The sequence below is a fragment of the Fistularia commersonii genome, chromosome 2, assembly GCF_037954325.1.
Source record: "Fistularia commersonii isolate RoL2024-O1a breed Wild chromosome 2, RoL_Fcom_v1.0, whole genome shotgun sequence".
In the NCBI taxonomy this organism is placed as follows: domain Eukaryota; kingdom Metazoa; phylum Chordata; class Actinopteri; order Syngnathiformes; family Fistulariidae; genus Fistularia; species Fistularia commersonii.
In genome coordinates, this window is record NC_141285.1 from 11,536,796 (window position 1) to 12,068,054 (window position 531,259).

The following is a 531,259-nucleotide window of genomic DNA, read 5'->3' on the forward strand; positions in this document are numbered from 1 at the left end:
GCAAGGATAATTTGCAGGGCTTCTGTTTAGCCACTCTTTCAAGATCAAGACAGAGCGGCAAACAAGCGAACAGGACAATTATCACTAGAGCACTATGACTTTAAATGCCATTGCAATTCCATATAGAGAATATATGACTAAAGTTGATGCTTTTGATATTGATATGTCTTCATCATAGTCAGTGAATGAAGAGGAACATCTGGCATTGATCAATATCTGAAACAAAAATGTAACACCAATGTCTATATCAATGACATCCAAGTGAGCCCCCAACACACACGCACACACACACACACACACACACACACACACACACACACACAAGTATCAAATTTGTATTTGATCTCCACTATAGAAAATCAAAATGTGTAATGTGACTGTGATAAATAAATCAAAAAAGACAACAAAATCACTAAAACAACGGCGACAATAACAACAACAATACTAACAACGAGAATAATAATAACATCTATTATTAGTATTATTGTTGTTGTTGTTGTTATTATTATTATAAGTAGTAGTAGTAGTAGTAGTTGTAGAAATAATAGTTATAATAATAATAATGACATATTTTATATTTATATATAATATTATAATATGATATCAATTGTTTAACTTACTTTACTGACTTTACTTGTATAGCACCTAGCAACTTTGTATAATGTGATGACTGCAAATTCACATCACATTAAAAGAAAGAATGAGAGGACACCAAAAGAGAAATATCTGAAATCAGCCCCTGAAGACAAAAACTGTTAATCTTTGTAATTCATTTTTCCATGAATTATGTTTTCATGGTCATGGCCGTAAGACTGCAGATTGGTGGCTTTATTTTGCCTTATTCACTGCAATGGAAATCTATTAAACAAGATGGTCTCCGGCTTGCAAGAAATAATTAGTCTACAGGATAGGTCAATTTAATCATTCCTGAAAATAATATTCAATTATCTCCACAGCAACTTCTAGAGCATGTCTCCTATTTTTAGAGCCCTGCCTGTTTTACAGAGATAGGCAGTTTGATCCTTTTTATGTCAAGCCTGCGACACAATGCAGCAGAGATTCAGTTGTGCTAAACATTCCTCAACGAATGACCTATTATGTGTTAATAATAGCCCCGGTTTTCTCTTTGTCCCTTTCCCTGGATGTGCACAGAGTATTAGTAACATCCCACTCAATTACATTTTCTCTTTTCCACAGCATTCTTCTCCTGTTTTCCTTTAGATGTCCTTGACCCTTGTTTTTAATTAGTTGTTACATGAGTTTTGACAAAATAATAACTTATAGCATAAGGCATCCTGGCCAAGCAGGAGCTGTAGAGTCTCATGGATGCACATGAACGAGAGGTAAAGTTGGGAGGAATGCACTGAGAATCATCATTATCTTGACTAAGATTGAAACTAAATTATGGAAATTCAAAGCAAATGCAAAAAGAATAAAAGTGCGTTAATATTACTTAAAATAGAGGTAGATCTGTACGTGATTGGGGGCAATGTCAGAATGCACGTTACTGTCATAGTGATCACATGACCATTACTGAAGAACAGAAAACTAAAACTACTGGAGAAACACAAACGCCGACATGTACAGGCATGTAAATAGAAAAGGAATTTGCAGCTCCATGAGGCAAATCTCTCTCTAACACAACCTGCAAACTCCATTTCACGCATAGCCTCTCTCACTTTCAGTGTCTCTGTGAGTGCCTGTGTCCCTGCTCTTGTCTATTACAGCTCATGTACCCTATCTATCTATCTATCTATCTATCTATCTATCTATCTATCTATCTATCTATCTATCTATCTATCTATCTCGTCAAAAACTCGATTTAATGTACAGTGAATTGTGTGCAGAGAATTCTGTCATAATTGTCATAAGAGCAAGAAGGCTACACGAGTCATCAATTGTCCAGGCAGATTACCACCTTTGAAGTCTGATTTGAACGACGCACAAAAGACTATTCTGATGCCAGTTACTGTCCCGTCTCAGACCTGGAGACTCAAGGTTGAACACAACGTTTTCAAAGGTCCGAGCTGGAGAAATGAGAAGTTAGCATTAAGGCAACTGCATGCCTCACTTACATAGATGTAGCAATATTTTAGTGTAATAAAACTCAAGTGCAAGACAATTTCTGACCTGAAAATGTAACTGAAATCAAAACCGAAATGAACCAAAAGAAAAAAACCTATTCAGAATGATACCCATAATGCACACTGTGTTGACTATTTTATTAAATAGCATGCACATTGTGAAGTCATCACTAACAGATACAGTTAACACCATTTAACACCATTTCAAAGCAGTAAAATATCCATGTGGAGAACTATTTGGGCAGATTGATAATAATTATAGTGTCTGCATCATATCACATTATTCGCTTGTTGTCTATGCTTTATGTCCTGCACAGGGTCATGCTGGAGCCAATTCCAGCTGTCACTGGATGAGAGGCGGAGCGCGTCCTGGGCTGGCTGCCAGTTGATCAAAGAGCCGCATTTAGAAAAACGCAACCATTCACTGTTTCATTCACATCTAAGGACAATTTAGGTGCTGCATGATTTGGACCACAGAAAGAAACATGAGAAACCAGAGTGAAGCCATCGATACAGGGAAATGTTCAACGACCGGATGTTTATACGTATAAGAAAGGATTTCACATAAAAGACGTGACACAGTTCCCAGGTTTTGACATCAGGAGACCTAAAGTCAGTGCCAGGATGACACTGCAAGCATTTAGCATTTGCACAAATGTGGCTTCATACCAGCAGTTGTCTGGTCTTGATGAGATAAAAATTAAAAATAATTGAATCATTTTAAAGTATGTTTGACATATCATCATGTGCATAATTTGCTAACCCGAAGTGGCCAACCAGACTTATTTCTTCCACCATGAGCCTCCACTGCACATTTAACATATTCTGCTTGCCGAGAGAGAACAGAGCCGCCCTTTCACACCTGGAATAAGGGCATCTGATTGTGGTTAAGTGAAAATTTAAAGTTAAATTTTGGAAAAATTTTAAATTCCGACCATACATTTTGTGCCTGGCCAATTGCATTGGAATCCCAGGAGTTCTTTATAACTGTCAGCTTAATAACTGCATGGGAAACATTGAGGGAAAGCAATAAGCGTAAAAAATGACCAAATAAAAGTTCAGTGGCAGGCTATTGGACTTAAAAGTGGTACCAACCCAAAAGTTTGGCATACAGGTAAATATAATAGATTATGGCTATGAAAAAAAATACACTCCAGGATTTCGCTTAAGTGTGGGTAATAATTTAGGTTTTATGTTTCTTAAGCTATTGCAACAGGTGGGTGGCTAGCACGTGCTCTCCTTTCTCATCTATTTTTTTTTCTATCAAGCACAATGCATGCACAGACATGTTTATCTGAGGGTAAAACAGTTCAAATTAGATGTATGTTATTTGTTAGTTCTTTTTGTTTTGTTTCCACAAGATGAATTAAGCTATGTTGACACTCATGCAGAATTTTAAATGAATGCAAGTACCGCTTGCGTAGCATGAACAGCTTTACAAGCAGCACTTACCTGACTTATAATTTCCCGGAGGACAGCGCGTACGGTACAATATTCTCGACAATGTACATTTTTTGCGCTCATCCTCGAGCCTCTCGGTGAGCAATCCTGCTCCGCGTGCAAGTATTTGCATTTGTAATGTGTTTCATCTCATCTTTAAACACTAATGTCCTAGCAACTGAGCAACTTTTTAGAGCAACGTTCACCTCCTCGCTCTGCCCCCTGAGGTGTCTGCTCGGATATCACACACTCTCATCACACTAGGAGCGCCGCAGAGGGCCGCTCACTGGGAATAGACTTGTGTGTGAAATGGCGCCCCCTTGTGGCCACCGGGAGAACGCGTTCTATCCTGGAGGGGATGGATGTCAGGAAATAATAAACTGAGATCTGCACTGGAAGAACTTGTTTTAGAGGCTTTCCGTGAAGTATTTATATTCATTTGGGACCGAAAAAGGGGGGTTCTGTGCAGGCGGATATATAGATAAAAGGACAGATAGATGGACAGATAGACTAAAAACTCTGAATCCTCGGCGGCGCAACCGTGCGCTCTCGAGTCCGGGTTTTCTGTCTCTCCACACCCATCTATTTCCTCCTCGCCAGATACAAGTTTACCTTCACTTGTTCAGCCTTCACTCTGAGAGGAGGAGGAGGAGGAGGAGGATGATGATGATGAGGAGGAGGGAATGTGATTGGGCAGGCGGGGACTGTTAACCCGGAGGCTGGCTTTGAACACCGCGTTTACCCCCGTGTTCTTGTTTACACCCTGCGGAAGAGGAAGACGCCCGGGGGGTGAGATCACATTCGGGTCTGCGAAGAGCACAGCGGTGTGACAACATTCTCCCCGCCGTGTGTGTGTGTGTGTGTGTGTGTGTGTGAGAGAGAGAGAGAGAGAGAGAGAGAGAGAGAGAGAGAGAGAGAGGTGAGTGTGTGTGTGCGTGTGTGTGTTTGTGTGTGTGTTTGTGTGTGTGTGTGAGAGGGAGAGAGAGAACGTGTGATCAGGTCGCGACTTAAGTTTGTTTTTGCTGGGAATCGGACTTGGGTCAATCGCATCTTCCATTTCAGCGCAACGATGCATCAAACTTTTTGCTGACTTTTGGGCCACATAACCTTTTCCGGTCAAAGAACCAAAAAGGTGAAAATGCGATCGAGCGGGATTACCCCACGCAGTTTGTGTCTCCTCCCTGAGCGGGTCTGGTATTAACAGACCTCTCCCAACTTTGACATTCCTTCAGACACTTGATCCACCTGATGGATGTATTTTGAGCTCAACCGCCGTTTCGCATCTCCGTCCAAGAGTGACATATCCGTCAACACAAATCACCGGACTCTTTATTTCACTTTCCCCCTGACCAAGTGTCACGGCACGTTGCGTGCGCATTCCAGGACGCTCCCGACAGCGCAGCCGGAAAAGATGCTCTCTGTTCGGATGCGGCGAGAACAAGGTCTCGGGCCACTGGTGTTTTTTCTCCTGATCTGCGGAAATGTCGTGAAAGGCACAGGTGAGCATAAAGATCACTACTATCCGTGCGCGTCACAGGACGCACAGAGCGCATCTTCCCGCGAGCGGACATGCCCTGTTATATAGATCGCTTGTTTGGCCCGTTTACTGTTACAAGATCAGTCAAATAATAATTGGGCAATTGGATCATCCTCAGCTTCCCTCTAGCCTTGTTCATTTTTTTTTTTTTTTTTTTTGCCAGTTAAAGTAAAGACGAAGCCGTGGTCGGAGTTACATTCTGTGGGAGGTCGTGGCTCCTACTGACCGGCACTTTGTTCTTTTTCTTTTTAAAACCCCAAAGCGAAGTGTTCGGCCAGACACTGGGGCTCTCCTTTCTACTTGGAGCGGAAAAAAATCAAAGTCCCCCCAGTGTGCAGGGAGTAATTAAGGTTCTGCTCCGTGTCTTCCTGGCCCGGATGAGAGGGGAAAAAAAAAAACAAAAACTTAAGCCTCATGAAATGTTAACACAGACCACGTGAACTGTTGTAGAAGTTTGTTGGGTTTTTTTTTTAGATCACTGCTAGATACAGTGTCACCAGACACCGGATACCAGAGGTGGGTGCAAAAGTTCATTTATTTCGAATTTTGGACTTACTCAGTTGATGGTAAACAATCATTATTTTATTAGTGTGAACAAGGCAGCCATTTATCAAGGCAGAGTAGACGTTAATTGCCGGATTGTTCGGTGCATTCAAAGGCTGCAGCCAGCTCTCGTGGAGATAACATCACCTGGCACGGAGAGCTGTTTGCCGTATGTGAGCTGATGGTCTTTGGGCAACTAGGAGACGCATCCATCTCCAATATTTGACCAATGGTTTACCTCTTGTGCGGCCTGGTGCGAGGCGAGCTCCAGCATTCTTCTTTTGATGGTTTAGTGGATTGTGGGATTAAGAATAGTTAACGGTGCTGAAGGAAAGGAGCAATTTGGACAAACAATGGGTAAAGTAGTTTTGTTAAAAACACATGACAAAAATCCAATTGATCCGAGTAAAAAGCCATTTTCTCTTAATGGCAACGGTAATCTTCTGGAGGGCCGACCAACAGTCTGCGCAGGTCTTTGGCTCTTTCTTTGAATGACCCCCATATTGCACAAGGTCCTCATGTACATATTATTCCCCGAACAGGCGGACCAGAAAAGCAGCTTACGTTTATTAAAATTGCGGACTATTTTGAAATCCTTGCATGAGAAATGAGAAACATTGATATTAACAGTTGGGGATTGCGGTGAGGGCCTGTTAGGGGAGCAGTGGTAGGAGGAGGGGACACCAGGGGACAATAGCTCAGTGTGCCTTAGTTTCTGTCTCAAAGAGACCAAGGGAGAGATATGTTTAGGGAACGCATGATGGGACAGACGGATTGCATTTAAATTCGCTTACGCCGTGTGTATACCTTTCCTCTGCTGCTTCCCAACAGTGCCTCCTGTCTCGGCTTCCCTGTATTGTGGATATGCTGAGCGCACATTTCTGCAATGGTGCCCCTCTTTTGTGTTGACATACACATCAATTACCCAGACACCCAGGAACACTTGTCTGGAGTAACCGTCCTGCTGTACACTGTCCAGTGCTGCTGTGTGTGTCATTATTAATGACTTAATCAGAATTAGGCAGCCAACATACGGCAAATGAGTTTATGCAACGTTTGTGACTCATTGGGATTAAATATGGAGATGATTAGGTGCCCGGAAAACCCTGTGGGGGGGAAGGCCAGGAGAACCGTCTCGTCTAGGAGGTCAAGACAGGAGGAGGACAAGCCCGAGTACAGACAGGGGCATTTGAGTGTTAAGAGTTACAGAGTGTATCATGTCAGAAACTCCCATTGAGAGCTGTATAAATGGTGACCATCTTCCAGAATGCACTTTTTCATTTGCGTTAACTGCGGGGAAACCTCTAATTCTTGTTGAACAGAGCAGCACTTATAACAAAACTGATGCTCTTTATGTACTGAGTGGTTATAAAAGCCTAAAAAGAAACGATTATTGCTCCGTCATGCACTTTTATCAAGATAAGAAAGACCTCGTATAGCCGAAGGATGAATTTTAGATGAATGAAAAGATGGGTTGCGACATAAAAAAGCTAACCTCATACAAAACCATACTTCAAAGATGCTCCCACAATTGAGATGCCGTATTATATTAAAGCGCTTTGAAGATGTGTTGTCATATCAAAGTGGTTCTCATGCTGTTGTACCTGCAAAGATTTTGACAGGCGGTTGAACACAGCGATAAATAAACACTGTGAGAGCTCTCCTCGGGCCAGGCCATTGGCCAGATGAGTTTCTCGGGCAAGTCGTGCTGGATGACGAGTTCAGGCCACATTCTGTCCCAGAACAGTGCATTAGTTTTATGGCCATCAGGCGGCAGGGGATGGGATCGCTGGCCAACTATTGCCCTCTCTGCTTTATTATTTATATGTGCAAAGTGGTCTTTGTTAATATTTAAAATGTGCTTATGATGCTCACATTCTGGACATAAGAGACACGAAGGAGAAAGAAGTGCAGGGTAGCAGCTGCTTGGCTCTCTGCTGCATAAGTGACCTGTACGGCTTCATAGGGTTGTGAAGGATTTATGGGGGACAATGGGCATTTCTAGACTAGAAGAGAGAGTGGCAGTTCTCACCGCTTTGCCAATTGCTGCCAGGGGCTGTTGAAGTGGATACGTGTGAACAAAACAAGGGACAAGGTTACACAGGGTTACATTTCAAAGTGAGAGGAAAAAAACAGAGAGATGCAATTGACAAGAAATGAATCTGTGATACAATGAGACTGATTGATCTCAGGGCATGGCTTTTAAGTATTCTTCATGAGAAAACTGCCAGGAAGAAAACACTGTAGCAGTGGCATTCAAGCATCATTACACCTCTGGCACAGACTGGAGAACAAGGCAGTGAGCAGGGGGAGAAACCGATAGAAAAAAATGAGATGATGTGCAGCAGGTCTAGGATAAAAGTACCAAAGCAGCAAAGGAAACCAAAGTCATAGGAGAAGGACTTTGTGGAGGGGAAAGATAGAGGGTGAAAAGTGAAAAAAAAGATATAAACAAACTCACAAAAGAACTCCCAGTATGATGAGACATGTTTGATACTTTGCTAATACTCTGTATGTTAAATGTATGTATACAGCTGTAGGCTGTAAGTTTGCATCAAACAACAGCTAATTTGAAAGCACAAAAAAGTGAGGTAAATGGAGAAGGGAACTGACAATAAAGAATGGAAAGAATTAGCCGCAGAGGAAAGTTTGAAGCCCTGCTGGGTAAAACTGAAATTAGTATAATTTTAAGCACAGGTTGTTGTTGCCTTCCTCAAAAAGTCATATGGCATCAACATATTTAAAATCATTGATAATCTCTGTATTGATACTGTTCTTATTTGCCAGAAGACTCTTCATAATTGATTTAATGTAAAGCTATTTCAATATTTTATGTAACACCGTCATAGATTCTGGTTAAGATATCTTGAGTTATTTCATAGCACATGGGTGCATTGCCTTTTTAATATTATGTAGAACACTTGTGAAGTGCAGGAATACATCGATCCGTCTAAACACCCGAGTCCATGATTTTATTCTATTTTATTTTATTTCATTTTATAACATGTACCATTTTATAGCATTTTTGAACATTTTTAGCGAGATTTTTTTCATCCCAAGGTCAAACTAATTCTGCACCAGCACTTGCAAAAATGAATGTTATTCTGTCAGTTGTTTTTTCAAAGGTGGCATTTCGAAATGAAGCACTGAGTCTGATCTCAAATGGAAATAGAATTGCAAAGTTGAAGTTAGAATGGGAAAGGGGGATGGATGGCTGGACCGTGGGTGGAGAGTTTCGGTGGCAGATGGGAGCTGAGTTGCTGCTGGGCCGGCATGACAGGGCACCCCCTGCCCCTCCATCTTTCCCTGTGTGGGGAGATGGGTGGGGCAGACATGGAAACAGGAAGAAAACCTCTGTGGGGTTCCATTGTGCTTTAGATGAATAGGAGACTCCACAGAGGTTTTTCTGCCCCTTTGTGTGGGGTAAAGAGGGGAGGCAGCAGAACACACACTCTGAACATATTCGTAACTTCCACAGGAGCTACACAAATATGTGTGTCCTCGTCTGTCTGTGCTTGACCCACTCATGCACACGAAAAGACCACACCTTGTTTGAGTTGAAATTGTTGCATTCTTCTGCTGATTGATATGCTAAGACGTCTCCACTGACATCTGACATCAAAAGGAGAGAACCCACAAACACACATATACAAATGCAAAATGGAACCGCATCCTCTCATAAATGGGTACCACGTATGTGTATAACTCTGGAAGACCTGCTGGGTCACTCGGGAGGAGTGAGTGGGTTAGTGCAGGAATTTTCACTGAAGATCTCAGCAGCACTCTGAGCATCGTGACCAACAGGATCAAGATTCACAACAGGGGATCATGCTAGATCCTGAACAACCCCCTAACCATGGACACACACACACAAACATGCACAGACACACACACAAACACACACACACACACCAGATGCATACATATGCATCAAGTTGAAAGTGGTTGCATCAAGGTTCATAGATCATATGCAGTGTCAGCTTTTGATTGGCTGGTGATGTAGCCCAACACTGCATGTGTCCTCCTCTAAAAAGGTTGGGGTATTTTTTTGGGCCATGTATAAAGGCAGTTGAGCCAAGTCCACTCAGAGCTTGGACTGCAGTCAATCTGTTAATACGTGCGTTTGTGTCTGTCTGCATGGGAGTGTATCTGTTGGCTTGGTAGAGCGGAGGAAAACTCTCCTTTAAGCATGTTAATAAGATACTCTCATCAGGAGAGGGGATGTGCTGCATTAGAAACACAGATGGCAGTGACGCAAACTATAGCTGCTAGAGAGGTGTTTTTCTAAAACTTCGACTTGCGAATTATCACACAGCCAAATTTCACCACCTCAACATTAATAAATTGCCTTCTCTTGTCCCCATTTCCCCTTCCACCTCCATCATCTCTTCTGAGTCTCATCAGGTGTATTTATAGCTCTTTGCTATCACACATACCAACCCCTGTCATCCTTATCTCTCTCACTCCATCATTTTTTTTTTTGGTTAGCTCTTCGGAAGAGTTCGAGAATTGCTCTTTAGAAGTTACTGTGAAGAATCCTATTTCGCTGTGCGTAACGCTTATTAGGGTCCCATCTGCCCTTGGGCTACTTATAACTGTAGGGGGTGTTTGGGTTGTCGGTAGGTAAAAAAGGGGAGTGAGGGAAGAGCTTTGTCATGGCTGTGTGTAAGAGGATGTGGGTGAGACTAGGGGCTTGTGTTAGGTGGGAAGGAGCTCTTAACACTGCAGAGCACACAGTGAGCAGTTGGTGTGTCTAAAGCAGGGGAATGACACATAGACCTCCCTAGAGAAATAGGCGTATTGAGCTTGTATGTGTTCGTATCTCCAAGAAAGTGAAGGAGCGGAAATGATCCTGCCTCCTCCTCCTCTCGGCAGGCCCGGCAGCTAGGCAACAGCAGGACTTTCAAACAACTTACAGTTGTTTCCTCTTGTGTGTTTCACAATCAAGGAGAATGGTGCTTAATGAGTGTGTTTATGTTGGGTGCAGTCGAGGCTTGGTGGTATTTGTGTGATTGGCTTCGTATCAACTGTGTGCCACTATATGTGGTTTATGGGGAATAGGGTGAAGCTAAAACTGCATGTTTTTGTTTACATTGCTCTGTCAGAGATGGAGCCCTGATTGTCGTTGAGTCAAAGGTCTAACAGGATGCATAGAAATCTCTGAAGGAAATTTGTTTCCTCTCCTCTCCTCTTCTCTCCTCTCCTTTCTTTCTTCTCTCCTCTCCTTTCTTTTTTTCTCTCCTCTCCTCTCATTTTTCTCTCCTCTTCTTATACTTAGGCAAAATCGTTTGATATGCATTATCCATCTTCATCCCAAAAAACATGTGCATACACACACAAACATGCACAGTAGGGGCAATAATCGCTGATTCTTCTGCTCACACACCCTTGGCACACACCAGCAGAAAATATAGAGGAAAGACTGAGATCCACCCTCACCCCCCTTTAATTCCTCCACCCAAATTCGGTTCCAGGGCTTAATTCTTACTTCTTCACCAGAGGCTTTAACTGCACTAAATACACAGTGAATATTCTGTTTTTGCTTTGGATGCAGGTCATTATAAAGGGCTGAGAGTCTCATCTTAGCTTGGTTTTTGAGTGTGTATGAGTATATGCGATGGATGCACTCTGATGAGAAGCCGGTGGTATTACTTAGGTATTATTCCTTTTTCTGCATGGGTCACAATGGGGTCACATTGACTGTCTCAATCAGCATACGGCCTGTGCACGGACCTATCTTTCTCGTTCTGGCAGGTTTTCGGATTGCACAGAAAGAAGTCTGGTATAGCTTCCTTGTACATTCGCTGTGCCAGGTGCACAAGGTGTGCGCTACAAAATTCCACCTGACATCAGTCACTTTAGAGTTAGGAGGCATTTTAAATAAGCACCCTGTGTGAAGTAGTGGGCCAAGGCCTGGTCTGACTTGGCAGACAGATGTACCTGCATGTAATTAAAGTTAGATTTAGGTATATGCGTTCACACACACATCAAATGTGTCAGCGGGCGTGTGTCAAGCCTCTTACCTGCTGCTGACCAGATGGGCTCAACATCCGACCTCATGCTCACCTCTCCCACCCTCTCTGCCTAGATTAGCTGGTGTGCTGAGCTAAGGCACTGGAATGATACATCAGGCTCAATGTCCTCCAAACAACACTCAATGTCCATAAACACACACACACAAACACACACAAACACACACATTAACACATGAGACAGCATTCTTTAAAAAAGTATACATTTATCTGCGACTGTTTTCATGTGTGTTTGTAAAGCTGGTTAGGAAGTGCCCACGGCCTGCTGTTTGTGCGGGGATTATGAAAGCAGATGGACAGCCATGCTGACTGGTGAGGGTTCATTAACTCTGGGTGTTTCTGCTCTGACTCTGCCGCTTCTGTTGCTCAGCTTCACTTGCATTCAATCTGATCAACAAGAGAATGTGTGTGTGTGGGAGGGGTCGGGGGGGGGGGGATACACCAAGTAAGGAGTATAGCTCTTGCCATATGGATGCAATGGTTGCAAATTTCCTTGTTTTTTCCTCATTATGTTAAGCAGATGAGCTTAAATTGCACCAGCACATACTTTTTGTTGTGGTAAAACGAGAAGTATAACACATGAACAGGAGCAAGAGAAATGACTCAGGTCATCCTACAGGTACCAGCTAAAGAGTTCAGCATGAAGTAATATGCTGAGCAGAGGACCATCTCCATGGCATTTCAATGCTCTGCTGGGGGAGATGAATAGGTATAGTTATAGTGGGCCATTAAACACTGAGTAGTGTCTCCGTGTCTATAGCTTCAACCTTCACGCTGCAGCCAACTCCTGCCCTCCTCTCTCATGACTTAATAAATGAAACATGGATCATGCAGCGGTAGACAGTCATACCTGTGGAGAGCCAGACAGACAGACGGACTGGCAGATTACTGGGCAGATGGGGGGTTTGTGGTCCCTCAGAGGTCTCCACACCATCAGAAAGATACGCAGGGGAGTGGTCAGTCAAACTGCATCATGCAGTTTTGGCAGTTGCATGGCCCATGGTAAAATCACAGTGAAATAATTATGTGCTTCAGTTAAAGTAGTTTTTACTTTCAAGGATTCAAGTACTCAAAGCTCTTTATTTTCCCATCAATAATTTAGTTATGGGCTTAGTATTGTAATATTGATTCATATTATTTGAAGGTGTTGCCAAACACCTCAAATCAGCTTTGCAGTTATGAAGGTGATATGCGTAAATCTCTTTTAAAATGGCTTATCTGAAAGAAAAACCATGTTAAATGACATGTACAGGGTACAAGTGGTAATAAAATGTTTCTTGGCCTGACAAAATATTTTCTGGGAGTCTTTGCTTGTTGTCTGGCAGCCACATAGTAATAAGGTTCCAGGAACTCACCACAGCCTGCCAAGCAGTAGTCCAGCATATAACCTCATAACACCACAATGTTGTTTACACTTTTCTTTTTTCCTTTTTTACAAGCCAACCAAACACAATACAATGTGTCAGCATTGTGTTTCCTTTGGATATGAACAGGCAACATGTATTTGCTTCACAATTTTTCTATATCTGTATGTCAGAACACGTGATGTGCTGTTCTTGACATCTCTGCAAAACCACAAGACATCTCCGTGAGGGGATAATGCCATAAGAGTTTTGACTATATTGTGCCATATTAAAATATTGACCATGATAATATTATATATAAATGAATATAAATATGACACTACTGTCATTTCGGTTTTTTTTTAAATAATTTCACACATTTAAAAGTGTTACTTAGGTTATTGTTTATTGTATAGTTTGTTATTGAATGAGAGGTGGGAATTGTTAAATTTACATAGACAATCTTTGATTGCCCTTCATTGCATTCCACTAAACAAATCCATGACAGAACAATGTGTCTCCGCTGCCCCAAATGAGCTTAATCCTTCAACCAGAATGAGAAATAAAAGAAAAATGATTGACAAAAAAGATATAACAATTCACAGCATTCAGAGATTCTTCTCATCTAACACGTGGAAATGTTTATATCGGCACAAGTGTCACTTAGAATACCGCCTCAAAACATCTTGAGACTAAAGTGGATGTCAGTAACAGGTACATGCTGGTGTATCCCCCGATGTCGGATAGAGAATATGATAGGTTGTAGACTTCCACTGGAAAAGTGACAGATTGTAACTTCACTGCTACTCTTAAACCCTTTATAATGAGCTAAATGAGCCTTTTGTTAGATTGAATCGAGGACACTGTGAATGGCGGAAGAAAATAGAATGTTAAAGTGCGCGTGTCAGTGTCCGCCCACGCCTGCCATTGCCTGACCATGTGTGTACATATATGCTCACACACACAGTCTGGTGAGCCTGTGTGTTTAGATGCCTTTGCTCATGGCATCTCTTTATGCTCTTGTGAGCGTGAGATTGTGAGTGACAGTTATACAGTTGTGTGGAGTGTGTAAATCTCCTTCCATTCTTAATTCTCGGCAGTGGGCCTTACATTAGCACAACAATTTACACATCTGTCCTGAGGCGAACAGGCAACTGTGAGAATAATGAAAGACTCAGTCAAAGAGAGAATGTTTGTGTGTGTGGGCGTGTGTGTATGTGTGTGTGGGTGTGGGTGTGTGTGAGTGTGTGTGTGTGCATGCTTGCGTGCGTGCTTGCGTGTGTGTGTGTGTGTAGTCTTAGAGAAGTAGGAGAGACTCTGTAAATAAGAGACAAGGGAGGTTTATTAAAACCCCACCACCACTCACTATGCTTTTGTCTTTCTATTCTGGGTGTCCCTCGCCCTCCTTTACCCCTGTTTCAGTCAAAGGAGCGATTACATGCCTCTGCTTCTCTTGTCTTTCATCTCTCTCTTGGAAGAGGATAGGAATGAAGGTCTTCTTTGGCGTGTAATTACAAAGAGACATCCTGGATGAGGGCGTCTGTCTCGACAAACAGAACAGCAACCTCCTCTTACCAGCCCCCAACCGTAAATACCTCTTAATTGTGGGAGATTCAAACAGAGACATTTAACTGTCTTTGATCCACCATAGGCCTCTTGTCTTTACCTGACACTTACACGGGCCTAATAAATATTATCAAAAGCCTATTTATTTCATTAGACGCTCTGACACTAACATATGCGTGGCTTAAATCCAACAACGTGGGAATTAAATACACAGCTCTCATTCATTTCAAGCATGGAGTCATAATTATGACACATTTCCAGGCTGGTGTTCCAGTCTTGCCCATGAGTCATATTGCTGAATGATTATGGAAAGGCAGATTTTTATGGCTTTACATTGGTATTGGCTCAACCTCTAATTGGCCCAAAGCACATTTGCATTCTGGGAAGGTAATAATAGGGCTCTTTGGAGGCACTTTAAATGAGAAAGCCATTGCACTCTGACTTAATTCTGCTCACAGAAGTGCTGATGCCTCCAGATGGCTTTTTTACTGAGTGTGATATGGCCATTTTGTGTGCCTGATCATACACTTACACAACACTAACTTGATAGTAATGCCACTGATCTCTTGTCTTCCATTTCTGTTATTTTATATTATCTTATGCCATCAAATTTAAGAGTCTGATAGTAAATAAACCAATCTTATGATGACTAGATAACCATCTATACTACTTGGTGTTTTGTTATATTCTGTGTGTTTGGGGGTTCATTGTATGTTTCTCTATTCTGTAAAGTGAACTAAAGGGGGGGTCTCACAGTGCAGATTGACAATTTCCAAAGGTCACTTAGGTCAAGCCACACTGTGTTTGGGAGTGGAGTTTGCCTGAATGCGTTGAACTTGTCTTTTGAATTGTGTAAATCCGCTTCGATTCACTGAGACTCAACTGTTTCTCTGAACTCACTGGGAGATGTAGCAGCTCAATAGACCTGAAGTGGTGCGGCCGTGCCTCCTCCTCGACAAAAGCTGACTCAGCAGCGAGGCAGCCGGTGACCTGTTCTTCTGCGACCCCTAATATATAAACCTACAGCACACAGAGTCAGCACTGGGAACTCCACAGCAGAGGCACAGCAGTAAACTAAGCAAATCAACCACTTTGGAGCTCTAAATGCCAAAAGGGGGAAGAAACAACAAGAAAAAAAAGAATGACCTAAAGAGACATATTAATAACTCTTGTTAAATAGTGTGTGTGTGTGTGTATATATGTATATATATATATATATATATATATATATATATACATATATATAAAATACACTAATGTCAGTGAAAACCCAGGTACAGTGATTTTGAATTTGTTTCTACATTCTAGTTTATCATTCCCGGAAAAACTTTAGGGTCCTCTCTGGTGTGTGATATCATGGGAAAATTGGTTGGTGTAGAGATCTGTACTGTTGACATAGAACAGATTGAGAGACTACATGCATTGCTGGGCTTCTGAACTCCTCTCTATCAATTGCACACATTGCAGCGTCCAGTCTGCTTCATGAATCCTTGAGCTGCAGTGGAAATAGCTGATGTGAATCCTGCATATGGATTAATATGGAGCAAAATCTTGATTCCAACGGCAGGGGTAACATTTTCACGGTCTTCCTCTAAGATTTATAAAAAACGGCACAGGGACCTGGGCATGGCCAAACTATATCCTACAACTATATCCTATATATGCAAACACAAGAATCCCTTCATTGCATATAAAGTACACATACAGTACATCTGTGAGCACATAGTACATCCACACAGTCCATCAAAACATGTGAAGTATCAGTGACAGTAAGTAAGAATCTACTAAATACGAGCAGCTGAGAAATGAGTAACAAAGGTTGCAGTGGTGGGCCTGTGTTCTGTGTATTATTGGCTGTTTTTCCAAAACTGTCTCACATGAAATACCTGATCGTGATTGGCTCAGCTGTGGCAAAGCCAATGAATAACTGAATAAGTGGACTGAAGGGCAGACCGGTCTCTAGAGTGAAATGAACCATGGGCTTGACAAATAAATCCATGCCTGAATGGGATATGGGTTATAAGTCTTTGTCCAACCATGTGCAGATATGTTGTATTAGAACTGTATTATCTTTTTCAATCATTGTACTTCATTTTTGCTTTTTGACAGAAAATACTTAAGAATCCATGCTAGAATTATACTTGTGGAAATATAAATTCAATGCCAGTAATCAAAACTTTCTACAAATAACAAACAGGAAAATCATCCACACTGGATGGCAATGTAGCTCCACTCCCTGCTTTTGATCACCAGCAGCAACCCCCTCCCCATTTGTGTTTATTCTGGGGATTATGGTGACCTAATCTCTTTAGGGCATAATTCAGATTAGATTTTGTGTTATTATTATTGCTATTTCCATTCCCTACTGTCCTGCTGGGAAATCCTGACTGCTGTAGTGCTCCTGTGTTTGAAAAATTGATTAAAACTGCTGACCACTGCCCTAGATAGCATAGGTTCTCAAAAGTGGATGAAAAAATACATGCAAAAACAAATTGTGCAGCACTGTATTTTTCTAGAAACACATATACTCTAATAGAATTGTGTCTCAAGCTTAGCACAGTAACAAAAAATAGTAACCATGCATTCAACATACAGTCATGTCGTGGGACAAAAATAAAATTCATGCTAATGACCTGAAGTTCAAGCTTCCTCTATATTTGCACTGTCCTATTGTATACTAGATATTAAGCCATCCTTTTTCTGCATTTTCAGCATTGCCTTAAATAACATTTTTTATTTGTCACTATATGCTCAGATATCCAAACTACTGAACCTACTGAAATTAAATTGGCATATTTGTAAAAATTAGTGGTATACGATGAGTACCGGATACCCATTTTTCAGCTGACACTTCAGTCTAATTCGTGCTGCTTGGATCGTGATTCAATATGGTTTGTTTTCAGCCTCATTAGAGAAAGTATCTTTGAGTAACTTTTGAACTAAAATGAGAAAGGTGTTTTTGAAAGCCCCTGCAGTCACCTCCCATTGGCACTAAACACACATAAAGTCCCATAGTCCCAGATATACACGGCCTGCACTTTACTTCTCCTTTACTTGCTTGTTTTTCTCAATTAGGATGAATTATAGAATTGCATGGGGGAAAGGGACAAGCAGTGCTTATTATGATGTTACCCTGAGGCACTCAGTCAATGAGTTGGAGAGAGAAACAGAGTGCTGTGGATATTTTGGTCTCTGAGCCTCACACCTCTCGAATTCCTAATGGACCACACAATATGCAACTTTAGCCAAATATATGCGAGCCAGTGCATGTGAGGGGGGAGAAAAAAAGAGGTGAGACAAGGGGAAGCCTGGGATTATTGCTTATATATGGAAGAAGAGGAAATAGCTGTTTGTGTTAGCTGTTGGGGACTTGAAGACTGACTGGGCTGTAGTGTACATTTCATTACTTTGTTCTCCTCCAGTGGCCAAGGTCTATGTCGCAGATTCTTCTGTGGGCTGCAGAGTACTAGATGATTGAGCTGCAGCACAGCAAATGGACGCTATTCATCTCCATAACTTGTTACATGGAACACCTCCCCTTGGGATCAATAAAGTATTCATTCATTCAAGAACATGATGAGCCGAAGACAAGACCATATGATAAACCACGAGCTGTCCAAAATTGCCTCCTCTGCTCAACTTGCTCTCTCGTTTTCATGTCCACACCACTCAACTAAAGGTAGCCAACTTCTCTCTGTCCACTTGGGTTTACTAAGTCTCTCTCTTCTATATTTTAGTTGCTTCACTGATTGCTTTTAGTGTCTCCACAACCATTAAAGTGGCTGTAGACTATGTGATATATGAGATGGAGTCTCATTGTGCAGAATATATGATTTCACCAGAGTGAATAAATCATTGTTCTTTTTAAATATGCTTACAAAATGTCAGCACTTTCGGAAAGAGAGAGATCTGTCACAATAGAGGTGAGCCCATGATTGCACAAAGGTGAGGCTGTGGCACAGCGTGAGAGATTACATTACTCAGGGGCAGGACCTGGAATATGGAGTTAACACAAGACTCCAACCTCTGATCTTTGGCACTTGCTGCTGTGCTAGGTGATAATGTATTTTGAGAGCAACAGTGGCACTATGAAAGCCCTATACTATACAAATCCCAGTTTGTACATATATGTTCATTACAAAAGCATTGCATTTCATTTATTTCTTTTCAAGTATTATATGCTATATTTTTATGCTATCTGCATTGGATGTAACTCAGTGTGGCAGTCCAGGGTAACCAAACGTAAACAATCAAATCTTTAACTTTACTATAAGGAGGGGAAATCTAGTTGTTGTTCAAATGTTATTAATGACACAAGCTTCAACAAATCTCAGTAAGAAAATAATGTCTTTATATTCCCAAGCTTTTCTCATAATTTTTTTTGTAACATTTATTGATTGATTCTGTTAATTGGTTATTTATATTTTTCTCGCCTTTTTGTAATTTCAGATTTTATTGATTTATTTATTCAGTTTATGTTTTCTTGTGTTTTTTTTTCCAGATTATTCTTTCCAGGTCTTCTCTTAAAGTATTACCAAAGCCTAGATATCTACAATTTGTTGATGCCCCTGGGCTGAGGCTGAATGTGGATAAACTGACCTGGAGGACTAATATGTTTTTCAGCTAGACCCAGTCTGTTACTTTCTGTAACTTTTTATATGTCTGACTCTCAAGTGAAACTTGAGAATCAGAACTTCGGTAAAACAGCTTTTATAGAGAGTTGACCATTTTGGTCGCACAGTGATTTTTTCTGTATGATGCAAATAACCTTTTTCAAGAAATACATTAAATTGAATGCATGACTTTACAGGTTTTAGTTATCTTAATAGCGTTTGCTAGAGGACTGCCTACTTGAAGTGCACATACAATGAGACTTGCTGGGTTAAAGTGTCATATTTTATACAACATAAATATTACACACATGCATTGCATGCAGAGTTGAAGACGGAAGACTGATTGACAAGAGTAGGTTTGCAACAGTACCTGTATTCCATTTTCCAGCACTGGAACTCTGACTCCACATTTTCCACTGTTTTAGGCTCAGGATTCTCAAGGCGATTATTCAGAGTTCATCCCTATGAACCATAATAATCCAATACCACAAAGTGTGTGTTTGTGTGTTTATGTGTTTGTGTGTTTCATATATTTCCATACACATTCAATAGATTGCCTAAAATCCGAGGGACTAAAATCAAATCGGATCATATGCCATGTTAATTCAGCCTCAAAACACAATTTCGGTAACTACCTATGTTGTTTTTCTGTTGTTTTTTTTCTTCATTTATATGATAACATTCCCTGTCTAGTAGTTGACTTGCTTTTTACCTCATCAGCTTCAAGTCAAAGAAAACAACACATTATGAAATGTTTATATGTGTTTGTTACTTTCACCTAGTTCTGTCTTTGCAGCTCTTGGCACGCAACCTTATTTATCTAGTCTCATGGCAGAAGTCTCTCCATCTTTTCATCCGTAAGTAATCAATACTGGTCCTGTGAATCCAGGTCGTCTTGGCTCCTGCAGCTTCTCTTTCGTCTGTTTTCTCTCCAGTCCTGTCTTTATCAATCTGTCTCCCTCACTCCTTCTTTCACACCCTTTGCTCGCTCTCGCTGTTCATCTCTGTCTCTTTTTGTCTATTCCTGTCTATGTTTTTCTCCTGCTCTGTCCTCACAGTCTGTCTTCTCCTCTGATTCTAGCTGCTTGAAAAATGACTTTGCCCATCTGGACAGAGCCCTGCATGGTTGTTATACTATTAGTTCTCGTGTGGCAGTGATTAAAAATAGATCTGATTACAGAGTCCGAATTAGTCAAGACTCTCCTTGACATTTAATTCCTTTCTTCCTTTCTTTGAGTTTGCATGCCTCCATGCATCTGTCAAATGACCAAATATATATCAGAAGACAGTGTGTTTTGCTAACCAGTAACCCATTAACTTTCTGACTATCGATGATAATACCTGAGAACAGTTGCGCTATTACTTGTGCTTCAGGGTAGTCGGCAAAAATCAATTTGGTGCCTTCCCCTAACTTAAGTCCATCACAGTTAACATAGTCCTTGGAACTTGATGCTCAAAATGGAGTTGGAATAAAGAGAATTTGTCAGCCCTTGGGTCCAAACTAATTTGCCCGCTCAAGGGTCTGTATATAAATATATAATCAATATATAAATAGTCCACTGGAATGTTATTGGTCAATACACTTCAAACTACGGACAGATATTAAATTGAAACCCTAAGGATTCCACTTCCACCGACTTGTTGCTTTGCCTTTACATTAGGCATTGATCTGCTGAATTTGTTTTTGAAGAATTTTGTAAAGCACATTACATAATCATTACTTTTCAGATAGATTTTTTTCCAAGTTTAATTGGTTTTTGAAGTAATAGTATAGAACATGTAACTTAAAACAAAGATGCTCACGTGTGTTGTCAGAATTGTCTGTATGTCTTCCAAAAAAAGAAAATTGCTATCAACGACTCTGACAAAATCCCAGCCAAGAAAATTTCAACTTCTTCATCTGTACTTATTCCTGTACTCGGTTTCCATGTTTAAGAGTGGGAATGACAGTAAGTGTTTGTCAGTGAGTATCGCCTGCAGACTCTTTGCTCAGTGCTGTCTCATGTCGAGTTGTGTGTTTGAGAGGCTTGTCGAGGTAAAGCTCCTGTCAGCGCCTGGCCGGAGGGAGTGTAGTGATGAAAGGCCTCTTCATCACCCTAATGGGATGTACAACCCTCTTAACCAGCACTGCTGCCTTGGCTTCAGCTGGGTGATACTAGGAAGAAACAAAATAGGAGAGCAAGCGAAAGATCTGATGAGCCAGAAACCCACACACACACACACACACACACACACACACACACACACACACACACACACACACACACACACACACACACACTCATATATGCATATAAAGGACTAAAATGAAAATGTTCACAAATGCATAGGTAATATATATGTCAAATGTACATAATAATTAAAGATAGTTTACATATTTCAGTGGCTCAGCACCATCTGGATGTTGGATGGAGGCTTGACGCCCTGCTGGCCATTTCAAAATATCTATCTGAACATTTCCAGCAACTTTATTTGGATACACATTAGAAATGATTGTGTCTAGGCTAGAAATAGAAAATTAACTGTAAGTGTATTGATCAAATGGAATTCCAGTTTCACCGAGCAGCTCTTTTTCAGGGAAGTGCTATCAGTTCCATATTTTCAAATGTGTTGACTGTTCCTCTGGAGCAATTTGTATTAAATGCTAATTCTAAAGTTTAAGGCCGATATTGTAATATAATAAGGTGCAAGTGCCAATGTACCAAATTCCTAATTGTCATTTGTGCAGAAAAGGGTTTTACTGGTAACAGCTGTACTGGACTGAATGTATGTGCAGTTTCTCCAGACTGTTATCAAATCTGATATAAAGAAAAAAAATATTTCAACCACTGGCCCGTTCTCTAAAATGCCATCTGAGATAATGTCTCTGATGCCTGAAATGCTTGATTATTGAGAATATTCTCAAAATGGACTTTGTATATTCAGTCAGTGATGAATATAATTCTAACTCATGTACCCCTGTCTGTGCAATTTTCAATAAAATTGCTTTGTATACTGAGGTTACTACAGACAATAAAAACCATGATGAAATATACACACCACGTATCCTTGCCCTTGCATGGACAGGGGAAGCATTTTCTTTTTGATGGGCAATCTTCTGGACTACTGGAATGACACTTTTGCAAAGCCACACAGTTTAGGGATCAATTACTCAACTGTTAAGATGCTATCTGCTATCAATGATAAGGTAGACTCATAACTTTTCTGGTACATCAATAGGGGATGCAGAATGCTTTGAATCATGGTAGGCATGTGGCAAATACAAGACTGTGATATGATGTGATGATTTAAGATTGCCTGAATACATAATAAAAATGGTGCAATGAAGGTTTGCTGCAAGTAAAGGAGTATACCATGTCAGTTAAGCAGGCCGGGATTTGGTTTCATTTGGTTGAGCCTCTTGTTTTATTTAACCCTTGTGTGGTGTTCGGGTCTGCGGGACCCGTTTTCACTTTTGTGTGTGTGTGTGTGCCCACAGAGCCGAACACCACACAAGGGTTAAGATGGACATTAGTGCAACCAGTGTTTTGACATTTGCACGCTGTAAAAAAAGAGTTTTGTTTTGTCAAAAAAATTTGTGGGGTTTGTATGATTTGCTAATATAATTTGACTAAGGCCGGAGAGAATACATAGTACTGGTGACAGAAAGAAAAGAGATGACGAAAAGATGAATTCAGAGAGAGAGAGAGAGAGATTGGTAAACAGTCTCTCATCATTATTGTCATTGTCATGCACTTTGTTCACTCAGTGGCACTGTCAGTCTGCTGCAGCCTTGGGCGTCTGGCAGGTGACTCCTTACCCCTTCTTTCTATCCATCTCTTCCTCTCAGTTTGTACACATGAATGGACCATTCTCTTTCATTTGCAGCTATCTATATATTTGTCTCTGCCAAGGGGATTTCTCACATCCTCTCTTTATCACTTCTGTCCATCATGTTCATTCCTGCCTGTCTTTACTGCAGGCTCCGTGATACCCTCTTTGCAGTTTTGGCATTTTACCCATCTTGCCCCCAGGGTCAATGACACACAATGTAACTGAAGGGAAGGGAGGAAAAGACTCAAAATCAGCCAGGAAACAATGCCTCATGAATGACTGATGACATATCACTCATGGGAAAGGAGCAGTATTTTGACAAACAGAAAAATATTAACTTTAGATGAGCAGAGGAAGCGCATGGACATTCAGGTACTGGGTAATGTTGCAGGGATACAAACAGTCCTTTAGTACAAGAGATGGTTATCAGAGATGGTCTCTGGGATTATTTTACTTTATTAAGATCAACATTGAAAACAGTGTAATTTTTTTTGATGAACGTCCTCTCAGTTTTGGGATTTTTTCGATTCATATTGGATAGAGTGCAGTTAATGTCAAAATAATTCTCAAAAGTAACACAATGCATTTGTGATTAAAATGGTAAGGATGATTCGATTTAGTGAAAAGATAACGCTTTTTTTTTGCTCATATGAGACATTAAGCCAATCCATATCTGATTTTGGGAACTGAGTGTTGATGCAGGAGGGGAAATTTATTCAGAGCAAATGATTAAGCAAGATTATAAAGGAAGTGAAGGAAAAGGTCAGATGGATATGACAGCCATTAGCTTCTGCACAGGATTCCTTTTGCAATGAAACCTCAACATTATGTGGGGTGACTATATTGAAACTTCTTTTTATCTCCTTCCTCTACATTTGTCTTTCTCTGCTATCTCAAAATCCTCTCTTGTCATTTATCTTCCCAGCATGGATTTTCTGCCTATTATTGCCCTGATCTTTTTTTGGTCCTTGTCTACCACAGTGCCTCATCCCTTCCTCCACACCTATCAGTCTTATTCTTTCTGTCTTCTATGTTGACTTCTAAAATAAGGTAAATACTTCACATTAAATTAATAAGCTAATGCCATTGTCGTATATGATTTAAACATTCTTCAATCAGGTTAATAAGGAAAGGAAACATATTCAATCATGAAATTTGCAATGCTCACTGTTATAAGTCCTATCACACACACACACACACCACACACCACACACACACACACACACACACACACACACACACACACACACACACACACACACACACACACACACAGACAGTGTTGCCTGTTGTGTATAGCATATCATGGGATTTCTCAGATGCATAGGGAAGCAATAAGGGAACAGAGTGACGCCATCTGTGGTGTGTTTGTGTGGAGCTTCTTCATGGTTCTGTTGTGACATTTTTTTCTGTTTCTATAATACTAGCATGGTAATCACTATATAAAGAGTTTGGAGAGGTTACTCTACTTTGCCATATATGTTTAAGGCAAAAAAGTATACTTGTATATTTATATAGTATAACACTGTTGGTGTGTGTGTGTGTGTGTGTGTGTGTGTGTGTGTGTGTGTGTGTCCCTTCATGTACATGTGTGAGAAGTCATGGACGTTGTCCGTCGATCCCTGTCAATCTGGCTCATCGCCTCATCTGTTCATTAGCATGACAGTAGAGCTTTCACGCCAAAGCAGTTAGTCACAAGAATCAGCCCCTGTCACAACACATTACAGCAGCAGCCATCTCTAATAGCACTAGCAACGGTGGCAACCATAGCCAATGACCACAGTATGCACACAAATACACACACACACACACACACACACACACACACACATGCACACAAAAACACAACCACCATCATAAGTTGCACTTGATCTGCACCCAGCAAATGTTTCTTCCCTCTCTTTCTCCCTCACTCTTTCGGTCCACATTCTCCCTTCTTTCCTCCTATCTTGTCTAGCATGGTTACCTACTTACAGCAAAGCTTATAGTCTTGTCTGTAATCTCCTCTCCATCCTTGCCTCACATTAGCCAGGTTACCTGTACTTACCCTTTCATCTCTTCCATTTTCTTGTTCTTTCCCAGGGGTCCTTTCCTCAGCTATCTCTATTTCTGTCTCTCTTCCAGCAGTACTCCATCTTTGGAATGTTTGAAGAGATCTGGACTTTTCATTTTTAATCCATCTGTCTTTCTTGTGATGTTTCACTTCCTCTCTTGAGCTCTTTAAGGCCCTCCAACACTCTCATCTCTCTTCATTAACACTTGCCCAGGTTGTTGAATGTAATTTGTACTGGATGTGTGATCCGATTGATTTCCTGTCTCTTGTGACCAGAGCTGTCATTGCAAATAATACAAAACCACATATGCTGGTCTTACAATCACATTGTCACACACTGCGAAGTGAAAGGCCCGCAAAACAATGTAAATTATGGTATTACACATTGGGCAATACTTGTGTTTTTGTCAATAGGAACAGTGGGGGAGAATAAATAAGAATAAGATGTGGAATTGTTTTAATGGTCCACTCCCACAACCTAACTTCAGATAATGGAATTTTATCAAATATCTCCTAACCACTAGGCACACCATGTACTCAATCTTTAAACAAAGGAGCATCTTGCTATTCTGAGAACTGATGATTCCATACTGAATCTGTGCCAAAAGACAGAAAGAGAAGCAGAGACTCAATCTGGTGGCTCTTGCGGCCATTGAGAATGTTTTGTTGTTGGGTGTATAATTATAATTTCACTGTCTCCACACCTATTGTAATCTTTGACTGGTGTGGATTTACTGGTTTTGTTGGTATGTAACATTCGAGGTCATGTGCACACAACCCGTGTGTGTGTGTGTGTGTGTGTGTGTGTGTGTGTGTGTGTGTGTGAACATCCATCACATGCATATCAGTTTGGGGGGCAATAATTGTGACCTGGTCATAAGAAAGAAAGTCGACAGCTGAAGAGGTATGGTAATAGGTAGGTCTGACGATATGGGGGACTTGGTGCAGAGACTATCAGAACACACTGGGATAGTAGGTGAGGCACAGGGTGTAAGAAATGGGGTGGGGGGGTCGCAGGGGCAGCTAAGGTGGGTAATTACAGGACCCCAGAGTAGAGAGGCCTATAATCAGCCTGCTCTCAGGAAGAAATACAGCTCATCTTCTCATGTAATTACTCCCATTTAAATGGCTTCCAAACACTCATCCCACTGTACTGCTCACCTATTCACTATATTTAACTGCAACTGTGCGTGTGCACAGACATACACGTTCACATACACACAGTGGGGCAATTACACTGGTCAACAAATTTTCTTTAAGACATCCAAGGTGACGTCGAAAAAAGAAAGCCAATGTAGACACAGACACAGACCAGAGACACTGTGTGTATATTTTTGTGTATCTGCATTGTGTGGACCACAGGTAATGGCTGTGTACTGCAGGTCTCTAGAGGAGTCGGCTTCATGTGAATACCCACCATGGCAACAGCCACTCAGGCTAGACTTGCGCAACTCTCATCAAGCAGCTGTGCATTGGTGGAGCAGACAGGCAGCGGCGCCTCACAAGTCAATGCACACTGAGATACATACTGTCTCACTCTACTGTAGGACTTTGACCTCCAAGAATAGTTCTAGCATTGCTCTGAAATTTCTTGAGGATAATAGGAAAGCAACACTGTCTCAGACATTGTCTTGCTCCCTTTTCCCCCCTTCACTCTTTCCCCACTCCATCCATCTCTACCTCCAATGGTGATTGATAGTGCTACTTGTGGGCTTGTGTTCCCATGCAGTAGGTGGTCGTCGGGGCACACACAAAAAGTAGAGGATTGCTTTTTGAAAGGTGATGATTAATGAGCTCCACAGGGGGTGGCGCCCTCTAGCTGTGACAGAGCACACTTTGAGCTACACAGTACCTCCCCCTCTGTCTATTGAAACATACCAGTGGCACCAGTGGGTTTCCTGCTACACCACAAACATAAATCCTCTTAGTGCTCCCAATCCTGCAGTCACCCACGTAGTTATAAACACAGTAAGAGAATCTCAGAGTGGGCTTGCCTTGCATATACAGTCAGTAAATATAATCGAGACTGGAGAAAAAAGCACTTGCTGAACAAAAGACAAGTAAGAATCTGTTGTTTTTTAAATTAAAAAAGAAACAGTGTAGTTGTGGCACACCTGCCACATAATCAAATATTCTCCTTGTGATTGAAAAACACTGTTGCATGCCTAAGTGTCATAAGACCTTATTTACTGTTTGGAATCACAGAGTAAGAGAAGATGTTTATGTGTGTGTTTTCCTCTTGACAAACTCTTCAGAAATATATTGTGCCAGGGTTTATGTGGAAAAAAAGGAGAGCTAAGGTGAGTTCATTGAAAAAGACCAGGTCACACTTTATTTGTAATTAGACTGCTGGAGGGCAGCATACCTTGCCACTAGAGTTTGGGTAACTCTTCAGTTTGAAGATGATCTGTGTGAGTGCGTGCGTGTGTGCGTGCGTGTGTATGTGTTTGTGTATGTGTGTGTGTGTGTGTGTGTGTGTGTGTGTGTGTGTGTGTCTGTCTGTCTGTTTGTCCGTCTGTCTGTCTGACTGACTGTCCTGAGGCTTGCTCTCAATCCTTCCCAGCCCAAACATGCTGGATGGAAAGGCAAAGCTTTTCTGTCACTCTGCATCTCCATCACCTGCTCGGCTGACCCCTCTGACAATCTGCTTTCCAGCCTCATGTCACCTCCTTCTTTCTTTTCTCACACATTTAGACACACACATTTTCAGTCCCCTCTCCCTGCTTTTCTATAACTCACACACACGGTCTTTGTTAAGCACTTGTTAAGCGCAAGTGGTTTATACAATCAATTACATGGTTCTGTCTGTCTGTATCTTATTAAAATAAGAAAGATATTGCATTCAACAGGAATAACCTTCTGCAGGCGTTTCCATTAACATGTTGGTTGACCTAGTCAGAGGTGCATCTGTTCCACTGCTATGATGAACTTCCAGCAAATTGTAGCTCACACATTCCTGAAACAAAAGTATGTATGAGTATGTATTTGATTGCAGCCTCTGAGAGAATTAAAAGAAACAACTAATATTTGCCTCAATAATTCCCATTTTGAAATCTGCCTTTTTCTTTCTACTAATGTCAGTTGTTGAATGAGGAGGAGGAGGAGAGAGCCTGTTGCTTACATTGTAAGATCCAGCTAGTGATAGAGCAAAGGTTTTGGAGAATCCAAGTTTGCTGTGCTTCACATGCTACAGAAGAACACTAAGTCTAGTGGATAGTTGCCAAAAGTGATTTACCTTGTTCTTCATAAATATAGTTTGAAATGGGCCAGCTTCTTGATGTGACTCACACATTTGCATTCAGCATATTTTACCGAGGATGGCAAAGTTCAAACAACATATTGCTTTGCTGACATAGCAGTGGTACTTCCAGCTTTTTAGTTTCCTGGCAACAGGTGTGGTACAGATAGTCAACTGTTCATTGTTTTCAGAGATCCTCCCTAAATCACATGAGCTGCAGTGAGCAAGCCGCTTTGATAAAAAGCTCTTCTGGATGTATTAGTCCAAAAAAACTATACAGGCCCATTTTGAACTTGCCATGGTGGGTTGAAATTAATAAGTGTTCTCTTGAGACAATTTAACAACATTATGGATGACGATATTGTCGGACTATCGTCCCGTATTTCAAATGATTGGTCACAATACATTTAAATTAAAGACTTAAAAATGGCTTCGTAATGGGTACTAAGCCATCTCTGAAGTCCCATAATTAAGTAATAATTGTGACCCATGTTCTGTTGCCCTCAGAGAGAAATGCCTGGGTTATCCTGGACACAGAGCAAAGTTTCAGTTCTTTAGTGCCAACATTAAATACATAGACAGTACAACCTTCTTGCAGCTAAAAATATTACCAGTATCAAAGAATTGATCTTAAATATAATCATGATCTTAATCATGTTTACCTGTTTATTTCCAGCTGGCCCATTCATTGTAATGGACTGTTCACAAGTATATTTTGGTTACAAAAATATGTCAGATTATTAAACTGTCATTTCAACATGATAAAGCCGCTATGAAGGTTTGACTCCAGGGAAAATGTAATATACTAGAGATAGTACTTACAATTTCCATTTGAAACTCCTGGGACAACAATATTCTTTATAAAGGTTGTTTTAAATCCAATTTTGTTTTAGTTCCGTTTGCCCTGGGTTGTTTTTGTTTTTTGTGTTTTTTTTATTCAGAATGCAGTTCGTCACTTAATTTATAAGTTACTGTCTCTTGAGCTTATGCCAGTGTGCTCTATAAAATACTTTGTTTTGCTTTGGCTGTTCTTTGTGGAATTTCCTACGCATGTTAATCTAGATACAATGTGTTTTAAACCCCCTGGGGTTTGGGAACAGAGGATTTGCTTTGTTTTTAAGTGTGTTAAAATATATTATGAATGTGATAAAGACAAAACTTCAAAGATTAAATTAATGTTTGTTTTTTTAAATCTTTATGCCAGATGTAAATAACAACTAAAATTTGTTGTGTTAGACCTCACCTTTTTAATGTTTTTTTAATGTTTTCATTTCCTGCGTGGCAGTCATGTAATTTTTGCCAGTCTTGCTATAGACTGGGAACATTTTCAATGATAAAATGTCACTAAACAAATGAGAAGACTGCTGGGTAACTGAAGACAAAAATGTGTACCTCCTGTGTTAGAGATGTGGTCTGGTAGACAGTCGCCATGGTGAGTACAAAGAGACAGGCTGCAGAGCCATGTGGAGCCACTGCAGGTATGCATCTTGGTGATTGTATAAAAATACCCAAACAAGAAATTTCAATGCCACCATGTCTTGAGCTCTATGGGGGAAACACACAGAGCTGGATCTGTCTCACTCTTAGCAGGGTGCCAGCTCCACTTCCTGCCTGCCATCAGCCCACAGCAACCATGATGAATTGAATTAATGCAATGCGTCTTCGTCATAAGTGAACAGACAAATTTCTCTGTAAAAGATGACTAATTTTCCCTCCGTCTGTGCTGAGCAAACTTGCTCGTGCTCATACCATAAATGTATGTATAAGTATATCTGTATTAACTCAGATGGGTGAACTGCATGCATCCTCTCACACCCTCTGCCTTTGTTAATCTGCAAAGCAATGCTGTATCACTCCAACCTGCGCTCATGGCACCCCATGGCCTCCCTGATGCTAGCCCAAAAAGTCAAACATCAACTGTCAGACTCACACAGTCAATAACTTTCCATCCAAACGATATTGAAACTGAACCACTTTCTTTTCATGTCCAAACTTCTCTTTGCTTCATCTTTTCTCTCCACACTGGTTTCTTCTCTCCACCCCCTGTAGAGAGCAGTTTTCAGGCTGATGGTGATGAGGTCAGTGTGAATATCAATCACTCAATGTAATTGTCCTTTAAGGAAGTCAAGGAGAGACTGTCTTTCCCCATCCATCTCTGTCTTTTTTACCCTGCCTTGAGCTGTGTGTGTTTGTGTGTGTGTGTGTGTGTGTGTGTGTGTGTGTGTGTGTGTGTGTGTGTGTGTGTGTGTGTGTGTGTGTGTGTGTGTGTGTGAGTGTGTGTGTGTGTGTGCATGAGTGCATGAGTGCGTGTGTGTGCATACTCCTACCTCAGGGTGTCTTTACAAAAAAAATGTTGATAATGAGGTATATTAGATCCAGCTAATGGATATGGTCAGCTTTTCGGTGTTACATAATGAGATCCGGCTGTAGATCCCAGCCAATGATTATCTTTTCTTATATTTACCTGCGGTGCTCTCATACTTGACTGTCTATCCTCACATCATGTCCTTAGTTGTTTCAGGGAGGGAGTTATATGCATCAGAGCAGCCAGCTATGTTTTTTTGTCCATGTTTATGTCTTCCTGTCTTTAATGCTGTTGGGTGTCATTTGATGTCACGCTGCAGAAATTGTTTTGAATCTAGCTGGCAGGAGGGATGGACCACTCATGTCAGAGGAGAAATAAGAAAAGCCCTCTCATGTCACACACGAAACTGAAAAGTGGGAGGGAAGAAGAAGAAAACAATCCGCTATGATTTGTTTGTTTTTGCCCTCATGGGATATACAAGATATGACGAAGAGGGAGTGTTCCTAGTCTTATAAAAGACAACCTGACTCAAAGCCTTTTATCATGTCACACTGTTGTTCAATTGTTCAAGAGTATTTTCCTTTGCCTTTTTTCTCTCTTTATCCCTCTCGTGAGTGTAGTGTTAGCATAGTGATGACACTGGAGGGGGCAGTTATGACTAACCCTGTAAATGTAATGTTAAAATACAGATGGTTTAGACTCCACTTTGGCTAGAGGCGCTGGGACTAAGAAATTTACAGCTGTCTTTGTTTTGTGTGTTTGAGTGAATGAGAGGTAGAGAAAAAGAGGGGGTTGAGTGATATAAAAGAGGGTGGAGAATGACAGAGGGCAGAAAGAAAAACTACAGTATTGCACCATCAAGCAAAAAAAAACTATACCAGGTTGATCTGCAGTTATTGAAGCATCTTGTATGTGTCCCTGTGCACTTTACGTGCACTCTATTATCTCTGCCCTCTGTATTTTTCCATTAGTGTCTCTTGACCTGTCTTTGGCCAGCCTTCTTGTCTTCCCATCTTGTCACCTCTGTCTAGATTTGCTCCATCTCTCTCCCACACAGCCCTGCCTTCTTGTGTGGCCTGGCTACACTGTCACTCTGGCTATCAGTTACACTGCACTCTACTGCACACTCACCAATTGAGGGGACTCCTCTAGTTTAACCATGTTAAGACAACACTGGATAAGAATGTGCCTCATAGCTTTGGGTTGTGCTTCTTTTACACTGGAACAAACCAGAATATTACATTTATATCAAACTGTCAGCTGCATGCCTTTGGGGTAATAAAAGACTCGCTGTGCTGCAAGGCTAGGAGTTCTTGTCTGCTGGGCTTCTCTATTGTGCACAAATTGCTGGCTGCTGTGGTCTGATAGATGTTTGTGTGCTGTCCTAAAAACACAGGTTGCACTCGAAACCCTCAGCTTCATCATCCTGGAGAAAGAGAAGAGGTGTATGACTGACGCATTACCTCTACCCTTTAAAAGTGTTTGATTAAAGTGTGTGTCTGTGAAGGCCCCGGATCTCTCTAACTCAAAATATACACACAAGTGCATACACGCACATATGTACGGACTGAGGAAAGGAGGGTTTACTGAAATACACAGGGCTCGTCTCCCGATCTGTCTTCGTCTGAACTGTTTCGCTCTATTTTTCTGCCTCTGGTACCATTCTTCCTCCCCCTTTCTCTTCCTCTCTCTCCGCTCCCTCTTCAATCGTGCCCAAAGAGTGACAGGCTGTGTTTTTCAGCTGATGTTTGAACACAGAGCGATCAATGCTGGACAAAGAGAAAGAGCGGGGGTGAAGGGTGGGGAGGGGCAACACAATTGGTTATTGACAGAGAATTCAAAGTCTGAAAAACTGGAGGCGACAGCTTAGCAAGGGAAGAGCAAAGAGATAGAAGGAGAGAAAACAGATAGAGAGGAGAGGATTGTGAAAGGCGTGACGATAAATGTGATTCACAGTTGTTTAGCATTACTTGGATGTGTGTTAACTTTTAATGTGGGGGGTTATCTGTACCTGCACGGGTGCTCACTACTATTATAACACATCCCTCTATATTCATATGTCCATCACAACATTTGGAAACGGTCAATGGCATGAAGCTGGAAATCTGCATCGAATACATGATGAAAATTACACGGACTGTAACTATAATCTTTTTCACCTGCCACTCAGTTTTTGCTCACCTCTGATTTCTTCCTTGACAAGAGCTATTGCTTATTTGAAAAGAAAAAGAAAAAAAGGGGGGTTGGGGGATATGTGTATTGTATTTGTCACATCTGTGAGGAAGAGAATTGCATTCATTTTAGTATGATTACATTAACAGGGTGTAATTTTAAAATTAAAGCTTCCAACTTTGAGGAAATAACAACTCTGTCATACTGTTAAATTTACATTTCCTTATCAAACCTCTAGCATCAGACTGTCTTTCCAACCTACACAATTTCCACTGTCTGAGGCCCCACTGCTGTATACGGTCCCTCTGTGCTCTTGGAAACTGCTCTAAACTCACTTCACACCTTCCAGCAGCAAATGACAAGCTGACCTATATGGATGTTGGATTTTCTTTCGCCATAAGGATGTGGCAGAAAAGTTTTAATTAATGTTGTCATCAGAGAGTAGACATATGGCTCATACACAACACAGCCTCTGTATTATTCCGAATACACAAATATGGAATGTTACTATAAACGGATTTTATTGCTTATATGTGGGGTTCAACTCATCCAGGCCTTTACGCTAGCTGAGCAAGTAGTCGCAAATAATTTAGTCATTGTTCATATTCAATCATTTTACTGAATCATTCTGGGTTTATCAAGTAATCGTGACAATAGCGAGAGACGTGGCCTCTTTGGTGAGACGAGCTCAAATTGTGGCCTGGAGGGAACAGACATAGCATTTTGCAGTGACCCCTACTTCCATTAAGTCTGCTCGGTGGTGTCTGCTGCCCGGTGATGTTTGGGGACAAACTGGCTGAGATCAGTCTCTTGCGTGGACCTGTGTAAACAGCCTGTTCCTGGGGAACACAAAACATCTTGAAAGACTTTAAAATTATATAGTCATGCTTAGAATTAGGTGGATGTTGCATTTTTCTATTCCTTTCATTTTTATATAGTTCAGCTCGAGGAGCTGTGGCTTATTTTCAAATCTTTTTTCTGTTTGAAGTGACCACCTTAACAGTATTAAGGAAAATGATCATTTGCAGGATAGTGAATGCATATTCTAAAGTTCTAAAGATTAAGTCTGTGTGTTTTTGAAAGATGGGTGAAGGATAATGGTCCCACTCTGGATTGCATTTGAGCCCACTATTCCTATCTAGGACTATCTGTGATCAGAGTGAAGAAGTGGTATCGTCATGATTCAAAAGGATGCTATTGTTTCTGGAGTCTCATGAATCACAACTGGCCCTGGTATGAGTGCCTCCAAAACTTTCTTCCTCACTTCTTATTTTATGTTCACTTTGCTTTTCCCTAATGTCTGAGCACAGAGTCTGTCAAGAGGAAAAGGTGGTGAGGAAGTGCTCACTTTCCAAAAATAGAAGATAGTAGCTTTCTAAGTACTTTCTCTTGTTCAGTTGTTGTGGAATTACCAATCACAATGGGCTTGATACATTTTGAAAAATGAACTTGGAATTTTGCCTGCTAGAAGTCATATTGTTGAAAGCCACTGAGTCTGGCCCAACAGCCCTTTTTCTATCCAGTGAATACAAATGAGATAAAAGAACTGGGGAACTGTTGGACTGCTGTTTTGAAAAGCACGATTACTCATGTTGTGTTTGTGTCTGAATGTGTATATTTGTGAATGTCAAGAAAAGAAGGTGTCCTGGGCTTCCAGTTCCTTTCTGGCATTTCCTGACTGGAGCTGACCCTGTAAATTCCTTACAGTATGCTCAAGTCTGCAATTTTATACTCATTCAAGATCATTTTTATGGATAGAAGTGGACTGACATAAAATAATACCCATTAGCAACTTCTGAGAACCAGGATTACTCGAAGGATGAGTTCGAAAGCCTGGTTGTCTATGTAAGATTTAAGTACTGCTCTTTTTTCAGATCTAGAACCTGTCCAGTCAGAATATATTTTCAAATAAAATGCTATGGTATTTTGCTAAATGTGTCATGTTCCATTCAGTGGAACCATTAAAGTAGGTCCTAGGTTATTGCTCAATTGCTGTACTCTCGTTGCTGTATTACTGTATGTCAAAAGGTCTTCTGCTCTCATGCCCCATGACATTACAAACAAGCAGTTTGTTAAATATATAACAGGGTTATTAAACAATTCATGCAGTGTCGAAGTGATTCAGTAATGCACCACTGTCCTTTCCTCTTCTTTTTTCTCACTCAGTGAACAGGTCTTCAGTTCTCTCACTCTGCTGTAATTCAATCTCTAACAAACGCATTGCTAGACAAAGTAATTTTTGTCACAGATTACATCAAAAGTTATCCTAATTCAACCTCTACTGAGAAGGATGCAGTGAGGCACCATTGACAAATACCAAACCAAGAATTTACCCTGCAAATTGTGATTTAATTTTTTTCATTCTCCACTTGTTTTAACACTTTGAAAAGTCCATCATGTCCCTGATATAGGAGTTCTGTCAAAATTGCAAGGTATTATTTTCCATCAAGCAGATTTGTCTTCTCTAAATATTTTGAATGTCTGCAAGCATGATATATATTCTTATAGACAAAGATGACATGGCAGGATGACTAAAAGATATTCTCATTATACACAAAAAAAATGTGTATAGTTTAATTCAACTATACAACTCTCATATACTTAAACTGCAAAACACTTGTTCTTAGATAAAACACTGCATCTGTAAATGTATTGATATTTACAGTATATACTACTGAAAACAAAAAAAGCATATATTGTGTATCATGAAGTCATTGGTAAACGTGGACCATGAAGCACCATGCAGAATTGTCCCTGCTGAAAGGGGTTCTAAATTTTTACAATGTCTAATTCAGAACAAATTTAATTTATCATATTATCGTTTTTTCACTCCCCCCTTGAGCTGCCACCTTACCGTGGTGGACAGTGACGTGCGGTGAGGTTCATGGCTGCACTGACGTTATCAGTCAGATTTACAAACATATGAACCCTATGAGTAGCTTATTCACCATTTTAACGGCAGCAGTTAACGTGTTTTGTTTAAAATATCATATCAGCATTCTTTACATATACAAACTATAGCATAGAAAAAGCACATTAAAAAAAAAAAACGTTTTTATCTCTTACCTTTACATATAAATGAAGTACATGCGCCGCTGAGCGGTTTTCCTTTAGCTTAGCATTGTGGATGCTGATGTTGATTCTTTGCTGTTCATTCAAAGCCGAATCTATCCTGGACATCCCGAATGTTTTTTAGCGCGATTTGACTTTGAATGTGAGTTGCCGACCGCTCGTGTTTGATTAGGCTTCTTTGCAGATTCTTCAGGTTAGTATATCCCATTTGACTCCAGATATTGTCAGAAGTTGAGAAAAGAATGCAGGAAAAGCAGAAAAAGGCGCTCTCTTACTGGACATCCACACAGCCAGCCTTTTCACTCCGTTTGAAAAGACCGCGTCTTCCGTCTCCTAGTCGGAAGCAAATCCGTAAGCACCGGCGTCGGTCTTCCCTTACTTATTATCTCCTGCTTCGATTGAAAGTCCAGTTCAGAAAATTCTTTCATTTTAGCTATGTAATCCTCCATTTTGAAAATAAAACCAAGCATGAGGAAAAAATGACTGGACGGCTGCACTTGACTTGCTAACTGTTAACAGTAGCTTGCTATTTCAACTCTATTACTCTTTAGCCGAGTAGTAAAAAGGATCCCCGGGATCACCAGTGCCCCCTACCGTGAGGCCCCGTCACTGCGTGCCTCACTTAGTGTGCCATCGATGCCGCTTGACGATCGCTCGGCACGAGAAACACGTTACAGTTGTTAACGAAAAAATTATACACATCAGCTAAAATATGGAAATTTAGTTCATAAATTAGTGCTTGAAGTGTTTGAAAATCATAATAGTGACATCTACAGAGACAGCAATACGGTCTCAGCCGCGTAGCATGGCAGCGCAGTTACTGCGCAATCCATAGCAGACTCAACTGGCTGCCGCGTCACCAAACGGCTCTTCTTCATATTTAAACACTATTTTTTTTTTTTCAGCGATTTTGAAAAAAAAAAGACTAAAAATTGTGAATTTAGGTGGAAATAACTTTATAGTACAAATCACTGAATAAATAGAACTATTCAATTTATTTTTTCATTTTACATTTTTTTCTTTCAATGATGCCAGGTGAGGCCCGGTCTCACCTGCCTCTACTGACTGCACGTCACTGGTTGTGGAGGGGTTTACCAACCCAGTGATTCTGAGAGCTATGTTGTCAGGGGCTTTACACCCCTGGAAGGGTCACCCAAGGGAAAGAGGTCCCAGTTGAGGGACCAAACTTTGGACCCAGTTTTTTTTTGCCCCGACACGGGTCACCGGGGATCTCCGCGGGTTGGAGCTCGATGGCGAGTGTCTGGTGCCCTGGTCTGCCCCCATGGCCGGGCAAAGCCCGAAGGATTAGCATGAGTCCTTCTTCCCCTGGGCTCACCACCCACAGGAAGGGCCAGGGGTCGGGTGCAGTGTGGGCTGGGTGATCGCCAAAGCGGGGAACCCTGGCGGTCTGACCCTCAGCTGCCGAAGCTGGCTGTTGATACATAGTATGTTACCTTTCTGGCGGGAGAGGAGCCCGAGCTGGTGTGCGAGGCTGAGAGATTACGACTAGATATACCGTATTTTCACAACCATAAGGCGCACTGCACTAAAGGGCGCTGTCTGAGTTATGTGTGGCATTACTGTATTTAACACACATAAAAGGCGCACCTGATTATATGGTGCAGGTTTTATATACAATCCACGCCCACACTTCCCCCTTTGACATTCTCATGGTGTCCTCTACCACATTCGCCTTACAACAACAACACACACACAAGTTTGCGTATTTGAAAATAGAGCGGGAGCAAAACTGAGTTCGGTATTCACTTTTTTTTTTACCGGTAATCGTCATCAATCAAACCTGTCGAAGTCCTCATCCTCTGTTTCTGATTTGAGCAGCTGCGCTAAATCTCCATCAAACATGCCAGGTTCACTTTCTTCACTGTCAGAGTCACTTTCCGTGCCGTGCGGCTCCTCGGACATGATGCCGGCTTTTGCGAAAGCTCGAACAACAGTGCCAGCAGACACGTCAGCCCAAGCATCTACAATCCATTTGCAAATTGTGGCGTAACTCGCCTGGTGCTGCCTTCCACTTTTAGTGAAACTGTGGTCTCCTAGATATACCGACACTGAGTCTGACTGGGCAATGTTCTGTGCTTCTATTATCAAGGCGGCAAGACAGAAGCTGCGGCCGTAAGGCAGCTGGCGCCTAATGGGGTAGCAACTCTCGAACCTGCTGGTAGACCCCAGCAGTGAGGGATGCTGTCAAACTGAAGAAGGAGTCCTATCAGGCCTTTTTGGCCTAGTGGGGCTCCGTAGACATCTGACAGGTACCAGCAGGCCAAGCGGCATGCAGCTCAGGCAAAAATTCAGGCATGGGAAGAGTTTGGGGGGACCATTGAGAACGACTTCTGGTGGGTGTCAAGGATATTCTGGTCTACCATCCAGAGGCTCAGGCGGAGAAGTAGTGCTCTGTCAACACTGTGTCAACACTGGGAGTGGAACACTGCTGACCTCAACTCGAAACATTGTAGATATGTGTCAGGAATACTACCAAGACCTCCTCATTCTAGTCGAAACGCCTTCCAATGAGAAGCAGGGCCAGGGGACTCTGGAGCGGACACACCGATTTCCGGGGCTGAAGTTGCTCAAGCAATCAAAAAGCTCTTCAGTAGCGGGACCCCGAGGGTGGATGAGGTCCGCCCTGTGTTCCTCAAGGCTCTGGATGCTGTAGGGCTGTCCTGGCTGACACGCCTCTGCAGCATTGCGTGGATGTCAGGGACAGTTCCACTTGACTGGCAGACCGGGGTGTTGATCCCCCTTTTTAAAAAGGGGGATCAAAGGGTGTGTGGCAACTACAGGGGATCACATTCCTCAGCCTCCCTGGTAAGGTCTATTCAGCAGTGCTGGAGAAAAGGGTCAGCCAGATCATTGAACGCTGGATCCAGGAGGAGCAGTGTGGTTTTTGTCCTGGTTGTGGAAGAGTCGACTAGCTCTATACCCTTTGCAGAGTCTTTGAGGGGGTATAGGAGTTTGCTCAACCAGTCTACATGTCTTTTGGGGATCTGGAGAAGGCATTTGACCATGTCCCGAGGGCAATTCTGTGGGGGGTGTACTGGGAGTATGGGATATGGAACCCAATTACACAGGCTGTTTGGTCCCTGTATGATTGCCTCAAGCTTGGTCCGGATTGCTGGCTGTGAGTCAGGCCCATTTCTGGTGACAGTTGGACTCCGCCAGGTCTGCTCTTTATCACAGTTTCTGCTCATAATTTTTATGGACAGAATTTCTAGGTGCAGCCAGGGAGTGGAGGGGATCTGGTTGGGTGGCCACAGGATCAAGCCTCTGCTTTTTGCTGATGATGTGGTTCTTTTGGCTTCATCGGGCCATGATCTCTAGCTCTCACTGGAGCGGTTCGCAGCCGAGTGTGAAGCAGCTAGGGTGAAGATCAGCACCTCCAAATGTGAGACCATGGTGGAGTGCCCAATCCAGGTCGGGGAAAAGGTCCTGCCCCAAGTGGAGAAGTTCAAGTATCTCGGGATCTTGTTCATGAGTGAGGGAAGGATGGAGCAGGAGATCGACAGGTGGATTGGTGCAGCGTCTACAGTGATGCGGACTCTGTACCGGTCCGTCATGGTGAAGAGGGAGCTGAGCCAGAAGGGGAAGCTCACACTTTACCATTCGATCTACTTTCCCACCCTCACCTTTGGTCATGAGCTGTGGGTAGCTGTGGGGAGTGACCGAGATGAGTTTTCTCTGCCGAGTGGCGGGACTCTCCCTTAGAGACAGGGTGAGAAGTTTATTCCACTGGGAAGAGCTTGGAGTAGAGTTGCTGCTCCTCCACGTAGAGAGGAATTAGATGAGGGGGCTCGGGTATCTGGTCAGGATGCTACCTGGCCACCTCCCAGAGGAGGTATTCATCTGGGAGGAGACCACGGAGAAGACCCAGGACATGCTGGAAAGACTATGTCTCCAGGCTGGCCTGGGAACACCTTGGGGTCCCTCCAGAAGAGCTGGACAATGTGGCAAGGTCGAGGGAGGTCGGGGCCTTACTGCTCCGGCTGCTGCCCCCACAACCCGACTATAGATAAGCGGGGGTAGATGGATGGATGAACAATCTGTTTTTCAGATCTATATTCAAAGTCAGAAACGCATAAAAATTGGTAAATTATGCCATGCGGATATAATAGTTTATATGGGCACATTTCACTTCTCTAGAACTTATTAAATTCACCACACAAAGTATCTCAGCATTTGACACACCTTCTGTCAACTATTTACAAAAAATGATTTTGTGTGCAATCTTAGAAAAACTACCACAAAACACCGCCTATAGGCGATATTTTCATCGTCTTGATATATTGGTTGGAAAAAATGTGTCCTTCTTGCCCTGAGAAGCTTTTGGCAGCAGTTGGAAAGTGTCACATCAAAAATGTCAGCAGAAAAGGTATGATCAGCAAGAACCTGTCCATTGAAGGTCAGCAGCTTGCTTCTCTGCAGGGAGGGCTGAACTCAGCCTGCTTTAGTCATTCTGGAAGGCCTGTACCAACCAGATTAATGGCAATGCAAGGGTAAGAAAATGTCACTGTTCTTCTTCATTTGCAGTACAAGACATGAATGTCCTCTTGGTTTGTGGTATCCACATGTTAAATGTATGCAGTGAAACAGTGCAGTAAGATTTCTTCATGGATGCATTGCAATTGGATTTGGCTGGTAGGGACAGTGTAACAGACATCTTCCCTCTCAGTACAGTCAATGAAAGCTTCTTCTTCCCTCCTCAACAGCAAGGTCACAGTGAGATCGACTGCATAGAGTCATTGAATATATTGAGTAGGTTATTGCCAGAGATCAGGAACTTTTAGAGCGTCGTTGACCCTAATGATCTTAATGTGTATCAATCTTTTCAGAGAGCAGTGACTACAGTGAAACAGAGGTGCTCCCAGACTCGTTTCCGTCAGCACCAGCAGAGCCTCTACCTGAATTCCTGCTTGAACCAGAAGATGCTTTCATCGTAAAGAACCGTCCTGTCCAGCTACGCTGCAGGGCATCGCCGGCCACACAGATCTACTTCAAATGCAATGGGGAATGGGTTAATCAAAATGACCATGTCACCAGAGAGAGTCTGGACCAGATCACAGGTAACACACACATACACACAACTGCAAGCCTCGGATCGTATACACGATTGCACTTTATGCATGAAATCACACTCCTTTTTATGTCACCTTGTATTTTACAGACGTAAACATTGTACTCAATTACAAATCTAATTTTCAACTACATGATCCATTAGCTTCAATAGGTTTTTATGTGCACATTAACATCAGCTGGACGGCAGCCAATTCATTGTTTATACAGTTAGACCCAGAAATATTTGGACAGTGACACAACCTTTGTTATTTTAGCTGTTTACAAAAACACATTCAGGATACAATTATTTAATTAATATGGGCTTAAAGCGCAGACTCTCAGCTGTAATTTGACAGTCTTAACATCCAAACTGAAGCAAGGGTTTAGGAATTGCAGCTGTTTAATACGTCGCTGCCTCTTTTTCTAAGGACCAAAAGTAATTGGACAACTGACTCAGAAGGCTGCAAAAAAAATAACAAGGTTGCATGGGCTCTTCCTGCGGTAACCTGTCATCAATTAAGCAGTTAAAAGGTCTTGAGTTGATTCCAGGTGTGGCGTTTGCATTTGGAAGCTGTTGTTGTGAACACAAAGGAGCTCTCACTGGATATGAAACAGACCATCTTGAGGCTGAAAAAAGAAAAAATCTATCAGAGAGATACCAGATATTTTAGGAGTGGCCAAATCAACAGTTTGGTACATTCAAAGGAAAAAAGAGTGCAGTGATGAGCTTGGGAACTCAAAAAAGACCTGGAAGACAACAGTGGTGGATGATCACAGAATCTTTTCCATGGTGAAGAAAAACCCCTTCACATCATCCACTACCGTGAAGAACACTCTCCAGGAAGTAGGTGTATCAGTATCTAAGTCTACCATAACGAGACTTAGAGAGTAAATAAGAAGGATTCACCACAAGGTGCAAACCATTAATCAGCCTCAAAAAGAGAAAGGCCAGAATTTACTTTGCCAAAATACACCTGAAAAGGCCAGCCGAGTTCTGGAGCGGCATTCTTTGGACAGATGAGACCAAGATCAGTCTGTGCCAGAATGATGGGAAAAAGAAAGTTTGGAGAAAAACTCATGATCCAAATCACACCTCATCTTCTGATGGATATGGAGGAGGCAGTGTGATGGCATTGGCATGCATGGCTTCCAATGGCACTGGGTCACTTGTGTTTATTGATGATGTGACAAAAGACAGAAGCAGCAGGGTGAATTGATTAAAGGGATACACTTTCTGCTCAGATTGAGTCAAATGCAGCAAAGTTGATCGGACGGTGCTTGGACAACGTGATCCTTTGGACGGATGGAAAATGGTCCAAAACACACTACAAAAGCAACCCAGGAGTTTTTCAACCAAAGAAGCGGAATGTTCTGCAACGGCCAAGTCAATCACCAGATCTCAACCCAATCAAGCATGCGTTTCATTTGCACAAAACTTAAGGCAGAAAGACACACAAACAAGCAACAACTGAAAACAGCTGCAGTAAAGGCCTGGCAAAGCATTACAAAGGAGGAACCCAGTGTTTGCTGATGCCCATGGGTTCCAGACAGCAGGACATCATTGCCTGCAACAAAATACTGAAAAGTAACATTTTCATAAACGTTATGTTTATTTGTGCAATTACTTTTGAGCCCCTGAAATTAGGAGCATTGGTATAAAAATAGCTACAATTCCTACATCTTCAATCATATATTTTCATTCAATCCCTTGAATTAAACCTTAAAGTCTACACTTCAATTCCATTGTAGTTGTTTAATTTCAAATCCAATGTGGTGGCATGCAGAGCCCAAACTATGAAGATTGTGTCACTGTCCACATAATTCTGGGCCTAACTGTATATATAGATGAAAATATACTCCACTAATCCTCTCTCTCGTCCTCTGAACAGGTCTGGTGGTGAGGGAAGTGGACATCTCGGTGTCGAGGACACAGGTGGAAGAGCTGTTTGGATTGGAGGATTACTGGTGCCAGTGTGTGGCCTGGAGCTCAGCTGGCACCACCAAGAGTAACCGTGCCTATGTTCGCATTGCATGTCAGTACAAAAGTGTATGTGTGTGTTTGTGTGTGTGTGTGTGTGTGTGGGCAATAGAGGAGAGAAAGCAGAAGGGCAAATGTTTGGAAGTTAGTTTAGTTTTAGTTTAAGTATATGTTCAAATGTGGCTTGGATTCTGTCTTTTTCCACCATGGTAATGTGAGTTGTAGTGTGACTGGAAAAGTGAATGTTTCTGAGGCTATGAGGAATAGAATATGACAGTGTGACAAGGGCTTTTCAGGGCTTTGCACTTTGTGTGTGTGTGTGTGTGTGTGTGTGTGTGTGTTGGATGATGCAGAGGGCATTGCTGCACTCACTAAATGCCGACTACATATATGTTGCCCCCTATAGACCTGAGAAAAAACTTTGAGCAAGAGCCACTGGGGCGGGAGGTGCGACTTGAGCAGGAAGTGCTGCTGCAGTGTCGCCCCCCGGAGGGCATGCCCACTGCGGAGGTAGATATCTTTCTGCTGACCTCGCATTCTGCTTCTTCTGATGATGTTTGACAGACAGTTATATCAACATTATTAGCTTATCATTGAAACCACAGCAAAATCAGCAGCACAGGAAAAGAGAGTGAAATTAACCAACAGCCCATCATCACTAATCAAACTTAGTTGTTTCCATCTGCTATACTATTCAACAAAAAGGGAAAGCAACTTGAGTTGTAATCTATTCTGAGGTTGAAATATACTTTCCATACTTGTTACACTAAGCTCCTCTTGTTGCACCACAAGAGTCTTTTTACCTTACAAAATGATGTGTTAACAGAGTGAACAACGTAATGATAAATAAATAATTTCACTAAACAACTAACGATTTATCTCTTTCCTTTCATTGGTCTAAGTTATCAGTCATAAAACTTGGTTGGATTACTTTGTTTTATAATATATCCCTTGGTTTATGTGCAAATGTGCCAAATTCAATAGTAAATGATAATAAGCACATGGAATATGTGTGTATATATATTTATACATATTATACATATATATTTACATACACGCACATTCTTTATAGGGGGAGAGAGATTCTTTTATTTTTCATTCTCTGTGCCTTTCTAGGTGGACTGGCTGAAGAATGAGGACACAATTGATCCATCACATGACTCCAATTTTCTGATTACCATTGATCACAATCTGATTATCAAGCAGGCCAGGCTCTCTGACACAGCCAACTATACCTGTGTGGCACGTAATGTTGTGGCCAAGAGACGGAGCAGCACAGCTACTCTCATTGTTTATGGTAACATGCACATTTTTTTGCCTGATCATGTTTATACATCCTGTATATGAGGGTACAGTCACATTAATGTAATCAATACTTTTTTTTGTTGAACAATGAGATGACAGTTAATCATGGTTACAATGACTATGGCACTATTATTTATATTATGATATCATTATTTGTTTGGCACTAAATTATCACTTGATAAATGTACATAATGTCATATAGTTATCATCACTAATTATTACATTTTTTTTTCTTTTCCATCATTTTGGTTCTGGATTAAATTCAGGTTGGTTTTGAAAGACACCATAACATGATGGTTCCTGAAATTAGAATTCTATCATTCTATCATTCTTATTAGTTTGGTTCACCAGATGCTTTACCAATTGTGCAACATATCATCTTCGAGAACAGATGACATAAATTAATTAATACATGATCGGAAACCTAAAGTGCCGAAATATAAAGATTAGGAATGAATAACTGGCACTGGTGACTGTTTATTTCAGGGAGGATCTTCACTCATTTCCTTGTCTTTATTTTAATCATGAAACAATTATGGGAAACAGGGTATTAACTGCTCGTTTCACCCACTTTCACCCTTTCTTCACCCATGTGACTATTAGTGAGTGGCGGATGGTCTTCTTGGACTGAATGGTCAGAGTGTAACACTCGATGCGGGCGGGGCTGGCAGCGACGAACACGTAGCTGCACCAATCCTGCCCCTCTTAATGGAGGAGCCTTCTGTGAAGGCCCACCTTTCCAGAGAGTGACTTGCACCACACTGTGCCCAGGTGAAGATGACATACTCCTTTATATAATTCATGACCTCCTCAAGTAGTCATATACTGGGATATTAGGCCAATTTTCCAAAATTTACCAAAGTACTGAAATGAATTATAAGCCGCTTTTGACTTCCCTCTCCACAGGAAGCTTCAAATTTGGAAAACTGGGCTTTTTAAAAACCCTTTAAATAAGCTCAGACTATAACCACCTTGGACAGTGAAGCATTATGTTATATATGTTATATAATTGCTCCGATTCCTCAATGGAAAGTCATATACATCAGGGACACAGTGTTGTCTGATTTACTGTCAAACACTATTTTGGAAATTATTATTTGCCCTTTTTGGGCTGACTCGAAATTTAACCAAAGAATATGCGTACACATTGATAGATTATGCATTTCAAGTCATTACATTTGCATCATGCTACTCTCCATTCACCTCTACCTAGAGAGATGGAACTATTAACTGGTTACTTAATTTTAAAATGATTAACATGTACCCTGTCTCATTCTAGTGGACGGAGGCTGGACAGAGTGGGCAAAGTGGTCTGCATGCGGGACAGAGTGCACCCACTGGCGAAGCCGTGAGTGTCAATCTCCCCAGCCAAGGAATGGAGGAAAACATTGCAGTGGCAGCATGATGGAGAGTAAAAACTGCACTGAAGGCCTTTGTGCACGCAGTAAGTCTCCTCCTCAGTACATTTGAATTTATTTGACTGTGAGATGGGGTCATTGGCAAGCAAATATTTGGTTCATATTACTTGATTTATTGCATGTATTGCAATTCTTATGTCGGTCCAAAAATAAAACCAGCCTGTTACATTGCTACATTTAAGTTCAGTTGTGCTAAAAGAGTAGTTCAACTGGTAAATGTGGAAGAATGTAGTGATTCAAAAGTGTCTTTCAGGTCAGTTACCTTCGCAGATTATTTACCGCTTCAGGTGGTTGCTGAATTGATAATAAAAAAGAAATTGCAGGAAGTGATTTCTCTGCTCATAGCTAACAATTTTATAAAATGCATGACATTTCAAAGTTATTTTGTACAAAACTATCCTCCTGAGGTGTTAAGCCACTGCAACGGTGTAGGCAGACTGTGACTCCTGCAGTGAGAGATGAAAGGAAAACGAGTTTAACCTCGGACAGATGTTTCACGATGGAAAGCGTTCCTTCATAAAGGGCAAAAGGAAGGGATCCGCATCCGAAAAGCCCGGATGGATAGTGAGAAGCGGAGATCCAGTGATTGTAGGCTTCGGGAAAAACATAGAGTGAGAGGCAGGCACAGCCAAGTTGAAAAATTAGCACAAGGAAGAGCATATGAGAGTGAGTCAGACTCACACTGACACCCAGTGTGCACGCTGTGATGAGCTGAGAGGAATCCAGCTGACAGCGCATTAGAGTCTTAGAGACGCAGATCCACAGAGGCAGTACACAAGTACACACTTTAAAGTCATACACAAAAGACAAAAACCAACACACTCAACACATCCATGCAGACAAAACCTGCTAAATTCACATGTAACGGGGGTTTGTATTCCCTCTCTGAGCAACACTGTACCTCGTTTCGGCTCTGTCAGACATACAAGGAAATCCCGACATCGACTGTCCGCAATGAAGCAACTAAATTTGGCAAATACACATTCTGATTTGGCTAAAGGGAGCAGGGCTTTCTTAGGGCAGCAGCGAAACGTGCACTTAAACAACTCCAATTTGAGTCTCTTGGCAGGCTATTAGTTACAGATTGGTTTGTTTTCTGTGATCACAAATATTATCATTTTACATTTATGTTCTTTGCAGTCTTTGCATCAGAAAATTAGACAATAGAGACTCACTCCAAAGTCGGTTTATTTAGAATTCTCTCAAGGATCAGTTTTAAAAACCTTGAAAACCATCATCTTTACTGTGTACTGTTAGGTGTCTAATTACTGGGACAAGAAACAGTTTTGTTTTGATGATGCTTAAGAAAAAAGGGTTATTTGATTTAAGATCAAACAAGTGACACTTTTGACTTTGATCGAATCACGGAGCCATGACTCAGATTGGTCTTATGGGAGAGAATACTGTTCCTGCCAGAAGAGAGATGTTATTATCATACATTGAAGGTGTAAACATACCCTGTAGGTGGGATAAAGAAGTGATGGTGCTCACTATTTTTTTTCCAGCTAGTCTTCATTTCCATCAGTAAACACTTCCTGGGGCACTGGATGTAAATCCAAAAACACTTGGCATCTTTTAGGGAGTTCCTTCATGCACCAGGCATCCTCATTTCCAAAGCCAATTTTATTTCTGCCACTCTCATTCACATGACAATAACCTTTCATATTTCTATCAAGCTTTCTTTCTATTATGTGTATCTCAAACTCTTTTTAGCCAACATATACACTCATTCTCCAACATTTGTGGTATTGGTTATTATTTTCAGGGGATGTAACTTCTTTTCATTTTGTTGAATTAGTGTTTTCTTTTCCTTTTGTGTTATTGCATCTTTGATTTACATAATTATTAGTCCATTCATTTTTATGTTATTGTGTTTCTTCTTTCTTCTCTTGTTTTTTCTCCCGTTCAAACAGATAAAAAGATTTCTGTTGAGCATACAAGCCATCGTAAGTTCATCTTCCCATTATTTCACTCTTACCCTTTCTCAGTTGCGGTGTGTGTGTGTGTGATAAAAGAGGGGTGGGTTGGGGATAGTGAGGTGCACATATAGGGAAGAAACCTTAACATCTGTGTTTGCACGTGGTGTTGAGTGTTTACCACTCTGTTTACTGTAGCGAGCCTGTTTATCCACACTTTTTTTGTATTCTCAGATTGGGCTCAGTAACAATGTGTCTCACCTTCTGTCTTGCCCGCTTATGAGTGTTGTCCCATCTTGTCTGGTGCATATGTTTCCAAACTGACGCCACGTTAGGACAAAGCATTGTTTACATAAAAGGTTACGTCAAACATTGGAAAAAAGTACAATTACAATATGGAAAAAATAAATGATAGTGTCTGCCCAAAACCTTCATTTCAGTCTAATCCAACATGACAGAGGGGAACATCTGCAAGCTGAAATGATATGCTTCTGAGCTGAGCTGACACTCTTTCATCTATTGGCTAGAAGGTGAAATCAAGTTACCAACAGGAGGAAAATAGTTTATCCGTCTTATTTTCTGCAAATCTGCAATGTAGTTTACATTTACGGTGTAATTCCCGTTGCCCAATGTTACATGGGCTGAGAGGAGAGAAGCCCTAGTAATGCAAGTAATTCGCTATTGTTCCATTTGTGGTAATAAGTGCAGACGGCTGTCAGATTTGGTTCCTTCGTGCCACTGGAGCACTGAAGAACTCTTCTGCCAGCCCCTATGCCTCCGGCTTTCTTCTTCTTCTCTCACTGCTTCTGCATAGTATTTGTGGTTTACTTTTAGTCTTTTAGCCTCACCTTCTTCTTTAGAGTGGGCCTTTACCTACAGCACCACTAACCTTATCTTCTTACTCCTTCTCACCATACTTTAAATCCCTGAGTTCTCTCAAAGAACTATTTCTAATTCCTTCCTATCCTTTTACTAAATTGGCCTGCTTCTAACTTTCTCCTCTTCAGTTCATCCAGTCTGTCCAATTCTAAACCCTTATCTTCCACTATATTCCGCTGTGATGTGACTGGCTCACGTGTTTAGTTTGGCCTGGCTCTGCTAATGTTGGGGAGTTGAGGATGAGCAGGCTATGGTAAGCCTGCTGACTAGTCACAACCAATCATCCAGCTTGAGCGGAAGGAGAGCGAGCCAAATAGGGAGCAGGTGAAGTTAAGGCCAAACTCTCTTCCTACTCTAGTCCCATCTCTATACGGCTTTCAAGTGTTCCATTTAACTCCCGCAGGCCAAGGGGGAGGCAAAATATTAGGTCTCAAATACAGAAGGTGGACTTCCATCAGGTTTAATGACGATACACACAAACAGGTTCTAATATAAGCAATTCAATAACGCAGAAAGCTCTCTTCTTAAACTTCACAATGCAAAATCTATACAAACTTGATTGCCCACGGTCATTAAATTCATAATTGTTTTATTCAGATCTCCATAAGCCATTTCAGATTTAAATGCAATCAAGTTACAATTGAGTTTGCAACATGTCTCTTACAAACATTGGACATTGCCATCTGTAAGAGATGTGGATATTTGATTTTTTTCTACTGTTTTTCATATAAACAAGCTGAGACTGTTTATTCAAAGAACTTGATTCTCATTTTTAATACTATTTTATACAATTTTAGCTTATTTTTCATCAGATCATAGCATATTTTCCTCACTTCCTTATCACTGCTCTCTTCAGAGGTCGCTACAGACAAATCATCTTCCTCCATCTAACCCTATTCTCTGCATTCTCTTCTCTCCCCGCAAATAACTTTGTGTGCTCCTTCACTCCATCCATAAATGTCTTCTTTAGTTTTCCTCTAGGCCTCTTGCCTGACTGGTCCAACCTCAGCATCCTTCTACCAATATACTCACTACAGCATTCCCCATCTGTACATGTTCAAACCATCTCAGTCTGGCCTGACTGACTTTATCTCTAAAACAGCTCACATATGCTGTCCCTCTAATGGGCTCATTCCTTATCCTATCCATCCCTGTTACTCCTAAAGAGGACCTAGACATTTTCATCCCTGTTACCTTTAGTTCTGCCTGCTGTCCTTTTCTTCAATACCACTATCTCTAAACCATACCACTCACCACTGTCTTTTGCACCTTTCCTCTCATTCTGGCTGATACCCGTTTATTGAAGATCCTCACATGTAGAAATACTAATTGTGTCAGTCTAGTTGATTCTGTGAAACCATTTAGTCTAAATAAAGCATGAACATTACTTTCTTCTGTGCACTTTTGAAATTGCTATCTACAAGACTTGTTGAAATGGCTAATTGATTTCTTTTTCACTCGCATACGTGCATGGAGATACTCACACAACCCAGACAAACCCCCTTCACGCACATCCTCAAGTGTGTGTGCACATACATAGATATACAGTTACACTCTCTCAGCAAACAAGAGAGAGCCAGAGAAAAAGTCAGACTTTTATTATACATTATGTTTGTTTCCTCTAAAGTGGCTGAGCAGTTTAATTGCAGAAACACAGCCTCCATAATGTAAAACCTCTCTGCAGGTTGGCTGAAAATAGCTGTCTGTTTACCTTTCTTTCTTTTTTTAGTGAGACTCAATTTTTTTCCAAAAGTTTATGGTAATTTGCAGCCACACTACTTTTCATCATATAAAACACACTTTTAATGAAAAAGACAGCACCGCTTAACCATTTATCGGCGGTTCAGACTGTTACCAGATTGTGTCAGTGTATTTGGAAAAACGGTATTTGAAAAAACACCCACTTAATATTCTGTTCTGTAATACAACTTTTTATCACCTGATAACCCTGCTTAAATATGAACCGGGTCTATCTGCTGTTACTGACTGACCCAATGCTCTTTCCTTCTTCAACAGGACTATTTCTAAGTTCTCAAATAAACTAGAATTGACCTTTCCAGTCTCATTATTCCACTATAATATCGATTCACCGTTGTATGAGAGAGGTGCATGTCAGCATGCTTTGCTTACATTCATGCCAATAGCTACAAAACTAAAAACAGCGGTTTAAATATTGCACACAGCGCTCTACAGTTCCAGAGCCCGTGTTTTGACTGGGTGCACTACCTATCGATATCTACTACTTTGCATTTTTACCAAAAGCAAACACTCAGACAATCAAAACCTACTGTTACTGTAATGAAAATACGAGCTTCAGGGAAAGACCCTTGACTAAAATAACTAGTTGATGAGGAGAATTGACGGTAGCATTTTTTGACAATGTAGCACAACACAGAAAAGCTTCTGAAAAAAACATATGCAGACATACATCCAACATGAAGTTGTAATGTGACATAACACTTTAAAGGTGCCACTATAGGAGAATTGTAGTGCTACAAAAGCAGACCCCAGTGTCCAAGTGTTATTACCAGTTGTATGTGAGTTGACAGGCAAACTGCTAAGGAAGTTATCACCTACAAATTCCTCATTTTTGGAGGTCCAAACTTTCCAGTAATATGCTGCCTTCCATGAAAGAGCCTATTTTTTAATAAATCCCTTGTTTCTGCTGCTGCAGATTGTTAGAGACAGAAAATGTAATTTCTCATGAGTAACATTTGTTTCACTCTTTACCGTCTGCAATGTTTACTTTGCATTTTTACTAATCTTCTTTTCTACGATGTCCTTACCGTTTGCTCCCGATTTCAGCACTCACCTCAGGGATGGGAGTAGCTGTCTATGCTGGCCTGGTGGGGGCCTTGCTGCTCTGTGTGATTCTGGTGCTTTGCGTGGCTGTGCTGGCATATCGACGCAGATGCCGCCATCTCAGCGGAGACATTACAGATTCTTCATCTGCTCTCACTGCCGCCTTCCACCCTGGCAACTACAAGCCTCCCAGGCAGGGTGAGTTTTGTGCTTGTGTATTTACACAAGCACAAAAATGCACACACATGCAAACACATACAAACCTACGCAGAAACACTTTCACTCACACAACCCGGTCCATTCTGTTTTCTGTTTATTTTCTCAACTTATTCACAACTTGGCTTTTTTTATTCTCACACAGACAGATTTTCACAATTTCATTTTCATGGCACTATTTATACCATCTTGTAATTTTTCTACAATAATCTATCTTCTGTCTTTTGCGATTCTCCATTTTTTATTGCAGAACATTTTGGGGGGATTTTAAACATTTGTCATGGTGTCTGTCCTGTTCTTGCCATCAAATATTAATTTGCAGCATTAATCCATTTCACTCACGTCACTTGTAGCGCTCTTAGCTGGGCTTTTGTCATCTCTCATGATAAGAGAATAACCCCTCCCCTCTCCTGTGTCCACAGATAACCCTCACCCTCTGCATCCATCAGCTCCTCCAGACTTGACAGCCACAGCGGGGGCTTTTCGTGGCCCTCTATTCTCTCTGCAGCATGGGGTCAATGACAGCCCCCACAAAATCCCTATGACCACCTCTCCCCTTTTGGATCCATTGCCTAGTCTGAAAATCAAGGTGTATAACTCCTCCACTCTTTCCTCTCTGGAGCTCCCGGCTGACATGTGTCCTTGTGATGGAGAGATACTAAGCCTAAAGACAGTAGGAAGTGGGAGGGAGCGAGAATATCCAAGCCACACCCTATCCAGAGAGCCAGGGTTGAGTACCAGTGCCACCCTGGGTAATCAGGGCGGGCGCCTCACCATTCCAAACACTGGTAATTAACAGAAAATTACTTATGACACACTTTGACACATGAATGGTACCAAAATTCTGTTTTTGAACCAATGAAATGTGCAGTTCATTGTTAAGAAGACAAATGAGCAAATGTGACCCCCTTCTCCAAAGGTGTGAGTCTGCTGGTCCCTCCTGGTACCATCCCCCAGGGGAAATTTTATGAGATGTACCTCATTATCAACAAGTGGGACAAAACAACGTGAGTCTCCAAATTACCTCTTATTTACTCACCAGTTTTGAAATTTCCCCACTGTTGCATGATTATGGGAATATTCTGTTCTTTGACCGTGAGACCAATTTTAAGAACCTTTACGAGTCTTAATGCAGAGATGGAGTTTATTATGCCAAGGCACTCACAATTTTTGTGAGGACAGCATAGATCAAAATGATTTAATGTTCTCTGGGTAATCAATTTCCAAATGTTTAAAAGTTTCCATTGAGTTAGAGTGATTTGCCATAACTATATTTTGGCTTATGTCAAGTCATGCCCCGTGACAAAAAGTAAGAAATATCTCTTTGTTAGTGTGTGTCTAAATCGCAGAAACCAAATTGATTTGAAATGTCCACAGACTATTGGTAGACCGCTAGATCTCCAAGCATCTGGTGTTGCAAGGTTATATCATCCAATGTGACATGGCCACTATGTTCCTCTATAAACAACATGCAATGTTTTTTTTTTTTGTCATTTGTTACAACCACTGTGTCTGACATTTACAGGCTACCGTCTGATGGCAGCCAGACTGTACTAAGTCCAGTGGTCAGCTGTGGCCCCTCTGGTATGCTGCTGAATCGTCCTGTGGTCCTTACTTTGCCCCACTGTGCCCAGCTAGACACACCTACACCTGACTGGACACTCACACTCAAAACCCAGACCCACCAGGGAGCGTGGGAGGTGAGCCAGCTTCTGACTGTTTCTTAATCAATTGGCATGCATGCCAACATAGCATTGTTGAATCCTGCCGCACTGATTTTTTTTCAGGAGGTACTGACGGTGGGAGAAGAGACACTGTCGTCTCCGTGTTACCTGCAGTTAGAGGAAGAGTGTTGCCATGTGCTCATGGAGCAGCTTGGAACCTATGGGTTGGTGGGCCAGTCCTGCCCTCCACAACCTGGCTGCAAGCGGCTTCAGTTGGCGTTGTTTGCTCCCCGTGCTCCCTGTCTCTCCCTGGACTACAGCCTCCGTATTTATTGCATCCATGATACACCACATGCACTTAAGGTGCCTCTTCATTTCATGTTTAACTTTCAGTTTTTCTAAATATGTGCGTTTTTAAATAGTATTCTGTTTTACTACAAAGTCATTTTCCGTGGTCATGTTTTCCTCACCTGAAATTTTTACACACTTAGTGATTGTTTGTTTCCTTATTAGTATTTCTAGAGTTAGCAAGTAGTTCCAATAATTTCTTTAATTGGGTTATTGTGGATTTATTCCCAATAGCAATTAATGCAGGGGCAGAGCATAGGTCGGTGGCAATACTCATACTGAAGAAGCGAGTGATCTGTGGAGCGCCCTCAGCGTCACAGAGCCTAATAACAAGTGTGAGCTCATTGGTTTAATGTCTAGTCTGCAACTTCAATATGTCAGATCAGTGTAACTTCTCTTAAATCAGTTAGAGCGTGTTTGAATCTGCATAATACCTTTGGTGTTGTGAGGGTCTAAATTAAAAGGCCAAATGAAATTCAGGTAACACATTGTGACACCTTCTGTTCCCCTGAGACCATAGGTTGGTAAACAAGAGCCTGCCTCATGCACTACATTGACATCACATTGCATGGAGAGTCTGACCGTAGAGAATTCTCACATTTTATTGTCATATAATTGAATCTAAATATAATTTAAATTCTGAATGCACCATGCAGGAGGTGCTGGATTTGGAGAGGAGTCTAGGTGGTGTTTTGCTGGAAGATCCCAAGCCACTGCTTTTTAAAGACAGCTACCACAACCTGCGCCTCTCCATACATGACATCCCTCACAATCACTGGAGAAGCAAACTGCTTGCCAAGTACCAGGTGAGACCATGCGAAAGGGTATATGTGTTTTGCTTTGAGATTAATAATTGGTTATGTCATTACTTTAATGTTTATGCATTAGAGAGCAAACAAACTTAAATACATGATTTGATAAATCAAGTTCAAGTCCAAATTCTTACAGCACTCAAATGAAATATAGATTAAGACTTAATGTCTATCTTGTATTGAAGAAATGTGCTTTAAAATGTTGTAATGTTGTTGCTCAGCTCTTGCATCACCTTACATTAATGTTCATGGAAATCCTTCCGTAAGTGTTGGTGACATCTTCCTGAAATAAACAAAACTAAAACAAAGACATCATAAAACCATTTCGTGTGGAGCATACAGCAAGCTGGACTGTCAAACTCCTCAATATACTACTAGTTCAATTTAGAAGGATGTCTACTTGAACGGAAAATGTAGACAATTTTTAACATCCACAGCTGCTATAAACATCCAAACTCTCCACTAAGAATTCTTAGGAGCAGCTATCTAAGCCCAGGCTCAAAAAAGCACATGGTATATCTGATAGTAGCCTTTATTTAAATACAGTATACTTTAAAACATAATAATGCGCTTAAAATGGTGATCCTGTTTGCATCTATCAATATAAAGCACAGATACATTACCTAAATCAGAACTGTGCACTGAATTATCCCTAAATATCTTTTAGTTAAGACCATTTTTTTTCATCGCTGTTCACAGGAGATTCCATTCTATCATATTTGGAGCGGCAGTCAGAAACCCCTGCACTGCACCTTCAGTCTGGAGAGAGTGAGCCTGGCTGTGTCACAGCTCAGCTGTAAGATCTGTGTACGACAGGTAGAAGGGGAAGGACAGATATTTCAACTACAAACAGACATCCAGGAGGTAACACTACCTGTTAACACCAAACTAAATGGCCATAAAACTCAATTTAAGGGACAAATGGAGATTTAAGAGCCTTTCATAATCCTTCCCTGTCAATACAGACTCTACCACCACATTCGCCCCTCCCCTCTGGAGGCACCTGTCTGCCTTCTTCTCAAGTGGGACCCTATGCCTTTCGCTTGCCTGACTCCATCCGCCTGAAGATCTGTGCCAGTCTGGACGTACCCAGTGCTCGTGGTTGCGACTGGAGACTACTGGCTCGCAGTCTCGGCTTTGACAGGTCAGAGTCGCCTCACATACCCGGCTAATTTGTAAAAGGCTGGTTCTAATAACCTTCAGTGAAAATGATACCAAAGCTTTGTGTAAAATTGGGTATGTACGTACCGGTAGATATTTACTGTTAGTTTATTTTAAAATGGTTAAGGATGCAATTTAAAGATACTGATTAGACACACACTGATTCAACTCTAATATTCCAAGTTTCTAGACCATACGACATAGAATATTCTGCACATATAAGAAAGAAAGTACACAAAACATATACAGTAGATCTTTTTTTTTTGTTTGTTTTTCCCAAGGTTATTTGGCATAAATAGTATCTCTAAATCTTTGTAGTCTAGTTTAAGGGCAACATTATGGAGATACATATTTCAATATTCTGGTCACAGTCATTATAATCAACAAAAATGAAGACTTCAGTGCTGATCTTGGGAATATTTTTAGCTATCCATGCAGTATATTTCAAAGTAAAAAGTTGTGCATTATTTTCCTTTGACCTCTCATTAGGTTAGGATGCCCATCCAGCTGGTTAGTCTATCCGGAACATTTTTCAGGGCAATTTTCATATTATTCAGCATTAGAATATTTGATGTCTATTTGAAATGCTTTCTTTTTAAATGACTTGACTTTAGTTCAGGTTTTTTTTTTTTTATTTTTTATTTCTCCCCCTAGGTACTTGAACTACTTTGCAACAAAGCCCAGCCCCACAGGTGTTCTGCTGGACTTATGGGAAGCTTGTCACCAAGGTGATGCCGACCTGGTCTCTCTGGCGACAGCTCTTGAAGAGATGGGCAAAAGTGAGGTGCTCGTCGTCATGACAACAGATGGCGATTGTTGATTGGTCAGTGAGCAGGAGCACTAACAGGAAAGAAGAAACACGAATACCTGCCTATGAATATGCACACTCCAGCACAAATCTGAAGCCCACAGAGCATTTTGGTTCCCTTGCATAAACTTTATTACCTCTGCCTCATCTACCATTCACTGGCCCCGGAGTGGCCTCTGTAGCTACACACATATGCACCGCAACTCATCTCCACGTGGGCCATCCCATGGTAAATGCTAACCCAATTCAGCTTGAATCCTCCAAAGCAATGTCTCCTCTGCAAGAATTGAAACAATCTAAAGGTACAAAGGCCTAAAATTGGTGTTAAGTCATCTGTCATGTGGTGTTGACTGTATCTTTCAGAGATTGAAAATGATCATATTCTTGTACATAAATAGCAATGCTTTGGAATAAAGAGAGAATGTAATGTATTCAGCCCATTAAAGCACCCTCAGTAGCACAAATGCTAAAGCGGGATTACCCATGTTTCAGTAGCAGCATGAAAGTGCATGATTAAACACTGTCTCACCTCAGGGCTGGGGCCTTTGTTTTCTCACTTCAAACTTTATTTCTGCAAATCAGCTTGAAATCAGAAATAGTAGAATTTCTTGACCAGCTTCTTTGACTTCAAGCGAATCACATGAGGACTAAACCCTCAAGGTTTGATGGCTTGAGCATTTCACTTTGGGCTGGGAAAAAAAAGAAAGGAAAAAAAAGCTGCTTCATCTTTGTGGTAGGAGGATGGATTTAGCAGTTTGTTGTAGAATTGGCCAAGTACAACAACTGACTTTTTATATTGTACCAACAAATGCCTCAAAGCCTTGGCATATCTTCCTGACTCACAGGGGTGTTTCTCTTTCATCACTCCTTCCATTCCTCTATCACTCTGCTACACTCCTCCAATCTGTTGAGAATAAACTGCAGGAGAGCTTTCTGGTCAACCCTTAAAAGTTTCCTTTGGGAACGCTCTGTAAGTTATTATCCATATTTGTGGATTTTCATTGCCATTGCTATGTTATTACCATGTAGAACTTGGGTTTTATAATATGTTTTTTTTTTCCGGCAACTGAGATCCTGTGTGCTATTTCTGATTCTAGTCCAGTGAGCCAGTTGAGAGGTAGGTACACTGGAGATGTTTCAATTGTGAAAAAAAGAAGAAAAAAAAATCATATTTGTTCCTCTTAATATTGTGTATCTATTCAATTCTAAAATATATGTAAACGGGATTAGAAGTGGTCCTCTTTAACACACTGTATGCTCTATTTTATATATTGTCTTTGCTCTGAGGTTCAGACATAAATATTGCAGAATATTCATCTTGCCATGAATCAGCTTGGCAGCAAGGGACCATAATTTACCTCGACACTAACTGTTTTATGTTTTTAGCTTTTCTTTGTCCACAATTTTTACATCTTTCCATTTCCCTGTAATTTTTTTGTTTCAATTTAATGACATATTGTTAACCTTTTTACTAAGCCACCTGCTTTGTGGTCAGGGTCCTCACGCTATTTGCATTATCAATATTGTTCTGTCAGTTAATGTTTGACGGGAATTGAAATGCTGAACTCTGTAATTTTGTCTTTTCCTTAGTTTAAATGTTCTTTTTCTCCGTCAAAGCAAAAAAAAAAAGAAAAAGTAAAAAAAAAAAAGTTCCCCTTGTTTTGGAACCACAGAACCAAATCACAGACAATATCCCTCCTCTCCAGCAGTGAGCCATGTCACTGTTTTGTGTGAATGGCCTGAAAACATAAGTGTGTGTGTTTCCTACGCGCGTGACTGGGGTGTGCACAACCAGTGTGTGCAGACATTTAAGATCTGTCATATCTCTTTGTAAGTGCTATGCAAGTACAAAAGTAAAGCAAAGCATTTTGACTTCTTTCTTCCCTGGAAGAGTTACTCTATTTTTTCAGATAAGGGCAATGACAAAGTTTTGATTTGTATCCTAAACATCATTTAGGATTGGCTTGACATTTTTGTGATGGTGATGTGTGTGGATTCCTCATCATGATAGAAGGGGTGGACAGTCACAACGGATGGAACTAGTTGAAAAGCATATGTGGGAGAGTAAACAAAAAGTGTGGTGTGACAGATTACAAGTTGTGACTAAGGTTGTTTACTCACGCCCTGCAGGTTTTTGCCCATGAGAAAACAACTGAACATGACCGGTATGGTGCTTTTGATCCCAGAACACTGCAAGACCTATCTTTAACCCCAAATCTTGTATCAGTGGCTGGCTAGCTGTAGACCACAGTGTTTACTTTTTTCAGACTTGATGAGTATATGTTGGCTCATTGGTCTTTGCTCTTGATAATTTATGCTGGAGCTGGACTGGGTGTAACTGTGCTCCCGTTGACAAGAAAAATTAGGCTTTTGTTTCAGAAGACACAGATTTTTCTTAAAAAAAAGAAAAAAGAAAAAAACATAGTGTCATTTTATTTCTGTAAAGCACCAATTGTATATAAACATCTAGCCTTCTTACCTGTAACTAAATATAATTTTTATGCAATAAATTATATTTCTTAGTTTACAAACAGTATTTGTGTGGTTTGTTGCAGTTGTATGACTGATTTACAATTTAGTAGGTACGGCATAAATCATTATGTCCTTAAAATGACTTAAAGAATGTTTGATAAGATTATTGTGTGTCATTGAAGTTATTATACTTTAATTAATATATCAGCGATAAGTGTCTCATATGGCTACATTATGATTCCTTTTTCCATAAACCAAAAAATGATATTAGAGGAAGCCCAAAACTAAACATGGTAACATGGGCTGTTTTCATGAAATAACAAGCTTCCTCTGAGTTCAACCATTAATATGCAGCTGTATTTTTACAAGTTACATCCTATTTCCTACAAAATACAAAGCTTCCCAATCTTTCGTACTTCTCATTACACCTCAGTGGAAATGTCCTTTAGGTCCATTTAGTTTTGAGAGCTTTTAACTGGCAGGCTATCCAGTTGACAAATAAGTTTTAGAGACTCTAATGGTGGCCTTTAAGGCATGACTCAGACCATTTACACCAAACGTTACAACTTTTTATGATATGCTGAGACTCTTTTCCGTTAGAATACATGCAGCAATTCGTCAGCTGCAGTGAGTACAAACTGCATTGAGGTCTTGTGATTTTCCAAAAATAAGAACCAATATGAGAGGTTGAAAAAAATGAACAGCATGAGCATTATGCACATTGTGCATTATTTGTGATAGGGTAGCATCAGAAAGAAAAGCACGCTGGAGTACAATAATGGGGCTGAGTGGAATTGTTCAATTAAATCGCCAGTTGCCTAAGAGAAACAAGGGCTTTGTGCCTGTAAACCATGTCTGCAGTAAGACACCGAGCCTGTAGATAATTGACTTGAAGTGTTGTGAACTCACATGCGAGGCTCGTTCTGTATTTTTTATTCCAATTAAATACACCAAATGATCTTGTGCTCAGTCTGACATTACATTCTAGTTTTAGTTACTGCATGGATACTCATGGATACTATTTCTGTTTTGCACAGAGGTGCAACCACTCACTGCTGACAACGCTGTGCCTTAATGCCCTCTGCTGGTAGGCTGAGAAAGTGGTCACAATAGAAAAATAAATAGATCATGACACATTTGAATAAAAAAAATATTTCAGAGAAGTAAATAAAGTGAATATAAAAAGTGAAATAAATGATAGTGCAAAGACACTTTAATTGACTGACATAATATGGAGGATACACTTAAGTAATGACATCTTTGAAGCTGGTTCCTTATGCAGAAAGTAAACATGACATTTTGTAATTAGCATTGCACAAGAAAGCATGAATTTTATTGCCATTGATTACCAATTTTCTATAGTAAATATATATATTCTTATTCATATTCCAATAGGCCAAAAATATGTGCTGATAATATTGTCAATCTAAGATACTAATGGCTTAAATATGAATATGGGGAAGACAACTCTGTTAAAATAATATTCACCCCAGTGATGTGTTTGTCAAAATAGGTCCAAGTCAGATATCTCACTTGGACTTAACCTGGCATACTTTCAACACTTTTGGCTCGGTTACAGCACTGGGCAAGTTTGTAGACCAGATGTGTGCTTAATGTAATGAGCTGCGCTTGACAGATGGGGAATTCTCTTTTAATTCTGTTTGTGGCACACATGAGGCTACCTATGGTTCAGCTGAATAAGCCACACCCACCTACACTTCAAGGTCATTGAAGGACAAATACGGGATCATACGAAAACTCAGGAGAGAACATATGCAAGTAGGAGTTACTCCTCTCCTAAAAAAAAAAAATCAATGATCCTACGAAAATGTTGCTTCTGACATTACGGTTTTTAAACGTGCACCAAGTCTCAAACAAAGTCTTGGGATTTTTCAACAGATGAGCCAGGTTTCGGTCCTCAAACAAAGCAGTTAACCAATACAATAGTAGAGACTATTGAACAGTGAACAATTTGGTCTCAAAACAACAGCAAGGACAGCAATCTTCAGTTTAGGCTTACTGTTTATTTATTTCCAAGGAAGAGCAACTGACTACGGCCACATATATCTTTTTGCATTTTGAAGGGAAAAAACAACATCATAATACATAGTAGTATGGATCCTTGACCATAAAGTGACGCCATCGATTATCTACACATTCTACACTTAGGGAGGGAGTGCCAGAGCTTCCCAGCTGCCATCGCCCGAGCTTAAAGCGACCCAAATTTAATGTCAATGTTGTCTTACTTTCTTCTGTTGTATTTTCATTCATTCTAACTTCGTACAGCTTATCCTGCAGGCGATGTTCACCCAGGACCGGTCGCAGGGCGACTTGTAAAAATAGAGAAACACAACCAGTCCCAGTCTCATTCACACAGGTGCAGACGCCCCAAATCTCCCGGAAGTGAATGAGATGCGGAACCGTACGTGTTCCTGTTCGGAGCGTGTCCCGATTGGCTTACTCGGCAGAAGTAGCCAATAGGCTCTCAGTGTGGGCGGGCTTTATTTTCCCTCCCGGGGACCGAAAAGATTTGTTCAGTCAGTGCAGCCCGCAAGGTGGCAGAGGGAGAGTGCTCAATAAAACGAAAACATAAAACCCACTTCACCTAGTATTACACGAAAGCATAGCTCTGTTTTTTTCACAAGGGTGGAAAAACAATGACAGTGAGGCGCGGTGTAATGTTTGCAACCCGATGTCCTGTAAAATCAACAAATTCATTGACACTGAGTGCTATGAGCTTGAATGGTCAGGGAAATTGCTCAAGTCTGCAAAGCAAGAAACATCTAAATACAATGAGATCCTGCAAAAGTCACAGGAGAATAAGTAGGCCCACAGGCAGGTGGCAGGTGTTCTGTGCAGAAAGGACAGGTTTAAAATGTTTGAAAATACTCACAAGTCTTGTATTTGTTCTATTTCGAAGAAATTAGTGAATAAACTTTTGGTGAAGTAAAGTGATCCTCTGTTGTGTGCATGTGAAGAGGTTGCACGAAATGAGTTCTTGCAGCTTGGGATGTCTGCAACTGGCAATCTAATGCATTTACTGCGCTAAGTTGGACTTTGGCCGGAGAAAACGTAAACTCCACACAGAAAGTACCCCTTCGAAATGCAACCAGGGACCTTTTTGTTGTGCACGATAACCACCGCCCGTACATTATTTTATTTTATTTTATTTACCTAGGAAACGCTTGATTAACACAGCTATTTTTGAGAGGTTATGGGAAACTCAATGGGTCTCTCTCTAATTCCTATCCGGTTTATCTATTTGGTCGCCAGAATAATAGATACTTTGAATTAACCTTTATCGTATGTGATCGTATGAATTATAATGATCATAAATGAAATTATTTTTCGTCATTCCTTAAGTTGTCTTGCTGACATTTTTTTGATTTAGTCCGTCAGTAGGAAATGGAAATTAATTAACGCCTTTATTTTGAAAGGTTTTTTACCGGATATACAACAGTACTCTCTATTAGTGAACGTAGGCGAAGAAGTGGAGGATGAAACGTTTGTTTATCGTCCGGTCTTAAAACAAAGTGCTTTTGGAAATGGGTTTTTGCGTCATTGTAAGAAGAAAGGACTGAGGTGTCACTTCGCTACAAAAAAGGTACAGGTTTCTTTTGTTCCCTCGACGGCAAACGGTTTGAAATATAAGCAGTTTTGTGTCGCCTCTGTACTTATTTTTACAATTACCAACTGGCGCGCCCGTTTGTCTGTCGGAAAGGACAAGATGCTCGGTTCCAATACCATGCTTCGGACACCGTTTCAAACCTGCTTTCCGCATTGACATTGAAAGAAGTTACTTCGTTGCACGAAAACTGCTCGTTCTGCAGTTTGTCTCCATGCTATTGCACTGTCTTCGTGAAGTGTCATGTGCGCAATAGTTCCCCATTAGTGGCTCGACGCATGAAGGTGCTGGGTCAGCTGGGTCTCCCGAAACCAGCTGAGCAAACTGTTAAGAGTAAGTACTTATAGCTAAAGACTAGGTTTTTGCTTTGTCCAGTGAACTCTGCCTCAAATCTCGAGTCAGGTTTTGACGAACACGTGAAAATGTCACATATATTCGAGGACAATCGATGAAACGCACCGCATTGTTGAGATGATCATGTGAAGAAGTCCTGCCTGACCCTCAGTCAAGCTCAGTGCTCAAGTATGTCAATCATTTAACATTATTCCTTGTCAATATATGGCGTGATACGGTGCTATGAGGATATATTGTCATATATTATGTGTTGTCATGTTCTATGTAAATTGTGAATGATAATTATCTGATATTTTCCATATGGACTTTGTAAGGATATGGTCATATTTCGTAGGGTTATTTTAAATGTTAAAGAAATTCACCTTAGCACATTTCAGGAATGATCTTTCACTTAGAGTCATATTTGTTTTTAATTAAATGTACTCTGTTTTGTGTTTATCCTGAAATTCCTTGTTTCTATTATTCTGAGTTTTTCTATGCGCGTTCTTGTTTGTTTTAAATAACTGGGAGGTGTTTTTTAACAGTAGGCGCCTTAAGTTTTCTTTATTTATGAATTAATAAGTTGAGGTGTTGCCTTTCGCTTCGACTAAGAGAGGATTTAGTGAGCTTTGTGAGTCAAATTAAACCCCTACTAAGTGGATATTTAACTTTTGAGTGACACCCCTTTCAAACACTAACACTTTAATTTAAATTATCAATTTGTGTTTTGTTGCAAAATCAAAAGTATACCCAATGGAGCTGCTGTAAAACATCAGGGTGCTACTAAGATGCTTCCTATAATATCTACACCATGTCTGATTGACAGGATATTAAGTGAGGGGCAGGAAGAAAACATATTCTAGAAAAAATATGACGGTCACAGTGCTGTTAAATTTGGGGTCTGATTAGTAGTTTACTAAATGGATGGAAAATACTGTTGGTGAAACAGCAATGAAAACAAAGTCTAAGCAAGTAAACAATAAACGTATTATTTTCAAGTTATTATTCATCAGAGCTACAAAGTATTTGCTTTGCTGTTTTCCTCTTTTACATTGAGGGGCTGTGAAAAAATAGAACAATTGAATCTATCCATAACTCAATTTGTCTGCAGAGGTTCTCAGCCATCCAGGTCATGGTGAATTCTTGTAAAAATCTTCTTGTCTTGGCTACTGGACTTGAATTTCTTCACTTGAGGATGTTTCAGACCTCACCTGAGAGGCTTCGTCAGTTCTAATGACCTGTGGGGAGTTTCCAAGTATCACTTCCAGGGTTTTGGGCAGGTCTAGGTTGTGTAAATGTATGAGTTAATCGTCAGAAACTACATCTAAGGGGGTTGTTATGTTAATGGGGTGTCATTCGTTAGGATTGTGTGGGATTACCTGGATCGGAATGTGAAAAGGTAAAGCTAAAAAAAGGTGGGAACCCTGTTGGATCGCATGAACTTACAAAGTTACTGGGGGCTGGTTCTGGTGGTGCATCTTTTCTGTTTTGACAAAGATGGCTTCTTTGACTCCTCTTGAACCATTTGTCTTCTCTGGCCAGAATAAGGACATTGCTGTCTTCAAAAAAATTGACCCTTGTCCTTCATGTGTAGGTGAACTGCAGAGTCCTGTCCTGAAGTGGTGGCTCTCCTGTGTTGGGCCATCCGTTTGTGCAGACGTTGTTCGGTCTCTGCAATGTAGACGTCATCACATCACAATCCTTAGTGCAAGTGACAGCATACATCACATTCTCTATCTTATGCCTGGTTGTTTTGTCATCAGGGTGGCATCAGGTTTTGTCTCAGGGTGTTGTGGGGTTTGAAATGTAGCAGTATATGGTGTTTGAAGACCCTTCAGAATTTCCCTGAAATGCCAGCAACATAACTCAATTGTATGACTTGTAGGGTTTTTACACATCGAGGAAAGGCCCCGTGCCATCCTTTTGAATTAATTAGTATCATCTTCTCCATTTTTCCCTTTCGCCAAGTCTGGATCACCAGAGTGTATATGTCCTGAGACGTCCCCACACCATGGCTCCACAAAAACCTTTGCCAGCACTGCAGTATCAAGACGAGTGAACGTGGGTCTCTTCTCGACTCCATTATTGTGTTGCATTGTTTTTTTTCCCTTTAGTTTTTTTCTTTAAGCCACATTTCTTTGTCCACGTCACACAGATTTCTGTGTTGCTCTTCTTGTGTTCCAGTGATTGTAGTTTCTCCCCAGCCCTCCATATCCCCCTCCATCTGTGCTCTGTGGCTGTGTGGCAAAATGGAAGCTGCAGAGCCTTTGCAGCCCGGTGTTAACTCCTCTTATATCCCAGCCTCTATGGACAACCAAGATGTATCTGAGGATGAAGACTGTGAAGACTATAGTCAGACTGCTTCTATCCTGCCCAAACATTCATCAGCGCCTCTAGCCGTACACTACAGCCCAGAGGACTCCTACTGTTTGGTGTATTGGATCTTCTTCCTTATGGGTATCAGCTCACTGTTGCCCTGGAACTTCTTTGTAACAGCAAAGCACTATTGGCTTTACAAATTGAGTAATCACACACACAACAGTGGTAATGAGGAGCAACGTTCAGACCTTAGTGTGAGTAAGAATTTGAGTGTAACAGCGCTGTTTGTGTCTGTTAACAGAGAAGAATGCATGCCATTCACATTGTGCCTGTGACAAATTATGTGAGGAGACTATCCTTTCAGATCACATCTAACAGAAGTGACGTGAAACATATTAGAAAAAATAGAATCCCCATTGAACATGTCTGTTACAGAAAAATGGGATAAAAGGAAAACAGACACTCTGAAATGCAGTTAGCCAAATTCAGTAACATGTTTCTGTAAATAATTGCTTTTTTTCTTAATTCAGGTATCAACTGTAAGTCTAGAGTCAAATAAAAGGACATTTTTTAGAAACCTGTGTACAAAACATGGGAAAGAAAAAGCAATTCCTAGCAAATTGATTTACTGTATTTTCATACACTCAATAATACAATAACTGCGACTAGTCAGGTAATGGCAATAATTTGTTCTGACACGTTTACATGCACTTGAGTAATGCAATATTGGCAAAGTCCTGTTTTACATGATTCAGTCCAGTTATCTAGAGTGCATGGCCTGAACTCTGGGGTTTGGTTCTTTTTACATATACAAATAAAAAGAAGAAATAAGCTTTAGCTGTTTATATACAACTAGAATGCCTGGTCATCTTGTTGTCTGATAACTTTTATTGTGTAAAGGATAACCTCTCCTTGAACAACATTTTTTGTTTTCCCCAACTATTCACAGGACTACTTTGAAAGTTACCTGGCCATTGCCTCCACAATCCCTTCTGTGCTGTGCCTGATACTCAACTACATCATTGTTAACAGGTTGCCTCCATCAAACTCACTCATCACATGCATTCTCACACCAGGCTACTGTCCATAAGTTGAGTCTCTCAGCGCATTTTCTGTGAATTCTTACAAAGTACTTTGAAAACAGGTTCACATATTGTGTGTGAACTTATTACAGTCACATGCATACTCTTAAGGTCTTATTAAGAGTACTCTAAATCTAATTTTCTAATGACCTTGAATACTACTGTGTGCTCTGCAGTTTGGCCAGTCTGCCGTTCATACATCTATATTACATCTGTCCTTGCAAAATTCCTCTATATCCAGTACTTGTGATAGGCAGTTACTAGCTTTGTATTACAGCCAATGTTAAACAGAAGATAATTCAGTCATAATGAAAGCTATTTACTTGTTCTTTTGCTTATCAGCAGACCCAGCTAATCAGTATCTTTTTGTCTTTTTGTATGTCTGTGTGCACATGCATGCGTGCTTTCCCCTCAGAGTGTCTCCACACGTGCGCATACTCTCATCTCTCCTGGTGATCCTGGCAGTGTTTGTGGTAACCACACTGATGGTAGAGGTGGACGTGTCTGACTGCAAGGTGGAATTCTTCGCCGGCACCCTTGTCAGTGTGGCCATTGTCAGTGGAGCCTCTAATCTATTCTGTGGTAGCGTGTTTGGCATCAGTGGACATTTCCCTATGAGGATCTCTCAAGCGCTTATATCAGGTATGGTCCTGATATTTTTCAAGGACTGTCTTGAGATTTCAGTAGACCTTGGTCATAAACATACCTCTCTCAGTCTCCCCTTCCCAAATATGCCATAATGGATTTAGATTTTATGCCAAGATGAAATTCAAGCAATACCTGTTTGCCAAGTTATGATATTAATTAGTTTCATCTTCAGTGTATCAGTTATTTTAGGAAACCTGTGACTGAAAAGTAATGGGGACATTTTCAGAAAAAAATCAATACACAATGTAATTTTGCAACTGATTCTATAAAAAAAGGGTCCCTTCTACCCTGAATTTATACTTAAAAAAAATAGCACAAGCAACAAAAATCGTCTGTAAATATAAAAACCTAAACTTGCCATTTTCTGTGTAAAACTGGCTGTAGAAGTTTTATTTCTTGTTATGGGCCTTGAAGGATGGATCTGGACAAGTTGGAAATTGTGTACCTTTTGTGAATTCTTGTCAAAATCTTCTTGTCGTGGAAACTGGACTTGATTTTCTTCCAGTTCCAGTTTTGTTCAGGTTGCTATGGCAAGAAGATTTTGACAAGAATTCAGCATGACCTGGATACTCAGAACCTAAACAGATGTACCTTTGGTGACATCTAGAGGAGGTCATGACCCAAAGCATTTTATAACTATTGTTTTGGGCCATGTAAAATGGCAATGTGACTAATTTCTAAGCCCCAGAGATGTACGCTTTTTCAATTTAGACTTAATAGTTATCTACATATATCATACATGAAATCATTGTGACATGAGACAGTTGCGCATCACTACTGACTGTGCAATAACCATTGTGCCAGGTCAAGCCATGGGAGGTACACTCAGTGCAGTGGCATCGCTGGTAGACCTGGCAGTGGCGAAGCGTGTGACTGACAGTGCCTTGGCTTACTTCCTAACCGCTGACATCTTCATCTTCGTCTGCATCATTGTATACCTGATGCTGCCGAAGCTGGCGTACTCAAGGTCAGTATCAGACATTTCAGTTCTTTAGTGCATACTGTACATAAAGTACTGGTTACCTTGTATTATCTATAGACTCAGTTGCTCTGAATTATTTTATTTATGAGGGCAACATGGTGCAGGAGACAGAGCAATTGTCTTAGTAACCGAAAATTCCTGGTTTGATTCCTGGCTCTTCCTAGTGTGTCGAAGTGTTGTTGAGCAAGACACTCAACCCCTAACTGCTCCCCTTGTGCTGGTGGATGGAAGCTGGAGTGAATTTCCCCATGAGGGATTAATGAAGGATACGTTATTATTATCATTTTTTTTATTTGTACTATACTCTTTCAAAAAATGTGAACGCTCTAGCTCAGGAGTGTCAAACTCATTTTCACAGACAGCCACATCAGCATAATGGTTGCTCTCACTGCAGATCACAGTGTCATCTGCAAGCATCATAGTCCATGAAGATTCCTATCTAACCTATTCTGTCAGCCTGTCCATTACCGCTGCAAACAAGAATGGGGTCAGAGCTGATCCCTGATGGAGTCCCACCTCCATCTTGAACTTTTCTGTTTCCCCTACAGCACACCGCACCACTGTTTCATAGCTAGCATACATGTCCTGCACCAGTCTAACATACTTCTCTGCCATCCCAGACTTCCTCATACAATATCAGAGTTCCTCTCACGGCACCCTCTCATATGCTTTTCCTAGGTCTACAAAAGCGCAATGCAGCTCCCTCTGACCTTCTCTGTACTTCTCTGTTCGCATTCTCAAAGCAAATACTGCATCTGTAGTACTCTTTCTAGGCATGAAGCCATACTGCTGCTCACAAATGCTGACTTCTGTGCTCAGTTTAGCGTACACTACTCTTTCACATAACTTAATTGTATGGTTCATCAACTTTATCCCTCTATAGTTGCTGCAATTCTGCACATCCACCTTATTCTTAAAATTGGGCCCCATCACATGTCTACATTCTTCAGGACTCTTGTCACTCTCTAAGATCCTGTTGAATAATCTAGTCAGAAACTCTACCACTGCCTCTCTTATATACTTCCACAACTCCACAGGTATATCATCAGGACCAACTGCCTTTCTAATCTTCATCCTCTCCAATGCCTTCCTCACTTCACTTTTACTAATCTCTGTTATTTTGTGGTCTACAATAGATTTGAATGATTGAATGATTGGGTCAATGAATGTGGGAGCTCAAACAGGAAATGATTTCATTTTTGGAGCTACTTCAGAACACTTGAGAATTTTTCTGAGCTGAATGACACAGATTGGCTTTGTGATTTAGCCTTTACCATGGACATACTGACACATGAATGAGCTGGACGTGAAGCTACAAGGGAAAAAACGGTTTGTGCGTGAAACCAAGCTGGTTTTCTCTTCAAAGCTAATGTCAGACAATGTTCAGACAAATGCCAGACGAGTCCGATATGTTTTGTTAACAAGTAATTTTTTTTTTATATGCATCGTATCTTGTGCTGACCTGGCCCATTTGTCAAATTTTAAAAGTCAATATGGGCCCTGAGCCAAAAAGTTTGCCCACCCCTGCCTTATGTAGCATCTCCCTGTACTCCTGTATGTTCTCTTCAGTCCTGTGTCCCACTTCTTCTTTGCTAATTGCTTACTTCGTATATACTTCTGCACTTCCTCACTCCACCACCAAGTCTCCTTACCTCCTTTCCTTCCAGATGACACGCCAAGTACCGCACTATTTTCCGCACTATAATGCGTACCTAAAAGCCTGTAATCTTCTCAAACACTGACAGTGCGCCTTATAATGCAGTGCGCCTTACATATTGATCAGTATTGAGCCACAAGAGGTCTCGCAACTACGGGAAGCAGCCGTCAACTCTATTTTCTCCTCACAGAAGAAGTAGCACGTGGTGCATACAGGGATATATGACTCCATTTGTGTGTGTGTGTATGTGTGCGCATGTGTGTGTGCATGCGTCGCCGAAGTAGCTGCTTTAAAAATCGGTAAAGGAGAATTCCAGTCCCACACCACTTGTGTGTGTGTGTGTATAAAGACCCCAAAATGGCTCCTTTCAAGAGACACGCTTATGGCGCAGTCTTCAAACTCAAGCTGATCAGGCACACAGTAGAACAAGGGAACAGAGCAGCAGCGAGAGAATTAAACTTTAACAAATAAATGGTGCGGGAGTGGAGGAAGCAATAAGATGACCTGCGCCGAGTAAAGAAGACTGAACAGAGTTTCCAAGGAAACAAAGCGAGATGGCTACAGTTAAGGGACAAACTTGAACAGTGGGTTGTTGAACAGAGACCTGCAAGTAGAAGCGTCTCTACAGTCACTATTCAAATGAAGGCAACAGCGCTAGCTAGTGACATGAACATATGTATATGTAGGGAACCGTATTGTGAATGCACTAACTTGTTTTGGGAGTGAACGGAGTTGACAGAATGTTTGTTTGTATTCTATTAATAATGTTTGACCAACTTATCTGACTTTTTTATTGACATTCCCTTTAGCGCAGCTCCATTTAGTGGATGCATAACGCAACCCTAGCCTTATATATATATATATATATATATAGGTCATATAGGTCATAGAATTCATGTGATTATTATAGTGAAAGTTAAAGACGGAGGTCATAACTGCTAGATTGCTGCAGTCTCAAAATGATCTCCAGATAGTTTCAGGAACTCAAAATATTTTATTTATCTTCTTCCTTCCAGACACTACATGCAAGCTGCTTCAGCAACAACTCAAGCTGTTTGTGAGGAGGTGTCTGCAGCATCCTCAGGGAGCAGAGTTACTGCTCCATCGCTACAGCCAATCCTCCACAAGACATGGGTGCTGGGCTTTTGTGTGTTCTATGTCTTTTTCATCTCTATTATGGTGTTCCCTGCAGTTTCCTCAGGGATCCAGTCTGTGCAGAAGGACAGCGGCAGCCCCTGGACCACCACATACTTTTTGCCCCTTACAAGTTTCTTCCTGTATAATGCAGCAGACTTCTGTGGCAGACAAGCCACAGCCTGGTTGCAGGTCCCTGGTCCAACCAGCAAAATTCTGCCCACCCTGGTTTTGTGTCGCACTGTAATGGTTCCCCTCTTCATGTTCTGTAACTACCAGCCAAGGTACCATCTCCAAACTGTGTTCTTCAGCCACGACATGTATCCGGTAGTCTTTAACTGTCTATTAGGCCTCTCCAATGGCTACCTTGGTACCTTACCAATGATCTATGGCCCAAAGGTTGTGCCACGAGAGCTAGCGGAGGCCACAGGAGTCGTCATGTCCTTTTTCCTCACTCTGGGACTCGCTGTTGGTTCTGGTTTCTCAGTGCTGATTGTGCATGCTATCTGAGAAGCTGATGAAACATCATCTTGTATAGTAGACAAGAATTTGAAAGCATCGGAATACATAGTGCACCTTAAAAGCCAGTTGTTGTTGAAGAGGACAATATGCAAAAAAGCCTTTAAAACAAATATGACCTAAAGGTCTTTATACCTCATGAACTTGTTTACAATGACATTCCTGTCTTTGTGCATTATGGTTTGACCTTTCTATATATGAAAGGAATATAATAAATCAAATATTAAAGAACCCTCAAATGTTTTGTACATTTTGATATGGAAATGCACATTACACTTTACAATTTCTTCAGATTCCAGGTGTATTATGTGAAGTTGTGTCAGGTGAGAAACCTAGCCAAGAAAAATTGCGCTACATTGCGTTGTTAGTATTATTTGTAAAAAGTAAACGAGTTGGACTGAAAATTTCCATCCATCTTCAACAACTTATCCTGCCCTCAGGGTCGCAGGGGATGCTGGAGCCTCACATTCACTCACAACATTCACTCATTTGGGGCAGTTTTCCAGATTTTATACAATTAACTTGCAGCATGTTTTTGGACTGTGGGAGGAAACTGGAGGACCCGGAGAAAACCCACGCAGACACGGGAAAACATGCAAGCTCCACACAGAAAGGCCCCATTGTCAGAATCGACAAGGGTCCTTCATGCTGTGAGGCGGAAGCTCTAATCACTGCATCACCGTGCCGCCCTGAAAATTTCCATTTAGTCAGAATTATTCATTTAGTGATTTCTCTGTCAATACATTTTACATCACAGTTAATCTAAAGCTGCGAGTAATTTCGACTAGAATAAACCACAACCTTGATGACTGAGAACCTCCATAGACATAAGCCAGTGGCCCCTTTTCATAATTGGGACTTTGTTACAATCTCTGATGTTCTGGTTGATCAGACCCAGGTATATGTCGAGAGGTTGGTTTATTTTTCAATCACCCAGCAGCACTCATAAGACTTGGTGTTGTGTTCCTTGATGAAAACTTGAGACGTGCTGCCATGACATTTCGCTGCATGGCCACCCTTTAAGTGAGAGAGATAGTGATGGAGGGGCACCTGACTGGGTAGGCACTTTCAATGTTGACTTGCCTTTGACTATCTCCCTCCTCTCTTCATCCTCTTATGAGTAAAACAGAGGCACTAGAGGGTGGGTGAGTCTCCCAGTGGCCCAGACTGCTTCTTTCTGCCGCAGTACTCTGGGCTGATGAATTTTCTTTGGGCTTGCCCCCTGATCTTAAAGTCCATCAGGAGCCTTGTGGGGGAATTTGCAACAAAGCCTCTGCAAGCCACTTCAACCAGCCGCACCTCAGCCTTCAAACATCATGCTGTAGCCTGAGCCACCGGGTCAGAATAACAGTTTTTTTTCCATTCCAAGGCCTCCCCTTTAGTATCCTCCCAAGATAGTCAAATTTATCAGGAAGATGCACCAAATCTAGATTGATACCACCCAGGAGCTCCACTGAACGCCATAGGAGGTCTTTCCTACCTGAGCCTATCAGACTTTTTAATTCCTCGTCCTTCAGCCAAAGGGAATATTCAAATCTTTGTACTTCTTAAGACCTTAAAACCCTTTATAGCCTTGACTTTGATACTTAATGGTTTTATTTGTATTTCTTATTCTCCCTCCTTCCTACTATTATTATTGCTATGTTTTACTTGAAACTCTGGCACAACAATTTCCTTCGGCGGGATAAATTAAGTTGTTCTTATCTGGTCAGAGTGTAGTTCCTGCGATCTCCTGCGAAATACGAGTTGCTGGTCCAAGTTGACGTGCATTTCCCAGTCTGGCTCCCTGCAGTTGTTCTGGAACCAGGGGCAGGGGTATGATGTTTGCGTGTCTCCCTCCCAGACAAACGATATTGTGTGAGGGCCCTTTTATATTGACACATCCTCTTGGCCTGCAATGCTGCTAATCACCTTAAGGCTTGGTTGTGCTTCCCATGTGTATCTGCTTTGAGTAAGGCTGGCCTTGGATCCTACCGAGATGTAATTGAATAAGGATAGGCTGGCTCTTCTCCCACCCACAGATTCAAGTTGGTCGGGGAAGACAGGATGTCGAATGTTGTGCTAACGATAAACTCATTGACATTTGACTCAATTTCTCACAGCTTTGACCAGAGGTTTCTTCTCTCAACAGCATCCCATCTCACCCAGGAGCCTTATTTACCTTGAGATACAGTTTTGGCACTTCTATCAGCTTCTTCTTGGTGATACTCCTTCTCCACCACAAAGTGTCAGCAGTCTGAGGGATTTACTTTTCGCCAAGTAACTTTTGTTTCTCCTTGGCTAAATTCCCTTCTGCCTTGCTGGAGGGGACCCAGTGTGTCTTGCTGGTGGTCTGCTTGAGGCCTTTTGATTATGTTCTGCCCCATCTCCTCCGCTTGCTGGGTGTCTTAAAGCTCAGCTGTGTATCACCTTCCAAGGCTTTTGACATGCTTCTCATGCAGTTGGTATTGCCTCACTACTTATGACTTTTTTAGGGAGCAAGCCCTTCACAATGGAAACCATACTGGATTCAGTTGGTTTCACTTCCATTCTGACCTATGCAATTTTTCCTGAAGCTTGTTTAGGAGTGGTTTGGTGCATGCTTTTGTGGTTGTTATGGTTGTTTTGACATCCATAAATGCTCTTAATGGCTACGGGGCAGATTTCCATTTGGTACTGAGGCAGTTGGATTGGTGAGGGATTGTGACCGGTTCACGCCTCTGTTCGTTAAAATAGGGATTTCTCAGGTCGTCAAGTTTTTTGTGAGCCTTTACGGGTCTGGTCAACCACTCTACTCTTCACAGTTTTGCCATTTGTTGCTTTAAACCTACCTGTAGTGCCTCCAGAGCAGCCCTCTAAGACATAGAATCGGCTATTGTCATTTTGAGTCCCACACAACACACTTCAGTGTGTGCCATATAACAGACATATATTCAGTTGACTGACCAGTTGCATATATGGAGAATGTGGCCTTAAATCTCTTGCAGAAAATGAAAAATAGATCAAGGAGAGGATGGAGATCACTTTAATAGTTAAAATCTTCCAGATACTGACGGTTGGCTCAGGAAATGAAGCAAACAATCAAATTCAACTTGCTTTGTTAAGAAAGCTTTGATTTTACAAAGTATTGGAAAAGTGCAACAATAGAAGATCCTCTCCAACTATCTTAAACCTCTGATCAGCTTAAAAATAGGAAAATTGTAAAACACCTTTGGTCGAAAATACGAACTGGTTTAGGATTAGACAGTTAAAAGTAATGCCAGACATTTTAGAAACCTGGATGTTTACTGTTTCCTGCAGCTGAGAGAAGTCAAATCAATTTGGATCAGAAGAAATGCAAAGTCAGACATCTGATGCTCTTTCAAAGTGTAATGCATGTATCTTTAGCAAGCGAAGTACTAAATCCTACAATGCAAAGCTTTTGTGAATTCTGCTCCAAATGAAGCAGCAACAAGCCGAGGTACGAGACAATCTTTAATACATCCTCCCCTACCCATGGCTTCTGCCCCAAAAAAGTCCAGTCCCTTTCCACCATAACATGGTTCAAAAATCTCAAAATTTAAACATATTGTAATTTAATTAAAAAAAAAAAGAAAAAAGGCAAAAAAATAAAAGTAAAACATATAAAGAGAGGGAAGCAGCTCTACAGTGTGTTCATTTTACTACAGGTAGTTTATGAGGGTCTTCCTTTATACCCACACATGACGCCTGCAATGATCCACAGCCTGAAAGACAGAAACAAGTGATTAGACAGACCTCTTGGACAAGGAAGTAAATTTATTCTAACAGGCTCTGCAGTTTGGAGCTTTAACCATCATAACCAACTGCTGTCCATTTTTCAATTACAGTGGGCAAAAAAGTATTTAGTCTGCCACCAATTGTGCAAGTTCTCCCACTTAAAGATTAGAGCGGTCTGTAATTTTTCATCATAGGTACACTTCAACTATGAAACAGAGTGAGGGGGGGAAAAAAAAAAATCCAGAAAATCACATTGTTTGATTTTAACGAATTTATTTGCTAATCATGGTGGAAAAATCAATATTAGGTCAAGAACAAATTTTCATCTAAATGTTTTGTTATATACCCTTTGTTGGCAATGACAGAGGTCATATTATTTTCTCTAAGTCTTCAAAAGGTTTTCACACACTTGCTGGTATTTTGATTCGTTCCTGCATGCAGATCTCCTCTCGAGCAGCAATGTTTTGGGGCTGTCACTGGCCAACAAGGACTTTTAATTCCCTCCAAAGATTTTCAATTGGACTTAGAGCTGGAGACTGGCTTGGCCACTCTAGGACCTTGAAACATTCTTTCATTTCCCGAGCAGTGTGTTTGGGATCATTGTCATGCTGAAAGACCCAGCCAAGTTTCATCTTCAATGCTCTTGCTGATGGAGGGTGGTTTTCACTCAATCTTACATGGCCCCGTTCATTCTTTCTTTTACATGGATCAGTCGTCCTGGTCCCTTTGCAGAAAAACAGCTCCAAAGCATGATGTTTCCACCCCCATGCTTCACAGTAGGTATGGTGTTATTTGGATGCAACCAAGCATTTCCTCTCCTCAAAACACAAGCTGAGTTTTTACCAAAAAAATTCTATTTTAGTTTTATGTGACATTCTCCCAATCCTCTTCTGGTTCGTCCATATGCTCTCTAGCAAACCTCGGACAGGCCTCGACATGTACTAGCTTAAGCAGGGGGACACATCTGGCACTGCAGCATTGAAGTCCCTATTGGCGTTGTGTGTTACGGATGGTAGCCTTTGTTACGTGGGTCCCAGCTCTCCGTAGGTCATTCACTAGGTTCCCCAATGTGGTTCTGGGATTGTGGCTCACCAATTTTCTAATAATTGCTCCTACAGTTGATTTCTTCATACAAAGGTGCTTAACCTATTGCAGATTCAGTCCTCCCAGCCTGGTGCAGGTCTACAATTTTGTTTCTGGAGTCCTTTGACAGCGCTTTGGTCTTAGCCATAGTGGAGTTTAGACTAACTGTTTCAGATTGTGGACAGGTGTCTTTTATACTGATAACCAGTTCAAACAGGAGCCATTAATACAGGTAAGGTGTGGAAGACAGGGGAGTCTCTTAAAAAAAGACATTAAAGGTCTGTGAGAGCCAGAAACCTTGCTTGTTTGCAGGTGACCAAATACTTATTTTCCACCATAATTTGCAAATAAATTCTTTAAAATGTATTTGTTTTTCCTCATTCTGTCTCTCATAGTTGAAGTGTACCTATGACAAAAATTACAGGCCTCTTCTCATCTTTTTAAGTGGGAGGGAGAACTTGCACAATTGATGGATGATTAATCCTTTTTTTGCCCCACTGTAGATAACAGGTTCAGGATGTAAATTTTAGAAAGTCTGTTTTGCTGCAGTAATCCTACTCACATTGCATCGGGTTGCTGTTTCCATGTTCTTGCACCAGAATCCCGGCCCCCAGGTGCACTGCTCAGTACCAAGCAGCCTTTTAACAGCTTCAGGGCAGGCTCCCATTTTCTGTCACAACACGCACAACCTTGTCATTAAACTTACAATGCAAATGATCCAAATGACATTTTGGTTATGATAATTATGATGACTAAAGCTGAGAAGGACAAACATCTCCTCAATGGAGTAATACTTGAGACCATACCATGCACACAAAATCTGGATCCAACATCTGGAGCAGCAGTTGGACAAGAACTGGCTCATACTGTTCAACCAACTGGTCACACTGTTGAAACAGACACAATGGTTTTTAAAGTAAAAATGATGTAATATAAATGACATTTTCTTTGGATTAGAAGCGGAGTATACTCACTTCATCCTGCAGTGAGTCAGGCAGATAGCTGCATACTTTCCTCACAGCCTCCTCAATCTCTGCCTCTGTAGCATTCTTCTCCAGAATGCCATCGATGTAGGAAACAGCCATCTTGCATACCTTGCAGTAGCCCCCTTCCTTAAAGCGACTGTGATCCAGTGCAACTGCAAGAGATTAGACACGTGTTCTGTTTGTTGAGAGCACAATATAGGACTCTAGCTCCATTTGTTAGATAACCCCCCCCAATGAAAGTCACAACTTTTGCAGATATTTTTGCACTTTCTTTGCATTGATTTTGCACAGAACTTTTAAAATTATCATCTGAGAACTTACCAATAAATGTGCGACTCACATCTTTACAGAGTGCCAACACTGTGCAGACTGCCTTTGGGTCAGCCTGCTGCACAAGCAGTTCAATGATGGCCTGACCATAGGTCTCAATCAAGTCCTTGCATTGGGCAGTCAGGGTGGAGGGCAAATACGTGCACACCTTTTCCACAGCTTCAATCACCTCCTCCTAAGACAAAAAAGGTAGGACCAAATAAAAAAGCATTATGCACGCACGCACGAAAATTTTGAAATTCATCAGTATAATAAATTCTACCTCAGTTGACTGATCTTCCAATATACTTTCCAACTGCTTCATCACAAACTCGCAAATGGCACAGGTAGGAGAATCACGGACTTTGACCTGGAAGAGAGCAAGTCCAACATGGGCATGCATTACAAAGATCTTTATATTAGCTGGGACTTGAACGTTTTAATTTTGATTAATTACAGAATATGGTGCTTGAGAGAATTTACACATTTTAAAATCACTTCAATTTACAATGTGGGATAAGGATTACACAGATGCAGTGTGATTAGGATGAGGAGATGACGCTGGTTGAAGATTTATTTAAATATAAGAAACTAACTATTGGGAACTTGCATTAATGTTAACTTTGCTGTGGAAATTAACAGCATCAATAATACATGCAAGTAGAGTTTTGCTAGTCAGCACTCAACTAAGTAGTGATTCAAATTCAGAAATAAAATGTCAAAGTCCGTGTTGGACAAACTGACCAATTGACTAGCGAAATGATTGATGTGGACTTTAGAACCTTCTCCATCATAGAAGATAGAGAGTTGTACTGAAGATTGCTTAAGTTGATGAGAATTACAAACTGCTGTAAAGAAAGGCAATGTCAAGACAAATCATGCAGCAGTAGGAGGATGAAAGGCACACAAACGTGATCTCTACACATCAATTGGTCTGCTTTGTAGACGGATTGGAAAATAAGCAAAATTTTGAAGTTTAAGCTCATGTATTATGATTAGTTTATCAAAAACGCAATTTTTTCCACATCTAACTTTGAAATGCACTTCATTCACTACAAAGTCTAATTCTTATTTTTTTTCAGTTCCCATCCCTACTCCATAAAGATTTTTCAGAGCATATATATAAAAAGAAATTTCAATTCTTTAATGCTTGCTCACTCCTGCTATCACCATGAGCTACCTTAGCAGACTTTGCAGCAGCAGGTTCCACCTTGGTAGCAGGGAAAAGCTTAAACGCAGGGACTGAGTTAGCAGCAGGCAAAGTCTTGGCCTGCATCAACTTCAGCATGGGAACAGATTTCTTCATTGCACTGCAGAAACCAGCATCTGCACAGATTTCCTTGGGTTGCTAAGAACAGAAATGAAAAATAATTTAGGAGATACTTCCGGGTCACATGCACCTTCCATACTACAAACAGAATTTCCACCCATGCATTATATAAACATGTTTATATAAATACCAAAACAAAAAACCCATACACATCCAAATGATTAGTAGAACAGTCCTGTCTCTGTGCAATAAAAAAGATCAGCCAGAAAAGCCACAACAATGTTAAATCTAAGACAAAAAATGAAAAAAGTGTCTCTGCACAAATATCTGTGTAAACCAAGTCATAAAACCAGAGCGCACATCACAAGAGTCAAGCATACTTCAATATGACAGCACTGTTTGGTGCAGGAAAACATGAACTGGTCAAGTCAATTAAATGCTGACTGACTAAACAAGCAAGATCTTAAAGTTAAGCAAGATGTCAAACTCCAAACTAGGTCATTTACATGCATGTTTAGAGTCTGGTGAGTAGCTCTACTAGTGGAAGACACAAGAAGCAGGTGCTGAAGGTTAGGGGCCTACAGGCTAAACACACACCTACCTGTTCCTGGGGAGCAGCACACAAACCCAGAGGAGGAGAAAACAAAGCATAACATGAATGACAGAGAAAAGTGGAGGGAAAGCTCAGGCAAGAAACAAATTAAAAAAAAGGGAAAAAGAAAGGGCAATTTAAAGATGTAAAGAGGTCAGCTGAACAGGAGGGATATGGGCTTAGCAACACCAAACTGTAAAAAATTCTCATAGACTTATTAGTTTAGATGCCTACTTAGCTCAGTGTTGAGTAGTAGAATACACAAAATAAATACAATAACCATGTGCCTGGAAAGAGGATGATCAAGTGGGAGACTTGAATACTCACCATGCTCATAAGCTGCTGGACAACAACGCTACCATACTGGCTGACATACTGCTTGCACTGCATTTGGGAACAACGGTCAACAAGTAGTTACATTAGGATTTTTTTAATGCAAAGGTCATAACACATTTTTAAGGGGAAAAAAAAAAAAAAAAAAAAAAGACAGAAATCCAATGGAGTAATTACCATATCGGATAAGCCCGGTCCCAAGAGGTCACACTGGTTCTCCATATTCTCAATCAGAGAATCAATAAATGAAGAATTGGCTTTGGCCTCTGCTTGCGCATCAGTCAGGAACTTGATGCAGTCCTGGCACACATCATTTTCCTACAGATACCCAATCTTCAGGTTAACAAGATTCAGCAACTGACAGAACGTTTGATTGCTCAAGGAAGGGTGGCCAGGATTGCAAAACTGTACCTCTTTGGGACTGTCTGCTTTGGGGCTCTCCTGTTTGGGGATCTCCTTAGGATAGAGCAGCTCGGGCACATTGAGGAGGAAAGGATTTACCCGCTGGGAAAGGTCAACCTGTGGAATTTCATTGGACAGGAGCTGCTCATGGACTTGAGCCAATGCCACCTGCTGAGAACGACACAGGCCAATGGCTCCACATGCCACACCTGGATTCTCCTAAAAACACACAACCAGGTATAATTTTAAGACTGGAGCTCTTTACATTAAGATTTTTTTTCTTCTTTTATTTACTGTAAGTTTACCCTTTCTGAATATTTCAAGGCATGCAGACAACTTACCTTGAAAATCCTTCAAGTTTAATGGATGCCTTAAGAAACTTAATATAAGCCAAATTCAGACTTGGACAATAATAAATTTAATAGAAGTGTATTTTTCAATTGACATTATACACAGCTTTGCATCTGGGATTTCTTAGCATTTTTGTCCAAGATATTTGCATGTCAGATAATTATCTGAATGTATGAATTACATTCGTCATTACTGTGCATAAGAAAATAAAGATTTAGTTGGAATTAGAACAGACAAACAATAGTCTCTAACACTGGCCCTAATGTAGGTTATAGACATTTTCCTGGAGCTCTGCAACAATCTATTTGTTCCTAATGTTGCTGCTGCAAATGGGAATAGAAAAAAATCTGCACTACATTTACCTCAGTCACAAGGTTGTTTTTTTTTATTGCACAATGACTTCTCTGTCCCAGTGCACAATGATTCACTTCCCCATCAATAGCCCTTATTCAGCTATCTGAACTTTGCAGACAGTCACCTCTGTTATACTCTACTTTGCCACAACTTAGAATTAACGATGAAGCAGTATTAAAAAAAGTGACTGATTTATTAGACCTAAGCAAGCGTTTAACATTCATCTTTCAGGGAATACTTTGATGCAGGCTTTGAAGAGAGACACCTCTTCATTATATTTGATTCCCTTATGACAGTATTAAAACACTATATGTCATTATAGGACTATATATTGGATCAATTATTTGGGGCTTCTAGACTTTTAATACTTTTATGTCTGGAAGCCAAAATAATTGAGCCAATTGCCATAAGCCTTATTCTTCTCCTACTATGGGTCTCAAATGCACCTGAAGGCTGAAAAGAGACCTAGAAAACGAGTAAAGCTTACCAGTTCTCCTTTGATTATCCCAATGACAATAGGATAGTAATTGTCAACGATCTCTTTGCACTCTGCGGATAAACCTTCATCAGGAATAAGCTGGCATGCCTTCTCAATGTATCCAAGAAGCTCAACCTAATTCAAATGAACAGAAAAAAAGGCTCAAAATGACGATTATAATATTATGAAAAGTACAAGCTGGATTTTGTTTTCAAATGTACCTCAGTGGCATTGTCTTTCAGAATTTGGTCCACTGCAGTTAAGAGCTCTTTACACAAGTTGCATGGCACAGTTTTCTGAAACACATAAATACATTTTTTTTAAGAGTACAAAATACCATATGTTGTAAATATTAAAAAAGAACATTTCAAAACCATTAATAAAAGGTGAAACTTTATAAAAGTACATCCATGCTTGCTTTCTGCCGTTGAATACAGTTTAAGATAAAAAAGGAGTACTTTGCAACGGAAAAGTACATGAATACATAACAGGAAAACAAAAAAAAAACTCACTGTCTGTGGCTTATTCCACACATTCTGCTGGCAATGAGTCACAGCTCCACACAAGGATGCCGCTTTTACATTCTGACACCAGTAAAGGGGGCCCTGAGCACACTGCTCTGTGCCCAGTAGAGGGGTGGCTACAGCTGCAAAGATAAAAAAATGCCACAAGGATTAGAAGGCTCACCAATCAACATTTACATCTAGGGGTCTTCAGACTGCATGAACAGCACAAATGGATACAGAACTGGTGTATGATTCAATAGAAGCTATATGCATGGATGACTTCTGTTTTTATTTGCCTTTATCATGTACTGTATACATAAACAAACCACTTGATCAAATCACAAGAAAGAATATCTGGAACGGTCTTTAATAGTGTTGGTGAAACTGCATAACTGATTTCAGAAAGTATATGTTACTACAATAATGATCTTGACAGTCAAGGAAAAATGTATTTGTGGATAGATCATGGCAAGTTTAAAAATAACTGCACCTTAAAACAACTTACTAGGTAGTAAGCAAGTTCCAATAAGTTTTTAAATCAGACAACACATCCTCGGCATTTATACACAACTATCTGAAATGGCCAAATACATGTCATTTACAATGCAATTGTCCCGAGTTCAAATGAAAAAGCAGTGCGTATGGTGGTTGGTTCTTTAAGTTTAAAAAAAAAACAACTTCTGTTAAGCAGATTAAACAAAAAAGGTATTTGCATTCCACACATGTTTCAAATCTTTGACCAAAAAACTCAGGAAAAACCCATCACATTGTATCCACCTTTTAGACCATTACCATCAGCTATATTGACTGTAGCGTTTTTATAAAGATCAAAATGCTGGACTTTTTAAATTGGAGGTGGCTATTTGAAGGGTTATGAAAAAAAAGGTTAGACGTCTATGGAGGTTCTCAGCCATCCGGGTCATGGTTATCCCTTTCAAAATCTTGTTGTGGCAATTAGACTTAATTCCTTCTCTTGAAGACATTTCACCTGTCATCCGACAGCTTTCTTACAATTGAACTAAAAAAGCCGTTCAGATGAGCAGTGGAACACATTCAAAAGAAGTGATCCAGTTCTGTTGCCACAACAAGATTTGACAAGGATTGCAAATTGAGGTTAGGTAAGGCAGATCATCGTAAGGGTTATGGACGTAGATGGTATCAGTGACAATGCAGACATGCGTACTTCAAAAATGTGGGGGATCAACACATGACAGAAGATCAATATTACTGTGGGTTAGACACAAAAATTACAAGTAATGTGTATTTTGATACTGAACATGACTTAGGTTATCGACACAACTTTGAAACTTCAATAACATGAGCTGGTAACATGCCTACATTTTATTCGGTAGAAGGGTACTCACAACAATAATAAATTGCCAAAAACAACCGAGTAATGGTAGTGAGTGTTAATTGTTTGAGTCTGGGATCCAAGAAATGCAGGTGGTTATACTGTGATAAGAGCAATCATTGTAGGTAAAAACACTGATGAACTCCATGAGAAGCGCTATCTAGGCAAACAGTCAATCTTTGTGACTCACAAAAATCAATCTGTATTTGCTTCTAAATCCGACATCTGTGCGAAGATTTGGAGAACTTATTTATATGTTTGTGACTATAACATCACACATTAGCAAAAGCATGACTGACCAAAAGAATTAAAGGTTACTTCCTTTTCTCAGTTCATTAGTGAAAAGTGATGTGGGAATGGTGTCATATCCTCTCGCGGAAATTTTCTTTTGCTTTCAATTTGAAAAAAAAGCCAATTTGGCAATGTAATTTTCTAAAAGGTGATAAATATTTTCTTCATATTTAAAAGAAGAAAAGCAAAAGTGGTCTGAACTGAATATAAACTACACAGTAGGCACAGATGAAGGGGCTCTGGTGACAACAGTCAGAAATGAGAAGGCAGAACCAATCATGCTCTACTCAACTCAATTGTGAAACATGAGCCAAACTCTGATGATCCCAGCATTGCTTGCAAGCAGGCAAACTCAAAGGCCCCTCATCCAAGTCACATGGGTAGTCACACTTTATATGCCGTTCACAAGAGGACTCAATGTACCACAAAGAGGACATGTCTGTGCAGGACTTCAGCAAATTGTAGTAAACCACTTGTAGTCACCCGGATATGGAAATACAAGGCTTGTGTTTTCCCCATATGACTTCATATTTAAACATTTTAAAAATTCAACCAACACTGGCCAGTTAGATAGACTGCATGAGAGAAGATTGCAAACACGTAAATAACATACAGGCCAGGATTCTGAACAATCACTTCACATATTCTAACTAAAAAATATAATTTGACCTGTTCATTCAGCAACAGGACTGAATCTGGTGAATATTTTCAGTATGTCCACCTTTCTAACACAAAGAAAAAGCTGATGACAAGTAAAACACTTGTTTAACAATATCATGAAACCTTGATACTATGACCTGCACTATTTAAGAATTTATCTGCAGCAAACAGACTAAAGAATGTGAAAGTGTAAAGAGCACAATACTTGTATTTTTGACAAAAGTCAGGCAGGAGATAACAGGTATGGACATTAAAGTTGAATTCCACAACTTGAATGAACAGATTTAGTAAGAAAGACTACAAACCGAAGCCTGTGCTGTGATAAGTAGATGGATATTGTCATATTTTCAATAAACAATAACAAGAAAGTAAATAAACAAGACATATTCCTAAATATAGAACTTCTTGATGAGGGGGATACCCGATATTTGACGCACTTTACACATTGAACATGACGCACTCATCTTTAACGTTACCTCGGTTAGCACATGATTTTGAAAGCGGACACGCACAACTGGGAATGACATTTCAAGTAATAAAATTCCATTGATGGATCTGTTAAAACTCAGGAGACCTTCACAAAACAACAAAGACGTCAGGCCCAAATATCGGGAGACATCCAAGACAGATGATAAAGCATATCTAATTATTTCTGACCCATTTACTTCATAGAAATACTGGATTCCGGAGCGTTGGGCCAGCGACCATCTGATTTAACGCGACGACTACGCAAGTGACTTTAGCTTACAGGCTAACGACGTTGTTTGACCTGCTTTGAAATCGATACCAAGATAACGAGGCGTTTTTAAACAGGTGTAGCATACATTATACCGTGTATGGCTAGGCAATAAATGTTGCAGCATTTAAAAACCTTCTATGCACAAGCCGTAGGTGTGAAAATATTCTTAGCAATGGGTTAATATTCACAGAGACTATTTTTGTGACGCTTCCGTATCTGTCGTTGAAACACAAGTTACACAACCAAAATAGTCTGCGATGTTAATTTGCCGTCAAACAGCAGAAATGGGGGAAATTGATACTACAGTGACTATACCTGCAGAGATGAAAAGCAGAGTTAGAGCAAGCATGACTCCGCTGTTTCTCTTCTCGTCGTTTAATCGGTGATATGAATAAAAGGGGTCGAAGATCTCAGACTGCAATGCAGAATGTAGCTGTTGTTGAAGCCTTTATGTCTGACGCTTTGTGACGTCATAGTCAGGTGACATGACATGTGACTGTGTGTTTCAACCTTAGTAACTGTTTATCGGTTGTTCGGACGCTGACAACGCATCGGTGTCTGACGTGATCGCTTGGCCCGTCAAACATAATTTCGATTATTTTGTGATTTTATTGATCTTAGTCACCACCCAAGGCTGAAACTTTGTAGTGGTAGAGTCAGTGTTGGGAGTACAATCAATGTGTATCACTGCTGCTTTTAGTAACGCTTAACAGGCCTTGTAAAAATAGGTAAATACACCAATATGAATTCGAACAAAGTGAATCAGAGCTTGACTTCAGGTTTGTTATTCAGAGACACATGGTTTGACGACTCTGTCATTGGGTTAAAAATGCTTACCAAAGATGTATTTACATAATTGCCATTCAACCAAGCTGAGAAATGTCATTACACCTAGGTGTAATCTCTAGTAAATAAAAGTAAATAAAAATACATTTCAAGGGGGAAGTGTTTGCATTTAGAGGTAGTGCAATAATTTCCCCTTGACTTTATTCTGTGTTAATGTTGGATGAAGACAGGTTACAACAAGTTCAGAAAAAGGAAATGAAATTAGTAAAAAAAAACAAAAAGCAAATTTAATGGTATGTTACTTTACTTTGCAAGGAGGAAGTAAAACCTGAAAACCACCGTGGAAAGATATAGTTTATTACACAGAATCAAGGCCAACAACTGGCAGTTCATGGAGGGAAGCGTCATGCAGTGCACTTCTGGGTAGAATTGGTGAACGCCTGTAAAAGAACAAAAGAACAAAGCACAAATTTTTTTACTGATTAACAAAGCATGGTCTCAGTAACATTGCAAGTTACATGAGTTATAGAAAACAATATGGATTAAATCAGATTTCCTTTTTTTGGTATAACTGCGGCTATATGTTACCAGAGAGCTTGAATCATTAAAGTAAAACAACAGAAATTGTTTGTTGTGCCGGTGTACAAACTATGTAATAGCAAAGAATTGTATGATCTCAATTACTGACCCAGAGATGACCTGTGCATTAAGTCTCTTTGTCACAGTCAAATTTTCCTTCAGCAAAAGAGGCAATGACCTAAAGTCTTAGTCAGAACCCTCCGGTCAACATTCCAAGAGTAAAATACTGTAAGAAATTAGGGTACACTCAATCATGGAATTCACAAAGTTCAAAAACATTTTTTGCTGTCTATTTGTGGATTTTTTTGTTGCTGTCTATTTATTTGTGGATTTTTTTTGTCTTACTATCTTCTGTCTTCTGCCTTTCTATTTATATCTGTATTCATATTTACTTCCTTTTTTTGATATTGTAACTGTTATGCTGCTGTGAAAAATGAATTTCCCCTATGGGGATCAATCAAGTTTATCTTATTTTATCTTAAATAATAAATATGATAGTAATACAAACATTTTAGCAGCTGCTTATCACCATATTTTTCTTGCCGATACACAGAAAAGTTTTGTTTTTTTTTGTCTTAAATGCTGCGAATTAACAGGAAACCATTTGTGTTACTTTTAACAAAAAGTAAACATATGCAATGCTTTTTGAGGGCTAGCTAAATCAATATGAGGAATATTTTTAAGAATGTGGTGCCAGGCAGGAGGTCTTGAGGAAGACCAAAGAGAAGATTTATGGATGTAGTGAGCGAGGATATGAAGGTAGTTGGTGTGAGAGAGGAGGATACAGAAAATAGGGTTAGGTGGAGGGGGTTAATTCACTGTGGTGAATCCGGGCAAAAGGAAAAGAAGATTTGGCTGCCTTTTTCTAAAAGAAGCTGAAACAACTGTCACTTTTTAACAGCGACATTGGGATCAATAAAGTTCATATCAACTCTAATTAGGAAAGCCTTGTTGCAACAAAAATGTTTGTATGAAATGTAAATTGCCATCAACTCACTTTAAAAGGAGTTAGATTCTCAAATCACTTGCAGACACTGATAGTTTTCTAGCTCGTTCATTGAAGGGATATGTTGTATATCAGAGGACAGGGAGAAGGAAGAAATGGTCTTTTTTCACCCTATTTCAACATTAAACCAAGATCAAATAAAAAAACCTAAAACAGTCTTGCTAACAATATGAGCTTCAATCTAGGTGAACTAATTCATTCAGATGAGACTGCTACAAAGAATTCCTTTTCTAAGCCTTGAGACTTTGTGATTCAAGTGACCCAGTTTTCTTTCTTTTGAAAAAAATGATATGTATTGTAATGTAATGATATGGACACTACAATTAAGATGTACAATGTCCTGGCACCGAACACATGGATATATATTCACAGCATCACTTCTGGCAATAATGACATTTCAAGAGGGTGAGTTTCAACTGAATAGCATCATCAGTTATTAATAATGACAAAGAACTGTTTAACCCCACATACTCATGACTCACAAATGTATGTATACTGCCAAAACACGGGTGATAAACTTCACTGTCTCACGTCTTTTTCGGCACAAGAGACAGAGGATCTGGGCAATAAGGGGAATATTTCATATTGATGTCAACCATTCCTTACACTCAGTCACTGTTGGCAGCCAGTGGAACTTGAATTCTGGACGTCCTTCCTCAGTACCGTGGGTCGGACAACGTCCACATCGCGATGCAGGTGATTCAGTAAGCCCGTAAGAATGATGGGAGTAGCATAAAAATCAATTAAGAAGTAGCACCCCCTGGTGTGCCTCTGGCTGTGTTTGGTCATCTTGTAAGGCAACAGTCTGTCTCCCAGGTTCTCCAAGCCTCTCACTACGGCACCACGCTCCATCAGAGTCTCCACGGTCCGCCGGAGCGCAGCCGCGGTCTCCGGTCGCTGCATCGCCTTCAAGATCAGGGCCAGCTCGTAGTGGGGCATGGCTTCGGAGAAAAATCCCTCGATCGTTATGGTTATGATCACAAGGTTGTTGACATAGCCTCTGTCACCAGCTAAAAGGCAAGCACTGTGTAACACGAGGAAGCGGAAAGGGTCTTGACGTGACGTCCAAATTCTGCGCCTCTGGACAAAAGGGAGTTAAATGAGACGTACAAAATTGATACGATTCGTCATAGAAATATTTCTTGATTGTGCTTTATCTCGACATTCTTAAATTAAAAAAAAAAGTCGTAACGATGTTGTGACGGGATTCCACGTCCTTTCGCTTAAACCTGGGATGGGGGCGCCAAGGGGGGGTCCATTCCAGACTTGCGTTTGCGCCTGCGCAATTATTAAGAATAAGTTTTACTTCCGGTGCTTCTCCAAGCGGCGTGGTGGTGAAGATGGCGGCGCCAACGTCTGTGCCGAGTGATTTGTACAAGTGTGTGTACTCGTTTTTGTTGGAGAATAAATTCACCAAAGCAGCACAGCAGTTTTTTAAACAGACTAAAGTGGTAAGCTGCTTACATTTCGTAGCTGACAGTTAGTCGGACGGGTCGTTGGTCCCCAAATCTTTACACATATGTGCTCCCGGCGGGACCCGACGAACACGCCTCTACGACCGGAGCCTCAAGTGTAGTTAGCACGTGGGAGAACACCGTGCATTTTTTACCCAAGACTTACCAACATTTTCATTTTAAACTAAAGAATTTTTGAACTTTGAATTGCCGTATGTGGTTCGTATTTGGAGGGGAGGAGGCATCTCATAGCATCATGTTTGTTTGTTTGTTTTTATCAATAGAATCCACAGGACTCAAATGAAGAAAGCCTTCTGAACATCTACAACTTCTGGGTGAAGTGAGTTGATGACTGTTATTTTGTCTCTTAAAACGTTGACCGCCATTAGTTTGACACAGACTTAAATAAGCTCGTTTATTGTGTCCTGGGACGTTTTCTGTGTAATTTACTATCCCTCTTGTATGTTACAACTGCCGGCATGCCCACGTGGATTCAAAAGTTGTTTCTATTGCACTCTACTATCAAGCGCTTAAGTCCGTCCTAAATGTACTTTATGCTGTCGCCATTTGTACTGTAAATCCAGACTTTTTCAGTAATGAAACAGAGCTTTATTGTTTGGCACATAAGTTCCTCGTTTGTTTATTAATATAATTAATTTTAATGTCATCTTCTTCCTAGGTCACCTGAAGCAAGGAAACGTAAAGTAGCCACTGACAAATTGGATGGTACTAATGAACCATCAGCCAAGAAGGCTAAACCTACAAAGGACTCAAGCAGCAAAGTTGGCGCTGTTACCAAACAGTCAAAGTCTGCACCTGCAGGTAATACTAATCTTTGCAACGGATGCTGCTCAAGTATTGCAACTTTTTCATTTTAAAACCTTGTATAATGTATAATTTAAAACCTTGTTTAATTTTTTCAATGTTTATTAAACAGCCAAGGAGGTACCCTCAAAAGTCGCTGCTACAAAAGATGTGTCTAGCAGTAGTGAAGAGTCAAGTGACTCTGAGGAGGAAGAAGCTACTGCACAGGTAATAAAAATCCACATGGGATGCATTCAGGACTTTGCTCCTTCAGTTTACAGTGATGCCCCTTAAGATCAGAATCAGAAAACTATGTCCCTGAGGGGCACATGGGGTAACCAAATCAAAGTTGTGAACATCAACAATTTCCTTCGGGATAAATAAAGTTGTTCTTATTCTTAACAAGAATGAAATTAAAAAAGAGAGAAGTGTGTGTGCATGTGTGTACAAAGGTGGTCCTCACTTGAGGACTTGGAGTTACGACGGATTTCGCAATATTAAAATATGCACGGAATACGCTGGTTGTGTGTTGTGAGTGAGTATGTATTGTAGGTGTTTCCCCATGCATATAATTGGCCTATATTCATGCAAATATAAACATTAAAGGAAAAAAAAGGTAAAATAGTACATAACAAATGGCCAATATGTATACAAATACAGTACGGTAGAAATGGTGTTTCACTTAATTGCAGACCCCTGGGAACATAACCTTGTTGTAAAGTGAGGACCACCTGTATATATGTGTGTGTACATATGATGACCTCGAAATTAGTTGTTTTTTTTAGTCACACAAAAGGTTGAAAGTCAGTGCTTTATTTCATGTTAGCATTAACAGTTTAGTTAGGGGGAGCACAGATTACAGAAATGGGGAGTTTGTAATGGATGTGCAAAATGATGCCTGTGAATGTGACTTTGTTGATATTGTACTTTTGTTTTTTTAGGCCCATGTTAAGCCTTCACCTGCTGCAGCTAGTGCAAGAAAGAAAGATAGTAGTTCTAGCAGTGAAGAGTCAGACTCTGAGGATGAAAAGACAGCAAAAGCTCCCTCAAGTGAGTTGCATTGTTAAGACTTAAGTGTATATATTGAACTGTTATCAGTTGTTTTTTTTTATTTTATTTTTTGTTATATGAAAACTCATTTGGAATTCATTTCTCAATAATATAACCCACAGGTACTGTCCCTACATCAAAAGCCTCAGTTCTTGCTAAAGGTGCAGTTAAAAAAAAAGAAAGCAGCAGTGAAAGTTCCTCTGATTCAGAAGATGAAAAACAAGTAAAGGTAAAGAGTAAAGGTTTTTCTGAATATCCGATATCCCTTTTTAGTGGATGGGTAGACTAATGGAGAGCAAGATTGATCAAAATGTGGTTATGATTTTTTTAATTTATTTTTTAAGCTAAATTTTAATTTGTTTTATAGGCCCCGGTAAAATCTGTTCAAGGAAAGACCACTGCTGCTGCACCTGAATCAAGCAGTGATGATTCCTCATCTGAAGACGAGGCTCCACCTGCCAAAAAACCCAAAGCAGGTTTGTTTTTTGATCATTTCATGTCCAACCAGGGGAAAAAAATTCAATACAATTAAATCTAGAAAGCATATATACATTGCATCACCTTATGATGTAATGTATCAGAAATTACTGTTTCTACATCAGGGTTTCTGCAGGTCAGTAAAAAGCACAAGTCGTTATATAGGTCTTGCCAAAGTTAAGGCCTTAAATTGCATTGAAAAGCATTAAATTCAATGTCCACAGACATTAAAAATGTAAAAACTGTTGATGGGGAAAAATCATTCTTTAACATTTTTGTTGAGAAGGATATATTAACATTTAATAATTTCAATCAGAATAGTGTGATGATCGACAAGCGTAACCCTTTAATTGGCTATTTTTTACGGCCGCTACTCTTGACAGAGTACAAAGTTACAACACCGGACGTTGAGCATGGCAAAAGAGCGGAGAGTAATGTTGTGTCAGGAAAGTGGTAATGTGTTATTTTCAACAAAAGTGATTGGATGAAGGACTGTTTCCAGGCTGGTTAGAACCCGCTGGCAGACAACTGGGTGAGGCATTTTGTTCTATGTGAAAAGCGTTTAAACTTTGCACAATTGCACGTGCAGTCAGGTGGTCATAAGTCGGCAAAAGGAAGGTAGCGGTTGACTGGCTGATTTCTTTTTTTTTTTTTTTGCCGGGACTAGTAAGGTAACTGCTCCCTTTTCCAACACATCAGCTGCTGCTACTCTGACCACTGCTGCCAGCCATGCCGCGACAGGCATGAGGACCGGCTCTGGTCTGCAGTGCAGCACCACTCATATCCTCCAAAGCCTTGGAGGATGAGCTGGAAGCACTGAGAAAGAAAAAGGTTGTGTTGACAGAGATGTGCACCAGTCTTCAGAAGGATGCTGAGAAAGCTGCAAAAAACGTAGGCAGTGCACTCTCATCGCTCAAATGATCACCTAGTCAAATACTTCGAGGAAATACAAAGGCAAATGCCTTTAACTGAAAAATGTTGAGCCAGAGTTGGAGCAAAAAAGAAACCAACTAAGAAATATGCATTAAGTATTATATACAAAATTTAATCCATCTGGTTGGTTTTTTTCCCCATTGTCACTCAGATGGTCATATGTACTTAAATACTTTTTAATTCCTCTTCCTTCAGGCGCAGGGAATCTTCAAATCTTTGTACTTAAGACCTTAAAACATTTTATAGCCTTGACTTTGACACTTAATAGTTTTATTTGTATTTCTTATACTCCCCCCTTTTTTTTTTACTGTTTTTTACAATTTCCTACTATTATTTATTATTATGTTTTACCTGAAACTCTGGCACAACAATTTCCTTCGGGATAAATAAAGTTGTTCTTATTCTTATTATTCATATCTGCTACTGTGCAAAATCAATTCAAGAAGATTGAAATCATTATCGATGAATGTATCTGCAGTTGGACCTTGGCATTTAATTTGTCTAAAGTGGCATTAAAAAGCATTAAATCAGATTGGCTGATACCTACAGAAACCCTATCACATGGTAGCCTAAGTTAAATAAATAAATAAATAAATACAAATAAAAACAAAATGGTAAGCAACACATTCATTTACGGTAGTGCAGCAGGTTTTCCCAGTGGTTAGCATCTTTTAATTGGTTAGCCACTTGTGCCACTTAGCTGGATGTGTACAAGCATGAGCTCAATTTGCAGTTTGTTCTATTTGAAGACAAAATACCAGGAACTCTTAGCCAAGTCCAACCTCAAATGCCTACACTTAATGCACCGAGCTCCAAGCCTATTAATTTCTTCCCTCTGTCTTGATAGGAGCATACAGTGCGGTCCCACCTCCTGCTTCTATCCCCAAAGCTCAAGCTACTCCAGTAACCAGTAAGGCCAAGGAAAGTGACTCTTCCGACAGGAGTAATGACAATTCTGCAAAGAAAACCGCTGGTATGACATGCCAAAATTTCAGCTGTTTAAGTGTCATATTTTTTGTTGCCTTTCTAAGAACATTGTGCTTCATCCAGTTAAACCTAAACAACCGAACAAGACCACTTCGGCCAAACCTAGCGAGCAAAAACTGACAGCTAAGAAGCAGGAAAGCAGCTCTGGTAGCTCAGGTAACAGTGAAGTTACTAAATTATTTGATAAACCATATAGATTTATGCATCTGACAAATATCTGTACTTATCCATGCCATTCAAGATTCAAGCTCAGATGAAGAGGAAACAAAAAAACCTGTGGCAAAAGTCAACCCCCCAAGAGCTGCCCCAGTTAAAAGTGTGAAAGCCAAGATTCCGGCTAGTAAAAGGGAAGAGCCTGCACCTAATACTGGAACCATCAAGACTACTGGAAAAAAAGGTGATTCCTCTAGCCCTGGTAATTGACCTGAATTAGTTTTTGTTGGTCTTTTTCAGATTTCTAAAACCTTTTTTTTTCTAAATGATGCTCATTTAAAATCAGTTCTATGCGAATTACTGGTTGAATAAAGGTTTTAATGTAAAGGTGTATGCATTTCTTTACCATTTTTAAACAGATTCGGACTACAGCACGCAAAATGGGACCCCAGTAAAAGCTGCCACTACAACAACCCCAACAGCCTCGAAACCCTCCACAAAGACAGCAGAGTCCAGCTCTGAGTCAGACTCTTCTGAAGAGGAAAAGAAGCCAGTTAAAGCCAAGCCACCTACCACTCCTGCAGCAAAGTCTGCTAACACTGCAGAAAGCAGTTCAGACAGTGAATCATCGTCATCTGAGGATGGAGAGCCTTCAAAAGTAAAACCAGCAGCAGTTAAAGTTGCGACTCCGACAACAAAATTATCCGCTGCTACTTCCAAGGCTACTACTATAGCAGGGAAACCTGGTGCAGCAGAAAGCAGCTCAGACACTGACTCTTCTGACGATGAAGAAGAATCAGCTAATACCAAGCCAGGAGCAGTAAAAGTGGATACTCAGGCAAAAAAGATTGCCAGTCAAACCACGAAGGTTGCTGTTCCTGTAAAGAAAGCTGCTGCATCTGAAAGCAGTTCAGACACTGACTCTTCAGAAGATGAACCTTGTCAGGCCAAGCCAGCTGTAGCTAAACCTGCCACCTGCACCTCAAAACCTACTACTCCTGCAGCAAAAGTTGTCACCTCTGCTTCAAAGACTGCTACACCAGCAAATAAAGGTGCTGCAGCTGAAAGCAGCTCAGACTCTGGCTCTTCATCAGAGGATGAGGAAGAACCTGCTAAAGTTAAGCCTGGAGCAGCAAAAGCTGCCACCCCTGCGTCTAAGGCTTCTGCATCTTCACAAAAAGGTGCTGCAGCTGAAAGCAGCTCAGACTCTGACTCTTCTTCTGAAGATGAGGGACAACCTGCTAAAGCCAAGCCTGTAGCAGCAAAGAAGGCTACCCCTGCAACAAAGGCTGGTACCCCTGCTTCAAGGACAGCTACACCTTCACAAAAAGGTGCTGCAGCTAAAAGCAGCTCAGACTCTGACTCTTCATCTGAGGATGAGGAAGAGCCTACTAAAGTTAAACCTGCTGCTGCAAAAGCTGTCACCCCTGCTTCAAAGGCTGCTGCATCTTCTCAAAAAGGTGCTGCAGCTGAAAGCAGCTCAGACTCTGACTCTTCTTCTGAAGATGAGGGACAACCTGCTAAAGCCAAGCCTGCAGCAGCAAAGAATGCTACCCCTGCAACAAAGGCTGTCACCCCTGCTTCGAGGACAGCTACACCTTCACAAAAAGGTGCTGCAGCTAAAAGCAGCTCTGACTCTGACTCCTCTTCTGAAGATGAGGAAGAACCTGCTAAAGCCAAGCCTGTAGCAGCAAAGAATGCTACCCCTGCAACAAAGGCTGTCACCCCTGCTTCGAGGACAGCTACACCTTCACAAAAAGGTGCTGCAGCTAAAAGCAGCTCTGACTCTGACTCCTCTTCTGAAGATGAGGAAGAACCTGCTAAAGCCAAGCCTGCAGCAGCAAAAAATGCTACACCTGCAACAAAGGCCCCTGCTTCAAAAGCGGCTATGCCTGCAAAAAAAGGTGCTGCAGCTGAAAGCAGCTCTGACTCTGACTCTTCATCAGAAGAAGAGGAAAAACTTGCTCAAGGCAAGTCTGCTGCAGCAAAGGTTGTCACCCGTGCTTCAAAGGCTACACCTGCAAAAAAAGATGCTGCAGCTGAAAGCAGTTCAGACTCTGAATCCTCTGAGGATGAGGGGGAACCAGCAAAGGCTAAGCCAGTAGCCACAAAGACTGCTACTCCTGCAGCAAAGACTACTTCAGCAACGTCAAAGGCTACTACACCTGCAAAAAAAGATGCTGCAGCTGAAAGCAGTTCAGACTCTGAATCCTCTGAGGATGAGGGGGAACCAGCAAAGGCTAAGCCAGGAGCCACAAAGACTGCTACTCCTGCAGCAAAGACTACTCCAGCAACGTCAAAGGCTACTACACCTGCCAAAAAAAATGCTGCAGCTGAAAGCAGTTCAGACTCTGAATCTTCTGAGGATGAGGGGGAACCAGCAAAGGCTAAGCCAGCAGCCACAAAGACTGCTACTCCTGCAGCAAAGACTACTCCAGCAACGTCAAAGGCTACTACACCTGCAAAAAAAAAAGCTGCAGCTGAAAGCAGTTCAGACTCTGAATCTTCTGAGGATGAGGGGGAACCAGCAAAGCCAGCAGCCACAAAGGCTGCTACTCCTGTAGCAAGTGCAGTTGTACCAGCAAAGAGCAGCTCAGATTCCGATAGTTCTGATGAAGAACCAGCAAAGGCAACAGGGAAGAAAACTATCTCAGGGAATAAGCCTGCTAGAGCAGTAGCATCTGCCAAGGCAACCCCACCCGCTAAAACCAGAGTGAGCAGCAGTAGCTCATCAGATGAGAGTGAAGCACCACAGAAAGCTGCCATAGCATCAGCAACCACCATCACAAAAAATGGCAAGTGATTAGAATACTGAATGGAACATTCCCTTTTCCTTGGCAATTAAATGTGTATCTAGACATCTAGAATCCTCAAACCATTCTTTTTTCGATATTCCATTTTGTAGTTGATCTAAAGCTTGATATCATGTATATTGTTTAACAGTGACGAAAAGGAAGTTTCCAAAAACTATGGCAAAATATTTTTCACTAATTTATAAGTTTTGTCAAATAGTGAATTATCTGATTTGGAGGACAGAAAATGTCTACAGTATAAAAGGACAGCCATTATTCTTGACTTCAAACCAGCCGTATGTCTTTTTGATTGTTCTCATCTTCATTCTTCTAGGCACCACTGGAAAGCGGAAAAATGACAAAGACTCATCAGAAAGTCAGGAGGAGTCCGAAGTCAAGACACCAAAAAACAAGAAGAAAAACACGCCACAGACAGTTCCTAAAGCAAATAAAGTAAGACCTTAGTTTAACATGGATTGAGACTAAATTACTATAGCTCACATCCATTCAAGCCAGGTAATCTACACTAGCATATACATTGGATGCACCTTAAGTTTTACTTCACTCAAGGTTTGAAATAAAGGATTTTTTTGTTTTAATTACTTTTTAATTACTTTTTAACGTCCATGAAATTATTAATAGTGCATATGGTATGCCAATGATTAGTTTAGCACTATGGTGTCCTGTTCTCTAATTGTAGGTACAGTTGTGCTCAAAATAAGTGTTTTTAAAAATGTGAACTCAAACTTGATGTCAAATTTCCACATGTGGATGTGAGCACAAAATCCCTAATAGTTTTTATATCAATGCATTGGGAGCACTGCACAATATTTTCAAAATCAAAAAATAAAGAAAAATGTATCATTCTTAAATTCACAGGAAATGAAGGAAAATAAATATCAGGCAGGGAAAAAAAAGTACTGTATTTTCCGCACTAAGGCACATCGGATTATAAGGTGCACCTTCAATGAATCGCCTAGTTTAAAAGTGTTTTCATATATAAGGCACAGGGCATTATAAGGCCCATAGAATAGAAACTACTGTAGTGGCGGGGGTTGCATTATCTAACCACTAGATGAAGCTGTGCTAAAGGGGATGTCAACAAAATAATCGGATAAGTCAGTCAAATTTCATTAACAGAATACAAACCAACGTTCTGACAACTCAGTTCACTCCCAAAACAAGTTAGTGCATTCACAATACGGTACCGTACATACCAGTAGCTCTTACCGGTATTTGCGCCGCCTTCGTTGAAAACAATGTTTTTCCATCTCTATTTGTCACGGTTTAAAGCTTTTCATAAAATGAAAGCACCATGAAGGACTGCCTCTAAATTCATTGATCATGATGCTAGCCAGCGCCGTTGCCTTCATTCAAATAGTGAATGTAGAGATGCTTCTACATGCTGCTCTCTGTTCAACCCACTGTTCGAGTTTGTCCTCCAACTGTGGCCATCTTGCTTTGTTGCCTTGGAAAGTCTGTTTAGTCTTCTTTACTTGGCGCAGGTTGTCTTGTCGCTTCCTCCACTTCTGTACCATTGATTTATTAATGTTGAATTCTCTCGCTGCTGCTCCATTCCCATGTTCTACTGCTTGACCGATCGCCTTGATTTTGAACTCTGCGTCATAAGCGTGTCTCTTGAAAGGTGCCATTTTGGGGTTTTTATACACACATAATTTGTGTGGGACTGGAATTCCCCTTTACCGTTTTTACCGCTGCTTCTGTAGCCATAATAAACCAATATTGATCCATATATAAGGCACATCAGATAATAAGGCAAACTGTCGTTTTTTGAGAAAATTAAAGGCTTTTAGGTGCACCTTATAGTGCGGAAAATACAGTATATGAATTGTGTGGTGATCCATTGAGGTCATTCATTTAGTGAAAAACAGATGTCGATCAGGTAAACCTTATTTAAGAATGAAGCCAGCACATGTTGTACACGCACTTCTCTGAAAACCTGAGAAAAATGGGTTGTTCTAGATATGGTTTCGAAAAACAGCAGATTTTGATTAAAATGTAGATTAGAATAGGCAAAAGCTATATAGAATTGCAGAAAATGATACGCTGCTTGGCTAAAACGATCTCCTATGGTTTAAAATGGAAAGCAATACTAGAGACATGGAAAAAGACTACCTTTCCACTAGATTGAAGACTAGCCAGTATGGCAAAGACTCAGCAAATCATCAGAGTCAGAGTGATGAAAGTAGTTAACTGTGAGCACTGTGACAATTAGAGGATGCCTGTGTGAAGCTGATTGATCGGTGAGAAGGCCAAGCAGAAGTCTCACCATTTAAATAAATAAGACAGCCAGCCAGAAGAGGATACAGTTTGCCAAAGAACACATCAACTGTCTTGAAGATAACAGGAGAAATGTTTTGTGGACTGATGAAAGTAAGCTCGTTCTTTTTGGGTCCAAGGGCTGCAGGCAGTTTGTCATACAACCCCCAAGCACTGAATTCAAGCTCAGCACTCTGAAGCCATAAAGCATGATTGTGCAAGCATCTGATATGGGGATGTTTCTCTTATCATGGTGTTAGCCCTATTTATTGCATATAAGGGCTCATGGATCAGTCATTTTGTATTAGGCTGGAGAGGAAATGACCTTGAAATGGGTGAAATGGGTGTCACCAGTAAGTGAGCAGCATCTTGGGTCTAGACATACATAATCTGAGATATCTGTTGGCCAGCCCAATCCCTGCGCCTCAATCCCACCGAGGACCTGTGGGATGACCAAAAAGTCATGTTTCTGAGACAAAATCAAGTAATGCAGTGGATTTGTGGAATGTAGTCCAATCTTCCTGGGCTTGAATACCTGTTCACAGTTGCCAGACATTGGTCACCTCCATTCAATACAATGTGAAACAGTTTTCAGAAATAGTCACATAAAAGCTATATCATACAGATTTTTCAGTTTGTACAGTAAATATTTGAGTCTGTAAAGACAAATGCAGAGACTGCTACATTTTTGAGCATCCCAAACTTTATTTTTTGTAATGTAAATAAAAAAATCAATACATTTCCTCTGTTTTGATTTAGAATATAGTGTGCAGTGTTCTCAATGCATGGAAATAAAAACTATAAGAATTTTGAGCTTTACTCTGGTTTTACACTTACTGCTATTGTTTTGAACACAACTGTATGCCACCAGGAACACTTTTTCTTCCTTGTACATTCTGTAACAATTCTTGTATATTCAAGACCTTTCTCCATCTGCTATCACGTATCTGGGGTTGGGTCGGAGGCGTGCATCAGCTGAAGCAGCGATGCCCACACTTTTCCTCCTCAGCCACTTGGTCGAGGTCTTCAGCGGGAATCCCAGGGTGTTCCCAGGCCAGCCGAGACACAGTCTCCGGTGTGTCCTGGGATTCCCTTGAGGTCTCCTCCCAGTTGGAAATACCTGGAACACCTCACCAGGGAGGCGTCCATGAGGGATCCTGACCAGAAGCCCGATCCACCTAATCTGGCTTCTCATATCAGAGGAGCAGGCACTGTACTCCAAGCCTCTCCAGGCTGGCCTCATCCTCTCTTTAAGGGAGAGCAGGACACCCTGTGTAGAAAAATAATTTCAGGCACTGATATCTATGACCTTACTCTTTTGGTCACTACCCACATCTTAGAACCGTAGGCGAGGATAGGAGTGTAGATTGACCAGTAAATTGAGAACTTCACCTTTTAGCTCAGGTTCTTATTGATTGTGACAGACCAATGCAGAGTTTGCATCACTGCTGATGCCACACAAATCTGCATGACGATCTCTCGCTCCAGGTTTTCTTAACTTGTAAACGAGACCCTGAGATACTTGAACTCCTCGACTTGGGGCAGGGCTTCATCCCTGAACCGGAGGGGGCACTCCACCTGTTTCGAATTGGAGGTGCTGATCCTCATCGACACCCTGGCTGCACCTAGAAATTGGCAGAGTCCAACCCTCATCCAACTAACCACATGCAAAGAAGAATAACCTGTGACACAGTTCATAAAAGGACAGAAACAGCCGGTATTTGGGGATATGGTACCCTATACTCCCAGAGTACCCTCCACAGGACTCCCCATACAAGATATGGTTGAATGCTTACTTCTGGTCGAAAAAAGCACATGGATTGGGACCCCGCTAAGACTATGAAGCCACTGTTCTATGACCATGATGCAAACCACACTGCTCCTCCTGAATCTGAGATTGAACTACCTAGCAGCCCTTCCTTGCAAGGATCCCTGAGTAGAGCTTTCAAGGGAGGCTGATGAGTGTGATTCCCTTGTCAGCCTCCCTTGAAAGGCTGACAAAGTGTGACTACCAGCCTGGTTTGCCAATCTAGAAGCACTGCTCCTGCTTTTAAAACAATGTTGCAGAGGTGAATCAGCCACGACAGCCCCCTAAACATCCAGAGGTTTAAGGAACCAAGGGTGAACCTCATCCACCCCTCAGGGCCCCACCACAGAGGATCACCTCAGCAACTTAAGTCCAAGAAATTGGCAAACCCACCCTAGAGTCCCTGGACTCTGCCTCCTCATTGGAAGGTGTGTCATCAGGATTGAGGAGGTCTTTGAAGTATTACTTCCACCAATCCACAATATCTTGAGTCAACTCAGCAGCATACCATCCCTGCTATATGGTGTTAACGGTGTACAGCTTTCATCTCCTGAACCACTGGATGGTGTATCAGAATCTTTGTATAGCACTCCGGAAATCATTTTCCATGACCTCGCTGAATTACTTCCTGAGTTTTAGCCTCGGCAACCACCAAAGACACTTGCTGCTTAGTTTGTCGATATCTCCCTCCAGAGCCCCACAGACTAGAAAGACCTGATAGTGCCTCCTTCAATTTGAGAGCATCTCTCACCCCCAATGTTCATCAACAGATTCAAGGGTTGCCACCTCGGCAGGCGCTGACGGCCTTACAGCCACAGCTACGATCTGCCGCCCCAACTATGGAGTCACAAAATACGGCCCACTCGAACTCAATGTCCCCTGCTTTCCTCTGGTACATAGTTGAAGCTTTGCCAGAGGTGGGAGTTGAAACTTTCTTTGACAGGGGACTCTGTCAGATGTTCCCAGTAGATCATCAAGGTACATTTAAGTCTGCCAGGTCTCACTGGCGTCCCTCCCCACTGTTGGAGCCAACTCGCCACCAAGTGTGATCAGTTTACAGCTCCGCCCCTTTCTTGACCCAAGTATCCAGAACATGCAGTCCCAGGTTCGATGACTTCGATGTTGATCGTTGACGTGCAGCCGAGGATGTGTTAGTTCCTGGTGCACACCTTTATGCCTGAGCATGATGTTTGTTATGGACAGTCCATGACGACCATAGGAGTCTAGTAACAGAACACTACTTGGGTACAGATAGGGGGGCTGTTTGGTAGGAGAGTCCTACCCCTTTCTAAACTGGTTGCTGTGCATCAAGGTGAGGTTGACTATATCTAGCCGGAACCTCTCAGCCTCGCACACCAGCTCAGATTACTTTCCCACCAGAGAGGTGACTTGGCATTGAGCCCCATCTCAGGGCCTGGCTCCAGAGGGTGGGCCCTGGTGACCCACATCCGGGGAAGGGAAAACTAGGTCAGTTTCTTTTTATCGTCATTCGGGGGTCTTCTGAACCATGCTTAGTCAAAACTCTCCTGTAGAGACAATCCCATCCAAAGTTGTATTTTGTTCTTTGACAAAATCCTTGATGTAACTAAAATGCTTATGTGTTTCAGTCCTCCAATGCACCTTTCCGAAGAATAAGAGAGGAGGATGTTGAAGTGGATCCCCGTCTTGCTGACAATTCTTTTGATGCAAAGGTAAATTCCACCTTGGTTAATCATATGCTTCACATGATGGTACATTGCTGAGGACAAATCAAAAATCAGCTATCATTTTAATTTTCTCTGCCTCTCCAGCTCGGATCCAATGGAGATTGGGGCCAGAAAGCTAATGATGTGCTGAGGTTCACAAAAGGCAAGTCATTCCGCCATGAAAAGACAAAGAAGAAACGGGGGAGCTACCGTGGGGGACCGATCTCCACCACAGTTAACTCTATTAAGTTTGACAGTGAATGAGGGTCATCTTATTTAAGTCCCTCCCACCTGAACTGGACTTACCTTGTTAATATGACTAACAATATTCAGCATGTTCTACCATCATCACCATTCAACAACACATGTAGAATAATGTGAACTGCCAGGCTTAAACTCTTGTTAGAGCAGAGCTTCTCAAACTTTTCAGTCCCTGATTCCCATTTTCATGGAGGCATCTAATGCAGCCACGATTCCAAAGTCAGTGACACGAGTGTTTAATGAACCAGTTCACTTGATTCAATACACTTTTTTCTTTATTAAAAGTTTTCTAATCTTCCTTTTTTGGTTGTCATAACATTTTAAACAAAGGAAACTATCCTCTCAATTAGTGTTGCAGCTTCCTGTTGGGGAATGCCTGAAAGACAGTTCTGTTAATAGCAATTTAAAAGGAATTGATTTGACCAATTAAAAAAATATACTTGGTGAGATATGAACACAAACTTAATGTAAAGGGTAACAGACATAAGAAATTACCATTTATGGCCACTAGGTGGCTGATGGCCACTGCTTCCTGCCAGTGTGAATGTGTGGCATCTGTTTTTACCTGAGCCAGTATAATTTTTCACCTATTGTATGAGAGACAGCCATCCATAATGAAATCCTCATTGGTATGTGTTAAGAGGTTCAATTATTGATAAATCTCTGGTTCTTAATGTTAGATAGCAGGTTCATGTTTTGTCTTGCCATCTTTAAATGTTGTGACAAGAATAGTCTGTCTACATAATGATGCCTCGAGAGTACATAAGTTTTATTCTGTGTTTTTGTTTTTTTTTCCATTTCAACCCTCATGACCTCATGATGTTTTAATGCTATTTTAAAAGCAATTTTGCTCCAACCATACTGTTAGAATGTCAAGTTCCTAACTAATTATTCAAGAGGTCTTTGATTAATCGGTATTAGGAGTTGACTATCATTTTCTGTGTAGGTATTTTTTTTCTATTCAAATCAAAATAAAGACTGATTGTTGTTTGTTGGTTTGAATGAAATCTCTCACTCTCCTGAAACAATTCTTTTGTTTCAAGAAATGACTTTCTTGGAGGTTTTAAGAAGAGATTTCTCAATTGGATAAACCTGACTTCACACATCAGTCATATCATGACCAACTGACATTGGAGGTAAATAAACCCTGAATATGTGGGTACAATGTTATTTTTCAGTGGGTGTTATACATGTGAACAAGACTGATTACTGACCCCTAATCCTATCTGGCTATTCCAAGGACTATGGGATTTGCATAATTTTTTTAAGGTTGAATCTGTGCCTAACAATCGGAGCTGTTTTGATAACAAAAGTAAAACTTACACATTAGGGAAGTGGTCATAATGTGTCTGACTTTTGTATGTTCCAGAAATACATAGTGGCAGTAACTAGTCTGGTAAAATCACAGATTGTCTTGGCTTTGAACGAAGAAATTTGAAGATTCTAATTGTCTCCACCAGATGGTAGTAAGCTCTTGGCCCCAGGATGACAGAACCCTTGATGCCCCTGTTGTTTTTGAGAAGCCTCACCCATGCACTTCTGTAAGTGTGCTATCTTGAAAGTGGGCAGGACTCGGGTTTAAATATTTATATATCCTAATAGCAGCTGTGTTCAATTAGTCTTTACATGCAAATTAGTTTGATAAGACTACTGCGGGCATTTTTCCAATGATCCACAAGAGTGGCTAATCTTATAAATCCTGTTTTGACAGTATCTGAGGAATTCATTTTCAATCACAAACAAGTAAGTCAAACCAAGTGAAGTGTGATGAATGAGAAACGTTTAGTTAAACCTTTCAAGAATAAATGCTCTATTTGCATCATCACCATACTCATTCATTTATGACCAAATTACATTAAGAGATAATTTGGTCTGATACAAGACCACAGATGACTTTTTTTCAGCTAGCCCCCTTATATACTTCCCTGCTAATCATTCCTTTATAACCTTATTTAGATATGTTCTGTATCTATTCATTGTCAGAGCAGCCACTTTCACCTTTAAATCAATAACCCTGTGTTGCGTGAAAAAATATCAAGCCTTCACCTCAGTTTCATATGGAAGATGACAGCGCTCTCATGCAGCATCATCAAAACACCGAATCAGGGAGGATCTTTTGGAAGATTAGCTTTTATCTATCAGCGATCTTGAGACTTTCATTCACCACATTAATACACATTATATTGCCATTTCCTGAAATTGGAACCCAGTCAATTAACCATATTATTATTTGAACAGCTATGGTTATTTTTCCTTGAGATAATGTCGACTGCCTGAACACTAGAGAAAAAATAAAGTTTTCTGTGTTTTGGCTCAACTTTTTATACATTGGACTTTACATTTTAAGCCAAGTGCAATGTCTCATGTTTAGTTATAATTTAAATATAAAGGACAGCTCATGCACTGTCCATATAAGAAATTTGTTCTTCCTTGGGTAAAATACATCAAACTGTTGAGTTTAATAAGAGCCCTACAGTCTCTCAAAGCCCTTAGTGTTAGCCCAAAAGGAAAATTTGACAGAGCATCCCCACTGTTAGGTGGCTGATCTGTTGAGCAGGCAACAAATGCAACTTGAGCTGTTATTGGGCAATTTTTCAGAGCAGATGGAACTGTTGACAGACTCCAATGCATTTGCACTGCTTGGCTGCAAGCAGGATGCTATTTAGCTGCTGTGTGAGACAAGAGCTGTTATAACAAGACAGTACTTTGCTTTTTTTCTCACTAGTGCTGAAGTGTAATTTGGAATATCAGTTCAAGCTGCTCAAATGTAAAAGCTTTGTGTTGTAGTCTCGGTTCTATTTAGCTTGACCCATCACTGTTCAAATTGTAAATTGAAATAACTGGTAAATTGTGAGTGCCTTCTGTTTGACAAAATTAAAATACCATGTTACAGCAGAAAAACTTGGATGAGGAATACTGATGAGAGGCCCTTCAAACTAATCTCCTGTTTAGCAATCACCCCTGAGAGCCTCTTCTGCCACTCAGTCTCACACAGAGAGAGAAGGAAGTGAGCAAGCCGGCTCGTTTCAGGCCAATGCAGCAGAGTTTGTACACAAAGGGATGTCAGGACAATGTTTTAAAGGGCAACAGAGGGTGAGAACTGCCCATCCTGTACATTTCAAGTACAAATAACTGCTACCTGCTCTTTTACACACATTGAGACCCTTTTCTTTTTTGTGCAACACTCAAAGACACTGCAAACGAACAGCATTAGCCATATGACAAATCACTTCCTTAGTGCTCCACAAATTAGTCTTTGTCCCAAAGTGCTTTTTGTCTGTGTAACATGGTGACACAACAGCCCAAATTGCCATTCAGGCAAAACATTGCGATTAATAAATCACAACCAAGTTCTGATTTAATAGTATAAATGTCTTTAATAATGTGCTATATAAAGTTTTTTTGGTGAGCAAAAATAATCACAAGAATACATAGTAGACAATATACTGCAGCAGACCAAGACAAACAGTATTTGAGTCTATGAACCAATATCATACAAGATACATGTATATGTGGATGATGAATGCAGAGGCTTTTCACTTCAGTCAATGTTCAACTCACAAAAAAGGAGTTTTTTTTTTTTTTTAATCTGTATAGAACAAACTGAAGCAAGGTCAAATAAGACTGATTCGAATCGGGGTCTGCTTTGCACAGTAAAACATCTAGACATAAAAACTGCTGACCCGCACGTTCATGCAGATGCTGCACTCCTGTACAGAACATAGCAAAATAAATCCCAATATTATATCCCTAATATTCATATTAAGTGACACCTTGAAGGAGGCAGGCAAGGCAGAACCTTTAAAGATACAATGCACAACTTCAGCATTCCTCGGTCACTATACTGGTGGCTTGAACTTCGCAGACATGCGTTAGGGTTTGTCGGTGCCCCTTAGAGCCTCAGCCTTACTTGTTCATTTTGATTTGTATTTATACTCTTGAGTCCTCTTGATAAATAGTAAATGTGTTGATGTTAGAGTTAATTTTCTTTTTCCAAACAGTCGGTCACTAACTCAGAAGTCATGTCTTCTTTATGTCTTCGGTGTAGCAAAGTCCCAGGCAGTATCCTGGGCACACTTCCACATGGCACGCACCAGCCGAGTGAAGCCCATGTCTTTGGGTTTCTCCAGCCCACGCATCAGTCGCTGTTTCATAATGGCTATGAACTCCTTGTTGCTAAGCTCTCCATTTCCTAAAGAAGATGGGGACAGGGGTAATTAACAATGGAGAAGGATGATGATGTAACAAAAGATCTAATTGTTGGCCATTTTTTTCTTTTGTTTCAAACCAATATTTGCTGCAGAAGCCTATTTTTTGACCAAACAGGTACTTACCGTCGCAGTCAAACAATCCAAACACCACGTCACATACATGATCAGACAGCTCAACCTTGGCCACAGTGCGAGCAACCTGCTTCATGGTAACTAAAACAAAAAGAGAGAGAGAGAGAGGTCGATCGATCAATTGTCTGAGAGTCACAGATGTGCAGGTTGACAAGTTCTAAAATGACCCGAACAGGGAAAACTTTATAAGAGTCCAACTGCTATTGAGCAGTAACTTAGACATTCTAGGTCTTCCATACCCATCATGCACCTTTTTCATATATAAGACAGAAACAGCTAACATGAGGAGGACACACACACACACACACACAATATATATATTCCATACAATTTTACATCACAGATGCAAACAGCTTATTACAGTCTTGCAGCCAAGACATTCCCTTGAAGTAAACACCTTCACGTACATCCTACCCTCCTTTTTAGCACCAGCTGTTTTGATTAATCAATGCTTATGGATATGCTGAAATAATATTTATGGGAGTTTTTAATCAAAGGTCAGAATCATTGCTGTAAATGAAGTAAACATTAATTCACGCAGTTTCTGATCAAAACCTACAGGTCATCTCTGCATGCGTGTCATTGAGTCAATGCGGCTAAGACATTCCTTTAAAAGAGACTTCCTCTCCGTGAGTGAATAACGGCTAAAAAAAGACAACTACTGCAAAGTAACTTCCAACTTTTTTTGGTCAACTTTCTCCATCAAATTAATGTGTTGTGGTGGATAACAGGGAAGATAATACATAGTCAGAGATAAATGAGACTTTAAATGTTCATTGTGTATAACTGATTATATATCATTGTCAGAAAAAGATGACAGCACTGTAATTGATGAGACTAATGACAAAAATAAATTTAAAAAGTACATTTCAGATTTTTAGTGATCCTTTTCTATCAACTTGACAAATACTCTTCCACTGTGTCCTACATTTACACGAGGTTTGATAAAGGAAAACAAGGACTGTCGAGTTTTCGGTGCTTTGGCAGATAAAAGATACATTTTTTTATCTTACTAATCAAGTTTACATAAGCGTATTTTTATTGTGACCAGAAAAACATAAATCCCCATGACACTTTCAGCACTGTAAAGATTCTTTAGCAAGGTCAAAGTAATGAAGATGAAACATCAGTCCAAAGAATAGATTAGTAGAAAAAAGCTGAGGCTGACACTGTTTCTTTTATTATGAACACTGTGAGATCGCTTTACAAGAATGAGCTTCTTCATAATCTTGAGATTTCAGTGACTTTGGTCTGATATGATCCAAAAATATTTTCACTTTTCTGATCCTGAAAAATTTTGTGATATGAAATGTTTAAAACGTTAAATTTCAGGTCATGTTTGAACAAAGGAAGCCATTATGGATTCCTCATCCACACATTTTGAAGACAGATTTTTAATGTTTTGCTTGTATTTAAGAACATTTTCAAGAGTTGGAACTTCCAGATTAATTACTGGAATCTCTGGCAGCCCATCTTTAAAAACAATGTGCTCTTCCAGCAGTCTAGGCACAAGAAAAATAAGTTAAGGTAGTATATGGTGGGAATTTGGATAAAAGCGTCTGCCTAATGTAATGTAATGTAATGAATAAGGGGACCAAGTTGATAAGTGATATATGGAACAAAGCTGTAAATACCCAAGGGAAAATCCAACACAAAATATGACTGCAGGTCATTATCAAGTAGATGAATGACAGAGAGACTGCAGCAGCAGTACAGTGTGTGTATTACATGCACATATTTTGTCAGAGAGTCCTGATAAATTAATTACAGTTACCTCACTATTACAACAGGGTATTGCTGTGCAGTGTTGATAGGAACTGTTCTAGTTTTAAGGAGGCAAAAGAGAATAATTCCAGATTAACCCTCTGTGATAATACGGACACGTCACCTGGCTTGTTACATTAGCTTGTTACATAAACAGGAAGTGACCAGTCACATGTAAATCCTCACGGTTCCTCGAATCGAATGTGCACTCTCTAAGGCCTGGGCAAAAGAATACTAGAAAAATGGATCAATGAGCACAGGAGCAGGCATTTTCAATCGCCAGGATTAGGAATACAGTCAACCGATATAGGCTGAGCAGATGACAGGCTAATGAGATGGCAGCGGTGAGCCACGAGAGTAGTGACAGTAATGACATTTGCAGAGGTAATTACTGGAGAAAAAGATTGTTAAAAGGGATATACCTTTATCTATAGATGCCCCAGCCATGTGGTAGAAACTCAGCGCAGTGTCCACATCATTAACATTCTTTAGGAAAGTGAAAAAATTCTCCACCTCCTCGAACGTGATGCCCTGCAAAAGAAAACATTGAAAATGAGAAACTGAATGTTTTTTTCTTTTCATGGTTCATCTTCATTTATTGCATTAGACAAGTTAAAGGAAAGATGTGCGGCTGGATAGTGCCATTGGGGTAACTGCTCAGTGGCACATATGTCAATAGAAAGGGGGCAGAAGTATTTGAAACACAAGGTCAGTCACATCGGAATAAGCACACCTGCACAGAAATAGTCCCGGTCACCTAGTTGCAGCACAGTTTTAGAGCGGTTTTGCAAAGAAAAGTGAGCTGACAAGAAATAACCTTTTCTCATCTACAGAAGTTTTGCCCATAACTGCAGTTTACTTTCAAACTTGACCTGCCATAACTCTTTCTGGTACTTGCAGGACCTTTATGTCTTCCTTGTATGTTTTGCTTGGTCCATAAAGACCAATTTTTTTGCCTATTTAAAACAACAGTACTTGGTAGAGAATTTAACAGCTGGGATGTTCAGTGTTTTCATTGTGAGATATTTTGCAAGATTAAAACGTATTGGACTGAACATTTCTGACTGGATTCTACAGATTATTGAGTTTTCTGTATTTGGACATTAGAGATAGTGGAAGGCAAAACGAAGACTGTTGGCAAAGTAGATCACATTTGGTTGTATACACTTTTCTCTTCCAATAATGTATTAACACACATTGTGGTTCATAGACACATTGAACATTTCTCAGGACAATCTCAATTTTCTGGAGTACAATGGCTGTAAAACACTGTGGCATGTGCACAAAGGTTCAATGTTTAGTTTTACTGGTAGAAAGAAACTATTGGAAAAAAAATCATTTTGCATTAGTGTATAAATACCTCTAAACAACTATTACTGTTTTTTTAGTGAAGAATGTTCCATTTAAAAAGAAACTACAAAAGGAGCAGGTCCTCCTGCATTGAGCTGGCAATATTGCATGTAACTGGTAGAAGACGACAAGGGTGATCTGCATTTTACGTGTCACCAGATTAATTCTCCAATTTATTTTTTAATAGTGAATTATTTAAGATCTACATTCCTTTAACAAACTACTATGGTGGTATGATCTCTTTTCCCATCACTGTATTTCTCCAATGCACTGTGATTTCTCTGTTATGCTGATCACACTTAAGCAAAGGTGACAAACTTGAAGCTGGATTGTTGTCATGACAACCTAAACAATGGCTATCCTTGCAGATTTCAACCAAAACAAAGGATGTAAAGGGGGAACAAAGTATTTTTTCTGTTATTATGGAAAACGTAAGATAACTGGATGATGCAACGAGTATGCAATATGAGGAACCATTACGTGTTTCATTGGAATATTGATGAATAAGGACTTAGACTCTTTTTCAACATTCAATTCAATCTGCCTTTGCACATGGAAAGGAATAAAGAAAGATTTCAAACAGGAGAGAGCTTTTTATGAAATTGTGCCTCCATTGTTACATTATGTGAAGGAGTGTTTCTCCAAAAACGGACAGTTAGCATTAGGGGTAATGTTACATGCACTACAAGATCCAATTTGCATCCCTTCACTTCATAACTGGTATCTGAATGTGGTGATTTACTGTTATCTCAGGACTCCAGACCCAGCACTGCAATGCTTTTTTGTGAGCCTCAAGCAACTTTAATTACAAAATTACTTGATGAATGGAATATTTTCCAAACTGCTGTGGGTAAAAAACACCGGGTTGAAGGGTTACAAATTGCAACATCACTATGTGACATTAAAAAATTCTACAAACTGGTCCTTTGACATACCACAAAGTAATAATCCAAACAATATAATATGGACAAGTACCATTCACTTTTCACGGACTTAAATGCAAATTAAATTGAATGCAAATTTTTTTTAAAAAAAAATAAAAAAAATATATATATATAAAAATAATAATAAAATAATAAGATAATAAAAAAATGATAAAAAAATAAAGCAGACGGATAACCTGTGCATCCTTGAACATCTTCTTCAGGCCTTTCTGCATCTGCTTGAGTTTGCGAGACTGAACACCACTATAGGCCAGCAGCATGCCCCCAAACTGTCGCTCAGAGATTCTTCCATCCACAGGATCGTTCCTGTCAAACTGTACCCAAAAGAGAGCGACTGATGACGATCAAGTGATAGTTCAGGGGAACAAACAAATTAACTGAAGGAAGATGGCATGCGAAGATGAGAAACACCAAACTCTGCTGCCAAGGTCCAAGATAAATCATGCTTTGAGGTGTAATGAATAATATTAAATCTACATGTGCATTTTTCAATGTTCTGCTGGAGCACAGCTTAACAGAAGTAGGCCTTGGTTGTGTCAGGACAATCGAGATGATTTGCCTGATGCCGTTCTAACAGCCACATGGCTGCCACTCTCCATTCTATGAATACCTTCCCAAATTACTAATTTGTTCTATTTCTGGGGAATGAATTTGTGACTAAGGCAAGCTCCCTTTGGAGAGAACATTCAGAGATGATGATATTCAACAAACTGGGGCTTATGGAAACGCTTAGATTTCTTCAACAGTCATCTGTTTTTAACAGTATCTATGACCCTTATAATATGCCAGGAGAATTATAAGTGATTTTAAAAACTGAAGTCAAAGGTATATTTTCGTCATTAGCACTTTGTAAATAGCGTTTTTTTTCCTAGCAGATGCTCAGCCTTGTGTCCTATTTGAAGATTTTCAAAAGATTGTTTACATTACGATTCAGGCCATTTGTTGGCAAGCTCAAAGTAAATTGATCGAAAAAAAAAAACATATGCTCACCAACACTGAGCAATTACTGTGATTCTTCAGTCAAACAGGCCAAAGGCATCTTTCAACACCTTACTGTCACAGCTCTGATTGAGGGATACTGACCACGACTGACCATTCCACAGTACCTGTCATATTCGGCCAGTTTTCCATGGCACTTATGCTCACTTGTCAAAGTTTCCTTAGCTCTCTTACACATTTTTTATTTTTATTTGACTATCACGAGTAATAAATATATGCTTGTCATATATACAGCCTCTTTATTTGGCAAGCAACTAAAATGAATGCCTAGTCTCTGTATTGAAGCAGGAGGACTAATAATATATTGCTACGGCAAAGACTGCCTCAAAGTAAATTAATTTATCAGTAAATAATGGAACAATTATTCAGAAAATAAATTACCTTGTGATAATCTTCTACTTATTCACTCGTTATATCAGTACCTCTAGTTTAAGCACATCATGCTGCAGTTTTCTTTGAAACTCGAGAAAGCTGCCGATGGTGAGTTTTCCCTTTAGATCTTCTCCAAAGAAGTAGGTGGTGAGAGCAGAACTGCAGCCAGCTGTCTTCAAGGTATTTCCTGTGGTGGAGCGGTCACGATGGCGCATGCCCATGCTTGTTTGAGAACGAATAATGCTCTGAACCTGGGGTGGTTGCATAGTTAGTAAAGTTAATGTAATGCTTTCTTAAGTTGGGTTAGAGTGTGACATCGTTCAACTCAAAAGATTAAACCTTAATAGTTTTCTTCGACGGTGTAAATGTGAGGAAGTATGAGAATGGCCCTGACAAATAAACATTACAAACCGGATCAGTGGACAAAAATTTTCCACAGCTGACTAAGAAGAATATTTTTACCATTTCTCTTACAGAAACTGGACATGCAACAGCACGGACCTGTAAATTGTCACTACTGGCTACTTTAATGTACTCAAAAGTTACTATAAAAAACAGAGCACAATTGACACAAGTGACCTGATTATTACAGCCAGACTTTTCCTTTAGTGCAGCTTTTGCTGATCAAAGACGAACCTGCTCAAACTCCTCCAGGTCCACCTCTCCATCACCATTGAGATCAAACATCTTGAAAGCAATTTCAAAGTTCCTCTGGGGAGCTGAGAACCACAGGACACAAACACAGGTACATATTCTGCAATCACTCCAAACAATATGGTGACAATACCTAATACAAAGCTGATCCTGACATTAGCTATAGGTAAATATTGATCTTGAGTCCCAAGTGAGCATGCTAAATCTTCAACTGCCAACACTCAAACAGTTTTTTTTTTTTGCCCAATAGCCAACAGACAACACAAATACGACACATTAAGTCTAATGCTGCCACATCTATTTAAACAACACAGCATTTGCATGCAAGATATTTGCATGTTTGTGCCTCCCTCTTTTGAATAGTGCACACATTGTATTTTACAAACATGAAACTCATTTCTACCAACATAATATACTTAAATCATAAATGACTATATCTCAACAATACAAGGATTAAATTAACTGTCCCTTTTATGTACAAGACTTTACAGAAAGTGTTTCTGAGTCATAGTTTACCTAGACTATGTTATTAAAGGTTAAGATAAAATTGTCTCAGACTCCAAAGAGCCCATTTATGCAATACATAATTAGTTTTAATGTGAAAGAGATTCACAGTGGTTAAACTAAATGTCTGGCCTTATACTATTTTTTGTCCATTTTAATTGGATAAAATCAATCTTTTTGTGTCCTGAATCATGTAGCTAAGATAACCACTGAAAAATGTATGCAGATTTAAGTTACTCCATATAAAGGGTTTATTATATATGGTCATGCTTGGCTGGGATCTTCTACCTTCCTATTCATTTTCTGTTACAAGTGACACCAGAGGAAACTGGAGAAGTGAGATCACCTTGAGATTTGATTGTTGATTTGTATTTAGCTTTAAGTATCTTGCAGTTCAATCAAAAATGGTTCTGTACATTCTGTGGATCATCAAGGTACTTACTGGACAGCACAGTGGTGAGGAAGATGTAGTCAGAGAAAGAGATAAGGCCACATTCCCCCAGAGTGTAAAATATGCTGTCTTCATCTGCAAACTTCTCCCTCTCTTGGGCGATCTTCTGCTCATACAGGCCAGGAAAATAAAAAGAATTTTAAAATAATTTGAACATTTTTCCACATGATCCAACAAACATTTTGTTGTTTTTTCCCCTGAATGTGATCTTGTTTGTAAAGAACACACAGGCAGGAAAATAACAGTCCTTAACCCTTTGCAAGGGACTATGTAAAGATATCATGCAAGTATTGCATACACATGAGGTCACAAAGGCAAGTGAGGGTGAAAGTTCGGGGTCAGTTTGGGGTCAAAAGGCATGATCCAGCAGAAGATGTACTCACAGCGTACAACGGACAGAAAGAGAAAGGAAATAGAATGAGACTGGAGCACAAACAAACAAAACAGATAATCCATATCTGCAATGCAACCAAAATGTATTAATCATCCAAAGGTATGTCTTTCTCTGTTTTACACCAACACGCACACAGTTATATTATTCTTCTATTAGCATGTGTACATTTACAGTATTTCATGAAAGTGTGACTTAATCACATGCATATTATATACACTTTGTGATAAAGATTTGATAGTGTCACACTGGTAGGACACTCAAACAAACAAAGTGAACAGATAGAGCATGCCTTGGAAGGAGGAGGTGGGCAACACTGAGCCCTTTGGAGTTACCTCCGTCTGTAAGAGGTCCATTTCAAGGGTGGAGAAAGGAGGAGAAACAGCTGTTAGAAAACAGTGCGGCCACTGCTGTTGTTAGCAGGGCCTTGAATGACAAAACACATACATGTGCATCCATATTTTTCATACATGGCACACGCACAATTGCAAACACGCACTCTTTGTTCAAAGATATATATTTGTAGAACCACTCTCAAATCAAGAATTCAATATTTTCCTGCTCTCATCAGTCTTTTAAATTTGCCTGGTCAAGCAAGATTGCTAAAATAAGGCAGAATCAAACAGGTAGGTTAAACACAGAATGTGGAATACAAAATACAAATGGCAAAACTTGGATCGAAAAGCGTATCAGAATCATCAGTTGTGTTTGTTTCTCTGATGCAGCATTTTTGGGCGTTAAACCTGGAGACGCACAAAGACAGCTGATTAAAATGTTTTAATTGAAAGAAGAGGATTCAGTCACTTCTCACAATCAAAACATGAGCCAAAAACACTAACCTGCCAATTTACCTGATACACCTTGATGAAACAGATGCAGGAGAAGGCAAAAACCCTGCAATCAACCATGTTTCATGACCTTTTTTTAAAATTCAGAAATTCAGTTCTTATATATTTAGGGGGGGATATATTGATTTGTTTTTAATTTTAATTTGGTGGCTGGTAGTAACCTTGAACTATCCAAGCTTGTATTGAGAAGTACAAATAAATTCTCAAACCGAATAAATATTTACTTAAATATCTAGGTGTACCTGCTGTATTGGCAAGTATAGTGTTGACCCCTAACACAGTGAGTGTCCAGCTTAACTCCTTCATCCAGTGTAAATATCAAATATGATGGTTTATGCTGTAACACACATTATTGATGGCATCAACATTTACAGTATAAGAAAAAAAAACAGTGGTGAACGAGGAGGCGACAGAGAGGAAATGTTAGGCCCAGTTCATGGATGGATGACAGTGAGAGACAAGAGAAGGAAAAATTCTTGGCACTAAGATATATTTTTATGTGTTCAGTTAATCCATGTGGTATATTCCCAGAAAGGGGCATGGATGGAAAAGCAAGATAAACATAACAAGAGGAACAGACTGGTTAAACTTTGTGTCAAGATGTACCAATGCCGTGTTCAATTAGTCAAAAGGAGACTAACTCGACCACTAAATTGTGCATTAAAACGGCTGACCCTGTACATGACAGAAATACAAACTTCTATATAATTGTCAGAACAATGGCAAATAGAACACTGGGCAGCTCATCTCTCTTTTCAAAAACCTCAGCCAAGGACAAAAATCACACAACACTGTCCAGAATGGCCAATAGCATATTCCAGGGGATGCAGCTGTACATACATGGCAAACAAACACTCAAAGACAGAGTATCAACATCCAAAAAATAAATCAAATAAAAATTACTGACATCACTGCTTCACTATTTCTAAGCAAAAAATAATGTGTTTATGATCAGCTTACTCTCAACCTAAGCCATTGGCCAGGAAGCTTTGGATTCACATGAACTTCAGGTGGTCAAATCACCAACAGAAGATTCTAATTATGCTAGTTCAACTGTGTCCTATTTGCATTTTTCCCATCCAGAAATACAAAAAAAGACCTGCTATAATACTGCTTGTGATAAATAGAAAATACTAGATCTTCACATAACCATGAAGAAGTATTGCATTGTCAATCAGTGTGCTGCACTCATGTGTCACTCTGTTTATTTTTCACTCTCCTTGTGGCTTAGTGGTCATGTCTTTGCAAACAACCTTCATTGTTGGGATGCATGACTCAGTTCTTTGTTAGGATTGAAGCGATGCAATACTGGCATTTCAAGGCGAGGCCACTCTGACAACAAAGTTCCGTCATTGAGATGAATGTAAAAAAACACTATCTCAAAGAGCTCCCAATAAATTTTCTTGTGCTCTGCAGACAGATCACAGGTTATTTATCTCATGAGTTCTGATGACCCAGCATAAGAGAAATTATTTTTATTGGACAACGGGATTTAGACACTCTTCATCAAGTGGCCTGCATGTACTGTACCTAAGGATCAGTGTCTCCTCCTCCATGGGTAAGCATGTTTTCCTATTTATATCTCTGGAGCCTGTTTGGCTAACACATAGGGACATATATGTACACACCAACTATTGTCAAGTCCACAGGCTGGTTCTAGTGGATGAAAGGGCAAACTTGCCCGTGTGTTGAGGCAGAAATAGTGCAGAAACAGCTGCTGGGTTATGCTATCAATAGGGCAGTCAAATGTGAAGCTGTTATAAAACAGATAGATAATTTCTTACACACATACACAGTGGGGTTAAAGGTTTAGTTAGGGCTAGTCAAGCTCAGGACCAGGCTTCATAGTAGCCTGAGAGCTTTGCTTATCAAATTAGTGAATGGCCAAGCAAAAGTCCAGCTAAAAAGACTCACAGAAGTATAATACAGCCAGTGGCTTGCATGCTAAAGGGGTAACGTTATTTCTGCTCTGTTACTTTACTGCCTTTGAAACACATTATAAGCACTGTATTGCAGAGTTAAACACTTGAAAAAAAAAAGAAAAAAAAATATTTCTACTCCCTTATTTGACATGAATGTCACTGATGTGTTTCTCTGAAAGGGAATTAATATCAAAGGAGTTAGTTACAAACGAAGCCTTCTCATGGGCGTATTTAGATTTTAAAATAGGTCATGTGCATTCAGTGTATCACTCATTATTTACATTGCTTTCAATGTGCTGTATGTTGTCTTGTGAATAAAAAGCAGCTGAAGGATGGTTTAAAATGGCCGTACCAGCTGCAATTATTTATTTTTGCAGTGCATATATGTACATATATATATATATATAAAAACAAATATAAAGTGAGCATCACACTTTCTATTATATTATATACACTTTCTATATATGACAGTTTAATTGAGAAAGAAATTCATAACGATCAAGTTACCTGTAAAGTCAATCATTTCACAGGGTATTTCTTCAATGCCTTGTGCTCCATCATATAGAGTGCATGCATAGTCTCCCGAAAACTACTCTTGTTTCATTATCATATTATTGACTCTGTTGATCACAACAGAAATCATGCAAACATAATGAGATTCTACCACTGACTGTCATAGTGTGTCTGAGCGAACAGTATCTCATGATTATCGGAGCCAAAACACCGGCCCACAGGTGGCTGGATGTGAGGAATTCAATACTCAGCTAATACAGTAGTTTATTTAAAACAATGGGTCACGATACAGAACTGTCAGTAACAATTTTCACTGAGAAATGGTAGCTGCCTCGAGGCAGAGTAGAATCAGCTGACTAGGTGCACAGACAAGACTGGATACAGAGAATAATAAATGGATGAATTGATTGTATCACTGCATTTGTATGTGAATGGTCTTAGACACATGATTAGAGGGGAAAAAGAAATGGAGGGCGGAACAGAAAACCATGTGAAAATATGTAAGAATATTCATTTATGTTAAAACAGCAGCACTCCGGAACTTCCTGTGAAACCTAAAGAGAGGACGTTAAAACATATTGTGTAACAAGAGTTTTTTGTCTCATTGAAGCAGCCCCCTCCATAGTACTTGATTGACAGGTATTCAGTGTCAAGCAGAGCAGGTCAGGCGGTGCTTGCTGTTGTACTTTTGGCCACCGCATACTAGAACAGCTTGATTACATTTTAGATATTGAGAAATCCTGCTTCTAATAACTTTAAACCATGCCATACAAGTACCATGCATTACTGAAACCTGAACAATCCAGAAGATGGTATTGTAAACACTACCAAGCACATCAAAACAGCCTCAATGTTAGCTAGGAGAGCCATTTCGTTGGTCCAATACCATGTGATGCCACCATGCGCAGAAAGGGGCGTCACCATCAGCTACTTCTTCTGTGAATAACAAGCATAGAGCAAAGCATGCTGGGAAAGAGTCGACAGTGGCAAAAGCATGGCAAAAGCTTGAGCTGCTATTTCTTAAAAAGTGATGGAATGATGAGGAATAAAGGTGCGAATTATAAAGAAAAGCGTGGGGGGAGAGGGGGCAGCACTGCTGAGTAGAGTAGGGAAGGAATGCTAATTCTAATATTTTGCAATCCACTGGGTCCAGCAAGTCCCGCTACATGGTTTTGGCAGCAATCTCAAGCTCAGTAAAACAAGATATGTTTCTTAATATCAAGAGAACAGACTTGTCTAAACTTTACACAAACTATAAAAGGGGAATACCAGCCTCCAAGATACTGTCAACAATCCACGCAAAAGACAGGTCTCAAACACAATGTTTGACACAAAGTTTGCCTCTGTATACTTAATGTAAATGTATAATGGGTCAAGAGTCTGCTTGGTTGTTTAATGCTTCCTGACATTATAGCGAGGTCAGGTTGTGACCCGCCTTCAGTGCTCTTGCCTGATCTACATGTCATATAAAAGAGCTCAAGCTTGCAAACAATGTTGAATCATTCATAGATAAGCTTATAAGTCAAGGCTTTGTTATTATTTATCAACACAAATGTTTCTATCAAATCCCCATAAAATTACAGTACTCAAATGTGTCCAAAATAAATCAACGTCAAGTTGATAAAAGGATGCGTCTCACTGATTAATGAGCAAAGCTCATTGCGATATCATTGTCACCTACAATGTTCAAAAGCTGCCTTTAAATTGTTGAACATTTGAAATTACAATGAACAGTCTGATCAGAAACACAACTGCTACATTATATGTACAGTTAAATGTACACTCCCCACAAAATGAAGCTGACAAATATTTTCCTGCATTGAAATTTTCAAGGACACCTGCCATTCAACCATTCAGTGGCTTGAGTATAATTTATCAAATTCATTAAAAAAAAAATAAGTGAAAGTGCAAACTTCCATCCCTATACCAGTGCTGTATGTATGTGTCTGTGTGTGTATGGGTGGGTGTTTAACATCTTCAGCACTTGTGCCATGCAAGAGGACAAGTTTTTAAATTCTCCACTTTATGCACAGCTCACTTATTGATATAAAATATAATAATAATAATAATAATAATAATAATAATAATGATAATTTATCCTTTATTAATCCCCGTGAGGAAATTCTTTCTCTGCAATTAACCAATCATGGAGGCATGCCATCCACCAGTTCCAGTTAGGGGTTCAGTGTCTTGCACACTTCAACACAGGAGGTTCCTAAGACGATTGCTCTACATCCTGCGCCAGGCTGACCTGGCGCAAGAGGATGTTGCATCGGCCAGGAATTCTACCACTGGAGCACCGATGCTTGGTGATTTATACTTCAATGCACTTTTGGCAGTCTCTGGTCTACAGCGATTATAAATATACTGAAGGTCATGGCTCCCTTTCACACATGCTGAAGCTAAGATGTGATAAACACACAAAATAACCAACCTACTTAGTGGTTCCGCTGGACTAACAATTGTAAATATCTATGCTCTCCTATACTAGGGAGCGGGAGAGAGTGAGTAACAAAAAGACAGAGCAGCAAGAGAAAGGCAAGAGATATGGGAGGAGAAAAAATTATGTAGAAACTAGAGTGGCGAATAGTAAGTAGTGACTACATAGTGCAGTTTTTCATTCAGGTGCACGCATGCTGCTCGGCACACACCCCATACCTGCCAGAAGTCCTGAAGGGAGGGAATTGCAGAACAGGAAGGAGATGAAAGAGGAAGACAGCAGAGAGTGGAGAATGGGATAAGTAGTGGAATTATTGGGGGGGAGGGGTAAGAGACAAGGTGGAGAATTAGGGAGATGGGGAATGGAGGATGATGTTATTCACGAGAAGGGGAAGAGAAAGAAAATGGAGGGATTACTTACTTAGGGAATGAGAGAATGGTTTATAAGAGAATGTGAAAATTATCAAAATTCATGATGGCAACATTGCGTCAAATCTAAATAAGATTGTGGTTGTCCGAAAATGTGCCCATTTTGTGTAGGTTAGGTGTAAAACTTGTAGCATAATAACAGTGAAAAAGAGTGCAATGACACAATTGTTAGATAAACACTCAGGACAATTAACAACTTCAAGTGAAACATTATCCCCAAACAATTTCTCTTAAAGAGAGGGAAATAAAATAAGGCAAACAAAACGATCACACCAACATTAGCTGTCACACATATGACCATGTGGGTATGTTTACTTTGACTAAAAGTGGAGCAACTAAAGAGGAGAAAGTTAATGACATAAAGACTAACATACTCTTTATTTAAGGAAATTAACCTCTTACCCACCCCAAACCCTGGCAAAAATATTTCTGATGAAGAGAGAACTTGGTCAACCACACATAGCATGGTAAGTTTCACATCTTAAATGGTTGTTTAGAATTTTAGGAGTTTCTCCTTCTTCTAAGAGCAAAGCAAAGAAAGAGGTATTACATGTCTCAAGATAGAAAAAGAGGAAGGGCGGTGATTGTAGGGCTGGGAATGATCAGGCCAATCGGTCTCCAAAACCTTGGGAGGCAAACTGAGCTAAATTCAAAATCAAATAAATCGAACTGCCAAAGATTTGTCGTGAAAACCATGGCAAAACCTGGTATATTTTTACAGAAAAAAACATTGATAATTAATGTGGATGACTAATTTTAGGATGACTGATTCACCTGTAAAACTCAAGCTATTGAGCCAGAGAGTTTTATATCTTGTGGAAGAAAGAAACATGGAACTAATGAGTCTCATCTCTTTTAGGTTTCACAGTCTTCTGTGGGTTCCTCTGACTAAAACAGATAAGACTGACAGATAAACTGACTATTATCAAACCTGCCGGCAGGCTGATGCTTTTGTAATGTAATTGAAACTTCAGTCAAATATCTGATGATTTCAAAACATTTAATGAATGGAGCTAGTTTTGTAGTAGAAGAGACCTCATCGATCCAAATAAGGATGCAAAATGGACACCATGCCTCTTCTAAAAATAATGCAAAAATGCTGTCGATACTGACCTATATTACAGTTATTATTTATAATACATATGTGACAGCAGCCCTATTTACACACTTCATCAACTCCCAAATTCAGCAGGCAAAACAAATGTTACATTTTTTGTTACATTTTATTAATTATCAAAGGTATGACTATTGCAATTCAGCATTAGACATTGACATACCAAATGAGATACTGTATTGGTTTAATACACTCAATTAATTTATATGAAATTATACCCAAAGTAACACAATGATTCTAATTAGTTTATTTTTGCTGTTCAGAGATAGTAAACTTGATATTTTCAATTTTAGTGTATTTGAGGGTGTCTTAAAAACTTCATGTCAAATCAAGAATATTCTTCTCAAAATATCACCTATATATTTTTTGTTAATATGAGTTCTTATTTTGTTATCACTGTCTGAAACCTATCGTGTGGGAATACAGCTACATTAACAACTAAGTATATGATTTGCCCAATTAGCAAATATGCCCAATTGCCAAATATAACATTCTATTGATGATATAACTTTAAAAAAAAAAAAAAAAGAATATATTTGGAAATTGACATTACAGAATGTTAAGTCTTTTGATGAAAATGCTCTTTGCTTAAGTAATGCTACCAGCAGAAAAAGGTGAGATTCGAAGCCCAGTTTTATTCCTCCATCTGAGTCTGCCTCAGTTAAATAGTTGGAGCAAGGTTTCAAATGCCAATGTCCAAAAACCTCAGCAAATATCTGCCTGGTCAGACTGCCATGGGTAATTGGGATACAAGAGAAAACCTACTTTTAGTATTTAGGCAGACTTGATCCTTCAAGCTATTATTGACTTTGGATGAACAATGAAAAACAAATCCATAACCTTTGAAACCCAGCTTTTTTGGAAAAAAATACAATAACATAATAATCATTGTTGGCTATTACATTCTACAGAAATAAAACATTAATGTAAAAATAATAGTTGACCATTTGCCCCTTTTCCACAAGCATATCTTACCTTGCCATCATACCGTTTTACAATGAACTGATCTAGGCCCAGGCCTGAAAAGAGAGAGAGGAAAATATGATAAACAAGACTGAAGTCAGAATATGTACACGGCAAGGGTATCATGATTTATGCAGAGCATCAAGAAGAAAAAAAAACAAATTTACATGGAGAGACTCTATCTAATCGCATGTGCTACTGATTAATAATAGTCATTAACAGCTCATTTCCATGTTTCCATTTCTGTAAAACAATCATGAGCGGTCACCTTTAGTGTTCATGATCATTTGTCATAAGTTCCATACCAGAGCCTCGACTTTTTTTTTTTAATTTCCAGTAAGCAGCAGGAAGTAAGCCATTTAAAGTAGACATTAAAAGAAAAAAAAAAGTGTTAACGAATACACTTCTAAGATTTACATTTGTGCATATCAAGGTACTGTTGCTCAAATGACATCAATGCAGCTATATTATACTAATGAAGCGCATAGTATGACAAAAAAATAATAGTCTTCACTTGTCTTTACAGTCCTATGAATTTGTTTACCTCCATTACTGACTGATTAATACAATTATTTTAACCACATCAATGTTAAAATGATTATCCTACTTATTAATAATATGTATTATAAAGTAATGTAATGTAAACTTAGGGAAAGATGCAGCAGCACCTTATCAGTTTCTCCCAATGTAAAAAAAAAAATGAAATCAAGAACAAACAATGAACATTTCAAATGTGCAAGACTGTAATTGGCAAAAATACTTCAGTAACTATTGATTAAAAGGTGATGCTCATAACACTGCTGATCACACCTCTGATATGTACGTTCAATTTCAAGTCAATGAGGGTCATCACATTTCAAGAGCTCCTTTTGATTTAACAATATATTTATGCAAAAACCTGAATCCTCATCATGACTGATAAATAAAAAATTCTGTTTGTTGTGCTTATTTCTCAACTGTTGAAAAGCAGGGCAATGTGGATCATGTATTCCCACTCACATGATCTTCAGTTAAAAGGCAACTATTTATATGCAACTGAAAAATCTTTATTGACATTTACTAAATCTGTTTTTAAAGGCCCTCTGAAATAGAAATGCAGACATCTTCATAACTTGATATAATCACCTGTGAAACTAATTATTTAACAGGTGTACAGCCAAAACTGGGAGTTCCCTCTAATCATTTTGTATTTGATCAGACCAAATAAAAGTAGAATGTTGAAAATTCTTCATCAACTGTGGAAATGCAACATTGGTCTAGTAATGAGGCATAGTTTATTCCAACTGATACATTCATTTACTCTCATACTGGCACTATAGCTCTGCCACACAGAAATGAGCAAGTGTGATTTTGACACATATGTCTAAGTACTGGCAAAAATTACATTTGATTTGAAGAACATTTGAGAGTCAAGGATGCAAGAAAAGCAGATTTTGAAATGAATGTATCGGCAACATAGGCAGAGATCAAAAAACTACTTATACATGGATACACGATTAAGGGGAAATGTAGTATGTTTTTTCTCTTAAGTTAGACATCCCTTCAAAATGCATTTGCTCAGCCTTCTGAGCATTTATCCTAAGAATGGACTTTTTTTATGCTAAAGTACTTCTTTTCTTCTCTGTTGCTCCCTTCAGGGGTTACCGCTGCATATAATCTTCCCATCTAATACTATTCTCTGCATCCTCTTCTCTCACATCAACTAACTTCATGTCCCCTTTCACAACATCAATAAATCTCCTCTTCGGCCTTCCTCCAGGCCTCCTGCCTGGCAGTTCTAACTTCAGCATCTTTCTACCAACAAATTCACTATACTTTCACTATGCACATCCAAAACATCTCAGTCTGGCCCCTCTGACTTTATCTCCAAAACATCTCACATACAATGTTCCTCTGACTTTAGACTTGAGCCAATCAATTCTCATCACTTCCAAAGAGAACGTCAACAGCTTTACCTCCTGCCTTATCCTGTCACAGTCTCTAAACCATACAACATCGCTGGTCTCGCTACCGTCTTGTACTCCTTACCCTTCATTCTGGCTTCTAATCTTTTATCGTACATTACCCCTGACACATTTCTATACCTGTTCCAACCCGCTTGAATGCATTTCTTCACCTCTTTTCCATACTCTCCACTGCTCTGCTGAGCCTAAGTACATAAAATCCTCCATCTTCTTTATCTCCACTCCCTGTAACCTCACCGTTCCACTTGTATCTCTCTCATTCACACAAATGTATTTCGGTCTTGTGGCTAATCTTCATATTAAAAAATTGAAACTGAATATTGGTGAAGTTAACACAGAAAAAGCCGAGCTTGAGTCTGAAAAGTACCTACATGTAACACATTTTGCTCTGGCTTTCCTGTCACTCTGACAGCTTAGGATGAACTATCTTTCACTGACTGTATGTGAAGCATGAGATCTGCTCTGGTTTGAACCCGTTAATTGATACACCAACTGCTGCGCTGTGATTCCCTGAACTCAGTGTGATCTGACAGCACTATCACTTCCCCTCCTCAGTGACACACTTCACACGGTGTTAATGGTCAATGCTAAATGTGGGCTGTGTTGGATATAAAATGTGTGTCAGAACAAAATAGTCCCTGCACATCGCTTAAGGAATACCACCCCCTAAATAATGATGACCAGAAAACTTGCTTAAGCAGGAACTTGGAAACTAGCAAGGTTTACAGGGTGTATTTAGGTGCAAACTCCTTGAGTTAAGATTGAATAAAAGAAATGTTTAGCGAATCACACACAAAAAAAAATATATAATAATGAAGAAATCACTTGGCTATGCAAAATTAGATTAAAACTCACTCTCTGGCTGCTTCTCATTGGGTGTGATGGACCTAATGAAGTCCTGGGGGGTCATGTAAACCTCAGTATCTCCATGCTCACCAATGACCTTCAGTGTGGCAAAGTAGCGGAAAATCTTGTCTGGAGTTGAATAGGCCCTTATTCTATTCTCATACTCCATCACCTGTAATGACATTCATTTTACAAATTGAACATGAGCATCATTGCAAAGCACCAGAAGGATCAAATACCCAGCAGTATTTTTTTCTGTTACGTAAAAGGACAGGCAGATAAGAACTTCAATTCTCGAATCACATGCCACAACTCCAAAAATTGCAGTAAGTGTTTTCTATTCTTTGTGTCTAATAAGTTAACAAATTTAATTTACAAGACAATGAATGAATGCATGAAATATAATCAATATAATGAAATTTACATCAACACAATTCTTTGGATAATCAAAATCTGATATCAGTGTCATACGGAGAGTGAGAGTCTGAATTTACAAATTCCTCTAGTCTTCTGTGTTTGCTCAAACTCCAATAGATTTTATTGGTCTTTAAGGCACTCTGTAGGAGTGGGTATTGGGAGAGGTCGTGTATGGATGAAAGGTTAGAGGACAAATGTGTAGGAAAGCTTGACAGATAGAAAGCTTGAGATTTTCTGTCATGGCTCAGGTTCTCCACAGATTTACAGACTTCTGATCACAATATGATGGAATCTATAGTGATCTTTACAGCATCTCATGTCATTGTATATACACCACTGTGTGATTCATTTTTACAAAATCCTGTTATCTAACATTATTGATTTGATGTCACAGCATTGGTTAATTTATTTTTTACAAAAGGTACAAGTATAGAAGAACAAATGACTACATTCCAGCTAAAATATAATCATTCAAAGAAATGTGCAGCACTGCACCATTTCAAGTACATTCACAGAATTTAAACAGTGAGCCAGGCACTATATTTGAGCAAGCATGCACACACACAGTCTATTTTTAACCAACACCGTAGTAAATCATTTGGTACCGCTATTCACTAAAAGGGTTGCTTCCCTGTCATCTATATTCTTTCAGCTGAATATTGAATTCACCGGCGAAGGCATCCACAATCTTTACCTCCTTGCCCATAAGCCACCATTACATCACATTGTTATTGAATAAAGTGTAATAACTTGTTTGCCGGATTTCCTTTTCCTCAGTTTGGTTCTTCAAATGTGATATGCAGAGCAAAAAACTTTGTTCAGATCCCCCCATGTTCTGTTTCTGTCCTGGCTAATTAACAGCAATGAAATCCAATGGGTGTTTATTCGATTAGGGGGACCACGATAGCGCAGTGGTTAGCGCTTCGACCCTGGTTCGATTCCAAAAAGGGAACCTTTCCGTGTGGAGTTTGCATGTTCTCCTTGTGTTGTGGTTTCCTCCGGGTTCTCTGGTTTTCTCCCACATTCCAAAGATTAATTGGGAAAATATTGGGAAAATTGAGAGAGTGAATGGTTGTTTGTCAATGTATGTGCGACCAGTCCAGGGTGTACCCCGGCTCCCACCCTATGACAGCTAAGATAGGCTCCAGCATCCCTCACGTTAGTGCAGGATAAGCGGCAGAAGATGGATGGATGGTTATCGATTACCTTGCGGTCTCGGAATCCAGAGCGTGGCTTCTTTTTTTTACCCTCGCCCCCTTCATCCTTAGAATCTTCATCTCCATTGCTAGCCTCTACAGATTTCTCTGACTCAGTCTCAGAGTCTGTATGACTCCCAAATTCAGCTTTGTCTTCGGCTGGTCGGTCAGAATGTCTTACTGACGGTCCTGCATCTGCATAGGCTCTAGTTTTCAAGGGAAACAAAATGTAAGCATTATTACCATTATAGCAAGAAAAAACACATTCAGGACATTAAAAGGTTATTTCTCCAGGCAAGCAACTATGACAGTATCTCCTTGCATTTTGTTTTCATGTGCTTAGAAGAGCTGGGGATACATGTAGGTGAACCACTTATGTAGAAGAGTATGAGTCTGATGATATACTGATTAAAAAAAAAAAAGAGATATGCAGGATTTTATTCTACTTGTCTGAGCAATGTGGAGAGGTTTTACATAAAAAATTGCCAATACTTCACTTTCGGACAAAACTGAAATTTTGAATAATAATAATACTGCTGAGCCTATCTAAAGGAGGCTGATTAATTCAATTTAATGAGACCAAGTACAATAAAGCCTGAGGTGAGGGACTGGAACATTCAGTATTTGTTCCATCAGACTAAAATGCCCTGAGGCCCAATTCATCACTCTTCCTGTTGCATCACAGTCATTGCCTCCCCATGGAGCTCTAACGTAAACACTCGATTTTCTGCAATGCCTTAACCAAACACCACCCTTCATAGTTATGGACTGTCATAAAGGCATTGTCACACCCCTGGGGTGGTGGCTTAGAATTCTGCCAACAGAAACATTGTTGAGATACTTAATGAAGTTTATTTTATGGGGAGAATGTACATTTGTCACTAATTCAAAAGTAATAAATTCTGTCCAACAGCAATCGACAATGTTCAGAGGACGTGGGTCGAAGTCTTTTAACCTGCTGTGGAAGAAGTGTTTTGAGGAGCCATTTGTCATCTTTACACAATTTTCAAGTTTCAATATGATTTCAACCACATTGTCAACAGATGAGGAATTTTGAGGTATAGAAAGGACACTTTTCACCTACTATATCTTACCTTTTCCAGAGCAGACCTCCACTAGCAGACACACCAGTTACCCCTACCAAGGCTGCCAGCATTAGCCTGCGTCGGCCAGACCCTCGGAAAGCCCCATTATGGTAGTTTCGAGGCAACTTAGCAAGACCAATATATATTAAAGATAACTTCTGCAATCGAAACATTCTGCAAAAAAAAGAAAAATATGGTGAAAAAAAAAAAAACACAGCTCAATACAGAAGGCAAAAGTTGTGGTACCATTTTGTTACATGACTTTTTATTTATGCGATGAGAAAAGTGAATGAAATGAAATTTAACTTGATGGTCGTGCTTCACAATTAGACATCACATTTTTCAGCAGCTGTCTGCGTCAGTCATAGCATTTGAAATCTTATAAGATGATTTTTGGAAGCCTCCTATCGCCGCCACTAAAAAAAAACAGGAAGAATAAAAATTTGGGGCAAGTAGGACTGTATCTCTTGAGATGTGTCTTATGAAAGCACCTCAGGCAGAACCTTAGCTTTGACAGTCCATGCAGAACTGTAATGGACTCAACACACATTCAAATTAATATAGAACAGAAATAGCAAATTATGGATAACACTAATTGCGGGCACTGAGGTTAAACTCCAGAACTTCATTTTCGATCATGCTGTTGCTTAATTCAATGTCATGGGATGATGATTTACAATTAAGCAAGGGGCTACTTGTGTGTATCTGAGGTCCCTGTGTGTGAATTTTTTTGACTATGGGAGATTGAGGTTCACTTGATCTAGCACTGGAGCTACCTGTCAATATCGTAAAAACATATGAAACATAAATTGTCACACTGACTTAGCAGAAAGACAAAATAAGCCATGGAACACCAATTTGAGTGTTCGGTAGCCTGTGACAGGGTGAAATAATGGGGCACAGGTGTGTAACACACAGTATGTACAAATACTATTTCTTTGGAGAGAGCAAGACACTGAAAGAGTTGCACCCAGCCCATTTGCAGATAGATTATACTTTGGAAGAAATCGGGACAAATGTTAATTTGACAATATTATTGGCCAATATGCGCCTGACTTGGCATCCTTTTAATTGCTTGTATATAAGCTATGTTGTTTTTAAAGACCATATAATACAAATTTGGGTATTTTATAAGTGATATCACCTAGCTTGTCCAGCAGAGCATGCTCCAGCTTGACTGTGAACATTGTAGAAACAGTTGGAAGCACTTGTAGGGATATAGGAGTGACATGAGAGCCATGCATCACAGTTGATCAGGAGGATATTGTGGCTTTAATAAGTTACTAACTTGATGATGAGTCCTCTTATTTTCTTGGAACTAATGCAAAAGGTAGCCCTGCGCCTGCCGCAATATTTTTCACTTATGTTAGTCTGCAATGTTTACAGTCAGCCATCCGAAGTGCATCAGCATAGAACATTGCACCTAAGAACGTGTGTGAAAAATGAATTAGGGACTGTCGTCAGATGGTAATTACCGCTATATTCTCAAATTAAATTCTGCTAACAAAAATAAATACATGGGTTCACAAATGGTAATCTGAAAATTTGTCTTTACTGTGAAATAATGTTAGAGGATCTTGGTCCAGCTAGAAAACTACTTTTATTTCAACCCCAACTGAAACACAAAGTCACACATACCTATGTATATGCCTAACAAGTAACAATAACAAACAAGAGGAAAAGGGACAAACATAAAACACAGAATGTTTGCTTTAATTTGTTTAAGTGGCACAATGAAGATGTAAGAATTTTAAATAGATTTAGTAGAATGTTTGCCATTTCGTATACAGAGTGAATTTCTATTTCAGTCAGGTATTGCAGCACTTAACTCCTGGGACAGGTCCTGGAAAATTTCTTCCAAAAGATATTCCCTAATTTGGAGTTTAGTTATTGGTGAGGCAGTGCACTGCCTTTCATACGGTCTTCAGGTTCACTGTGGTGACTCACATGTTCTTTTCGGAAAAATAAATATTTGTTGTTTTTCTATATATTTAATTCTTAAACCATCACCGGTTTGTCATGGGGTAAAAATATGAGCCAGAGGACCTCAAATTTGGGGGAAAAAAACAGAGATCAGCCTACACTATTTGAATATAGATCTGAGTTCTTAACTGTTCAGAAAAAATGTTTTATATATTTCTATCATTAAGACAGACAGGCCAATCACAACAGATAATCTGAATCTGATCTGGTTTGATATAAAAGAGAAGCACCCTAAAACTGTTGCACAGTATCAAAGGAAATAAACAAAAGTAGCTCAATGATTCTTCATTCTTCTTTATTCTGATTGACATATTTGGAGTGTGACCTTGGATAACACCCATCAGAAACAGAAAATTGCCATTGCAAGGCAGTAATTGTAGTCCTGAGGATCTGTAAAAGTTGGTGGTGTTCCTGATACGTTTATACAAAACAGTTGATATGAATGGGAACCCCCTCCCGGGGTGATCTCAGTAATGGAAGAAAGTAACAATTATAGTAAATTTATACAACTGTCATAAATGAATTAATTTGTTCAATACAACTTGACTCTATATTTCACATTAAGGGAGAATTTGTTTTGGCAGTACTTTTGTGATAATATACATCGGATTATCAAACAGGATGAATGTAACTTGCACAGAACAAATTGACAACATGAACAACTTCAGAAACACCTCAGCTCAGATTGACCTCCATTCAGCATGTCCGTGGAAATGTTAAATTTATCAATTATAAGTGTATACAACTCTCGTCTAGGCAGAAACGCCGTTTTGGTTTAAGTGTAAAAACTATTTGTTTTGCAATTCTGTTGAGTAGGAATTGTTTTTGGACTGCAATGACAGTTTTGATAGTTATGTAATACACGGGAGGTGCAGAAAAATAAACTAATGACTGCAGGGTGGAAACCAGGTTAGGCATCATTGAGGAAGACTGGCCAGGGTTAAAGATAACATAAGCTACACATTGATGTAAAGAGAAACACATATCCCAAGCACCGAGGTTCACAGATAAGCAACGATTCAAGGGGGAAATCGCTTGTTTTTATGTTACTTGACTTTCCAGCAGCGATGAGAACAGCAAAGCATATTTGCAATAATATATACACATGACCCTACCGACTTCAGATACATAGGTGTTGCGCGGTTGAATCCCCATTATTGACAATGTCAAGGATTAGACATCCAGTATGGACATTAAACCACTATATAATAAATATCAAGAATTATTTTAACGTGCCAAGTGAACACAACTCAAAAAGTGGATCCGATGATGCCAAAGGAGCCAAATATCTTATTTGTAGCCGTTTCCTCGCTGCATTGTGATAACATGTCAGCTGCCGCTCTTATCCTCGGGAAAATAAAGACATGATCTCAAACGTCATCCCGAGTCGCCTGAGTGTCGCTTGTTTGTGTTCGTTGATCCATCGTTTCCTTCTACCAGATTTTTCTTAAGTGAAGTCAGCTAACGCTAACTAGCGAGCTAACAGTTGACAGTGTAGCCCGGACGGCGGCGACTTCATTCGCCCAACACTGCAATGTGACAGAGCGTTTTCTCAGCATACAAGTACCGTGGATACTCACATGAACGGCTCTGCGTCCACCGGTCACACTAAGAACAACTGTGTCTTCTGAGTGCGTCTTAAATGTAGTGTTTTTGGACAAGGATCCCTGAAACAGGGTAGCGTATTTCCGTGTTGAACAAGCTCTGTGCTATGTAGCCGGACGGGATGTGGGCGGGGCGGGATGTCATACTGCCCCGCCCACAACCTGCCCTTTTCTGCCTCCAGGTACCCTCTACTGCGGGGGTTCAGTGTATGTGATCACAAAAGGCCTTCCTGCAGTATTTTTACAACATCGTAATTATCTTTTTCATCTCAGCAGGGCTGGGATTGATATCCTATCCTCTATTTGTATTCAGATTTAATCTCCAGAGTGAGAAGAAGGTTTAGCGGAAAGAAAAACAACTGATAAGAAACTTGAAACTCAATGATTCAAAAAAGGAGTACATTTATAAGAGGCATCCTTAAAATGCCTGGTTTACCAACAAAACAAAATCATCATTATGTTGCAGGTTAACAGGTTTCCCCTAAATTTAATATATGAATAGTTATATATGTAAATTTTCTCATACCAATACATCTGGGTGGGCACATTTTTTTCTCTGCCTGATAACACTTTATTTTTTTTTTTTTCAAAAGTTGGGAAAACAACTGGATATGGATTGATTAATAAATTAGTAAAGGTTTAAAGTGAAGACCAGACAATATGCATTTCAACAGCCAGTTTCAGACTTAACAAAAAAATAGATTCATTTTTTTACCCTCAAAGCCTCTTGACAACCTGAATATTCCATTCCCCCATTTATCAAACAACTATACACATTTATTTTGATGTAATTCAGCTTTAGTTTATAACTGTCCATTAAGCTAAATAAATAATAAAAGTAGTCTTGTGTTACTTTGCTGATTCAAATCGTTAAATTCCTGTCACACTTTTCCATTTGTTGTGTAATAGATTTTCCTTGATTCAGAAGTAATGAATTAAGAAAAACTCAACCAAACATTTCTCCTCAGGGGATTCATGATCTTCTTCATGTCCTCCTTCTTTTCCTTTGGTCTTTTCCCTTCAGGGGTTGGCACAGCGAGTCAACCTTCTCTATTTAACCCTATTCTCTGTATCCTCCTCTTTCACACCAACTAACTTAATATCCTCTCTCACTACATCCATAAATCTTCTCTTTGGTCTTCTTCGAGACCTCCTGGCTGGCAGCTCCAAGTCCAGCATCCGTCTACCAATATATTCTCTATCCCTCCTCTGTACATGACCGAACTATCTCAGTCTGGCTTCTCTGACCTTCTCTTCAAAACATCTAAGATGAGCTGACCCTCTGATAGAGTCCTTCCTGATCCTATCCATCCTGGTCACTCCCAAAGAGAATTTTAGCATTTTCATCTCTGCAACCTTCAGCTCTACCTCCTGTCTTTTTGTCATCAGAACTATTTCTAGGCCATACAGCATTGCTGGTCTCACCAATACCTTGTAGACGTTCCCTTTCATTCTGGCTGATAGTCTTCTATCGCCTATTACCCCTAACACTTTTCTCCACCCATTCTAACCTGCTTGAACCCGTTTCTGTTTCATCTTTTCAATACTCTCCATTATTCTGGACTGTTGGCCCAAAGTACTTGAAATCCTCCAACTTCTTGACCTCCACTCCTTACAGCCTCACAGTTCCACTCAGGTTCCTCTCAATCACACACATATTCTTTTTTGCAGTGACTAACCTTCATTTCCCATCATTTCCAGAGCATACCACCATCCCCCTAGATTTTCCTCAACCTGCTCCCTGCTCTCACTACAGATCACAATGTCATCTGCAAAAATCACGGTCCATGGAGATTCCTGTCTAACCTCATCTCTCAGCCTGTTCATCACCTCTTCAAACAAGAAGGGGCTCAGAGCTGATACCTGATGAAGTCCCACCTCCACCTTGAACTTCTCTGTTATACCTACAGCACACACACCTCACCACTGTCTCACAGCTAATGTACATGTCCTGCACCAGTCTAACATACTTGCCACTCCAGAGTTCCTCATACAATACCAAAGTTCCTCTCGGCACCCAGTTGTATGTTTTTTCTAGGTCAAAAGTGCAATGCACCTCCCTCTGAACTTCTCTGTACTTCACTGCTAGCATTCTCAAGCAAATAGTGCATCTGTAGTACTCTTTTGAGGCATGAAGCCATACTGCTGCTCACAAATGCTGACATCTGCTCTCTGTCAAGTTTCCCCCATAAGTCCCATAACTTAGGGGGTGACGTGGCGCAAGAGGTAGAGCAATCGTCTTTGGAACCGCACATTTCTGGTTTGATTCTGGTTCCTCCTTTTGTGTCGAAGTGTTGTTGAGCAAGATACTGAACCCCTAACTTCTCCCCTGGCCCTGGTCAACAGCAGCCTACTGCTCACGGTTCATCCATGATGGGTTAATTGCAGAGAATGAATTTCCCCATAGGGATAAATTATTAACCTCATTGTATGGCCCATCAGCTTTATCTCTTTTAGTTACGGCAATTCTGCACATTCCCCTTATTCTTAAAAATGGGCACCATCACACTTCTCCATTCCTCAGGCATCTTCTCACTCCCTCAGATCCTGTTGAATAATCTTGCCCGAAATTCTACTGCTACCTCTCCTAGACACTTTTATACCTCTACAGGTATATCGTCAGGGCCAACTGCCTCTTCATCCTCTTCAATGCCTTCCTCGTTTAATTTTTACTATTCTCTGCTATTTTGTGGTCTACAATAGTCACCTTGTCTACCTTTTCCTCTTTTATTTTCCTCATTCATCAGCTTTCAAAGTAGTCTTTCTATCTTCCCATCACTCTTCTAGTATCTGTCAATACATTTCCCTCTCTATCGTTAATCACCTGGACCTGCTGTGTATCCTTTCCATCGTTATTTCTGTTTTGCCAACTTGTATTAATCATTCTCTCCCTATTTACCGTCCAACAGAGCATCTAGGTCATCGTATGCCACTTTGTTTTGCCTTTGCTACCTCTATTTTTACCGTGGCTGTATCTCCTTGTACTCCTGTCTGTTCTCTTCAGTCCCTTCAGTGTCCCACTTTTTCTTTGCTCACCACTTTCTCTGTATATACTCCTGCACTTCCTCATGCCACCACCAAGTCTCCTTATCTACTTTTCTTCCAGATGACACACCAAGTACTTGCCTCCCTGTCTCCCTGATCACATTAGCTGTACTTGTCCAGTCATCTGGGAGCTCTCCCTGACCACCCAGAGCCTTTTTCCACTCCTCCCTGAAAACCATACAAGTCTCCTCCCTTTTCAACTTCCAGCATGCATCCTCTGCTCTGCCTTTGCCCCTTGATCCTCCTTATCATCCACCAAACCACCATCCTATGCTGTTTGGCTACACCAACACCTGCCACCTTCTTTGTAGTCACTGATCTTTTTTCAAATTACCTCATCTGTACAAGATGCAGTCTACCTGTGTGCTCCTGCCTCCGCTCTTATAAGTTACCCTATGTTGCTGTCTTTTCTGGAGAAAAGTATTCACTACAGCCGTTTCCATCCTTTTGCAAAGTCTACCACCATCTGTCCCTCTGCATTCCTATCTTGGATGCCAAACCTGTCCATCACTTCTTCATCCCCTCTATCGCCTGCACCAACATGCACACAGAATTCTGCACCAATTACCACTCATCTCTGGGGATATACTGCATCACTTCATCTAACTCATTGCAGAACCTCTCCTTCTCCTCTAACTCACATCCTACCTGTGGGGCATAGCCACTCACATCATTGAGCATCCCACCTTCAATTTCCAATTTCAGACTCATAAGTCTATCTGACATTCTTTTCACCTCCAGAACATTCCTCACAAACTCCTTCTTCAAGATAACTCATTCTGCATTTCTTTCCTGTCCGTGCCATGATAGTACAACTTAAAACCTGTTCCTAAGCTTCTAGCCTTACTACCTTTCCACCTGGTCTCCTGGACACACAGTATATCCACCTTTCTTCTCTGCATCATGTCGACTAACTCTCTACCTTTTCCTGTCATCGTCCCGATAATCAAAGTCCCAACTCTCAGTCCCAGATTCTTGCATTGCCTCTTCTCTCTCTACTTCCAAACAGGCCTTCCTCCTCTCTGTCTTAAACCCACATCAGCTCAATTTCCAATGACACCCCATAGGTTATCGGCACCAGTGGTGGTCGTTGTTAACCCGGGCCTCAACTGATCTGGTATGAGATTCTTAGGTTTGATTTACATATTTGGTTTTGGAATCAGTTGTACGCCAGATGCCCTCCACTACACAACCCTCTGCATTTACCCACGCTTGGGACCGGCTCAGGGAGATACTGGCCTGTGCTCCCCCTGAGGCTGCATTCCTCAGATGATTCATGTTATACACAGATATTGTGATTTATTGCATTTTTAAAAAGAATCCTGACCGGACAAGGAGTGAAACAACGGGAGCTTTCTGTTAATATCTTGTTTAATCAATATAACTACTACAATAGCCAATGACTGTTTGGATAAGGGGGCTGACTGCATTCAAAAAGTATGGACCAAAACGTAAAGATATTATGTCAACATAATAACTGAGCAACTGAACTTATCATTTTCTTCCCCTGGATTATGCTGTTATACTTGTTTCTTTTCTTATTCAAATGTTGTGAGTACACCAGACATCCTGTTGTTGCTTTTATCCAACTTTTCTAAAGAAGCATTTTACAGGGTTGCTTAAATAGTTTCAGCCTCTCACACTAACTCTCAGTAGTGTTAGCAAACCGTGCAATGTAATTTCCTGCTGGTAATGGCCTCCCAACAGAACTTACCACATCATGACCAAGATAGCACACAGGCAAATTTTACATTTTTCAAAATTATGTTGATGATTTACATGATTTTGATTAGTCTTTTAAAGTAATCACCCTCCCAAAAGCCACTTGATAAGTACAGATGGCAATTTTAAATCGAAACAAATATTCTGAGAAGATACTGTCTGAGAAGTTGGAGAGAAACGGCTGATGACAACATGTGACCAAAGCGTTTTAAGATCTATTACCGTGCCTGAGTACACAGATATGGTGTGGGGTTGCCTTGGTGTATTCGCAGTTAGGGCTACTCCGGGATCACCTGATAGTCATCTAAACCTCAAACGACAGCATGTTTTTTACTCAGGTTTCTGTTTTGTGTCAAAGCACACTTGAAACCATGCTGACATAATTAAGGCTGAGGTTAAAGATGTAAGTTAACATACTGCCTTCCTGCAGTTTTGCAGTAAGTCAATCAATTATATTGCTGTCTATAGAGATCACTGCCATTAAGCAATTGTTGCTGTTTTTGCTGAAAAGATAGAACAGGAAACCAGAGAAAGACTCATTTGTAACTATTTTAGGAGGCCTATAACTGAAACTTCTGAGACCTGAATGCTGGTTAAGAGGATTCTCAGTAATATGTGAAACACTAAGAACATGCTTATCAATTCATAGCGGACTTTTGGCTTTGCAACATATTATGGGTAAAGTCCCTTTTGAGCTTCTTTGCTGGGTTAGAGCGGTTGTCCTTGGAACCGAACATTCCTGGTTCACTTCTCGGCCCCTCCTTGCTGAACACTGAACCCCTAACTGCTCCCCTGGCGCTGCTCAGTAGCTGCCTTCTGCTCATGGTTCGTCCATGATGGGTTAAATGCACTGGTCAAATTTCGCTGAAGTTGTGCTGTATGTATTACTGAAAGTGACAAATAATGTGAATTCTATATATATTAAAGTTGCATTATAGTTGTGTTGTTTGTAAGCCATTGTGAATTTTAACGCATGCAGAAATAAGAGCAGTACCTACAGCCTCAATAGCCCTGTGTTCCTTTTCCCTCCCTTCTCATTTGTACACCACTTTGATGGAAAATGCTATATAAATATATTTGTTATCATTATTATCATTATTTTACTATGTAGTTTGAGTTTAGCAGTGGGGTGAACTAAGGGTCATGCATACATGAATGCTTGCTTTGGTCAAACCTTTTTTTAATGGAATAGAGGTTGGAAGTCTTTAAAACGTTGAGAAAATTTTCATATGAAAAGAAGCATACATGCATGCACACATGCACACACTAACGTAAACAACAGGGGAAAAACTCTTTTGAACCCTGCTAAAGAATATTCACTCTGGACCTTGAGGTACAGTTCCATTGGCATTCAGTATCTCTTAAAGAGTAATTACAAGATTAATGCTAATGGTTAAGACTCTTAGAAAAATATACCACATATTTGAAAACAAAATCGGAAAAGTACATCATATTTTTGTTTTTGCTTTTTCCTTTCCCTTTTTCAAATTGTATGTTTGAAGAGGTAGTATGAAAGTATTAGGTTTGAAATACTCCAAATGATAAAATATGAACATCGCTATCTTTTCCTTTGACGATGATATGAAATGGAATACCTACGATGTATTTTTAACTTTACTGCAGCCTCTCATACAGAGTGCTGACATTGCATGTAAAAATGAAAACTGGCAGGCACAGTTGGACCAACACAGGAGAGGTTTATGTGAGACAGTGCTCTCTTGCACAAGTATCCACTTTCTGAATCGATGCTGCTTAAATACCTTGAGAAGGTACTTGTTCACAAATAAGAATTTGCATTTAAATTGCATTGCCCATCTGGCCTAATACTGTGCTGCCTGAAGAAGTTCTAATGGAACTGAGCAATGATATAGCCATTCTACTGTATTTCATCAATAAACATCACACAAATACTGTCAACAATTCACAACTAAAACTTGATTTATTGTCCTTTGTCCTTTGACCAATCTTTTTTCTTTACATTTTTACATTTTTTTAAAATGCATGTTACATTTTTTCTTAGTAAAACTTATGAAGCATGCTTGGTTGGGAAACTTATGAACCTCTATTTTCACCTTTTAACAGCACAGGTGTGGCTTATGGGTGTGCTGCAAACTCTGTCAAAGATTGAGCAGAGCAGGTCAGATTGCCCCAGGGCGAGCCTCCTTGACACTCTTTGACCATATGAACCCATTATCACGCCCATTACCTGCATTTTCTGATCCTGGAGAAAATGAATCTCTTCATAGTTAACTGCCTTCAATCCTGTTACAAGATAGGGGGTCCTGAGCACAAGCACCATCTGATGTTGTTAAAGGTCTGTCAAGGTCAATTTTGTTAGATTTCATTATATGGCTTTTGTATTTTGGACCTGGTGATAAGGTTGCCTGAAAGTCATGCAAATATTTGACAGGGCTACAAAACTTGGTGCTATGGTTCTTGGACGTCTGCCATCATCTCCCATGATATAGAATACATTTTTTTGTTTTTTTTCAATGAAAGACTATAAGGCCACATACGTTTTACTTTATAGCTGGAACTTTTTTACCCCTTCGTTGGATAGTTAACACTTTGTCCTGTTAAGCTGATGCAGTTAGACTGACAAGCAAATGCTTATTGCAGTCTCAATTGCATTTTAACAGACTCGACGTGAAGCTCACATACTTGGGTTTGTCTCTCTGCTTCTAAGCTCACTCTTCAAACCAGAGCATGAACAACACCCAAGTCTGCCAGCACAGATTTAGCTGACCCGTACACTATACTTCCATAGTCTATTTTTGATCTGATTATGGCCCCATCAAAATGCACCATCACCTCCACAGTCCCATCCTGCCAGACACCTGAAAGTCATTTAATTTCAGTAGCTCTTTCCTAGTTCTGAACAAAGGTATGCCAAACTGCAATTGGTAATCCAATAAACATGACATTTGTGGGGGTGGACGGGGAACTCATACATAGAAATATTATATATATATATATAATATAATATATATAATATATATATATTATAGTATATATTATAAATAATATCAAATTTTATTTTTTTTTAGTTTATAAAGCTTATATCACAAGGTCTTCTTCATCAATGCCCAATGTGTCAGCAGCATGTGAAGGGGGAAGCCTGTTGGAGTTCGAGGTTCATGAAAAGGGGTTGAAAGCTTAGGGGGTGGGGGGACAACGGAACCACACAGGTGGGGAGCAGGGATGTTTTCTTATCTGATTATTTTGATGGTGGTTGACATCTTCAATTTCTAAATAAGGGGGCTTAAGAGCTGGGGAACCTGTAATGTCTCATAAACCTCTGTGACGTCACATGATGCATCAAACTGTTGGTAAGAATGTCAAACGTGTGCTACAAGAACGTAAATAAAAGCAGGTTTGTTCTCATTCTTTAGCTCCTATAAAGCTCCCCATCTCTCTCCCCTCTGACATCTCACTAAATTAGATGTAAAGAGATATGATTTGTATCTATCTCATTCGTATATATAGTCTTATGATTAGTAGAAATGTTTAAAGAACATTCTGGTATGTTTGATAGTGATCAAACAGGAGCTAGGATACTCGCTTTGGCTTTGTGTAGATTATTGGAATCGGGGTACTTTGGGGTACAGTATGTTTAACAATAAACTTAGAGGCCAATATTTGTAATAAGGTATCGCACTCTTAACAAATAAAGTAAGAGAGATACGCATTTCCGATTAATTATGTACTTTTGAGGCGGATCAGCCAGAACTACGAGGGGCTTATGTTAGTGTAGTGGTACCGGACTGGGCATGTGTATGAAACTGTAGTCCAGCCCCGCAAACCCGCCCACCACCCACCCTCCCTCTTCCCTTCGGTGCGTCTCGGTCCGCCCGCAGCAGTCTCCTTCCCGGTGAGGTTTCACTACAGAGATGGCTGCGAAAGTGTGCAGAACGGTACTCCTGTTGTCCCGGAGCAGCGGAGCGGTGGCCGGCAGCCTCCCCGCTTTAGTTGTCTCTTCCCAGCGACACCGTCAGCACATGAGATCGGTAAGTCCTGGGACGTGTGTGTGTGTGTGTGTGTGTGTGCGCGCACAGTGAGAGGCGTAGGACCGGGCAGACTGGACCCCGGAGAAGCGGCAGATGTGGCTAAGGAAGTAATGCTAACTAGCCTCAAGATTTTCCGTACATGTCTTTTCTTGATTTGGGGTTTTTACGTCAAGGTGAGGCACAGGATGAGTCATGATATGTATCCCGAATTCGGGTGTCCGATTAGTTATTTTTTACCACCGCGGGACTCGGAGCTTTGACAGATTCATTGCAGTTTTTATTTTTTCTGAAGCCAATCGACACCCCACTGCCGTTGCCCCGCCGTTGACTGTAACTGGCAGTTGGACCCCACTTCGCTTTCACACAACGGCTCATATGCGTCCTGTCCGTCCTTTAACTTTACTACCATATTTATATCCCATACCAACACCACCTATGTTGTCTGTGTTTCAATCCAAGCACGATCAAGGTGTCGGGATCATTTCTGCAGTATAGACGTTAGGATCGGTTTTCACCGTCGGTGGACATGCGTGCCGTCTCCTTGCTTTGCTGCATTAAGGATGTTTTGTGTGAGCAGATTTTGAGCCTCGGGTCTGGGGAAGATCAACGCTTCCCTACGTCTCCTGGCTACAGTATGCGGTGTGAACCGCAGCGTCTGAGAGGGGATGGTGGTGCAGCAGAAACTCAGAATAATGTATCTGCCCAGAGCTAGAGTGCATGGCTTTAGTTGTGCTCGCGTGTGTGTTAAGGGGGAACACACACACACTCACACACACAAATACACACACACTCACCAGACTTCACAGAAACATGGAAGTCCACAGTGGGATGATGTCACACTCTCCAGCCTGCCTGGTTGTTTCTCCCCTCCCCGCGGGTGTTTCCCCATTCAGCGGGGGGGGGCTGGGTTTTCCTGCAGGCTTATTATGCAGGTCGTTTTACATGGCCGTTGTAGCAATAGCTGAAAGCATAAAACGTCACTCACAATACAGGAAGGTAAATGCCTTTACAAATTGTCACTGCATTGCAATAGTTGCACATCTTGTCCCTTTCCTCTGTGACCCGCTCCCCGTGCCCAAGCCCCGAGCCTTTTCAGCAGCAGGAGACTGTTGAGAGGTGAAGCTCAGGATGGACTTGAATACAAAGGAATGCGGAAGTGCAGCTCAGGAAAAAACGCCCTTTGCTGGTGTGGGGAATATTTTTTTTTCTCCTTTTCACCCTTCTCTATCACTGTCTGTTAACCTTGGGATTTTCTTTTTTCTTTCTCATGTTTATCATTTCTCACCAATCCCTGATACAGTAGAGAAAGCGTACACTCGCCACAGGACCTGTGTGAATATGTCTCTCTTTGAAATGACTGGCCTGGAGGTTATGTTGCGGTCAGGCTCAATAAACTTACTTGGCAGCCCCTAAGAGTTGTTACCCACTGTAAACTATTACAACAGACTGACAGTTTTGTCTTCTCAAAAGTAAGAATGCCTATTATTTTGTAGTGTAAGTTGCGGCCTATGCAAAGACCTTGTGACTCCATCACTTGCAGCCCAGGTACTTTCTGTCAAAGGACTTATACATACAGGATAAAGGTTCTATGGTTTAGATCTTAATAGTTGCTAATATGCATATAATGTATTTGTAAGGGGAGTGCATTTCTCCAAAGACCTTAATACCCCGTTGCGAGCCCAGTGTCCTGCAGTGAACTGCCTTCTTTGATTAATGCCTGTATAGCTGCCGTCCATTCATGATGCAAGTAAGGATGCAAAGCAGACCCTGGGCTCTAGAAGGTTGAATTCCCCTCAACTGTGTCATGGGAGAGCCAGCCTCCTTGTAAAATGCCATTCTCTCAGTAAAATAAATAAAGAACAAATGAAATGTTGTGACATTATTCTGTGTATTGGTCATCAAGATTATTACAGGAAAATTACAATATGCAATATGCTACATTTCCATTTAAGGCTGCATGTGCATTAAATCTGAGCCTTTGGGGGCAGCAGTAGTGGGGGCAAGAGGGTCGAGGCGACAGTGTCTCATAATCCAATCAGTGTAGGAATAAACAAATTTATGGCCACTACCTTCACAAGCTCAGTGCTTAAGTAATCCGGATTAGTGTGATATGAGACTGACTGTCAGCTGGTGGGTGATGTCTACTTGACATGGCTGAGTAAATTGATATACCCGTCTCATCTGGTGATCTGTGGTAAAGCTGCTTTCCAACTTAACGGATGCTCACATTTACACATATAGGTAAGATGGACATATTGTATTGAATCCATGTTTTTTTGACATGACTTGACATGATGAATTGGATGTTACATATGCTGTCAGTTTTGTGGTGTAGAGAAATTTACCGAATTCTTCAGATCAGTTTGGTGATTGACCGTTTTCTGTACAAAAATTGTACAGGGACTAATGTTCTAACCCCAAATGCTGTCTGCGGACTATATGGATTTTTGTCCAGTAATTGTCAAACAATTATGGCTATTAATCCTTCTTTGCAGGCTTTTGTAATGTCTTTGTTAAAAGACACTGGCAAACACCTTTCACTGCACTATCATGTTTTTCTTTAAACCTTAAATATTAACACAATGGTGAGATGCTTAGAGATGTCATTTCTGTTCCACTTTTCTGGCACATCCATGTTAAACTGGTGTAGTTACTGGAATGCTGTGATTATCTTCATAGGGTGCAAACATTGATCCAGGTTGTCCCAACGAAGTCACTGCATCCCTGTTGGGGAAATGAGGTGTGCAAATCAATGTCTCTCAATCAGTCGCTCAGTGATTGTTTGTATTTCATGCAGTTTTCCAGCTATTTAATAATTTTCCCATGACAGATATTACCTGGCCATGGTTGCGGCATGGCATCTTTACCCTTTCAGTACAGCTCTATTTAATCGGAGGATACAGAATTTAAATTGATTTGAAATTTAAATCTGTTCTGTGCTGCTGTTACCGAACAAATCATACTGGACTGTATGAGGTACATAATAATTAATTTAGAAAATATTAAATGGTCTGCTCTTTAAATACTTTATACTTGATACTGGAAAGAGACAGGAAGACCTAGTTACATGTTAGAAACATGTTAGAATTTACAATGCAGAAACACTCTAAACCTTTGGCATAATGTTGAAATCAATCCAGCAGTGTTATACTATATAAATGATGATTGTTGGTAAATTTTGATATGGATAGATAGAGGCTGTATGATGACCTGGTGCTTTCAGTGATTTTCATTCATAAATAACTTGATCAAACCACTTCTGACTGCCCACATCTCATCTATTTGAGATAGTAAGACCCCAGAGCAGTGAGCAGAGAAAGATGAATCCAGTATTACCAGGCAGACTTGTCTCTCCACTCTTCCTCAGTGGGTACCTATCTCAGTTAGCCTAGTTTGTAGCTACAAGTAGACAGCATTTTCTTTAATTGATTAGCCTTTAGGGGGCCAGTCAAATCTAGAATTTCACTGAAGCGATGACCCTGTTTGTGAGATTTTCTTGTTTAGTAGTCTGGACTATCCCTTATTTCATAACCCTATCTGCTTTTATGTGTGTGAATCTCTAGCCCTCATAGTGTGAAAGGTAGACATGATAGTAAACATAGGGGCCTGAGTATGATGGTGATTTGCCAATACTTTCAAATGATATTTACCTAAAAATGTGTCCGTTGCAGATATATTGGATGTCTTTTTGGGTATATGCTTTCAGAAATGCTGTGCTTTATCATTATTTTTTTAGATAGAACTCATAATGCCAAATTTGATGCTTTGGGTAGTTTCTATATAGCTTTGTCTTTGAATTTTTCATGTCTGAAATGCAAAAACACCCAAAATGCATCAAGCTAGATGTTATTGATGGAAGACGGCACCATAAATACAGCAATACAATGCTACATTTATTTTCCCGTCCCTTTAATATATCAATGTAAGCGATTTCTCACCATATTGATTTTATTGATTTTTTTTTCTCATTGTTCAAGTTTGACAGATTTTCCCAACTCAACAAGCAGTCTTTTAATTTAAATAAAGATAATCTTCAAGAACAGAAATGGAAATTCCTGGTGCAGTTCCCGAGCTCCTTTGTTATTGAGCAAGACACTGAATCCCTAACTGTTCCCTGGGTGTTGCCAAGTGGCTTTCCACTGCTCATGGTTCATCCATGATGGGTTAAATGTTCCCCACAAGGGATAAAGTATTCAGAATTATAAAAAAATCCTCCAAAGTACCCATGAGAAGCCCCAGAAATCATTCACCTTTTTTGTGCTCATTTAAACAAGCTTTGAGTAATGAAATATCCTGCTGTAGTTATATGTGATCATTTTGAGGAAGGTACATAACATAGTCCATGTGCACTGAGGAACACAGTGATTGGCAGATTATAGGTTCACATCTTGTAGTTCTCTCATCTTCCCTTTTAAGTATTAAAGAATAAAGGAAAAAACTTGTCTGGAATCTAACCAAATTTTTGGTTGCAGTGCCTTTGCGGAAATTTCTTGACAGAGTATGGGTTTAACATTGTTTTTGTCACAGCATCAAGCATCTAAAAAAGGTTTAATGCTCAAATGTCTTCACTTTTAAGAGTTTCTGTCAACTCAGGTTCAAGATACAGAGTGGTTTTCCTGTTACCTATGCTTTTGTAAGATTCCTGTCCAACGGAAGGAGCATTCATCACTCCAGTTAAGAGTGCCATATTTTTTCAGCAGAACCCATCTTTCAACATTTCTTTCCATTGGTGTTTGTCATCTTCCTGACTTTTACCACTGCAATTATGTTGATGTGTCTGTATGATGCAGAGATTAGATGTTATATTCTTTAACTGATACTATTTTAGAACAAAATAATTACAGAACAACCCAGAATCACACATACTGATGAAGTCAGAGCTGAGAAGAAAAATAGTTTGCTGGCAGTAACATGCTGAAACTCTGCTATGTGACATTGTTTCCTACTATAATTACACAATAATCCACAGACTGTCTAATTGAATCAATAAAACAGCATTAATCATGGATACAAGGATACCATCTTTCTGCAATTAAATAGGGACCAATCTAAAATAGTCTCTTTTAAGTGTATCGCCTACTTTGATGACCAACTAAGCAAATTCCAGGTCACAAATGTTTGTTCACAGATATAGTCAAAAAATAGACCTCTCACAAATCTGAATACTGTTTGTAGAAGTTAAGCTCTTATGACAAAGTAGTACTTGTAAAATTGACAGAATTCATATGTTCTGAGTATACTAGACTATGGCAACATTATCTCCATAATTCTCAGAGCATATCTTAAAATGCTACTCATTCATAAGTTCTAACTGGGATGTGGAGAGCAGTGAAAGCTGAAAAGCTCTTAAGCATCAGAATACCCCCACCCCCCCCACCCCTCCAATATGAACATGCCAGCCCCTTCAGATGCAATTGTGGTTTTTGCCTTCGAGGTCAGACATTTTTTGTATTTATGCCTCCCAACTTCAAATTTTTCCTTATTATGCTAGATATTTAACAGTACTGTCTTTACTACTATAAAGCACTTGGAATTGCTCAAATTTATCAAAGGTGCTATATAAATGAGAGCACCATGCCTTGCCTTTTAACTCCCTTCTCTGCAAACCCATCACGTTTGAGCACCTCCTTAGCACGATACCTTTTCACACACTCACCAGCTGTTTGCCCTGCAGTTGGAATAACTGTCTTGGAAATTAAGTAGGTTCAGTGTTATCTGTGTCATGTAATGGGGAAAATGTTCTGTAGTCATCAAAAGTGACTATTGCATCCCCTCTTTGTCTACCATACAATTGAGTGTCCTTTTTTTTTAACTGAAAAGTTGCACTGACTGTGTGGGCTCCATGCATTTGGCATCTGGCACTCATTATCAAGACAGTGTAGTGCCATCATGGATGAGACTATTTTGTTGACACGCATCCTCATTAGTCCTGTGGAAGGGATTTCACCCTTGAAGTGGTAAATGACTGGTAATTCTCAGCTGTTGGCATGGACTAATTAGCTACTTCCCGCGTTTCTGCGTGGAGCTGTGTTTCTCCAGTCATGTCTGAAAAAGACATTAAGCCAGGCCAGGGTGTGTAATGTGATGAATGGTGGCAGTGCTTGGTTACCCTCTTGCATATCTGGGATATTGGGCTTGCAATGTCCTCTACCAACAAGAGAGGTGAGATTGCTACTCCAACTTGAAGGTCATCTGTATGGATGCCAACATGACAAAATACATTTAAAAGATGCAACACGGTCGTGTCTCAAGATGATGGTGTTCTGTTGCCCATTTTTGCGAGACCCTGAGTTTACAATAAGGTTGGAGGATAAGAGGAGGGGAAAAAAAAAATCACAGTTGGATTTGCTATATCGCCACATGTCAGATATTTTGTGCTATTTACCTAGCTTATGACATATAACATACCATATCTAAATTTATGTAGAATGTTCTGTGATTTTATGTAATTTCATACAAATTTTTCAAGTTTGCTTTGCTTATTTCGAGGTAATACGTGCTCTGTTTTTGCCATTTTTTTGCTAACCTTACAGACCTCCCTTGATTATTTATGTGCAAGTAATTGCTATTTTACATGCAGTTCATTGCTGCTTTTTAGGTACTTTAGGTACTGCTTATTATACAGATACTGTCCTGCTCATCTAGTTGTTTTATACAGATATGCATTTCTTAATATTTTTTTATACAGACCGTACACACACATGCAACAGAAAATGTAATGGCCTGCTTTTGAAAACACACAGCCTATTTTCTGGTTTTTAATTTATATCAATAGTAATTTTTTTTCACATGCTTAGATATGATACAATCATCTGTACTATCAAAGAAGACAGTTTTCTATATATATAGACATACTGCTCATCCCTAGTTGTGACCTGTTTATTTCTGCCGGCATCACAAGGGCCAAATGGTAAAAATATATCTTCCTTGTGCAGGTGATTTTGATTTCATCACAGTAACAAAGGTGTCGCAGTTCTGTCTGTGAAAATCATCTCCACTGAGATTTTGGATTAGAAGGTGTACGCACTTTGTGCTCATGTGCTCCTCTGTTGACTTAAAGTATGTTTCAGTGATTGATGAATCATTTTTTGGTAAGCTGAAAATAACAGGGTGCATTATTAGACAGCAAATTACATAAGTACAACACAGCAACAAAAATTAAGTCAGATCTGCAGCCCATAAAAATAGATTTACCTATTGTTGGAAATGATACAGTATGCTTTTATCTTAACCTGAGTATCTTCAATATTAATGCTTTTTTGCTGCAGAGACTGCTTGTCTGATGAAAGATGAGTAAATGAACGGTTAGTGGTTCTCTATTATCAAGCCAGTTTGAAAACAGATTTCTTTCCCATACCCTTTTTAAACCACCCTGAGCACCCTCTGGTGCACACTGTTCCTTTGGTTCTTCTAAGGATACTTACTGTAGAAGTCATCCATTTTATCAAGAAATGGAAGACATACATTTAAATCTGATGCCAATGTGTCCTGACATGTTTTCTTCCCAAAAAGCTTATATTGATGTATATCTGCTCAGCAGAAATATCAAGATTGTCAAATGTGCTTAGTGAGGCAGGAATAAGCCTCTCCTTCAGGAATTATTGATTGTTTGTACTTGGGCGATTGCTTTGTTTAAATTGACCACTGTCAATGAATGCAAACAACAGAGTCGGAGAAATGCTACCTGTGATAAATGCCAGTAAGTTTTTGTTTTGCCAATAGAAGTATTTCCATTGTTTTATTTTCAGATAAGCCCTTTCTATTTGTATGCATGTCTTCCATTCAATCATCTTTTGAGTTACAGATACTGAAATATAGGTGTATTGAGTCAAGTTTAGAAATGCTTTGTCTCGAATGAAAGTAAAACCAGCTGAGATTGTGTGTAGAGCATTTGATATCATCCCCATAATGGATAATGGAGCTGCATTCCATGAACATTAAATTCTCACTTATCTACATTGTGCTGCTCAATGTAATTGAAAACAATATACTGCAATCTGTTGATATAAAGAAGAAATAATTATATCAGGGCAGAAGGAGGAAGAGAAGGCATCACCAGCTTACTGATAACAGTGCAGAATCTAGCTTCACTGCTGGTAAAGTAGTTCTTAATTGGATATTATAACATGTCTATGAATGTTGTTTTAATAACGGAGTAATGCCTTTAATACTTGTTTGGAGGCATATTGGGTTTCTATGAAAATTTCCCTTCGCCTCGAGCTCTTCTCATTCACAACAACAAAGTGGGCTTACTCATCCCAGTGTTCTAAGCTCGCTGCCAGCAGAACTGCATTTGTGGCCTCCATTTGCTTTGCAATGGAATGACAATCTAGCCTGGGAAGACAGTTGTTAATATGGACACAAAGTAAAATCCTCATAAAGCTATGAAAAAATAGGTCATTGTCTGCTTGGAAAAAAAGAAGAAAAAATTCCATCATTCTTATGAGGCAGGTGAATCTGAGATTCTTGATGAATGCTTAGGCAATAATTTTGTACATTTACATGTATGAAAGCTTTAAAAGGTATTCAGAATCCTAATTTCAGAATTCAGAATCTTGTCCGACCTTTTTCATAGTATATTTTGCGGTAATGGTAAAAATGACAATGACAAATAGGGTGCCCCCAGCTCTAGGCAGATACTCATGTGGTTTAGAAATGTAATTGTTTAAAAATTTGTAACACATGATTGAAGCAATGACCTCAAAATCATTGCAGTCATTTCACAATTTGAATGACAGAACAAGACATTTTTTTTTTGTTTCTCCCAATTTTCAATGATTTGTCAAAGATATATTTTACCATGTATTTTTGAATTTATACAACGATTTTCAGTGTGAAATGGGCACCTATCATATTTACTCCAGCTTCCTAAATTGAACTGAATTACACAGAAATGTAAAAGCTAGAGTATATGTATTGTGATTTCTTCAAATATGCTGTCATTGCCCAAAAAAATTCAACAACAATCTTACAATCTTATTTTTCACCAAATATAAACAAATGTTAAGTTTGTCAAAGCGCTTTTTACAAAAATGAGTAGCAAGATGTTGGTAATATCAAAAGTAAATGTGGAGAATTTGAAACTCTTTACTCTGAACACTATTACACAGCACAGCCCTAGCATTCATGTATACAAGTCACACACAATTGTCAAGGGTCTAAGTAATGCATTTTGGGGATTTCAAGGACACTTTTGTCTTCAATTATGAGCTGGTTCAGGTGTAGTAAAATTCAGTGCTTTCCTTAGACTATTCTGGAAAGGCATATTAAATGTAAAAACAACACTATTATCTCATAAGTGGTAAGGGGACTAACACGTATTATTGTCCTGGTCATTTGAGAATATGGGCCAGTGTCTCCTGCCATAAAGCCAGAAAGACTATCAGGAAGAGAGGATAGATCGGGCTCATGTTCTGGTAGCAGATCTGCTCATGTTTCAGAGCTTATCTGCCTGGTGGAAAATACATGGTGTATTGTTACTATCAAAATAAGGGTGTGGGTGGTCATTGAAGGCATTGTGGCTTGTTGGAGTTTGTTTGAGAATTTATCTCTCCATGGCGGTGTTGCGCGACAGGGTGCCAAGCAGGCTGTTTGTTTGTCATTTGTTTTTAGCATTGGGTCATATTTGGCCTGGGTGGTTAACATACATTAGCTACAGATGCCACAATAGAGCTTGCTTAAACGAGAACACTTGGCATGTATCTCATTAAATAGTACTTTAGTGGAAATTTGTTCTGTACTCTAATGGAATTAGTGCTTCCCCATACCTTAAGGTCTCACAAACACGACAAAAGCAGATCACATAATTTCCAAAACTGCCAGAATGTTTTATTCAAATTTATCTAAGGTGGGAAACTCACTCAACATATTTGTTACAAATGTTTGTTGTTTTGCTTGACTAGAGAAAGTCAGGTGTTTTCATGTGTCAAATCCTTATTTACATTTTTTTTATTTTACCAACAAATAGGGGTTTTACAAGAATCACTTCATTTACTATGGAAAGCCAGTAGTCGAATGAATAGCCTGAAACGGCCATAAATATATGTCACTGAAAGATCTAAAAGTAGCTATTTCCTATTTTCATGTCTACAGACAGATGGACTGACTGAAAATATATTTAGGTTGTGCAGTGAATGTGTGAAACAGAGAGGAGGATTTGTGCGCCCATGTGAAGTCAACAAAAAATACTGTGGTGTTTTATTGAGAAATTCGCTTCCTGTCACTATTACATCCTCTCGATGGTCACCTCTGTAACTCAATAGCATATGAAGCGCCTGCTTTGTTGAAAGAAATTCATTAGAATGAGCTGAGAAGCTCCTGAAAGACTAACACAATATGCCATTTTACTAGCACCTTTCGCAGCATACCAGATAATTTCGTATATATTGCTGCTACCCCGATTCCTCCTATGATTGACTCTCACTTTTTCCAGAGCACTAAAACTTCTATCCTATATTTTTCTGTTTGATTTGCCAATCTTCTATTTTCCAAAACCAGCTGGGGGCCTTTGTCTGAAATGAACCCTCCACTTTGAAAGGTGCTTGTGACAACCTCATTACACATGCCAAAGTCAAGAACAGAGCCCTAACTGAGATTGATCAGCCTCCGAGCACATCCAGAGAGTCAATGAGCCCCAGAAAGGACGACTCAGTTCAGCCCGGCGCCCAGTTTGTTTGCACTGTAATTACCCAGACAATAGTAGTACCATGTTACACACACACAGGGAATTCACCATGGAGAAAACAAAGATGCACACCTGTACATCCAATTATATGGTGTTCAACGATTGGCTGGACCAGTGAAAACACCACAAGAGGCCATTATGAGTTCAATTGTAATGAAGATAATGTTTTTCAATATGTGTAATTTGTTGCATACTAGTTGAACCCCTTCTTGGACTACGCAAATGCTTCTTTTAAATGAATTATGGATCTGATCTTTTGCCTTGCCTCTTTTAATTTACTATATATTAGCACAAGCGGATCAATGACTGGTGAAACATGGGAACAGCTTGACTGTTCCTGGATGATGAGCTGGTTTCTTTGAAGTTGATATGAGAAGAGGGGGATGGTCAAATGTGCATTAGGGTGATACTGTGTGTCAAAGGCTCTTTATTTCTACCTAAGAACTCTGAATCTGCATTCAGGTCCCCCTGTCATTTTAACAGTGCACAGTAGTTTTCCCCTTTTTTGTTTCTTGATTTTGATCGTGTTTAGCAGGTACAGCTGTATTTCTGTTACTATTCATAGACCTGTTTTCACAGTCTAGCTTTACCTTCAATGTCTTTTCATTAAAAAAAAATATCATTTATATTATTATCATAATTCTTTTTAGATTGTACTACTTTTACACTTTAGAGTCTATTTAATTATATGTGTATTTTTAGCTTGTTTGTCTTTGTATGTCTTGCTGCTGCTGCAAAACAATTTCCCAAGCATGAGATCATTAAAGTACATCTCATCTGTCATCTCATCTCATCATCAAGGTGTCGGTAGGTGTCACAGGTTTTACTTCATATCATTACCACGTGGCAAATCTCAAGCACAACTAGGGTAATGCAAAATATCAATATTATATTTTCTATCAGAATATCAAAATAGATAACATCTTCGAGTTTGCATGAAATCATTTCCTAAAATGAACAGACTGACCCTGCTTTTCCTGCTTTTTTATTATCTCAATCCAACAGAACTGACCTGGAGGTATGGGGTCAACACTACTTTACCATCATACCTCCCATCCCCATATTGCACGGGCAGATTTTTTGCTTAGCAGATTATTATATATCTTGCCCTGAAACACTTGACTACGCCATAGACCACTCAGGTGGCTGTTAAAAAAACAATCATGTGTGATGGACACACTTTCTTCTCCTCAAAGGTACCTCCGTGAAGCAGGGCAGCAAGGAATTGCTTATGTAAATTGTGTTGCCACTGTGATTCACTGTTGATGAGGTCTTGGGGTGAGGGTCGGAAGCAAAAGATTTTGAATTTCATATATCAGATGATCAATTCATGAAGGGCTAGTTTATAATCCCATTTCTGTGATAATGGAGATTCACTATGGTTTTCACTGAAAGTTTTAAAACCATAATTATTTTTCTTTGTCAGTGAGTAAGGACCCCCTGTAATTAGGAGCTCAGTATTATGGTATATTAATACTAGTGAATATGTATAATTGTCACAACAGCTAATACTGATTAGTAGGATCAGCAAAATTGTGATGTTTTATTTACTTTGAGCTCAGGCAGCAGTCTTAGTTTGTTAAAAGCACCAATTTAGGAATATTTATTTAATAGGCTGAGGCTGAGGCTGCACTGTATTCTACTCACTGTTCTATTGCAATGTTCACATTTATATATATATATGATTATATTTATAACAATGCTACACAAACATTATGACAATGTTTACACTCTTCTACCAGCACATATCCCAATGCACTGCGGACAGCAAAGTGTGAATTTCACTGTAGAGGGAAACTTGTTTCTACCTTGTACATTTGATAATAAACGCTTTGAATCTTGAATCTTGAAAATGTGCTGTTGATAAAAAGCTCTGGCCCTTTATTGGTTTCAAGACATGTAAACGGGACAATAGGTTTATTTATTGCTTTTTCATTTAGTTCTTGGATCCTTTTCATGAAAGTATTTTCTTTAACTGTCATTGATTTACTCATTTTTCATCTATTCGCAGCCATCAAAAAGCATTGGACAGTGAGTTCTGATCATTCATATATATATATATATATATGTATGTTGGTTAGTCATGACCCTGCCCTCTTTTATTAAAGAGGCAATTGTTAGGTAGCTGTTGTTGGAACATTTGTTCAAAGCCTTTGATTTGAGATGGAGCTTGGTGGTAAAAGACAGGCCGCTAGAAAGGTTGAGATACTAGACATTTTCATTCTCACAATACTGTTACTCATCCTTTTCCAACTACCTACTGTTCTATAAATAGGGTTGAGGAGAGGAGACTTAGTTGGAGAATGTATTTCCATGGAGACTGTGTTCATTGGGATTTTGCTTTGTGATCAGAGAGCATTTGTGTGAGACACAATTTGAAACTAGTATGGGAAGGAGAATTTAAATTTCATATATAGTTGACTAGATAGAATAAGGAGTCTCAAAAGTTAAATGAAAACACATTTTGTCTGCAGATGTCTGAGTCAATAAATACATCCGTATTTTGCCAAGGAAATGACTCAAATTTAGGTCACTGTAAATATTTGTCGCTGATGATGTTCATATGTTGTTCTGAGCACCAAACATGTAAGGGTAAATTTAGCCTCAGTACGCCATCTTATCCACAGCAGAACTCCTGACAGCTACACAGGTTATATAAAGCATGCATTGCCATTGTTTGTGATCCTGCATCTTGCTCTTGAAGGGACACCTGTTCCTGCCCATCATGCTGGGCAGGAACACTTATCCTGGTTTCAGAAACAGTTCTGTTAAATGCAATTCATTCCACCATGTTGCTGCTTATTTGATATGAGTGTGGATGTTGGATTCCCTTGGAAGATAGTTAAGCACTTTAGAAGTAGTGGAGCTCGTGATTCATGCTATTAGAGGCTTTCCCAACCTAGCTCATGGGGAGAACTCTGCAGAAATTCCAAAGTGGAGATGAGCTGTATAAGCAAGGCACAGACATGGAGAGAAAGACAGGGTGCATGGAGAGGTGAGGGGAGGAGAAGGGTGATAAGGCAATTTATTTAATTTTAACATTTTTTTGTCAAAGAAATAGCAACACATGTTCTCGGTTTTCAGCCTTAGGCAGTGGTTTTAATGTGATGAGCTGTTTTGTAAGGACAATTGCCTTAAACACACAAGATGTTTTTTCTTGCTAAAAATCAAGGTTACAAACCATGTGACTGACAGATTTTGATATGAAGGGAAGAAAAGGTTCATAGAGCTTTAAAAAAAGACCTTCGTTTACTGCTGTTGTCTGGGCAACTTTTTGCTCAGATATTTTGCTCTTTCCAGTAGAAAACTGAGGGTTTTCATTTAGTTTTCTGCAGCCATCAGCTTTGTTTTTAATATGTTATTCATCACTTCCAGCAGGATTAAACATTTCTCTATTCAACCATGTCCAGAATAGAAAGGTACCTAAGAACTTCTGTTAGGCCTTTTGCTCAACACATTTGGCTTTTCTCTCCCTTACATCTAAGAGTTTTTTGATTTCAATTCCTCAGTAATTAAATTTCTTCATGTGATATATTGCCATGTGTGAATTCATTTATACTGAAGACAGCATAGTAGAGAATGTATATATTGATCGAAAAGCCTCGTCAAAATCTTTTCATGGCAACTGGACCTGATTTTCTTCCCTTGAGAATGTTTCAACTCCCATTGGAGAGTCTTCTGAGGTTTTTCCCCAAACAACCAAATCCCATGATGCCTGGAAAATTATTGTTCCTAAGCACATCTCTCCTGCGCCATAGTAGTACAGTGGGGCAAAAAAGTATTTAGTCAGTCCCCAATTGTGCAAGTTCTCCCACTTAAAAAGACGAGAGGCGTGTAATTTTCATCATAGGTACACTTCAATTATGAGAGACAAAATGAGAAAAAAAAAATCAGAAAATCATATTTTCTGATTTTTAGAGAATTTTTTTGCAAATTATGGTGGAAAATAAGTATTTGGTCAAGAACAAAAGTTCATCAAAATACTTTATATACCCTTTGTTGGAAATGACAGAGTTCAAACGTTTGTTTGTGTTCACAGGTTTTCACACATTGTTGCTGGTATTTTGGCCAATTCCTCCATGCAGATCTCCTTTAGACCAGTGATGATTCGGGGCTGTCGCTGGGCAACACGGATTTTCAACTCCCTCCAAAGATTTTCTATGGGGTTGAGATCTGGAGACTGGCTAGGCCACTCCTGGACCTTGAAATGCTTCTTACAAAGCCCCTCCTTCGTTGCCCAAGCGGTGTGTCTGGGATCATTGTCATGCTGAAAGATCCAGCCACGTTCCATCTTCAACGTCCTTGACGGTGGAAGGAGGTTTTCATTCAAAATACATGGACACATTCATTCTTTCCTTTACACAGATCGGTCGTCCTGGTCCTTTTGCAGAAAAACTGCCCTTAAGCATGATGTTTCCACTCCTATGCTTTATAGGAGGTATGGTGTTATTTGTATGCAATTCAGCATTCTTTCTCCTCCAAACACAACAAGTTGAGTTTTTACCAAAAAGTTCTATTTTGGTTTCATCACACCATAGGACATTCTTCCAATCCTCTTTATCCAAATGCTCTCTAGCAAACTTCAGACAAGCCTGAATATGTGCTGGCTTAAGCAAGGGGACACGTCTGGCACTGCAGGATATGAGTCCCTGGAGGCGTAGTGTGTTACTGATTGTAGGCTTTGTTACTTGGGTCCCAGCTTGGGTCCCAGCTCTATGCAGGTCATTCACCAGGTCCCCCCTATGTGGCTCTGTGATTTTTGTACACGGCTCTTGTGATTATTTTGACCCCAGGGTTGAGATCTTGCATGGATGGAGATTATCAGTGGTCTTGTATGTCTTCCATTCTAATAATTGCTCCCACAGTTGATTTCTTCATATCAAGCTGCTTACCTATTGCAGATTCAGTCTTCCCAGCCTGGTGCAGGTCTACAATTTTGTTTCTAGTGTCCTTTGACAGCACTTTGGCCTTGGCCATAGTGGAGTTTGGACTGTGACTGTTTGAGGTTGTGGACAGGTGTCTTTTATACTGATAACCAGTTCAAACAGTTGGCAATAATATAGGTAATGTGTGGAAGACAGAGGAGTTTCTCAAAGATGAAGTTACGGATCTGCGAGAGCCAGAAATCTTGCTTGTTTGTTGGTGACCAAATACTTATTTTACCGAGGAATTTACCAATTAACTCATTCAAAATCAGACAATGTGATTTTTCCTGTCTCTCATCATTGAAGTGTACCTGTGATAAATGTTACAGACCTCTCTCATCTTTTGAAGTGGGAGAAGTTGCACAATTGGTGGCTGGCTAAGTAATTTTTTGCCCCATTGTATGTAGTTCGATATTTTCTCTTCATCAAAGAACTGAACTGCTGCTACTGGAATTTGGACATTGTGCCTAGAGATATCATGACTTCTATTATGCTCCAGTAAAATGTGCAGACCTTAAAAAACAATTATTATATTAATGATTCCATGATAAAATGTAGGGGTCCCCCAACCCCCGATCCTCGGACCAGTACCACGGATCATTCGGTACTGGTCTGCAAAGAAAATCTTTCCAGGCACAAATGATAGTTTTTTCATTCGACCTTCCGGATCTTATTTTGAAATACAACTATTTCCACCCTTACCTTACTGCTGCACTTAACGGCAGTGTCACTATCCCCCACCGCCCCCAGATAGGACTGTCTAGTAACATGGGAAACAAGCCCAGGGCTCCTGCTGACTCTACATTGTGGTGAATTGATATCAAAGTGCAAGATTATTGTAATTGCTTAATATAAAGTATAATTTTTGTATTCAGATTAAATACTGTGAACTGACAAAAGGCTAGGTATTATTTTAACCCCTGCGCCCCCAACTGGTCCGCGGAAACATTTAAAACTGGTTCCTGATACAAAATGGTTGGGGACTGCTGATATAATGAAAGCAGAGTCTTGTCTATCATGGGCCATGAAATACCAAACTGTTTTTCAAGGCCATGTGGGGTTTATCTTTTCTATTGTCCTGAATGCTTACATGTTTGCTCCTCTTTCAAGAGGCCTTTCATATATTTGAAGTCTCATTTGTTGATTAAACACATAATTGCATTTCCATTTAACCAGCCCTTTCCCCTTTTAGTTTCTTTTTCATTGGATAACATGCTGTTGTCCACCGAGGAAAACTGAGCAGTGTTTTAGTAATTGCTTATATTTACACTCTATTGCCTTCAGTGCTGCAAGATTTCAAAATTAGGGGAAAATGTTTCTTTATTTTTGCATATATCCTAACTTGTTTCTGTTTTGTAGAGCTGTGAGGAATATTTCTTCTCTAACAGCCATGATTGGTCAATATGGCTATGTATTATATGGTAGCCAGGCCTAGTGTTCATGAAAGACTAAAGACTGGCTCATGAAAATAAGATTGAAGTGCTTAACAAGAATAACAGAGCAGGCGAGGCAAGTTATGTTGCCGTGAGCTGCAAAGTTGCAATCCCATTGACTCAGGATGACTCGGGTCAATAGAGACTCTGACTGATGGTTGTGTTCTCTGAGTTAGACTCTTGCAAACTGTACAGACACTATGCAGAGACAATTATATTGACTAGTTCCTCTTCTGAGGTCCACAAATATACAAATAGCTTTTATAGATGACTGTCGATTAAACAACATTTTAAATGGTAATCCGCCTGTTCTTTGTGTGTCATATTTTTTTAATACAGCTTTTGGCTGTATTACTGACAATAATGCCTAATTATGTAAGCATAGAATGTTTGTATTGACTCCTGCATTGGGGAGATTTTCAGTTCCAAATTTTCAATTAAACTTGGCTGCTCATTTTTCATTGTGCCAGTATTTGGTACTTGAGATATGTAGTTTTCTGTGATGCTGAGATTGAGTGCTTTGTAAAGATTACACACAGCAGACGGCCTAGATACATAAAGCACACAGACAGACAGAATTTTCTTGTGCACAGTACTCCTTCTCCTCTGTGATAATCCAGCTCTCTGTTATGTGCCTGCGCTTTCTCCCCCTCTCGCCCACGCTTCTACTCTGTACTGCGTATCATCAGCTCTATCTCAGCGGCTTGCAGGATGCCTTTGTGTCTTTCATATGACTTAAAACTTGCACATTGCAATTTGTCCAACCTTGCAGTTGTCCGCTGTACCCATGAGCTGACCCTAACATTGCTGCTGCAACCACTCTTTAAATCCCACAGTGGCTTTTCTTAATTTGTACTCCGTTAATTCACAGGTTCTTTAAAATTGTGTTGAAGAGCATGGACTTTAAATGTGTAATAAACTCTGTTCTGACATTTTCAGGCCATGCAAGGTTTCCTATAATGTTAGTGATTGTTCTGTTACTGCCCTTATACTTCTTTTGTGGTGATGAGAGGTGGGGGGTACGCCTGGGGCAATAAATCAGCAGAACATTTTGTGGCTGATGTAGCGCTGTTATGCTTGTTTTTGTGAAGAATTCTGTAGCCCTTCGGTAATCCCATTATGCTCAATAGTTTCCTCAACTGTCTTTCTTTTTTTTTTTCTTTTCCCCACCTACTTCTTGAGACACCAGGGGATGAAGCTTCTTTGTTACTGTATCTATTATGTACTTTTTCAAAATATTTTTAAACATATGTAACATGTTATTGAGAAACCCAACTGAGGTTAAAGAACTGAAGGCAAAACTAAACTTTTGTTGCACCCTCTACTGCAGGTGACCAAATGATGCATTGACTTCACAACCAGTTGAACAACTCCTCAGCAATAAAAGTCAGCAATAAAAAAATGTAAAAAATCCGTGCACAGATTTTCTTTTAATTTGAGACATATTCAAATTGATATGTGACATATGATTCCATTTGATGTTTTTCACAACTTTAATTTTCCTTCACACTAGTTTTTGCTCCTTAGGTCCTTTCTTTGGATGTCTGCTTGTCATTAGCAACATCCAGGGGACCCCTTCTAACTGGACTTCTCTTTGGCAAATGGTCTTTCAACTGCCCTCTACCTCTCTTTACTCTGCATGTACAGCAGCCTCTGGGTATTGGAGTATGCTTAATGTGTTGGAAATTTAATTTATCTCCCCACTTCTCCTCGTATCTCACTGTCTTCATTGTTCCTCTGTGACCAGTGATTGCCTACAGCTTTCTGTCTTTCTCCTCTTACTTCCTCAATATCTTCCCCCATCTCCCTGTGTCTGAATGCCCTTCTTCTTCCAGTGACAGAGTAGCAGGGAGGGTAAATGAACGTAGCGAGAAGAGTAACAGAGAAAACAATATAAGTTACTTGGGAAGTATTGTAAGGGGAGAAACTGAGCCTGTGATAATAATTGTAAATTTTAGTGCTGAGTGACTTCTGTAGGACATGCTGACATCAGGAAACCCCCTCAACCAAAAAAAAAGAGACATGCAATTACAAGAATCTTATATTCAAATAGTGATAGCTTGCACCCTCAAAACATATGAGAGATGTAATGGTGATAAAAAGACCTCCATGATGCATTCTGACATCTGTATGAGCTAATATCCATTTGCTATCTGATGTGGTGGTTTATCCCTTTTGGATCCCTACATTGGGGAAAATGAAATAGATTAGAGTCCTATTAATTTTTCTGCATCTGCCAAGAGCTTCTCCTTCCACAGGGGTAACAGGGATCCTCTGTTGGTTAAAAACTCTCTGGCACCATATTCTTGGTGTGTCCTTTCTGTCATTGTAGCTCTGTACCTGAGGTCTGTACCTCAGGTATTTGTGGATTACCATTAGCTTGATCCTAGATCAGGCAAACCTGAGGTCCCAGGCTTTACATCAATGTATGCGTTGTTTTTTTTGAATTAATTTCTTGAATTAATTTTGCGTAATAACTTACATCTATATCTGTAAGTACTGCTTGCATAAAAACTGCTGTATATCAAGATTTTTAAATGACATATATATATATATATATATATATATATATATATATATATATATATATATATATATATATTTTTTTTTTTTGTCAGTTTTCTTCCCTGTTGACTTGTAAGGGATATAGACAGCTTACTGCATTCTTCAAAGAATTTATCAATTTATTATTGTTATTATTATTATTATCATTCATTTTAAATTACCAACATTGTATAAATACTTCTAAAAATACGGTTTATTATATCTTCATCGAGCTTTCCTATGTAGAGCAGTCATAGAGGCTTACTTCACTAAGCGTAACTATCAAATCATCTGAGATGTCTTGCATGAAGAGACATCTTTCTCTGCTGACATGCAATTTCCAGTAATTAAAGATTGTGACAGCTATGTTGGTTAAGGCATTGGGAATGTGCAAGGGAGCCAGAATGCTGGTCTATGGCCTTGGCCATGAGTCTTTGAAATCCTCTGTGTGTTGCTGTGTATCAGGTGACATCCCAGTAACATTGGGCTCAACAGTATGGGAAAGATTGATGTTATTGGAGATATCAGCGAGGATGGCTAGCAGTTGAGCAGTTTTGATTTAAACAGCCGAGAGAGCTACTGAGTGTGGGAACTCATAAAATGTGATTTATTTATTTTCCTTAGATACCATTTTCCCTCTTCCTATTTTTTGGATATATAGTTGTATTATGCTGATGCAGAAAAGACTGTTCATTCACTTTCCTAAATGTTAGTAATAACACAAGTTAAATGAACTCTCAGGATTTGAGAGGCATAATATCTTTTAGTGTTAGACCATCATTAATGCTCATCACAATGTCAAATGTATCATAATGACAGTGGTCAATAGTTTTGTCAACTACATCTCAGATTTTTTTAATATTGCATTCCAATGAAGCTTGCTTCCATACGGATGTCAAAACCTGTGACATGCATGTCTGTCTGACAAGTTTCCCTTTGCTTGTGATGTTTGAAGGGGAAGAGTAAGCAATAAGCTCACTTTTTCTCAATGTTACTGATGTGGAAGGTTTTTTTTATTTGAAGCTTTTTGCCTCTGTCAATGCTATGCCATTTTCTGCTTTTTAGGAAATGAAATTACAGTAAATTTCCATTTATGGAATTCATGGAATAAATGCATAAACAGCTTACATTAGTTGATACACAAGCACGCTCAATTCCCTGGCATTCTGCAAATTAATTTTCCAAATTTTTGCAAATTTGATTAAACTTCAATTGATTGCATACTTCTCCTGCTGACTATGCATTTTTAAGCTATTTGCATTTTTTCATACCTTCACATTCCATTTGTCAGTTGTTTTCTTCCCCCTTAAACCTTCGTTTTTGTGAGTTCTCACACCTTTTGTTCCCTTGCTGAAACAAGCAAAATGTTATTAAATGTTATTTTGCTGCGTATCTGTTTTGGGACAGGCTATAAAAATTGCACCACTTAACTGATTACCTTTTTCAGTCCTGCGGCCATCTACTCAAGTCAGAATTTATGCTATAAAAATATCATTCTTTCATTCATTCTGGGCATGAGACACGAAGACAAAATGCTGTGACTTAGTCCCACATCATGACTTTGCATTTTGCTTCTTCTACTTATCACTGGACTTGGACTCTTAAAAGCAGGAAGTAAAACTGCATCCTCCTCAGCTTTTGCTTCTTATGTTTGATAAACAAAGAAGATCACTCTGTTGGGACATAACCCACTGGGGCCTTTTGTATCAGGCAAAGGAGACAATGTGGTCAAGTTTGCATTCAACTTAAATCCCTTTTGGGTTTGTTGTAGTACTTTAGGTATCAAGAGAGAACAGCTGTTGTCTTCTGTGACTGTCTAATCAACAGAAATAGATGGGGCTGCCCCTTGTGGGTATAAAGGTCTGTTGTTGCACATAGGTCACAGCTAATGCTTTCAACGCACCTTATCTATATTAAGGCAGAGTTGTTTTTGTTCACATTGATATTATGTATGCATGAAGCATTGTGGGCTGAAATGCCTCAGAGAGGGCCGGACAAAGAAAAGCTCCAAGCCCTAAATATCCTTGGTCATTGTAAAATTTCCTGCAAAGGGATCTGAATCCAGCTTTTATTTCAGTGATTTTTCCACAGTGTTCTGCTTAACAATCCAGGTTTAACTATATGGCATATATTTTTCACAGGCTGCTAATACTTAATTCAGTAAACCCTGCATACATTTTCTGGGGAAGGAAACATATTGACCCACACAGACCAACTTATTTGAAATCATTGCTAGAAAATGAGCGTGTGGTCAGAGACTTGTGCCTCGGTGAATAACCCACATCATAGTATTGACAAATCCAACAATTTTTCATACAGCCCCACCATAAAAAACACACACAACAGTCCCTTGACAGTTCATGTACATTTTTGATAAAACTGATGTTGAACACCCACCCTTTTCTGGGTGTATGCTGTATGCTTTATACCTGACTTGACTTAGATAAGAAAGAGACCATAATCTAGCTACAAAACTCTTGTCACCCGAAGAAGCCTCTCAGATGAGGTTTGAAACGTCTTCAAGTGAAGAAATTCAAGGCCAGTTACCCAGACAGGAAGATTTCGGCAAGGATGCACCATGACCTGGGTGACTGAGAATTTCCAAAGACATCCAGCTACAACATTCAAGTCCAATACCAAAGTTCTCACTTTTTCTCATTTTTGAGTTTGTTTTTTGAAAGTCTCTTTCAGACTCCGTGGTCAGTCATTTAGATCAGCCTCTTGGGTAGGGGGAAATTTAAGGTATTAAAAATACTTAAAAAGCACAGTGTAGCTGATGTTTGACCTTCCCTGGCCCTGAATCTCTGTAGCTTCAAACATTTGTATAACAATTAGATGCACATTTATTTTCTATTTAACAGAAAGAGAAGGAACAAACAGGCCTGGTTTACTCCCTGCAGATTACTGATAACCCAATAATACCTATCTTTGCTTCTCAGCTGAATGTTATCAAGGTTGATATTTGTTAAATGATAGGTAACTATGTATTAGTATGTTGGAAGGGCACACAAAGCTAAGATTATAAGTATAATTTGGAATTCTGAAAGTGGAAAGGACAGATATCTCATTAGAGAAATGCTGTTAGTCAACCTTTTATGTTCCAACTTTCATTTGCAGGTAATTTGAGGAAATTAGCATTTAATGAATTATTGCAAAGTCAATATTTGCCACCCAGTGACTGGTGTTGGGTTCAGTTGTGTTGGCTGGAACATTGAATGTCTCTACTGAAAGCTTAACCTACTACACAAAATATTATATATACAGTGGGGAGAACAAGTATTTGACACACTGCTGATTTTTCAGCTTTTCCAACTTGCAAAGCAATTGCAATTTTTATCATAGATACTCTTGAACTGTGAATGACAGAATCTAAAAAAATAATCCAGGAAATCATATTATATGAAAAGCTTAAAAATCAGTAATCAAATACTTGCCCCCCCTCTCTCTCTTATATATGTATGTATGTATGTATGTATATGTGTAAATATATATGTGTGTGTGTACATATGTATATGTATGTGTGCATATGTGAATGTGGATGTATATATATGTGCGTATGTATATTATATGTATGTATAAAAATGTATGTGTGTGTATTTATGTACAATGGGACAAAAACTTATTTAGTCAGCCACCAATTGTGAAAGTTCTCCCATTTCAAAAGATGAGAGAAGCCTGTCATTTTCATCATAGGTACACTTCAACTATGAGACAAAATGAGAAAAAAAATGCAATCCAGAAAATCACATTGTCTGATTTTTAAAGAATTTATTTGCAAATTATGGCTGGGAATCTGCAATAGGTAAGCAGCTTAGTGTGAAGAAATCAATTGTAGGAGCAATTATTAGAAAATGAAAGACATAAAAGACCACTGATAATCTCCCTCGATCTGGGGCTCCATGCAAGATCTCAACCCGTGGGGTCAATATGATCTTAAGAACGGTAAGCAAGAATCCCAGAACCACGCGGGGGACCTGGTGAATGAGCTGCAGAGCGCTTGGACCAAAGTAACAAAGGCTACCATCAGTAACACACTATGCCAACAGGGACTCAAATCCCCCCGCTTAAGCCAGAACATATCTGACCTGTCTGAAATTTGCTAGAGAGGATTTGGATGATCCGGAAGAGAATTGGGAGAATGTCCTGTGGTCCGATGAAACCAAAATAGAACTTTTTGGTAAAATCTCAACTTGTCATGTTTGGAGGACAAAGAATGCTGAATGCTGAATAACACCATACATCTCAAAAAGCATAGGAGTGGAAACATCATGCTTTAGGGCTGTTTTTCTGCAAAGGGACCAGGACGACCGATCTGTGTGAAGGAAAGAATGAACGTGTCCATGTATTTTGAGTGAAAACCTCCTTCCATCGTCAAGGCCATTGAAGATGGAACGTGGCTGGATCTGTCAGCATGACAATGATCCCAGACTCACCGCTTGGGCAACGAAGGAGGGGCTTTGTAAGAAGCATTTCAAGGTCCTGTAGGGGCCTAGCCAGTCTCCAGATCTCAACCCCATAGAAAATCTTTGGGGGGAGTTGAAAGTCTGTGTTGCCCAGCAACAGCCCCAAAACATAACTGTTCTAGAGGAGATCTTCATGGAGGAATGGGCCAAAATATCAACAACAATGTGTGAAAACCTGTGAACACAAACAAACGTTTGACCTCTGTCATTTCCAATTTAGGGTATAAAACAAAGTATTGTGATGAACGTTTGTTCTTGACCAAATACTTATTTCCCACCATAATTTGCAAATCATTTCTTAAAAAAAATCAAACTGTGATTTTCTGATTTTTTTTTCTGATTCTGTCTCATATTTGAAGTATATCTATGATGACAATCACAGGCCTCTCTCATCCTTTGAAATGGGAGAACATACACAATTGGTGGCTTACTAAATACTTTTTTGTCCCACTGTATGTATGTATGTATGTATGTATGTATGTATGTATGTATATGTATGTATGTATGTATGTATGTGCACTTGTATATGTGTGTGTAATATATATATATATGTGTGTGTATATGTATGTATATATATGTGTGTGTATATATGCAATATACGTGTGTGTGTATATAGAAGTGTATATATATACACGTGTGTGTGTATGTCTATATGTATATGTGTGTGTATATATATATATATATATATATATATATATATATATATATATATATGTATGTGTGTGTGTCTATGTATATATGTTTGTGTATGTATATATGTATATGTCTATATGTATAAATTCAATATTAGCTCTGTGTTTGTGTTGCTGAAGACAAGCAAGCTTTTCAGATTCAACAGGGAAATCCATGTTGTAAATGGCAGAATTAACTGTAACGATCAACTTGACAATCCAAAACCCGGCTCGGCAGGCAAGTCTCTTTATGCGATTGTGTCTTCTGCCCTCATTCGCCACAGCGTTGTTTAACATGTTCTGCCCAACCTACATTTAATTTTTTTCAGCTATACAGTGTATCTGCAGTCTCACACTAGAGCTAAGTAGGTACCTTTGTTATCAGTCCCTACCAGGAGCAACCATGTCCTTGCTTTTTATTTTCTATGTCAATTCCATGCCTTGTCCAAGTAGCCCTCCTCACTCACTATGCTGTCACTTTGTTGTCATGGACCTAACAGATTTTTTGTCTCTCTCTCTTTCTCTCTTTTTCTCAAGGTTGTGAGTGCAGAGCAGTTTTAATATTTTTTTGTGCCGTTATAGCATGTGTACCATTTGGAGATATGCATAAAGAAAACAGGCCCAATGGAATATTGCAAACCTTGCAAAAAATGTTCAGCATCTTTGGCTATCAAATGAAATACATTTTCCAGATTGTTTCCTTGAGATCATCATGAACTTCTAAAATTTAATTATTTTCAGGATTCATAAAAAAAAAAACAACAAAAAAAAACCAACTTAAAACCCTCTAGTTCTTGAAATATGTCACATAACATTCCCTATGCACTATGTATAGAACTTGTATAACTGTCTGTTATCCTGTACGTACTGTGAGCTGGGAGCTCTCATCGCAAACTTTCACTGTGCCTGCACAATGACAATTAAAAATCTTAATTCTTGATTCTATTTCATCATCAGTCTACTTCCAACCTTGCACATCCGCACACACACACAGACACATGGTCAAAGTGGTATCTGCACATCGAACTCTTATTTTGGGTTTTCCTCCACTATGAGTCTGAGTCCATTTCCAAGCAACTTTGCACTTGGATAATGAATAAATAAATTTTGGCCTAATTGTGGTTAAAGTGTAAAGCAGCTACAGGCTGGCTCATCTCTGATTGATATTCACAGCGGCGGACATTACTTCACTCATATACTGCTCTCAAGGGAGGTTACTCCTGATAGTTCATTTCTTTCACCACCACTCCGACCACACAGTGTTTTTGAATTGCAGCAAAAAGGAAATTGCTTTGGCCTTTGATGAGAAGAGAAAGTGAAACACAGCAACCACTGTCACGCTTCATTATTCTAATCCTCTTTTGAGCTCATAGCTAAAACTGTGGTTCTTGATTGGCCTGTTTTATTGATGCTACTGTATGTTCTATTCTTGTTGTTTTACCCCAACGCACTTTTCACTTCTTCAGAAATGTTGATTGCCTCATAATGTTATCCCTGTTGTTTGTGTGTTGTCCATAGCAGGAGGTACTGTCTGCTACATTCACCCGCCAGACTGTCAGGAGAGCACACGGTCTACGGCCAACAGCACACTCCACTCTCTTTACCCAGCCTCCCACTGCCCTGTCTCCACAGGTTAGTTTATTTCTTTCCTAATTTTCATCAATTCATTGTTGCTACTTTGGATATTTTTGATAGATGTCAGACATATGACCACACACACGCACAATGGCGCAGGGGTTGGCACTTTGTCCTCACAGCACGAAGGACCCTGGTTCAATTCTGACAGGGGACTTTTCTGTGTGGAGTTTGTATGTTGTCTGTGTGGGTTTCCTCGGGGTTCTCTGCTTTCCTCCCACAGTGGCAGGTTAATTGGGTTGTGCGAATGACCGAGTGAATGATTGTCAGTCCAGGGTGTCTCCGCCTCTTGCCCGATGTATTCAAAACTGCTCAAAGCACCTCTCCCCTGTAGTGGTGTTCCCTTGAATCCTGTGTTGCTGAAATGGATCAATGAAAACACTGATGTAAAGCTAGTTTACTGCAGAGCCTTAATACTTCCTCTAAAAACAGCAATTCTACAAGAATGTATTGTATAATATATTAAGGAATATATTAAACACTATTAGGTTTTATGAAATCACATAGGACATACAGTAGTAAACAAGCTGTTTCAGGTGTCATGTGGCCTTCGTGTGAAGGCAAACATCAAAAGTGGCCCTGCAAGCAGTTTGACTGCTGGGAGTGACAGGGAAATGAAAACGTTTGTGTGTACATATACGCAGTGCAACAACAAAATTGTTTGTTCCTTTTCTGGGGACATTTGATTTAGCTAATGTATTGTACATAAATGACCTGCAAATGTTTCTAGCATAGAGGGACTGACTGAAATCCCAACACATGAATCTTTGTTAATGTCTTTGTTTCTGTTGCTGGGGCAGGAATGTGGTATATTTGCCTAATTAATTTACAGTTTTCAGTTCTGATTATTGCTGCTCTGTTGATTCGGTTGTTGTTTTACTCCAGCAAGAGTTTGATTTTTAACAGATTTTTCTATGTTCCATCAATTAGATTGAACATTCCTCACCAATCCCACCTTGTTTTGCATGAAAGACCCACTTAAACCACCTAGCCTACATCCAAATTACATATTCATCAAATGATGTTTGAATTTCAACTGTGAATCACTATACAAAAAATATGTAAGAAGCCATATTAGACTTTTGTGGATATCAAGTCAATTTAATCAACTTTGTTGTTGTTAATTTCCATCATAATAACCAGATTAATCCGGATCGGTTGAGGCCCGGGTTAACAACGACCACCATTGGTACCGAGGATCTGCAGGGAACCAATGGAGACTGGGCTACTGTAGGTTAAAGAAGGAGAGGAGAAAGGTGTGTTCTGAAGCAAAGAGAGAAGAGGGAAGGCAAGAAGCAGGGACTGAGAGTAGGGACTTTGAATATTGGGACTATGACAGGAAAAGGTAGAGTTGCTTGATATAATGCAGAGAAGGAAAGTGGATATATTGTCTGTCCAGGAGACCAGGTGGAAAGGTAGTAAGGCTAGAAGCTTAGGAGCAGGCTTTATGTTATACTATCATGGCACTGAAAGCCTAGAAAGAGCACTACAGATGCAGTATTTGCTTTGAGAATGCTAACAGAGAAGTACAGAGAAGGCTAGAGAGAGCTGCATTGTGTGTTTGTAGACATAGAAAAAGCATATGACAGGGTGCCAAGAGAGGAGCTCTGGTGTTGTATGAGGCAATCTGGAATGGCAGAGAAGTATGTTAGACTGTTGCAGGACATGTATGCTAGCTGTGAGACAGTGGTGCGGTGTGCTGTCGGTGTAACAGAGAAGTTCAAGTGTAACAGAAGTTCTGGGACTCCATCAGGGATCAGCTCTGAGCCCCTTCTTGTTTGCAGTAGTGATAGACAGGCTGACAGAAGAGGTTAGACAGGAACCTCCATGGACCATGATGTTTGCAGATGACATTGTGATCTGCAGTGAGATTTTCCTCAACCTGAGAGGTGGGGGTATGTGCTGGAGAGGAGAGGAATGAAAGTTAGTCGCAGCAAGACAGAGTATATGTGTGTGAATGAGAGGAACTCAGGTGGAACGGTGAGGCTCTAGGGAGTGGAGATCAGGAAGTTGGAGGATTTCAGGTACTTGGGGTCAACAGTCCAGAGTAACAGAGAGTGTGGAAAAGAGATGAAGAGACAGGTTCAAGCAGGTTGGTATGGGTGGAGAAAAGTGTCAGGGGTACTATGCGATAGAAGACTATCAGCCAGAATGAAAGGGAAGGTCTACATGGTATTGGTGAGACCAGCAAATGCTGTATGGCCTAGAAATAATTCCAATGACAAAAAGACAGGAGGTAGAGCTGGAGGTCGCAGAGATGAAAATGCTAAGGCTCTCTTTGGGAGTGACCAGGATGGATAGGATCAGGAAGGACTCTATCAGAGGGTCAGCTCATGTTAGATGTTTTGGAGAGAAGGTCCGAGAACCCAGACAGCTGGTTTTGTCATGTACAGAGGAGGGCGAGTAAATATTTTGGTAGACGGATGCTGGAATTGCCAGGCAGGAGGTCTTGAGGCATACTAAGGAAAACATTTATGGACGTAGTGAAAGAGGATATGAAGGTAGTTGGTGTGGAAGAGGAGTATACAGAGAATAGGGTTAGATGGAGAAGGTTGATTCGCTGTGGCGACCCCAAAGCCGAAAGGAAAAGAAGAAGACTTGTCTGTTAATATTGAAAAAGAAAATCAATGAAGTTTCAATGAATAACAATACCATCAATATTGATGTACACCAGGCATCACAGTGTAATTGAATCCTTGACAGTTTTTGTTAAAAATATAATCTGGTCTCCATATTTTATTATCTTGTAATGTGAACACAAGCAGTGAAGAATCCCTTCGGGCTATAAAACTTTCAGTATTTTTGCATTTTGGTGGAGTTTCTACCATTGCTGGTGTCATTATCTCCAATTACAAGTAGCAGTGAAAACCATCTTACTTCGTGCTATTAAGTCAAAATCAGGACCAAATTAATGTGTGTGATTGAAAAGAGTGCAGAAATGATGCCCCCCAAGCAATGAGCCATAATGAGATTGAGCTTCTCTCACAGCTGCTCAATGTTTGTCAAAAGAGACTTTGGATACCGTAAAGTAGGTGGAATAGTAAATGGCTAATGTCTGTTTTCCCTTTTTGAAAACAATGAAACAGATACTTCCCTCCCTGCCACAATGACTCTTCCAAGTTTAAACAGCAAAATGCATTGCTTTGGGCTCTGGTTTTGAGATCTGAGATGATACAAAAAAAAAACAACAAACAGAAACCCCCAAAAGACATCACCTGTATTGATAAATAGTTTATCACCACTGAGGTATATTTCTACAAAAGCAGCACATTTTGAGGGGATTCTTAAATGGAAACAGTTCTGTATTAAATGGTAAGATTCTATGTGAAGCTTGACAGAACATCAGTGTCACACGTTTGTTTTTCGCCCAAGAGATTAATTTCAGTGCCCTTTGCTTTATCAAAATCCCTTGATGGACATTCTTAAAGACCATCAGACAGACATGTCATCTCCGTGAATTTGTGCCATTTTGCCTCTTTGCTAAGCCAAAATATTTGCATTTGGCATTCGTACAGCATACATATCAAGGTCAAGCGTGCATACTTTTTCTGCGGAAATGTGCCTGGCCAACAAACCTGCTTGCAGGGGATGAAAATTTTATGACAAGAATAGAATATTTGTTCCTTGAGTGCTTAAATTCCCTCTTCTGTGGATACTAGTACATTAGCTCTTCTCATATTTCTATATGTGCATATGTGAGCATAGGGAAGTGTATGTTTTATGTGCTTTCTTGTGTTTGTACATGAGTGTTTACGAGGTATTGTGCTATATGAAATGGAGAAGGCAAGCAGGGGATTGCACAAGCTAGGAGTGCTGTACAATGGAAAAATGAGCACAGGCTTCCCTGGGCCTATGTTTACATTTTACTGCAGCAGGCCAAACTGAAAGGCATTGAGGGGAAGGCTGTTGAATGAGGGCAGAGGAATTGTATACATTACTTATAATGCTGGGAAGGAAAAAGATAAGCTGTGGGTCATCCAAGCAAGGCTTTGCTCATTGTAGAGTGAAACAGCAGAGCTAAGAAGGAGGCAGTCTGATGTCCCAAGTGCCTCTCTCCTCTACTGAGTTCCTTCCACAGGGAGAGCTGTTTGTTTAGAGGGCAGGGCAGGGAGGAGACATGGGAGGTCCTGAAGGGATTGTTTGCCTTGCCTGGGTTTGTTGTCTCTACCAGTTAGGGCTGAGGATGACATTGTAATAACAAGCACAAGGTGGACAGATCAGCTGAAATATTGAAATGCTCGCCAACGCAGACCACACCTGGATGCAGTCTCAAATTTATGCACTACTGCATTGCTTTTAGTTAACCATTTTTTTTCCTCTTTAATTCGGATACTATAATTTCTCTTGTGCTCCTGCATTGCTGCAGTACTTGTCTTCTACTTTGCAGCACCCCTCCACCCCCCGCCCCGTCTGTTGTTCCTTGGCGTCTGTCGATTAAGCTGCAATTTTCCATTGATACCTGATGGGTCAGAGCAACACACAAACAAATTCATATTCAGAGCCATCATTCATGCTTTGACCTATTCCTCCATTTTCATTTCGTGTCTTATAAATGAGAGCCTACAATTCAGAGAAGTTGTAAAATGTCAGACATATTCACATGAAAGACTGAACTAAAGATAGTAATAACCAGTTGTGTTTTTTTAATAAAAACTGGATGCCTTTGATGTTGCCATGAGTGTAAAAGTAAAAAGAATGAATTGAATTGTGGCAAGATGCAAGAAGAATTAAATTCAAGTCAGGATTAAAATTGTTAAGATTGCAGGTAGTAGCCAAGAAGAAGGAAGGAGCAAGTGGGGGCAGGACACTAAGCGAGACACTCTTAGCAGGCTACTCAAACCTGTTCCCTGACTCATGTTTTCCAAATGACTATCTAGGTGCCTTCTTCTGTTACATTTCTTTCAAAACCACAGGGTTTGAGCTGTTATAAAAACAAACATAGATAGAAGTTATCGTTGCACTTCCCTCCGTCTTTTGTTGGTGGTGTCATACACTGTGTAACCTCCGGTTTAGCAGCAGAACAAAAAAGAAAAAAAAATCTGCTTGTAAAGTTCAGTATACAAACCTGCGTTCATCAAGCACTAGGAAATGGACGATTATTGAACACAGAACCGGAGCTTTCCCCAGGAGGAAGGTGTGTCATAAAGAGGGCGGTGTAAAAAGAATTTGCTGCCATATAAATGACTCATTGAACTTCTCAGACAGATGTAGCAAATCTTCTGTGTTCACTTTTAAAGTTGTTCTTTTCTTCCTCACACATCTCTGTTCTCATACTACTGGAGAGGCCACCACTTTTTCTTTTTCCTTCTATCTATTGTATCAATTCAGTGAGAATTATCCAAGATATAGGGATTTATCCCAAGTCCTAACCTTTGGTTCATCTCTGTCACTGAGGCCGTAAGGGAGTTGTTTCTCATGAATTTCACATTTCATGTCCTGGGCATTTGGAGAAAATCTTTTTATCATCTTGTAAGGACTATTTACGCATCTGTGAGATATGTTTCTCAAGAGGATACTTAAGACTATAAAATAGTCTCTGTTCTCTAATTAAATATACAACTGTAAGTAATGTTTCTCAACTGCTGAGTGTGCAACATATTTCTAAGTATGTTCAAGTCATTGCAGAACTACTGCAGTCCTGCATTGTGCATGTGATGCGTCTCTTTTTGCAAAAATAAGTACATTTTCATAGTTTTCAAAACCAAAATACCCAGCTTTACAATTCTTTACCCAGCATGGATGTATAGTCAACCAGCTCCCTAGTGAAAAGTCCAAATCATATTTGAGTGTGTGACACTTTAGAAGAATATCCAGTGCATTCAAATGAGATTGAATGTTGATAAATTTATCATGGGACTAGAATACTGAAGACAACTCATGTTTACCTGACATGCCAATGAGGTGCAAAGCAGATATCAACGCACCTTAGTGAGGGAAGAAATGGGTTCAGGAACTTACACCAGATAGGGCCATAAACATTGAACAGATTTCAGGAGATGCAAACTTCTGACCATGTAATGGTCTGGTTATTTAAACAATACTGCAATCTCTGCCTCCTCCACATTGTATCTGGGTTTTCTGCACCCACACTGGCTCCTTGAACAAAGCCTGTGTGTTTGTCAAGGTGTGTTCGGCTCCTTTCAAAGGCTTGAGCCAGGCCTTATAATGTGTCAGAATAAAAAAGATTGATTTGACATCCCTGATTGGTTCTAAAGGTCTCTCCATTTTGTTTTGCGCACTCCCTCCTAAGGGAAGTGAGCTATATATGTAGTTTCAGACAATTTTATTTTCTTTATCTTTCCTTGTCAGCAGGGAAAGAAAATAAAGAAACTGATAAGGGAAGGCAGAATTGCATGCGGTCAGTTCATTAACTACTGGTTTCCTGTGACCTTCGAGTTCAGGCACGAAAAATATATCTAAAATGTTTGTGTGTGTGTGTGTGTGTGTGTGTGTGTGTGTGTGTGTGTGTGTGTGTGTGTGTGTGTGTGTGTGTGTGTATATATGTGTATATATATATATGTAGATTTATATATATATACATGGATATATATGTGTGTGTGTGTGTGTGTGTGTGTGTGTGTGTGTATTTAAAATGTGTTGCTTGAAAAATAATCTCCATTCCCTAATAATGTGCATATCAAAACAAGCAGAGAGCATTTTCTCAAACTTTTGTTTTTATGAAATCTCTCATAGCACTATAATTAAATTGAATGTCTTTAAATAATTAGTATTAGGAATGCTTATAAAATAAAATAGGTTCACGAGTTACACACAAATCAAAGACAGATAATTAACAACACAATGAGAAATTATTGATTCCAGTTACTGATCATAATTGAAGTCACAAGTATAATATTCTTAAAATAACAAAGCACTTAATATAATTAAATGGTAAGATTATACTGTTTATATCCATATGTTGCTCAGCTCAACATTTTTACTGGAGAACTTAGTAAAATGTGTTCAAATTAACTCTTGATAATTTCTCACAAATCTTTTGTGGATGCATACTGTAGTGCACGATAAGTCATTCTGACAAAATTTGTTGTGTAGCTTGTTGCCTGATAAAGAAACATGGTACTGAGACCACATATATATTTGCAACCATCTGTAAGATAAAATATGGCACATCTCTGGAGGAACTTCTGTTAGTTTTTGATTTTTGAAGGGTGCAGGCGTCAAAGGACTTCTTACTCCCATCAATGATCAGACTGATGTGTCTGGCTGCAGGCCAGAGGTGATGCCATCGAGCACTGCTCTTGCAAATGCAATGATCACATTGAAGCTTTTAAACCTCTAATTTGTCTTAACAATAGCCCCTGGAGATTAACTTAGCATACACATTATTACCATCTGTAACAAAAAGGGGCAGATGATTTGTTTCCCTTCATGGTATCTGTTCGAGCAATCCATTGGGATTAGAAAAGCTGCATCAGTGGCAAGTGACATGATGGGGACCTGCGGGTGCCCTTGCCTAAATACGTCTATTAGCATCGAAGCTGAGAGAGAGAGAGGGCAAAAAAACAGAGGAACAATAGTTCAGAAGTTGAGCTGCTATGGAAGCCCTTGGGACTCAAATCTAAGCTGGATACACTGGAGGAACAGCAGCCAATATGCTGCTTTCAGGAGATGAAGATTAAGATACTGTGAACAGGAGCACCACAGCAGAGCTATGAAGACAGCTTCTTTGTTCCAAGTATCATGGAGCTGACCGTTTCACTTTAATATGAGGTCACTGTATCATTCAGGTCAGTTGGAAGGGCAAGAATGTGAGGAAAGGCTGCAGCGAGATGATAGAACATGGATAATGTTTACTAAAGCTGTCACCAGTTGTACTATCTGAAGATCCAGCAGTGACATGATTCATCAGTTCTCAGTATTATCTGCCCTTTCTAGGGCTTGTGTGTCATCTGTTTGGTGTGTTTGCAATGACCCCAAAGCACACAAAGACATCAACATCATATCACATCTTGGTAGAGGGCTATGTGATGCTGCCATGGAAAAGCGGGTCTGTCTGGTTATGCTTTTGCTTTAAGTTCCTTCCCCTTGGCCCTGCAGGGGGAAGGACGCAGATTCACATGCGTCGGCCCACTTTCCACAGTCTGTCCGGAGTCTGCACAGGCTGCTCTCCATCCCACCTGTGAATGTTAAAGGCTTTGGTTTAGTAAAGAGGAATAACTGAACGAGTCTTAACCCATTTTAATTCCTTATGGACTCTTTAGACTTATCTGCTAGCAGGTTACAAGAAATCGTTTTTAAGAACTCAAGGATAAATTGTCATGTTTGAAACTTTGTCTTTCTGCAGTTCATATTATCTAGTTCACAGCTGTACTGTACTGTTGTTACTTAAGAACAGGACATTATCTCAATGAGGAATAAAGGGCAGTTAAAAAAAGTTTTTTTAGGTTATGTTTTATCCATAACCCAACCTTATTGAGGTTGGTTTAAAATGTGTTATATACAGAAAAAGCTGAAAAGATTGTTCTGTCTTTTGATTGTTCTGTCTTGTGATATAGTCACCACCCATGATCTCCTTCCACCAAGTCATGAAAGAACATTCAGCTATTCCATGCAGCCATATTTGATGCTCATAGGTCCGATTATTTTCATTTTTGGAGCAGCATTTGTTCTTTGTTGAGCTAAATGATAGGGAACTTTAACTTACCAAACTGAATTTAAATATCTCACCACTTGTATTAGGAGAATAGTATCAAGATGGGTTTTATTAGTAGTATTAAGTTTTTAATCAAATGGAACATCCTGTTTTGTTGTTGGGGTTTTGGAAAACATCCTGTTGTTAAAGCAGATAATTTCAAAGAACGGTTGCTTTTCTTTCATGAAATATTTATCATTGTCTTTTCTGCTTAATTGTCTCTGATGCCAGGCCACTTGTTTTTTTCCATGTGTTTGTTGTAAACTCTAGGTGTCAGACATGCCTCACTTTGTTTTTTGCAAACCCGTTATAAATGCACAAAGTTGCGTTCAAGATTGTGCACAACTACACAGCTACATTTTTAGATTGCCATTCTAATTGAATGTGAACATTTTCTTCTACTTTGTGTGTGTGTGTGTGTGTGTGTGTGTGTGTGTGTGTGTGTGTGTGTGTGTGTGTGTGTGTGTGTGTGTGTGTACATTTAATAACACAAAAGCACAAAAGAGGCATGTTTCAGTGTCATTTGTTTGTGGAGATGAACACCACTGGTGAAAATAGCAAATTGCCTTTTTAGGTTTGCTGCTCTGTGGTTCAGTTTAAAGCAAACCAGTGTTACTAAAATCAAAGTGAAAACAAATCGAACAGTATTGATACATATATGGAAATGCATTTTTAAACTATATACAAAACCAATATACCACAGTTAATATGGTAATAACATATTTTCAGCTAAGCTATGCATAATGACTTCCCAAGGCCAAAAGGACAACTAACAGCTGGGTGGGGGAAGTGTTTGGTGGTTGGCATCCTTTCCAGCCTGAGCTAAGGGCTGTCTGATGAAGGTGATTGTGTTACTGTGTTAGAGAAACCATATTCATGACCCCTTACTGGAAAACATGCAGTCATTTTGGTTAAGCATTTTTTTTTCCTTGCTGTTAGGTATAAAATTAATTGATTGAAATACTCACCTTCAAAATAAAAGCCTTCGCCACATGAAATTAATAAAGACATACATTACTGTACTCTGTTTTTCAGTTGTAATGTGCAAATTCCCCCTGGAGCTACTTCAACTATGTCTGGTCCAGTCTGTGTCCTACTGGCATTCCAGTAGACCAGCTCAAGTTTTAGTATGCATGCCATATGTCCATGTGCAGCACAGCAAAATAAAATTCAGACAGTCATGCTGACGCAGCCAACTGGCCAGAATATAACACTTTGGTGGATGCAAATTTCCAGGCTCTCCAGTCCTCTCCATGGGCAAACGTTGACAGCTACTGCTGAAAAAGTTAGTTGAACATTGAGCTTCTACCATCTTGCATTATTTGTCTGTGGACCCTTCTGCGTTTACATTCCAAACCATGTTTCAGGTATGTTGTCAGAGGGCAGATGAGATGGAATTCTGTCAAAAGCATTCTCAGGATTTGCGCCTTTACAGCTCCTGCCTCAGGAGAGATTCTGTGCTTTGTCATGAATGTTACTGGTACACTTTCAGAAAGTAGAAACAAGTATCTTGTAACATTTATTGTATATTTGATATTCTGTAAGTGTTTTCATTACTCTCACATCCCCAAGTGGTTAACAACAAATCACTGAATGATGATCCTTAATGCTTAAGACTATGAGAACAGAAACATTTTTTGAAGGCAATAATTAGTCATTTGACATGCAAGTGTTTGCTGGAAAAATAATGAAACTCCTCACTAATCTCCTTTAATGAACAACACTGAATATGCAAAGCAAAGCTAACAAAAAAATCACACCATTTTAGAAACCAAACTGGTAGACATACATTTTCCTTTATTACAACAACTCAACTGTCTGCATTTACCTCAGGCTTCCACTGCATTGTTGTTTCTGTTGTGTAACTATTCAGGACAATAGGATCCAAAGCATTTGCATTGTCACTGCTCGCATATATAGGGCTGGACAGGAGGGAATCGGTATTTCATCTATTAACATTAAGATTAGGATTTTAATTGCAAACCTTGATTACATAATTCTAAACTGTGACAATCTTACACCATGAAACAGGAACAAGAGTTAAAAAATGTTTTGACTGGAGGGGACTCCTTTAAGGAATGGGTGTGGTGTAGCTCTTAACATAATCTTAATATTATTGCTGTGACAAACACGCAAGTTAAATACACTGTGATGCAAATGATGAAGGGCTCGAAAAATCAACCACCCTTATTAAGATATTTAGCAATTCAGGTGTTTCCATACGGCCTTTCGATGGGTAAGTCAAAATATAATTATGTTTATGTATTTATTTATATGTATGTTTTACACACCTGTGAGAAGACAGGAAAAATTAGATAGATTTAGTGTTTAATTATTAAACTCCCCTTAACCTTCTTTTTTCAAAGAAAACTTAAAATGCAAAAATAGCTAATTTTAGGAGTCAAATTTGAATTGAAACATTTAATTGAAAATGGTATGATCATATTCATTATTCTGTTTGCCAAAAAACAGGTTACCCCTCAAAGTGCAACATTTCTACATTTCTGAATTTGTAAACATATGATTTTAGGGTCAATTACGAAATCATGGCAAGAGGTGAAGCAGCAGAAGGGGAAAGTGGAGCATCTTGTGCCCTTCAGCATCACAGATGAGAGATAAATTGTTGGTGACCCAGTACTAATGTGTCAACTATGATCTTGATATTTTAATCAGTGTGGGATTCATTAATATTAGTCACCAGGGATTTGAATTCTAAAAGTAATATTCTTGATCACTGGATTTCTTGGCAAACTTGCATTTAACAACTCTTTATGAGGCTTCCCTAAAATCATGGTGGTTGGACAAATAAGTAACCTTTAACTTCGACCTTGGTGTTTTATATGTAGCTCAAAAGAGCTTTAGCAATTTGTGGTTGCAGGAGATCATTCTGCTGTCAAATACTGCTTTTTAACCAATGGCCTGTGTCAGACATCGACTTTTGAGATAGATGTTCAAGCCTTCTTTGTCAATTTGAACCCATTTCGGGCATCAGTTCATCTCAGGTTTTTGACAACCGCGTCAGGCAACCCTGGATAGAATGATAACTATCAATGCACAGGCTAGAAAGGGGCATGGCGATTTTGCACATCATACAGTAAAGCTGACCTCATCTATTGTTGAAGGTATCCACAATTTTTTAGCATCTGTAATTAGACTGTTATTGAACAGTGACAACTCAGACCTTTATAATACTTGTAGGCAAAGAAAAATTTATAACATTTTGAATTTGCTCTTTAGCACATAATTATTGGATCGCTGAACCCCGCCATCAGCCACAGATAAGGGAGGGGCCGTATTTAGTCTGCCCTAATTGTTGTCTTGCTCTTTTCCTTTCGTCTTTTCCCTTCAGGGGTCGCCACAGCGAATCAGTCTTCTCCATCTAACCCAATTCTCTCTTTCCTCCTCTCTCACACCAACTAACTTTATATCCTCTCTCACTATGTCCATAAATCTTCTCTTTGGTCTTCCTCGAGACCTCCTGCCTGGCAGCACCAATTCCAGGATCCATCTCCCAATGTATTCACTATCTCTCCTCTGTACATAACCAAACTATCTCAGTCTGGCTTGTCTGACCTTTTCTCCAAAACATCTAACATGTGGCGTCCCTCTGATGGACTCATTCCTGATCCTATCCATCTTCGTCACTCCCAGAGAGAACATCAAACTCTTCATCTTCATGACCCCCAGCTCTGCCTTCTGTCTGTTAGTCATTGTCACTGTTTCTAGACCATACAGCATTGCTGGTCTCACCACTGTCTTGCACACCTTTCCTTTCATTGTGGCTAATAGTCTTGTATCGCATAGTACCCCTGCCTCTTTCTCCACCCTTTTGAACCTGTTTCTTTACCTCTTTTCCACAATATCCGTTGCTCTGGACTGTTGACCCTAAGTACTTGAAATCCTCTGACTTCTTGATCTCCACCCCCTTTAGCCTCACCATTCCATTCTGGGTCCTCTCATTCACACACGTATATTCTGTCTTGCTACAACTAACCTACCTTCCTCTCCTTGCCAGAGCATACCACCTCCACCTCTTCCCCGCTCTTACTACACATCACAATGCCATCTGCAAACATCATGGTTTGTGACGATTCCTGTCTAACCACATCTGTCAGCCTGTTCATCACCCCTTCAAACATGAAGGGGCTCAGAGCTGATACCCGATGAAGTCCCACCTCCACCATGAACTTCTCTGTTACATCGACAGCACACCTTACCAGTGTCCTGCACCAGTCTAAAATACTTCTCTGCCACACCAGACTTCCTCATAGCTACGCACTCACCTACCACTACTTTGCAGTCACTAATCTTTTTCAGATGACTTTGTCTTTACAAGATGTAGTCTACCTGCATGCGCTACCTCTGCTCTTACAAGTCACCTTATTTTCCTGTCTTTTCTGGAGAAAAGTATTCACTACAGCCAGTTCCATACTTTTTGCAAAGTCTACCACCATCTGTCCCTCTGTGTACCTATCTTCGATACCAAACCTGCCCATCACTTCTTCATCACCTCTATTGCCTGCACCAACATGTTCACTGAATTCTTCACCAATTACCACTCCTCTCTGAGGATATTCTGCATCCCTTCATCTAACTCAGTCCAGAACTTCTCCCTCTCCTCCAACTCACCTCCTACCCGTGGGGATTAGCCACTAACAACATTGAGCATTCCACTTCCAATTTCCAAGTTTCAGACTCATAAGTCTATCTAACATTCTTTTCACCTCCAGAACATTCCCCACAAACTCCTCCTTCAAGATAACGTATACTGCATTTCTCTTCCTGTCCGTGCCATGATAGTACAACTTAAAACCTACTCCTGAGCTTCTAGCCTTTCTACCTTTCCACCTGGTCTCCTGGACACACAGTATATCCACCTTCCTTCTCTGGATCATGTTAACCAACTTTACCTTTTCCTTTCATTGTCCCACTATTCAAAGTCCCTACTCTCAGTCCCAGACTCTTGCCTTTCCTCTTCTCTCTCTGCTTCCAAACACACTCTCTTCCTCTCCTTTGACCCTCAGTAGCTCAATTTCCACTGGTACCCTGTAGGTTAACGGCACCGATGGTGGTCGTTCGTAACTTGGGCCTCGGCCGATCCAGTATGAGAGTCTTAGGTTTGATATGCAATTTTGGTTTTGGAATCAGTTGTACGCCAGATGCCCTCCACTACACAACCCTCTGCATTTACCCACGCTTGGGACCGGCTCAGGGAGATACTGGCCTGTGCTCCCCTTGAGGCTGCGTTCCTCAGATGATTCATGATACACACAGATATTGTGATTTATTGCATTTTTCGCCAGATGCCCTTCCTGACACAACCCTTTGCATTTATCTGGGACTGCCCCCCCCTGTAACCACCCCTTAAAACACATAATGGTTGGAATGAAGGCAAAACATAGGAGTTTTAATTAGCATCTCCCTGTTTTCAAACTACTACTTCAATTACAGTTATCCATGATTGTTCCTATTTTTCATCACAATAGGATTCTTGGTTCTTACTTTATTGGAGCCAAAATAAGCCTTATCTAATGACAAGGCATACTGCTTCTGTAGCTTAAGTTCATGTTGAGACCTCCTCATTGTCTCATTGTTTGACCTTGTGCTATCCTCTCATCTCTGCTTTGAAGCAGCTTATTATTATTTGTATGATGTGGAATAATGTAATTCAACTAAATTAATTGACGTGAGCCTATTTGAATATATTTCAGCCTCATGTGACTCCGCAGGGAAGTTTAAATTTCAACCTTTTAACATATTTGTGACTGATGAATGGATTGTGGACCAGACTGAGGATGGAGGAGTGCTTATTCAGCACCACTGATGATCTGTGATTGAGTCTGAGAAGCTGCGGGCTGGTCAGGTCAGAAAGCGAGATCAAGGCTAAGCTTGAGTATGTTAGTGCGTATGATGTGCATGAACAGAAAAATATTCAAGGACTTTTTCCTTCTTCTAGAACACTCTCTCAGGTTTGATGGATTGAGTTTTGCATGATCTGCACTGAAAAGGCCCATGCCATAAGAGCCTAATGCCATCTGGTATATCTGCAAAGTGTCAATGTTTGCCTGCAGAAAGACCACACACTCTGCATATACATATTATGCATGCAAATGCTGGTTTCTTTCGCTGCAGTGCTGTGATCTTCAATGTGACCCAAGCTGCTGCTGATTCTTTGGATAGAGTTCTTCGAAGTGCACCGCAGCGTGGCACAATGACCGAGCGCATGGCTAACCGAGGCATGAAAGCCTGCACTGCTCTTAAATAATGCATCAGGTTCCAGTGTTGTTGGTATCACCAAGGGTTGCAGAGCTGGGTGGTGGTGTCAGGGGTGGTGTGTTTATAACGACCAAAGAAGTACCTCTGAAGTAATACATTTCAAATACCCCAATTATTTCATAGCTGAGATTTTTATCTAATAGTTTATGCCAGCCATGAGCTAGCATTAATTAATCAAAATATATTCAGGGTTAGAGAGGAAATTTATTGAAGTTGGAGGCAAGATTAAGACAAAATTATTTATAGCTCTATGTAACTAGTAGAGAGGTTTGATGTTTGAAATAGCCTAATGAGGGGAAAGTTGTTTTCACAATCAACGCTGCATTGCAGTGTTGAAAGAGATTGGTAGAGAATTCTTAGGTGGACAGTGCGCCTTGTAGCTGTATTGTGCTCCATGTGCAAGCAGTGATGACTTACAACTGTAGTGTTCAAGACCAGGACTAAGCATTTCACTGTCCAAAAAAGGACCACAGCTGAGAGGAAAAGCTGTATTTCCATCTTCTAAAATTTGTCTTTTCCAAGACATAAATTGACTGATTGTGTCAACACTAATCACATCCATCCATCCAATTTAGAGGAATTGCTGAGTGCAGCCGCATCTAGGTGGTCTTATGCAATTGTCTTAGTTCAAAAGGGATGGGAAATTAGGGTGTGTTTGTTCAGCAGCTGCAGAGTACTTTACAATAGTGCAGCTGTGCTTTTCTAATTTATAATCCTGAGCTGAATGGAACTCACCTCAGAAAAGAACAGGCGAAGGGAATGGCATGCAGTGATGCAACAAATCATTTTCACTGGCCCCCTTCCCCATCTATATGATTTATTAGATATGAGCCTGCCAGCCTCTATTTGTTCTCATGTAATACCTTATAGGTTAATTGTGAGAATTCAAGAAAAAAAAATCTAGAAAACAGTCTCTCACAGTATTTTAAATTGATGAATCCGTATTTCTCAAGTAAACATTTGCTGAATAAAGGTGCTCATGATATTTCATTAGATTCTGAATATATGTGTGGAGCTTTGGAATACATGGAAGAACATGTAACAACTTGTAGTTGGTGCTTTGTTAGAAGCAAAACTGTTTCCACATTTAACAAACAATGAGCAAAATTCATATGGTGATGTTAAAACTGAGCAACGGTTCAACTGAGAAGATACTGACTCCTGCGACTGCACAAAGTAGGTCTGATAACCAAAATACACACACTAAAGTGACCAGACAAAATAAACCTTTATATTTGCTACGATTGTTCAGTGTTACCAATTTCATGCAAATGACAAAATGTAAGTGTAATTATTTATTGTCATTAGGGTAACCCCTTTAATCCGTTCAATTTTACCAGCATTTCTACAACACAAACTTTTTAGTCTTTGTCACAAGACCAACCAAATTGTTATTTATCAGTTTCTAATAAAATGCTTTCCTGTATGAAGTATAAGAGCCTCTACTTTCTTAATACTCAATTTTAATGTTTTGGTTTTTTTTGTTGGTGTTCCTGTTGTTGCTGCTGTCTATTTATTTGTCGATGTCTTACCATCTTCTGTCTCTCTTTTATGTACATATTTATTTTACTTTTTTATTTTTTGATAAAGCATTACACTGCTGTGACACATCCTCTTTTTATGGAAACCTTCAAAACTCATTATTTTTTTACAACATAATTCTTGAAATTATGCAGTCAACTACATTAAAAGAATAAATGTTTACTTTATGTGAGGATTCCAATCAATATAGACAAATGTTCACATACATAATGTTATAGTTAACAGCTTCTCAAACTTTTCATCCAATTACGAAACCCATAAATGCCATGGTCATTATTTGGAACATAATAAAATAGGTTCCAAATGATCTACGCATTACAGCCAATTCCATATTGACACAATGGAGTATTTTATTATTTATTCAAAAATCTGATTACTCAAACCTGTGCAGTAGAGAGGAAATGATGTGAGTGATGTGCACTAAAGAAGCAATTCATTTTGAAATGCAAAGACAGAAAAAGCCCACAATGTCTTGCTGGGTCAATGAATGAGTGCATAATCACCAGATGCCAGCTGATCCAATTGCAGATTAACTGTTTTTTTTCATACACCCTTTCCCACCATCAAATTGTCAAATTGCTGACATGTTTGATTTAGCTATGTATTACCACAACCACGGTTACTCTAAAGAATTGACTTATAGTTGATTTTATATGGGTTGTTCATTAATATCAGAAGTTTCATCCAGTAGGTGCACTCCAATTTATTTTGCTGCTTGAAAGATTTTTGGGGGAGTCTCATAATGAGAGCAGAATAAATTCCCCTTGTCCTGAGTTTAGGATTGGCTCCATATTGATCTTTTCAGTGTTCATTTTACCTCTGCATACTGTGACCTCCCACTGACCCCACCTTGACCATATGCTTCTTCCCCAGCTTTCTCTGTCATGGTAACATGATGGAACACCACACCTCTGCTCGCTTTGATTTTATAAAACAACCAAACCATTGAGAAATTGATCCTTGCTTCTTACCTTGTAAATTAAATTCTGTCATCAAACAATAAAAGGAAAAAGAAAATTAATTCAATATGGTTGGAAAACATGTTCAATATTTAGTTTAGATTGACATTTTTGATGCATTTGTGTACTGAAGCTTAAAGTGTGTGCGCTTTATTGAGTATAATACGTGTTGTATTTATCCAAGTATCTATGAACAATGCTGTGAGCAACTTTGTGTGTCTACTCACATTATCAGCGTACCCAGGACAGCATATTACTATATAGATGGATGCAGTCATTGTGTAGATAAATGACAGAAGTTCCCTGTCCCCCCAGAAGGGTACTGTGAAATGAGAATCATGTCAGAGACATTATTCTTCTGCACTGGTGTCTGTAACATTCACTCAAAAGTGTGCATAGATGCTCTTTATGAAAAGCTCCCAGTTCTCCCTGAGGTGTGTTTGGAGATAAAAGGAGGAGGTGAAAGAGATTTCTAAACTGCTGTGTCATTTTGTGTTCAGTTCCAGCTGCAGCAATAAAACCACAATAATTTGTGGCCCCATACATGCACTGAATGCAACACAGAGGTTGTTGGGAGAAAAGACATAGTGAGCAAATGTACGCATCCCTTAGGTTGTTCTAGTTCACTTGTGCAAAAATAACTTTTTTTTTTTTTTTTTCATCCAACCTCAAAGCAGATTCATCAACATTGCTTCATGGCTTGAATTTGTGTGATTTTGCTAGAGGAGGAGTCTGATAAAAATTTCACCCATACTGTAAATAATCTGGACCGAAATTAGATAAATATTGTAAATATGATGTCTGAATTCAATTGCAACATATTGGTTTTCAAGTGGCACGGTGGCGCAGTGGTTAGTGCTTTGGCTTTACAAGGACCCTGGTTCAAGTGGACCTTTCTGCATGGAGTTTGCATGTTCTTCCCATGTCTGCATGGTTTCCTCTGGGTTATCAGGTTTCCTCCCAGTCTAAAAACATGCAGCAGGTTAATTGGAAAAAATTGGGAAAGTCGCCCCGAATGAGTGAGTGATTGATTGGTTGTCTGTCTATATATGTGGCCCTGTGATTGACTGGCGGACCCTGCTTCTCGTAATGACAGCTGGGATAGGCTTCAGCATCCCCCACGACCCTGAGAGCAGGATAAGCAGCAGGCGATGGATGGATGGATATTGGTTTCCGTGAGAGAAATATTGATGAATACCAACGGTTCAATGATTGTTGATTATTCCTTTTTGTTTGATTTAAAAAGTTCAATAATATTTTCATGTTAATCACCATAGAGCGTGACAGCTTTTAGTATTTACTACATAAAGCAAATTCTTAAAATCTTTATGCTGTCTCTCAGTCTATGGCTAAATGGTATGGCCCTGAAATAGTATTGCAGCATCATTCATCATAACAATATATTCATTTCTGAAAATATCAATAGCGGGTGAAGCACTGGTATGGCTTCTGTATAGTAACTTACAGAAGTAAACTGTTTTATAGTAACTGAAATTGAAGGAATACATGTTTTTCTAGACCATTTCCCCTCAAAATTCTTTAATGAAAGATGTGTCCACCTCCTGTTATGTATGAACATTTAAAGCTATGCTGGTCTGAACAGTAAAGTCAAAATTCATACTGCAGGGCAAATTTATCCCATGTTATTTTGTTTATACAGCCCTGAAAATAACTTTCCATGAAAAAGGAATGATTGTGATGCCCAATCAATTTTTAAACCTCACCAGAGCAAAGGGGTTATTTTATTGATCTTTCTCTTTTAAAAATGTAGTTAGCTGATATAAATGCAATTCATCATCTCAAACAGGAATGTATCCTTTTATATCAATTTCAGGTTCCTGCATTTAATTGAAGTCAAAATGTTTCATAACAGACATTGCGGTTTCAGAAAATATTTTGTCCAAATATGCTGATCGGGACACTTTCTTCTTCCAAGAGACAAAGTGAACAAATGCACTAACAAGGAAAATGCAGCCCAAGTTAAAACGCAGTGCAGACAAAAAGTGGGAGATGAACATAGCAGCACATCAGGATTCAGCACAAGTCGATGGAGGGAGAGAGAGAAAGGGAGGGCAGGAGGGGGAAGGCGAGGGGCTATCCCCTTTTTGAGATGAGGGATTCCTTTACTGCAGTAATCAGCAGCCACCCCTACCCCCCCCCCCCCCCCCATCCTTTCTACGCCATAGCTCTTTTCCCTGACTTCCCCTCTCTTTCTTTCCTGCTATCATCTCCACTATATTGCACTGAGTGAAGTCACGTTTGGGGGAGGGGCTGTCTGCTGCAGGGTACAGTATCTGCAGCACATGGTTAGACACGCAAGCGCACTCGTACCATTTTACTCCAGCCTTCATTTATCTCTATCGCTCCCTTGCTGCTGCTCCATTTATCCGCACATGCGTCCTCTTTCCCTCTCTTTCTCTCTGGCCTGTTTCTGTCTCTCCGCCTCTCTCTCTCTCTCTCATCCTCATGCTCTCTGTCTTATGACATTGATTCCAAGGTTGCTGTGCTATTGACTGCTGCTGCTACGCTGTTAAATATTTCAGGCAGGAATTCATGTGTCAGGGGAGCGGGGTTGGTAAGGGTTCGGGGGGTACGGACACTGCACTTACTGCTGACAAACAGGCTGGTGAACAGACGGGTGGGCAAGCACACGCATACACACAGATGCCACCTGCAAAAACACCGAAATAAATTCCATTTGCATACACCACAGATGGATGTGCACACGCTTTGCAATCACATTTACTTATGTGTCTGCTGTTGCCATGTCTGATGGTGAATCTCAAGTCCGTTGGTACCCAAGTGAAATCTTTCCTCTTGGCTTTCATCAACTGTTATGTGCAAATGAAGCCTTGCTGCAGACTGGTTATTCAAGAATAGCTTCTCTCAGCATGTCATCTGATCAGTAGTTTAATAACTGTTTGGGCTGTGTTTGCTTGCATGGGACAGTAATCAGTACAGATTTAGGACATGCTCACACTCAGTTCTCTCAATACATGTGGTGCATTTATTTCTAGAAGAGGAACAGCAGGCAATATACTTGGACCTCAACACACTCAGACCCATGTGTTCCCCTGACACTAGTCTGTTTTCAAAGGAGGTCACCATGGAAGTCAGATGTAGCAGGCAGATTTGAAGACTTCACACTTGTTTATCATCTTGTTCAGTCTTCCCTTCACAAGGACAGGCAAAACCTGTTAGTGCCTATTTGCTATTTTATGCCAGCCATGTTTCATTTTTGACACATTTACATTGGCATTGAGGATCTGGAGTTGAAGTGGTAGCTACCTGTCATTGTCTGTGTTCATCTATTCGACTCAGTGTTGTAAGACCTTGTATTTGCAGCGCTGGAAACTGTTGACTGTCTGACTGAAAGCTTTCTAAGGCTGGATTAGACAACTGTGAAGATGTGATTGGCAGTCACAGGGCATTCATCTTCAGGAATCAATTTGAGGTTTGCTTGAGACTGTCAGTCAGTTTGATGCTTGGATTACAGGTAGTCTCAGTGCTAAGACCGCGAGAAAGTACCTTTAATTTTAGCAGTTGTTTCTACTTGCATAGATGATGACATTGGCTGCAGGGGTTTGACAGATATGGCAGAGTTAAGAGAAATGTAAGTGATCTTCAAATGTATTTACGAACTGACAGTGTTTCACACCTTACCTGTATAACCAAAACATACATACTGTAAATCCAATGCAATTCATCTATTATGTTTGCTGTTGGCTTGTTTTGTTTTAACTGTCACACTTATAGAAGTGAATAAATAGAAACAACCTCCCTTTTTAGACACATTGCTTGTGGTAAGAGATAGAGCTTAAAAAAGAAAAAAGTTAAAAAAAAAAGCTACATAGGTCAACCTTATTCTACTCAGTGTTTAATATTTTACCACACAGAAAGTCTTAAAATTGAGTCAAATATACTTTCAATGGTGTTGACCTCAAATTTTTCTTATTTTTCATATGTCTATGTTTCAGAGAACTCATGATCATTGAAGCTTTCTCCAAGAGCAAGAAGAAGTAATGAACGCAATGGTTTTATGATGCACTGTTTTACTCTTTAGATGAACTCGATTTGTCATGCAGTTGCTCTGTGGGGACAAGATAAGCTCATGTACACTTGTGATCCTTCTGCCGGAGCAGAGAATTACCTGGAATATCTGTCGCTTAGTAATGATAGCAGTTGGAGTATGGCTTGGGCCTTGTAATTGTTTCCATAGCATACACCACTGTGTACAAAGGGCACTTGCGGATGGATATGCAGTACTCTAAGATTTATTCAATGCCAATGGTGCGTGAGGCTCTGTGTTCTTGCTGTTGGGAGGATGTTGTAGCTTATATTGGACATCAGACTTGACATTTTACAGACGGATCAGTTTAAAGGGTTGGTATGACTGTATCCAGTATTGGTTAAATATTATAGAGAGATAGCATAGAGAAGGGAACTCCCTTTTTTTTTTAAAGTCAATTAAGAGCATATTATATGACATATCATATGACATCATAGGAACGTAAGCGTTGCGTTTGTGCATGTGTGCTGATTGCTAAAATCTAGATTGCTAAAAGGCTGAAACCTTTTCCTCCCTGCACACTCCCTTGTTTCTGTGGTCTCATCCTTAGCCCACTTCCCTCAAGAGTGTGAGACCTGGCAACCCATTTTTATGCCTCGATTGTGGTCCTGCATAAAATGTCACAAGCCCTATCATCTAAAACATACACACCATGTGTGGGCACTCCTACTTTGCAGCAAAAGGAAAAAAAAAAGGAGAAGGGTTTCCCCAAGCTGTTCCTCCCTCCCTCCCTTTATCCCTCCCACCCTCTCTTTTTCAAGTTCCTTACACAAATGGAGAATACTCACTGAACCACATTGTATGACTGAGGTTACTTTTGGCTTCCCTCTACCTGTGTCTCCCATATTTTGGTGTCTGGATACATCATATGTATAGTGAGTGTGTGCGTGCATGTGTGCGTCCGTTAGTGTTATGAAATGGACAAACATTTCCTTGACTTGAAGGCTGTATTTCTATCTATTCATCTGTGCTGTGGGTGTGGCACCACTCCATATTTGGCAACATTTTTTTGTCTACCTGAAGCCAGTTCCTTGGTCTGATGAGCACATATTATGGTGTCATTTTGCTTGCTCAAAGCTTGCTGTTTTTTTTAAAAAACCCAAATAACTATATGACAGCAAGCCGGATAAAAATAATTAACCAATTTGCTTTTGTCTCTTCCCTCCTGCAGGTTTGGAGAGGCTCCCCTTCGTGGCATGGCCAGAGAATGTTGTGTTCTCCTGCTGCTTCAGATGGTAAGCATGTCATATGCATTCAGTTCAATTTTTATTTTTCTGAGGAACACCAAAAGAAGAAATAAATTGCAGCAGAGATCATTTTTAAAATGATTAATCAGCAGTGGCTCATTTGGAGTAAAAGTCTTAATGTAGAATCTGTTTGGGGAAGCATCTGCTCATCTGTCTGAAAAGCAACAGAGATTGATAGCATGAACAGATGCAGAAAGAGAGCTGGGGGCTGAGAGGAGAACGTGCCATAGTTGAGCATGCTGATTTTAATTTAAGTGAGCTTTTATGGCTTTGCAACTAGGGCAGAATTGAGCACGGACGTAGATTTAGATATCCATGACTGGCTGCAACAATAAGGCACTGGCGCATGCAGAATAAAGCTAAAGGAAATCCTTGGGTATTTTAACACGGGCAAGAAAGTTTAGGCTGAGCCGGCCTAGTTCTTCTTGTACCAGCTGATGAGCCTGAAGTTGTGGGTGCGAGCGCAAGCCACAATGTGCTGATTCACTGCAGTGGTCCTGAGGAGGTAGAGGTTGTTGGTGCAACAGCAATGCAGCTTTGGATTACCTCCACTATGGACTGTTAGCTGTCTGCACTGATTCATTGCCTTTCATTAGGCCACTCAGCATCGTAATGGTATAAGATGTTTTGGCAGGTATGCCCACAAACTTATACAGCCGCATTACAGACCCTTAACGTTATGATCGAAAGATCTTATATTAATCTTAGATAACAGCCAGCATCCTACCATGATGAGTAATTACCATGCTCTTGTGCTGGGAGTATATTAGATTCGGCCTTTCGTATTTTGCCGCAACAGAATAGAATTAACACATTGTGATGTGTCTCAAGGACTTTGTAATTGTCAGACCAAACACTCAAGTGTCACTTAGAGGCCCTTTAGCCTTCCTACGGGTATAGGAAATATCAATAATTGGCATCAACATGTCAGCATAGGAGATTTGTGAGGGAAAGCTTAGCAATCTTGTGGAGTATTGATCTGCAGGTTTTGGCGCTTTCAAGATAGCTTATCTTGAAAAAAGCAGTCAAAGTTAGCCAGTGTCTACTCGCATGTCTCAGAATGTACACATTGCACTTACTGTCATAGATAACGTAAGTTGGTAGCTATAGTCATGGATGTGTCGGTAAGCTATAATTATACCATTTGCTACTCCAAGACCAAATTAGGGCTGCTCAGTTACAGATGAGCTGCACATGATTGTTTAGCCATGTATACATTGTTTCCATACATTGTCTCTAAATAACACAGAAAAAAAACATCTCAATTGAGCTGTGTATTTCCGGTGCTCAGTTAGATTAAATATAATCAATGTGCACTGGTGTCACTTGTCCAGAAGCAACTGACCACCATTTTTTAACATTTTAGTGAACTTCATCAAGCTATAAAAAAAGAGAACATTAATAAAGAATGACAAAGTGAGAATGTTTTATAAGAAATTATTATACTTCAAAAGTCAAAATAATGTGTTGTAGTAAAAATGTAGTATTACTGCCCAGCCCTTAACAAAAATAATGTTACTAAGACTAGAAGTTTTGTGTAAACTGTATGATGGTTGATGGTTGTCATGTCTGGTCATGTCTGGATCGTCTTGATAAATGCTGCTGTTGGCTGTTATTGAAGTTGAACTGTCAGCTAGCGCCACTGCTGTACCGCCCCCTGCTGGGACTCTCACTAACTTCTCTTATTGCAAGTGAATAAATTAATAAAGCAAATTGAACAGCAATCTGACTCCAGTTTTTCCTGACTCTCCACCCCCCTCAGAGGTCACTGTGGTTTATCAGAACGGGCTCCCTGTGATCTCAGTCAGTTTACCATCCAGGCGAGAGCGCTGCCAATTTACTCTCAAGCCTCTGAGTGACTGCGTGGGAGTTTTCCTACATCAGCTCCAGGCAGAGGATAGAGGAATAGACCGGGTAGCCATCTATTCCACAGGTATTCTCACACACACACACACGCACACACACACACATACAAGAGGTCTTTTATTTTGAAGTTAAGCATGCCTGCTGTTTTTTGCTCCGTGCACTGTGTAATAATATTGTGGCCCTCACTTCACTCACAAGCCTCATTATACAGGAACGACTGGCTTTTTCGCTTTTAAGAGTGCAAAGGCAATTGTTTTTTCCCTCTCAATAATCACATGGAAACAAGCTTCAAGCATCAAGGGGGATGTTTGAAGTGGCTTCGCACGGCACTCTAGCTCAACACCTTTCTTCCCATGTTTTTTTCCACAGATGGCGCGAGGGTGGCCTCCTCCACAGGTATAGACATTCTGCTGCTGGATGACTTCAAGCTAGTCATTAATGACACCACACACCTCGTGCGACCACCAAGGAGAGGTTAGGACTGTGATTTACTGTCATCCTTATGGCACCCGCCAGTGGGACACAGAAATTGTTCATGATTTAGCATAATTTAAGTTTGTGTTTATACATTCCTTAGAGCTTCTCCCCCATGAAGAGGCAGAGAGGCTGAATGACGTGAAGTTTCTGGTGCAGCAGCTCTACACCACCCTGCGCATTGAGGAGCACCAACTCAGTAAAGAACGGGAGCTTATTGGGCGTCTAGAGGATCTTAACTCTCAACTCCGCCCCCTTGAGAAGGTCGAGCTCCCCAACACTTTAAACCCATGTGTTTATCTGTTGTTTCATCCATCCATCCATCCATCCATCCATCCATCCATCCATCCATCCATCCATCATCTTCTGCTCATCCTGCACTCAGGGTCGCGGGGGATGCTGGAGCCTGTCCAAGCTGTTGTTTATTGAATCATGTATACATTACCTGGAGATTATTCTGACCTCAAATTTATATATTTTTAATTTGAATTATTATTGTTTTGCTGTGTGTCCAGGTGAGGGAAGAGTTGAGTAAGAAAGCGGAGCGGCGTACCACCTGGGTGCTGTGGGGAGGGATGGCGTATATGGCCACGCAGTTTGGCATTCTGGCTAGACTGACCTGGTGGGAATACTCCTGGGATATCATGGAGCCTGTCACTTACTTCATAACATATGGCACAGCAATGGCTATGTATGCTTACTTTGTCCTGACACGCCAGGTAAAGTACAAGGAACTTTCTACTAAAATACACATTTCTCATACTAAATGAAATATAATATATATTGAAGTACATTTAAAATCCTCCTGCTGCTGTATTCTGTTTATGTAACATGGAACATGACCGTTCTCTAGCTTTTGTAGTTAGATTTCTTTGCATGAAATAGGAACATTTTTGACATTTAAAAAAAGTAGACGGGTGACTATAACAGAACTTGGAATTTTGTTCCTGGCCCTTCAGTCATTCAAAATATGTAGCGAGTACCATCAACCACTGAGTCAGAGTAAAATTAAGCAAAAGCATGTCGTTAGTTTATGTTACCAAATTACAGAAGAGGAAATAATTGTCCTGTCTTCCATGACTGATTGAAATTCCTGAGGAAGATGCAGAGGGCACTCAATGCATCATGCCTGCTTTGTTTCCAACTTAGCAGTAGAGGGATAAAGTACCAACGTTACATTAGCTCTAAAGCCCCAACAGGTCAATATCTTGACTGGAGAAATCCTCCTTTATAGGGAAGTAGCCGCACATTTGGCAGCATCTAGCGATAAAGATTTATTCCTATTTGCTCAAGTCTGAAAGCTGATGATAGGGATAACGTTCTGAAGTATGTCTTTGTAAAGATATTACACTCAGTTACGTTTCTCTGAGTCTGCAGAACTCCATCAGACTTCTAACGATTTTATCATAATGCACGGGCAATGTAATTCAAATTTCGGCATCACTTTCTGCTTTTGGTTCCAGATATCAGCTAAGTCTTTAGCATTCTTAGTGTGTCCTTGCAGCTTGTCCATGGTGTGACCATTGTAATCAACATTTACGAATTGGAAAAATAAAATCCAATCTATAGATTTATTTGAAATAGATTCAATATTTTAAAAGTAAGAATCAATGAGAAGTACTATTCTGAAATTGTATCCATCGGACTACTTCTGACATCTGAAACCAAGAAAGAGTGAACATTTTGTCATCAAGAAATACATTCCGCTGCTTTAATGAAGTCCTGCACTTTTCTTCCTTTTCCCATTAGTTCTTTCTATTATGAAGGATGCACAGTTTTGAAGAGTTTCTGTTTGTCTTCCTGGAACAACCCTTGGAAATTTTGACTTATTTGTTTAATCTCTCCAAAACACCTTCAGTTTCTGATAAGATCCCCTTTTACTGTTTGACTGTCAGCAGCATTTTTTGTTGACACAAAAAAATCATGAACTTCAACATTCAATTGTAAAGAAATTCACATTAAAAGAATGTGTAAAATTCCATCCCATTCAAACCATATAGGAGGAATTAACTGCTTTACTTTTTTCCTAGCAACACAGCCATGCGATCCTTGCCATGATTTGGCCTGCAAAAAGAACATTAAGAATTGGCAGAATTGTTGCTGACTGTCTCTTTGTGACTTGCAGGAGTATGTTTACCCCGACGCCAGAGACAGACAGTATCTACTGTTTTTCCACAAGGGGGTGAAAAGGACACGCTTCGACATAGAGAAGTACAACAAGCTTAAGGATGACATCGCTGAGGTATATTTACTGCTGTGACATGATTCAGTAGTTACACCAAAGTTTAAGACATTCAGTCTTTTAACCCGCTGACAGGAAAAAGCTGCAAAACTTTTCTGATGTTCAGCATGTTAAAAGAATTACGCAGTACTTCTCACTCAGGCAAGGCTCTGTTTTTCTGCTATACGCTCTAAATAAAATCAATACATTTATTCAATCATTTAAGGTTCAATAGTTTTTGTAATTGAATGCTACGTTGACTAACACATTGTGTATCATGTCCACGATCTCAGCCATAAGCTACAATCATATATTTTATTACTGAATAAAAACAATTAATTAGATTGTCATTATGCAAATTGATCCAAACCAATATTATGTATTAGCGTGATGATTTTTCAACACCATCTTATCTTAGGAATAGCAGTGTTCAAGGTTGTCAACTGCATTTTGTTGTGAGTTCTCAATGAGAGAATGGAACTCAGTGCACAATCTTATTGAAACAAGCAGGAAGAGAGATCAATACAGCAAAGAGTACATTGAATCTACTCGCAGCTTATAGCTGAGTTGCTGTAGGGGCCTTTCTGATGCTCTAAGTCAACTTTATATGCTGGGTATTTGGATGATTCCAGTAATTGTATTATTTTCAAATGTAATTAACAACACTTTTCAGATTTTATGGACAAAGCTGCAAAGTTTTCCTGGAGTATTTTATGGGCCTTTTGTCTGTACATTAACTGTTTTTTCCTTATTTGGGTAAACAACTCCTTTTACATTAGGACCTAAGTCAAACTTAAGAAACACATTTCAAAGTGGAATTGCATGCTTTTGCAAAGATTTCCAACATTATTATCAATTCATTAGAGATTAATGATTCTACAAAATGAACAGAATTAAAGCTTGAATAATATGCTAAAATGTGTAATATGAATTAGAATAGATAATAATGGCTAATGGGAAATAATAAGATGCTCATTAAATATCAATAAAAAATATGAATTCAAAGATACAGCATAAAGATAACCATGCATTAACCAAAATAGGAAGATATTCTGAAAAATACCCATGCCTCAGACTTGGAAGGATGTGATGTGTGTTTTTTTTTTAATTGTGCTTGAATGCAAGAATGGGGAAATTAGCACAAGAATTTGCACTAATTATATTCAATTTTATTGAGGTTTTACCTGCAATAAAATTAAAGCGGATCAGATTAATTACTAACACATGCAATACAATCTCTGGATCAGATTTAACTCATTTTTGCAAATTATTTTCTTTTGAAATCTAAACTAAGGAACGGACATCGATCAGCCTGCATTCATATCGTTTTTCCCTTCCAGGTGGAATTGGATCTGAAGCGTCTTAGAGACCCGCTCCAGCTCCAGCTCCCAGTCCAACAGCTCACCGCTGATAAAAATTGACGAGAGGAGCGATTCCTTCTCTCTCCACTCCTGCAATCTCTCCCCTCTGTTCCCTCGCCCTTATCCACCCCCTTCCTCTAGCTACCCCCCCCTCACCCAAACGCCGTATCCCCTTCCTGACTGAGGGTTTCTTTCTTTCCTTTTTTTTTTTCTTTTTTTTTCTTTTTTTTTTTCTACTTTTCTGACTTTCTGACTATGGACTCCAGTCTGAATTGCGGAAGAAAATCGCAAAAAGAGGGAACGATGGTGTAAAATTCCAGGACAAATCCTGGTGAGGAACAATGGTAGGGATGATGAAAAGGACAACGATGGCTACGGAATTGAACTTGGCGTCGCTGATTCATTACAGGTTTGAAGGCGCAGCCTGCAGGTTATTCCAGGGGGGCAAACAATTTCTGTTCCATCTCCTGACACTCAAGGACAGAGGGCAAGCAGACAGGAAGCCATTGTTGAGTGTGTGTGGGCCAGGGGCTGCTCACACACTGACCTCCTGCCATTCTGCTGGTTGACGCAACCGTGCACATCAGTCAAACTGTGAACACGTGCGCACTTACTCTTAGCTGGTACAGGCTCAAGGGAGAGTTTCTTTACACATTAAAGTTTACAGTGAAATCCTCCCATATGGCTGCGGCTGATGGCAGTAGTACTATCAGAGACCTTTGTCTTCCTGTGGCTAATCTCTGCCGCCTCTCCCTCCTTGAGCCCCCCCGCCCCCAGAGAGGGACAGTCAGCTGTCCTTCCCAGTGTAACCTTTGCTGGGAGTTTGCCTCCAATCGCAGGATGGAGACATGACAGCAGGCGGCGCCCCTTGTTTCCTCTTCCTGTGGATATCAGCAGCCTGTTCTTCACAAGTATGACAGTACTACCGAAAACAACATCACTGTGTGTTCTTTTATTCCAAAAAATATTTTGGCACTTTTTATTTTGAAAGCCATAGTATATTTGTTATGAGAAAAATATAAATAGATATGTATACAATCAAATAAACAGATGACCAGAGGCTAGTTTTTCTCAGTGGGAGGAGGCGCTTGCTTATATTTAATCTGGCAGTTACATACTAAAAGTTTCTTTTGCAACAGTCCAATGTGCTCTTTCTCGAATGCACACATATCAAGTATCACTTTCATATCTTTATCTATAAACAATATTTTGTTCTGTAGTAATTATATCAAGATTGTGCGTGAGAGGTTGTGTGTGATTTTTTTTTTTTTTTGTCTTCTGGGAAACAACATAGTTATCTGTGGTGAATGCAGTTTACTTCATGATCATGTTGTAAACCCAGAAAAGGCCTCATATATTGAAAGGGTTTAAAATGTTATCCACTTGTTAACCAATACAAAAATGGGTCATTGTTAAATATATTGGATTTTAGACATAATTTATTTTTTGGGGGGAGATTATTCACAGCATAATTGATCCAAAATTAAAAAGGCATACTTTTCCTCTTACTTTTAGTGTTATTTGTCCATGAGGCTGCTGTAAGTGGCTGAATCTTGGAGAAATCAGAGACATAAATATCCATGTTCCCTTGAAAACAATGCCACTGGGTTTTTGTTGCATTGCTCAAAGTGCCACAGATTACATTTGGAGGAATAAAAATTGGGGTAGTGCAACCAGGCAGAAAACAGGACACGCTTACACAGGATCATCCGGAGACAATACTGTCAGCAGTTTTATAAGGGAATATTTTCTCTACCCATAAAAGGCCAACTTGGAATTGCTGCTTATAGTCTCTGGATCGTTTTGAGTAAACCGGTCAAAATATCAGGAGAGAGAAATTTAAGTTTTACTTCTTTTTCTGTGCTTTGAGACAAATGGTACAATTTGCGAATCATCTTTTCTTCCAAGCCAAAGGAGATTGTGAGAGTATAGACTTTTCGATGGCTTGTATCTTCAAAAACTTGCTGCTCACACTAAAAATGAAGGCTGAAAAGCACCAAAAGAAAGAGGAAAAAATATTTTTATGCTTCTTTTTCTGGTTGAACTGTCCCTGTTAAAGCCAATTAGCTCTTAAGAAAGATTCCATTGTGTGTAATCATCACAATTGCGTTCTCTCATATTGAAAGTTTTGGTATCACAGGTGTCATATGACATTCTAGCATCTTACATTTACCGCATTTGTTTTGCAGCATGAAATGTGCTTTGCAGTATTCAGGTTTGGAACGTTATAATGTGGCACCACAATTCAAGACCGCCCACCCCCCCCCTAAACAGGCATTGTGGTATTCGATTCAATAAGGCTTTTCCCAGATTGAGTTTTCTCCTCCCACTGTTGCTGTAATGTCTCCCTGCTCCTTCGATAGCAAGGCAGGGCCGACTGCATGCCATGGTATGCTCTCAGTAGAAATTTGTGAATGTGTAGGAGCATTATTGCAATTTTATACTCAACTTTTTTTTTTTGCTACATCTAAGTGAAGTGTCATCCCCTGATTGGTTCTCTCAACAGTAATAGAAGCCATATGTTGGTGTTATCCTTTGTTTTTGGACAGTGACTGAATAAACTGCGGTCATGTAAATTTTCATTCAGGGAGAGGATTCTCCTCCATTCATTTTGATGCGTCCATTCATGTTCTCAAAGCAGCATCCTGTTTTGTGTCACCTCCGTAAAGGAGAAGCGCAGCGTTGTCTCATCATGCCATCTACACCAGCTTATGTGAGGACAGTTGGCTGAATCCCACAGACGAGATCCTTGTATTTAAATGCAGATTTTCTGTTAAAAATGCACGACTTCAGATAAGATACAGAGCAATACATGCAGATCTCGAGGCAGGATTTTGTCAATTCTGTTTCTGTGTGTGTATGTTTGTGTGTGTGTGTGTGTGTTATCTCCAAGGAAATGATGCCTTTAGAATAATTCATGATTAATAGGTGCAGGCAAATATCATTAAGAAACATTATTTATAATACTTGAACAAATAACATGACATTTCAGTATTTTGAAGAGGGAAGTGTCTTGTTGAATCTAAGTGCTGGTGAATCAATTGTGCTCAATAGGTACTCATCAATAACCTTAATAACCACCATCACTTCACATCATATCTTACACCAGGTATCAGCCTCTTTTTTTTCTCCTAAATTGGGCATCTCACACACACACATGCACACACTCACATTCTTATGGCCAGAGTGAACCCCTTTCCTTGGAGATTTAACGTGGCTGGTGAGACTTCAGACCTCTGACTGCAGTCCATTCTTCACCTATGCTTTTTGAACTCCTCTTTCCTTTTTTTTTTTTTTTCTTTTTTAATCAAACCATCCACCTCTTAATGCCTTTTTCATTTGTTTGAAAAGAAAAAAAAACAAACAAAATATATCAAATATAGGGAACTTTATTATAAAGAGGGTGTTGCATGAATGTATGTTTACATGGGAACTTATGTAAAAATAAAAAAAAATGATTTATCAAACTGCAAAGATAATTTAAGAATGTTGTTTGTAGAGATTACTAGTTATAAAAGGGCAGTGAACAGGGCTGCATCCTTAGAACCTGCCCAGCCAAATTGGCTCAATCCCTCGCCAACCAGCTGCTCTTCATTAAACCTCAGCCATCATCAACCTATGTAATCCCTGAACTCCCCTCTCAGCTTGCATTTATAAACCCCCTCCAGTAAATGGAAACTCAGCAACTCCTCACCACACCTACAGAGGAGGCTCTCTGACCTCAGATAATAACACTCTGTTTCTGGCTCTGAAGGGGAAAGTCAGGTGCACTGTTTTTTTTTTTCTTCCTTCCTGCCCGTAATTTTCATCTACCCACAGCTTTTTTTTTCCTCCTAAATCAAAATCATATAATTATTTTCTGTTTTGAATGTGTGTTTTTGAAGATCTCCTTTGTCTGCACTTGAGATTTGTTTAAAATGCTTTAAGAGAGAAACAAAATACAGGATTGAAATGATCTTGAAATCCAGTCTGACCTCTTATTTGGTTATTCTTTTCTTTGTGTTTCTGTTGACATGATGCTGTAATGTTGGCAAAACCATGGCAAATCCTGTATCATTTATGAAATATGTATAAAAGATGTAATTCAATTATCAATAAAATCCTTATCCAGTTTTTGGAGCTAGTGGTTGGGCTCACATTTTTTGTTTTGCCCAGTTCGACGATGGCGTCATCAACATGCTGCAACACTTATTTACAAGCAGCAGTTTCCGGAGGTCTTGACCGCCTGTTCCTTTGCAGGACATCCCACAAGATAAACCTGCTGGGAAAACAACTGAACTTGTAGCATGAGAGTCACAATACTGTGTCACCATCTTAAAAAAAAAAAGAAACAAAACATACTTGAGTGACATGTATAAGATCAAATTGGATGTTCATCACTCAGGCCTGAAAGGTTTGAGTACAGATGAAATCAATCTGTCAAATTGGGATCTGGTTTTTAATGACTGACTAAAGCAAATTTAATTTTGAAACATAAATATAGGCTCAATTTTAATTTCCATGTTAAAACTAAACCCTATATCCAAAGGATGGCATACAGTAGGTGTTCTGCACATTAACATAACAGTAGATATGAGAAATGTTAACTTCCCCCTCTTTCTACAGACTAAATTTAATTACAAAGTACAAAATAATCTTTGAAGTTTTTCCCCCTTTTGAAACAAACCAGTGAAATAAAGGTAATTTTGTTTCAGTTTCGAATTCTAATGAGCTGCATATTTTCAGGTGAGTTCTTACCAAACTTATTTTTTTCCCTGAATATCTTAGAGGCAGGCAATTTGCTGCAACGAGCCGTGAAGGGAACAGCCAAAAGGATTACTTCTAAATGATTTGAAAAAAAAATGTTTCAAACATTTTAATTAATCCTTGAGTTTTCCAATATTTTTTACAAACAATTTTTTTTTTTCCTGCTTTTCTCTTGTATAAATTCAATATTTCAGTTCTTCAGTCGCCAGTCCTCCACAGATGTAAAAAGTTAGAAAGCACCTGATCCCTTTCTTTACCAGCGGCTCACGGTCAATACTGATATTAGGTTCTTGTTTCCAGCTCCATATTGTATATTGTTGTGTTTTGAATCCTATAACATGCCAAGGCAGATGTTAACCCCCTTGCTGTTGAGCCAAGCCTCGGAAAATGTGCCGTGAATTAACAGTCTGGGAAGAGGAGGAAGCTCATGAGAAAATATTCAAGACAAAACCAAGGAAAATATTGGGTAGGAAAACTCAGATGAGGCTCCATAATATTTCCAAAAAAGGACGTTGGGCCTGCCCAATATTTGTTTTATTACCCAATGGACAGCAAAATGAATGAGAGAAATATTTGTTTATGATAACCCATCCAGTGATATGAAAATAAAGAACTGCATTAACAATTAAACTTTGAATTAAAGCCGGATAAACACTTGAGGGTAGAAGCACAAAAGCAATAAATTTAATAGTAATTGGTGTAAATGGGTCGGTGAAAATATACAAACAGGAACTGTTGATCCCCTTTGGCACTCTTTCCTTTTTGTTAATTACTTCTGTTTATATTATCCATAATTTGTATGAATATATTTTCAAAACAAAGTAAAAAAAGAAATCTGATAACCTAAAATGTAAAACAAAGATAAGAGGATAACCCAAACACAGATAGTGTCCACGTCCAAGCTGTTTCCATGTCATGGAATCAGCAATGTCACCTTGTTTTAAAGGGGGTGATTGTCACACAGACGATTAAACACATCTATTGCATGTATTGTAAGTATTATTTTTGTGTTTTATGCATTTGTAATCTGAGCCAGGTCACACATCACTGATTCAATACTCCCGCACAAGATTGATTATATATACAGTCATTATAAAACTCTCTCAACCACTATATTATGACTGTACGAAAAGAAAAATAACATGACCATCAAAGCATAACCTATTTGGCTTGAGGTTAATAGTAAGCCCTAAAAATAAATGTTCTTGCTGAGATTTAGAGGAGAATTTCATCAAAGAAAAAGATGACCATTTGAAAAAAAAAAAAAAAAACAACTAAAAAACATTCTCAATGTTACTTATACACAGTGAGTTTATGAGATTGGCGTAATTGAATCTGCTTGCACTCTTGAGACCTGGAATCAAGAGGGCAAAGAATAGCCCTGGGAAAAATCACAGAAAAAGTCACGTTCCAACTGATCTTTTGGATTAATGTCTCCATTAATTCCATTTATGTCTCCATTAACCAATGAGTTAAAAATTGTCAGCATAGGGTTATTTTGGGTGACCAGAATCCACATCCAGAGTTTGGCTTAGTCTGGAAGCCTCGCGAGGAGTTAGATGAGAAAAACTTATCTCCACTTGCAGGTGTCGTCTGTCAGAGAGATAAATTATTCAATTTGACACTGAGCAGGTTTAATTGACTGGGTTGATGCTGATGCAGATTACATTGGTGCACCTTTTAAACTAGTCTAGATGAAAAAAAAAGATTACATGCAAGAGAATCGCACGACAATACTTCTTCCCAACAAGATAGAGTTCAAATAAAGTGTTTTGGTCTGTGTGAGACAATAGCAGGATGGTTCCCTCTTTGGACAGTTGAGGCTGTGGATGGAGGTTGGGGTGGGGGGGGTCGAGGGGCAACAGTTCAAGGTGAGAAAGACATGCCAGTAAAAGACACAGATAAGGGCCACCTATTAAAAGCAGAAAATGTCAACAGCACCTAGAGATACACAAAGGACTCGACTTCTTTCTCTAACAATGAGAAAATCCATGATGATATTTTTGGGGGTCACTGCTTTGCTTCAAGAAGCTGTTGCAGTTTCAACTTTGGGTGAGTGTATAGCTCATAGATTTCTTCTCAAAATAGTCAGAAATATGTTATATTATGATCATCACAGTTATGCAGGTCCTTTTTTATACATTAACAACTATAATTCTAAAAGATAAACCATATTCTTCAAGTTTTAAACGTAATAGACCAACAATCCAGTAGTTTGAAACATTTCTCTCCTCATCTAAAGATGTATCAATATAATGTATCACAACAGACCACAAATTGTGTAGAGACAGAAATACTTAAAAAGTGGGTCAAACTTAATTCCTACCAAAAATGCAATTAATCTCTTTTCTCTCTGTGTTGTGAGATGCTGATTTCTAGACTGATCACCTCCGGAGATGTCTGACTCTTTCTTACAAACAATTTGACTGGATGCAGTTCATCCTGTGGCACTATTTCAAAGTACAAAAACATTACATCTGAATAATTCAACCACTAAGTGTCATAACATTTATTAGAGACTATGTTCCATCAATATGTATTCAATGTAGCAACAGCTCATATATAATCTCCAAATCATTCTTAGTAACTGGGCCATGGTCTCTGGCAAGAAATGTTTTTGAATGCACGGTTCTTCAATGTAATTTCAGGACACAAGAAAAGTACACCTCTATTGTGAATGACAGTTAAATAAGACAGTGGGGTTTTTTTGGTGTTGAATTGACCATTAAATAATTTAAACCGTGGTAAGTACTGCATTTCTTGTTGACTATTTCTATCCTTGAATAATGCACATTTAGCACTCAGCCAAGTACTTAATGGTATGAAGGAACAGACCAATAATTTGTGTTTCCCCCAGAACTCAAGCTCAGTAGATTCATCTGCATCTTCTTTAAGAGGAAAATAACACTATTACCAATGCTGAGACAATAATGCCACAGACAAATGAAAAGGGACTCTTTGTATTTTTTTCTTTATGTATTCAATGGCATAACATAATGCCTTTGGCCTCAAGCACACTTTGTCTATCAATTTACCAGTTTCAAGAACTTACAAATCCAACATTTACCAATAATCAAGGGGAACAAACAAATGTTTGCAGTCAATGTGGACAAATGTGTGCAGAAGTATAATCTAATAAATAATTAAAAGAAAAAATGTAATCTATTATCTAGATTAGATGGTGTACATATAAGGTTTTACCCGGGGCTAAGGTTGGGGCAATAAATCTGCTCAAAACACAATTTAGATTCTGAGATTTAGTGTTTATTCTTGAAAGCTGAGGCGGAGGGATGAAACCGTCCCCTTCTCGGTAAATCTGGTCAAACTCGGTGTCAGTGAAATGACTCTTTCAGGGTACAGGGAAGCGTGGAGTCAGGTTATAACTTCTCTAATAAATAGTCATGTACTGTCAACTGTCTAGTCTGGCCAGATGAGAGTGATGCCCCCTCCCCACAACTGTCTCTCTTCTCCCGTGTTTGTCTGTGATTAACTCCATTCAAACTCATGTCCACTTTCCCCCGATCATCCCCCATGTCTTGTTCTTTTCCGATGTTTTACGCCTGCCTTTTAATTACACTGTTGAGCAGGCACAAAAAGGGCAGAGCCTATTGATTGTTCTCTGCACTTTGTTTACTCAGTTGACATTCCGATTCTGCTACTGCAGTGAAAGAGTTACAGATGAGCCTGACAAGTCTCGGCTTATTAAGAGCCTTTGTGAGCTTGACACCTTTTGGTTCAATTACCATTGACTAAGGTTTTGCATTTGATCTTACATGCACAAAAATAACATATTTGTCTACCTGACTGATGAGTGCTGGCATTTCGGTAAAAGATGGAGCTTTTACATGTGAAAACTGAATGTGCAGACATTTAAACAGTCATTAGTGCGCTACCAAATGTAAACTTGGCAAATAAATAATAACATAAATTGAGAACCTCTGTCCTTTTATGCCATTCTCAAAGGTAAGGGCTTAAAAAGCCATCAATTGATATATTGTACTGGGATATTTTAATTTAAGTTTTATTTTATATCAATTTATGTTGTCACTCATTCAGGGCAACAGGAGGCTGGAGTCTATCTCATGTCTCATTGGGCAAGAAGTTTGGTAAACCTTGAACCGACCGCCAGTCAGTCACAAGGCCACATATAGAGACATACAACCATTCACTCTCATTCCCGCGTCACGGCAAATTTCTGGTCTCCGATGAATCTTCTGCGTGTTTTTGGACAGTGGCAGGAATATGTAATACTGTGAGAAAACCTGCTCGGACACTGGGAACGCAGAACAGCCCCGTCCAAATTGAACCAGGGAATTTCTTGCTGTGAGGCAGAAGTGTTAACATGTCAACGATTTTGATACATGATTTCCCATCCGGACACAAAATAGTTCAAGTATCCTTCAAAATATAAATTCGTTTTTAGTTACCGAAAAAATAATTCTGAAAATCGAAAGCAAAAAAAAAAGAAAAATACATTCTACGATACCTTTAAACTTGGGTTAAAAGAAAGCTGAGAAAATCAGGGATTTACCCAAAAAATTGTCTGTCATATTTCTTATGTGCCACTATGTTGCATCCAAAATAAATAATATATTAGTGAAATGAGGCTACATATCTGGTATTATATATTTTTTTTTTTTGATATCCAACTGACACATGATGTTTCTTTGTTAACAAGAATGAGAATATCATGATGAATATTTTGTCTAAAATGCTCATCCCACCTTCCTGACCAAAAAATCAATAGGACACTTTAATTACATTTTCATTTCAATTTCATTTTCAATGTCCTCTGGTTCTGATGCCATCTAAATCTGAAAAAGAAAAGCAGTCCACATTAATCAGGATAGTTTATTTGCTGTAATAACATTTAACCCCTCAAGATTCTCCTGCTCATCATCATTTTCGAATATAAACACTTTATCAAGTACAGTATGTACATTGTGCCCAACTAATCAGTCCCTCCCTTGCCTTCCCAGTGCTGGACCCGTGTTCTGCCTACATCAGCCTGAATGAACCTTGGAGGAACACAGAATATCACATCAACCAGTCATCTGGCCGGCTGTCTTGTGACAGTCAGGTGTCTGGAGAGTGGTACCGTTTCACAGGCATGGCAGGCGATGCAATGCCAACGTTCTGCATCTCCGAAAATCACTGTGGCACCCACGCGCCCATCTGGCTCAACGGCACCCACCCCCATCTCCAAGACGGCATCGTCACCCTGCCTGCGTGTGCCAGCTACGGTGACAACTGCTGCCAATGGAACGCCACTGTAGACGTGAAGGCCTGTGTTGGGGGGTACTTTGTGTATCGCCTGCCCCGACCGTCTGTCTGCTTCCATGCCTACTGTGGCTGTGAGTGAGCTTTTAAGGGGATAGCTGATTAATTCTGCATTTTCTTGTGCTAATTCTTGTTTATGTGTGCCGTGCAGATTTCTATGACATCTGCGATGAGGTAGACTGCGCAGGTCCGAACTGCCCTGCGTCGAAGTGTCTCTGTGCACCTGGAACTGTTCTGGGTCCCGATGGACAAACATGCCTCGGTGAGACAGACGGAGAGGAAGGATGAAAAGAAAGATACTAGTTGTGCAGCGGAAATGTATAAAGAGGGGAAGATTGGAAAGCTGGGAATATGTTCTGCAAAAACAAAATAATAATTATCATTTGTATTATTATTATTATTATTATATTTTTAATAGGAGACATCTATTTATTCATGTCACAATTTCTTTGGTCTGAAAAATCTATGCCAGTTATTGCATAACTGACACAATCCTTTTCAACATAATGGGATACCAAACTGTGACAGCTATTATTGTATATGATTCCATTTATTCTATAAATGTCTTGGTGTTTATTTTTTCTAAGCTCAATCATGTTTATTTTCTGTCTCTGGTGCCCCAGTGGCTCATGGCATTCAAGACATTGTATCAGTTTGTGAATTCAATTGGAAAAACTGTAGAATCCCATGTTTTTCCATTTATCACCGGTGGAGTATAATTTGAATAATAATATGGTTCATAAAACTGAAAGAATGGCTGCAAAGAGGCAATAAAATGTAGCGACGATGTCGGTAAGGATGGGTGACAAGGCATGCAGCGAGAATCCAGCAGATCTGAAACCCAGATCCCATCAACCAACTCTGCCTCTCTCCTTCTCATTTTCATTGCTCAATCATTCACCTGTGCTCTCACTCTCACCTGTCACAGTCTTTTATTTCATTCATCTTTTTTTCCAGTCCACTCGGTCATAAGAACTCACTCTTTGAATCCTTTAAAATGTATTAACCTCTTTGAGAAAAAAGAACCAGGAACCACACATCTGAAACTAATATTTGACCCGACTGCCACATGTGTGTGTTATGGTCAGATGTGAATGAGTGTGAGAAGGAAAATGGCGGCTGCACCGAAGTGTGCGTGAATACCAAAGGCTCCAGGCGTTGTGAGTGTGGGCCAGGACGTGTGCTGGATGCGGACGGGCACAAATGTCAAGGTATATCCGTCCACTTATATTCATACATTGCACAATGGCTGTGGCACAATGGCACAATTGTTATTGACTCAGGCAACCAAACCTTGGGCTTCATGGCTGCCTGTGTCCATCTTGGCTCATGCAGATATAGCAGGCTGTCATAGCAACAACGGAGGCTGCAGCCACGACTGCCTGTCGCTACAGGACACCTACCAGTGCCACTGTCCCAGGGGGTTGGATCTTGGTGAAGACAAACACACATGTCAGGGTGTGTATAGATGATGGTGAAAAGTACATATCATTGATCAATACTCAATGTGAAACACGTGGATATGGATGGAACGATCCCCCCCAAAAATCTAAACTGATTGCTGTAAACACTAAAGATCACACAAATTCCTCGAGTACCCAAAGGTTGTAAACAATCTAGTGATGTCTGGATATTTTGCATCTGTAAAGAACTATTTTTTTTTTATAAATGTATTATAAATGATCAATGTAAATGTCTGCCTCACTACAGTGCCAGTTCAGTGTGATCCCAGCTCTATCACAGTCTCAGTTCCTAAGGACCTGGTCGGAGGTTTGGAGCTTTTCCTTTCCAACTCCTCTTGCCGGGGCGTCTCCAACGGCACACATATTAACCTCAGCTTCAGCCTTAAGACTTGTGGCACCGTGGTGGAGGTCAGTCTTGGAATATGATTGCATGCATGGAATGAAGAGTTGCTTTTGCAGCCTTGGTTTCGATTGACATATTGCATCGTGTCTAACGTAGTGTCAGTATAAATACCTCAAAATGTACATTTTGTAAGAATCATCACCATGATGTAGTTACTTCAGGACAAAGGCCAGTTGGTTCTGAAACAATGTTCAATATCTCTTTGCCAAACAATGCAGACTTCTTCGGCATGACAACAAAGCTGCGCTTTCTTTAAATATTGATTACGATTAGATACTTTTTGGGAGAAGAAATATACACATTCAGTACCTTTGAAAGCTCTGTCATCCATTTGTTACCTGCTGAAAACTTCCAATTAACTGAAAGGTGACCCCTAGGTGACAAATGACAAGATCGTGGGAACCAACCTGGTGACAGGCCATCCCAGAAGCAGTCCGGGCAGCAGCAAGGACATAATTGTCCGTACGAGCAAGCTGGTGCTCCCGGTCACTTGTGAGTTTCCAAGAGAGTATCATGTATCAGATGGATACCAGGCAAGCCCGCCTGGCTCGGCACTGGAACTGGCAGGTCACAGTGAAGGCCTCTTCCCTTTCTCCCTGGAGCTCTTCAAGAGTGCCGAGTTCTCTGAGCCCTATCGCACTCCACCACAGCTACACCTTCACGATTCCCTGTTCTTTGGAGTGGAACCCAGGGAGAGAGTAGAAGGCCTTTCTGCCTTAGTGGAGAGTTGTTTTGCTACACCTGGGCCCAAAGCTGACCAGGCACTCAAATATTTCCTCATTAAAGACGGGTAAGTGGACAAGTCATATCAGCTTTAATGTGTTATACTGCACATCAAAAATGTCGCTAAAGTAAGCTTAATAAATAAGATATCTTTTTTTTTTTTTTTTCGTTTCAAACCACTTTATTGGATCAGACACATTTAAGTTTTTCCACACTTTCTCCCTCTCCGGGTGTGATATTTAATCACACCAGCAACAGAATGAGACATTAATGAAGTGTCATGTAAAATCTTATCATGCCAACATCAACAGATATAGATAATTAATGATCCAAATATCCTCCCCGAGATTCTTTAAAATGTGTTCAGTAATGTTATTTGTTCAAAAGTGAAATCCAACAAATTTAACAACAGTCACAATTAGATAAGAACATATCAAAATATGTTGATAATTAAATTCCATCAATTATTGTGTTCTTTTTTTTATGCACGTTAGCCCTACAGATAAGAGAATGTACAGATACAAAAATGTAATAATGATTAAATAATGACTCTAGGAGCCAGGAGGGGGGAAACATAACATTTAAAATTTTTCCTTGAGAATTCCCCAAAGACGCAAGGCATGTTCCACCTCATTTCTCTGTCCTTACTGACTGAATCACACATCAGGTTACTCAAGGTGACTTCTAAAAGCATCTCGTGGTAAGATAGGGACATGGTATCAGAATCCGATCTTCTTGGCAAGGGGACAAATTATCACTGGGGAGCCCAGAGATAAAGAAGCTACTGTTGTTAAATGTGGTTAATACGGTATAAACAAGCTTTTCCAAATAGCACATTTTAGATTTAGCTTCAGATCTGAATTCTACTGGTGCACTGTAAGTTCCATTTTGGAGATTTCCCTCTGCTACCCAATACAATGATTGAAACTGCAATCTCGTCTTTGCAGCTCACAGCACTAATAATTAATTTTTTTGGAAAGATAAACAGCAGCTTCCCACTACTTCACTTATTGTCGATAAAATGTGGATAACAGAATGTGATGACATCGGTTTCAGACAAACACTCTTCAGGAGCAGTTCATTGTAATGAAGCCTGAAACCTACCAGGTCTGTGATTAAGATGTGATCTTGTCTCTTGTCAGCACTGTGAGTGATACAGATAATTACATTCTACTCCAATGACGACAGAAAGGCTGATATACGGGTAAATAAAAGTTGAATAGTCTTATATGGATGCCACAAAAGGGAGTTTTTCCCCTCTTCAGCTTAGATGAACTGACCTTTTTAAAGTTTTCCCAGCTTTCTGTTGTACACTGTTGGTCTTGTAGGATTCTTTAAACAGGATGAGATTCGGTTGCTGTATTTCTGCCAGGGATCAGCGTCAAATACTTAAGTTATAGAACAGGAAAATCTCCACTTTGTCAATAAAATGGCAAGTGAAAATACCATCAACCTCAGGCGGAGATAAATGTGCAGGGAAAGCAGGAACGTTTTGGGTTGAAAAATCTGAACCCACCTCCTTATCTCAGAGAAAACTTTATTTAATCATTCCTTTATTGAGTCTGGGGGAGTTTTGCTCCCGCGACTTGATATAGCTCTAATCTATTTTCACGATTCCCTCCTTAAAATACAACAGTGTTACTGCTTACTCCGTTAAAGCGTCATGTTAGAAATACATGCGTCAACACATTCGCTTTTTATTTAACTTTGCCTCATTCTGACCTCCACTCAGGTGCATCTCTGATCAAACAGTCACTCAGTACTCATCCAAGGACCAGCTTTCAAAGCACTACCAAGTCCCCGTCTTCAAGTTCATTGGCAAGGAAAACCAAGTGAGTGAAAACATGCTGGGAACCAGCTGGCGGGTTCTTCTATGTTTAGACTGCGGTATTACACTGTCTGTTCTCACAGAATACCATGTGACCCTTTGAATGAATCCTATGTTTATGCGATCACGGCGCTCATCTTCTAATCATCTTCCGTTTGCAGCAAGTCTTCCTTCACTGTCAGGTGTTAGTATGCGGTGCCAGAGACTCTCGCTGTGCTCAGCGATGTCGGGGACGTGTCCGTCGGGACGTTCAGAGCTTTGAGTCTCAGGAGCAGCACGTGCTAAGTGGAGGCCCCATCTTCATCCTGCCTGAAATCTGATGCCAATATGAAGTAAAGAATGACCAGAAAAAAACAAGCAGCTTATCAATCAGCTGGAATGAGTTGACTTTTCATTTTATTTGACTGTAACAACACCAAACATATGGATACCCACTAACATTAGTACGCACTGCCTTCTTGCACAGCATGTAAGTATGATACTGAGACCAGTGTTAGTCACAGTGATGCAGATTTTTCAAATTCTGGTTGATACATCCAAGTCAGTGTACTCCTGTCACATGTCCTGACAGTTTAATATACCAACATTAAAAGTAAACGACATTTCTATTAGAAATTCTTTAGGGCAACTATCCATTTTTAGCAATCAGGGTGAGGGATGAGGGATGGTTTTCTAGGTCAACGTCTCTGGTATCTCTCAGGCTTACTTAGGATTTCCAGTTAAAAGATTTAGCGGTTACAAATTTGCACAACGCATGAAATTGAAACATACTGGTATGATATTTATAGATTCGCTCTGAGTGTAATGGATTGATATCATACTGGACATTCCAGCGTGGTGCGAGAGGAAAATTCTGCCTTCGCTTCATCATAGCATTGTCAGCTTTATTGCACTTACTCATACATTTACTTACATGGAAAACACAAATAACGAGCAAATAACTTAACATTAAGCTGTATGAGGGTTGCATTAAATCAAACCGTGACTTTTGTAGGATTAGAGCAGATAAAGCATGTGAATGTTAAAATGAAGCAAACAAGCAAGTGGGCGAGCTGTAATAATTATCTTGTGTCTCACTATGAGGAGGGAATAAATCCACCTAAAATATCTCTCCTATCTGCTCTTTTTTGTTTGGACTCATCAAAGTAATTAATGGTAATGGAGTCATGGAGGACTGAAAATAAAGGATATACATTATTAGGTTATTAATATTGTAAAAGTCGGAGTTAAATGCCTAACATTTGTTGTATTGCCAGTGTAAAAGGTCTGAGAAAGCTTATTCACTCGCCATTGATATGTCAGGCTCTGTATTGCGAGAATACCACTTGTGAAGTAATCTCTTTCCAAAGCAGCTTATAAATGAATTTAGTGTCCAGGAAATATTCTTGGTTCCTGTAAGTTCTCTGTAGCTAAGACTTGAGGAAGGTGCCCCGCTGTCACAGTTCATCTCTTTCCTCTCCCTGGCAGACACATGCTGCCCTCTGGCTGTTCATGTAAGGTCTGCATCCAAGAGTCCACAGTGTGTTGTATAATGTGTCTGCCATTCCTTCACATGCTGAAAAAGAAAAAAAAAAAAAAAAAATTTTAATTACCAATGATATAAAGTATATGATTGGTATTTTTTTTTTACATAATGCATGGTCAAACAACCAACGTCTCACAACCAACGTCTCACATTGCAATTTCGATCCCAAGCCGAGGCTCTTCTTAATATCGGCGCAAATGTCATGGAGACAATAACGAAACTGGGAGTCACAGTCGTACTTGTTGGTGCCACAAGTGTCGTAACAGATGTCCAGCAGGTTGCAACAGTTAGTCATTGCAGGGATGCCCAGGTTGAGCTACAAGAAGAAAAGCATCATTTTTTTTTTTCAAAACAGTGTCCTTTTACACAAGTGTCTCTAGGCAAAATACTTAATGAGCGTTAAAAATGTGCAAGAGCTGTTGGTGCTATAAGCAGGCCACCTACTGCAGCATTCACCTGTAATCCCACCAGAGAGGAACTGCAGCCGTTGGGCTCTGGAAGCTGATACCCTGGCCGAGGTTGAGGAAGATCACCTAGGGAAACAGTTGTGAATCATTTTGTTTGGGATCTTAGGAATGGTCATCATCATCATCATCATCATCATCATCATCATCATCATCATCATCATCATCATCATCATCATCGTCATCATCACAACTGCCACCACTGTTAAGGTCCTTGTCTCCCTGTTCTTGGTTGTTTATCATTTTGCAGATAAGATGTGACTTTCTGAGATGGGATCTGTATTGGTTGTGCAACTTAATACATCCACCTTCGGGACACATCACTATCAGTAACAGCAGCCTGATCCACGCATCATAGAATTATCACAGTCTGGAAATCTGTTCCAATATATGATAGCGGTGAAGCTGAAACTGACAGAACTGAATTTGAGAGATAAACTGTGAAAAGCGGGATGACACTTTGTTGAGAATATCAAAAGAGGAAAAAAATGTTCTGGATCAACAACTGATCAAAACAAAAAATCTCAAACTCATTCGCACAAGAAAAGATTCCTGAGTGGCTGAGGTTTTGCCAGAGAGTATTGGTCACTGGATAACACTTTAAAACCCCATCTGATCTGAACCACCCCTGATCATTAGAATACTAATTCAAAGTATGAAATATAAAAGGACTTGGTGAATCTCCCCAGTTGCCTTCAAGACGAAACCCAAATGATAAAAAGGAGGCCTTAGATCATTAAATGTTCAACAAAACCTTTGTGACCTTCAGCAGAACCTTTGTGTAAGGTTCTGCTGAAGGTCACCAAGGGTTTCAGCCAAAGAACCCTACTTGGTTCTACTCAGTCACTTTATTTGTTTATTTGAGTATAGAGGTGTAGATATCTTCGGAAATATCTCGGGAGCTGCAATTTATGATAAAACGTCTGTGGGCTCTCGTTCTTGTATGTTCGAGATGGTTAAATGTTTCCTCTTACCATATCTGCAGCGGTACTGACAGACACCGTCGTGTCCTCCCACCAGCTCCACCAGAGAATCGAAGTAGCCGTGTACAGTCTGGAAACTATTTCTGATTAAGTTCAGGCTCCACCTGTCATCGTTGTCATATGTCAAAGAATTCCTCAGTGACTGGTTAGCCTGGATTGGGCTGAGATGAGGCTCCTGTTGGACCAGATCTTTACCGGTCAACTCCATGTCTCCGGCAGGTTTATCGGTATCTTCTACCGACACATCGACCGGGGATTCATCAACGCTATCGGTCGTCTCTACTTCACTGCTGTCATCTTCTGGATCGTCAACTTTCAATAATTCAGCAGGTAGCTGGGGTTGTTTGCCTGCACCGTCTGTAGTCTCTGTATCATCTTCCTTCTCTGTGGTGTGAGAGGCAGTCGGCACATCTGCATCCGTCTCTTCTGAATCCGCAGCAGGAACCTCGATCTTCTTTTCCTCAGACTGGTAGTGGCCTAAAGTGGCCGACAGTGCCAGGGATACAGAGAGGAGGAGCAGGGCCAGAGTCCGAAGTAGCATGGTGTGGTGCGCGAGCTTCCTTCAAGAAGATCGAGCGTTGTTAACGGGGTGAGATGAGCTTTGACGGAGAGGGACGAAAACACGCTGCTATAGCTGACAACCAAAGAGCGGACTTTGACCCCTGATTAGGCCGGAGCAGACAGCGGGGCAACCACTCATGTTGGGGGCAAAGGGCATTCCGTATCAATCTGAAGAAAGCTTCAATAATTTTTGGTAATCTTTTTGTCCTTTGTGATACTTGAGCACATCAGATGGTTTAATTCATTGCAGATTTACCAGCATATAATTGTTTTATTATGACTCAGGGATCACATGAAATTTGAGCCCAGAGGTGTTGCCTCTGTATTCAAGACCGACAACACTGCCAGCTAATGCTGGCATTTCAGCCTGGCCTTAATCAGGACACTGCCTTCTACAAAAGATTCTTACCCTCACTGACTCTCTTTTATGCTATTTATATTCTTCATCGGGCAAATATAAATCATTCAAAGTGAAAAAAGAAAAGACAGCATTGTACCACGTTTGCAGTAGCTCACTGCTGCCCCCTGGTGTTTAGAGAGGAAAGAGCTCCTTCTGCTTTTTTAAATTATTTAACAATGTCTAGTCTAGTGTCACTCTTCACAAAAAGTCCGTTTTATTATTTCAACTTTTTTTTTTCCCATGTGCTAAAAGCTTCAAGTTTTTTTTTTTTTTGTTTTTTTTTTATTCCATCCACTTCTGTGTTCCGTCTGTATGAATGAATGCTTTCTATTGTCCAGAGCAGACAGAAATAAGAGGAGGGTGTGTTCTCATTTATCATCCTAATCTTCTATGGCAAGGGTTTTAAGAATTAGAGACTTTGGGCAACTTCTCAAAGTTTGAAATACAAATATATCTCATATTCCTCTTAGTTAACTGACAAAGGTTTGGGAAGGTTTTCAGATGGGATTATTGTTGTGTTATTTTACACAAGGCACTCAAATGGAGGGCAAACTCAGACAACAAAAAAAACATTTTTTTTTTTTTTTTCTGGTATGATAACGTTCTTGTTCATAATAACTACCACAAGATCATCAGAAGGCCACACATGATTACAAATACTTCCATTTCATTTTTAACAGGGTGAATTTATTATTCAAATTATGAAATGCAAAGAGTTGACAAATAAAACTGTCCCGAGAAATAAACACAATCAATGTTAGGAGTCAAACTGACTACTGTAATTCAACTGCAGGATGATGGCAAACATTGTACTGTTGATTCTCTATTTTTACTGAACTATCTTTGCTGAAAACAAATATTATGCAACATATTACTAATTTTACTAAAGTAAAGGAACAACACGCTTGATTGATTTTTAACTCATATCAATACTTCACAAGATATACTTAAGAAAGAAATATGACAATAGATCAGTTGCTTATCACTGTCATAATTTCTCAATTCTGATTTCTCGATCTTTAATACTTTAAGGCAGGTAACAACCTTTTGGAAAAGTAGACCGCAGTTAGATAAGAAGATATAGTTCTTAGAGCACGCGGCTGCCGATCATTAACGGCATATCATTATCATGCTTAAATAACAATATACTGATGTGAAAATGAAAAAGCTAATAACTTTTAAAATGTAATTGGATTAAATGAATTTCAATTGAAAAAATCAAACCATTTCACAAGATCATTAAGATGCTGTGCACTGTCACTGCAGCCACCGTTTTTTGTTGGAGAGTAATTCTGGCAATTTATTTCCTTCAGTAACCACAAAGTCTTTAATTTTAATGTTACAATTTCACAATGTGTTGATGATATAACTCATAAAATAAATAATAGGGTCTGGAGTACCTGATGTTGATATCTGATGACTTGATGGAGATAGGGTAACTATAAGCCACTTTTGGTATTCTTCTGCGCACACACAAAGAGAGATCTATGTTCTCATTGTGCCTCCGGATAATGGCAAAAGGCAAATGTACCATGCAGTATTCTTTTAATATAAATGATGATATGAAATTTTAAACTTCCGTGCCTTGTTGTTAGCTTTCAAGCAGGTATTTGAAGCAGTTAGCCAGAGTGTCTCCCTCTGGAAGCCATCAGAAAAGGAGACAATATCAAAGGTTCAGACAGATGGTTTTCAGAAATGAATACATCAGATATTGAACTTTACTTTTAAAGGAAGAGACCAATTCACAACAATAAAAATGAAAATCTGTAAAAAGCTGTACAAATACTCAGTCTCTGTTGAAGAGGGTAAAGTGAGGCCATGCACCTTTATGTATTTGACTGATCTCTCTGTGGCTGCATCCGTGTCAGCCAACACGATGTCTTTCACCTCCTCCTCAAACTGCTGGACCTCCTTGTACATATTCAACACATTAAGCTTCTTTGATACTGACAGGGACAAATCTGCTCAAATAGCGGAATCAGAAAAGAATGCACTGCTAAGAATAATATATTTCATACTTGTGTCTATGTATTCTTGTCGAAATTGTATTGTTGTGGTAACTGGACTTGAATTTCTTCACTTGAAGACGCTTCACTCCTCATCCGAAAGGCTTCTTCAGTTCAGTTCAGTTGTATCTATGTACAAACCCCTGCAGGTAACATAAAGTCACATAGTATTTGATACTAAAAGACTCTTTTAAGCCTTTTTGCATGACAGAGTGATTAATTGTTCAGTGTCCACGCCACAGAAAACTATCTAAAAAGTGAGCATATGCTGTTGCCCTACAGCAGGGGTCGGCAACCCGCGGCTCCGGAGCTGTATGCGGCTCTTTCATCCTTACACTCCGGCTTTGTGTGGCTTGGGAAAATAAATTCTAAGTATTTAATTGAAGTGTATTTTATTTGTGTTAGTTCCTTTTTTTATTTTTGTTCAAAATCGGAAGATTGCTGTGATCTTGAAATATTAGAATAAAATTATATTTATTATTTTTCGACGCTCAAAATATACGTCACGCTCGTGGAAGGCGGTATACCCGCCGAGACGCCACCAATTGGTCGAGACTTTTAACCGCAGGTAGGCAAAATATGAAAAAGCAACAAAACACAGTGGTACCTTTATTTTAGACATCAAAAAGTAACTTTTCCGGGTTTAAATGGCTCTTTGGGTGTTAGAGGTTGCCGACCCCTGCCCTACAGGGTCGTGACTAGAAAACCCTTAAATGTGGTTTAGAAATTAGATATGCTAGTATGTAGTACAGTGAAGTCTTGAGACTTACTGTTCATGTCTCTGTCCTCTGGGCTTAGAGCTACTAGAACATTCTGTTATTCATTTTGTACTCTGAGGTTAAAAAAAAAGCACAATACTTCAAGTCTCCCACAGGTGTTTAATTGGTTGAGATCTGGTGAGTTAAGAAATAAGTAGTTCTGGTTTCTCTCTTGTGGGGTTCTTGTAAACTCTTTCTCCAATGCAGAAACTTTGTTTACTGGATTGTCAAACTCTGCTCTTCCACATCCAGGATCCTCACATGATGGATTTGGAGAATGCGTAGTGTCATGAAAAGAGAGAAAAACATATGCAGATACATTGTTTCTAAAGCTTCTGTAAAAAGGTCAAGAATCTGTTAAATGTAGCAATTTGAACAACATAATGACAAATTTAATCAAACCCTTAATATACATGTGTACTAATTTCACAAAAGAAGAACAAAATTTTTGTAAAAAAAAAAAAATCCTTCTCACACAATGTAAGAATCATTACCATAGACTTTAATTATTTATAACATTTATAGTCAGAAAAAAAAAAAAAAACTATAGTCACAGACACCATCATAATGCAGCCCCAGGGCAGCGGCAGCGAGTGTCTCCCTGAGCGGGTCCCAAGCCCTGATAGATGCAGAGGGTTGTGTCGGGAAGGGCATGCGGCGTAAAACTTTTGCCAATATCAAACCTGTGATTCAAATCTAATAACCAGATCACACCAGATCGGTCGAGGACCGGGTAAACATTGACCGCCATCGGTACCAACGACCTACAGGGAACCAATTGAAACTGGGCCACTGTAGGTCAAAGAAGGAGAGGAGGAAGGCAGGTTTGGAAGGAAAATGAAAATGAAAGGCAAGAGTCTGGGACTGAGAGTAGGGACTTTGAAATTAGGGATCAATGACAGGAAAAGGTAGAGAATTGGTCGACATGATGCAGAGAAGGAAAGTGGACATACTGTGTGTCCAGGAGACCAGGTGGAAAGGTAGTAAGGCTAGAAGCTTAGGAGCAGCCTTTAAGTTGTACTATCATGGTACTGACAAGAAGAGAAATGGAGTTGGAGTTCTCTTGAAGGAGGAGTTTGTTAGGAATGTTCTGGAGTTGAAAAGAATGTCAGATAGACTTATGAGTCTGAAACTGGAAATTGAAGGTGTGATGCTCAATGTTATTATGTTGATAGAGAAGGTTGATTCGCTGTGGCGACCCCTGAAGGGAAAAGCCGAATGGATAGGTCGCAGACACTAACATACAATTCAGACTGATTAAAAGAAACACAAAATTAAAATCTATGTAATATCTCATAATATAATTCTAGTTGTCCTTAAAATGTAGACATGCAGTCAGTGTACTTTACCAGCAGTGTAGTCCAGTGCAGTGAAGACTGGCCATTAAGTGACTGATATACAAATCAGTCGGAATCAGTCGGAAAGACAGAGATGTCATTTCAGTCAATTTAATCAAATGTGTAAATAATCACAATATAGAAAATATTATAAATGTGTACTTCTTGCATATGTACTTCATGTATGACATGTTGAGTGCCAGGAGAGAACCAATTAACATAAATAGTATATGTTAATGCAGTGGATTATAGAAGAAAAAAAAAAGTTCAGAGGACTGTTCCCACATCAGAAAGCGTTATATTATCTGCAAAGGTATTCAAAATAAATTACTGATGATTCAATAAATCAATGTAATCATATCTGTAATGTATAGTAATGAGTAGTAACTGAACAAACTAAGGCAGTATGTTTCCTCTGACGTTTCAAACAAAGTGCACCAAAGGTTCAAAGGTATAAAGAAATGCAAAATTATAATTCTAATAACACAATTACATTTGCAAACACAGGTCACCATATATAGGAGCAATATTTTTTTGACTCCAAGGCATGCTGCCCTCTGATGACCCGTGACCTGATGCTTCATGACCAGGTTCCAGTAACTGTTCTACTTCCACCTGATGCACCAGGGACTCTCTTTCCCGGCACGAATACATTTTGATGGCACATGCTAAAAATGTGCGAGTGCGTAGAGAGGAAATGGAAAAACCTTAATTTCCCTCAGGATGCCTCCAAATACTGGTGAGCCTTCACATACATCATTAAAGACGTCACTGAACACTACAAGGCGATCTCTATTGGGCCAACTCTGTGCTGACAACTTCTTCAGCCTCTGTGAAGGACAGGCCCAAACACACACACACACACACACACACACACACACACAAATTCAAATGTAAACCATGCTTGCTATGTGTGAGTGTCGGAAGTGCACTTTAAGTACAACTATCAATTTGGGCAACCTATGTGATTCTGTAAGTATTTCTTGGGATTTTTGAATTGACACATCAAATGTGTAAATTCCGACATGTTTTTACGTGTTCTTTCAACTTCAAAATAATTACTGAGAACAAAATTGTTGAACGTTCTCAGAGCCGTCTGTTCACATGTCAGACCATTCTCACCTTGTATAGTTTCCTCTCATACATTTCGCTAACATTCAGCTCTCCTGTTCGGTTTGCTCTTGGCAGCTCTTGCCGGTTGGGTTTTCTCCTGGCAGTCACCCGCCGGCTAAACTGTGATTTTGTCTTTAGCTGGCCTTCTTTATTCAGGCCTACCTGGCAGTAATGAGAAGCCTCGCTTCCCACTTGATTATAGGAGAAGATTGACATTTTCTGTGAGGTGGATCTTTGATGACCTGGCAAAGATTTTAGGGAACAATAAACTATTTTGGTTAGATTTATATCTTTTCGGTCTACATGTGATGAGTGATCTTTCCTTGAGCCCAAGACCTCAGACTCCGCTGATGCTTTCCCAGCGTTGAAGGCAAAGGAAGAGTCTTTCATTTCTCTCTTTGCATGGGCCAGTAGCCCTGACCATCTCTGCTGGAGTGTCGGATTTGGGTTTGGGATTTCTTCCTGGCTCTGAGACCCAGCAGGATGACTGCTTTGTCTCATTGCTGGGCTAAATGAACTTCAGACTCTGGGGCGCCAGCTGACCTGAAGAACAGGCCAGGATTTCAGCCTTTGGACCGGCGTCACCAGGTGGCAGCAGCCCGGGGAAGTTGCGCCCACAGCTTTCAGGCTTTGTCTCTCTGAGGGCCAGTATATCTGTGAGGGCAAAGAGTGTTTCCTTTTGCAAGTCTGCATTACAAAGCAACTGAGAAGTCTTATGGACTTTAAATCTCAATACAACTGATAACACTGTGAAATATTCATAGACGCATAAATGTGAGAGAAAACATGGTCTGACTTCACCTAATTCAGACAACACACTACTTGGAGGTGGCATTAAACAAGCTAAAATTATTATTAGTCAAAAAATAGGTGGAGTTTTGCTGCCGGATTCCTCAACATGCGTACAGGAAATGTTAGACAGCCCGTTGAGAAAAGAAGTGGATTTTGAAAACCTGTAAGGGCAACTCACCTGCTTCTTAAATGCTCATCTGAACGAAATCACAACGAAATCTAAACCTCGGTCACGGGGACGGTGTCTGTTACAGCTTTTCTGTGCACGGTTGTCACGGAAACCGAAGTGCGTACTGCTTGCATTGCGTTCAGCGTCCCAGTAATAATTGTTCTCCGGGGATTTAAGCGCTACATTCACGGATGGGACGAGTAGGCGAACTTCAAATGTGTTGCATCATGAAAATAGGCCCCCCTTTCAGCAATGATTTTAATTAAAACATGTTCTCTCCTGGCTGGATGCATTTGAAAGGTTCAAATTTACAAATCCCATTAATTCATTAGCATTAACAATGATACAAGGACTTAAAGACCTATATTCAGCTTTTCTTTTTTGTTTCTTATATATAAACACAATCTGTACAAAAAAAGTGTGATGACTTGTGATTGGGGGTTTTATAATTTCAACTGAAACAATCTGAATTCCAAGAAACCCACAGTCATTTAGGGCGGCATGGACCCTGGTTCCATTGCAACAAGGGGACCCTCCACGTGGAGTTTGCATGTTCTCTTCCGGGTTCTCCTGATTCCTCCCATAAACATGCAGCTTATTTGGAAAAAAAATGGGAAAATTACCCCGAATGAGTGAGTGAATGGTTGTTGTCTATGTTTATGTCCCTGCGATAGACTGGCGACCAGTCCAGGTCGCACCCCGCCTCTCGCCCCATGACAGCTGAGATAGGCTCCAGCATCCCCTGTGACCCTGAGTGCAGGATAGTGGCAGAAGATGGATATTCATTTGGAGTAATGTTCTCTAGAAATGTGTTTCAAGGGAATGAAGCCTGGTCAGCTGACACTAGGCCAGGGGCAGGGTACACCATCGTTGGTCGATCACGGGGCCACATATGGACACGCAAAGCCGTTCATTCTTATATTCAAAGTTACTGACAGTTAAGTCTTCTGCATATTTTTGTTGCATGGAAGGAAACCCTGTAATTCTTTGATTTTTTTTGCTCCTGCTCACATAAACTTTCTGTTTTTTCTCAACCAAGTAAACACCATTAATGACTGTCATTCCTTTATTTTTTACTTTCAATAAAATTAGACAATTTAATCACCTTTCTACTTTCTGTCAGCTTTGAAATAATCCAAACACAATGACCTCATTCCATGGGTCTCCATTCATATCATGCACCAACAGACTAACAAAGAGGTTGTTAGTACATAAAACAAAGTTTAAGGAAAGATCTGGCACAGAAATATTTTGTTTTCAGATATTTAATAAAAGTAATTTGGGCTACTGCTTGTACATTTACAATTGAAACATTCCTCAGTTATTCTGGGTAACAGTAACATCTGTAGACCATTTTGTTTATCTTATGTTTACTTTGTACAAAACAAAAAGGCCAACATCATTTTTCTTTGTATAAAAAATATAAGTTAATTTAAATTTAACTCTAATTAAGAAAATAACAATAGTAATAATAGCAATAATAATCATCATCAATAATAATAATGATAAAGATCATAAGCTAAACATAGTGCAGACAATGGGATATAACTGGTGCTAAAAAGTAGAAGGGACAGTGCAGTGTTATGGATTCAACCATGTTTTCAACCATGTGGGGTTGGAGTGGGGAAACAGACAGTCAAGCTCTCTCTCTCTCTCTCGCTCTCTCTACCTCTCACTCTGTCTCTTTCACACACACGCATCACACACACACACACACACACACACACACACTCACACAAACGCACCCACCCACTCAGAAAGTGCACGACTGCCGTTGAGTTTAGCACCATCAGAGCATACATCTTAGAATGTACAAACTAACTCCTAGATTGTACACAGTATACACCTATTACTGTATATGCAAAATTATATATAAACTTCTGTATAGGTGCATGCTAATTGTTGCTCTTGGTTGAAGCTTACTGGAAGCAATTCTTAAAAGTAAGACAGAATACATTGTGGAAACTGATGGTGTACTAACCCACATGCCACCACCAGGATTCGGCAATCAAAAACATTAATCAAAATGTACATTCACACTATTGGGGCCACAGTATCAGTTGTTAAACAACTTATTTGAGCTGTAATTTCAGTCTTGGAGGGACAAAGTCCACTGGAATGACAATTGCAGACAAAAAAATATCGTGGAAGTTCTTGAAACCTCATTTTAAAGGAGTGAAAATGCATGTGTTGAAGCATTACTTCCTTCGACAAGTTATGAACATCAGGGTACTTCTGCTGAACACTTGTAAAAAGTCAACAAACATTCTTGTGGTATAATCCCAGAGAAACATGCATGCAAGCTTAACAGATGAGACATTGTGGGATATTATGAGGCTGACAATAGCATGGAGTTCAGGCTTGGATCTGGAGAGCTTTTGTGTTGAGCTGCTGTGTCTGGCATCAACGGAAAACATGTTCAGAGTCCTGATATCTTGGTTTGACGTAGAAGACAAGAGACCATTCACCTTGGATTCATTAGATTCTCAAAAAATCCATCATGTCTTAGCCATGTGTTATCAAGTAGCGTGCTGTTTGGACATTACATAAGGTGGCAAGAATGCAATAGTTAGTTATGTCACAGCAGGCAAACTAATCTTTACAATCCGCTGGGCACTTCCCCAACTTTTGCAGTTTAAAATAAATAAAGCCGTGAAAAAATGTTATTCGAGTGGAATCAGTTTTCAATAGTATGCAGTCTTGGCTAATGATAACTGATGTGAAACAGATGCTATTTGTGCATCATGCTTTTTTTTTTTGTCTTGTGACCTCTGTCCTACAAATATTATGACTGCTTGCCTGGGGTTGGATTCTATTAATCAGAAGAAGTTGATGTACTAAGCAGCAGGTTCCTAAATGCCAGCGGTGGCTGGGGGCAGTGCTGAGGGGTCCACTGCAGGGAGAAACATTGTGACTCTCTTGTGACTAGGTTCATAAGTGTCGACATTATCTAAGTCCACTTGTCACAGTTCATCCATGTTTTTTTTTTTTTTTTTTTTAAATATGCTGTAGGGGATTTTTGCAATCTCCATGTAGAATAGGCTGTATATCATCTTTATTCAAGTACTGCAAAGGATTTTGCTGAAAAGTAAAACTTAACTTAAAAACAAAATAAAACATTCTGACGTCCCCCTTCTCTATTAGGTGGCATCACAACATCACTCTGTTCTACACATTCCTTCTGTCTCTGGTAATACCTTGCTGAAGTGGTAATGATAAACTTACCGCAGAAGGCAAACAGTACCATTTCAAAAGCCTGAACCAAGGACAAGATTTCACATATCCTAGCCTGTGAAAGGTTCAGAGTAAGGCCTCTCAAATACACAACCAAATAAAAAAAATAAAATAACATTAAAAAGCCAAATAAAGAACCAAAAATGGCACGAGTCCATTTTACTAAACGAATTCCCAAGCTGAGAGGATGTAGGGTGATGGGTTAAAGTCCCTCCCCATTGGCTGTCTGTCAGTCTCTGGGATCGGTGAAACCGTCAGTGTTGACACCTCTGTCACCCAATGAGGTAACTGTGTGTTTTCAAAGTCAAGGCGCCGTTATTTGATCCATCTCCTGTCCACACAGGATATGGGTTCTTGTTTTCTGCATATCTGTAGCAGGTTCAGCTTGTAGTCCTTTGGTGGGACAGCAACCCTTTGGTGTTCAGTTGTCCACCTTGACCGGGCCTGAATGTGTAGGCCTGCTGGGAACAATGTCTTCCATTTCTCCCTGTGCAATCTTCTCCCACTGGCCCAGGTTCTCTCTGGAAACAGGAAGCATATCCAGTAATTTCATAATCGAGTTTCACGACAAAATTCCTCCATTATTTTTAAAATAATAATATTCTGACACAACATGATCATGTTAAATGTTAGCTTATGCTACCTGCATCTGTCCCCCAAAACATTTTGAAAGGGCTCCTTGGATGGTTCAGTTTTACTGTGCAGAATGATGTCCCAAATAGTTTGACACAGAAAGGCTGTTTTCATATTCATAAATGTTTGGAGCGAATCATTATACAAAATGCAACTTGCGGATATGTGATATAAATCAATCATTACAAAGTCTGTAGTAAGCAATGTCTTAATGGTCCTTTACAATTTTGCAGTGATCTCAAATTTTCTAAGTATGTTTCATTATATTCTAGTTTTTACTTGATTAATGACAATCTTTCAGCACTATATAGTGTACCCTTTGTCCTGTTTGTCACTTCTTGCATCATTTAATCAAATTCTTTGAGATGGTGTGGTTGTTTGTTATGCTTAACAAGCCGTTAAAATACAATTAAACTAAATATCGTGGGAAAAGCAAATTACTTGGAATTTCAACACGCAACAGTTAAGTCCTTGGAATTTTCAAATTTGTCATTTAGAATGAAAAGAAATATTATCCATTTGTTAGAACTGCTGTACTTCCTTGTTCCAGTGAGGCTGTGTACCTGACGTTCAAAAAGTTATAGATGTAGTATTTGAGTGGCAATAGTTCAACATTTGAAACAGCTGCATAACCAAATTGTGTTTAATGAAAAATTGTGTCATTTGTAGTAAAGGTCTTTCAGCCAAGACTGAAAAAACAAAACCAGCAGCAAAATTCATTACTGTGGATCTGTCAGTTATTATCTTGAAGCTAACTCCCCTTGCCTGTGAAATTGTCAAGCCTAAGTGTGATCGCAAATGCTGCCCTTTTCTGATTTTCATTCGGCTAGGCAGCCCGATGTACTTTACACATCTGCGATAAATCCCATAACAAGCGTGAGGGCTCCACAGGGCCCAGGCCGCTTGCCCACCCAGGGCCCAGTGCTTATGTATGGCAGGAGTTTAAATATTACACTGCTCACTTTGTTTGCATTCCCTACAGATCAAGGTTAGAGCATTTTCAAAACAGGTGGGAGAGAAGCAGATTCAAAATCTGATTCCGGAAACCAAATGTAAATAGTAACACTGGATTCGTTTCATTGCTAACATGGTGACAATCGTGGCTGGAGCCATTTCTAACTGCAGAAATACAGTAGGCATATTGATTATAAGCATGGAATTGATTTAATGTGATGCTGTACAGCAACATGTGCCTTTGTTTTTATCCTGAGCAGAATTTTGCCATAATATCATCAGTCAATTTTTCAACAGTGTAAAATCTATGAAAAAAATATAGTGTGGAAGCACTAGACCTTGCATTCATTAAAAAAAAAACAATCAAACAGAACCATATCATAAAGAAAAGATACCAAAGAAATACTTTTGTAGCTTCCCAGGGGAACATAATGCTGCTATAGGATTCTTACCTGCAAGCTTTTAAAAGAGGACTGGAAGGAGGAAAAAGCTCTGCTAGTGTTGTGTAACATGGTATAGCAACAGCATTGTAGAATCCCACCTGAAAATATAGTATTGTAAGGTTAAGAAGTAATGCCTTTATTGTCGAATACAGTTCCACATAGAGCACAACATCCATGAAATTTGACCACTGCATTTAATCCATCGTGGATGAACCATGAGCAGAAGGCAGCTAATGAACAGTGCCAGGGGAGCAGTTTGGGGTTCAGTCTCCTGCTCAACAACACTTTGACAGGCTCGGAGGAAACGGGAATCGAACCAGGAATGTTCAGTTCCAAGAAGAATCACTCCAACCGTCTGTGCCACGCGGCCCTCTTACCCCCCTTAATAGTTAGGTGTTTAACATTTCTACAGACAGCTGAGAATATAGAGAACTTGAAGTATTAATGTATGTGTGTGTGTGTGTGTGTGTGTGTGTGTGTGTGTGTGTGTGTGTGTGTGTGTGTGTGTGTGTGTGTGTGTGTGTGTGTGTGTGCGTGTGAGTGTGTGTATGCTAACTGATGGGCTGTGTGCAAGAGCTGTCGTAGTAGAGATTTGAAAAGCAGCTCTGTATGAGTTTGGAATTAATAACGGTGAATAAGTTCAACATTTCTCTTAACAAATGACAGCGGTCTTTCAAATATGGCTGTGAATTTGGACCCATGTAGACCAAGTCATTTAATGAATGGGGAGCCAGGATATAAATCTGAGAACTTTGTAAGAAAAATAGTTGTATGTTCTCGGGCATAAATAAACCATATTTGTAAGATGAATCTCAAAATATATATAATTTTGAAACAGAAAACCTTAGCGGAAAATGTCTGTGCAATCTGTGCGAGTTCATTTGTTTCACATTTATTGTGCTCCACTGCAGGTACAAGTGATGCTGGAAATATCTACTATCTGTTTTTGTCTTTTTTTCTATTGAATGTTATATGGTTACTCTAAATTTTATGTTTCTGTCCCTATAAAGCTTGCACTTCAGTGTTTTCTAAACCAAAACTAAAAAAACCAAAACGACCTGTTAGACATGCTCATTGACAAAGTTCTTTTTGGTAACTATCCAGACGGAGACTAAAGCAATCGGTAAATAATAATAGGTAATAGGTAGAGTCGGTAAAACAGTCATCATGAGACATATGAAGAAGACACTTCAGTGACTGGGGTGGTCTCACTTGGCCTTGAGGAACCTCGTCCTTCTTGTCTCTGTCCATCATGGGAATGGGCTGCAAGCCAATCTTCTTCATCTCATCTCCCTTTGGTAAATTTAAGCAATGAGGGGATTAAGTAAATCAACCTTTATATCTTTCTCACCTCTGTTGACAATAATAACGACTTTCTGACACTGAAGTCTTTAACGTCACGGTAAAAAGGTGCTTCTGTACCTCGGCCCAGAACTCAGCATAGATGTCGTTGGCTGTGAGTCGCGTGATTTGCCAGTGCTTGGTAACAGAACACAGGTCACATGCTGTCATCATCAGACCAATCACACGGTCCCTGGAGGGGTGCAACGGCTTGTTATCACAATGTGGAGAAAACTCACTGTGTCTTTCATATGTACCCGCTGCATTTTCGTGAAACTCGTGAGCCGGATGAATTTACGAGAAGAAACGGCAAAGGTTCCCACCTGTGAGAGTGGTTGTTCAGGTCCAATGCGCCGGCGGTCAGAAGCTCTGACAGCTGCTGGTGGTTGTTGAAGTAGAGGGCAAGGTCCGTGGCGATGATAGCCTTCCGGATGATCTCCAACACCTGTTCGTACTCGCTGGAATTCAGGTTGGAGAAAATATTGTGCCCTTCCAGCTATGAGAAACAAAGAGATCAATAAAAAAGCAAAAGCTCCACTTATGAGGCGTTCAACTCAGCTACACTATAACAGGTTGACACGCCGTTTCAGGCTCAGCCCCTGTAGATAGAATCCAGAGATAGAAAAGGACACCCTGACCTTCACTGAAGGAGCGCTTCTCTGTGCTCTTAAATCTGCTCACAAAAAGCAAATTCCATTAGATTTATATAATTTCATTTAAGGGTTAATATTTAAGTCATAAAAAACTGACGTCCCGCTTAACAAGTATAAGTCGATGGCCCGGTTTCATTAGGATATTTATTTATTTTGACGTGTTTCCATTCAATGCTTTTCATTTCCGATGGAAACATGGAAATAAAAACATTCTTTGGTTCTTTTACTTTCATGCTTGCTTGAGGTGTTTTAGAGTGAGATTAAAACAGCTTTTGCAACAAATACCAAAACAGTAAACATTTAAGTTATATGATAAAAGACAACTTCAACAAAGGACGTAGAAATGTGATTCGTATTTAAGGGGAACTTGATGCTGTGTAATGTGAGCCCAAACAAAAGACTAATGCTTACAAAAACTGTATCTTCTGCACTTTTAAAAGTGTCTAATTTGCGCTAAGAGAGTAAACCTCAGTTAATATCCTTCACTAGAAACATTAATATATGGAATTCTGAATATCACAATATCAGGTTTCATTTTATGATATTGACATGACTGTTATATCATATCTAAAAATTGTTTTATATACGCTAAAATTATTTTTAGCAAAATATTTTCAATCCAAAATGCAGTCTGTATCCAACTTTGTACAAGAGTATATAACCGAAACAGTAACGCCACTGAAAGATGGTATTTGCTTTATAATGATAATGGGATATAACAAACAATGGTCTATACTTGACAACATTCGGGAGGGAGTGATACATCTTACGAAAACATTTAGTTTGATTGCCTGAATGGATAATAGGGTACAAGCTGTAGTTGTCTCCATACTTTCCTTCAAAAGTTAATACAAACATAATTCTGGGATTCACCTATAACACTATTATGTCTACAAAATGTACTATATCTTGTAGCAGGAAGATGATGACAATGTAATACTAGAGCTATTATAACACTATCACAGAAATACCAGTGTATTTCATAGTACAACTTTTTGGTTTCACAGTTTGTTTTCAACAACATTGCAACCCTGTCTAAAATAATTTTTAGCAGTTATTTTTCTAACTTTTCTATTTATACGTAATGCAGATCTTTCATCATTCGACCTTTGAAAACAAACATTAATGAAAGAAGAGAGGCATAACAGTGAAATAGATGTTTGATAACAGCTAAACAATGAGTCCAGGCCTGCTTTCAAGCTCAGTTATGCAAAATGGAGCTCAAATAATTAGCTGTTGGATCATCAGTAGGAGTAGCACCTGCCATTTCTACTGTACTTGCTACAACATGGAAAGCATGTGAGAAAAAGGGGGAAAAAAAAAACTACCGTCAATTGAAACTAACTCGACTCATCAAATACAAATTCTGATAACTGCAGGAGTTTGATGTAAATGTGAATTAAGATTTAGCAATCCTGAAACAATACAATTTCAAAGCCAGCGCATCGCTTGAATCGGTTTCCTGACTAAACTGTGGATGGTGAATTTGCACACAATTTGAACAGGAAAGGTCACCAGCCTACTTTAGTGACAGCAGGAAGCAGGGATACTTCTCAATAACTTATTGTGTTCTTAAAATGAACACTTTCTGATGAATTTGTTGTACTCCCCAGTTTCCTTATGTGCATGTTTTTCATGGGAAAACATGTTAGTTTAGAACCCTCAATTAGATTAGGATGAATGAAGAATGGATATGAAGAAGACTTCCAGTTGCAAAGTAGTTGCTTTGTCATGGAGCTCTACCTGCAGGATGGAGACAGTCTGAGAAAAGTGGTGCTGCTCCATGGTGGAGGTGGAATACAAAGCCGCCAAGGGATGGTCAAACTTCTGCAGGTATGTGTTGCTATATCCTCGATGGTCCAGATCATGGCAGAGGCAGGCGATCAGGAGACCTTTTTTCTGTAAGCCATTGAGAGGCGATAGAAAAATAGGATACTTCAAAAAACGCGCATCACAGATTTTGATCTGTTTTTTTTTACTTGCTTTTTGTGTTAAATTTTCCTATATTTGTATACAACAGTGGTCGTTACACACTGAGCAGCAAACCTCTAGTTCTGTGAAGATCCCAGAGGTTTTCTGAAGGATGGCGTACATACAGTGTGCCACGGTAACTGCGTGTTTCCAGTTGTGGTATGGCACACGGCGATAGTTCTTCCGCACAGACATGGTGAACCGACACAGCTTCTCCAGCTCAAAGCTACACAGGGAAATAAGGATTACCTTTAATGAAGTGCGTTTTTGGGATCATCAGGCTGTCGCTCCTCACCTGCTCTTTCCACAGGAGTTGTGAACCATGTAGATAAAGACTGCAGGCCAGATCTCTTCAAAGGGATTAATGTCAAAGTGAAACCTTGAAGACACAGGGGGAGTTTTAATTTACCAAACCTTGTGAGAGGAGAGACAGACGTGGAAGCATCTGAGGCCTTGGATGGGACCGTTAAAACTGGCAAACTGTCTGCCTCTTCCTCCACGTGCCTGCTCTCCTGAACATAAGTATGTGAATATTTGGGTGTAAGAGAATGTTTTTCTCGACCACATGCGCAAAGTATTTTAATTTACCCCTTCTAGGCCAATAAGTTTGCTCTGTGCAGTCAAACTGAGAATGTTGACATCCTGAAATGCATCCTTGACAGTGATGCTACCCGAATAACGTAAACATGGTTGCGTGATAAAAGCTTCGATTAACCAGATCCTGAAGCCAAAAACTCCACGGTGCCATTTGGTTTCTTTGGTGCAATTAAATGGAAGATGAAAACTCACATTTCGATTTCCTTGTAAATGGGAGTAGGGAGGTTGAGTTGGGTAAGAGTCTTCCATTCCTCTGATGTGCAGATGCTGTGATAAGACAGCTTCTCCATTGTCACTCTGTAAATGCATTCAGAGTGCCGGATTCTGTGGTACATCTACAGAAATAGATACAAAACTTTAAATTGCCATAAACAGCATTTAAATATTTACTTAGTTGAAGTCTGTGTTGGAATTTCCAGTAAGGCATCAAATTTACAAAAGGGGGTCCGCAACAATCTTCTGATATATTTTTACATTGTGTCCTCAGGGGGCATCTCTACATCTGGCTATTATTCAGGTTTTTTTTTCCAGACAGGCAGGAATAAGACAGTCACAGATGCCAAACTTCACACCTTCTATCATAAATCAAGAACCACAAATCAGGAGCAGGCCCAAGTTTCCGTCAGATATGAGGTGTATGTAACAAAAACCCCTGTCAGAGAAGAGATGCAGATTGCTTTTTTTGAATGTTTACATGCCTCAGCACTTTAGAAAACTATCTTTGTGATGCAGCTTCTGCACAGGTTTGTCAAATGTACTACAGTTTAGTTAAGTTAGCTTGATTCATCGAAATAAAACTGAATACCATTTTTCAGACTGAAGCAACATTTCAGCACCTCGATTCTTCTTACACCACCCACAACCAACATGTTCTACCTCTTATGCTAAATTAGATTCCCAAGTATTTAGTGTTTTAAATACAGGATTTTCAAATAAGATCCTTTCACATTATAAGGCTGATTATTGGCCAAATTGGGGATCCTTTTAATATCATTTTTTTTGTTCTAATGGAACAAGTTTTCAGCTTAATTTCTTGCAAATCTGCTGATTATTTATGCTAAATTCTTTTTAATTTCTTGTTAATTTTGAGAACATTTTAAATTCAATTTGATTTTCAGGTTATTCCTAGAATACTTATTTTATTGATTAATAATTTCTTTTTTTATTTTTTCAGTCTAACTTTGAAGTCTTTATAAGGTAATTTCTTGTCATTTTTGGGGTAATATATAGATCAATTTAATGACCTTATTTTCTTAGGTAATTTCTGTATCAATTTTCAAAGATTTTGCAGTAAAATTTGCAGTTTTACAGGAAACCGCTGTCACTTTCCGTGTGTTTTTCCATTGCTGGAAAACTGTCTGTTTTTCTGGCTTTCAAGGAGACTTGTAACAAACTGGATTAAAACAATGAACAATAATTTCGGTTAAAATGAGGTCACCGAAAAAACGGGGAACAATGCATGCCCCTCAAGGCAAAGACTTGTGTGGACACGCTGAATAAAAACAGAGAGACAAAAGATTTGTATTTGCTATATGAGAATATTATCAATTCAGTTTACTTACATTTGCACAGTGTAAGGCCAGAGCACAAAAGACGGCAAACATCTTAAAGTTGTTCTCATCTGTTTTAGTGAAGGCACTTCCGCTTAGCTTGTTCACCATCTGCACCACACCTATGACAGTTCCCCTGCTGACGATTGGCATGCACAGGATGTTCCTTGTGGTGTAGCCAGTTTTGAGGTCCACCTCTCTGTGAAACAAGAATGGTTTGAGATTCATCACAGGGTTGATTTATAATTATTGTACCATTTAAAATTCTTGGTTCTTGGTATAACATTTACACAGTTTATGAATGATCCTAAAAACAATGATTTAACAAAGAAACTAAAGCATAGCTGTTCATTTTTTTTTTTTTTGTTTAGCAGCGGAGTGTCTCGAAGCGTAGTTACCGGTTAAACCGTGGGTCTGCATAGGCATCTGGGATATTTAAGACCTCCCCAGTCCGAGCCACTTGGCCAGCTATTCCCTTCTCTATAGAAAACCTGAAAAAGGATAGGGTATGAAAAATCACAGTATTTAAGGAATGAAAGTAAGATTGAAAAGGAGGCCACAAAAAATACATGAATGATTTTCTACTCAAAGATGAAGGTGTATTTTGAAGGTGTATTTTTCTGTCTGTGATCATGGATGAGGTCAGGACACTCAATAACTTCTGGAAAACATTGTATTGATGCATTTTGACACAGTTTTTTGAAAGGGGTATGGCATCGGATTGATGGGAGGTTAAGCAGTGAGAGGTACGAGAAGAGAGGGCGTATCTCACCTAATTTCTTTAGTTTTTCTAAAGACGGGTTTGCCTTCCTTCTCCTCCCCGATATCAAACAGGTCAGAATACAGTTCTTTGTTATTGTGATCTACCTGGAAGAGTGCGCACCTGTCGGCATTCACCAGATTTTTTGCATATATCTGGAAAACAGCAATTTGGAGAGTGTCTTATGAGAAACACTGAAGGTTTATAAAATGAAAAAATGACGTGAGGTTATGTCAGAGTCATAAAATTAGATTAGTTCAGATACATGTCTTCAGTGAAAGAGCTATGTATAGATATTTGAAACACACACTGCATTATTATAGATCATTCCAGTTCTTTACAGTGTTTGAACCAGATGGCTCAAATAACCTAAATGATCCCACTGTCACAAGGCAACAAAAAGCATGACAGCGGTCGTTTTTATAAGGGAAACCTGAAAACTGTCCTTAAGTCAATTAGATACTGGATATTTCAGATTAAATATTACAAGCTTTAGACACATACCTATTTTATGTAGAGCCAAAACGTTTTTAATGTATAGTAATTGAGCATGAATATGGAAATATTCATGTTTCCCCCTCAGGTACTGAAGGGGCAAGAGTGTTGCCAGCATTACTACTCTGTTAAAACAAATAACACACTCTCTCCCAGGATGTGTATTCTTGCATACAATGTGAATGAACACATACTTGCAGAAATCACACTCACCATAATATGTTCAAGTAGAGAATCTATTGCCACAATGTTATCAAAGTATGTTCTGTGCGAAAAGAAGAAATGACGCATTGAGATGTTTGACAAATGGGAAGCTTCGATGACGTTCACATTGAAGACATGAAAACTAAATTGCCTTAAATGCTTATTATTCTTCCGAGGAGCCTTATTTAATGCTCGACCTCACGAGAGAGTAAGAGGTGAATAACTGACTCACATTAATAGTATATGTGCTGATGCTCAGACTAATATCCTGGTATAGTCATCGGTATTACCGTAATGTTCATGAAGTGTCAAGAACTCTTACTTTGACACATCTAGTAGGAAGTCATTGAGTTCAGTCTGTTTGGCGAGGCCTCTGCACACCTAGAAACAAAGAGAAGTAGGTCATGACATGGCCCACAGACATATCACACACTTTTCCCACAGAACACAGCATCCTGCTTGTACCATAAACAAGCTAACCTGCTGTCTAGAGCAAGAATGTTTTGCACCCAGTAGCCAACCCTTGTGTGTAGCATTCTGCGATGCTGTGCAGCTCACTGAGGCTCACAGGTCCATTGTGACCACTACTGCAGTGGGACACTGTTTCTCTGAGGTGTTATGCTATCTGTTCCAAAAAAAAAAAAAAAAAAAAAAAAAAAAAAAACAATACTGGGGCATAATGACATCCTTGGGGAGTGGTTTGTCGAATCTACAGCGTAGCTGATAGGACAGGGCCCACAAGCAACCCCGTCCCTGTACACAGTGGATTTCCCCATTAAAAACACCAGTGCAGGCCCAGAACAAACAAAGTCAACCACCATCATAATGAGTGGGACGGGAAGGCTTCACCTCGTTTCTGTACAAGCATTTACGCAAGTGTTATTGAAATGTATCTGCCACAATGCGCAGATGCCGATCAGTTCCCTGTGGATATTTGCTCACCTGTACTTGATGAATGGCAACTGATGCCCATGCTAAATTGGCTGTTGCAACCTGGAAAAAAAAAAAAAAACAGCAGACAAAGAAAACAAGACAAAAATCAAGCTTGACGCCAAAAAGCCAGAAGGATCAAAATGTACCCATTTACTATTTGAAATTTTTTGTCTGTTATCGAGATAAGAAAAAAAATCCAGTTCACTTCACACCTGTAGCACAGTTGAATGTTCTTAAAATGTTTTGACCAATCCACATCCAAGCAGACTGAGAGCTGGCAGTGTGGTAGTTTTATGGCTAAACCAACACATAACTACCATCTACCTCAGAAAAACACCTCGGTTCTGTCGTGATTTTTAACATCTCATTGTTTTGTTTCTTATCTTATGAACCGATGTTTGGTTCACTGTTCCATCAACCTTCCCAGATACAGTAGGGCAGATGACAATTTTGCGTACACCATCAAACCTCCAACGGGCAGCAAAGTGATTATAATGGAGCTTCAAACATCTCTTGAGACACGCACTTCACCCAGAGAGGCAACGCAAAAACAGAGCTGAAACTGGACTCAATACCTGGCTTTCACACACAATATGGCATCACAGCAAATACATAAAATCTTCTAGTATGATGGGAGAACAATTTTTTTCCTTTTAATAGTGCACTTAAAAATGATAATTCTTTAGTCCCTTTTGGCCAGAGCTGTTTCAAAAAGTTAAAAGAAATATGTAACATGCTGTCAAGATACATAAAAAGTGAGACTTCAAAACTAGGAAATTTCTTCCTTATTGGAGCAAATCTCTGTGCTGTTTATTTTATACTTTTGAGCACAAACCCTTTACAGGCACAAGTGCCACACTACTAACAATAAGCTTAACCTAATGACCTAGTGAAACCAGATCCAGATTAAGCCACATACCATCTTAGCTGCAGTTATGTAAGCTGTGCTAGCCCCCCCCCCCCATTATTAGGTGTGTTTTTTCCTTACTTACCTCCTGGTGGCTGAGGTTGAAGGGCTCCTTGCCCCAGTGCCGGTGCAGCTCCAGGACGGCAATGAGGTCCCCAATGGCAGTGAGGATGGGGAGGCACAGGACAGAGTGAACATGGATCCCTGAGTCCTGCCCTGTGCCGTCCGGGAAGCGCTCATCCTGGAACAGACAGGGCAGTCAAGGTCATTTTTAAGAGGTACAAAGCTGGTGTCCCTCAGGCTGCGTTTGCAACCGTAGCCTGATAATTATGATAAATTAATGTATACACACTGAAACTCACTCATTAATAAAATCTTTGCACCTCCATTAGAGGGGAGACTTTTTTTTTTGCAAATCCTGCACCTGTAATGTGTCTGATGAGACTAATTTCTCTGAAATTTCCTTGGGTATTAAAGAGCTAATGATGTTTTCCTCCTGAATTTAGATTAAATTCCTGCATTGTCATTTACTTATATATACATTTTGATCTGTACAAGGAGTGCACAATGAGTATGGCAGTAAAGCTTTTTACAAAACAGCCTTACCCCCATGATGTCTTCTACTAGCAGTGTTTTGCGAGTCTTGGCAACATGAGCTGCAATGGTCGTCCCAAATGCTATTGGGCCAGAGGGTATGAGGCTTGGAGGACCATCCTTGGCCCCCGTTGGAGTGAACAAACATAAACTCTATGCAGAAACATGGAAAACAAAAGGATGGGAAATGACAACAAAATGCCAAGTATACGCACAGCAGTGTTGCAATCGTGTTGAGGCCATCGCCTTCTGCACTTACATTGTTGCATTCTCCCAAAAAGTAAAGTGCAAATCCATCTGCTTTTGTTGCTGGAGAAATAAGACACAAAGATAATTGGGGGAAACAGATAATATGCTGAAATAACAACAGGCATCACCTGTCAAGTTGATACAATTCTGTAATGTAGGTTAGTCCAACACTCGTGAAGTGCAAATGACAGATACCTGAATAGAGTAGCATGACAAGGAGACAACAGTTGACTTGTAATCTAATAACAATCTTTTAACCACGTCCCACTTAACAACAAGGGCACTCTGACTGGGGGCTTTGACTGCCATCCAGTTACTCAGTCCCAGTCGTCTCACTAGTCCCATTTCAGTGTAATAAATAGGTCATGTTATCATACAATGTGACAAAGGAGGGAGGCAGAAGATGATCAAGAGGTTAATGAGTACTGTGGGTTGAGTGAACTGAGCCTTTGGTGTATTAACAACACAGTAATACAGTTACAGAGTTTTTAAAAATATGACTTTGGCAGGGACTTAACTATAACGTAATAACTGCAAAAGAGACATTTGCCTTGAAAGCTTTCTAGAATCGCCTTTGCAGTTTATTATGAATATTGTAAGTTTGTTTTTAAACCCCCATAACTATGATGTTGTCTTACATCTCACCGATAGTTACAGCTAGCTACTTATGCTGAACTATTTCAAACACTGCGTGACAGCTATATATTGTGGTGTCATTCAAAGTACACAATTATGATACAAATGTTGTAACCTTGCTTTTGAAGATAGATAACGCTTTTTTTTGTCAAATATAATCATTGTGTCTCTCTAGTTTTGTTTCTAAAAAAAGTAATCCACAAAATGGATATTCAATTCAGATTCACAAGAAGTTCCTTGGAAATCAGCAACAAGTAACCTGGCTTGCTGGTAGATTTTCCAAAAGTATGTTTGACAGAAAACCTTCCAGGCAGTAATCCCTTTAAAATGTCCCAGCGAACGCACAACAGTTTACAAAGAGAGAGAGGTTCTGATATATTGGTCAAAAAATGGATATTATGTTTGAAATGATCATTTCTTTAATGCTTGCAGGAGCTAGAATGATGTAACATATCTGGCAACGAACATAGACAGAAGCCAGAGTCACTACCAAGGCAGCCAGTCTGTCATTAATGAATAAATGTATATAGGCTAAGAAGAAATATTTAATAATTCTAAGCAGAAAATAAAAATCATCTATTAAACAAATGTATCTAATACCACAAGTAATTACATGCTATATTTATTACATAGCTATAAAGAAACTAGTAAAAGTTGCAGTTCAGCCACATTTACATTTCAATACAAAATATAGAATTACTTTTTCCCTGACAAAATTTTAATATTGGCCCCATGTGAAACACACTATCCCTCCATGTGTAGGACATTTTGAACTCCTTTGTGGAAAAAAACAAATATATTCTTTAATGGAATAAATTTTAATACGAAATCACATAACATTTTTTTTTTTGTATAACAGGAATGTCACTTTTATTTTATTTTACATTTATGAGTACATGTAGTGTTCTTAGTTTGTTTTTTTTTACCTGTTTTGATGATGTTGCACAACTCATAGAGCAGGAGTTTGTTGTCTCCTCCAGTGTCCAAGCGCTGCTCCATGTAGCTGTTCAGTTCATAGACCACACCCTGCATATTTGTGTCCTGGTACTGCTGGACACAAAAAACAAAGAAATTGAATCTCCTCAACCTTGCAACCTCTAATTGCTGTAAGATAGAATTTCAGAGCGTGGTAACAGCAACGACAATGAAATATAGGGCAACAACCTGCACTCATCCCTCCAAATACACGACTGCTACTGTAGCATCTTGCTACTGTAGCACTCTATAGCCCAGATGCTTACTCATGTGTCTAAAAGTGCAAGGTTTATCTTCCTGCCATTCACAAAGAAGGATCCATTCATCACATCAACCCCCACCTCATCCTTATACTCCCTTTCTTTTCTGCACTCTAGCCCAGGGCTCTCCCTGCAGTCACGAGAGGCCACCGAAGCCTTGCAGCTCTGATTGGAGCCCTGGCAAGCTTTGATGCTCAGTCTCAGCTTAAAAGTGTGGTTATGTAAGAGGCAGACCTCCTGCCTTGTACAAGGCCAGAGAGCTGACTATTTCTGCAGAGAGGGTGAGGACAGGACGGCAGGGAGTGTGGTGCACTAGAAAGCAACCCCCACGGGATGCCTTCCATCCTCCCACATCCTGTTTGCACAGACGTATGGATGACGCACTGAAGGGTCGGATGGCCCTCATTTTTTTTTTTGACTCTATGTGTGTTAGTCTCATCTACAGAGCTCCAAAACCCTGCTGTGGGTGCTGACATGCTACATCCTGGGGTCAAATGGTGTCAAGATACAGTAAAAGTAGTGTGATGGTCTCTCTCCAAAAATAATCACGCTAATATCAAAAGCGTTGCACCAAAGACTGCATATTTCTGAGGTTTGAAAACAATTTAGGTTTAGATTATGACATGGATATATGATTAGAATTATTTAACCAAACAATAGTAACATTTTTGCAATACTGCAATGACCAGTGGCATATCAGTATTTACGTCACGGTTAATCCCCCCCCCCCGCCCCCCCCAAAACAACCTTTGGTTTGTTGTCAGCTGCTTGTAACTCAAAACAATAGAATCATTGAATTCCTTCTCATGGTAGCCTAACATCCACCACTGAAGTAAATAATAGTTTACTTCTACCATAATTGTAAAAAATATGAGAAAAATCAAAAATGGAATAATAAAAAATGAAATAGGTCTATTTAGGTGTTTTAGTGTGCATGCTGCACTTCTGGGGATAGTGGAGGGTCACAAGTCCTCTTTTATATTAGTTGATGGACCTGAAGCAGATAAAAGCTCCTCAGTAAGAAGTTTGAAATGCTTACATTCAGTAGCTGAAATTAATCCCATTAATCTAATTTTACATTCATGTCCAACTCTAATAAATTTCTAGTTTGAAGTCTTTTCAACTGTTCTGATCTTCAGAAAGATACTTTAAGGGAGATTTTTGAGGGAAAAAGGATACAGGTAATATCTCTGCCACTAAGCGGACAAGTAACAAATCCCTGACAATACAGACAAAAAAGTTAGGCGATAATTATAAGAGTGAGAGGAGTGGATAATACAAGGCTTGATTTGAGAAATGAGTCCAAACTGTATGACACACACGCACACGCGCACACACACACACACACACACACACACACACACACACACACACACACTGCACTCCTGCAGAATGTGAGAAAAAGGTTAGATAAAACCACAAAGTTCATCTGCATTATCATTGATTATAGGACATATTTACAGTCGTTCAAAAGCTTTGTTTTTATATCCTGTACACACATTATTTACTAATGTCAGATTTAGGAAATTGTAAGGAGTTTATAAAGCAATAAATGATAAGATTGCAAAATTAGAAATGTGTTATTTGTGGCTTCATGTGTCTTGTCACATGCTGTGTGTTTATTATTCACTGTAGAGCACAAAACCTACCCTGCTGACTTCTTTAGCTGAGGTGTCATCTGTGAAGATAAAAGAAAATCACAATATTATAAGACATTTACATTTTCAAATAAAACCCAAAGCATTGTGCTCAGCCAGTAATTATGCACCAACATCTTTTTCTCTAAATGTGCTCAATGAGAAGCATAAATATGCAGTTCTTTCAATAAAAACTGTCTTTTGGTATTCAGGGTTTTCATTTGAGTAGGAAACCCAGTATTTGTTTGCGTGTCAGTCAACAAGGACCCAAACTATGGAGAGGTTTCACCCCAAGTTTTGTCTTTTAGAGACATTTTGACAATAATTTGGGTAAAGTAAAACAATTTGTGGTTTAGTAATAAACATCACTAATCACATCCTCTTTGGTATACGGCAAAAAGTAAAGTAGTGGTTACTTGGGGCATTGTTGTCATGAACCCCTATCACACAAAGATTTTACAACAAATGTTGCATTATGTAACTACAATTTAGTGAAATTATACTTAATGTTATCATAACAGTTTTGCTATAATCTGCCCCATTAAGAAATAATTAGCCTAAATGCATTATTTAATGAATATCTCTCCATTGTTAGTACTGCAAAGCAAAACAATTTTTGATGAGGACACAATGAGTCTGGTGCCCTTGTTAAGGAAGTTCCAGCAAATTACCATTCGATTTATTTACTAGTTATTTAAATACTATATCCTTACAAGCTCTTTCATAATATATTAGCTCCGAATCCAATTTCCTACATATATAGACAATGACATGTGCTCATTTCAATGCATTCTTTTTGTTTCTAGTGTTTGTCCTAATGCAACTAGTTTCTTAGCCCAAAATTTACTCCTTTTATCTTTAAAAGGTCACAAGAACATGTTTTGAAGAATAAATGAAAAGTAAGCTGGATATGGAGGTTTAATGCTGTTCGATGCTTTATGCTGCCTGATTTTGGAGCTAGTTGATGTTAGAAGGTAAGAGGTTTGTCAGACTCCTAAAATTTTCATTGGCAAAACAAGAAAAAATAATGACAACAAATGAACGAAAAGGATATATATTTCACCATTGCCATACATTAAAAAGCAACAATCTGCACAATCACCAGTTCTGGTTGTTTGATGGTTTTGGGGACCATTTGTTGGGGGTTTGCAACTGATGGTTTACAAAGCAAAATCACCACTGCACACCAGAGCAGTACAGTTATTAACTTTAACATATATGCATGAACAGTTAATTGCTATTTCTTCTTTGTGAATACACAGAATTTTTCCCTGCTCATCAACTTCATCCCCTGTTGATCACCATCACCAATCACCTTTCTGTTTTTGGTTTAGTAAAACTGCTCAATTACACACGAATTGAAGTCATAACAATAAATCTATAATCTACCCTCAATTTAATTAGTTTTTAGTGTTCCAAGTACTGTCTTCAATATGCTATTTTTGATAAGTTGTTTCCATTAATTTTAAATTATTGAGGCAAGTTTTACAGCATGTTGATTTGGACTATGACAAACATTTTATCCCATTTAACACATTATACATAAAGCGGAATAAACTTCTCTGACAAACAACTTTCCTGAAACTGATTTTTTTTTTTCATAAAACATATTGTGACCAGGAACACTTGAACTTACACGCTTGCAATTATTTTAACTTTACTAAAAAAAAAAAACATGTATATACGCTGCAGGTCTTATCAAATTTGACTTGTTGCACTTTTTTTCATTTTTATCCAGTGCAAAGACAACTTCAGAGGTCAATACTTCAAATTTGTTTTAATATTACAAGTATCTATGTAAATATGACTCTGCAATGACATTAAAGACATTTAACACTCAAGTATGTATTCATTTCCTAGATGTTAAAACATAAACATAAAAACATAAATGAAGATCAGAAGAAAGGTCCGGGGAAGGGGGGGGGGGGCAGACTGACTATGTAGAGTGAGGTGGACAGGTTTGTGGAGCGGTGCAGACCAAAGCACCTGCCACCTGGTGGTGGACTTAAGAAAACAGAGGACCTGTCCAGACCCTATCTCCATCAATGGGAGAGATGTGGGCATTGTCGACGAGTAAAAGTACCTGGGCGTCCATACAGACAATAAACTAGACTGGATTAAAAACACAGATGCCGTATACAAGATAGGTCAGAGCTGCCCGTTCTTTCACAGAAGACTCGGGTCTTCCGACGTCTGCAGAGCCGTGTTGCAGATGTTTTATCACACTGTGGTGTCCGGCTTCATGTTCTACACTATAGCGTGCTGGGACAGTAGGCTGAAGGCGGCCGACGCTAACAGACTTAATAAGCTCATCAGGGAGGCTGGCTACATCCTGGGAGTTGAACTGGACTCGTAAGGGAGGACGCTGAAGAAGCTGCTCAGTATCAGGGACAACACTCTTCACCCCTCGTATGCTGTGCTGAGGGTCTACCAGAGCACTTTCAGCCATATACTGAGACCACCAAGGAACACCACAGAACGCCACTTTCTTACCTGTGGCCACCAAACTATGGAACTCCTCCTCTTTCTGTAAGAAGAAACTGATTCCCCGTGATAAAATCAATTCATATAATGTTGGAGCCTTCCAGCAAAAGAATTTCCTTCAGGATTGATAAAGTTCTTTTCTATTTCTTCTATTCTATTTCTAGACAAAGTAAAGCAACAGGATGGAAGTCAGACTTACGATGGCACAGTTTAAGAGAGAAAGTTCGGACATAAATCACGATTGAAATGAACTTAACAGATTATCATTAGAAAGAAATAAAAAATGAACAACTTGAAAAGCACAAAAAAATTTGTAGTCTCATATGAAAAGATTAAAAATCTTGGTGTGAACCCATCCCATCTGAAAGACAGTGACCTTGTGACTCTTGTCTTTGGATGCTGGCACTAAACTAGGCTATTTGATAATGCTGAAAGCCAGTGCCAGTCATAACAGTTTCAGAATGTATATACTAGGAACGGTCCTAGGAGTGCTACTTGGGATGAAAATAAAACCGTTCACACAACTCAAGCTGTCTTCATCATTGATAGGTCAACTGCACTAGAGAACAGTAACGGTTAAGATCTCTTTGATAATGTTTCATGTGATTAAACCATGCAGAAAAAGATTTTAGAAACATCCACTGAAGTGCTGACTCAAGCTGGCCCTTTGAAACGAACCTCTTTGTGCATGTGAAGAAAGAAGTCACAGCAAGCCACATTGTTTGTTGTTTTAAACATGCCTCCAGTAGGCTGTGAGTTTCCTAACTTAGCCAGGAGAGCTATTTTAGAGTGAACCTCTGGCCATGCATGACGTCAATCAGAGGACAGAGAGCTACACTTCAATCTGTAAAGCCTCTGCAGAAAAATATAACTTTTTCTAGGCACCATTTGTTTTTAGAATGATTTGTTAACACCATGATTATTTAGTTAGGCAAATTGCAGAGAGTTTACCTGTTACAAAGTGACTTGTAGTTTTTGTAAACAGATCTTGATTACTGAAGAAGTCTAGAAGTAGAGCCTCTTTCTACATGTGATGAAACAACACACCATGCTCGTTTTTTTTGTGAATAACATGAATCTCTGACATTACTAAGTAACATGTATACGAGAAACTATGCAAATGTTTGAGATAGGGGGTCAAATAAATAAACCTAATCCCACCATTCAGATTGTGGTGAAATGGAAAACACTGTGCAAAAGCATACCGCAAAAATTAACACACTTTGGATGACTTGGAAACTTAATGCAGACACTGTCATTTAAAGCCATGTTCGATTGCATGGGCAACATAAGAGGCGGCACTGCTGGCATTGGATTTGTCCCATGTCAGTGACCTGACCGTACTGTTACTTGAACACAAAAAAGTTGTCCTCAGGTCAAGAAACTGCAAAGTGCAGAAATGTGAATCATCGAGTCATTCTTCTGCAGTCTGAGCTTGACATTGAGCTTTTCCTATACGATATTTCCTGCAGTCACTGCAAACCCATCTCCTGAAATGATTTTGGCCCCAAAAGCATCTTCACCAACCTCACCTGTTGATGTAGGCCTGCAAAAATATATTCTATGTTCCCACAAATACACAATTCTCACACATCATTAATCTAAGTTGTATTGCCTGAAAAGAAGCAACACAGATATGAGCATAGATGACCACACAATTTTGTCATTACAACAGAAGGGCGAGGATAACATGTCCTCACATTACAAGTGATACTGTCAGATGTCCTCTGCAGTGGTAAGATGATATTCTAGAATTTTGATGATTTAAACTTGAGTCCTGATTGTTACAAAAGCTTGTGCTTGTGTCACATACACATACACACAGGCACACGCACATTGTATATGTACAATGTGCATTATCAATTTCAATCATGCATATTTGTTTTTGTAATATATAGCGGGAGTCTTTTTTGTCTTTCAATTTTTAACATCATGACAAAATGCCATGCACGAATTGACAACAAATAACCCCCAAAACAAAAAAGCCAGAAATGACCTAGAATCCAGTGAGAAAATATTATAGGATGAGCAAGAACATACCTGAAATTGTTTAATTTGCTACAACCATTCATAAGTCATTTAAAGTTTTGAAGCGTTGATTCTGGTACCTTCATTTAGTTTGGTTGGGTCCCTTATTTTGTAGAATTTTTCAAAGTAAGTTACTTTGAAAAATACAAATGTGATTATTCTCTGCTATTTTATTTTTCAGTTGTTTTATAAAATATATTTTTTTTAACCAGATAACCAATTCTGGCAGAAGATGCTTCCCAGTTAGATAAATTACAAGTGAGTTGATTATTATTGTTTTAAACATTGAATCTGCTCCAAAATAAAAGATTTATCAAGCCACATTTTGTTTGAGCCCTCGTCCCCCCCAAGTGATTATTGCCAGTAGTCAACAATGCAGTTGGCCACTCATCGGCACAGGGAACACAGACCAGAAGTCTCTCCTCATGCCAACCCATATTTTCAGGGACCTGGTGTGCTTTTAGTAAACATGGGAGGAAAGGGCTGACATGTTCTTCGAAAACATACTGCCATGCCCATAAACACTAAACGTAACTGTCTAACAACTAGTGCTGAGGCTAAGCAGACATTGTATCGTTACATTAATCCTATCATTCAAATTTTTTTCTAATTAGAATAAAAACAAAATAGAGTAAAATCAATAAATAAATAGTGGAAAAAATAAAATAAATAGTAAACATGTTCTGTGACGCCATACACAGTGACAACATGCAAATCCCACACAGAAGGCCCCCCTGTGAGAATCACACCAGGGTCCTTCTTGCTGTGAAGCATTAGCTCAAACCACTGCCCCTCTGTGGTTCTACTGTGGAAATGGTTCTATTTAGTTTTTATATTGCCCCGCTTCCAAATGAACCGTATATGCACAAAACAAAGGCTTGTTCACGTCTGCGTATGCTTATAATATAGTCTCACAGAAATACGGTGTTTCCATTCCTTCCACAAAGTCCTCTGGTGCTAAGCTGCTTGACAAGGTGGGTGAATTTGAATGGTTATTATGCATCAAAGTGACATGTCAGATAAAGACGCAGAACGGTAACTCTCAAAGTATCCATTAGAGGAAACAATATTAAGAGAAAAGTATAAATGAGCATAAAAGCCTAGGGTATAGTTTGAAGAAAAATGACCCATAAACTCTTTCAGCCCAGACCGGATGTGAAGACATTGTAGGTTATATTTTGGGGAGCATTTTCGATTACTCACACAAAATATTACCACCTAATTGTGAGCTTGCTGGAGGCAAAATAAAATTTGCTGCTCATGTTCAACATATTTTATACGATCATGAATTCATGAATAGGTGCATAATTAACTATATGTCAAAAATATTAAACATAAAATCAAAAGAAAAAAGGGATTTTTCAACTGGATTGGAGTCACACATCAGCAAAGAAACATGTTCATGAGGCAGAGGAAGATAACTGCCCTCTGAAGCATCCCTCAGATAGCTGGCTCTAATGTGCACAACACTTTATGTGCAGTTTATTGATCCACTGCCATGGATGCACAGTCTCCGACAAGATGGTCAGCTAGCAGTGACTCAGCGGTCGATATGTGTAGACCCAGTGGTCGTCCTGTATTGACCTGCTCTGTGGAGGATGTGAATCTGCCAAATACAGCAGCCTCCCTCTCCCGTTCAACTTGTTTACACTTTAGTCGTCCACGTCCGAATTCCTGGGGATCTTTTATGCTGCACGGCTCTGGTCGGGGGAAAAAAAAGTTTGACCGCTTATAAATTACTAATCAGAAAGCCTAAATATGTAAAGGAAATGTATTCTAGCATTTGGAAAAGGCATCAGGCTGAGAATTTTTTTTGTTATACTTTTTTAAAACAAAAACTTGTTGTTAGCATGCTTTTTCCAAGGTCCGGGGCTATATCTCTTCAGTTCCGTGTTAAGGACCGTTCCCCCCGCCCTCAATAGAAAGCCCTGCAGGTGAGACTGCTCTCTTATCACACTGCTGGGGTATGCTGCACAAACACATCTTTGTCTGCTTGCCACTGCCATCCAAACACAGAATCAGCTGCTCAACAGCTCTTACACCCTAGTTCAAGGCCAGATGTTTCTCCTCACAGATCCACATTAGCAATGAGACATACAATCTGACTTGTCAAGCGGGGGAAACTGAGGGCATCCATTCAGACGTTCGGAAAAGAAGCTTGACGCTCCAATAAACCACATGCTATGTTAAAAAAAGTACAGTGATATTAACATAAATTAACCATGGGGTTTGTGTAGAGGAGCTGAAAAACTTTCCAGACAAAGATAAGGGGGCAAGGATGATATTCAGAAATAATAATTGAAAAAGGTAATCATAGTACATTTTTGCAATTATTTTGATAAAGAAAAAAGTTGGAGATACACACGCACACGCACACGCACACGCACACGCACACGCACACGCACACACACACACACACGCACTTGCATGTATAGATTTTTTAATGTGCAGGTTTACCAGGATGATGTGATGAAAATATTGGATCAGTTGATATGATTAAGTCAATCTGATCCCCATAATACAGCAGAGATGACCTGGAGGTGCCACTCAAAAAGTTACAAAAAAAAAAAAACATTTAAAAAGCTGCGGCTGGCTGTAAGTTGAAACGTCCTGCATGATAAGTGACAAAAATATACCCATAAAGATGTGATTTTTTTCCATTGATATTTTTTACAAAACAGGCTCTATACATAACATAGGAGGGAGACGGATTAAAAAAACACACCTCTAGGATTTTTATTCAACCCTTCCCTGCTGAATTTATATTCAATTGTATATTCAGTTTTATCCATGTCCAACTGTGAAACTCCCTTATTTGCGTTAACCAACTTCCTAGATTATGGCCACTATCTTAATGATGTTCAGTACATGGTTCAATCCAATCGCCTTCCGCTAGTTAAGGGTACAGTGCACCATGAGCACAGTTCAAAGGAGAAGTACAAAGTCCCTTTATCAATTCCCCGGTGTGTTTTGGTCGAAAAAGATAAACCAATTCAGAATGGAGGCTTTTCTGATGATGTACTGGTCACATGACTGCTTTTGAGCCCAAAGAGCTGATCACCTGATATTGTCATTTTAAGTAAAAAGCAAACAATGAACAAAATAAAAAGGAGAGCATACAAGTACAAAGCATCTTACCTCCAGAAGATAAAAAAAGAAAAAAAGAAACACACAGCATAAAAACATTTAATGAAACACTGATATGATCTCCTCTTACTTTTAACACATACACACACCTATTGTATAAAAGGTACCTTGTAAATATGGAAACATTTTAAAACTCACAGATTTAATTCTCCTGGATAGACAGAATATTAAAGATCTTGTGGTAGTACACAGGTTACAAAAACAGTTACAAAACAGTTATTGGTCTTCAGCAAAAATTATGCTAAAACTAATATTCTCTACTGGTTTAAAGTTCCAGCTGCAGTAAATCCTGACTGATCACATGATTATAGCAGCTGATAGCACTGCAAGGCCATCTCCGATTATGCAAGGGAAGGTGGATTTTCTACTTTGGGCACAGGGCAGAAAAGTATATCTGCATTTTACGCTTCTCTACTTTTGCAGGGCAACGTAAAGGTGCTTTGGCTCTATGAGTCTCCTGCAACTTTAACTTTTCCAGGTGAGGGCTTAAATATGTGCAGAATATATCCAGAGGAGAAAAGAAATTACTTAAATATACCCACTGTGTGTGTGTGTGTGTGTGTGTGTGTTGCTGAAGAAACAAATGAGTGATGAGGGGTGGCAGAGGTTTTGGGAATTCACTCATTATCCTATGATGTTGGGTGTTGCAACCATTTCCAGTGGGGCAGCGGTCAAGAGGTGTGATGATCAAATTAGATCACAGGATTCTAGGAAAACATTTTCTGACCACTGTGTTCCGTAAATGCTGTCCAACAGATCTGCGAGACGTCCGTGTGACAAAGCAGACAAATATATGACCAGAGAAGAGTAACCCCTCCATATCATAATAAGCAGAAGTTAAATGCGACCATTTTCTTTCAGGAATTAAAGGCAGCAACACAACCTTTGCTCACACATGCGTGTGTACTGATTGATTTAATCCAATGTTATCCATCACATGATAAGTAAGAACGGGACAAGCTGCAGGGAGTGCTTCTAGGAAGGAGTGGATATCTTGGTGATGATCACATGATAACACAGCCTGTTGGTGCCGAGCTTTGAAAGAATATTAGACAAATCGAACGCAAGATTATTTTTTATAAGAATGCAATGAAAGAGGTTTTTTTTTTTCTATAGATGATTTCTTTTATCATTACACAAACAACTAGATAATTGTCTTACTTATTGATTAAAACAAAAATGACTAGTGAATTTAAAGGTCACGACACTGATTCTAGCAAGAACACGAACACAGAGACCATTCAAATTACAAAAACAGATGAGAGGCTCAATAAAATTCTTTACGCTGTAAGTGAACGCTCTTTAATGTCACTAATTAGTGAAGTGTAAGATCATCAGCATGGTGCAAATCCATAGCAACAATCCATATGTTTTGCTTTAAGCCAACATTTTAAAAAGGTAAGACATCCCAACTGACATGATGATTTTAGCTACATCACAAAATTACTGTCAACCCCCAAGGATGTGATTGAGAACACTTTTCAAACTTTACTTACAATAGGGATAAGCTTTAAAAATCAACCTATTCTTGTTAAACATGTCCTATGATATCATACATGTCATTATTCACTAATAATCGATAATGTAAGCATTTGTTTTCCAATTAAACCAGCTCAGCCCATCTAGCACGTCATGTTTTTCATACTCTTGTGCACTCCTTATCTTTCACTTGTTACTTAAGACACTTCATAGTTTTCACTTGTTACTTAAGACACTTTATAGTTTATTTGTATTTCTTATTCTCCCTTTTTCTCTTATTTTTTACTGTTTATACAATAATTCTACTATTATTTATTATTGTTATATTTTTCTTGTAACTCTGGCACAACAATTTCCCTCAGGATAAATACAAAAGTTGTTCTTTTTCTTATTCTCTTAATGCAGATGTTCAACAATCTCCACAGCCTCAATCATTAAAGATCATAGAAAAATCACCGGACTAAAAAACAGAAGAAGCTAAAAGCTATTGTAGACCAAACTTTTGATGTAAAACACAAATTAGCTAGTTATAATGGTATAATCTTGGGAGAGAAATAAAATCCTGATTATCTTCTATTTGGCACAAGTTTTCACTGTCCAAGCTGCAAAAATAGTATATCATTGAGGCTGATCTGGATGTTCAGAGGCTTTTTTTTTTTAAACTTCTTCTGAAACAACAACTCCATTATCAAAATACCCACTCAGATATGAAAGCGAAAAATAGCGTCCCTCCTGGGCATGATTGAACTAATATGCAAATTTCAACACAAAAGGGCCAGTGATGCCTGTATTTGAGGATAGGTGTTGAATTGACAGTGAAGATAATATAGTTTTTTTTTTTCCTTTCTCTTAGTAATCTTGCAATGTGCTCTTATTAAGCAGGCAAAGCCAAAGGTTGTGTTGGTGTTATACCTCCATGAGTTTATTAGTTGAAGGCAAAAGGATAAAACCGACACTCTTTCTTGTCTCTACATATTTTCTGGGCATGGGCAGAGACAAAAATAGGCAAATTTTATACATAAAAATATGTATTCTGCCATCAAGAAGAAAAAATATTTATTTAGACTGTTCAACTGGCCCTTGTCAGAGAACAATTGATTAGAATGAGCCTCTTGCAAACATTTCTAAACTTGGATAGTGGAATTACCCAAACCTAATTGATAAGTGAATAGAGTCGAGTAATCATGGTGGATTGCAGGGAGAAGCTGTCCTACTGTCCTACTGCCTTCCACCTAAAAATACTCAGCACTGAATGAGAGCATTGACAAGCATAAAGCGTCCGAAACAGGATGAAGAAACTCTCTGACGTCCCCCGGTCTGGTATTGTTAAGTGCATAATCCACTGAGTCTTCATCATACCCTTATTGTTTTCAAAGCTCTGGTAACTGCTTTGCTTTGTTTACCTGACAACAGACTCTTCTTTTCCCATGATCTCAAGGAACACAACTTCCATGTCCAGAAAATTTCTACACAGCGCAACTTCCACGTCAATGTGCAGTAAGATCTGGAAAAGATCCGGGCAGCAATAGACTGATCCCTCATGCTAGTATGTCTCCAAAACAAGCTTCCAACACTGATACTATCTTCCAACTGGAATTGCAGCACTGGGGCTGTGATTTCCAACATTTTACTGCATAGGAATAACAACTCCAAGAAAAGTCTCTTAAACTTCTCTCTATATTTGTGTTGTGTGATGTATTTTTTGTCCATAAAGCAAACTAACCCGTTATGAGCTGAGTTTATTAGTACTGATGTGTTCTTATCTTGATTGGGTAACAGGGTTTCACACCCGATAAAGATTATATCGCATATTGTGCAAAGGATCGACACAAGCTGTTCAACCACTTGTGAAGGATTACCATGTCAGGGTAATTTGAGTAGTGAATTCAAAAAGTGTATTTGCCAAGCTAATCCTTGTCTTCCTGCCTGCTTTACATGCACACTTTTTTAAAATCAACTGCAACTCCATCCATATTCCCCAGAGAACTTCTACCCTGTTGTTTCCCATCTCTCGAATGCTGCGACTCTGTTGTGGTTCACGCTTTGTTTAATTTTAGTTCACATTGCAGAATTGAGGTCTGAATTAATGGGTTAACTGTAACAGTGGAGCAGCTCACTCATTTCATACACGTGACTGCCGCATTTCAATGTTGTGTTGCTCTTGCCAAAGACTATAAACCCTCAGATGCTGGGGTTGGGTTAGTCTGGTGGTGTTTGAAACTGTGTGAATACAACCCAGATCAGCAATGGAGCAGGATTGTGGAATCTCCGTTTACTAGGGGGGGGGGGGGGGTGTGTGTCCTGAGTTTGGGTTTCCCTCATGATTTTAAATAGTTAATTCTATTTTCTGAATCACTATGATGCAAAGCCACTTCCTTTCATTATGAGGCATTTTCTCACAAGGAATGAGCTCAAACAAAAAAATAAATAAACTACAAAAAGCATGCTGTTAAAATTTCTTTTTTCAGTCATATCAGTATTCCCATCATATGGCATATGACATTCCCCCTTTGTTTTTCTTAATCAACTAATTGATAGCTACAACCATTTGACACATGTATATTTCTTTTTTCCCTACTAGGACTTAAGATTTCTCATTTTCACCTCTGAATTTTAAAACTTGGGTTTATAAATGATACACAAGAAATGCTATAGTTGCCTTTTTTGGGGTTATGCAGTAAGCATTATTTGCAATCAGTTGTTTGGATGGGCTTCCTGAGTTAAGCAAGTCTCAGCTGCCTGCAAGTGGAGGACAGGTGAGGACAAATATAACTTTTGAAGCAGTTGGTGATTGTTGAACAAAATCACTTGGTGTTTATGGTTTGTCAAATTATTGACTCTTTGTGGAAAAGACGGAACAAGACTTTCATTCTAAGGGGATTTAGTTTCATAACGAATATGATTAAATGGATGAAAAAGACTCCTCTGCCCAGCTGGGTTGATGAACACAAGGGCCCTGACTTTGGTGCAGATGTGCGCGTGTGCACGCACACGCATGCAGCACGCAGATGCGCGCGCATGCACACACACACACACACACACACACACACACACACACACACACCCATCTCACTATGTCTCTGCATGGCACAACTGGACCCCTGAATGAAAACTAAGCATAAGCCTTTTCTAAACGTGACAAATCCATCCTCTGGCCCCTTCCCTTCAACCCACCCACACCCTGAGCCAGCACATCCCCCCACCACCACCACCTCCCCTGGGCCCCCTTCAGCCGGCTGCATGTCTCTGGAGGACGCCTCTGACGTCAGCAGCTCAACCGGGCACAGTGCCAGCCCTGTGGGCCCTTGATGGATGCCGTTGGTCTGAGAAACAGTCAGCTGTGTGTGAAGCACACGGCACAGACTCAACTCGGGCAGCTCAAACATATCTAATGACCCGTAAACACCCCGCAGACCCGTTCTCTCTCCTTTTTCCTCTGTCTATCTCACTCGCCGACGATTGAAGGAGACACATGCGAAACTGAGCGATTTGTACTACGAACGGTTGGTAGACTAAAGAGAACCCGCAGAGGCGCACTCAGGGTCACGGTCTGTGAGAGAAAGGTTTTTTAGCGCAATAAAAGCAAATGACTGACCTGGCTGCAAATATTCAGGGAAGCCTATATTTGTGGTAGAACTAGTCAGGGACCTATTTGGGATTATGTGGGCTAAAAAGTACAAACATTGAACCAAAGCAAAATATGAAAGAAATTACAATTCTGTGTCAATATACTGAAATTTGCTGATCCAATCATTGGTTCTGCAGCATGTGCATGTGTTTCAACGTTTGTAACTCTGTGTGTGGGAGAAGGTATACCTGCAGGCCTGCTGCTGGTCTTCCTCTTCAGCCATCTGTCGACCGTCTCTGCACTCACGCTCTCCAACACAAAGTCGTCCAGCATCTGCGGGTGCAGAGAGAGGTAGGCCTTCACTTTCTCATCTGTCAAGCCTGAGAAGCACAGAAGCAAAACACCTTTTAGTTCACTTCCTCCGTAACTGTACTTGTGAATATATAAAAGCGGGAGATTCCCGCATCATTTCCGGAATATATCGGCGTATGCAATCCAACGGACACGACGGCTCAACCAGTTTGACGGCATGTGTAATATGATGCCAAAGGCTCACACAAACTAACTCAAACAAATGCACAGGCAACAAAGAGCAAAGGGTGGTTTTATCATTGTGAGGTAAGTATGGCAGCACCTTAGATCGAGCTAAAGCTCTCAGATAGCTGGGCTTAGCTCACTTATGTTTACTGTAAAGCTTTGTCTCTCGGGACAGGAGCCCCCAACAGGGGCAGCAGGATAAAGGAAGACTTGATTGTGCTTAATAGGCAATTAGGTTCTTGAGAGGTCGCTAAGTGCTGCTGTTTACTGTCTTCGTTGTCAGGGAAAAAGCCCTTTGCCAGACCGTCGTTGAGGGGAAATTTGTTTTTAATACACCCGCTGGCGTCGGCAGGAAATCATGATGCGCTAGGAACCATCGTGTTTAGGGCATTCACAATTCCAAACACAGAAACTTGACACCATTTCACCAATTTCACCATTTAAAAGGCCCTAATGTCCGAACAACACAAATTAGTGTATGTCTCACTGAAGTTACGTTTTATGTGACCCAACTGTAATTATATCTTTTATCAGAGAACACAAGAGAACCCTGATAATCTTTACACCGCTTTCTCATGAAATGTCTGGTTATCAGGAGCATCTGTTAGACTCCCTTCAAATATGAATCACAGGAGGACATACAGCTGGAAGGCATGTGTTCTCCCATCACACACACACTCACAAGGCAAGAAAATTGTAGAATGTGGAAGTCTCTCAAAATTCAGTAAGAAGAGGAGGAAGTGAATTGCTACACTTGTAAAATGAAGGGTGACACTGACTTGACTATTGTGCTACTCAATCACAAGAGACTTTCACTTTAGCTCACAAAACCTGTTGTACATCTCGAGTCTGGAACCTCCTTTTGAAGAGTGTTGGAATTCTTACATTCAAAGTGCTCCTGCACTGATAAGCGGCCGGCGCGGGGACACCGAAGCTCGATCGATTACTGCAAAACATATCAATTGATCTTCAGTGTGTGTGGCTTAGTGAGCGGAGTGTGCGATGGCCGAACGGGCTATTGGTTGCCGGCAAATAAGGCAGTCAGAGGTGGGGGTATGTTTGGAGGGTGGAGGACGCTGCAGTCTGACACTGTCCAGACACGAGACACAGCTCTTCAGGAGTGGAACGCCTCACGAGACTCCTGGCCAGCTCTGACGCACATCGGCAGAATACAGCTTAATAAATCAGCGAAAGTTACGGGGGTGGGGGTGAGGAGAGCTGCGGGGAACAGAAAGACACATAGAAAAGAGTAAAATGGTAGGGCTGCACAGAGCCCTTACAACTTTGTCCCACTTGAAACACAAAGACAGCACTGTCATTAGGGGCACTGCAAAAAGTAAAAACAAACAAGGATTCTGTATAAATTTATGAATACATGTTTTGTGTCTGCAAGCTCGGAAAATTACTTAGCTATCATATGTGTGCACACGAAAAAAAAATAGTCAAATGTCCTATTTCCACGGGGCAAACTGTGATAAGAATTTGTGCTGGGCATCTAATGCTTGGAGCTGCATAAAGAGCACCTTCATCCACTTGCCGCCACTGGCAGACATTGTGGAAATGTGAAGCCTTGCACAGCAGGGCAAGTGCAAGCCAAAGAGCTCTAGAAGAACGTCTGTTCTTTTTCGAACCTTAATTTAAACCTTCACCAACGCTTTGCCTCTGAGAGATTAAATAAATACAGTCTTTTAATACATCGAGAGTAACAAAGTAGTATGTATATGCATATGACTGGTAAAGAAAAACAGCCATGGGTATACATCTTTACATACAAGGCCTATTTGATGTTAAAAGTTGCAAAAGGTCTGTTAATGCATGTTAAAAGTAAAGGACCGAAAAAAAAAAATCAAATTCTCCATAGATGCATATTCGTCTTCCGTTTACAAAAGAGCCGTAAACGGAAGAACCGTTTAAGTTCGGTTCAAACATGTGTGAAGTTCAACTCGATCTCTGTTTTATAGAGTCAGCCAGAAGCTGAGAACATTGTGAACATGATTGAAGGCTCTTTTTGAAGTGGAGTCAAATTTTCCCAATCCTAAAACAGTCATGTGTTACCTAAACCAGACTCGAAACATGCGCCTCCCTAGCATTCGCAGTTAACTATTCATACCGTATTCGAAACCCCACAAAAATGTATCGGAATATCAACATATTCTGAGTGATATCTTGAGCAAAATCCTTTTAAATTATTCACCCCATGGGCAGCAGAAATTCTCCTCAGCCTCCAGGTCTACAGAGAATAACGTCTGGTAATGTTTCATTCACCCCTTGTCAGTTGTTGGCCCGATGGTTGACTTAGACACTTTTTGCATTTTGATATGTCTCCCTCAAAGTATTTTACAGAAAGCTTTCTGTTCTACTGTGTAGGAGTCCACTGAGGATGGATTCCTGCCATGATCTAGCTGTCACAGTAAAATCTTGGCCGTCCTTCTTCGTAATTATTGGCTGTCCTACTCAAAAGGATCGAGAATGTATGTTATATAAATGCAACAGATGTACGCTAGTGAAGTTATACATCTGTAGATGCCTTTTAACATTAACCAAAAACAAACAAGCCCAGCAAAGACGAATCTCTTCTGCTCGTATATTTTATACCTTAACCGATTTAAATTTGCAGCTGCATTTCTTTGCGCGGCAACTCCAGACTCTTATCGTTAACACTGACCGAGCTGAATCAAAGAACCACGGCAACGGACATCCCCCCCAAAAAAATTAAGAGGATGTAGGATGCAGAGGAGTAAGAGCAGAGTCATGGGTGCCCAGTTCCTCTCCTATTATTCTGGGATATGTGAGATCAGTGGACAATTTAACAGAACTTCAGGGAGTGTTGTGTTTGTGCTCCAGAGACTGAGGTAATCAGAAGCCCATCGCTATCATGGACAGCTGTCACCAGGTTGGGGCAGACAGAAATAGATTAGAGAGAGAGAGCGGAGAAAAAAAAAGCATGTGACCTTGCGTAAAAGTGAAATTACCATTTCGGGGTAACGCGACCTAAAATCGGGGCGAATGATGCCAAAATGCTATTGCTTTTATAAAACAAATTGTGTAAAACAAAGAGTCGTGTGACCTCTTCTGAATTATGAGAGGAGAAAATGCCCAGGAATTTCCAGCAGAACCTTTTATCAGCCTCCAGGTCCACGCAGATCGAAGAAATTTACTTGTTTTCAATCATACATCGTTTGCTGGCGATTTCAGAGATGACGATTACTTCAGACAAGAAAGTGAAGAGTTATATTATGTTATACTTTGTCAATAATAACTCGCTACTGTTCACGCTTTTTGCTTGCAAGAAAACTTCCTTTTATTTTGATTTTCGAGGTCCGGGGACTGCAGACTGCTCCGGATGAGTGGATAATGATTCAATTTTCAGTTCTGGGTGAACTGTCACTTTACATGCCTTTTGCATCCATGGAAGTTGTTGCATTTTACATGGATAAATAAACAATGCTGTAACACTTCAGAGGTGAAAGAATAAAAGAAATAAAGATGATTTCAGGATTACATTTCAGCATTTGAATTTTAAATATGTAAAGCACATGATGACCGAAGTTAGTGTGGGAAGGGAAGGGTTTTTTTCACAGAAGTGCTTCCCTGTAGTACAAGACATGTAAAGTTTTTTGGCACAAATCAGCGGTAGTGATGTAGCAGTAGAAAAAGAAAATGAATTATGATGAGAGAAAATCCAAGATGTTTATGTTGCCAATTAAAATCAAAGATTTTTGGAAAAAAAGAGACGAGAATATCCAGGTTTGACAAAGCAGTCGTTCGCAGCTTGACGGTGACTGATGCCACTTCTTTCGACTTCCTGCCGACGTCTTTATAGCCGCAACTAAACCAAATTTGACCGCGCTGACACTCGGAGCACCAGGATCTGCGTCAGTGTCCTGGGCCTGCGACAACAGCAGCTAATTATTGATGCAGCCAACACTGTGCCTCATGCTGTGGTCCAGAATGGCTCAAACCCCACAGAAAAACACATGTGCTTACTCAATCAGCAGAGGGACAGATGCTGTGATGGCTACCGTGGTGGATGCGTGTGGGGTTTGATTGAGGGTTTTGCTCATAACTTCTCAAACCTCAGCAGAATTTACCTTCATACCGGGGCCTGCTCTGCTCACGATCATCATCACAATTAGTACTAATTAGTTTTGATTTGACTCAAGGAGTCTACAAATGAAAAAAGGTTACGTTTTCAAAAGATCAAATTCTTCTTTCCAAATTAATTTTCGTCAGAGTAGTTTGTTTTGTATTAGATTCCACATTTGATTGTATGTTTTGGCCAAACAAAAAAAACAAGTCATGTACTCTTCTGGTTTACAATTTTTCTTGGACTTTACAGACTGCGATATTATGTCTTAACTGGATTTGAAAAGCATTCAGCGTGAATTCATAAACAGTACTGATTTTTCTTTTGCTGCAGTTTGAAGGCCCCTTATGTCTGATTCATATAATTAATCAAAACATTAACTGCAACAATTCATAAAACAGGTTAATCTTCTGTTATTGTAGCTTTTTAAAATGTGAGGACTTGGAGATTCTTTCATTGGCATTAGTGATATTTGTTTTCCTTTAATGACTATAGAATTAAGGGATTAAATCTCTGGACTGCAAAACAGTAAATACACAGATATATATAGCTGGATAATTTCCTATAGTATATTTAAGTTTTCAAAATAACATAGCAATTGAAAACCATTAAAATTATATCATTGACCTTTTTTTCCATAACTTTTACCATGCCTCTATTTTATTTTTAATAATTACATTTGGGCAAATTCTCATTGTTATTAGCAGGATACAAATGTTCTTAATCTGCAACAAAAGCATTCCTAAGTGCATAAAGGTCAGCATGCTGTTTTCTGTCATGTATCTCAAATGTGTGTGTGTGTGTGTGTGTGTGTGTGTGTGCGTGTGTGTGTGTGTGTGTGTGTGTGTGTGTGAGTGTGTGTGTGTGTGTGTGCGTGCGTGTGTGTGTGTGTGTGTGTGGGTGTGTGTAAATACATATGCATCATACATACCTAGCTAAGCAAAATTAGAGGTCAACTTATTTAATTAATTTACACCATATCAGTTCTGCTTATTAATGAGAATTGTTAATCAGTAATATATCAGAAATTGATCAACAGAAATTAACTGTACTCAAGTGTCAATGTCTAATCCCAAGAAAGATCTGGGGTTCACTTAAAAAGGAAGAAAAACAAAAGTTCCTCACCAATACCTTAATTTTCTTGTGAAATGTGAGGTAACTGTGATGTCGCTTTTAAGATTTCTTAAGAATTAATTAGAGCTTTAATAAACATGACCAGAAATGGAAAATTGTCCAGCTATTACAAATTATGAAGTCTAACAATCAACTCACTACATAACACATACAATATGTTCGTGCTTAGATTCTGTTGCTCATTCAGATGAATATTTTGGCGGGAAGCAGTTTGTTGTGCAGCATGTTTAAGGTTGGCCGAAGCCCATTTGGCAAAGATTTGAGTGCCTGACTCAGACGTGGGCTTCCTGTGTAAAAACTGAAGTCTGAGTTCATGCAGCGAGGTAGTGTTGCGTAACACTTATCTTGACTACAACACACCACACCCTGGGACTGGGAAGGGAAGGCCAAACCAGTCACAGTCTGTCTGGATCTCTGCATCCAAGTTTCAGTGTGAACGCTTTTCTATTTGAAAGGGAACACATTTGATGTACGGATTTCACGGTAGATCTATAGTGAACAAATATCAGTGTGAAATTTCAGGCATCAAAACATCCTTAGAATCTTAAAAAACAATTAATTCTTGGGAGTTACAGATGTAGTTTAGGGGCATTTTTTATGAAAGAAATGGAAAGAAATTAGGCAAGGTCTGATTTTATATGGAAAAGTAAGTGACTTGTAGTGATGCTGTAAAAAGAAAGTATTACACTTCATCACACGATGAAATATGTTTTCAATAACTTTACATTTTTTTGTTTCAGATTATTGTATCAACTGTACAATGATGAAAAATCATCCATATGGAAGCCTTAAGGATTCTGGAATGTTTATATGCACAACTACAATAGCCGCTTGTTTTTATTTATCAATCCTGAATCGTGTCTGGAAACAATAACAAGAGTTGAGCATGGGGGTGAAACAACATGGTATCCAAATGATTCAAAGACTGCACATCATATTAGTGTTAAATGTCATGATGACTGTTTGCAAGTCTACATTTATCGATGACACAAGAGGGAGGGCTCTAGAGTGTTTGACACTACAACTCTGAATAAGAAGCTCCTTCAGAGATGAGGAAAAGAGGCCCGAAGAACAAGGCCTCGTCTCTCCACAGCCTGTTGATACTTATTATGCATTTTTTAATTTTGTGTCTTTTCAGACTGCATGAGCTCTTATTGCCACTTTTGAAGTTACTGAATTAGGGCAGAGGAACAACGACTTCAGCTGTTGATCAATGCCCTCTTTAACTTGTTTTACTAGGGGGATTTCTAGTCTAGAAAAAGAGAATTCCTCCAGTGATTTATGTGATAAGGGAAAAGGCAAACATAGATTGTTATTCACGTTTTTTACGGCTTAAAAAAACTGCCTGATCAGAGCCACACTGGAATTGAGCTACTCTATCAATGTGTTTCATCAATGATGCATTCAAATACATTTTTCATTTATCAACGGTTAAACAGGCAAAAGGAGATGATCTCGTTCTGTCTGTCTAAAAGCAAAGAATCTAGCTTAAGCCTGAGCAATACAGAAATATGTGTGGAATGAGTTAAGCATATCAACGGGTTGTGTATTTTCTATATGATGGCCTGTGAAAAAACAATTGTTATTGAAAAACGAAATAAAGGATTATCTGGCCATAAGAGAGAAATCAATGGATAAAACTGACTCAATTCCAAAATCAATTAAAACAATAAATACCTTAATGAAATCAGCAAGAACTCACCCTCAAAAAACTCTACAAGAAATTACCACTTAATTTAGAGAAATAAGCCATAAAGAAATGAACAATGGCAACTGAGGAAGAGGAAACACAGAAATTGACCTGAGACAAGTTTCATGAATTTGGGGGATTTAGTTTGCAAAAAAGAGCCTGATCATTCTTACTAACATCAATTTCATAATATTCAACGCACCCATGTAAAGAATTTCAACTTCCATGAACTTCCACTTCATAGGCATACAATTACAGTTACACTATGAAAAAAAAGTTGTTTGAGATATTTGATTGAAAATGGTTAATTTGGAAAGTTGGCTGAACTTTTTGAATACTCTATACTAAATACCAACCAGCTACTGACTGAGCTGGGGGGGGACATGACATCGGATTTTATTTGTCCGCCTTAAACTACCAGAATTTCAGGAAGTGACAATACACTTTGCATGGAAACAATACTGAATCTCATGATGCAGTTTCCTATCTCATAATGCCCCAAGAGAAGTGAGCGTGTGACTTTACTGCTCTTGTCAGATGATGTCAAGTGCTTGTGTCATCAGCCAAGACTGTGATATGTTTAGCGAGCAACATCATCTTCCTCTGTAACACACAGATGAAAATGCACATGAGAGAAAAAGGGAAAAGACCACTTCTCTTGAAGCTCACTCTTTCTGGCAGGGAGTCAAGGGCAAACTGCCAAGGTACTACTTTTCACTTTCCTGACATGAGTCTGAGGCAGGAAAGTGGAGGAGTGGGGGTAATGGGGGCTGCAGGGTGCATGCATCAGCAGGTCCGCTTGGGACTCCCTTGCCAGGAGGTGGGAAGAGCATGTGGCTCTTATCAGCGAGAGGCTGGAGCGCAGTGTCCACTGCCGACATCCAGTCAGCAGCATGGAGGTACAATCTTTTTTACCTAAAGAGAGCCAATGTTGACTTATTTCCCCAGTTTTCCCCTCACGCGGTCACCGAGCCTCTGCCGGTGAAAGTGACGCATGTGGACATATGCAGGTGAGAGCACAAATACACACATCACTACACTTACATTCCACAGCAGCCAGGAGTGAGGTAACTAGCTTAGGTAAATCAATACCAGCAGGTGTAGGGTGTCAAATTAAGAAAATGCTGTTTCACACAAATGTGGACACACCCCCCTAAAGAGAAAACAAACACTGCTGCACAAACAAGCAAGCTAACACCTCTTACTCCAGAGAGAGAGAGAGAGGGAGGGAAGAGAGGGTACAAGAGTGAGAGAGATTTCCATGGAAATGTAATTTGCATTATTTCCACCTCTATGGTCCAGGTCATTAGACATAAAGGGTAAGGGCTATAAATGGCAGACTGAGATGTAGATAAGGCATATCCTGGGATCCACAGCCTTATATTGTGTCCAGAGTCAAGCAGTGACTCAAACTGTAGCCGAGCACATACTGTATCAGCTTGACCCTCACCTGAAACTCAAATTATAAACTCTGCAATTAGAATGTAATAAAACTGCCAGAAGCATTTTTTTTTCCGTTCAAGTAGACAATCGTGGCACTCGACAGCCGGCTGCCCGAACCTGCAGTGTGATGTAACCCCCTGTTTCCCCTCTCTGAGCAACATCAGTGACAGGGGTCGTATTCCCCACTCCACATCTGGACGAATGCTGAACTCCTCAGCCGCTCCTCAGAGGGCCCAATGGGAAACTGGTAATGAGAACCACAGATTTTTGTGTCTTCTCCAGCACCGTGTTCTTTTATGAGCTTTGACACGAAGACAAGCAAAGTAATCTACATGTTAGTGGCCTTTTCCCATCCCCTCAGATACCAACCCCTGACAAGCAGACAGAGGGTCAACGCACGGCTTGAGGAAAATGTCATCTGTTTTGCCGCTCATATCATGCACTGTGCCCTGGCTCCGATCCAGGCTACAGAGCTTGCAATAAAAGGCTTCAAACTGCATAACAAGCTAACTTTTCCTTGGCTCGAATTTTCTATGAGTTTAAATAAACACTTTAGATAAATCACGCGGAGACATTTTTTGACATGTGCCGAGTCCAGCCTGGAATTATTTCGAAAATCTAATTTCCATCGAGCTTTAATTTTCATATTGTAATCATAGCAAACATGTATTTATATCTGGAATAAGCGTGTCAAGAGAAATCCTCAGTGTGAGAGGTAAGGCATTCGATGGGGCCGGAAATGTCCAGCGTGAGCGCTTCCTGCCTGACAATGCAGCCTTCTTTTTCTGAGAAAGCGATTCGTTGACAACCAATTGGGTTTGAAAATGCCTGAGAGATCATATTAGAGCTGACCTTGGCTGGACAGAACCATTCACAATGCACTCATACAGGCATACGTATGCAAACAAAGTCAGACTCCAAACAGCTAGATTATCCCCAACACTAAATAACGTAACCCTCCGTCGGTGAGGTTTACAATTAGATGAGCGCACAGAGTGAATGAGCCAACACGCGGTCTTTAAAAGCCAGAGTCTGTTTCTCCGGAGAGAACTTAGTCTGCTGATCGGTCCCACATCCAGTCCAATGCCAGCGTGGACAAACAACCATAAACCTATAATTTACAATCAGAAGGCAACAAAAAACATGAAGACCAAATACTTCTATTTATCGATCTAATATTCCAATCGTTACGCCGAATATCTAATGTTTCCAGAAAGTCATGTATGATATACAGAAACTCAATTGATCGTGACGGGGAGGGATTAACGTCAAAATGCCAGTTTACTTTTCTCTTATCATACAGCAGTCACAGGTGAAGACACAGTGAGCTGAGGAGTGTGTCAGACTCATTTAAACACAACTGTCAACAGTAGGGCATTTAAAAAAAACCTATGTTACTAAAGCACGTCTGATAAGAACAGAAAGACGATCGATGGTTCATTTTATGAATTGAATGACCATAAAACAGCTGAGCCCACACTTCAAGGAGAACACGTCTCAGCCGCTCACGTCTACTTTTGCTCTGTGTATTTAAATGTGTGAGAGTTTTGTATAATTTCCAGTTTTGCATTTATTTGGTCAGAGGGGATACATGCAGGGATTCTTACATGATGTTTCTCAATAATACATGCGGTTTACTATGCCTGTGTGTTTTGGTTTCGCTTGCTATCCCAGGCCTTAACTCTTCACTGTACTGCCACGTAAAGGTCACTTGAGGTGCCATGGAAATAGTCACTGATACAATTTACTGGTGCGGCACAGAGGAGTGCAAGAGACAAAACTAGAAATTACATACATACATACATACAGAAACCACATCACCACCTAACGTATTTCAATAAAAATACGAAACGAATTCGACGAATTTTAATAGAGGAGGTGCTGTCGATATATTTGTGCATTTGTCGTTTAAATTTTCTTCCCACACGGTACCTCATGCTGAATGTTTGGAGCAGCAGGCACTACTTATAAATAAAAATGTTCATATTGAATTAAACACTTTTTTTCACTAAATGGACAGAATTTGTGGAGTTTATCCCCCCCCCCCAAATATGCGACAATTATTGTATTTTATTTTCATTTACATAATCGGGACTTTTGAACCTGACTTTCCACAGGTCTATTTTTATTTTTTTTTTACTTTTCCCCCTTTCTTGAGGAAATATCCAGCCACACTCCCTGGCTCACGCCGGCATGTCCTCCTCCTCCTCCTCCTCCTGCTGCTGCTGCTGCTGCTGCACCGCCGCCTGTCCCCTCCGTGCGACTTAAATCCGCCACCACCTTCATAAACCCGCTCTATATTTCATTAAAATGGATCGCACACGCCATTATTTTCAAAATAGCTCTTGCCTTGCTACCCCACCAAGCCGCCACTCATCCAGATCAGCAATCAATCTGTCATTCATAAAGTGAAGTGGCCAAAACCTGCATGCTTGACAAGACTACAACAGATTTTTTTTTTTTTTTTTTTTTGGGATGCATGATTCACCTAATCTCGAAAGTCGCCTTGATATTCATTTTTTTTTTTTTTTTTAATCTCAATTCGATGGTCAAAAAAAAAAAAAAAAAAAAAGAACATTAACCTACTTGCACCCAGGAAGCAGTCCGTTAACCTTCTGAAACAGCTTGTTGAAGACGGACCATCTTCCATGTCGGAGAGTGAGCGCTAAATGACAGAGGAGCCGCGGGGAAAAGTGCGCCTCTGCAGCTCGAACTTGGTGCGTCTGCTCAATGAAAAACTACTCCAGGACGCGCTGGGAGGGATGATGGTGCCCCGAATGCGACGGGCTGAGCGCGGATTGGAAAGGGCAACGAAGAGTGGTGCGTTGCCCACACCACACCTCCACCAGCGCTATGACCCAGCACCGCTGGCCGAGGTGTAGCTACAGTCGGTCCGCCTCCTCGGCGTGGTAGCTCCGCTGTGGATGTGCAGCAGCAGCAGACTGGGCGAGCGGAGGCGACGACGGACAGACAGAGAAGTGGGAGTAAATACACACACACACGCTCACACACACACACACACACACACACACACACACACACACACAGACGCTCACACACGCGTACACACACGCTCACGCACGCACACACGCGTTTGAGAGAGGGAGAGACACAGAGCGCACCACCGTCAAGTTAGCGCAATTGTTCAAAGTATTTCCTCTTTGTTGTTTCAAAGTAAAGGAAGGAACAAAAAAACGCTGAGTCGTGTACCTTGTCTGTTTTCTCAATGGGATTCGACAGTTTTATGGAGAATGTATTTTGATAGCACACAGTGACAGCAAGGACGAATATTTTTAAAAGAAAATTGTATGATATAATCTATCACAAGTGCCATAAAACAGAACCGCTGGGATTTAAAGCTGATCAGCTTTGAACAGCTCAATGATGATGAGCTACCTCACAAAAATGCCTGCTAGTTTGTTTTACATACATGAAGTACTCTTTTCCCATGTCATGTACAAAAAGATGTACAGTCTTTGAGAAATGAGATGCTGCACTAAAAATGTTTTCTACTTAGAGGCTATTGTCATTGCATTGCATTTTTTTGTAATTTTGATCCCCTTGTTTCCCTTTTAAATTAGAAGGGTAGCCACTGATCTGTGAATCCCTGTTTTCAAACACCTGATTTGACCGAGATTTCAATATGCAGAAACAGAAAATTGAGTGAGACAAAGGCCTGTAATTGAATCTAAATCGGTCCAGAAATCATTAAATTATGTTGGGAAGAAGACTGGAGACTAATATTTGAGACCATCAAGAGTAATATAAGCAGGGGGTTGCTTACCCAAGCGACGCATTAAGTAAGAAGTAGTTGTATTTTAGTTCTTGTTTGGAATTACATCAGACTATTGGAATAAAAGGTAAACAAATCAACAAAGCGCTAAAAAGGAAAAAAAAAAACATTTATTTGCTATGGGAAAGCTATTTAAACAACAGGATCAGTATATTGGGACCAGAAGACAGTTAAGAATGGGCAAAGTGGGAGAGCAGAGGCAGAATGTGGAGAGAGAAAGAGAGATGAGGTACATGGAGAAGGCTGCCCTCAGCTGCATGCTGAAGAGAAGTAAACTTTGGTTAACTGAAGACAGAAGAGGAGATAGAGGGATGATCGGTCCATCCTGAGGAGCAGTGGAAGGGAGACAACAAAAACAAAGACCACCCTGTGAAGAGGATGCTTCTGTGTGGTCAAATAGATAAATATTTTAATCACCCCTCCAACAATACTTATCCTTCACCTCTTATCTTTGGCCTTTAAGAACATTTTTGCCCTGACAGACTTTCTTTTTTTGCTCTTTAGTCTTTTATAGAGACATTCTGATGCAACAACTGTAGCTGTGGAATTTACAGCTTTAGTTCTCTAAAGTGGATTAAAAGTAAAAGCAAGAGTTAAAAATAAATACACAGCGATAGCACCATGCAAGGCACAAACCAGTATGTTGGGAGCAACTGGGAATTCGGTGTCTTTCCTCAGGACACATCCAATGTAGACACAAGGAGCTGGGAACTAAACATCCAACCGGAGGGGAACCCGCTCTACCAACTCAGCCCCCCAGACAGGGCAGCAGATTGAGAATATACATAATGCAACTGATAATATTTCCATCAATTAGCTGGGGCAGACCCGAGCAGTATTGTGAAATCACCTGGAAATTTGCCTTAGTTTCCATATGAACAAGAAAAAAAAATCCTTAAAATTACACAGGGCATTACTAAGCAGAAATAAGACAAACATAATCTAAAAAGGCTAGGTCTGTGATGCTGTATCACATTCTTGAATTTTTATTTCCTGTTAGTAAAATACTGAATTGCACTTGTTCTCATTATCCTGTAGTATTTGTTATGAGTACTTGTAATTGTCATTTTCCACACGTATACAGATCTTGAAAAAAACCCAAAACAATCATCTGGTCATCAAAATCCCCCTTTTCATTATCCAGACATACTTAAGAATAGTCAACTTTTGCATTTTCCTTTTTACTGTTTCTCAATTCTTGAGCAGGTCAACGGATACTTATTGTTACACACAGTACTTTGCGATTCTGATGAAATGTCAAGATTATCAACACATTACATGTAAAACAGAACTCCACCAATCCAAAGATGAAGTAGGTTTGCTATCGTCATAGCCTTCGTAGATGTGCCTCTGTGTTATCAGCACTCAGTGCACCTAAACAGGTGCGACGTGATACAGCAGAAAGTGTGCCAGATGCCCTCACGGCCACGGCACTACATTCTGATCATATCGAAAGAGAGGGAGATAGAGAAAGGGAGAGAGGTGTGGGAGCTGACGTGGGTTACGTCAGCATGTGCGCTATCAATCACTGGCATTCCTACACTCCGGAGCAGCTGGTCTATTACGAGGTTATGCATAACATAATGAATTCTCGCTGACGTACTCTGTCACCTTTTCCTTAATTTGGGGCAACTGGGAAAAGCCCTGGCACGTAAGAAAAACTTACATCTTAAAGTTACACATCAAACAATTGAAGCTCTTGACACCTCTTCTGTGACGCAGTCATTTCATGCCTTATCGCATGTTTTAGGAGAAACTGCAGTCAGTCTGCAGACTGCAGGTATATGCTGTTGGGAACCCCATGAAAAAGACAAAAATGGACGATTAAGTGAATAAAATAAAGAGCGTGGACAAGTTTTAAGTGTAAAATTGTCAAATGCGGCAAACACAAACAGTCGAGAAGCACGTCGATGTTCAAGGAGCCAACGTCTCCTTTAGGGCTCTCCTCTTCACTTCCTCCCTCACTTAAAGCTTATGCATGGGTATTTTGAGAGAAAACAAAATGCTTTAAAAACATTTCCTGCAAAGTTCGTGACTGGATGTTTATGAGCTTATGTGAAACGGTTATGGATGAATATCATACGGAAATGCGGTAGATCACAAGGGATGCCGCATCTCTGCCTTTGACCCACCACTGAACCCTTATGATCCAAGGCTCTTGTAGGTGTCAATGCAACCTTTTTCATGTTCGGATACCGATCATATGCAGGAAGTGGCGACCATTTTTACAGCAGGCTATATTTGAAAATGAGTCATATGAGTAAAAGTAATGAACAAGTAAAGAATGGTTTAAAGCATTTTTCAGGTGCTGTGACAAAGCTGCCTGGTATATCTGGTTACAAATTTATCAGAAAACTAATATATAATAATTACACACGAGTGTATGGCTCTTATCAAAAATTGGCAAGGTTTCGGTATATTTCATGGTATATCCAAGCATTTTTACTTTTGAATGTTTTTACTTTTTATATGACTGGGCCTTTATAGAGGTTGATAATTTCCTATCCCATTATAAGCAGTGTATAGAATATGATTTGTAAGATTTTCTTTGACAGCATAGTAAAATAAAATAAGATTTTAAGTACTCATATTATGCTGCCTGTTTCTCATTTCTTAATATAAAAATCCCTTAGTCAATAAAGACCTTCATTTGTCATACCAATCAAATCCATTTGAATCTCAATGAAAAAATGTCAGTTTCGATTGGCGCAATAAAACAAAATTGACCCAGAACAAAAGAAAACATTGAAAAAAAACACGTATAAATAACATTCAAAGTACACAATAGCACTATTCATGTTGGAAAAAAAATCAATTTTCTAGATATTTAAAAATTAAATGTAATGTACTTACAATGACTAAAATGTTCTCATTGCAAATTACTGTCAGATGTTGTGATTCTTCAACACTGCTGACACATTGAAGCACCAAAAAAAGAAGAAATGTCACTCTGGAGGGCAATGAGTAGCTCTCGGGGAATTAGATTTTAAATAGGTGTCTGTTATTTTTCAAGATACACTTGCAATAAATGAGCCAAGCACCACAGACTATATAAAGCCTAAAATGTCCGCCATCTCTCGCTGGCCTCATTTCAATCAATTTGGATAGACAGCGAGTACTCCTTTCTCTATTAACATTATCTGGCTACTAAATCCCACATCCGTCTGTGAATGTTTCCATGTGTGTGCTGGAGATATGTTTGAAAATCACAAAGGTGATGAAAGACGCTGAAATCTCCTTTGTCTTAATGCAGTGTGCGTGCAGAGGTTTCCTATGGCCGCTGGTGAAAGACAAGCTTTAATATCTTCCGCTGGGGGATCAACAGCTGACTGAAGAGAGAAGTGGTCGCAGCCATGCTTAACCATTTTCTGCCCTCCACTGTTTCAGCAAACATCCTCCTGATGACTGAGAGGTGCACGTCTTCAGACATGCGTTCTCGATCACACACAGCTCTGCCCTCTACCCTCATGTTACAGTCCTCATCCACTTAAGCACATTTCTAATTCAAGGCACTGTACAAGCTTTTTGCACACACACACACACACACACACACACGCGCGCGCACACATACACACATGCCCCAGATGTAAGTGAAACATTTACAGATCACATGCAGGCACACGCAAACATGAACACATATACACAGAGGAGCATAGTTATATCCACATAGACACACACACACACACACACACACACACACATCACATGCAGCAGACACACACCACAGAGACTTCTAGTCCCCTCCCCCCAACTGAATAGTCTGTTCTGACAATCCACAGGACAGCCGGAGCATTGACGTCAGAGGCAGGCCCATGAAAATACAGGGTCCCTGGGGGGCTGAGGGAGTTATGCACATCTTCACAGCTTGGCTCGCAACTCGTTCAACAACCAATGAGCATATTACTGCCTCTGTTTACTTTTATTTGTCAGAAAATGTTATAATACAAAAAAGGGGTCTACATTTACACAAAGTCTGGCAAGCACAAATTTGCATGTGACTGCAATGCGGATCATCTCAAATGTGACGTCAATAGATGTCATCGCACTGTGATCCATTAGGACAAATGTGAGATAGATACATCATTTAGCTTAATGGAAATACAAATCACAGCACATCATTGCCTGCCTTATGTCGTCTTAATAATTAGTATTTTAAAGAATGGCTGTCAGACTGTAGTACGTTAGACATCGCTACCTAGAGGCGAAGGTCCCAGTCCCACGGTCCCTAGAGAACAGATGACATCCTTGTTTATCGCTTAATGTTCACAACATCTTTCTGTTTTTCTCACTCTAAGAGATCATTAGGACATTAGAGCCATTCATTTTATTGTTCTCCTTCCTCTCACCTTTCTAAGTTGTTTGTTTGTCTAAATATGGTGTCTTGTTGTACTCTTAGCTCTGGGTCTTTTATGTAAGACCGGAAGACTAATTGAAAATGTTTATGTCTTTCAGTGTACGAGAAAGAAGAAACACACTTTGTCCAAATGCTTTTGCTCAAAATGATCAATTAATCACTAACATCAGGTTGGGGGCAGCCAAAGGTAATACATCAATAAAATTCCACAAAGTTTAACTTCAATGCTTATGATATGACAAAAGAGATATGTAGCTTTGTAGCATGAGTCGGACTGCTTTTACATTCACACTGCTCATAAATATATGTATCATATGGATTATCTTTGTAATGTATCATTAAAGAAAGTAGCAACCGAGGACCAATCCAGAGGTGAGACAGGGACATATGTCAGCTATTATCTTGGTCTGCATTATTATGATACAGAAAAACAACTTACCTCTAAAAAATCCAGCCTGTGTTTGTCAGTTTACTTTGACAAACACATTCCTGGTTTGTAGTTTATGGTTTAATGAATTGCATTACATTTTTCTGCAGCATAGTAATCAACATGCAAGTGCTCTGTATTAAGTAATCACATTACAGCAAGTAATCAAATAATCACATCATTACTTAAGTTACAATCTGTCTAATGGGCAGAACAAAAATCATTAAAAATCATCCTCCTACAGAATGTGCATCCTATTTGCTTTGCAGCACATCTGTGCAGAACTGCTATCAACGTGCCACCTGAGTGATGCATACATGCATACATACATACATACATACATACATACAAGTGTGAATGCATCAAGAACACAATCACGTGGACCCAATTCAGGGTCAGTCCCTATCACACGTGGCCACATTTTTTATGTTGCAGGATTAATAAAAATGAGTCACAATGATCATACAAATTAATTATTACTCCCATGAGATGTTGTGACCTTTGTCCACTGACTCACAAACAGTTCTCTCAAATGACTTATCACACCTGAATTCTAACAAGAGATTTGAAATTGAGAGCTTGTTTGTTTGAAAAGGCGCTTGATCACATAATTATGAAATCTGCATTCGTCCCTGAGCTTCAGGGTGTATGGTCAACAACAGGGGGAATTAAACAAGAGTGTTGAATGTAGCACCAACCATCAATTTACAAATCTCAAAGCATAGGCAATGAATGTATAACTTCGCTTGAAAGGTTCAGATTTATTCTCTCTTTTTCAGCTAATTTTTCCAGGCACATCTTGGGCCATTTATTTTGGGACACAACGCCATAGATAAATGTGTATTGACCTGGCACTGTCATATTGTAATGATTTTCTCCTATATCAAAGAGCAGACTACGCACAAGGACAGCAATGCACCATGCATGCAAACAGAAAAAAAAGCTACACTTTCATTGCATGAAGTGTGAAAGTGGGATCTAGTTGTATATTCCTTGTGGTGACATATAGTGTCAATGCTAGGTATAAGATAATGTACAAAGATGCATGTAAACATCAGGTTTGGATAGTCCAAGGTTTTTTTTTTTTCATTATGCCAATTTGGGCTTGATACTTTGGCATTAACTGACATCTGATTCTGCTATATCTGGGAGTTTCTATCATGTCATGAATTTGGTGGCAGGAAGAGTGAAACTTCAATAAGGGAGGCTTTTTTCCTGATAGTGTTGTCCCACATCAAGGATTACATGCTATGTCCCCAAGGGCAAGTGTCTACTAGCAGGACGAGACTCTTCTGCTGCCTGCATGTCCCCCCAGTAGAGCCACAGCACTATCTTATCAACAGGAAACAGGCCGGTCTGGTGAAAGTTGCCTTTTATGGAAGATTTAACAGTAGCGGCATATGAGCGAACGTGAGGAGGATGAAGGTTCCAACTTAAATAGTGAGTAAACATTGTTTATATAACTGGTCATATTTAGAGCCCAGTAATGATTGCTGCATTGTAGTCTCTCATGTGATATTTGAGTTTGGCTTCTACTATGACTCGGCAGAAACTTCTTTTAATAGAGGCCCTTGCAGATCCTGCATCCCTGAAGCCTGTTCTTTTTGTATGGTGTTGCCATAACACTACAGCCTAGTTGGGAGCATGAAAAGTGTCTATAAGGGTCACTGAAGAATACACTGATACCCTTCCACTCTAATCCATCTCTTCATAAAACTGCTGTTCCGCTATGAGATCATGTACAGAAGATAAAATAAAAATGTAAAAAAATGATTGGACCACAACAGATAGTTGATGTTAAGTCATCAGCATCTCTACTACTCGATGATCTCGATAAATCCACGATTTCTGGCACATGTTCCTGAATGATGAATTATGTGATCTCAACTGGTGCCGAAATAAAATACAAAAATATTCTTGAAATTTAGTGTGAAGAGTTTTTAACAGATTTATAATACTGATGTTTGTGATGCATAATTTGTTGTCTGGTTCAAACAGAGGTCATGTCTGCTTGTAAAAAGTATCCTGAACTGAAAATATAATTGTACGCTTTTCATTTCTTTCTGAAATTACACTTGTTTATTTACATAATAATAACAAATCATTTCTGTACTTTATTTCAAATTCTTTAAGTCACTCTCTAGAAAACACCCAGCTCGACTAGGCCTTTGAATATGCGGCATATTACATATTCCATAATTTTCCAACAATTTACGATCTCTTCATACTTAATAGTTGGTTTGCTTGAAAAACACTTGCAGTGGTCCCAGAAAATGTGTGTTGCTCCTTGCCAAAGGCAGAAAGCTATTCTTTGCACAGTGCCATCAATGCATAGTCAAGTAATATGTTTGTTAAATAACTGAAAGCCTGTATACTTTATGAGAGCTATTTTAATCTGAACGGGAAACAGATTGGCATAATTTATGATGAAAATATGTCATCAGTTCAGCTGCTTTAATGCTGCATTGAGCTAAAACAGTTGCTTGTGTTCTACATGCTTGAAAATGTGTGTAACAGCTCTACTGTGCTCAATGCTTTGCTCTGATTCAGAGCACAGCCCTTACCGTTTATTCGAAGGGAAGCTGACCATTTAGGTTCATGATGATAAAATGGAAAATATAGAAATGTCTTTATGTGCACAGGAGACTGTTCAGTTAATGCATTGTTGGACCCTGGTGCAGAGAGAAGCTGGAGCAGCGGAAGACTCTGCAGAAAGCACATGAATTAAAAAAAGCATTTAAATGGGTGAAAAAAACATGATGAAAGAAGGATGCTGGCAGGGGAAGTGGGAGGTGTGTGTGGTTGAGTCGGGGGGGTATCTGCGTCAGAGCTGGAGCCAATGAAGTCAGAGATGGGGCAGGCTCAAGCAGGAGATGCTGTTACTGCCACTCACTGCACCCGCCTGAGCCCCATGTCCTCTATGTCACAGAGCTGGCACAAATTGTGTCCAATACACACACACACACACACACACACACACACATACACAGCCCCATTTAATGACATCTAAACTGGCACATGTTTATTTTTCCTGTAAGTAAAACAAATATATAAAAACACGCATAAATGAATGGAAGACCTGCGTACATTCTTTAAAAAAAACATTTCCAGACATTAGTTGGTGACCTTCCTGACAGCATGTGCAACCGAATGCTTCTTTTAAATGATATGAGCAGTGATATTACCCTACATTTCTCAACAACCCATTCATGCTATTTTAAGATAAAGGGAATAGATTTTTTTTTTTTTTTTGGGCAATTTTTCCCAGACATTTTATCTCAACAAAAATGTATTTTCAGACACCCACTCCCCAACGTTACACACCTCATGCAGCTCCCACACGTGCAAATCCTGGTTATTTAGATTAGTAAGCAGTGTTTCCGTTGGCGCCACTTCTGACCTAGATTATCACATCTGTAATTCTAGCAGATGATTATGATGATGAGCGGAGCTTGTTTGCTTTGCTGACGTCACTGTGCTGCTCAAACACTTTTTTCTCCAGTCTGATAAAATGCAAGCAGGAGGGCTCAAATGTGTATTATTGATGAGGAATAGGATAACCAATTTAAAGAAACAAACAAAAAAAAGAAACAAATTTCAAACAACACGGAAATGCTGGACTCATATAAAAAGGGACAGCATTCATAAACCCCACTATTTTTTGATTATATGGTCTACATTTGGAGCAACTATGGACTACTGTTAAATATCAATGTTTGTGAACCTAACAGATTATGAAAGAATTATTACATTGCCATATACACTAGAAAAAGAGTTTTACTAATAATTTCTCATATACTATAGGGGCAGTTATATAAAGTATCACATCAGTGTGTGCCTATGTGTCTTTTTCTTTTTTGGAAGTTGTCAGTTTTCATGAAATTTCATGAGCAGTAAGGAATCAATTAATTGACTGTAATAAACAACATGCAAGCAATTGTGCCTGCTTACAATATTGGGCAAGTTTTAATTTGATATAATTATGATTTATCCTTTATTAATCCTTTGTGGGGAGATTCGTTCTCTGTAATTAACCCATCGTGGATGAACCATGAGCAGTAGGCTGCCATCCATCTGCACCAGGGGAGCAGTTAGGGGTGTCTTGCTCAACAGCACTTCAACATACTAGGAGGAGCTGGGAATTAAACCAGGAATGTTCGGTTCCAAAGATGATTGCGCTACGCTCTGCGCCATGCAGTCCCTCAATAATTCTATTGTTTCTTCATTCTCATCTGATATCTGAAAATCATTTGCTTCCTCTGTTACTTGAACCTCACTTTGGGAACCCCTGTTTTATACAAGACTGTGTATTTCTCTGTTTTAATAATATTAAATATTATTCAACAGCCGCCAGTAACTGATGCTCTTTTGTTCATCTTTTGTTACAGGTCTCCTAGCCCCATAGCCCTTAGACTATCCAGCCCTCAAAAGCCTTTTAACTCGATTTGTTTTTTAAGATTGATCATATAAATATCCTCAGACAGCATATATAAAAGTGTTAGTATATCAGTATAATTTCTGATTCAGCTTTCATCTTAGACATTTGGAAATAATTTGCAAGGTTCCCACCATTATGTGAAGTAATACATGTTCTGTGTGCGAGTCTTTTACAAAAATTAGAGCAGCAGCTGCAGCTCTGCAGGAAGGAGTCTCATCTAATATGTGATGACGCAAGCAGAAGGCATGAGCCATGACCTCATCAGCTTGCCATCAAACCCCATCACTCTACTCTGCACCTCACACATACACACATACACCTCTTCTCGCTCTCACTGACACACACACACACACACACACACACACACAGCTGAATCATTACAGCTGAGTGATGTCACACAGTCTGTCAGCGTGTATTGGTTATAATGGCACACGGTGTGAAGTGCTGCCGAGTGACTATTTAACTCTGCCTCTTGTGCAAGCATTACACACATGAAATGTTTGCTTGTAGAAAGAAAAAAGGAATAAGTAAATGAATCAATAAATATATACATACATATATATTACATATATATATATATAGAGAGAGAGAGAGAAACAAAAAAAAGAAACAAATTTCAAACAACACAGAATGGACCCATGCTGGACTCATATAAAAAGGGACAGCATTCATAAACCCCACTATTATTTGATATATATATTCCCTGCCTTCACGGCTCTTTACGTTTTGTTTTTTTCTTGACAGATGCCCTATCATCTTTTCTGGCTTTCTTAATTTGATGCCTTATCCTAGAGTAGGGACATATATATACACACACACACACACACACACACACACACACACACACATATATATATATATATATATATATATATATATATACATGGTTTATCACATTTTTCTACTTTATCATTTTTCTACTTTATCGGAAAAAAAACATTAAATGAAATAGGAACAAAGAATTATTAACCCAGCTATGTGAGTCAGCTACTAAACTAAACTGTAGACTGTGGAGGGCAATTTTTGAATAACAAATCAAGTTTCTTTTGCCGTTAAAAAATTGAAATGTTACTTTAGTTCAAGTGACATAGTAAAATGTGTGTGTGTGTGTGTGTGTGTGTGTGTGTGCGTGTGTGTGAGTGAGTGAGTGAGTGAGTAAGTGTGGTGATGTTGGGATGAAAGAAAATACAGATTGAATAATGTGGCAAACTTTAATATTGGTTTGTGTTATTAAAAACATTTTGAGGCACCATCAGAAAATAAATGCAAGCTTTGTATGAAGTTCAATGAAGCTGCGAAGTATCTGAGGGGACTGAGCGGTAGCTGGCAGACTGCAGCCCTCATCAGGAGCCAAACAAAGTGAGTGTGAATCATAGGTGAGAAATATGGGTGCTGACGTTCAGGCCTGTCAATCTCGCTTCACAGCCGACATCAGCCGGGTCCGAGCACGGCCAGCAGCCAGACGTCAGATCTGCCTGTTTAGTGATAACACATGGACGCAATCTACAAAACACACACGTGTGTTTTTGTGTTATGTGTATGGGCACATATCCAACATATTCTGTAATTTCAAAATAATAGAATTTTAACTTCATGAGTCCAATGCTATGTATTTCATTTACTTTTTATTTTTTTAAACATTTTATGGTAAAATCAAAAGGTCCTTGATGGTAAATTGAAATTTTACTTCAAAGAATTACAAGAGAGGCAGCTGCTTGGGCCTCCATAATTCGCAAGAGAAAATATCTTTTTTGTAACCAAGTACCTTGGGATATGCAATACAGATTGGTACTTTTTATTGCAAAAGAAATCTGAGTATTTATTTAATTTTAGTTTTAAAAGCTTGGTCCTGAAGACTTGCAATCATTTTGCTGAGTTTGCTGAAAATTGATTAAAAAGAAACTATGTACAATTACTGCACTAAAAATTATGACGACATTCATTTTATTCATTTTTTTTGTTTTTAATCTATAAACTCCTCATTGACAAGACAGACTTAGACTTATATCATCCACTTGTTCAAGTAACATTTCATCAGTCTTTTCTAGCTCGCAAAACACACAAACACTATGTATGAAAAATCAGTGACAATGCTCATCAGCCTTGCTGAGCTACTCCCAAAGCTTCATCTTGATACTACAGCCCCATCTAGTGTTCTTGTGTCCATCTGAGCACAAAATATTTGCATTACTATGAAATTAAAGAGAAATCAAGGGTCAGCCTGTTCTATCAAACATGATAGAATATGACTTATTATTTTATGAATCCAATCTGCTTATTTGCAGACCATATTTCAGCTGACAAAGTTGATTCCTTTAAAGAGAAATTAATAATCTGCGGTGTGTATAATCATCAACACATGGAAATTACAAAAAAATGTGTAAAAAACATTACTGTCAAAATTAGTAGAAATTTCAAGTGAATTCTACAAACTTTATCATGGTTGCTATTGAAGAAAAAAAACAGACTTAGAGTATCAGAGATGAACCGCCCCAGAAAGTCATGGCTACATCCCTTTTATATCATATTACAGAGCCTGTAATGTGAAAAAAACATCTAAGATTTTTGCAATATGTGGCGTTCTTCTGCTGATTGAGCCTGTTCCAGACTAAGCGGCTCATGGCCTCAACATTTGGGCTGTCAGTTTTATGTACGTCATTGTCTTCAAAGAAGAATGTGTAGAGGAGTATCTATAAGCATGTATGCATATTTGAATCTGTGTGAGTTTGAATGTGGTTTGTACACTAAGTGCTCTGTGGTTCTGTGGTGTCACTAGAGTGGCAAACAGCCTAGTGAGCCACTAATGCACTTCCAGTCTTTCAGCGTTTTGGGCACGGAGCCAAACTAAAGAGACACACATGGTGCTCCGCTGGAGAGCCACGCTAGTGTGTGACGCTGGGCTGCTCCTCACTTAAATCCAGAAGGACAAAACACTCAACAATATAGGCAGATTTATGTACGACAGCCAGCAGCTAAGAGATCAGGTGGATGTAAACCAGTAGCAGAATCCAAACTGGTGTTGAGAAGTCAAGTCTTTGTCATGAGAGCAAGATTTGTGTGTGTGTGTGTGTGTGTATATATATATATATATACACACACAAGATATACAAGATTTGTGTGTGTGTGTGTGTGTGTGTGTGTGTGTGTGTGTGTGTATAAGATGGGATCAGACATACAGTATAGATTTTCTCTATGTCATATGGAGCAGCTTTGGAAGCTTTTTAATGTCCTGTCTAGCCTCAGTTAGAATTTTTTGAGGTAGATTTTTTTCCAAACACTTCTCAAATTGGAATAACAGAACAAAATTAAGGCTTTTTTTTGGTATCAGGCAAAAACAAATATGTCTTCAAGGTGTAACACACCTATGTTGTATTTAGGAACATAGCCATGTTGTAGTCAAATTATAATCTACTTACTACCCCATTATATTTTACTTTTGTGCCGCAGTCTCGGATTCATCCAGAAATCTACCCCTCTGAAATTTATTCTAGCTGGAACTTAAAAAGGATATTTCAATAATTTAGCCAGAAAGGTCTATTAACATTAATATATGCTATTAAATTTAGCATTTGATCAAATATATCACTAATATATGGTTTAAAAGGGAGCAGTGTTGGTGGCCTGCTGGGAAGGGGGTGGTGTCCAAGAGTGACTCTGTACTGCAATCAGCGGGTCCAGGCTGCACACCAAGAGGCAAGACAAAAAATGCTTTGCAGTCATGATATGAATTTCAATGCCCCTATTTCTGCAGCTCCTCCCTCGGCCTCACAGTCGATATCTGAGTGAACAAAAACAATCTTTATGTGAAAATGCTGCACAAGCTTGAGTACAATGCATTTATAATCGACAGAGCAGCTAAAGTAACGGTGCCATTGTTGTACATGATCATCTAACAATACACATCATGCTTCGATTGTTCCTGTTGCTTTTTGCAAAAGCCCTGGTTTCGTTTTAAATAATTGTTTAGTTTTACGACTCTGAGTCTTTTGAGTTTGCTTGAGAGGTACATGAGGAAACTGAAGTAGTAAATTCTTTGCTCTGTTTATAATCTGCACTTGTTTCATAGATAAGGGTTATATTGTACATTACTGCCCTATTTCAATAGTAGGGGGATTAAGGCTGAAGTTAGTGTTCATTCTCTGGGTCCGTCTCTATCCCAACGTTCATATTGAACTCATCAGTTCTAGTGTGCTACAGCATTAAATTATTGTGCTGAAAGCCCTCGTATCGCTTTGCATTTGGTCATCACTGACGTTGAGATACATGTGACACATTTGAGTCGAGGCTGCATTAAATCCGGCAAGATGGCACAGTCCATAGTGAGAGGGATTTGCTGGCTTTAGACTGCCTAAGGAGTCACAGATGCCCGGCACAGTCGAGGAAGGATGCGCCCGGCTCACCCTCTGCGTATGCCGAAAGAAACTCTCATTTGGGTGTTTGCCCAACGAAATACAAAACCTCAGATGCAAATATGTCTCATGTCTAGACTTGAACTCTGTGTTTACAAGTTGTATTGTGGTTTTAAAAGAACAATTAACCAAAACTGAATGAAGTGCCTCGCAGTGTAGATATCTGGTATTATTTGTTGTATTCTTTCGATCTCTCTTCATCCAATTCTTACATCATAGCTTCTAAATGGGAACAAGATCAGATAGTTGGACACCAATCGACCCAGGGCTCTTATAGTTAACACTGGGTCTTATAGAAAGGTGTCAAAACACACAGTGCATCAGCTTGTTGTGTATGAGCTCTACAGTTAGTCAGTGAGCACGTAGCCTTTTGTCCAATGCTGTAAGCACTGGAACAGTGTGGTATTTTGAATGTTCTGACCAGAAACTATGGGTCCTGCCACTCATGTAGTCATTACTTTGACACAAACCACCTGCTCCAGCACTGTTGCAGGTCAAGTGATCCCTTTCTTGGTAACTGTGCTCCCTGGAGGCAGTGGCCTCTTCCAACAGGATACTGCGTCCTGCCACGCTGCCTGGATTCAGGCAAGGTCAGTCAAACTGAGCCCTTTGAGCTTTACAAATGCTTTAGAAAGGAACCTGAGAACACAATGGCGGTCAAATATGGTGGGTGCCCTCCAGTGTAGGTATTAACTTTGCTTCTGACAGCTGATCAGAGATGTTGGGTAGAAAACTGAGACGACCCGAAAGGCAATGGAGAAAGACCTTTGAAAGGCAGACCGTTGAAAATATTGAAGACAACTCTTGGGGGAACAGAGGGGGAATGGCTGTCATCCCTATTTCTGTTATATAACATTGCGGTCATTTTAACCTGTTGAGTGTGAGGAAACTGTTTGGAGAAATTACTTGAAGCTACTCAGTAAATAGCTCAACCCTAGTCACACTGGCTTATAATCAACAGATCTGAGTTTTATCCTGACTCCACCTAGGCCACTTCCAAGAAGTTAAGATAGAAGGCCTCAGAGGCTGCTGCCAGAGGCATAAATAAGACCGCTAATAACTGGAATTGACTCATGGGTATCTCAATGTAATGACATCTCAGTAACACTTTAGACACTTTTATACAAAAATAACATTGCTATTAAAAAAAAGTCAAAAAACTGCAGAATGGTTTCATAACATCAAAAGAAGGAGCCTCAAAGCTTTAAAAAGACTTAGAAGTGATGTCACATGAGATGTTGTTTGGAGCTGGGGTTGTCTTGTTGATACTTTTATGAAATCTTTTATTGTACGTGTTATTTTATAACCTAATAAACACACTTGCTCCATTGTGAATTCACAAGATAAAGCACTGGTGCTTTAACACATGGACTCAATCAGCAGTAATACGAAGCACCGAGGAACGTGTTGCTCATGACCATTTTAAGTCAGATTCAACACTTCCAGTCAAACACAAAGCTCTCCGGTGTAATGTCCAAAATATGTCAGGTTTGCAGCGTATCCATGACCAGGGCTTGTGGTACAAATTACGCCACTGTTTGAAGGTGATGCTGCTCTAAATTACGATAATTGAGTGAGTAAGTGAGAAGATGTTGTGATATTGCCATTTTCTGAACACCCGTGTTGTAGGCACAATGATGTCACTGAACCACTCGTTCTCATTCCCAAGCCTGTGTCAGATACCGACGCATTAGACACCCCAGTCCTGTTGTTTAAAGACTAACCAGGAGTGCCATTTTTCGTAGAAAAAACAAAAACTCTGCCTAACATCTGCTAATGGTGTATTTGCAAGTGTATTTGCAGTCCCTATGTCCTCTCTTGTAAGTCGCTTTGGATAAAAGCGTCTGCCAAATGTAATGTAATGTAATGTAATATTTAGGTTAGGCTTGGATATAGAAATGTTGCTTGGATATACAAACACTGATGTGGACATGGCGGTCCAGGTTCATCGAAAAATGACGAGAGGGGTTCTAATGCATCATTATGTGAAGGTAAGGAAACCTCACCATTCGTCTGTCTGTTGACGCATTGGGAGTGAGAACGTGTTCCATTGAAATAGATACATAAATTGGCCAGAAACAACTGCAAACACCTGGATTACCTAGATTATTTTTGTACCCAACCTTACCCAAATTGATGTAAAGGTAACAGCGACAGAACATTTTTAATCATACCCCTGCTAATGGTGTCTCCCAAACAAGAAAAAGTTTTGAGGAAAAAAAAGCTCAATGCAAATCTAATGAAACTACAACAAAGAAATGTTGGTGCTTCTCATACTAGATGCTTTGTTTATGTGCTAAATCTTCAATGTTAAGGCATTAGCAGCAGGAAAACTCAACAGGAAAACAGCAGATTTGTAAAGAAAGTGCTGAGGTGGCTAACGAATGGGGGAGAAAAAAGAGGAAAGGAAAAACGTTGGTTTAAAGATGGGATGATAAATGTCCTGTACATTCTTAATAGCAGCTACATATTTTATAATTCTACGCACTAAATCCCTCATGATTTGCAAAGCCAACCACATATGTACCTCCTCTTTGCGTAAGCTCTCTCTTCTGTTACAGTGCTATTCATCCAAGCAGCAACTCTCTCCTTGAAGGTGATGCTGTTCTTGGCCTTTAGCTTGCAACTCCTGTCATGCATTTTCCAGGAAATCCATGCCAGGCTGTCCTACACAGCGATTCAAAAGCTGCTTCTTGAAGTTTTGCAATGGTGAAGCTCAACTAGGAGGAGGAACTGGACTGTTTCTAACCACACAATCACAAATGAGGCTGAAAAGAATTCCGGCTCCACTGTGTTTGGCATTATGTACACTTCAGCATATGTTTACTTCAGCATCCATAAGTTAGAGTGAATTGCAGTACTTTGATGGGATTATAAAACATCCATCAGAAAAAAAAATACTGTTTAGCATATGATGACACATTATTTTTACAATTTCCCATATCTAAATCTAATACCACAGCCCTGATCACCATGTGATTAGATTCTGACTTCCACTTGCTCTTGGATGCTTACTTTCAGCAGGATCTTTAAAATGTATGTTGCAAAGCTAGAGCAGCCTATAACATTAGAATCCTAGTAGACGGCCCATGTTTACCTTTTATAAAAAGGCATTATATGTATGTAACCTTCGTGTACCTTTTTGGAAATATTGCATGTGTGTGTGTAGAAGCCAAAGAAATGTCCCTTTAAATTGTTTTGATAACTTTGATCCAACTTCAGTCATCACATTATAGCTATCATATTTTTTTTTAGAATTTTAAAATTCCAGTTTCTCAACATGTCGCCATTGTAACTGTTTTAGGAAAAACCCACAAAGGTAATTTTTTCTTTTTTTTTCTATAAATGCCAGATTGTATTTCTGCATCTCTGTGGAAGTGTGTAGGCTGGGTATGGGGTGTTTAGTAGCAACAGACATTCAGATGGATGTACAATTCTTAAAACAAGGAAAACTGCATCTAATAGAACCCTTTGCTAAATATCAGAATGTAGCAGGGATTGAGCTATCTTCTGACATCATACTGGGCTCCAGGGTGACCACTGGGACTCTCTCGTGGTCAGCCCAGCACCATCTGACTTGGAATTTGCAAAATGAATAAATTGAGTTTTTTCATGGCACTTGAATACGTAATCTGTGTGAACCACACAAGCCTGCACAATTCTCTTTTTCGAGTTTCATGAATCAACAGGTAAGTACGCCCCAGAGGAGAACTCATGTTGTGAAGCTGAAATGCAAGGCTTTACTGCTTTCAGTCGGATGGAGATTATACAGAGTTATCCTCAGAAACACACAAGATTGTTTTTCTGCGGATAATATAGTGATGGAAGATTAGTGGCATTTTCATGCACGGTTCTAATATTGCATGGAAAGATCATATGGGTTATTTTGTTCCTTCAGCCTTATACCATCTTGGACTTGAAGGTTGATGCATCAGAGGTAAGCAGAAATAATTCATCATGGTTTGCACATACCTGCGCTCTGCAACACCTCGACTTCTAGCCAGGCATCTGCACTGAACGTTGCTCTCACCTTGATCGCTGCATTCACCGGGTGGAGACTCCCGAAAACCGTGGTCGTCAGTACTTTTCCGTTTCTTCGACATTTGCGGCTCACTCTTCGAGCGGTCCCAACTATCCGCCGTTGAATCGATATTTGTGGATAATGCAAAATACCTTCAACCAGCGGGATGTTAAAAACATGCAGCCGTCTGTGGGAAGCGCCAGAAAAACAGGTGCGAACGGAAGTCAGTCCCATTCATACAGGGCACGTTACTATGTGTCTTCTCCGCGGCGTGCCGTGTGCGTAAAGTTACCTTTTGGTGACCAGCCGAGCATCTGGAGAAACAGCGAAGCCTGGGTGCTGCTCTGCAATTTCCAATGCGATCGTACGAAACGTTTAGCTGCGGACACCCGGGAGGGGGGTTTATTTCTCTTGACAAATGAGAAATACTTGTAGCAGGGTGATTTGTCAATCACGTGTGTCGCGGATTACGTTTGGACGCCGCTCATCTGGAAGTTACGCGCCGGAGAAACTTGTTGATCCACGTCCGCATGTTGAAAAAAAATAAAAGAAGAAAAAAAAAAAGAAAGAAGTGATTTTCATCTGACAGATTTGATTTGCCAGTGCATTCAAAAGATCAGTTTCGATTGCAATGCAGTGTGAGCTGTTTGGCATGTATGGCTCGCGGCAACGTCAGACTACAAGTCTAATCAGGCGTGGATGACGCACAGTTGACACAACGGGAACTCTTAGGTTTGTTGGAGAGGAGACACCAGAGCAAAGTGAGATTATCTGGAGGTGGTCTACCCGCTTGTAAATCGCAATGCAAATGACGTCCTTTACAACGCGGTTAATACCGAGGATTTCTCCCCCGCGTAAAACTGGAGCAACTGCACCACAGAGGCGATGTCGTTGTGCGTAGTCTCTGATACCCTCTTCTTTTACCAAAGCATGAATTTGGGAATGATCAAAAAATAAGGAGTACTTTTTTTTTTTTTTTTTTTGCACAGAGCCCCATAATTCGTGTGCCGGAGAACATGAACTTAACAAAAGCGCATTGTGTTGCGAGGGGGGGGGGTTCACTCCAGCATGCAGGACCTGCAACTTGTATGTGAATGCGGGTGGGAGAGTTGAGCTGTTGCGTTAACTGTCGAGGAAAAATGAGGCCAGCGGTCTGGATTTTTACAAACTGCCTGGTGGTAGATTCCCCCCACCTCCAATTGATTCATCTCTCATGTAGCAGATGGGTCTAGACACTTAACACTGCCACGAAAGCAACATTACTGCAGTTAACGGGCACGGAGAGACAGCTGAATAAATCCACACAAATAATCATTCACATTTCATATTTCCTTTAAAAAGAAGTGGGCAACCAACTGAGCCGAACAACTCCCCCCATTCCCCTCATATGCTGATTTATTTATGAACACTCCCGGGTCAGTGGATCATATTCCATTTACTACATCTGGTTTAGATATCCAGCACAGCCCCATAGACTGCTGCTCCAAATGTGTCACTCGGATTCCAATGAATAATAATTAAAAAAAAAATGAAGTTATGTTTTTTTTTTTTTGTTGTTGTTGTTCATCTGTATGCGAACGTATCATCATTCAAAATGAAAGCTTTCCAGTCGCCATACGTGCCACTGACGCTGGCATTTCGGGGTATTTTCTGAAGGCAAACAATCCTTTCTCCAGCTCTCCTCCATCTCTCTCCGCCCCCCCAACCCTTTATTCACTGCAGCCACTGACGTCAAGACATGCTTGCGTCAATGCTCCCTGCTTTGACAGAGCTTTTTTTCACTGCGATCATAATGGGATTATTAGGTTTGGAGAAATTCCCTGCCTTCACGGCTCTTTACGTTTTTTTTTTTTTTCTTGACAGATGCCCTATCATCTTTTCTGGCTTTCTTAATTTGATGCCTTATCCTAGAGTAAGGACATACGTTTCCTGTACACATTATAAGGACTAACGGACTATTGCATTTCATAAAATGACGCATTTCTTTTTTTTTTTTCTTCATCTTCAATAGATTATAATAACATACAGAATAATATTAAGAAAAAAAACTCCCTGAAACCTCATGAAGATTGCAAGTGTTTATGGGCAAGCATAGAAAGTAATCCTCCTCTCCTTTAATATTATTACATGGCAGGTCTGTGTCGATGCATTTGGCACACCTTGACAGTTCACAGACAGGACACACAGTGACACATCCAGCTTACAGACAAAAACAATCCAGTGCGTTGAGGTTGACAGTGCCCAAAGGCATCCATGAAAAACTCCGTAGTGGATTTTATTCTGCAGATTTTATGTCTGTTTCTTCTTTTCGATCTTTGGCTGCTGCGTGAGAGATAGCGGATGTTATGATGTCCTTATGTTGACCTTGATCATCTGGGCTGAATAGGCTCTTGTTCCTGATGGCTGTCCTTGCTTCATACTTAGCTGTAATCCCCTTTATGTCCCCTACAGTGCCATTTCTTACTCGCATGATGTCCAACACCTTAAAAGCACAGATCTGGATCGACACATCTCAACATTTTTACCCCCAGAAACATGTAGTGGCCTTCAACTAACACACAGATCAGTGAAAAAAAGGGGGACAAACATAACACTAAAAGATAACTGTGATGCTGCTGTCGGGCAGTTTGAATTGAAACAGAAATGCTCTTTTCTTTCAATATTTCAGTGGCATATTTTTAGTTTTAGCATCAAATGAAGGACAAGGGCTGTTCTGAGGTTTAGCAATCAGATTATCTTCGACAGTGAGTCTAACACTGACTCTTCACAACAAACTAAAAGAAAAGAACATTGTCAGGATCTGGTTTCAAGTCAGATTCAACTTCACTGAACTGATTCCTGGTGGTAACACAGCTGACTTGTTCAAAAGCTCTACTGATAAATTACAATTATGTCCAAGGCATATTTAAATGTGTAACGAACAAAGTTTTTTCTCGTTCATTCTCCTTTATGAAAGTATAAACCCAGACCTCTTGAGCAGTTTATAATCATCACAGAGATAAAGAGACCTGTATTTGATAGCCAAAAGACATTTTTTGGCCCGGTTCATTTATAAGCTGTTAAAGGCTGTCTTAGGATCCAAGATGTTTGAAAAACTCAATTTGAAAATCTTTAATCATGCTCAACTGAGACAAGAGGAGGGCAAGAAGAAGAGACATTCAAAACCATATTGAATTTGGCTTTAAAAAAAATGGAGTGGAAAAAGATGTTATTCTGAATATTCCTTTCCCCTCAGCAATTTCAAGAGAGGATTTTTTTGACACCATTTCCATCATTATACTATATATCACCCTTGGCTTGAAACCTTATCCAATGCCGATGCTCCAGGTGTTTGCACCCACATTTGTCTGGGAATCGACTTCTACTTTTCTGTAACTGCTCCCCGCCAACTTTGGACTCAAGTGAGATCTTTGTCGAGGCACTCAGTAATGAAAGTTTTACGATCTGTAGATCTAAATAGCCGATAACTAATATATCTGATATATAATCAGTCCGTGAGTCACATGATTTGTTCTTATTTGTTGAGCCAGTTTTAAATGTTTGCATAAGATTGTACGAACCGTCCGAAGACGGTGATTTGAGCTCAGTTCTTAGGCACCGAAGGGTGAGCAGGACAAAAAACAATCTCCAATACTATTACACCAGAAGATGTTGCCCTTGAAATATACTGTACCACGAGGGGGAGGCTGCAGATGCCGTCAGTGCAATATATTTGGGGAAATTGTTGTCAATCCAGTACAAATGTCTGTGACACTGTGACACTGAGTTACACAGTGTAACTCAGTGTAACCTAGTTGGAATAGTTCTCCTGCATTGCTTGAAGAATGTGTACAAATTGAGGAACATCAAATATCATGCCTGGTTCTTTCATTTGTCATTTGTGTTGAGTGGAGGCATGATGATGTAAAATCCACAGTATAGTAGATAGACCTGATATTTCCACAAATTTGGTCCATTGTTCACTTAACCATTCTTTCTTCACGAAGAAGAGCAACCGCGTGGCAAGAAATTCTCATCAAATTGGATGGGTCAGTTTAGGAGCAGTTGTGGGGACACATTTATGGAAACTTTTTGGTGGATTTTGTAAATGTGGTCACCCAGATGCAAATTGACGGGAAACCAGCTGGAGCAGTGGTGGTGACCATGGACACTGAGTTGTATTGTTCGGGTAAACAGCAAGGAGAGGCCTGAAGCAAGGTTACTCACCACAGCTCTGTGAAATGTGCAAAGCCTCCAGTTCAGTAACAAAGGTCAGACACAAATGCCCTGAAGTCCTTTTCATGTCATGCTAGTAGTAACATGACTTAAAGCATTGTTCTCACCTATTTGAAATGCATGATATGGCTCGCATTATGACAAAATGTTGCTAAAAACCCCGACGCATGGATATTGATATTAAATCGTTGACATAAAACGTTTGACTTAAAACTTAAAAAGTACACAAGAAAAAGTTTCAGATCAGTATTTGTTTAGACTGAGGTAAGTTGACAGAAGGGAAAGTAGTTTATTACAAAAATATTGAGAGATACCACTCGTTCCACCTCCAACATCCTACATCAAGTTACCAATATACCCGCTCTCTCCTCATGTGCCCAAAATGTCTGGCCTGGCATTTCCCTCTCATATGGTCTCTAATCCTGTCCATTTTCACTCCCAGAGAACATCTAAACATCTCAGCTTGTACATCCCCAGCTCTGCCTCCTGTCTTTTCACACTCCCCCTTATGATACACTTTTATACACCAACAAAATATGCCTAAAACAGTGAAACTGCAAATATGATGTGAAATATGATTTGTGAAAACCATATAGCAAGCCATTGAACAATTCACGCTGATGTTTGTCAAAGGATCTGAGGCCCAGGTGATGAAAATGTGACAAGTATACAGCAGTAGAAAACAAAGCCAGTGACAAGATGCAGTTGAAAAACTAGTTAAATTGTCATATTCTCTGAGGTTTCTCCTTCATACACACACACACACACACGCACACAAACAAACACAGTAACTGCATCCAAATCCTTTGCTTTAGTTATGGTCCCTCAACCCTGGGAGATAAAAAGAGATCTCTGTGATGAAGTGAACTACATAGTTGAGGATTAAATGATTGTGTCACTGATTATGTCACTGACTTCCAGCATGACTCGAACACCTGATTGAGTTTATAAATACACACACACACACACACACACACAAACACACACACACACACACTCACTGGGCTTTCGATGGCTTTATGTCATCATGAAGTCTGCTTTATCCTTTCACAGATTCACTACATCTGCTTGTAAAACCATCAAAAGCAAACCTCACCTGATTACTAAAGAGTAAGTTTTAGGGTTAGCTTATTCATTAACAGGTTATTACTTTGGGAAATGTTTGAATTTGTTCATTTGGCATTATTGATGGCATAAAAAGTAAGACCCAACCCTGTTTTTGGTTTCTCTGGGATGCAGCCAAATCAAACGATTCCCTGATTTGCTGGTGACTTCAGTGCAGCATTTAAAAGTCGCTGGGTTCAGGACAGACACATGAACAGAGTAGCGCTGTGACCCCTATACTTTATTAATCTCTTCGTGAAATCCTCTTCATTTAACCCATCCTGAACCATGTGCAGTGGGCAATCACAGAGAAGTGCCATGGAGCAGTTAGGGGTTTGTTGTCTTGCTTGACAACACTTTTTTGACAGTCTAGGAGGAGCTCAGGAGTCAAAGAACTTCCCGGTTCATAGCCAAGCCATCCACCACCTGGGCGCTCCTGTCAACATGGGAAACTTAAAATGTTGATGGTACAAATGCCTTGGGAAAATGTTGAATTTCTTCTATTTCAGGAGGTATGAGAGATTTTACAAATATTCTTTTGGGCTAGTTTTCTTCAATTTTGCTGTTGTAATACACAATTTGGTTGCACTATTTGCCGGAATGTTAATGCATTTAAGTAAATTTCATATTCAGTCAATTAAAAAAAAATTGAGACTTCAACTGCAATTTAATATAATAATGAATGCCTTTCATATTGTAGAACATTTGATAGTATTTCAGGTTGCAAGTGTGTAGAACTATTATAATGACATGATAACTCAAACAAATAACATTATTGTGTTATAAAATGCTTAATTTATTTACATTATAGAATTCATAATGTACAGTAGGACTGCTCTTTTATTTACAATATAAACAGTATTACAACCTTATTAAAATGTTCCCGCTGTACAACTTTAGCTAAATGCCATCTGGTGTCATACTTAATATAAGCATAAAACTGGATTCTGCGACAAAATTAACGCACTATCCTCTGTAAGGATGAATATATGCAACCCGTTGGTGTAAAAATGCTGTGTGCCCATTTTGTTGTTTCAACAGGGTATCAAAGCACTCTTGACAGATTGAAAAACCCAATTTCCATCCAGCAAGATTTAAAATTTGAAAAAGGGTTAAGCTGTTGAATGTTTATATTCTCCTTGTTAAACTGAATTGAACCAAGTGAAGAGTACTTCATCCAGGCTTAATTGTTATTTTACAGCTGACTACACACCCTGTGGTTGATCATCACAGCATATTGCTTTTGCCATTGCCCTATCTTAAGGAGATGTTGCCATCACAGGGAAGGAGGGGTCACTGGAGTCCATGCTGAAGATGACCTCCCATGCAGAGTGTTGTCATACTGAACTGTGTCGTGGATATCAGGAGCGGCGCTGCTGTCGTACATGGAAGGACCAGAGGAGGGCAGTGTGACTGAGTGAGACAGGTTTGTGTAGTGACTGCTGGGCCCTCGCAGGAATTGGGTGTTTATCCCTCCAGTCTGGGAAACTGGAGTCAGCGGTGAATTGCTCACAGACCACAGGCTGGTATACTGACTTAACAGAAAAAAAGAGAGAGAAAATGTCACACCGGCTCCCTGGATATATTGCAGGTGCTACTTCTACACACACAACTGAACACAAGAGGAAAGACAATTAATAGCATACATTTGTTTCTATTATGTGTAGCTCAAAAAGACTTTACCTTGGGCTAGATGCAGAGGTAGAATTGTGGGACATGGGCATCATACTGGAATGCGCCGGCATCTGGAGACCAGACCAGTTATCGTGGCTTGAGAGCATCGACAGACAAGCTGAAGAATTATCTGGGTAACCAGCTGAAAAGCAAAAGTTTCAAGGTTTCACAGGACTCAAAGCATGTGTGTCAGAAGGATGTATCATCGTACTCAATAAAATGTTTTCTCTCCGGTATGACTCATCAAGTCTGGTCTTTCTGATAAAGGTGTGAACATTCCTCGTCTGAAGCCCGACGATTTACGGCCCTTTGGCTCCACTCACACAAAAGCAAAAGGAATGTAGAACATTCCTCACTCAGCAACAGTTGTTTGAGTTTCTTGTTAATAGCTGGGAAGGATCTGGCGTAATTCTTGGATTTGTAGGGTATAGGGTGGCACTCACTAGGTGAGTTGGTCCGATGGGTGTACGGGCTGGAATAGGGGGCCGGGCGGTGGTTACGGAGTGTGGAGTAGCGTTCGCAGCCATGGGAAGGCGAGAGGGAGATTGGGTTCCCGAATTGCCCGTGAGGACTCGCAGGAGGGCAGAGGGAGGATGAGCCAGGAATAAACCAGCCACCTACTAGCTCCAGACAAGGGAACAGACATGATGGAGCTTCATGAAAACCTCAAGCTTATTGTTAACTATGCAATTACGTCCTAGAAATAATGCTGGCTGTCACACTCTAAGTGGCAAGTAAGTGAGGGTCGACAGGGAATTTCTGTACTAAAAAATATATGCAAAAAATAAAAGGAAACAAACAAACACAAAATACAACTTAAAACTCAGCATCACATAGGACCAAATACACAATTGAAAACAAAAAAAAAAATCAATGTGAAAAATGTCATCACTGAGGGATTGATCTATGCAACACGGTAACAACGGAATACGTGTTATACTAAACAAGAAAATGTCATCGCATTAAACCGATGATTATTACTTCTTTTAAGAAGGAACTTCTATTCAGTTAGTGATTCCGTGAGTCTCAGCCGATCAGTGAGTTCAAAGTAGCCAAATACTCACTCTGAGGATAAGTTGAATGTTGATTTTCATTTGCATCATCCTTAATGTCCTTGTCGTCACCTCTGTAAAAATGCAAAACAATTTATCACTATCTTCAGGAAACATCTTTAATGAAATGAAATCATAAAGTGTGGCATTTCAGTTGCGCTGACCTTTCCTTTGCATCGAGAAACGCCTTGGCAAAAGGGTTATATTTTATTTTTAGCGCGGTTATCTGAAACAAAAACATTTGAGATCGTCATCATCATTATTAACAAATGCGATTTACCGTCACCAAAAGAAATAAAGTCATAAATGACGCAGGGATTTTTTATGCACTCGATAACCTTTACTCTTCTTGGGGATGTTTTATTGCTCAGAATGTATTTATATTTTCTGACCTCTTCATTCTGATAGGCCGTCACAGCAATGAACTGCGTCTCTGGGAATGAATGGCTAGTGATCATCCTCCGCGGGCCTCCGACGCGCACGATGTGGATGCGGGGCTCGTATTTGTGCAAGGAGTTCAACATTATCTAAGAGAAAATAAGAGAGGACGATGACTACAAATGACATTTGATGTAAAATCATCACCGATTCACGTCATCTCCTGACCTGACCGCCTCCGTTGAGTTTGTTGGTGAGCTTTACTTTGCTAAAGGAAACGGGAGATTTCATCCAGTGCGCCCCGAAGTTTGGAGAGTCTGGATGGATGTAAACACAGCTGGGGGTTTGAGGTTCGGGCTTCCCTCCGGGAACCCATTCGCCGTTAACGTATTTCCACCGGTGGTTGTCCGCGGACACGAAGTCCAGCAAAAAGGAATACATGGCGTTCGGGTCCAATCCGGATACGTTCACTTTCAGGACGGGGAACATGCGCCTTCATGGGAAAAGCATCATGAAAGATTAGTCTTTTAAGGGAAAAAAAAATACAACACAACAACAATTTTGATTACTATTATATGTCTTACACCTGCGTTACGTGTAGACGCTCACCTGCCGTTTTTAGTAACTATCATTTCATTGGTTAATTCCTTAAACTTGGTCCAAAGCTCGCTCTCATCCAGGGACAACTTCAGCTCCCTCTCCGTGGGGTCACCCTTCTCGCTTCCGGCCTGCAGCTCACTTTCCACCGCGCTCAGGAGGTGGTCCACCCGGTACGGACCGGCCTTCCCGGGACACTCGCCCGCGCCTGTGGCCATCCTGGCTGGATGCTAGCAGAGGGCTCCGTTGACTTGGTTCGAATCCAGTGTGTCCACCGAGCTGTCGGTTCCGGTGAATCGAATCAGTGAGGGGGTTTCCCCGGTTTATATAGGCCGAGGAGACGCTCCATGTCCGGACAGCAGTTTGGAGCAAAGATGGTTGGCTCCTGTCCGCTTTGATCTTTGCGGGCTTGTCTCTGATTGGCTGGGAGTGGCAATAGAGCTCCCCATTACCGCTGCATTCAGGATAAAGCCGCTTATCCCATTTTATTACATCAACCTGTAAATATTGACACTTAGATCAAAGCTACACCTGCAGAGAACCACGACTTTAGGCCGAGCCGCTCCTCCATAAGCCCCTTCTCTTATAGATCGTGCTATTAAAAAAAGGGGGGAAAGCTTGAAACAAACTTAATAGAAATTAAATTCCCCTTAAAATAATTCATAATTTTCCCTGAGGCCAAGAATCCCAAAGAAACAAAAAGTAATTAATTCACAAGTCAATGGACAAACGCAACTTCTTAAAGTCTGTGGCAAAAGATGCAATGTTTGGATTTATGCAAATTTGCATGAACAATATCATCCAATAAATTAAGAGATAATTGAGGAATCAGTTATTAAAACAGCCATTACCAATTTCAATAATATAGTCCAGTCTTAGAATTTGACTTTTTTTTATGTGTGTTTGGTATAGTATTGAATAGTATAACATCTAAAGAAAGAACAGAAAAGCAAATCGTTTAAAATCATTACAAATGTTTTAGTCCTTGTGCCACCCCACCCTTTAAATCATAACATGATTTTGTAATGGTTTGATGGGGCATCAACTTTTTATGGCACATCACTGTTGTGTCTTAAGCCCACGGTACTAAACATTGGCTGTGGCATACAATAAAACATCCACAATGGTCTTCTGCACACATTCAAAAAGTTGCCGGGTTTACTCTCATTTCATGCACCTTGTAAAAGATTTTGAGTTTGGCAGTTTAGTAGAAGAAGCCTGGCCTGTTTGTCTGCGACTTGGAAGCAGCCATTCAGTAATAAGAACATTTAGTGAAGAAAGCATATGAACCAAATCAATCGCCTCCCATCTATGGCACTGTTGCGAACATTATGTAAAAAAAGAGCCAGAGATAATGTGTAACAGCTCCATGCAAGCTTCCATAGCTGTGTGGTGGTGTTATTGCTTGTGTTACTAACCAAGTCTTGGATGCTTTGTCCCTCCTCCAGGCACATTGAGTCTTTTTCTCTGCCCAGCAGTCTGGACTAGAGTTCACAGCAAGCAGAGAAAAACAAATCCAAGACGGTTTAAAAAGCAGTTGAAAGACTTCAATTACTTTTCAGATTTTCTGTCTCCACATTTATTATGAATATTTCAACTACCATAAATGATTACATTTAAGAAGTATGGTAAAACTATTTATGTCTTTGCATGATTTGAGATACATCTTGTGGGTTACACAGAGCGGATGCTTTTCTACAAATCATTCGCTGAGTCTCTGCTCTTGCTCAGGAACAATTTGGGTCGGGAGAAATAATTCTGTGTGCATTTCTCTCTTGTCTGAGGCAGCCACATATGCATCTACAAAGGGTTTGCTTCACCACCAACCCAGGCATCTTGCTTGGGAATTCTTTCATAAAATCGGGCTGTGCGTGTTTCAGAATTGGGCACTTTAGACATTTCCCTGTTCATCGATCACATTGCACTAACAAAAGCAGTATCCCCCATTCTTCATAAAGTAAGTTAACTGTAGTGTAAAACTCAGAGATGTAATAACCAGTGTTATTTCCCACCATCCTGGTGTGCCATTTGGCGCCTCCCTCTCCTCCTCTGCCACCTCAGCCAGCGCATGTCACACTAAGCCACTTCCTGAGTGTGACTGAAACACTGTGAATTAATTGTGTTGATCTATATGACGCTGTAGAACCTCACACCCTTCACAGTTGTCCTACTCTCGTAGGACAATGCAGGTGCAACTAAAAAGATCCTTCGAGAAACCACCCAACCCATCCTTCCAAGTAAAATATTTCAGCTGTATCACATTAACATAAAATAGCACACTAAATGCTTTTTGATGTTGTTGTTTGTTTTTTTAGTTGTTTCTCTTCCAAGACCACTCTCGGTCAACTGATTTACAAACTGATTTAGTTTTATATTATAATGATATTTGATTCTTGATTTAGTATCAAATCTCAGTGGAGGGATACATTGGTGTATATCATTGACTTTACATTAACATAGCTGCCGGGTATTGATCTGCTGGCAAACGTCATTTTCCAATTGCAGAAATGTATCTACTGATGAGAAGGATTCAAGGATTCAAAGTATTTATCATCATATGCACAATAAGCCTGTGCAAGAAAATTATAAAAGAATGTAAGTTTAAATAAAACACTGTTATGCCTGTGTTTGCTCATTCAAGATAATTTGATCCAGGGTTGAAAACATATCAGCAACAGCTATTGGCCAAATTTAGTTTTTTAACCTTTAATATCAGTATCACCCCAGACTTTTGTAACTGTTCATTATCATCGAATTGTTTATAATCATGATTATTCCACATCAAAAACAGAAATTGTCTCATGATTTATTGTCCAGTTTCAATTTTATACATTTTAATATGTATGCATATCTATGCCTATATGTGTGGCTGTTTTGTGAGCATGATGTTTAATAACAGCATTGGTTTTAAGACAGCTTAAATATTATTCAGATATTTCTGTATGCAAAAAAATACTCTGCAGGTTATGAAAGGGGGGTTGCTATTGTGACTTCATTATCCTTCATCATCCACTCATAACACATATGTGCAATAAGTGCCCCCTTAACACAGCCTGTCCAGTCAACCAATACACTGAAGGTGTCAATATGGATGACAGGCCTCTGACCATGGTGGATCTGAGATGTCAGCAGTGGGCAAGGCTGAATTTGCTAATGCCAGCTTGATAGTTTTGGAGAGTCTCTCCTTTTTACTGTTTGCCTTCCCTTGCTCCCACTCTAGCCAGGCTCAACCTCTGTTTACTCAAGGTCGTTTTGACAAAGAGGTGAGAGAAAAATGAGTCCTGCATGTTTGTCTGTATATGCTCATCTCAGCACCTGAGAAAAAACCTCATCTCAAGATTTTTCCCTTTTTTCAGAATCAAATGTCCCTGTCCTGATGTCTCATAGAGTGGGAATATGAAATAAAGCGACCTATGGCAGTATTACCTTTCTAAAAATTTTACATCAACCCAATGAATTGATTCTGAATGAGTTTAGATAGAAACAAGTGCACCGAGCTGAATATTGATAACTGTCTGATTTTAAAAATAATTTCAAAGCCTTTATTTCACTGTTTTGGTCATGTCCATCGTGAGACTTGGCTTTAATAATCTAACTTCTGACTTAGGTGTATGAAATCTAACTGCGGCAGGGATGTAACCGTACACAATGATTCTTTTCGGTATGTAGGCCTATCTAATTTGTAAGGTCGTATTTAGGTATCCTTTCTTTTACGACAGAAAGCAAACACAAACAAAATGAAACTGCTTGTCTCTCGTTTTCTTTTCTTTCTTCAATTATCTTTTTCAATGTTTTAATTAAGATACTATTTCTGTCTCTTTAAACTATTATATTGCCAGCTGGGAAACGCCTTCAACATACCATCGCCCTGTGCTTCTCAATTATTTTCTGCTACAGCCCCACCAGGAAGAAGAAAACATTTTGCCTCCACTGGAGCTATATATAGTGTAATTTGTCTATAAAATTGTTAACTGTACAAATCATATCCTCATTAAAATCAAAGAAAAGAAAAAAGAAATAGATAGATCAACTTGCAACAGAGAATAACTTTAACATTTATTAACATAACAGCGCTGACTGGTTTACTGCAGTAGCTTTCACAAAGCGGGATGATTGTTGGCAATATTCGGCATGTTTTCACTGAAAAACTCAAGCAACTTATCAGCGTAATTGGGGTGTAATGTCTTTAAGTGACGCCTTAATTGATTTGGCTTCATGCTGTCCACTGCCAACATTTTTAGCCACAGTAAACACACGGGTCTTTCCTCATCTCCCACCAAAATCACAGTGAAGCCAAGCGCTGCATACGCTTCATCATATTTCCTCATTTTAGCTTTTGGGTGACCTTCGTTTGGCTCATTATTTCCGTCTCTCACCGCCTTTCTTATCATCCCTGTTAGACATTTTTCAATGGTGTTCTTAAGGGTTTGTTCACGGCACGTCATATCTCCTGTGTGTGCTGTGTGTGCGCGCACGCTCGGTGCAAAAAAACCTACCATAGAGCTAATGCTACACCATAAGCGTGTTCCCCGGGGCCCCACTATTTGAGAAGCAATCCCTAGCCAATGGTACCGTAACCCCCCGTTCTTTTAGACTTTATACCCCAGGGGAAATACAGAACTTCCTGTTCATCATGATAATAGAGGGCAACGTGAAATATATTTGTGATCATAACTGGAAGCTGTTAACCACAGCCACCCTCCTAGCTATGCTTGTGATGTGATGCTGATCGTTTCATCCAACTTTTAAATCAAGAACGACAGTTACTATCGATTTAAATACCTTGTTCAGTTTACTGTGTCAACTGCCGCATTCACTTCTTGCCCCACAAGAAGTTTTTGGACCAAAAAGTAAAAGTAAATTCAAGGGTAATGTTGCGACAACTGACTACTAACATATTGGAAAATTCTAGTAATTGGATGATGCGGTGTTAGTTTGAGGAGGCAGTTATTCGATAAGCACTTCAGGCATGTTTGCTTCGAAGTGACTGAAATGGTTACACATCGTCCAGATGCACGTGTGCACGCACAAGCACACATGTACACACACCCTCTCACGCACACACATTTGGAATTTGTACAATTTGCTGGAATTCACAAATCTGACTAATTTAGAATGACAATATGAAGTCATCAACCCTTAGAGTATGTTGAAACATCCTCATCGGTCGGTCAACTAGCTTGCTGCTGTGATGTGTGACCTGCACACAAAATGTCGAGTTGTTAATATATTCCTAATGGTGTGCTACTTCTCAAGAGAAGCCATAGTGTGGTGCAACTCACACCCGATAACACTGCGCACTCGGGTGACAACACACTTTGTCTGCTGGGTGCAAACTGGCATGGTGGAGGACTCCTGAGCCATAGAGCGTTTACTCACAGGACAGTGCAGCAGGTAACAGATCTATACAAACCCCAACAGTTGCAAAGGAGAGGATGTGGACCTGTGCGTTTAAATATATATATACGTTAGTACAGACATGCTCAAAGGTGATATAGTACATGTTTAAAAATGAAAGGCAAAAAAAAAAAAAAAGAAAAAAAAAAAGGAAATGTGAGATCCTTCCTGACAAGAGGCAAACAGAACATCTCAGCATCATGTACATTTTCCAATTACTGAGGTCAGTATAGTAATAAAGAAGGTATGTTCTGGTCAATTTCATTTTGCAATACTGTAATGCATACATGTGAAATTCAACACATTGAGGAGACCATGAGCAAATGGTAACATGGATAGGACATTATTTTTTCAACTGTCCAATAAATCACATCTTTTAATTATGAACATATAAATAGGGGCAAAGCAAGACAAATTGGATGAATGGGCTCATTAATTGTAAACATAACCTGTGACTGTGCCGACACTATATTTTTCCTTCAGCTCTAATTGTTTTTATTTTGAGTATTTCTCATGGATGTGGGGAATGTGCCCATGGTAGAGCTGAGGTGGGGCATCAGGATCCGCTGTCTCGCCATGTTTGTCTCTGGTGCAGTGGGATTTCACACAGCAGAAACACTTGTCACTGAGAGCCTTCACTTACCTCCTTAGCAAGCTCCTAATATCTCTAAGTCAATGTGCTTTTCAAAGTGGCAGCCTCTTATTAACATCATACATGCTCCTACTAAACAGAGCTCAGTGCTAATTGACAACAAGGGTGATACTGCTCTGTCATGCATTCACAGTATGCAAACCTAATACAGTGTCATGACAATATCGTGGAGGATGATATTTTCATTGACATGAAGCCCAAATGAGAAAATAGTGCTGTGGATAGTTGGGAGGAAAAAGTTCTTCAATAAATGTTTAATCTGATGGTTGCTTTCAGTTATTGTCAAATATAAACAAAATTCAAAATGAAACATGTGGAATAGTAATTTTGATTTTTAGTTGACAACCAAAATATGTTTGGTAATAAAAATAAAGATGATAAAGATGTTAAAATGTCACATCAGATGGAAATCAACATTTTGACATTTTTAAGAACATTAAAATTATATATATCACAATGATTAATATTGTAATATATATAATATTGATTTTTAAAAAGAACTCAATATAAACATAATCTTTCCTTTGAATTTCGATAAATATTTCACATTAGATGTCATGAAGGTGACATCTCAACCTACAGTTAGTCAGGTATCAACATTGAACACTGGTTTCTTTTTGGCTACATCTGGGGACCGACTGTGCATTAACTAACCAAATATACTCAATATTGATCTTTGATGTTTTTATATTGGCTGCCATAGATAAGATAAGATAAGATAAGATAAGATAAGATAAGATAAGATAAGATAAGATAAGATAAGATAAGATAAGATAAGATAAGATGATCTCCATCGGGGAAATTCCTTTGTCACAGCAGCGAAACCAGAACTTAACGACGATATCAATAGAGTGACAACAATGACAAGAATAAAATAAATAAAGAAAAATGAAAAAATAGAAAAAAAGAGGAATCAGTACCTGAAGATTTGTACTTCACCATATGAACGTAATCCACACTGCAAAGACTTTCAGGATTAATTTTTGCTTGACTGTATTCAACTCCTTATCAGTCAGGTATTTGTGGCTAGATGTTTGTTAAAACATGTATACAACATGGCCCAACCACACTTGAGTGAAACTTTAGGCTGTTTCTTTTAGAATGTCAGTTCATCTTCATCACTTTTAGTAAATTAAGTTATGTCACACAACCTCATACATTTTTAGAAAGAGGAGAAGCTCTCCAAACACCTTGACACCTGCTTGGAGTGCTGGTATTATATGACACAACCAGCCCAATTGCCGTGTCTCTTTGTAGGAGTCATAGTTAGAACATTTTCCACTGAACTGTGTTTGTAGGAGTCAGACTCACTGTACCAAGAGGAGAGTTTCCCCAACAGTGGGTGAGACTGTTGTGTTTGGTCATCTCACTTCTACGTGAGTAATCAGTTCTCTCCTCCAAGAGGGTCCATGTTAAACAAGCCTGCAGTGGCGTCTATTTGTTCTTGAAGGCAGAGCAAACACATACCCACAGACCTCACGGTAGACGGAGTCCTTGTTAGCCCACCAACAACCATGGCTGTGATTTTGAAACATAGAATTGCAAACACGTCCGCTTATAAATTTGGAAATACTTTAAATCTTGACCTTACTTTGTTCAAAATCAAGGTTTAAAATTGAGACCTTTTTTTCTTTATCTTATAATTTATGAATCCTCCCTGCAGGAAATTGTCCTCTGCATTTCACACATCATGTATGAACCATGAGCAGTGTGCAACCGCTCAGCAGTGCTCAGAGAGAAGTTAGGGGTCCAGTATCTTGCGCAACAACACATTGATAGGCTAGGGGAACTTGTGAATTAACCTAGGAGCATTCAGTTCCAAAACAACTGCTCTAAACACCTGAAACATACCGCTCCACACCTTATTTCACTTTGTTGAAAAGTTATAATATCTCAGTTTTAGGTCAATTGTCTTCTAAAATCTAAAAATGCAACAATTTGGACAATACCCACTGATGAACAATTTTCACAACAAGGTGGCTAGATAACAAATAATAAGTGATGCAAACAAACCATGAAATTAATCCTATACCTAACATCAGTTACAGTGAACATTGTACATCTATTTGTGACCTTTCTGACAATCAGTTATCAAAACTACAAAATATTGCAATCATGAACAACATAGAAACTATAGCAGGAACTACCTAAATGCCCTAATGAAGTTTCATCAGTTATGCCCTGGAGGGAGTTAACTGATCCCTCTGTCGTCTATGCAGGGATAGCTAGGGATGACCTATGTCACCTGTTGAGTCATCAAATCAGTGCTGGTATAAACACATACATATGCAGAGAGAGAAAGAGAGCAAGAGAGAAAGAGAAAGAGAGAGAGAGACAGACAGAGACAGAGACATCCAGACAGAATTACAATTTCCCTTATGTGCATAATAAACAAAGTTAACTACTGTACTAACTAAGCATGTTTGAAAAACAATTTGGTTCTCAGCTCCTTTTCCTGATAACCACAGTTTCTCCTTGTCTTAGGTGGGTGATGGTTATGTTCCTATGCACACATTCCTGCCTACAAGGCTTTTTAAATGTTCTCAATCAGCCAGACATGTTGAAAACAAAACAAAAAACATACTGATCAATTGAATATACAATCAGTGGTATTGAGAATCAAAGAAAGATGTCCATCTTTCCAGGAATCGAGGGGATCCAGGTATGAATCATTATGCTACAGCTTATAGAGATACTTCTTTTGTTTCAGGGCAAAGACGCAAAAAAGAGGCCGTCAGACAGATAGTCAGAGGCAGAGGTTGGTGGGAATAGAGATTTAAAGTGAGGTCCTCTTGTTTCAGGGGCTGGGAAACAGAGCACGTAGAACAAATGAGAAGTAAACATGCAGCCACAGGAAGCCATTAACTGCAGCTAGGACCAATTAGGCCCCAGCAGGTGTTCTTGCCTTTGCCTGCTTTGGTCCTGCTTCACCTCCGTGTCTGGGAGATTGCCTCTCGATCTGAACTGAGGAAACAACGGGTAGTTTCATTTGCTCAGCAATTTGAAGCAAAGGATTCCTATTGAAAGGCCTCTAAAGTTCTTTATTGTGTTCTCTTTGTCTCCTCCCCCAAGTGCAAGTCATTAGAAAAGACAATCACATCCTCCTGAAGAAGCTGAGCTTTTACAGGAGGGGAAGATAAGACAGGATCTCTCTCATGTCAGACCCACTCAAAGCAGCCACTCTGTGAAGCTTATTGCTCTCTTCACACCTTCTCAGAGCAGCAGCAAGACAGTCAAAATCAAAGTCAACCACATCGGCTAAGGCTGGAGAATCACTACTTTACAGAAGTGGGAGCTGAAATGATGATTGAAAACGTTCCCCCATCTGCCCAAAGTCAGTAAAACAAGTAGATTTGAGGAAAAATGTTGAAATCGTTGCCATTTCAAATTTTCAGCCTGGGAGATGAATCACTTGCTGTCTTAATGGTGACGCTTGACATGTAAGCAAAGAGGCGAAGAGAAGGTGTTGGTTTTGTTGTCAGAACAGGGGGGTTTGATTTGTATATTTGAGCACACTTAAGTTTCACATTCACACACACTCACAATCTCAAGTCTGGCTCACCAGGTCACTGTTTGCTGACTTAACTTTGTCCTCTGGTTTCCTTTTTAAGGCCCTTGTGAATACACTCATTTACTTATTTATCCTTTTCTGCTCTCTCTTTCTCTTCCAGCAAATATTCCAAATTATTTGAAATAATTATGTGTTTGTGAGTAGAAGAAAAAAAAACAGAAGGTTCATTCTCCATAATGTGTGTTTTTTGGTTTACAAAAAACTCTGGAGGAATATGATATATTTTGTATGCTAAAATGTCCTTCCAACTTTAAGCTTTAAGCTTTAGTTCAACTTTAAGCTTTAAGATTGCCTTGCAAGGTAATTGTTGACCAGACCATTACACAAGATTTAATTATATGCTATTCTTATCTGTTTTATGAAATGATTTATTTACGATTTTCTGACATTTTCCTCATGTCTGATACTACAACTATTGTCCAGATCTTTTACAGATTGGAATTTGGTACACTTCTCCCTAACATATCTTTATTTGTTTTCTGTCTCGTCATTCAGTTAGCTGGTTCGTTAGTTAGTTATATAACTAACTAACTCTCGTATGCATATATATATATATATACACACATGCATATATAGATAGATAGATAGATAGATAGATAGATAGATAGATAGATAGATAGATAGATAGATAGATAGATAGATAGATAGATAGATAGATAGATAGATAGATAGATAGATAGATAGATAGATAGATAGATAGATAGATAGATAGATAGATAGATAGATAGATAGATAGATAGATAGATAGATAGATAGATAGATAGATAGATAGATAGATATCAGACTTTCAACTTGAAAAATATCTGTTATTTTAAAGTTCTTTCCCCAAATGATACAGGGGTGGAATCAATCCAAACAATTTTAGATTGTGAAATAAAAGTGACAGAATTAAAAGAAGTGAATATAATATATACCATTACCATAAAACATGCATTGAACAACACTGTATTGTACTATAAAACTCTATATAAATAAACTCTATGAATGAGTTAAAAGAGTTAAAAGTTTGTTTGATTCCACTATAATGCAATTAGATAAGTATCAGTCTGAATATCAGTGCCACATAAACACCTTCCTTTTCCAAGTTGGCCTGTTCTCTTCCATCTACCTGCTGAGAGTCAGTGTAGGGCTCTCCTCCTTGCAAACCTCTCGTATAGTGCCTGCTTCTGTGCGCCTCAGGATGGCGCTGCAGCATAGAGAAAAATAAGTCACGAGTGAGGCTGAAGTGCAGAGCCAAAGGGGAGGATGTGAAGAAATGGTTAATCAATTTTATTTTATTTTGAAAATATGAATCATTATATTGCCAGCACTTGCGTCAGAAGCCTATCCCAGCCAGTCCCCTGTTCCTGATCATGACCTCATTGTCAGTGTTGTCTTCAGATACCTTCCTCCTCCAAGGCCACATCCTCTGCCTATCGACGGTTGAACTCAATTTAAACACAGGAGTGAAGCAGGCAGTTTATCGAGAGCTAAAAACCTAGCTTCCTAAAACCAGGATACATTTTTGGTAATCCCTCTAGTCTGCCAACAGCATCCGCCCACATAACAGGAAGATTTAGTGCTCTTGTAATGCCGAGCCACAAGAAATTGCAGTAGGAATAAGCTCACCTCGTGGTCACCAAAGCTCATCTCCAGGATGTCTTTACAAATCAACATAAAACTATGGAAGCTCCCTGAATGGCATTACATAAAGGGGCAAGAATGTGTGTACAAGACATGAGTAATTGAAGTAGTGTATGACAGTTTAAGTTCTTGTTAAAATTAAATTAGATTTGAAATGGCGAGATTTACATTAGCTATTGATTAGCGGCATACACAGTGGGAACCTGTAAACGGACAGACTGCAGTCAGACTATTAATGTGTGTGAATTGGAGTTGAACTGCTTGGGGCCTGAAGAGTACATGGTTTTACATGAATGACCCACACGTGATCAAAATGTAACCGGTCAATGTCTAAAGTGTGACACCTGCAGTTGAAGGTGGGGACAGAAGAGACGGGGGTATCCTGTATCTATAGTGGTGATTGCTAGCATAGATTTTTTCAGGGACTCCAGCAGGGAAGGCTTTTTTTGTGCCGTATATGTATTTGTGTTTTGTTCAATACATTTGTTCAACTCTATAACTACCAAGGAAGGCGGTCGTTTTTAGAGTCAGGCATCAGCCTTTCCAATTTGGAGAGGTCTCATTGCACAACCTACAAAACTTTTTTTCTAACACTGAATAACGTAGTTCAGTATAAAACAATAATTGAAAGCGGCATGTAACCATTTTTCTATATCTATAGTATTTAGAATAGATAATATAAGAAATTTAAAGGAGTATAGATTACCAAAAAAGGTACGCTAAAGCAGATGATAGCAGAGAGCTGCAGGATCTCTTTTACGACACTGACATGATGAATGGTTGAATTTTTATAGGCAGGTCACACTGACTGATCTCCATGTCTCTTGGACCTCAAACTGTTCCTGGAAAACACCCCCTTCTTAACAGGTTGCCATGAATGGCCATACTGCTGAGGTTTACAGGCCGAGCGTGTTCAGGAAATGTCTGTTTTGTCTTTTCCCACAAAAGCTGTTGGAGACGCGGGATTTATCAGTTCCGTTGCCACAGTGATGATGTTGCAGCAGACCAGAAGGGACCTGCTGTCCGCTGCCTCTGCCGAGTGCAAGTGTCAGCAATGAGACAAATGTGTTCCTCCTGCACTTCCCGGCTACCATGAATCAGTTGAGGGTAAGACGGCGGCCCTACTTTTTTTCCCTGTTATATTAAGACAAGAGATCGTCAGACGTCAGAAAGATACGGGCCATTTACAGCACGTGGGAAGTCTCGAGAGATTGAGACTGTCTCAAATGGTTTCCTCAGAACAGCCGGATCTAAGATGCGGCGTGTGTTAGATGTCGGAAGAGAGGAATAGCTCTGAGGATGGATTATATCATGATAATCAGAAGGTAGTTCTTTTTAAATACCATGGTATGGAAAATCACCTCCACAACGCGGCACACGGTTGAATAAACTGCATTCCATTATGATGGTAAGTAGTTTAATTCAAATTCTTAGAGCTGGGAAAGGCACGTGAATGCGTCGCAAACATTTACGATCTGAAACATTAGGGAGTTTAGCCTTAAATGTAAATGTCAATATTCCAAGCATTTCGTGCTTATTTTCATCTACTTCCTTTGGCAATTTGTGGTTAATTTTTTGGTGCTTTCATGCTGATGTTAAGATCATTTTGAAGTCATTTATTGATAGTTTTCATTATGTTCTTTCTTTGTCATGACACGTAAAGTAGTGTCACATTTAGGTGACAGAGGCTCATATGTGTCTTTTCACGCATCATTCAATAGTCAATGAAGCATTGGATTTCAAACATATCAGCTTTTCAGCACTGTGATGCGGACAGACAGAACAACTGGGCTTCAGGCCTGTACCAGACAACAGTGAACACCATTGCTGAGAAAATGAATGGGCGAGTTGGAGCCAAATACAAGGCCACAATTGAAGTGATACAACAGAGGAGGGTTACACAACTTTGGGTCACCGAGCCAGTTGATAATATCATCACAGGATCCACAGGGAACCTAACAAGTCTTGGTACACAGTGTGCTGCTTCGGCCATGATCTCAGCCGTGCAACAATGCAGCCACTTTGTGACCCTGAATGGGGACATCAGCAAACATGGCTTTTATTCTCGCAGCCTGAATGCATGAAATACCTTTAGAAAGTGTTGTTGCAGAAACTTTGAAACAGATTCCCTCTTTGATGACTAGCAACATGACACATGACAGAAACACAAACACCTTTATGACACCCACAGGTGATAGCTGTGGGTTCAGAGCGTGCACTTGACTCATGACGAATCCACCGTGGTTAGAGCTAAGTCAACACTATCTGAGCATTTATGTGATCTTTCCTTCCATGATGTTATCGGTGGCTGGTGTATTGGCCTTCTAATATTCCCAGGGTATATCCAGGGTAACTCACGCTCCATCTATAGATTGCTTTACATGTAAAACTTTATGGCAAGTTATGGGCAACAACACAAAGGGATTGAAGCCTGTTATGCCATTCACAAATCTTCCAAATTTACCGCAGTAAATATGAGCCCCCGCTAAATCAATAACAGGTCAAGTCGGTGTGACTTTCTCCCACATGCTCCCTTTTGTTCACCGCACTCGGCTTAAAATACACCGACGTGTTACTAGGCGCACAGCTTACCTATTTCTGCTGGAGCAGTAGTTCCTTGCTACACACAGAATAAAAGATGACTTTGTACGCTTGGCGAAGAGATGGGAATATCAGGTTTAGGATTCGGTTTCCACCTGAGATACCTTCGGTAAAAGTTATGAACGCACGCTGTCGCAGGGCTCTTGAGTCCCAGGGGCAAGAATGTCTTGTGGCAAGGTGTAATATTTAGTTTGTATTACAGTGCTTAGCAGACTGATGGCAATATCCTGAAGGGATCATGCACCTGGGCCATAAAGTACATGGGTGAACCCTGCTTAACAAGAAATCTAAGGAGCTTATTGCGCTAATTCCCAAATGGCCTCAGGTAGAGACAGCAGCAACAAAGAGCCATTAAAATGCCACATGGAAACTGTCCAGAAGTCCGAGGGAAATCAAAATAACTGCTGATCGACATTATGTCACAAAACAACTCCAGAGGCACTTTTGAGCACGGAAAACATCTACAAAGAGTCGGTGAGACTTACATACTTCAAAAAGAACATTTTTACTTCAAATGGCATCAGCTGGACAGTACAAATATTTAGTATTAAATACTGTACATCACTGACAAATCCCTACAAAGGATATACCTCTCTAATTAGAGGAAAAATAAACAGTCCGGTTTGGTTTCAGCAGCAGATGCATAAAACCCTGTTGACATTTTATTGTTCTCTGACACAAAGGGACCATTTCGCTTCCCTTCATGCAAAATCCCTGCCAGTCTGCGGGCACCCGACCGATAACAGAAACCATGTGCAAAGGACGAGAGTATAACGAAATGATTTAAGTAGGCGAAACTACATCCCTGCGAAGCTCAAGAAGCACAGTTAGTTTTGTTTAACTAGAGCATTCATCTTCACTTCACAGTCTATTTCCTTATTTGCTTTGTTGGCGTGTAGTAACGCGTATTCTGGTATCCTGAAACGTGTTGACATTCCTCCACTTTAAAAACAAAACAAAACAAAAACAACAACAAACACTGAAAGGAGAGTGTCGCTGGGGCTGGAGTTTGGACGCACGCCGGTGGCCCCGGGGTCAAACATCAGCAGCCTTTAAGGTGCGGTAGTGCAGAAAGTTTGTCCACCTTTCCGAGCGCGGCGGCGTTTTCAACCCCTTTCAGCCACTCTTTACATTTCCTCACCACGGTCTCGTCCACGTCCCCGTCCTCCTCCTCGTACTCGACGTCGTCGTATTTGTACTGATCGTTCAACAGGGAGACTTTAAGGATGGCGGTGATGTCCTGCTCCGCGCCGTCCGCTTTGGCGGCGGCTGAAGCTGCGGCTGCGGCCGAGGCGCAGCCCTTGGAGCCGCCGTGCGCCTTTTTGGACGGGAAAACGCGCCTGTGCCTGAAGTCGGCGGATGCGCAGCATTTCTGCTGCTTCGCCAGCATCTGTTTTTCCAGATTTCGTTTTTGGATGACGAGAATGGCCTCGGGGGTGAGGCTGAGGGTGAACTGGATCTCCTTCTGCCCGTCTCCCTTTCCGCCAAGCTGCCTGCTGGAGTCCATGGAGCTGGAGCGCCGGACCCTCTCGGAGGTGGTCTGAGGTTTGGGCAGCGTCAGCCAGGAACAGTGAACCTGCGTCTCCGGCCTCTGCGTCGGGCTTTTGCTCTTATCCTGCTGAGCACTCCGTCCCAAATTCTTTAAATTCGTGGGTGTCCAAGATGCCGACTGCTTCTCATCCGGCTCCCCTTTCTCTCCGCCGGCTTTGGCGGTGAGCTCCGTCGGGGCGGCGGGAGGAGGCACTCCGTTGGCTTTCTTTTTCCCGAATAGTTCCCTGCCAGGCGAAGAGATCCGAGGGTGGAGGCTGATGGGTGGAAAAGGCATTTTCGAGAGGAAAGACTCAGCGTATAAAAACGTGCAAATATTGAAAGTGCCCTGCGGGGAACGGAGAGCGACGCTCCGATGGCATCATCCGGACGCGGGGAGGAGAGAGGCGGCACCTGTTGGCCGCGTCGGAGGGGACTTCAGCAGGCGGACACGCGCCGCGCGCTCCCGCCTCTATATATGGGCGCCGGCTCGGGGGCGTGGCCTAGAGAACGTTCCAAACAAAGCCGCGCAAAATCTCGATGATGTCATTCTAGTAATTAACGTCCTGCGAGACTCGTGGAACTCACGGCCCTCTAACTTGTTTTTTTTTTTTTTTATTTCACTCGTGTTTGACGTGGTTTCGCATTCACACGCGTCAAACTGATACGTGTATTTTGGCAACGAGTCTGGGGTGTCTTTTCACACGTCTGATTAATTTATGATGGTACTTGGAGTGACCTCATACCACACATTTATCTCCTCCTCCACAAAGCTTTTGTGACGTCTTATACCTCCATGACGTCACAAAGTCCCTGTCCTTGAACCTCTGATATGAGTCACAAACACATGCACTCAGTCGATACGGTCTCAAATGGCGATATATTTATGCGTGCATGGATATAGGCCGTGAAGATACCGTATATTGTACAGCATTGATTTCTTGTCAACTTTGTGGTTTTCTGCACTTTCACCAAGACTACACATTTGATGCATTGGAATATCGGTTCCATTGGTGCAGAGCGCAAAAGGAGATCAATACTCCCACCTAACATATAGAATAGTGCTATTTGAGGTTGCTTGAGCGTGACTTTACTTGTGCTTCAGACCTTAAAACACTTTATAGCCTTGACTTGTTACTTTGACACTTTATAGTTTTATTTGTATTTCTTATCCCCCCCCCCCTTTTTTTTATACTGTTTCCTACTATTATTTATTATTGTTATGTTTTACTTGAAACTCTGGCACAACGATTCCCTTTCCCTCGGGATAAATAAAGTTGTTCCTATTCTTGTTCTTAATTTACATTTGAAGAATTGCCACATCATGAATGTTTCAAAGTTTAAATAGACACACTTTGAGAAGTGAAATACATATATCAGACAGAGATAAAGTTTAGGTTTGTGTTTGATTTAAAGTTTAAAAGGCGAAACAGTTAAAATGGCCCTACCATATCAATAACAGAAATAATAATTGATTTAAAACTACAGAGCAAACGTAAACTCACAAAGTCACCCACTGCCATGGCCGTGGATTCCACTTCTCCCGAGCATATGGACGAGTAATAATTCGGAGAAAACAGTTCGGAGACCGACAGATTGCAGAGGTCATCTTCAAACTTTTAATCCAAAAGTGGCGGGTAAAGGAAACCGATCACAAAAACAACCAGTGTTCTCTCATTCAAGAGAATTATTTGATCCCCTGGATTACTTGGAGAGTATATGGTGCTTAGGGATTTGTTGGTTCTCTGAGAAGTTAGTTGAACAAATAGCACTGAGCGGAGATTTTGTCCATGCTAATCCTTCACCACATTATACAAGTGCCTAATGAAAGTATGTGGGGGCTTGCGCAACAGGAAGTAAATGTGTGGTTATTTACCAAATAGACAGAACAAGCAGCCCCGCAGGATAAATAGACCGTAGTCCGTATTTTAGGGTTGTATGATGCATTGTGGCTTCCATTTTGTGATGATTGAAGCTTAACATAAAGCAGTTTTGAAAATTATTTCCCTGTGAGATTCACAGAAGCATGACTGCTAGGCCAAGGTCTGGGAAAAAAAAATGGAGAGACACATGCCCTCTCAACGGGAAAATATGGGCATCAGTGTTACCGAGGGGGGTTGACTGAGGTAATGAATCTTCCAAAGTAGGTTGTCATGACAACCCCATCCTGAAAGGCTCCCCCATCATGCTGAGGCAATATAGGGATCCCGATGCAATGCTATATTGGGTTACTAGGTCATGTCAAAATCACAATGCTCAGAAAAGCGTAATTAACTGGGTCATTGCTACATCTGGCAGGAAATCAAATTTTAAAAAGCAGAAGCAGAATTTTAATGTAATTTGATAAGAGGGCCAAGATAGTATACTTACATAGAAATGGACAATAAAAGGTTAGACAGCTGTTGATTTTTCATGTGTAAAAACCTCAAAAGAGCTGTGGATGTCACACATCTCGGCACATAGTCACGAAAGACGATAATGTTAATAACAGTCAACAGGATCTGTGGGAATCTTTATGCATAGATGCCACGTGCAGAGAGAATACAGCAGTTTAATATTTTTACAACATCAGATGGCAATTTAAAAGAAAACTGTTATGTGTGGTTGGTCCAATTCAAGGCATATGCATTGAAAATGACAAAGTTCAGTATAGCAAAGTCAAAACAGTCTCCCTGGACTTAAATGGTAAAAACTCGGAAAAAAAGCATATGTATATCTTTAATATATTAAGCATTCAAGGCACTCAATTCTCACACAAAGGCAGGATAGGTGATGCAAACTAGACACAGAAGTTCAGCTAAATTGATTCACAGTTCAAAAGAGGCATTGTAAAAATATTGAAGACTTAGTGTACAAACAAAATATGCTTATTTACAGAGCAACATTTTCAAGCAGTTTGCATATTAGGACCAGTCTTCATAGCGATTTGCGGAGTCCTAGCTCAGACAGGTAGTGAAGCATTTCATCACAGCATCTCTGTGGAGAAAATGTACAAACAGGGATGCAAAATACAAAATAAATTAAGAGGGTAAGGTATAGAGGAATGTAGATTGAACGATAATATTTAACCAGAACAAATATAAACGTCTGCATGCAAAATTAAAACCCTTCCACCCTTTGTTCCTGAGATCTGGGTGGGGTTTGTCATAAATAAGTGAGAGCAATCTGGCGGGGAACCACCACATATTAAGATTGATGGGGGCTTCCATTTTCCAGGATGATGCAAGACAAGTGATCACCATGGCGACCGTTGCCTGCAATATTTCCCCTTGCACTGTTTGCTTTTGCTGTTGGTGTGTTGCTATGCAGACTTTGCCTGCAGCCACAGTCAAATTTCAGTGGAGGAGGTGTGAAACCCATCAAGGTTAAAAGGAAAAGGGGGGATCATAAGCAGTCGTCTCTGGAGGAAAAGAGGTCAAGGTCTTATTTTGCCATGGTTTGGGGTTTTACCATAACAGCATAAAAATATAATATGATTTAACTTAATCTAAAATCTTTATATTTTTATCTTGTGCTTCATCTCAGAAAATGGGGGGGGGGGGGGGGGCAATGCAATTAAGAGACTTTTCCAGTTTGTTCTAAAATTTTGGTACAACCATAGCTTTGAAGCACTCTGGGAAGTGCACATGCAGCAGGTTTTTCCTACATCAGTTCTTAGGTGTGGGAGGTTCTAAATAGGCCACAAGGTAAAATACATTAAAGGATCAAGTCCATTTGCCATGTGTTGTGTCCAGCCACCTATCAGTTTTTTTTTGTTCTGAACATGAACGGTGCTGAGGGTTGGAGGGGCGCAATAAAAATACTACTACTCTTACTAATAATGATAATTATTTCTTACTAAAAGAAAGCAGAACTGTCAAAGAAATCAAATTAGAAAATTATTCACATAACATTCCTAAGAAGAGAGTAAGCTGCTGTCACACATGTAACAACAAAAAAGAAACAACAAAAGATATAGTGTGATTTAATTTAATCTAACTATCCAGCAGATTTCTTCAAAGGAATGTGTTTCTTTTTCACTTTGTTTTGGTTTGAGATTGACATTTGAAAAGGTCTTTGTCTCAGCCTAGAATTGTTGTTAAGGTGTTAGTTGGGGGAGGGGAACTTAGGGGTGGTTACAGGAGGTTTCTCAGCTGTCAGGATGGGGGTTGGGCATCATGAGGGTTCTGGACCTCTCCTATCAAATGAGACATAATCCTTCTTACAGCTGGACTCGCAAAACAACATCATACCTTGAGCTTTGTTCACTGGACGCACCGAGGTATGATACCAAATCCACATAAGGAGGAATTTGAGAGGATAACGCTATAGCGTGCAGGAGAAGCGAAGAGCATTTGAATGCAATGATGACATAAGCCCGACAGTCATTTCTAATTTGATTTCATTACATTTTCCAGGCATTTTCTTGGTTGTGAATTAATGGCTAATAACAGGACAATAACCTGTGGGACTTCTATGTAATACAAGACAAACAATGGCACTATTTAAACCTGGAAATATGTATTCTGCTAGCAACTGAATATAAATTGGAATGATTGTTTATAACAGGTATATATTAACATTTAACACAAAGAAAACACAGAGCTATTTCTCTAATCGTGAGAAAAATGAATAGCATCATCCTTATCATGGTTATTCTTGTTCTGTAGAACATGGAGAATATCAAGTCCCTTTGTACAGAGCATTGACAACGTAAGAAAATACGTTTTTATCATCATATCTGAGTTTCTGAATACTGTACAGCAAAATAAGAAGTTGACTAAGGCTTAACCTGAGCCTGGTTGGTCAGGAATTTAAAGCAGAGACTGCATCTACGTTCTGTGGGTGTTTTGTCCTGTAAAAAAAAAAATTGTCAGAGATAATGATTTATGCTTTATTAATCCCATGTGAGGAAATTTGTTCTCTGCATTTAACCCATCATGGATGAACCATGAGCAGTTGGCTTCCATCCACCAGTGCCAGGGGAGCAGTTAGGGGTTCGGTGTCTTGCTCAACAACACACATTCGGAGGAGCCGGGAATCAAGCTAGAAATACTTGGTTCAAGACAATTGCTCTACCCTCTGCGCCATACCGACCCCAACCCGGAGACACTGCAATACCCGCTAGATGCCCAGAGTGGATGGGGCAAGCCCTAGTTCCATCTCCCTGCTCCAAAAAGCAATTTAATATAATAATAATCTTCTTAGGAAGAAGCTGCTTACCCTCCACCAGGCAGAATGGCACAGGAGGTGGGCTTAGGAGAGAGCCAAAAGACGTGCGGCATTCCTAGCTAACCCTTTCGGGTTTACCAAACAGCAGCTAGGCCAGAAGCGCATGTGCCTCTCATACGCAAAAGAGGAGCAAGACTCCTACCTTCGCGACATGTATAGTGATGTTGAATGGGAGGTGGGCCTAGGCGAATACAGAGACCTGATCAAGCCACCAGGGTCCGTCTGTGATTTTAACAGCAAACTACCTAGTAGGAAAGAAATCCAAACGGTGGTCAAGGCTGCTTGAAACAACTCAGCAGCTGGACCTAATGGAGTACCTAACCAAGTGTACAAGAGGTGCGCCAAACTCCTGCACCGTCTGCAAGATCATAAGGGTGATCTGGAGGAGGGGGGAAGGTCCCCCAGCAATGGAGATCCGCGGAAGGGGTATCGGTTCTCAAGGAAGAGAAGTCAACCACCATCAAGCAGTTTAGGACCATATCACTGCTTAATTTTGAGGGAAAGCTATTTTTCAGTATCTTTTCCCACTGGCTATCGGACTACCTCCTAAATAACCAATACATCAACCCCTGGGTGCAAAAGGGTGGGATCCCAGGGGTACCATGCCTTGAACACAGCGGCATGGTGACACAACTGATCAGAGAGGCTCGAGAGGGGAAAAGAAACCTATCTGTAGTTTGGCTGGACCAAGCCAATGCATACGGCTCCATACCCCACAAGCTAGTGGAGGTGGCATTGGAGAGGCACCACGTCCCAGGCATCGTCAAAGCCCTCATCATGGATTATTATAACAGCTTTGACCTAGGATTCACCTCTGGCACAGCTACATCTGAACGGCACCGACTAGAGAAAGGGATCGTCACTGGATGTACCATTTCAGTTATACTCTTTGCCCTGGCCATGAACATGCTGGTCAAGTCTGCCGAGCCAGAGTGCAGAGGGCCCAAAACCAAGTCCGGAATCTGTCAGCCTCCAATCAGACCATTTATTGATGATCTGACAGTAACAACGTCAGCCCCAGGATGCAGCTGGATCCTCCAGGGTAAGGCTTACCGCCAAGGCCACCATGAAGCCAGAGAAACCCAGGTCTCCAGTCCTGAAGGGAGGGAATGTGACTGAGCGGTTCCACTTCTCACTAGGAGGCACCCAGATTTCACCAGTCAGAGAAATCTGTGAAAAACCTGGGGAAAACCTTTGACTGCTCAATGAAGGACGCCGCCTCCATCAGGGCAACCAATGAACAGCTGGAGTACTGGCCGACAACAGTTGATAAGTCAGGTCTCCCGGGGAAATTCAAGGCATGGGTGTACAAGCATGGCATCCTGCCCAGAATACTGTGGCCGTTGCTGGTGTATGAATTTCCCATCTCCACTGTGGAGGGGTTTGAGAGGAGGGTCAGCAACAGCCTCCAATGCTGGTTGGGGCTACCCAAAAGTCTAAGCAGCATCCCGCACTACGGCAACAACAAGCTGACTACCAATCAACAGCCTAACAGAGGAGTTCATGGTTGCCAGAGCAAGGGAGGTTCTCCTGTATAGGGAATCCAAGGACCCAAAAGTTGCTCTAGTTGGCATCTAGGTGAGGACTGGCAGAAGGTGGAGGGGCAGGAAGCTGTGGACCAGGCAGAAGCACAGCTCTCCTACAAAGAGCTTGTGGGATCTGTGGCGACCGGTCGGGATGGGCTGGGACCCATACCAACAACCCACCTTAGCAGGCTCAAGGGCAAGGAGAGGCAGAACTGGGTCCAACTCAAAATGAGGGCTGAAGTCGAAGAGCAGCGTGCATCGTTTGGAGATGGCCACAATCGCTGGCGCCACAACCAGGTGCTGAAGGAAGTTGCGGAGTCCATCAATGCTGCCATCGACTACAGTACAGTAAGCGCTTGCAACCACTGAGGCGTGGAATAACATTCATAAGAGCTGGAGAACAACCTCCTCCCCAACCAAAGGCCCAAACAGGTCTCCTGGGAACAGCAAAGGACTGGCAGCTAAGGGTAGATCTGGGGATTCCCTGAAAACACAATGGAAACCCGCCTTGGGCCTGAAATCGTCCAGCACTCTGAGTCATCCAAGCAGGTCACCATGTTGGAGCTGACAGTGCCCTGTGAGGAGGGAATGGAGGAAGCCAGTGGGAATAAGACTGAGGAATACGCAGAGCTAGTGGGGGATTGCCGCAGACGAAGGCAGTGTGCATGATGCCTGCCTGTTGAGGTCAGGGGAAGAGGCTTCGCAGGGAAGTCACTCTGTAAGGCCTACAGTCTCCTGGGCATTACAGAAGCACGCAGGAGGAGAGCCATTAACTCTGCTTCAGAGGCTGCTGAGAGAGCATCATGATACATTGCATGAGCATTGTGGATACAGAGGGACAAGGAGTGGATGAGCGCTTCTTGGACACAGGCCGGGAGCTGATTACACCCAGTCAGGTAGCCTGGGTGAGGGGGTCTGATGTTGAAAGATCCGAAACCCCCCCGTCAGTACTATCACTGATGATGTGTCCAAAATTCTGCATCACAAGATGTATCTAACCAATATAAAGCCACCACTAAGGGGACGTATCAGATATTAAACTGATGAGAACAGATACTACACATGAGCTCTGATATCTGGGCAGTATTCACCTTCTTCTTCTTCTTCTTTCGGCTTTTCCCATCAGGGGTCGCCACAGCGAGTCAACTTTCTCCATCTAACCCTATTCTCTGTTTCTTCCTCTCTCACACCAACTACCTTCATATCCTCTCTCACTACATCCATAAATCTTCTCTTTGGTCTTCCTCGAGACCGCTTGCCTGGCAGCTCCAATTCCAGCATCCGTCTACCAATATATTCACTATCGTTTCTCTGTACATGACCGAACCATCTCAGTCTGGCTTCTCTGACCTTCTCTCCAAAACATCGAACATGTGCCGTCCCTCTGATAGACTCATTCCTGATCCTATCCATCCTGGTCACTCCCAAAGAGAACCTCAACATCTTCATCTCTGCAACCTCTAGTTCTGCCTGCTGTCTTTTGGTCATTGTAACAGTTTCTAGTCCATACATCATCGCTGGTCTCAGTATTCACCAATTCTTTTTACTTCAGGCAGTCCTTTAAAGTAGCACAGACCAAAATTTTGTTTGTCTCCTAGAAATATGCGTGGACCACCTCAGAATTTCCTCTGTGTGATCAGACCTTGAAGTGTCCAGTGTCACGTTGACTTGGGCATTTAGAGTGGTACCTATTTGATTGGATCACCCAGTATTATTTAAATACAGAGCCTGCGATGGCCATTGAAGGCCTGACGTGTCTGCAAAATGACTCATTTTTTATGAAAAATGCCATCACACTGTCAAATTCACCATTATTCTCATTTCTTTTTTCTATGCAAGGAATGGGAAAAACATTGCTGCATCAAACAAAAACAGCGTCTTTTTAGCAATGGGTAATAATGTACACAATATGGCCAAAAGTATTCACTCCCCATCCAAATAATTGGTATCAGGTGTTCCAATCACTTCCATGGCCACAGATGTATAAAATCAAGCATCTAGGCATGAAGACTGTTTTTACATACATTTGCAAAAGAATGGGTCACTTTCAGCAGCTCAGTGAAACTGAGGAACTGTGATAGGATGCCACCTCTGCAACAAATCCAGTTGTGAAATTTCCTCGCTCCAAAATATTCCACAGTCAACTGTCAGCTGTATTACAAGAACATGGAAGTGTTTGGGAACGACAGCAACTCAGCCACAAAGTGGTAGGCCATGTAAACTGACAGAGAAAGGTCAGCAGATGCTGAGGCACATAGTGCAAAGAGGTTGCCAACTTTCTGCAGAGTCAATTGCTACTGACCTCCAAACTTCATGTGGCATTCAGATTAACTCAAGAACAGTGCGCAGCGAGCTTCATAGAATAGGTTTCCATGGCCGAGCAGCTGCATCCAAGCCACAGATCACCAAGTGCAATGTAAAGCGTCAGATGCAGTGGTGTAAAGCACGTCGCCACTGGACTCTAGAGCAGTAAAGAAGCATTCTCTGGAGTGATGAATCGTGCTTCTCCATCTGGCAATCTGATGAGCGTGTCTGGGTTTCAGCATACCAAGACATTTTGGAGATTCCATGCTCCCGACTTTGTGGGATCAGTTTCCAACAACTTCCTTTCGGACATGACTGTGCACCAGTGCACAAAGCAAGGTCCATAAAGACATGGATGACAAAGTCTGGTGTTGATGAACTTGACTAGCCTGCACAGAGTCCTGACCTCAACCTGATAGAACACCTTTGGGATGAATTAGAGTGGAGATTGAGAGTCAGGCCTTCTCATACTGATGTCATATTGAACCCATTGGATTAGGAACCGGATGCCACTTTTGGCCATATCGTGTATGTGCAACTGTATGCAAAACTGGGACGCGACATGAGAGGGAATATGTTCACTACCAGGAAGAAGTGGTGACTATTCTTATTGATTTAATAATGTCTCAGGGCAGTATATTTGGTTCTCCATCTTATCAAAAATCCCCTCAGTGGTTTACGATTTGCAAGCTTAAAATCACATGTAACAGCTAGATCAGAGAAGATAACCTCAAACATTATTCCTGATTGTATATTGAGGTCAAGGAAAAAGATAAATAATATAACAGAGAAACAGGACAGCGGCATGTGAAACAACAGTCTACCATTTGTTTGACACTTTGAGCCAGCAATAGATGTGTGGGGGATTATGGCCATATGGTCAAGGCAAACATGGGGATGTTTGGTAAATAAAAACATGTTGTTGTTCGGTGGTCACTCGTGTTTTCCCTCCAGTTTGCTTTATGTGTCCTGACAACAGTGTAATTTAAACTCTTGAATAAACAAAGGAGGTCTCAACTCCTGACAGCAATAGATCACTCAGATATGCCTCAAAGGAAAGATATACCCTCAGAGAGTGAATGAATTTGGCAAGCATTCTGTCTCAAAGGACTCTGGCTGGATTTATATCTCTGTCACTATCATTTCAAACCTGTCTTAACCTGTGATTCAAATGAAATTTATACACACTAACATAATTGTACATCTTTAAGTCAATGGAACAATATCCCACGGTCTTACCTGGCAAAGGGAATGTAAGAGATGCTATACCTGGAAGATAAAAATGAAAAACATTATGAAAAACCTGCATTCAGGATTTAGACATGGCCATTTACAGTTTAACAAAAGTCATTGCATCATAAAATTGGTTTTAAAGCATAGCTGGAAATGGTATTTTATACAATGAGTTTATACTATGAGTTTGTTTCATATTCACATGCTTTTGGCTTTAACGTTTCCCTTAGATTTCATTTCTGTTGAAAGCATTAAAACACTGCATGAAAGAGTCACAACTGAACAGAAGGGTCTTGAAATTTGTGAAAAAAACATTAATCCTAAACAGGCAGTGGATTTAATGGATAGGGGATAATAAATGTGCTGATACAAGAAAGAAGATAGAGAACACCAACCACAATTAAACATTACTGCAGATGAAATTCCCATTTTATTTAATATATGTGAGGAATCCACAACAGCTGAATGATTAAAAGCTGAAGTTAAATAATGACTTTATTTGACAACCAGTCGTCAGCAGGAAAATAACTTAGAAATGGGCAAGTTACAATTACAATCTTCAGTTAACCAGATTAATGACTTAACAAATTGAAAAGTAAGAAAACTGAGTAAGCCAAAGTCCCACCCCCTCACCTCCGCTGACAGAGCTTCAGTAACATTTGGTCACATTGTTTATTGAGTTCAACTCTGGTACTGGACTTTGCACACTTCTGTTTGTGTGGGTCCGTGGCAATGTCTTATTACAAAACCTCCTCCACACAAAAATCTTAGCACCTGGGTAGGAGTGTCCTATGTCCCTAGTCTATGACGAATGAGCAGGGGGATGTGTGACGTTGTCATGGTGATGGCACTACAACGCAGACATAGCGGAAGTTAATGTACAACATGTAGGTGTAACTACAGAGTAGTAATAAGAGGTTGATCCATCCCTTCATAAGGAGTTGCCGCTCTCAGACAGAGCGGAAGTTAATGTACAATATTTAGGTGTAACAACAGAATAGTAATATGAGGATGATACATCCCTTCATCCCTTCATAAGGTGTTACTGGAGGTGGGAGGGTTTTTTCCACAGAACCACTTGTGTTGGCAAAGAGCAAATACTCTTGATAACCTTGCAAGCAAAAACTTGATTGTACACATCAGTCACAAAATGCCACACAGCAACCTGACCCAAGACTTTTAGTTTGTAAAATATGAACGGTCATTGAGCGTTAACTTGTGCTTTCTAGTCTAAATAACAAACAATAGTAAGCTATCCTTTGCAAATGTAAGTAAAATGATGAACCATTTTTTCAGTATGTTTAGTGAATACAGTGATGGCCCTGTCACAAAAAAAAATAAATAAAAATAAATTCCTTTATAAACTCGCCCTGATAGTTGTGTGGCTATAGAGAAGTATACAAATACTCTTTCAAAAAGGAATTAAACAAATCTTAAGATTATCCAGAGGCTGGGATGTAGACGACAGGGGAGTAAGAACTTATGTAATCTTTGGTCGAGGGCATATTTTGAGTGACTGTAGTGGCCTTTGGAAAGTTACTTTGCCTTGTCGCTCAGGGCTGGTGGAGACATCTAGGTTTATGATTTCTATGGTAATTTTAATGCCTTTCTAAATTTTGAAGCCCCCGCAGATTTTAAATGCAGTTTTGGTTGTTTTACATATTATTTTTAAGGGTTAGAACATCTTCCAGTGCCCATTCTTATAAAGTCAGTCAAACAAAGAGTAATGTTTACTCATTATCACGGAGGGCGATCAATGTAATAGAGTATGTATTTCATACAGTCAAGCCCAAAATTATCCACACCCCAACAAGGGGTACCCCAACAAGTTGTTTTGGATTGGAAATGTCAAAAAGGATCTCCCAAAAGATAATAAGTCAATGTACAAGAGGCATCATTGTAGGAAGAACAATTTCTTGACTGTTATTTCCACTGCAAACTGTCACAATCAATTGGTTCTATACCATTCCAAATAGTTCAGGCTGTTCTCAAGCATCCAAATGACCCTGATTCATTAGGAACAACTGTTTCAATCCACTCAACAGGTGAAAGAATGCAGCTCTCTGTAGTTGGTTAATAGACAGTCCTGGCTAAGAGGAGGTTACTGGGGACTTGCTGCTCTGAATTTACTGCACACAAGTCAGGAAAGGGCTATGAGGCCACATCTAGTTGTTTACAGGTTCCTGTGACTACAGTGCAAAGAATCATTTAAAAATACAACATGGTCCTACACTGTAGAAAATCTCAGAGGATGTGGTTGGAAGCCAAAAGTGACATCTGTACTGGCCAGACGGCTTGTTAGAGAGATGAAAAGGAATCCAAGGATCACCATCAATTAGGGGCGGCATGGCACTGGGGGTAGGTCGTCCTTAGTACCAAACATTCCTGGTTTGATTCCCAGCTCCACCTAGTGTGTCGAAGTGTTGCAGAGCGAGAATACTGAACTGCTCCCCTGGCACCTCTAGATGGCAGCCAACTGCTCATTGTTCATTCATGATGATATGCAGACAAGGAATTTCTCACAAGGGATTAGCAAAATATAAAATAAAAATGTCATCCTGGAGAATCTGGAACATCTCAAGGCTTTCCGATGAATACACTTGATAATCTGCAGGGTTCATGGAGGCAGACAAATATGGATGCCACTTCTACAGATAAGGCACATGAAAGCCTTTGCAAAAGCTTATTTGGATAAAGAAGAAGACTTCTGGCCTTCTGTTTTATGGTCAGATGAAACAAAAAAATAATTATTTGGCCAATATGACGTAGCCTTCATTTGTCGAAAAAAAGGAGAAGCTTTAAACCCCAAGACCACCATCCCCACTGTCAAACATTGGTGTGGGAACCTAATGCTTTGGGGTGTTTCAGCTGATGGGCCAGGGAACCAAATGGTGCCTTGGGCACCACTGGACATTTAAGCATGACACAACCCAAAACACATGGCAAAATTAGTGAATAAACTGTAAGGTTTAATGCTTTAGTGGCCCAGACAGAGTCCTGACTTGAATCCAATAGATAATCTGTGGAGGGAGCTTAAAGATCAGTGTGATGACAACGGGACCCTCCAACCTAAAGGAGGTGGAGCTCATCACAAAGATGACTAAGCAAAAAAAAAACAGTGGAGACATGCAAAAATCTGGTCAGCAATTGTAAGATGCATTTGATTGCTGTTAAACACAATAAAGGCTTCTGTATTAATAATGGAGAAATGCTTGAATAATCTTGGACATGACACTTTTTGTTCTAATATAATGTGGTCTTATTATCATTTTGGAGAACGCTGTGTAATTCCCCCCAAAATCCAAAACAAAACTTGTCGATTGACTAGGAGTCACTTTACGTCGAGATTTACCAGGGATAAGAAGAATTTTGGGCTTGAATGTATATACACTGCATGCACTATGATTGGGCAAGTGATTATTTTGGCAATGTAATAATTTTATCCTTAATTTCCAACTCCAAGCAGTATAAATTCGAATGCTTATTGGATTTAATGCATATCAGGTGATGTGAATTTGTGTAACAAGGAGATCAACACCCTATATCAAAGTATGCATAATTATTCGGTAGATTCTTCTCAGGAAAAATGGGCCAAAAGAGATTTAAGTGACTGAAAAGTCAAAAAAGTCTTTCAGAGAGATGCAGCACTCTTGAAATATCTAAGATATTGGGACGTGATCACAGAACCATCAAACATTTGTTGCAAATAGTCAACAGGGTCTCAAGAAACGTGTTGAGTAAAAAGACGCAAATGAGCCGCCAAAGATTTGAGACGAATCAAACATGAAGCTACTGGGAAGCCATTATCCTCCAGTGCCGCCATATTCCACAACTGCAACCTACCTGGAGTGTCAAGAAGTAGAGGATGTTCAGTTCTCACAGACATGGCCATGGTAAGAAAGGATGAAATCCGACCACCTCTGAGCAAGACACATAAGTTGATACGCCAAGAAAGGGACGTGAAATATCTGAAGACAGATTATTCAAAGGTTTTGTAGACTGATGAGATAAGAATGACTTGACGGACCAGATGGATGGGCCCGTTGTTGGATCAGTAACGGACACAAAGCTCCACTTTGACTCAGACGCCAGCAAGGTGGAGGTGGGGTACTGGTATGGGTAAGTATTATAAAAGATGAGCTAGTTGGACCTTTTTGGGTTGAAAATTGACTCAAAATCAACTCTCAGTCCTACTGCCAATTTTTAGAATTTACTTAGGGGTGGTTTGGCGAAGAAGGTAGGGCAATTATTTTTGGAACTGAACATTCCTGTTCGATTCCTGGCTCCTCCTTGTGTGTCAAAGTGGTGTTGAGCAAGACACTGCTCCCCTGGCACTGGTTGACGGCATCCTACTGCTCATGGTTCATCCATGATGGGTTAATTGCAGAGAATGAATTTCATCAAAGGGAATAATAAATTATGCTTTAAGCAGTGGTACAAGAAAAAGTCTGCATCTTTCAAGAAGACTTTGATTTTTATGCAAGACAACACTCCATCACATGCATCAAAGTACGCCACGCGTGGCTAGGCAGTGAAGGCCTTAAAGATGAAAAACGAATGACATGGCCCCGTTCTTCACCCAACTTAAAACCTATTGAGAACTTTTGGGCCGTTCTTAAGCAGGATGTTTTTCAGTGAAGGTAAACCGTACACCTCTGAACAGTGTGCGGGAGGTTGTGGTTGTGGCTGCACAAAAAGTTGATTCTGACCAGATCAAGAAACTGACTGCCTCCATGAATGGAAGGCTTGTGACTGGTATCGAATAGCAGGGTGGCTATATTGGTCACAGAGGTTTTTGGTTTATTGTTTTTTTCATTAAGTTGCATCATAATTCTGCACACTAATAGTTGCCTAATAAAGATATTTTCTTAAGAAAGACAAAACTTCACTTCTACCACTTCAGTTTGGTTCGACATTTCGACATTGATTAACATTTTGGATTGACCAAGAGCACTGTCACTGTACAATAACAAAATTATTCCTCAAAAATATAACTTGCCTAATAATTGTGCAGGCAGTGTACACTCACACACATTTTGTCACCTTTTATAACCGTCATGAGATTAAAATGATAAGCATCCCAGAGTAAACAGGAAAAGACTGCTTCCTGTGATGTACTAAAAGAAGTAGCATACAAGGACAATAATCATTTAAGTTCAACAGTTTATTGATTATCCATACTGAATGTGCAAAAAGCCTTGTGTTAGCACTTCAGATCAGCAGGTTAATTTAATCAACTCTGAAAACTAAATTAAAGCAGACACAAGCAGTGAGGGAAAAGTTTTCTGTCACTGACAACTGGCTCCTGCTGATCAGCTTTGCCTGATGCATTCAGTTTGGATCATTATAAAGTGGACATTTGCCTGAGCCTGGAAAGTCACTTACCATGTCATTGCCAAAAACTGAAGAATACAGAAGAGAAGTGCCAGCACCTTATTTTTCCACTGTAAAGTACAACACAATACATTTTTAATTACTAACCAATACCACAAAATGCAGCAACTTCTTCATAGTTTTGTTTCTACTTACCCAAAATGCTGCGCAAAGTGTTAGGACAAGGCAGAGCTAGTGGGAAAAGAAAGTGTAGTTAAGTTCTTGAATGCTTGGAGAAAACTCGTTTTAACAAAAGACTATGAAAGTTTTACACCTTCTGTAAAAGGTGACAGTAAATAAACTAAATTTCACATTTACAAATACGCAGCAGATCCTTCTCAAAACAATAATATGCAACATACGATAGAGCTATTATTCTCATATTTACCAGCATAACTATGGTGGCTATCAGTCTTGTTGGCTCAAACATGCGCTTCAACTGTTTGAAGGGTCCCATTAGGAAGCAGGTGCTTTAGAAAAAGAAATAAAGGGATTACATCAATGAAAAAAAAAAAAAATCAGGTTGAGATGCTGCAACTGATGTTTTGCTTATATATTCCTTTCGTCTAAACCAGTGCTTCTCAATTATTTTCTGTTACGTCCCCCCCCACCCAGGAGGAAGAAAACATTTCGTGCCCTTCTATTCTGTGCTGCAACTATACAATATTTAATACACTATTTTGTCTATAAAATTGATATATGTATACCTCTGCATAAGATTGTATTAACATTAAAGAAATGAAAAAAGAAAAATAGATCAACTTGCAACAAAAAATAACTTTATTAACATTGTAGTATAGTCTGTCACAGAAAAGTTTTAAAGTGCATCAATTTGCCTGAAATTTAAAAAAAGGAAATCCTTATTTAAACTATAAACATTTTTGACCAACAGAACCATTTGATACTGACAATTAAGATTAAATAAAATCAATGAATAATAATATATTCAAATAGGTCAGCAACATTTACTCAGGAGCACAATATAGAAAACACTTGAACTGACAAAACAAAAATGAATATAACAATTTGTGCTATCTTTTTTTAATCAAAATGAGGAAGTCAGGATTAATGGCTACAGTGAGCACGTTTTGCAGTGCACAGCTTTTCAAAGCAGGGTTTGAAGCCTGATACTGCGACTCAGCTCACAGTAAACACACCAGTCCATCCTCATCTCCCACCGTAGTCACAGTGAAGCTAAGCGCTACATATGCTTCGTCATGTTTCCTCATCTTAGCTTTCCCGGTGACTTTTGTTTGTCCCATTATCGCCATCTCTCACCGCTTTTCTTACCATCACTGTTAAATCTTTTTCATGGTGTCTCTAGAGGGTTTGTTCATTGTACTTCCCCTGAGTTGTTACTCTGCACGCACTCTGACAACGGGAGCGCCACTGCCACCTACTGTTGATGTGCAATTACACTTTGCTCTAGCACAGCAAAAATAAGCATGCTCCCCGGGGTCACACACACCCCCCTATTTGAGAAACAATAGTCTAGACAATGGTTCTTATCGACAAGTGCTCCAGAGATAACCTGTTAAATATCACAGCTAAGACTGTGAGGCAACACAATATTCATTTTTAATTACTGATGGTACCTTATTTAAGTGTGCGGACTACTGCATTCTTTTCATGATCAAACTATATCAGTTTCTTAAAATTGCAGAAAGCATGAAATACTTATTAAGAAATATAGTTATAAATGGATAGCCCTCATATTATCAACTAAGAAACATTAGAAATAGCTCCCCGCAATAGTAAAGTTTATATACCAAATGAGAAGCTGATAATGTTATGCTATGCGCTTGATGATAAATTTAAAACCTTATTCATGATTCATATGTGACGTCAGTAAATGTGACAAAACAAAGGCTTTCCCCACTGATGAGGGATTCAGCTTTGGGCTCAGCTGGACTGAGTGGGAATCTGTGGCGTGTCACATCTGTCAGTTAAGACCTGAGGGTTGAAGTGTTGAAGTAGGCTCTTTCTTGTCTGCTTAGGGGATTGCATGATTTTTAACATTAAAGTGTGCGACAGATTAAGATGAAATCCTGCGCACAATGTCACCGCACTAGGCAGTTGTTTAGAAACAACAGAGGTAACGCCATTAAGAAAATATTGAATGAAGACTTAAAAAAATCCAAAATTATTTAATGGTAGTGTAAGTATGCTTGGTGAGATTAGATATTTTGTCTAATTCATATGGTCTGAAGACAAAAGACCAAGAAAAATGTGATTTAAATTTCAGTGCACTGGGTTGGGGGAAAACATAAATCAAAACAGCATGCAGTAGGTACCGAGTCTTAATTTTATGACCCAGTTTAACATTTGGTTTTAGAAACAGCTGTCATCATTTATGACAGTGTTTGTCTACGTCTCTTCACAACTGCATTCAGTTAAAAGATAAAAAACAGACCTGTATAGTGAATGCCAGATAGTATATAGAATAATTAATACATAATAGTGACCAATAAAAACAATAAAAACGCCATCACCCCCAGTAAAGTTCAACGGTAAAGTTTTAAGTTTTATAATTTGAAACACCAGATTACGCTCTGTCAATAGTTGTGCTGATACCTTTACCTTTGACTCAAAAGTTTACCAGCATGCACGGTCCATCAGATTCATTCATTCATTCATTCATTCATTCATTATCTATACCACTTATCCTGCTCTCAGGGTCGCAGGGGTGCTGAAGCCTATCCAAGCTGTATTTGGGTGAGTGGTGCGGTACCAGTCGCCAGCCGATTGCAGGGCCACATATACAGACAAACAACAATTCACTCTCTCATTCACACAGCTGGCAATTTAGGGTCTCCTGCATGTACTCGGACTGTGGAAGGAAACCGCCAAACTTGGAGGAAACCCATGCAAACATGGGGAGAGCATGGAAGCTCCAATCAGAAAGCCCCCCCCTGCTGGAATTGTGCCAGCCCTTCTTCTTGCTGTGAGGTAATATCATAAACCACTACGCCCTCCATGCCACCGCACCGCCCCGGAGGGTGTTAGATTGAGAAAATATAGTTGCTTTTTTATGAGGTCAGGTCTTACTGATTTATCTATTCATTTTTCAGTTCAAATATTAATATCCTCCAGGCTCTATGATGAAGTAAGTACTTGCACTGGTCTCCTTGAGATTATTGGAGATAGAGTTTTAGAGTTGGTAAATCAATTATTTTATAACGATGTCTTGCTTTGGATTAGTAATTTAGGCTATGAAAGAGGGAGACACAACTGAGCTTCCCTCCAGACATTGATGATCTGTCCCATATGAGAACAAACTCTGTCATTTACATCGGTTACAGTGAAAAACATCAGAGCCCTCACTGTATTTTGACACAGGATTACCTAGATCGCCTAATCCTTAATATTGTAGAACTGAATGGGCCACTGCAGATTAACAATTGCAATTTTAGCATTGCTTTTAGGAAGCTATTCTAATCTGTTTAGCGTACCAACAGCATTAGGACACTTGTGATCTGTTCACTACAATTTGTTGTGTAAAGAATTTATTTAATATGCTCAAACATAAGAGGTGCTTTAATTGAGTAAGAATAATGGTGATTAACTTCATTCATTTAAATGATTTAACTTTGACTGCATTTAAATTGTATATGTAAGAAAAAAGCTATTCTTTGTCAATATTAAATCTAATGATATAACACTGTTGGTCAAAACTATCATAATAAATCCCAATTATTTATTTGCAATTAATAGCAGAAGCACTGGGGTTCAGGGTTTGTAATCTGGTTGATTAGAGGCTAAAAGGTAAAATATCCATCAATCTTCTGCTGCTTATCCTGCATTCAGGGTCACGGGGGATACTGGAGCCTTTCCGAGCAGCCATCAGCCAAGAGGCAGGCTAGCACCCTGGACTGGTAGCCAGTCAATCGCAGGGCCACACACAGAGACAGACATTCACTCTCTCATTCATTCATTCCAAGCAATTTTGCCTATTTTTGAATGGTAAAATAAAACATGCTATATGATGTGCAAGAATTTAGGTAAGAGAATGCACTAGCTATAAATCAACATAATTTGAGATTCCTGGTTATCATCCCTGGCTTTATTTATGGTAATATGTCATGAAGCGAGAATAATCTAAAAATCAGGTAAGCACTCCCCCTTTAGGTTCTACTGAATAATATCTTACCTTCCAAGAGCTGCTAAATTCCCTATTGTGTAGAAGACAGCAAAGAGCTTGATCCCATTTGGAGGCAGAAATAACAGCGCTGAACCCTGCAAGATGACCCAAACAGTCTTTGTTAATTACAAAGGATTGACATCTTACTTTAGTTGAAAAGGTCAAAGACATGAGAAAACTGTTTTCCAAATAGCTAAATAGTTCCAGATATCTATTCAAGCTTACAGTGTCTTCAATTTAACTTTGGGAATGTGTTGTTAGATTTAGTGGTCTTCAAAGTAAGTGCCCCTTCGGCATGTCTGTCACTGGGCTTTATTCAACAGTGAATATTAAACAGTATTGAACACCACGTAACTGATGGATAACTTAGTCTGGTGAAAGAGGAAATGCCTAACACAAGAAAAAACTAGAACTTTGAAAGCAAATTTACTAATGAAGCTGTTAGTTGTATCAAGTAGAGTTCCCTAGTTTTCTAGTGCAATAGAGGCCCTTGAGGATTAAATTAAAAACCTTGATACACCGTCATTGATGTTAAAGTTATAGATATCATCCACATAATTTGCCAAGAATCTTTTCACATTCTCAGCTTGTCTGGTGTTTCACAAACCCCTTTTTTCCAGTAAAAAAACAGACATGTTTGCATATAACATGTGTGGATAAAATCATGAACAGAAATTACAAATTCAAAAATTAAAACTTCTGTTAACCATTGGCATCATAAATCATTGGGTAACGTCAGTTATTTCACTTGTTTACAAGATATAAAACAAGCTCTGCAAAAAGAACTCAAACTATTGTATGATAAAAAACAGTCTGAATTTTCCAATCCTCGAGTCAAAAATATCACACGGTTGCAGATCACACAACAGCAGTGACACTCTGAAGACATCAATGTATATGATATCAGTTGGTATCTGTCACATTACAGGTTAAGCTGCTGGTGTTAATGGAATATGTAGTAATAATTAGAGAACTCTTGGGAAAACTATTTTCACAACATTTGTATGACTCCTGCATTTATCAATGATTACATGTTTACACATGTAATATCTAAATTAAATCCTTATCTTAATAGTACTCAATTGTGTTTGATGGTCAGGGTTAGCGATTAGATTAGTGATTAGTAATAATGCACAGTTTTAACACTATAAGGATGTACATATTCTACTACAGATATAACATATGTAAGACACATAATGATGATGCAGATGCTTGTATCTGAGTATTACAATTACTATTTTGAATAAGATTTTAGTTCATATCGCCCACCTCCATTGATCACTTGACATCCATTTAGATAACGCTGAGAAAAGCTAAAAAAATAAATACATTTTGAACTTTTGTCATGCTAAACTATGTTTAATTATCTGACTCAATCAAGCCCTAGTTCATTCAGATGAGGTAAAAAAAAAAAACACCAAAATATTAAATAATCTGACTCAAACATTAATTGACAAAGATTTCTTGATTCTGCAACCCAAGTCATTTTTCAGTGGTTGTGCAAACAGCTTGTGAGATCTTTATTTAACTGCAGCAGAACTCACAAGTATTGAGCAGAGGATGCCTGTAGCAAAGCATATGACGAACCATTTCACCCGGGTGCTGTAGCTGAGAGTGCTGGCATCAAAAACCTGGTGAGAACAATGGGCGGATATGACAATGTATGAGTAATGAAAAAAAAGAGTAACAGACTTCATTTTCATGATTTGAAGTAATTTTGCTTGAGGCAAACAGATAACAGGAAGTTAATGCATTACTACTAAAAAAACATAACCAACACACAGTACTGGAAAGTACAAAACCAAAATAAAAAGATGAACCACAAAGCCAGACAGTAATTTAGAACATGCAAAAAAACTGCGGAACAGTAGGTGTGGGGGAATTGGTCGTGGCAAAACAAACATTTTCATCTGTTCAATGAGTGAAAATAAACAACGATAACCTTACCTTTCTGCTCCTCATTGGGAAAGCGTGTAAAATGTATTGGTAAAAACAGATAACATAATCAGTTGACCCATATGTGCGTTAAACTGTAGTCCAAGCCCTGCTCCCCTCCCTACCCCATCACCCAAAAAGAGCAGGGCATAGATGACATCTCGCTGAGGCGAAGACAGACCCACATATAGATTTGGGCACAGATCCCCCACATTTGGTGTTAATATAAGCCATTGTTGTTGAAATATGAAATACTGTCAGTATAAGTACCACCAAGTGACTTATCAGGCCATATTTGGTACAAGGCCTGCAACTGGCACCGACTGAACAAACTTTTGCGTATACAGAGTTGTTGTGAAAGTTTGCAACATTTCCTGCTCTGACTATGGTCTATATTAAAATGTTCCTGAATAACAGTGAGACACTTGAGTATATTTAAATTATCTCTATAACTTTAAACAGGAACCCTATAAGTTGGAAAAAATTAGGTCTTACATATTTTGCAATTTTGTGGTAGCAGAAATTATAGCCATAAAAATGGCAAAGGTCTGTAGCCTAAGATTATGTTCAATTCAGGAATTCCATTGTCAATGTCATTTATAAATATGAAACGTACTAAGTGTGGGCTGGAAGCCAAAGTGCTTTAACCTTGTTATAATACCTTTTGGTGAATAATTTGTAGTCTTGTTTACTTTGTTTATTTATTTGTCTTCTTTGTAGCAATTCTGCGATTTTCATGGTACCTTATAACTACTTGTTCTTTAGGTATATGCCACTTTCTGTCAAAGCACAATCTGGTGGACCATTGGTAGCTGTAGTAGAATGTAAGGATCAGGCTCTGCTGGTACAGGTGTCACATGCAAACACTACTAACGCTAGTGATCCATGGGTATTAATTTACTTGATTTTTGAGTACTTTTTCCAGCCACGTGTGGTAGAAAAAAACGGTGAATGCAAGGAAGTGGGTTTTGTATTACGAGGTTGTTTCAGGATATGGGTTGGTGCAAGGTTTTTTAACCCTCTCAGTCTCAAATTAAGTTGTAGTTGCAGGAAAAATCTGGTATTTGGCTGTCGCAAATCTGCAACATCTGCCTGGAGAAGGTTAAACGTGCATGTGCAATGTACGCGCGTCTACAGTGACTACAGCACCACCTGCTGGGAAAGGGTCGGTATAGAAAGAAGCGCTACCAGAAATAAAACTAAGACTCCAAAAACTATCAGAGCTGAATCATGTCCCCGAACCCTTCGGACTTGGCACTTAGTATTTGAAGACGACAACAGACGGGACAGAGACCCTCCAAGAAGGGTTATGGGGTTCTGATGGCGCCATAGGAGCAGCATACATAGCTAGCTGTCGCCATCTGTCACTTTCAACATCATATCATGAGCAACCAGGGGATGTTAAAGCTTAATATTACCATATATGTGTTATCTATAATTGTACTATGTGTAACTCCGGCCGCAGAGGTGGCAAACTGAGGTTTATGCGTACCTTTATTTTGCTACTAGATGGTGTTAGCGTTAGCGAGTACTCTGATTCTGTGTATTTCGGTTACCTGCGCAGTGAGACCCAACTCCTCGTTTTCCTCTCGGCCGTTTAGCACACGACGGAGTTTGTCCATGGTTGGAAGAAGCAGGCGGACTTGTTATATGTCGGTGTGATTCCAATCGGAAGAGTTCTTCGACTTCGTTTATGTCCACTGGTTTGACAGGAACACTGGTTGTTGTCATTTCCGGGTTGTGCTGATGACGCATACAACAGGCGCTGAGTCCTCGTCAAACCTTCCCCCTTGTTTCCTGTGTTAAGATCGTAATAGTATTGACAGACAAACAAGTGTGTTGAAACCAGATAACTTAACAGGGAAGACATAAGTTTTACAAAAAACGAGGTAATATTTGGAAAGAAAAATAATGAATATTGTATTTTTACTCAACAAGAAGGAGTAGTCAACGAAAATGACCCTTTGAGTTGGCGGAAGTTCATCTGTCGTTTTGTCTCAACCTAGTGGGGAAGAGGAAATGCGACGTTTACCTAGTGTCGACCTCCTCTCTTGACACTACTGTGCTTAGTAGCTTTACGAGATGAACTTGAGACAAGCTCAACTGTTTCATTGAAAAATACTAGATGTGAAACACAGTATTTGATAGTTAAAAACTTGAGGATTTCACAATAAATTACTTCCCCAAGGTTTTTTCAACAGGTAGAAACTCCCATTACCTGTGGTGTTGACATGTTCAATATGATGTATTTTGTATTCATTTTCCTTCTTTTTTCAAATTAGGAATTTACAACTGTATTTTGGTGTTATGTGTTTTGAAATGTGGTTATGTCAAGGTTGTTTAACATTGCCTTGTCTTTATCAACAACATGACTGGCATAATATGAGATACAGTTAGAGAAGGTTTTTCAGTGTGGGTCATGACGGTCTCCTGAGGGGCACAATCATTGACTTGGCTTTCTATTTGTATTGCAGGGAAATCACTATTTCACTTAGACTTAAATACTCAGTGTATTTGCACCTTAGACATAACATAATAACATAATAGCCAAAGAGTGGCAGTGAAAACACAGCTGCTATAAATGAATCTCAAGTAAGGCTTGGCACAGTGGAATACAAAAACCTTAAATGTTTGAATTCGTTCACAGGTACACATATATTTCTAACAAGGACAAAACAGTGTTAATAAAAATGTAATGCACTCTGGGTAGTGTATTAAGGTAGAAAGGAACATTACACTATGGATGATGAAAAATGTATACCATTTACATAAAATAATACATACAAGTGTTGCAAGATAAGAATAAGTAACTGAACGGCACAAATCAATGCTTTCCAGTTTCCAACAATCATTGATGTTATGAATGATGAAATTAAATTATGACATGATTGAATAATGAAATCAGGTTCTTATCCCCCTGTGAGCCTAAGTAGGATTAACAGTAGATAATGGATGGATGGATGAATGGAAGGTTCTTTTATCAAATGTTGTACCGAACAAACATACAAAGACAGGGGTAGATGCTGGTGGTGCTGGGCCCAATTGCACTAATACTGATAATTTCCACTTACCAAGAGTGGAAATCCCCCTTCAATATCTGAGTATTTTTATTCTCCGGATGGAAGAAAGTTCTCAGTGTTACACTCTCATTCATTTTCATTAAATTGAATCTGGACAGCTTTATGCAAATGTTGAGGATCTGGTGTGACTATAGACCTGGCAAATTAACCAAGCAAACTGTGTGAATGCACATTAAAGATTCTGCAACTGTATGGCAAAGGTTTCCTGTTCAGAGGGAATGTCTGCATTGTCGTAGTAGCGTGCATCTCAATTACTCAATTCTGAAAAGAGCTAGAAGTACTTTGTTTCAAAAAAACAATATGACAATACTGTCGGGACAAAACATTCGTTTTAAATGTAGGTATTCATCATGTTTTATAACAATCATTATGCAAAGTTATAGTGACAATCTCATTGTAGCATGTAGCATAGGATGTGCGTATCCCAATACATGGGCCCTGATATGATTTTCTCCCTATATAATACTAAGCATTATAATTCATATTTCAATTCATCTTTCAATTCATATTTCATTACATTTCTTATTCTTCCTCCTTTCTACTATTATCTATTACTGTTATGTTTTTTTTACGTGAAACTCTGGCACAACAATTTCCTTCGGGATTAATAAAGTTGTTCTCATCTCATCTCATCTCATCTCATCTCATCTCATCTCATCTCATCTCATCTCATCTCATCTCATCTCATCTCATCTCATAATACGTTGCAAATATTGACATAGATTACCGAAAATGCTGCTCAAAATTTGTGACAGGTGTGACAATATTATCTGATATCAGTTAAAAGACTTAAGTATTTTGTGAAAAAATATCACTGTATATGTTATATTGATTTCATGTCTTGTCAGATTCTTATGTGATTTCTGGAATTCAGTTTAATAGCATCCAGACCTTTGTGAAAAACAGATCCAAAGTTTAAGCAAGGGCAGGTAAAGACTCTTTAAAGTAATCTTTTCAATTTATTTACCTTTGAGTGTTTCTATCTTTTCTCTGTTCTGGCTTTAGGAAGAGTTGCTTCTGTCCTTGAATTGGAGTATTCCATGCCTACATTATCTGTGCTTATGATTCAATAAGAGTAAAGGGTTTCTGAATGTTTGTTAAATTATCTAACTGGTGTCTTTAATATTATGATTTCAAGTAATTTTAAAAGAACAGTCAGAACTGCATTAAAAAAGGTTGATGGAACGTAAAAGAAGACATTCATTACTGTTTAATTTTACAGTGACACTGATGGCTTTATGTTTCTTGTACAGCCCATAATCTGTTAGACATACTCTTCGGAAGCGGGTGCCAAATTCAAGTCTGTTCATTTGAAGGATAAAGCTCTGTTGCAGCTGCATCAGGGGATATTCAAAGAGGAGGCAGTTGCATGATTGCCAAACCCCACTTGCCGTGTTTCGCAGTTCGCAGAGCACAGAAATGTGGACATCACGTTTGCTCTTATTCTTACCTATTTTATCACTTTTTGGATGCGAATGCGCTTCGGGTTTTGTGTGCCCAAGGATATGTCGATGTTTATCCGACACAATCAAATGCAACAACGTAACAGAGGGGTCCGCTATGCTGAAGGGCCACGCGGATAGAAGACTGTAAGTTCTGATTTGAAATGGATTTATAAAAACTTTGAGTTAGTTTTGAGGTTCATGTTTAAACGCTCCTTGTTGCTGTTAGAACCAATGTTCTTTGAACTTCGGTTGATCAGGAAAGCATGTAAATGCACTTTACGTACTGTTATTTTGGGATGACAGTTTCCTCACTTAACATCTAAAAATTGCGCTTTAGATTAATACTAGTCCCTCGTGCGTATTTACGCATGGAGAGACGATCCACTTGGGACGCACTCGTTTGGTTACAAGGTGAATTGCACTGACATTTATTAAAAGGGGTACAGATTTTACTCTGGCTCCATGGGCAACCTTTTCTTACCAACCTTTTCCCAGGTTTAGTGCCTTCAAAACGTATAGGTGCGCAATGAAATCCGTATTGAATTGTATTGTGTTTCAAGTGTCCTCATTTTTTTACAGTTTCTGCCCAGCAACGCAAACTCAATTTAGCTGTGGAGTGTTTTACAGAGGTATTTTAGTTGTTTGAATAAGCTATTTCCAAATCAAATCAATCTGAAAAAGCAATACAAACAATTTAGTCATGCTTAGAAATGTTATAGATGAAACATTAATTTCACCAAATGCACAGTTATAATGTCGTGAATATATCTATGACAGACAAAGGTAAATTAGTTTCAGATTCACAGTTTAGATTTTAGAATACCATGTTTATGCTTTCTCATTGTGTGCCTTGTTAAGCAAAAGCACATTGCACACACACTAAATTACATGTAAAAGACAATGTCAACTTTATCTCAATCAAGAACAAGGTGGAACCTCTCTGTCTGGGTGTCTGGGCAACAGAGCTCATTGTCAGCAGTTTGTTAAAAGCCTTGCAAATCTTGACCTCTCCTCTGGTAAATCACACAACCCTGAGTTTCTTCTCAGGAGAGACCTTGAGCAGCATGTCCAACAGCTCCATACATGGACTGTATCAAACAGCATTCAGTCACACATATTTCCCAATCTGTGTGATTATGCGATTTTTCTTTCTCTCTTTTTTGCCACCTTTTTAGATAATATAAAACCTAGTTCATAATTACAATAATAACAGGGGCAGTTGGAAAACATACAGTAGAAATTCTGTCTATCTAAATCTGAGTATCAAAGAAATAATGGATTAATGGCTAAAAAAAAAAAATAGCAGATTCTGTATTTCCATGAAATCTATTGTAACCAAAAGCCAGGCAAGACTAAACAAGAGCCCTTTGTATGACATTGTGATATGGCCATGCAAAACATTTATTTAGTAAAAAAACTATAATTTTGTTATTTGAATATTAGTGAACTCGTGATATTAAAGGTATGTACAAGACAGTAGTGAGACCAGTATGACCAGTTCTGTATGGTTAAGACACACTGGCATTGTGGAAAAGGCAGGAAGCAGAACTGGAGGTAACTGAGATAAAGATGTTGAGGTTCTCTTTGGGAGTGACAAGGGTTGATAGGATCAGGAATGACTTCCTCAGAGGTTCAGCATAGGAAAAGGTTAGAGAGGCCACACTGAGATGGTTTGGTTACATAAAGAGGAGGGATAGTGAATATACTGGTAGAAGGATGCTGAGGTTGGAGCTGCCAGGTTGGAGGTCTAGAGGAAGACCGAAGAGAGGATTTATGGATATAATAAAAGAGGACATGAAGTTAGTTGGTGTGAAAGAATAAGATACAGAGAATATGGCAAGATGGAGGCGGCTGATTCATTGTGGCGACTCCTGGAGGGAATGGCTGAAAGTAAAAGAGGATTTAACTAATTGTATGATCAACTTTTTAATAAAATTCTGTTTTAAATGAATGTTTTTGTTTGTTTATTATGTAATTATTGAACTTGTTGGCTTGATTTGAAATTTAATGCATCCTCTCATCTCTTTCTCCAGGTTTCTCTATCACTTCTCTCTGCAAACCATCCCAAGCCTTTGCTTCGACGGTTTGAAGGATGTCCAGAGGATGTAGTTATCACTCACTTGTTTGACAAATATATTATATTTGAGTAGAACATGAACTCCTGCTGTAATCTAGGACAGGAAAAGGCATGCATATTATACTGATTTAAGTCTTGCTATTCTAGACTAACCATGCGAGTTAATTGGCCTTTTCACAGCTGATTTTAAGTATGTTTCGGTTATGTTTAAAGATCACTTAATGCTAATTTGCTCTTGTCATTTTGCAATTCTTCTAACACACTCAAGTTGCTGGAATATGAAAAGTTTCTTGAATAAACAAGCAAGTGTTAAAGAAAAATAAAATTTTGTTGCACAGTTATCAGTTTGGATATAGCCTTCTAAGCTGTAAGTACGAGTTTTAGTTTATAAAAAACAAATATATAACATCACTGTCTGATGATATTCCATTCCTATTCAGCTATTTATTTTATAATTAACTTCTCAAGTTAAATACTTAATCGTAAAAAGGTATGTTAAGGTGAACAAATCTAAGTTTCAACATATTCTGGCAATGTCAAACATAATTCTTTTGGCCTGGTGGTCCAGATGCAAATAAATATGACTTATTCTCATCACAGTGGGATCCCAACCTAAATCTAGGTTTATTTCTAGCAACAATATAGCACATTTATGTTTTGAGTTCACTGGCACTGTAACATTTTTCATATGAATAAACACATTTTCATGAATAACACTGAACTGATATTCATCATCTGCTCGTCATAGTTTAACAGATAAATTATGTTTTATAGTGCAATTGCATGGAGTTTTACTCTGGAAACCATTGAGTCTTTAGCATTTAACAACCTTCTAAGTCTCTCTGAAATGTAAGTCCACTTCAAGAGTTTTTCTATGTATTTTCAGCAAAATATCTATTGTGCAGCTAAGTTGAACAATTGTTTTATCTGCTTACAGATCAATAAGGAACACAAGGAGCCTTACGTACATTTCAAGAAGAATATTTAACAACTTGCCCAAACTTCGCTACCTGTAAGAGACACTCAGAATATACGATTATTCTTCACTTTTATTAGTATTCATTATCATTATTGTTGTTGTTGTTGTTGTTGTTGTTGCTGTTGTTGCTGTTGTTGCTGTTGTTGTTAATCAGGGTTGACCATAATAAATCATCTTCTTCCATCTTGGATCCTCGTACACTAATCAACCTCATGTCCTCTTTCACTTTATCCAGAAATCTCCTCTTTGGTCTTCCTGTAAAAATAACAACAATGATACTACTAATAATAATAATTAGACAGCACAGGGGCACAGCAGTTAGCTCTTCTGCCATGAAGGACCCTGGTTCTATTCCAACAGGGGACCTTTCTGTGTGGAGTTTGCATGTTCTCTTGTTTGCATGTGTTTCCTCCCAAGGTCCAAAAACATGCAGAAGACATCCCCAATGGATTATTATTACTAGTCTTACTGTTGTTGGTATTAGTAGTAGGAGTAGTACTTCATTTATTTTTTTATATTTCAAGGGCAGTGCTGCTATTTTTTCTATTTTTAGAGCCAATATGTGATTGACCATGCAAATGTCTTTCTATGGGATGGGAAAACTCAGGCTGTTGTTCAACAGTGCTGTGCTTTGCTCTTAAACTAGATGTTTTTTTTTTTTGCATATAATGAGCATAGAATTAACTTGCTGCAATCAATAGTGCCCAAAATACTATGAAGTGACATCCATTTTGCCAACAGGAGCATCTCAAATACAGGGATAACTGTGTTTCCTGACATGACGTATATCAATTCTCTTGAATCAGAGTTTATCTTGTAAGTACGAAAGACTCATCTCATGACATAGCAAATGAACCAATTTCTGAATTTGTTATATATAAATCACATTTTATTGCTTCAAAGTGCCTGTTAGCTGGTAAAGTCTTTTCAGTTGCACCCTCTTTCTTTCTTACAGGGATCTATGTGACAATGTTCATCTAAAAGAGGTACCTCCAAAAGCTTTTACCGGAATGACAAAGGGATATATTAAGATGTAAGTTGGCTATTTAGAATAGAAAAGAAAAAAAAAAGCAAATCAGGTGTTAATGCGCAATGTATTTTACAATGTGTGATTCATCTTATGCTGTGCCTGTGATTCTTCTCAGGAACCTGTACAACAATGGATTCAGAGAAATACATGACTATGCCTTCAATGGAACAAAGATCGACATACTGTATTTTCACATGGATATGTTTGATGAATTAAGAGACTTGTTTTACTGTTGAACTCTGGTTATTGCCAAAGGGATAATTTTCTTCTATTTTCAGGGTTTTAAAGAATAATCAAAAACTCAGAGTTATCCACCAGGATGCTTTTAAAGGAGCCACGGGCCCTGGGGTCTTGTAAGCAATGTTCTAAAACCTCTTAGGAATTTCTTTATGTAATATCTATTTGCTTCGATTCCTTTAGAAGTAAAAAAATTAGAACAAAATGTGAAACAGTGCAACATAATGAAAGAAATCTTTAAAATACATTTGCTTGTAGCAGGGAGACTGGTCCTTTCCTACCTTAAATGTTTTCTGTGGCTGCGGAGGCAGCTCAGCTGTCAGGCTAGATTGGGGACAGAGTATTTCTGTCATACTCTCCTCTCTAAGACAACAAGCACAATGCTAGAAACAGATCTCTCATGCTGTGATGTTCTTGTTATTTCACAGGGACGTCTCTGCCACAGCACTCACAATGTTACCATCACAAGGGCTGGAGTCAGTCGTGGTACTGATGGCTCAGTCAGCGTATGGTTTGAAGAGACTGCCTCCCCTGCAGGGACTGTGGAGCCTGCGAGAGACTCATCTAACCTACAACAGTCACTGCTGTGCACTGCTCAGCTGGAATACGCACAGGTAACTCAATGTGGTGCAGTTAACTTGCATTGAACTGCAATTAACAGATTTATTATAGTTTTAAAAATGCTTTAAGTAAACTATGAACACTTTTACTTTTTAAAAGTTCAAAAGTTAATAGTTTGCAAATAATTCACATAAATACCAAAAAGTTAAACTGCTAACAGGGAATTTATCTAGCAGTGTCAGTGAAACACTTCTGTTGTGGTTCTTTCCTTTAGGCACCACCCTGTTCATCTTGAGCTGGCAAATGGCTCAATACATTGTGATGAAAGTGATTCATCGACACGGTGAATGTTGATTATTTTTATTTCAAAATATGTGTTCCTCAAGTGACTTAAAAATGTATTTTATTGGCTAAAACAAATCTGTTTTGTTAAGAGGGGCCCTGTGCTTAATTGACCATATCTGGTTTACTGATAACTAATAGAAAGGCCAAGAGTCCAACATATTTTTCTCTCTGCCCTGCGTATGTACATACATATGTATGTATGTATGCATGTATGTATGTATGTATGTATGTATGTGTGTATCTATCTATCTATCTATCTATCTATCTATCTATCTATCTATCTATCTATCTATCTATCTATCTATCTATCTATCTATCGATCTATCTATCGATCTATCTATCGATCGATCTAAATGTTACAAGTGTGCGTGTGTGTGTGTGTGTGAACGTGTGTTTGTGTGAGGTATTCTTTTAAAGTCCCAATTTTCAAATAAGCTTTTCAAATTGACAGGATCCAGCACGAGACTGAAGGAGAATCAGCTCTGGACATGGATGTGGCTTCATTTTTTAATGCTGACCTGTCTGTCAAAGATGAGAGCTTTGGAGATGTGAACTTCTACTATCCAGAACTGGATATTTGCCAGTCAAGACCAACACTGGTTTGCACACCCGAGGCCGATGCTTTCAATCCCTGTGAGGACATTGCAGGTTTCAGCTTTCTCAGAGTGGCCATTTGGTTTTTTAACATATTGGCAATCACTGGTAATCTCGCTGTGCTCCTAGTCTTTTTCACCAGCCGCAACAAGATGACAGTTCCTCGCTTTCTCTTGTGCCACTTGGCTTTTGCTGACCTTTGCATCGGAATCTACCTTTTAATGATAGCAACTGTCGACATGCGCACACGCGGTTCTTACAGTCAGCATGCTATTGAGTGGCAAACAGGACCTGGCTGTAATGCAGCAGGCTTCCTCTCTGTGTTTGGTGGTGAGCTGTCAGTGTACACATTATCCACCATCACACTGGAGCGCTGGCACACCATCACCAATGCTCTGCAGGTAGAGCGCCACCTTGGTCTTGCACAGGCAGCAACTATAATGGCAGCTGGCTGGCTCATGTGTCTGGGGATTGGGATGCTACCCCTGCTTGGAGTAAGCAGCTACACTAAAGTCAGCATGTGCCTTCCCATGGATATTGAGACTCCTCTGTCTCAGGCGTTTATCATCATCATACTGCTCTTTAATGTGGGTGCTTTTGCTATCGTGTGTGTTTGTTACATGTTGATCTACCTGGCAGTGAGGACCCCTGAGTTCCCTCGAAGAAGCGTTGATGCAAAGATTGCAAACCGCATGGCTATACTCATCTTCACAGATTTCCTCTGCATGGCACCCATCTCTTTTTTTGCCATCTCTGCTGCCATCAATGTTCCCCTTATCACAGTTACCAATTCTAAGATTCTGCTGGTGCTCTTTTTCCCCATCAACTCTTGTGCAAATCCTTTCCTTTATGCAATCTTCACCAAAGCTTTCCGAAAGGATGCATACCAACTTACAAGTACCGTGGTTTGCTGTAAAAGCAAAACCAGCATTTATGGCATGAGGGCCCACTGGTCAGAAAATGCAATCAGGGCAAACTTGGGAAACAAAAATAAAAGATCCCAAGGAGGAGTGAAACTCACTGCTATGCCAAAGCAAAAGCTTCATGTGAAAAGAGATAAAGAGCTCAATGGAAGCAAAGAGGGCGAGGCGCAGCTGCGTAACAAAACTGTTTGAAGATAGTGACGTTAAAGAAAAGAATATATTTCATTATAGATTTCTGGAAATCATGACACAATTTTTCACTCTCTTGTTGTATTGCTATTGTAATGCTCAAGAACGGCAACTGTAATACCTCAGAGCCATTTTTCCCCTCGCTCTGTCTAAAGAATAAACATTCAGTCAAAACAAATGAATGAGCAACACAGGTGGTCATGCTGACATCACTGACAGCTCCAGAATATATTCCTAATTGCCATTCTGAGAGATCATTTAGTGATTGTTAAACCTCTTTCCAAGTGCTTTTTCTTCACTGTAAAAATAAAAACTAAAGGCTGCAGAGGCTGTTACTTTCTCGAGAAGGAATTATTTTTAAACATAATTCAGGAAGACATGAAATAAATTTGTTTGAAGTATTTCAAGTAGATAATCAATATTGTCAAACTAGACCTGGTTTATATACAAACAGAATTTCCATTGTCATCAAATTGTGATATTGAACTGCTTGCCCGTTAATGTTATACTGTGATACATAACTGTGCTTAAACATTGTTCAATGTCAAAACTTGGTTATATATCAAGAGGTAAATGGAAATCATAAGACATTAGTTGAACTTATCCTAAATATCTGCCATTTACAGTATGAAAATAAAAAAACATAAGCGACCATGAATGTTGAGGAAAATTTGAAACTAAGCAAGTAGCACCCACTCACACACATACCCACACACAAGCGGGTGTGTATTGTCTGTTTAGATTAGATATTTCAATTATTATAAATGTATGTATTTTTCCGTCTAAATGCAATAACGTGCGTTTCATTCAAAGTGCAGTAGCTGTTCTTTTCCACGGGAGGGAGGTGTTTTCCTTCTGAAGGTGAACAATTTAGTCTTAAGCCACGAGGCTCATTTTTATTTAGATTTATAATTTTGTTTTATGTGATTGATTTTTTTTATTTTTTTTTGCGAAGTCCAAAATCGCATTTCCCATAGATAGACCAAAAGTGAACAGTACTGAATTTATAATAAGATGTATCACTTCGAGCGGGGCCGTTGCTTGTTTTTGTTACACTATTGTTTTTCGGGTTTTCGGAACATTTCCACCCGCCGCCCCGCCTCCACGGGATTCCATCTGTGACGTCGGGAAAAGTAAACTTTGTTTTTCAAAGGTTGAATGTGATCTGGGATCAACAATAGTCTTAAACGGGCCGTGTGTTTGAATGGTGATGTCGCGTTTTCACCCTCGGATTTAAACGTGGATGCGGAAAGAGGCTTCGGACGCAGATCTGCAGGGAGGTCATGGAGATGAAGTCTAATCCGGGCTGGTTTGGACTTTTGCTCTCTACCGCGACCTTTGCCGTCGTTGCTGGGAGTCCCGCCACCGGTAACGTCTTTCTTTACTACTAAATATTCTTTATTTTTCTCAAAGGATTTTTCAACGTTTGCGATTGCGATTTCTCCTGCGACGTTTGCAGTGTCTATGTAAGGAGCTCAGCTAAGACGACTGCCTCAGTTACCGAGATTTCGCTTGTATTCCATAATAACTTTAAATAGAGAATAGACCACACAGGATTATTTAAATTGTTGGGTTTTTTTTTTTTTGTTTTTTTTTACTTTATTTTATTTCAATGCATAGACTTTTTGGGTGCTCAAAATAAAATCTTTGCCAGGAACAGACTTTTCTTTCTTTCTTTCTTTTTTTTCCAAAAATTGGTAGATTGACTAGTTTCTCATTTGGTAGGAAATGCATTGTCCTGAGTTCCTTCATTGTATATATATCTATATATAGAGAGAGATTTTTTTTTTTTTTTTTTCCTATTTTCTCTAATTTCAAGTGCTGATTTTTGGCCAGATGTTTTCAACAGATATATTCCATGTAAAGTATTGAAAAATAAAGATGACTCATAGGATAAAAATTTGATCATTAAATAAATCCTTATACTCTTCCCTTACTTTGCGGTGTTTAGAACTCTTTTAATTTAATCATTGATGCTGGATTTCATATAATTTGTTCATTATTCCAATGAAGCCACATTAGCCTCTAAAACATTGTGTGTTTTCTTTTAAACAGCCCAAATATCCAGGAGCCGATTGCAACGCCCCAACAGGACCTCTGAGCCTTTTGTAGTGGCGGTTAATGCGTCAAAGGTGTATTTGAGTCCAGAAGAGCTTAAGAGACTATATTTCAAGCCCACTGTTGGAACCATTCAGCTTTCAGAAGGTCATGACACTAAGTTCAACTGCTCCATTGACATACCCAATGCCAGACTGGAACCCACCATCACCTGGATAAAGAATGGCCAAGATCTGGCATCTAACACTCAGATATTTATCAATGAGCTCCAGGCTGCCACAGATGGAGTAACAACTTTAATATCCACTATCAGGTATGTTGCATGAAAATGAATGGTATTCTCATTAATAAGTGATCAATTAATTAAAGAACTGTGTGACAGTATTAACCAGGTGCAGCGGGCTGATGCCGGGGAGTACTGCTGCAGACTCAGTATCGACAACATGCTGGTGGAGTCTCAACCTGTGATCATTGAGGTGGAAGGTCAGACTCGTGATACCGTCACTGTGATTCTTTTTTCAGTTTCCCTGGCAGTTCAACTTCCCCACCTGTATTGTTCACAGGTCTACCAACATTTCTTCACCAACCAGAGGACAGAAATGTCACAAGGTCCACACCTTTTACTCTGATGTGTGAGGCGGTGGGTCCTCCAGACCCCGTTCATATCCGTTGGCTCCGTGATGGATTACCTGATAGTGATTATCATAACTCGCCCAGCAGCTATTCAGTGTCAGGTCAGTCTCTAAAATGCACACTCCTCACACATTGACGAATGGCTCATCAGAAAAGTGGTACTGAGTGGTATCTAAAATTTGGACCTTTTCTTCAAGTAAACAAATAACATATTTTTTAGAATAAAAACTTGAATTGAGCAAACAGATTTGGTTTCTGACTCATTACATTATGTCGTTACAGCTTTTTTTTTTATGTCAAATGTGAAAGACAAGTGAATAGAACGACTATCAGAGCTGAAGAAGACTCCTATGTCTTCAAAGAATCAAGTAAAGTCCAGTAGCCAGTTGTTTTCACCAAGGCAACTATTTGCAATAGAACTTATTGGTCTTAAAAAACAGATGTAAAATAAATAAATGTTCAAACACACACACATACCGGCTCGTACACATTAAACTCATTTAAAGTCATACATGGGCTTTGCTTTAACTTCCTTTGCTGGATGAGCTTGCACATGGTGATAGACTGTAATCCACAGCTGAGATGCAGGTTAGTTTATACTCTTCTGGCTGGCCTCTGCTGCTCAGTAGCTATCTATTATATTTTGGGAACTCCCCATAGGTTATTAGAACTGAAGAGGCCTCTCAGATGAGGGGTGAAACATCTTCAAGTGAAGAAATTCAAGTCCAGTTGCCAAGACAAGAAGATTTTGATAAGAATTCACCATGACCTGGATGACTGAGAACCTCCACAGACATCTCAGTATCTCTGCTTTGCTTACCGCACTGATTCAACACCTCAAGTTAGGTCAGTGAAAGCCTCCCCTGTGGATGCTGTGGATGTTTTAACAGCCATCATTCAAAAGAGCAATATTGCGACGCAGCGCTGCTCTGGATCCGATGCGATCCTTGTTTGGGAAATGTCTTAAAAGTGGACAGTTAGATTTTCAAAAGCCCGAATTTCTGAAATGGCTTTAGAGTTGTGCATGGACTTATGGATACTTTCAATTGATATCTCATCATTAAATTATCTTCAGAAATAGACATAGCAAAGCAAGGCCCCTAAAGAATTTAATTACTTACCTTTCTCAAATTAGACCTTGACTGAAAAAAGTCATGGACTTACATGTAATAAAATGACTGTTTTGAAAACATTAAGCTATGTGAACACTTGATGAATTTTTAACATCTTTGCTGATTTCCTATTTCTCAGTTGACTTAAGTCGTGTTCTATTTTTCTTGGAAGTAAGAACTGAGGTAACATCACACTGGAGTTCCACTTATCCACCAGGGTGACATCAAGATTGCCTAGTTTACTTATTATTTTTGGTGTCAGGAACCCAAATGATCATCTGGAGACTTTTAAATGTAATGTAGTTATCTGGATAGTGGCGAGAGCCAACAAAGTAATGTCCCTGAGGTGCTTTCCATCAGGAAATACTTGACTTAAAACAGTACTTTCGGGTGTCCATACGTCTGTTCTGGTTTCACTTTGACATCAATGAAAAATGGTTAGTACTCTTTGATCTTGAATTCCTCTGTGGGATAAAAAAGTCTATCTAAAACTTTCTTCAAGATATCATCTCCCTCCATGGCCCCAGATGACCTCTAAATGAAAAATGTAATTTGAAGGATAACCTCTATGCTCTGTTTTCTCTGGGCCCTCATTTCCAGCTGGAGTTGTAACATGGACAATAGTGGAAGGGGTTAAAGGTTCAAAGCTGTTCCTCGCTCCAGTATGTGCAAGGGCCCGGGCTGTAAGGGGATGGGGGACTGTACAGGGAATCTGTTCGGGGGTTGGCTGCGGGGACAAAGAACTCTTTCACAGGACAGCCCACTGGCCTGTAGGGAGGAGCTGGACGTAGAGGCTGGCATGCTGCTGGCCACCAGATCTCTGCGTCAAATATTGGCACAACAAAATAGTTTTTACCTACTCTTCAGTACACCTAGATATACAACTATAAATGTAGATCTTGTGATCTTATTTGCCAATTATCTGTCCCTTTCCCATAAGATAACTTTCAGTTTATGGTGTTTTCTAACAGCGTAGCTGATACACCACTGGTAATGTGACACTGACAAAAATTAGCCAAGTTGTAATTTGTACTAGTTATGGTTTTTCCTGCTGATGAGATAAATGGAAAATAGCATAAATGCCAAGCGGCTCATGAAGGTGGAGCTTTCCAAAAATCTGATAATTACAGGATTTTTGATCTTTGCTGCAGAACCTCAAATTTCTGTATTTTGTTGCAGCTCTAACTTTACTGTGGAGGCTCAGTAACTTTGAATGTTTCCATGTAGCTGGCCAAGGCATCTGTTATGTTCTGTGTTGCCGCTTTTTGCTTTTTTTATTCAGTGAAAAAACCAGCATCAGGTCTCGATTCACTTCCTTTTAATAAAGGAATGTAAGTCATTTGAAGGCATCCCACACTTGGAAAACATCTTTCTCTTTGATCCATTGCACTTAAAATTGCAAGGAAAAATTATAAGCTTCTGAAAGTAGATGGATCTTCCAAAGCTAGTCCTTTTGAAAATTTCTCTTATATTGTAACAATCCCTGCCTTGCAAGGAGATTGTGCTGTGGGAAACTCAGTGAGGGATTTTAATCTCCTAGAGGATACCTTAGTTTTGTACGATAATGAAGTTAGCAAAAGCCTCTCAATATCTTCAAATTAGTTTTTGCAAAACTTGATTGTATTTCCTCTTGTGTAGCATATACTAAACTCCGGGTTGAGATTTGCTCTGATTACAAAAAGAATCCTTTTTAGAAGTTGTGACTTAAGTCCACCTTTTCAGTTGCCACTCTGCTGGAACCACCTGCCTGCAGAGCAGTATGAAGTGCTGATGTGCAACTGGAAATTTTCGATGCATTTGCACATTTTTCTTAAAACCTCACAATGTGTGACATTTGTTTATGTCGCCAAAATGTCATTTTAGAAACAGAAAACTGTTTCAGGATTGATTTATTTACTGTAAATAAGACTATATAGAGACACTAATAAAGTGAGGCATGCTTTACCCTGGTGCTTGGAAGAAGGTCATTATGTTTTCCTAGATGTAAGTAAAACATCCCGAAGGGTTTTTGGTAATCGCTCTGGCTGTGTTGTGATAAGTTCTCTTAAAATATTTCCGAAATAGAGACGCTGGAAAACATAGCACAAAAGGGACATTATTTAGCAGCTGTCCCAGTCCTATTCTGACTGAACAGAACCGTGGCTGTTGAAAGACAGGAATTGTTTTATCAGGAAAAGAGATGCAGCAAATGATTGTAACCACAGTACATAACAATGGTTTGGCCCAATCTGAGCACTGCTGTGTGAACCCAGATAGAATGATGGATTGAATGATCACAAATATTATCAAAGTTATGTTCAATTCAAACATTTTTTTTAATTTCAACTGTAATACTGAGGGATTTGAACATTGTATCTTTATAATTGTTTAAGAAACTTTGAATTATGTTTATCTGGCACTAAAATTATACTGGAAATCAATATCTGCTCCAGCTTTAAACATCCGCCGTAAAAAATCCCCTCAGTTTCATTTCGAGGTGGCTGTGCCACATATCTCCTTTTGATTCATCAATAAATGTTATTCTTGACCCTTTTTTTTTTTTTTTAATTTAAGAGTTCTTCAGGTTGTTTAACCAAATTTTCCGTTTACTTTGTGTTATTACTAATTATAATTTTTCCCAACATGCTTGTCATTGAGTTGGGGTTCGTGCATATAACATAAAGTAGTATGTAACACAAATGAGAAGCGAGGCCATGTCATGTAGAAAGTAGTAGATACAAGTAATTTGCAGTTACTTTAATTTCTGACTAATGATATTAATATAGGTCATCTCTAATGTGTGAATTACAGGTGTTGACAGGCACACTCAGTTCAGCTGTGAAGCTTACAACTCAAAAGGGGTGACTACATCTAGAGAAGCAAATGTCCACATCAAAGGTAAAAGTGGGTCCTTGCAGGATTGTGTGAACAGTGTCAGCATTATGACTATTATCCTATCATTGGTAGTGTCGATACAGTGATAGTGTTCTCTGGGTTTTTTATAGTGCTCCCAAGTCCTGTTTCTAATGTAAGTGTGATGGAGATGCAGTCCAGTAAGTTGTTGCTGAGCTGGATCCCAGGACATGATGGTTTTTCTCCACTTCAGAAGTGCCACATCCGGGTAAAGAGCAAAAATAAACCTCATCTAGGTAGCTGTTAAATGCCAGTAAATTGTCACTGATTGTCTGTTCCATCGAAGGTGAAAGAAGTGAGTCGGAGAAAAGGGGAAGTGACGACCACCAGGCTCATCAATGTCACTGTTCCACCTTTCCATTGTGAAGTTCCTGGGTTACAGCCAATGACATCATACAACATGAGTATTTCCTGCAGCAATGAAGTTGGAGCCTCTCCTGTCACCCATTGGTTCCAGAGTAACACAACAGAGGGAGGTGAGTGAGTACATCAAGAAACATTGAACACATTTAATGAGCATTTTGTTTCCAAAACTGGACTAGTAGCAGATCTCTAGAACCATATAAATCATGAAACATTTAAAAAAATCCATTTGGCATTGAAAATCTCTTTCCATTTAAAAAAAATCTTTGGTTCTTAGATAACATTTCATGTAAGACTACCAGTTATTGTTCAAGAATGTGACATAATGTTATCAGGGTACCTTCACAACTGAGATGTGCTGTGAATGCACGTTTTATCAAGAATTTGAAGAAATTCACTTGTGAATATTGTCCCTTCATGTTTGTTTTCCTAAAGAGGAAGGAGTGTTCTCCCTAAAATAACATAAACTCCGCAATGGGTGGAGGTGCTCTAGATTTCCTTCCTAAAGCCTCTATGGGGGATATTGTAGGGAATGAATATACTGCCTACATTCCAAACTATTCTGAGAGTCAAACAGAGTGGAAACACATTTTTCCTTTTTTCTTTGATGTTGAATAGGTTGGCATTTTCAATTTTAACTTTCTTATTATGTCATGTTTTAATCCCTCTGGTATCAATATCTTGTCCCTTCCTCAGTTCCATCAGTATACCCTCGAAATGTCACTGTGCAACTGAATGAATCGTGGCTGGTTATCAGGTGGAAGCCTCCACCAGATGACAAGATAAACGGCATCCTGCAGGGATACGATGTCATTATCAGGCATGGAACCCAAGTAAACAAGGTGACCACATTGAGAGCTTCTTGTGTTTTTGCCTGTTGCTCATTTGCAGTAATTCCTAAAAATATTGGCAAATACAGAATACATGAAGTACAAAAACTATCTAACTACTAAGAAATTACTTCAAGTTTTTTATAATAGTTTAAAGTATTATAGTATTAGTATAGTATTATAGTATTATAGTATAGTATTATAGTACTATAGTATAGTCTAGTATAGTATTATAGTATTATTGACCTGAATCAGTTAATGTGTATACATTTACACATACCAATACAGTCAACAAACATGCGACATACCACGACCCGTTATATGCTATTGAATAATATTTAACTTTTATCTATGTAAATTTTATAATACTAAAACTGGTTTAACTGAAAACATAAGTGACACTACCTGTCTCCCTTAGAAGCAAAACCACTCAGAGGGAAATTCTTAAAAAAAGAGGGTTGGGGTCCACGACAATATTAATTGAAGAATAAACTGTTTACATTATAACCTTTTTTGAATTTGCATCGTTTAAAGTTGATTTACTGTGCATTCTCTGCAGTTTCCAGTACAATAGTATTAGTAGTACTATTAGTATGATAGTCATTTCCCTTCCTCGCTGCCTATGTCAAAGTTAAAGGAAGCAGATGTGTGAAAACTAGTTGTCTGTATTTTTTTTCTTTTAGCCTATGTGCTTGAGTCATCACAGACTGAATGGAATATGAATTAGACAGGATATGTACTGAAAGCCAATGTGGCCTTTGCCTTTTCCAGGCAGTTGTTGATGTCATTAAACACAATGGCATTGCTGACGTAATAGTTAAAGGAAATGTGTGTAATTATGCGGGCACTCACCTGCTCCTCTGAATGTTTCTAAACAGACAAATGTAAAGGAGCGGTGAATATGGCACCAAACTTAAGTTTTTAAATGACAAAAACTAGATGCTACTAGATACTAATAATGTTCATTATTAAAGAGGAAATGCCTTTTTTCAATATTTCCATCATTGTCATTGATCATATCATGTGTCCATAAGACAATATTTGTTAAAAACAAATTGATCAAATTAAATAGAGAATTCGTAACTTCAACCAGCAGTATCATAATATTCACCAGCTAGTCCTTACAAAACTGCTTAGATCTAACTCAGACCTTTACCAAAAAGGTTTCATATTCTGCTGATAGCAAAAGTACATTGATGTGAATTCCACAGTCCTTCCCCTTAACCCTTGTTCTGTTTTTGATGTACTGTTGTGACAGAATATTTGGCTGGAATGTGGCTATGTTTCTAAAATGACATTAAATGTTCATATTAACCCTGATGTTATCCACACTATCAAATAGTATCTTAAAGTAAACCATGAATTTTCAAGAGATTTTTTTTTACATTAAAAACAATCAAAACAAAACAGCAACAAAAAACATAAAAATGCCAGTAATATTCTGTCTTTTTATATTTCTTTTATGAAAATCCTTTAGAAAAAAAATAATTGGGGATTTCTTAACAAGTCACAAATAACAACTCAAAAGAAATCAATTCCCCTTAAGAGTCACAAAATGTTATGATTAAATTACTTTCTCCAGAAATGTAAAAAGAGGAAATACTGGTTGATATGGTAAGTATAACATTTATATGCATAATTTTTGAGCAACTCTAGATTAAATTATTTTTCCTTGCTATAATTTGTATGCAATGTTGTTCAGTGATGTGAGAACCCTGCCTGCTTGCTGGGTTGTTGCTTTAAGCTTCACTCTCTTGTGTGGCACAGATATATGAGGAACATTAATCATGGGTTCTCATGGGTTCAGCATGATTCGTCAGCACATTGTTCAAGCAGAGGAACCCCAGATGCTTCTCGGTGGTGTTGTGAACTAATGACTTTATTTTGTCACATGTTCCCAAACCAGTACAGCACATCAGTGCAGACAGACCATTTTTCACCTTCCCCTTTTTTCTGGTGACCTCCATTAGTATACTATTAAGTAAACTCCAAGGGAATTTTATTTTGATTTTGTTTTGTTTAACTTTATACGTGAAATAAAAAGGGGAAGGAATCATGAAAACAATTGGGATGTGGCATGCAGAAAAAAAGCTGAGCTGCTATGGGTTGATTCTGCTGAGAGGCACAAAATTTCCCTGAGCATGTTTTTGTCCGACCCCCCTCGCCCCCAAACCCCTGCCTTTGTTGAAAGTAAATCCTTCAAAGTTCTCCAGGGCTGGCAAAGTACTCATTACTTACCACATGTGATAAATTGTAAACTGTGTTTCAGTCAGCAACATCGCATATATATGTTTTTAGCGAATAGCATTTCCTATAAATCAAATAAAATGTGTTTTCAGATGTCATGACACAAAACTTAAAAGTAATTAAAAGTCAACAGATTTCATGTGAATCCTCTAACATTCACATAACACATTAGCTCAGAGTTAACAAAGTCTTTGTAATTCTCTGAACTTTTTAACAATAGATTGGAATTTTGACATAAATTTTGAGTATTGTTTGCATTTTGTCTTGCAGATCCACAGTTACAGCACAGTGGCTTCCATAGCTGTGCAGGAATTCAACACAACCTACAGTGTAGAGGTGGCTGCATGCACACAGGCTGGAAGTGGTATGGTCAGCCCACGGGTCTGGCTCTTTGTACCAGAGGAAAGTAAGCTAATCTACTTGTTTTGGTCATGTCTTCAGAAACTGGCATAATTTTGTTTTGCAAATTAAATTGTACAAAAACCAAGCCATTGTAAGGAAACGTTTGTTTGTGAATCTTTAAGGTATATCTATGGGAGGATTTGTGCTCTAGTCCATGGAAAAAAAAAATCCATGGTTAAGTCATCTTGATACCATCCTGTTATCTCTTTTGTTATCTCTAGTTTTTTTAATTTGCCAGAATTACAGAACTAGGGATGAGAAGTTTTTTTTTCATCTGTTTATCTGCTAGAAAAGGCGGAAGATTAAAGCAAGGAACAGGCTCACGAGATGATATCATTGCAGTATAGGAAATGTGTAATTCATCGTTGAGAGTGTGTGTGTGTGTGTGTGTGTGAGAGAGAGAGAGAGGGGGAGAGAGAGAGAGAGTATGCTAGGTTACAGATTTCTTCTAATTTTCAAACATTGGTGTCATTGTGCATATTCTTCTTCTCTCAGAATCAGCCCCCTCACCATCATCCACCCCTGACACTAGGATACCGGACTCTGTTCACGTTGTTCTGGGAGTGGTGTGTGCCTTCTGCCTGTTGCTCCTCATCCTCTGGGGTGCTCTCTGTATACACAACAGAACTACTGACTCTTGGCTTGGGTATGCTGAAACCCTCCTTGTTGATTTAATCAGCAGACCCATTCAAAGTTTAATTATTTAATCATTTGAAATCTTATCAAGCACCGTGTTTGACCCTTCACTTTCCTCTCAACCTTCTTTTTGGAATGAAATGATGGTGTAATTGACATTTAAAGTCTCTTGGTAATGTTTCCACTATAGTATTACCATTGAAGTGCCTTGACAGTTAATAATCTTTACTTCCTCTTAATCATCGGTCTTTGCACTTACGGTAGTAATGGCTGAGCTGCTGCAGATATTGACAACAATGTCTCTGGAATTTATTTTCATGGATGTTGTGACTCAGTCTCGCCATCCTGGATATGAAAAGGAATGTGTCACTGCCTGCCATTCAGAGTGGGAAAACAGTGTGTGACCTCCCAATGTCAGGAAAAAATAGCACTCTAATGGTTCTCCTCACCTTTTCACTTGAATTTAAGCCTGTTTTGGATTATAACTTTGTTGAGCTTTCAATTCTGCTTTTTCACTGGCTCCCCCCACAGGCAAGTGTTTAGAACTGGAGAAAAGTCTGCACCAGTTGTTCAGTACAAGCCCCAGAGATCCTACAATCGATCAGCTGTAGGAATCACACGTATGCGCATAAATATTTTGTTCATAAACAAAACATTAGATGTGAAATTTATACATTTAAAAATACATATCACATTTGTGGCCTCTACTTGCAGTTGCCAACCTCGGTATCAGTGATGAACTCCAGACCAAACTTCAGGATGTAATGGTAATGAGGAACTTGCTCTCCCTAGGAAAGGCTGTTGGAGAGGGTGTGTGAACATCTCTTTTTCCCTTCTAAACCACCGATAATATCCTTTTACTTCACATAATAAATATTTGAAGATTTCAATTTAATTGCCTTCCAGGGGAATTTGGGTCTGTCGTGGCGGGACATTTGAGACAACCAGATGGCACTTCAGAAAAAGTTGCTGTGAAGACAATGAAATGCAAGTCTTCAATATTGTAAATGTGCTTCAAACATGAGAGTGTGTGTGTATATATATATATATTTAACTGTCTTGTCATCTTTTAAACAGTGGATTCTTTTTCTCAAAGAGAAATAGAGGAGTTCTTGAATGAAGCTGCCTGTATGAAAGATTTTAATCATCCAAATGTCATCAGACTGCTTGGTAGGGTCAATCTGTTATCTTCCATGTTTTGAAACCTACTACACCGTTCAAAAGACGTCATCTCACAACGTGTCTATTTGTATGTATGTACTGTTTCATCTTAGGTGTGTGCTTGGAGGTGAGCTCAGGCCATTTTCCCAAACCCATGGTTATTCTGCCATTCATGAAATATGGAGATCTACACAGCTTCCTGCTACGTTCACGCCTGGGAGAAAATCCAGTAGTAAGAGCTCTTATTCCTACCATCAATATGAACAAAAAGATATGGTACAGGTGTCATTGTTTCTGACTTTTTGTCTCTTTTTTGTGAAGTTCTTGCCAACTCAGACACTTCTGAAGTTCATGGTTGACATTGCTTTGGGTATGGAGTATCTCAGTGGTCGTAACTTTCTGCATCGTGACCTGGCTGCTCGTAACTGCATGTAAGTTTTTTCGTAGTGGGGGAAACTAAGTGATTAACTAAGTGATTATTTAAACAAATTAATTCCCATAGTTGTCCCTCATGAACAAATAGAGTGATTGTGATTCTGATACAAGGTGCTATTTTTTTACATACACATGATGTAGATGTGTTGACATTTTCTGTTTTCGTAGAGTCATTACTCTTCTTATCTCACAGGCTGCGAGATGACATGACAGTGTGTGTGGCAGACTTTGGGTTGTCCAAGAAGATCTACAGTGGAGATTATTACAGGCAGGGCAGAATAGCTAAAATGCCTGTAAAATGGATTGCAGTAGAGAGTCTGGCAGACAGAGTTTTTACTGTAAAAAGTGATGTGGTAAGCAGTTCCATCAGCATCTCAAGTTGACTACAAATAAAATTTTAAATCAAACTTTTTTTTAATAATTTAGCTTAACTTTACAGTCAGTGTTAAGAGGACATTTCAAATGGATTTGATATTTTGTCTCCTATTTCAGTGGGCATTTGGTGTCACCATGTGGGAGATTGCTACACGAGGCATGACGCCGTACCCTGGCATTCAGAACCATGAGATTTATGACTACCTCCTTGAAGGACATAGGTTAAAGCAGCCTGCAGAATGTTTGGATGAACTGTGAGTGTTTTATGTTTGATTTCCCAATGTGTAATGTCAGAGCTGTTTTTTTAAGGGTCCCAGAGTCTAGTGTATCTGTTTAAACTGCCTTACTTATTTAAGTAAAGGTAAAAGTCTTTTGCAAAATACACCTGTTCTTATGCGTATAGGATATTAAGAAAGTATAATTGTCTTTTAACAAATGTGGTGAGGTACAACAAGAGGAGTGCACAGTTGAAATGAGGATTTTTAAATTTAATTTGTTTCTATTGAAATTACATATTAGAAATACATCAAGCCTTTAACATATCTTTTAAATGGGGTTCTGTATCAAAACATGGCCCAATTTTTCCCTTCAAAAGTCTGCAGGGCAAATACATTATCTTTATTGTGTTTCTCCTCTACATATTCATTTTCAGTGGATACACTTTATTTGCAATCAAAAATAGTTCTGTGAATAAAACAGAATTGCACTGACAGTTTGTTTTTCTACCTTTTATGTTCCTGTGAACAGGTATGAGATCATGTATAGCTGCTGGAGGCCAGATCCTCTGGATCGACCTCTCTTTCCCCAGCTGCGAGGAATGTTGGAAAAACTCACAGGGAAGCTTCCAGAGTCTTCCAGCAAAGATGATATAATCTATATTAACACCAGCTTTCCTGAAGAAGAACCTGATGAAGCCACATTGCCCGCAGAACATCCCCTATTCAGTTCCTCACCATCTTGCACCCGGCAGGCAGCAGATGACTCAGTTGTTACCGCGGACATTCATGGGAGCATGGATGATGAAGATGATGAGGACAGTGATCGCTATGTGGTGGTTATCTCCTCGGATCCATCTCAGAGACCGCCATCGTTGGACGCTCTTTTTTTGCCAAGCGATGCTTTATTAAGTCATGCAAATGGAGGCATGAATAGTGTGGACCACAACTCAACGGAGACGTCTTTCCTGCTGTAGAGATTGGTACTTAGAAGAACAAAAATGTAATAGAAAAACATCCCAGAGTGGTTCAGACTAAACATTTTGCTTTGTAGCACAAGGATTACTCTGATGTTCCTGACTGTGTGTGATCTGTAGTGTTTTTGTAAAGAGATATTCATGATTTGAGATGGCCAGCCTCCGTGTCAGTGTCAGGAATGTTGTCTGCTTGTTTGTTGACATGAAACATGTTAGCACATGCTCCCATAAGCTTGAGATTTGCTGAACTGTGAAATTGTTTTTACTGTATTGGATTTTGTGCTACAATGTAAATATAAATATGTACAGAACATTTATATAGTTATTTGAAATAAATGATTTATAGACAACTCTGCTAAATCTATTTTAATGAATTAATTGCATTGCTTCTGGTGCGGTTATCACTTTGATTATTCTGGCAGAGGCAAAAAAAAACACATTTAGGTCGCAACAAAATCACTAAATCACCTTTCCAGTCATCACATTCTTAAAAATCTGAATCGAAATATATTTTGTTGCGAAACTATTTTTTGATCAGTTTTTTTCATAATCTCTTACCAGTGATTTTGGCATTAAAACAAACTTTTATGAGCGCACCTTTGACATCGAGATGGAGGAATATTTCGGACGCTTTCAACCAAGCAGCTGACCAGTCACGTTAGTCAATCAGCTGATGCGTTCACGGCGCCTCCTGTAGGTATGTGTGATTTTATTTGCTTCCAAGCAACATGGCCGCAGCTGTAAGGATGAGGACGTGGAGCCGTCCGGTCAAGGGAGTTTTCTATCCTTGGGCGGTCTCTGTTGTACTTTTATTCCATTATATAGATGCGTTTGCTGCGGCTCCAGAAACCGGGCTCTGGGAAATCACCGTTGTTAATGTGAGTGTCTGTCCAGAAGATGCAATGGCTAGGTAGCTTTAGCATCATGGGTCTTGTTATGCTAGCATGGTGTCAACTGTGTGTGACACTGTCTTGTAAGATCCTGCTAAGTCAGGAAGTGGTCTTCCAAACCGCTCAAAGTCAGATTTTGACGTTAATCAAAATAGGATGATTATATTGTGTGCCAATTTGGAATTAGTATACGTGAGTAAGGTTCCAGTTTAAGGTTGGTATTTGGCTAATTGTAGCTGTCTACACAATACATTTTTGTTTATCTGTGCAGCTGAAAGAAACCCTGGTTTATATTTGGTTTCTAACTCTTAAGCCCGACGCTGTTTCTCAAGTTTTAAAGCGTGTTGAGGTTAGGTTTTGTCTATTTGAGGAAGCATTGCATTTGAAGTCGTGTTTTAAGAGTAAACACAGGAAATTTCGATCTTAATGTAACGAACGTAAAAGCCCAACTCTATTTCTTCAAGCCTTCTCAGTCAAAAGACAGCCAGAAAGCCTTAATAAATTATTTAAATGTTGATACGTCCGAGTTTCTTTCCACCGCCTGTTTATATTGAGTTACAAAGGTAGAGGCCTGAATAATAGTGTTACCCTGGAGAGGTGGTGAGTTTATCACACTTATAAAAGACATTTGGTCTTACCTATTACTATGATCGCTTTTACGTAACAACATTAATAACACTGTCATGACAATGTATATGATTTTGAATTGCGTCTGTAATTAATATGTCAATTAAACTCATGAAACCTTTCCTATCAAATTAGTTGACGTTGATAGGAATAAAACTGGTATGAAACTCAGGAAAAGACATGTGTTCACTGTTCCACAGACCTCAAGGCCACTACTGTTAAAGAAGTCCATGTACAATAACACCAACATTGAAGTAAATGGTGAGACATTTAAAAGTAAACTGCTCTTAAAATAATGCACAAATAATGCACTCTCTTTGCTTCTCACTTAACCATCACTTGTGTATACAACCTTTAGTTGTGTCTTTTGGCTGTCCTGAAGAAGTCACCTTCACCATTCATTGGTATTTGAAATTCTACCCCTGTCACAATGAATTAAATAATATTGAGGTAAGTATCTCACCTCGCATTGATATTGGTTTGCAGTTTGCCAAAACCTTATTCTTTATAAATGCTGCACTGAAATGAGTAATACAGAATTGTCAATGTATCATTTTCTGAAGGAAATGTATGACCTTACACCTCTGAGTCATGGGCGTAGCCTGAATCCAAACCCCCTTGGAAAAGGAGAGTATATAGAACACAAATACAAGCCAATTACATGTAACAGTCAACTGCAATCCTTCCCAATCCTTAAAGTAAGTTTTATAAATTATTCCACCTTTTTTTGCAAATTATATACTAACTCTGCATCTAGTGAATGTATTTTCAGAAAGCCAAAGCAGAACCTCATCCGGTCAGGCCTCCTGTCGATGATGAAACACCTGTAAGTTATAATAGCAAACTCTGCATTGTGATTCATTTGAAGACAAGAAAACTGCAAAAGAAATAGTATAAGTACAACATGTCTGTGGAGGTTCTCATTCATCCAGGTCATGGTTAATCTCTTGTCAAAATCTGTTTCTAGTGGTAACTAAACTTGATTTTCTTCCCTTGAAGATGTTTTACCTCTCATCCGAGAGGCTCCTTCAGTTCAAATGGACTTTGGGGAGGTTCCGAATACTACCATCAGGGTTGAGGGCTGGTTTGGGCTGTGATAACTTGTTATGTAAAGTGGAGAGTTGAATTTCAGAAACTAGGTTGAAGGGGGTTGTTGTGTTAATGGATGTGTTTTTAGAAGGGAACAAAGGTACAACTTCTGGGGACTTATCTGGGTTAAAGTTTGAAAAGGTATAACCAAAATTATCAGAATGTGAAAAGAAACCTATTGGACTGAGGCTCAGGTGGCAGTTACGGGGGTCTGGGTCCAGTTGTTGATCTTTCTGAGTGGTTTGGAGGGTCCAGATAGGTCAGGTCTGTGAGAGCTGATCTGTCATGGGATGGATCCCACTATAGCGTTATACTGTATATGGGCAGAAGATTGTGCCTTAGGCTCCCTCCTTTGTTCAGAGATGTTTTTCTGTTTTGACTAAGATGATTTCTTTGACTCCTCTTTCAAACCATGCCTTCTCTGGCCAGAATGTGGACATTGCTGTCATTAAAGGAGTGTCCCTCATCCTTCAGGTGTAGGTGAAATGCAGAGTCCTGTTACTCTCCTGTGTTGGGCCATCCGTTTGGGCCGAGGCTGTTTTGTCTCGCCAATTTCGATGTCATTATAATCCTGCAGGTGACAGCATACACCGCATTTTCGATATTGTGCCTGGGTGTTCTGTTCTTGGGGCCCACCAGTCATTGCCTCAGGGTATTGTAGGATTTGAAATGCACTGGTATTTGGTGTTTGTGGAAGACCCTTCTGAGTTTTTCCCAAAATGCCATGAGCTTCTGTTTGTTACTGTCTTCTTGTTCTCTGCTCTTGCATCAGACGGTTCCAGATTTGGCAAAGGCTTAGTTAGGGTAGCCACAGGATTTAAGGGCATTCTTAATATTTTAGACATCGTTTTTTTCTGCCTTTGACGATTGATGGGATGTTTTTGGCTTGGTGGTGTAGAGTTGTGATTGCCCCTTGTTTGTGTTAAAGGAGGTAATGTGTGAGTGCATATTAGTTGGTATGTGTTGGTTTTTAGTATATCTTGATATCCAGGCTCTTGTCCTCTTTAATATTAACACACAAGTCCAAGAAAGGAAGTTTGTCATCCGTGACCTCCTCCTTAGTGAATTTGATGTGGGTGTTGATCATGTTGAAGCGTGTAGTAACGCACCTTGACTTATGTATCATCTATCTACATGAAGCAGGCGATGGCTTTGGTCTCAACCTCCATGTATAAGTTCAACGCTATGGGGGAAATGGGCAAATCCATTCGCACATCCATGTTTTTGTCAAAAGAAACCACCATTATATTTAAAATATGTGGTTTGTCAGGAGAAGTCCATTTGGGTGCAGGTGTTTTCCGTTGTAAGTTTCGTGCTGTTTACCAAGGTGGTGTCTTTTATTAGGCGTTCCCTCATTGTGTCCGTATCTGTTATGGATATACACGTGAACAGTGAGGTTACATCAATGACCACCATGGTTTCATCCGGGTCCAGCTTGATCTGTCTGACCTTGCTGGCAAAGTCCTGTGAATTTTTGATATGGTGTGTGGTGTTGCCAACCAGAGGCACAAATCAGTACAACCAAATTCAAAGCCAACAGTGATCAAGGTGTTTACATTCTCGGTCCCTGCAAGGCAAAACCATTTAGTTAAACAAAGTTCACAAACATTGAGGCTTGTTAGCTAGAATATTCGTGGACTCACTACTGGCACAATGGTGCCTGTAAACCATTTTCTCACCTGTGACAAAACTCATAATTAACCGCTTGCAGTTTGATGAACATACAAAAGCTTCAAATCTTTCAGGTATTTATTATACACAATCCAAGTTTTGGTTGCGGCAGATACGCTCTTAAGAGTATTTTCACGTAGGAATCCTGTAAAGGAACTGTATATATATATATATATATGTATAGTACATACACATATATATGTATAGTACATACACACACATATATATATATGTATGTATATATGTAGAGTATAATGAGATCTGTCTTAACATGGTCAGCATACAATTTTGGATACACAGTATATATAGAATGAAAGCAAGGTGTCAGTTATTGAAATCCTGCCATATGTTTACACTAATTTAGGATGAAAATTACACCAAATGGATTACTGCAGAGTATGACAGCAAGACAGTGAATAGCAGCAGTGTGAATATCAAGGACAACGTTATTGCAACCACATGGAAAGATGGACCTTATCTGCTGGTGGTCAAGATTGTGTCGAGTAAACAAGTTGCCAACTGGAACTTGACAGGTAAGTTGTTACAAAAAAAACCCTGCAATAGCAACAATAATTGTGATTTGCTAAAAGACAATGGGGATATACAGTGGGATAAAAAAGTACTTCATCAGACACTTAAGGAGGAAGCCTGTAATTTTCATCATAGGTACATTTCAACCATGAAAGACAGAATGAGGAAAAAGAAATCCAGAAAAATCACATTACAGTATTAAAGAATTTATTTGCAAATTATGGTGGAAAATAAGTATTTGGTCAATAACATAATCTCCATACTTTGTTATATACCCTTTGTTGGCAATGACGGAGCTCAAATATTTTCTGTAAGTCTTCACAAGGTTTTCACACGCTGTTTCTGGTATTTTGGCCCATTCCTCCATGCAGAGCTCCTCTAGAACAGTGATGTTTGGGGGCTCTCGCTGGGCATCACAGACTTTCAACTCCCTTCAAAGATTTTCTATGGGGTTGAGATCTGGAAACTGGAAAGGCCACTCTAGGACCTTGAAATGCTTCTTACGAAGCTACTCCTTTGTTGCGAGGGTGGTGTGTCATGCTGAAAGACCCTGCCATGTTTCATCTTCAATGCCCTTGCCGATGGAAAGAGGTTTTCACTCAAAATCTCACAATCTCTGCCTTCCTTTACATGGATCAGTCGTTCTGGTCCCTTAGCAGAAAAAACAGCTCCAAAGCATGATGTTTCCACCCCTATGCTTCACAGTATGTATGGTGTTATTTGGATGCATTTCAGTATTCTTTCTCCAAACATGACAAGTTAAGTTTTTACCAAAATGTTGTACTTTGGTTTCATCTGACCATAGGACATTCTCCCAATCCTCTTCTGGATCGTCCATATTCACCTAGTAAACTTTGGACGGGCCTGGACACGTCTGGCACTGCAGGACTTGAATCCCTGGCAGCGTAGTGTGTTACTGATGGTAGTCTTTGTAACTTTTGGTCCCAGCTCTCTGAATGAATGAGGTCATTCCCAAGGTCTTCCAATGTGGTTCTGGAATTTTTTGTACACCGTTCTTGTCATCAATTTGACCCCACGAGGTGAGATCTTGCGTGGAGCCCCAGATCGACCAGACCTATTGCAGATTCAGTTTTCCCAGCCTGATGCAGGTCTACAATTTTGTTTCTGGTGTCCTTTGACAGGTCTTTAGTCTTGACCATAGTGGAGTTTGGACTGTGACTGTTTCAGATTGTGGACAGCTGTCTTTTCTACTGATAACCAGTTCAAACAGGTGCCATTAATACAAGTAACGTGTGGAGGACTAAGGAGCCTCTTAAGGAAGAAGTTGCAATACTGTGAGAGCCAGAAACCTTGCTTTTTTGTAGGTGAACAAATACTTATTTTCTGAGGAATTTACCAATTCATTCATTAAAAATCAAACAATGTGATTTTCCCCCATTCTGTCTCTTACTTGAAGTGTACCTATGATGAAAATTACAGGCCTCTCTCATCTTTTTAAGTGGGAGAACTTGCACAATTGGTGGTTAACTAAATACGTCTTTGCCCCACTATACACTAGACAGTACTGCTTTACGCTCCATGAAGCCAGTGTTTTGCTATCTTATGAAAGAAGTGACGGTAGAAAGAAGTTAGAATCATTAATTAAATACATTTGTATTTCAACATTATCACAATGAACAAATTACACATATTAGAAGAAAATATTGTATTGTTTCATGTAATATTGAGATATTTTCTTTCTAGTTAATGTGGTGATGAAAGGAAACCATGGTTACATCTCTATTACTGAATACCCTCTAATGATTGTAAGTATACTGAACTGAAGATATGTTTTTTCGCTATCAGTGTGAAGAACCAATTTGTTTTTTCACACCCCTTTTGTTATTTTGTGCCTCAATACATTTATTTAACATTTTTGTTATTGGGAATTACATAAATCTGTAAATAACTAACTCCTAGAAACAGAGACCTGTCTATTTCTTTAGCTCAACCCAGTTGAAATAAACCTGAGCAATTAGCTTCATCTATTAATGTGGAAATAGCAAGGTTCTTAAATAATGATGTACAGTTGCTAAAATAAAACACCCCTCATTGTGTGTTTGTAGTTCTACATGGTGATGTGCATTGTGTACATCCTGTATGCCCTGCTTTGGTTCATCTGGGCTGCCTGTTACTGGAAGGATCTGCTGAGAATCCAGTTTTGGATTGCTGGGGTCATATTCCTGGGGATGGTAGAGAAGGCTGTCTTCTGTGCAGAATATGAAAACACCAACAATGTTGGCTATGCATGTGAGACTATAGGCCATCTCAAAATGATTTTTCTTTACACTGTATGATGTCACCATGTCATTTTAATGTAAGTTGCCTCCTGTTTCTGTTGTCGTTAGCTCCGGCCCTATTGATCTTTGCTGAACTGGTCTCAGCGCTAAAGAGAACTTTAGCTCGACTGCTAGTCATCATCGTCAGCCTTGGCTATGGAATTGTAAAGTAAGTAAATGTGCATCTGCTGACACTGCAGTTAACTGATTAGGGTGCAGAAATTGAATATGGTGCAGGAAGCCACTGTATTTTTAAGAAAAATATGTCCTTTCTAGGCCCCAGTTAGGGACAGTGATGCACAGGGTTGTTGGGCTTGGTATCCTGTATTTTGTCTGTGCAAGCATTGAAGGCATCCTGAGGATCACTGGGGTGAGATCATTTCCTAATTTAATAAAATGTCAACTTCAGTAGTGAATGATTATTTTAAATATGTTAAACCAGTGTTGTAATTTCCAATTTTATCAAATTAAAATGAAAATGCTATTTAGTTCTATAAATCACAGAAAAGCATGATAAAACTATCCATGCATAATAAGTTGGATGTTCCAAATTTTAGCTAATTCCTTTTTTCTGTTGTATCAGAAATAAACAAGCAATAGTTGCATTGAAATAATAAGTTGTAATAATTTTCTTTTGGAACAAGTTACATAGAGATTTGTGTTGCATCTGGGATTTATGTATGTTTGTATGTATGTATGTACGTATGTACATACGTGCCTGCCTGCCTACCTGCCCATGAATTTAAGGCTCGGGACAATGGGCCAGCTATCATTACAACAATTGTTCTGACAGTGTTTGACTCCTTCATCATCTGGTTCATATCCTTTAGTATAGTAATTATTACCATTCTGTCTACAGTAACTGTATTTTGTATTAAATATACAAAAAGTAATTGCCAGTGAACTGCCATTAGACAGTTATTTATTATTGCCTGTTGGGCTGGGTGATGTGTTTTTACGAAGCACTTTGGTGAATGGTGAATTTTACTGTATTTTTAGCCTTTATCGCTTCCCTTTTCTTTAATTATTTTTCACATTTTCTCCACGATCTTGTGTCCTCGTGTCCTGCTCTGTCCCTATATCTAGGCGAAAGACTCTGACTTGGCACTGCTGGCCAACATTCCCCTGGCTTTGCTTGACTCCTCTTTATGCTGGTGGATATCCTTTCATGCACTTAACTTTACCTATGTGGTTCCCTTCTGCTTTTCAACTCTGCCACGTGAACCTGATATAGATCAAGACAGATTAATGTCAAACTGGATCGTTTTTTTTTTTTTTTTGTTTGTTTTTTTTCAAAAAAGTGAAACCACACCTAAATTATTTCTCAGTTTAATGAGGTATAAATAACAAAATAGCTACAAAATTTATATTGACAGATATATGTCACAAGAAATATCTAAACTGTAATTACTGAAACAACTTCCCGAATTTGATCTGATTTCTCTGCACAGTGACGTTTTGATGTGTTTTATGGGCTGTCTTGGTCTAAACTGGCAGAGGTGACTGATATGCATGCCCTCCCTACCATCCTTTACAAATGCTCCTATTTTCTAGGTCCTATGAATGTGAATGTTGTCACATTGAGAATGTGTATGATTATACATTACAATGTTAATTTATCTCATTTGACACAGTCTTTCAGTAACTGACATTAGATAAAAACAGTGAACAAACATTTGTTCACATCACGGCTATAATTATATTGATAGTAATGATAACATTGCTAACCATTAACAAATTAGTTTTTGCAGTTTTATTCCCAATGTGTGTTAGTTTGCTTTGTTGGAAAAAAAAAACTATTTCAAACCAGAATCATGCAGAGGGGGGACAAGTAAATGACTTAATTGCGCCAATTTAAAAACAATAAAATGAGCAAGGGCATATCGCTTAATGAAGTATAAATAATTAGAAAAGTATTTGCTATTTTTTGATAGCAAATACTTTCACAGTCTTTCCTACATGGCACCCTCCCTTTTTAATTAAAGGCATTACAAATTTGTGACCCTCTTTTTGTATGGAGAGTTGGGTCACTAGCGAATACTTTGCACTTCATGCCTATGCCAAAATATTTTTTGTCTATCAAGTAACTATATATCAAATATTTATTGAGATATACAGCGTGTGTGTATATATATATATATATATATATATATATATATTTAGTTCTTTGTGGAGTTTGCATGTTCCCCCATGTCGATGATACTTCCCTCCAGGTTCTCCGATTTTCTTCCACAATACAAAAATATGCAGTTGGTAAACTGGAGACCCTAAATTGCCCAGATGTGTGTTTGTGGGACTGAATGCTTATACAGTATGTCTCCATATGTGGCCCTGTGATTGACTGTTGACTGGTCCAGCAGGAACCAACTCTTGTGCAATAACAGCTGTGATAGGCTACCTGAGAAGTTAGTTCAGCTTAATAATCTTTAGGTGTTGACCTTGACTGCCGCTAACATATTTGTAAGCCTGGCACAAACCATAAAGACACTGAAATTGAGAAGAAACCCTGTCAAGTTGTCCCTCTACAGACACTTTACCAACACGCTCATATTTGCTGTTATTGGTAAGTAAACAACTATCCATGCACGCTGACTTGAACAAACTGATGTTTGAAAAGATGTTTTTTTTAACGATTATTTATGCTGTCACATGCCCACTACGCAGCAGTACACCAGACACAACACACACATGGTGCAGTGCCCCCTTCAGTTATACCCAACTGATATTTTATTGCTTAAAATCACTGTGGCCACTTCTTGAACAAGAATACCAAGTAGTAGTCAAATAAACCATATCGACTCCTGCTTTTTACCCCAGAAACAAGGACAAAGCACGCTGCCTGACACCCTCCAACTATATTTCCATCCCAAACTTCAATAGTCACTGTACCTTTAGCTTGAGTGACATGTCATTGGAATGACAACCGCACGCACACACACAAAAATCATAGCGATGTTGTTTAATACCCCCGGACTACAAAAAAACTTAGTGCTCATAATCATATTGGTTATTTGTATTTTCATCGCATCTTAAAAAAGTCAAACCATGTTCTTTTCCTTCTTAGCTTCCATCGTTTTCATTGGTTGGACAGCGAAAAAATTTCGGTTTGCAGGTTGCCAGTCTGTGAGTATGGTTTGGCATATCTAGTGGTGTTGGCTGTCTTTAGAGGAATATAATTCTTGAGTCCAACGTTTCTTTTTTTTTTATTATTATTTCTGACCTATTTTGTGTAAAGGATTGGATCGAGCTATGGGTGGAAGATGCTTTCTGGAGGTTTTTGTTCTCCCTCATTCTGCTCGTTATAATGTTTTTGTGGAGGCCATCTGCAAACAACCAAAGGCATGATCTACTTCAGTTTATTTATTTCATAACATGAGCTGAATAAAGTTCAATTCTTGTAGTTGCAAGTTAGTATTTACTAAATGTTGCTGCTTACAGGTATGCTTTTACACCACTCATCGACGACTCAGATGATGAAGAGATAGAGGAATTTATCGCCTCTTCAAACCTTGGTATGCACACACTGGAGTGCCATACTTCTAAATATGTTTACTGTTTATTCATTGTTTTTTTTCTTCTGTTTTTTTTTTTTAGCTGATGGAATCAAATTGAGAGCACCTAAAAATGAAACAAATGGCACCGTGAAGTCTGCAGACACGAATCCAGTTAGTATCATCCCTGTACTTTTTAACGTTTAAAAATGTATTGTTTTTTTTTATTCATTTATTTTTATTTTGATGTGGTCAGTAGCATTAATAAGATACAATGGTTCCACAACAGTCACTCTTGTTTCCAGCAGATGGCAGTATTTTTTCTGTTTCTTTTTGTACTCCTTCAGGATGAAGACTTGAAATGGGTTGAGGATAACATTCCAAGCTCTCTTACTGATGTGTAAGCTTCTTATAACTTTTAGGTTAACTGAACCCATAAATATGTTTTCATAAAAAGCTTCTGTGAGTCTTATCTCTTATTTGTCATTGCAGAGCTCTACCAGTCCTGCTAGACTCAGATGAGGTAACATAGATCCTACTTTTACTTTGATACTTATTTATCTTTGTATAAATTTGGAAGAAAAAAAAAGAAGCTTACTTCTTATTATTTCATGCCATTTTTCAGGAAATCATGACAACCAAGTACGAGATGTCAAAGCTTGAGTGATGTGAAACTTTCTCAGTTGTCATCTGACAAACAGGAGAAAACGCCAACTGCTCCTGACTGCTGTAGGCTTCTCCTCAGGTTTTTCAGTCAGGTAGTGGAGTGCAATTTAGTTTTTTTTAGGGGATTCTTGGGTATGGCTGCTTCTTCCATGAGTGGAGCCTACCACGACAAGGGTAACCTCTTCTCATTTCCTCATCTTGTTGAGAACAAAGAATTCTGCTTGAGGAATGCTGTCTTTTCTCTGACCAACTGACTCCCAAAATTGTTCAGTTTTAAGCCTTTCTTTCCAAAGAGAATGTTTCACCCTACATTAAATGCTGTATTTATTTATTTATGTTTTGTCCATATGAGTTGAAAAAGAATAGGATTAAAAGTAAGAGTGTCTCATGCATGACCAACTTCCTAACATATACATCAAGTCTTTGTGATTATATTGATATTAAAATTCCGTGGGGACATCAATTTAAATTTTTTTTCCCCTCCCCTCAAGAATGTTTGGTTTTAGATGTTTTTGTGGACTGGGTAGTCCGAAATCTATCCCCATGGTGTGTTTTGTTAACTTTTGAAGAGTTCTTTTATATATATATATATATATATATATATATATATATATATATACATACATATACATGTCTATATATGTGAAATTTTGGAAGAATAACAACATTGGAGTTCTGGATCGAAAGGTAATTTTCATGCAACTGTCATTGTCTTAAGCATATTTATTCGTACTAAATACTCAATTCTGGTAAAAGGAAACAATAGAGATTGAAATCCCAGTAATTTGGAAAAAAAGGTTTATTGCTATGCACTTTCAAGATCAAAGCTGTGCCTACTTTTAGTTCTTGTATAAGGCCTGTTCTGATTTTCCAGTGATCTCAGTTTTGGTGAGTGACTGGAGGGATTTGTACCATTTAAACTGAAGAGTACTCAGTTCATGATTTTTTTTTTTTCTTTTTCTAGTCTGCTGTAGGGGCACATGGGGCGTGTCTTTTGAACTCAAGAGCAATATATTGTATGTCAATATGGAATTTTGCAACTTATTTATTTGTGTTTTAAGTGTACTTACAAGTCATGTGCTCACCCATGTTTACTGTTCAATGTGTTTACAAAGTGTGCTTCCACTTTCCAGTGACTCGAACCCTAAGCAATGTCACAATGTTCTCAGCAGACGATACTTAATTTGCTTTCTTTGCTGATAATGTCATTGTGTTTCTTTCATAGACACCTTAACATGTATGATCTTTCAAGAAAAGAAAAAAAGATACAGTCTTAATGTGTTCTGTGTTTTTGTCATAGTTATTGTATGAACATGGCTGGTCTGGTGTTGCTATGAATGTTGTATGGCGTTGGAACATTGTTGTCTTGCTGTGTGTTGTCTTGACATCATGGCTGGACTTGTAATCTTATAAGTCTGCTGCTGGCACTTTACAGAAGTCTGAATATTTTATGTGGTTCACACAATCTGATTATTTTAGGGGTTTATAATGTCAATATCAAATTTTTTTAATTGAAAATTTTGATGGTTGGAAACCTGGAATAACTGTGCTTGTTATGGCAAGCTGTCCTTCAGTTATATAAAGCTGCAGGCACTTGCAGTGGACCTTGATTATTTGAACAGATGGGTTTGGGTTCATTCCTGTAATTTCATAATTTATATGGAAAAGAGTTGTCTGGCTATTATGACTCGTCTTCTTTTTTGGGGGGGGGGGTCACTGGGAACTTAGGTTGAACTTACATACTGTTTTTTTTTCCTTTTTGTCAGTTTGTAAAGTCAAATTAATAATGACTTGTATGCAGGACAATTTATTTTGTTTATCTTGTGTAATTTACAGCACTATATTTTGCTATAAAATACCATTTTGCTGTAGCTGGGGAAAAAAATTCTAGAAGAAATGGGATGCAAAGGTATCAATTAAGGGAAATTCATGACAAAAGTGAGTGAAATGCAGAAACTAAACGGCTATCTCAAACTACTGATCTACTGAGGTTTTTCAGTGAGTATGTCATATCAACACTTCAAATTCAGTGAGACTAAACACAATATCAGGTTTCATATTGAAAAATGTAATTGAAGTTTTGGATAAATACAGTAGCTACACAGTTTGATTCTTTCAAAGAAGATTTTCAACACTATGCATCTTAAATATTTAGCACAGTTATAAAATCTCTAGTAAACTGACAATAAATCCTGGTTGTGGAAAAACAGGAAAACATCCTCATTAGGACAGAAGCCCTGCAGAGCTAAGTTCCATGTAATTGGCAGCTTCACATCTTAACTCCCTGCTGCATAAATATTTTCCTTTTTTATTAGGATGTATTTGTGTTACTTAATGCTTGTATACTTAATAGAGCATCAATATAGTCAACCGATGCCAAACACAATTATTATTATGTCCTTGAGTAGAAGTCCATACAATGTTGTAAATATGATACTAGTAACATCGAAACTGATTAAACTTCCTCATTTAAGTAAATGTAAAAAAAACGACCCTTACATTTACTCCAAAAACAGTAATGAGCCAAGTCTTCTGTTGAAACCAAGAGGTTTCCTCATCGTTACCATACACTGTTAAAGTTGTACAATGCCAAGAGTCCTATAAAACTGGATAGGCCTGCAATGAAATAAAAGTGTCTTTCAAAAATTGATAACTTGCCTCTGATGTGCAAAAAAAAGGGTTCAAAAAATTGTTAGGTAAACAATATTCAACTGAATATTTAGGTCACAGTCAATAGAACCCAAATATAAAAAGTATGAAAAATTGAAACCCCAGTTTAATATAGACACCTGAAAGTTCTACATAAGGGTCACAAAAAATACCAACTCTTGCTTTATATGATTGTAAAACTATTAGACACACCTAAAGTGATTGTTATTGTGCTCAAAATTAGAGAAAAATCTTTTAAATTGAATTCTTAAAAAAAATTCTTCCAAACTTTATCTTCTAGTTTAAAGTTTATCGTGAAATTCGGTCTCACTTGATTTTTTCATAAAACTAAATAATTCAACACAGTTTTTATTTTGATCTCAGTAAACCAACAGATTGACATTTTATATATTAAATGTGATCTGCAGACTATAGTAAGTATTAAAATTATACTATAGACTGCATCTCAAGAGTTCTTATACCTGGAGATTCCAAAATGTGGGTTATAACCTTTATTTTCTGTTTTCTTGTGGAAGGGTGAAGGTGTTCATTGTTTAGAGGTGGTAGTTTTTGTTCAGAAAATGTCATGCATCCCTCTGAGTTTACTCAGAACTGCTTCATCCGTTTGGCCCCAACAAATGAACCCATGCGGCTGAGGCTCAAAAGAACACAGTGTGACTCCAAGGTGCGCCATTTAATGGCACCCCTCCTCTCACTTTACATGTAAAAAGGGACATTTTCAAGTCATGTTTTAAAAATTGTGAAAAGACACAAAGTGCGGCAATGTTCGAGGGGTAATTTCTCTCTGATTTTCAGGTAATTTCCAGGTCAATTATCTGACCAAGATATTTTTGTCTGATTTTCAGACATTTCTTGCCATTTTCTTTTTATATATTTTAAATAAGCATTTCTATTTATTTATTTTAATTTTTTTTTTTTGCTAGATCTTTCCCCCCTGAAAGTTCAAGTTTTCCGTATTTCTTCCTGGATTTGTTTTTCCTCATGTACAGAAAAATTTTACACAATTGGTGGTGGAGTGTCATAATTATTTATCCTTGCTTAGTGTTAAACTAGCTTGTATCGCTTTAAATAAATTTCTATAGAAATTTAACATATTTGGAGGATCTAGTCCTTGTTTTCATCATTTGTTGTGCCTTTGAGGGTGGAAGCCCTGGGTATTATCTCAAAGCCCTTGGTGAATAAGCTGACCCAGAGCGGACAGCTTTGAATTCTTGGATTAAAAAAACTATAGAAATTCAAACTCAGATTTTTTTTTTTTTTCAATTGTTGTAACAAAGACCCTGACATTTTCAGTAATACGTGAAATATGGGATGGGATTTATTGCCATCGTCTTCAAGCAGTGTCCTATTATTTTGTCCACCCTATGTGCTTGGCCCAGTACAACTACTGAAGTCGCGGTGCCTCGGTGACTGATGTAATGTGGATGCCAAACCACACTGCACTGGCTTTTCCTCAAGGCACTCACTGTATATTTTTATCATCACTCCACAGCAAATGGCTTGTGTTACAGCGCTCAACTCTCTCCAATTGTCTCTGGCAATATCTTTCCGGCACAGAACCGATGAACAACATGTGACATCAGACATAAATGAGCAGAAATCTAAAACAAAGACAGCAATGTGAGCACTTCTGGTATGTTTGCCGAAGGAAATTGGGCCTGCCATTAAGGCACGCTGTCATTTTCTGAGCAGTGTGTGCCATCAAGGCATGTATTTTGATTCTCACCCTCCACTCCCTCCTGGAAACATGCAGCTCCTCTGACCACTTTTATTGCAATGTAAACCCCTGGATTGAGACGTGAGAGGACAGAGGGAACGACGTTAAGCGAACACATATGTTGAATATTAGTCTCTTTCTCTAACAAACACAGTGACATGTGTTTTTAGAAGCTGACAGTTACTGTTTCTCCTATAAATTTCAAATAGGAATACTTTGTCTGTGTGACAAGTGGGAGATTCTGCTTAAAATTGAACAGTCTATTGACCCTGGCACATTCATGCAATCGGGGAACATTTTATCACCGTCCAGGTTTCATTTATGAAACCGTGCTTTGGTTTGTATTTCACTTATTAAAATTACTTGCAATGGAGGCTGAATGAAACAAGCCCCACCGCAAGGACATTTAATAACACACTGTTCAGCATCAAGTGAGGTGGTTTTAACAAAAGCTGATATGTTGGATTGACTTTATTTTAGTTAAGAAGAGGCAATTAAAATTCCAGTTACAACACGTAGTGTACCGGCAAGTTGGCCAAACCATCTTTGATGAAGAATAGAATAAAACAATTTCTGAGTTAACGTACACACTTGCATGTAGTATGAGTGAACAAGGAAAAGTGCCCAGTTCGCAATGAATCATACATTTTGAAAAGAAACTCCCTTAGCAGAATGAATAGTGCCTTTAACAATGCAAGCCAGAACCAAAAACAAATATACAGACTACAATGTATGATAAAGACTGAAAAAACAACTGCATAACATCTTAGAGCGGCAGAAGCTCTAACGTCATATAGGGATTTAACGTCAGTACAGAGGCGCGGTGCATCAACTCCAGGCTATACCTGAGCTACACAAAGATGATCAACAATGGACAAGAAAAGCAGAAATAATAAAACAATCACTCTCTGTCTATCTTTTAATTATGCTTCTGTTTGGCAATTTACTCTAATTCCTGCATTCAAACGCACACAAACATCATCAGTTGTTTCTGAAAGGAAATAACTACATTCTTTTGTGTATAATTTGTTTATGTAGAATAGTGTTATATTATAGATGTCACTATAATAACACCGGATTGCCACTCACATTCTCTTTTGATAAATTTCATTAGCCTCAAACCTCAAAACATGTTTGACCGCTGAACCAAGTCTGGACAATGAGTGGCTACAAAAAGGGGTGGGGAGGGATCATCAGTAAATTCTGTCCCTCTTGAGCTCTTCCCTGCTCCAGTTCTCCTCCTTCAGAAGTTGTAAGATGAAACCAGAATGTGGACTCGGGCCACATGCTTGGCTTGAAAGGTGCGGTCACTATACTCAGACATGTCCACATCGATGCTGATCTCCTGTGGTCCCTGCAGCTGCTGTACCAGTATCAGCTCACCGGTTTGTCTGTCTGAACGCTGCATGACAAAGATGCCCCGGGAGTTTCCTCCCACGATGCCAAAGCGCAGGCTGTCAGGCCCTGTTCGGCCGGGGGCGGCCGCGGTGGCCATGCGGAAAAGAGTAGCAGGAGTCTTCAGGCCAGACGGAAGGGAGAGGTAGTGGAAGGAAACAGTCTTCGGAGCCAGGTAGCAGGAGCGGCTGTCCATAGGGCAGGGGTTCCTCTCACATTGACTGTTAGGTGAAAAGATAACATGAATGAGGGGTTAGAAAAGCATCTTTTGTCTGGGATGGAGAGAAGTCAACATTACAATATATATATATCCATTGGATATGCAGTCTGTACTAGATACGAAGTCTGTGTCAGATGTGAGAAGTCATTTTTTTGCAAATCCCAATGTAAGTCATGGCACTCATGTATCTTGCCAAATCCCGAGTAAATTGTAAAAAGTGAACATTTTCTAACAGCAAAATTTTGTAAACCAATGAAGGCTAATCTAGTTTAAGATGATAAGAAAACACTTGAGATTGGTGTAGTTTCTAAATTCTTTTAAATTCCCAACAGTATGGGTCTCTCCAGAAAGAAATGGTGGCAGTGCCTGGTCACACATTTCACCTGGAAAAATAAATACAATTACATTTATAATTGTTGGCTAGAAATTACCATACAATTTAATTAAGACATTAGTATTTGTTAATAATAAACCTTTTTTTTTCAGAGGGAGGTGTTGTTGGGTTCCTAACATTACTTCCATGCCCGGTGTAGAATCAGTATGATATGACCTAGTTAGATTTTACATAAAGCTTGTATTATATGTTTTACCATATGTGGTGCTGCTGCTACCCTTGAAATCACCCAGTTTTGGAATCAACAAAGTTTCTCGTATTGTAATATGGTATTGTATTCTGTTTTAAAAAACCCTCTGCCACTGCTACACACATTGGGTCACAAGTTCAGACTGACTCAACCTGACAGACAGGTGAAATACATTCCTTCATGCTGAATTGAAACCTCATTCAATCCATGAAAACTAATGAATGAGATGCAGATGGAGGAGAAGCGAAACATTCTCAAGAAATGAAGCAAATCCATTTGTCATAATAACATTTATCGGCCAGTACAAAGAACTGTCTGACTGAAAAACCGCACTGATTTTCATCACACTCTACTTTCCCTAGCAATTGCATATGATATTGAAAACCGTGACGGCACTTTTTTCCAATGAGGTGTGACCGGTGGCAAAATAAAGTACCCACTATATATGCATTTTATATAGCATTCATAGCATTAAAACTATTGTTTTGAGGCAATCTATGATTTTTCCATGTTTAAAAACATGAGCCACAACATCCATCCCCTTTGCTGACGAGGGTATTTCATACTGGTGGTTCAGCAGAAGCAGAAAGTGCTACGTTTCAGTCCTTTCAATGAGACTGGGTTCTGATGACTTGAGAACAGAGTTGAAAGCTGCAATGTCGCTGAGCTTTTATTAACTGCAAAGAAGTTTGACAAGGCTGAAAGAAGAAAACAAAACATTCTTCAGTGAAGTTCTGAGTGTGTGTGCACTTTGTCAGAATAGATTCCTAGGCTATGATGAAGTCTTAACCACAAACTTTTTTTTTCTAATTTTGGTTAATGTATTTCGGAAGGTTTCTGATGCTGCATTTATGTGCCTATTCCTTAATCTCCTTAGCGCTTGTGTCTTATGCTTAAGGTACAGGGACATGATTATACGCATAAATACAAAATCTGCTTTGACGTTTTTACATTAAAAAGCAACACTGACCCTTGAATCAATTAAAAATCAGAGAATGTCCTGCTTTTGTCAATACAATGTTTAAAGAGAATGTCTTTACTTTTTTTTGTAATTTAAATCAGTGAAACAATACTCCATGCTGTTGGATTGGTTGACTTTCCATTTCTATTCAATGACACTTATAAACTTTATTACTTCTTAATAAACCTGTAAAGTATAATACTATAAAAAAGTTTTTTTTTTCCCGAAAAATAGTTTATAAAGATGATTGGATGCAATGTTAGACTAAACAGGAATAGCCTCAATGTCCACCAGAGTGATCATGTCCTACATCTCGATTGCAGACCGATTTAACAACTGCCGCCAGAAATGTGCAGTGTTGTAGGATGTTGAGTATAATTAGTAGCCTTTTAAATTTTTAAAGCAGTGAAACATAAAAAATCTGAAAAAAAGCACAAGTTTGCTGAAATAAAGAAAATTAATTGAAAACTGTCTGAATACAGTTCAAAGTCTCATGACATCTTGGGTAAGGAACTGAATGTGGTTTCATTATGGTAGTTATATATGAAAACATTTTGCGAATTTTATCCATCCATCCATTATCTAGCACTCATCCAGCAGTCAGAGTAGTGGGGATGCCTGAGCCTTTACCAGCTGTTATTGGGTGAAACGTGGGGTTCACCCTGGACCAGTCGCGGAGTGCAGGGCCATATAAAGAGATAAACATTCGGTCTCTCATTCCCACATTAGGGCAATTTTTCCAATGTATACCGTCTGCATGTTTTTGAACTGTGGGAGGACACCGGAGAACCCGGCAGGATACCCATGCAGATATGTTGAGAAGGTGCAAACTAATTACTAACTCCATTAATGTATATCATAAATGCAGGCAAAAAATTGCATTCATGGAGATTCCATCAGACACTTGCAAGGAGCTACACAGCTAAAAGTTAATTTAATGAAAAATGTGCCGTGGAAACGTACTACCCCAGGTGCAATATGTCAGGCAACGTGGACCATAACCACAACAGTAAGACTTGTTTTCCAGTGGTGAAAATTTCCTCCAGATTTAGTTGTACAGAACGCTTGTAATTATGTGGTCTCTCGGAACATCTTGACAATCAAGAGGCCCATTATTTTCAGCTGAAAAATTGTAGAAAAGCTAAATATAAATAAATAGATAAAGTTGCAAATGTAGTTACAAGGAAGTCTATTTTACATCATCTAAAAATTAAGAATGATGAAGCTTAGTCAAATCATTTTTTTGCATAGGTTACTTTTCATAAAATTTTGGTTATTGTTTAATGACTTCATACAATATTGTTGCTTGGTTGAACTGATATTCTGTTTGAGGAAACATGCAACCTGCCAGTAGTGTGGAAGCTCAATCATAAACGTTAAGTCAGCTTTGGACCCCATGTTTCAGGAATCCTGAATTTTCCTTTTTATTAGTTGGGCTAGATAACACTGAAAATGTAACACCTCAGAAGACCAGGTTCACAGGAGTGATTTCAACTTGCTGGAATACTGACTGGGATGATTAACACCTGATTTCTTTCTATTTTCAAAGACAAAATGTCACACAGATGCCCATTTCATAGAATGACTATTACAAAAAAATTAAATTGTGTTACATCCACTTACAAGGGTGATGTCTTGACATAGCTGATGTTGCCATGAGACCGGGGACACTCTGGGTTGACGCACTGAAAGCTTCCCCCGGTGTTGACACAAGTCATCCCTCGGCTACAGTTGTGCTGCTGACTCAAGCACTCGTCCACATCTGGAAGACACAACAGTGGAGGCATGTAAGAATGAGAAGCAGGGAGAGAGACCTGCCAAACTTAGTCCCAGCTTCCTGGTTTCCATAGTCTGAGTGGGGGGTGCTGTGCACTGATTGTTTATTTGGTGTTTTAGTTTAGTCTCCCAAAAATGCTTTATGTCCTTAAGCTCCCTTCTGCTGGGAAATAATGAGATCATTTATTCCACTGGCAAGTCTTTCATGTTTCAGAGGTCCATATAAAAGTGGTAGCAAAGTTAAGGGCTGACAAGCAACTCCACAGAAACTTAGAGAAGAGGTGCGTCTTTTCCTCACTGTAACTCCATGCTTCACCAGATCTGCAGCTAGGGGCTTGTGAATGAGTCTTTGTCCCCTGTTACCTCTTGTCACTCACCCTCACAGGTCCGCCCATCTGGGAGCAACTTATAGCCACTGGGGCAAGAGCAGTGGTAGGAGCCCGGGACGTTGACACACTCGTGGACACACAGCTTTCCTCCTTGGTCTAATCGGTAGACTTCACACTCATTCACATCTGTTGAGGAAAAAAAAAAAAACAACAGAAAAATACCTGAGTGTCTGGTTTAAAAAGTCATCTTAAAGCCAAAGTGACTGTGTATACAAAAGGGAAGAAAGGTTTGGTATAGAGAAAATGAAATACCCCAAACAACTTTAAAAATACACTCTGTGAGACAAAGTGTGGAGAGACTGTTTCAGTCTCCAAGGTGGTCTTTGCTTTTCCAGCTTACAGTTTTGGACAGTATAGTATTTAAATTATGTATATCATGTTGAGTAGTGGTGTTGCACATAAATAAATAAATATGCAACCTTATTAGTGTTTTTCTCATTGGAACCAACACCGACCTTCATGTTAATCCATATATGAATGCCTCTCTAACTGCCAGCATCAAGGCTGGATCTAAAGAATTGCATATAGAGTTTGTATAAAGGCCCTGTATTCTTCTATGAAAGTAGTTAGGTGGAACATGAAGGGGATTTTGTTCTTGGTGTTTTCTTGCACAATGTGGGGCTCTTGAAGCCAACCTAGTTGAGTCTCCAATCTGCTGAGCCAGCTGACTTCCAGTTTAACCTTTGTTTAACTATTTTAGGGAAAAATAGTCTTGAAGCTCTATTGAACTTTAAAAATTAGCAGACTAGAAAAATCATTAAATCATGATAAGATTGAATGAGTCTAATAGGTTGCGGTACTAAAGTAATATCTGCTCCTGTTTTCTTATGCAGTATAAGTTGCACCATCAGAAGAGGGAGTGCCATCGCTAAGACTTTGCAACATGCAAGGCAGCCATTGTGATGTGTAGTGAAGGTGGAGGAGCTGTCACAGGTTTTATGACGAAAAGTATTTTCAAGTCAGTGAACAAGTATGTGATGAACACCATACTTGAAATTCCAGTGTTTAACCACAATGTTATATTAACTACAATCCCCAGCAGTGTTCCTGGGGGCTTGGCCAGATCCATCAATCACTTGATCAAAATTTCATTTTCTGAAATTTTCCTATTTCTTGACTAAAAAAAATATCTTTTCTTAAAAATAAACAAAAAAAAACAACTACCAACCAGTCAGTCTGGTTTGAAGCTTTGTGACATCTTGAACCGGGTGGTGTAGATTGGAACTCCAAATTGTCTGACTAGATTTATTTCACATGAGACGACTGAAAAGATTATTCTTTAGGTATATATATTTTTTGTAAACTGTAATGTCTGACACATCTCAGTAGGGGCTGCTTGATAAACGCATGAAATCTGCAGCTTTTTACATTTCTGCTCTCAGATTTTTCCTCTCTGCCAAAATTATGAGGAACGTATTGCTGACAGTTGGCTTAATAACAATTTTCTGTACAGCAAACTACACTTGCAGAGGACTCTCTACTTCTTTTCAGGATTTTCCATTATCCTGCACCCTCACACCGCAAAGGTTGTAAAGAAGATAGATGTATGTAGTGTCAGTCTCTTTTGTCCTGATCTATCCCTGTTGCATTTTAATAGTTCTCTGCTTTCTCTGCGCGCTATTATTATTTCATTAAGCTTCAATTCGGCTATCTTTTTATGTACAGATTGGAATCACCTTACTCAAAAGTGAGCACAGTGAAAAATAATTAAAAAAATAATCCCTTGTTTTGGGAGAATGTAAGCAAAATTACTTACTTGTCAAGTAAGTTTCTGCAATCAAAATTTGAAAAAGTAGAAATCAAGACGGAGCAATTGATGGTTTACCAATAAACCTTCCACAGCTCTATGTTTAGGGCTTCTGGTGGTACAAAATACCAGGCTCAATGGGAGAGTCCTCTCCCCATATCGATAAATGAAATATTCCAAAGAAAACAAAAAAATCCTTTCTTCTGATGATAATCTGATAATATTCTTGTTATGAACACAGTGTTCCATTACTGCTAATAACCTCTTTGACATGGACAAAATGCATCTATAAAAGAACATCACAAACAAACAGATTTGAAAATGTCACTTGACCAATTACATCTTAAAAGCAACTGGACTGTGACCTAAATGGATGCTAATCAGCTTGTGACTTCCTGAGAGGATTATTTTGTTTGTTACTGACTGGCATTCATAGATTGCTATTAATATTGCTTAGAGAAGTGGTAAACTCAGGTATTTTGGGTCTTTTTCTTTTCACCCGCAGCTGGTATGCTGTGCTGCGCATCAGCCAGAAAACTGGTAAAAATCTCCTGCTGGGATGAAATCGAGCAAGACATCAGCTTAAGGTTGCTGCCCAGTAGCTGAACCAATCCTCTGTATACAGGAAAGAAGAATTTCCCCACTGGAATCAATGAATTAACTTATTTGCAGCTCACCCTGGCAGATGCTGTTGTCAGAGGTGCCACTCATGTGAAACCCTGCATCACAGCTGCAGTGTTGGGCTCGGTTCACCTGGGCACAGTGAGGTCTCCTGCTGAACGCTGGATCATCCATGACACTCCACTCAGGCGGTGCTGCAGTGAGAGGATAAACAACAACAACAACTTTGGCCTTTTCGACAACGACAAGCCACTTCAATTTATTTGCAGCTGCTGACCTGTTTGGGTTTGGTGCTGGCAGTGAGAGCCACTCCAGTTCTGGGGGCAGGTGCACTTGTATTGGCCGACTCCTTCAACACAGGTACCTCCATTTCGACAGGGATTACTCGTACATTCACTGATATCTGTGGGTGCAGGAGAAAACGTTAAATCTTTCCATCCTACTAAAGTAATTTTTGACATTGATCACTTTCAACATTCCTTATTGTCCAATGGATACTGAATATTAGTGGGTCGAATTCAAGTCTTGCCAAATGAAAAAAAATAAATATATATATATATATATATATATATATATATAATATATATATAATATATAATATATATTTATTTTTTTTTTGAAAAAAAAATATTTTTTTTTAACTTCCTATAATATTTGTTATCTGTTTACATAGAAAACATAGAAAAGCACTGATAGCAAAATCAACATACTTTTCTTCTCTAAGCATTATGATTTCATTGTCACTGACACTACAATATCAAATATGATTGAAAATATTTGAAGCACATTTAAAAAAAACAGCTGTGTTTGTTCTATTGTTTTTTTTATCTGTGGAAAAAAATTAGTTTAAAATTTTGTTTTTCAGGTATATGTTTATTATGTAATAAATGTTTTAATTCAAAATGAAATTATGCCCTGCTATGTCCACTTTAACAACATTTACTTATGTAGACAATTTGTGGACAATTTTTAAAAATACGTATGAAGAGCATGAAAAATTATCCACATTACTGGAATGAATGCGTCTGAAGTATTATTGTCAATATTAATGTAACTTACTTTATGCATATATTTGTAAATGGACAAAGTGGCAGAGGAAGAAAAGAGAGACACTGACAAAATATCAATTAGAATTCAAGACTGAAATTTAGCTTGATGACCAAATGTAAATAAGTTTATAGAGGTCCATATTAACAGTTTGAATTGTATATTAATAAAATTGTGAAACACCTAAATCATCCCACACATGATAGATTTTATGTGTCAGCTATATACTTTGTTTTACTCTGAGGTTTACTGAATAAAATAGACTTCCATTAATGCCCTCATTCAAAGGCAATGAAATGTTTTACTTGTGCAAAGAAATGTGAACATCTCTACTGTCAACTTCCTCTCGTGACAACTCATAAATCTGGTTAACAAAATATTCACATGGCCTCACTTGCACTGCTTTGATGGATGGCTCCTTGGCCTTCGTTTAAACATGTGCGAAAAGCATTGGCATTATTATAAAAGACAGGGAAAACAACTGTTTGACTGAAACTTGGTGGAGTATCAAACCATATTTTTCAGCATCCAATAGAAACACAGATGATTAGGCAGTATTATTAATAAAACTATAACCATAAGGATGGTAACCTTGAAGGAAATCCACATCCGTTCACATTTAGTTTTGTCATCAAAGAGTCTAAAACAAGTGGGCAAATAGCAAATCATACCCTCTGATCTGTAAAAGACTCTGAGAGCTCTACAGATGTTCAAAAGATGAAGAAGGCTCTGCTCCCTCTGCCCTAGTGATGAGGCCAATGGATGACAACCAAACCCTTTAATGTTTATTTGGCTCCTCCGGGGGCCACCATATGGACAAACCATGAAAAGCCCACTTCAACCAGCTAGGTATTTTTAAACTGTATTTTACAAAAATTAACTGTTTCTTCACATTATGTCAATACTACTTTTTTGCATGACTAAATTTGGAGTGTGTATGTGAGCTAAAGAACATGAACAGAGATAATACTGTGCAGAGTCATGCCTTCTCATGTTGCTTTAACCCTGAATGTCAATAAACGTATGCACATGTTCAACTGACTGTGCCACTTGGAATTTTTTGAAAAAGGGCCACTGCTACGGGATGAAATGGCCTGCTAAGCATAGCTCAGTGCTATCAGACCATGGTGTTGGTATGATGTCTGGATCAAATCTCTGTCAGAAGGGACTTCTGTCAAAGAAATAGAGAAACATGAGCAAGCGAGACATGATACAAAAGCCCAAACACGAGGTGAATAAACACAGCAGGAGAGGAACCCCACACTGGAATGAAGTACAGGTGTTTTTTAGTGTTCATGGATATTTAATGTCGTTTTAATGAGGGCTTCTTTCAGTACAGCGAGGAAGTCCAGCTATTATAAAGAATGGCTCTTTTATTCACCTGTTATCCCTCTGTGTGAGGAGCTTCTGTATCTTTCAGTCTCTCCTGACTCATATGTTACAGGCCTCACGTAAATCTAGCCGAGTATTGTTCTATCCAGTTCCCCAAAAATTCAAGTTCATTGGGAGGTTGGGGCTCACCTTTACAGATGGCACTGATGCCGGTCCAGGTGCCGTTGTCCCGGCACACACGTGTGGCTGAACCAACTAGATGGTATCCCTGAGAGCAAGTGAAATGGATCTCATGTCCTACAAAATACTTTGAGCCAAACTTTGTTCCATGAGCAGGGGCTTCCAGGGAGGGGCAGTTGGTGGGAGCTGTGAGAGAGAGAAAGAGAGCCAGTCACATGTGGGCTAAGTCTCCCAACATCCTCTGGCATTCTCTGCCTGAGGATATACACGTGTCATTGAACAGAGCAGTGCCTTCATGGGAGAGAAAGGTTCAAATGCCTCATTTACAGTGAACCAGTGGAGGACTGGGCAGTTATTTCGGTCTTGATAATGTGAGTAGGCAATTATGTTTCATTATGGCTCGGGAAAGATAAATGGTTTGACAGTGGAAATAGGATATGGATGTGAATATGCACAATTGTGTGATGGATGTAAAATTATGAATGAATAAACCTTTCAAATTTGGTGAGAAGAAATGGTGAGGAAGTTTCTAAAAAATGGCAGGCATGTTTCCTTGTTTGTTTTTTTTTATACAGACTCCATTAACTGAAGTCTGGTTGTGGAAGAAATCTTTGCATACTTGGAGACAGGAAGGAATAAATTCATCTCCTTTGTTATTTTGTTATCAAATTACTACCAATATTCATTTATAAATTCCTTCACTGTCTATACCACTTATCCTACCTGGGGTGTGGGGCCTAGGAAAAACCCCAGAAGGTATCAGCAAAGAAACACTGAAAAAACTCTGGACCACAACACATCCAAATTGTACACAAGAAGGCCAGTGGAATCACTCTTGCTGTGTAGTTGGGAGTGCTAACAACCGTGCCGCCAGTATTCACATCATTTAATACAAATTATTTAATAAGAAAAATATCTCAATTAGCTTTTTATGTGAGAATTTTTGGATTTGATAATTATCTGATCATTAAAAACAGGTGGCATACTTATTAAGTGTTGGTCTTTTCAGATTTGTTGGAAGTTTATCATTGTATATGTAGAATATTAAAACCTCTCCACAGAGTTATTGACCACATTAACAATTATTAACAAGCTGGCTCTACAATATGCTGCAAAACAAAACAATTTAATGACTGCATTTCCTCTATCAATTGCCCAGCTCTGTTACTTAGATGGTCTCACAGGTCTGGGATTTATGTTCTGACTTTCTGGTTTCACCCAGTGCGGAAAAACCTTTGGAGACCGACTTCCAGCAATGTTTGGATGTCTTCAAATGTTGTAAATTTGCTATTTAGTAATTCTTCTCACCCTTTTTAACAAAAATTACTGACTTGACTGAACTGACGGTTAATCGTCTCATAAAATACCCATATGTGGACATATCGACATTCCGGTCATGTGGATCTCATTTTACTTGATTATTGTGGGTAGATGTCAGGTAATGAAACATGTTCTCTCTATATGAATTATCTACATGGCAAGCAAGATTATACTTTAAGTGATCAAGAGACATTATTCCCAAAGAATACTACAGAGTGGCCAAATCATTTCATCAATTGTCTTGATTTTGACTCATTTTTAACCGTTTCACACCAAACCTTCATATAATACAATTGAATTAATGACTAAAATGTGACTGGCTTATAATTTTTGAAAACTTACACAATGAAAGAATTTCACCTAACAAATCCATTCTACAATTTTTCAATTCATTCATGTTGATCCACCTGGTGGAGTGCCTTAACCCTCTCAGGCTCAAATTAAGTTGTAGTTGCAGGAAAAATCTGATATTTGGCTGTCGCAAATCTGCAGCATCTGCCTGGAGAAGGTTAAAAGTGAACAAATATTTCTATAGACATTTCAATTTCACAATCCTGAATCGTTATTATTTCTACGTCTTTCTATTATGTCTCACATTACAGAACACGGTTAAATCTATGCTGTAACAGTTGGCAGGGAAATTAAGAAACACCAAATGGCTAATTTTGTGCACGTGCTGGAGCAGTTTTTCTTTCCCTGTAATCATTCCTGCTGGCTCATATATTACAGACTTGGATCCTGGGTGGTGTTTCTGACTTGCTGTAGAATACCCTTTTTGCACAGCAGTTTTTGTATTTTCACCGGTCTTATTTCGAAGAATGTGTTTTCCTGTGTTGTCAAACTGCATTCTACTTTATCAATCTCTTCTTACTGACAAGTGCAAAAAAAGATAATGTTTTTAAGTATAATTGCATGTTGGATCCCTGCTGATATGTACCCAATATGTTTCATTCTTTTATATCAGCCAAAATGTAAATTTTAAATGTGACGGTACATCTTTTAGACCAGGAGTCTGCTTGAGGATGATTGTGATGATTATATTTTTTTAAAAGTTGCAATAAAGGAACTTTAAAAATGCAGGACGCACAATTGGCTTCTCCCAATGGGATACTTCTTTAGTCCTATCTATCATCATCCAAAAGTTGCAGATGTTTACTCAGAGACAGTATATTTTAAATTCAGTTAACAAGGGTTGATTCTGAACTGTAATGGATATTTAGTGAGGGAAAATCTTTATCTATTGTAGATATTTTCCATCCATTCATTCATCTTCTTCCACTTATCCTACACTCAAGGTCGCGGGGGATGCTGAGGCCTATCACAGCTGTCATCGGGTGAGAGGCAGGGTACATCCTGGACTGGTCACCAGTCAATCGCAAGGCCACATATACAGACAAACAACCATTCACTCACTCACTCACTCATCTGGGGCAATTTTTTCCAATTAACATCCTCCATGTTTTTGGACTGTGGGAAGCCCATGCAGACACAGGAAGAAAATGCAAATTCTACACAGAAAGGTCCCCTTGTCGGAATTGAACCAGGATCCTTCATGCTGTGACCACTGAGCCACCGTGTCACGTATAGACTAAACAATTTAAAAAAAGTTTAATATTTTGTACTTCTTGTTTCTGCTCTATCTAAACTGTACCAAACTGTGACATCAAATCCGAGCAACGTACCAGATCAGGGTTTTTTGTGTACTGTTACACCCCTAATGATGATGATGATGATGAGGGTGGTGGGTAATATTATGGGGATATTACTCACCAGCTGACTGGTCTGCTTGAGGCAACTTGGAGACAGAGTTCTGAAGCATTGCCAGTTTAGACTTCATAATCCGCAAGCCCTCTGTAAACCGCATCTCTTGGCCTTTAAGAAATTTCTCCATTTGCCGGAGCACCCCAACCACCTGGTGTTTATCCATGCACGACTTTGAATAGTGAAGTGTGAGCACAAGGAGAAGAATATGAAAAGAAAAAGACAAAAACAAAACGAAACAGATCTAAACACAGAGGTGGCATGGAAACAATTTTGAAATGCAATGTTCATCAGGAAACCATGCACAGGACATAAGGTTACCTCAGTGCAATGGTCATAAAATCTAAGACATGAGTTGGGAACAAACTTTAATGTGCAGCTGTGGAGCATGATGTAATCTAAACCCATCTTATTGGTGGGCACATTGTGGTTACAAAGATGTCATTCATCTGAATTCCCTCATACTAAAATATCTTCTATAATTCTAACAAGATGTGCTAATGCGATTTGTTTTTTACCATACAAGCATATATTGATTTTTTTTTTAATGGGACCAACTTCTGTGGTCCATCATTTTCCGTGAGGCATCCTTCCTCTCCTTCAACCCCTTTTGCTTACTCTTGTAGCACTTTAGTGGCAAACCCAACCAGACAAAAGCTGTCTGGCAGATGTCAGTAGGACACAAGTTCAAAATGCTGTTCCTTTGTATATTTTGCATGGCAGCAGGAAGGCCAAAGCTCATTGGATGATCCTGAATGGGCAGACTCAAAATAGCATGGGTGCCACTACCAGTTACTTGAGGAGAGGGGCAGTCAGGCCATTACAAAGTTGCCTCTAATCCTTTCAGAAAGGTTTATTAATCACATGCTCATTGGAGCAATTTCTCATGAGCAGCATTCCTTAAATTCCTGCTCATGTATTCGGAGGTCTAAGTACAATAACAACCAGCTTCAAGACATTAAAATTCATTTTGCACATAGTTCCAAGCTGTGTAGCTGTTAGACAGTGCTTTGCTCCTTTTACATGCCAAAGGCTAAGGGGAAATGCCATCGGCGGACAAAACATGGGAGGACCCAGATCCAGATGCTACAATGTTTTGTTTGTTTTGTTTTGTTTCACAAATTCAACATGATATTTCTCCAGTGCTCAAGTTGAAATTTTGCAAACAACACTGGGAAGAAAAATAGAAGAATGATGCTGGTTGAAGTAGAAAACAAAACTTTCTTTCCCATTCAGATGCGTTGGGAATTAAAAGACAAAGGTTTAAAAACAATCCACGTCCCTTTACATTGATACTTACAGAACACTGTATTGATGCGTGGTCTTACCTGGACGGCAGCGTGATTGATGTGAAGAGCTGTCAAACACAACAAAAGCACACACCTGCGTCGAAAAGAAAGTGCCATCTCTGGACTTCCAGTCACACCAATGTGTTGCTTATTTGTTGTGAGGCTATTTCCGGAATTCACTCTCCTGTGATTCGATCAGATCCAGTCTTATCTGAAATGAAGGTCCGTGATTTTGGCCCTGGCGGGTTGGAGGATGCTCATCAGGTGTCTGACAGAGATGCGCTCCTGTGTCTTTATCTGCGCTCCGGGAGAGTTTGGTCTCCGAGGTCTGAACGCCACCTAGTTTTCTTTCAGAAAGAATCCCTCCCACCGAGATACTATTAAACATGAGTTTCCTCTGCATCTCTCTTTTGCACGCAGAAAGGAACGATTCTTTTATCATGCAAGTTGTACGTGCGTTTTGGGTGAATTTAAATGTGGTTCTTGTTGGGAAAAAAAACAAAAAACAACTCACAACCTGCACTGATCGGATATTTCATTGATTTATCTACAGTGCGTTTATGATGAAAATGCAATTTCATTAGATCTGAATTGAAGAACCAAAACTGGTCGATTGAAAAGTTATGCTCTGTGAGATCATCACATTTGGAGACACAATCCAGCAATTTAGTAAGGCGGGAAAAATATTTTACCAACTAAAAAATGTCAAAGTCAACATTTGAGTGCATTTCAGACTGGGCAATACGATTGACAGAAGTCTGGTATTCAGATCGGCGGAACATTTTTTTCAAACCTGTTTAGGTCTGACGAGTTCGATCTCGAGCGACACCTTGTGGACAAACGCGGAACAGCGAATGTGCCCGGAGTCGCATTCATGAAACCCGCGTGTAAAAACCGCGTCCGCGTATAAAAAACACATTCAACAAAAGAAGTAAACGTGTAAGTAGTAACGCTTTCGCAAGGTTGCGCATAAATGCCCACCAAATCGTTGACAAGGGATGAAACTGAACGTCGCATACACTTCATTGTTCTACATGTTGAAAATAAGTGACGTCGCTCTGACCCAATCAGAATTGTTGTCGTCATCATACGCACATGATTTTTGACCAATCGCAGACGGTGGTACAGAGCCCAAAGTTAGATAGATCCAATGGGTATATAAATACGCGGACGAATACATTTGCGCGGAATGTGCGGCAGGCAGACCTCAGAAGCCATTTTGAGATGAACTCCCTGTTGAGATAGCCTATGAAGATGCTGAAATCATCGAACATGGTTACAACACTGTCTGTTTCTCCCTCCGTCTCCTCTATTTCACCATGGCAGCTGTCAAGCGACGGGACATTAGCAAAGCGGGGTATCAAGCTGCGCTCACAGAGTTAAAACGTCATTGATATGAAAGAGGAGGGTGTCTGTTTACTGTCTCTGTCGAGACATGTAACACCGTGAGTTTTTTCCAGTCTGAAATCTTCCAGCATCTCTCACAACCCAACGTCTCCTTGACTGATTAGTTAATTCACTCTTGTACCGGAAAGAGAAGGGAGGCAGATCCGTTTTCCAATGGCTTCTGTGAGCCTTGTTTCCAGTCCCCCAGCCCCCGTTCTTGACAAAAACATGACAGACTCTGAAGTTGCAGGGGATGAAAGGTCGAGTAACAATCTTATGCAATTCTTAATACCCTCATCTGTGCGTTTCAGTGCTGTGGGTCTACATGCTTGTCTTTCTGTTTTCTCTGTAAATCTTGAGGGCACAGAGACATTTCCACGGTTTTCCCCCTCTCACAATCTTTGCATGCTTTTTTATGCAGCTGAGTAACGTCGACCTAATGAATGGTTTTAACATCAACATGTCATTCATCGCCATTTCCATGCAAAACATTGGATATCATTGTTCGTGTTGTCGTGCTCCTTGGATGACTCCATGGCTGCATTGTTGCCATCTGCAGGAGGCTATCACCATGATGTAAATGCCACGCCCATCATTGTACTTGGCCGCCCCCTACCGGGGTCTTGCGGTACTTCGGAGACTAGTTTCACGTAGTGATATGCTCAATTTAAGATCATGTCAGTTGCTTTTGTGGGCTGGTCAGAGGTCCAGATAAGCCTGGAGGACTCTGTCAACAAATAGTATCGAGGTTTTGATGATGCAATCCAACACTACATTTGGCGATTTGACCAACTTAAACCGGACGGTGGTGTTTTGAACAAAAAGCTAGTGGTAGATGACTTGACTGACCCTTAATTGCTCTTTTTATGTCTCTGTCCGTGCTTCTTTTACTCCTTTAGCTTCAAGATTGACATTGCAGTGTTTTGCAAGTACCTACTGTAATTGATTTGATATCCCTTAGATGTTTTTCTTCAAATAGCAAAATGGTCGCACATAGATTGATGAGCCTTTTGTTACCTCAATTTGCTGTATTTGAACGTGTGTGTGTGTGTGTGTGTGTTTGTGTTTGTGTGTGTATATATATATATATATATATATATATATACACACACACATTACCATCAAACTCCAGTATAATTGCTTTTAGGGAAAGGTTCTTAACCCTTTATATTACTAATTTAAGATCAAAATGTGAATCCTTAAGTATCTGTTACCGCACTTAGGCATCATTGAGATTTGATTGTAAATTTCATGGTGAAGATAATTGGATCCATGATGAGCTTTTGCAACTAAACTAATCCTATTTTCATTTTTTTCCCCTGCAAAGTATTTATAGATGATTTAATATTTCATGAAAATTTAAATAACACTTAAAATGGTCTTTTATACTTTTATCAGATGATGAAATTTGGGAAACCACTTCTTAATAGGCTTTTCATAATCATTAAAGATTTTTTTTTGTGTAGTTTTGTATAGTATTTGAGTCCTAGCCTGTCCTTGTTTAATTTTGTTCATTTGTAACGGGTTGTCTTATTCTTGATGTTCAGTTAAAATAGGTACAGTTAATACAGGAATGAGACCCTTTTCAGTAGTATAAATGGTCATAACAGATATGACAGTTGCACCTACATATTATGACCAGTAAATCTGTTATTCCTTTGAGATGCTTGTATAGCAACTCTCAAAGCCTGATAGCTTTTATCAAAGTAACCGTGAATAATCTTACCTGTTTGATTATAGAAATTGTTGAAATATTGGTAAATGAGTAAGAAAGTGTTACAAAAAGTATTATTTAATTGAGACTTTGTTTATACAATTAATGCTGTTCCTTTTCAGCTTGATGATACTGCTATTCAATGCTAGCAAAAATCAAAATCCAAGTGCATGTTTTTTCATAGATCTGTCAACTACAACATGATTGTGTCTCAGCCTTCCAGTGATAACAAGGGGAACATGAATTAAATGATTCTAAATATTTTTATAGACTACCATGTGGTGAACTGATTTGTTGTGCCACATGGGGCCAACATACTGTGAAGGCCCTCCTGGGTAATACCGATTGTTGTTGCTTCAATTTCTCCTTATGCAGAGAGGATGGAGAGTTGGAGGATGGAGAAATAGATGATGAGGGGATTGGTATTGAGGAGGAGCACAAGGAGACTGCAGAGGTGGTTGAAGAGAAGGAGAGGGAAAAAGGAAAAGCTAAAGAGAAAGAGGAAAAGGCTCACCGGCACTCAAGGAAAAGATACAAAAAGAATAAAGAGAAGAGGAGGTCTAAGAGAAGAAGGCGTGACAGACAGAAAGTAAGACAGAGCTACTTGTTCATTATGGCAAATATTACTTCCTGATTCTGTTTGAAGAATCAATTTGAAATGCATCGTAATTGATTCCTTCTTAATTTTTTGCCCTACCCTCAGCATCATTCCCCCTCCAGCAGCTCCAGTTCCGACAGCTATGACTCTGACTATGACCGACCAGAAAGGTCGAAAAGCAGGAAGAGTCAAGGTTCTGCCCGCGAGTCTGACATCCAATCTGTCCCGGTGGGTTTTTCTACTGTGTTTGAGCATTATTCAGAGTAATATTATGGTGACTTTTTGTATTTCTGTTGTCCTTCAGCATGGGCGGGATTCAAAAGGTAACCGAGGTAAATCACAGAAGTCCTCACCACACAAAAGCAGCGATTATGACAAGTACAGTGACTACAGTGATGACAAGTACGACTATGATGATGAAGAGGATGATTACGAAGATGACATGTCTGAGTACTCGCATTCGAAAGATTCAACTTCTCCAAGTCAGGCAAAGGGACGTCATGGTAAAGACCTGATGAAGAGAGGAGGAATGAGGGGCATGAAACAACAGCAGTGTAAGACTCTATTTTCTATTGGACTGTAAGCTTTTGCCTTTTTGTTTATTCGATTGAAACAATAACCATATGCAGTAATTTTTATCAATTTAAAAATCCCCAGTTGGGCAGAGGGGGAGAGGCAGGGGAAGTGGACCAGGAAGAGGACGAGGGATGCTCAACAAAAACAAAAAGATGAAAATGAAGCCCTGGGGAGGACGTGGACGAGGTCGAGGAGGCGACATGGGTATGGATGAACCACATGTAAGTACACTTTATCATTATTGCCTATAATACTGTTATATATAAACCAATTTTTTTGGAGTATAAACAACTTTTAAGGTATCCACAAATTTCCAAATATCTTTGCAGGAAGGAAAAAATTGTGGTTATCACAAAAAGCGACCCATCATGAGCAAAGAATTTATTAATCAGCACACAGTGGAACACAATGGTAGATACATTTGCAAGTACTTCTTGGAAGGCCGATGTATCAAGGTACAGTTCGACTTATATATATATATATATGCGTTTTACTCATGCTTGCTGTAATTGAAGGCTATAATAAGGAATAAGATGATGTACATTAGAAGTGAAAAACTGTTTTTCTGTTCTTATACAGGGGGAGCAGTGCAAGTTTGAACATGAGCTTGTTGTACCAGATAAGAAAAAGGAACTCTGTAAATTTTACCTCCAAGGATTCTGCAGTAAAGGAGATAACTGTATTTACATGCACAATATCCTTTGCTGATGGTTTGAACTAGTCTTTGTCACTTTGGAATGTCAAGAAAAGAATCTTAAATAATATTTCATACATTTTCTTTAACCTGTAATAGCACATGAATATCCCTGCAAATTCTTTCATACTGGAGCCAAATGCTATCAAGGAGACAATTGCAAGTTTTCCCATGAGGCTTTGAATGATGTGGCCAAAGAGTTGCTTGAGAAGGTAAAGTGGAATATTAAAAATACATTTTCATGGACACCAACTAATCTCGTACACTGACCTTCAATGTTGTCATGTTTCTACTCTGACATACTACCAGATCATTAGCACTGAAGAGGAGAACGCGCGTGAGGACGAGTTGGAACTTGAGGACTTGAGAAAACAGGGTATTGCGCCACTGCCAAAGCCACCCCCAGGGGTTGGGTTGCTGCCCACACCTGGTCAGAGCAGTCCTACAGATGGAATAGGAAAGAAGATCCCCTCCCTCTTTGAAATCAAAGTCAAACCTACTGTAGATTTGGCGCATAAAATTGCTTTGAGGTAACGTAAACATCATAAACAGTCACAAAAACAGGTTAAGCTTCACACTAACTGTGTGTTTTTTTCCCAGCGGAACCAACTCGTCCCAGAATCCAAACGAAGGCACTGATCAGTCTAGTGGAGGCTCAGAAGAAGCAAATAGTGGAAGTGCAGGGCCTGCTATTCCTCCCCCTGAGTCACCTGGTTGCATAGGTCAATCCACTGGAGCACCAATGCCACAAAGCCCACAGGGACAGCACCCGCAACATGGATATCCGTTACAGCAGCCGATGGCCCCTGGTCAGCCCCCACCATTTCATGGAAACATCAGCTCACAGATGAACATGCAGAGGCCTCCATTCCCCCAAATACCAAATCTACAGATGCTACAAAACCTCTCGCATTTTCCATCAGTGGGTCAAAACCCTCTGGAATTCTTTAACAACTCTCTCCAAAACCAGTGCAGGCAAGGAGGTAAGTGTCACAACTGTATTGTTAAAAATACTGGATTATGATTTTTTGACTCATGGATTCCCTATGGTTGGAAATCAAATATCTGTGATGTTCTTTATCTCTTTCCCATCTAGTTGACCCTGGTATGGCCTTCATGCAGAACCTCCAACAACAGATGGGTGCAGAATCAACACTGCAGTCTTTACCACCAGCAGTACAGAAAGCTATTTTTCTACATTTGACCCAGCAGCAACAAGAGTCACAGCAACAGGGGAATGAGCTGCAGAGAACAGAGGGTCAGGATGAAAACAGTTCAAATAGAGGTGAGACTGTCCAACAACCTGATAACCACACCCCCTTCGGAACGGCTCATAGAATGAATCAAAAAGACCTGTATTACCCTGGAGAATGATAACGGTTTTATAATTCTCTTCTTTTAACCTGTGGGGAAAGGGTTTAAACTGTTATTGCAGAATGTGTTCAAGTAAATATTGTTGTTAGTGTGCGTGTGCGTGCGTATGTACGTGCGTCCGTCCGTCCGTGCATGCACACCGGATTCCGGGCATATATATTCCGATTCCGGGCATGTCCAGCAGGAGAGACAGACTACATATATGAGCACACATATATATATAACATATATATGCACGCCCGCATGTGTATATATATATATGTGTTTATGTATGTGTGTTTTTATATGTGTGTGTATATACACGTATATATGTAAATATGTATACAAATATGTGTGTGTACATATGTATATGTATTCATATATAGTTATGTGTGTATATGTATATACATTGATTTTTTTCTTTTTCTTCTTCAGATGACACTACAAACTGGTATTCAAGCGATGAGGAGGATGGGAGTGGTGTTAGCTCTATTCTCAAATCCCTAAAGAAGCAGAGTGTGATGCAGCAGTCCAAGACTCCTCAGCCTACTACTGCAGCTAAAGCCCTGACTGACCCTCGGCTGTTAAAGGAGAGGGCCCAACTCACTGACCCACGAGTGAAGGCAGACCCTCGGCAACGTCCCCCTGAAATGAAAAAGGAGGCAGACGGAGGTCAGGATCCTCGACTTTCCAGGGACCCCAGGAAGCTAAGACCTTTGGAGCCAAGTTCCTATCGCCAGCAAAACAATCTGGTTCCTCAAAAGGCGCCCACCGGAGAAGAGGATGAGGAGAGTGAGAGGGAGCTCAGGGACCGGGCTGTCCTCATCCCTCTGGAGGCCGGTCCTGGTGTAGCACTGCGTGACCCCCGATGCCAGTTAAAGCAGTTCAGCCATATCCGTGTGGATATTCTACTCCAACGGCCTGCCTTTGCTCAGACAGTGGTGTGGGCCCCTGAAGATCTCATCCCGTCTCTTGTGCCCAAACAGGAACACTCCATCAACTTACCCCTTCCACCCCTAATTGCCGATGCTCAAATGAACCGAACTAATCTGCCTGACCACCCCCCTGTCTCCAGCCCACCGCTGAGTGACCCAAGACTGGCAGCGGTACGTTTGAAGGAACGCATAGGTCGATTGCCATTCGGACCTCTGGAGTCCAAATCCCCTGCAGAAAGACCAATAGATCCACGCCAGCAAAAGACTTTAGACCCCAGACTTAAGCGTACAGGGAGTTTGGACTCCAAGCTGGTCGGTCAGAAAGAGTCATGCTCTGGGGGAGGAGTTGTAGACCCCAGGTTGCAAAAGGGCAGCGCAAGCTCCTCCCCTCATGCCACTCAAGCCAAGACAGAGCCTGAGAGGCTACCACCGTATGCACCTCGTCTAGCCTCGTCCGGTGGAGGCTTGGAAGGTCCCACCGCCATCTTTGGAGGCATCAGTCTGTACAATCCTCGCAGTCAAACTGACCAGGCTCACAAGGATCCGGTGGATCCTCCTAAAAAGGGAGGAATTCTGAAACACTCAGCGAAGATTGATAGCACGTCACCGCCGTCACTCTCTCCTACCGGTGGCAGCGGCTCGGCGGAGGAGAGCAAAAAAGCAGACGGTGCCTCAGACCAGTCGCCATCGTCAATCACAGCCACAGTGCCTACATCTTTGCCCACCAAACCCCCCGCCGTGCATAATCTTCCCATCCAAGCACTCGCGGGCCTGATCAGACCCCAGTACACTGACTCCAGGCAGACCAAACCTACAGGACAGGGTTCTACCGGAGCTCAGGAGGAGGCAGAGGAAAAGAAGGAAGAGGAGGAAGTCATAGTGGAAAAGCCAAACCAGGAGGATCTGGAGGTGGAGGCAGAAGACAGGACATTGAAGGACGTCTTCAAGACCTTTGACCCCACTGCTTCTCCTTTCTGCCAGTAAGCACCGCGGTGATAGAAATTATTGTAGGATAATGATCATTGGTATGTCATTATTTAGCTAAACATAAATCTATTTATTTCTGTACATAAATACTGTTTATAAATTATTACCAATAGAATCTCACACCATAAAGTGCACTGCAACTTTGGCAGCAGAGATAGATGGATATGGACTTAGATACTGTATAATTCAACATAATTGTTTAATGCAAAAATGTGTTTTGAAACCCTGTATGTCCGTTTCCAGTGATTTATCTTGAGTTGTAAAAAAAAAAAAAAAATCTGAAAAAATAACCCTCATGTATGGTTTACAGTAAGGATTGACACATTTACTTAAATAGATTCACTTTAAGCGTTAAATCCTGTAGAATAGATTATTCATTCATTTAAAAAGCATAGAGATGTTAACAAGTAATCATACAAATTCAAATAACTGCCTTGCAATATGTTTTATTTACATATGTACAAGTATTTGTGGACATATTTTTCATGGAAAAAGTATGCTCTTTAGATGTTTCCTTGAATTTTTACACTTTTCTTGATCAATGGTTTGGCAACATGCAACAACAATTGGATGGATAATCAACACAAAAACCTGCTGTGATACTAACTTTATGTGATACCCACAACTGACAAAGAACTTTGGTCGCATCAAATACCTTGAGTTTGTTTGTAAGAATAGAAACTAAATTGATTTGGTCTCTGTTTTTCATTTCCTCTACAGTCCAGGTATGTGCAGAGCATTTCCGCTCCTGGCTTACCAGTTAAGTCAGGTTTTGTCCTTTTAGAAATATTTCAGTGTTCAATCATGTAAATTCTTCAATTTTTGGTGTGGCCAAAATACTCTGAAGGTGTGATAATAATGCAGTATTTTTTTCTATATTTACAGCGACCGAAGTTGTAAACTAAATAATGATTTATCGTTTCTTCAAACGTGTGCCCGGCAAATTTGTAAGCAGCACGTGATGTGTCAAAGTGAAAGGACAAAAAATCCTGTGTACTATATAGTAATCCAGCTGTTTGCTTAGTATTGCAAGTATATTTGTTGATGGCATTTTTTATGTGTTTTCATTGTTGCGATTATTCACTGTATTGATCACATACGATATTTGCTATAAAGGTTGACATTGCGGATGCAATATGGGATGTCCTGTTGGACTGGAACAAAGCCATGTTCCTATTTTCTTCTTTTTTTCCATTGTTGTATACATTTTTGTTTGTTTTTTTAATCACATGTACAGTGTGTTTTAATGAGTCATGATTTAATTTTTTCCTGCCAGTATAGTATGAATGGTTGTCAAACAAAGTTTGATATTTTGTCAACACAAATTTTCAGCACAGTTTAGTGGGTTTTAAAAAAACATTTTAATAAAGAGATAAAATGATGTAACGTGAGAATAAGGAATTTAGTTTGAATGTTTCATTCTAGAGTATATATTCTTTTTTTTTTTTTTTTCTTACATGGTCATATTAAATAGCTGTGATGCTAAATATTTAGTGCTATCTGTTGAGTATGTCCTTGACCTCTGTAAGTTATGCCTTTATCAAATGAAAATTGGTGTCAGAATTTATTTACGCCACCTGTTAATCTGTTTGATAGGGATAGTTTTAACTTGCAGCCATCGTGCACGGGTGGAGCAAGACTGGGTGGCACAGAGCACGGGGAGGTCCTCCTCAAACCGAGCTCATCGGTGTCCAGATTTGAGGTCTCCTGGGCCCGATGGAGCTCCAGTTTCCTCTTCCACTGGAAGCATAAGGCTGTTGCTTCAGCCTCATCTGAATTGGGCTCAGGCTGCCTAAAACCCTATCAGAAGGGAGGAGGGATGGACTTAACTCAGGGGCTATTTGACAGCACATTACACAGAATTTAAGCTGTATTATTTTACTGAACTAGAAGAGAATCTTGGAATCTTACTGAAATGCAGGCTGTTTCTGCAGCGTGGACCCCATGCAGCACTGTCTGCAGGAGATTCTGTGCATTCTTCACAAGGATCTCATTAGAGGATTTGCAACCGGGTGTTACGGCATTGACACTATGGTTTGTAAATAAGAAAGGAGACGTTTCACTTCATGTGTTCTTCACATCTGGCTGAATATTCTTCCAAGCTGACCTGGATATTATGCTGAGCTGGTTCGTGATGGTGAGAATCTGCTCTACTATGACCGAGAGTTCGGCTGTACATTTTTTATCCAGACAGTGATCGGCGATAACTCTGATAAACTGAGTTACACACTGGCAGTTTGAGATCACATCTTTTGCTGCGTCAACGAAAGCCTCTTTGTTCTAAATAAACAAAATACCACCATTATGGACAGTTAATTCTAGAAATTTAAAAAGTGAGCAACGAGATGCGCTGTCTTTTACCAGTAACGGCCCTCTGTTTCTCAAGTACTGAGTCATGTTGCAGATCGTGTCCGCCATCTTCCTGGTCACCTGGACAATTCTGTTGTCCTTTGAATCCCAGCTGTCACTTTCTTGCTTGAGAAAAAGGGAGTTATAGGCTAAGGAACCTTTGCAAAAGCTCAGAACAACATCCTGAAGGAAAAAATAAGAGGAGATGTTTTATGTTGGAATACACACATGAAATCCTCCCACATATAAAATACCTACATCATGTTGCATGTTTCCTGATTCATATCTGACCACAGATGGTATGTTTGGTTCTGTGGTATCAGCAATTTTTGCGCTTTGCATCTGCAAAGATGTCTCAGTCTTGTCAGATGGAGACCCAGCCTCTTCGACAACGCACGCAGTAGAGAAATCCTTGACATCTCCACGTGTCCTGCCCTGCAGAGCGGCTCGGATGTGGTCTTTAGCTTCTTGGTGTATCCCGTCCCGCTTGCGGATCTCCTCGACCATGTGGTGGGCTTTGGCTGACCAGCACTGAATCTGGACGTCGAGATGAAGCGTGTCACAAATGCAGTGAGTCTCGGCAATTAATCTCGCCCTGCTGATGATATCCGACAACTGAAATAACAGTTGGTCATTGACGATCCTTAGATTTGAGCGAGCGCGTGAGTCCCGTACGTAGTTGAGACAGTTGTCAACTCTTTCGACAGCGGATTTGACATTCTCAGAGAGAACCTGCGCTGAATTTTCAAATCTTTGCCTCGCATCATCTTTTTCTCGCTCCGCGGAGTGTTGCGCTGCACAAAAAGCAGCACTGACGAAGTTTTGAAGCGCCCAGCCATAATCCTTGTTGACTTTGCTTAAATGACCAGAGAGCACTCTGATTTCAATCAAAACACGTCTCTGAGAGATTTCCGCTTTTGCGAGTCGCAAGACATCGGGCATCACGCCGCGATCCTCCGCAGCTCGAAGGTAAGCCTCAGTCAGTGCTTTGAGTTCATCCCGGCATTCCAATATCTGCTTTGATTTGAAAGCGCTTTTACAATTCAGACTACTCAGTGTTCCTGCCTCTTGGAGTCTCAGCGAGTTCTCACACAGCACCATTTGCTGTTTTTGCGGGCTCGGTTGGTTCATCGCAGTCGACGCGCCCAAAATCTTATCCACAGAATGAAACAAGATCTGAACAGACAAACCCCAGAGGATGCAGAGTCCCTCCAGCTGATCGACCCATTTGTCTCCCGAGGCAGAGAACTCCAGCAGACATCTCGTGTTGTTCTGGGCTTTGATAAGTTTGCTTTGCAAAACAGTCCAAGTTTCCTGGCTGTCACTTTGAAAAGTGAAATGACACAATGTCAAGCGCTGCGCGACATCGGCACAAGAATTAACGACATCACGAAGCCACTGTTTGTCACGTCCCGCCGTTATCGGTAGTTTTCCCTGGAACTCACTGTAAACTGCGTGAAACCAGCTTCCAGCAGCCGGCAGCAGAACCTTGCGGATGTTACGGATCAGGTCAGAAAACCGCGTGCTGAGTTTGGCGACGGCGTCCGCGCTCGTGACCGATTTCATCGCCGTCTCCTTTGCCGTTTGGATGAGCAGCGGGGTCAGCGACACAATCTCGGCTCTGGAATTTTCTAGTTTTATACAATCCATAAAATCAACAACGGCTAAAGCTTCCTTTGCAGCTTGAGCGTAACAGTTCGACAGCTCGAGAACGCCGGTGCAGCTTCGGTTGAGCGCCGCGACATCTTTCCCTTTAGTCACGGTCAAAACTTCATGCACAAGGGGTAACAGATCAACCTCAAAAGGTATTTGGATCTGTCTGGGCTCGCCAGGGCCAGCTGGCATCCTCAAATCATCCCTGTCATATTTATGAGGTAGCCCTGTCTCCAGACTTTCCTCTCCTGAGTGCTCTTCCTTATGTTCACTTTGGAAATCCCTTTCAAGAACCTCCAGATCAAGACTATCCGAACGTCCCTTCATTCGATCCACTTTGGGCTCACAGCTGTCTTCCTCCCTTAAATGTGACTCTGACAAGACCGGCCTACATACGCCTTTCCGCAGCGGGCTGAGGAGGTGAGGGTGTCTTTGGCCATCTAGTCCCTGCCTGAGTATTCCAAAATTTTGAATAGCGTCAGAAACGTTGTCTGAGAAAGTAGAATAAACCTCCACATTCAGACCGTTGCCGAGCAGCATTTCTTTGACTGACAGGCCTACTTTATTTTGACAAACTTGAGCCTGTTTCAACAGGACGAGGAGGCCATTCCTGTAGATGGGATCATTACTTTTGTCTAAATTCAATCTTACTAACTGAATCACAAGCTTCATGTGACAAATTAAGTTAGTGGCACAGGCGCTGAACAGTTTGTAGCACTGCTCTCTAAATGCTGAATCACATCCATGATGGTCGTTGGCCATCTCGGAAATAGCGATAGCCGTAAACTCCCTGACATCCATGACATCACAAACGGCATCCAGCAGCTGATTCTTCCCTTCATCCCATTTTTCACACATTTCATGAAGCTTCTGAAGGCTCTGTGTCAAATCACCTGTCAGTTCTGGTGAAAGAGGTGCGATTCCGGCATTAATTCTCGAAAGGAAGACGCGCGAGTTCTCCACATTCTCCAAGCTCTTTGCATCGGCAGCTAGAGCTGAAATAAACGTCGCGACTTCAATTAATTGATCAGCGCCGGGTATGAAATCCTCGACTAATGACTTGATTACGGTCAGATCAGTCTCAGCGGAGGAAGCGCCAACCAGAACATTGCAAAGCTCTTCAAATACAGAGCAAGCTGCTGATACTGTTTCCAATAGTTGATACTGAATGGTAGTCACCATTGCTTTGTCAAGCAAATGTATTTGCTGCTCTAGGAAAGAGCAGGCATTCTGTAGTGGCCGTTCACGGCATAGAGCATCCTTGGCGGACTTCAAAACATGTTGTATGTCGGACCAAAAGTGCAGAACGCGTTGACAGTGAAACACCAATTTTACTTGATGCTCCCGGCGAGAAGGGTTTGCCACAACCATGCAGTGAAACACCAGATCCCTCACCAGACTGTCGAAATTACCGGCTGGAACTGAGGAGATGGAAAAACCAGAAAGTACTTGCAGCAAACTATTCTTCCTGTTAGTGTAATACCCACAGGGTCCAAGAGATGCCGTTTGATTTTCACTTTTTACGATACCAATAATGTCACACACTGTATTCTCCACCTTGTCGAGTATGAATCTCTTGGCCGCTTGAACTTGCTCACTGCTGGGGTGTTTGATGGTTGCGTACAGAGCGGTGTGCAGCATGGAGATGCACCTCCTAAGGGTGTCCAAAGAATCAGAAAGCTGTTTGGATTGTGAAGGATTCAGTAAGGCATTTGCTCTTTCTATCGTCAGGCTGTTGAAGGAAAGAAGGTCGTTGGAAAAGCCCTGAAAGCCAGCGAGCAGGGATTCGACGTCGGAGCTGGAGCCCAGCTCAGAGAGACGCTTCAAGACCTGATCGGCTGCGGAAACGACCTTCCGGACAGAAGCGTCGTCATTCACCAACAGCACCTGAGAAAAGACGAACCTAGCAAAGCGGCTTGTATCGGCGCATCGGTAAAACCCAAAATCATCGGTTAGAAATTTGAATGGCATATATTTCGATTTGATAACGTCAGTATTTTAGCTGGCCAGGGCATGACACAGTTGTTTTTGGAATATTTTGGTCAATGTTCCCGGATTAATAAAAGTTGCTTTAAAATGTATCCTCTCTCTCACAGCAAAATGAGAAGTAAATACCTGACTCAAAAAGAAAGAATCACAGTATTGTGAAATTCTTTCATATAAGTTCTGCAGCTATGTAAGATAAATGCAGTGGAACCAGAGCACTTTAATCAGTCCCTGTTAGGGACGGCGATCTTTTCCTGTCTCTTTGTTTATTTGTTTCTGTGTGAAAGTACGTACTTTGACCGCTGCCAGGAAGGTATGTTGCATAGCACTGACCAGTTCCTCTTTGTTTTCAGTCAAATTGGGCTGAATGCTGAGTTTCTGTGCTGCCAACAGCACATATTGTCCTGACACAGTGACTGGCTCCAGCAGGGATGACATCTGCACGCGCAAAATTTCATCATCTGTCTCGTTTATTTGTCTGAAAGGAGAGAGAGATCTTTGCTTACAGTATGTTTCCTATATATCAAGTGACATAAGTAGACTCTTAGAGGCGAGTGTAGACACAGTGTTGTTCAATAGTTAGTAGTCTATACATACAAACCTGGAAGCCACTGCTGCCATGTTCTCAGCAGCATTAGCAACAGCCAGAGCTGTAACCTCCAGCTGGCTGAACCGCTCGTGTTCCTCCGTATCACACAACAGCATCAGGTGACATAGGTGGCATGCTATCGGCGCAACTATCCTCTCCACCGCGGTAGTCCTTATCAACCCGTGATCCAACAATGAAGACATTCTTTGCAAAGTCAAAAGAAAATGTGACTTTATGGATCTTGTGTGCTGCTACGTTCACTCTGGCGACTGTCTAAATAATTCAATATCCTCATCAGCTCGTGTTGTTTGATGCCAGTGTTTCATAGCAACTGCCCTCAATAGACTGACCAGATCACCTGACTAAAGTTTTTGAATAATAAATGCACAATACAGTAATTATCATTCACTTCAGTCTTTTCCAATGATAAAACTGAACATTCATTAATTCTTTCATTCATGAATTCATTCTTTTATTCATTCAATCTCTACACTGCTTATCCTGCGCTCAGCGGTGCAGGGGTGACCAGTCAGCCAACTGCGTGTTTTATGACTGTGAAAAGAAACCCATGCAGACACAGGGAGGAAATACAAACTACACACAAAAAAGGCCTCGTGTCAGAATCGTAACAGGGAATCTCTTGCTATGAGGTACTAACAACTCCATCACCATGACAACTATAAAACAAACATATACTGTAAAGGAAAAAGAGGAGAACAAGATTAGAAAAGCCTGTAATAACAGATTTAAATATGAAATGCTGCACAAAAAATTACATGCGAGTTTAATACTTGCTGCATTTTATTTTTCATTTACACTTGATTCATGAAAAAAAAACAGCTGATGTATATTTAAATGGTTTCAGTAGAAAAAAATTGCCTGCTATATAATTAAGCCGTGAACAATTCTTAAAATGGAAGATTAATGTTTCCCCTTGTTCATAGACCAAATCCTTTGGGCTGCAAATGGTTTCATTTCAGAAATGTAGCTTTTTTTCCGGGCAGGTTAGATAACCAATAACACAAAAATTGAATTAAAATCTCCCTGGACGTTAAGAATTCCTGGATCACGTAACTACGTTTCATTCTATACAAGACACGCAAATAAGATAAAATAAAATAAAGTAAGAATAACATTAAAAACCAAAGCCCAGGTGACAATAAGTAAATCAAATCTGATTGGAGGTTACTTCTAATCATTACTTCCCATCAGGACATCCGACTGTGTGTCTTAATGTCTGTATGTTTAGAGCAGAGCAGCCAGCAGAGAGCACCATACACCAAGCTACAAACACATGATAATCGGGTTGACAAAAGCGCCATACAACCACATGAAATTTCACTCTGAAAATTTATCAAGAGATAAATATACAGTCCAAACATTATTTCTAACGTCAAAAATACAGCACACTGTAAATGAAAAGCTTTTCAGTGACAGTAGTATATTCAGAACAAAATCCAAATTACGGTGTGATTAATGGTGGCAACATAAAAACACAATACATCCATCACAGTTAAAATCGCTCCAAAAAAAGTCAAGTTTCTCTGCATTCAGGTTTAGCACTCATCTAACAGATGCAGACTGAAGACGTGATTGTGTACAGTATATGAAGTCATGCCAGTGGAATTAATTGGTAAAATAAAGTGAATAGGATCAATAAAAAATAAAAAATCATACAGCACAACAAAGAACCGAGCAATCATAGTCTGCCTTAAAGTGTCTTAGCACTGCAGTCTTAGAGAAAATATGAAAATATTAAAAAATAATTTTTGCTCTTGGGCATTGCACATTTATATCTGACTCAGGTTTGATGAAAAATTCCAGGAACTTACAGAACGAAAGGATTCAATCCAAACACAATGCACATTTGTTTTAGAAAAAAGGACTGTTTACTAAATTTCACATTTGACTGATGCTATTTTGTATTTAAAATTTTTATTCATACATACATATATATATATATATATGTACATACAAACACATATATGCGTATATATATACATACATATATGTATATACAAATTTGTATATATAGATGTATGTATGTGTATATGTATGTGTATATATATACACACACACATATATATATGTGTATATATATATATATATATACACATACATATATATACACACACATATATATATACATACATATATATAAGAAACACTATACTAAATATTCATTCAATGTTTTCTGGGAAAAAGACAGAAAGAAAGGGCACAACCAAAGTACAACTTCAGATAGAGAAGGAGACGGAGCCCTGATGAAGCCATTCAACAGTGGCACATTTTCAGGATAGTAACATTCTGAAGGGTTGTTTTAATGCAAGCTTTCCCATAAACCCATAAGAGCTACTTTACGTATGATGAGGGTGCAGCACATCTGCACCTGTTTTTAGGGCATTACTCTTGCCATGGCCCCCTGAAAATGACTGTAGGTAGACTCCCATCACAGATTTGGCCATTGAGGGTAATGTATCTCATGTTTCATGCTGAAACCAACGGCCAAATAACACACAGATAAAATTGGTCACAAAGGTGAGGCCTAGATCAATTTTGCAAAGAAATCATTATTTTATATTATGTCAGGACATCAAGTAAATTTTGTCAGATCTCATAACACAATCCTTTAAACTGAAACCAGGAGAGTTTCCTATGTTTCCATTGAAGAAGGCTGCTGCATTGTGGAAAACAGTTCCTTGGAGAAGCAGCTTAAGATAATTTTCTCATCTGCACATTGCACATTATAATCATGTCTGTATCCCTAATATTGCAGAAGATTTTTTTTTTCTTTTCAATAAGTCTCAATCCTGATGTTACATGTATTTGGAAAAACGACTTGGCTAAAAGCCAAACCATCGCAAAAGGAATATTGATGGAAAAAATGGGAATATTAGCTTACGGTGCCACTTATGACCAATTGTCTGCATTTTAGATGTGGATAAGAACAAAAACTAGTTCACGGCCAGACACCTAGGACATTGTTCTCTCTCGAGTCTTCTAATGACCTCAGTGTTCCTCAGCCAGGGATATTTCTAGCTGTTAAAATGAAAATAGAATATTTCACAACTTTGTGTGTGTGTGTATGTTGAAGTTAACCAAAGAGTTGGTATTAAATGATTATCTATGACAGGGAGGGACAGTCCGATGTGTAACCTTGTTATTCCAAAACTGTAAAATAAAACACAGAAGATACAATCTTTCACACAGAGGAAGAACTGAATACACAGATGGCTCCGATCATATACTATACGGGACATATCTTTGGCATAAAAGTAAAGATGGGAAGCCAAAGCAGTCATTTTTATCAAACATCAGTGCTTTTAGTAAAACATACTACACACAGTATGTTTATAATGGCCTATAAAACCTATATTCTTCTTATACTCTTCTCAAAGCCCAGTTTTATACAATATGGCTTAAAGTGTATGTATAAAAATAAATTTGCTATGTAACACAGCCCTGAGGGTTTTGTTGTCCACCTGTATTCTTGCCATTTCCCAACACCGGTGTTCATCTCAATCAACGGCTCCACTGGTTGGGAGTTCCCTCCTTTGAGATTAGCTGAATTCCACAGCAAGTGTCCTCTGGCAAACCATGCTGTCACCTCAGATGCCTGTTTCCTGGACCCCCACCACTCCCAGCGCTCCACTACGATCATCAAATATACCGAGTCTCCAAAAAATATGGAGAATAGTCTTCTCTTCCACATATGGAAGACTGCAGGGTCTGGTGCCACTGGGGCGGCTGGGCTGCCAGACCCCGTGCTATTGGATCCATCTCGACCCAATCCCTTATCTCACTGGCTCCAGTGGGACCCCAATGCAAGTCTCATTGGTTCTTTTCCATCCAGTCCCAGCTTTCATCACTGTCCTTCCTGTTCTTTTCTGCCTCGATGATCTCTTTGTAGCGCCTTCGGAAGAAGCCCATCTATCACAGGGGAGAAATTACATGAATTTAAATTTGAGTAAGTCAAGAGCTCGAAGCACAAGAGGCAAAATCTGCAATTGTATCTATATTTTTACAGTCTTTTAGGTCACTGGAAATTGGTCAATGAGCGTTCAATCCATAGTTACACTTTCTCCTGAGGAGATGATTCACATTTAGAAACAATCTTCATACTGGCCATTGCTATATCTTTTTTTTTTATGATTCGAATGATTAGTGTCACACCTGAGGTCGAGTCTAAATGTTTTTGATGCTCAATGAACTTGAGATTTAAAAGGCAGGGGTACATGCATGAACTGTAAGATCTAAAATACTTTGTAGTAAAATAGTCTGACCAGTGGCCTTCACAGAAGAAAAAAAAAAGAAAAAAAAAAATCGACTTTATTGTTAAATATGAGTAATTTGCATTTAGTAGTTCCACTATTTAAATGAATTGATGAATTGCATTTATTCAGGACATTTAATGATTTAATGATGAATTTTAAGAATTTGTAGGAATTTATTTTCTTATTCAGAGCAGGATGTCCCAAACAATTTTTTATGTCTGTATCTAAGGAAAAGCTTAATGCATTTCTTATCAAAGATACTCTAGCAAATTCAGGGCCTCATTAGAGTCTTCAATGAAAAGCACTTTTTTTAAGCTGGAATTAAATCGTTTAATTTTTTTGGTTGACTTTTGTTGATCAACTGATTTTTTTTTTTAAGGGAAAACGACAATATAAACCTTTGCACCAGTTTTTTCGGTCATCATAAACAACATTTCTTGAATAGCATGCCTCTTTTTTTTATTTTAAAAAACAGAAACAACAAAAATATTTAAAAAAAAAATAGTCTAGACAAAAAAGAGAAAAATGAAAGGAGGCTGAAAATCAACATAATAAACTCCACTGTCATTTAAAAAAATGTAATGACCCCAACCAAACCAAACACGCATGGGAGCCAAGAAAACACTGTAGCTTGTGTGTTGTTTGGACATCATTAGATGGTGTTAAAAGAAAGATGGAGGCTGCAGTGGATTCCCGGTGTGTAACAAAACAAAAGTACACTACTGTGACGAAGTAGCCACAACGGACCCCAGTCTCTCTGACTATGACCCTTTTCAGTTATCTACATTTGACTTCATTCATTTATTGATACAGACTTGCGCTCTCCTCAGGCATTTCCTGAAAAGAGCAATACAAGACATGTGGTGCTCTTGTAAATGGAGTTTATTTTGGCACGATCCAAGGACCTGGGGAACAGTGTGTGTGTGTGTGTGTGTGTGTGTGTGTGTGTGTATGTGTGTGTGTGTGTGGGGGGGGGGGGTCCCAGGACAAACATTCCAAGGTTTAGTTGTGGTATTCCTGGTAGAAAATGAAGCTGAGAAAAATAAAAGAAGTTTTGTCCAAATGGGGCCTCTGGACATCAGTGTAATTGCCGTTTCCCTTTCATGTGAGCAGTCGTATGGTGTTAATTATTGTTGGTGTGCAATTTGTCCTTTTTATGGTTGTTAAAGGATCTAAGCAACCTACCTGCACTTCCCCAACCTCCAGCTGTCTTTCTATGGCAGCAAACTGCGCTTGCCAATGCCTAACCAGTTTGCAAACATGACAACTGCCCATTGTTTCCTATTTTAGCCTGAGTATACCAACATTTCTTGAAAACAGCACTGTGGGAATCAGTTCTGCAAGTACTGTGAGCTGGGGAACTTTTAATAAACCACATTGTCCAGAAAATGTGTTCACATGCATGTTTACCTTCCAGAGAAGCACAGCTAGCAGCAAAAAGATGAGAATTCCCACCAGCAGACTGATTGCGATGATCCAGCCAACAATGTAACCCCTCGGCTCCTGACTGTGGAGAGCCTCGAAGACGAGCTGAAACACACCAACGCCCGAGTCAAACTCAAATACATCACACATGAGAGCATTAAGTCATGTGCTTAGCTGATGATGAAACACGGTGCAATATTAACTGTTCTAGTTGCTGTCGAAAAAATTAAAAATAATGCAGAAATAGATGCAAGCAGCATCACCTGTGTACAAGACAAATAAATCAATCAACAAGTTTTGCGATGAGCCTGTGCGCACATTCAAAAACACCAGTGCAAAGTGTGAACAATTGCTTGCTCTTTATCTTGTTTTTAGTAATCAATAAATTCACCATGTTAAGTTATCCTTGATACTAACTCTTAAAGGGTAACCTTTTATATTGTTATCACTGACATAAATTAAAGCACTGAGTAAACTTGACCAACAACTCCTTTGGGAAATTAGTATTTATCTTTTTAGGTCACAGCAATTCCAAATAATACATCATTCACTCCCTTTTCAAATTTATAAGTCAATGCCTGGAAAAAGGGGCTGTGCAGTCTCCTGTGAATTTGAACCTGCATGTTATCTTGTTCATGGGAGGATCAGAAACTGAAGAATAGTCCAGTTCAACAGTAGATACAAGCTACTTAGCCTGTTTCCCATGACACAAGTGAACACTGACCTGCCTGATCATCTGTCTCTGACAAAATAAATCCACTTGATTCGATGTTGAAGTATTTCAGTACAAAGGCGGGAAGAAGTATCTTGCGTCAAATGCATGCATTACCAAGTTATCATTGAAATTGGGTCATACTACTAGTGCTTTGATTTTAATCTGATTTCACAACAATTGGGGTTACTTTTGTTTATGTGGCAATAAAATAGTCATTCTGGCACTGCACTTTGAGCAAGCTCTCTTGAAGCAACTTGATTCTTCTGTCAGTGAGCCATTTCTGATGCAATTACTTTGATTGCTTGAACTGATATACGATTATGAATTAACAATGGCTTCTTTAGGTGTAATATAACATGAATCTGCTTCACTACTGGAGATGATCACCAAATTAATTAGGTCAAATTACCAAGAATAAAGTATGAGGGGCCATAAGTAGCATATACTATATTGTGTATAACTTGTAGCACTTTTCTTTGGTAACTTCAGTTTCTCCCAAAACAAAAAATTGTCATCAGGCGAGATTTTCTCTTCATCTCAAAAGAAGAGTGGCATCTTGAGATGACAATACTAGTTTTATCTTTAGAAACAAAGTGTTTATGTTCCTTGTCATCTTGGATGGAAAATGCTTGAATAAAATTGGACTCTGACACTTCTTTACATTTTAAACTTCAGCCAAAACAATAGGTTTCATTTTTGACCAAACATGGTCTCTTTTCAAAAAATGCTTCAACAGCCAGCAACATTTTAGAAAGAAAAAATCTTCATATAGATGTAGCAAAAATGCAAATCACATGCCCAACCTCATACACTGGGTGTTCATTTATTGTCTGCTCATGTCAGATGAAGGATGGGGACTGAAATAAGTTAAGTGTGAAGAAAATGTTATTTTTCAACAGCTCCCAAGCCCTGTATCACAGTATTTTTGTTGGCATCAAGCAGCAACAATGAAGATGCTTCACTATGGGCTCTGTTGTAATTTGGATGAGTGAGATGAAAATGGCTTTATACACTTGTCAATTGATGACTGATATAAACTTGTCCGGATTGTCAAAATATGTAAGATATTTCTGGTGTTTACCCTCACCAAACAGTCCAGTTCTGTTCCTTCCACCAAGGGGTGGATTCACGCTCAAAAGGATTATTTCGGACATGTTGCCATTTTTCTGAAACAACAACTTTAGTGATAATAATATCCTATGAGCAAGCTTGTTCTTATTTTATTTTTTTCAGCATAAGTCAATATCATTGGCCTAATGTATCTGAACAGGGCTTGAACAGTAGCTGCATTTAAAGTTGCATTCTAATTTAACAGTGAAATTAACAGTAATTTGTAATCCATGATGCAGCTTGGTCAAGGCTAAATAAAGACTGACTATCCAATCAAATTGTTCATAGTTGTAATTGGTTTCAGAGTTCTCAGGAGAGTTCTCAAGCATGACTCAGCCGACAAGGCCTGAAAAAGCCTCATGGCCACAAATAAAGGCAAACTGCAATTAAAGATGTGTGTCTAAAGGACCCCAGTCTATTTAAGAGGTAGCTTTCAATTAGACGCTGGGTTACAATTCAATTGTAAGCTTAGCAAAAACTCCATGTCTAAACATTTATAAGGGTCCTCAATTGATGTGTGCAATCAGTTTTGTTATGCATGTGACACTGATGATATCAAGGCACCCCATGTAGTGCTGGAATGATGACAAGCAAAGTGTGCTGGAAACTGAAATCATAGCTGTAAAATCAACAAGAAAGAAGTAAAGCAGCGTTTTTGCTTTACGGTGGAAAATATTCCTTTTGTTAGCCTAAATCATACGGCAAAAGTTCACTTGGATCGCGTAAGCACTGTTAATACATTTAAAAGCTATGTTATAGATGTTATTGCTTAGCTATATTTCTATCCAAACAGCATGTCACTTAATCATCCGCAGCCTAGTATTTCAAAAAAAGAACAATAACTTTAGACTGAAGAGTATAAGATGGGTAATTCACTGAGATGCTGCACTGCATTTGAAGACGTGATGACAATGGAAAAGGCAAAATAAGTATATAAATTGATTTAATCTCACAGCTGAATACTTTCCCACATAAAGACTGTCTTCCCGCCAATCTCTGGAATCCAAGTACTGTGGTGAAAGAAGCAGCGCTTACATGTACCACAGATGAAAGTTCTTCTGGTCATTGGCCTCTGACACTGATTTTCCAAATTTAACTTGGTATCAGTTAATTCGTAGAAGTGATGTTCATTCACCCCAAATCTCTGTTGCTACAATTTCAACATCTTTGCTACTCAGAAATAAATCAATAAATAACAAAAGCTAGTGGCTCATGGTTCATGGTTCATGAAATAGAATGGAATGGTGTTTACAAAAATCTGGGGGTTGGGAATAGCTGCTGGAATGCACACATTCACTAAGAGCTGGAAGAGTTGCATGGTATGTACATATACAGTACATACTCGTGGCGGCTATGAATTTTCGGAGCTGGTCTGGGGCTCAGGGGCAGAAAGACTTTGGCTTCCATGTGCAGTACTGTATTCATGGGGAGAGCTCACTGTGGGGACATCCCATGCTTAATGCAATCATCACGTCTGATCTGGCAGGCCATTCAATCAGTCAGCAACAACCATGGAATATTGTCTGTCCTTGAGCGCAGCTGAAGCCCTAAAAACAGCTAATCGGAGTGGAAGCGCACACCCAACTGTTCTATGAACTCACCTCTCTTAAAAAAGTCACAGTGATGCACATCGGTTGCATCAGAAATGTGCATCTAACCACGACACACTACTGTATCCAAAGTATGACAACGGTCTGATGAAGCAGCCCTTCCATCTTAAAAGTGAATATTCTATACCCATATTCTTCCCTGTGAAGACTTATTTTTTCCAGAATACTGTATATATGCCATGATGTGACCCTGCAATGGTGAACACTAGTTTAGGGGGTTGTAACTATAGTTCACAAGAGATATGGAATATAAATAATTGAAATCAATGCAGCAACATGGTGCTTGTACTCACAGCGATATCCTCTGGCAGGCCTTTCGCCATTTCAACGGCTCTTTCATTTACTTGAACGCTGCCTCGTATCACAAATTGGATGACAGAGGAACTATCCTGCAGGTCAGGGACACACATTTTAGTTGAGGTCATGACAGGCTGTGAGAGTCCGGTGATTTTAAAAGTTATGACCTGTCTTTTACCCTTTTGAGAATTTCTGTGTTGAGTAGAAGTTTTACATCTATGCTCAAAGCTTCATCTTTCAGCTGTGGACCCAGAGTGCAGGAAATTGTCAAGCAAGCTCTTCCTGGCCGATCGCAGTCCTATTACAAAAAAATGAAAGAGAAGCAGAGAAAGAGCATGGAGGAGAGGAAAGAGCAAACGACAGAATGGTATGTGATTAGCACATGTTGCACTGTCTGCAATAAACATGTCTTGGTCCTGACTTGACTTGGCAAGGGGTGATGTGGGTGACCCTGAAATGTCAAAGTGCAATTGTGGCTATATATTTACCAAGACTTTGCGACCTGATTTGGTGAAGAAGGCAAATATGGAGTGAAAGATGCTCTCTCTGTCTTGTGGGATTGTGCAAGGTGTAGGGTTCCTATGAGGGGTGCAGTTTCCTCTTCCATCAGCTACCTGAAATAGGACAGCGGTAGAAAAACAAATGTGTGGGTTATGAGCGTAGAAGAGATTTATTAAAAGAGGATATGCTTCTTGCATAAATGTGGAAGAAAATAGTTTTGTCGTTTTTATGGCACAGGAAATAGTTGAAGTAGGCCAAAGATGTAGACACAAACACGTTTGCCACCTTTCAAAGCCTGACCTCACTATTGTTGTAATTCTTCAGAGTTGGGAACAGGTTCCCCCAAACAAGGAGCTGGTGTCTACTACTCATATGACTACTCATTCGGTGTGATTTACGGGTGTCTGGTTTACTCCTCACCCCCAAGGGAACACTTCTCTTTACCCCTTTTTTTTTAGTTCAACCTTAAATCCTGGTAGTAGATTCACTCTGCCACCCAGCATGTCTGGCCTCACAGAGTTATTACTACAGCACTTTGTCCTTTCCTGCTTTTCTACTGCCACCATAACATTATCCTGGTGAACTGAATGTTGCACTCTTAACAAGAAATATTGCAGAAATTTTTGGGGAAGGTAAAAGTTATACAGTAGATGCCAGGAAATCATATATCAGAACAAATATCGGTCCATATAAAGTGTAAGAATATCCAACTATAAAGTATGAGCAAATGTCCCATGTGCCACAGGCTAGACGCAGCATTTATGATGTGTGGTTCCAGGCTTGGGGGGGAACAGCAAGCTCTGCAGGTGTTCCTTTCCCATTTCGTGCAAGCTGTCTGATCCGCAGAAAGTGATTCCAGATGGGTTCTAGGAGGGTGGGATATAGTCAACCCTGCCTCCCATTCACATTAAATACAATTAACAGCTTGACCTCCCCCGTGATCCACCTAAATGAAAGGAGCAATGCAAGGGTTAAGAAAATATTTAAACCCAGCGGGAATATTGAGTTTCTTTATCTAAATGCAAAATGTTGTGAAACAAAATGCTTGTCTAGCTTCAGTAGCAATGTCAACACTTTGACTTGGAGTCTCACTGGCCCATTGTTGCCTCACACTGAGGGCAGCCTCAGACGGACAGGCATGAGCTGGAGAATTGAACAAGGATGTGGCTGCCTGCAGATGAATATACATGTATTTAATGACCTGGGCTAGATAAATAATTGTCATGTACCTCTGCTGGCATTCACCTGTGTTTCAATAATGTGGAACATGTCAGCGCCACTGCCAGCCAGCCGGTTGGGAATCCTGATGTCCACGGTAGAGCCCGGCAGCCTGCTGGGTCCGTTATTTATTGCCTGAAACCAAATCACACAGAGACGGTGGAAATATGGATTCAAAAAAAACAAAAAATAGGAGTATAACATACACAGAACTATGCATAAATACTTAACATTCTGAACATATGCAGCACTTGCAGTACCTGGAAAGTAAGATTGAGTGCTTGAAAGTTGCATTCCATGTCTTCCAGCTGGACAAAGTGAGAGACATCGATCGAGTTTCCGTACACAAAGGAGTTGGGTGTCACCACACTATAGACGTCAGTGAGAAGAAAACAAATTAAATAAAAAAATAAATAAAGTGACTCTGACTCAAGTTATAAGTTAACATGTTTTTCTTTAGCATTTGAAAATCAAGTCAGTTGTGAACAGCTTTGCTATGAACCTTCTTCATATAACACACTGCAGAGACAGCTGCCTTATCAGACGTCAAAGTTCTGGCAGATTTGAGCTGTTTTGTATCCGTCTCCTTTCTCTCTGAAACAGTCTTATGGCAGAGCACACAGAGATAAAGCTTTTCAACTTGACATGCTCCATACTGACTATATTACTCCCTTTTCTCAGAAAAGCCGATGGATGGCTTATTTGAAACATGTTTGTATAGAAATAACTATAATGTCATGGAAAGAATGAAAACAAAAGGGTATTTTTTTAGTTTCTTTTTATTCTTATTTGCATATTTGGGCTTCCCTTTCATTTTAACTTGAACCAATGTTCCAAAGGACGAATTTACTATATAGTGAGAGGTGAAGTAAACCTTCACCATGATTGGAAAACTATTTTTCAGAGAAAAATTAATTAAACCTTAAAGAAAGAGTCAGAAGATGCTTTCTCTTTTTAACACCATGACTCTGTCATTGACTGTCATTGACTCTGTCTTTGTTTAAGTTTGGAGTGTTTTGATGAGAGCAGCAGCAGTCTCTGCATACACAGAGGTGATCCCATTGTTTCCATTATTGAGGTGAACATTGGAAAGAATTCAAGCTCTTTAATCAAAGAAAGACAAGAGGAAATGCCTTTATGTAATTACATGGGTTGTAATCAAATTCACATTAACAAAAATATCATTGGTAATTGGGGCAATGCTAGACTAGGTTTTATCCAATTAAATATCATTTGAAACTTAAAGATCTTTTCAATTTACTTGAGTATACCTTGCTGATCATACAACATTCCTTGGTAACAGAACATTTGTTCACTACTTCAGTAAATCTAGCCTGTGAAGGTGCATCGCATATTTCAAGTCTGGACTACCATATTTGGAGGGACACTGTCCATGCACAGCTATGAGCCAAAGGCTATTTGGCATTAAAAATATTTTCCATTATTCCATTTTCTCCCAGAATGATAGTGTGACCTACTATGGCAGTTTTCAATGCTGCACTAACTCACTATGCCAGCCATTTCCAAAATCAGACAGAAAACCCCCCAAATAACAACATCCAAAATTGTTTGCATGGTTTTAGTGTCCCTTCCAGATTCTCAGGCCACTTATGAACAGTGGGAGACTTTCGTAGTCCATTCAAAGTCCACAGATCCCCTCAGTGATTATATAGAAAGGTGTACATCAGCAAGACTGAAAGTCAATAACTCATGTTTGTCGGACAAACAGTAAACTGCTCTGTCTAAAACAAAAGCTAATACCTTCACATTAACACAACTATCTACATATTGACAAAAGAAAGTTAATTTGTTTAAGTAGAAATTGTATGACCAGTTTAAATTGTAGCTGTAATGAAGAATTTAAGTTATTTTTGAGCAAAATATGTGACCTTCTTCCATCCTCTGTGTGATGTTACTATATCTAAGCTCTTGAGATTCGATAAAACAATATCCTAGCTTGCTAAAACGGATCTGTGCCTCAGAATCCGAGTGGCTCAAAATCTTTCGACTCCCCTTATATCATCGCTTAACCACTCCCCCCATTAATGTAATGAATACAGACAAACTTCTTGAAATACAGAAAAGAGAGAAAAGTCAGAAGATCCAATTACATCAATTTTCACTGTTAACCCAGTATCATATTAGATGTAGATGACCAGCTGTGCAGGTATTACAGTCAAAGTTCAAATCACCACATCACCACTACCAAAATGCGAATAATATTGATGCTTCTTACCCAGAAATAGTTGTGTCAGTCTCATGAATTAAACCAATGGACAAATCCAAACTGTTGTCAGAGAATTGGTGCTCGGGATTGGCACTGAAACAAAAGAAGTTACTTTGTCATATCAAGTCAAGGTAAAATTAAAAATCCAGGAAAACAAGTATATTCTTTGAGAGAACCTCAGAATTAATCATCATGAATTAATATGTGTTTATTTTGTTTAAATCATTACCTTTTTGCATGGACCAAGAAATGTAGTGTGTCATTTTCCCCGGATATCTGACTTGTGTCAAAAATCACTGCAAAATGATACTGGAGAGATAGTATTGAAAAAAACATTTTAAAATATAGAAATAGAACAAATTGAATTGTGACATCTCTCATGCATAACATATTCACTGAGTATTTAGCACAAGGCATTTTTGTTTTTTTCAAGGGACTATAGTAATGCTCTTGGTGACTTCAAAGATCTTAGCAATATCATGTTTGTGCTACCTTGGTTTGAGCTCTCATGAAGGGAAATCCCACACTGCATTTGAGGAAGTCCAAGTCAACAAGTTCACAGGAAATACCCTTCTCTTCCTGCAAAAAAAGAGATAGACATAAAGTTTATAAAGTGTTCTGCGGACAGACTGGAGACAGAGGTGGTTGCACTCACAGTGACAGAGGACACGGCGGACAAGATGCAGACTGGGACATAGAACAACAAGTGCTGATAAGTACAAGGTTTGCATGTTTAAATCATATGCAAAAATACTTTTGTTTATTGGCAGGCACAGCAGAAGCAGTGGCCTTTTTTACTTTGACTTGCAAGAAATTATTTTGTTTTTAAACTCATACACCTGCCAAGATTTACAGTGGGAGGAGTGTTTTGCAAGAAACATAAGTCTAACTTCACACATCTTATTGAAGTACTAAATTGAGTTAAGTTAAGAATGTACGATGTGGTGATGGCACACACATGGCGTGTGGGTAATTGGACAACCTCCAGACTGTGTGTTTGGAAGCTTGTCTAAACAATATGGAGCTTCACTGGCTGCGCTGTGTAAACATTTGGGCCCTGACCCTATGAGGAGTACGAATTCTTTAAGTAGAAGTTCACTGAGAGGCTGCTGCATGAAGCATGAAACAGGACAGAGACACACCACTTCAGTGTGATTATAGACAAAAACACATGCATGCCCATGGAACATTCAGTTGGTGTGTAAGGTAAGTCCTACAAAATGTCAGCATACGCTGGCTGCTAGCCAGTTTGAGCAAATGTTTATTGAATGTTTCATATGAGATAAAGTAAAATCCCTCTGATATATGTGGAAGGTGGTCATCCATCCTGAGTATCATCTCATTCTCCTTATTCAGCGGATTGCTCATCTACAGTCTGGGCCTCATCAAATCATCTTAAAATGTATCTCCCATGTATCTATTTAGCTTTGGCATGGAGCACCTGGTGAGCCCTGCGGGGGGAGAGGGGACCCAAGCACAAGTGGCAATGATGGAATTTCCTCTATTTCCTGTATTTTTTAGGCGCTGCTATGCAAACACCCCTTGTCTCCTGGGACCGGGCAAGGGTGGAGAAGTAAGCCTGTTTACCCATCACCCACCTGGCAGCCATTGAGAGAGAACAGACCACTCTGACATATGGCGTGCGTTGCCTCCAGAGGGAGAACAGTGTTTGTGCAGCACTTCTTCACTTTCTGTCTTACTTTTCTGGTCTTTCTCTATCACACAAAACATATGCTGCAATTCTCACTAATGGGAGGTCTATTAATTATCATAGAGACTGGACCCTTCTCAGGCAAGGGTACATCAGGAGGGATGACAACACACGGAAGGATAATTTTTTAACATTTTTGTTCATTTGGCTCAACTTATTTCTGTGGTTTCCAAACCACCGTTGTAAAGATTTACACATACTGTGAAAAAATCACCAGTGGTATTCATATCCTTAGTTATTTTTATTTCACAAGCATTAAAATAAGTGGCTGATGAAGATTTCAAATTAGGACTTAAGTAGGACTGGTCTAAATAGAATTGTGCTTCTGTCTTTTGAAACACTATTTGTCCAAAGTTTTTTTTTCTTTTTTCTTTAATGAATTGAACTGTAGATGTTAAAAAAGAGGTTTTCAATATTTTATTAACACTATCTCATGAGATCCCTCATTTAAGGGTCTACCTGAAATTGAATCCTGAGATCCATTTTATCCACATTTGGAGGATTTTCCACCACAATATACTTCAGCCACAGTATGCATTTGAACTCCAATGCAACAAAATTGCTATAAATTTGAAAAGATCAAAATGGTTGCTAAAATATTTAAATGATAAAGAAAAACCCATTAAAGAACTTTGAAACTCAAAGCATGGCTCTTTCGCTTTCACCTAAACATCTTTCTGACAGCTTTTGTTGTAAGAACAACAGAGATAAGACATCTCATGCTAATATATGAGGGGAGGACAGGCTCTTGCTTCGTTCACTGTAGAGAAAGCCTCTGAGGAAGACTATGAGCAGATTGCAACTTTGTAAAAAAAGAGGTCACATCATTACCTTTGACTTCACCAGTAGTAGCTACAAATGTATCAGAGAGCACACATCCGTAATTGTCTTTGTCATCTCTTAAATGATTAAATTATTGGCTTCCTGTACACTTCATAGAGCAGGCATCCCTGACTTATCAAGTTCCTGAGCTGAATGAGGCCTGATGGCTAGTAACATGATATGTAAAGTCCGGCCATTTCATTAAATTAGGAATGACAGAGACTGTTATTTCAATATTTGCCCCTGATATGACTCATTAATGGGCTCCTCTGTCACAAGGAAAAATATACAATTGACGTCCATTATAATAAGATCTTGAAGGATTTTGTCCAAAGCAGCAACCAAATTTACACAGGCAATTGACCAAAGCATTATCTCTTTCCTGACCTGCTGGCTTCCTCTTCAAGCAGCACTGTGAAATTAATTTATATACAGCATGGTCTGTCTTGGGGAAATTGTCTCAGGTTTAATGTGGGATGCTAATGGGTAGATGTTTTATACTGTTAGTGAAAGCTCACTTAATATTTTCTCCATTTCAACATCTGAGTGGATGATAAATATTACCGCTTCTCTGGATTGTGGTTCTTATGGACTTTTGTAGTACTCGGATAGTGTGATTTGAAAGACAGAATTTAAACAACATGACGATACAATGTACATATTCTCACTTGCACAGCTTATGTGTGTCTTGAGTAAGTCAATAAGGAAGATGACTAGTCAAAGAGAAACTACAACAGGACAGCTCCTTCTGCTGTTGAGTGCTCTGTGCAGCGCAAAATGAATTCTTTTGCAGGTTTATTTCTTGTTCAATTTGCAGTCTTCAGCATTGTTTAATAACAGTCATTTAAAAATAAGCTTTTACTGAGAATATTGGAAACATAAAAGTGAGGAGGATGATTCAGATGGGTGCATGAATTTATAAAAGAATATTATGATTTACATAATCAGACTCAGTGCACTACAGAAAAATAAATAAATAATAGTAATAAATAAAGCTGATACTTGAAAATGCACGACTGACCCTCTGCCAGAAGTTTATGTAGAAAACTTCTCTGGAGAAGTTGAAGGAGATGTTCGTGTCGTAGGCATCATCTCCAGCATTAGAGATGGTTAGATTCAACGAGATGTTCTTCACTCCTCCAAGGGCCAAATGGGGCTTGCTATGAAGCCTGACAGAAAGACAAATGATGCATCTCAGCATATAAACGCATGTTTCAGGGATGTAAATATTTGATTTGTATTTATTTTCTTATGTTTATTTCATCTTAGTGTTTGAAGGAAATTAATCAAAGATTATTAAGGTCATTCTGTATTTTAGGCTTATTGCATGCGCCATGTAATTAAGTGATTCTGTCCAATAGATGAAAAAGCTCTACACTTTCAGTCATTGCTTAACAGCATATGTTTACCAATTAAAGAATGAAAAAAAAGGAACAAGATCTTTGAGTTTTTATTCATTTCACTACCAAAAAATTATAGTATCTAAAAAGAGGATCTTTCTATAATTCTTTTTTTTCAAACATTCAATCTAAAATCCGAGCAATTTTCTATTCTGTTGTTTTTTCTTTTGTTTGTTATTCTTTTGCTAATTTTCTGGTAATTCATCGTTGTCTTTTACAATTTGGTACAACAGTACAAACTGTTCAGATATTCCATTCTTTAACCCCAAAATGGTCATTATCAACACCATTAGGAAGTAATTGGAACAAAAGCTTTGCTTCAACTGCAGAGTTGCAACTGAATATACTCTGTGTGGTGAACCATGGTTACTTTTCAACCAAACACAAACTCAGAGAGCAAAAACACAATAAAAAGAGTGGTTACTCCCTGAGCATGGAAAATCATATGGATATCCTCCAAACATACGTCATGGTTCCACTCCCCACACCCACATGGCCTATGACTTCAGTTTACTTCCTCAACACTGGATGGTAAGGCCAAGTCTCAAAATTAACCTAAACTGTTCAGTAGAGGTTGGTTGTTTTTTTTTCTTACCCAGAAAGCAGGAGTTTCCCATGAAGCCTCAGGTCTGCAGCGCAGTCATCTGACAGGCAGTTCTTCTCAAACCAAGTCTGAAGAGGAAACAGTAAAGTACACAGTTCATATGATCTCATGCTGTCTGTGCCCTCAACACCAACTCATTATTCATTCTAGGGGGCAGTGTTGTGTTGTCGATGAAACAGGACCTTATCCACATCTGTGGATTCTTTATTCCATCTCATCTCTCTTTCAACCCATCCTATCATAGGCTTTGGTCAAGACTAACTTTTGAAAGAAAACATAAGTCAAGCTGATCAAAGTTTGATGTTACTTTGGTGAATTGCAGATAAATGGATTCCCTTGGTGCTGAAAGATGCAAATCTCCAAGTCTTTCAAGGGGTTCAGACACCAGAGAAACACATGTGGGGCAGTTTAGAGGTGGTTGCAAAGAAAATAATGAATCAGTCTCTTGGGTTCCACTTGGGAAATGCTAACATAGACAACAATAAGCTGGTAACCAACACCAAATCACTACAACCTAAATTTGACCTATTTCCTTCAGTCATTCTATAATTTATCAGGAGTTTGGTGGATTTCAGTTAGATTCTAATCATTTAGAAGAATGCAGCACACTAAGTCTAAAATAACCATCTGAGTTATTATTCACAGTAAAAGGGCAGAACTAGCGTAGAAAATAATGTGCTACGTGCCTCAAACAGCCTATTTTTCTATTGGCGGTAGATGATGCTGTGACTAAAACTCAAATGAAATTAAGGAAAAAACAAAAAATTGTTCTGTTAATAGGCATCATAGGATTTCCCGTATCCTTCAAATTCAAGTGACATGGATTAACCATGGCAACTGGGTCATATATGATGGATATATGCCAATATAGAGTCAGATCAATTCTTAATTCTTCCTCTGCTACAATTGTCATTTCACTCTTTTAAAATATCTTTTTCCTAACTTTTTTTTTTTTATCCATCCTTGATGACTTAGGATTTTATTCTAAACATCACATTATTTGATCCCATTGTGTTTCCCTGTATTTTACCTCATTCCTCACTGCAATAGGGTTTCCTTTCCTCCATCGTAGCACTGGACTGAGAGAAGGGAGGTCTCGTCCCTGTTGTTCAGGCACCACATGCTGACCGAGGCTGTACGCCACCTCAAATGTGATGGCTGTGAACACATCCTTCACATCCTTCTGTAAAAACAAATGACAAGACCCCTGCAGATCATTCTGTTCCATCATATACATCTATTGCCTTAACCTCAGAGACACAGCTGGAAAGTAGCATAGTGTGATTATGAAAATATAGCATCTCGCTCCAACTGACACCTGTCACAAAGAGTGATGGCACAGCAGATCATACACCCTAGATATTATGTTAACGTGGTAATCACGAAGCTAAATAGCTACGGGGCTGAATGCAGTTTAAATTCCTGCTCAATGTGATAGTTTCAATTGCTTTAAAATGACTGACACAACCCTTTAAAGTCATGCTGTGTATTGAAAGTAATATAAGCAGAAAGTTCACAGTAATCTGAATATTTGGATCATTTTTTTAACCTGCTGGCATCTCCTCTGAGAAATGTCTTTGTATTTCTGGCGGCTTGAATCTGAGACCACAAAAGAAGTGTTTGATTTGGCATCAGGTTTGGAAACAACAAAGACTGAAAAAAAAAAAAACAGAAAGCTAATTCAAGTCTCATATCTTCATTAGATGACAGTGCTGAAAGACTAACATTGAAAAGTAGTTACTGGTGTTGCTCTTTCATCTCCTTTGTCCATTACATTTTCGAAACGCTGTTCGGTAGGTCTGGATTGTGTCTAGGTGCCACAAAACCACAGCAAAAACACGCATGCTTCCTGGGCAACCCATGGCCTTTTGCCTGGCTGTTGTCTAACAACTTGCTGCCAAACCCTCAAGGTAAACATATTGACTTCCCTGTGTTTTCCGGTGGTCACTCAGGCCACCCGTTCTTTTTGCACTTTCTGTCTTTTGCTCCATTATCAGAGTTTTCCAGAATCCACCCACCCATCATCACACAGGCAGAGAGCTGGTCTAAGCTTTGCACACGTAAAGAGTGAGGAACCCATCCAGCTCATCAGTAGTGAGAGAGTTATGGCAGGAAAAAGCTATCATTAGTGCAGGACATGAACAGACAAAAACAAAGCATATAGGAAATTATGCTATAGATAGATAAAGAACTGGCTTTAGTGATTATATTGGAGTTTTCTTCAAGGCACTACTGATAAAATACGAACTCATGTCAGATTTATTCTTCTTCAACAGTCATACACCTGAATGGAATGTAGATTTCTCAGCTACATGGCATCACAGTTTGGTTAAGGGTCACATCATTGAATGCCCATCATTAATTGTGTAGACTAATATGAGGACAGTGTTGACCTAAGAATTTGTTGAGTTTATGGTCAACGTTTTCTTATTTCTTTAGCCATGTATGATGACTAAAAAATCATAATGTGCGGTTGAGGGCTATGAAGTTCCAGACAAAAACACTATTTTCACCATAACCTCAATTCCCTCTTTTAGTCAAGGTGGCTTTTGTTTATGAATTCTTGGAAATGTCTTCAAAACAAGTATCTTAAGGTCTCTATTAGGTTTAACTTTACACCATATGAATTCATTTAATATAAAACTGATAAATATGGTCACATTTGACAAGAATAACTGCATTTTCATCAAAAATTAAACAATTGATTTTTAAACACAATCGCAGCTAATCAGTACTCTGTCAATAGACTATTAATTTACCGACTGCTTCATTTCAAACTCAGAGCTTCAATTCATGCCTCATTTGGTCATATAGAGTGAGCGTTGTTAGGCACAGCTGGTTAGAAACATGACGAGGACATGAGACGTGCTGATTGACTCTGTAGTGCACCAGATAAACCCAAGTCTCAGTAGCCATTAAAACAAAATACTTCAAATGGCCCCTGTCCACTGGCCTCTGAGTGAACTGGGCCCCTGGGAGCTCATTGCCCCGAACTCTCTCTGCTTATCTCACATTTTCACAAGCAACATGAGAACCAGCTGACATTACGATTTCAAAATTGCAACTATTTTCTTAAGCTCATTGCTAAAGACTAAGTTTTACATGCAAGAAAAAAGGCATAATCCTTCTATCAAACCAGGATGCTGTGGAGGGAGTTCCTTGTGTTTTTAACAGAGCATCAGTTATTTTGCAGATACAGGACCACTTTCTTCTTGAAACATAAGACTTGAGACCGCTAACTTCTACTACTTGCCGCAAAATCGCACAAAAGTGCCCCAGGCTGCTCAGTAAAGTACTTGGGAGAATTCCTTATTATCCCTTAATCAATGCTGCAATTTGACACACCCAAATTTACCCCAGTTCAGTCATCTTTTCCCTCCTGAATCTCCTGCAACTCCTGTACATGCACACCAAAAGAATTCCTGTACCAGCTGAGAAGGGCAGCCAGTGGTATTAAATGCCTACTACCCATAATTCATGGAAAGCAAACTAACAGCTGTTCTTTACAACCTTACACACCAGCAAACCTCATAAGAGAGAGAGCATGTGGAACGTCATTCTGGTCTACATCGTCTTCACTGTGTTAATCCCCATGCAAAGACAGACTTGGTAGACTGGGTCCCTGATGTGTGATCAAATGACTGAAATCACGAGAGCAAACGAGAAATGATTTGACTTTGAAACTATTTCAAAGATTGAGCTTGAATCAGCATTACGGTTTTAGCAAGCAGCAAGATCCTGCAGGTGCAAGTGGTACAATACAGGGCACAGCCAAATCTGTTCATTTACGACTTACAGAACATTTAAGTACAACAGCTAATTTTGAGAAACAGGTTGGTAGATCAATAACTTAAACTAAAATACAGCATAAGATTGTTTTCCTTTTTGATGAAAAAATGAATATAAAGAATGAAATGCCTTCTTTTACAGTTCATTAAAGATAAACATTTATCTCGCATGGCCAGTAGAAGTACAGATCAACCAACTAAAATACAATCTTGGAAAAAAGGACATGATAGAACTGGTTTGAACAGAATTCAGCATCTCACAGATTTGTTCGTAACTTTAACAGGACTTAACACATGCACACTTAACTGAGGGTGAGATCCATGATTCAAGAATATATGTCGCGTGTTGAACTTCTTATGAATGGCATTTTTGGTATTCATTCAGAATTGGATGAATGCTTTGTGTTTTCTAAATGGTCTAAGTCATGGCATTCAGCCATTTATATAATTTGTTCAGCAGTTCAAATTGATTTTTTGTTGTGTGACATGGCACTTTCTGCCATTTGGAGGAACTACTTTGGATATTTATAGACCTAGTTATATCTAATCAGGCAGAAAATGGCAACAACTTGATCTTAATGTTGATCAGATTATAGATATTATAGGGACAACAAACAGACTCCCCATAATTCTTTGATCATTACTGTAATCGCTCCTGACAAGGCAGCATGATACCAGTAGGACCACAAAGGGTTTTTAGGCAAATTTTTTTTGCCCGTCCAATAACCCCCTTAGCTCTCGTTCACGAACTGAATATAGTTTTAAGCAGGCTAAAGGATTTTATTTTCTTTCAACTGTGACCGGTTAAAAATGTAAAATTGAGTCTACATCCACTCAACATCCCATCACAAAATGGCCTATTAATGTCTATGGCTATTGTAAAACCATAAGTCAGCTGGAAGTTTTCCTTTTCCATCCAACTATATTTTGGGAAATATAAAGCCTCAACTACAGAAGTAGACTTCAGCGTGATTTCATAACACACCAGGTGCAATCTTGTCTGCCTTGTATGCTTATTCATTAATCTCAGGAGGACAGTTTACCATTTAAGCATGTTATGACAGAAAACAGTAAGGATCCAAACCCTCACCTACAGTATAACATTGCCTTGCTCTGGAACAAGATGTCTGGCAACATAGTACCTCTATGTTTACATTAACGCTCTGAACCAGTTTATATCATATGACTGAGCATAACACGAACCTACCTTTTTTTTTAACTCATCCCCAATGCAATTTCTGATATCTTTCTTTTTTAGATAACTTTAAAATTAATGAAGCCATATAAGTTAGTTAGTTAGCAAATCTAAGGATTCCAGCCGCTACAATTCTTTTCTGGTACTGCAAACTCATATTCATCACATATTAGTCTACTAAACAAAATGGCAACAGACCAAATCGTGATCTCGTGCACAGCGAGCTGCTCCACCAGGGTGGGCAGTGGAGGTTGACGTCAGCCTGAAAAGGCTCTGATCTTCACCTTAAGCACCCCATGCTTGCCTGAAATGCATAAGAACTTCTGTCTCAGCCAAGCCGTTCCCTCAAAAGCATATGGCTTATAACTGGTCATGGGAAATGTTTATTAACTCTTGAGGGAAACACACACACACACACACAAATACATAGACACTCCTTTTTAGACAAGTGGATTACTTGCAGGCTTTATGCCAAGGCATCTTGGAGTAAATGAAAAAAGCTTTTTAGTTAAGTGTTGAGTGGATCTTGCCTGTAGTGGGTGGGGGTTATGTGTGGGCACGGAGACGCAGGGAGACAACTTGAAAGAGGCAACACTGATGTTTGTGCCATATGGCAGACATGTAGTAAAGAACCATATCTGAAGAGTGAACGGAAGTAAGAATCAGCAGAAATGTGACTAAATGACTTTAGGTGAAACTACAATTGCTATTCCCCTGATAGAATCAATCAGAATGTGCTAGCAGATGTGGAGACGAATGAAACTATGTAGGAGTAGGAAAAAGTATCCTCCAGTTCAGCCAGAAGCCTTTTTGGAAACATCCAGTATGAATTACTTTACTCTTAAAAACCTACTCTGAAACAAGAGGAACCAGAAATAAGTTTGAAAAAGGATGTGCAAATCCAAGATATTCACTGAATTAAGGTTGCATTCAGCCAAAAGAATAAGGAGCTGACAAAAATGCAAAGAAAAGTGTCAGTGTAAAGTATGGATTTGCTTGAATATTCAATGTTTTGATCCTTTAACCTATACAGAGATCAACTCTGTGCAGACTTGGGGATAATGGGGTAAAAGTATTTTGTAGTCAATGAGTTAAGTATGTAGATTGTATTGCAAATATGATCATCGCCAATGAGGGAACACACGGTCTGGATAATGTTTGAATTTATTCATGAAAAATCTTGAGTTTTCCTTGAGAACAAAAAAAAAAAAAAAAAAAAAAAATCGGTATGATGTCTGGAGATGGCCTTGAAATATAAAACAGGCATGTAAAAAAACTGGTGTGTTGGCAGGTTTGTAGTGGAATTTCAAGAGACAGGATTTTAAAACAATAAATAACTTCCTTCAAGGACAAAGCAAAGAGGGTAAAACACTTTATTACATGTATGCTATTCTTTTCCTGTTATTCATATATCCTGCACGTATGTGTTTATGACTCCATTCCTAATTGTGGTTTGCTAAACTTTAATCCTAATTATTTTTTGATTTTTCGATTGTTTGTTACTCTCTTTGTGTTGTATTATACATAATAATTGTATATAATAACATTTTGAGGTACTTTGATGGTATATTTATTTGAGATATGCGGAATGATGCTGCATACATTCCTCCCCTGAACCCGTGTCATTGTCTCCATGTATTTTGACTATGTGTGGTATTCTAATTTGCTATCAGCTCGAAGGCACAACAAACTAATACATCATTGAATAGAAAGAAATATAGACAAGTGCTGAGATCAGGACATTTATGGATGTAGCTAAGAACAGGAAATAGAGAAAAAAGAAAGAACAGTATTAATTCTTTGGGGTTGTGAAAATGTTGGATCTGTTTTGTGTGATGCTGATCGGGCACCCGATGGGTCCCCGACCTCCCATCAGCCACAGAATAACAGTGGGAGTGACAGTAATCACAAGATGTATTCAGATTATAAATTTACTCTCACTGGTCAAAAAAAATCAAGAAAACAAACAATTTAAACAATAAAATTGGTATATTGTGACTGTCTACAAAAAGATGAAATTTCATCCTGTATCTCAATATAACACGAATGTCTAAAATCATTGAAATAACGCTTTTGATTCCTTAAAGGGATGTGATGGGATTTGAAAAACTTAAAATTTGTTGAAAGACTAGGCCTAGAAGGGGTGGAAATATGAAATGATGTGAATCTTTCCTTGTTCATCTCTGTTCTCATTTCAAAATAAATATTTTAATTTTGCAAAAAAAGTTGTATTATGTCCTGTGTTTTACTACTTTATATCAGCAAGGAGTGCTTAGTAAAAACAACATAATGCTAATTTTGGTAACTTTTGCCATTTACTATTTATTACTGCTAAAAGGGGCTATGGTTGAATTAAAAACACTTATGTTCCAGGTCATATGATTTCAAAAGTACACATGGATGTAATATCTGCAGGTTAGGTTAATTATTCTTCAGTGGCTGATAACTTTTCAATGCACCGTTATTATAGCTATTATCATATTAAGTAATAATTGTCAGAGCAAAATTACGTCTTTGTGCAGGTCCAAAGAAAATATCCTACCTGAAAAAAATCCAATAAATTCATCGCACTGCTCATGTTCTTAATGACCCATCTGGTTACATAATGATGTTACAAGTCAGCAAAAAAATGTTCTTGAAATTAGTTCCTGCTTATCCAAAACCAAATTGTTCTGAGTAATCTAAAAATGCCTGACTACCACTCATACCATCAACATGACCCATGTTTACTCCAACCGCTGGAAAATATTCCAGTCTCATGCTAGTAGTAAAGGCACAGAGATTCAGATGTTGTCCACCATTAGGTTAAACACTCGCTTTAGCTCCAAAGCCTGCCCAAGAACACACAGTGTGTGCAGGAACAAATCTAACAGGCAGCTCTTTTCAAACCAGGAGCAGTGAGCCTTGGCAGTTATTGCATATAGTGCTCAGAATGAAAGACACATATGGTTTTATTGGCACAAGCTACAAACTACGAGAGAGATGGGTGATGCCTGCATTCGCCTTATACTGTAAGGTAATCTCTGGTAAGTTTCAATAGCACTATGAATAAAACTATTTGCATGTATTTGCAACCAGTTAAAGGCTGAGTTACCTTGGTTATCCTGTTCCATATTTCAAGAAGATGGACAAATATTGATGGGACTTACGCTCTTGGTCTAATTTAAGCTTGAGAACATTATGTTTTACACATGGATCGATGTGCAGGTGCATGTTCACCTTAATTGTGGAAGTTGCTGAGCTTGACTGTAAAAATATGGTATGAACCTGCATTCAAACCCTGTTTCCATCTCTCGAATAAAAAAAAAAAGTGGCTGATGATTTGACATTGTCCTTGATTCACGTCCCATTCGACAGAACTTCCAAGTCTGTTTCCTGAATTAAGACAGAATCTGAAATGAAGACAGTCAATGGAATAATTCTGATGCTGTTTTCCATGGAAACATAAATCATCCAAAACCTCAACCTTTTGAAAAACTTCGAGTTGGTAGATTTGGTGTTGTGCAATAACGTTTCCCATGAGCAAATACAAATTTCCTCCTGGCTGAAACAGTGAAGACCCATCACTTAGCTGACAGGAAACATATACCATCTGTAATGTCACGCATAAAGCTCTTTTATGAGTAAACAGTATTAAATGTCATGTCGCACTTCCTGTAGTATGTATCCAAAACATTCAATTACCATAATGCACACTTCATGTGCTTAAAATCTCACATTGTAAAAACAAAACTTGGTCTCAGGGGGCCAGTGAAATGATCCAAATCAACCAAAAAAGGATGTATACATCCGCATTTAGAATTTATAACGTATTTTTAACAGTGTTCATGTTAACATAAATTACAGGAAACTTTTATGCTCTGACACGCATGAAGAAGGCATCCAACATGTAGCCCTTGGACAGTTAAAACCACAGCTGGGATTTATAAAGAGAAAGAGAAAGGTGCCTCACGTCCCCTGTGTCAACTGGCAGATGGGATACGTTTACTCCTAAAACATAGCTAAATCATCAGCCTGTTATTTTTATCACAATCTATCAACAACAATCTGATTTCATGCCAGTCCTAACTATAGCTGTTTTCATGCAGTATCTGGATCTGAAAGCCAGCCAAACACCTATAAATACACAGATGTTCCCTTTCACTCAGCCCCTCCACACTGTTATTCTCAGAGCAATATTTGTTTCTGTGCTATTTTCGGATATTACAACATCTTAATCAGGAATGTAGCAAGGCTCTATTTTGGAAACGAGCCTCAAGTCCTGTGCATTTGAGCACTTTAAATGAGGCAGCAAAGTAAGGGAGGTAAGAGAAAGTTGACACAGGCATTTCTGTTTAACAGCCACCTCATTCCTTAAATTTTTATTTCTTACTTCTCTCACTGCAGTCATCAACGCACTTATCATCATTTCTATATACCTTGGGCACTGCTCTAAGCTTCATTGGAACTGCAGAGTGGAATTATATGCACAGCTCACAGATGAATCCAAATAAATTGTAGGATGAGAAAAAGGCAAAGATAAGATCCTTTTAAGGAGGCAGTCTGGAAGCTGGACAACACAAACATGTCACCACCTGTATTTTGTTTTAATGGACAAATTAAGCAGTATGACATGAAAAATGTTTCTAAAATGTATCAAAGCATACTTTTTGAACATACTGCCTGAGAATAATTGTGTAAAGTAGTGAAATTTAAAAATGGCATCCTGTTTGGAAAAACAAGCTTCTGAAAACTTCCTCTTCAGGAAGATTAACCGCCCCTTAACATCCTGAGAAACTGTCATCTTACATAAACAGAAATTCATTATCTCATCATTTGTGTGATTGATTGAAGAAACAAACAAACTAAACATCTTCAAGAAGCCATAAATACGCTTGAATAACTGGATTTTATTCCTTATCTCTGCCTCTGCACAGTTTGACTAAGACTAAAAATATATTATTTTATCCTAATAGGGAGGAAATCTTAGACACATGAGATACCAGCAGGGGGGGTCAGGGGGCGGCCCAAAATATGATGTTTAACAGCAGAGTTGAATGTGTTTGTGTGTGTTTGAGACTGTCCCATCCTGTTTAGAGTGGGAGACAGCAAAGGTTTCTTACAGCTGATTTAATCTCTGGGCCACTTTTGCCTCACAGTTTCCATCAGGGACATTGTTTTCAGATTAAACCTGATAACATTTTAGATGAGAAAAACAAATGTGCAAAATGCAACTTTTGAGGGTACGTTGCATATCTATAAGACGTAAATACATTTCTAGTGTGTATATTTGGTCCTCTTCCTTTGAGGAAGATCATGTCCATGTCTGCAGGAAGTTGCGTATGACATTGACGCCACAACATACAAAATACAATCAACAAATGGGTCAAGAAGCAGGAAGTGATAATAGGGTCAGAGCCAGGTTCTCTGGGAAGTACCATTAAGATGCCCAATGATGACGTAATGTTGCCTGTGTATTCTATCCCACCGTGAGAAACCAAAGGCAGCATTTACAATCCTTGTCTGATGCATCACACCCTTACATTTCCTCTGTAGTGGAAGCGGGAAACGTGGCAAAAGAAACTCTGATTGTGGTCAGGCCTGGCCACCCATTATGCTGCTTTGTGGTGGCATTGTGTGGCAATAATACAGCCAAAACACTGTGTGATGGTTTTTGCTTGGCAGGATCAGCTGCCAAAACCAACAAATCATCGAATCAACTCAACCTCTGGGCAAACCTTCATTTGAGAAACAAGATGGATTTACTATGACAACAATAGAGTAGGTAAAAAGGGTTGTCATACCAAGAATAACACCTCGCCATTTCTTTGGTGCATATTCACTCTCCTGTACTAAAAGTCCATTGGCTGTGCACTCACAAACACACTGAGAGAAGAACTCTGGCACAGCCATGTAGGGAAATCCTGAGCAACACATTAGTCCATGCTAAAATTACCCTGAACAGCTTTTTTATAATGCATTTAACGGTAATAACCTTTACATTTCAGGGCATTACATTGAGCTACACAAAAAAATATGTAATATCATCTGATATTTTCCACACAATTTATCAATGCAGCAGATTTATTTTTCTATATTATATCCTTGAATAATACTTTGGTCATGTTTAAGAGACAGCTGGATCTGATTACCCTCATTCTATGTACATTCATTGTATCAGCTCCCTGTGCTCGAGGTAAATGAAACCACACGAATGGCATCAAGGGAATTCAAAATTTCAGTCCAGTCTGTATTTTGTCTGTAAGCAGGCATACAAAGCAGGCACTGTGACGGTGGCCCGACTGAACATCGGTGTGGCATGGTGTAAAAGCTAAGGGACCCTTGTGGGACGCAGCTACACAGTGCTTTGCCCCAACCAAGATTCCTGCTTTTTTGGAGTATGAATGTTTTTTAACTATCACCAACCCAATTCATTCTGCCAAACAACTGACCAGATTGCAGTCATTGGCAGTGCAAATTTTAAACCTAGTAATCTATTAATCTACAAAACATGTTAAAAGTTCTGGAATTATGCAGAGTTCTGATAGTTGAGGATTCAATCGTATGTGCCTACATGCTGGCTGTTACTATATTTAGTAAAGCAACACGTAATTCAAGAGGTCATAACCACCTAAATATTCATAAAATAAAGGGGTCAAGCGGTCAAATAAAGGGTTCACCCCTGCTGACACATGGTGTTTAACTGTACTTTGCCATAGGTTTTTGTAAATTTTATTTGTACATTTGTAAATCTACAGCCATTCCAATCAAATGATTTCATGGTTTACAAGGATTAACTTAGAACCCAAGATTTTTTGCTCAAGTGCAAAAATGTGCTCAGTTTTTCTGTTAAAAAAGGAATGTAATATTCATACCAAATCTCTGTCATCTCTCTGTCAATTGCTAGTGACTATCATTGTTTGTGTGCTATGTGGTTTGGGTCTGGAGGCCTCGGGTGCATCCAGAACAAAGTGTTTTTTTCTTTTTCCTTGCAAATATCTACTTGCTCAAATCTGGTAAAAGCCTTAAAGAGTATGAGGTTGTGAAAAAAAAAATAGAGTTCACAAATTCTGTTGTTCCATATGCATTCATTTACAGGTAGTGGAATCTTTCACACACACACACACACACACACACACACACACACACACACACACACACACACACACACACACACACACACACACACACACACACACACAAATATTAGAAGGATATTGCAAATATTTACTTACATCATGAACTTATGTTAATTAATCAAATGATTAAACTTTTTTTCTCGAAACTACAGATGGAAAATGTATCCTGTCCTATGGATTTAAACTTAATAATGTTAATAATAATTTATCCTTTATTAATCCCCATGAGGAAATTGATTCTCTGCAATTAACCCATCATGGATGAGCCATGAGCAGTCGGCTGCCATCCACCAGCACCAAGGGAGCAGTTAAGGGTTCAGTGTCTTGCTCAACAACACTTCAACACATTAGGAGGAGCCAGTAATCGAACCAGGAATGTTCAATTCTAAAGACGATTGGTCTACGTCCTGCGGCACACCGCCCTTTTCTAACTGTTTGTCATAAAGTGTTTTACACAATTTAGTGTCATCACAATAAACTGCCCACCAAAAGTGTTTAAAGATTTTGTTACAAGGCTGTTGCCATAGTTAAATAGTGTGGAAATAAAAGCTTTTAAAAGGATGTATGTGTGTTTGAAAGATACAGTTAATTGTATTTTTGAAATATGTCAAATGTTTGCCAAAAGTAAAACTAGACAGGTTTACAATGGGCTCTGAGAGCAATTATAACTATCACAGTCAGTTTTTAGTGCAGAGCTGAAGAAGCTTAAAAGGTGACAGGTAAAGCTTTGTGTGATCTGCACAACAATGGAATAAAATAGAATATTTCTGGATGACAGACACAGTCGCCCATTTGGTATGAGAGAAATTTTGTAGAGCTGTTTCAGATATTCCTACCCAGTGTATCAGCCTTTCTCAGCAATGCTATAATCAACCCCTTCAAAGGGTACAATCCATCAATGGATAAGAGTCTTTTTTGGATTACAATTCAACCGGAGCACCTGCTGTCGTGTTGGATAAAAGCCAGGTGATGACTGATGAAGGCAGTGTCAAGGATTTTTCTCAGGCTGGTTTTATGAAATTGTTATTTTAAATGTATTATCTATTTTGTGGGAAGTTCCAGTCCAATTTTTGTCCTGTTTGTTTATTAGCTTTGTTTTGGATTGGATTTCATTGGATTTCTTTAATTTACAATAAATAAATGAATCACTAATGGTGTTCTTTAGCTATTTGCTGTTGGAGGGCAAAATAATAAAACAAATACTTTTTCAATTAATTATAATAAACTTCTCAAAGTTCACATCACTCTCGGTTGTGGAACAAAGAAAACAGTCTTGAATAAAAATCTGTTCTAAGGATTGAAGGATTGAGTAGTTTTCTGGGAAGTGTGCTTTTGTGTTCTTTACCATTTTATTTCATTGCTATGATAAATCTTTCCTCTCACAGGATACCTGCAGACAGGAATTTTTCCACCTCACCTCTGCTTTCCAGCACGGCTGTTTACTAGGTCTAGTCTGTAGTTGAGGAGGAGGAAGACTATCTAAAATGAACCCACAGACAGATTTTAAACAACCAATTTGCTGGCATATGTTTTTACACAGATAATACCAATCTCGCAAGTGAAAAAAAACTGGCATTTATGAAAATACATAGTCATTGCTAGTACATCTACACTCCAGTAGATCCACATAATGCCACACACCCCAAAAGAAAAATCTTTACATTGATATTTCTTGATTTGATATGTTATAGTAATGAATACACTGGGCAGGTTGGAGAAGCAACTCAGCCATGTGACAGCAAAGTATTGGTGAGAAAGAGTTCGGAGAACGGTGCTGATTCAAGGGGAGTTGAAAACAGTCATGTGTGTTTGGCTACAGGGACAGCATGAACAATGTTTGGAAGGAGTGTTCTATATTATTACAATTCTCACTGTCCTGTATCATGGGTCCTGGCAGGGATGACAAGCATCTGATGTGGGGATGGTTACTGAGGAGTGGCAGAATAATTCGATAATGTTTGAAACTTGGTACTGTGGAAGTAGTGTGTAAGGAGTCACTTTGGATTTATTAGTATGCGCTACAGTCCAGACTCTGGGATCACTGATGATCAGTGAAGCAGGAGGTGGATTGCTAGACTGTACAATACTCAAACCACATTATGGACATGGCAGCAGACACAAATCTGCTGTTAAATCTCTCATTCTAATCTAATTTTCAAAGGTAAAACCATCATACAAATAGCCTAGTGACTTTTTCAACCCGCATCAACCCATCCACTCAGTCTGAAAATCCCATAATATGTTTGTAAGACCTCAGTTTTTCCATCCAGTAATATGAAACTGGCCTCAGTAGATTTAGCCTGACAGATGCCGCCCAATAACAGCAGCAGTCACTAGAATGGAGTCTGATGGAGTCTTAATAGTTTTGCAGAGCCGAACAAATGTTAGGGAGACATGAGATAAAGTGATTGGACTATAGGACGAGGGGTGCGGGCGAGGCAAGAGAGGGTTAGCAAGATACATGATGAGCTAAATTAAACAGACAACTGTTAAAGGCTGGCCACTCGCTGCCTATTTTAGCTCCTTAGAAACTGAGATACATGTACTGCACTACACAATACCCTTATGACCACAAATGGACTCAGCTCCTGGCATGATTTCACACACATGCACTGTGGTGGGACATGTGGCATAAGATCATACTTGATGACACGTGAATTGCCGAGGATGTAAACACGATGCTAGATGTGACTGCAGACAGGTTTGAAGGAATTGCAGAAGATGTAACAGGGGAACACTCTAAATGGCGCTCTAGTAAGACAGGCAATGAATCACTGCTGACCAGGCAGTAAAAGTTGTTCTGCAGTCAAGTAGATATTTAACAAAGTGATCTGGAAATAGTTTGTAAAAAGGCATGTATCACACAGGAATGTTACCATTACACTTGTTAATTTAGGCTCTAAACGAAGATAATCTCCACAGTACATCACCCATTTTTTGGTCAGTTTGTTTTTATTTCAGAAATTTTAGCAGCCTGCCACTCTGGATGACAGTTTTATTCTCATCGTCCATCACATTAATTCAGTCTGAGATATATAACATATAAAATTAAAGACAGAAACTATGCATGGTTCTAAGAACAAAAATCATGATCACTTTGGTGGTCTTGCCATTCAAATGAGTAATTTGACTTTTTTTCCTTGTTCATTCCAGTCCTTCAAGTTTTCAAGCTATTTCTCTTCCACTGCTCTTTCCTTGCATAGTGGATTGCAAAGCCACCATACCAAAAAAGGATAATGCTCATTAGCACAAATTATGCAGCTAAAGCATTTATGTTTTTCAGCCTTGCAGCAGCCTGCACGGCACTTCTAGTAATCTGAATCCTAATTACTTTACAAAAGTTAAATCCAAAAATAACCAAACAAAGACCATCTGCAGGCCAGGAATGCTGTTCAGTAATGCCAGTAAAAACAGATCTCAAATAATGAACATGAAAGACACATCATTTTCAGAGGAATTCCTTTAGAGAAAAAAAATGTGGGGACTGAACTTAGCTTCTGTACCGTGTGCAGCCTGGATAACTGCATTTGCATGCATGTGTGCTTAACACAACATGATTTTCTGAAAGACCCGTCCAACATTTGACTTGATTTAAGACAGTCAAAACTGAGTATATCTCTTCCATTCTGTTGCACCACGTGTATTTTGCTGATCCTGTGTGCATTAAGAACATTTCCTGAGAGGTCCACTCAAAGCATTCAATTTATTCACTCACCAAATGAGGTCGACAGCTGGCCATAGCAACTACAAATGTGAGAGTGGCTCTGAATAGCTCATGGCCGGCTTCCACCAGCTCTCATGCATCACAGCTTGAGCAATCAACCTTGACTTGACACAACAGCAGCCTGCTGTGACTCGAGCCCCTGCCCTGCATTTCCCCTGTACGTTTCAGCTGGGAGGAGTTGGAACTGGTGGATTGAACTCCCCCCATGTGAGGGTATAGTCAGGCAACCAGCTGGTTTCCATTACCATACCTCTTCTTGGGTGGACTAGCTCATGCGGGCAGACACACGAGAAAGATAAATGATGCCATTGGTCCAGAAGATAAGAACATCCAAAAGCACAGCAACATTACATTTGATTAAAGTAATTCTCTTGCTGTTCTTTAAAGTTTTGAAATAACAAGTGCTGAATGATGATAAAGACTGATGGCAGGCATGCTTATAGTTATTCTCTGTACATTTAAAGCCACTGATATCAGTTAAGCCTGTTACAGTAGTGAACTGGTGTGGTTTTAAAACTATCTGGCTGCCACATAATCAACCAATCCATTCATCTTTGAGTACACCTCTGAAGTGGCATTGTTTCATTATGACATTTCTAACTCTAGCCATTTTTTATTTCCCTACTTAAATTGTTTTGTTATAACTGTATATCAAATCACGCTCCTCTTCAGTCACAGTCTACTGAGCGATCACATTGTAAACTAAACAACACGGCGATACTTTATTTATATTTTCTGCAACCCCAAAAAGTTGCCAGCGTGCCGCACTTTGAGAAACCTTTAAGCAAAAAGCATACAATATATCCCAAATGAAACTTACAGAAGGAAATCACTTATCTGTGAGTATCATCGATAGTGTCATATAATGTCAAACTATGCTGTCTGATTTCACAAAGTGCATTAAAACATCTTTGGACAGATTCAGTGCAAATGGCAACACCGACATGGACAGGACAAATCAAATGGATATCTCAGCCACCATTAAACCACTCTTACTGATTGCTGGTTCCCTGACGGACATGCTTTTGCCCAAGAAAACATCTTTAGGTTAATCATCACACACATTATCGAACTTTATCAAGTAGGAGATTCTATCAAAAACGCCGTCTTGTATGTGGGCTAATGAGAAATGACAAATTACAATTCTCTAAATTGTTATGACCAGTGGTTGACGCGGTTCAACACTGATCTGATCCATGTCAGATCCAGGATCCCTAGACACAAGTTAATGAATCTTGATGATGCAAATTTAATCTCCACTAAAAAACTCGTACACTCCTGTGGTTCAGAGATGTAGGATGGTTGGTAAATGAGACTGCGTGACCTCAAGTTAACCTCTGCTTGTAGAAATACAATTTGCATAAGGTAAATGAATAGCTACAAAATTACCCATGCTGTTTCATACCTTTGCTCACCGAAAACAACATAATTTACAAACTAACTTACAAAATGTTCTATAATTTGGGGCGGCATGGTGCAAGAGGTAGACCAATCGTCTTTAGAATTGAACATTCCAGGTTAAATTCCTCGCACCTCCTGGTGTGTTGAAGTGTTGTTGAGCAAGACACTGAACCCCTTACTGTTCCCCTGGTGCTGATGGATGGCAGCCTACTGCTCATGGTTCATCTATGATGGCTTAATTGCAGAGATTGAATTTTCCCATGAGGGATTAATAAAGGATAAATTAAACTGATCACTGAAAGTGCTGCACACCATTTTAAAGGCTTCTTAAGAGATCATATAAGTTATGGCATAGTCCGGTGAAGCCTTTTAAAAGGAAACAGGAGGGCATTGTTTGGCTTTGCTGAAAATGTGTTTTTTTTTACAACACAAAGGAAAACTTCCAGTCAGCAACATGAATTAATGAACCGAGCGCAGAGATAGCACTTACAACTAAACGCGGCGCTGACACCTTGATAGATATGCATATGTATTCTGTTGAATTGAGGTGCTTGTGGATGCAGTGAGTAAAAGGTACTCATTGCTGGACAAATGGTTTAAAGGACCAAAGTAGACATGGTAATGACGACCCCCCCTTTAGTCACAGCTCAGCCTCCCATGGAGAAAGTGCCTGCAGTGCTCAGTTAAAAATGCACGTGAAATTTACAGGCCTATGGTGGGCCGCCACTTTAAGAGAGGCGAAACATGGATGGTGCCCTCAGGATGAAGAACCTCGCTGGGAATACACAAGTAAATCACATAGGATCACAACAGAGGACCTATTCAATGACAAAGGGGATTCTGTTTCTCGTTTCTGTCACTTTCTGCAGACGAGCACTTGAGGCTGCTAACATACTCTTAATACAACTTGGGTCTAACATCAAGCGCCTGACTTTTACATTAACCTCTGCCAGGGGAGGTACACAAATAGCTTCCCAGCAGATGCCTATGGATCCATAGCCTTTGGCTATTGCATTCAGCCTTTCCTCTATCTTGAAATTAATGAGTAAAGATTTTCATATCAAACATTAAAAGTGGAAGAATGTTTAGGTCATGAGAAAGTGACCGAGGGGTCAGCTCAGGACATGAGCAGCACAGGGGCAACCAACATAGCCAGCAGTGAATGCAGAATCTACAGACTTACTTTGACATAGGCAGTGTACCAATGGCACTCTTCTCTGTTGATTTCCAGACTAAGCTGCTGGCTCATCTGGCTGATCTGAGATCCACTCTGGGTGAAGTAGACCCGGGAAGGCTGGCTCTTAAACCTCTTATCCACGTCAGCCGTCAGGTTATACTGCAGCACTGAGCCAAGGGACGCAGAATCAGTGTTACAAAAGATATCCCACTGACAGCAGAGAGCTAAGCCTTGGAATCCACAAGTACAGAAGGTTCGTTTTATAGTCACTGCAATTCAAAACATGGGAAAAAATGAATTGTTGCTTACTACAGTAAAATAACTGAAACTCTTAGGGAAAATAGCCTGGAGGTCCAATACTTTTAATACTTAATTTTAACTTGTGTTGGGCTAAAAACTGCTGATGTTAAATCTGCAATGTTGATACTAAGATTGACTTTTAATTTAGCTGTTTGAAATGTTTCTGTTTTAATTTTATTGTTAAAATAGGATTATAACATTTCTTTTAAGAAATGAAGTACCTAAACACATTAGCTCTTTTGAGGGAAACTGATTTGATGTTTTGACCAGTTCAGGCTAATAGACAAGGATCAACAAAGAAAAGAAATTATTTTTTCCGTTGGATTTTTCTGAACTAATATTAATGTATAAGCATAACAGTAGAGCTTGTTTTTCACTTTTACTTCTAACTTTATTGGTTATATCTATTTTGAATCACAAGTAAGGCAAAACTGCAAGTTTCCAAAGAATCTATATATGGGCCTCGAACGATTTAAAACTAATTTCTCTGAATGAATCAGCCTCAGTCTGTAGTAATTGCCTCAAGAGGGTGTCATACTGCTAAAACACTGGGAGGGGTAGTAAATACACCCCAGTTGAACCAAAGTCTACTGTTTCCCCAGGCCAACAGAGGGGATGCCATGAGCTCAAACCAAAGGTGGCAAAGGAAGGTTTCATTAAGGAAGTCACCAAGCATATTGCATAGCTCTTTCCATGGTGCTTGCCAGACGGCTAAACAGAGAGTCTTTATTCCTACAAACCAGGGCGTACTCATTATGTAACAACAGTCCTCCTGCTCCCCTGGGGAGTGTGAGTGACCACACCCAAACAGTGGCACAGGACTACACATCAGCCTTCCATGCACAATCCCCTCAGGAGCTACTTAGTAAAGGCTGAGGTGTAGACCATAACCACATTGACTGTCTCACAGTACAGGAAGAATGGCTCAGCCAGATAATATTTGCAACGTTTCCCTCATTTAATGTTCACCAGACATTCAAGAAGAAAAGATTTCACAAGAGTAATACCAATGCGTTTCAGAGGACTCATACACTCTTTTCCTCACCTATTTTCCCAGGCAGCTGTCTTCCACGGAAGCGCATGCAGACGGTGACGTTAAAGCAATTTAGGTTCTGCTGGCTCTCATGGCACTGAGGCACAGAGATGTTGATGGAGACAGGCAAAAATATGGACACGTCCACCGTAATGACAGGCCGGGACCTGCAACCACATCATGGAAATACAGCATGGGAAAGACTGGACATTGAATAATTCATGAGTGAAAATTGTAGAAATATCTCTTTGGCACTCACAGAGACAAAATTACTCACCTAAGTAACACCACACTGTCTGCCATGAACGCTCCGATTGTGATATCTGGGACAAAAACATCAACAAATAGCATTTAAAAGGATCAGGATAATAAAGGTTCACAGAGAATTAAATATCACATTTTTAATGTCTTTCTTGTTTATTACATTTAAAATCATTCCCATGATTACATTTTGCTGTAAGGAAAGATGCCATAATAATAGTATGTAAGGAGTAGTAGGGAGGGTGAGAATGATCTATACCGGTTGGCGAAACAGAGACACGATTATTCAACAGGATCTTAGAGAGTGAGAAGATGCCTGAAGAATGGTAACGAAGTGTGATGGTGCCTATTTTTAAGAATAAAGGGGATGTGCTGAATTGCGGCAACTATAGAGGGATAAAGTAGATGAGCTATACAATGAAGTTACGGGAAAGAGTAGTGGAAACTAGATTGAGAGCAGAAGTCAGCATTTGTGAACAGCAGTATGGCTTCATGCCTAGAAAGAGTACTACAGATGCAGTATTTGCATCTGAATGCTAATAGAGAAGTACAGAGAAGGCCAGAGGAAGCTGCATTGTGGTTTTGAAGACATAGAAAAAGCATATGACAGGTTGCCAAGAGAGGAGCTCTGGTATTGTATGAGGAAGTCTGGAGTGGCAGAGAAGTATGTTAAACTGGTGCAGGACATGTATGCTAGCTATGAGACAGTGGTACGGTGTGCTGTAGGGGTAACAGAGAAGTTCAAGGTGGAGGTGGGACTCCATCAGGGATCAGCTCTGAGCCCCTTCTTGTTCAAAATGGTGATGGATAGGCTGACAGATGAGGTTAGACAGGAATCTCCGTAGACCATGATGTTTGCAGATGACATTGTAATCTGTAGTGAGAGCAGAAAACAGGTAGAGGAAAATCTAGAGAGGTGGAGGTATGCTCTGGAAAGGAGAGGAATGAAAGTTAGTCGCAGCAAGACAGAATATATGTGTGTGAATGAGAGGAACTCGGTTGGAACGGTGAGGCTACAGGGAGTGGAGATCAAGAAGCTGGAGGATTTCAGGTATTTGGGGTCAACAGTCCAGACCAACGGAGAGTGTGGAAAAGAGGTGTAGAGACAGGTCCAAGCAGGCTGGAATGGGTGGAGAAAAGTGTCAGGGGTACTATGTGATAGAAGACCATCGGTCAGAATGAAAGGAAAGGTGTACAAGACAGTCGTGAGACCAGCGATGCTTTATGGCCTAGAAACAATTACAATGACGAAAAGACAGGAGGCAGAACTAGAGGTCGCAGAGATGAAGATGCTGAGGTTCTCTTTGGGAGTGACAAGGATGGATAGGATCAGGAATGAGTCTATCAGAGGAACAACACATGTTAGATATTTTGGAGAGAAGGTCAGAGAAGCCAGAGTGAGATGGTTCGGTCATGTACAAAGGAGGGATAGAGAATATATTGGTAGACAGATGAAGGGAAAAGCCGAAAGAAGAAGAGGCTCTGCAGTTCAGGGCAACCAAGAGTGTGGAAAAGAGGTAAAGAAACGGGTTCCACTGCAAGACAGTGGTGAGACCAGTGACGCTGTGTGGCCTAGAAACAGTGACACTGATGGAGAGACAGGAGGCAGAGCTAAAGATCGCAGAGATGAAGATGTTGAGGTTCTCTTTGGGAGTGACATGAATGGATAGAATCAGGAATGAGTCTATCAGGGGGACAGCACATGTTAGATGTTTGAAGATAAGACCAGAGAAGCCAGACTGAGATGGTTCAGTCAGAGGAGGGATACAGAGGAGGGATAGTATATTGGTAGATTGACGCTGGAATTGGAGCTGCCAGGCAGGAGGTCTAGATGAAGAACAAAGAGAAGATTTATGGACGTGGTGAGAGAGGATAGGAAGTTAGTTGGTGTGAGAGAGGAGGATACAAAGAATAGGGTTAGATGGAGAAGGATGATTCGCTGTGGTGACCCCTGAAGGGAAAAGCCAAAAGGGAAAGAAGTCTTGTGTTCTAATAAACATCACCTGACCATTCAAGTCAGTGATTCACACCAAGATGGTTAACCATGTCTTTGGCCCAAAGTTTGGTCAAAGAACATGAAGTTTGATATGGCTCTTCACAAATAAGAGGCAAACAATGTGCATTTCTTATCTGTCATTCTAGCTGAGTTTGACTGTCAGCTGAGGAATGCAGTAAACAAGATGCTTGTATCACGAGTTGATGGGATGCTACATTAGTAAGAATGAAGGACAAGTCCTCGGGTTCAAAACTAGCAGTATAACATTTTCTCCTGTTTTGCTGTTTTTATTTTATTTCACTGCTGTGGTTAGGAAAAACTTTCAAACTTTCTCATCCAGTGAGGGGAGAGCCTACCTGGATACCCGTTGCCATCCACATCCACATTTCCAGAGATGGACTGGCCAAACATCTGCAGGCCAGAGTTAACACTGCGCCCTGATAGTTTCTGCAAAACATCATACCAGGCTTCAAAACCACATTTTAACCCATGAAAGACAGTGCGATTAGACCTCGCCTGATGCTGGTTTTAACATAGATAAATGTGATTTTGTTTAAAATACGAGTTTGAACATATTTAGTCATTTGAACTGGTAACTGGTACCAATAAAATGGTATTAAAACATGTTTTGGAAATGTTATATCTCATAATAACATTAATAACTATTTTTAATATTCTTAGTAAAATATTACTTGAGATATTCTAATAAACCAAGTCTCTGCATCCTTGAGGATAGAATGCTAATAAATGCCAAAATCAGAAAACTCCTTTCCGTTGCTTATACTGCAGATAATACACCATATTGGTGATGGACATCCTGTCAATTTTAACATGTTGTAACAGTTTGATGGCTTATAGCTTGAAGGGTTACAATGTGATTTTTTTTTGCTTGGAAACCTTCATAGGCACTCGTGCAAATGCTGCAGTCAGACAGACAGAGCGTTAGTGGTTGGACATATATTTCCAAAGCCACATTGCCACCACACTTTAGGTTTCTACCTCAAAAACATTAACATGTGTGCAAGATGACCACATGGTTTTAATGGAAATTAAAGTGAGTTGTTAAGTGATTTCACTGAGACACAAATAAATGTAAAAATATGAGTAAGGTTAGTTCATATTCTTTGTTGAACATTAACGATAACAAAAATAGACTAGTAAGTTCATCTGGTGTTAAGTATCTCTTACCATGGAGTATTTGGGGATGATTCCTGCTGCATCCCCGTGATAGATATACACAGCTCCTCTGTAGTCGTCTTCCTTGGGTGCTCCTATGGCTACATCTAAGGAGATGGACAGAGAACAGGAACAAAATATTGCAGTGAAACTGTGTGTTAGTTATGTGCAGAAAGGCTTTCATTAACCATGTGTTTACTTTCTGCTGGCTGGTATTTGGGAAACAAGCCGTACCAGTAAGACTTAATAGACAATTACGCGTTGTTAGTGGCAATAAAAAGTTGTGCGACCTCTGAGAGAGTGGAAACAAGACTATAAAGTACTGGCAAGAGCTTTAAAACAACAGCTCCTTATCCGATTTCCTCAGTAAGACCCTCACATAAATGTTCTTTCTTGCTCATGTGCCTCCATCCTATGTTGTGTAACATACTGCAGCAGAAATGGTTAAAGGAAGGCAGTTCAAAGAAAATAGCCCAGTGTGATTAACTTTGAGGTGAACTGAACAAGTTTTTATTTTTTTGATAAAAACACATGAATATTTTTTTAAAACCCTTTATCAATTTAAAAAACAGTTTGTCAGTGAGGCCCTTTAAATACTCCAAAAGTGATCCACTGGCAGGTGAGTTAAAACTCCAAAATAACATCTTTCTGAGAAAACAATCTTACACTTAGATGAAACCGCTTAAAAGCCTACAGCAAGAGAAAGCTAAGTTGAAGTGTCAATGTCTAGCAAGACCTGGAGAAACTTACAGCATTGATGTGTGCCTCAGCATGTGTATGTTTTGTTCATGTCTGAGTTACTTTGACTATAGGAGAGAATGAGGGTAATATTTTCTAAAGACCTCATGCACTGCAGGGTATTCAAAACTAAAGGTCTGTGAAAACAGTGCACCTACTGAGAACTGTCTCTCTTAGGGCTGAAGGTGGAAATAGCTTTTAGCTTGACGATCAGGCAACTCCACCCTAGTAGCACTGTTGATCTTTTCTAGATTAGACAACAGGAAAACCATCTAACACTTAAACACGCTGATTTGCTTCCGTGCTCACTTTTGCATTTCACTCCAGCATGTACAGAATGATATGAGGACAACATCTGCTGTTGAACACATTATTATCTTTTCTTTTTCTTTGTTGGCACAGTCAAACAAACACCTTTTAAACATTCTATTCATGCTTGTTGAATAACGGTAAGGTATTATAAAATCCACTTCAATATCGCAATTTTTAAACATCAAGGACTATCAAGCTACTAATTCGTACAAACCTTGGTAGCCATCATCATCTATGTCTCCGATTGAGGCGATGCACTCTCCAAAGTGTGCATTGTAAGCATTGTCACCATTTAGAACAATTTCATCTTCCATTACCCCCTGCAATGGGATGAAAGAGACAAGACTTATCATTTATTACACTGATCAGGAAAAGTTAATGGAACAACCTGGTAATTACTCATAGTAACAACTGCAGAAACATATATATAACTCTATCAATGGGACAGACGAGTAAATAACTGATTTCTGACCCAAGGATACCACTCACATTGCCCCTGCTGAGGTACACAGACACCTGGCCCTCATCCCGTAGCTGGCTGTGCATGGGAGCCCCCACCAGCAGGTCTGACAGGCCGTCCTGGTTCAGATCAACTGCACACAATGAGGAGCCAAAGTAAGAGCCCATCTGGAACCAAGCCGAGCCACAGAACATTGGGTCAGATCACAGACACTTCTATCAAGTTAATATGATACACATGCACGGAATCCCTCAGCAGTTAAAACTTCTTGTGATTGCTTTAAATCTTGCAAGTATTATCAGGGTTAAATGCAAACATTATAACACGGTGAAATCTTTCTGTCTTAAGATTTATGGTTGAATGTTTCTGTGGAATGTGGGCTGACATGTTTAAGACTATAGATCATTAGATTATCAATATTTAGTACATGATAAATAAAAATCCAAAAGGCCTATATGGTTCACAGGGCATTGGATATAGCTTTACGCAGCTTCTTTTTTGAACCACCTTACACATCAGCTTCCTATGCTTTTGGAAGTAAGTCTGTAAGTCTTCAATCTTCAACTGCATCATAAATTAATTTGATTAAATGTTTTTAGGTCAAACCTTTCTTTCAGACTATTGTTTAATTTCTTTGTGTACTACTAATGGAACTTATATTTAGATTTTGTTTTTTGAGTTTTCATATCGACCATATTTAATTCAATTCATTCAATACAAGTCAATTTAATGAATAAAGTGTCAAATCAGAATGGAGGTTATCTTAAAGCACTTTTCAAAGAGCAGGTCTTGACCATACTCTATTATTTAAAGAGGTTTGGAGCGATAGTACCTTATTTTGATTGCTCTGTAAACCTGTGTCAAAAAATAACAATGGCCAGAAACTTTGCAGTATTTACAACAAATCATTTAGTGTACCATGCCTGCAGAACATGATAAAATTAAAACATGGTCCTGCAAGGGTAGATTAGATAAGAAGACACCTGTGTTTGACCCTTATTTCAAAAGGTACAAATCCTGATAATTACAGCCAGGACTGTTAGAGAGCATGACATTTTTATTAGATCAATTCTGAACTCATACCATTTTCCCTGAGGCTTGGAAACTCTTCACCAAAGAGTCACCATCAATTTTAAAAATGTAAACCTGTGCAGGAGAAAAAAAAGGAATCAGTGCTTCAAACAAGACCATATCAACCCCCAAGAAGAATCAGACAGACGATGAAAGCCCTACTTTTCCACTTCCACTGTGCTGAGGTGCCCCTGCAGCAATGTCCATTACATTAGGAGAGGAAAAATGTCCAGCAGTGACAGCGTAACCTAGGGATGCACATAGGGTCAGTCCCTTTTGTGTAACGTTCTTACTTTCAATGAATATAAATAACTTACCAAGATAGCTGTATCCGTGGGAGTCAATATCATCTTTCTTTGGGCTGTAGACAGTACTAGACGTCAAATTATACACCTTGACAGTCCCAGTCCAATAGTATGACCCCGGGGCCCCCATCACCACTAGCTCCTGAAAAAAAAAATCCACACTTTCCATAAGATATTGCTGTGAAAAGGACTCTGAATCACCTTCTGTTTTTGTTCTAGGAAATAAAAAAATAAAAAAACGCTACTGGGCGAAGTTCTGGTTAACCAAAGGCCACAGAGGGTTGTGTGCTATCTGTTCTAAACCACAAAGCCAGATGTCATGGGAACTGAGGCTGCCTTCTTTGAAGTGATGAGAAATTCACAGCCCAAATAGGATTGACAGCTGCAAAATGAATAGTTCACAGTTTTGTATAGTGATTATCCACCACTAATAAAAACATCACAGCAGGACAATTAAGATTTTGAGCTACACACATATCTCATCCATAAAATTCCTTTCTTAGACAAATCCTGAATCTCCTTGCATTTTTCTCTATAAAATCTAAAATCATGCAACACCTTCTCAAAGGAGATGCTAGATCTAATAAAAACAGCACCTTGCTGAGCACTGATGTCAAACATCTGGGTGCCACCAGGCCCGTGATCAGCAGTTCAGACGAGGATAAGGTTTAGCAGTTGGATGTCTTTTCTTGAAATTCCTTACATTCTTTCAAGGGGGGGGGTCACTTAAAAGCTTTCACAGATCAACCCTTGTCTCCTCAGTTTGGCAAAAATGTGGGCTCAATTATCTTGTTTTATTTTTTTTACAAATCACACATTGCAAACAGAATCTTCTAATACAAACTCGGATTTTGCTTTATCACTTGTGAGCTCTTCACCTGAACACTTAAGTGAAAGTGTTATGTAATAATATTATGAAATTAAACATGACGTAACACTCAGCTGTTCATAACAACCACAGACAGGATTTCAAGGGCTATTTGATTTCGTAAGAAACATCAACTTCATAGCCTTCATAAAAGAGCATTCAATGAGTAAGCAGTCAAATCATGGGAAATGAAGCCACAAGTGTGAAATTTTAAGCCTGTATTAGCTACTGAGGGTGTATGTGAGAGCGCCCTACATGTATATGTAAATGTAAATAAAGAAAATCAAATATACCATAAAAGTTAGAAAGCTGATGAAAAAGATTTGAGGACATAAAAAAATAAAACCCGGATCAGGATCTATAATTCTATACATCTCAGAACTTCTCTAAATGTGTGTACCAAATGCTTTGTGAGTGTACTTTGAGGATTTGAAACAAACCTTTGTTGGCCATGTGGCTTCTTAACAACATCAGGGACAAATTACCTACCTAGGGCATGTAAAAAAAAAAAACTATCTAAACTGTAGCATGTCTCTGCTACAATAGAAAGGAAAAAGAAACTTGTGTTTTCTACATCATTTATCTTGTAGACCCACACCAGAGGTCAGGTGAGGTCACTGCAGCCTTTCCTATTTGCCAGTGGAAACATAAGCTTGCAGTAATCAGGAGTTAGTCAGCAGAGTTCCTGCTGCTTCGATACCAGAACTCTTTAGTGTAGAATGTCGATTTTTCCACATCATTTGACAAGCAAGCGAGTTGGGAGAAGAATCCCCTACCGCTATACATATACGGCTGGTAACAAATCTCAGTATCCGAAGTCAACTAGAAATAGAAAATAAGTCTTTATATAGTTCGGCACCTGGTAGATTTATTAGACATTACTATTCCAACTGAGCATATAAACCTCATTCAGACCCTGTGACAAAAAAGTGAGAAACAATGAACAGAATCTGTCCAAATGTTCTTTGAAACTAACATGAATACAACAAAAGCGCATGTTAAAATGGATTAAGCAGATGTACAAGCACCGTTACTGACCTCCATGAAGGCTCCAGCTATCCCAGCTTGGCATGAGCCATGCTCTTCCCCATACTTCTGCTTATGGTCTGTAAGAAAAAACAAACCACAAATTATTTCACTGTGTGCTCGAGCCAGAATTTACTGGAGTTTTTCCTGCATTCCATATGGAGTTAGTCAAAGATTCAGTCCCATCCAAGAGGAATCTGGGGGCAGAAAGGAGGCTGAAAACAGTGCAAGTTAACATTCAACAAGACCCTGTACTCCGAGGGGGACACAGCAGTCTCAAATTACAAAAATACCAAACTTAGATCAGCATGAAGTCAGTGTGGCTCCCCTACAAGTGCTGTCAAACAAAGCAAGAAGAGGAAGTGAAGTGATGACCTGGGAGCACATTTAAGAAGAGAGTCTGTCTTTGAAAAGTGGCAGAATCACACATCAAAACACATGTAGATATCTGCATGGATTGGCATGCAATGTTGTGCATTTCTGTATTTTTCAAATGGAATTAGTTATTTTTTTGTAATGTAACTTGGAAAAAACAGAAAACAAGCAAAAAATTTGCTGTATTTGCTCAAATCATAACACAATTAAACAATTTCCCCTATTTGCAAGCAGATCATGCCATTTAAGCAGCTGTTTAAAATCTCTGTTTGTCAGCTGCACTTGATTGTTTTTTGAAAATTTTCTTTGGCTAAAAAAAAGGAAAAAGAATGAGAGACAACTTTGCTATCATTTTGCAAATGTTCAGTGTGGTACTGAAAACAAGCAAGAAATTTCCTGTAAACTGACCCCATACCAAGATCAATGATAATTACTGAAAAATTGCACAAATAAAGAACTTAGGTTTCCTTTAAGTTAAGGTACCTTCGTAACAAGGGATGAGGGGTAGGGTCCTTCCCTGAAGGGTTGAAGGAATGATGGAGCAGTATCCATGTGGAAGGATATGCTCAGAGTCGTAGTAGACATTTTTCCAGCGGTGGGCACAGGCCTGCGAGAAAACAAACAAAGGCACTCACTTGCACTGTACATGCACACACTGCGGCTTTGCTCGACCACGCTGATTGTTTAAGACCCTTGCCGGGCTGTGAGTCAGTGCATCTCGGCAGCTCTCAAACCATCATCGATGAGTTTTAAAGAAGCCCACCCAAATTCATATGGTCTGTGGTTTGAAAACGTCAGATGCAGCCTCACATCCATCTTTTCAAACCACTGCCTCTGTAGCCTTGAGAGACACATGATCCCAGGTTCTGTGTAATGTGATTCTCAATCTTAAAACTGCATTAGGAGAAGCTTAAATCTAAAAGGGTGTTTTTCATCTTGTACCAACAGCTCGATGACTTGATGACGGGGGCGGCGTGGCGCAGGAGGTAGAGCAATCGTCTTTGGAACTAAACATTTCTGGTTTGATTCCTGGCTCCTCCAAGAGTGTCCAAGTGTTGGTGAGCAAGACTGAACCCCTAACTACTCCCCTGGTGGACGGCAGCCTACGGTTCATCCATGATGGGTAAATCGCATTTCCCCACAGGGATCAATAAAGGATAAATTATTATAATTATACTTGGCTGTGCAAAGTTTGACATGAGTAGACTCTTATCAAATTAATCAATCAGTGTCAAAATCGTACCTGTCATCATTTAGTTTGACTCTCCCGGCATGATTTGCGTCACAAAAACATTGAGCTAGTCAAGAGAAGAATCCTTGTCCAGTATCACGAGACTCAAGTATGATGTTATAAATACAAATGAGTGAATGATTGCTGTAGTGAAGTCTTGCATCAGCGGCTCGTTGATAGGAGTAAGAAAAAAAAGCGGCAAATTTATATATTCTGAAATTTTAAGACAGGAAGAGGTAGTCAGGAGCACTCTAGGGATTTGAATTCCAGTCTGGAAATCTAAATCATGTAATCTTTAATGTCTTTGTCAGGAGCATTTTAAGGATTTGAATTCCAGTGTGGAGATCTAAATCATGTAATCTTTGATCTCTTTGTGTCATCTTAAACTATGCCAACCATAGTTGGCATAGTAGGCATATTAGATAGACAATTGTACAATTCAGAGGACAAGCACAAACCATGGAATTACCATGGAATTACTCTCCTTAGACACGGGGGATATTTTCCAAACTGAAAGTAATTAATGTTCAGGATATTGTTGCTTCTAAAACATTTTAGTGATCAGAGAAAAATGTATAAATGAAGTAATTCTTGGACCTCCAGTGGCTCTCAGGTCACTTCTGGATGCCTGTGTGAGGAGAGGCACACACAAAAACATAGAAACACACAGACAATATTCGCCTCTGAGCAGAATCAGCTGACACTGATAAAAACATTGCACAAGGTGCCAGTAATATTGTCATGTTTAGAGACAAGGAGGGGCTTCACTGAAAACACGGATAAAATCACTGCTACACATCTGCCAGACAGCAGTTTCCTTCCTGTTATGCAGAAATGTGAGTCCATTTACTTGAAATTTAAAAAAAGAACTTTCAGTAGAATTAACATGTGGCTCAGTAGAGTCACAGTCTTTCATGTTCCAACTGAGACAGACAAAAATTCTCGTGCTAACAGTTATACAACTCACATTTTGGTAGGCTGTATGACATGAGTAAAACCAGTGGTTTTGAAAACCATTCGAATTCATTCCTCAAGGATGTAAAGAATGGATAAAAGGCAAACACGTGAAAGGGAACAGAGGCCAAACAGTTATGACATTTTCAGAACAAGGGATTCTTGGGAATTTTCTCTCTCTCTGAGGTGAAGTACAATCAGCGACTGATATCCAAGCAAGCACACACCTGTCACAAGTGTTAACAGTATCCTCTAAAGGCAGGGAAGGATTTTAAGACCCTTCTGACACAACAGTCACCATCAGACTGTCCCAAAAGCCAGCTGATTCTCTCACAACCCACAACAGGAGACAGAGATGAGGGTTTTAGGAATGGGCTGCCCTTGGACGGGGACCACCACAGAGGGGCTGGAGCCTAAACAAACAGAGGGGGCTACCCCATGATCTCTGTGCAAACAGCCAGCACAGGCCCTTTGGGATTAACACCACTTGCTGGCTGCTTGATTATCTGCAAACACTTTATTTAATGCTACATCTTTTTGAAAATCTTCACTCCAATACAGCCAAACACAAGGGAAACACAACAGTATCACACAATGGGAACATAGAATCTAAAATCTTTTTTTATTTTCCTTGTTACTCATCCAGATATGACTCCTGGAGAGACAAATATTGTTGGGACAGGTCTTTCTATTAATCTGTCTGACGAGAACTGTGCAGTTGAACTCACCAGTATTCTGCCGTTATCTCTGTCCTGGCGGGCCAGACTGACCCCCATCCACTCATCTTCTCTGTCACCTTGGCATGTTTTCCCACACGACTCTCTTGCCTTGTTTCCTGAAAGATAATGAGTTTGTCGATGGGGAGTTATTCTAGACAGATGATGCCTTGATTCAACAAACTTGTCACTCTTGGGGCTTTTATCAGTTTTTTGGGATCCTAGGTTTCATTATCTTCTTGTATGGAGTGTCTACACTGTTTAGTCAGATGACAGTTTGGCCAGTGGCATCTCATTTTTTCAAAAGAGGGAGATGTTAGTGTGAATGTAGGAGTTTAAACTGTTTCATGTACACTTACAGCTATTAAGGATAAACTGTATATTACAGACTTCACCTAAAACTTCAGATCTTTTACTCGCTGACATCACAGTCTTGAATAGTGATTTTGAAATTGATATAAAAGCTGACGATAAAAGCTCATTAAACAGTTATTTTCACACTTTTGTATATCCATCCATCCATCTTCGGACGCTTATCCTGCACTCAGGGTCATGGGGATGCTGGAACCCAGCCCAGCTGTCATTGGGCGAGAGGCGGGGTTCACCCTGGACTGGTCACCAGTCAATCGCTGGGCCACATACATAGACAAACAACCATTTACTCACTCATTCGGGGCAATTTTCATTTTTGTATATCTTATTTAAAAATGGCTTTTTATTAATGAAACGCGACTTTGACGAATGACACAAAATTCAAATGGGACCAAACGTCAGATTGTACAAGCAAACAATAAGTCCACCTCAGGAGGGAAACGGCAAACGGACTACATTGAAAAGATTCTCATGGCTGTACCGAGGGGAGCGGTTTTATAAGTAACCTGTTCGATTACTTTGTGAGTGTGTGTGTGTGTGTGCACTGCTGCTTTAAAAGCTGCTTAAACAGAAATCCATAAAAGGTTATGATGGTTTTCTTTTGCATCGTATTTTTAGAAGAATTAAAAACACGTCTAACATTTGTCCAGCTTCGGAACTAAATGCACAAGTAAATGACTCCAGGTTGTATTCTATTACTCCCACAGACAATTGATTCAGTAGAATGGTATGTAGTTGAAAGTGTATCTGTATCAGTGTGTTCGGGTTCTCTGAGGCCCATCCAACTTCAGGTCCTCAGACCCATGTGTTCGGCTGAGAGCAGCACACACTCTGTTTGAAATTTTCTGTTTGTTTTTGGCGACACATTGACTGAGCACGGGGTTAATATTAAAACCACGCACTTACTCTGGGTCTTCAGACCACAAGAACAGAGACAGGATGATTGGTTACAAAAGAGCTTGCACTCTTTTGAAAATATTAGCACAAGAGTTTCATATTCATCAAAATGTTGGTGCACAAAAAGACCGTTATTTTGTGTGAGTCTCCACACAGCAGATTCAAATCTGGAGGAGCTGTCGCCCTGTTCAGGCTGAAGCCAGGCTGTGCTACTCTGATAAAACAAAACAGATGGAGGAGTGTATGCAGACCCTGGAGGAGAAGCTGTGTGTGTGTGTGTGTGTGTGAGAGAGAGAGAGAGAGAGAGAGAGAGAGAGAGAGAGAGAGAGAGAGAGAGAGAGAGAGAGAGAGAGAGAGAGAGAGAGAGAGAGAGAGAGAGAGAGAGAGAGAGAGAGAGAGAGAGAGAGAGGTGGGGGGGGTAAAGAGGGGGTTCCTGTCGGAGTAGCTTCATTTCTGAACTTTTTTATTGTGAGTGGATGCATTCAGAGCTCAGCTCACCTCTGCCAAGGTCCATCTCCGTGCAGCGGCGCTCCGGGTTGCTGTGTACCCGGCACTTGTACACGGCTCCAGGAGAGTGCACGCTACTGCTGAACGTGGAGTTTGCCTTAGGAGCCCCTACTATGATCCTGCAGGCGTGAGGAGAGAGGAGAGGATGGGATGACCCTCCATCTTACAGTATCTGTCACTTCTGTTACTGCACCCCTACACATCTAAATATATGCCATGTGTGTAGACATGGATTGAAGACGAGATTTCGAGCAAAATGACAGTTTGCATTCAAAGTCCGGCGGTTTTAGATTACATTCGTATTTGTCAGAGGTTTTAAAAGACGTTACTTTACTTGTTTGCTATAAGGTCAAAAAAAAAAAAATACTGACAGCACAGCAAACAAGGCACTTACAGGGAGAGTAGAACCCGAAACTCACCAGCGTGTGTTGTCATGATAATGCTCCAGGACAGAGTATCCAAAAAAACTGGAATTTGGTCCCCGGAACACCAAAGGATGTTCTAAGTCTATATTGTATGAATAAGCCACAGAAATGGAGAGATAGAAGTAGAAAACCCCCGGAACCCCTGTTTTTCTTCTCCGGAGAGGAGCCATCACTTTGCGCATCACGCAAAAATAATGAGGCGATTAAAACGTCCAAAAAGGAGAGGAAAAAAAAAAAAAAAACAATGAGCAGGATTTGTCAGGTCTCCAGTTGTCAAAGTTACAAAATCAAATTTAAGCGTATTTTGGCTTCTTCTAGTCCAGCCCAGCATGTAAGCTGTAATGTCATGTGGAAAAGCTTGGGAGGAAAGTTAACGGTCCGGGAAATAACGGTGCGTCAGCTTCTCTCCATTCTGTATCAATCTGAAAAAGTTACTGCTAGCAGGGTCTCTGTTGAGGAAATAAATGCGATCAGCGGTGACAAGCTAACATGCGGCAACTAGCGCGGGACCGGAAATACATGAGCTAGTTTCCCCAAAATAAAAGCCTCAGCGGCCGAGGAAGTGATTGTTCCGGATAGGTGAGGTCGGTTTGTCTTATTTCGAAAGTGTTATTCCAGGAAATGTGGGTTCCCTTTGTTCAATTGTCGGTGTCGCGGTGTTGGAAAGACGCGGACAGTTTTGAGGCGCAAAGCATCACATTTCACACATGGCCGGGCGAAGGGCTCACTGCTGCCATCTGATGTTTTCCAGAAGTTACATCGCTGTTTTAGATGTCCATTTGTAACGCATTCATTCTGACTCATTTAAGTGTCTGAAAAATTAAGACCGCATTTATTTTACACACTGCATCTTATTCTGCATTCTCTCATCTGCTTTTCAAAATAATATTCACATCAATCTCGCGATGACTGAACGCATCATAATGAAACAATACAGCGCAACCGCCAGGTAAATATAATTTAAACAAATTTATCAAGTTCTAGTTGTACCAAAAAAAACTCAACTTTTTTCATGGGAAGACACAAACTTTAAGACATTGTCCACTAAAAAAAAATCCCCCCACTTATTATATTTTGTGAATGCTTATAGGAATCCCAACTGTTTCAGTAGAAATTGACTCCGATGCAAACATCGAGATCATCTTAATATTCATTCTGGTACTCTGCAGTACCTCCACTGCAAACACCAGAAATCAGGCCTGCAAACATAGGTGGTTGTCTTCTTTTTGTATAAAATCTGCTACATGATTTTTTAATCCGTGCTCACACAGAGGATATCTTAACCCTGCACAAGTGAATCAATAGATAGCCCTTAGACTAATCCAACTTTGTTTTGATGTCTGCATTTCACATGTCACGTTAAAACCTTTATCGTACTGTAACCTCTGTGAGACAGTTTAAACAATCTCAATGAGATAAGAAGCAAGATTTGACATCAACTTTAAGTCTGACAAGAAAGAAAAAAAAAAAGGATGTTCTGCGAACAAGGTTTAATTAGTTATTCTGAAAAGGTATAGCAAGTCATATAGTGCTTTATGGTTCATTTTAGTTATATGATTTACAGTTTGTGTTGGAGTTTCTATGTCAGTGGTAAAATATAAAGCATATAAAAACAAGGTCCAGTAACTCAATGTGGCCTGACCATACAGTTAAAGGGCATACACAATTTTACAGAGGAAATGATTCAAACAGCACAAGCACAGACACCTATAAATCAACTGACCGTCAACATCAGTATATGATGATTACACGATTTATTGCACACACCGAAAAACAAAAACACATTCAAAACATAGGGAAACTAATTAACTTAACCTAAAATATGAATTTAAAAAAACTTGATTTGAAACAAAAACTGGGTTTAAAGGAAGCTCTGTGTTTCAGACGCAGTCTCTAATTTCCCTCATACTTTCTTTTTGCTCACGCATACTGGACCCCTCACACACACAAATGCGCGTGCGCGCGCAAGCACACACACTCGCATACTCACACACACACACAAAACCATGCACATTTGAATCCCAATACACACATATACACCCAAACAAACAAATAGACATATTATGACAGGAAATACAGTGGGAGGGATGTGATTAGTTCCATGGCAGTCTCCCCTTCACCAGCAGAAGCAGCAGCAGTTATCCCATCTCAAAATACTGGAACCATTCAGACACTCATCGTAACCAAGGCTGTAAAGGAACGAAAATATCATCAATTTAAATGAAGTCAGAACTACTTCCTCATTGTTTTTCTGCAATGGAAAAAAAAAAAATAATCATGCTCTATATATGTAAATTACAACGGTAACATAAAGAAATGTAGAATATTCTTTTCATGGCACTGATAATATTATCCATCTTTTTAGAGAAATTATCCAAACAGGAAGTTCTCGGAACAAGCATAGGGGTGCTTACGATTGTTTTTGAGTCTTCTTTGTCCAAAACCTTTTGAGCCTGGTCTGGAGGAAACTTGAGCATGGAGGTAATCACTTTGGCCATCGTCTGTTGATCAGAAAACACAATTCAATATGTCTGATAATCTTCACTTATCCATTCTCTAATAAATCTTATCATGGTTTCAGTTTGGAACTGAACTCTTGTATTGAAGGTGAAACATCAAAGAAATGTTCATCAACAACACTAAGATTTATCTGCATGTACTTAACGCAACACATTTTACAATGTAGTCAAAAAGAAGGCCCTTGACTTCAATACATTTTTGAATATAGGTATTTAGTGTTGTTATCATACATTTATTTTGAATGCCTGTGTTTTACATGTAACTTTATAAGATGTTGAAGCATCTCTCTCACAACAACACAAGATACAGGAAGGAAAGCCAGTAACTTTGACACAATCACTCAAATCCAATTAACCCTGTTCAGTGACAATAAATGGCAATGAGACAAAAAAAAAAAGATGTCTGCATAATCAATAACAGGCCTTACTGCCAAGGTGCGTTCATTATGCCATAAACACAGGCTAATCAGAAACAGGGCTACTGTGCAGGAAATCCAACAGCTCAACTCTCACTAAACAAGGCCAGGATGTGAATAGCAAATCTGCGTCATGCAAGATATATGTGCCAGCAGGATGCCTGGTTTAAATGTTTATGGATGAGTTGGGAAAATCCAGCTTACATTGGGATAGCAACTACTGCATTGTTAATCCTACCCAAAAACAAAAGACACAGGTTGACTTTTAAATTATCCCACAGTGTGTGATAAATTGAGGTTACCAGACTGACTGAGAAACACTTGCTGACTCTCCATTTTCATCTGCCATTGCTCGGCAATTGCTGGCCAAAACTCTTAAAAGAAATCAGATATGTAAATCATGCAAAAATAATATCTAATATTTTGTAATGCTGTAATAATGTGTTTCTTTCAATATTATCACTGAGGTAGGACATCAAAGGAAGCTAAAGTACAATGAAAACTCAATGAATTAAATACATAATGTGACACTAGCATTTAATGAGTTATTCAATACTAAAGTGGATTCATTATGCATAAATGGGACATTTTAAAAGCCTGTTTATAAATGGAGTTGCTTGTTGCTGCTTGCTTCTCTTGTGAATAGACATGGCAAGAAGGATCTCATTGTTTCTAAGACATGAGGATGTGCTTTCAATTTTTTTTATGATTAAGTACCTTAAAACATGAACATTTCACCAGTGGCACCCTCAACTACACAACCTATTGAGAGAAATAATTGCTTTTGCTAAAAAGCAGGATGACTTCCGTGCTCCTTACTATCTGCATAAAGAAAAGAAGCATGCATCTCCAAGTGACCTCACATACTGTGTCAAATGCCAAAGCAAATGGTGATTTTCAGGTGGGCAATGCAAGAACATCTTTAGGTTGTTTAAAAAAAAATCCAACATATATTAACTGTGTTTAGCCTCAGAGACAGCCTTTAAGCTAATTTATATCAGCATATGATGTTTCTCTGATATCTGAGGAATTTTCTCTTCCATCTAATATTGCCTCTGTTAAAACTATGTATTGATTTGATCCTGTGAGTAACAGCAGTGGCCCTGACTCCTAAGTTCATCTCATTCCTACATGGTCTTACAGAGGGGGGTTCAGTGGTGAAGAATTCTTCAGAGTCCAAAAAATAGGTCCAGTAGCCACAACAACGTGTGTCAATGATTGACCGTGACGCAGATGTGTATGAACCTTCACAGACCAATGGCAGTCAATATTTTTCTCATGCTTATTGAGAAATAACTGAAAATAGGAAATGCAAGGCTGGATGGATAGAAAAGAAAAAATAAAATAAAATAAAAAGTCATACTTTTGTTTCATGTCCCATCATGTACTCAAACAGCACCTTCCTCAGGTATTCCATCTCTGTAGCCTCAGAGAAAGCATCTGTCTTATTCTGTCCAGGATCTGTGGATAGATGATAAATACATACCCAATGTAAAAAGAGGAAACCTGTCATTAACATAACTGTATTATTATCCAATAATCTATCATCATGCTGCAAAACTTATGTATCAGAATTTGCCACAAGAAACATGAAAACTCAACTTTTGGCATGATAAAATTCCATGTTTGTTTAAGCAACCTACAACAAGAGACAATGATAATTTTCCAAATGAGAATGTATGAATTAAACACTAATATAAACAGTAGAGAATGGCCCTGCGTGAGCAGTATACGTGAACATTTTAATAAATCAACCTAAAGCTATTGCTCTTATCCTCCTCAAAATCTGTGGATAGGCAACAGGGCTGCAATGTGGTGAATGCTGGGAGCACTGATCACCAACTGAAATAAATACCCATCAGCTGTTTAATAGGGAACAATTACAGCAGTTTATCACCACCAACTCTTTCCCTGCCTGCCATTTAGACAACCACAAACTTGCATGTGCCCAACCAGACTGCAATTGAATGACAGGAAAAGCTGATAGCAAAGTCCAAAGAAGTCTTTGATCTCAGCGTGAAGCAATACGTGACCAATAAATCCAATAGCCTTTGTCCTCCTGACCCCAAGTTACTCCATTTGAGTCTATCATCTCACTGATCACAGAGCTACAGACCAGAAAACATCTATTAACAACCCTACAACCTGAAAACCCAACTGGATGTGGTTTGAACAGTTTCAATATCATAACGAATTTAGTACTCTGGGACAAAGGTAACAGAGGACAGACCAGGCATGTCTGTTAGTGCGTAAACTGCAAGTAGAAGCGTTGAGAAAGTCTGCGCTGCTGTGTTTTGTGTAGAACATGTAAAAAAGACAAAAATCTGTAAAAGCCATTAAATCCAAAGATGGCCTCTACACTGCCCTTCCATCCCCCTGCGGACAAAAGACACTGTATTTCAACAGCAGTGTCTAGGAGAAGAGAACTGACTCCATCTTTCACACACACCATCATTTTATGATGAACTTGAATATGTGGGACTGACTTAAAATCAGTCTCCAGTGGTTACCCCTTATTTTAACCGAGACACCTATATGTCTAACCCGAAAACCGTCCTACAAACCTAACCAAACCCCAATTATAACCACAGCTCTAATCTTAACCAGTAAGGCTTAAGCCATGCTCTGGGTTGGCCAATATGTCCTCAAATGCTTAGCTAAACCAGACCACAAACACCCACATGCCATAACACACTTTTTACTTCTGTGATCCACAAGGGGATATGAGCATTGCTCTATAAACGGCAATTTATAAAGTAAAACTGTACGCAGGCTTACTACAACATACAAATGTAACTACGCATGTACATAAGTGCACATCACCAATGCAGCATCTGAATTTTCTTACCCTTTAGTTGAGTGTGCATACTGCAATTATTTTAATAATACAGTAATGCAGTAATAATTTCTAAGATGGTACTTTACTATGTATGATATATTTTCGTAGTATTTATCTGAATGATAATCGAGACGCAGAACTCAGTGATTAATGGTGTTAATCTTACCTTTGAATGTACTCCCAAGATGAGTAACAACAGTGTTTCGGTGGAAACATTTAATCTGGTCTTCAAGCGAGTGAATCTACCGTGGAGAGAAAAAGAATCATGCACAGATTAATCATAGGAGAAGCCATTTGACTTCAATGGGTTAATTCCCTCCATTAGTCTAATTGTTACACAGAACCTAAGCGCAGCATTATGGGGTTGACTCAAATGTAAACAGATGTGCTGTGTAATTAAGCTGATAGTGGGAGAGCAGTAGCTCCTCTTGCTGGGGGCTACAGAAGCCTGAGAACACACTGCTATTGTTGGATGCGCTCTTAACTAGTCTGTGTCAAAAGCAGAAGCAGAGCCAGACACTCACTTTCTCCACAAATCCCTGCTCCTTCAGTCGAGCTTCACTTAGCATAGTTGTCTTTTCGGCAAGCTGAGCCTAAGGTACAGGAGGATGACAGGATGGAAGCTGTGAGAACATTACTGAAGGAGAAGTAAGAGATACCATTCTTTTTCTGGTTAAAATCAACCTTTTTTTTTTTTCCCCCCCCAAACAGAAAAAATCTGATCTAAAATTATTTGAAAACTGGAAACTGTGTCAATGTGATGGGGTAAAACTTACCTGTACTTGCTGTATACTAATCTGTAACAAAAAAAGAAAATGTTTCTTTTAGAAGAATACAAACATGTTTTGTAAGGACAGTAAAATTATCGAGATGCAGATTATAGTACAGATAATTTATATGTACCTTGAGCTTCGTCAAAACAAATTTGTTGGCGATAAAAATATTCTATTGAAAAAAAAAATGAAAAAAGCTTTTGCCTTCATATAATTTTATGAAAGATGAAAAAAAAACATATTTCTTGACATTTAAATTGATTATTGTCCAGAAGGGATCTTACAGAAAATAAGCATCTGTGTGAGCAAGGTATATCTCTCTGCTCAACAGACCTACACACAAAAGACAGGGCACGAATTATACAATAATTATAAATATACTCACATTCTGACTAGATGCTCAATGTAAAACATCAACATAAAGTATCATGCCAACTTCAAAGGTTGTTTTTATTATGTACACACTTTAAGTAAAAGGACTGTCCCGCTTATACGTTTTGTTTCATGTAAACTCAAGGAATTTCATGATATCGAGGATCTAATTACCGGTACTTTTAATTGACGAGCTGATAAGTGATGTTTTCACTCAATATAAAATTCAGATCAGCTCAAGGGAAGGAGGTCATCAGTGAGTTAGTATGGCAAAAAACAGGGTTTAAATAATATTCCTGAACCCCTAATCCTGTTTGATACAGATTCCTGGTTTTATAAATTAAACTGTGTTGGTCTGCTGTCTCTGTGGACAAAGACCCAACATCTAAATGACAAACGGATTTAGAGGCCTTTGGTAAAGAAAGACCCCCATGTGCATAAACGCATACAATTCCACCCATAAAGCTATTACCTCACCAGGGAAACATGCAGCTGAGAGGAATATAATTCTTTTGTGTTCATGTGCATCTGGACATGTGCGGAAGTGTAGAGGAATCAGCAAAACCCTCTTGTGGCACTTCAACACTGTAAAATGTCTCTCTGGAATACTTTTGCCCTACCTGGCTCCTTTCCAGTATGAATTTCTAGCATGTGAGTATTACATTATAAATCCTAGATCTTGAATCACCTCGTTCAATAATTGAGAACAGAGATTGAGGCTGGCTGCTGCCTTAGAATCACAGCTTTCTGAGGTGAACATTCCTATGCGACTCAAATGAGCTTCACAGCTTCCGGCCAGCTTTGGAGAACAGCCACGCGACTAGAATGGAAGACTGATCAGAGCAGAGTGTGTAAGCAAATTGCCCCTGAATCCTTCCATTGAAAACTGAGACAAAGAAAAATATAACTTGTAATGGTTAAAGTCTGTTAAGCTGGATCTGAACTTTATCGTAAGGTATGAAGAAAATCATCTGTATTGAGCTTTCATTGTGTAATAGTAATACTGCCTCCCCAGAAGGGAGAGGAAATGTGTATGTTTAAAAAAACCACACTTTGATTTGATGCAGACAATGTGCAATGAATTATGCTTTTAACAGAATCAAGATATTAAATGTAACCCTCTAGTCTACAATATAAACTACTTTTACAGCATAGGTTTGCAGACCGAAATCTGCGGTGTGGGAAATGGAAACATGTCACCCATGTGCAATATTAATCACCAGATGTGTGACAACCTGGAGAAAATATAGTGGATCAAAAATGGCAGTACCTCGGATGTGCTGCGGCTCTTAGCTTGCAACTCCTCCAGTTCTTTCTGAGCCTGCCACACTCGGTCTCCCATCTCCTCCTCTCGACTCTGAGAAAAATGCCTCAGTTATTGTCCTTCTCTCATCTAATCCTGAGTAAATCAGTCCAGTCTCCTTCTTTCAAAAACCAACCATGCTTAATTATCGATGGAGACAGTCACTGAATGGTACAGAAATAATTCAAAAGGATGTACTACGGAACAACATGGATGGATAAGCTGAACAATATGGGCAAATTCCTCCATAACAATAATAATAATGGGTAATTTCATGTCCCAACAATTATAAGAGTGTCTTTTTTTTAAAAACAATTTTGTGCATCCTATATTAGCAAAACAAAAGTTATGTATTGCTATTCATTGTCTTGGTAAACCTTGAGCTGTTGAGTTGTTTTCTGTCTTGGACTCAGACTTTTACAGGCCCAGCAATTATTTTAGTTATTTACTCTGAGACCATTTGTGCTGAAGAACTAAAAAGCGAGTACAGCAAGTGCCTTGATTTACTGCCTTAATACAATGCCAGATCTATTTCCAATAAATAAGATAGATATTTTCTATGGTCCAATAATCTTGTCTCAAATATTAACAGGCATACATGAAGGCTCATCACATGAAGACCTGAGGGCTCATTAGATATCTGATAAAAATGATATTGACTGCTGTCAGAGATGAGAGCTGTCAACTGCTCTGGTGACAGCTTTTAAGTGATGGATGGATGGATGAAAAGGTATCTGAATTTGATTCGAATTTTATCCTTTCAAAGTACCTGTAAAATCTGTTCATATTTCTGAACAGTTTGGTGCAAATCCTCCTCCTTGTGGGTAACAGTCTTCTGGAGTTGACTGAGTTCCGCTCGGTGGCTGCTGATAAGTTCTGCCTCCACACACTGGGCCTTTGCTGCAAAGAGGAAGAGAGGGCAAAGTAAGCACATGGGCGGGGTCACTACATTCATAATCGCAATCGTGTCAGCCTATATGGAATGGGTTATGATTTAAGCAGAGAGAAAAGAAGGAAATATGGTGATTCTAAATGTAATGATCTTTTCATTTAGCTACCAGTGTAAAGGTAAACTAGAATTACCATTGCACAGTTGAATGCAAAGTTACAGTTTGCATCCATCCCTATCTACGGTCCATACAACATACTGAAAAGTATTGCCGTAAATAATGGACAGATGAAAGTATGCAGACCATGATGACGACAGAGTGCCTTTTACCTTCAGATTATGAAATGGCATCACTGTACTATTTCAACGTATAAACTAGTGTGTAAAATTGCATCAAAAGCAGCTTCTCACTTGTTGACTAATGGTCAAAACCTTTGATTTAAAAAGTCTCATCAGTTTCCAATCTGTTCCAGTTTCCAACATCAAATTTGAGTCAATTCCCTCAGTTCGCATCTTTACATTGAGACGAAGTTTTTTTTTTTTGCACAACTGGTTAACAGCCGGACATTGGGGCTTGAGTGCAATAAGTGATCGAAGTTCCAATTGCTAAATCTATTTGATGAATGGGCAAAATTTTTTCCTGTGCCTCACCGATAGTTTCCTTCACTACTGTTTCAATCTCCTTTTCTTTCGAAGCCATTTGGGTGTTGAACTCCCTCATTAATTGCTTGATAACAGAGTTGTGCTTCAATTCAGCATCTTCCAACTCCAGTCTATAGGGAAGGATGGTAAAGTAAGAATGAAATGTTGGCAAGCATGGCACAAATAACAGCAATGTAAAAAAAATTATTTTTTTTAGAAAAGTTTTTCCAGAAACATTCTTACTTGAGCCTTTTCTCACTCTCTTCCAAGAGTTCCTTCTTCATGATATCTAGGTCCTTGTCATGTTCCCTCCTTAGTAATCTCATGTCTCTCTGTAACCTGATGAAATCTTTGTTGATTTTCTCTCTCTCATTCTTCAACTGACTCAATTTGGTCTTTAGAATCTCTGGAGAATCATCATCCACGTCTTTCTCTGATGAGTGGATTTCCGTTTCTGCCTCCATGCTCTTGGTCTGTTGAACACTGGCATGCTTTAGTATCCTCTCATCTTCAGGTTCAATCATTGTTTGGACCAGCATCCCAGTGGTGCGATTTTGAGCATCTTTTTCTTCAAGTTCCTCCCTCAGATGATTTATTTCTTGCACAAGTTTTCCGTTTAGCTCCTCTACTTCTTTCAGTTTTGATTCAATTTCTTGTATCCCTTCAGTGGGTTTGAGCTCCTTTTGGTGTAGTGCATCATTCTGAAAAGAAGATAGCTTCTCTTCATAGCTGTTTTTCAATTCTTCTAAATCCCGTTCTTTTACCAGCCTCTCCTCATTCAGAATACGTTCAAGTTGATTCTGCTGCTCTTCTTTGAGATTTACTAGTGTCTCCTCAAGCGACTTTGTTTTCTCCTTTAGTGTTTCTATGCATTCATTGCTCGATTTTTCATGTTTTTTGATCTCTTCCAAGCTATCTTGAAGTGTTTTGATCATCTGATCTTTCTCCTCAATTTGGGAGGTTAGTTGTTTTTTAATCTGCCCTATTTTCTGCTCAGCTTTCTTCTTCAGCTCAGAAACTTTGCGAGCACTCTCTGCAGATAAACGCTCCTCAGTCTCCTTCAGAGTCTCATCCTTGGACTTGATAATCTCATCTTTCAATCTTTCAAACTCTTCAAGCTGTGTTTGAAGTTCATTTTTACACCTTTGGTTTTCTTCCTGAAGATGGTTTAGTTTTACAGCCATTTCCTGTTCCAGATTACCATTCTGTGTGGACAGCATCTGGCTCTGCTGCAGCTTGTAGACCAACTCTTGCTTCTCGTTTTCCCTGATGCTGTGTTGGTGTTTGAGGTCAGACATGAGCTGCTCACACTCTTGCGTCTTTAAGGCCATTTGCTCTTGAAGCTCAACCAACCGACTGTTGCAACTTTCAAGCTCCCTGGTAAGGCCGCTGACCTTCTGCTCTTTCTCACTAAGTGCTTGGTCCATCTCTGACTTGCTGATGGACTGATTGTCAAAATTCATGGTCAGCCTCTGCAAAGCTTCATTCTTATCCGAGACTTGTCGCTCCAAGTCTTCAAGACGCATCTGTATAGTAGTAACAGTGCTGTGTTTCTCTGAGAGACTGATTCTTAATGCATCAGCCTCTTCTAAAGCAGATGTTTTCTCCTGCTTCAATTTCTGAATGATCTCTTCCGTTTGACCAGCAGCATGTTGTCTGTCCTCTTCATACTGCTGGTTTAGCTGCTTTATGGCTTCCTCCTTTTCCTGTATGCTAATCTCAAGCTGATTTTTTACATCACTGATGATACTTTCCAAGTTACTGATTTGCAGCTCATTTGTATTCTGACAGTCTGACATGACTTTGTTTGCTTCACTGAGTTCCTCAATTTTCTGAGTATAGTCATTGAGACACAAACATTGAGCTTCCTTTTCATTTGTTAAGGCATTGATGTGCTCCACATGAGCATTTACCTGAGCTTTCAACCCTTCTAAAGAACTGCATAGATTTTTATTCTCCTCTCCCTGCTGGTGGATTTTCTTCTCTAAAGTGCAAATTCTATCATTTTTCCTAATGACAATGTTCTTAAGATCCCCCACTTTTTTCTGACAACAGAGGAGTCTATTGTTTAGCTCTGCAACCCTACATAGCAGGCGTTGACAGAGTTCAGAAGAGCCATACTCTACCTTAGACTGGAACTCCTTACAGTAATGTTCCATTTGGTTAGTGATGATAATTAACTGCTGCTGGAACTCTGTTTCCTTGGCTTGTAGTTGACTGGCAGTTTCCTTGGATTTATTTTCAAAGTCCACTCTTTCCTTAAGCTTGGACCCTTCCAGTGTCCTAAGCTCATTCACTGTTTCCTCAATTTGATCTGACAAAGTCTTTAACTTTTCTCTGTTCTCTTCCTCTGTTATATTCAGTTTGTCCTGCAGGGAGTTTTGCTCATTCAGAGCCTGACTGAGGTTCCTCTCCACTGACTCCATTTGCTCTTTTAGCAATGCTTTATCTTGGGACAAAGATTCAAGCTCAACAGCTGCTCCATTAAGTTCTTCTTTTAACTTTTGCACAGTGGTTTCTCGAATTGCCAGCTCCTCCTTTAAATCTTTGATTGCTACCAATACTTGTTCATTTTCATTTATACTTCTACTGAGTTGTAGAGTAATTTCTTCCAGTTCCTGTTCCTTTTCTTGTAGAATCTGAGAGTGTTTTTCCATTATTTCTTCCTCCTGATGTTTTAACTTTTCCTGCCATTGATGCTCTAGCTCCTCAATTTTGTGCTTATGGGTATCGTGTAGTTTCTCCAGTTCTTCTTTGTGGTTCTCCTGCAGCTCCAATACTGCATTGTTGAGGCCTTGAGAATTTTTTTGAGCCATCTCCAAAATTTTTTCTTGAACTTGCTGGTCTTTCTGTTGAAGCTCCAACTCCTTCTTTGCAAGTTCCTTCTTTGCGGATTCCTCATTCTGCTGAAGCTTCTTCTTGAAATTCTCTTGCATTTCTTTGGCCTTCTGTTTAAACTTTTCCATCTTTGTTTCCAGGTTTTTCTGCTTCGCTTCCATCTCACTTACAGTTTTTTTCATCTTCTTTTCATGGGAAGCTTTTTCATCATCTAACTGTTTCTGGAAGTGTGTTTGCTCCTCCAGCTTAGAGTGGAGTTCTGCAGTGAAGGTCTTCTGTTGCTCTGAGAGCTCTTTTTTAGTCTGCTCTAATTGATGCTGTAATTCTTTAACTGATGACTCTTTTTGTTGACAGTCATTCTTTGTTAATTCCAACTGTAGCTGCAAATTTGTTAAGTCTTTCTTGGACTCAACAAGATCATCTGAGAGCTTATTCAATTTTCCTTTAGCTTCTTTTAGGCTTGTATTTTCCAGCTGGAGTTGCAATAAACATTGCTGTTTTTCCTCCAACTCCGTAACCTTGACATTTAGCTCTTGTTGAGTGGAATCTGATAAGTCTTTCAGTGTTTTTTCACTAGCAATGCGTTGTTCAAGCTCCCTCTCTTTTTCCCTTAAAACCATGGTCAACTGATTATGTTCCTCTTTGAGAGACGCCCCTAGTTCTCCAAGTGACTGCTCATGCTTTTTGTGGACATTTGCAAGTTCAGCATTGTGTTTTGTCACCTGATCCTTTTGAGCTAAACAATGAGCATCTTCAACTGCCACCAACTTTTCTTCCAGGAGCTTTTTACTGTTTTGGACCTCAGAAAGTTCAGAGAGAAGTACCTCTTGTTCGGCTTGTTTTGCATTTAGTTTTTCTGAAGCACTCTTGTTCATCTCTTCAACGCGTGCTTGAAAGTGCTGCTCTCTGTCTCTCAGAAGTTTCTCCAATTGAACTCCATGTTTTTTTTTAAGCTCTTCAACAACAAGGTTATGCTGCTGGGTTAGGGCGTCCTTGTGCTTTTCCAGCTGTGCCTTGTTCTTTTCCTCTAATGCTGATATTTGCTCTTTATGTTTATCCTTCAGCTCATCCAAATAGTTTGAGAGGTCATGAGACGGTTCTGATCTTTCTTGGGAGAACATCTCAAGAGTACTTTCCAGCTCCATTATTTTCTGAAATCAAGAGGTTTGGGTCACTTTATATGATTAAAAAAAAAAAAAATCACAATCATTTAACACAATATATTCTGACAATACAGTGCGCTATTTTGCACTTTACACTATTGCTATTTTTGCACGGTTACAGTAAACTCCATCATGCTGCTACTGTATTATATACACTAAATACTGACTGCTTTGCACTGAACTGTACTCAAACCTCTGCTGCTATTCTCCCTAAATATACAATACATATACTTATATATTTATAAATTCTTTTATTTTTTATGCATCAAATCCGCGTCATCTTCTCACCTGTTATCATCATGCTGCTATTATCAGGTATTATTTACAGACTGGTTTTTGCACTGAACTGTACAGAAACCTCCGCCCCTACTCTCTACATGCAAATTACATATATTTATACATTTCAGTTTTGATGTTGTTTAATCTAACATCCTTTCACCTTAGTACCAGCAGATTGTATGCACTTTATACTTTATAATTTAACGTTTACTGTACACTTTATTATTATTTTGTAAATTTCGTGTCACAGTGGGATAGTGAAAAACATCTTCTTGATTCCTCTGTATGCCTGGTACATGTGAAGAAGCTGATAATAAAGCTAACTTTGACATCAACAAAATTTCAAAAAAGGCTGATGATAAGCATAACTAAAAAAAACAGTGTTCATCAGTATTGTTAAGCACTTAATTCTTGCAGAATTATCTAAAGTTTGTACCTAAACTGTCATGTGAAATTATGCGTAAAAAGGCATGGAGTTTGTTAACCTTACATTACATCGGTAAATTACTTCTTTTTTTTTTTCAAAATTGTTAAATTTGTCCTACTTGCTGGTTTAGCTGTCAGCCTTGAAGCAAAAGCAGCTTCAGTGCTTCAGTGAGTGAAAACATTTGAGTCGAGCCCAAGCTAATATTTTGCATTTCGGCAATCTTAATTACATGTATTTCCACAAGGGATATAACAACTCACAGTTCTTGTAGCTTCCAGTTCTTGCTGCATCTCTTTTATTTTACTCTCAGCTTCAGCTTCAACAGCTGTCTTCTGTAACTCTGCATCCTCCAGAGCCAGAGAGGCCTGCTGTTCTCTCTCTCTGGTTTGCTGGGCAAACTCTTCCTTGCATTCGTCCTGAAAATACAGACCATATCATTAAGTACCGTTTATCATCTTATTTGTTGTGACATGTATTGAGAGTCAACCATAAGAACTTACAATAGCTTGTTGAATTCTGGCACTTATCTCTGTTTCTTTAGCAGCCAATGCTTCACTGTGGACTTTCTCCATATTGGCCACCATTTCATCAGATGATTTCTTAAGATAACAAAAACAATCAAGAAAAAATAAGAAGAGCTGCATTGCGTTGACATTTTTATTAGTTAATTATTACATTTTCTCTACTAATTATTTCAATTCCACTTTCATGACTCATCTATTAATTATCAATTAAAACAGATATGCTAACAGATGGGCACAAAAGAAGCTTCATGGTAAGAAAGTATGCAATAATTACATCAATAATATGTTCCATAATTCTTCTTCTTTTTCCTCCTTTCGGCTTTCCCTTTCAGGGGTCGCCACAGTGAATCAACCTTCTCTATCTAACCCTATTCTCTGTATCCTCCCCTCTACATAAACTGAATTATATATATCTAGTTCTCTTAATTGTTGGAATTAAAATGTGAAAGCAACACTTCTTCATGATGAGTGATATTGTTAATGATGTCACCATTCATTTATGCATTCAAAAACTGGAACGTCACCAGTTTCTTCTTTTTTTGTAAGTGAATAGGTAAGATCACAGAGAGCCAAATATCAATTGAACAAAGTGTGAAAGCACAATTAATATTTTGCAGAGTTCAGCTCCTGACCTTCATGATAGTGACAACCTCCTGTTTGACACGTGTGAGTTCTTGCTGCAAACTCTTCCTTTCTTCTTCACTGGCTCTTTCAACGTCTTTCACTTGCTCTTCCATCTGAGCCTGCAATTGCTTCCGGGCCTCTTCTGCCTTCTGTGCAGAACTCAGTGCTTTTTCAAGCTCTTCAAATACTAGAAGAGAAGTGCAGCAGATGAGCAATTTGTTAAATATTTTTTTCCAAATCAATAGGCATTAAATTGATCCCTAATCACCTGATTTCTCAGCCTTTTCTTTCTGGTCCTGCATCTCTTCTTTCTGGACAGTAGCCAATTGGAGCCTGGATCTTAGTTGTGCAATCTCGTCTTCTTTCATTTCCAGAGTCTCATGCATCTGGCGCTTTGTCTCAGCAATAACCATTCCCTGTAAGCCAGAAAATAATGACACAAACCACCTTTATTAAGTATTAATAGTAATTAAGTCATTTCTGACAATATTGTTTTGATTTGTATTTTTAATATGTCACATGATAAAACAAGTATATATGATAGAGATCTTAGGAGGCCCCACCTTCCCTGAAAAGATGGGGTCAAACTTTTTAAAAGAAACAAAATGAGATTCAAGACATCAGTTCCCATCTCTCAGTGAGTAAAACTATGTCTCCTTATAACAATGAATGTTAAGGACCTCCGTGACATATTACCATTCCAAAATGATGTTCACCAACCTTGTCCTGTTCCAGCTGTTCAATAAAATTCTTGGCATCACGCAATTGAGTGATCAGCTTAGTCTTTTCTGTTGTGTGTAGTTCCTGTAGAATAAATAAGAAATTGGAAAAAAATAATTGAAATGACGTTAAACATGTATGCCCACTGCACCACGCAGGATGCCTCACCCAAAAGCCAAATAACAAGCATAAATACAAGCCTAGCTCAACCAGCAAGTTGACCCAAATTATTGCCCAGTATAGTAAGAGTGAAATGTTCTAGCCACATCTCTGATGACATAACTGGGCAACCAAAGTTTATGAACTAGGATTACTAAATAGGATAGCAAAGTCACACAAAAGAACCAAAAATGTTTCACACTATTCCAAGATAAATCACATTGGCAGATTAAGTTTGCCTTGCATAGTATGTTGAACATGATGTGATGATTATTGCCAAAAATCTTGAGTCTTATAATGATGGATGCCTCTAAAATTATGAAATTTGCCTGTGGCAGAAGGTGAGCACAACCCATCCCAGCTGTTGCCGGATGCCGTTATGTTCCTTACAGGGGGTTGAACTGCTTTTCCCAACACGGGAAAGATCCTGTTCCCAAACAATGTGACAGGTTCAACACAAAACTTGCAATACGTAAAAGCTGAGTCACTCAATTTGCAAACATCCACACAGACTATTATTGCAGCCTTTTACAAACATGAGTCTTTGTTTTTATCCCACTACAAAACATTAGGGCGGAAAAAACTCAACAATCCAATCATCCCACAAAAGCAAAATGTTATGAGATTCTAGAGAAAAAACAATTCCAGCCTGTCATAATGACCTGACATGAGCTCTAAACCTGGAGTTGTTCTGCATAATTAGAAGGTTCTGACACAGGGAACCAAAGCTACATGCAATGTCTAGAAGATAATAAGATTCTAATTATTTTGGACAACAAGTCAATTATTGTGCAGAAAACCATTAATCAAACTAAACAATTTCTGAGAGCCTTGCCAAGCAGTCTAGTCTGATTTAAGTAAAACCTCTTCCATAACTGCAGTTTGTCACCACATCAATTTCTAATAAGTAGGTGTCTGCAAAATTGCTATCAAGTAGTTGATGATAATGCACTTTTCAAACTAATTAAGAATTATTTATAATAAGAATATGTAAAATAAAAAAGATTGCAGATATCCCCATCTGTGAAAGCATTTTAATCCAACATAGTAATCGAAGTAAAAAAAAAAACAAAAAAAAAAAACAGAACTAAAAAAAAAATAGAAAAGCTACATATACCACCTTCATCTTCTCCAGCTCTTGCAATCTCTCTTGCAACTGCTCTTGGAGAGTTTCATTCTCACTTGTCAGCTGTGCACTCCTCTCTTTATGTGTCCGCATCACCTCTTTACACTTATGCAGTAGATTTTCCTGCCTCGTTACTCTCTTTTGTAGAACTCCCACAAGTTTTTTTGGATCACTGTTGCCCTCTTCTGTACATAAATGAAAGAAAACAAAAACATCAAAAACTGCTGTATTCTATCAAACAAGATCCTGAACACAATACTGTAGCATCTTCTGTGCTAATATAAAAAGGAACATAAAATTATGCTTACCTTCAGAGATTTCAGGTTCATTAGAAAGACTGGCATATGGTGAGTTTTCACCTTCTTCAGACATGGCTGCCTGACTATCTTGAAGTAGCCCACCATCACCTTTGACTCTTTTCTTCAACAAAGCGACCTTTTAGACAGCAAAAGTTACAAAAAATTATACTGTCAAAAATTGTAATATGCTGTGTCTTATTTTCTAGCACTGTTAGTGTGTTTTAAAAAAAGTTGAGAAGCATTATATTCCAATTAAAACTTGTATTAATTCCACATATTCAACTGCACTACATACTATGAAGAAAAAAGATAAAAATCCCAATGTAAATGTGTTTGGAAAATTCATCACAGCTGTAAAACTGTCTTTTACCAGATATATTATTTATAGACCCATACGTACAGTTTTCTTCTGCATAACGTGTATGTTGTTCATTGAACTGTCAGCTCTGGATAAACTAATGATTTTATGACGAAGGAGTTAAAACTAGTGATGATTACATAATGCATCATTATATTTTAAACAACATAATTAAAGATTTGTTTTAGTTCAGCAATGTTTTGGTAAAGATTTGGTTCTGTTTGTCTAATGGATGCATGAGTGAATGAAACATATAACACTCCCACCACCACCACTCAACTTCAACCCAATATACATGTTACTGTCCCTATCATGAATCTCACCTGTGTTTGGAGGACTGTGATCATCTGGTCTTTCTCCTCCAGAGCAGCGTCAAACTCATCCTGAAGGTGTTTCTTGGCTTGCTGGTCCATTTGCAGCTCCTACATAAGATTGAATATATTCTCCCATAATTCAGTCAACGTCTTGAATGTGAAAGAAAATACGTCAAGACTCCAGCCACACACCCCGAAACTTTCTAAATAATATACCTCACGCAGTTCCCCTATTCGGCGCAGAGCTTTATCTTGACTTTGACTGAGGATGGCCTAATGGAGGGAAAGCAGACATCTGCATATAATCAGTTTAGACACTCCTTTGGTTGCTCAGCTGATCAAAAGACCTGTGAACTTTTGAGCAAATCACAAGGATGAAATTACCTGTGTTTTTTCTTTATCTCTTTGAACAGTACGATATGCTGTCACCAGCTGTATAGTGAACAAGAAAAGGTAAGGAATGGTATAGAATATACCACAGTAAAGTTTCTAAAGGATCATTGTCACACCTCTCACCTCAGAGTACTTCCCTCTGTACTTCCCGAGGCTTCTCTCAACTTGGGTCAGTCGGTGTAACAACTGCTCTTTGGGGAGAGACTCTGCATTACCTGTTGGCTCCTCAGCCTCACTCTCAATGTCTGAAGGGGGATCGTACATGGGGGCGCTTGCAGCCTCAGTTTCCAAAGGTGTCAGGGAGTCATGTGATGAGCTTCGAACCAGATTTTCTTTGGAGGGAGAGCGAAACAGGTTTTCTGCACGACTTGCACCACTGCGGATTAAGGATTCCATTGAGGGGACTTTTAACTGCAATTTTTGGGCAAATGACTGTGGCTCCTCTCTCTGTTGGAAAGAAACTGCATTAAAATTTTATAGAATTGTTTTACTTATGATCAAACACACACACACGCGCACTCCCACACGCACACACACACGCACACACTCGCACGCACGCAGTGTTTCTTTGATGTGTGCATAACTCTGGTTTATCGGGAAAAAATACTAATTAAGTTTTCAAGGCTATCATTAGTGAGGTGATTGTTTTTCCCTTTAATGATCAGTAAGTCAATATCCTACATGTATTAAGAAAAAAGCTACAATAATGGTAATTATGCAAAATAATCAAGGAAGTATTGAAATATCAATCAAGCGATGACATTTCAAATTATAGATACCCCATCTCTTTGAAAATGAGAAAAATTAGTAGAGTCTCATACCTGAGGAGAAACACTTCCATCACCATTGACGCTTCCTCTGGATGGCCCTTTAGAGGTACTCTGCAGAACATACAGGTTATTATTGAAAGGCAAACAGCATCAGTGACATTCTCGTTGGCCAGTTAGTCATCCATACCCAGCGTGGCACTCCCTGATTACTCTGGAGGGAGCAATATTAGTATTGCTGGGAGCAATGCAGGGGCAATGGGTACCCTCATGCAACTTGGAAAAAACAGAGGGGTTAAATACAAAGAAGGCATCTCTATAGTACATCAAAAAAAAAGGGTTAAAACTAAACTCTACTGAACAGCCATTAGGTCAGAATAGACAAGAATGAAATTCAAAGTAGGAGAGTTGGTATTTGAATGTAAGATGCTTGGTAGTGCGGTTGAATTACAGGAATACAACAGATTCATAACCGTAGGTGAACATTTAGTAGCTTAGCTGGTTTAGTCACTTTGTTAGAAGCAGCATTAAGGAGTAAGCAAAATTTCTCCTCACTTCTCCAGCTCCAAGCTACCTCTTCCTCTGGATTACTTAAACAGTTACATTTATCATTTATAGCAGGACAGTGATATTTATAACCAATTTAATTTGTTATCATTGATACATAATGGATCTTTACTGAAAATAAATAATTAAACACACAATATGTACTAAACAGAGTTAATACTTTAGGAAAGGTTTGGTGAGGGTTTTAAACCAAACTGATCCAAGATATTTTATTTTCACCGAGCGTTGAGAGAAAACTGATAATTTTATGACAAGTTGTGTGTGTAAACAGACCTGCATTGCAGGGTGAATTGCAATGAAAGGGTAAACAGATGTAGTGAGACAATTTATTAGTCTGACATATTAGAATGACATTCTGGGCCTCACTGCACAAAATGATGTATGATCAGAGTCTGACAGTTAAGACTCTGATAATTTGAATATAGTGTGTTAAAAGCCTAATTTTGAGATGTGAAATGTAGTTTGAGAAATCCTATTAAATTTAAGAGCCACACCTGATTAAACATTCAGCAGATTTTCAGTGATGTTGAAGCATGAACACTGTAACTGTACAACCAGATATACGCTTATATTTACTTATCGATTTATTTATCAACACTTCAATGGGTGAGAAGGAACAAATGATATTTTGATTGTTTTAATGTGATGGTGGTCGAGCACACAGAATGTGAATAGGGGCTGAATAGTGGATGCTGTATTTCGGAACAGGTTGGCTAAACATTGAGCTTTCTTTTAACAGGTTACTACAGTTTTTGAAAACTGCCACTATAAAAGCCTACATTACACATTAAGTGATGCAGTCTCCTGTCATTTATTTTATAAGGCTGTCTCAAACTTCCAGTCTCGACGTGGTCCTTCTTCATCACCTGAGTCTATGGGTTTTCCTGCATGGTCTGAAGAAAAAGTGAACACGAGTGGCCCTGTCCTCATACTCCAAGCTCAAACACTTCACAAATAATTCTCACAAATGTAAAATTCTACACTCTAAAATATTATCATAGTCTAAATTTGATCAAAAATAACCACAAAAATTAACACAACAAATGACAGAGCAGGATTAGAACAATGATAGACTAAATATAAAGAGCCAAAGTGACATATTGAACGCATGATGATGACAGACACAATAGATGGGGTCTTGTGGTGATAATGCCTGTTATGGCATCAGCCATTGACACTCACTAGACTGTAACAGCAATAACTCATCACGGACAACAACAGAGAAAACCAGCAGTAAAGAGTAAAGAGACAGCTTATCTAAATTAGCAAATAAATAAACAGTTTATATTTTAGAATTTAAAACCGTTTGATTTGACAACATTTTTTACAACTAACAAAACAATTAAAATATCATGCTTTATATTTCCAATTGTTTATTGTTGCAAGTTAATAGTTCTTTTATAATTCACTTTCTTTCTTAATAAAACAAAAAACAAAACAAACAAAAACCCATAACCCTAACAATGCGTTAATAATCATAAATTACAACCCCCCAAAAAATCCAAATGCATCACAATCACTTTGAAATTACAGAATATGCAAATATCAATTATTTTTTAATGATAAACTTGAATTAAATAAAATCTATTTATTTCAGATATCTGCAAACGTTGCTTTTTTTTTTTTAAAATCAATTACGGTAAAAAGCACAAGGTCCCTTGCAAAGCAGCTCTGGTAGATTTGCGTATTTCTTCACAGCGTTAAACAGAATGTAGGGGGTTTAAAATAACAGTTCTGAGATTACAAAATCAAAACTTTAACTCTCCATTCCAAATAAACTAGACTTTAGGGGGAAAGGGACAAAGGCCATCAGGCAACATAACGGGATATGTGGTTCTAAATGCAAGCAACTGAAAACTAGAGGATCCCCAAAGACAAGGCATACGATTTTAATCGGTTGCATAGATCATAATAAAGAAAACGAAAGGCAATACACATATGGCCAAAAGCAAACAGGCTTCTATCCCACGATATGAACCATAACACCCATCGGATGCAGGGTTAACCTAAACATGAGATGCCTTCTTGTTGCTAAATCCAAAGGAAACAGAAGACAGAGAGCAGGGAACAAGCCGTCCATACGGACGCCACAGCTCTCTACTAATTTCCAATAAGGCGCAGAGACGGGAGGAAGAAACGGGGCAGGAGGGGGAAGAGAAGTGAAGAGGAGGAGGCAGGAAGTGAGGGCAAACTCACCACACTGGCTACCTGGGCCGTTTTGGGTCGTTTTGAATGGTCCAGAGCAAAGATAGTATACTCAGAGAGAAAAGCGGGCTCTGCTATCATCCCGGCCAGCACCTGACCCCGTCAGTGCAGGAACGGGACGAAAGGTGGGGAAGGGAGAGGAACACAGAGAGCAATGAGAAAAACAACAACATGAGAGTGAATCAGTGCTGAGGGGAGTGTGTTGCCAAACCATCCGGAGGAAGCTGGCGGAGAGACACTGAGGTAAAGATGAAAAGGTAGAAGGCATAGAGGATGGGGATGCTACCTTACATCGCAAGAAAGATAGGAGAGTGATAAAGGAAAAACAATCAATTTTATGTGTAACAGTTTGACATCTCAGCGTGTGGTCTTAAAATTAGCAATGGTTAATTTTTGATGGTTAAAAAATATTAAATGATAAAGTATATTTTGACGTTTTACTTGTTATTGATTATCCATATGGAATTAGCAAGTAAATCTGTGGCTCCATTTTGCTTAATGACACTTTATAGAACATTTTATTTCATCCCTGTGCTTTCTGCAGTAGGGGGTGGATTTGAATGATCAATTTTAAGTATATTAATTAGTTTGCTAGATGTATTATAAAAGAATAATTCCATCTAAATTCAAATACATGTGAAAGGCTTCTGAATGACACCCGAACAAATCTGGCAGAGCCCCACTGGAATGTTATTCATATGATTTCAATAATTAAAAATTTGCGACTCTTTTCACTCTTTTTTGTTTTTTTGTTTTCTGATAGCGATGTGATCATTTTCCGTCCCTAATAACCTGACGTCTTAAGTTATACATGGATATATTTCAAAATTGCCAGGTCTGCTTTATTTATTAATTACATTATCCCATAGTGTTGAAAAACAAGTACATTTACTGATAAAAGTGATTAAGAAAGATTTCTCAATTAAAGAAAAACAATATAAAAGTTGGACAATATTACAGTCACCAAATTATTCCGAACACTATTGTCCAATAAACTGACTATACACTGACTCCTCGGACCAAGAGAGCTAGAGGACAAAGACAGAAACTACGTTGTCCTATAACAGAGCATTTCATACTAATACTTCAAATACTTAGCTAAGGGGGAATACTGAGACTGAAAAAATCTGTAAATATGAGAGAGAAAATTGGACCACCACAATTGATCGAAAACACACAACAGAAATAAAAATTGTACGTGGTTATATTTCGGTGTAAAAGTGTGAAATTGTGGCTTTTGGATTCTGCCTTCATTATAGTAATGAATATACACTTTCAAAGATGTCAAAGCGTTAAAGATTTGTGAGGTGGTAATGATTATGCCATGATAAGAAGCATCAAAGTTAAGGGCTTATGGACCCAGGTTATAAGAGCACATTTCTGCATTCCAAGGGTGAGGGAGAGAGTAATTACAGAAACATGACAAAAGGTGGTACTGTCCCTATTCCAGTTTGCTATGTTCCTTTTAAAACAGTATAAAACCTAAAAAGTCATAATCCAGAGTATTAACATCCATCACTACATCAAACACTATTGACTGTCTCAATAGCCATCAGAATATACCTCTGCCTAATGAAACAAAGAAGTCTTGCACAGACAGGATCTTATCTTCAAAGATGGCTGAGAAAATGCAGCAACTCTGCAGAGAATGAGAACACTGCAAGGAGGAAACCTTAATAATTCATATGCTATGCTCTCAAAACTGACATGTTCTTATGGCCTCTACACGAGGATTTATTATAGGTGGGATTTTTGAAACAATGATGTGTAATGTTATTCAAATGAGACACGTTTGAAAGCTATTTTTGGAAAGATTCTTTTTAAGTGACTGGCTATATGTTCTTAAGGATCAACATTATGATACCTCCTAGGCTAAGACTATAGTTAGGCAATGGAATCACTATCATAAAATTATGAATCAGCAAAGGAAAAGAAAAAAAATATACACCTTAACAAAGTGTACAATAAATTCATTATTCACAAATACGCACATTACCTTTTATGAGCCATTTCATGGTAACAATCAAATCTTTAAAAAAAGAAGATTCTTTGATTAATGATGAGTGTATATAACATTTGTCTTGAATGAATGTGAGTTATGACAAAAATAAACGAACATTTATTTATTTATTTGTTTGTTTATTATTATTCTTAAAGAGTATCAGAGGATAGATGGTGCAAACTAATAGCTTGCTTACTAATAGCAGCTTTTAAAACCTGAAAGCACAGCTGGACTTTTATTTGCTGGCACAAAAAAGGAAAAGAGACTGGTTATTTTAAGGGGGCATTAAGCAAAACAAACCACAGGTTCAACACACACAAAAAAAAAAATTGCCTGTGGAAAATTGTGAACTTACATAGCAGAGACATAATTAATGTTTTCACATCAGGCAGAAAGATATTTAACATCATTGGTCATCTAAAACATCATATGTAATCATTAGGTAATGTCATGCTCACCTCCCTATCACTGGGAGAGGGAATACCATCATGGTAAAATGGGGGGTTTTGGCTGCTGTGCCGATCTCCAACACCCACCTGGTTAAAAATGAATACATTTGTAAAACTCCAATGCATTCTACACCAGGTTAAATGTTAATGGGATATAGCAATTGACTTAGCCATAACTGGGATATTAAGATCTTTGCCTATTCTATCTGATGTTGCGGGAGTAATTTAGCTCTGTTAAGACCAGAGTGCATGCATGAGATTGAGGCATATGTTTCGAGCAGGTGTGTCTAAGCAGAGTTAAATCTCTGATCCAAGTAAGTATGCAAGACTGCAGCTAATGGGTTTACCTAACCACAGTCTTGTAGAATGTTAATATGTGAACGAACTGTCAAGAACACAACTCCTCAGGATATGAGAAGTCTCCCGTGTGCTCTTTCATAACTTCTACATAAATAAAGAAGGTTAACCTTGAAAGAGAGCATTTTCAGCCCTGGAGAGCAAGTCCTCCCTGTTGCCAGACTACAGTCCAGATCCTGACAGGAAAATGTTAACACCTTTTATGTTAGTCTACACATTTGATCTGTTACTGACAACTGGGTGTAAGGCCATAGATACAAACAAATAAAAACTAATTGTGTTGGGGGGTTTTATGATGAAAGATTTGGTTGAATTCATCATGCATTTATCAAACAAAACAAAACTCATGCAGCACAGTCACAGCAACGTTAGATCTAGCAAATAGAACAATCTCAAAGTACAAAAGACAATTGATAAAAATAAAATATATTTGGGGTTTTGAAAATTTAACATCCAACGACTTCATGGAGCCATAAGAATGACCTTCCGATTGCATGTGTCCACTCTATGCAGCTGTCGTGCAATCAGGATTTGCGTGCGCTCTTTCAATTCTCTGGTTTCAAATTAGATCGTCAGCTGACATCTACTGGCAGCTAAGGCTGAAAGTTAGAAAGTCACGCCTGTAGAGAAGAGCCGATTCTTGTGCGCTCTTGTTTGATCTACTTATGACAACAAAACATACCAGTTAAGCTTTTGTTGAAAGTGTCTTCCTGGTTTGAACAGCTGAGAACTACATATTTAACTTAGCATACAGCTACCACTTCCATGATGAAGAGACCCAAGGCTTCGGTTGAGGTGCTTGGTGCGTAGCTTGTTGCGAAATTCTTGAAAAAAGTATTTCAAGACCAAAATACAACTTCTTTGAAACAATATATGACTTGGCCGGCACTCCAAGGAGGGTAAACAAGGGTTAGCAAGATTAGCAAAACAACCAACCTGGGCCTGCTGGGGTGACTGCGCATTCCTCTGCGGTGACTGTTCTTCGTTTATCTTCTGCTTAAGTTTTTTAAACATCTTGTCCCGCCGTTGTAGCTCACAGCAGACGAGCAAATGTCTACATTAAGGGGGAAACCGCTTTTGTTTTTATCCTGTCACTCATCCGTCCTCAGCGCTAGACTTCCTTGTTCGTCTCCGTGTTCAAGCAGGTGACCGGACCGTCTGCGCATGAGCGGCCAACGTGGAGGCAAACCGAAACGTCAGAGTTAAAGGGACCATCCGAGGCCTTCTCAGCTGCAGCGCCACCCCGTCGTTAGGAAGAGAAACTCTTAAACGCTACATTTTTACAGCAACCTTGCTATGTTTGTGAACCTGTAAGTAATGCAGAAATTTCCTAGAAATTTAGTTTTACTGTGATAGTAAAGTTCTGAATGTTCTTTTATTGATTCAGGGCCTCTTTTCTTTTGGTTAATTGGCAGTTGGCAAGCTTCCAGTGATTCATTGTTGTTTATGATTGAGACGAAGCATAAATTTAGTACTTTTTCGATGGAGCCATCTGTGTCTAATTTCATCATTCATGTTTTGCGGTTGTTCATTTCGGGTGTGTACTACGGTATGTATCTTGGCAGCAAACTGGTTTCAGCTTATTGTTTTTCCTACCTTCAATGAGAATGAATGGTGTTGATGTTTGTACAACCCAAAGGAACAGCAGGTATTACAAATACCATGTTAGAAACTGGGAATCCAGAAACTGCAACCAATTGCTCTGGTAAAATTAAACATTGTTTTTCTGTAGTAGGAATGGACATCACAAAAAATTGGATTCTGATACTGTTGCAAAAACAAACCACTTATAGCTTTGAGAGCTGTTGATGGTTGTACTCACCTTGACCAAAGTAAGTCAGTGAGTACGCAATAACTGTGTGTATCTTGCTATATTTTGGATGTTGCACTTCGAAGTTAGTTTACCCACTGCAAAAATTCATTTGGCAAGGAGAACCCACTCAGCACAAAGAAGTGATTGAAAAGTGGTGACCCAGTGTTTAGTGCTTCCACTTCACAGCAAGTAGGGCCTTAGCTCAATTCCCATAGGGGACCTTTCTGTGTGGGCTTTGCATGTTCTCCCCGTGTCTGCGTGGGTCTCCTCCGAGTTCTAGGGTTTCCTCCAGCTGTCCAAAATCATGCAGGTCAATTGGAAAATTTGGATAATTACCTAGATATGTGAATTAGAGAGGGAATAGTTGTCTGTATATGTGGTCAACTGGCACGTTTTCCAGGGTTTTCGCGCCCAATGATAGCTGGGATAGGCTCCGGCCTCCCCCGCGACCCTAAGTGCAGAAGTGGTAGATAATGAAGCTTCCAGCTCAGCAGTAACTCCAGTAGTGGATTTGAACATTTGAAACATTTTCCCTTTAGACTGTCATGCTGAAAGTTTGATAGAGCAGACACATCATTGAATCCACCAGAAAAAAATACAAAGGATCTGGCAAAAAGAAATTTAAAAAGAAACCCCCATTTAGAATAAATAACAGTGATGTGTTTAATGGGTAGGGTACATTTATAAACAGTCTTCCATATTTTTTACCAAAGTAACAGACCAAAAATATCAGGGTCAGAAAATAGTAAAATCCTGATTACAACCATTCCTCCATTTAATTTGTGACGAGTTAAAAACCTTATAAGAGTGCATTATTTGATTATCGGCCACAATTCCGGCTTGAAGGATTCACAATCTAGCAGGGATTTTATTTAATGCTAAGTTCGTGGAATCATGTTATGACAACTGGCAGGTTAATTATAGCAGGAGATAACTCACCACCCTGATGCAACCACAATTAATAAATTGTTAATTTTTTTTCAGCCACAAAATGCAAACATGTTCGGTACAAAAATCCATTAAACAAAACCAATCATTAGGGACAAGAGTTTTACATGAATATGTTTCAACACTTTGAGTGTTGGGAAGTGGGAAGTACAATCCTTAATAATGGTTTTATCAAGATTGGTTCGGCTGAAGGTTCATGTTCTCATTAGCAATGTTTTGCAAAGGGTTTTGCATTGTAAAATGCCCTATCAAACAGTCTTAATAATTTCATTGAGACTTTTTTTGAGACTTAAATACATCATTATTTCCTGTGCATCTTGTATTTGCAAGTGTTATTTGCAGTCCCTATGTCCTCTATTGTAAGTCGCTTTGGATAAAAGCGTCTGCCAAATGTAATGTAATGTAATGTAATCATTCACCACTGCTGTTATTCAGAAACATATCCAGAATGAGGGGATTAATATTGTAATCAATGATTTCTGATGGGGATTCTGAAATTGACACTGTAATTATTCTTTGTTCCTGAAAGTTGATAATGTGGCTTTATGTTAGGGTCATGCACTAGATGGCGCTGCTCATCCACTGCCATTACACCTATGTCCTTAAGCACAAGTAGACCCAGAGGAAAACAGCCAATATTCCTTTAGGTATTTTACTGGAATCACTTTAAGTGCCTGTTTTCCATTGTAATGAACTGAAATGTACAGCCATTGGAAAAGCAGCAATATCATAAATATAATAGACACATAACTGAGTAATTACCCTATTAAAACAAAAGTGCACAAAACAGCATTTGCAATGGCAGTTTGATAGCCATCTCTGTAATCCCACATACCAAAGAAGCTCGTAGACCATAGGAGGTAAATATAGAATAGAATAGAATAGAATCCATCCACCTTCCCCCGCTTATCCAGAGTCAGGTCGCGGGGATAGCAGCCGCAGCAGTTAGGCCCAGACCTCCCTCTCCCCCGTCACATGGTCCAACTCCTCTGGGGGGACCCCAGGGAATTGCTAGGCCCACCTGGAGACCTAGTCTCTGCAGCGTGTCCTGGGTCTTCCCTGTGGTCTCCTCCCGGATGCCCACCTCATCTGACTCCTCTCTATGCAGAGGAACAGCGACTTTACTCCAAGCTCTTCCCGGATGACTGAACTTTTTACCCTATCTCTAAGGGAGAGTGCGGCTACCCTGTGGCGGAAACTAATTTCAGCCACTTATATCCACGATCCTGTTGTTTCAGTTACTACCCACATCTCGTGACCATAGGTGAGGGTGGGAACATAGATCAACTGGTAAATTGAGAGCTTCGCCTTTTGGCTCAGCTCCCGCTTCACCATGACAGAACGGTACAGAGTCCGCATCACCGCAGATGCTGCAGCGATCCTCTTGTTAATCTCCTGCTCCATCCTTCCCTCACTTGTGAACAAGACCCAGAGATACTTGAACTCTGCAATTTGGAGCAGGACCTCTTGCCCAACATTCCACCCGTTTCCAGTTGCGCACCATGGTCTCATATTTGGGAGGTGCTGATCCTCATTCTGGCCGTTTCACACTCAGCTGAGAACCACTCCAGTGAGAGCTGGAGATCATGGCATGATGAAGCAAACAGAACCACATCATCTGCAAAAAGCACAGATCCTGCAGCCACAAAACTAGATCCCCCCCAACGCCCTGGCTGCGCCCAGAAATTCTGTCCATGAATTTTGAGCAAAATTGGTAACAAAGGGCAGCCATGGCGGAGTCCAACTCTCACCAGAGATGGGTTCGACTTACAACCGGCAATGTGGACCAAGCTCCGACACCGATCATACAGGGACCAAACAGCCTGTATGATGGGGTTCAGTACCCTATACTCCTGGAGCACCCCCCTACAAGATTGCCCGCGGGACACGGTTGAATGCCTTCTCCAGATCCATAGAACACATGTAGACTGGTTGGGCAAACTCCCATTCCCCCTCGAGCATCCTGCCAAGGGTATAGAGCTGGTCCACTTTTTCATGACCAGGACTAAAAGCACACTGCTCCTCCTGGATCAAAGGTTCAATGACCCAGTGGATCCTTTTCTTCAGCACTGCTGAATAGACCTTACCAGAGACCTGAAAAGTGTGATCCCCCTGTAGTTGGAGCACACTCTCCGATCCCCCTTTTAAAACAGGGGGATATCACCACACTGGTCTGTAAGTCCAGTAGCGCTGTGCTTGACATCCAAGAGCTTTTTGAGTGCTTCAGCAACTTCAGCTCCAGAAATAGGTGTGTCTGCTCCAGAGCCCCTGGCTCTGCTTCCTTACTGGAAGGCGTTTCAACAATACAATACAATAAAGGTCAACAAAATAAGAGGAAAAAACAAAACATATGTTAAGCTTTAAACATTAAAAAAAGGTTTATGTGACAATTGGTGTTAAAATAATATTATTTATCACAAATAATATTTATTTACCAGAAAATGATCCATAGCTAGATGAGGACAATAAAATAAAATGGCAAAGTAGTCACTATTTAAAAATCAAAGAATAGTACATGAAATCATTTTGTTCAGAACCAACCGGTTCTTGCAGTGCAGCACCAAAGCATTGAAATTAAGTGGGATTTATTGACATCAGAGAAAACTTTTGGTTATTACTGTGGTTTTATTAGTGTACAGTCACTTATACACACTTGGAGCTCATTAGGTCTTTTTCATTCAGCAGCTGAGATGATAACGTTGCTGCAACTGATCCTTCGCTAATTTGTTTTGACAGCATTCATTGCCACTGCTAAATGGTAACAAATACCATGTACGAACAAACAGCTGTGTCATTGTTTAGAGTTGAAAAGATTTGTGTGAGGGTGTAATCTATCATTGACATTAATAATACTAAACCCATTCTGCATGGAGTTTTCATGCAGAAGGCTATATGAGATCATCTGCAAAGTATGTCACAACCAATTTTCCACCAATCAGCATTGTTGTACTGATATTTAGACACAATTGCTGTTATACACAGATGGTCTGCTGCACTACCAGGAAAAACGCAGACAGGTTAGCCACAAGGAGTCAATTTGTTAATGACTTCTCACCACAAACCGATCTGAATAATGTGATCTCCCTCTATTGACAAGAAGTGAACCTTTTGTTTGCACTTAAAATAAGGATGGATCAGACTGTCCAGGAAATGGCCCTAAAATGAACAACCACAAATAGTAAAAGACAGCATCGCCTTTCTAGGAAAATATATGTGTTTCTTGATTTTAAAGAAGCCTGTTGGAACTGTAAGCAAAAGAGTGCTGTCATGCACTTAAAAAAGCTTATCTAATAGATGCCATTCCTCTTAACCAATATCCTCTCTGGCCTCTCTAAAACTGATTTAACCTATGTACATTCTTTGGTCTATTAGAAATAGTTTATTACAATTTAATCAACATTAAAAAATCGCTGGCAATTGAAGTCGCTTTAGAATTGAGAGTGTAGACTTGATATGAATGGGCAGTGTGGCAGTAGTGTGGCTGTAGTTTTATGTAGTAATTTTTTAAAGCTTTCAAAGGCACTTTAATTTCAATTTCAACTGATGTAGAGGAGGAACAGAGGTCAAACACACACACACACACACACACACACACAAATATCACATCCAGGAACATATTTTAATGTCGACTGTACTTTAGATTTTATAACACTAGCTTCACCTTTCTTTGTTTTACTGTCTATATTACAGATTCATATATCCAGGATGATAATTTTGTGTATTGATTAAAGTTTCCACTTTAGATATCCTCATGTTTGTTATTGTTTATCTGGTTTGATGTGAGTACTATCACAACTACATGGAATAAACGAGGGTTACTTAAAAAGTGGATAACTGTTCTCATGATGCAGTATGTGGTATCTATAATGTTTTTTTAATCTTAGTTACAATTTACTTCTGCATTATTCTAGTGAGATACCCATGATTCTGTTGTTAATATTTCAAGGGGTTCAAGGCTACAAGGAGAGCAGACCTTGGCCTGTGATAACTGATACAGAGTTTAAAAGGTCAGAATTATGGTCAAAGTCCATGGCCTTGGAACACTGAAATCAATCCAATTTAGCTTTACAGCCAAAAATCCCAAGTGTAGTTCACTTCTAAGCACTTATGTATAATATTTAAATGCTAAAAAAAATAAAAAATGCCCCAAGACTTATGACCCAAGGAAAGGTCACCCCTCCCAACCCCTTATTACAGGAATAAAAGGACAGAAACCTGAAGAAAGGGATCCCTCACCCAGGACATTATGAAAAATACATATTGTAGTGGGTCACAAATGTTGAGGCTTATGTTGATGCTTGTTTTCTGTGTGGTTTTGGGGTTGCTGGGAATTTTATGGGTGTGGCGCAATGAATTCCGTTTTTTTTTACCTGGACTTGAACGGGAACAGTTAGTTGTATTGCAGGCTTGTGTGGCAGCTATTGCTCATTAAACAGATGCTTTACTGTCACCCGGGTGTTTCCCTGACTAAAACGCTACAATATTGACATAAATTAGTTTCATGAAAATATATTATACAATACTATACCACATTAAACTATATTATACCACGCTACACTATGTATTATATTACAGCTAAAGGTAGTATAAAAAAGAAACAAAAGGTTAGGAGATACCATGTACAATTAAATAGACTACAATCAGACACACCTTGAAGAGTGAAGAAAAAAAGGGGTCTTGACCCAATTAGATCGAAGAACTTCATGTCAGAGCCAGTGATCTCTTCTCATCCACTGACAGCTCACAGAGAGCAAGGAAAAAACAATCAAGCCGAACACAGCCGTTGTAGGCAGCCACGCAGGTCAAAGGATAGAATAAAAGTGTGAAAGTGCCGATTTGAAAGCATCTGACATCTTCTAGTGAGAGTGGTGACTTTATTTTATAATTTAATGATGGTTAATTGAACCTGAGTCCTGTTGAGTCCATAGCTTGCTCTTTATTCCTGCTGTCACTCGTGTCACTGTCACAACTTCAGTGCTGGGACACTCAATCTGTGACAGTGTAAATTGTGCCACTGGGGGTCAATATTATTGATATCAAGAGTAATGCATATAAAGAACAAGAGGAACTCTGCATGTCATCTAAGATATTCTCATTTTGTAATATGAGGTTTCCCCTGAGTGATCAAAGCACCTTATGCAGCACTGAAAGCTAAAGGTCTGTGAAGTTGAGCATGTGGTAATACTATTCAGAAACACCAAATGGCAAACAGATCAATTTAGCCTACAATAAAATAAATAAAGGACATAACTGGAGTTTTCTCAGTTCGATTAATTCATCTCTAAGGAGTTGCTCTAGACACAAAAGCAAACAGGAAAAATATGGAGTTAGAAAAGGGAGTGGTTTACTAGGTAGGCGAGGGGATGGATCAGTCTAAAGCCAGGACACTGAAGGGCAGGAACTTTGGCGGCAGGGAACACATCATCCAAAAAGGCTCACAAAGAATCTTCCCACTCGGGGTCACTGACAGCCATCACACTACAAAACAGGTCTATCACTCAACAGCAATGATCAAACAACCAGCACACCAGTCTCATCAGCCTAAAACTGCTCCAAACAAAGATTATAAACATCTGTGCCACCATCAGCTTCTCAGCCACACCCACCCCCTGCGAAAAAAGGCACAGAGAAACCCCAGAGCAACGCAGTCTACAATACAACCTCCACAAAATTTCCCTGAAGACATAAATTCCATTTTTAGACTGTGCTTGTTTGTCAATAAGTCACAACTATTTATTAAACAATTGTTCTTGCAGGAAAGTACAGATGTATGTTGCTACTTTTGAAAAATCAGCTTCCTAACTGCTCATTTTTGTTTTTCTCACATTCCACGATGTGCTGAGGAGGACTGTAGAAAAGGATGAATATTTTCTTGATTTATTTGGACCTGTGTGGTCCTCTATGTGATCTTACCTGAGCATTGGTTGTATCTGCACTGCCAGACAAAATTTAAACTATTCGTTACAATTCCACAAGCTGTTAAGCAGGTAAGATTTGGCCTCTCAGAAAGGAAAGGCCAGAAATATGTTCTGGGTTCATTTTCTCACAGGGCTGGTTTGGTCTCAGTATCAATATTCCTCTTTTACTTTTATTTATATTTCATGATCCTCCACTATGGTCAGAGCGGCTGGTATTTCCAGATGGCCTGAGCACCATGATACAGAAAACACCATACTCGTCCAAGCCATATTTCATCTTCAATGCTTATTGGCATTAGGAATAATTTGTGGGGAAAAAAGGAAAGGAATATTGAAAAAAATAATCAGACCTGATATGTAACTACTACATCTGTCTTTCAGACATGAAGAACCAGTGTACCATAATAGTTTGCAGGCGGAAACCTGTCACTTGTCCAATCCAGTGAGGTCCAATTAGGCTTTACACTGATACGAATACACATCTAATTATACGCGCCATGCTATGGGATACCCCAAGGCATTTGCCACACACATTTCGGCTCATCTGTTACTGGCAATGTGATTTGACAAACATCACCCATATCCATTAGAGTGTCCCCATTGTCGCAGTATAACAGTGAATAGAAGTCGTTGAAGCCAAACTCAAAGCGTGTCACCACAATCCACAGACAAAGAAGTTTTTTTTGGCCAATGACAAAAGCAGTCTTTATCTGTCCCCTCATCACTATGCCAGTGATAATAAGATGTTGCTGTGTGGGAAAGGATAAAAGTAATTCTGCTGATAACTAGGATTCCTTCCCTCTTGGAGCTCCTGGAGGCGGAGCTGAGAAAGAGAAGCCATTAGGGAAGAAAGAAGCCGTAATCTGATCATGTCCTACAGCGGCAAATGACGTATCAGTCAGGTGTGTTACAATTACCGCCTCCTAGCAGCAACCATAAATTTCTCAACTGTTTTGTGTTTACATCAGGTGATATCATCCCATTTCTTCTGGTAATTGTAATATCTGTTTCATCATGACAACCCCTTGGCTTACCTGATTTGAACAAAGTCTATTTCTGACCCCCAATTTTGCTGGTTGTTCATAAATTGCAAGCCAGGCAAGAGACAAGCAGGCCACTGTTACAAATAAGGATTGAAAAAGGATGTACAGCTTCCATGTTTTCTAAGCCACTGTCATCCTTATCTAAAGTTCAAGATTATCTTTGACAGGATAACTCATAGACATATTTGACATAGACATATTTAAATGAAAAGATGAAAGGTAACAAAAAAAAAAACTCAACCTCTCAACCTAATAATAACAACAACACATTCTCTTGTGGTGACCTTGGTGGTCCGATCCTCGGCTGCAGAAGCTGGCTCTTGGAACATGGAATGTCACCTCTCTGGCGGGTGAGGAGCCCGAGCTGGTGCGTGAGGCTGAGAGATTCGAACTAGATATTGTCAGACTCACCTTGACTCACAGTGTGGGGTCTGGAACTCTCAAGAGGGGGCTGGACCCTTTTTTATTCTGGAGTTGCCCCTGGTGAGAGGCACTATGCAGGTGTGGGCATTGATTGCCCCCTCTCTCAGCGCCTGCATGTTGGGGTTCAACCTGGTGGCTTCAAACTCGGCCATGGGAGGAGTTCGGGGATACCATGGAGAAAGACTTCCGGAGGGTGTTGAGGGGATTCTGGTGGACCATCCAGCAGGTCAGGAGGGGAAGCACTGCGCTGTCAACACTGTGTAGAGTGGGAGGGGGTACTGCTGACCTCAACTTGAGACGTTGTAGATCGGTGGCAGCAATACTTCCGAGAGCTCCTCAACCCTGTTGAAATACCTTCCAATGAAGAAGCAGAGCTGGGGGACTCTGAAGTGGGCACACCTATTTCTGGCGATGAAGTTGCTGAAGCACTCAAAAACCTCTTCAACAACAGGGCCCCTGGATCCAGTTTGGAAGCAACAAGTTTGTGTCTGCTTTTTGCAGATGATGTGGTTCTGTTGGTTTCATCAGGCCATGATCTCCAGCTCTCACTGGAATGGTACGCAGCCAAGTGTGAAGCGGCTGGGATGAGGATAAGCACCTCCATATCCAAGACCGTGGTTTTCAACTGGAAACGGGTGGAATGCCCACTCCGGGCCGGGGAAGAGGTCCTGCCCAAAGCTGTGGAGTTCAAGTATCTCGGGGTCATGTTCATGCGTGAGCGAAGGATGGAGCAGGAGATGGACAGGTGGAAAGGTGCGTCTGTCTGTCTGGCGGGGTGAAGAGGGAGCTGAGCCAAAAGACAAAGTTCTCAATTTACCGGTCGATCTACATTACCACCCTCATCTATGGTCACAAGCTGGGGGTAGTGATCGAAAGAACGAAATTGCGTATACAAGCAGCCGAAATGAGTTTCCTCTGGAAGGTGGCTGGACTCTCCCATGGAGATAGGGTGAGAAGTTTGGTCATCAGGGGGAGCTTGGAGTACAGCTGCTACTCCTCTGCATAGGAAGGAGCCAGATGAGGTGGCACAGGCATCTGGTCAGAATGCCTCCTGGATGCCTCCCAGGGGAAGGTATTGCGGGCATGTCCATCTGGGAGGAGACCACAGGGAAGACCCAGGACACGCTGGAGAGACTCTGTCTCCAGGTGGGCCTGTGTAACTCCTTGGGGTCCCCCCAGAGGAGTTGGACCATGTGGCAGGGGAGAGGGAGGTCTGGGCCTAACTGCTGCAGCTGCTGTCCCTGCAACCTGACTCCGGATAAGCGGAGGAATATGGATGGATGGATGGAAGGATGAGTAGATGGATGGACGTTCCTTCTGTATAAATACATGCACAATTTAGTATCCATGTATAAATTGTTAAATATACCGGTTTGCAATGTTAAATTTGGCATCTCGAATTGAATTGGTTCTTCATTTGCCTGTGCTATTCCCATCCTCAATTGCAGAAGAAGATATCAGTCTAGTTATTTCCTCACAAACGTGGGTGAAAAGCCAAAATAATCAAGAAACTCAGGGTGAAATATTTCAAGGTGGCTCTATAATTTTTAGAACATCATTATGCAAACACTTATTTCAGTTACTTCAGTTTTTCTGAACAGTTGGTTTTTGTTATTTAAGCAGTTTTCCAATTACTTGTACTTTTTTCAGCAACTATAGTTGGGCTTTTCTAAACAAACAACTACTGATCCTTGGACATATGTACATTTTCTGTTTATAATTATTTAACTCTCTCCAATTCAATTAAATCCATGATGGTTACTGAAGCACAGGCTGGTATTTTTTGCACATAAACTTAGACAGTTACTTAGACAGATGTTCTTTATTTTGTAATTCTCTCTGATTTCTATCAGACAAGGAGTAGATGATTTAAAAAAACTAAATGTATAGTTAAGAATTGGTATATGGGTTTTCAAAGTGCTGGATTTACAGAGATATTCGCTGCCTCAGGGAACCAGCAATGGAGCTAGAGGGGTGTTTAGATGTCCTGTCAGACTTTTTACAGTAATTAAAGAACAATACTACATTTCTCCAGATAGCGGTTCTTCATTTTTGCTTGATGAGATTTGCCTCTGTGATTCATGGTCATTATGGAATAAAGACGATCTGTAAAAAGTCATCGGACTCGATCAGGCTTTCAGTCCCTATAATGAGTTCTACTTAATAATAATAAAGGTCTGCTGTATATAAGTCGTTGTCAATAGGTGGCACAGGATGATTTTTCAAGGACTGCAAGATCTTACCTTCTGTCAGGCACCCTTAAACTCTGGAGCTTCCAGTCTGAGACTGTATTCAATAAAAAAAAAGATCATGACAGCACAAGAACTGGTCATATATTGTCCGAAATCCTCCTCAGACACCTAAATGTCTGCCAACATTCTCCTTGTCATTTAACTTGTTGAGAAGTTATGTTAGTTTTCTAAGTGCCCTGTCTGCCCTGAAGAGCAGTTCACTGATGAAAAGGTAATTGTATTTGATGGGTGGAATACTGCAGCATTCTGTAACCAGAATTGTCACAGTTTAACAGTACTACATATGACTGCATTTTATACAAGAATATGGTTACAAATATCTAAACAATGTTGGAGTACCCTCCTTTAAAGAACAAAATAAACTCAAATCAAACATTGAGCACAACAGATTTCAAGATACTGAGAGAAAGGGTCATGAAACGGCAAAATAATAATATGACTAATAACATGGGGTTGATTCTCCTCTTTAAAATACAAACAGAATGTATTCATGAAAAACTCCCATAACTCTGATATTAATAAACAAAGAGCACTCTCTCCACAGCTTTCTGTTGTAATTACACATCAAGAATAAATTAATAGAGTGTCTGAAACTGATGCATTATGGATGTTTTTGTCAATAATCATAACACAGAAATAAACTTGTACAGTGAATGCACTGGGTATGTATGTTAAATAGTAATCCAAGCAATTAAGATGAGGATGAGGATACATATATAAAAATCCTGATGCCCAAATGTATCACAAATGTAATTACTAGCAATTTACAACAAGTAGTTTGAATGAAAATAACACAATTAGATGATAAAAATATGAGCCAGAAGTTTTACAAGAGAGGGAACCATGGGCAAAAAGGTAAATAACAATTGCTTTGAATATGACTTTAAGAATCTATGCTGCAAAGGGTTTGATTAAATCACAAAAAGGTATTAAGAAAGAAATTAAGATAGATACTAATATTCATTTTTTCATGGATATCATGATATACAATTACTCAGCATCACGCTGTGCTATTTGCTATAGTTCAATCAATGAAGAAGGGTAGTAAAAACAAAGCATGTGAGAAAATGATTTCATCTCTACATGAGTTAGTCCAGATTAATAGGTTTATGCATATGCAATGTTCATGACACGTATTAATAATGTGAATTGGATACTGTGGCAGAGGCAGGGCTCCCATTAATAGTTCTGAAAACTGCTCAGTAGTACAGGGACCACTAATGAATATGATCCCAGGTTAGGTTCATACATTGTGCCTAGAGAGCAAGCACCACAGAAACATGCACCAGGCAAGCTATATAGCCCTTAACTGATTTGAATGGGTGTACAATACCTTATTTTAGCATTATGCTGGAATCTCAAAAACTGTCAATTCTTGAATTCAGCCTTATCATCTGTCAGGGTCTCACACCTGGGTTCAATTCGTAATCGGCGCCAGCTGCAGCAGCGGCCGCTAATCAAGATCCCTATAAAGGGCAGCGGCACGCTCTGCCTGGCGCCGGGGGATTGTGGTTGCCCAACAACCCTGGCCACTGTGGAGCCCCCATGACCCCGGTCACGACCCGACCTAGCTGTGGTTCCTGGACTTCCCCTTTGCCATGTTTATCCCCATGAACTCCGTTATGACCGGACCCAGCCGGCCGGTGGACCTTCGGACCCTGACCCCATGAGACCCCCTGGTGGACCACCGGACCCTGACCCTGCGAGAGCCCCCTCTGGACCTTCGGACCCTGACCCCATGAGACCCCCTGGTGGACCACCGGACCTTGAGTGTAGACTGGGACCCCCTGGTGGACCACTGGACCCCGACCCTGCGAGAGCCCCCTCTGGACCTTCGGACCCTGCCTGAGATCCTGCCGTGACCCGTCCTGCAACCCTGCCTTTCCGAGATGCCCTGCCTGCAACTCTGCCTGAGACACCCTCCCTACCTAAATAAAGAGCTCAAACCCTGATTTCAGCCTTGAAGGTATGGTTCCCTGCCCGAGTCCGCCCTCCGCCCTGTGACATCTTCAGTGTAAATCTGAAGAAAAAATACATTTCTATTACACTGGTATCATCAGAGTTCATTTTCTGCAATTCCATACTAGAGCGACAATCACAGGTTATGTTCTTGGATGCAATCATACTTAAGGGGTTTTGTTTTTTGTTTTTTTTTAGGGAAGATGGTTTTTGAGTTTTTGTGCAGTGTTTTGTGGATTTCATGCTTTACTTACATGAGAACAACATTACTGTCTTCATGTGCTGTCTTTTTGGGGGGTAGGACAAATGATCGACACTTATAACATGGTTTAAGCAGTTACAGCTTGAAAATAAGGATTGATTTATTTTATCAAATTGCTGACACAAACTAACCCAGCTAAGACCAGTGAAGGGGACTGTGTATATTGTTGCTTGAAGCGGAGGAATTTTGATGGAACGTAACAAATCTTTCACCACTGTTTAATTATGATTGGCCTGCATCAATGTGATTTCTGGGAGGCTCTATGCATGTGGTTACACTATGCAGTAGATAACAAATCAGCCTTCATGGTTCATAAATGCACCACCCCATTCACTGTGGAGAGATTGTAATTATTACAAAATTCTTAGATCTAGTTTGCAAGTGATTTAGAAAAAAATACTGCAGTGGTGGATGTTCAGTCATTCTTGTGACAGAAGAAAATTAGGTGATTGATTTTTCCTGTAACAAAAGTACTCGCCTAGATCCAAACCTTCATCTGTTCCAAAGATTAACCATGGTTTCACATCAAAATGTAACCAGACAGAAACCACATACATTGCAACAGGGCTGTGTCTTTGATAGTGAAAGAAAAATAGTATAAACAATGAACTGTTTCAAATCATGGTACATGATCACAATGGAAAATGCTGGGGGTTAATTTGCACTGAGGATGTAGAACGCCATCCATTTTGATCTTTGCAGACTTTAAAGAAGATCCGAGTACAGGTGAAAAGTAATTCTGTTTACGCTGGTGAATGCAAAACTAGAAGAACACATTAGGCTGATGTGCGCTTGTAATATTTTTCTAATGTGCTACTAAGAGCCCCTGTAAACTTTACAGCAACGTCCCTGTTGCTCGTTGGTAGCCTTGTAAAGTACATGGTTTTTTGTTTTTTTTTCTCTTCCACTAGTCAGTCAATACGGTGAATTTGGATGCGATATTCAACAACCTGATACCACAGGACACTTAGTTTCCAACCCCCCACCCCCCAAAAAAAGAGTAAATTCGTACTCTTGAAAGAAAAACTTAAGGTTGTGAGAGTCCTGTGCATAAGATTATCTAGGTGCAGACGTCCATAAACTCATTGAAGCAGGTTCTTCCTCCTATGTTTATTCAACTGAAACAGCACCTGTCATTGATGAAGCAGGGAAAACCATTTCATACAGTCTGTCCTATTAGTAAATGCTCTCCATTTACATAGCACTTTCACTCCTTGTGTTTTTTTATAACACTTTGGACTAGATAGTAGTCACCGATTGACGCACACACAAACTGTGTCATGCAAAGTACTAAACAGGGCATCAAACTTCCAACTTTGACTGTTTGATTGGAGGGATGCCCACTCTACCACCTAAGCCACAGTGGCCTCGCTACAGTGTGATGCAGGATCTTTTGTAGACCTTTTGGATGTAAAAGATTCAGTGTTTTTGTCAGGTGTACAGTCAGTCTGGAAACAGCTTTCGCTGTACAATGAAATTCTTACTTTGGCGTCTGTAATACAGCCATATTTCTTCTCCTTTTGCCCTTCAAGGGTTGCCACAGCAAATCAACAGTCTCCACCCAACCTTATTCTCTGTATCCTCCTCTCACACCAGCTACCTTCATATCCTCTCTCACTACATACATAAATCTTCTCTTTGGTCTTCCTCCAGACCTCCTGTCTGGCAACTCCAATTCCAGCTTCCGCCTACCAATATATTCACCATCCCTCCTCTGTAAATGACCGAACCATCTCAGTCTGGCTTCTCTGACCTTCTCTCAAACATCTGTCCCAACATGTGCTGTCCCTCTGGACTCATTCCTGACCCTATCCATCCTGGTCAGTCCCAAAGAGAACCTTAACATCTTCAACCTCCAGCTGTGCCTCCTGTCTTTTTATCATAACTGTTTCTAGGCCATACAGCATTGCTGGTCTCACCACTGTCTTGTACACCTTTCATTCAGGCTGATATCGTATAGTGACACTTTTCTCCACCCCTTCCAACCTGCTTGAACCCGTCTCTTTACCTCTTTTCCACACTCTCGGCTGCTCTGGACTGTTTACCGCAAGTACCTGAAATCAAGGATAGATTACGATGTCATCTACAAACATCATGGTCCATGAAGATTCCTGTCTAGCCTCATCTGTCAGCCTGTCCATCACCACCGCAAACAAGAAGGGGCTCAGAGCTGATCCCTGATGGTGATAAATAGTAAACATACTGTTGTAACCTGCGAACCCATTACCATGTAAAAAGTCCAGAGGTCCGACTGTGCACAGAAATGTAAGCAGTATAAGAAATTTGTGCAGGCTAAAGCTGAGCACAGCTTTGAATGTCCAAACTCACTGCATGTGCAGGTTTGATGCAGACAGTTTAAATAACCAGCTAAGTTACATGAACGGTTGATTTCAGCCCTGGCTGTGCTGAATATAAAGTGCAGAATTGTACTGAGGTAGTACATGGTTATTGACTCCCGTCAGCTGTTCAGGAGTCTAATGGCAGTTGGGTAGAAAAAGTTCTTTAGTTGTCTCGTTCTGCATTTCACCCCTGTACCCCAGAGGGTAGGAGTGTGAACTGTCCATGTTGGGTGTGGGCGTAGTCCTTGGCGATGGAGGCAGCTCTCCTGTGGCCTTTTGCTGGCGGTAGATGCATCTGCAGAGAAGGCAGTGGGGTCCTGGTTATTTTCTCTGCAGTCTGTTCCACTCGCTACAGGCCTTTGTGATCCAGAGCAGTGGTGCTACTGTACCATACGGTGATGCAGCTGGTCAAGATGCTCAACAATGCAGCCCTCCTATCCATCTGCATGGTGTTGAGGCCCTCACTGATATGGACACCCAGGAATTTAAAACAAGACCTTGGAAAAACACTGGCTAGAGAGGTCTCCTTTCCTTCCTCGTGCCCACTGTTGTCACCAGACTGGCCCCCTTCATCCTGTAGGCCTGTCATTGATATCCTATCACTGCGGTGTCATCTGAAGTTCAGGACGATGTTGTCCTTGTGGGAGGCGGCACAATGGTCGGTGAACAGGATGTAATGTAATGAGGTTGTGCCTGTGTTCAATTAAAATATTGAAAGTTATTTGGTAACAATGATAGTGATACTTATTTGCTAAAAGTTAACAAAGCTGTCCTGGATCTAGCATTGCATTATATTTCAAGCATACTTGCCAACTTTGAGTCAATTAGGCCTCTCAGGTTCTCTAACAGTCCACTTTTGCAAATTTCAAGGGTTCATTTTGGATCTGGCAAAACAATTCCCTGTTTTTACACTCCCATGTATTGGAACAGCTTTGCAGTCAATCTGTGATGAACACCCACATTTTCCTTTCAAATGCAGGCTTAAAATCTGCAGATGGTTTGTTGTGGTGACATTAATACTCAGGCAAGCATCAGCTGAGAGCGTCACAGCCAGCTCCGGGCCAAAATTCTAAACTGTACACCCATGAGGCTGGTACTTTTGTCATTAATTGGATATTGTCACTGTTCTCATTGTTAGAACAGTTTACAATCAACAGTTGTGTGCTTAAATTACATGCAAAACAGCTAGATTATACGTTAAATAATTGAGAACACTTTTTAATTTTACTTTCCCAGTGTGAGACCACTGGACTTGGAGTTTTCGATTAAGAAAAAGTTATAAAACCAAGCGAAGTTCAGCAATTGGAATCGATCCAACAGATACAGGACATCTTCTTAAATACACTTGTAGGAATGATATAATGGCATGCTTTTCAACTACTGAAATATTTATGCATTTAAGGTGTTCAGCAGTTTCTCTTGGGGTGAGAGGATATACTACAGATTGATTTACATCTAAACGAAACCAAATGGTCATGTACATGATTCATCAACCTTTGACTCATGCTACTGTTGTTAGTTAAGGCCAATTGCACTAAGGCTTCCATGACAAATGAGGTTTCTGGAGAGGGGTCTTAAATCTCAATGGATTGTATTTTGCAAATTGTCCTTGTCAAGACAGATCTAGATCAATAAGTGAACATTCCTACCAGTCCAAGAGAGCATGCTTTTTGTGTAACATGAGTAACACATGGAACTTGGGGAACTCATCAGATTACATTCGCTGATAAAACGATGCGGCGCTAAGTATTTTTGAAATTAAAAATGAATCATCCCGTTGATGTTCTAAATCACCGTGAGTAGGTCTTGCTCAGCAGGATGAGAGGAAATCCCTCACTCGCTTCTCTATCGTATCCCTCACCGTAAGTGTCTGTGTGTCCTCCGTTGTCTCATCATTATTCACTGCAGGAGCACTGCATTGCTGCATTCTGAAAGATTGTCCCCTCCCCTTCTCTCCTACTTGCCCCCTGTATCTCTTGTAATAGACATGTTAAGGTGTGTGGAGTGCATTTACCACTGAAAGGTTTCCTTGGTGTAAAATGGCTGCTGTGTATACTTTATTTTTAAATGCAATATAGCAACTGGTAAGTTTTATGATAAATATTGTGATATATTATCAGCCACCTTTTAAAAAGACTATGCAAGTAAATAAACAACTCCAGATTTTTCTTTATAATAATTAGAAGACAGACTTTGTGACTCTACTTTTCAGTCACTGTATTCATAAATACAGCTATTGCTGCAATAGAACACAGCAGTTCTTCACTTTCACCAATTATAATGGGGAAAAATAAGTAAAAACAGGAATAGCGTGATCTCTTTGATGCGACGCATAAAAAAATTAAACTGACAAAAGAATAAAGGAAAATATAATATATGAATATAATAAAATCAACGAAAAGCTAATTACCCAAAGAAAAACAGTTTGGAAAATTATTACCTGTTTCACCGGTTATTACCCAGCACTGTTCCGTAGCTGCCTTCTGCTCATGGTTCATCCCTGATGGGCTCAACGCAGTGGTCAAATTTTGCTAACGTTGTGCCGCATGTATAACCGAATGTGACAGTAAAGGTATTTTTCTTCCAAAAGGACACATGAAGAGAGGACACCTTTATGCAATCTTTGCCAAGATGATCTAACTCAATAGTGACAATCAGATTCAATAGTGAATATTCATCTGCTTTATATAGTCAGACAGTTGATGTTAAGCAAAGCCTTGATAATTAAATTCAACAAATGGTCTGAACTGTAGAAGCAAATACCAAGAGGTATCAATCAAACCACCCGTACTCTATGACAGTAATAATGTAATGACTAACATGCCTTCCACCAAGTGCATGCAACCTCCAACTCCACCCCTGCCATTAACCTGAGAGGAATTACTTGTGTGAAGAATATAAATGAAGGCCAATAACACATTGCATCATATTTCTTTGATTTTGACCATTATTTTCCTCTAGTTTATGTTTTCTAAATTCACTTCATGATTATCATCAGTTACTCTTATCATGTGTATTTTTTTTTTTTTTTTGGTCTTCTCTTCACTGTTTGTTTCAAGTATTTATTTCAGGTCTTTCACACAATTGTCATGAACATTGCCATGAGTTGAAATTACTTGTTAAGAGAATTCATGTATTTTTTCACCCTCATAATTCTTGCATTTTTAGTGTATCCGCCCATTTTCTCACAACAAAGAGGTCAGACTGTAATTAAGTAAATGGATAGTCCTCCTGCGAGGGCAATAAATATAACTTTGACGGACATCGTCTTCTATTCTATCTCTGTCACATTCTCTTTTTTTTAAGGTAATGATTCGAATTGACAAGGACAGTCTGAGATGACCGTCCTGCCCTTGTGCTGCTTTGTGCCTTGATATTTCTAAGCCAATTAGCTGAATTAGAAAGCATAATCAATACATCCACCTATTATGCAACACTATTCAGCAATATTGTCCTTTGCTTTGAAAAAGTAGACTTTTACAACTCCTTGACACGCACATTCAGGAGCGGCTTGTCTTCCTGTCCTGTGAGCTTGCTGATGACAGGATAAGGCACTTTATACCTACTTAATATTTCCTGTTCCCCTCAAAGAAACAGTTTGTCTTCCTCTGCATAATTTATTACCCAAAGCAGCAATTGATGTTTTCACAAGTATTTTCATGCATCAGTAGCTTTGAGTCACCACTGGTCTTGCTGGGATCTCTACTGCTTGTCCAGCAACAGCGTCTGAACAGTAATTAGACCCTTGTGTGGCCTCATAAAAGTGCACTCAGCTGTGTCCTGAGAAATGTCAATAGGAAGCCATGCTGTTCAGGTTATGTGTGGGGTTTTATTTGATGCAGTCTTTGTGGTCTTCCCCCGAAAGAACTGCTTCATTGCAAATCCTATATTTGACATCAAGCGTTGGATATAGAAGCTCACAGACAGGTGGGGTTTGGTGAAACAAATGACAAGAGGGTGTAATCCTGTCTCCCTCCTCATCTTCTTAGAATTGATATGAAAAAGGTACATTCAGAAATGCTGTGGTATGAGTATTGTTTTACAAATAAAGTGAAGTTTCTGGCATTATTTTCAAAGATGCATGAAGCCCTTTCATTTGAAAAAAATATCAAGATGTAGTCTTAGTAAATGGTAATAACATTCATAGAGGTGTAATATACAATGAATGGCCATTAAAAATGTTTATGATTGTTCTAAATAATAACAAATAAGACAGTGCCTTGCCTGCAGTGCCTTCTCTCCATCCTGGTCTATTTATGGGTGGATGCTAAATTTTAGAGATATCTGCCGTACAGCTTCCTGGTTTCTGTCAGATAATGTATCTATATTGGAATGGGGGAAAAATGCAAAAAAGTCAAATATTTTTTTGAATATAGGAAAGACCAATATGGTGGTTTTTTTTTTTTTTTTTTTTTTTTTAATCTAATATTTCTTACTTCCATGACCACAATTAAGAACAGTCTCAGTCAATCCGTCAATACCAGTGAATGGAGAGATTACTGAAGTTTCTGCACCAATCACACCATAACAATCAGGTTGGATAAAAGCGCAAAATAGGCTGGAAAAAAAAAATGTTTTCATTTGGGTCTTTTTTTCTATTTTGGAGTGAACTGTTAAGGAACTGTATTTCTTATTCCCTCATAAGGGAATATTGCAGGATTGTTTTGTTTTTTAATGCCACTGATGCTACAAGGGAATTTTGTAGTCCCAAATATTTTTTTTTGTGTGAGATCAAGATTAACTTAAAAGTTTATTAATTTAAAATCGTGATTGGGTGTTCGAGGAATACACATAGAGGTTATTAATAACAGTTCCACGCCTGATTATTTTATTAAATGTTCTTGACCTCGCTGGTTCAGAAACTTTTAATGAGCAGACAACTGAACTCCTCTTTTAAGCCACAAGCCCCGGGGAAAGATGGAGAACTGCTCCACACACGGAGGACGGAGGGGAGTCTTGGCGCGCGTTCAACTTGGCTTTTGTACGTGTTTGCATGCGCGTACATGTTCAGAAAACCACGTCAGCAAGCATGCAGACACCCCATCTGTGTTCTCCAACCGCACGAACCCCTTATTTCTGTCTGCGTCCATCCTCAGGGGTGAAGGTGGAGGTGTGTGTGTGTGTGTGTGTGTGTGTGTGTGTGTGTGTGTGTGTGTGTGTGTGTGTGTGTGTGTGTGTGTGTGTGTGTGTGTGTGTGTGTGTGTGTGTGTGTGTGTGTGTGTGTGTGTGTGTGTGTGTGTGTGTCTGGGGGGGGGGTTCAACACTCCATACAGCAGTGAGCTCGCCATTTACGCCGCCTGTCAACACCGGGGGATGGGATGCGGCTCCGCACGTCGATCACGCACCAGAGGAGTTTTTATTCTTATTTTGGGGTTTTAGTGGGATTTCTACAACGGGGGGGGGAGGGGTGTTTCGGTGCAGTGGACGCTCACACTTCCACCCAGCGTTGTGAACTAAAACGCGCGCCCGGCTGGACCGAAGCTGCAATCCCTTTTCGATCCAATAGCGACGCGTGAACCGTGCATCCCCCACGAACTCCCCCCTTCGCTCCCACTCGCATTTCCATACTATCCACAAGTGGCGCCCCCCTCTCCTCCCAACACCACCACCCCCATCTCTCCGCGACAGACACGCACACCCCACTTCCCACGATGAGATATCGCGCTCGTCGAAGTGAAGCAAGTGTTTCCCCGTGACTTCCAAGCTGACGTGGATGCCGCCTCCGATGTGGAGCCTGTCGCTGTCCGAGGCGCGAGTGGTGCTGAAATTTGGATGATGCCTGTCCAGCGACTGCAAGGCTGCCGCTCCCTGCACCTGAACGAGGACAACGGCCGCTTCGTGCTGCTCGCCATCCTCATCGTACTGTACTTGCTGTGCGGCGCTGCGGTCTTCTCTGCTATAGAGAGGCCGTCCGAGCTGCGGGCTCACGGGCGCTGGAACGGGACGCTCCTCAACTTCAGTGAGACCTTCAACATCAGCCTGCAGGAGCTCAACTCCTTCCTGCGGGAGTACGAAGCTGCCATCGCCGCCGGGATCCGGGCTGACGCTCTGAGGCCACGATGGGATTTTACAGGGGCTTTTTATTTTGTTGGAACTGTGGTGTCGACTATAGGTGGGTGATTTATGTAGCATCCCTGACCCTCGTATCCACGTGCTTCAGGAATCCAATCAAGTATTGCTGACAAACTTCAAACCCGAGCGATAAGATGCTAAATGAATTATTCCGACCTAACACGCGGCCGCGCGATTGTTTTGTCAGGTCGGGAAATGACCTCATGCCCTGGTAAATTTCTATCCTAGCAAACAATGGGGGGGAATTCTTATTTTAACACGGGTTCTGTCTGTGAAACAATCATATCATTTCAAACAGTCTGATATGTCAAAAAGGCTGGATCCGGGCTGCTGTCTTTCCACTGGCATATCAGATTATCATTTTGTTTTTACATTTTGGCCGGGGGGGACATTTGGCTGCGGGGCAACATCTGACTCGGCTGCCATTTGGAACAGCAATACTCTCTGGCTATAGGACAGCACCCGTGGGTGCAGTCTTTTGCCAGATTTCCACTGAAACCAACAGGAATGTCAATGAGAACCCCCACCCACTCACTCACCCACCCAACCTAACATACACACACACACACCACCACCCCTCTAACATTTACTCGTGCAATAGGTCAGAAAAGAGCAAGAGTCCCTTCCAGGGCGGCCTGAGGGCCCAATGGGGTTTTGCACTGCATGCCTGATGGCTGACCCCCTCACACACACACACACACACACACACCCACAGATCACATAATGTAGTGAGTGGACGCGTATGAGTGGCTGAGCAGATTTGTGCACCCCAAGTAATAATTTGAATTGATGCCAGCTGTCTGACCTTGCCCTCAGGCACCTTATATTAACTGAAAATTGTGCTGAGGAGGATGAGGCGGTAACAGACAGTACAATCAGAGTAACCTGTGGCAACTTGTTTACTATATATCTATCAGACAAGCTCTACTCCCTCTACACCTTTCACCCACCACACAAAACACACAAATGCCAAGCTCGTGGGAGGCACGCACAATCACTGGAGGGACTCGTGTCAGCTGTGTTTGTGTACATGTCTGTTGCATGTTGATATCCTTTGTGTTCCACTTGTCAGGCAGTGACGCAGTCTTTCCAGACAAGCAGATCATATAAACTGACTCAGCTGACTCAAGCTGGAGCAAAAAAAGGGTGATTCTGAGATTTCCTTTTAAGTGTTTTTTTCTGTTTCATGTGCTTGCAGGGGTTTCTGTCTGTGTTTCCGTCTTGCTTTGATCTGCACTCCCTCCCCTCTGGCTTGTGTGCTACTTTCTCTGTGTGCTTGTGAGCCAGTGATATGAAAGGGATTTGGGCCTCCCCATACAGCTATTTATCAGAGTGGCATCCTCCCATTGCTCTAGACACTCCTCCCAAACACTTCCCGGCTCTGACTCTGCTGTGGCAGTGGCTTCAAATCAACAGTGACACTTTGTTCCTCCTGATGTGACTCCATAATTTTGCTTTGAAGAATAAAAGTGAAGCCGGGCCATGTGAGGCACTTGTTTACCCAGGGATAAGGCCAGGATGATAATATTGCACCTGGTGTGTCATTTTCGTGACAATGAGAGGGAAACAAAAACGACCGGGACACAAGGGACACTTTTTCAGCCAATTGTCACGCAAGTCACATGACCGTCAGTCATTTATCAACCATAGTACAGCATATGGTCTGCCTTATCATAATGACAGAAATGCTCTCTCCTCTCCTTTTGTGAGGCAATTTCAGCTTTTTCGTGTCGCTGTGGCATATGGTTCAAAGATGTTGATCCTTTCACTCATATCTCATGATTTTCTTAATCACAGTACTTGTCACAATGTCTCTTTGCTTAGAAAATGTATGAAATTATCAAGTTCAGGAATGAGCTTAAAAATAATTAGTGACATGTGCTCGCACTGAGCTTAAAAAAAGCAATGTCCATCTACCTAGCTGTCCATTGTCAACCCCTCACATCAATCCCAAAACCCTTTCCCACATCCATTGAAAAACCAAAGATTATCGTTTGAAGATAGTAGTGCACTGAATAAGTGTGCACTGAGGAATTAATCATACCCCAGGATCACAATGCAAACATCCACCGGTAAAGAAAGGTTATTTCTCAGGACAAGGAGGTGCAACAAGGAGGCAAATGATAAAGAGCGACTCTTGACCTCACCTGCCCAACATTTATATGAAAAAATTGCTTTAGATCCACAGCCATAGTTTATGTAGAAACTTTTTTAGCATATGATACTGACTTTTTTCAGCCACTTTTTGTCAATGAAAGAGCTATATTACCCTGGAATTGCATGTTCATCTCTGGAAGAACTGGAATAACATTCATGATTATGTATTTTCTCATCTAATTGAGGCCATATGCATAATGTTTTTTTTTTTTTTGCATTATTCTCAAATGCAGCAATGCTGCTCATTAAAAATCGTACTTCAGTCCACACCGTAAACAAGATTTCTACAAATATGTATGTTATATATAAATCTCAAGGCTGATTGATAGCTGGGGCTGCCAGCGAGGACAGCCCTCCAAATCTGTTTCTGGGCCTGTAGATCTACATTTGATTTGCTCCTGTGACATTTTAGAAAATCGCTTTGTCTGTTTTGAAGTGCTCATAGTAGGAATACTTGTCTGTAAATCAAGTATACTCTGTGACTGGTTGTGATCGAGTGAAACAGACCAGCTTTCATATTATATTCAGCTGCAGCTTTAGATTGTGATACGGGCTATTTATGCCCTGGGTGGGTGGGTGGGTGGGGGGGGGTGTAGACATTGTCCTGCCGCTTCTTGCCCCTGGCTTACACTGGAGGTTCAATCTCACATCCACCCACTCGGATACTTGATACTATCTTGCGCACTTTTTCATTTGAATTTGGCGTAATCTAAACTCAGGGCACTGAAAACTCTGCTGCAAAATATAAAGATATTGCACTGTAATCTGTGTGTGTGACAGTGGTGTTTTCTAAGCTGAGAGATGAAATCCTGCTTGTTCAGAAATGTGCTACAGCATGATTATTCACACAAGGGCAGTCAGACTATTCCGCCACACACCACTGATTTCAGGTTGGAAAACGTATTTTTAATGAAGGTGGTCTCATTAGAGCTGACAGCTGTAATTTGATGTGGCTACACTGACAATACGAGAGCGGTGCTGCAACTACATGGTATTTCCTGGGATTTCTGGTAGGTAATGGTGCTCCATAGGGTTTGAGCATCTGTCAGCCTATTGTGTTGATCTCATGGCTTGTAAAATTTCTCTTCTGGTTCAGCCTCTGCAGCTAATAAAAAGCACTAGTTTTTTGTAGCTAAAGAGCCACATATACTCTATCTTTCAGAGGTTTCTGCAAGCAAGCAATATATATATATGTCTGGCAACCGGTCCAGCGTGTACCCCACCTCTCGCCCAATGACAGCTGGGATAGGCTCCAGCTTCCCCCGCAACCCTGAGTGCAGGATAAGCGTCATAAGCGATGGATATATATATATATATATATATATATATATATATATATATATATATATATATATATATATATATATATATATATATGACAGTTTTCCAGAAATCAGTGTCCACCACACTACCCTTTCTTAAATTAATTAAAGATATCGTACTAATAGATAATAAGATATCCAGCCCCGATATTTTTGGCCATAATTTTTAAGCATAAACTTCTTTCACATTTTATTGTAACTGCTTAGAAAGTCATTAATTTATTGCAATTTTTAAGGAATTTCTTCATTTCACTTTCCCACAAAGTTCTCTGACATTTCTTTATTTTTAGTAATTACTGACCATTTTTTAAAATAACTGCAAATTATCTCATGAGTTTCACAGGACGTCGGACAAATGACATTTACTGTACTGGAGAGCTTCTTCTTCTCCTTTCGGCTTTTCCCTTCAGGGGTCGCCACAGCGAATCAACCTTCTCCATTTAACCCTATTCTCTGTATCCTCCTCTTTCACACCAACTACCTTCATATCCTCTCTCACTACATACATAAATCTTCTCTTTGGTCTTCCTCTAGACCTCCTGCCTGGCAACTCCAATTCCAGCTTCCGCCTACCAATATATTCACTATTCCTCCTCTGTAAATGACCGAACCATCTCAGTCTGGCTTCTCTGACCTTCTCTCAGAAACATCTAACATGTGCTGTTCCTCTGACTCATTCCTATCCATCCTCGTCGCTCCCAAAGAGAACCATAGCATCTTCATCTTCACAACCTCCAGCTCTCCCTCCTGTCTTTTTGTCATTGTAACTGTTTCTAGGCCATACAGCATTGCTGGTCTCACCACTGTCTTGTACACCTTTCATTCAGGCTGATATCGTATAGTGACAATTTTCTCCACCCATTCCAACCTGCTTGAACCTGTGTCTTCATCTCTTTTCCACACTCTCAGCCGCTCTGGACTGTTGACCCCAAGTACCTCACCATTCCACCTGGCTTCCTCTCATTCACACACATATACTCTGTCTTGCTGCGACGAACCTTCATTCCTCTCCTTTCCTGCGCATATCTCCCCCTCTGTAGATTTTCCTCAACCTGTTTTCTGCACTCACTACAGATCACGATGTCATCTGCAAACACCATGGTCCATGGAGATTCCGGTTTAGCCTCATCTGTCAGCCTGTCCATCACCACTGCAAACAAGAATGGGCTCAGGGTTGAGACCTGATGGAGTCCCACCTCCACCTTGAACTTCTCTGTTACCCCTACAGCACACTGCACCACTGTTTCACAGCTAACGTACATGTCCTGTATCACTTTAACATACTTCTCCGCCACTCCAGACTTCATCATACAATACCAGAGTTCCTCTCTTGGCACCCTGTCATATACTTTTCCTAGGTCTACAAAAACACAATGCAGCTCCCTCTGGTCTTCTCTATCAGCGATAGAGAAGCAAATACTGCATGTGTAGTACTCTTTCTAGGCATGAAGCCATACTGTTGTCATAAATGCTGACTTCTGCACTCAGTCTAGTTTCCACTACTCTTTACCATAATGTCATTGTATGGCTCATCAACTTTATCCCTTTATAGTTGCCACAATTCTGCAATTCCCCCTTATTCTTAAAAATGGGCACCATCACACTTGGTCTCCATTCTTCAAGCATCTTCTCACCATCAAGGATCCTGTTGAATAATCTAGTCAGAAACTCTACCGCTGCCTCTCCTAGACACTTCCACACCCCCACAGGTATATCATCAGGACTGACTGCCTTTCCACTCTTAACCCTCTTGCTCCTGCACTTCCTCATTCCACCTCCTGATCTACTTTCCTTCCTAATGATACATGTAGTACTCCCCGACCTGTCTCCCTGATAACATTAGCTGTAGTTCTCCAATCATCTGGAAGCTCTCCCTGACCAAAGAGCCTTTCTCAACTCCTCCCTGAAAATTGTACAACACTTCTCCCTTTTCAGCTTCCACCACTTTGTCCTCTGCTCTACCTTTGTCCTCTTGATCTTCCTTGTCACCAGAGTCATTCTACAAACCACTATCCTATGCTGTTTGGTTACACTCTCACCTACAACGACTTTGGAGTCACTCTTTCAGGTTACCTCGTCTAGGTCGTCAAGAGTAGTCTGTGTGATCCTACCTCCGCTCTTATAAGTTACCCTATGTTCCTGTCTTTCTGGAAAAAAGTGTTCACTACAGCCATTTCCATCCTTTTTGCAAAGTTTACTACCATCTGTCTCTCTGTATACCAAATCTGCCCATCCCTCGATTGCCTACACCAACATGTCCATTGAAGTCTGCACCAATTACCACTCTCTCATCTCTGGGAATATTCTGCATCACTCCATCTGACTCATTCCAGAACTTCTCCTTCTCCTCAAACTCAGATTCCACCTGCGGGGCATAGCCACTAACAATTGAGCATCACACCTTCAGTTTCCAGTTTCAGACTCATAAGTCTATCTGACATTCTTTACACCTCCAGAACATTCCTAACAAACTCCTCCTTCAAGATAATTACCAGTCCATTTCTCTTCCTGCCAGTACCATGATAGTAAAACATAAAGCCTGCTCCTAAGCTTCTAGCCTTACTACCTTTCTACCTGGTCCCCTGGACACACAGTGTATCCACCTTCCTTCTCTGTATCATGTCAAAAAACTCTCTACCTTTTCCTGTCATAGTCCCAATACTCAAAGTCCCTACTCTCAGTCCCAGACTCGTGCCTTTCCTCTTCTCTCTCTGCTTCTGAACACGACTTCCTCCTCTCCTTCTTTGACCTACAGTAGCCCAGTTTCCATTGGTACCCTGTTGGTTATCGGTACCAATGGCAGTCGTTGTTAACCCAGGCCTCGACCGATCCGGTATGAGATTATTAGGTTTGGTTCACATATTTGGTTTCGGGAAAACTTTTACGCCGGATGCCCTTCCTGACACAACCCTCTGCATTATCCGGGTTTGGAACCGGCTCAGGGAGACACTGGCCCATGCCACCCTGAGGCTGTTTCATTTACTGAACCAGAGAGCAAAAGAGAAAAAAATTACCAAATAAAGAAAAAAAAATCAACTCATGGCCTCAGGATTCTGACAAGAGGACCTTTCTGTATGGAGTTTGCATGTTCTCCCCGTTACTGCTTGGGTTTCCTCCAGGGGCTCCATTTTCCTCCCATAGTCCAAAAACATGCAGCAGGTTAATTGGAAAAAAAAAAATGGAAAAATTGCCCTAAATAAGTGAGTGTATGATTGTCTGTCTGTATATGTGGCCCTGCGATTGATTGGCGACCAGTCCAGGGTGTACGGATGGATGGATGGATTGGATATTTTCTTGATCATCATTGAAGAAAGAAAACCTGTGAGGTTAAGTTGATTACATGAGTGTCTGATCTGGGTTAAACAAACCATACAGTATAGAGACATGTATTTCCATGTGTCAATGAGGTCACAAGACAATGACACCTCAGACTGATGAAGCTTGCAGTTGGCATTTAAGCGGTGTGTAATATCATGTGATTGACCACATGAACTCCCTGAGGCAGGCAGCATTTTTGCTTTAATGCTGCCTTTTTTCAATTGAATAGTTGGAGCTGAGACAAACCATCTGCTGTGTTATTGCTGTTGGTGTTAGTTATAAATTGCCTTTCAAAAGATGGTTGGGCAAGGTTAGCAACCTGTGAAACCTCACTAATTTCTGCGTTACAATATTTAATACTTTTGTTTTTTTCACTGGCTGCATTTTATATCTAAACACTCTCTTTACTTTTCGCTCAAACATATATCCAATCTACAGTTTCTCTTCTTCTCTGAATTAAATCATATACTTGTACTGCTACGAGACAAATTTCCACTTGTGTAACCAAACAAAGTTCTCATGTTGCATATGCAGTCCATTTTGTAACATGAGAAAGACAATTCTAAAGATCATTTTCTCAACAATGGTCAGTTGGTCTGTCTCAACAATCTATCTTATTTCTCCTCTTGTCCTTCCCTTTCGGCTTTTCTCTTCCGGGGTCGTCACAGCAAATCAACCTTCTCCATCGAACCCTATTCTCTGTATCCTCCTTGCTCACAGCAACTATCTTCATTTCCCCTCTCTCTACGTCCATAAATCTTCTCTTTGGTCTTCCTCTCTACCTCCTGGCTGGCAGCTCCAATTCCTGCATCCGTCTACCAGTATATTCACTATCCCACTATCACTATCACTATGTACAAAACCGAACCATCTCAGTCTGGCTTCTTTGATCCTGTCTCCAAAACATCTAACATGTGCTGTCCCACTGCTGGATTCATTCCTAATCCTATCCAGCATTGTCACTACCAAAAAGAACCTCAACATCTTAATTTCTGCAACCTCCAGCTCTGTCTCCTGTCTTTTCATTATTGTCACTGTTTCAAGACCAGAAAGCATCACTGGTGACTTGTACACCTTTCCTTTCATTCTGGCTGATAGTCTTCCATCGCATAGTGCTCCTGACACGTTTATCTCCCCATTCTAACCCTCTTGAACCCGTCTCTACCTCTTTTCCACACTCTCAGTTGCTCTGGACTTCAGACCCTAAGTACTTGAAATCCTTCAACTTCTTGATCTCCACTCCCTGTAACCTCGCTTTGAGTTTGAGACGCATATTTGTATTTGGCACAAGTTTTACGCTTCCTGAAGAAAACCCTCTGCATTTATCAGGCTAAGAAGAAATGTCACTGTTATAAATGGAGGTCCGTCAGTCACATGAGAGTCCCTGTGGATCTCCGAACACGGTGTGCATTTCTGATGTTCATCACAAAAATGGTCCTTCAAATTTGGAAGGAAATACAATGGGACAGAACATCAGTAGGACTGCACCTAAATTAAAGATGAATCCAGATATGTAAGCTGTCTATAATTGAAAAGAAGAAGAAGGAAAAGATAAAGATGAACAAGAGCAAGAAAAATAGAGAGGAAGAACAAGAAGAATGAGAAGAAGAGGAAGAGGTTACCATCAGAGGAGGAGCTAGATATGTTCCTGTATCATCATTCAAAAATCTGCCCATTGAAACTATACTGTAATATTGAACCACATATAATGTTCAATGTTATGCGGTGACAACATTAACTAACTGACTTTGTTTAATTTACAACTGTGTGAGAAGGATGAATGGTAATGGACAAAGAATCGCTCTGAACATGTCTATGGAGGTTCTCTGTCATCCAGGTCATGGTTAATCCTTGTCAAAATCTTTTCCTTGCAACTATTCTCATCTGCGAGGCTTCTTCAGTTCCGAACTGATTACAATCATAAATGAAATGCATATAATCAAAGATAATCATTAAAACCCCGAGTACTAATGTTGTAATAGTTTCAAATCTGGATTATCAGTTATTGGATGGTTGTATATCACCACCGAATAGCTGTAAAATGGAAAATGTGTGCATTGGGTAACAGCACAGATCCGAAAAAATGATGCTAAAGATCACATTTCATTATCGATCACACCACTAAATCAATTAAAATGCAGCAAATATGTTGCATTCACAAATGATAATATTAATACGTTCAAATGATAAAAAACAAACAACCAAATAGAGAAGAAAAATTATTTGACACATTTACTTTAGTTGCTCACAGACAACACTTAATAGTTATCTGAGGGTTAATTTAAGGCTAATGGCATGTGTGTTTGTTTGTGTGTGCGCCTAGCCGTGATCGCTTGTGTGCGCGCTGTTGATCCATTTTAGTTAACTGCAGCTGTACAGGATGGCTGCGCACACCTCGGCACTGCCACAGCAGGTCATAAATCTGTGCTGACTTGCTAAGCCGTGGACTCACATACTATAACTCTTCAACGCAAATCATCATGCAATGTGATCCCAAGATCAGGTTGGAGGACAGAGCAGATTTGTTGGGCTTCTTCCTCTTCAAAGCTATTAGCATTTCGCATATTCTGCTCTCTGCACCAGTAGAGCGAAGAGAGTATAAATGCTGTGAGCTCTCTGCACTCTGAAGTCTGACCAGCTTCTGATAATTTTTACTGCCATTTTCGATTTTACAGTTTGTTCATCATGAGTTTCTGTGACAGTCAAATTTGCTCCAGTGCTGATGTTGATGCTGACTCACAAAAATGTTCGAAACTTTGCTCATAAGCAAAAAAAAAATCCCTTTCTGAGAACTTTAGGATCAAGGAGCTTTTGAAGCCAACCTTGACAAAGTCAACCTCGGTTGCATTCAGAGTGATTAGCACTGAGAAAATGTATTTGCATCTTGGGGTCATAAATGAAAGTAATCAATATAAATAATCAATATTAATAAAAGTAGCAATCAATGTTAAACGCAAGTGTGCAAACAGCGCAATCTGGCAGACATCCATTTATCTGTTTTCTTGACAGCGTGGCTGCTTGTGCGACTGCAGAGACACATGGCAAGACAGCAGTAAGACGCAATGCACTACTTGTTCCTTAAGCCACCTAATGCAAACATTGCTGACATTGTATTTAACATCAAACACGTCTCAGCAAACTGTGAGTCATCAAGATGAATCATCAGGCTACAATTGACCCCAACAGATGTTTTTTTTTTTTTTTTTTCATTTTGAGCTTCATTTGAAACTTACCTGAGAGCAAATGACAAATTCTACCTGGTATTATCAAAATCTGTACTTGCAATATAATACTTAGAGAGGCAGTTAAACTCAAAGGCCTACTTTCAGCTCTCTTCATCCAAACCTAGTTTGACGAGACGGTACTGAATGGTAGTTGATGATTTTTGGGGATATCGGCAATGTAATAGGTAGTCCTACTCCCTATTACAAGAGATCAAAAAAACACACTTAATGAAGTGTAACATTTTTTTTGTAAAATCTTCAAATGAAAATGAAAATTAAGTAAAGTTATCAATCAAATACAGAGTAAAATGTACAGTATTTCTGTGAATCGTTTGCAAAGGACGTGTACAATTTACATTAAATTTGTACTGTAAACACACCATGCATCTCAATAGTTTATGGTGTTCTTGTCCTGCTGTATGGACTGCATATACAGTGTGACTGTCACCTTGCACTGCTGGGCAGGACACGGGATGCACAGTGAGCACATTCCCTGCAGAGAAAGTAAAGCATCATTTAATTGTGAGCAATAGAGCGTTGCCTAATCATTCTTCTGAGGCAGCTTGTGATGGAGTCTCTATGATGTATGATCATTACTGTAGCTGTCAGTAATATAGCAGCCCTTGATAGAAGTTTCTTTTTTACAACCTTTAATTTCAGGGGCTTTGGGTTTCTCTTTTGCAGACGGTAAACTCCATGGATTACTTGACTGATGAAACTTGAGTATTTGTTGCCTGCTGGAAAGGAAATGCGGTCCCTTCCAGTTTTTATTTATACAGTACATTTACCACAGAAACTAAATTATTCTGTAATAGCCATCTCATATATAATTAACATTGACTTTTTTTTATTATATATTCTAAAAAAATCATCCTGGAAGATACATTTTGCTTTAAATCATAGCTAGGCTTTTATTCAGACACTGACTGCACATATTGTGCATGAAGATAAGAAAGCCCAAGGACAAAGCTATTGGATCAGCTGAGGAGAAACTGTTGGAGCGATGAGAGGATGTCTCCTCAGTCACATTGAAAGTCCATTCTGTTACCATTTAGTGGCCAATAGAGTCACGTGGATCTCTGCAGTTGATTTTGCATAAGCTAGATATGTCTTGATTTTGTGTTTATCGCATTACCCTTTATTCATGATTTTTGGACTCATAAATGTTATTAAAATGAACAATACATCTCATCATGTAGGAGCAACTGATTGTTGACATGTGTTCAGGGACAATAGAAAGTATTGTTTTGACAAAACAAAAAAATGTCAATCAGTGGCGTTTTTAAGAATAATGAATAAAATCAAGAAATCCTCATCAGTATTACAATTTTGACTTTAAGAGAGTGGGCCTATACAGTTAGAGAAAAATCTTGTTAATTACCAGAGCAGAAGCACCCATAAGTGCTGCATTGTTCCATCTCAGTCAACATTGTGTGTTTGCCTGCTGTTTCCCTGTATTTAATTTAAATTTCCATCGACCCATTTTAATGACTACCGGCTACATATATGATTAAGATCACCCCGGTCTATTTAATGCATTGCCATGTGTAACACATGACATGCAGAGTAGATACAATTAGTGCCAATGTTGTGTGTGGGTGAGCTGAGTGTAAAAAAGCAACTTCACTGTTTTGCCTCAGGATACCATTGAAATGTTGTTCGAGGCATATGAGTCTACATGTTTCATCTCGAGCAATAATAGCATAACCGTCATTTAATCAATATGCATAAAGGCAAGATCAACAATAATGCCGTATTTCATACTAATTTTAGCAACGGCATATTAAAGTGCCCTCAGCTGCTTTTTGTAAACATAATGTGCATGCACCTCTTGTTAAACAGTTCTTCAGCAGATGGTCTGGTGATAATGTCAGAGGTTTGGCCATGCTGCTTCCCTGTCCTCCCTGCAGACCCCTGCCATGCTGCCCCATGACTAATGATTTCCTGCTCATCACAGAAATATAGTCTTCAGAGAAATGGGCTTGCTTACCCTTTTTTTCTGCTACTCGGGTCAAACTAATTTAAGAATATTCCCACAAGTGCATCTGTATATTTGCAACAACAGCTTTTAATTAAAGTTATTATGGCCTCGATAAAAGATTTGCGATGACAGAACACTGCTTTCGGTCGCCTCACAGGTCATCAAATGTCTCATGCTCACAATAAAAAAGCCGTGACCTTGAGCTTCGATAAAAAGCATACAGTAAAAGCACCACACTTTGCGTGTATTTTCTTGAGGATAAGTGAATATTGATTTGACTATATTGTCTGCTTTGCGGAATTTCTCTGTTATCTGTTGCCTGTAATGTACACGTATTCCTACAGTTATCCAGCGGAAGGTCTTGTACTAAACTTAGGTTTGGCTACTATCAGATTTATTTGGTATCTGGCATGACTGTTTTCCAGTAGAAGGAATCACTAGGCTTTTTCAACATCTCATTGTTTTGTATAATGTTTCAATAGGGGTTTGAACACAGGTAACACAGGCACTGAAGCAAGAACTGCTATTATGACTCTTCAAAAAGGTTTTGTCTTGAGTGTTAATTATGCAGAAAATGTCTGATGATGATCAGATCTTTTATCTTTATTTATTAAGCAAAATGCAACAGTTACTTTGAAAGTACTTCCACTTATAGAAAACAGATAATCATTATTGTGATTCATTTTTTAAAATTGCATAAACTTATTTTGTCGCCGCCAATGTTGTCTTTTTTTCTCACATACTGTATGCCATAACCAGAGACTAACTCTATTTATTCCCTCAATGCTGCTGGAAGTGAAAAGAGAGCTGTTGGATGAAATGCCACTATAATGCAGTGGGTTTTCAAACCAAAGGAGTGAACACATAATCACTGAAATCCTCCAGCCAAATTCGAGAAAGGTTTATTGCTGGTAATGGCATCACTATGGGCGAAAATTCCATCCATTGTAAAATCAGAATATTTATCAAGGTTAAAGATTTGGCACAATCTGACATACCAAATGAGCTCAGAGCTGATGGACGGTCATAGATTTGTTGGCTTGTAACATGACGTGTTTACACGACAGTACAATAATAGCCCATAACTTTCATATTTTTCGGTTTTGTATTTGAGAAATATCTTTTTTTTTATCAGAAATGAATAGTTTGTCTTAGATTTGGAAAGAAATAAAAAGTCTGGTCTTTTCCGACATTATAAAAGTGTAATTTTAAACAACCTTGGCTGAATTATCAACTTTCTCTGAGTTCAAATCGGGGTATTTTTTTCAGCTACAAACTGATCAAAGCCATCAAACAAAACCTCCATTATAACTCAATCCATGAGTTGTTTAATTGATGAATTTTGTTTTATCAGCACAGTAAATGATGAAAAATGGTGCTTTAACGCTGTTTTCAATACCCAAGCTGATGTCCTTGAAAGTTTCATTTTTAATTTCCTTGCAGCAAAATTCAAACACATTCAGCTTACTGCTACACAGGAATAGGGGTATCTGAAAAAAAGGCTGAAATAAAAGACCATGAACACTTTCACCTTGTAAAGAACAACTTTGAAAATAATAGCTGAAGAACAATTTCAATGCACTCAACTATTCATTTTTATTTAATTTTATTAAACTTTATCAATCCCTGGTAAATTCCTCTGCATTCATGCCATCATGGATGAACCATGAGCAGCCACTTAGCGGCACCAGGGGAGCGCCAGAGGGTTCAGCTTCTTGGTCATAAACATTTCACCAGGCTACGAGGAGCCAGGAATCAAACCAGGAATGTTCGGTACCAATGTTTGGTTTTAAGCAAATTCAGAGGTTTTGTGATGAGGATGCGCTCTAATGAGAATGAATGCCCCTGAAATAATCATCAATCTTTAATCTTTACAGTATTTTCCAATACAATCAGTCTCACAATCTGTTTCCAATTAAACATCTAAATGCCAATCAGAAACAACAATAACCAATACCGTGGCAAGGTTTAATTGTTTTCACCCGATTCAAGTTTCATCATTGTAATAAATTCTTACCAGGAAGAAAGTTGCACACAAACCTGACTATGTCTGTGGGACAGATGTTTGATGAGAACATCTTAATACATCCCAGAGGCAGAGAGAATCCACAACAGGGTAATTCCATGCTGTTTGGTAAACATGGCCAAAACAACTCTACAGTCAATGAAATACTTTTGTTGTTTGTTGTTTCAACAGTGTCTCCATCACCATGTCTCCATTTCCGTTCAGAGGTGAACCAACACCAAAGCAAGAGAAATCAAGTGCATTTTATCAAGTCGGTCTGTCTAGTTAACATTCTGTTTTGGTCTTTCCTTTCCTTCCATTAGCGCATCCCACAATATCCATTAGAGAATCTTCCTCTCTTAAAACTGTCAAGTTCTAATTAATGGATTCCAAAGGCACAATCTTCATAATTATTTCTGGTTGAGTCTATAGTGTGTAATTATCTGTGAATACATCATTAGCCATTAGAGTATAACATAATTTACTGCATTGAGTGGAACATATAATTTTGAACCACTGGAGTTCGCCGGTGACATCATCTGTTATCCTTGGAAATTACGTCGGTATGTGAATATATGATCACTCATGCTGGAGGCAATCTAAAACGTCTTCTTTCATAGAAGGCCGAAGCAACTTGCCAGCTGGCCTATAAGTGAAAGGAGTGTTTTTAAATGAGTAGGACCTCTTTGGCAGTGACCATGAAAATAAAATAACCTGCTAACCTCCTATCAGATATGGGTGAAGGACAAAGACCATTTCTAGAATATTTAGTCCAATTTCTTTTCAGTTGATGTTGTGATTTGTAAATAACCTCTCAGAAATTTGCTATTGCTTCTTTCAAAAAAAATGCTTATTGTGATTTCTTGCTTATTTTGGTTGAATCTTGTTTATTTGTTGAAAAATAGAAATATTCATGTAGATTGTAACTACCGGTAAACCCTTTAATAGTTGTAGTGAATTTGCCTCCACTTCAGGTGATTTCTGGTTGGTTGATTATTAGTGCAGGTTCAATTAAAAGTATCCACATCTTAAAGGCTGATTTGTGACCCCCAAGAATGGTTGGGAAAAGTAGTCCCAACGGCTGATAAATACCCTCTCTTGGACTGTGATTAAATTAAATTTGCACTAATTTTCATGCCTTATCAAGGTCTGCTCGGTTAAATGACTCATGTTGATTTGGCGAACATTGGTGACCTTTCACATTGAGTTTTACTTTGCCAATCCTTTCCCTTCTGGTATTGTTCATCTGTCTCTAACGCATCTTGACACAGCAGTCTGGGGTAATGGCTCTGTAATGCTACACTGAATCGATGCCTGGTGCCTTTTCCTCTCTTTGGTAATTTGCTTGGTAATGAGAGATGGTGCGGAAGACTATCTCTGCTCCATGAGGAGATCTAATCTGTTTTCAGTTGGTTTAGAGAGACTTGGGCTGCTGATTAATTAAATATGAAATACTGAAATAGGATTTCACTGAAGAGCTTAATTTGGATAATCGTTACCCTTTGCTCTTATGTCACACTCAATTTTTATGTCGGAACTTTTTCATTATAAAAGAGGAGATGCGCTATGGTCCGATAACACACTTGTGCGAGACCCAAACAGGTGTGTGGCTAAAAGGAATGTGTACATTAAGAGGTTATTTTCCCTGTAGTATCTGGTGCCATCTGTATCAATCAGCACTGATCTAAATGACCCAACATGTCAACAGCATGTCATGAAAGTGGTTTTCAGGGAGAGCGATAAGGCCAAAAAAGGCATTCTGGATATCATAAAAGAAGTATTGTCGAGATATTCATGCCATTTATTACCTGACAAGGGTAGATACAAAGTGGTCGTTGAAAAAAGGACAAATGTGATGCTCTAATGCTCCAAGAGAAGGGAAATGGAGAATCGGCATGACTGGAAAATCAATTAACCTTGACCAAGAAGTGGACTGGTTGACCTCTCAGCAAGATTTTGTTTATTGACAAATAATATAATAATAATAATAATTTAGTGTTTGTGTGTACAAAGTAAACACATGCACATAAAAAAGGCCATGACCAAATTCTTAAACATTATGAAATGCATTAACCCTATTTTCTACAGCAGAATTTAGGTTTGAGCTTGCAATTACATTGAAGAATATCAGTTCATATCAGAATACCAATATCATCCAACAGTGGATGTTTTGTTTTTATTTTTTATCTGGATTTGGTCATTGTTTGCCAGTTAAAAAATCTTATCCAAAATTTAGATGAGATTAGTGGTACTACTGGTGGTGGTGAGGAATACAGTTGATGCTAAACCATTCAAAATTAGCTAAAAAAAGTTAAAGTATATTAAAAAGTATTTTTCGCATACCTTTCCATACCTATGCTGATATTAAGATATTGATACAAAAATATTAGGAGTATTTTTTAACCTGATATGATTGCCAGCAGTTTAATTTATTTACTTTTCAGTAAATCAGAGTCCCAACGTGAAAATCCACATCAAAAAGAAGGATTATTACTAGTTTGGCTTTTTTATCTTTATTTTGTTTTTTCATTTTTCCAATTTTATCTTACTTGAAAAATAACAAAAAAAAAAACATGGAAAACATGCATTTTTCTAAAATTCTTCTCATGAGCATGCTTCTTATGCCCTTTTGGGACAGACTTTGAACAAAAAAGATTAGATTTTGTGGGTAAAAATACATGTTCAAACACCTCTATGTCTACCAGACACATATTAACTGAGGGAAGCATCTGTGACACTCAACCTGTCCTCCACTCTCTTCTCTTCCTTCTCCTCTCCTCTCCTCTCCACTTGTCACGAACCCTTTTCTTTAGTTAGAACACTCAATCTAATTGACTGGGAAATCAGAAGAATAACAGGAAGCCAAACCACAGGGCCTCTAAAAACATTCAGAGGGCTCACATAATCTCATGTCTGACATTATGATTCCTTTGGTATAACAGTTTTATTACTCTCTCTACAGAATTTTGGGAGCTGTGTGCAAATACAGCCTAGGCTGTTTAAGCTTAAATAAATACGCTTGGTAAATTGAGACTGTCAAGTGCTGAGGCTTTATCCATAAAACTGATCATGTATTATTTAACCTTTCCCATTTTGTTTTGGCTTCATATAAAAACCTTCATGGCTGCATTGTGGCTGATTTTTACTGCAGTAAAATTGGAGGTATCACTCTTATAAGTGTACACTAATGTTCTGTTCCTATATGTGAATTTGATTTGGACTTTATAACTTTACCTTTAACTACTCCACAGATACTCAAAGTATTACAAATATTTCATTTTGGAATTAGACCTAGCCAAACCCCCAAAATATTAGAGTTTAAAACGTAATTATGCAGAATTCTAAATTTAACATATTATTTCATTGCACACTTTTAGATAGCCTGTTTATTCATCTCTGAAATACATCATTTGTATCACTTATGGTTGTAGAAATATTACTTCTTTTAAAGAATAACAGCATTATTACCAAATCCTGATGCTCTTAAATGGCCCTTTCATTTGATAACCTTGGGCCATGCTGACCTTCAGTCATCTTGCTAGAAGATTTATAGGGTTGGTAGATTTAACATTTCTTCAATAGACAGGGATCATAGGTTGGAAATAAGTCCTTGACAAAGTACATTTTGCGCAGCACTTATAAAATCAGTCATTCTCTGCTTACCTAATGCACTGCAGACATTGGCTAACCCAGGTCTGGTTTCGTATTGAAAACTACTCCATGCTTTGGCGGTATTCAGTGGCACTCGGCTTTGACCTGGAGAGCTAGAGCACACTACTGTTGTTTAGTTTGTGAAACCTGACAGCGGTGGCAGGCCCACCCAGGGTGTATGGCATTTATGGTAATTGTCTGAATTAAGTGTGAGACATCCTTGGCCTCTTCCTTAAGGTCAAAAGAACAGAGAAGCAGCATAATCTTGCACTGAGTTTGGCACGACACTCACTGCAAAACAGAGTAATAGCGACCAAACTGAACACAAAGTGTGAGGCAGTTGGTTGGGATTACATGATTGAGATTTTTTTTCATGAGAAAAAATTGTTTCTAGCCCTCTTTCAAAATGTTGTTACATATAAATCGTAACAATCAACATGTTAATCATGGGATTTTTAGAACTTGTCTTGATGGTTCCTCCAATAGTTAAAACATTTTCATTTGGTAAGCCCTTTGCAACTCTCAAAGTGAGTTATTTTGGCCAAGGGTTGTATGATTATTTACTAATCAAAATGTTTCCATCTCTGCAGGATTTGGGATGACAACACCGGTGACTGTAGCTGGCAAAGTCTTCTTGATCTTCTATGGACTCCTGGGTTGTGCAGCCACTATCCTTTTCTTTAATCTTTTCCTGGAACGCATCATCACACTGCTGGCTGTAGTAATGAAGGCTGTAAGGGAACGGCGAATCAGAAACAGCGGTCTCCTCCCACCGGGTATCCGCCATGATTTCTCAGCTTATAGCCTCCCAGGCTGGAAGCCCTCTGTTTACCATGTGATGCTGATCCTTGGCCTTTCAGCCATCACCATCTCATGCTGCGCTTCTGCCATGTACACCCCTGTGGAAGGTTGGGCCTACTTAGACTCACTCTACTTCTGTTTTGTCACCTTCAGCACCATCGGCTTTGGGGACTTTGTGAGCAGCCAGAGTGCATCTTACAATTACCAAAGCCTATACAGGGTCGCCAACTTCCTTTTCATGCTGACCGGTGTGTGCTGCATCTACTCACTCTTCAATGTCATTTCTATCGTCATCAAACAGGTGCTCAACTGGATGCTGGAGAAAATGAGTTGTTTGTTTTGCCAGCGCTGCAATAAGGCCACCAACCTCCTAGGCAGACGCAACGCCATCCGCCCCGGCTCCAGAGGTCGTCAAGGTCACCTTGATTCTGATGGACCATGTGATAGCGACAATGAGGGACGTAGGCTATCTGGAGAAATGATTTCCATGAAAGATCTAGCTGCCTCAAACAAGGTGTCGCTGGCAATCATGCAGAAGCAGCTGTCAGAGTCAGCAAATGGATACCCAAGGACTGTTTGCGGTAGCTCACGCCACAATGGTTTCTCTGGAGGTGTCGGCGCCCTTGGTATCATGAACAATAGATTGGCAGAAACAAGCAACTCCAGGTAGAAGATTTGGAGAGACTTTAATATAATATCCACAGTTTACTTAAAAACACTGTTTAAAATTGATTTCTCATCAAAGTTGTTATGCATTATATGTATGATTGTATGGGTTCTTTCCGTTGGCATTATCAGTCCATAGGGATAATACTGGTAATATTAATGGTAGTTTTAGTGACAAGAATGAGGCTTCATTATCTGATTATGATGATGGGAAGGGAGAACCAAACTGACATTAAATACCAAATTAAATTGACCTGAAAGACTGAAGATCTCCAAACATTTATTTCATTAGCCTCAAATAAACCCAGAACACAATACTGATCGTCTCTAAATAGAAGTTTGCAGAGAGAAGAGTCAGTTGCACGCACTCTGTCAGAGGGAAATGTGCTGTATTGGAGCCAAGGGATGCATACAGTGCAGAAATGTACCCGTTGATTTGAATATTCTAGTGAGAGGTGACATAAACATTTCACTGAAAGAAATAGCACATACCGATCTATGCATTAAACGTCTCATGCATTTTTGCACCATTTCTAGACCTTCTATTGATTGTCAAACTTTTTCTCCTTGGCACAGGTCTACTGATACCCACTTGACAACCAGTCGTGGGATAGGGAGTTCCTAAGCAGGGCTATGACGCATCTGATCAGTAGTGAGAGGCAGTGTGTCACAATAAGGGCCCATAATCAGAAATTTGTCATTCCTTTATAACTTAAGATGGGAAGAAGTGCACAGCTTAAGAATAGAAATGTGTCTTTGGTGGGAGAGGAGCTGGCCTCCTTATCAGCTCAAAACATAGTTCTCCGGCCAAAGACTGACTTTAAGGGGAAAAGAATGCCCCTTCCAACCATTTTTTCTATCAAGCCAACAGCTGTCTGCAATGAGAAAGAAATGATAGAGGATTGCAATGTCTTAATAGCATCTAGAGCTTATGTGCTGTATGTGGAAAAACTGAGAAATGAGAAGTAAGTTTACATTTGTTTGAAGTGAAACATGAGAGAGGAGGGGGAGGTAAATGAGATTATCCCGGAGGCATTAAAAAATGCAGATAGAGTAGCTCTGTGGAAAACAAAACCCTAAAGGATTTTCTCTCTTGCACTGATATATCTTTTAAGTGGTTTTGCTTTTCGGTCAAGAGAAGCTACTTCAAAGATTTATGTCTCTCTTTCTTAAACAAAGCAGGACCCGATAGCCTATAGAGGTTGATTTTCCTGCTGATTCTAGTGTAAATGTGTAGCTTGGGATTAATGGATGGACAGTGTTTGCAGAGGGTTGTGCGCTCCCCTGTTAAGCTGGGCGATCAATGCCCTTTGTTTCGGCAACTATCTCTACCAAAGCATCTGTAATATAAAGCTCTGGGATAGAGACTGATGTTGGTTAAGAGTCCGACAGAGGAAGAAACCGATAGTTAACATGTGCAGGCATGGAAATGATGGAAAAAGACTGGAGACAGTAAAGGGAGGGAGCATTTAAAGAAAATGAAAGATTCTCTTCAAATTTATGCCAATGCAAATTGACACCATGTCTCTGCCAAGGGCTCAATCTTTCCTGACACCCATTTTTAATATCTAAAAGAACTAATAACCTCTCACCAAGTCACTCCTTTTTCTCTGTCATCTATAAATTGCTTCATCCCACTGCACAAACTCCTCTGCATCCTTTTTCCAAGCAGATCTGAGCTTACACTCATCCCCTTACACTGTGAATAAAAAGATATACTATAAATGTACATATATATATATATATATAGCATTGGAATGTCTTTAAACAACGCTTTTAAATGAGGCGTGAGATGGATCTTGGTCTATTCACCATTGAGTCTCATTCTTTTTGTGTGTAGACCTGATTAATTTACTTAAGTACCACCAAGAAAAATAGAGAAAATGACTCAGGTAGATAAATCTTCAGGCTTGTCTTAGTTTTTCCCTGCATGCCTTTATGGTAAAGCCATATAATATAGGTGTATATAAGACAGATAACTTTAAAATCTATTTTTCTACATATAGCTTTCAATAATCTACACACAGATGACTGGATAAGTTTCTCAGTGTCATCTCTTTTTCAAATGAAATTGGCAGACTGATGAGATGCAGCTCTCTGAACTTCTTTAACCTCTGACGACATGGACACAGATATTATACAGTTTTTTTAGTTTAGTTTACTTTACTTTTATGTTCCAGGACATTTTAAAGATTAGTTTTCGAATAAAATAAAAAAAGTTTATTTTCTTACCTGGGCTCAAGAGGAAAAAAGGTATCACTCTCACATTTATGATGAATATGAAGCTTTACACCAAACAAGCACGTGGTCTTGGCACATGAATAAATTAATAAAAATTAGGTAATGCAAGAAGATTTAGCTAATATTAGAATAACCATGAAAATAATTGTCAAAAAGGTGTTTGATATATTATTCTATATATTGTATAGGCGTTACCCGATTATAATGACCCACGTTTTCTTTATGACCCTTATTGAAAATTTAAACATGTGAATACTTAAGTGATAATTGGTAGATGCATCAGACTGCTGTCCAAATATAAATTAACCTGTCTTAAACCTTTTTTACTTGGTTTGGTGATACTTTCTTTATTTTTTTATACATTTGTATGGGTTAAGCAAAAGTCAAAAAAACAAAAAAAATGGCTTTTGATTCTTTTGCAACATTTGTGCAATGGAGTACAACATTATCTAGCCAATAAACTAAGTCATTAAGAAAAAATATTTTGCAAATCGTGTACTATTCCACATTCACTCCCTTTTTGCCTCCAGCAAACTGTGTGTTAAAACATGTTATCTTATAGCTCAAGGTTTAGCAGAAGCGAAAAAACTGTGTCCGGTCACCTGTATTCTTTTTCTTTGGTTCTGTAAGTGGTGACTTTCAGCTCTTGTGCAATCCAAGTGAAGAAAATTATCATATTATGTTTTGTTCATAATCATTTTTTAACATTTCAGCAACGAACTGAATATCCTTTTAACTCATAAGAATCGAATACATGTGAAGTCATGAATCACTGATGATAATGTTCAATTTCCTGCATGTCTACTGTAATTTTGTCCGGTTGAGTCTGTAGTCATCAAAATTGTGAGTCAAGTTGTTTGACTCATGTCTACACATTTGGAAATAGATTGTATGCACTGTATGTACACATTTTACAAATTATTGTATACTGTGTGCACAGTTATTATGCAAGGTGTATTTTTGAGGAATAATTTTGTTATTGTTCGACTACAGTGCTCTTGGTCAACCCAAAATGTTAACAAATCTTCAAACCTGAACATTTAAGTAGTAAAAGTGAAGTTTTGGCTTCCCTAATAGAATATCTATATGTACACCATAATTAGGCAACTATTAGTGTGCAGAATTATTATGCAACTAAATGAAAAACAAAGATTTTCCAATTTCACTCGTTTATTTTCAGTTGTTAAAGTGAGAATAATACACTCAACATTTACAAATAAACATTTCAAAAATTAAAAAAAAAAAAAGATAAAAACAGTCACTAGCTTTCCATTCACGGACTCAGTCAGTTTGTTGATCTGGTCAGAATCAACTATTTGTGCAGTCGCAACCACAGCCTCCCAGACAATGTTCAGAGAGGTGGATGGTTTACCTTCACTGTAAATTTCCTGCTTAAGAAGGGCCCAAAAGTTCTCAATGGGGTATTAGTCAGGTGAAGAATGGTGGCATGTCATTAGTTTTTCATCTTCAAGGCCTTTACTGGCCAGCCACGCAGTGGAGTACTTTGATGCATGTGATGGAGCGATGTCTTGCATAAAAATCAGTCTTCTTGAGAGATGCAAACTTTTTCCTGTACCACTGCTCAAAGAAAGTGTCTTCTAAAAATTGGCAGTAGATCTGAGAGGTGATTTTGAGTCCACTTTGGACCAAAAAGGTCCAACTAGCTCATCTTTGATAATACCTGCCCATACCAGTACCCCACCTCCACCTTACTGGTAGTCGAAGTGGAGCTCTGTGACCGTTACTGTTCCAACCACGAGCCCATCCATCTGGTCCGTCAAGAGTCACTCTCATCTCATCAGTGCACAAAACCTTTGAAAAATCTGTCTCCAGATATTTCTTGGCCCATTCTTGACATTTCAACTTATGAAACGTGGTCAGAGGTGGTCAGGTTTCAACCTTTCGTACCTTGGCCATGTCTCTGAGAACTGAACATCTCGTTTCTCTTGACATTCCAGGTAGATTGCAGTTGTGGAATATGGCAGCACTGGAGGATAATGGGTTCCTGGTAGGGTAGCTTCATGTTTGATTCCTCTCAAATCTTAATTTCCGTCTTTTCTTCTCAACACGCTTTTTTTGACCCTGTTGACTATTTGCAACAAAATGTTTGATGGTTCGTTACACAAATACACATCACTGGATATGCATTAAATCCAAAAAGCATTCAAGTTTCTACAGTTGGAAATTATGGATAAAATTATGATATTGTAAAAATGATCACTTGCCTAATAATTGTGCACACAATGTATGATCTTAGCTCGTGCAACAGCAACAGCGTATTGAGTGTAAGGAAATGGGAGCGGTATCTATCTTCAAAGTTCTACGTTCAAAGTCAGCTCCATATCTGAAAGACAGCAAATAACTAGACTTTGTTAGTCATGTTCCTTTAAAAATTCTGACAGAGTAACTAATAAGCAGCAGTGACATGGCAGACAGAAAAATGCCAAGTCCCAAGACATTTCTGCAGTATGGGCATGCAGCTTCAAAGGACTCTGCTTTGAATTCAATGGTCTTCCCCTGATTTGAAGTCAAAGTCCATTTTGGTAGCGACAAATTATAGCCTTCACGTTACATCTACCCAGGAGCATGTGAGTGAAAATGCATTTGTGTTTCCACACTTGTAAGTAAACAACTGACTTTAAGTCATTTATTAACAATGCTTTTCTAAACAGAGTCCCCCAGAAATTATTGGAGTCAATTCACATCCAATCAAATTGGATTAATTGAACCCGAAACAAAACAAACCTCTGAGACATATGAATGTAGTATCAAGGCTACTTTTTGCATATATAAATGCATGTGCATCTCTACATCCGCTGCCTTATTTTAGTCTTTGCATAGAATGAAAAAGGTTATTTGAAAAGATTGCTAAAGAGCTTGTGTGCAGTACTAACCAACGCTTTTGCATTTTGCAAATTTGATCTCCATTGATTGCAATGGTTTTAAACTCTTAACTCTTAACTTTAAACTTTTAACTGTCCTCTGTCTTCTGTAAGAGGAAACAGTCTAAGTCTAAGAATATATTATATGTTTGTATTTGTTATCAGCAGAGATAATTCAGTGTAATTAATACCAAACATATTAAAGTCATACATGAAATTGGAATTAAATAATGCAAAAGCCTATACTATTTGTACATAATAGGAGGTGAATATAGCAGGCTTGTATCACATTGCTGTATAATGGATGGTAATATTGCATTGCATTCACACTTGAACAACACTGACGTAAACTGTTACCATTAAAATATCATGCTCCGTATTAGTTAAAACCTCAATTTTTTTTTGAATATAGTAGAAAGTTCAGTTGATAGTGTTAACCATGGGGTTTGTTTGAGATAATGGTAGCATTACCACAAATACAAATACAAAAGACCATGCTTTCGGCAGTTTCCTCCGAAGACATGCCTCACATTTTGAGACTGTTAATGCTACTTGTTTCAGGAACAAAATGTGTTGTATTCATTTGGCTCACTGAAAGAATGATGTATTACGAGCTTGCTCTGCTTCCCATGGTCTATACAGTTGAATCATATTATTTGTTCTAAACTGGACTGTGATTTTCAGATCCAAAGAAACAAGGGTGCCTGATGATTTTGTATGAAGACTGATGATGCAGAGTCAATTTCTGGTTTGTAAGCTTCTTCGGCTATCTGTCATACACTGTAAGATTGACCTTTGACTATCTTCGTGAACCCAGATCTACATTTTTGGGTTTGGGTCTCATGTTGCTTGCATTGTGGTGAAACATTTAGTTAATGTATGGACATTAATTTCATTTGCAAATTGCACATTTATACCAATGATTGTACTTTTATATTTCTGCAATTAAAAAGAAATCAAAAAACTGAAGGGTTCCCTGAATCAGTGACAGTGGCGTTTCTTTGGCTGTCTGGTTTTTGCTTGCTTACAATTGCTTACAATCAAACTATCTAACAGAACACCCTTTATTAAACTCAATAACCACTAAAACTATCCACTAAATCTATAAAGTAGATGAAAACTTGCCAACTTCTGGCTGCTGACATATCCTTAATAAGTCACAAATAAATGGATGAATGTGGCTCGCTTTCTAATCAGACAGGTTTTTTGTTCAAGAAAATGCCCTCATTTATTAGTTTGTCAACTATTTCTTTTTCCAACAAATGCACAAACATTGATCTTCAGTCAACCTGGAAAACTGCGAGAACTAACAAATATGATTAAGATAAGGTAAAATACATCAGTAATTCAACTCAGTAAACAATTACTCTCACAGTTCAGCAAACAGAAATGCACAGCCGTAAGTTACAGTGGATTTTTGACCTGCCAGGCTCAACACTTGCATAAAGGAACAGGTATTCTAAGGTTTTTGAGCTTAATGTGTGCGGATGGACTTTTTCAGAATATCATATCTTGTGTGTTACCAATGACAAATGATCAAAAGAAGCATTGCTACTATACAGTTACCAAGATTAGGATTTCTAGAGGTTAAGAAGATGTGGAGACCCTTTTGGAGCATTTACGAACAACAAATGATTTTAAGAGAAATTATTATGTATTAAACATTGATTACTGACTAGCTACTGAGACGCAAGGGGCCTTAAAGAATACCTGTATATTAATAGGTAAAAAACAATCATCAAATACATAAAATCCACTGTCAACACAAAAAGGCTGTTCAGCTTCAGAACCTGACGTCCCCGATTTCACTCGAAAATATTTTTTGACTCATTTTAAAAGGCGGTGCTGTGGGCTGAGCAAAATTAGCTAATGATGACTCTCATTAAAAGCTCTTTGATTGTTGTTCATAAAAGCTTGGAAAGCCAGTGCTCTCAGTATGATATTCTGATAATATAGATGTCCAGAAATCTCTTTCTTTTAAATATTATTCTGCAAGAACACACAGCTCACGGAAAGGACAAACAGCAAGACTTTTTTGTAATTGGTAATTAGGGATATTGGTCACAAAGAGGAATCAGTAATAGCATTCATTACTAGAATTACTTTGCTCCCAGCAAATAGTGTGGGAGGAAAAAAAAATCATATGTTATTCCATCGCTCAAGATTTAGGAGAAGGAAAAATAAAATGCATCTTGCGGTCATCAGTATCTTTTTTTTTTTATTCTATTTGTGGGGACTGGAAGCTTTCTTCTTATTGAAGAAATTGCCCAAATTACTATATATTAGATCATGTTTTGTTATTCTTAAGAATAAAAGCATTTTGTCAGTATGCTAATTTATTCCCCCTACTCTATAATACATTGGAATTATTCCATTGTCAACACAATACATCCAGATAACTCTCAAAAGAGATTTTGAAAATGAATTGAATCCTCCTGGAATGTTTTTTTCCTCTCTTTATCACTGGGCACATTAACAAACCTCTATGATTATCCCACAGAGAGGAAGAGCTGCAGTTAGACCTCCCGCAGCAGGATGAAGTGTTTCCTTTGGTTCTCAGCTGGTGATGGAGCCATATGACTCAATTCCTTCACTGCAGCAAAACACCTAAAATTCACTGCGTTTACTAAGAACAGATTTTCTCCATCTGCTCTCCTTTTGTAATCCTTCATCTTTTTCTCCATTTTGAATATCTGAAAAAATTATCACACCCACATTATTTTTTAGACATTGAAAATAAATTACCTGAAATTGAGTATAATGTTATTTATCTTCATTTAGAAAGCCAACAGCTAAGAATCACAAGCCCGTCAGACTTAACATTCTTGAGGTAAGAAAGATATACTCAGTTGAGGTAACTACCTGCTGTATCAAAAAATAGTTACTCGCTCCTGCAACCTCAAAGGAGGTCATTTAGAACCCAGTTTCCTACATTTAGTTGAGCGCCATTAGCCTACTCAAGAAATGTGGATTAAAACATTTATCAGAAAATGTAAAAGTGGGAAATAGTGTTTGTGCCATTTGGTTGCATTGTATCTTCTTGAAGAAGGTGAAACTATATTGAATATTAAGGAGTTAACACGCAAATGAGTCGGTTTCATTTTGTCTGTACATTAATGCTTCTAATGACTTAATTATTTATCGAATTAAAACGCAAAATTATTTTAAATCTACTTATGTCAAGCGGAGACTGTATTTCCATGAATACCAACTCTTTCAGGCAAAATGATAAAAGTAAACTTTTGAAACATTTTCAAGAAAGATTTTGAGCCTGTGACTTTGAATACAAATATGTCATCAGTATACATTTCCACATTTAAGAAACCACTGCAATGACATTCTTGATGAGTTCAGCAGCCTTCAATTTCTACTCACTTAATGTATTTTATATTCATGTCTGAATCTGGGGCTGAGATATGTTCTGTCACATTTAAAATCACTCAGCGACAACCCAACAACCCCTTCCTGTTGGTACATGTATTGAATTGGCTGTGGGAAGAAGCTGCTGATTCACTGTTCTATGCAAAAAAACAATTTAAGCAGCTCCCAGTGACTGTAATGGTATCAGATAAGACCATATCTGAGTTGAAATGTGAAAATCTAGAGTCATGAGGAAACAGGACATTTACACGTGGAGGAACTGAGCAGACGGAGTAATGAGGCAATTACCTTATGATAACCTTATTCAATTACCCAGGGGAACAGATGGGGGAAAATAGGGGCAAATAGATAAAGGAAGCCCACCAATTCAGCTAATGAAATATAATATGATCTCCTCTTCAGACTGGAATACAAAGTGTTGATTATTGCTAACATTTTCTGGGTGTCAGCTTGCTTCACTGCAATAAATTCTTAACAGTTCTCAGCAGATAAAGTTTGGGTTGAGTTCTAATCAAACTTGGGTTGAGAGAAAAAACTTCCAGCTTTGAGCACCTAGTGAATTTGATCATAGGGATATATTAAGAAAGTTTAAATCTGTTTATTGTCTGGGGAGAAAGTGTGGTACCATGTATTACACGGATTTATTACGACTTAAAAACAGAATAAGAAGACATCAGAGATTATCAATTTTAGGTTGTTGTGTAGCTTATTTGTGACTCTTTGTATTTTGGCACTCAAAGGCTCAAAAAAGTCCTATTCAGCTGTCCTTACAGGTTAGATAGAGTTAATCGTTGAATTGATAGTAAAAGTCAGATATCTGAATGTCTCTGCTGAAACATCCTGACTAAGTGCGCAGATTTTTTCTCTTCCTTGACAAAATATTTTTCCTGTTGGTTTATTTGAAAGATGTCAGCAGCCTTATTTGTTTGTTAAAACAAATATTGGGCTTGAATTACATTCTTGTTGAAAGTCAAACACTGCGGTATGATTGTTGTGGCAAGACAGGTAGACAGCTGTGTAGAAAACTGCCAGTTTGATTCTTGGTTCCTCTGAAGACAAAAAATGTCCTTGAGCAAACACATGTGGCCCTGCCCGCTTTTTTTATTATTCCCAGCTTTACATCGAGGTATATTTGATATTAAAAGACACAAACTAGCTCAATGGTTAAAAAGCTACTATATAAGTTATTTGCAATGAACTACGAAGCAACACTAATACTATATTTTGGCAGAGTTGGGTTTAGTTGTGCTTCACTTTAAACTTTCAAAGAAACTTCCCATTGCAAACATCAATATTTTTGAACTACAACTTTTTTGAGTTTGAGAGGTTAAGATTGCTGTTTCTTTTTTCAAAGCAGACTTAGAAAAATAGACCTCCATTTTTCCTTTTTAAATGCACAAAATTCAAATAGAATTGATACATTAAAGAGACTATAGACAACAGTAGCATCATGGACTTTATCGATTACCTTTAATGGTCATTTTTAGCCCTGTTCATTTGGCGGTATGCTCGCTGCAACCTTGTTTGCACATTCTGCAATTATAGGATAGGATAGAACTTTATTGAATTATATGAATTATCATCTAAACATAGACAGAGATGTACATGCAGGCACAACAATGAAGCAATATCATGTACATTGCAATTTTTTTTTTATCCCATCACCTCAAACGCTCATTTCTCTTCAGCCTAGAGAAAAATAAGAGACTGCAGTTCTGCAGTTCATGCTAAATCTGCTGACTGCACCATAACTCCGTTATTTGGAACTGCCCCCACTTCAGCAGCTGAATTAATACATGACTGCATCTCATACGCATTTGGTATTTCAGTGAGCCACAGTGGTTGAGCAGCACATCAGAACAAGACAAACACACTGAATGGATAACCAGAGCAACTAATTATTTACATAACAATTTGAATTGGCCTTTATGAAGAAAATTAACAGGAAATACAGAATATTTATTCAGCAAACCCTCTAAATGTAAAGGCTGAGTAAGAAAATGTCCTGGAATGTAGGAAAGAAGGTGGAGCAGATCTGCTATTTCTCACTATACAGTCCCAGTAGTGCAACCTACAGCATGATATGTACTCCTCATTAAGTGAAATAGAGTCCCATGGAGATTGCAGTCTAGCGGCGTTGCACCAGGGTATTTGCAGAACTATACCCAAGAGCAAGAAAACAGATACAAAATAAAAGCAGGTAAGCTGGTGGTGTTGCAGCCCATCAAGCAAATGAGAATAAGAACCACTGATGTAACATTATTTGTCTTCACATCTGCTTTATTGCTTCTCACAGAAGAGTCCACTGGGATTGCATTACATCTGTGAAAGATTTGTTCGTTTCTTATCACTTCCACCCTGCCTGCTTTACAATGGCATTAATAGTAAACTGTAATTGAGTGGCTCACACTATTCCACTAAAATGTCGTCTGCTGCTCCTTTGATTTGACAGATGAGATATCACACCCTTGACTATAGTAAATTCTGATAAACTGCTTCAAGCTGAGCTCTGGTCCAGAAGAATGGTGATAAAAAGGGTCTTGTGTGAAATGGTACACTAGATCCCACAGCTATAAAATAGTTTCTAGTTCGTTTGTATTTACAAAAACTCTGTTTCTTTTATTCTAAAAATGTCTATTAGTATTCTTGGCTTGTTGGCAATATTAGTTTCCAGACTGAAAAAAATAAAGTACTGAAGGGTATTTTCTTTGAAGCTGCATTTTACCACAAAAAAATTGGGTACCCTGATAAAGAATAGAACACAAGAGGTTGAAGAACAATAAGAAAATGGATGTTCCTCCCCAGGCAGACATGGTATTACATGAGACTTGTAGTTAAGCCTGATGAGGATGGAGATGTTGTTAAAAAAATCCTGAATCAAAGACAAGTTTATCTTCCATTTCACAGTCCAGCTTGCTCGCTGCTGCTGTTTCTGGGGAAAATGTTTTTCTCTCAGTGTGTATTTAAAGATTTTTTTACCAGTCTGCAGCCTTCTATTGAGTTGGGGTTTTGGGGATGTATTCAGATTTTGTGGCTCTGATTCATGGTTTAAATGAGATGTGTTTTTCTATCTATATCTCCCCGAATACAGCTTTGCTGTACAGCAGTGATAGTCAAATCATTTTTTATCATAATCAAAGACTGCACCTTGTATGGTACATGATCACATTACTTTATTACTCATCTAACACAGCTGAAACAGGCACATGAATATGAATGGGAGCATTTCAAGAATATTTCTGAGCCTTGTATATGCATACTTAGTAAGCCCTGTGATCTGTTTATTGCTCCTCATTTTCCAGCCATATTTCTTTTAGGACAATGTATTGGATAGAGAAAGAGGCAAGGAAACGGCTGACATTAAATCCCACATATACAAAAAACTGACCAAGTCACCCCTGGCTGTACCACACAGAAGACTTTATAACTATGCCTGCAGGGGTCTGAAAAAATAGGGGAAAAAAAATACAGAAGAACGGATGGAATAAGGCCAGAGATTCATGTTTCCTTTAATTTGCAAGGTGAATTGATTCATTTCAATGTCTGCTTTTGTTTTTTGAGTCCTTACTAATATTAAGTTGTCTCATCTACTTCATTTCAAGTAAAATAAGTATTGTAAGTAAACTCAAATGCAAGTTGTGTCTTTTTGAAAACAGAAACAGAAACAGCAAGTGAAGCGAATGAGGGCTACCGGCTCACACTAATGGCAGACTGAGACAATTGATAAGAATGGAATAAGGTTTTTCCTGCAATGAGTGAAAATTGCTCCATGAATAGTGATGGAATGAATTACTGCTGTGCAAGTTTTCATGGTACCTCCTAATTGAATTCTATTACCCACACACCATATGCTGAAAAATCCGATGTGGGTGGTTGTTTGGTTGTTTATAAAATGTAAGACTACCCTTCTCACTCTATTTAGTAAAAATCATTTATACTGTTCTGTGTGTGAAAATAATACATTTTGACTTTAAAACCATATAGAACCACAGATTCGTTGTCACATTGCTGTCATCCGGTTTATCATTGATAACCTGATCATGATGTTTATCAGGAAAGATAAGATAAGATAAGATAAGATAAGATAAGATAAGATAAGATAAGATAAGATAAGAACAACTTTATTAATCCCGAAGGAAATTGTTGTAAATAAACTGTTGAAAATATAACAGTAATAAATAATAAAAAGAAAAGGCAGAATTAGAAATAAAAATAAACTATAAACTATAAAGTGTCTTAGTAAACAAGTGATAAAACTATAAGAGTCTTAGTAACAAGTGAGGTAAGGAGTGCACAATAGTATGATAAAAAGAAAAATTGTAGTGTAGCTGTTATGAAATGAAATATTGCACAGTTCTGAATATTGCACAGTGAAATGAAATATTGCACATTTTTTGTTATTTTTAGGTTAAAGATAGGTTTTTATGGTTGCCGGCGGCTGAATGGAGAGGAAAGCATTTTAACAGCCATTACTAAGGGATATTTTAATATATAGTGCAGCATGACAAAAGCAAAAAACAATGAAACAATATTTTTCTATCATCTCCAATATTTGTATTGCTGTTCCAGAAGAAATTTATATTACAATTTAATTAGAAGCAGGCTGCTGCTTACTGTTGAAACTGGCCTTCTACTGCACTCTGCTGGGTGTAAATGACTAGTACAGCTTACAGAGCCACTGTGGTGTTCCATGTGCCAGCAAATTTGCAACCATAGAGTACTCGGCGTGCATGAACAAGATTCAAGAGAAAACAGCACAATAAAACAGCCTTGATAACCAGTGTGTTACTATGGACCTTAAACCAGACGTTGCATCAATCAAAATGGTGGGCTTTCTGTTTGGTTTAGCAAATATCACAATGAGACATGTTTGTGGCCCTAATCTGATTTTCATGTCCATGGGTGAAAAGAATGAGGGTCTGGTAGTTTATATTTCCATGGGGCACTTACCTATCATAAACTTGTTATAAATATTAAAAAAAGTTATTAATATTTTTTAATAAATATTCAGATATGTTTGCAGAATTTGTTAGCATTCTTCTTCATTTCCTTTCAGCTTTTCCCATCACGGGTCATCAAAGGGAATCAACTTCCTCCATCTAACCCTATTCTCTGTATCCTCTTTGCCCACATCTACTAACTTCATATTCTCTGTCGCTACATCCGTTAATCTTCTCTTGGTTCTTCGAGATTTTTGTAAGCATACGAGTACAATATTGGCCCTAAAACGGCAATGATAAAAACACAATGATTTGCCCGGTGCCAACACTTGTAGTACAAGAAACTCACTATTTTCAGATGAAGTCTTCCACACGGCATACATTTTAGCAGAATTTTGGGAGCACCAATGCAAATGGGCCTGGATCCGTATAATGGAGAACAGAACATGTTGTTTCCTTTGGTGTAGATACCACCCCTGTTCAGAAATGCATATATGGACTGAAATTATCTGACCATGTGAAGTCAAGTTACAACAGGTTCAAATTTAATTGCCAATCCTCAAAATGATCTAAAACATCCCCGGCATGTATGATGTGGAAAGGCTGGATTTGCAAGTTTAACATTGATATCATCTTAATCACAGGCTAAGCAAAATTGGCAGCCATCACATAAAAAACCCGAGAGGAGCTCATTTCACATCACCTGTAGAAAAGGTAAAACAAACCAAAAACATAAACTTTTCGTAGATGACTTTGTACTTTGCTGCACACAAATTTCATGCAGGCAAGTAATGCTGTTCAGTTAATGTTTTGTTTATGTGCAACACGTTGCCATAAAAATACACGACATTTACCAAAAATGCAAAGAAAAACAAATATATTACAGGCAATTCATCACAGAAAAACAAAAACACATATCAAAATACTATTATTTCTACTATTACTACTTCTAACACTACTTCTTATAATAATAATAATCTTAAGCATTATGATAATAATAGAGATAATATTGTTATTGATCACAACTATAGTAATACCATGCCCTGGCATTGACAGTGCTCTGGCCCTGGT

General features: G+C 39.5%; 22 protein-coding genes, 2 long non-coding RNA genes and 1 other non-coding gene across 37 annotated transcripts; 12 read left to right on the forward strand and 13 right to left on the reverse strand.

Moving 5' to 3' along the window:
* The first annotated feature begins 4,178 nt into the window (after positions 1-4,178).
* On the forward strand, positions 4,179-56,200 carry unc5b (unc-5 netrin receptor B). The gene is made up of 17 exons (XM_086167420.1): positions 4,179-5,023; positions 40,659-40,889; positions 42,771-42,914; positions 43,266-43,369; positions 43,976-44,156; positions 44,768-44,935; positions 45,444-45,608; positions 47,496-47,528; positions 51,183-51,377; positions 51,818-52,183; positions 52,315-52,402; positions 52,921-53,095; positions 53,183-53,422; positions 54,064-54,213; positions 54,919-55,083; positions 55,185-55,363; positions 56,035-56,200. Exons 1-17 carry the CDS (start codon positions 4,777-4,779, stop codon positions 56,198-56,200), a joined length of 2,997 nt encoding a protein of 998 aa, XP_086023546.1. The 5' UTR covers positions 4,179-4,776.
* Positions 56,201-62,086: 5,886 nt separating this feature from the next.
* Positions 62,087-71,189, forward strand: slc29a3 (solute carrier family 29 member 3). Of its 5 annotated transcripts, none has more exons than XM_086161532.1 (7): positions 62,087-62,264; positions 64,587-64,679; positions 64,774-65,191; positions 65,887-65,969; positions 66,435-66,661; positions 67,472-67,634; positions 70,323-71,189. In XM_086161532.1, exons 3-7 carry the CDS (start codon positions 64,868-64,870, stop codon positions 70,948-70,950), a joined length of 1,425 nt encoding a protein of 474 aa, XP_086017658.1. In that variant the 5' UTR covers positions 62,087-62,264; positions 64,587-64,679; positions 64,774-64,867; the 3' UTR covers positions 70,951-71,189. The 5 variants fall into 5 exon arrangements, with proteins under 5 accessions (XP_086017658.1, XP_086017650.1, XP_086017685.1 ...); XM_086161524.1 differs by having other exon boundaries at positions 64,803-65,191; XM_086161559.1 differs by lacking the exon at positions 62,087-62,264 and adding an exon at positions 62,770-62,807.
* A 2,758-nt stretch (positions 71,190-73,947) lies between these two features.
* psap (prosaposin) lies at positions 73,948-84,853 on the reverse strand. Its single transcript, XM_086167431.1, has 14 exons — positions 84,697-84,853; positions 81,347-81,480; positions 81,056-81,130; positions 80,844-80,969; positions 79,661-79,870; positions 79,427-79,567; positions 79,244-79,300; positions 78,235-78,402; positions 77,338-77,424; positions 77,067-77,250; positions 76,734-76,897; positions 76,566-76,646; positions 76,322-76,429; positions 73,948-74,663 (listed from the first exon to the last, which is right to left on the reverse strand). Exons 1-14 carry the CDS (start codon positions 84,728-84,730, stop codon positions 74,628-74,630), a joined length of 1,605 nt encoding a protein of 534 aa, XP_086023557.1. The 5' UTR covers positions 84,731-84,853; the 3' UTR covers positions 73,948-74,627.
* A 647-nt stretch (positions 84,854-85,500) lies between these two features.
* On the reverse strand, positions 85,501-87,818 carry mrps6 (mitochondrial ribosomal protein S6). Its single transcript, XM_086167440.1, has 2 exons — positions 87,359-87,818; positions 85,501-85,607 (listed from the first exon to the last, which is right to left on the reverse strand). The coding sequence occupies exon 1, from the start codon at positions 87,689-87,691 to the stop codon at positions 87,365-87,367; it is 327 nt and encodes a 108-aa protein (XP_086023566.1). The 5' UTR covers positions 87,692-87,818; the 3' UTR covers positions 85,501-85,607; positions 87,359-87,364.
* Positions 87,819-88,081: 263 nt separating this feature from the next.
* nolc1 (nucleolar and coiled-body phosphoprotein 1) lies at positions 88,082-102,437 on the forward strand. The gene is made up of 14 exons (XM_086167408.1): positions 88,082-88,203; positions 88,491-88,546; positions 88,886-89,028; positions 89,144-89,238; positions 89,952-90,060; positions 90,183-90,289; positions 90,428-90,536; positions 92,318-92,443; positions 92,521-92,613; positions 92,699-92,854; positions 93,030-95,405; positions 95,737-95,855; positions 101,097-101,180; positions 101,280-102,437. The coding sequence occupies exons 1-14, from the start codon at positions 88,093-88,095 to the stop codon at positions 101,436-101,438; spliced, it is 3,843 nt and encodes a 1,280-aa protein (XP_086023534.1). The 5' UTR covers positions 88,082-88,092; the 3' UTR covers positions 101,439-102,437.
* A 2,355-nt stretch (positions 102,438-104,792) lies between these two features.
* On the reverse strand, positions 104,793-130,646 carry micu1 (mitochondrial calcium uptake 1). The gene is made up of 12 exons (XM_086167451.1): positions 130,507-130,646; positions 126,953-127,117; positions 125,869-126,064; positions 124,255-124,417; positions 121,448-121,491; positions 112,808-112,922; positions 111,844-111,926; positions 111,258-111,458; positions 110,013-110,150; positions 107,965-108,073; positions 105,770-105,859; positions 104,793-105,627 (listed from the first exon to the last, which is right to left on the reverse strand). The coding sequence occupies exons 2-12, from the start codon at positions 127,114-127,116 to the stop codon at positions 105,467-105,469; spliced, it is 1,464 nt and encodes a 487-aa protein (XP_086023577.1). The 5' UTR covers position 127,117; positions 130,507-130,646; the 3' UTR covers positions 104,793-105,466.
* An 8,497-nt stretch (positions 130,647-139,143) lies between these two features.
* On the forward strand, positions 139,144-198,446 carry mcu (mitochondrial calcium uniporter). The gene is made up of 9 exons (XM_086167465.1): positions 139,144-139,304; positions 165,543-165,656; positions 188,330-188,393; positions 190,168-190,338; positions 190,641-190,745; positions 190,849-191,009; positions 191,261-191,464; positions 192,871-192,987; positions 194,307-198,446. Exons 1-9 carry the CDS (start codon positions 139,188-139,190, stop codon positions 194,385-194,387), a joined length of 1,134 nt encoding a protein of 377 aa, XP_086023591.1. The 5' UTR covers positions 139,144-139,187; the 3' UTR covers positions 194,388-198,446.
* Positions 198,447-200,986: 2,540 nt separating this feature from the next.
* On the forward strand, positions 200,987-209,107 carry oit3 (oncoprotein induced transcript 3). The gene is made up of 9 exons (XM_086167477.1): positions 200,987-201,125; positions 204,053-204,427; positions 204,505-204,615; positions 205,442-205,564; positions 205,689-205,811; positions 206,064-206,224; positions 206,597-207,009; positions 208,675-208,774; positions 208,932-209,107. Exons 1-9 carry the CDS (start codon positions 201,002-201,004, stop codon positions 209,088-209,090), a joined length of 1,689 nt encoding a protein of 562 aa, XP_086023603.1. The 5' UTR covers positions 200,987-201,001; the 3' UTR covers positions 209,091-209,107.
* Positions 209,108-209,149: 42 nt separating this feature from the next.
* On the reverse strand, positions 209,150-212,647 carry pla2g12b (phospholipase A2, group XIIB). 2 transcript variants are annotated; one of them, XM_086167492.1, is made up of 4 exons: positions 211,734-212,647; positions 210,740-210,828; positions 210,446-210,611; positions 209,150-210,325 (listed from the first exon to the last, which is right to left on the reverse strand). In XM_086167492.1, exons 1-4 carry the CDS (start codon positions 212,281-212,283, stop codon positions 210,207-210,209), a joined length of 924 nt encoding a protein of 307 aa, XP_086023618.1. In that variant the 5' UTR covers positions 212,284-212,647; the 3' UTR covers positions 209,150-210,206. The 2 variants fall into 2 exon arrangements, with proteins under 2 accessions (XP_086023618.1, XP_086023625.1); XM_086167499.1 differs by having other exon boundaries at positions 210,752-210,828; positions 211,734-212,642.
* Positions 212,648-219,986: 7,339 nt separating this feature from the next.
* Positions 219,987-262,532, reverse strand: pde10a (phosphodiesterase 10A). Of its 2 annotated transcripts, none has more exons than XM_086167519.1 (22): positions 262,088-262,532; positions 250,859-250,990; positions 237,917-237,945; positions 235,959-236,079; positions 234,407-234,456; positions 234,160-234,300; positions 233,639-233,794; positions 232,656-232,706; positions 232,036-232,094; positions 231,723-231,774; positions 231,027-231,169; positions 230,653-230,745; positions 230,267-230,453; positions 228,897-229,039; positions 228,403-228,486; positions 228,183-228,333; positions 227,880-228,035; positions 225,807-225,979; positions 225,565-225,676; positions 225,355-225,435; positions 224,152-224,240; positions 219,987-222,633 (listed from the first exon to the last, which is right to left on the reverse strand). In XM_086167519.1, exons 1-22 carry the CDS (start codon positions 262,149-262,151, stop codon positions 222,534-222,536), a joined length of 2,367 nt encoding a protein of 788 aa, XP_086023645.1. In that variant the 5' UTR covers positions 262,152-262,532; the 3' UTR covers positions 219,987-222,533. The 2 variants fall into 2 exon arrangements, with proteins under 2 accessions (XP_086023645.1, XP_086023637.1); XM_086167511.1 differs by having other exon boundaries at positions 235,959-236,082.
* LOC147236365 (uncharacterized) lies at positions 258,953-259,999 on the forward strand. The gene is made up of 3 exons (XR_015107711.1): positions 258,953-259,068; positions 259,585-259,748; positions 259,863-259,999. It is a non-coding gene; the product is annotated as an uncharacterized LOC147236365 (long non-coding RNA).
* Positions 262,533-286,832: 24,300 nt separating the features above from the next.
* Positions 286,833-303,826, reverse strand: tbxtb (T-box transcription factor Tb). The gene is made up of 10 exons (XM_086167539.1): positions 303,799-303,826; positions 291,382-291,447; positions 289,976-290,461; positions 289,595-289,859; positions 289,381-289,515; positions 289,153-289,214; positions 289,001-289,062; positions 288,380-288,556; positions 287,946-288,078; positions 286,833-287,797 (listed from the first exon to the last, which is right to left on the reverse strand). The coding sequence occupies exons 3-10, from the start codon at positions 290,179-290,181 to the stop codon at positions 287,539-287,541; spliced, it is 1,299 nt and encodes a 432-aa protein (XP_086023665.1). The 5' UTR covers positions 290,182-290,461; positions 291,382-291,447; positions 303,799-303,826; the 3' UTR covers positions 286,833-287,538.
* A 467-nt stretch (positions 303,827-304,293) lies between these two features.
* On the reverse strand, positions 304,294-306,018 carry prr18 (proline rich 18). The gene has a single exon (XM_086167552.1). It carries the CDS (start codon positions 305,630-305,632, stop codon positions 304,850-304,852), a length of 783 nt encoding a protein of 260 aa, XP_086023678.1. The 5' UTR covers positions 305,633-306,018; the 3' UTR covers positions 304,294-304,849.
* Positions 306,019-307,833: 1,815 nt separating this feature from the next.
* sft2d1 (SFT2 domain containing 1) lies at positions 307,834-328,815 on the reverse strand. The gene is made up of 8 exons (XM_086167565.1): positions 328,614-328,815; positions 326,667-326,753; positions 325,132-325,217; positions 321,370-321,451; positions 321,138-321,173; positions 320,994-321,052; positions 315,615-315,644; positions 307,834-308,310 (listed from the first exon to the last, which is right to left on the reverse strand). The coding sequence occupies exons 1-8, from the start codon at positions 328,677-328,679 to the stop codon at positions 308,271-308,273; spliced, it is 486 nt and encodes a 161-aa protein (XP_086023691.1). The 5' UTR covers positions 328,680-328,815; the 3' UTR covers positions 307,834-308,270.
* Positions 312,972-313,159, reverse strand: LOC147236369 (U2 spliceosomal RNA). The gene has a single exon (XR_015109018.1). It is a non-coding gene; the product is annotated as a U2 spliceosomal RNA (small nuclear RNA).
* Positions 328,816-331,324: 2,509 nt separating the features above from the next.
* Positions 331,325-338,520, forward strand: lhcgr (luteinizing hormone/choriogonadotropin receptor). The gene is made up of 11 exons (XM_086160812.1): positions 331,325-331,726; positions 333,616-333,687; positions 334,434-334,508; positions 334,597-334,671; positions 335,380-335,454; positions 335,594-335,671; positions 335,784-335,852; positions 335,947-336,021; positions 336,334-336,519; positions 336,741-336,809; positions 337,263-338,520. The coding sequence occupies exons 1-11, from the start codon at positions 331,557-331,559 to the stop codon at positions 338,518-338,520; spliced, it is 2,202 nt and encodes a 733-aa protein (XP_086016938.1). The 5' UTR covers positions 331,325-331,556.
* Positions 338,521-339,643: 1,123 nt separating this feature from the next.
* Positions 339,644-353,203, forward strand: mertka (c-mer proto-oncogene tyrosine kinase a). The gene is made up of 19 exons (XM_086167577.1): positions 339,644-339,885; positions 340,573-340,888; positions 340,958-341,058; positions 341,139-341,309; positions 345,111-345,197; positions 345,305-345,420; positions 345,499-345,688; positions 346,272-346,417; positions 348,923-349,058; positions 349,550-349,700; positions 350,222-350,310; positions 350,405-350,500; positions 350,597-350,677; positions 350,768-350,860; positions 350,965-351,083; positions 351,173-351,282; positions 351,480-351,639; positions 351,779-351,915; positions 352,409-353,203. The coding sequence occupies exons 1-19, from the start codon at positions 339,801-339,803 to the stop codon at positions 352,851-352,853; spliced, it is 2,829 nt and encodes a 942-aa protein (XP_086023703.1). The 5' UTR covers positions 339,644-339,800; the 3' UTR covers positions 352,854-353,203.
* A 363-nt stretch (positions 353,204-353,566) lies between these two features.
* tmem87b (transmembrane protein 87B) lies at positions 353,567-366,075 on the forward strand. Of its 3 annotated transcripts, none has more exons than XM_086167595.1 (19): positions 353,567-353,731; positions 354,571-354,631; positions 354,729-354,820; positions 354,934-355,068; positions 355,143-355,196; positions 357,495-357,663; positions 359,366-359,427; positions 359,728-359,911; positions 360,010-360,109; positions 360,217-360,310; positions 360,688-360,758; positions 362,394-362,503; positions 363,005-363,063; positions 363,176-363,279; positions 363,379-363,452; positions 363,535-363,605; positions 363,779-363,831; positions 363,924-363,954; positions 364,057-366,075. In XM_086167595.1, exons 1-19 carry the CDS (start codon positions 353,582-353,584, stop codon positions 364,096-364,098), a joined length of 1,716 nt encoding a protein of 571 aa, XP_086023721.1. In that variant the 5' UTR covers positions 353,567-353,581; the 3' UTR covers positions 364,099-366,075. The 3 variants fall into 3 exon arrangements, with proteins under 3 accessions (XP_086023721.1, XP_086023713.1, XP_086023728.1); XM_086167587.1 differs by lacking the exon at positions 360,688-360,758 and adding an exon at positions 361,027-361,098 and having other exon boundaries at positions 362,395-362,503; XM_086167602.1 differs by lacking the exons at positions 353,567-353,731; positions 360,688-360,758 and adding exons at positions 353,894-353,957; positions 361,027-361,098 and having other exon boundaries at positions 362,395-362,503.
* Positions 366,076-368,921: 2,846 nt separating this feature from the next.
* On the reverse strand, positions 368,922-384,211 carry fbln7 (fibulin 7). 2 transcript variants are annotated; one of them, XM_086167675.1, is made up of 9 exons: positions 384,088-384,211; positions 383,146-383,483; positions 381,827-381,989; positions 378,746-378,922; positions 376,455-376,580; positions 376,234-376,371; positions 373,798-373,935; positions 373,268-373,406; positions 368,922-370,100 (listed from the first exon to the last, which is right to left on the reverse strand). In XM_086167675.1, exons 2-9 carry the CDS (start codon positions 383,221-383,223, stop codon positions 369,728-369,730), a joined length of 1,332 nt encoding a protein of 443 aa, XP_086023801.1. In that variant the 5' UTR covers positions 383,224-383,483; positions 384,088-384,211; the 3' UTR covers positions 368,922-369,727. The 2 variants fall into 2 exon arrangements, with proteins under 2 accessions (XP_086023801.1, XP_086023793.1); XM_086167667.1 differs by having other exon boundaries at positions 383,146-384,148.
* A 100-nt stretch (positions 384,212-384,311) lies between these two features.
* zc3h6 (zinc finger CCCH-type containing 6) lies at positions 384,312-392,786 on the forward strand. 2 transcript variants are annotated; one of them, XM_086167630.1, is made up of 12 exons: positions 384,312-384,551; positions 386,582-386,795; positions 386,910-387,032; positions 387,109-387,358; positions 387,462-387,601; positions 387,710-387,835; positions 387,960-388,074; positions 388,177-388,286; positions 388,384-388,604; positions 388,675-389,057; positions 389,171-389,359; positions 389,863-392,786. In XM_086167630.1, the coding sequence occupies exons 1-12, from the start codon at positions 384,502-384,504 to the stop codon at positions 391,344-391,346; spliced, it is 3,405 nt and encodes a 1,134-aa protein (XP_086023756.1). In that variant the 5' UTR covers positions 384,312-384,501; the 3' UTR covers positions 391,347-392,786. The 2 variants fall into 2 exon arrangements, with proteins under 2 accessions (XP_086023756.1, XP_086023749.1); XM_086167623.1 differs by lacking the exon at positions 384,312-384,551 and adding an exon at positions 384,573-384,752 and having other exon boundaries at positions 389,863-392,784.
* A 100-nt stretch (positions 392,787-392,886) lies between these two features.
* On the reverse strand, positions 392,887-400,002 carry LOC147236375 (uncharacterized). Its single transcript, XM_086167612.1, has 7 exons — positions 397,939-400,002; positions 397,632-397,815; positions 393,953-397,238; positions 393,711-393,856; positions 393,457-393,629; positions 393,261-393,378; positions 392,887-393,149 (listed from the first exon to the last, which is right to left on the reverse strand). Exons 1-7 carry the CDS (start codon positions 398,127-398,129, stop codon positions 392,907-392,909), a joined length of 4,341 nt encoding a protein of 1,446 aa, XP_086023738.1. The 5' UTR covers positions 398,130-400,002; the 3' UTR covers positions 392,887-392,906.
* Positions 400,003-400,013: 11 nt separating this feature from the next.
* On the reverse strand, positions 400,014-449,687 carry itga9 (integrin, alpha 9). Of its 2 annotated transcripts, XM_086167644.1 has the most exons (28): positions 449,261-449,687; positions 448,833-448,960; positions 447,078-447,184; positions 444,648-444,771; positions 443,802-443,869; positions 441,908-442,037; positions 441,753-441,838; positions 441,603-441,665; positions 440,549-440,686; positions 440,274-440,379; positions 439,022-439,116; positions 438,190-438,280; positions 435,854-435,899; positions 435,589-435,743; positions 434,250-434,410; positions 416,871-417,023; positions 415,832-415,908; positions 414,858-415,005; positions 411,796-411,882; positions 411,533-411,612; positions 411,313-411,396; positions 409,337-409,445; positions 409,104-409,211; positions 407,846-407,971; positions 407,536-407,655; positions 407,354-407,449; positions 403,611-403,730; positions 400,014-401,856 (listed from the first exon to the last, which is right to left on the reverse strand). In XM_086167644.1, exons 1-28 carry the CDS (start codon positions 449,446-449,448, stop codon positions 401,758-401,760), a joined length of 3,093 nt encoding a protein of 1,030 aa, XP_086023770.1. In that variant the 5' UTR covers positions 449,449-449,687; the 3' UTR covers positions 400,014-401,757. The 2 variants fall into 2 exon arrangements, with proteins under 2 accessions (XP_086023770.1, XP_086023780.1); XM_086167654.1 differs by lacking the exons at positions 400,014-401,856; positions 403,611-403,730; positions 407,354-407,449; positions 407,536-407,655 and having other exon boundaries at positions 407,911-407,971; positions 409,088-409,211.
* On the forward strand, positions 411,926-415,273 carry LOC147236377 (uncharacterized). Its single transcript, XR_015107722.1, has 2 exons — positions 411,926-412,026; positions 412,825-415,273. It is a non-coding gene; the product is annotated as an uncharacterized LOC147236377 (long non-coding RNA).
* Positions 449,688-450,741: 1,054 nt separating the features above from the next.
* On the reverse strand, positions 450,742-475,735 carry golga4 (golgin A4). Of its 2 annotated transcripts, XM_086167686.1 has the most exons (25): positions 475,527-475,735; positions 474,243-474,320; positions 471,774-471,875; positions 469,065-469,124; positions 468,367-468,690; positions 468,235-468,282; positions 468,067-468,123; positions 467,860-467,958; positions 467,188-467,314; positions 466,874-467,064; positions 465,595-465,678; positions 465,143-465,290; positions 464,883-465,061; positions 464,227-464,325; positions 463,987-464,142; positions 459,263-463,008; positions 459,029-459,150; positions 458,258-458,388; positions 457,456-457,542; positions 455,817-455,837; positions 455,565-455,633; positions 455,207-455,282; positions 453,565-453,662; positions 451,681-451,767; positions 450,742-451,455 (listed from the first exon to the last, which is right to left on the reverse strand). In XM_086167686.1, exons 1-25 carry the CDS (start codon positions 475,602-475,604, stop codon positions 451,441-451,443), a joined length of 6,282 nt encoding a protein of 2,093 aa, XP_086023812.1. In that variant the 5' UTR covers positions 475,605-475,735; the 3' UTR covers positions 450,742-451,440. The 2 variants fall into 2 exon arrangements, with proteins under 2 accessions (XP_086023812.1, XP_086023813.1); XM_086167687.1 differs by lacking the exon at positions 471,774-471,875.
* Positions 475,736-497,085: 21,350 nt separating this feature from the next.
* kcnk12 (potassium channel, subfamily K, member 12) lies at positions 497,086-517,274 on the forward strand. The gene is made up of 2 exons (XM_086161571.1): positions 497,086-497,659; positions 515,868-517,274. The coding sequence occupies exons 1-2, from the start codon at positions 497,320-497,322 to the stop codon at positions 516,746-516,748; spliced, it is 1,221 nt and encodes a 406-aa protein (XP_086017697.1). The 5' UTR covers positions 497,086-497,319; the 3' UTR covers positions 516,749-517,274.
* The last annotated feature ends 13,985 nt before the right edge of the window (positions 517,275-531,259 follow it).

Bases quoted from the DNA above. Each gene is read 5' to 3' on its own strand.
- mertka (XM_086167577.1), top strand. From the start codon at position 339,801: ATGGAGATGAAGTCTAATCCGGGCTGGTTTGGACTTTTGCTCTCTACC. The intron at 339,886-340,572 runs GTAACGTCTTTC...TCTTTTAAACAG, and splicing joins TGCTGGGAGTCCCGCCACCG to CCCAAATATCCAGGAGCCGA. The intron at 351,640-351,778 runs GTAAGCAGTTCC...CTCCTATTTCAG, and splicing joins TTACTGTAAAAAGTGATGTG to TGGGCATTTGGTGTCACCAT.
- zc3h6 (XM_086167623.1), top strand. From the start codon at position 384,667: ATGGCTTCTGTGAGCCTTGTTTCCAGTCCCCCAGCCCCCGTTCTTGAC. The intron at 388,075-388,176 runs ATATCCTTTGCT...CTGTAATAGCAC, and splicing joins TAACTGTATTTACATGCACA to ATGAATATCCCTGCAAATTC. The intron at 389,058-389,170 runs GTAAGTGTCACA...TTTCCCATCTAG, and splicing joins AAACCAGTGCAGGCAAGGAG to TTGACCCTGGTATGGCCTTC.
- unc5b (XM_086167420.1), top strand. From the start codon at position 4,777: ATGTATTTTGAGCTCAACCGCCGTTTCGCATCTCCGTCCAAGAGTGAC. The intron at 47,529-51,182 runs GTAAGTTCATCT...TCCCGATTTCAG, and splicing joins TGTTGAGCATACAAGCCATC to CACTCACCTCAGGGATGGGA. The intron at 53,423-54,063 runs GTGCCTCTTCAT...TGCACCATGCAG, and splicing joins ATACACCACATGCACTTAAG to GAGGTGCTGGATTTGGAGAG.
- nolc1 (XM_086167408.1), top strand. From the start codon at position 88,093: ATGGCGGCGCCAACGTCTGTGCCGAGTGATTTGTACAAGTGTGTGTAC. The intron at 90,290-90,427 runs GTAAAGAGTAAA...TTTGTTTTATAG, and splicing joins AAGATGAAAAACAAGTAAAG to GCCCCGGTAAAATCTGTTCA. The intron at 90,537-92,317 runs GTTTGTTTTTTG...CTGTCTTGATAG, and splicing joins TGCCAAAAAACCCAAAGCAG to GAGCATACAGTGCGGTCCCA.
- mrps6 (XM_086167440.1), bottom strand. From the start codon at position 87,691: ATGCCCCACTACGAGCTGGCCCTGATCTTGAAGGCGATGCAGCGACCG.
- pde10a (XM_086167511.1), bottom strand. From the start codon at position 262,151: ATGGAAGATGGTCCGTCTTCAACAAGCTGTTTCAGAAGGTTAACGGAC. The intron at 230,746-231,026 runs GTGAGATACGCC...ATCCTTTTTCAG, and splicing joins AGAAAAACTAAAGAAATTAG to GTTTTCTATAGAGAAGGGAA. The intron at 225,980-227,879 runs GTAGAGCTCCAT...TGTTTCTCATAG, and splicing joins AGACTGTCTCCATCCTGCAG to CTGGAAGGGCACAATATTTT.
- psap (XM_086167431.1), bottom strand. From the start codon at position 84,730: ATGCTTGCTCTAACTCTGCTTTTCATCTCTGCAG. The intron at 80,970-81,055 runs GTACATTTGAAA...CATTTGAATTAG, and splicing joins TGAAAGACAATGCCACTGAG to GTTGAGCTTCTTGGATACAT. The intron at 77,425-78,234 runs GTAGCTCATGGT...GCTCTCTTCCAG, and splicing joins CTGCTGCAAAGTCTGCTAAG to GTCAAAGTCCGTGATTCTCC.
- pla2g12b (XM_086167492.1), bottom strand. From the start codon at position 212,283: ATGCTACTTCGGACTCTGGCCCTGCTCCTCCTCTCTGTATCCCTGGCA. The intron at 210,829-211,733 runs GTAAGAGGAAAC...CTGTTTCCCTAG, and splicing joins TCAGTACCGCTGCAGATATG to GTGATCTTCCTCAACCTCGG. The intron at 210,612-210,739 runs GTAGGTGGCCTG...TTCTTCTTGTAG, and splicing joins GATTACAGGTGAATGCTGCA to CTCAACCTGGGCATCCCTGC.
- fbln7 (XM_086167675.1), bottom strand. From the start codon at position 383,223: ATGGCACTTTCTTTTCGACGCAGGTGTGTGCTTTTGTTGTGTTTGACA. The intron at 376,372-376,454 runs GTCAGCAGCTGC...CTCTCACTGCAG, and splicing joins CCAGCACCAAACCCAAACAG to CACCGCCTGAGTGGAGTGTC. The intron at 370,101-373,267 runs GTAAGTGGATGT...TTCACCTAACAG, and splicing joins TATGTCAAGACATCACCCTT to TCAATGTGAGAGGAACCCCT.
- golga4 (XM_086167686.1), bottom strand. From the start codon at position 475,604: ATGTTTAAAAAACTTAAGCAGAAGATAAACGAAGAACAGTCACCGCAG. The intron at 471,876-474,242 runs GTGAGCATGACA...TGACGGGGTCAG, and splicing joins CCTCTCCCAGTGATAGGGAG to GTGCTGGCCGGGATGATAGC. The intron at 468,691-469,064 runs GTATGAGACTCT...TCTTTCCAACAG, and splicing joins ATGGAAGTGTTTCTCCTCAG to AGAGAGGAGCCACAGTCATT.
- tbxtb (XM_086167539.1), bottom strand. From the start codon at position 290,181: ATGGCCACAGGCGCGGGCGAGTGTCCCGGGAAGGCCGGTCCGTACCGG. The intron at 289,516-289,594 runs GTCAGGAGATGA...ATTTTCTCTTAG, and splicing joins AACTCAACGGAGGCGGTCAG to ATAATGTTGAACTCCTTGCA. The intron at 288,557-289,000 runs GTGAGTATTTGG...GTCTGGAGCTAG, and splicing joins ACATTCAACTTATCCTCAGA to TAGGTGGCTGGTTTATTCCT.
- tmem87b (XM_086167595.1), top strand. From the start codon at position 353,582: ATGGCCGCAGCTGTAAGGATGAGGACGTGGAGCCGTCCGGTCAAGGGA. The intron at 355,197-357,494 runs GTAAGTTATAAT...ACACTAATTTAG, and splicing joins CTGTCGATGATGAAACACCT to GATGAAAATTACACCAAATG. The intron at 363,606-363,778 runs GTTAGTATCATC...GTACTCCTTCAG, and splicing joins AGTCTGCAGACACGAATCCA to GATGAAGACTTGAAATGGGT.
- kcnk12 (XM_086161571.1), top strand. From the start codon at position 497,320: ATGATGCCTGTCCAGCGACTGCAAGGCTGCCGCTCCCTGCACCTGAAC. The intron at 497,660-515,867 runs GTGGGTGATTTA...CCATCTCTGCAG, and splicing joins AACTGTGGTGTCGACTATAG to GATTTGGGATGACAACACCG.
- micu1 (XM_086167451.1), bottom strand. From the start codon at position 127,116: ATGTTTCGATTGCAGAAGTTATCTTTAATATATATTGGTCTTGCTAAG. The intron at 126,065-126,952 runs GTAAGATATAGT...CTTGAAAACTAG, and splicing joins GGAGGTCTGCTCTGGAAAAG to AGCCTATGCAGATGCAGGAC. The intron at 105,628-105,769 runs GTAAGTACCTGT...CATCTTCTTTAG, and splicing joins TGGATTGTTTGACTGCGACG to GAAATGGAGAGCTTAGCAAC.
- lhcgr (XM_086160812.1), top strand. From the start codon at position 331,557: ATGTGGACATCACGTTTGCTCTTATTCTTACCTATTTTATCACTTTTT. The intron at 335,672-335,783 runs GTAAGTTGGCTA...GATTCTTCTCAG, and splicing joins ACAAAGGGATATATTAAGAT to GAACCTGTACAACAATGGAT. The intron at 336,520-336,740 runs GTAACTCAATGT...TCTTTCCTTTAG, and splicing joins CTCAGCTGGAATACGCACAG to GCACCACCCTGTTCATCTTG.
- sft2d1 (XM_086167565.1), bottom strand. From the start codon at position 328,679: ATGGACAAACTCCGTCGTGTGCTAAACGGCCGAGAGGAAAACGAGGAG. The intron at 325,218-326,666 runs GTGAGTTCTGCT...GTCATCTTGCAG, and splicing joins GCATCCTCTGCTCAATACTT to GGTTCAGCGCTGTTATTTCT. The intron at 321,452-325,131 runs GTAAGATATTAT...CTTTTTCTAAAG, and splicing joins AATTTAGCAGCTCTTGGAAG to CACCTGCTTCCTAATGGGAC.
- LOC147236375 (XM_086167612.1), bottom strand. From the start codon at position 398,129: ATGTCTTCATTGTTGGATCACGGGTTGATAAGGACTACCGCGGTGGAG. The intron at 393,379-393,456 runs GTCAGCTTGGAA...TACAAACCATAG, and splicing joins CAGCTCAGCATAATATCCAG to TGTCAATGCCGTAACACCCG. The intron at 393,150-393,260 runs GTAAGATTCCAA...CCCTTCTGATAG, and splicing joins CAGAAACAGCCTGCATTTCA to GGTTTTAGGCAGCCTGAGCC.
- itga9 (XM_086167644.1), bottom strand. From the start codon at position 449,448: ATGCGCAAAGTGATGGCTCCTCTCCGGAGAAGAAAAACAGGGGTTCCG. The intron at 434,411-435,588 runs GTGAGGAAAAGA...CCCTTGGCTCAG, and splicing joins ACAGCTGCCTGGGAAAATAG to TGCTGCAGTATAACCTGACG. The intron at 407,972-409,103 runs GTGAATGCCAGC...GTCCTATTTCAG, and splicing joins TCCACATTATTGAAACACAG to GTAGCTGATGGAAGAGGAAA.
- oit3 (XM_086167477.1), top strand. From the start codon at position 201,002: ATGTCAACAGCACCTAGAGATACACAAAGGACTCGACTTCTTTCTCTA. The intron at 205,812-206,063 runs GTGTGTATAGAT...GCCTCACTACAG, and splicing joins AGACAAACACACATGTCAGG to TGCCAGTTCAGTGTGATCCC. The intron at 207,010-208,674 runs GTAAGTGGACAA...ACCTCCACTCAG, and splicing joins TATTTCCTCATTAAAGACGG to GTGCATCTCTGATCAAACAG.
- mcu (XM_086167465.1), top strand. From the start codon at position 139,188: ATGGCTGCGAAAGTGTGCAGAACGGTACTCCTGTTGTCCCGGAGCAGC. The intron at 190,746-190,848 runs GTTAGGACTGTG...TACATTCCTTAG, and splicing joins CGTGCGACCACCAAGGAGAG to AGCTTCTCCCCCATGAAGAG. The intron at 191,465-192,870 runs GTAAAGTACAAG...TGTGACTTGCAG, and splicing joins ACTTTGTCCTGACACGCCAG to GAGTATGTTTACCCCGACGC.
- slc29a3 (XM_086161532.1), top strand. From the start codon at position 64,868: ATGGAAGCTGCAGAGCCTTTGCAGCCCGGTGTTAACTCCTCTTATATC. The intron at 65,192-65,886 runs GTGAGTAAGAAT...AACTATTCACAG, and splicing joins AGCAACGTTCAGACCTTAGT to GACTACTTTGAAAGTTACCT. The intron at 65,970-66,434 runs GTTGCCTCCATC...CTTTCCCCTCAG, and splicing joins AACTACATCATTGTTAACAG to AGTGTCTCCACACGTGCGCA.
- prr18 (XM_086167552.1), bottom strand. From the start codon at position 305,632: ATGCCTTTTCCACCCATCAGCCTCCACCCTCGGATCTCTTCGCCTGGC.